Below are 420,727 nucleotides of genomic sequence, written 5' to 3' on the forward strand. Positions count from 1 at the left end.
AGTCAAACCATGTCTCATTTTATTGCTCTTGGCCAAAGTCCATTGCATGCTCTAGACAAATACCAGAGGCAAATTATGAGGCCTGACAAAACATCATCTGGAACTATTAAACGTGAGCATCTTTGAGCTTGTAAAGACATGCAGGGGTAATTCTATATGAGAACTTAAAATCAATATTATACCATTTTGATTCATCTGCTTATGACTAATAAGAGACTCAACAAAAATAGTCTTGCTCTTTTAAAAAAATGAAAATAAAAAGGCATTTCACTTAATAGTAATCAAATATTTCTTTTTCTAAAACTGAACTTGTGTTGAGCAATGGTAGAATTTACCATCAAAGAAATCCATGGCACAAATTAAGAAACAAAAAGGGAAAAAATATTATGAAAGTTCAGTTTACCCAAAAATCTAGAAAATATGCAGCATCCAAGTCCATAAAATTAATCTTCAGGGAAAAAGTCAGTGTTGTTGGGAACTATTCCTGGCTCTGTGTTCAAGATCCTGTATGGCTCCAGAGAACAAACCGGTGTTTTCTACATGCAAAATGCAGGCTCTTTCCTTTAAGCTTTCTAGCCCAACAGCTTCAGAACTTTCTCCTTTTTTTGTTCTTTTTATTTTTTTGGTCCTACCCAGCAATGCTTTGGGAATACTCCTGGATCTGCACTCAGGAATTACTCCTGACAGTGCTTGGGGAACCATATGGGATGCTGGGGATCAAGCCCAGGTCTGTGGCATGCAAGGCAAATACCCTACTTACTATTGCTCTGGCCCCAGCAGCAAAACTTTCATCAAACAAAATATTAAACGGAATTCTAATATATAAAATAGGTAATAGTAATCACTTATTATAAAACATTTTACAAAGTCATGTTTTATGAAAATTTGTGACTGCAAGGCAACAATAAGAAAAAATGGGTTATTTTCTTCAGTGTTTTGGATGACAATTTTGACCAATTTATTTCTAAAATATATATTGGCAGCATAATAATAGGAAAATGAGGTAGTTGTAAATGTGTCAAGTTTTTACTGCAATGGCACATGACATTATGCAGGAATACTTCCACTTGACTCATACAGGAGAATAAAGGATGCACATTGAAAACAAGATAACAATTGCCTATGTTTCTCATGAATGTCAGACATGGATAAACTTCAAGAGTTTCTAATCTATCCTACATTACCTCTCAAGGTTTTTGGTTTTTTTGGTCCTGCTTCTGAAGAATCAAGTAAAGTTGCTTTCCCCCACCAACACCGAGTTATTTTGTTATTCTTTTTTATTTAAGCACTTCTGAATGTAGACCAAAAAAATAAAAAAATAAAAACTTCAATAGAGTTTCAGCCATTCAGTGTTTCAACTCCAAACCTCACGTAGCTCCCAATGACTTATAATACCCTCCCACCCCACCCAGTTTCCCTAGCAAACTCTACTTATCATAATGTTGACTCTTTTGGCTTTGATATACATACTTACTTCCCCTTATATGCACTTGCACAAACCTGAATCGAGTAAGAAGCTAGCGCTAAGCTACACATTCCAAGTCAGTGACATCCTTATAAGCTGAAGTATGGGCGCAAAAACTATGAGAGAATCTGTGCTCTGAGTCTGTAAAGAACCAAGACATTGTTGGTTTCTAGCATGCTAAAATGTGACATGAATTCAAATATGAATGTGAGCTTATCATGAGCTTTAAGGAAAAGAACATTTTCATTTGGAGTAAGAACTAAGATCAAATTATTGCAGATTTTCTATAAAATCATTGTAAAACTGAGGTTTCTTGGAAATGCCAACTGGAAAGAATTTGATAGGAAAGACTTTTATAAAGCTAACAGACATGGTTGAATGAAAAAAAAAAATAAGAGCTAAAATCTCCTTAGCAAAGAATTCTGTGCCAGACACCATGCTAAGCACATACAATGGATTATGCTTTGTATCACCATAATAACCTCAAGGATTTTTTAGCCTTATTTTAATGACAAAGAAACTGAAGTTTTGACAGATTCAATATATTTCTTGAACCAGGTGATAGAGACAGGTGGTGACCTAATTAAGTGAAGTGAGCTCTTTATTCTTGTCACTTATTATTACCTGGGCAATGTTTGAGTAATATAGCTAGTGAATTATAGGAAGTATTTTAGTATTTTGTTAGAAAAGTACTATCATGGATTTTGGTGCCTGTGGCTTAACAATCTGTGAGAATGTGTGCAGCTTTTCACTTGAGTTCATTCTGAATTACAGCCAATTATTAGTATCTAATCCTATGTACAATTATATGATATGACTTCTCTGAAGAAAAGAAATCATAATTTGTCAATTTTGGGGAGTGTTTTTTAATTATAGTGACTGTAAATTCTTACTCTTATACCTTGTTTAGGCCTAAATATCTGGGATCATGACTGTGACCATGACATTTCTCAGAAGGGGTCAGATAATCTCTTTCTTAACAGATCAGATGGAAAGAAGAACATAGTTGTGATTTCAGAAATATTTTTTGTACTTGATACTCACCTAGGTTTGTTTGTTAGGCCTTTTTAAGGAAAGAATTAGAACTTGAGATACCATGGGAATCAATAAGCATCTTAAGAATCAGTGAAGATTTGGACTCAGATAACCATGAATTTGAACACCATTCTGTCACTCATTACCTGTGCAGTCCCAGACACACCGCTTTACTTCTCTAAGTCTCTATTTTGAATATTTAAATGACACTAATAACACTTCAAATATTAAAATATAAATAATTAACATTATTAAAATACTTTGTTTTAAAATGATAAAAAAGCAATAATTACTATAAAGATTAGAGATACATATATAAAGCTATTAATGGTCCCTGACTAAATAGTGGATGCTTAATAGATGTAGTTGTTCTTGCTATTAATGCAAAAATATGTGTGCTATCGAAACATCTTTTATTCCAAACTTGTCAAAGGTTTATTTGCTGCTGATAAATAATCAAGCTCATAAAAGTGGTAATAATGATATCACTAGGAAAAGGGAATCAATTACATCTTTAGCTGTTTCTCAGAGCAAATGTTTTCCCACAGAGAAAAGTGAGGAGATATTCTTACCAGACCAATGATGGCTGCCCCAATCCCAATGAGAGGGCTGACAGAGATAATGACCAAGGTTAGTTTCCAGCCCTGGTAAAATCCCAGCAAAAAGCCACAGATGCTCGTTGTCATGCGCTGAATGAACATGGCCATTTGGTCAGCAATGGCATCATTAACTTTGTTAATATCACTGGAAACAAGAGAGACTTTGATCACTAAGACCGAATTTGGTCAAATATCTTGCTGAGAGGTGTTTTATCCTTCGAATACTCCCATTTCTGTACCTGTTGCCCTTGGACATAACAGCCTTTCTCATCTTGTAATTTTGCTTCACCTTGGGAGATCATGAAGCCTCTTCTCTCCTAACCAAAGAAGTTTATCCTTATACCTGTTTTCTTAATTCATGTTTGTACAACTGTAGTAACGACTACGTATCTCTTTTTTTTTCTCATAGCCAATAATCTTGTTTTTCTTTCCTTCTTTATACAAGCAAAATCCTTTTTAAGATTCTACTAATATGTAACCTAATTCATGAAATCTTATATAACCTCCCCAAAGAAGAAGTAATGCCTTCCCCCCTGTATTTCCATAGCAATGTAACTAGTTTGTCTGTGAGTCTGTAAGTGATTATTGTAATTGGTTTATAGGCAGTATATTGTATACCACTATTCTAGTTTTTAAGAGCAAAGTTTTTCTAAAGCCAGACTTTGAATTTAAACAAAAGCTCTTCTTGGTCATCTTAACCTTTCTATGCCATAGTTTCTTCATCTTAAAATGGGAATTGTAACAGAACCTATTTCAATGGGTGCTTACGAGAATTAATTAATACACATATATTAAGAATGTAGAACAGTGCCAAGCACATAGTAAGAATCTTATGTATTTATTTGCATCTTTATACCTTTTATTTTAAGCTCTGAGTTCCTTGAGATCAGAAATTCTGAGGTTTATCTTTATGCAGGGCAGAGGATCAGTGCACCAGAACATAGATTGAATATGATCACATTAAATTCCTATTTCTAACTCATACAATTGTACTCCAGCAAAGTTAAGTCTTTGTTCAAGACTACAGGAAGTAAGGGAAGAATGAGCACTAGGAACTAGTAGTTGTAATATGGATTTTGCCTTTATTTTCCTTTATCTTTCAGGTGACCTCAAAGTTCAATTTAATGGGATCCAACTAAATTCTAATTACTCAGGGCTCATAATTACTAGGGGACCATTAATGACCTAAACTAGTATTTAAATATAAAATGGATTTAAATACAGTTTTTAATTTGAATTGTTTACAAACTGTTTTGATTTCATTTGTGTGCAGCAAATTTCTCAGAAGATAAAGCAAGATAATTAGTTATAATTGTATTGCTTTCTTTATAGACTGTGACATTGCTCAATTTATCCTTTTAAAGCCATATAATACTATTTCTATTAACTCTCTAAAACTTCCAATATTTTCATCAGGAACCTAAAAATTAAATTGTAGCATCAGGGCTGTCAATGAAGATCTTTGAAAAGGCATTGCTTATGAGAAACCATGTTTTCTATGAATTCATTTTAAGAGACAACATGTGAACATGTTTCACTTTGCTATTTAATTTAAATGTGAGTTTTATTATTTAAAAAAATCACATAAACATTTAAAACATTCTACCAGATACTTACTCAGAAAATCTTGTGTTGAGCTCTCCCACTGAATTGCAGTCAAACCATCCCATCTCCATTCTCATTATTCTCCTAAAGTAAATTTTTCTCATTTTATGTACCTGACGAGCTGCAGCAATTACCCAAAAGCATATCTGTAAATAGAAAAGAGAATGTTTGGCATTGCAGTGTTAAAATATTTTATTAATTCCTTCTCCTTTGGGGGCAAAATACTTCCCATGTAACTAACAATGGAGAAAAAGAAGAAATGAGTCACAAAATGCCTCCTCTTGAGAACTAAAGTGTGATCCCTGACATCCACTGCTCAGAGAAGTGAATGAGGAGAACAACTGTGGCAGGGAAGTCTGAAGAACTGGGTTTGAATCCAGTTCAGGGAAGTCTGAAGAACTGGGTTTGACGCTTCAAAGTTAAACTTTATGGAACTTCACCTGCTTCAGGTGTAAAACAACTCTCAAAAAGCCAAAACTAAATCCTCACCCTTAAGTCACTGTTTTCACATACAACTTCGAAGTAAATCCCCCATGTTCACTTCCACCATCCCCATCTCCACATCCAGAGCTCTTAGAATAAATATTTCATGCAGTGTTCAGGTGCTTGGGAAACCCCTCTTTACCATGCAAAAGTCAACCTGACACAAAGTCTTCCAGTAGCAAATTAGATTCAGTTATTAGTGGTAGCAAAGTTGATTCAGTTCTATTTGTAATTATCTCTAACGTTCTTAAACGCTTAAATAATTGGTGGCAGTGTGAAGTGCAGTAGGAAATTCATTTTTCTTTTCTATAGAAGAAAGTAAAAAAATGAAATTTGTTTTTTCTTTCTTGATAAGGGTTAAACCCTTCCATGGTTATACATAGAATATTCTCTAAATTCTGTTTATAAGATTGAAATTAAAATACAAGTTGGCAAGACTTTACCACTGAAAGAGAGAAAATAGATTTTATTTTCGTCCAACACTCCACATCCAGATTGCTCTTTTCTATCAACAACCATCTATTTTTGAATTCAGGAAAAAGTAATAGGGAAAGTAGGGAAAGACCAGCTATTGAAACCAAAACACAATAGATCTTTAAATACAAAGATCTATTCTCCATCTCTGAAGGTTTTTATTCTTCTCCAAATGAAAAGAAGAATTTATGCCAAATAAACTTATAGTCTTAGTACTTGTGAATAAATAATTGAATAATATATTTTTATTTCATTGTGATGTCTTTGAACCCACTGTGAACCTATAAATAAAAAGATAGCACTACTAACTTGCATATATCCTGTGATTAGAACAGCGACAGCCACTCCTGCATAGTAACTGGCAAATGTGATCATTTCACTTTCAATGTTGAACAACCTTCAAAAGATAGAGAAATGTTAAGACTGAAAGATAAGGTCAAGCCATCAAAGGTTACACTTGTGGAAATAGAAGAATTTAAAATATGTACAAGTAGCTTTATCATGCAGAATTCTAATCAATCTGATTCCCTTAAAGCCTTCATGGCCATAATCACAGCAAGGATGCCTCCCATTTCACTTTCACTGAGATAATGGGTCTGTGACATAATGAATCAGCAATCGTTGGAAGAGAAGACACACTAGTTAGAAGCCCACTGCTTTATTGTCTCCAGTAACCCCTATCACTCATGCTTCTTTTCTGGCAATAGAGCAATCACAGCTAGACAAAAGACCAGGCAGGTATCTGAAAGGATCTTGGTAGAAAGATGTGTGGTAAATCAGAAAGAATACTGATCCTGTTACTTTTGCTAGGAATCTAAGCCAGCTTTTTAATTCCTCCATTTCAGAATGATGTATGAGAACTATGTATGTCAACTTTTCATAGAAGGAAAAAAAAACACATAAGCCCGTTTTTTCTGCTGGCTTCAGTCTATCACACTTCTCTCTCCAGGACAATTTTCAAGGTGGAAACCAAAGCATGTGGCAAATGGTGAGATATTTCTAAGGCATTTTTCTCACACACTGATCACACTGTGGTGTTCTGGGTTTGAAACTAGAAAGGCCATAGAGGAAAAAGAAAAAATTATTCTGAAATTGCTTCCAGGACATAATGAATTTTATAATCAGAATTTTAATATAGTGCTGATGACAATTCTGATCCTTAAGAATAGGGTAATAAAAAAAAGAGTACATTCTTTAGACTACTCAAAAGTAGTAGCTTTAGCATAAATGACTCATTCTACAACCTTTCTGCTCTCTATCTGACTTTCTTTTTTACATCTCCAGCTTGATCTGGGTTTCAAATTTAATTGAAGTTCCCTCTATATACTGTACCCAGACCAAGTTCTGAAGCATAACACATCTAATTCAGAGAAAAATATTATTCTGTGAAAGTTTTATTGCTATTCTGCACTAATACTCAATTTCTTTATTAAGTATGTCTATTTTCAACACATCTTTTTTTTCCCCATTAAAAAACTTTAATCTGAAAAATTTCTTATCAGTAGCGAAAATGAAAAAAGATTTTAAAAACTACACTTGGGAATTGAGAGTCCTTTCTCTAAAAGGAATTTTTTTTATCATTTTTTTTTATTAGTGAAACACCATGAAGTACACTTATAGACTTATAAATTTTTGTGCTTGGGTTTCAGTTATACAATGATCAAGTACCCATCCCTCCACCAGTGCCCATCCTCCCCACCACGGTGTTAGTCTCCCGTTTTGTTGCTTTATTCAACACATCTTTTTAGCAGATTACAAAGCTGAGGCCCAGTTGAGTTTCAGTTTTTTGCTAATTATGCCCAGTATGATACCTTACAGAGTGTAGGAGCTAAAAGAAGTGCTTCTAGATTTTGCTTTGACTTTCAAAATACTAATTAGTAAGGGAAACCACTGCTTGGTTAATCTCCCTGACAACCATCAAATAAGTCAATGTCTGTGATCCCTAGTTCACCATATTTAATGATGATTTGAGGGAAACCTCAAGAATGAACAAGAAGTGGAAATGTTTTATGTAAAATTTATATGTAAGTATCTACAAACAGTATTTTCTAAAAGCAAATGATCTCTGAAACACAGTATAATTGAGCCTTATGAGTAAAACCTCTAAAGTATAAGTAAGTCCATCTTCCTCTTTTTTCTGCCTGTGAAATAAAATTTGGTTGTCCCAGCACAAAACACCATGAGCAATGGTCAAAGGTTTTACTGGGATTTTCTGAAATGCATTCATGCTACACTTTAGCAGATGTGATAAAGTGTCTTTCATAAAATATAGTTGCCAGTAAGGAGTCTTCCTATGTGGACTCAGTTCTAAGGGCTGACTGACCTTCATAATTCACCTAAGCAAACTTAATCTGACAGGGCTATTGTTGCTGGGCGTAGCAGGTGGCTCAAGTGGGTGATGATTCTTTTCACTCCTGAGACATCATGGAGCTTAATAGTTAACACACGTCTATTTTATAACTTTGGGGAAGAAGCCATTGAGTTTTTAAAGATTACTTGAGAATATTTCTGGGACAGTTGAACAAACCTTCCTGACAGGTTGGAAAAGGAGTGGCTTATTTGATTTCTTTGCACATCGAACACTTTATCATCTGTATGGTGGAAAGAGCTTGTGATTTTAAAATCTCAAAAAGGATTCCATATACTGTGCAAATAATTTGGATTCCAGAAAGGGCGCTTTCATTTTAAAAAGTAAAGTCAACATACATCTACTTGAATCAAGATTCCCCTGACTAGTGTTTGAAGAAAGAACAGAGGAAAGATGACAGAGGTATAGTGTAAGTGATTCTTACAAATTATTGAGACTTGAGGATTCTCAGTTTGCCTTTCTCAAAAACCAGATCCATTATAAAATTGCATTATTCAATTTACACATCAAGATTATTTATCTTTAGTAGAGCAATAGCCTTTTCCTTTAAAATGCCTAAAAGCTCTTTTAAAAAGAGGACTCGCTTAACAAAGAATTTTCCTTTCAACAGTTCTCATGCATTTCAGACCATTTAGCTCTGGTATTTTAGGGTAAACATCAGAGTCAACCATAAATTGATCATCAGAAGCTGGCATAAGTGTATCTACACCACTTTTTTTCAAAATTTTGTGTGCTCTGTATTCCTTTGTGCAATAGAAGAGGCACTTGCCTTGTATGCAGCTGTCCTGAATTCAATCCCTGGTACCCCATATGGACTACTGAGTCTGCCAGGAGTGATCACTGAGCTTAGAACCAGGAGGATGCCCTGAGACACCATGTGTGCTTCCCCCACAAACAATAACAACAACAACAACAAGAACAGCAACAAAAACTATTTGTGTGTCTTTTTTTCAGTTTGGGGGCAGGTAGGAGAGTTTGGGGGCCATACTCAAGTAGTTCTCAGAGGCTATTCCTTGCTCTGTTCTCAGGAGTGACCCATGCAGTGGTCAGTGGTTCAGAATAGGCTCATGACCACTGCAGCAACCTGCAAGACAAAGCAAGTGCCTTACCATCTGTACTATCTCTCTGCCCCTCATTTTGATTTTGAATTTTCACTCCCTAAGTAATGATGTTGAAGATATTTTTATGTGCTCATTTGCTCTCTTTGCATTCTTTTTTTTTCTTTTTGGGTCACACCCGGACATGCACAGGGATTATTCCTGGATCATGCACTCAGGAATTACTCCTGAAAGTGCGCAGGGAACCAATGGGATGCTGGGAATCGAACCCAGGTCGGCAGCGTGTAAGGCAAACACCCTACCCACTGTACTATTGCTCCAGCCCCTCTCTTTGCATTCTTAATTAAATATGTATATGCATTTTTCCCACATCCAAGATGAGAAGTATAAGTATTCTTTCTTTCTTTCTTTCTTTCTTTCTTTCTTTCTTTCTTTCTTTCTTTCTTACTTTTTTTATTGAATCTTATAAAGACTCTTACAAAGCTGTTCATGATTAGATTTCACCCACATAGTATTCCAATATCCATCTCTTCATCGGTGTACATATCCCAGCATGAGTGCCATTATTTTTCTTTTATCATTTGACTATTTTGAGAGAATACATTGATAAACTGGGCTGAAGTGATAGCACAGCAGGTAGGGTATTTCCCTGGAACGCGACCAACCCAGGTTCGATTTCTCTGCCCCTCTTGGAGAGCCCGGCAAGCTACTGAGAGTATCCCGCCTGCACGACAAAGCATGACAAGCTCCCTGTGGTGTATTTGATATGCTACAAACAGTAACAACAAGTCTCAAAATGGAGACATAACTGGTGCCTGTTCCAGCAAATTGATGAACAGTGGGAGGACAGTGCTACAATGCTACATTGATAAACTAGTCAGAATTGTGATAAAAAAAATCTTTTAGAATTATTTACTGAGAGCCATTTGGAAAGCTCTTGCCTGAAAACTCTGTTCAGTGGGTTACAATGGATGTTCATAAACCAATAAAAGAAAAAACTAGTTACCACCATAATACAGGTATGCTTCTATAGATAGTCATGGGTTATTTTGTGTAGTCCAAGACTAATAAATCTATTGTGCTAGGTGAAAAATTTTCAAAAATTGTAACTTTTTTATATTATACTTTTTCAACAAAGAAAGTTGTAGAAGAGTTGGGTATTTTGGAGACTACTTACAAGTTGGAAATATCCTTTGTAGTGTCTGGTCCAACCAAATGCATTTTTTACAGTGATCTTACTATGCAAAAAGCTAAATAAATATTTCTTCAGAAGTGGCTGGAGAGATACTATATGAGTTTGGGTGTTCTAAGGATTTCTGGGATAACATGGCCCTCCCAGTATAAGGTGTAGTCCTGAAGAAGTCAGAGCACTGCTGCATTGGTTCTGAAGGTGCCCTGAACTACATGGCCCAAACAGGCCACATCCACTGGCTGTAGCATTGAATTATCAGATATGAATGTCCAAGAATCACCATGAGTGGCCCTGGGCTCCAAATCACCTCTTGAGATGATTCCCCATCCTTTCAAAAAGAAGTGAAATGAACAATAGATTTGTGGTTGAATACAAAACCTCATAATAAACATGTAATCTTCAAATAATTCCTGGAAAAAATGACTAAGAAAGGCCTGTGGTCTCTGTACTTGCATATATCTTTATGAAATTTTAAAAATAGATAAGGACAAACATACATTTGCATATTTGCTATTATGTAAATTCCATCAAAGCCAATAAGAACTAAAAAAACTATTTGCTTTTCTCTCTTTGTTCACTTTTAATTATACAACCCAGAAAAAATGAATAAAGTATGAGTAATGGATAGTCACAGTGAGTTTCTGTCTTATGGATGTTCTGTATTATGGAGAGTAAAAGCAAATTAACTCATCTAACAAAGTTTTATGAGCACCCAGTATCATAAGTATATCTCTCAATTTGTTGCTTCTCTAACATTTGTTTCCAAATTTTAAGACACAATTCATACTTGCAAGAATTTTCCCTTGAAAATTTTATCTGCATAAGTTTTATTAATACTCTGGGCAATTTTTATCATCAAAGAGGGAGTGATTAATTTTATATACATCTCTGTATATACAAAGTCATCAATGGGAAGTAAATCACCCAACGTTTCTCCCTGATAATCAGAGTTAAGTTTGGAGCACGGCCACAGCCCAGAAGCACAAGGACTTAATGCAGAACCCAGCAGCTTGGAGCAGAAAAGTGAATGGACTATGCATTGATCCAGGCCATCATGTCTGCCCAGAGGGGAAAGGGTGTTGCCCCATTCGCCCTCTCCTCTCTGGAAAAAAAGATGGCAGCCGCATGGGAGCCTTGTGGAGAGCAGGTATGATCCGGGGGTGTGGGGGCAACTAAAACCTCATGGGAAGGGGGGTGTTCCGATCCATCCTTCACGCCCTACCAAGGCCACCAGTTGCCCCCCACGAGCGGCTCTCCAGCACGGCCACGACTCCAGAGCACAGAAACCAATCTCTTAATTATCTGACTCTCAGTAGAAATACTTCCAGGGTTAATTAGTAAAATAGCAGAAATCCAAACCAACATTTAATTCTTGAACCCAGCTGTAGAAAGCGAATCACTTCACAATGCTTTTTCAGCATGTCTGATTTGGGGGGGGGGGGGGGCGGTAAACTCTAAATAATAGTTGTGCCTCTTTTATTGAAACAATGAATCTAATCAAAGCAGATAGAGTGTTAACTAGAATTCATCTGCCTCGCAGGCATTTGGAGGGGTGGGGGATGGGGGTTTATTGGGGTTCTTTGTGGTAAAAAATAAGTATTGGTAAAGGGAAAGGTGTTTGATATTTGCATGACTGAGACCTAAACCTGAAAGCTTTGTAACTTTTCCCACAGTGATTCAATAAATAAATAAATTATTTTAAAAAAATAATTAACTTCCAAATTCAGACATTAGGGAATTTATTTCTAATAGGCTTGTTTTTAAAAGGCTAGGATGCTTACTATATAGTATTAGGTACTTTTCTGCTGAGCATCAACCAGCTTTTAGCTATGTATTATCTGAATTGATTCAATGGTGGTCACACCAACTAAAACTGAATTCCAAACAGCTACTTACCATAATTCTTAAAATAACTACTAGCCTCCTTGATGCTTGCAAAAGTTCCTGGTACATTGTGCTCAGAGTTTCAGTTGAAGAAGTGAATTAATAAAAGATCCTAAGAGTATATATCATTAAAGAGTGTCTGTGATTTAGAATTAGTCTGGAATTTGGAATCAAGCCTTTAGGCAACTTTTTTAATGGAGGAACATGACATAAATTTACTCAGAGGGAACCATTCCAAGTAATTCTAGTCAGGATATGCCCTGCCCATAAGTCCCAAATCTGACTATGGTTTCATACGTGCAAATTAGCTTGTTCTGGCTCTGAGGCAGCATGAGGCAGGCTGCAAAGTCCATGCCTTGGCAATGAGTCAGGTCTCTGTAAACTATGAACTCACTGATTACATGGAAGCCCGTCATGCTTATCACAAAGAGAATAATAGCACAATGATCTCTAGATAGTTATACACAGCCAGTACTGTTCACAGCTCCGCACTGCTCTTTCACAGAATCTCAACCATCAACAGAGACCATCAATGCCTTCCCTAAGTCCTATATCACACTAATGAAATTCTCATCATAAAGGGAAAACAGTAGGACAAATGGACCATCAGTTACCATCACAGAAAAAGCTAAGAAACAAAAGAAAAAAGTCATCCAAAAAAGTACACTGTAAGATATGAGACCAATAGGGACTCAACTAAAATTTATGTGGGCCTTCTTCTAGTAACGATAGGATTGATTAGTACTGTTAGTGTTATCCTCAAGTCCGTATTCCATGTATTTATTAAATTTGATTGATGCATTTAGTGAGCAACTCCAATCCTGGTTTGTTTAAGTTTGGGGTTAGCATTTTAAAAACATAAGCAATGGAGAGAACCCAAGGGCAGAAAATTTGTATATTATATTTTTGTTTGCTTAGTGTTAGATAAACTGTAAGTGCAGCTTAGTCAGTGAACTCCTATATATATATATATATATATATATATATATATATATTAAATTTAAGGATGCAGGCAAAAATAATAAAACAGAATAAAGAAATAGCCTACCCGCAGCGTGTTCCGTTTGTCACATTCTGATTTAGAGAGCTGTTGATCCATACTATGGTGTTATTTATACAGGCTTTTCCAGGGATCTGGAGTTCTTGTAATTCAATGTCATATTCAATAAAAACATCTGTCATTGTGCCAAAAATGAGTAGTACTCCTGGATGGGAGAGTCCATGGAGAAATGCACATAAACTTCCCACAAACATCAGCCAAATGTCAGTCGTTGAAGAAAAACGAAACTTGAAAAACAAAGGATTCAGAGATCATCTATGGGTGAAAAGCAGGAGAGGTAGGAGGACTATTTAATTTAGTTACTTAATTATGTTAAATATTATTCAACACCAAATTGTATGGGGATCACCTTGATTGACCAGTTGAGTTCTCACTGGTTATGTTAAAATAATGTTATACCAATGACTTCAAATACTAGACTCACTGTTAGTTTGTGTTATGTCTTTCGTAGTGTCTGAATTCATTATATTTACCTAAAGAGCGCTTTAGCTCTCAGCTGGTCATCATCAGAGTTGATGAAAAGAAAGCAATCCCTAGCATGATGATGTTGTCCTGCAGCTACACTATATGGGACATTGAGCATAAGTTGGCTCCTAGAACTGATGTTGACAATGAAGAATGTATATCAGCGCTAGTCATGTCTTTACTCCATGCACATTTTAGGAAAATACTTGTTATGTGGTATTTCTAAAACCTTGTCATAAGAATAAATATATATGTTTTGATTAATATTAATACTGGAGCAATAGCACAGCGGGTAGGGCATTTGCCTTGCAAGCGGCCAACATGGCCGACCTGAGTACAATTCCTTTGCCCCTCTCAGAGAACCTGGCAAGCTACCTAGAGTATCTTGCCCCTGCGGCAAAGCCTGGCAAGCTACTTGTAATGTATTCAATATGCCAAACACAGTAACAACAAGTCTCAAAATGGAGACGTTACTGGGCCCGCTCGAGCAAATCGATGAACAACGGGAGGACAGTGACAGTGATTAATTACTATTTCCTTGCTTCAATTGTAACTTAAATCTTAGTAATTATTTTTCAGGACACATTTCTGATCTACCAGATAGGATTTATATATGCAATCAGAATTATATTTCTAATCATCATGCAGCATGTTGATCACACAAAGTTTATGACTAAGAAAGTAGTCATTGTAGTTAAAAATCTGCCAATATGACAGAAGATTTCACACTTCTATAAGTTCTGGATAATTCACAGTTGCAAACCCTATGCCATAAATCAGTTTAGTTTTATTACCAATTGAAAGAAGCCAACTTGATTGCTGTTTTGTTTCTTTCCATCTTTTATCCTGAAGCAAAAACAAAAATTTATTAACCACCACTTCTAGAACAATAATAAATTCTATCAAGATGGAGATTTTATGCTTTATACTTTAATGAAATTTCTTGCCCACATCAACTCTGAAATTTTCTCCAAACTTGATCTCTTAAAAACAGCTGTTCTTCTTATAATTTACCTGATTCTAGAGATTTCAGTATAATTATACCTTATGTTCAGCAGATACACTGAGGTTTTTCTGAGAGGTACTTAAAGAAAGTAAAAAATACCCTGCTCTCTCAGTTAAACTAGAAAATAACTTTTGTGCTTCAGTTTTGATACTTGACTTATTTCTGTCTACATTTCCTGGTGGATAAATAGAGGAAGTTGGATTAAAATGTTCTTCATGCATTGAAAAACTTATAACTGATGTTGATACAATAATTTTTAAAAATATATTTTTCATAATATCATTTTTATTCTTCATTCACTTCACTACTCATAAGATTGTATTCAACTGTATTTTCCCTTTTCAACTCTACGGCTCTCTTCTTCACTTGAGTTATATGTTTATGAATACACCTGGAACCTTTCTTTCACAAGAAACTAAGCTATTCCATCAGCAATGTAACTGATTATTTTGTTTGATCCTTTCTTCCTCCTATTTCTATTAGTCATCTTAGCTAAACCTGAAATTACCTAAATCTTCAAATTACTTAATTAAAGTTTTTAAACCCTCTCAGCCTCTTGTTTCCTTCACCTTGTTTCCTAAGCTACATAGCCTCTCATTTTTGTCACTTCTCTCAATCCTTTCAGCCATATACAACCTAGTCTCATCATCATCTCTGCTTCCATCCAACCATTTGTCCCTTTCCTCCTCAGGTCAAATAGCCCTGCTATAAATAACCCCTCTCCCTAGCAATCCACATACTTTACCTAGCATTATCCCAGGTTGAGAGTTACACCCCTCTTTATTGCTGAGATGCCTAGGACCCTTTATGATCTGACTAATTTGCTTTCTAGTCTATCACCTTTTGTGCACAGTTTTTGCCATTCTAATCATCGACCTCTTTGTTCCTTCCTCCTTCCTTCAGTCTTTAATTCAAAAGTTACCTTCTCAACAGGGCCCAAAAAAGTTTTGTCAAGTCCTAAAAATTACATCTTCGGCCCAATTCATTTCATATTTCTACTTCTAATTTCCCTTATTTTTTTCTCAGAGATAGATCAGCACTAGCTACCATGTTATTTTCTGTATTTGTGGTTTTATTATAACTCCCTCACTAAATATTATTCCTTAAAGTCAGAGATTTTTACCTCTTTTGTTCTTTCTATATCCTTCATATCAATATGAAAGCTTGACAAATAGGAAGAATTCAATTAATATATGTAAAATTGTAGGATGACATTGCTTTGTCCTTCCTCCACAAGGAGCTTAGGTTTATCTGGTTACACCCATCACAGTGCTCCTGAGGCACTTCCATTCCATTGTGTTTATCTGTAAATATTCTTCCCTAGGCTCTCCTTCCCAACCAGTTAATCAGCTTTCCCCCTAATCAGACTCTGTTAACTTGTAAGGTTAGATTCCTCAGAAATCTATGATTTTATATGTATGGGTGAAATATTGCCTTTCTCCTCTCCTTATGCCTTATGAACAGTTTACTTTAAAGCAATGCCCTTTTTGTATAGATACAGGAAGACCGTTAACATTATGCTTTGTAACTTAGGATTTGATTGGCTTTGAATATTATTCACTCCCAGGCATCTGCTTTCTCGACTTAAGCATCAGTTGCCCTTAGTTCCTAACACCCCAAAAGCAGGGTCCCGACGAGGGACTGAATGGACCCAGGGCAAGTGGTGAGCTACCCTGGCATCGAAATGGGCCAGGCCAAAGTGCCACGATTCTTAACTATAAGTTAAGAGTTTGATCATAGACAAATGCTATCATGATCCAAAAGTAACGACGAGACTAGGATCCTGCTAGGGGTGGGAAAGACTATCTGGCCTGAGCACTGTAGTCTGAGATCGAGATGACCCTAGGAGGGCAATTCTATAAGTTTAAGATATTTCTTACTGTATCCATACAAAATGATTTATATTATATATGCTTATATGCTTGTCGGACAAGGAGAGGAGAAACACGCCCTTTGGATTCCGCTCTAGGGTGGGTCCTCCTGCTGAGAGAGGATCTGTCCTAGGAGCGGCTTTTCCCTGAGGGAAAGAGTTCTACCCCTATTGATTGTGACCACACCTATGTGTAATTATTACCCCAATCCCTCATGCTGGGGTGTGTAAACTCAATAAAGGGGCACAGCACACAGTGGTGTGGCTCTATCTCTCCCGTTGCCCGCGTTCGGTAGTCTCACCCTTCTTCCCCCACCCCAGGGAGGTCGATGGCGATGGGCAGGCAAAGGAAGGAACAAGGGGCAGACTGGTTGGTCTTAGTCGCAGTTTATTCCAATCCTCTCTTCATCCACACCAGTCTCCCTTCTCTGCCTCTGTCTCTGCCTCCTCCTCCCCCATGCTACTTCTTTCTCCTTCTCCATCCCCCTTCATCCTCCTTCTCTGGAGTCTGGATTCGATCCCTCTTTCTCTTCCTTCTCATCCCCCAGCCCACTCATACAGTACAGTTAAATCCCCCAGCATGATATGTATAGCTAACCTTAGCTCAGGTCTAAATCCTGTCCTTCATTTTTCCACAAAATTCCACCTCACAGTTGGTATTCCACTTAGCAGCTTTACAGAAACTTTTGCTATTATCTGCTGACTCAACATTATTATATACTGATTAGATTCATTTTCTCTAACAAAGATCTTATTCAGCTTTCTAGTTAATCTTCTCATTGCCATTTGTCTGCATCCACAACTATTTTTATCTCTTTCCCATCTGATAAAGTAAGTGGTTCTTTGATTCCTAGTCTAAATGTTATTGTTACCATACCCAGTGCCTCCCTCTCTTGTGAATTACTTAAAATTTCTTAAGCGTTGTAAATCTCTCCCTTCTATGGTCTCTTTTTCAGGAAACTGCCTCTTATCTTTGTTTCCTAAATGAGCTGCTCTCCAAATCTGCCCTTAAGGCGAAATACTATTAAATAGCATTTGCTTCCTATGCTAAAGAAGTATATGGTATGATTCTGTATTGTGGTTTGCCTTGCACATGTCAAGACAGGGTTGAATTCCCGGAATCATACATGCCCCCACAAATCCCACTAAGAGTGATCCCAGTGCACTGAGCCTTGAGTTAGTCCTGAGCACCACTGGAAGTGACCAAAAAACCAAAAAGAAGAAAACTTTTGAAAAGTATGTACTAATTAAACTTTACATTTCTGTTCTTTGCCTATAGGAAGAATTTAGGATTTGGGTACCTATCCTGTGTGCATGAAATTATATTTGTCCAACTTTTCCTCTGCCCATTCTGTCAAAAATTCTGGAGGAAATATTTGAGTGTAACACAGAAAAATACTCTGAATATTTATTTCACTTTTTAATTGAATTTTAACTTTTGTGTTAAGATACTATGATTCACAGTTATTCATATTTGAGTTTCAGACATACTATGTTTCTCCTAAAGGTTTATTTTTTAATAGATTATAGTAATTAAAGAAACAGAGGTAAGAATTATACAAACATGGGCCAGAGCTATAATACAGTGGGTAGGACATTTGCCTTGCAAGGGGGCAACCCAGGTTCAATCCTTGGCTTCCCATATGGTTCCCTGAACACCACCAGGAGTGATTCCTGAGTGCAGAGCCAAGAATAACTCCTGAGCCTCGCCGGGTGTGACCCAAAATGGAAAAAAAAAAAAAAGAATTCTACAAATAATTTTACAGGAATTAAATGTTCATGAAAATAGTTTCTACTTTGAACCTTTTATAGAAACATTATGGAGTTCTTCTAGTAGAGATAATGATTATTCTTCTAGTAGAGATAATGATTATCGAAATAGTCACTTACCTTGAACTCTTGTCAGTATCTATCAGGATAAAAATGAAAATAACAGTTAATATTAACAAAATTAATAACTTAAAATTGTTAATAGTTTTGTTTTAGAAAAACTTTCCTACAATTGCTTTAATTTTTCATTCATGGAACTTTGTGAGGTGATTATTTTTATTTCTTATCTCTCCCTTGTTCTCTCTCTTTGTCTCTGTCCCTCTCATTCTCTCTCTCAATTATAGAATATGCTCAAATAAAAAATAGTCTGGCTTCATTTCTGAACTCTTCTATAGAACATAGATTTCTGAACATTTATGAACTTTTCTATAGAACATAGATATTTTGTTTTTCTGGAGCCCTACATTTCCATATTAGCTTAGGAAAGTCTGGTTGTTTTTGAACTATTAGACAAAGTATTTATTCACTCTTTGCTTTAGAAATATCAAAAATTTCCTAATAAAAATAAGAACAATGAGATATTATTGACACTTCTGTGCTCACTGAAGCCATAGAAATGTGCTATGTATTATTTTACTCAGGAGAGATGAGAGCAGTTGAAGAGAAGGAGTTGAAAGTGAGGGTTCAAGTTAAAAAGTATAAGGAAATCACAGGTGAAGGAGCCCATTGTCTTAATGTCACCTGCTACTACGCATCCACACAACTGGTTCTCCTGAAGTTTAGCTTAGTTTAGTTTAAGAGAGTTAGAAAAATAGCTCAAGATCATGAGCACATTATTTCACACATGCTGGGACCTGGAATTGAACCTTATCACCACATTACTTCCAAGGGTAACCTGGATACCCCAAGCACTGCCAAGTTGCGTAGGTGGCTCTGAGGATTACCAGGGTGACGCAGGTGGTTCCTGGCACCACAGAACCTGGACAGCTTTTCTCACTGGGTCCTAGCATTGAACTGTTCAGTTGACCAGGAATCTTTAGAAGTAGCACCACCCCAGATCACTGAGCACCTCTTGGGAGCTCCTGAGCATTGCGTGGGAAGCTCCCCTCCAGAAGAAAATGATTTAAATTAGAATTAAAAGGCACAATAATATAAAACTGCCACCTTGGGTTTGGGGACCAGTTAAAACTGGACTAGGATTATGGCTCTATTAATTACTAGTCATGTGATCTGCACCATTTTTTAAAAATAGGAGCCACCCTCGAGCTCCAGGACATGCAGTGTTAGAGGTATTGTTAAGGGTCTCACATTCCTTTTTTTTTTTAAATTTTTATTAGTGAAACACCATGAGGTACACTTGTAGACTTGCAAATTTTTTTTTTTGCTTGGGCTTCAGTTATACAATGATCCAGTACCCATCCCTCCTCCAGTACCCGTTCTCCACCACCAATGATCCCAGTAGCACTCCCCCCCCATTCAACCCCCATCAAACCCCGCCTCTGTGGTAGGGCACTCCCTTTTGTTCTCTCTCTCTCTCCTTTTGGCTGTTGTGGTTTGCAACAGAGGTATTGAGCAGCAATCATGTTCGGTCTATAGTCTACTTTCAACATGCATCTCCCATCCTGGGAGGATCCTCCCAACACCCTTTACTTGGTGCTCCCTTCTTTATCTGAGCTGTGTTTTCCCCCAGCATGTGAGGATGGCCTACAACCCATGGAGAGAACCTCCTGGTACTTATCTTGACTATTCTTGGGTGTTAGTCTCCTATTTTGTTATATTATATTGCCCCAATGAATGAAATCTTTATGTCTGTTCCTCTCCTTCTGACTCATTTCACTTAGCATGATACTTTCCATGTAGAACCACTTGTATGTAAATTTCATGACTTCATCTTTTCTAACAGCTGCATAGTGTTCCATTGTGTAGATGTACCAAAGTTTCTTTAACCAGTCATCTGTTCTAGGGCATTCGGTTTTTTTCCGGATCCTGCTATTGTAAACAGTACTGCAACCACATTCCATTCTTTTGAAGTATCTCTGGACCCCACTTACTGAAGTTTTAAAAAACTTGTATCCAAGTCTCAGTTTCTTTAACAAAATGTAAAACCAAATAAGTTAAACAAAATAATAACCTAATTAATCACAATAGTTCAAACATAAACTGGACTCAACCCACATGACCACTGTCAAATGATTGGAAAGAAGTTTTGGTATATTTACTCAATGGAATTGCTATTCTACTATTTAAAAAAGAGATGAAATTATACCTTTTGGGGAAAATGAATGAGATTTGAAATAGCTATACTGAGTGAAGTAAGAAAATAAAAGTCACTATCAAATAGTTACATTCATATATGAAATGCCAATTATTGAAAAAAAAACTATGTAAAAAAACAAAACAACTAACTCCTTAGAGTCAGTGAAAATTATGGTGGTTACTAAAGGGAAAACAGAAGGGGTAGAAACCAATGATAAGTCAACTAAAATCACTAAAGATAAAAAATGATTCATGGGTATAGTATATGGTATGCATATGACTTCATGCCAGGCTGAGATTATACTATATCTCTTTCTAGCCAGCAGAGATTTTGTAATTTCTGTGAGTGAACAGCACTCATGAAATGATCATTTCTATCATCAATTTTGACAATACAGAAATAAAATAAAAGTAGAAAGTAATGCAGAAACCACCTTGCTTTAGAAAAGAGATGTTTATAGGTGACATGCTCTTTCACCCATATTTTTATGTATTTTTACCTAGAATTTTTATATATTGCATATTATGGATCCTAGAGAATTGTTCATGTGGAATAATCACTTCTGAAACTAATTCTATATATTATTTTGGGTTTTTTCCCTGTTCCTTAAAACATTATTGGTTTGTCCCACTTTTGTTTCAACTCTCTGTATGAGAAAGTTATAACAAAAACTACTTACGCGATCCATCTGATTCAAAAACATGATTCTCTTCTCCAAATTTCTTTACACTTCGAAGAACAATGGACTCAGACATGGTAACTACAATCAGAAGTCAACAGCCCTATAAAAATAAAATAATTAATTGAATCATAGTGGGATACACAGTTACAAAGTTGTTTATGCTTCAGTTTCAGTCATCTAATGTTCCAATACCCATCCCGTCACCAGTGTACATTTCCTACTACTAATATCCCCAGTTTCCCTCCCTCCTTCATAGCAGACACTTAAAAAATATTTAATTTTTTTAAAAAGAGAAATGTAAGTTAAGTAAATATGAAAGAATGAATGTACAGACTTTAAAAGAAATAGTGTTCATATATTCCTCAAAATAAAATAAAATATTAAAATTATTTTTTCTTGCCTTTAATCTAAATGGCAATAAACTAGCAATTTGGCCCAAAAAATATGCATCACTAACCCCATGTCAAAAAAATTAGATTTTATTTGTTTTTTGGTCCATTCTCAGCAACCTCTAGGAGACTTACTCTTGGCTCTATGCTCAGGGATCATTCTAGCAGGGCTTGAGAGACCATATAGGATGCCAGGAATCTATCTGGTTTGACAGTATGCAAGGCAAGTACCCTCCCTGTTTGTACTATCTCTCTAGCCTCAGACCCAGTTTTTAAAATTGCCTCTATAAAAGAGCCAAATTATTGGAAAAGGTAAACTCAGACCATTAAAAATGGCTTGCCTCTGACAGATAGATTGAAAGTTATTTTCTTAATTTTTGTTATCTTTTTTCCGTTCTTTCTGAATAAAAACTAAACTCACAAGAACATAATCAACTGGCCACATTACTTAGTTTCTTGAGTCAGTGTAACTGACCAATGACACTCATATCGACTAGTAGCCTTTAGAATTTCTTTAAAATTCAATTCAAAGATCCAGAATATAGTAAAGAAAGCAGTCAGAGTGATGGAGATCAAACTCAAAGGCCCCGGGATCTAAACCTGGTACCTCGTTCCTATATCGTACAGCACTTTGGGGAGTAGCTCATGTGGTCCTCAGCACTACTGTTTTCAAACAATTTCATGTCACTGTGTCAGAGTTCTAATCATCTAGCCCAGCACCACTGGACTAAGTATGGCCAGGAGTTCCTGAGAAAAACTGGGCAACCCTCACTCCCTACCAAAGATCCAGGATGTGTGTGTGTGTATGTGTGCATGTGTGTGTATGTGAGAGGGGGGAGTGGAGGATGGAGTTTATCCCCTAAGATCATTGTAAGTGCCCCACAACAATAAGGGATTCAAGACTATCTCTACACTTGCAATAGAGTCTACCACTGGCCTCCTATATTGCTGAGGTCCCAGAGGAAGTGCCTGCTCATCACTACCTGGGTGTGGTTTTTCTCTCCTGATTAACTATAGCTGCAGTAGGTTATATAAAGTGACAATGATGTTATATCTAAGTATGTGTATGTACACTTACATCAGACATACATATTAGAATATGAACAGAGTAGAAAGCTGTGAAAGTTGATTTAATTGAACTCCCAGAAGATAATCAAGAATTATCAAGAAGAAGTAATTAAAGAGATCAGTACTAAGAAGTTTACAAATAAGGATGAAAATAGAAAATGCAGAAAAGTTCATCAATTCAACAGATGCCATGCAAATTATAAAAGAAGAGAAAGGGAAAAAGCATAACTAACAGTATATAAAATAAAAGTAGTATAGAAACTTTAAAAGGAAAAATTAATTATGATATTTAATGTTTATATTAAAATTGCAATCATGTCGCTTTGGGGGGAACTTTGGAGGTAGGTTCAGTGAATACTGTCATATAGAGGTGTTAAGCTATATCCTTCAATTTTTATAATATTGCAAAGTAATGAGAATCAATAAAAAAATGGGGGAATTTTACTAAGGTATTTTAATTTCTTGGTTTTGTTTTTGCTTTTTTTTTTTTTTTTTTTTGCTTTTTGGGTCACACCCGATGATGCACAGGGGTTACTCCTGGCTCTGCACTCAGGAATTACTCCTGGCAGTGCTTGGGGGACCATATGGGATGCTGGGAATCAAGTCCTGGTTGGTTGCATGCAAGGCAAATGTCCTACCCACTGTGCTATCGCTCCAGCCCTGATATTTTAATTTCTTATAGAAAAAATTTATTTTGAATAATTTTTAAGTTCCAGCCAATGAGACATACACTTCTGATTAAAAATTGTTTTGATCATACCATCTGCACTTCTACGTTCATTGCAGCATTATTCACCATAGCCAGAATCTGGAAACAACCAAAGTACCCAAGAGCAGATGAATGGATAAAGAAACAATAGCACATTTATACAGTGAAATACTATGCAGCTGTTAAGAAAAATAAAGTAATGAAATTTACCTGTAAATGGATGGTCATGGAGAGTATCATGCTGAGTGAAATGAGTCAGAAGGAAGGGACATATATAGAATGACTGCATTCATTTGTGGTATATAAAAAATATATAATAGAAGACTAGTTTCCATGGCCAGGGAAAATGGATTAGGAGGACTGATCAGTGGTTAGAACTAACCACAAGGGTGTGTGGGGCTGAGGGTAGGTAAGATAGAGAAGGGACCAGAATGACTCTTAATAGCTGAGAATGATCACGCTGGACAAGATCTGAGGGTTAAAAGTATGTAAAGGTAAGGTAAGGTAAAGGTAAAGGCCCTCCGTTGTTCGTCGATTTGCTCGAGCAGGCCCAGTAAAGTCTCCATTAGAGACTTTGTTGTTACTGTGTTTGGCATATCGAATACGTCACGGGGAGCTTGCCAGGCTCTGCCGTGAGGGCGAGATACTCTCGGTAGCTTGCCGGGCTCTCCGAGAGGGGCGGAGGAATCGAACTCGGGTCGGCCATGTTGGCTGCGTGCAAGGCAAACGCCCTACCGCTGTGCTATCGCTCCTATTCTTGATAACCTTTCAGTATCGATATTGCAAACCACAATGCCCAAAAAGAGAAATAAAGGGAGAGAAAGAGAGAGAGAGAGAGAGAGAGAGAGAGAGAGAGAGAGAGAGAGAGAGAGAAAGAGAGAGAGAGAGAGAGAGAGAGAGAGAGAGAGAGAGAGAGAGAGAAGAAAAGCACCTGCCATAGAGGCAGGCAGGAGGTTGAGGGTGGAGAGTGATAGAGGGAATCTAGGAACACTGTTGCTGGGAAATGTACACTGGTGGAGGGATGGGTGTTGGAATACTGTATGACTGAAATACAACCACGAACAACTTTGTAAGGGTCTATCTCACAGTGATTCAATTAAAAATGTTTTTAAAAAATTTTAAGAAATAAAGTAAAAATTGTTTTGATCAAATGACATTAACAGTTGCACAGTACAGTACAAAGTACAATCAACAACACTGATCCCAGACACTTCATGATCTGATATTATGATGATTCTCTAACAAAAAATTTTAATTTGTTATCTTTTGATAACATACTTGTGTAGACAGATGTTCAATGATGAATTCTTTTAACAAAGTACCCACAGAGTATGCTACATACTAATGCATTTTGGTTTGCTGTGTTAAACACTTGTCATATTTACAGTGACTTTTGTCATATTTGCAAAAGTTGACCATTAGTAAGTCAGATTTAAATTGTTACTTTATAAAGCATATATTCTGGAAAAAAAACCAATGAAATAAATATATAAACTGTAGCAAAACACATGCATATATATTCAGTAAAATTATGCTTTAAAATTTTAAATATTCAGACACTCTGGTGGAGGGTGTGGTGTTGGGACATTGTACGCATAAAACCCTATTATTAACAGTATTGTAAATCTTAGTTTCTCGAATAAAATTTAAATTAAAATAAAGTACACATTTAAATAATTTTGGATCAAAAATAAAATCACAACAGAAATCAGAAGAGAAACTTTAGGTGTGTACAGGCTACTGAAGTGATTCAGCATGTATCTCAGATTGTATCTTACTGATCTTTATCTAAAAACAAATGTTTTGACAGGTAAGACACAGCTTTGCTAGCCAGAGCCTTCTCTGAGAACCTTATAAAGATAATTTGCAATGCTAGTTTGACAAGCAACCAACAAACTCAAAAGAATGTAACCAACAACCATTCCTAGTTCTTAATTAGTTTTATCTCCTATCTTTTTCCTTTGAAATCCTCTAACTGAAAATCCCAGCAGGACACAACTTGGGCTGATACCACATTGTCTTCCCTGATTTACAAATGTAAGACTTCACTCTTGCCATTCAAAATTGGCAATAAAATATGAAAGCATGTAGGAGTCAACTTAAAAGATATTGGAAGACACATTGCACTTTTTTTTACAGGATTGACAAAAAGAACTACATTCTAATCAAGATTAATAAATTAGGAAACAAAATAGAACAAAAGTGTGAGTATAATAAACTGATTCAAAAAGGTTTTTTTAATAACTAAAAAATGACACTCAGCAAGTTAGCTCAAGGAAAGAATATGTATAAATATGAAATAATATTAATAGAAGTAAAAAAATTGGTAATTATAAGCAAGTACTATAACTTTACAGTGGTTAATTTGAAACTAGGAAAGTATTAATTTTTTAAAATTATATGAGTTATAGAAATTTTGAAAACTAACGTCATTAAGGCTATTGGCTAAAGATTCAAACATCTCCAATTCTAACAAACAACAGGGTCAAGTAAAGGCAGAAAAAATACTTTACTAAAACTTCAAATAACAGATAGTTCTAACCCTTTCAAATTGGGGCAAGAGGAAGGGAGCTTCCTCATGGTGCATCCCAATTATGGTGTTAGGGACCAAATTAGGTTTAGCTATGGGCAAGTCTTGGCACCCTGTGCTATCTCTCAGGACCTACTTTACAAATTATTTTTGTGAAAAGTAAAAAAAATACGCAAAATGAGACATACAACTAATTTTATAAAGTTAAGAGAACCTTGACACAAATTATAATGCTAAATAAAATATGTTAAATATAATTTACTCTTTAATTAAAGTATGAAAATCTTTGAATGTGGGAATGCAGCAATTGTCTAACATAAAATTATAATCATTCATTGATAGATGCAGAAAAGTATTCAACAAAATTCTTACTGAATTTTTTGTTTCTAATAATCTATAAAATTAGAAATAGTATCATTTTTGCAATCTCCAAATAAATGTTGGACAATGATTAGCAATGAGTACTCAAACACTCCATTGAAACACTAGTAAAAATTAAGGATTCAATATCATAAACTATTGGATAGACATAGAGTAGGACCGTTTATTGCCAATTCATACTGGATGCTGTCAGAAAGGCAGAGAAATTTTTTTTTCTCTTCCTTTTTTTTTTCAATTTTTTTTTATTAGTGAAACACCATGAGGTACAGTTGTAGATTTACAATTTTTTGTGCTTGGGTTTCGATTATACAATGATCAGATACCCATCCCTCCACCAGTGCCCATTTTCCACCACCATGGATAATATCCCCCCACCCCCATCCCCCATCCCCCCTGCCTCTGTGGCAGGGCAATCCCCTGTGTTCTCTCTCTCCTTTTGGGTGTTGTGGTCAGGCAGAGAAATTTTATGACTTAGCCAAGAGAGATGATTTGTATTTTGATATGCATTGTGGCCTTACTATTTGCCTTTACCTCAGTAAAGTTTTGATCTTGCTTCATTTCATTTAATCATGGTCTCAGAGAGACTTTCTCTGAGATTAAATGAGTGGTTAAGACTTCAGCTGGGATGGCTGGGGATGCCCAAGTAAACATAATTCCTGGGTGTGTTAAGAATGTTTCCAGAAAAAATCACACCAAATACATCATGGGTAGCTTGCCAGGCTTTGCCGTGTGGGCGAGATACTCTTGGTAGCTTGCCAGGCTCTCCAAGAGGGGCAGAGGAATCGAACCTGGGTTGGCCATGTGCAAGGCAAATGCCCTACCTGTTGTGCAATTGCTGAGGGCCTTAGTGGAACTAAAAGACAGAAGAGAATAAATTTGGCCCTGTGCATTAGGTGGGACAGCCTTCAGCTCTCCTGGTTGCCCAACTAGGATTTACGTTGGGATTTACACCACTGGCCCTCCTAGTTCTGGGACTTTGGATTCAGACTGGAACTCCATTACCAGCTTCCCTGGACATTCAACATGCAGACAGCAGATCATGGGACTTTCAACTCCATAAGCCAGTGAACCAATCCCTTATAATAAAGCTGTTTCCATATATTTGTTTGCTTCCTGATTTTCTTATTTCTCTGGAGAACCTTGTAATATAGTGTCCTCTGGAGCTACCCAATGTCTGGGGCTGTTCTTTTCATTTGTCTCTCAGCACCCAATACATCATTCTGAATTTCTCCAGTGTACTCTTCCCTTTTGACATACCAAGGAAAGCTTTGTTTGCTCAATCAGAAATAGAAGCTTTTTGCTTTTTCTCTGGGTAGTTCAGAAATGACAGTGATGACTTTTCAAGATTATTATTGTATTGAAAACGTTCACCCCTTCCATGCATCCACAAAGACAGTGGCAATTTTACAATAGAAGTTTAGGAAAGTACAATAAGAGGTTTGAATAACTAACAAGAATAAAGATCTTGCTTAATATTTTTTCAGAAGACATGATATTTCCAGAATTTGGCATTAAGTGAATTTCCCTATAAATTCATAAATGTAGTAAGAAAGGCTGATATATCATTATATCATGTTTCCTCCACAAGGATCATTCCTGACTATGCTCAGAGAATCATATGTGATGCTGGGAATTGAATCTGGACTGGCTGTTTGCAAAGCAAGCACCTTACACCTACTGTACTATCTCTCTTCACCTCCCCCCCACACCAACCCCAGTATCCCTCTACTAAATGGTATGAGGTCTGTTATAACCTGAGTACTATATGAACTTCTGGTTAACTACCCTGGGTTAAAGTTTTCTTTTCTTTGATAAAATGTGTAATCTTATCAACATAGAAATCCATATTAAAGGACAGTCTCCTGACCACTACTGGTAGATATAGCAAAATTTTTTCTTTCTTAGAACATCAGGAACAACATTCTGGAGGACCACTAGCAGAGAGCAGCACCCTGATGAGTCACTCAAAAGAACCAGGAACATTGAGAGACCTTTAAAGAAAGCTGACTGCCACAGAGAATTTGAGGCTGTCTCAACAAGAGTTGATACAGAGTTCTGTGAGCATGCCAAGAGAAAAGTCAAGATCCTAAGAATACAAAGCATCAGTGTTCCCATGGGCCAATTCACCAACACTGTTAGTATGCCTTGATGAAGACTCCAGCCTACAGCAATCAATCAGAGGGCTGACCATCACCAACGGCTGGAATAAATTCTTATAAGGGTATTGATGCCACAGAAGAAATGGGACAGCAAGGAGTCAGGAAGGGAAGGAAAGAGAAAACAGATCAGGATGGAGCTAATTCTCCAGGAGCTGGAATTTTCTAAGCTGAGTGATATGATAAAATGGGGTCATTGAACCATCCAACCCATAGTCTATTCTGTATTCTTGTATGGACACAAAGCCAATGCTCCCACCACTCTAGCCTTTTGGTTTTTAATATAAAAGCAAAATTCCTCTTTGGAATTCTTTCAGTTATCAAAAACAGATACTAAATGCAAAGTGGAGTGATGTAAATTTCCAAAGATCAGTGTATACTCCCTATACACTCACTTCCACTGCTAGTCCTCCCCTGCCCTGTGCCTAGCACTGAAGTTACCAGACCTTCCAAGAACCTGTCTGCTGATGTCTTTATCCTAGGGCAGTGGAAGACAGCTGGGGTGCAGAGAGAAACCTTCAAGCACCTGGTTTTCTCAACCTAACACTGAGACTCAAGCCCTTCAGCCAATCCTATCCTCACAGAATTGTATAGAGCAGCATGGATTGCTGCAGAGAAAATGGATGTGGTGAATAAAGGGCGAGCCCAAGCATCTTCTAGACCCTTAAGCAGAAGCCCCGCCTTCGTCTAGAGAGTGGGGGGAGGTGTAGAACAGGTGCTCTGGCTTTGGAACGTTGAAGAGTCAACTAGGAAAGAGGAGAGTATATTCCAGTGAGAAGTGAACATGAGAAAAGACCCAGACATGAAGGAATACAGCGAGTTCAGCACTGAAAGATGTTCTTTAAGTCTGGGGGAGGGTGAGTGGGACAGCCGGAGGGTGTGGCTGGTCGATACCTCGAAGCGGCTTAGCCCTTAACATTGAGGACTTGGGACCTTATCCCCAGGGTAATGGAATCTAATCATTAATAACTAACTAATGGGGGGAAAGCTTTTAGGCAAGAGGAAAGTGTGGTCATATTTATACTTAAAAAAATAGGGACTGGAGCGATAGCCCAGCAGGTAAGGCGTTTGCTTTGCACTCGGCGGTCCTGGGTTCGATTCCCAGCATCCCATATGGTTCCCTGAGCACCTCCAATTGTAATTCCTGAGTATAGAGCCAGGAGTAACCCCTGTGCATTGCCGAGTATGAGAAAGAAAGAAAGAAAGAAAGAAAGAAAGAAAGAAAGAAAGAAAGAAAGAAAGAAAGAAAGAAAGAAAGAAAGAAAGAAAGAGATTCTTATTATAAGGTTTGGGACTTCAGAGCTCATCCCAAGAGAGCAGGTCTAGTTTGGGAAGGAGATAATCCTCAGAACCAGCAGCAGCCTCACACACTAAGGACATGGTGGATGCCATTCGTCTCACTGCCAGGTACACAGGCCTGAACTGACCAAAAGACATTGGACCTGTGTGCTGTGACACAGCCAGGCCAACGGAGCCTGAGGTCTTGTCACTGGAAAAGTAACCATTCCTGGGATGCTCCTAGTTTTGCGTTTTCTCTGCAGAGATTTCCCTTCAAGTTTCCATTTCATTTTTCACAGTATTATTTTTGAGACATATAAATCTTTTGCTAACAGAATTCGGGAAAGAGGCAGATCTTTTTATCCACATCCAGGGCAAGATGGCAGGCAGCATAAATGCTCTAGCAGCCCTTCCAAGTTGTGAGAAGAGGAGACTGAGGTTGACTCAAGAGTGGAGGCACTTGTCCCCATCTCACAACTCATGTTAAATACACTGGTGGGCTTGTCTCAAGCCTCTACTATAAAGTCTCTCAATCGCCTTCCAGAGCCAGGGAGGCAAAATTGTTCCTATTGTTCTTGAAGCTGGAAGTCAATTTCTAAGGCACAAAATGTGTATTCTTAAAAAAAAAATTGTAAAATGTCTATTACTGTGAATGTTTGGAGATCGAGGTAAGGGTACCCTTATTATCCCCACCAAATAATTTATTTCTGCCAAGGATCATTAGAGGAAGAAAGAAACATTAATTTATACTAAGACGCAAGAAAAAGGAAGAAATTATTATCTTCAGATAAGCAAATTGTGGGGTAATAGTACGTGCCAAGCATGTAGAAGGAATTCTCCAGGCACAGGGAAAAAAAAAAAAAAAAGAAGTTCCTAGGAGCTATAGCTGATGGAGAAGGAAAATACTAGCATAGTGATTCTCATGAAACACATGAATATCCCTTCTGAGTCACAACTGAGACAGAGAATAGAAAAATTGCTCTTGAAGAAAATACAATTTATCACCAAAGTTTCTTCCAGCTCTTCTCTTCTTTGTCAAGACATAATTCTTTCATTATTATAAAATAACATATAATTCTAAAATTTGATTCTTACAATGGAATTTGGGGATTTTTTGCAAATTTTAGTCACTGAGTGGTCTTTTTTTTTCTAAATTAATTACAATGTATTCCTAACATTCATCAGCAAATATCAATTTTGATTACTCTTGGGTGAGGAGACCAGGAATGGGCCACGCAGCAGTTTGAGTCTACCCCTTACCTACAAGCTCAGGGACACTCCTGGCAGTGCTTGAAGGACAATTTGCGAAGGAGCATGGGGTTGAACCAGTGTCAGCCACATGCAAGGCAAGTGGCAAATCCCTGTACTCTATCTCCTCTCCTATTATTCTCAAGTATTAGACACACAAATCATTTAAGGGGCTTATAATCAAAGGCCAAAGCATATAAAAAAAAATCATTAACAGTTAAATGGAGGCAGGCAATAAGAGAGTAAGACAATGCCGAAAGGTAGAAGAGGAAGATTTGGACTCATGTGCAGAGAATTTGGAATTATGGGGAAGGCGGTTGCACACAGTAAGAACCTGTACTAAATAAGAACCTGTAGATAAAAATGCTTTAAAAGCTTAATATTAACCACTATTGGATCCCAATATTAAGAATTTTAGACTCAATCATTATAATTTGTTTCTAACATGTCTAAAAAAAATGATCCCTTATAAAAAAAACTTTAGAAATACCTTTATTTCCACCTTTAAGTAAAAATGTACGTAATCCATGTGTCCAAAATAATTAATAAGGAAAACGTAAAACTGAGATTAGATTCAAAAACCCATATTTCCCCCCTCTTCCAGGCTTCATATTTTTTAGAGTATATGTGATGGGAGACGGGGGGAAAAGATATTAGTTGTGTTAAAAAAAAGATAAAGTTGATATATTTCTGTGTTAAACTAGCCTTTCAGGCTTTGTGGTTATCAGTGCAAATAGAACTGTGTTTTTATAAATACAAGTTTAAAAAGTTCTTTACATTTTTACCTGAACAAGCATATTTAGTAGATTTACCCACTTGCACTACATACACCTATTTATCTACCTACACACACAATTGCAAAAGAATTGATGCAAAGTAGCACTACTAGAAATAACACAACAATCAAGGGTCATTTAATGCATTCTGAAAGTCCCATATAAGCACTCTAGTGTAATTTCTTATACCTGAGAATAATTTTTAGTAAGTCAAAAACAAAAAGGAGACAGCTTTTCAAATCTTAGTTCTCACAGTCATCAACAAGATTAGTCACTTACCTGTGAATATAACTTTGAGAAATTCAAGAGAAATAATGGATTCTATGATGGAGAGCAAAGAGATTTTACTACCTTTTTCAACTTCAGCTTTCCTCAGTATAAAGCATTGAGCAGAATTCAAGCTTTTAAAAAAACATTATCTGTTTGTTTAAGGGTCAATGCCCCAAAGGCCAGTCTAAACACAGTTCATTGACATCTGAGAAAAAGTTGAATACACTGAAAGCAATAACCCCAAACAGAGTGAACTTGGGAAGCCCTCTGAGGACACTGTTGGGCTTAGAAAATTGCTGGTTTGCCTTGGAGATAGATGAGAGGCCTTCACAGCCATGGCCTGACCAAACCACTATGATTCTGACTGTCCAACTCTTCTTTCTACGAGTCCTTTTTTAAGTTACCTAAAAATATAACAAGCATCCCACCCCAAATTACCTTTACTCTTTACTTCAGAATTTGAAAGATGACTCTCAGAAAGTCCTTAGGTAGTAAGCCCCTGAAGTTTCTGACCCTGCCTCAGCATTTCCTGGAGATAGATAACCTCCAAGAACTCCTGAAACAGCCTTTTACTCAAAACTCAGTGTTTGGATGACCCTTGCACCCTTGGCTGAGCAATCAGTAACCTCAGGTTCTACCATCAGAAGTAAATAGAGGCTAATGATTCTTTAATGGTTCTAATTAAAAGAAATACACACACAAAGTTACTCTCATGACTTTGTGTTGCCTATATCTATCCCTCTCCCATCTGTTAATTCTTCTATTTCTTAAAATGCTCTTATTTTGTGTCTCTCCTTCTTTGCCTAAATTAACCTTGTCCCAAGTGGGTCTCACTATGACTTTCAGTGATGAATATTTAAGTCAACCCTGGGCAAGTTTGTGTTAGTCCCTGGGACAGATGAAGTTTTCTCTGAAAAGGCCTTATTTGATCTTCTCAATAACTTCAGGGATTGAGTGCTATCATCATTTCCATTCTTTAGTAGAGAAACTAAAGTTATAAAGGTTGAATAATTCTCTCAAGGTCTTCAACTAATAGTTTGTGAGTCTGTGCTCCAGACCACACTATTCAAGCCTTTTTCCACCTAACTTTCTGAAGTATGGTGCACAGGTATGTGCTTATCAGCTTGTAGAAAGATTGAATTAAACAAAAAGATTATAATTTCTCAACTTGAGATTTTCTACCATTAAATTTTTCTTTTACATTAAGCATTCACTGTTGTTTGTATCTACAAGATTCTAGCTATAGCATATCTACGAGATTCTATAAGACAGTTTATGACTTTGTTCAAAATTTGTATGTTATTTTGTGTAGGTTAAAATTTGAGTATACCAAGGTTAGCAAAGAAAAATATCTGGGTATTTTTATCTATCTTTAATAGTTTGAGATGATGCATTTTTTAATTTTTTACCTTTTTATTTAAAAATTTTTATTATAAATTAAAGTTATTCATGATTCATTTTTAAGGATTCAATGTTTTCAATACCAATGTTCACTTTCCTCCACCTATGCTGCCATTTCCACTCACACCCACCTGCCTGCTTTTATAAGAGGCACATTTTTTTTTTTGGCTTTTTGCGTCACACAGGGTTTACTCCTGGCTCTGCACTCAAGAGTTACTCAGCAGACCATGTGGGACGCTGGGAGTCGAACCCAGGGTTGGCCGGGTGCAAGGCAAATGCCCTACCCGCTATGCTATCTCTCCAGCCCCCGAGGCACCTTTTTTTAAATACATAATTTTTTATACTGTGGTTCACAGTACTGTTGCTGAGAGAATTTCATGCACAATACCTTACTATCTCCTAGCCTTCACTCTTCTTCTTTTTTTAATTGAATCACAGTGATATAAACATTTACAGAGTTGTTCATGATTGGATTTCAGTTATGTAATGTTCTAAGCCCACCCCCTAACCAGTGTACTTTTCCTACCACCAGTGGTCCCAGTTTTCCTCCCCCCACTCCCCCCCCCCGCCCTCCCCCCACTCCTTTCCTGCCACTATGGCAGGCACTTTTCTTCTCTCTCTCTCTCTCTCTCTCTCTCTCTCTCTCTCTCTCTCTCTCTCTCTCTCTCGTTTTAGGCTTTATGTTTTGCAATACAGATAATCAAAGGTTATCAGGTAAATCCCTTTACCTACTTTCAACACTCAGTTCCTGTCAAAAGTGATGATTTCCAGCTATTATTGTCATGTTGATCCCTTTTCTATCCTAACTGCCCTTCACCCCATACACAGTCTTGTGGCAAGCTTCCAGCCATTGACTAGTCGTCCTGGTCCCCGTTTACCCTGGCTTTAGATATTAGACTCATACTATAGATATAGATTTAAATCCCAAAAATGAATGCAGTCATTCTATACCTGTCCCTCTCCTTCTGACTTATTTCACTCAACATGGTAGTCTCTATGTCCATCCATTTATAAGCAAATTTCATGACTTCATTCTTCCTAATGGCTGAATAGTATTCCATTGTGTAGATGTACCACTGTTTCTTTATCCAGTCGTCTGTTTTGGGGCACTCAGGTTGTTTTCAGATTCTGGCTATTGTAAGTAGTGCTGAAATGAACATAGGAATGTAAATAATGTTTTTACTGTGTGTTTTTGGGCCCCCAAGGTATATTCCCAAAAGTGGTATTTCTGGGTCAAAAGGGAGTTCAATTTATAGGTTTTTTGAGGAATGTTTAATATTGCTTTTCCCAAAAGGCTGAACAAGTTGGCATTCCCACCAACAATGTAGGTGAGTCCCTTTCTTCCTGTATCTCTGCCAGCACTGGTTACTCTTGTTCTTTTGGATGTGTACCAATCTCTGTGGTGTGAGATGATATCTTATTGTTGTTTTAATTTGCATCTTCCTAATGATTAGTGGTACAGAGCATTTTTTCATGTTCCTTTTGCCCTTTTGAATTTATTTTTTGAAGAAGTTCTGTTCCTCTCCTCATTTTTTATGGTGTTGGATTTTTTTTTTTGTAAAATACTACCAGTGTATTACATAACTTTGATATTATCCCTTTATCAGATGGGTATTGGGTAAATAAGTTTTTCTATTCCATGAACCCCCTCTCCTTCCTGGTTGAACAGTTCCCTCCACCCACCATTGCTTTAGTGTTCCTTTCCCTGTCCTATTCCTCCCACCCTCCACCCAACCCCCATAAATGGCAAGCTTCTTACTGAATACCAGTTATTATGTTCTTTGCTTTTGTTGGCTCTGAGAATTTTTTATTCCACTATTGCATTTCTTTATATCCCACATATGAGAGTGATAAGTCTGTGTTAGTCTTTCTTTTTCTGACTAATTTCACTCAGCATGGTAATCTCAACCCATCCATGTAACAGCAAATTACATTTTTACCTTCCCTTATGACCAAATAATATTCCATTGTGTATATGAACCATAGTTTCTTTATTCAGTCATGAGATATTTTACTAATAGACTCAAACTATCTTTTCACAATTTATGTTGATCAAACTAGGTTCAAAAACAAAGAAATGGACAGCATTGAAGGATAAAAAACCTTGGTTCTATATTTAAAAGGTAGGAATACAAAGCAAGAGAGGAGTGAACATCTGGAAATAAAGAGGTTAATTAACAGTGATATAGAGACATTGGTAGAGGGTCGGGAACTTTGGTAATGATTTACTGTGATAACTGTGTATATCAAATCTATAAGCATTAACACTTATAAACATGTAACCAAAACTTTGATAGTAAAAGTTTAAATATAGGGGCTGGAGCGATAGCACAGTGGGTAGGGGGTTTGCCTTATATGTGGCTGACCTGGGTTTGATTCCCAGAATCCCATCTGGTCCCCTGAGCACCACCAGGGATAATTCCTGGGTGCAGAACCAGGAGTAACCCCTAGCAACACTGGGTGTGACCCAAAAAGCAAAAAAAAAAGTTTAAATATGAAGTAATGAGACAATATTCTTGTTCCAAATACTATTTATTTGGACATGACTTACTTAGCAATGATACTTGCCAATTTTCTTCATCTTATGTAAAATCCATCAGGTCCAGAGTGAAGAAATGTTGGTACCAGAGGAAGGTTGTCTGAGCCAAAAGTCATTCAGGGTCATTCAGGCTGACAGACATTTCCACCACCTTCATCAACTTGTTTTCAAAGTCTTCTTGAACATTGGAATTTATTTATCATACCGGAGAAGAGAAAAATACAGATTGTTGACTGTGGACAGTTTTCATAGGCCAAGCCTGGAAGTGGTGTCTGTCAACATGCCATTGTTAGGATCTCTGTGACATGGTTCTACCTATCTTTCAGAGAGACTAAAAAAAGAGGCTTAGCTGTGTACCAGAATATTTGGTTAAAAGCTCACCAATCTCAACAGATGGATTTTATGATGCATTATAGTTGAAATAACTTCCTATTTGACTTTAGGTAAGTTTCTTCATTGTCACTAGTTCTGCAAGTTTCATCATCTGTAAAATGGGAATAGATATACTATCTTCCTAGTTATGAAGGTAACGAAGCCTATCTAAACTTCCCTGGAGCATTGAAATATATGCAAATATTATGTATGTAGAAAAAAGTTTTGAATGTAGGAGCAAATAGGTTACTCCTCTAGCAGGAGTGGTACTAACAAGTTGGTCTAAGTCATAGAGACCTAGAGATTTTGTGCTAAAATTAAAAAATTTTAGCTTTGAGCCTGAGACTTCAGACTATCTGGAATGCATTTGCTATTACACACCAGAGTCAACATCTCCCAAGCCATGACCTGATGCCCTTCTAAATCACATCTTACCACCACTAGTCTGGCTGGCCCTTCCCTGAAACATACTTACCTAAGATTTTTAAATGAACTATCTCAACCTCATTATGCTAGTCAAGGGTATCTATGACACTGAGTCTCAGGATAGAAACCTTCCCAATAAATCAGAAAACTTTTCCTATCAAAAGATTGACCCCAGAGTTATGCACAGACTACCTATGTTAATGTATTAGAGTTACACTGTGAATCAATAACCAAACATATTTCCTCTTTCATGCTCTTATTCCCTGTGAAAATTTCTCAGGCAGAGAATGAGGAGAATTCTATATTTGGCAAAATTAGTGGATTTCTAATTTTGTTTTGTAGATATATTTAAAAGATTGGAGGGAAAAATACACACTATTACCTATTATTATAAAAAATGTGAATGTGTTTGAGTTTGGTTTTCTCCCTGTGCTTTCCTACATATTCTAAATTGTGTACAAGGAACTTTTTAGTAATGTACAAATTATTAAATAGAAATAAAATATATGACAAAGATGAGGCCATAAAGATGCATACTAAAAATTATACTAATAATGATATTTTTTTTAATTTTATTGAATCACTGTGAGATCGTTACAAGCTTTCATGTTTAGGTTACAATCACACAATGATCAAACACCCATCCCTTCACCAGGGCACATTCCCCACCACCAATATCCCTGATATAACCCCCCTTTCCCACCCTCCCCCTGCCTCCATGGCAGACATGATTCCCCATAATGTCTCTCTACTTTTGGGCATTAAGATTTGCAATACAGACACTGAGAGATTATCATGTTTGGTCCTTTATTTACTTTCTGCATACATCTCCCATCCCAACCGATTCCTCCAGTCATCTTTTTCTTCTCTAGTCCAGCTCCCTTCTCTCCTTTGCTCATGAGGCAGGCTTCCAGCTATGGAGCAATCTGTCCCCTGTATCTACTATCCTTAGGTGGCAGCCTCATGTTATGTTGCTTTATACTCCACAAATGAGTGCAGTCCTTCTGTGTCTGTCCCTCTATTTCTGACTCATCTCACTTGGCATGATACTCTCCATGTCTATCCATTTATAAGCAAAGTTCATGACTTCATCTCTCCTGACAGCTGCATAATATTCCATCGTGTAGATGTACCAAAGTTTCTTTAACCAGTCATCTGTTCTAGGGCACTTGTGTTGTTTCCAGGTTTTGGCTATTGTGAACAGTGCTGCAATGAACATATAAGTGCAGATGTCATTTCTACTGTGCTTTTTTGCATCCTCAGGATATATTCCCAGAAGTGGTATTACTAGGTCATATGGAAGTTCAATTTCTAGTTTTTGAAGGACTGTCCATATTGTTTTCCAGAAAGCCTGGACTAGTGGGCATTCCCACCAACAGTGAAAGAGTGTCCCTTTTTCCCCACATCCACTCCAGCACTGGTTGCTTTTGTTCTTTTGAATGTGTGCCACTCTTTGTGGTATGAGATGATATCTCATTGTTGTTTTTTTTATTTGCATCTACCTAATATCTAGTGATGTGGAGCATTTTTCATGTGCCTTTTGGCCATAATAATGTTAATTTTTAAAAATCCAAAAGTTCTGGATACTTCCCAAATATTACTTATGACTCAGCTCTGCTTACTTGCATGACACCTCTGCTTAAAAATATGATTCCCTCACTGACCATTTCAAGCAGAGTTGAGGATTCAATTCTTTGTCTGCACTGCATTTATCTTCATGTAGTCTATCATATTGTGGTAGCACCAGGAAATCCTACGCATTTGTGTGATTCAGGTCTAGAACCTGGAGTGAGTCATGTCCCACTCTGGACCTGACTCTCAGACCATTTTCTTCCTAAAATGGCTCTAACATAAACATCTTTCTAGACTCCCTTGTGCTCACTGATTTTTTAATTTTTTTATTTTATAAAGTAGTTCACAATATTTGATTACATTTAATATTCAAACACAAATCTCACCACCATTATACCTTCCCACCTTCCCATCATCATATTTTGGATGTTTCCATCCCAAATCCCAACCCCTTCCCCAAAGCAGAACTGAAATAATTGTATTGTTTGTTATGAAAAACCACTGAAAAAGCTACAAAAATGTTTCCTTAGAGAAAAGAGTGTGAAAATTGTTGTTGTATTTCACTGTGGGGCCATTAAGCCCTTTTATAAGAGATCACTAACATGTTGTTAAAGGTTGAGCCTTGTTGCCAAATAATCTTGTCATCGGCCACTCTCCAGAACTCATGGCTGCTTCTCCTGGAAGGGAGCATAATATAAGGCCCCCATAACCATGCTACTTGACTCGGCACCAGGGTGTTTTCACTCGGGGTGCCCCAGGGGGTGGGTGCAGTTGAAACCCCAAGGGATCCAGCCCCGGCAGCAGACCTCCACAACCCAACTGCTGCCACGCTCCAGGCTGCTTTCCACATGCTTGGGTCGAGCTTCACATATGAGTGAACATATTCGTGGACTGTGCGGCTGCTTTTGTGGCCGCATGACACATCATAAGACAATCCCTACCCATTTTCCATAATTACCACGCTACATTCAATAAGGTTCAGACAGTAGGCAACAAATCATAGATGGAAGTATATATATATATACTTTTATATATTTACTTATATATATATATATACACACACATATATATGCATACATACATATTTTCAGACATAAATATCAAAGCTCACATCACCCAATCTTTAACAATATGTTAGTGATATCCTATAAAATGTCTTAATGGCTTCTGCCAAAATTGAACAATCTTCACACTGTTTTCTATATGAACATTTTTTGTAAGTATGTTCAGCATAACAGTCAGTTCTTCATAACAGACAATACAAAATATATTTTTTCATTTGTGTTTTGGGACAGAGATTGGGGCTTGGGATAGAAAAATCCCAAATTTGGTGGTGGGAAGATGTAATGGTGGTGGGATTGGTGTTTGAATATTAAATGCCATCAAATATTGTGAAGTAACTTATAAAATAAAAAAATTTTAAATAGAATTAATTTTTTAAAAAAAGATTGAGCCTTGTGTGCGTGTGTGTGTGTGTGTGTGTGTGTGTAAAAATTTCCTCTAAGAATGGTTGCCTCCTACTTTGAACCCCATCAAATGTGGTGCGGTAGGTAGGGTGTATGTTATGAAGTTTTGTGCTGCCAAGAATGGTATTGTAGAAGACAAGAGGATCTGAAGGCAGCAATGAGGAAAATGCAATCAGAAATGTCAGACCTGAAAAATCTCGTAGGCGAATTGAAAAGCTCAGTGGAAGGCCTCAGCAGCAAAGTAAGAGCGGCTGAGAACAGAATCAGTGAGCTCGAAGATGAAGTTCAGAGACTCTCCAGAAAAGAGCAGAAAATGGAAAAGAGACTCACAATTCGGGAACAGATGGCAAGAGAAGATCGTGATGAAGCCAAGAGGGGTAACATAAGAATTATTGGAGTCCCAGAGGGACAGGAAGAAAACCTCGATGAAGAAGAAACTGTCAAAGACATCATTGCTACATTTCCAGAGCTGAAGAAAACTTGTGACCACATTCAGGAGGCCCGAAGGGTACCAGCTAGAAGAAATCCGAATAAAAATACCCCAAGACACATTCTGATCAAAATGACCAAAACCTTAGACAGAGACAAAATTCTGAAAGCAGCAAGATCGAAGAAAGAAATCTCTTACAAAGGAGCATCCTTAAAATTCACAGCTGATTTTTCTGATGAAACCCTCATGGCCTGAAAACAGTGGTGGGACATAGTAAAAAAACTCAATGAAATAAATGCCTCCCCCAAAATACTTTTCCCAGCAAGACTCTCATTCATAATAGAAGGAACAACACACAGTTTCACAGACAAACAACAGCTCAGGAACTTCATAGACTCAAAACCATGGTTACAAGAACAACTAAATGGGCTACTTTAAGGCAAGAAAGGCCCCTCAAATACACCAAATTTTAACAGAACAATGGGACAAAATCCCATAACAATAATCTCTCTCAATGTCAATGGGCTAAACGCACCAATTAAAAGACATAGAGTGGCAGGATGGATTAGAAAATTGAACCCAACATTCTGCTGCCTGCAAGAAACGCATCTCAATAGTCAAAGCAAACACAGACTCAGAGTCAAAGGCTGGAAAACAATCCTACAGGCAAACAGCTCCCATAAAAAAGCTGGGGTAGCCATCCTTATATCAGACCACATCGATTTCAGAGTGAGGAAGGTCATAAGAGACAGTGAAGGCCATTTCTTATTGATCAGAGGATCTGTACAACAGGAAGAACTTACAATAATAAATGTATATGCACCTAATGAGAGACCAGCAAAGTACTTAAAACAACTACTCATAGATTTGGAAAAAGACATCAATAGCAACACAATACTAGTGGGAGACTTCAACACTGCGTTGTCACCTCTTGATAGATCAACCAGACTCAAGCTTAGCAAGGACATACTTCATTTGAGGGAAACAATGGAAGAAAGGGACTTAGTAGACATATACAGGACACTTCATCCACAAAAAGCTGAATACACATTCTTCTCAAGCGTACATGGAACATTCTCCAAGATAGACCACATGCTGAGCCACAAAACATGCCTCCATAAAATTAAGAAGGTAGAGATTGTATCAACAATCTTCTCAGACCATAATGCGCTGAAATTAGAAGTAAATCACACACAAAAACAGAAAACTAAATCAAACACCTGGAAATTAAACAGTGCACTATTGAACGACGAGTGAATTAGACAGGAAATCAAAGAGGAAATCAAAAGATTCCTAGAAACGAATGAAAATGAGAACACGAGTTACCAAAACTTATGGGACACAGCAAAGGCTGTGTTAAGAGGAAAGTTTATAGCTCTACAAGCATTCCTCAGGAAGGAGGAGCGAGCACACATAAGTAACCTAACCTCACAGCTTAAGAGCTTGGAGAAGGACCAAAAAAAGGAGCACAACCCGAACAGGAGAAAGGAAATAATAAAACTCAGAGCAGAGATTAACGAGATGGAAACCCAAAAAACAATCCGAAAGATCAATGAAACCAAGAGCTGGTTCTTCGAGAAAATTAACAAGATCGATAAGCCTCTAGCAAAACTCACAAAGAAAGGGAGAGAGAAAACCCTAATAAACCGAATCAGAAATGAAAAGGGGGTCATTACAACAGAAACCACAGAAATTCAGAGGATCCTCAGGGAGTACTTTGAGAAGCTTTATGCCACGGAACATCAAAACCTCGAGGAAATGGATAAATTCCTAGACTCCTACAGACTCCCAAGGCTGAACCAAGAAGACCTGGAATACCTGAACAGACCTATCACCATCAAGGAAATTGAAATGGTAATAAAAAGTCTCCCCAAGCACAAAAGTCCTGGCCCGGATGGATTCACTAGTGAATTCTTCCAAATCTTTAAAGAGGACTTACTCCCAATGCTCTTTAAGCTTTTCCACGAAATTGAAATATCAAAAACACTTCCGAACAGTTTCTACGAAGCAAATATCACACTGATACCAAAAGCAGACAGAGATACCACAAAGAAAGAGAATTACAGGCCGATATCCCTGATGAACACAGATGCAAAGATCCTCAACAAACTACTAGCAAATAGAATCCAACTACTCATCAAAAAGATCATACACCATGACCAAGTAGGATTCATCCCAGGGATGCAAGGATGGTTTAACATTCGGAAATCAATCAACAAAATCCACCATATCAACAAAAGAAAAGATAAAAAGCATATGATCATATCAATAGATGCAGAGAAAGCATTTGATAAGATCCAGCACCCCTTTATGATGAAAACCCTAGCCAAAATGGGTATAGAGGGGACCTTCCTCAACATAATTAAAGCCATCTACCACAAGCCTACAGCAAGCATCATCCTCAATGGGGAAAAACTGAGAGCCTTCCCTCTAAGATCAGGGACGAGACAGGGATGCCCACTCTCTCCACTGCTGTTCAATATAGTACTGGAAGTACTTGCAATAGCGATTAGGCAGGAAAAAGATATTAAGGGCATTCAGGTAGGAAAGGAAGAAATCAAGCTCTCACTATTCGCAGATGATATGATACTCTACTTAGAGAACCCAATAACTTCCACCAAAAAACTCCTAGAAACAATAGACTCGTATAGTAAAGTTGCAGGTTATAAAATCAATACCCAAAAGTCCATGGCTTTCCTATACGCAAACAGTGAGAGAGAAGAAAGCAACATGAAAAAAACAATCCCATTCACAATTGTGCCCCAGAAAATCAAGTACCTAGGAATCAGCTTAACTAAGGAAGTAAAGGACCTGTACAAAGAAAACTACAAAACGCTACTTCAGGAAATAAAAGAGGACATGAGGAAATGGAAAGATATCCCCTGCTCATGGGTCGGGAGACTTAACATTGTCAAAATGGCAATACTACCGAAAGCATTGTATAAATTCAATGCAATCCCTATAAGGATACCCATGACATTCTTCAAAGAAATGGAGCAAACACTCTTGAAATTTATATGGAACAATAAGCGCCCACGAATAGCTAAAGCAATTCTTGGGAAAAAGAAAATGGGAGGAATCAACCTCCCGAACTTCAAACTGTACTACAAAGCAGTAATAATTAAAACAGCATGGTACTGGAACAAAGGCAGAACTGCAGACCAATGGAACAGGGTTGAATACACTGACATCTCTCCTCAATCATATGCTCATCTAATCTTTGATAAAGGTGCAAGTAATGTGAAGTGGAGTAAGGAAAGCCTCTTTAATAAATTGTGTTGGCATCACTGGACGGCTACATGCAAAAAAATAGGCTCAGAACTCTGCCTAACACCATGTACAAAAGTAAGATCAAAATGGATTAAAGACCTCAACATCAGATCAGAAACCATAAGGTACATTGAAGATAAAGTTGGCAAAACCCTCCATGACATTGAAGCTAATGGTATCTTCAAAGATGCCACGCCACTGGCCGAGCAAGTGAAAACAGAGATAGATAAATGGGACTATCTTAAACTAAGAAGCTTCTGCACCTCCAAAGAAATAGTGACCAAAATACAAAGACAGTCTACAGAATGGGAAAGGATATTCACCGAATACACATCTGACAAGGGGTTGATATCCAGGATATACAAAATACTGGTTAAACTCCACAAGAAGAAAACATCCAACCCCATCCAAAAATGGGGCAATGAAATGAACAGAAACTTTCTCAAAGAAGAAATCCGAATGGCAAAAAAGCACATGAGAAAATGCTCTACATCATTAATCATCAGGGAGATGCAGATCAAAACCACAATGAGATACCATCTCACACCTCAGAGACTGGCCCACATTCAAAAGAACAAAAGCAACCAATGCTGGCGTGGATGTGGTGAGAAAGGGACACTCCTTCACTGTTGGTGGGAATGTCCACTGGTTCAGCCCTTCTGGAAAACAGTATGGACGATTCTCAAAAAATTAGAAATTGAGCTCCCATTTGACCCAGCAATACCACTCCTGGGAATATATCCCAGAGAGGCAAAAATGTATAGTCGAAGTGACATCTGCACTTGTTTGTTCATTGCAGCACTCTTTACAATAGCCAGAAACTGGAAGAAACCTGAATGCCCAAGAACAGATGACTGGTTAAAGAAACTTTGGTACATTTACACAATGGAGTACTATGTAGCTCTTAGAAAAGATGAAGTCATGAAATTTACATACAAGTGGTACAATATGGAAAGTATCATGCTAAGCGAAATGAGTCAGAAAGAGAGGGATAGACATAGAAAGATTGCATTCATCTGGGGGATATAAAGTAACAAAGTATGAGATTAATACCCAAGAATAGCTGAGATCAGCACCAGGAGGATTACTCCATAACTTAGAGGCCAGCCGGGTATCCTAGAGGAAAGGGCTGTTCAGATAGAGAAGGGAGCACCAAATAAAGGATGTTTGGAGGATCCTCCCAGGAGGGGAGATGCATGTCGAAAGTAGACTATGGACTGAACATGTTTGCCACTCAATGCCTCTTTTGCAGACCACAACACCCAAAAGGAGAGAGAGAACACAGGGGATTGCCCTGCCACAGAGACAGGGGGGATGGGGGGATGGGGGTGGGAGGGATATTATCCATGGTGGTGGAAAATGGGCACTGGTGGAGGGATGGGTATCTGATCATTGTATAATTGAAACCAAAGCACAAAAAATTGTAAATCTACAACTTTAAAAAAAATAAAATAAAATAAAGGGAAAAAAAAAAAAAGAATGGTATTGTACCGTCAAGGTTCACTCATGGGTGAGGCTCAGTCCGAGTATGTGGAGAGTGGCCATGAGCATGGCGGCAGTTGAGTTCTGGAGGTTTTTGGCTGCCGGGACTGGGTCCCGGTACCTTGGGGCAGGAAGAGGTTTCATCCGCCCCCTTCAGGGGCTCTCCCTCTCTCTGTTTCAATCCCATATCATTCCTGGTCTGGATTCCTGGATCTTCTTCAGGCTCACTTGTTAGACCACTTAGACTAAAAGTTGATACATCTAACACTTGACTATTTTCTTCAAATCATGCTTCATTTCAAATAGTCATAGGAAAAAAAGGTTAAGAATAGACAACTTGAGGGGCTGGAGAAATAGCACAGCGGGTAGGGCATTTGCCTTGCATGTGGCCTATCTGAGTTCGATTCCCAGCATCCCGTATGGTCCCCTGAGCACCGCCAGGAGTGCAGAGCCATGAATAACCCCTGTGCATTGCTGGGTGTGACCCAAAAAGCAAAAACAAAACAAAACAAAAACATTAAAAAAAAAGAATAAAAAACTTGAGTAACCTCAACATATTTTCATATTTTTATGCTTCCCCTATAGAATTGATAACACCAAGTAAAACACTGTTTAATCTACCGTTAGTAATTTGTAGTTTACAACTATTTCATATAACAATTAGCTTCTACAAGTATTATTTTCTTCAGTAATCAGCACTTGCTAAGAATTTCTATTTTATATTTTCCCATATAGTAAGGAAAAACAGCATAAAATATAGACTACACATGAGCAAAATTTCTCCAATATTTGTGAGTGTTTTAGTTCTTTTATTTCCCTAGGGACTCATCATTTCACATGTAAATTAAAAATTATGGGGGAACATCAGTAATCAGAGAAAAGTAATTAGAGAATAAATCAAATATCAAATAATCAAAGACAATCAAAGAATCTTATTACAAAACAAAATTCCTTTATAAATGGCTGTGAGGTTGTTGTTGAACAATCATTTAAACTATTAATGAATTCATTTTCCACTAATGGAGGCAAGTCTGCTGGAAACTTGGATGAACCTGCATTTTCACATCCAGGCCTCTCTGATGACACCTCTCTTCTTCTTTTTTTCTTTAAATTTTTATTTATTTATTTATTTATTTATTTATTTTGAATACCCATCCCTCCACCAGTGACCATTTCTCACCACCTCGGATCCCAATATTTGTCCCATCCCCATCCCCCCATCCCACCCTGCCTCTGTGGCAGGGCATTCCTTTTTGTTCTCTCTCCTATTGGGTGTTGTGGTTTGTAAAAGAGTTAAGCCTGATTTTCAGGGAGAAACGTTGGATGATTTGCTTTCCATTGATCACTTTGTATATAAGGAGATGTCGCACGGCTGCTTATGTGGCCGCGGACACCTCTCTTCTTAAAATGATGCATCAGCATTGGCAACTATCCCTCTGCTAATGGGTGGACAAGATGGTGGCAAGAAATGGGTGGAGGGTCTGGAGAGATAGTACAGCGGGTAGGGCGTTTGCCTTGCACGTGGCCGACCCGGGTTCGATTCCCAGCATCCCATATGGTCCCCTGAGCACCGCCAGGAGTAATTCCTGAGTACAGAGCCAGGAGTAACCCCTGTGCATCACTGGGTGTGCCCAAAAAGCAAAAAACAAACAAACAAACAAAAAAAGAAATTGGTGGATGATAATAATCAAGCCTAGGTCACAGTGATCTATGGTTATAAATAAGTTAAATTTACAACTTCAATTTCTGCTTAATCTTAAATTAGAAATATTACTAATTCAATTTCCTGAACAAAGCATTTGATGTCTCAATAATAGACCTAAATTTGTTGTATTAGTCTCTCTGCAATATACCTTGCAGGTTTATAAGTAGACAATCAATATTACTCATAATGAGATATTCTAAATTGCCCAGAAAAATAACTAAGGACACTACTAAAGCAGACAATGCTTGTTAGTATCCATTTCAGCCTCAGCAACCTGTGCAACAAAATTGAAATGATCTTTATGAAGTATTTGATATTACTCAATCAAATTCAAAAGAATTTGTCAGGGCTTGCCCAGATTGCCAAATTAATTTTTCTATTTCATGCAATCAGGAAACTAACCCAAGAGGTCAGGCGCCAAATATCTATGACAAATGGATGTCATGGATTATGGAGAGTTCCGCCTCTGTCAGTATATTCATGTACCCATTGATACTTATTCTAATGCTATACATACTACAGCCCATCCTGGCTATTATAGCACGTTGTCAATCAGAATTTGCTGCAGGAGGAAAACCTTCGAAGTTTAACAACTTATAATGGCCCAGTTTATATTTCCAAAGGATTTTTACTATTCTGTATTTGCTGGCGCATTAAATTGTTCCATGGAATACCCTAAACACTACAAGGTCAAGCCATAGTAGAAAGAGCCCACCTAACTATGAACTTTAAATAAATAAATAAAAAGGGAAGAGATTGGTGTGAGCCAACACCACCAGGCCCCATCCCCACCCCAGGGGACAAAATACAATTATTCTTTGAATACTGAATTATTTTCTTTCTCTAAATTTTTCCCAAATTTTGACTTTCAAGGACTCCTATCTGCAAAAAATATACACAAGTCACTTACTTTTCATGAAAGTATTAAGTGCTTTTAAACCCCTGCTAAGAGATACCTAGCAAGGGCCAGGGGGATTAACATGGGGTGTGAAGGGAGTGAGGATATGCTAGTGTCCCAACAGGAAAACAGCTAGTGTGACTCCCAGTAAGAAAGGTAAACCCTTACCATGGTTAGGCCCAGAGCAAGACTCCCCTCCCAGTGAATGATGAGATGCCTCACACTGAAATATAAAACTCTGAGCTGGATCAACTACAAAGACACATGGCCCTGTGGAGGCACAAAAGCAACTAGAACAACCACAATACCTAACATCACAAGAGAAGGCCTCAAGAGAGTCAGAAAACAAGCAAAACTAATGTTCAAAAATCAGGAAATATCTAATACCCCACGGAATCTTTCTTTAGCCATAATAATATTATTATACTTACTAATTTACATGCTAAATGCTATTATATATGCTGTATTTGTTTTAAATGCTAAGCTAGTCAATGATAGCAAGTAGCCAGCATTCTTATTAGTTGCATCTTACTAACCCCACTCTGTTTGAGCTAGTAACTCAAAATTTACAAACTATTACTCAAGAACTGTTACCTCAAGCTTCCACCAACAAGCAAATCATGACTCAACAAGAAGCACTGAAATCAAAGCAGTCAGTTATCTAGACCTGCAACAAGAGGCTTTCGGATATCAATTCAATTCAAACTTCCCTGAGATCCTACTTTAATATAAACATATACCACTGATAAACAAGGAGTAGCATGCCACATTGGATAAGATGTAAAGTAGAAAGCAACTAATCTCTATTAAGAAAATATAAACACATAATGCTTAACAGGTAGCAACATGTTAGTAATCTCTTCTACAAGGGCTTAATGGCACCATAACAAGATACAATAAAATTCACACACCTTCTTCTAAGAAAATATTTTTTATCATTTTTAGTAAATTATAACAAGTAATATACAATATTATTCATAGTCTGCTATAGGCACAGACTTGAGGAGTGGTTGGGAGAATTGAAAATAAAAGTGGTAAGAAGGTGTACTGGTGGTAAAATTGATGTTGGAATATTGAATGTAATAAATCATAAACAACTTTATATAAGTAAATAAAATTTAAATTTAAGAAAAGAAATACAAGTGTATAAGGCCAGACTCCCTCATAATCAATCAGCACATTGGAGGGAAATAGAAGACCACTTATTCCACCCAAACATGTCCAAAACTGATGAATAGTTTTGGTATTTTATTAAATCAGCAAATGGTTAATTATCAATTAAAAATAAAGGAGTGGAGCACTCTTGAAATTGACAGAATAAACTCATTCTTGCAAATCTGGAGCTCCAGAATACCATTCTAAGCTGGATTCCTGAAAAAACTAGAATGCTTATCTACTTATTGATAATTTGTTGCAGTATCAAGATCCTAGAACAGATTGGGAGATAATGTCACCATTACCCAACCAGATGAGACCACTCCCAGAAACCAGCCTCATGGAAAAGTCATCTGGAAAAGGCAGCACACCCGAAATATTAAGTCTTCTTTGAAAAATAAAAGGGAGGGGGGAAGATGTGGAAATTCATCTCCCCTAACTGAAAATCCCCAAGGATGGTATAGGCTACTAGGTGAGAGAGTTTTGGTATTAGAATGCAAAGGATTTACAAAAGGGCACCCAGGAAAGAATAATACATTGGGCAAAATTACACCAGAAAGAAATAAGACTGTTTAGGGTCTTTTACATGTAGAGACTATTTGGTCCGAAAATAGAACTGGAAACTGTTACGACTTTATCCTATATTTTAAGGGTGCCTTCTGAGAGCTATGCAAAATGCCTGTCTTCATGTACCTATTGAATATTGACGTGCTTACTGTCTTTAATGTCTCTGTCAGTTCGCCTGTTGGGAGCCCAGGAGGGAGTGGTGAAGAAGTGATACTGTATTGAATAAATAGCCTACCTGTGAAACCACTTATGACTGCTCAGGCAACTTTAAAGCTTAAACAGTTCATGTCTTTTTCTGTCTCCTTATGTGTTTGTCTGTCTCATTCTCTGGCTGGCTGGCTGGCTGGATGGATGGATGGCTGGCTGGCTGGCTGGATGGATGGATGGATGGGGCTTAAAGACGTCAATCTGAATGGTTTGAGACAATAAGAAATTTTCAGCCACATTCAATTTATATCTTATTTTGATAGAAAAAAATGAGGTTGCTGATAAAACAGTAGGAATTCACTGCTAGTTCAGTCCAGGACTTTTAACTGGACTGTAACCCGTGCCAAAGTTCAAACTTTCCTCTTCCAGCTTTCAGCCAAGTATCTTTTTCTTTAGACTCCAGGTCACCTCACACCAGGATTTAACATATCTTTATATGAGTTCCGACCTCCATCAATGCTCAAGAATCAGAGACGCTCGTTTGCTAAGGCATCGAAAATCAGATGGACTGGACACGTAATGAGATTTAGAGACGACCGCTGGACTAGAGCCATTACTGACTGGATTCCATGGGACTTCAAAAGATTGCGTGGCCACCCACCTACAAGATGGTCAGACTTCTTCGTCAAGACCCTGAACGATCAGTTTGAGGCTCTTTGTGTTCCTAGAACAAGCAGATGCTACACTAGCACGCAACAGAGATGAATGGAGATGTTACTGGCGCCCACTCGAGCAAATCGATGAGTAATGGGATATCAGGTGATCAAGTGATTATATCCTTTTTGGGTACTGGGTATGGAATAGTGGTTGCTTTAATTCTCAGAAATGCATTTCAGAAAATCACATTACTTTGGGCATTTCATAATAATAATAATAATTAGGGTATTTTCCCCTCTAGACTGTTGTACTTGTCTTTACTTTTTTTTTGTATATTTAAAAGTGGTATATGCGTATGTGTGTGTGAGTGTGTGTGTTTGTATGTATGTCTGTGCATGTCTGTGTGTGTGCGTACACAAAAACGCTAACAAAGCTGAAGCAAAATTCACTATATACTGTTTCTTACATTATACTATTTTCCTTTAAGAACTCAGGTGTGAATTCATGCGTGGGTTCACAACGCGTACTTTCTATGGCCAAGAACTGCCTCACCGGCCTCCCCAGCAGAGTAACAAAGTAATGGGGGACCACAGACTGATGATCAAAATGACCCATTTAAGGTGGTATCTCATTGTTGTTTTGATTTGCATCTCCCTGATGATTAGTGATGTAGAGCTGTTTTTCATAAACCTTTTGGCTATTTGTATTTGTTCATTTCTTTTCCCCATTTTTTGATGGGGTTGGAATTTTTTTCTTATCAAGTTCTACCAGTGCCTTATATATCTTAGATATTGACCCTTTATCTGATGGATATTAGGTAAATAATTTTTACCATTCTATGGGATATCTCTGTATTTTGGTCACCATTTCTATTTAGGTACAGAAGCTTCTTGTTAATCTTTGCTTCCACTTGCTTGATTAGTGGTGTTTCATCTTTAAAAATGCCTTTAGTTTTTTTTTTTTAATTAGTGAAACACCATGAGGTACAGTTGTAGACTTACAAATTTTTGTGCTTGGGTTTCGATTATACAATGATCAAATACCCATCCCTCCACCAGTGCCCATTTTCCACCACCATGGATCCCAGTATATTTCCCACCCCCATCCCCCCATCCCACCCTCTGTGGCAGGACATTCCCTTTTGTTTTCTCTCTCCTTTTGGGTGTTGTGGTCTGCAAAAGAGGCATTGAGTGGCAATCATGTTCAGTCCATAGTCTACTTTGAACATGCATCTCCCATCCTGGGAGTATTCAGCTTTAATGTCATGGAGGGTGCATCTCTTTACACCACAGTAACTGGCACATATCAAAAAGAAGAATAACCAGTGCTAGCACAGATGCAGGGGAAAAGGGACTCTCACTCATTGGTGGGAATGAGGACTGGTCCAGCCTTTTGGAAAAAGCATGGTCATTCCTTAAAAAACTAGAAATTGAGCTTCCATATGACCCAGCAATACCACTTCTTGGAATATAACCTGGCGTTTCAGAAACATGCAGCAAAAAGTGACATCTGCTCTTGTATGTTCATTCCAGCACTGTTCACAATAGCCAGAATCTGGACACAACCGAAGTGCCCAAGAACAGATGACTGGTTAAAAATGGTACATCTATGTATAATCTCTGGGGGTGGCCAAGGAGAGACCCTGACTGTGTAAACTCACACAAATAGGGGGCTCGGCACCCACAGCAGCGGTGGCTCTATCTCTCCCGCCACCCGCATTCGGTAGTCTCACCCTTCTCCCACCCCAGAGAGGTCGATGGCGATGGTCAGGCAGAGGAAGGAACGAGGGCCAGGCTGGTAGGTATTAGTTGTAGTTTATTCTGATTCTCTCCTCATCTCTCCTTCTGTCTCTGCCCCCATGCTACTTCATTCTCCTTCTCCATCCTCCTTCATCCTCCTCTTCCTTCTGATCCTCTCTGAACTCTATTCCTCCTTCTGCCCCTAGCCCACTCCTCCAGTACAGTTAAATCCTTTCTCCATGAGGAATTGGGGGAACCATTACATAGGTGCGGTCACAATCAATAGGGGTAGAAATCTTAGCCTCAGGGAAGGCCACTCCTAGGACAGATCCTCTCTCAGCATGAGGACCCACCCTAGAGTGGAATCCCAAGGGTGTATCTCTCCTCTCCTTGTCCGACAAGCATATAAGAATATAATATAAATCATTTTGTATGGATACAGTAAGAAATATCTTAAACTTATAGAATTGCTCTCCTAGGGCCATCTCGATCTCAGACTACGGTGCTCAGGCCAGATAGTCTTTCCCACCCCTAGCAGGATCCTAGTCTCATCGTTACCTTTGGATCATGACAGCATTTGTCCATGATCAAACTCTTAACTTATAGTTAAGAATCGTGGCACTTTGGCCTGGCCCATTTCGCTGCCAGGGTAGCTCACTGCTTGCCCTGGATCTGTTCAGTCCCTCGTCGGGACCCTGCTTTTGGGGTGCTAGGAACTAAGGGCAACTGAGGCTTAAGTCGAGAAAGCAGATGCCCGGGAGTGAATAATATTCAAGGCCAATCAAATCCTAAGTTACAAAGCATAATGTTAACGGTCTTCCTGTATCTATGCAAAAAGGATATTCATTCATTCATTCATCATCCTGTTATTCATTGATTGCCTCGAGCAGGCCCCAGTAACGTCTCTTTCATCCTAACCCTGAGATTATATTCAAGGCTCTTTAGGAGAATGAGACCCATCATTGTTACTGGTATTTGGCATATTTGGTAGGCCACGGGGAGTTTGCCAGACTCTGCCCTGTGGGCAGGCTACATTCGATAGCCTGCAAGTTTGTCCAAAGTAGAAATGAGATAATAAGATGTCATAAAAAGATGTCTTGATAAGATGTCGCGCGGTTCCGGGAGCTGGATTTTATAGTCTCTGAGTCTTTGCCGCTGATGGGATTACACACGCGCCAGGGGGCCAGGTGGTGGATGTGACCCCCACCTACTGGAATTTGGAGGATCTGGGTGGAGGATGCTCGACTCCAATCCGAGTAGGCTGGGAGATCTCGGCCCCGGAACCCGCGTGGCTTTGTCCCTCTGCCAGTACCTTCATGTGTGCGGAGAGTGGTCTCAGCATGGTAGTGGCTGGTCCTGGAGGTCTTCGGCTGCCGGAGCCCTGGTTGGGGTGGGGAGGAAAGCTCAATCCGCTCCCCTCCAGGGGACCCCGGCGAGGAACAGCCAGGCGCAGGGGCAGGAGACTGCACTGGTCTCGTCGGGGAGCTGGATTTTATAGTCTCTGAGTCTTGGCCGTTAACATTATGCTTTGTAACTTAGGATTTGATTGGCCTTGAATATTATTCACTCCCGGGCATCTGCTTTCTCGACTTAAGCCTCAGTTGCCCTTAGTTCCTAGCACCCCAAAAGCAGGGTCCCGACAAGGGACTGAACAGACCCAGGGCAAGCAGTGAGCTACCCTGGCAGCGAAATGGGCCAGGCCAAAGTGCCACGATTCTTAACTATAAGTTAAGAGTTTGATCATGGACAAATGCTGTCATGATCCAAAGGTAACGATGAGACTAGGATCCTGCTAGGGGTGGGAAAGACTATCTGGCCTGAGCACCGTAGTCTGAGATCGAGATGGCCCTAGGAGAGCAATTCTATAAGTTTAAGATATTTCTTACTGTATCCATACAAAATGATTTATATTATATTCTTATATGCTTGTCAGACAAGGAGAGGAGAGATACACCCTTGGGATTCCGCTCTAGGGTGGGTCCTCATGCTGAGAGAGGATCTGTCCTAGGAGCGGCCTTCCCTGAGGCTAAGATTTCTACCCCTATTGATTGTGACCGCACCTATGTAATGGTTCCCCCAATTCCTCATGGAGAAAGGATTTAACTGTACTGGAGGAGTGGGCTAGGGGCAGAAGGAGGAAGAGAGTTCAGAGAAGATCAGAAGGAAGAGGAGGATGAAGGGGGATGGAGAAGGAGAATGAAGTAGCATGGGGGCAGAGACAGAAGGAGAGATGAGGAGAGAATCAGAATAAACTACAACTAATACCTACCAGCCTGGCCCTCGTTCCTTCCTCTGCCTGACCATCGCCATCGACCTCTCCGGGTGGGAGAAGGGTGAGACTACCGAATGCGGGTGGCGGGAGAGATAGAGCCACCGCTGCTGTGAGTGCCATGCCCCCACTTTGTGTGAGTTTACACACAGTCCCTCGTTGGGACCCTGTTTTGGGGGGTAGCTAGAAGTAAGGGCAGCTGAGGGTTAGGTCGAGAGAAAAGATGCCCAGGAGGAAAATATCACTGAGAGCCAATAAACTCCCATGTTACAAAAGCTTAGCATTTGCTGTCTTCTTGTGTCCATACAAAAAGGACATTGCTCTGATTAAACTATGCGAAGGACTTAAGGAGAAGAGAAAAACAATATTTTTTTCTTTTTTTTCCCTTTATTTTATTTTATTTTTTTTTACAGTTGTAGATTTACAATTTTTTGTGCTTTGGTTTCAATTATACAATGATCAGATACCCATCCCTCCACCAGTGCCCATTTTCCAACACCATGGATAATATCCCTCCCACCCCCATCCCCCCATCCCCCCTGTCTCTGTGGCAGGGCAATCCCCTGTGTTCTCTCTCTCCTTTTGGGTGTTGTGGTCTGCAAAAGAGGCATTGAGTGGCAAACATGTTCAGTCCATAGTCTACTTTCGACATGCATCTCCCCTCCTGGGAGGATCCTCCAAACACCCTTTATTTGGTGCTCCCTTCTCTATCTGAGCTGCCCTTTCCTCTAGAATTCCCGACTGACCACTAAGCTATGGAGTAATCCTCCTGGTGCTGATCTCAGCTATTCTTGGGTATTAATCTCATATTTTGTTACTTTATGTCCCCCAGATGAATGCAATCTTTCTATGTCTATCCCTCTCTTTCTGACTCATTTCGCTTAGCATGATACGTTCCATATTGTACCACTTGTATGTAAATTTCATGACTTCATCTTTTCTAACAGCTACATAGTACTCCATTGTGTAGATGTACCAAAGTTTCTTTAACCAGTCATCTGTTCTTGGGCATTCTGGTTTCTTCCAGTTTCTGGCTATTGTAAAGAGTGCTGCAATGAACAAACAAGTGCAGATGTCACTTCGACTATACATTTTTGCCTCTCTCGGATATATTCCCAGGAGTGGTATTGCTGGGTCAAATGGGAGCTCAATTTCTAATTTTTTGAGAATCATCCATACTGTTTTCCAGAAGGGCTGAACCAGTGGACATTCCCACCAACAGTGAAGGAGTGTCCCTTTCTTGCCACATCCGCGCCAGCATCGGTTGCTTTTGTTCTTTTGAATGTGGGCCAGTCTCTGAGGTGTGAGATGGTATCTCATTGTGGTTTTGATCTGCATCTCCCTGATGATTAATGATGTAGAGCATTTTCTCATGTGCTTTTTTGCCATTCGGATTTCTTCTTTGAGAAAGTTTCTGTTCATTTCATTGCCCCATTTTTGGATGGGGTTGGATGTTTTCTTCTTGTGGAGTTTAACCAGTATTTTGTATATCCTGGATATCAACCCCTTGTCAGATGTGTATTCGGTGAATATCCTTTCCCATTCTGTAGACTGTCTTTGTATTTTGGTCACTGTTTCTTTGGAGGTGCAGAAGCTTCTTAGTTTAAGATAGTCCCATTTATCTACCTCTGTTTTCACTTGCTCAGCCAGTGGCGTGGCATCTTTGAAGATACCATTAGCTTCAATGTCATGGAGGGTTTTGCCAACTGAGAAAAACAATATTTACAAGTCAACAGAGCACAAAGAAAGAAGTTACAAATAAACACAGAGGAATAGGAGCACTGTGATGGGAGCAACCCAATAAACCTAAACTACCTGAGGCTATCTAGGCAGGAAGGACAAAATAATGTTATCCTACACATCTACACAGTGGAATGCTGTACAGCTGTTATTAAAAAAAATGAAGTTATGAAATTCCCTATAAATAGATGGAGATGGAGAGTATCATCTTGACTGAAATAAGACAGAAGGAGAATGACTGACATAGAATGAGCACACTCATTTATGGGATTCAAAAAACCCACAAAAAACATAGCATGAGATAAACACCCAAGACAGTAGAAACAATGAATGGTCCATGTTGGAAGCCTGCTTCAAGGACTAGGGGAGAGAGCAGTTGGGACATAGAAGGGGTCATTATGACAATGAAGATCAGAAGGGATTGCTCTGGATGGGAGATGGGTGCTTAAAGAGGGTAAAGGACCAAACATGATGGCCTTTCAGTATCTGGATTGAAACCCATAGAAAACCAACCAATGTTACAAGGGAAATAGAAAAGGAAGCAATTCACTTCAAATACAAAGTCCACAATCAACAGAAGTTTTGACACATAAATAATCAAGACTGATCTAAGAATTTGTGGCAATGAGACATAAAGCATGAAGGAAAGGTTAAAGATAAACTTGAGTAATTGAAGGTGCTCTCAAAAGTACTCTAACTTTTCCTAGGGGGAGGAAAATGGACAATTCTCTGATGGTGCCTAAAGCACTTAGGGTTAATATCCAGCACTCAAAGAATTATATCTTCTGTTTCTTCTTTGTCACTATACACTTACCACACAATTTCTTGTAAATTCTTTAACGCAATGTCAATAGTAGCAATTGATACTTAACCAGGTTTTAGGCTACTTAGTGAATTATGCACATCTTAAGATAATGATTTGTATTTCCAGTTTATAGTGAAACTGAAATTCAAAGAGGTTAAATAATTGACTTGTCCAAAAGCTTACAATGATAAGTAGGATTCAAGCCCAGGACTATTAATACTCCAAACTCAGAGCCTCTCCACAAACCTAAGTAGCTGCTTAAAGAGTTACTTGGGTTACTATATTTTACTAAATTTCTTTACTTTATATGTCTGATGTTCACTATTTGATGTTAATTCTTTCTTTCTTAGAAAGGAACCTCTATTTGTACAAGATTAGTGAAGATTATCTTCCTAGGGAAGAACGGTTACAGGTTCAGCCTTAGCTCCAAATCAAATAGACTTCAATATGTGAACTAATTCTGTAGATTGAAATGTAGCAAAAAGCTAGGTTCAGTTACTTGTGGGGGGGGGGGGGGGAATTTTCTTTCTGATGAAAAAAGTGGAACTTTGATAAGACAAATTCTTTTGTCCTTGTGATTGTATTACTACTTTGTGTTTTTAATACTAGTGTGTGAGAGTGGGATATTAAGAGCTGCAGTAGCCAACTTATAACCATGAAGTGACACCTCATAAAATGAAGAACCTCATGCTGACTATAGCAGGGTGGAAACAGGAAGAACCTAAGCCTTAATAATATGATTGAACCAATGAATCAACCCTGAAACCAAATACCTTCAGATTTTATGTAATGTGAAATAAACATCCTTCTTACTTAAGCCACCATCACAAGAGTGCCCTTTTGCCTGCTACTGGGTTGTAGTCTTTATATTCTTATTTAGCTCCAGAAAATAAGTGCATCATTTCTTTTCAAGATGATACAAGCAAGCTCACACACATATAAACACACACAAAAATTGTATATCTGCTGAATATTTTTTATAATCCTTTACAGTTTTTATTGAGGTATTGGGATTTACAGTACTGATGATTATTACTTTTCATGCATACATCATTCCAACACCACACCCATCACCAGAATGAATTCCCACCTTCTTCCAGCAGTGTTCCATAGCAACTCATACACACACACACACACACACACACACACACACATACACACACACACACAAACCCATTTCTATAGGAAAAAATACAGTCTGAATATTTCATCCTAATAAATTCAGAAGAAAATACAAGAAAGAAACTTCTTTTTAAAAACTCAAATAAGTAACTCTTTAATGATTCATCCCTGGACCTGATCAATACTACAGCAGATAGGGCTCTTGCTTTGTTCCATCCCTAGAAGCTCATATGGTCCCCATAGCCCCACTAGAAGTGATCCCTGAGTTTTCAGTTTTTTTCTTAACCCTAGAGGTACTCAGGGGCTACTCCCAGTGTGCTGATTTGGGGGTACACCCTTTGGTGCTTGGGAGACCATAAAGTACCAGCCTTTAACCCAGAATTCCTGTGTGCGAACCATGTGCTCAAGCTGTTTGAGTCATCTCCTTTGCCCAAAAGAAAGCTTTCCTTTCCTCTAAAAGCTGTCTTTGAATACTATCCTCAAAACTAGTCTAGAAAATACCTACACCTAATTCAGCCAACCATTCAGGGCTAAATTTCCATCCTAGAAACATGGTTCAGTGTATTCATAACAACACTGAGAAGGTTCTGGTGTTGGTAAGTGCTATTGTGATTAACTCAAAGTCAGAATTAGCCACATTAAAATTTTTTTTAGTTATTTGAGTAAAATGCTTTACATAAACATTAAAGTTTGTGGTTTGGTAAACACATTTATTCCACCACCAGCAAAGTGCCAAAGCCTTCCACCACTTTCCTTATGTCATTTTGAATCTATCTCTTTCTTTGGTTGTTTCCAAATCTTGTCTATTGTACTTAGCACTGCAGTGAATATAAGTGTGCATATATCTTTTCAAGTTGACATTCTTGTGTTCTTGGCAAGATGCCTAGAAGTAGAATCTATGAGTCATATGAAAGTTCTATTTATAATATTCTGAAAAGTCTCATATAATTTTTTTAGAGGTGGAACTTCTGTTCCACCAACAGTGAATAAGAGTTACTTTTTCACCACATCCCTGCCAGCACTGATTGTTTACAGTCACTTTGATCTGTAGGCCATTATCACTTATATGAGGTGGTAGCTCATTGTTGTTTCAATTTGAATTTCTTTAGTAATAAGTGATGATGAAAATTTTTTCAAAAGCCTATTAGTTATCCTTATGCCTAGTTGTAGAAGGAGTCTGTTCATCTGCTCTCCCCATTTTTGATGTAGTTATTGTTTTTTGTTTGTTTTTGAGTTTTGTGAGCACATTATATATCCGTGAAAATTTCTCTCCCTTTCAGTGGGTTTCTTTTCATTTTATGTATAGTTTTTTATTTTAGTCATGAAACTTTTTTTAAGATGTAGTTCTTCTTGTTCGTTTTGCTTCTGTTTTCTTTGTCAATGGAGTTAAATCAGTGAAAATACCTCTGAGATCAATATCATAGAAAGTTCTACCAATGTTTTCTCTCTGAAAACTGTTTGAAAATTCTAATATTTAGGACTTCAATCTACTCTGAATTAAATTTTGTATACAGTGAGAGAGAGGGTTCCAAGTTATTTTTTTGGTATGTTATTCTCTACATCATTTATTCAAAAGGTTTTCCTTCCTCAACCAACCGTCCATATATCTGAGTATTAACTTCTGGGAACTCAATTCTATCCAAATGGCTTGAAAGTCTGTTTTACATCTGGTACCATACTGCTTTGACTAACATATTATTATGTAAAGTTAGAGCATGCAAAATTTCCCATGTCCTATAATATCTCATAATTTCTTTGGCCACATGGGGAGCTTTATGCTTACATACATTTTTCTTCACATAAGCTATTTCTTTTTCTCTGCATCAATATATGGGTTCTTACTTTGAAAACACTTTTGATCCATGGATATACCTCTATGCCAGAGCATCTATGAGGCCCTAGGATCAATTCCTTGCACCACAAAAAATAAAAGCAAAATATTTTTGGATTATGCTACAAGTGAGATTAAATTTTAGTTTTTCATTTTAGTCTTGGGCGGGAGTGATAGCACAGCGGGTAGGGCAGTTGCCTTACATGCAGCCCACACAGCCGACCTGAGTTCGATTCCTCCGCCCCTCTCAGATAGCCCAGCAAGCTACCAAGAGTATCCTGCCTGCACAGCAAAGCCTGGCAAGCTACTCATGACGTATTCAATATGCCAAACACAGTAACAACAAGTCTCAAAATGGAGACTTACTGGGCCCGCTCGAGCAAATCAGTGAACGACGGGAGGACAGTGTTTGTTTTGTTTTGTATCTTATTTATTGCTTATGTCATATATCTTTGTCCTCAATGTCACTGATTCACATTTTGGCTTCTTCCATTCTGTTTTTGATCCAGCTAATTTTTTTTTGTTCTTTTATTTTTTTTTTTTGCTCAATATGTGCTGATTAGCTCCTTTATTTCTGCTTGTGTGTTTCCATTATTTCCTTTTTTAAAAAAAATTTTATTAGTGAAACACCATGAGGTACAGTTGTAGACTTACAGTTTTTTGTGCTTGGGTTTTAATTATAGAATGATCAAGTACCCATCCCTCCACCAGTGCCCATTTTCCACCACCACCAATCCCAGTATCCCTTCCAACCCCCATCCCCACTGTCCTACCCTGTCTCTGGTGCATTATTTCTATCAAATTGTCATTGGTTCATTGAAGGTCTATTCTATTGAAAATTTCTACTAAAAAGTTCTTTATTTTTAAATCACATTGAGAAAGTTGCTTTTTTGACAAAGATCTAAGGTTAAATCATTCTAGGACACTGAAATTGTATTGTAAGTTAATATTGCCTTCTTCCTCTTCCTATGTCTTTTGAATAGTTTGCTTTAAAGCAATATCTTTTTTATCATGTTAAGCGAAATGAGTCAGAAAGAGAGGGATAGACATAGAAAGATTGCATTCATCTGGGGAACATAAAGTAACAAAATAGGAGACTAACACCCTAGAGTGGCCGAGATTAGTACCAGGAGTTTTGCTCCATGGCTTGGAGGCCAGCCACACATTCTAGGGGAAAAGGGAACTCAGATAGAGAAAGGAGCACCAAATAAAGGGTTTTGGGAGGATCCTCCCAGGATGGGAGAAGCATGCTGAAAGTAGACTATAGACCAAACATGATTGCCACTCAATGCCTCTTTTGCAAACCACAACACCTAAAAGGAGAGAGAGAACAAAAGGGAATACCCTGCCACAGAGGCAGGGTGGGATGGGGGGTTGGGGAGTGAGAGAAATACTGGGATCCGTGGTGGCGGAAAATGGGCACTGGTGGAGGGATGGGTGTTTGATCATTGTATAATTGAAACCCAAGCACAAAAATTTGTAAATCTACAACTGTACTTCATGGTGTTTCACTAATAAAAATTATAAAAAATATAAATAAAATAAAATAATTTTGTGTACAGTAAAAAAAATTAAAATAAATAAAGCAATATCCTTTTTGTATAGATACAGGAAGACAGCTAATATTATGCTTTTGTAACTTAGGATTTAATTGGCTTTGAATATTATTCACTCCTGGGCATCTGCTTTCTCATCTGTAGGGAGAGGTATTTCTCATCTGTGCACTGCAGATACTGTTACTGTGTTTGGCATATCGACTTAAGCCTCAGTTGCCCTTAGTTCCTTGCACCCCAAAAGCAGGGTCCTGATGAGGGACTGAATGGACCCAGGGCAAGCTGTGAGCTACCCTGGCATCAAAATGGGCCAGGCCAAGTGCCACTATTCTTTTTTTAAAAATTTTTATTAGTGTAACACCATGAGGTACAGTTATAGACTTACAAATTTTTGTGCTTGGATTTCAATTATACAATGATAAAATACCCATCCCTTCACCAGTGCCCATTTTCCACCACCACAGGTCCCAGTATCCCTCCCACCCCCCCATCCACCCATCCCACCCTGCCTCTGTGGCAGGGCATTCCCTTTTGTTCTCTCTCTTCTTTGGTATGTTATGGTTTGCAAAAGAGGCATTGAGTGGCAATCATGTTTGGTCTATAGTCTACTTTCAGCAAGCTTCTCCCATCCTGGGAGGATCCTCCCAACACCCTTTATTTTTTTTTCCCCTTAAATTTTTATTAGTGAAACACTATGAGGTACAGTTGTAGACTTACAAACTTTTGTGCTTGGGTTTTAGTTATACAATAATCAAATACCCATCCCTCCACCAGTGCCCATTCTCCACCACCACTGATCCCAGCATCCCTCCCATTCCCCATCCCCCCATCCCACTCTATCTCTGTTGGCAGGGCATTCCCTTTTGTTATCTCTCTCCTTTTGAGTGCTGTGGTTTGCAAAAGAGACATTGAGTGGCAACATGTTTGGTCAATAGTCTGCTCTCATCATGCATCTCCCATCCTGAGAGGAACCTCCCAACACCCTTTATTTGGTGCTCCCTTCTCTATCTGAGCTGCCTTTTCCCCTAGAGTGTGTGGCTGGGATCAAAGCCATGGAGTAATCCTCCTGTTACTTATCTTGGCTATTCTTGGGTGTTAGTCTCCTATTTTGTTACTTTATGTTACTCAGATGAATGCAATCTTTCTATGTCTGTTTCTCTCTTTCTGACTCATTTCACTTAGCATGATATTTTCCATGTAGTACCACTTGTATATAAATTTCATGGCTTCATCTTTTCTAACAGCTACATAGTACTCCATTGTGTAGATGTACCAAAGTTTCTTTAACCAGTCATCTGTTCTTGGAAAGTGCCACGATTCTTAAGTATAAGTTAAGAGCTTCATCATAGACAAATGCTGTCATGATCCAAAAGTAACGACGAGACTAGGACCTTGCTAGGGATGGGAGAGACTACCTGGCCTGAGCACTGTAGTCTGAGATTGAGATGGCCCTAGGAGAGCAATTCTATAAGCTTAAGACATTCCTTACTGTACCCATACAAAATGATTTATATTATTTATGCTTATGTGTTTGTTGGACAAGGAGAGGAGAAACATGCCCATGGGATTCTGCTGTAGGGTGGGTCGTCCTGCTGAGAGAATATCTGTCCTAGAAGCGGCTTTCCCTGAGGGAAAGAACTTTACCCCTATTGACTGTGACCACATCTATGTGTAATTGTTACCCCAACCCCTCATGCTTTTGGGATTTAACTAGACTGTAAGAGTGGGCTGGGGGATCAGGATTCAGACTCCAGAAGGAGAAGGAGAAATGGGATCCAGATTCCAGAGCCAGAAGGAGAATGGAGGGAGATCGAGAAGGAGAATGAAGTAGCATGGAAGAGGCATAGGAGAGAGACAGGAATGGATGGAGAGAGGATTGGAATAAACTGCAACTAAGACCAGCCAGCCTGGCCCTTGTTTCCTTCCTTCGCCTGCCCATAGCCATCGACCTCCCCTGGAGTGGGGGAAACGGCCTGAGACTACTGAATATGTGCGGTGGGAGAGATAGATCGCTGCTGCAGTCTTTTTGAGTTTACAGACCAAGTAAGCAAATTTGGCTAAGTGTTTCTGCCAGTCTTCCAGGATCTTATTCAACCACTGACCTGATAGGCTGTATTCACCCCTGGACAGCAGCTATTCACATGCTGTGGCAGTGACTTCAAACCTGGTTGCCAGAATAGAAATTCTGTCAGAGTGGTTGAATTCCATTTTTTTAAATACTCTTACTATATTGGAACATGCGACAAGGACAAATGGAGAAGTTACTGGTGCCCGCTCAAGCGAATCGATGAACAACAGAATGACAGTGATACAGTGATGTTGGAGCTAGTGGTGAAGTTCTGAGTACAAACTTACCTGGGCAACTGTCACTGGATGCTCACCTGAGCACTTTCTTTCTTATCAGTTTTGTTCCCCTATTATCTCTGAGGTTGTATTGGGTCCGGATGGTTACTGGGGATTTGTGGTCATAAATATTTTGTAGTTCTAAGGTCTAGCTGGCCTGGTATCTTGCCCAGGATTCACTGTTTCTGATGTGGTGTCACACAGTCTAGTCATCTTGAATGGTAAACGGAAAATGTGGTCAAAGTACCCACCAATAGCCATTCAGTAATCTGGTATTTATAGCTACAAGCGATTTTATGTTTGTCATTTGTTTTGCCTCAGTTGTGGAGCCAAAGTCAGCAGAATTGGATAGTAACACTTGGTGTGATGCTGCAGTTTGAATAGGCAGATGGCACTGAGATATATTTGACCTTTTCTGCTCCAGATTAACTATTTCAGATATATTCTCTTGTGCCTCCATGCTATGTTTGAGAGGGTATGAAAAATGATCTAGGCATCATTTATGACAGCTCTGTGTCAAGTTTATAAAGGTCTGCAGGATTGTCGTATACAATGATTTTCTGGGAGCCCTTGGTCCTTTTCACTACTTTTGAAAGAACTGGGCAGCAGCAGCCTGAGATTTTCGTGCCCTTTTTGAAGCCAAAAATGGCTGGGAACCAAACACATTCAACATTAGGGGCTAATCTTCTGCTCATAGATGTCCCAACTCCTTTATGGGACCAGAGATATAGTAAAGCAAGTAGGGTGCTTGCCTTGCATGTGGTCAACCTGGGTTCAATGCCTGGCACACTGAGCACCACCAGGAGTAAATCTGAACACAGAACCAGGAGTAACCACTGAACATCGCCAGATGTGGTCTCAAACCAACCAACAAATAAATAAATAAATAAATAAATAAATAAATAAGACTACTCCTCTATTGGAAGCATTTGATTTGCGGGTGGGGAGTCATAAGTATCCCTTCGTAGATTGAGATCTGCTCTGCTGTGTTTTATTGGTTTGGGCACAAGCCCTTTTGCTGGCTGCCAGCATTTTGAGAGAATCTAGTGGACTGGGCAGAGGCCAAGTCAGTCAGCCATTTGTGGATATACCAACCATGTAGGCTGACATAGTCTCAGCAAATAGAGAAGGAATGGCTGGGTGGGACTGTGCCGGCAAGTTTGTCAGAGTGCATGAACCTGCTGGGCTGGGCAATTACGAGCAAGCAAGTTTGGCTAAGTGTCCCTGCCAATCTTCCAAGATCTAGTTCAACCACTGACCTGATAGGCTGTAGTCATCACCTGTCCAGCAGCTACTCACAGCTGCCCTCTACTGTGGTGGCTTCAAACCATGCTGCGAGAGGCACCAAAGTCGGCCAGTGCTGGCTCCACTGTGCCCTGCTAACCCTGCTTACCCACCAGTCCCAGAATACTCCTCTGAGTCATTCACATGTTTTGTCTGTGGGGCAGAACTCCCTTCTCTATTTCCTTTCTGTCACTAGAATTAGTCATATGTTAGCATAACCATAAAATTGAATTTGTTTCTCCAAATCCTGCTGAGATTTCTACAGCTACTTAGAACCTGAAAAAATTAATCAATAATGCACATGACACAAATTAAAATTACGCTGAAGGATTTGGTGGCCAGAAAGGATATAAAATGGGGCTTTTGTTTCGTTTTGGGACCCCACCCAGTTGTTCACAGGTATTACTCCTGACTCTGTGCTCAGCGATCACTCCAAGCAGGCTCAGGGACCATATGTAATGCCAGGGATTGAACCCAGATCAGTGCCAGGTTAGGCAAGTGATAAATATGGATTTATGTTAGTAGGATAATAAGAAAGCATGGGAATTAGAGATAGCTCAAGAGTAGTGTGCATATCTTCTATGTACCATACAAATCCCCACTGCATCCTGCCTTCCTGATGTGACCCTGGTGACCCTGATGGTCCCCAGCATCAGTAGATTGAGCAACATCACATTGTTGGTTCCAAGCAAGTAACTGTTAGACTTGGTACCACTGGATTGAGTATTGCTAGAATTTTAAAAATTGATAAAAAATTAATTAGTGATATGTTATACAAATTAGAGCATTCTCTAGACTTCAGAGAAGACAAAACTATAAAATGATGAAATAAGATTATAAATATAACATTTAGAAAATAAAATCTTATGAAACCAAGCCAATAAACCTAAAGCAATAGTTGAAATAAATTACTTTTGAGTTGATATTTTTCTAAGTATGAAAAGTAAGGATCAATAAAAACAAAACTACATCTGGTTAGTACCTAGGGACAAAAATTTTAATTTATAAGATAGAGGAAAAGATTCTTGAAAGTTTTAGAAATAAGCACCCTCAAAAAAAATTTAGGATTAACATTATCATTGAACGAAGTAATTTGCTATGTTTAATTATCACTTTAAGGTATAATTAGTAATATTGGTTGAAGATTTGATAGTAAGATCTAAATAATTTTTGAATTCTTTGCAAATGTAGATCACTGCCTTTGTTCAAGGAATCACATGTGTTTTGTTTTTAGTGTTTTGATAACTGCAGGGTGCAGCTGCCGGAAGGACAAAAGGGAAGGACTAGAAGAATCCTTAGAGTAATCAAAAGAGCTATGCTTGGAGTATCACTTTTCAGTCAAATGAGAGAAAGAATCCGGAAGTCGGACCTCTGTCTATAGTCAAGAATCAGGGACTCTGTCTCGTTTGCCAAGGCGTCGAAAATCAGACGGGCTGGACACGTAATACGATTTGGAGACGACCACTGGACTAGAGCCGTTACTAACTGGATTCCACGGATGTCAAAAGACTGTGTGGCCACCCACCTACCAGATTGTTAGACTTCTTTGTCAAGACCCTGAATGATCGGTTTGAGGCTCTTCGTGTTCCTAAAACGAATAGACGCCATTGGGCTACACTAGCACCCGACAGGGACAAATGGAGATGTTACTGGCACCCGCTCGAGCAAATCCATGATTAACGGGAAGTCAAGTGATCAAGTGATAACTACAGAATGAATGGAGGTTTTGTATTTGGAGAAACTGTCACTGTCACCGTCCTCCCGTTGTTCATCGATTTGCTCAAGCGGGCCCAGTAATGTCTCCATGGGAGACTCCGTTGTTACTGTGTTTGGCATATTGAATACAACACGGGTAGCTTGCCAGCTCTGCCGAATGGGTGAGATACTCTCGGTAGCTTGCCGGGCTCTCCGAGAGGGGCGGAGGAATCAAACCCGGTTCGGCCATGTTGGTCACTTGCAAGGCAAACCCCTACCTGCTGTGCCATCACTCCAGCCCAAAGAAGATTAGAAGTTAAAAAAAAAAAAAAGGGATGCTGGGGATCGAACCCGGGTCAGCCCTACCCGCTGTGCTATCGCTCCTGTTTTCTTGGTCCTTTGGTGGGGGTGGGGTACTCCAAAGAGATGCCCAGTGGGAGGGGTGTGGGGGGGAGCAGAAAGCCCAGGGGCTACTCCTGGGAATTCCCAGCCGACCAGCCAGAAGGTTCTATGCCTGGGCCCCAGGGTGCGAGGCTGCTCATGTCCTGCAGGGCCGGGACCCCCCCCCAAAACTGAACCAGTGGGGCTGGGGGCCCCAGGACTGCACCTGGTGGTCCCAGGGTCAGTTCCACTCGCTTACTCGCTCTCCCTCCTTCCGGAGCCAGGGACCCCCAAGCCGCGCACTGCCAGCCATGGATGCCATGACCTCATCCCCTCTGACCCCCAGGGGCCGGCAGGTCCGTGTGAGGCCTTAGGATGGGGCCATCCCACACAGCAGGCTCCCCAGAACATGGACCTTGGTCCCCAGAATTGGGGTCTGGGGTTGATTCCACTCCGATACCAGACCACCTCCTGGTGGGGGAAGCCGGAGGGGCCGGCAGGTGCCCTGTCCCCACCATCGGTACGTTCACTTTGTCCACTTGGTTATGACAGACGTTTCAGAACCCCGCATGGGCAGCCCCCTGGGCAGAGTCTGCTGCCAGGTAGCAGCTGCCCCTGTGCCCCTCCCCGCCCCTAAAGCGGGATGAGAGACACAGAGCCTGCATGGGGCCTCGGTGGGCCTCCAGGTCACTGCTGCCGACCCTGCCTGCCCTCAGAGCAGGCCTGGGCTCTCGGGGTGGACATGTCCTCCCAGCATGGCAGAGATGAGACAACCACACGACCGCGGTCTTCCTGTCCACTGAAAGATGCGGGCGGGCCGTGGTGGCCTGTTGCCCGGGGCGGGAGGTGGAAGGAAGGAGGGAGGGTGGACGGATAGATGGGTGGACGCGGGTGGGGACAGTCGGAAGGGTGGTGGATGAGCGAGGGGCATGAGCGGAGGAAGTGAGTGGGTGGTGTGTGCTGGATGGACCGGGGGTGGGGGTTGGAGGAATGTGTCGGGGAGGTGGGTGATGGATAGCGGACGGATGGAAGGACAGTGGCTGCGTGCTGGGCATCTCTCTCCTTGCGTTTGGATGGTCGCTCCTACCCCCAGGCTGTCCTCCCGCAACTACGGAAAAACTCTCCTGCCCTGGCCCCCTGCCCCTGACTTTGTTTTTTTTTTTTTTTAACTTCTAATCTTCTTTGGGCTGGAGTGATTTGGAGAAATAGTTTACATATTTACATTATTTAAAAATTCTTGCTTTGGGTTAGATAAAAAAAAAATTTCTATTTTTGAGAAATATTTTGTATCCAGGGTTGTCTAGTTATCTATTCTCTTGCACTCAGGTTGTGTTGAAACTCTGGTTATTGTGAATTATGCTGCAATGAACATAGAAGGACAGATGGCATTTTTGCCATGTTTTTGTGCTGTATTGCTGGGTCCTATGGAAGTTCAATTTCTAACTTTTTGGGGGAAATGCCCATTTTGTTTTCCAAAAAGGCTGCATTCTCACCAATAACAAATGGGAGTCCCTTTATCCTCTCCTCTGCACCAGCACTGGTTGTTTTTGTTCTTTTTGATGTATACCCATCTCTGTGGTATGAGAGGATACCTCATTGTTGTTTTGTTTTGCATCTCCATGATGATTAATGATGTAGAGTATTTTTCATGTCTTTTGACCATTGGTAAATATTCTTTGAGGAAGTTCCTGTTGATTTATTCTCCCCCTTTCTTGATGGAATTGGGTTTTTTTTTCTTGTAAAGTTCTACCAGTGCCTTATATATATTGGATATTAAACCCTTATCATATGGGTATTGGGTAAATAATTTTTCCTATTCTGTGGTCTGTCTTTGTTTTTTGGTCATTTTTTCTTTTGAGATGCAGAAGCTTCTTAGTTTAATGTAGTCTTGCTTGTTTATCTTTGCTTCCACTTGCCTGGTCAGTGGTGTTTCACCTTGGAAGATGCCTTTAGCTTCAATGTCATGGAGGGTTTGCCTACGTTTTCTCCACATACCTCATGGATTCAGGTCTGATAGTAAGGCCTTTAATCCATTTTGATATGACTTTTGTGCCTAGCATTAGAGAGTGGTCTGAGTTCATTTTCTTTGCATGTAGCTGTCCAGTTTTCCCAGCACCGCTTGTGAAGAGGCTTTCCTTGCTCCATTTCATATTCATTGCTCCTTTATCAAAGATTAAGTTATCATATATTTGAAGGTCAGTGTAAGGATATCCAATTCTATTCCACTGATCTTTAGGTCTGTCTTTATTCAACTACCATGCTGGAGTTTTTTTTTGTTTGTTTTTTGTTGTTGTTGTTGTTTGTTTTTTTATTAGTGAAACACCATGAGGTACAGTTGTAGACTTACAAATTTTTGTGCTTGGGTTTCAGTTATACAGTGATCAAGTACCCATCCCTCCACCAGTGCCCATTCTCCACTCCACTAATCCCAGTATCCCTCCCATCCTCCATCCCCCCATCCCACCCTGCCTCAGTAGCAGGGCATTCCCTTTTGTTCTCTCTCTCCTTTTGGGTGCTGTGGTTTGCAAAAGAGGAGTTGAGTGGCAATCATGTTCAGTCTATAGTCTACTTTCAGCATACCATGCTGTTTTAATTGCTACCACTTTGTAGTAATAGAATACTACACAGCCACCAGGGAAAATTAAGTCATAAAATTTGCTTATAAATGGATGGATATGGAGACTATCATGCTGAGTGAAAAGAGTCAGAGAGAGAGGGACAGACATATAATGGATTATTGTACTCATTTGTGGATATAAAACAAAACACAATATGAGACCAATACCCAACAACAGTAAAAACAAGACCCAGGAAGACTATACCACTGTTGGAAGCTTGCCACAAGTGGTGTGGGGGAAGGCAGATAGAAAAGAGAAAACACGACTACAACAATGATCATTGGAAATGTTGACTCTGGACAAGAACTGAGTGCTGCTTGGAAGCTTGTCACAGTGGGGAGGGTAGGGGGAAAGGGGAAAGGGCAGTTAAGACAGAGAAGGGAACATTATGAAATTATAATTGAAAACCATCACTCTTGACAAGAATTGAGTGCTTAAAGTAGATAAAGGGATATATATATCATATATGTCATATATTATATAAATTATCATATATCGATCACGATCACGACCACCCTGTTGTTTGTCGATTGCCTCGAGCAGGTGCCAGTAACGTCTTCTTCGTCCTAGCCCTGAGATTTTTTTTTTTAAAGTGCCATATTCAAGGCTTTTTTTTTTCAGGGTTAGGAGAATGAGACCCATCATTGTTACTGGTATTTGGCATATTGGGTATACCACGGGGAGTTTGCCAGACTCTGCCGTGTGGGCATGTTACATTTGGTAGCCTGCCAGTTTGACCAAATTAGGAATGAGATGATAAGATTCGCGGCCGCGCGCTTCCGGGAGCTGAGTGTGATGATCTCTGGATCCTGGCCGTTGTTGGAGTTACACGGCAGTTGGTGGGTGTAACTGCCAGTAACTCTGGCAGGTCCAGTCCCAAACTGTGCAGGCTTGGAGATCTCAGCCCCGGGTCCCACACACCTGGGTTCCTCTGTCAGTTCTTTTATGCGTGAGGCTCATCCAAGTGTGTGGAGAGTGCTCCCAGCATGGCCTTGGCTGGGCCTCGATGGTCTTCAGCTGTTGGGCCCTGGTGGAGACAGTCAGGCATAGGGTAGGAGACTCTGTCTTGTTCTCTCCCAGGAGCTGAGTGTGATGATCTCTGGATCCTGGCCGTATATATATATATATACCCAGAGACTATAAAACCCAGCTCCTGGATTCGTGGCCACACGACATCTTATTATCTCATTCCTACTTTGGACAAACTGGCAGGCTACCAAATGTAACCTGCCCACACGGCTGAGTCTGGCAAACTCCTCGTGGCATACCCAATATGCCAAATACCAATAACAATGATGGGTCTCATTCTCCTAACCCTGAAAGAGCCTTGAATATGGCACTTTTTAAAAAGTCTCAGGGCTAGGACCAAGGAGACGTTACTGGGGCCTGCTCGAGGCAATCGACGAACAACAGGATGGTTGTGATCATATATATATGATAACCTTACAGTACCTGTGCCGCAAACCATAATGACAAAAAAAAGGGAAAGAGAGAAGAAAAGTGTCTTCTGTAGAGGCAGACCGTGGGTGAGGGTGTGAAAGAAGGGAAATTGGGGACATTGGTGGTGGGAAATGTACAGTGGTGAAGGGATGGGTGTTGGAACATTATATGAAACCCAGTCATGAAACAACTTTGTAACTGTGCATCTCATAGTGGGGCTGGCGCGATAGCACAGCGGTAGGGCGTTTGCCTTGCACGCAGCCAACATGGCTAACCAGAGTTCGATTCCTCTGCCCCTCTCGAAGAGCCCGGCAAGCTACCGAGAGTATCTCGCCCGCGCGGCAAAGCCTGGCAAGCTACCCCTGATGTATTCGATATGCCAAACACAGTAACAAGTCTCACAATGTTACTGGGCCTGCTCGAGCAAATCGATGAAGAACGGGAGGACCGTGACCATGACTGTGATCTCATAGTGATTCAATAAAAAAAAATTATAAATAATTAAATTAAATATTGCATTGTGGTTCAAAGACAAAGCATGTCTTGCATACATGAGACCTGGGTTCCATCCGCAGCAATGTTATAAATAAAACACTATAATAATTAACTAGAAAATCTAACAAATAGTACATTGGAAGAAATAATCACACAGCCAGCACTTTCCGTATAATGTCCTGTCTTGGAACTACAAGTAACCTCTGTAAAACTATACATATCAAGTATCTGTTGTGCAAATATATATTGGTTAACTTCTGCTATATAACAGAGCACCCAAAATGGATTAAAACACCAGTTTGTGACAATTCTATAAGTTAAGATTTTTGGTGGCCTTTGCTACAGAGTTCACTCAGTATCACTCAGCCTAATGGATTAATAGATTGATGATTTCAGACAGTTTGGTGATTTGGGACTGAAAGGCAGTTGTGCTACAGGACTCCCAGCAGCCTAATCCAGTCTTTATTTAATAAAGCTTAGTGCAACTCTTTTTATAGTTTGTTCTTGCATCAGTAATGAATAGAGACGTTACTGGCGCCTGCTCAAGCAAATCGATGAGTAACGGGATGTCAAGTGATCAAGTGATCAAGTTCTTGCATCACATCCACTGACACTCCCTGGTCCAAAACAAGTCACATAGTCAAAGGCAGAGTCAATACGAGAAGAGAAGATGCACAGGTATGGACAGGGGAAGAGAGGGGAGGGGAACTTGGGAAAGGTGAGAGGTGGGCAGGGAAAGGAGGGAAAGGAGAGGGAACAGAAAGGTGGGGGGAGGGGGAAGGGAAAGAAGCATTCTAAATGCCTAATTACAGAGAAGTTGATTAAGGAGATTGATACAGTGAAATACAACACTCGGTTGTATTTTTTAATCACTTAATAAAAGTTATAACACAAAGTATTTATGAGTTAATTTTTTAAAACCACTGAACAAAAGTGATATCATAAAGTGTTTGTCAAATTATTTTATAGAGTATATTTTTGAGAAGCCAGTCTACAGTAGATATGATATACTATTTTATAGAAAAAAGTTATATATATGCATCACCTATACACATATAATAATAAATGACTTTAAAAGATTGAGTGAATGTATTATACAATTCAATAGTGATTTAGGTATAATGATTGGACACTACAGTAAGGTTATTCTGGTTGTGACTAACTATGCAAATAAAATCAGTCAATTATCACTTACTTAACCTTTCTGAGTCTCAGTTTTCTCAGCTATAAACTAGTTTATAGTGTAATAAACAGAGTCCTTCTGAGAGTAACATAAGGTAATTCTTTTGGTACATGACAAGTTGAAGTCAGTATTACTCTGGCTGGAGCAATAGCACAGCAGTAGGGCATTCGCCTTACAAGCGGTCAACATGGCCGACCCGAGTTCTATTCCTCCGCCCCTCTCGGAGAGCCCGGCAAGCTACCGAGAGTATCTCGCCCGCACAGCAGAGCCTGGCAAGCTACCCGTGACGTATTCGATATGCCGAACACAGTAACAAGTCTCACAATGGAGACGTTACTGGGCCCGCTTGAGCAAATCGATGAACAACGGGAGGACCGTGACCGTGACTGCTGAAATAAAAATAATTTTCCTTCCCCATTCTCCCATGAAACTAAACATTTTTCCATAATAATACTATTTAAAATAAGAGAAAAAAATGTTTCTTGGAATCAATCATTAAGATTTTGGTTAAATATTAAACAATATCCCATAAAATATATGTACAAAAAGCTAAGTTCTCCTCTATTTAGCAAAGGAGACACTCCACTCAGAGAGGAAAGAAGAAAGCATCCCAATGCATTTGTGAAGCTGCTGGCATGGAAGTGCTTATACTTTACTAAGATAAAGCACAACGTTCATGGTGGGTCACTTACTTAAACAAATGCCTGGCATGGCACCAGAAAGCAACTGAGAGCTAGAAAGTTCTGCTGTGTAAGGGCAGGTCTACTCAATAGATTATTTTCTGTGCCTACAGCCTACCAACTTCACCAGACTGTAGCCATATGTCTTTTATTTGGGGAAACTTTTAACAACATTACCTTTCCTATGGGGGTTGGAGCAATAGCATAGCAGGCATTTGCCTTGCATGTGTCCTACTCAGGCCAACCCAGGTTCGATTCCTCTGCCCCTCTCGGAGAGCCTGGCAAGCTACTGAGAATATCTTGCCTGCACAGCAAAGCCTGGCAAGCTACCCGTGATTTATTTGATATGCCAAACACAGTAACAAGTGTCACAATGGAGACATTACAAGGCCCACTCGAGCGAATCGATGAACAACAGGAGGACAGTGACAGTGACAGTGACCTTACCCAGGATGTGATGTCTTGGATTCAAACTAATTTGTAGGCAGTTTGTTTTCGAATAATCTAACTTTTAAAATAAACATCCAACAAAATTTCAAGTTTACATCCTGACCCGGTGCCAGGCTGAACCAGAGGAACTCAGAGGAAGGTGGGTTGAGTTTTTCTTCCTGCCCCAGCAGAACCCCAGCAGCCAAAAACTTCCAGAACCCAACCGCCACTCTCCACAGGCTCAGATGGACCTCACCCACGAGGAAATTTGCAGAAAAATGGAGATACATTGGACCCATGACTGAAATCTCCAAACTCACTGAGAGTGAGACTGGGCCTCCTACCCCCAATTCCCAAGTTTTCTAGTAGCTTGGCAGTTACACTCACAAACTGCCCATGGCACCATATAATCTCATCAATGGTCAAGATCCAGAGACACAGAAACAAAGCTCCCAGTGAATCTGCTCTATAATAGTATTCTAAATTTCAGAATTCCTGGAGCACATGGCAGCATACTCTACTCTACCCCCATTGATGTACCAAAAGTAGCACACATTTGTTTGGATTTAATCTCTTATTCAAGGGTTTAATGGCTCCAGGATGAAATACAACAATCTTCACACACTTTCCTCTTATGGTGATAGGAAGATGAAATGGCAGTAGGATTGGTGTTTGAATATTAAATGTAATAAACTACTGGAACAACTTTCTAAATCACTTAATCACTTAACTTCCCGTTAGTCGTCGATTTGCTCCAGCGGGCGCCAGTAACGTCTCCATTTGTCCCTGTCGCGTGCTAGTGTAGCCCAATGGCATCTCTTCGCTCCGGGAACATGGAGGGCCTCAAACCGATCGTTCATGATCTTGACAAAGAAGTCTGACCATCTGGTAGGTGGGCGGCCACGCGGTCTCTTGACATCCCGTGGAATCCAATCAGTAACAGCTCTAGTCCAACGGTCGTCTTTAAATCTCATTACGTGACCAGCCCATCTGATTTTCGACACCTTGGCAAATGAGACAGCGTCCCTGATCCTTGATCGTCGACGGATGTCAGAACTCCGGATTCTTTCTCTCAATTGATTGAAACGTGATATTCCAAGCATAGCTCTTTCTATTCTTCTTTGGGAGACCTGAATGGCGTTCTCATCTTGTTTGCGAAGGGTCCAGGTCTCTGAGGCATATGTTAATGCAGGAAGAACAGTGGAATCAAAGAGATGTGCCCGGAGCCGGAGGTTCTTCGTCCTCTTAGCTATTTCTTCGACGTTCTTGAAGGCGTTCCAAGCCGCTCTCTTCCTCCTGCGCAGCTCGGGTGCCAGGTCATTTGTCATGTTGACCTCTCGACCTAGGTACACATAGCTGTTGCATTCGGAGATGGTCGTTCCATTGAGAGCGAATGGGGCGTCAGGAACAAGGCTGTTTCTCATAAACATTGTCTTCGTAAGATTCAGCTGTAGTCCTACCTTTCCACACTCACGGTCAAAGTCGGCCAGCATTTGTGCCGCTTGGCTGATGTTTGGTGTTATTAAAATATTAAAACAATATCATCAGCAAAGCGGAGGTGGTGTAATTGCCGACCATCTATCTTCACTCCCATTCCTTCCCATTCCAGTCGTCGCATGATGTTCTCAAGGGTGGCACTGAAGAGTTTCGGTGAAATGGTATCACCCTGCCGCACCCCTCTCTTGACATCAACAATCACTTCTTTGTAGAATGGTGAGATCCTGGTAGTGAATCCGCAATACAGCTCACGGAGGATCTTGATGTATTGGGCTTGAATGCCTTGATTGGCTAGGGCTTCAATGACTGCTTCCGTCTCAACAGAATCAAAGGCCTTCTTTAAATCAATGAACGTTAAGCAGAGCGGCATCTTGAACTCCCGAGAAACCTCAATGAGCTTGGTTACCGTGTGGATATGGTCGATGGCGCTGAATCCTTTGCGGAACCCGGCTTGCTCGCATGGTTGTCCTTCATCTAGTGTTCTGCCAATCCTATTCAGGATGACTCGAGTGAACAACTTGTAGATGACAGACAATAGGCAGATCGGGCGATAGTTGCCAATGTCATGGATGTCTCCCTTCTTGAACAGTAGTACGGTCCTGCTGGTTTTCCATTGGGACGGAACCTTGCATTCAGACAGGTAGCGAGTGAAGAGCCAAGCCAGTGTATTGATGAGTACTGACGGCAGGTTCTTCAGGTGTTCAGGTCTGACCTTGTCTGGGCCGGGTGCTGTTTGTTTCTTTACCGACGAAATGGCGTGTCGGATTTTCGGTTTTCCTTTATAGCTGAGTAATATTCTATGTGTATCTGCACCACGTATCTATCCATTCCTTTGCTGTTGGACATCTGGGTTGTTTTCATATCTTGGTTATTATATTGAGATAATAAGATGTCATAATAAGATCTCCCCTCCAAGGGGCCCTGGCGAGGACAGCCAGGCTCAGGGGCAGGAGACTGCACTGTTCTCTTCCGGGAGCTGGTTTTTATAGTCTCTGAGTCTTGGCCGTTGATGGGATTACATGGCGCCAGGGGGCCAGTTGGTGGGTGTGACCCCTGCCTACTGGAATTCGGAGGATCTGGGTGGAGGATGCTCAGCCCTGATCCGAGTAGGCTTGGAGATCTCAGCCCCGGAACTCGCTTGCCTTTGTTCCTCTGCCGGTACCGTCAGGTGTGCGGAGAGTGGTCTCTGCATGGTGGTGGCTGGTCCTGGAGGTCTTCGGCTGCCGGAGCCCTGGTCGGGGCGGGTAGAAAAGCTCAACCTGCTCCCCTCCAAGGGGCCCCAGCAAGGACAGCCAGGCGCGGGGGCAGGAGACTGCACTGTTCTCCTACTTTGGACAAACTGGCAGGCTACTGAATGTTACCTGCCCACACGGCAGAGTCTGGCAAACTCCCCGTGGCGTACCCAATATGCCAAATACCAGTAACAATGATGGGCCTCATTCTCCTAAAGAGCCTTGAATATAGCACTTTCTTAAAAATCTCAGGGCTAGGATGAAGGAGACGTTACTGGGGCCTGCTCGAGGCAATTGACGAATAACAGGGTGGTCGTGATTCGTGGTTATTATATTCAGTACTGCAATGAACATAGATGTTGCCTATTAATCTCGTTGTTTTTTCTTGGAAGGGGTGGCACTTGGAGGGTGGGACTCTGTGCAGTAGTGCTTGGGGCTATGTCTGTTCGGGAGTTCCCCCTGGTAGTGTTCAGCGAGCATGTGTGATATCAGGGATCAAACTTGGGTCAGTTATATGGAAGGCAAGAGCTTTATCCTCTTACTACCTCTTCAATACCATCTTGTTACTCTCTTATTGAAGAGTGTATAACATCTATTTCTATCTTCTATAGTCAGCTACATGTAACTATACTTATCTACAACTATCTTGTCAATATTCTCTTGAGTTGTCATTCGAAACTAAATAAAAACATTGTAGAGAAGGGGCACGTACTGAGATTAGCTTAAGATCATATTACCTGTGTCTGGCATTTATGTTGTGTTAAGAACAAACCATCTAGGGTATAATCTCAAGTGGTAGCATTGTGCTACACCCTGAGTTCAATCTTAGTGGTGCCTGGATTTCTGAGTATTGCTGAATGTTGCTCTAGAGACCCCCAAGCATTACTGAACCAAATGTAAGTACAGAACAGTCAGATCTTCACAGCTAGGTAAGAACTGAAGAGAGAGGCCCTGAAAAATCTCCATTTCACCTGCGCTGAGGAGTGTGTCTGCGACTATAAATGAACAGACCAATGGAAGGCATAGCATTATATAGATGTTTCTCAATTCTAAACATGTTTTCAGAATTTCTTTGATTCTTTGCCAAATTGATGTTAAATTTTTTTTATTCCTGAGTGGTATTTAATAAAATACAGTAATTATTTCCCCTGGAACTATATATGTGTCTTTTCTTAAATAATTCATTTATTTATTGAATCACCGTGGGAAAAGTTACAAAGCCCTCAGGTCTAGGTCTCAGTCGTGCAAACATCAAACACCTTTCCCTTCACCAATACTTATTTTTCACCACGAAGAACCCCAATAAAACCCCACCCCCACCCCTCCCAGTCCCTGTGAGGCAGATGAATTCTAGTTGACACTCTATCTGCTTTGATTAGATTCATTGTTGCAATAAAAGATGCACCACTATTATTTAGAGTTTACCCCCTCCCCCCAAATCAGACATGCTGAGAAAGCATTGTGAAGTGATTCGCTTTCTACAACTGGGTTCAAGAATTAAATGTTGGTTTTGGATTTCCGCTATTTTACTAATTAACCCTGGAAGTATTTCTACTGAGAATCAGATAATTGAGAGATTGGTTTCTGTGCCCTGGAGTCGTGGCCGTGCTGGAGAGCCGCTCGTGGGGGGCAACTGGTGGCCTTGGTAGGGCGTGAAGGATGGACCGGAACGCCCCCCTTCCCACGAGGTTTTAGTCGCCCCCGCACCCCCGGCTCATACCTGCTCTCCACAAGGCTCCCATGCGGCCGCCATCTTTCTTTCCAGAGAGGAGAGGGCGAATGGGGCAACACTCTTTCCCCTCCAGGCAGACATGATGGCCTGGATTAACGCATAGTCCATTCACTTTTCTGCTCCAAGCTGCTGGGTTCTGCATTAAGTCCTTGTGCTTCTGGGGCTGTGGCCGTGCTGGAGAGCCGCTCCTGGGGGGCAACTGGCGACCTTGGCAGGGCGTGAAGGACGGACCAGAACGCCCCCCTTCCCATGAGGTTTTAGTCGCCCCCACACCCCCGGCTCATACCTGCTTTCCACAAGGCTCCCATGCGGCCGCCATCTTTCTTTCCAGAGAGGAGAGGGCGAATGGGGCAACACCCTTTCCCCTCCGGGCAGACATGATGGCCTGGATTAACGCATAGTCCGTTCACTTTTCTGCTCCAAGCTGCTGGGTTCTGCATTAAGTCCTTGTGCTTCTGGGGCTGTGGTCGTGCTCCAAACTTAACTCTGATTTTCAGGGAGAAACGTTGGGTGATTTACTTCCCATTGATCACTTTGTATATATGGAGATGTCGCGCGGCCGCTTATGCGCGAACTAGGAAAAGTCCTAGTTCCCGCATACTCGAGCTATGCTTGTAGAGGCTTCTGGTCACTGGGGTTCCATCTGGGGGAGGCGGGATGCGGCACCTACCCCATCTGGGACTTCCTGGTGATCTCGGCTCTTTTTGGAACCTGGTGCCTTCTCCGGGAGCTGTGGAACCAGCCCTCCATGTGGCCCTTCTCTGCGGCTGTGTATATGTGTTTTTTTAATTAAAAACTTTTTATTGAGATTCTGTAGTTTACAATGCTATTAAGAGCATGCACATAATTCCAATACCACACCCATCACCAGTGTACCCTCTTCCCCTTCCAAAGACCCCAACTTAATTGTGTGGATCAGTTCTCCCATTATGTTGCCTTTGACCCTTTGTTTTTACCTTGCTTTATCCCTTAAGTCCCACATTTGCGAGAGATTATTCTTTATCTAGCCCTTGCCTTCTGACTTACTTCACTTAGCATGATCTCCTCTAGTCCCATTCGTGTTGCTGCAAATTGCACGCTTCTGTTCTTTCTCAGGTTTGCATAGTATACCATGGTGTGTATAGATCACAACTTCTGATCCGTTCCTCTGTTGTTGGGCATTAGGATTGTTTTCTTTTCTTGAGTATTGTATTATATGACTATTTGCACACCTCTGATGTGGTTTTGTGTTACTCTCCTCTCCTTGGTCCTCTCTTGTATCCCCCATGCCTTAGAGTCTATGATCTTAATGTTTAATGCTCATTTTTTTCCACTTCTGCAAACTTCATCTTCCATGGGGCCTCTCTGACCTTCTTTCCCACATCGCCCACACCTCCAACATGGCTGTGCACCATGGAGGATAAACATCCCAGACATCTGGCCAGGTGTCTATTTGGAGAAGTGTTAACTGAAGGAATGAATGTATCAACTGGCCTAGCTCAGTCACTTAAATCAGTTGGGTCACTTTGGGTAATTCATGCATCCTCTCTTTTCCCTAAATGGGTATTGAACAGTAGATTGAGCTGGTACCTGTGGTGAGTTTAGTGTTACTGTTTACTATTTACTGTTTACTGTTCTGCTTTGCAGAAGACTCAGGACCTCTGTGCTCAGTCACTTCTGTCATCCACCTGCTCCAGTTGAAGGCATTAGCTATGATTTTACCTTCCTCAAGAGTTTTATATTCACTTAAAAAAAAGTCAGGCAGCATCTGAAATTAGTCTGTGGGCTGTCTGAGACTTGTGTCCTATGTCCTTCTGGAAAGCAAGTCTCAGCTCCCCATCCCTGATGTCCCACTATGACCCACCATGCTTTCTGGGTGGCTTCAACCTGTTCTCTTTCTTCCCACACCCCAGTTCCTGATGTACCAGACTGGAATGCAGCAGAAGATCTGGCCCTAGCTACTCCCGATGGGCCTCTGCCCTTTGGCACAGTCTCTGGATGATCCAGGTTACTGTTCCTCCCTGAGACAAACACTCAGGAGAGGATGACCCCACAAAAATCTAGGAAGATTTCCGGGACTCACTCACTGTTGGTTTCAATAAGGGTTGAGTCTGTTTATGTGTAATTGGCTAAACCACAGTGTCAGCAGTAGGAGAAAAAAGATTCCAGTTTTCTGAGGTCAAATACTTTCTAAAAGTTCACTGACAAAGTATAGGGCTTTAGTTTTGCTACATGCCTGTTCTTGTTCTTGATCCTTCCTCTTTATTGCACATTGTGGCTCTAACCATATGGCAGAGCTCACAGAGTTCCTGCAACTGCATCACCTTTTTATCCGGAAGCTGTGACAGGTGAGGTCACAAGAGGACCTTTGAGGGAAATACAGTAGTCACCCTATAATGAGAGACCTGGTTGGAAATGAGGTGTTGGATTTTAGGACTGACCTGCTCTGCCTCATAATTTGCATATATATGTGTGTATATTTGTGGGAGCCACACCTGGTGGTACAGTGGGGTACCAAATGCAGTGCTGGAATTTGAACCAGAACTGTGCTCATAGTGGCATGTTAAGAAAATGCATGTGTTTGTACTATCTCTCTAGCACTAAGATTTGTTTGTTTTTAAATTTTACTTTCCCCTTATACTTTATATAAACACTGGGATTTACAAAATTGTTCGTGATGATTGTTACAGACATTTACTATGCTAACACCAATCTCACCACCATTGCACCTTCCCACCATTATCTCCAATTTTCCCAATCATCCGTTAGCAGGTCCTCAATAATTTATTTTATATTGCTTGGTATAAATAATTTGCTCAAAGAATGATCAAAAATTTTTTCCTTAGAAGAAAGTTAGTGAATTTTGTTATATCTCACCATGAAGCCATTAAGCCCTTGTATAAGAGATTACTCAGATGTTACAGGTTAAGCCTTTTGTGTTTATATTTTGTCAGTCAAGATTGGTAGCCTTCTACATTACATCCTATCCACTCCTGGTTTATCAGTGATGTAGGGTTTGAGATGTTTAAATTTTTTAAAAGAGTGATACAGCTAGAGTTAAATTTTTAACTGGGTGGTGGCATTGAGCTGTGTGCATGATTGCTGGGGCTTCAGGAAGTACAGAAGATGGGGGTAAGGTAGCCCATTCCCAACTCCATGAAAGCCTGGAGAGTTCAGTCACAAAACCTGCATACCTGAATTTTTTCAACAAATTAATTTTTGGAAGAGGCTCATCCTGAAAAGAGGAGTATGCCAGTGATTGTGAAGTGTGGAGGCTTTCGGCGCCAGGGTTCTGTTTGGGCAACTGGACTCACTTGACCCCTTCACAGTGTCCCAGATGACTCAGCCTTGCATGGGGTCTGAAAGGATCTCTACAACTTGTTGATCATTCTCAAGATTTATATATGAATCTGGATCATGGCCAGTGATCTTGGAGCTGGAGGTGGTTCATGGGCATGACTCTGAAACTATATTTGTAAGGCAACAATACCCAAATGTCAGCTCAAGACTTTGGAGAATTAATCAACAAAACCAACCTACTATCATATATTTTTTGTCCAAAATATTTTGACAGCATTATGGAAATATAAATGATACGTATTTCAAACTTGGCCATCAACAAGATTGTATATCCTGAAGTTAATACTTTTACATCTAAACTTATTTATTATTAGTTTTGTTTTATTGGGGGGGTCACATGGTGGTGCTCAGGTCTTACTCCTGACTCTGCTCTCAGGAATTAGTCCTGGTAGTGCTCAAGCTGGACCATATGGGATTCCAGAGATTGAACCCTGGTCAGTTGCATACAAGGCAAACAAACCCTCTACCCAATGTACTATTGCAACAGCCCTAAATATAAGTTTATTTAGATACACTTGATTCAAGAAGTTTGCAAGATTATAAACTGTTGACTGAAATTTGTGAAATACTTTTTATCCTCTCTGTTTACTGAAAATAATGTTTTTGTCCTACTTGAATACAATAAAGTAGAATTTTTGTTGTTTTTTTAAAATTTTATTTTATTTTTAGAAAGTTGGGGCTCCTGATTAGAATCCCTTTGTCACCTGTGGTGGTGGGAGCAAGCAGAGAAGCTCTGTCCCTGGGTCCGCCGAGCCTGGAGTCCAAGGTCTCAGAGAGTTCCGCTTATCTTGTTCTGTGGGTCTTCAGTTGTGCGTGGGTCTCGGCCGGAGCTGCCGCGCGGGTCCGGAAAGCGTCCTGGAGTGTGGCGACGGCTGGGTAGTGGAAGTAGTGTCGAGAGTGGAAGTCTGCCAGTGGGGTATTTATCTGGGTAGGGTGGGTCTCCTGTGCACAATTCGATCCCTGGGTGGTTGATGGAAGCAGACAGGGCAGGGTAGGGTGGGGCTCCTGATTAGAATCCCTTTGTCACCTGTGGTGGTGGGAGCAAGCAGAGAAGCTCTGTCCCTGGGTCCGCCGAGCCTAGAGTCCAAGGTCTCAGAGAGTTCCGCTTATCTTGTTCTGTGGGTCTTCAGTTGTGCATGGGTCTCGGCCGGAGCTGCCGCGCCCTGCCCTGTCTGCTTCCATCAACCACCCAGGGATCGAATTGTGCACAGGAGACCCACCCTACCCAGATAAATACCCCACTGGCAGACTTCCACTCTCGACACTACTTCCACTACCCAGCCGTCGCCACACTCCAGGACGCTTTCCGGACCCGCGCGGCCGCTTGCGGCCGCGACACATCATAAGACACTAAATACCCATCTTCTGGAATTGTCGTACCATATTTGATAGGGTTCAAATATGGTAACACCTACAAGGGTGATTAGAGGTCACCCCAAAAGCCTCTATACCTCTCGGAAAGACTGGCAAGCTACCGAGAGTATTCCGCCCGCACGGAAGAGCCTGGCAAGCTATCCGCTGTGTATTCGATATGCCAAAACCAGTAACTACAACTGGTCTCATTCACCTGACCCTGAAGGCTTCACCGACATGGCAGCACTGAGAAGGATGAGAAAGGAGAGGCCGACAAAATCTCAAGGCCGACCTAGGCTGCCACAACGAAGGAAGACAAAAATGATCGTCTGTACTTTCAATGCACGTACGCTAGCATCAGATGCATCCATCAAGGACCTGATGGTACAAGCGCGAATGATCAAGTACGACATCATTGGTCTGACCGAGACAAGAAGACACGAATCTCACCATGCCGTTTTCGACACTGGAGAAGAATTGTTCCTCGGAACATGCGATAAAAGAGGTGTTGGAGGCATCGGTGTCCTTGTCAACACAAACTTGGCCAAGAGCATTGATTCATTCGAATGCCTAACAACCCGAATCGGACGTTTACATTTGAATAGATGTGGCTCACTGCCTGCAGTTTCTATCTTCGTTGTCTACGCACCAACATCTCATTATGATGAAAGAGAAATCGAGAAGTTCTACATGGAGCTAGAGAAGTTCTATAAAGAAGACCACATCTTCTACAAGATCATTGTGGGTGATTTTAATGCCAAGATAGGACCGAGAAGATCAGCTGAAGAACTTCACATCGGAACCCATGGCCTAGAATGGAACGAACAGGGTGAGAGACTGTCTGAGTTCATCATGTCGACCAAGACCATTCATGGTAACTCACAGTTCCAGAAGGCAGAATCTAAACGATGGACATGGGAGTCTCCCGGTGGACGATTCCACAACGAAATAGACCACATCATATTCAATCGACGGTTTTGCCTGACTGATGTCGCTGTTGTCCCAAAATTTCGAACGGGATCGGACCACCGTCTCCTTCGTGCAAAATTCTACTTCACAGAGCAGGGAGAAAGGGCTGCAAAGTTCAAAAAGAGAACTCCCAGAATGACCACCAACTGGGAACTCTTTGGTACTATTGCGGCAACATGGGAAGATGCCATTGTTGACAACATTGACGAGGAATACGATCGACTGGTTCAGCACCTCCATGAATGTGCGAGGAACGCCAAGAGAGAGATAGCCACAAAAAGTCGCCTATCTTCGAAAACTCTTGAGCTAATTCGCCAGCGTGGTTTGGCGCATGCCTCAGGCAACCGCAAGCTAACGTCCGAGCTCGCAAAGCAGTGCAGAGATGCGATCAAGGAAGACCTCAAAGAGAGAAGAGCAGAAGTACTGGTAGATGCGGCAGAAGCCGGGAAAAGTATTCGTAACGCCCGCCTGTCCTTCGCCAACTATAAGACCAAGATGACTGCCCTCCGACGTCCTGATGGATCCATCACATCCTCCAGAACGGCAATGGAGAAGATTATCCATGACTTCTACTCAAATCTCTTCGATAGCCATGTCCACTTGCTGACATACCAAATTCCACAGGATGGGTATGTCGTTCCCAACGTTCTCCCTTCCGAAATCCGACACGCCATTTCGTCAGTAAAGAAGCAAACAGCACCTGGCCCAGACAAGGTCAGACCTGAACACCTGAAGAACCTGCCGTCAGTACTCATCAATACACTGGCTCGGCTCTTCACTCGCTACCTGTCTGAATGCAAGGTTCCATCTCAATGGAAAACCAGCAGGACCATACTACTGTTCAAGAAGGGAGACATCCATGACATTGGCAACTATCGCCCGATCTGCCAATTGTCTGTCATCTACAAGTTGTTCACTCGAGTCATCCTGAATAGGATTGGCAGAACACTAGATGAAGGACAACCATGCGAGCAAGCAGGGTTCCGCAAAGGATTCAGCACCATCGACCATATCCACACGGTAACCAAGCTCATTGAGGTTTCTCGGGAGTTCAAGATGCCGCTCTGCTTAACGTTCATTGATTTAAAGAAGGCCTTTGATTCTGTTGAGACGGAAGCGGTCATTGAAGCCCTAGCCAATCAGGGCATTCAAGCCCAATACATCAAGATCCTCCGTGAGCTGTATTGCGGATTCACTACCAGGATCTCACCATTCTACAAAGAAGTGATCGTTGATGTCAAGAGAGGGGTGCGGCAGGGTGATACCATTTCACCAAAACTCTTCAGTGCCACCCTCGAGAACATCATGCGACGACTGGAATGGGAAGGAATGGGAGTGAAGATAGATGGTCGGCATCTACACCACCTCCGCTTTGCTGATGACATTGTTTTAATAACACCAAACATCAGCCAAGCGGCACAAATGCTGGCCGACTTTGACCGTGAGTGTGGAAAGGTAGGACTACAGCTGAATCTTACGAAGACAATGTTTATGAGAAACAGCCTTGTTCCTGACGCCCCATTCGCTCTCAATGGAACGACCATCTCTGAATGCAACAGCTATGTGTACCTAGGTCGAGAGGTCAACATGACAAATGACCTGGCACCCGAGCTGCGCAGGAGGAAGAGAGCGGCTTGGAACGCCTTCAAGAACGTCGAAGAAATAGCTAAGAGGACGAAGAACCTCCGGCTCCGGGCACATCTCTTTGATTCCACTGTTCTTCCTGCATTAACATATGCCTCAGAGACCTGGACCCTTCGCAAACAAGATGAGAACGCCATTCAGGTCTCCCAAAGAAGAATAGAAAGAGCTATGCTTGGAATATCACGTTTCAATCAATTGAGAGAAAGAATCCGGAGTTCTGACATCCGTCGACGATCAAGGATCAGGGACGCTGTCTCATTTGCCAAGGTGTCGAAAATCAGATGGGCTGGTCACGTAATGAGATTTAAAGACGACCGTTGGACTAGAGCTGTTACTGATTGGATTCCACGGGATGTCAAGAGACCGCGTGGCCGCCCACCTACCAGATGGTCAGACTTCTTTGTCAAGATCATGAACGATCGGTTTGAGGCCCTCCATGTTCCCGGAGCGAAGAGATGCCATTGGGCTACACTAGCACGCGACAGGGACAAATGGAGACGTTACTGGCGCCCGCTGGAGCAAATCAACGACTAACGGGAAGTTAAGTGATTAAGTGATAAAGGAAAACGACAAAATCTTGCAACTTGGACAGAATTCAACAGCATCGTGTTAAGTGAAATAAATCAGAGAAATGGAAATTCCTTGCCCTTGAATTAAGAAACTGGGATTACCAAGCAGTGAGGAAAGGAATTGATGAACTAAAAGTGAAATAAGAACATTGGTGGAGAACCTTGGGCACTTTGGTGGCAGCTGAGACTTTGCACCTCAAAACCATAACTGTTAACTGTATTGTAATGATGTTATCTAAACTATAATAAAAGTAACATTGGAAAAGAAAAGTTAACAGGCAAGTCAAAACATATTTAAGAATAAAAGGGAATTACAGTTCTGGGAAGGCAGACTTAGGCACATCTCTAAAACATGTCTAAAGGTCCCACATTAGGAGGTTCTTGAAGAAAAAGAATGTAACCACAACAAGAGGAAAATGATCAGGTATGGAGTAAGTAAAGTAAAAAAGTAAAGGCCCTCCCGTTGATCATCGATTTGCTAGAGCAGGCCCAGTAACGTCTCCATTGGAGACTTTGTTGTTACTGTGTCTGGCATATCGAATACGTCACGGGGAGCTTGCCAGGCTCTGCCGTGCGGGCGAGATACTCTGGTAGCTTGCCGGGCTCTCCGAGAGGGGCGGAGGAATCGAACTCGAATTGGCCATGCTGGCTGCGTGCAAGGCAAACGCCCTACCACTGTGCTATCGCTCTAGCCCGGTATGGAGTAACAGAGTAAAAGTTCTATCAACTCTTTCAAACAATATATTCTCATTCCTGTTGGCTTTTCAGAATATTGGTGGTTTGGCTCAGATAAAAGAAGCAGTGATTTTAAAATGCTTCGAAATTACTTTTTCTGGCCCTATTTTAATATGACCATAATAAAAATGATATGTTGTTATTTTTCACTAAACATAAATATGTAGATATCCAAGTCCATCTTTATTTCTAACTTGCTATATGTCTTTGTTTGTTTGTTTGGGGGCCACACCTGTCAATGCTCAGGAGTTACTTCTGGCTCAGCACTCAGGAATTACTCCTGGTAGAGCCCAGAAAACCACATGGGAGACTAGAAATCGAACCTGGGTCAGGCATGTGCAAGGCAAGCACCTTCTTGCTATGCTATCTCCCCAATCCCTAACTTTCTTTTTTTAAATACAAAATTTTGTTTTTGGGGTATATGAAATTATATAGGTAATTTTATAAATAAACTAAAACTTGATAAATAATATAGTTTTATTTATATACTGCCCACATATTGTTTCAACTGTCTTATGAGAGAGTAGTTCAAATATATACAAAAAGAAAGATTAGTATCTACATTTTCCAACTTAATGTTTCAAGAATTCTTTAATCAATAGATTCCTTCTTGATTTTTAGCATTTGATTTATTTTTATTGAATAAATCAAGTTGTTAGGCCTTAGAATTCCTCTATTGTTCTGCTGATTAGACCCATAGGGTATAGTTTAATTGGCTTCCTCTATTTTCTGTTTTTTCTATGAATTGGTAATAGGATGTAAAGGTTCTATTTGATTCTTCCCCCCACCCCTTGTTTTGTTTTGGTGTTTTTTTGGAGGGAGTAGGTCATTAGGAAATTTTCCTAGATGTACTTGTCTTGATCATAACATTTTTATGCAATGTTTTAAATATACTTTTTTTGCTTTTACTCTGCCTTGCCCCTTTTCACCTATACAATAAACCAATAAATAACTCATATTGATAATCCTGTGACTATCCCTTGATATTTTCTCCACGTTCACTTACATATCTGTATATATGCATATATGTGTGTACATATATATGTATATCAATGATTGTCATTTACCTCCCATTGTTCATCGATTTGCATGAGCAGGCCCAGTAACGTCTTCATTGTGACAATTGTTACTGTGTTTGGCATATTGCATACGTCACGGGTAGCTTGCCAGGCTTTGCGGTGCGGGCAAGATACTCTTGGTAGCTTGCTAGGCTCTCTGAGAGGGATGGAGGAATTGAACCAGGGTCGGCCTGCTCTGCTGCCCGGTCGACTGGAAGGGATACTGGGATTAGTGGTCGTGGTAAATGGGCACTGGTGGAGGGATGGGTACTCGATCATTGTATAACTGAAACCCAAGCACAAAAATTTGTAAGTTTACAACTGTACCTCATGGTGCTTCACTAATAAAAAGGTAAAGGTAAAGGCCCTCCCGTTGATCGTCGATTTGCTCGAGCGGGCCCAGTAACGTCTCCATTGGAGACTTTGTTGTTACTGTGTCTGGCATATTGAATACTCTCGGTAGCTTGCCGGGCTCTCCGAGAGGGGCGGAGGAATCGAACTCGGGTCGGCCTAATAAAAATTTTTAAAAAAGAAAATAAAAAAACAAAATTCTTTTAAAATATATAATTGTAATAAAAGTTCTTTCTAAATTTTTACCACAAAAAGTTCACTATTAAAACCCAGTTCTAATCATCATATAATTCTACCCACTTGACCCAACTTAGCCCAATCTCCTTCTCGCACCCCTTGCAATCATTAACCCTGATTTTAGTCTAATCGCCCAAAAATTTGATTTTGTTTATTTGGCTCATTCATTTGTTTTTCTCTGTATACTGCAATACTAGTAGTATCATGTGTTTTTTTTTTTTTGGTTGACTTATCTTACCAAGCACAATGCACACTAAGCTGAACAATGTTGCTGCGAATGGCAGGATTTTGTCATCTTTTATAGATGAGTAGAATTTCATTGAGTATATATACTATATCTTCTGTATCCAATATTTTGTCCATAAGTACTCACTTGGTCATTGTAAATATTGTTACAATGAACATAGAAATGCATATATATATATATATATATCTTCAAATTTATGTTACAGTATTTAAAAGGTAAATATCCAGAAGTGGGATTATAAGATTATATGGAATTTCTTTTTTTAAATATTTTGAAGATTCTATTTTGTCTTCCATAATGGTTACACCTATTTACATTCCCACCAATGGTGTACAAGAATTTTCCCTCTCTCTCTCGTATTATGCTAAGTCCGATGAGTCAGAAAGAGAGGGACAGACATAAAAGGACTGCACTCATTTGTGGAGTATAAAACAACATAACATGAGGCTGACACCTAAGGATAGTAGATACACGGGACAGATAGGTTGCTCCATAGCTGGAAGCCTGCCTCATGAGCAAAGGGAAGAAGGCAGCTGGAATAGAGAAGGGATCACTAAGAAAAAGGTGGCTGGAGAAATAGGTCAGGATGGTAGATGTGTGCAGAAAGTAGACAAAGGACCAAACACAATGACTCTCAGCATCTGTATTGTAAACCATAATGCCCAAAATTAGAGAGAGATTATGGGGAATCATGTCTGCTATGGAGGCAGGTCTCAGCATGGTGGTGGCTGGTCCTGGAGGTCTTCGGCTGCCGTAGCCCTGGTCGGGGCGGGGAGGAAAGCTCAACCCGCTCCCCTCCAAGGGACTCCGGGAAGGAACACCCAGGCGCGGGGGCAGAGACTGCACTGTTCTCGTCCGGGATCTGGATTTTATAGTCTCTGAGTCTTGGCCGCTGATGGGATTACATGGTGCCAGGGGGCCAGGTGGTGGGTGTGACCCCCGCCTACTGGAATTTGGAGGATCTGGGTGGAAGTTGCTCGACTCCAAATCGAGTAGGCTTGGAGGTCTTGGCCCCGGAACCCGCGTGGCTTTGTCCCTCTGCCAGTACCTTCATGTGTGCGGAGAGTGGTCTCAGCATGGTGGTGGCTGGTCCTGGAGGTCTTCGGCTGCCGTAGCCCTGGTCAGGGCGGGGAGGAAAGCTCAACCTGCTCCCCTCCAAGGGACTCCGGGAAGGAACACCCAGGCGCGGGGGCAGAGACTGCACTGTTCTCGTCCGGGATCTGTATTTTATAGTCTCTGAGTCTTGGCCGCTGATGGGATTACACGGCGCCAGGCGCCACTCTCCGCACACATGAAGGTACTGGCAGAGGGACAAAGCCACGCGGGTTCCGGGGCCAAGACCTCCAAGCCTACTCGATTTGGAGTCGAGCATCTTCCACCCAGACCTCCAGCCGAAGACCTCCAGGACCAGCCACCACCATGCTGAGACCACTCTCCGCACACATGAAGGTACTGGCAGAGGGACAAAGCCACGCGGGTTCCGGGGCCAAGACCTCCAAGCCTACTCGATTTGGAGTCGAGCATCTTCCACCCAGATCCTCCAAATTCCAGTAGGCGGGGGTCACACCCACCACCTGGCCCCCTGGCGCCGTGTAATCCCATCAGCGGCCAAGACTCAGAGACTATAAAATCCAGATCCTGGAATCGCGCAGCCGCATTCGTGGCCGCGCGACATCTTATCAGAATTTTTTATTATGACATCTTATTATCTCATTCCTACTTTGGACAAACTTGCAGGCTATCAAATGTAGCCTGCCCACAGGGCAGAGTCTGGCAAACTCCCCGTGGCGTACCAAATATGCCAAATACCAGTAACAATGATGGGTCTCATTCTCCTAAAGAGCCGTGAGTATAATCTCAGGGCTAGGATGAAAGAGACGTTACTGGGGCCTGCTCAAGGCAATCGACGATTAACAGGATGATGAAATGAAAATGAAATGAAATGGAGGCAGGGGGAGGGTGGGAAAGGGGGGTATACCAGGGATATTGGTGATGGGGAATGTGCACTGGTGGAGGGATGGGTGTTTGATCATTGTGTGATCGTAACCCAAACATGAAAGCTTGTAACAATCTCACGGTGATTCAATAAAATTTAAAAAATAAATAAATAAATAAAAATTTTCTCTCTCTCCACATCATAACCAACATTTACTTCTTTTGTGGGGGGTATAGTTAGCCTCAGAGGTATGAGGTGATATTTCATTGTTGTTTTGTTTGAATTTCTCTATTAATAAAAAATGATGACCACATTTTTATGTGTCAGTTTAAATCTTCTGTCCAATCTAAAGTCAGTTTTTTTATTTTGTTGTTTTTATGAGTTCTTTATACTTGGATTTTTGACTCCTTGTTGAACATCTGATGTGCAAATATCTTCTCCCATTAAATATGGTGTCTTCATTTAAGACGAAAGTTTCTTTTACTGTACAGAAGATTTTTAATTGAAAGTAGTCTCACTTGTTTATTTTATTTCTTGATTTCCTTCGTTAATGAAGTTGAATCCCCAAATTCACTCTAAGACCAATGTTAAGTTGCTTAATGAAAGAGGAAGCCTCAATGTCACCTTGCCAGCAATGTGAGAAGCTTCATTCTGTCTTCCATCCCACCATCCTACACTTTCAACAATCTTGCAAATTCCTGAGCTCTTTCTGAGACAATGGGAACTTAATAATTTCACAAGATCATAGTCTACTGCAACCTCAGATTCACAGGAAACTAAGACATAATGAGCAATACCTAGGCAAATAATTAGATAGATCTAAAGGGCCCTAATATAGCCAGATCACTCTGTAAAATCCTCACATTCTCTGAAATATCCTTGTCACTTTTGTTGCCTCCTGGCACAAAATGGATGCCTGATCTGCTGCCTCCCCCACACTCACATTACGGGCAACTTCTTGATATCAACAATACGGCCTCAGTTTTGGGAAATATCCCAGCTTGTAAATGTTTATCTAGAGCGTACCCTCGGTTTAGCACGTCCTCTATGGTTATGTCTAAAACTGATGTGGCAGCCACTACATTGAGACACATGTAAAGGTTACTAGGGCCGGGGGGGCTATCAGCCGACTGACAGTATGTCACTCATCCCATGCCTTTGCTTGCCTCTTCCCTTTTCCTGCCTGACTTGCAGGAGGGATAAATACCTGTGGGGTGAAACAATAAACAGAGATCCTTCACCATCTCCTGCATGACGGAGCCCTGTGTGTCTCGAGTGTTGCTTTCACCCTGACGGCCTTCCCCTGGCTCGGCCCCGTAGCGCCGGACGCGGCAACTTTATAAGTGACACAAAGACAATTTCCTGATAAACACACACACACACACACACACACACACATACATTCATATTTAATTTAGCCTTATACTAAGTTCCTCCCCAGTTGGGGAGTTTCTTTCTTTTCTACTTTTCAATGAACTTTTCTATTTTCTAGCTCTAAGTCTGAGCATCTTTAGTACTCAATATTTTCCATTCTGAAAGTATTGAAGAACCTGGGTAACCATGGATGAACACAGGGACTTGCGTTCACTGCTCCTGCATTAATATCACTTAAGCTCTCCTTTTTGCATGTCTTTTTATGGTTTTAGGCATACATCCAAAGCTTTAATCAATTCTGAATTAATTTTTCTTTATTGTATTAAGCATCAATCTATTTCAGTTTTTAATGCATGTGACTGCCTAGTTTCCCTAGTACCATTTATTAAATATAATTTCCTTGCTCTATATTTTGCCTTGAGTCCTTTGTCAAAAATAAATTGTTCATGTATGTGTGATTTTTTACTGGACTCTCAATTCTATTTCACTGATTTATGTGTTTTTATTTATTCTAGTACCATGTTGATTTTTTGGTTGGTTGGTTGGTTGCTTGCTTGGTTGGTTGATTTTCAGTAGGAACCACACACAGCAATACTAGGGCTGATGATTCTCAGGACTATACCCAGCGTCAGGCTTGTTTATGCTTGGAGGCAATAGTGCCACACCCAATGGTACTTATTGGAGCCATGCAGTGCTAAAGATTCAACTCAAAAAATTTGCGCATGCTAGGGATGTGCTCTGGGGCTGGAGTGATAGCACAACGGTAGCGCAGCCAGCCCAGCTGAGTCGGGTTCGATTCCTTCGCCCCTCTCAGAGAGCCCAGCAAGCTATCGAGAGTATCGCCAGCCGGAACCCATGACGTATTTGATATGCCAAACACAGTAACAAGAAGTCTCAAAATGGAGACGTTACTGAGCCCACTCAAGCAAAATCATGAACAACGGGAGGACAGGGATGTGCTCTACTACCTGAGCTATCACGCCAGACCTACCATACTATTTTAATTACTATCACATTATAATATAGTTGGGATTCGATTATTAAATCATAATCTAATCTTTATTACCTTAGAACTGTTTTTAATGTTCAGGATGTTTTGTACATGTGGATATATTTAGTGAAGTTTTTGTTCCATATCTGTTCCATTAGGATTCTGATTGGGATTAAATTAAATCTAAATATCATGTTAAGTAAGACAGTCATTTCAATAATATTAATTCTTCTAATCCATGAGCAGAGAATATCTTTTTATTTCATTGTGTTTTCTATTAAATGTCTTTATGCACATGCATACGCACACAGAGATTCTATGTTTGCTTTACAAAATTGAAGCTGGGAAGTCTTCTAAACAAGTAGTAGAGCTCTGCTTTGTTCCTGTAATGGTTACTAAGTAATATTCCATGTACTCACCTACCATGTTTTATTAAGACATTCTACTTCTACTCTTTTTTTTTCTTTTTGGGTCACACCCAGCGATGCTCAGGGGTTACTCCTGGCTTTGCACTCAGGAATTACTACTGGCAGTGCTCAGGGGATGATATGGGATGCTGGGAATCGAACCTGGGTTGACCACGTGCAAGGCAAATGCCCTACCCACTGTGCTATAGCTCCAGCCCCAACATTCTACTTCTAACCATTCATTTTGCATCTGGTTTTTAGCGCCACATATTGTGTGTGTGTTTGTGTGTGTGTGTGTGTGTGGTGAGTGTGTGTAAATGAATATATACATATATATGGATTTTTTTAAAGATGGATGCCCAAGAGTGGAATTGCTGGGCCAAAAGTACTAGACAATATTTGTTTTGTTTTATTTTGGATCACACTTAGCATTAGTCAGAGCTTATTCATGACTGTGCTCAGGGATCACTCTTGGCAGTGCTCAGGGCACCATAGGAGATGCCAGGGATCTAATCTGGGTCAGTTGTGTGCAAAGCAAGTGCTCTACCCACTGTACAATCACTTTGGCCCCCTGTACTAGCTGTCACTGTCCTCTTGTTGTTCATCGATTTGCTCGAGCAGGCCCAGTAACATCTTCATTTTGAGACTTGTTGTTACTGGTGTTTGCCATATCGAATACGCCATGGGTAGTTTGCCAGGCTTTGCCGTGCGGGTGAGATACTTTTGGTAGCTTGCCGGGTTCTCCAAGAGGGGCGGAGAAATCAAACTTGGACCGGCCATGTTGGCCACTTGCAAAGCAAATGCCCTACCCACTGTGCTATTGATCCAGGCCCTGTACTAGCTAATTTTTAAAAATCTTTGTAGATCTTTCCAGACAGCTTTCAAAAATGGCTATAGGAATTCATGTATCTAACAGCAAAGGATGAGGTCATCATTTTCTCTACAATCTAAAATAATCTCATGGAGTGGGAAAAAAAGTCATGAATAAGTATCACATGTTGGAAGACAACAAGAAACAGGGTCATTCTAAAAGAAAAGTTCTATGAGATTCTGTAATCAGCAATTAAAGAGTTAAAAATCAGTGATTGCTCCATAGAAAGAATACTATCTATTCATCGTTGTGTCTGTTGAGCCAAAAACAGAACTAGCACAGACAAAATAATTAGAGCACTTCAAAACAGGATCTGAAGATAGTTATCTCTAGCTCCAAGTTTTAATCTCAAATTCTTTTTATAATTTATGAATTCCAGGGGCTTTTTCCCTACGGTGTGAGATTTACATATGACTGAATAGGATCTATGTCACATCTGTTTTTAATTTCATTTGATTCTTTATGCATCTCAGTTAAGATTTTGGGGAAAAGAAATGAAAGGAATCAGGAAACTTAGCAAGGAGATCATTCTGAAGCTATAGGTGAAGAGAGAATATTTTTTAATGCTCAGGTTGTGATGGTCACATCAGCAATATCCACCATCTTTTCCTTTGTGAGACCCCCATTTTTCTTACTAATCCTACACTTTCGTTTATCATAAATCTCCCTGTAGCCAGGAAACTACTATTTAGGTTCTTTACCTACATTCTTTTTTTTTTTCTTTTTTGCTTTTTGGGTCACACCCGGCAATGCACAGGGGCCATTCCTGGCTCTGCACTCAGGAATTACTCCTGGCAGTGCTCAGAGACCATATGGGATGCTGGGAATCAACTCAGGTCCGCCGCATGCAAGGCAAACGCCTTACCCGCTGTGCTCCAGACCCCCCTTTACCTACATTCTTAATCATCTCTCTTTTGACTTTCCATAACAATACTCCTCTCCCTCACCTTTCAAACTAAGCCCTATTATTTACTCAGAGTAATCTGAAAAGATGTTTGTTCTGCAAATAAGAAAACATTTCTTCAGAGAATCTATTTAATTCTGTGTAAACACAAAAGGGCAGCAGTGCTCTATCTCTCCCACCGCCTGCTTTCGGTAGTCTCATGCCACTTCCCCCACCCTAGGGAGATCCATGGTGATGGGCAGGCAAAGGAAGTCCAGGCTGGTTGGTCTCAGTTGCAGTTTTATTTCAATCTCATCTCATCTCCATTCTCTCCTGTCTCTCTCTAAACTTCTCTTCCCAACCCACTCTTGCAGTCTAGTTAAATCCTCTAGCGTGAGAGGTTGGGGCTTACACACAGGTGTGGTCACAATCAATGGGGTTAAAGTTCTTTCCCTCAGGGAAAGCTGCTTCTAGGACAGATTCTCTTTCAGTAAAAAACGACCCACCCAGGAGGGAAATCCCATGGGTGTGTTTCTCCTCTGCTTTTCCAACAAACATGCATTCATAATATTAGTCATTTTGTATGAACACAGTAAGAGATGCTTTAAGTGTATAGAATTGTTTCTCCTGGGGTCATCTTGATCTCAGACTACAGTGCTCAGGCCAGATTAGTCTTTCCTGTCCCTAGCAGTGTCCTGATCTCGTCTCGATTAGTTTTGGATCATAACAGCATCTGTCCATGACCATGCTCTCAACTTATAGTTGAGGATCGTGGCACTTTGGCCTGGCCCATTTTGATGCTAGGGTAGCTCACAGCTTGCTGTGGGTCCATTCAGTAGCTCATCAGGACCCTGCTTTTGAGGTGCTAGGAACTAAGGACAACTGAGGCTTAAGTCGAGAAAGCAGATGCCTGGGAGTGAATAATATTTGAAGCCAATTAAATCTCAAGTTATAAAAGCATAATCTTAACTGTCTTCCTGTGTCTATACAAAAAGGGCATTGCTTTGAAGTAAACTATTCAAAAGACATAAGGAGAGAAGAAAGGCAATATTAACTTACAATATAAGTTCAGTGTCCTAGAAGGATCTGACCTTACAAATAAACAGAAGCTGATTACGGAGGGGAGGGGAAGCTGATTAACTGACTGGGGAGGAGAGCACAGAGAAGAGTTTACAGATGAACACAATGGAATGGAAGTGCCTCAGGAGCACTGTGATAAACCTGAGCTCCTTGTGACAAGGGAAATAAAACATATCAATGTTCTCCTATAAAATTCCCCATGACTCAGTTCCTATTTGATATATTTTAAAACAAAAGGTACAGTTAGGAGAGCCATGAAAAGTTGAAACAAAACTTTTTGTTTTAAGCTTTTGTTTGTTTGTTTTCAGTTCTGCGGAGGGGTGCTGATTTCGGTGGGGTGAAGGGGTGGGGGGAGGGGAGGCGCACAGCCAGCAGTGTTCGGGAATTACTCAGGACTGTGAGCTCAGAGTTCACTCCTGGTGGGTTTGGGGTCCATAAGAGATGCTGATCTGGACCCAGGTCAGCCGGGTACACAGCAAGCACCTTGCCCATTGTGCTCTTTTTCTGGACCTACAAACTCCTAGTTTTGACCAAGTCTATCTCTGATTTTACAAGCATCATGGACTATTAATATATTTGCATGTCAAAGTTATTGTTGCTGCAATTAAGTGGGACCTTAATAGTGAAAATAAGAGAACAATTTATTGATAAGAGGAGAAATCCAAAGGTAGAAATCCAAAGACATTGTAATAAATTGTTGAGAAGGATAAATTTATAGAGACTGGGAGATAGTACAACAGGCAACACTGCAAACTCTGGTTTGATCTGCAGCACCTCATATGGTGCCCCAAGCACCAGGAGTAATCCTTGAGCACAGAGCCAGAAGTAAGTCCTGGACACTGCCAGGAGTGGCACCAAATAAAAACAAAACAAAACCCAGTTATTCAGAGAAACAGACTCACTGAAGGCCTAGGGGAGGGCTATATTATATCAGGAAGGAAGAGGTTAGCATGGGTATGCCACAACAGCCTTGCCCTAACAGTGCTGAAAGCAACCACACAGGCGGAGATCTGAGCTAATTGCCTTTTCCATTTGACTCTTTTTTTTTGTATAATCTGTGCTTGGATAATCCCCAGCACAAAATAGTTACACAAGCATGATCTGTCTCCTGGGCTTGTCTTGGGTCTCTGTATTCTGTGTTTGTGTGTCTGATAAAAAAGATAATTGAAGGAAAACATAAGTGCTTATGGGAGAATCATACAAGTTTAGAAGAAAAAAGAAAATCGTATGTTTAGTGTTTTGTCTATGTCTAAGCATAGATACTATACAACTTTATATAGTTACAGACAAATTATCAACTTTAAAATTTACATTAGAATGAAATCCACAGTGTATTTTTCCCTTTAAAAAAGATATTATCAAAAACAAGTAGTCACAATTTGGTTTTGAATTTTTATATCATATTTGATGACCAGAAGTCTGATGTAAGGAGCATTCTGAACAAAGTGGCTGTTTTACTAAGGAGTGGAAAGAACTGGGTATTTAAGATGCAAATATAAATTTGAATGTGAATATGAAATATGAATGCAAATATGACTACTTTTTGGTTAAGGAATTGTGGACAAATGATCTCATGATGTGACTGCCTCAATAAGACAGAGGGATCAAGTGTTACAACCCTGGTACCGAGGCTACTTGAACAGGTTCCACTGGAATAGAAGGATTCAAACAGAGGGACTAAACTCTGATTCTCAATATGTAAATCAGATTTGACAATTTATTATTTTCTTTTGCTTTGTTTTGGACCCACACATGGTGGTGCTCAGGGCTTCCTCGGGCTCTGTTCAGGGATCACTTCTGGCAGGTTCAGGGGTCCATATGGGGTACTAGATATCTAACCCTGTTCAGCCTCAAGCAAGGCAAGTGCCTTATCCATGATACTATCTTTCTAACCCAAATCGTGCACTTTAAAAATCTATTTGGAATTTGGGTTGTTTTTCTGGGGGTTGGGGTGGTGTTGTTGTGCGTGTTTTTAAGGACTGCACTGGGAAAGATTATAGGGTCAGCAAAGCTTACTGTTGTTAACAGCTTATTCTTTGCCCTTTGCTGCCTCTTCTCCATGACCACCCAGATATCAGTATGTTCAAATTCTGAGTAATAGTACCTTACCTGCAGGAAGAACCCAATATCAATTATTTATACTCTCCTTCATATGGATTTAAGTCATTGAATTATTTCCCTACAAAGTTTTATGATGTGTCTTATTGATGCTTGTGGAATGTTAAAAGGGAAAAGATATATAACACAATATTTCTCCCAAAATCTTTGAGTAATTTTCCATCTCCTTTTATTAATTTTAAGGAAAAAGATGCCCATTTAATTTAAAGAGATATACCAATGTCTACATTTTTTTCCTTGATAGATAAGTTTCTTCTCTCAACTCAGCCCAGCTAAATTTTAAATTGTACAAAGAAGAAAAACAGAAGTCTGAAAAATCTGTCTTTGAAACCACTGGTCTCTGGAGAAACAGAACTTAAACAGAGGAGATAGGTGCTATCTCTGTGCCCCAGGAGGAAGTGATTGTGGGTGATCTTGTGCATATAAGCACCCTCATCACCTTTAGCCTCTATGCAATCAACTAGGAAACAGACTCTGGGAAGAAAGGGGTCTTCCTTCCCAGTGGCCTCATTTCAGACACCACTTCAGCAAAATCTCCTTAAGACCAAGTTTAAGCTTATGAATAAGTTCATCACATATGTCACCATATTCTTTCATTTTCTTGAAATAAAAATAAAAAATTGTCAGAGATTTTTATTTCATTTTCTTGAAATAAAAATAAAAAATTGTCAGAGATTAACAACCCTTACCTAGTCTCTTAGTAGAGGAAAGTGCCAAATTAGCAGTCATGTTAAAAAAAAAATGGAAAACAAAATCTAGAGATCATGAACAATCAACACTACTCAAAAGTCAAGCAACTAAAGCTATGCAAAGAGGCAGTTATCAAATGCTCCCAAGTCACACTAGGTCAGCAGCTAAATGTGATCATGAGACTATAGGAACTATTCAAGAAAAGGTATTGAGAAGCCAGGAGGACTGATCCACAGTTGGAAGCTTGTCACAAGTGGGAAAGGGAGAGTAGGAAGGAATAGAAAAGGGACCACTGTGATAATGATAGCTGGAAATGACACTCTATTCAATAGTTGAGTACTGAAAGTAGGTAAAGGGATATAAATGATAACCTTATAGTACCTGTACCACAAACCATAATGACAAAACAGAGAGAGGAAGAGGGGGGGGTGGTATCTGCCACAGAGACAGACTGGAGTGGGGAGTGGAAGGAGGAATACTGGTCTCTTCGGTGGTTGGAAATGTACACCCATAAAGGGACAGGTGTTAGAACATTGTATGACTGAAAACAAATCATGGACAACTTTGTAACTTTATTTCACAGTGATTTAATAAAATATTTTAAACAAAAAAGGTATTGATAATTTTTAAGCCCCTTCTAAACTAGACTACATTCACAAAAGATATGGGCAAAGTCTTTGGAAACACATGACCCACAACTCCATCCATTGAAGAGAGATTTGGTCTCCGCCCAGTGCCACAAAAAGACTGACTCACAGAGTGAGTCCTCACACATGCTGGCTCAACAGAAGCTGGCACCTCCTCCTCAAGAGGATCAGTGTGGTCAGTCAGCCTGACACAACTCTTCCTTCCCCTGGCACAGCTGGCAGCAAGTCACAACATTTGCGTCCCAATCCATTCATACTCAGGTAACCAGGGACTGGGTTGGCCCTCTAGTTCTTCATTTCTCATGTCAGTTTTTCAATTGCCTTTGATATTCCTCATGTTTATAAAATTATTCTTGAAGTTGTTGTTTTGAAACTGTGGTCAACTGTTGCTACTTGTTTAAAAGTATATATTTTAAAAAGCAGGTGGTGGGCACTGGGCTTATTTCACCCCAGAAATAATCTGTTACTGGGAAACTTGGCTACAATCTCCCTGGTCTCTAGTGTTCTTTAGTAGCCTAGAGTCACAATTAAATCTATATCTAGCTTTTCTATAACTATTTGATGTCTTCTGTGAATCATATCATTTAGTTGGAAACTGAAGTGGGAAAGTCTAAAAAGATAAACATCTCAGCTGTGTTTCTTGCTAGACAGCAATTTTTCTCTTCATTGTAAGTCTTATCTGTTGACTTTCCAGTAGTATCAGATGCCTATGTGGGTGGGTGGTCACACATACACTTAACCAAGTGGGAGAAAAGGTGTTATAAGCCTATAAGGAAGCAAGAAATTTAATCACACAGTGCAATTTGATTACTGGAAATTGAGATAGCTGCAATAAAATTTATTTCTACATGTACTCTTCAATTTATAATCCAGAGGCTAGCATTCTACAGGGAACTTCAAGTCCAAAGTCTGTTTTCATTTTAACTGTTCAATAGCAGGAAAGGCAGAAAGTTGGGAGAAGGACTTCCCTGCTCTTACGCCTGGCAGCCCTATTTAGAAGCTTTATGAGGCTCTCTCTAAGAATTGCTTGTTTGATTTTTTCAAAAATTTGAAGTGAATAAATAAAACAGGGTTGTAATTAGTTCTAAAATTCCCTGCTACACTACCTGTATCAGAGTAAGGATTGTGTTATAGGAAATATCCACTGGCATATATTAGGTTCTCAAAGAATATTTTTGGATAGATGGCTGTAAGAAATGAATTATGTCACATTTGTATGACATTCATTGAGATTTAGAAAATGTGTTCATCATTTAGAACAAACATACATGTTTAAATACAAGGAAAAAATCATTCTCACACATTTCTAATGAGGGAAAATGGGAATTGGTCTTGAATTCCTTATAATACATGTTCCTTTGTTCTGGCATCTTCTTTATGAACTTCAATATCTCATTCAAAGTAACAACAGCTGAAAGAAATAGACAACGTGTATCTAGATATACATTTGCCCAATTTTTCAAGTTTTCTTGGAAGCCTCATATCTCTTACTATAACTATATGAAAGGTGAAATAGCATGCTATTAGCAACTTTTATTTATTCAGAGGCCAGAAGTCAAATACCCAAGGCTTTACAATGACCTTGAATACTTACTGTCAGGGACAATATTGGCAAAGTAGTCAGCCTAGAAGACAGCATCTAATTAATTTGCAATTATGGATTTTATGGTAAATTTAATTTTTTTGAGAGGAGGCAAAAGGAAGGCAGATATATTTCTATCCATAGTACTGAATATTGACAGAATAAATTCATCAGATATTTCCTTGGTGAAGAGAAGGCTGACAGAACTCTGCTAGGGGAATGGTTGAATGAGTTGCCAGAGAAAGATCCCATTAATACATGCCTCACAGTCTTGCTACACAAAGTACACGCTGGATACTCCAGGCCATCTTCCTCCCACAGGAAGCAGAATTCACAGCCATATAGGTAATGGAGAAATATCTCCAAGTCCTTGAGTGAGGGAATTTATGTTTCTATGATATTTAATTCTATCTGCACTGTATCAGTAATGGATCACAAATATTGTTGTTATTGCTATCAAGTTGCCAAGAGAGCATTTATTGATTTAATTTTTTTAGTTAAGATGACACCGAATTTCATTTTTCAATAAGAATCCCAATGGATTTCCTCCATTTCTTAAATATCTTTAGGTTGCAGGAAGACCAACTTGAACTTCTTTTTAGCCACAAGGTCGTATGATGTAGTTTGTGACATTAAGTGTAAATCCTTGTTTATCTTTTAAAAAAAAAGGCAGCAGAAATTTTTAAAAGGCCACTTAAAAAGATTTTTTCATGCTTCAAGAAAACATTAAAAATAAAAAGGAATTCAGTTAAGCAAGTTTACAATAGGAAAATGTTCAAAAGATACACATGTATGGTCTGTTGCTACTATAAAGGAAATGAGTACAAGAAAACCACAGGACGAGTGTTTTAGAAAGTTGTTGCTAAACACTTTCTATTTGATGTATTTTGACTAACAAATTAGTTGTTGATTCAACCTAAACCAAGATTGCAACAAGTTAAAAATAAGTAAATATTTTATAAACCCCCATTATTGTGATTAGCTAGGTTTAGTATTACTGTCTAAAATAAAACATTTAGTTGAATTATGTAGAAATAGCTCAGTTGCCAAGGAGATAGAATTGAGAAAGAACTCTATATTTTAAAATTATATTCACAAAAACATTTATACACCATTTTCCATTCTTTTTGTTTGTAACTGTGTCATTAATTTTTAAGAGCAGAAGAAAGTGGAGAAGTAAAATCAAAGGATCTTATTTTGCACCACTTAGTAGGAGAAGCAGTCTGTAAGAGAAAAATTTTAAATGTGGAAGTAAGCAAAACCACCAATCAAGTTGCAATATTTTCCTATTACTGTAGAAAGGAGGTTATTTTTGAGAATGTCATGCCACAAATGAAAGGGAAAGTTCTCCTTTCTTGTTCCTTTGAATTTTTGTGGCGTAGTAAAAAATGTTTGCAAAGTAATTTTATTCCTCTTATTGACTGAAACTTGTTTATTTTTTTAGAGATCTCCCTCCTCTTTTCACACAATGTAGGGCTCTGAAATCAAATCTTAGTTCAGTTGCCTAGCAAACGACCATATAAGGCATAACTTCTTGGCTCACACAAGCAGTGTGACAGTGAAATGTAGTAAATATTACTTAAATTATTTGGGGAGGGGGCATTAGGTGACATTCCAAGCAGTGCCCAAGGGGTCATGGAGCCATTTCTGGTGATACTGAGTCAACCAGATCAGAGGTTCCAATACTTAGGGTCTGCAGTGCTGGGAGCTGCCAAGGCCAATACCCTGTGGTACCCAGGACTAAACCAGTGACTCCCATGTGCTTCTAACTTCTCTTGTAGATTCCCAGTCCCAACCTGGAAGACCTTAAAGATTTTAAGTTATCGATTGCTCTTCAAGCCCTTGTTCTCCCTTGAACACATATCTTGCTTGTCTCTGTTTTTTGCTTGCCTATTTCTAATCTGGAGAATCCTGTGTTCTATCTTGAACAAGTACTTTTCCTTTTCTCTCTCCTCACAATCACGATCACGATCACAATCATCCATCATTTTGTTGTTCATCGAATGCCTCAAGCAGGCACCAGTAACGTCTCCTTCTTCCTACCATGAGATTTTAAAAAGTGCCATATTCAAGGCTCTTTCAGGGTTAGGAGAATGAGACCCATCATTGTTACTGGTATTTGGCATATTGGGTACGCCACGGGGAGTTTGCCAGACTCTGCCGTGTGGGCAGGTTACATTCGGTAGCCTGCCAGGTTGTCTCTCTCCTCACATCTTTTAAATAAGTTTCGATAAAAACTTTGCTTCATCAAAAAAAAATGACCTAAATTGTGTGTGTTTTCAAAAGTCTGGCGGCATTCTATCTCTTTCGCTGCCCACGTTCGGTGGTCTCGGGTCTCTTCCCCAATCCCGGGGAGGCGGAAGGCGATAGGTAGGCAAAGGAAGGAATGAGGGCTAGGCTGGTCTGTATCAATTGTAGTTTATTCCAATCTTCACTCCCCTTCTGCTTCTCTCTCTCAAGCCTGAGACCCTCTCACCTCTCTCACTTCTGACTCTGCTCTCTAAGCTTACAGTCTTAGTTTATATAGCAATCATGTAGGGTGGTGACACAAAGGTGGGTTGAACATTAAAAATCAACAAAGAAAGGTAAGACCACTCTTTGAGGAGATTAACTCAAGGATAAAATCTCATCTAAAGAGATTACTCTAGATTACTAGGAGATCCGCTCAAGGGTGGGATCCCAACAAGGTGTGTTCTCTCCTCAGCTAGTAATTTACTTAAATAGTTGTAGTAAATCTACTTCCAATATTTCTAGCAATGTCATTCTGTATGAGCAGAGTAAGAGATATAAACTTACAGTTTGGTTCTTCTTGAGGACATCTCACTATATATTCCGCAGTCCTCAGGCCAGGTTTGTCTTCCTAGCCCCAGCAGGGTCCTAGTCTCATCGTTACCTTTGAATCATGACAGCATTTGTCTATGATCATGCCCTCAACTTATAGTTGAGTGACGCTTTTGCCTGGCCTATTTCGATGCCAGCATAGGTTACAACTTGCCCTGGTTCCATTCAGTCCCTTGTTGGGACCCTGCTTTTGGGGTGCTAGGAACTAAGGACAAGAGAGTCAAGAAAGCAGATGCCCAGAAGTAAATATTATTCTGAGTCAATCAACTCCCAAGTTACAAAAGCATAATATTAACTGTCTTCCTGTGTCCATACAGAAAGGACATTGCTTAAAGATAAACTATGTAAAAGACATAATTTACAATACAAGTTCAGTGTCCTTAGAAGGATCTGATCTTACAAGCTAACAGAATCTGATTAGGGAGAGAAGGTGATTAGCCGATTGGGGAGGAGAGCACAGAGAAGAGTTTACAGATAAATACAGAGGAATGGGAGTGGCTCAGGAGCACTGTGATGGGTGTAACCAATAAACCTAAGCTCCCTGTGTAATCACAATTATCATCATTCTTCTCCCCTGATAATTCAGAAGACTCAAAGACTAATCCTGTTACCACCAAATTCTGAGATCATTGGAAATTCTTTCTTGTTCTTCTCTTTCTTCTTTTCTTTCACAAGCTTTATTTATGAAATGCCAAGTAACACACAAGGCATCTGTAGTGTCAAGAAAAGTCCCACAGTCCAGTCTCTCAGGGTTGAAGGTGAATCAGATGGCAGTAGATTCAAGAACAGAATAGAAATTTAAAGCATAGATGGCGGAATATGATGGAGTAGTTGCAATATGATCAGTCCAAGAAGAAATTGTACCCTTTTAAAATTTTTTAAATTTTATTTTCATAAGGATGTTCACATTAATTGGTTACATTCAATATTTTAACACCAATCCCACCACCTTTACACCCATTACACCTTCCCACCACCATTATTTCAAATTGTATCTTGAATTTTAAGAAATTTTATCTTGAACCAGTTAATCATTTCTGAATTTTCTCCTTTTTTATATAAAACAGAGATTATTTTATTGTGAGTTTTAAGTGGCATATTTATAAATCCTAGCAGATGGGCTAACTTGTAAGCACTCAGTAAACCACAGTTGTTGTTACCTTCCCTACCAGAACTGGTCAAATGACCATCCATGAGATGTAGATTTTCTAGTAATTTATACTGAATTGTACTGAACTAACTGAGCATGTCCAATAAAGAGAAACCCCAAAAGAACTTGAAGCGATTTCAATTCAAAACTCTCAATCAAAATTTAGGCCTCATGAATATTGTGAGAATTCTTTGAGTTATTATAAACTCACCAGTGATATTATATGCAAATTTGTCTTTATTTCCTGCTTCTTATTCTTTTGATGACAGAGACATTTAGTTCGATATTAGAAACTAATGCTAACAGAGCTGGAGAGATAATACGGCAGGTAGGGTTCTTGCCTTGCACAGTCAGCATCCCATATGTTTCCCCCAAGCCCTCCAGGAGTGATCTCTGCGCGCAGAGCCAGGAATAAGTCAGGTATGGCCCCAAAACAAAACAAACAAACAACAAAAAGAAAGTAGTGCTAACTACAAAAGAATAAAATTAACATTCATATGTAGCAAAACTTTTCTAGGGTCTGTGAGATCATGTAGGGGTTAAGGTATTTGCCTTGTATACAGCTAACTGCTGTTCCCAGCACAACTTGATCTTCCAAACACTATTGGGAGTGGCTCCTGAGCACAGATCTGGGCGTATCTCCTGAACACTGCCAGGTGTGGTTTCCAAAATTTTAAAAATAAATATTTTAAGCCAAAAAAATTAAACTCTCATTAATATGACACACCAAGTAACCAATGACTGAGTTTCCAGGAAAACAGTTCTGGGTACTGTGATGTCCTGGACCACCAAGTCAAGTAAGCTCCAGAAAGTTATTCTCAACTGGGGGGGCTATTGGTCCCTCAGGGCACATTTTACAAAGACTAAAAACATTTTTGTTATCATAATGGAAACAGGTAGAGCTTCCAGTATGTAGAGAGTAGAGGTCCAGTTAAGCCTCCTGCATATGCACAACAAGTTCCCCCCACATCTCAAGTCATTATCCAGGACAAAAGGCCCAGAACAAGTCCTTAGCATGAGACACCCAGTCCTAGATATGAGGGGTGCCCAAAGCAGAACGGAAATGACTGATCATGTTGATAAGTTTCTTCTTATCATCTTCCTGAGGACAGGCAGTGAGTTACTTTATTTCAACAGGTTCTTTCCAAGGTAGCTATTTTACAATAAGGAAATGGAGGCAAAGAAAACATAAATAATAGGCGCACTGATGATCAAGATACTAATCTTAAGCCTCTGAGCCTGCCTGATTCTGAGGTCTGTGTGTGTGTGTGTGCATGTGTATCTGGGTGTGTGGTGTTTTAATAGTGTGTGTGCATGAGTTTGGTGTATTTGTGGTGTGTGTATTAGTGATATGTGTATGACTGGTATGTATATAAGTATGTACATAGTGTGCATAGCTTCGTGTGTGTGTGTGTGCGTGTGTGCGTGTGTGTATGTGTGTGTGTGTGTGTGTGTGTGTGTGGCCTTAGCTCTTGCTTCCTATATTTTTACTGGTTAGGTGACTAGTATAATTTTGGCTCAAGAAAAATATTCATGAGCAGTTCAAAGGCCTTACACTTATGGCAGCAAAGGCGTTGAAAATCTGTTTTCCTCATGCCACTCATGACTTTAATGATATCACAGCCACTGGATGAAGAAAAGACTGTTATATACTCATGAGTGAGTATACACAGTAGAAAGATAAACTGGAAAACAGCTGAGCAAGTCTATGCAACTGAGGTAAATACTCTGAATACCTGGATTTGGGAGCAGGCAGTCAGTCATGTGGAGTGACCACATGGGGCAGAGTAGAGTTAAGGCAGCCCCATTAGTTGCTGTAACTTACTTCTCTAGGATCAACAACCCCTTGGTCATCAATCAGCTTCCTTGTGTAGATCATTTTCGTAATCATTCTGACCAAGGACTGCCATTCAGAGGCATTCTCTTGGGTTAAAATACTATTCATGGTCAAAGGCATGTGTCAGTTTGTGACCCATCTCTTTAATGATCTAAAGGAATGTGAACCCCAGAATTTGAAAAAGAAACAATCTTTGGCATTAGGACACACTGAAAGTTTCTAGGTCAAGGTTGGAAATGCTGAGATTTAAATTTAGGTCAGGGTACTAACATCTAAATGACCCTTGAGACAGAGGTAAACCTAATGAGGACAGCACAATTTTTTATGTGACTCAATCCTTAATAACTGAAAGGCTTCCCTCTGCTACTCACTGGACTGAAAAGAAGGTATGGAGGAAAAGGAAGGAAGTAGGAGTTTGAGGGGGAGATACAGAAGACAAGGAGGATACAGGGAGTCTGACTATCTAATTTGAGTTTCTTGTTCTTCAGTTATTGTGGAGGTAAACTTACCAAGTGGTAACTAAACGAGAGCATTTAGAAGAAATAAATAAATTCTTGGACTCCTATGACATTTCAAGGCTAAACCAAGAAGAAATGGAACACCTGAACAAACATATCACTATAGAGAAAATTAAAATAATAATCAAAGGTCTTTCCCTAAACAAAAGAACAGGCCCAGGTGGATTCTTTCATTAGTGAGTTCTTTCAACCCTCTAAAGAAGAGTGACTGCTGATCCTTTTTTGGTTCTTTCAGGAAATCAAAGAAACAGAAATAATTCCAGTTTTTATGAAGCAAACATTACCCTGATACAAAAAGAGAGAACTACAGCCTGATAACGCTGATGAACATAGATACAAAAATCCTTAACAAAATACTAGCAAATTAAATCCATCAACTCATAAAAAATCAGACACCATGACCAAGTAGAATTCTTCCCAAGGATGCAAGGATGTTTCAACATATGAAAATCAAAGAAAAACTATCAATATAAGAAAAATAAAATGATCATGTTAGTAGATGCATAGAAAGCATTTAACAAGATTTATTACCATTAATAATAAAAAATAAATAAAATGAGAATTGAAAGAACTTTTCTCAACATAATCAAAACCATTTACCACAAGCCCAAAGCAAACAGTATGCTCAAAAGGGAAAAACTAAAGCCTTCCCTTTAATATCAAGCACAAGACAAGGTTGCCCACTCTTACTACTTCTATTAAAAATAGCACTGGAAGTACTTGCCAGAGAAATTAGACAAGAAAAAAAAAGATATTAAGGTTATCTTGATAGAAAAAGGAAGAAGTAAAATTTTTACTATTTGCACTATTTGCAGATGACAAATATTTAGAAAACCTTAAGAACTCTACAAAAAAGCTACTAGAAACAATATATTTGGGGCTAGAGTGATAGTACAGTGGTAGGGTGTTTGCCTTGCATGCAGTCAACCTCGGTTTGATCCCCAGCATCCCATATGATCCCACGAACACCGCCAGGAATAATTCCTGAGTGCAGAGCCAGGACTTAACCCCTGAGCATCGCTAGGTGTGATCCAAGAAGAAAAAAAAACTTGGAATCAGACAACCCTTGGGATATAGTTAGACTAGAAAAAGTACCCCATTCCTTTTATTATTTCAGTTCTGCTTTGGGGCAGGGATTGGGGGTTGGGATGGAAACACCTGAAATATGGTGGTGGAAAGATGTAATGGTGGTGGGATTGGTATATCAAATATAACCAAATACTGTGAACTACTTTATAAAGTAAAAAATATTAAGAAAAAAGAAACAATATATTTGTATAGTGAAATAGCAGGCTACACAAATCAATACACAAAAGATCACAGCTTTTCTAAATGTAATAAAATAGGAGGGAGAGAGGGAGAGAGAGATTTTCAAAAATCCCATTTACAATTGTACCTCAGACCCCTGTCAACTTCACTATGGTCCATCTCTCTTCCATTAATTTCTCTATTAGCTGGTTACTTTTTCATTACTTGCTTTACAGGGAGAGGGACACACTTGGCAGAGCTCAGGGAATCACTCTTGGTGGTGCTCACAGGACCATAAGGGATGCCAAGGATTGAACTTGGCTTGGCTGTATGAAAGCTAGCACCCTACCCACTGTACTATTTTTCCAGCTCCAAAAGTTATCTTTGCTTTTAAAAAACTACTTTCCCAATCAAATATAAATTAATGTTTTAATGCAATTAGTGATTTATCTTCTTAAATGCATTAAAATATCAAGTTCTTCCATCCTGAGTTATAATGTTTTAATAGTTCTAACTTGAATCTTCTTCTAATTTTGAAGGACAATATATTCTCCAATTGTTCAAGAAAGGAGTGTCTCTGTCACACATAAGAACAAACATGCTGTTTTGGTTGTTAGCCCTTCTCATCCTCTGTGGCTTCTTGTGGAATTATAAAGGACAATTAAAAATTTCAGATATTACTGATAAGTATGTTTTCATTACTGGATGCGACTCAGGCTTTGGAAATTTGGCAGCCAAAACTTTTGATAAAAAAGGTTTTCATGTCTTAGCTGCCTGTCTGACTGAATCAGGATCAGCAGCTTTAAAGGCAGAAACATCAGAACGGCTTCACACAGTGCTTCTGGATGTAACAGACCCTGAAACTGTCAAGAGGACTGCCCAGTGGGTGAAAAACCAAGTTGGGGAAAAGGGTGAGTGACCTGAGAGTGGGAAGAAAGGACATTCTGGTGGGATAATTAGAGCTAAGGTGTTTAATTTTAAAGTCTTTAGAGAATGTCTCCTAATATCCTGTGGTATTCTAGACACGATTAGAGAAATCATGGAATAGTTTCTGAGTTGTTTCAAGTTGCAATCTCTCTGTGTGCATGAGAGGCATAGGCAAGTTATCTTCAGTCTTAAGTCTCAGTGGGTGGACTTAGAGCCGAGATGGAGATATTTACTTTCCTGGTCATCTCCTGTGAAGTGTTGCTTCAGCCACAAATACATCAAAAAGACAATGGGAGCTAAAATTTATAAAATAACAAGAGCAATACTCAATTACTATCTGAATACCTGAGACACCTTGTCCACTACAAATTTTTCTTTCAATGGGAGAGGGCAAAAATGGCCTGAGATATTCCAAATGGAATCCCGGCAACCAAGATCTTCCACAAGTAACCCCCACCCCCCCGTATGCGGGTTCCAGGACTGAATCTCCAGTCCACATGGTGGCAGAGGAGCTGGACTGCCCCTCCCCTCCCTAGGGCCCTGCCCACCCAGTAGACTGGCTATCACACTCGTAATTTGCCTCCTGGTGCCATATTAGTACACCAACAGCCCTGACCCAGAGACTCCCAATTGAATTCCAAAATGGATTAGTGTCATACAGAGATGTCTCTGGAATCCAACCATTTACAATCTAGAAATTTACATTTACAATTGTGGCCATATGAGCTCTCATGATATTCAAAATGAGCAATGGAAAATAAATTATCTAACGTCTGCCCCTGGCAGGTAGGCTTGAATGGTGTTGGGAAATTTTGAGCAAAAACATAATGCCCTCAACTCAGAGCTCCAGGCAGCGGAACCATTCTATTGTTTTGTTTGCCAGAAAGTGTACCCTGTTAGGGTCTCCCATCTAAGTTGGAAATATTAGGCATGTGCAGGACTACTAGAGTATTTTACAAACAGTAGCACACAATAAATTCCATGCATGACTATCTCTGTATTGGGTTTTATTTGGATGACAAATTTGATCTCAAGCAAATCAGGAAATTCTGTTAAATAGAATGGGGTAATTTCTTCACAGAAAGTTATCTGGTGGATAGCTCATGGTAATTTGATGAATTAAGTTCCTGTCTTTGGGGAGCTGGGGGTGTAGCTCATTGGTAGAGTGCTTGCCTTGCATATATCAGGCTCTGTATTTGATCCCTGGCACTATACACAGCACACAAATTTTTTGTAAATTTTTCTTTCAAATTTGGTTATATTTGTATTAGTAATTGAGTGCTTATAGAACTTTGGATACGTATTTTAAGGTCTCTTAAATATTTAAAATCACAGTCTCACTTAAATTTTAATTAAAATGTTATTATAGGAAAAAACATAATGCCCAAAATTATAGAGAGAGTATTGGGGAAATTGTCTGCCATAGAGGAAGGGTGAGGACTGGGATGTGGGTGGTGGAAAATGTACACTGGTGGAGGAATGGATGTTCCATCATTGGATGGCTGAATCTCAAACATGAAAGCTTTGTAACTCTATCTCACAGTGATACAATTTAAAAAAAAAATAATGTGGAGTTCATGTCCAATTCAATCAGCTTAATCAATGGCTAAACAACTAGCAGTACTCCTATATTATTTAAAAAAATGGACTGAGAACTTGAATACTGGTATTTTATGGTTGAATTGGAGCCATCAGACAGTCATTCTGTTTTAAGTTCTATTCACATGACTGCATTCTGAATGACTGGTCTTCTCATGGCTTGGACAAAATCTGAAAAATTCCCATGGGTGAAGATATTTTCACAAAGAAAAAAGTGTTACGATTTTTTAAAATCACATCTTCAACATATAGTTGGGACTCTGAACCTTGAAATCAATGATTTGATGACTCCAGATAATTTCAAATGCTTGAATATTTATCTTTAATGATATTAAGTATTTTCTACAATAAAATTTGCCAAGTGAAGACTGAGGAGATAGTAAACAAGCATTAACACATATGCCTTGCATCTGGCTGACATGGTTCAATCCCAGCATCACATGATTACCACCTCAGCCCCCATGGAGGATCCCAACAATCCCATGTTCTCTGGCCCTCATTACCTGCTGGCTCAATAAACAAAGAATCACAGGATTCTGACCCCAGGATTCCTGAGCACTTCATTCCCCCATCAAATAAGCCAAGTGAAAGATTACACTTTTTACCAAAAATAAACTTTAAATAAAATAAGCAAACATTACCCTGATACAAAAAGAAAGAACTGCAGACTGATAACACTGATGATCATAGATACAAAAATCCTTAACAAAATACTAGCAACTTATTAGTGGGTGAGTGCAATAACAGCATGCGGAGTGCTTACCTTGGACACGATTGACCTGGGTTTGATCTCTGGCACCACATATGGTTCCATCAGCAATATCAGAAGTTATTCCTGAGCTCAGAGCCAAAAGTAAGTCCTGAGCACCGCTAAGTTTGACCCCAAAGCACACTAAAATGTAAATAAATGCAAAGTAGATTGGTGTTGTTCTTTGTTCATAGAGAAAAGTTGACAAATATTTTCTGGCACTGTGATTTAGTGTAGGGAAAAAAGATTCATTCAATCCACATGTGAGGTTAAAACACAAAAAGTCTCTTTCTGACAGGATTGGTACTTGACATTGAGAACCAAAAAAAGTTAAGTGTGAGAGAGTTTACAGTAACAGAACTTCAACGATTTTTATCTGAGCCTGCCACCCTCTCCACTAACACTTTCCCCAAACTGCCAAGTGTTTCAAAGCAGAAGTGGTACTCAAGGAAAATATGGCTTCATTGTGCAAAGCAAGTGTTGTTTCTGCTACGGAAGCCTGAGTACCCAGCACCTTCTGCCACACTTCCCTTCCTTCCTCTCTCTTGTAGGTCTCTGGGGTCTGATCAACAACGCTGGCATTCTCGGGGTTCTGGCTCCCACTGACTGGCTGACAGTGAATGACTTCAGAGAACCTATCGAAGTGAACCTCTTTGGCCTCATCAATGTGACACTAAATATGCTTCCCTTGGTCAAAAAAGCTCGAGGGAGGATTGTCAATGTCTCCAGTGTTGGGGGTCGGCTTGCATTCTGCGGAGGGGGCTACGTCCCATCCAAATATGCAGTAGAAGGCTTCAATGACAGCTTAAGGTAAAATGAACATTGTCACGTTAGGAAATACTAGCTTCTAACATTTATTGAAGACACTTGGTTTAGTGCTTTAAATTATTCCCAGTTTATAGATGATACTGCTGAAACTAAGAAAGATAAAGTATCTTGCCCCTGGTCACCAGCTGAAAAGTGATAGAGCTGCATTTGAACTGAGGTCTAAGTTCTTTTACTTCTTCGCATTGATGTATGATGCTGAGAGAGGCAACAAATTTGTATTCAACATGTCCATTTGTTAAACAGCTAAGAAATCAGAGAAATTAAATCAGGGTAAGCCTCCCCATTGGTGTTACTGCTGACTGTAAACACAACAGTACCACATCATCTAAACCTTCAGTAGAAATTATTTTGAAAGATAAATGTAATTGTCACAAAATTATGGCTGTTTTTTTTCCATCAATTCTAAAATCTGTAAGCAAATCTCCATGCCTCTAAGAAACCTCCCTACCCCATCCCCTGGAAAAAACAGGACCAAAAAAGACAGTTTTTCTCTGATGGTCCCTCTGCTTCCAAATAAAACTCAGAGGGCCAGAGCGATAGCACAGCGGGTAGGGCGTTTGCCTTGCACGCGACCGACCTGGGTTCAATCCCCGGCATTCCACATGGTCCCCCAAGCACCGCCAGGAGAAATTCCTGAGTGCAGAGCCAGGAATAACCCCTGAGAATCGCTGGGTGTGACCCAAAAAGCAAAAAAAAAAAAAAAAGAAAAAGAAAAAGAATCTTCCAAATAAAAGTCAGAGCAAGAAGGTTCTAATCAGAGGTGAAGAATTTGCTATTGGAGATTACATTGATTACATAGATTTTGCTGGTGGAATTTTAGAGCTCAAAACAAAGAACCAGTTTAGCAAAAATTCTTGATTCACTAGTCTCAGACATGGACTTGGGGGAATTTAAAATACTTGAGGTAGTAAGCTTTTTGACTAATAGTCATGCTTTTTGCCAGGCTTGAGGGTTCTCAGTTTTTGTATCAAACCTATTTTATACAACTTATTCTTTATCTTCTCTTTATAGAATTCTAAATATTGGGCCTTTAGTTTTGTCCCTTGGATTTCTAAGGCTCTTATCAATTTGTAAACAGTTTTCTCTCTGAAATTTACATTGGACAATTTCTAGTGCTCTGCATTCACATCAACTGAGTTTTTCCAGCACCATTCTACTACTGAATCCAATGAATAAATATTTCATTTTGGTGTTTGCGTTTTTCAAGTGTGAAATATCATTTGATTCTCTTTATAATGTTTTAATCTTTTCCGAGTTTTTTTAACTTTACATTCACTTCAAGAGTGTTTTTCTTTACATCTTAGAACATTTTTTTAATAGCAGTTTTAAAGACTGATGTTTAAAACATTTGTATTTCCTCAACATTGACATCCATCCATTGTCTTTTGTAACACATTAAGATATTCCTAGCTATTCAGGGCTGGAGCGATAGCACAGTGTGTAGGGTGTTTGCCAAGCACACGACCAATCCGGGTTCGATTCCTAGCATCCCATATGGTACCCCAAGCACCGCCAGGAGTAATTTCTGAGTTCAAAGCAAGAAATAACCCCTGAGCATTGCCAGATGTGACCCAAAAAGCCAAAAAAAAAGAGATATTCCTAGCATTTTTGTGCCAAGTAATTAATATTGCATGCTAAATATTTTCCAAGAGTATCACACCCGCATGGCAAAGATGGCAAGCTAACTGTGACATGTTCAATATGCCAAAAACAGTAACAAGTCTCACAATGGAGACATTACTTGTGCCTGCTAGAGCAAATCGATGAACAACGGGAGGACAGTGCTATACAGCGCAGTAACTTTGGATCATATTAAAATTCTATGATAAATGTGGAGAATGTGATATCTGTATTTCAGTAGACATTTGTTCAGACCATTTATTTACCCATCCTTCTGTGGAAGGCAGTTCCATGAGCAAAGATTCCACAATACTATTCCTGTCTTTCCACTTTTGCAACACCAAATGGTAACCTGGATGTGAAAGACAATCTGTCTCAAAATTAATTCTCTAAGTCAGGGCCACACAGTCTACTGTACAGTGCACGATGTTATGCTGCATTCCCTGCCTCCCTCTCTGTAACCCTCTGTATTTTTTCTTGTTCCTTGAGATTACCCTCCAACTAGAAGTTACTCCAATTGCCATCTTCTTCCCAAAGAGACCAAGGAATGGACTAGTCATGTGATGGGAGAAAGACAAAAAACAATGGAGTTTCTTCCCGTCATCTTATTAAACTTATTAAACTTATTAAACTAAAATAATAGTAACTCTTATTAAAAAGGAAGGTTCCCTCTTTCAGATATTTAGGCAACTACAGGCACTCATTTTTCTGTGGCTACCACCACTGCCATGGTCGCAAAGTTACCTGAAAACTGGACTATTAAATAACAAGAAAATAAAAAATAATTTAAGAAATAGGAATTTGCCCGATTCTTCCTGAAATTTGAATTCGCCTAGCATAGCCTCTAGCTCAGAAAATGGGCTTATCCTAATGACATCTCTATTTGTAAATGATGTTTTTCCTTCCACTTCTGAGTATTTAATTTGAGTACAAAATAGGGGGCTCAGGGTGGGAGTAAAATAAGAAACATACTGTTGGTTCAAACTCTGATCTTCTCCTCCCATTTGTTTTTTAACATTTACACTGAAAGCTCTTTTTTAATTTTAATTAGTGAATCACCATGGGGTACAGTTACAGACTTACAAGCTCACGCTTGCATTTCAGTCATACAATGATTGAGTACCCATCCTCTACCAGTGCCCATTCTCTACCACCAATGATCCCAGTATCCCTCCCATCACCCCCACCCCATGCCCCACCACCCCATCTCTGAGGCAGGGCATTCCCTTTTGTTCTCTCTTTCCTTTTGGGTGTTGTAGTTTGCACCAGAGGCATTGAGTGACCATCATGTCCTATCTATAGCTGCATTTGGGTCGCATCTCCCAACCCAAGCTAGTCCTCCAGATACCCTTTACTCGGTGTTCCCTTCTCTCTCTGATCTGCCTTTCCCCCCAGCATTTGAGGCCGACTTCCAAGCCATGGAGTAAACTCCTAGTCCTTAACTCTACTATTCTTGGGTGTCAATCTCCCATTCTGTTACTTTATATACCACAGATGTGCACTGAGAGTTCTTAAAAAGTTTGCTGGATACATTCAGTCCAGGATTGGCAGCAGCTCTTTAATAATTTTTGCACCTACCTTGTAGTTCAGTAGGAAACAGAGGTTTGTGTGCCTGTTTGTGTAATCTGTTTCACTAAAACAAGACCCATCACTATCAGATTGAAATTCCTAAATTGCAAGTGATTCCATCAGTAAACATCCTAGCAAGAAATAGAGGCAGATTACAATTGGGCACATAGGGACTAGAGAGGCAGTACAGGGGTTATGGTACTTGTCTGGCATGTGGCTGACATTTATTTGACCCCCAGCACTGAATATAGGCCCGCAGTAGGGCCAAAATGATTCTTGAGCAGTCAGGTGTAAGAAAGCCCCGATCACAGTTGGGTGTATCCCAAAAGAAAATGGATGGTAAAGAAGGATACACAAATGTCGAAGTAATGTAGGGAAATTATCAATAGCAGTGTGATGTCTGGAGCTGAATGACAGCAGAAACCTTTAATCCATAGGAATAAATGTACAACAAGAAAGGGCAATTTTCACACCTGAATACATACAAACTGTCTTCCTTAAGGGAGTTAAGGGAGAAAATGAACTGACAGGAGGAATAATGACTCAGTTTTTTCAACACTGGTCTCCAAATATACTGTACCCAAAGATATGAAAACATAATTAATACAGGTTAGTCTCTCAGGGTCTCTCGGGAGAGAGAAGGAGATAGGAGGGCAAACAGAAGATGTTTGTGATAAAAAGAAACAAAATTATATTTAATATTATTATTATTGTTATTCATTTTATTTAATCAACTCATAATTATTGGAGGCACAAGTTATGATCTATACCATCGATGTATGTTTAGGCTGCTACTGAAATGTCATATTATTTCACTGAGATTAATAGAGATAGAGCAACTCCATTTTGCCATTTTATGTTGCCTGGTTTGGTTCTTACAAGAAATAAACACAATATTAGAACAATGTTTTTCCTTTTAATTTATTGGCAGACACTTTTATTCTCTCTTTCTCTCTCTCTCTCTCTCTCTCATTTTATCTCTCTTTTTTCACTTTCTCTCTCTCTCTCTCTGTCTCTCTCTTTCCTTTTGGCATTATGGTTTGCAATGCAGTTACTGAAAGATTATTATGTATATCCCTTTACCTAATTTCAGCTCTCAATTCTTGTTGAAAGTGATCATTTTTAACTATAAAACAATGTTTTTCAAACACTAATGTGCATAGGAATCACTGGAGAATCATATAAAAGAGCAAATTCTGGTTCAGGGTTCTGGGATAGGCCTGAGTTTCTCCATTGTCCCCTTGATTGCCCTGTGAGATTTGCAATGCACTAGGTATACTACACCTGAAAGTATACCTAGTGAAATCAATAAGAAGTGCTTCTTTCTGAATCATGCAGCTGATGATAGAAATGGTGTTGTACAACAGGCATTATCGTTCAATGGCAGCAACCAGCAATGGAAGGGTTTAGGGGTATCAATCAAAAGAAAGCTGTAACTCTTTTAGATTTATATTTTCCAACCAAGTATGATGGTTTTATACTTTTTGTACCTACCTGACAAGTTTTGTTGACTGACTTAAAGCCATTTATCCTGCAATTAGATGCTACTTTCATGAATGAGTGAGGAAAAAAGTCTTCCACTGAAGTGCTAAAAGGTTAACTCTACTGTTACTTTTTGAAATTCAAATGAGATCAGATGATGAGTAACTAAAATATAATTAAATTGAAAACAACCTATTTTATTTTAATGCAAGCAGTATTCCTTTTAAAATCTCTCAAGGTCAAGATAATTTGCATTTTTCATGAAAATACTTAAAATTAAACAATAGGAAATTGCTAGAAAATAGAACTTAAGATAAATTGAATCACATTTAAAATTCAAAGGTAGGGAATTTAATCATCTTATGAAGATGTTTTCTGTAAAATGAATATTCCTGGTGAAAGTAGAAATTAACTTAGGCCATCATTATTCATATCCTGGTTCCTAATATGCTGTTTTGCTTTAATAATGGGCACCAAGAAACCCCTATAACCTGTTACCTAGTGAATAAAAAGACTTTTGGTTTAATGCGGTGTCATGTTGTAACAGCTGAGCACCATCAGGAGCAGATCATTTACAATGGGAACTGTCACACTATGTCCTTCAGCCATCCCCAATTGTAATGCAATCTTCATTACTAGAATGGAGGTTAACTAGTTCAACCAGGCCAATCATTAACCTATTACACCATCATGTTCCTTAAGCACAGAGAAGAAACCTGTCTGGACCCAGAGTACTTGGTAGCCTAAGGAAAATATGGCAGTGGGAGAACACTGGAGTCCAGCTGATCCAATCAATCCATTTCCTATTCTGCCACTACCCTAGCCCTTTCTGCACTGTCTTCACTTCATTGTTCTCTGCAAAACAATAGGGAAGAACAAGAAATTCCTTTCTAATGAACCTAATTCTTCGTTTTCATGGAAATATTCCCAAGGAAATGAAGTAAATGGTCACCCAATTAGCACATATTAGGTAACCAGACCTGTATTAAACATTTTCAATATTGTTATGTTGTTGTTGTTTTTCTTCCACAGACTGGACATGAAAGCTTTTGGTGTACATGTCTCATGCATTGAACCAGGAATTTTCAAAACAGGACTGTCTGATCCAGCAGAGTCCATTAGAAAAAAGCTTTCCCTCTGGAAACAGTTATCACCAGATGTCAAACAACAATATGGAGAAGATTACATTGCAAAAAGTGAGTTTGTGGGTGAATTCAGAGTCCTCTGGAATTTATTGTCTTGCATGCATAAAGGAGTAAACATAAATTTCCTTTATTTAATTTTTGGTTTGGGTGCCACACCTGGTGTGGCTCAGGGCTGACTCTGGGCTCAGGGATCATGCCTGTCAGTGCTCAGGGGATCACATGAGGTGCCAGGAATCTAACTCGGGTCAGCTGCTTGCAGAGCAAAAACCTTACCTGTACTATGGCTCTGTCCAGCAAACATAAATTTAAAAATAAGGTTCTGGGACAAGATTGCTCAAGTGGCGGAGCACATGCCTAACAGGTGTGAGGTCTTTCATTCAATCCCTAGCACTGCATACCTCTCTATTATTGGCCCACCCCAGCACGATCAGGTGTAACCTTGGTAGCCCTCAAATATTGCTAATCTGAGAATTGTACTACAGGGTAAAAGCACTAAACCACTACACTAGAGCACTGAGTCAAGCATCAATGATTCCTCTTCATTCTAGTATTATCTTGCTTCTCTGAGATACTTATAAATATTTATAACATCCCAAGTTCTAGACTAAGAGCTGTAGTGATTAGCAGAGATTTGGAAACATCCAAAATCTTAGACCAGGTGTGTGTATATATGGACAGAAGCCCATGGTCTTTATTTCTGCATATGCATCCTATCCTTAGTAAGTACCAACTATTAACTCAATATTGCTGAGATTTGTGGAGACTACAAAATATAAAGATTCTAACTCTTGTCCTCAATTCTTATTTGACTTAGCGAACAACAAAAGTAACCAAGCACAACTATAAAACAATGAGACTGAATAGCAAGCTAGAACATTGATCCTTTACTTCTTAAACATAATTCACCATCCTAGAAGGTGTGGAATCATTGCCCAATAAATCCAGATAGGAAAATATCGTTGTTAATAAAGAAATTTGTATGGAACAAATTGGTATGAATAAGCTCTAGAGAACTGGAGGGAAGGATTGGGTGGAAACTTCCTGGAGCAGGAATGCATCGGAGGCATAGAAGGAAAAAGCAACATAAGTCAGACTGAGTCATGGATGAATGACTAATGCTAAATATCAAGTTATGATGATTAACGTAGTGTGACATTTACCATGTGCTTGTCACCATTCTAAGTGATTCCTACTTAAAATGCCCAAATAAGTCTTCTGAGGTAGAGATATCTCTTAATTTTTAGAAATAGAGGCACAGAGATAAAAAACCAAAGCAGCATAGCTGGTAACAGGTAGCAGGAGAGTGAGATTTGCACCCAAGCATCCTAGCCTGGCCTTTTGCTTAGGGTTCCCACAGTATAATGTAAAAAAGGCATTAGGGATCTGGTAGAATTTCCTGTGTAAGTGCTTTACCAACGTCTCAAACTCTCTAGTCCTGATTAGTCTGAGTCGCAATTGTTCACTAACTGATCTCCCAGTATGTGCCAATCAGGTCCCCACCAACCTCTGTCCCTCAGACCTTGCTATGGTCGTGCTTCATTTATGAGCTTGGTTAGACAGTAAGTGAGTGTGGGTACAAGATCAGGAGTTTTCAAGGTGGAGCCAAGAGTCAAGTCATATGCTTTTGGGGGAGGATTTTTAAATGATTGATCCTTCCAGCCACCAACCCAACTACATACATACACACACACACACACACACACACACACACACACACACACAAGCAAGAGGTACATGGTCTTCTATATCAACTAGAACGTGAGGTTTGAGAAACCTGCCAGCACATGGGGGAGGATGGAAAAGCTCCCCTGCTTACAGACCTTATAGACATCATGAAGTACATTTCCTTTATTGCCTTAAGTTTTGCTTCCTGGACCAGCACCATTTGCTTCAGAGGTGGAGACCAGAACAAGCCTCTATCAGTTTACAATGACCACCACAGAGAGCTATTAATCACTCACTTGCACTCACCTATGCTGCTGATTCTAGTAGGTTCAGAAATAAAATTCCTCACTTAAAAAATGCTTTCTCTGTTTGACATTGCCATAAATACTTTGCAAATTCCTTTGGATAAATATTGCTCTTGCATCTCAAAATTATTCTTCATTTTGGCCCTGAAACAAGTGTTCTGTTTCAGAAGGCCTGGAGCCCAATTTTGCTGCAATTGTTCTATTAGAATTTTTTAATATAAGATTTAGGCCTCAGGGACCCAAGTAATAGTACAGAGGGTAGGGCACTTGCCTTGCATGCAGCCAACCTAGATTTGATCCCTGGCAACATATATGCTCCTCAGAGCACCACCAGGGGTAAGTAATTCTTGTGTGCAAAGCCAGAAGGAATCCCTAAGCATCATTGGGTGTGGCCCAAAAAACAGAAAAAAAACAAAAAAGACTTGAGGCTCAGCTAGGCTCACTGGAAAGTATAGCATAAATGCAGTAAAAGTTCAAAGTAGCTACTATAAAGTGAAAGAGATTCACTGCATGCAAGAAGAGGAGAAGTGATTCTGAGTACCACATGGTCCCTGAGCACCACTAGAAGAAATTATCAAGTACAGAGGTGGGAGTAGCCCCCCTAGCCCCCACATCTTGGCTGGCCAAAAACCAAAATAAAAGTGTGACCAGTCCTTATTTCTTATTATTAGGTAAGGCTTTTCAAGAAACTTAGGGCAAGTGGGGTTTGAAGTTGAAATAAATATTTAAATTGTACATTTTCCCTTGAAAAGAAACTACCTAGTATGTTTTAAGAGCAAAAGCAGGATGCTGTAAGCCAAAATACCTGCATCGTGAAAAGTATCTCAATTCATTCCTCAATCATTTCAATTGCCTGAAAATTAGGATACTTTTAAATTCCCAAGTCAGATATTTGGAGATGAATTCCTCGTTATTCATTGAATTACAAGGAATATGGCTTGAGGGCACACCCATGCACCAACACTTCCCCCAAACACAATACTCCCTTCAAGTAAGTTAGGAACCAAACCCAAATTTTTTCTGGGTTTACAGAACTTATATAAATCATGAAGTACATTTCTTTCCTTGCTTTCAATTTTGCTCCCTGGACCAGCACCAACTGCATCAACTTAAAATTTGATCAAAAATGCAATTCTTAGGCCCCATTTCACAGTTGTCTTAGATATCAGAGTGGAGACCAATAGCTTGGATTTTGTCATGGTCCCAATGAGATTCTGCTACCCACTCAAATCTGAGACACATTGCTGCCTCCTTTTCTGAGGAATAAATGAAATATCATCATCATGGGCCTCAATGATGATAACAAATTGAACATAATGTCCACAGTGCTTCCTCCCCTTCACACCTTAGCCTCACACTGTTCTTTCACCCTTCATCCAAAGAGTAACAGTTTCTTGTCTCCTTTTTACAGGTGTAGACAAACTGAAAACCACTGAGACCTTCATGAACTGGGACCTCTCCCTGGTGGTGGCATGCATGGAGCACGCACTCACAAGTCTCTTCCCCAAAACCCGTTATGTTGTTGGGAAAGATGCCAAGACTTTCTGGATTCCTCTGTCTCACTTGCCAGCTGTTTTGCAAGATTTTTTATTGTTGAAACAAAGAGTAGAGCTAAATAATCCTAAAGCAGTGTGACTCAGCTGGTCATGCCTGCCCTAGGCTATGAGATGGGCTAATTTCATCTGCTTTAGATTTCTTTTATCTAATTCTTTTATCTTTTTTTTTATCAAATTCATTTGTAAATGAATTTGAGGCATTTGGTTATCTTGCTGGAAATGAAGGATTAGAACACAGTTTTATAAGCTTTTATTTTGTTTTGTTTTGGACTAGAAATGAGCTCAAGGGTTATTCCTGGATCTGTGGTCAGGAGTTTCCCCTGACAGACGAATCTCCATGTATGGTGCCAGAAATCAAGTTGGTATTGGCCATATTAAGGCCTTATGTAGGCCTTATTATGCCTTATATAGCCTTAATGCCTCTTCTATCTCTCTGGCCCCTGTTCTGGAAGTTTTGATGGGGGTGGGAGGACAAAAAGAAATGAAAAATGATTTGACTGATGTCAAGTAGAACTGGAAACAAGAGATAGGAAAAGAGGTCAAGAAATAAGAGAATTAAGAAAAAAGAAACAAATATAAGTGAGAAGGACCAGAAATATAGTACAGGAGTTGAAGAAGCCATTTGAGTTGCATACAGCCAACCTGGGTTTGACCCCCATATATGGTCCTGTGAGCACTGCCAAAAGTGATCCTTGAGTACAGTGTCAGGAGAAAGCCCTGAATACAGCCAGGTATAATCTAAAACAAAATAAAAACTGAAAAAAAAAAAGGGAACTGTGGGGGGAAAATAACCACAAGAAACATCCCTTGTCTACCATTTTCTCAACACCCACTCCATGGAGTGTTCTGCATAAAGGGTTGGACTACACAGGAACAGTCTGAAGACAGAGGTTGGTCCTGAAAAGCCATCTGTGACTAGACAGGTGTTGGGATCAACGGTTGCCAGGTTCTGATCTACCTTCTAATTTCAAACAAAAATGGAACAGAGAAGCTTTGAAAGACAAGGAGACTGGAATAACATTGGATTAGGTTTAAAACAGAACAAGGTGTGCCGCGTCTGGCGCTGCGGGGCCGAGCCAGGGGAGGGCCATCAGGGTGAAATCAGCACTCGAGTCACACAGGGTTCCATCATTCAGGAGATGGCATGAATGCGTGCGTGCGTTTATTCAGAGCATAGGTACAGACTTAAGTATGTTTCCACAGCCCACCCAAAAGAAAGGAAAAGGGGATGGGACGTGGGAAAGTGAATGGGACAATGAATAGAGCCGTGCACCGTTGGTCAGCCACCTGGTGACCCTTTCGACCTAATGCTACCGGTCAGAGCGGCCTGCTTTGTCACAGTTTTGACATATCCATAGAGACGGTGCTGTTCCTCATACATCATTTACAAATCATTTACGAGGGTGCATTTTCCCCAAACTGAAACCTCCTGTACTGGGAAGTTGCCCAGCTTTGAGCAGGACAAAGGGGGAATGAAAAGTCAAGCATTCTTTTACTTGGTCAATAGGCAACAAAGGTGCAGATAAGAAATGGACTTCCTTGGATTTGATAGTACATTAGGTAAGGCATTTGCCTTGCATGCAACAGATCCAAATTTTATCCCTGGCATCCCATATGGTCCCCCTGAGCACAGCCAAAAGAAATTCTTGAGTGCAGAGCAGCAGTAAGCCCTGATTGTCAGGTGTGGCACCCGCATCACCACCACACACACACACACACACACACACACACACACACAAAATGAAAAGAAAAGAAAAGAATTGGGTTTCCTAGACATAGACAGTGGGTAGCATGCTTGCCATGTATGCTGCTGACTGGATTTGATCCCCAGTACCTTATACTCTGAGCACCACCAGAAGCAATCCCTGTGCACATAGACAAGAGTAAACCCTGAATACTTCCAGATATGGCCCAAGAACAACAATCAAAAAAAAAAAAAAGCCTCAGGAGAGGGGCTACCTCTCTTATGAGAAAGGTTAAGAATTCTGTTACATGGAGGACAAAGTAGAAATCTAAAAATCTAAGAACCCCAAAGTCATCACTGTATCACTGTCTTCCTGTTGTTCATCGATTGCCTCGAGCAGGCCCCAGTAACGTCTCCTTCGTCCTAGCCCTGAGATTTTAAAAAGTGCCACATTCAAAGCTCTTTCAGGGTCAGGAGAATGAGACCCATAATTGTTACTGGTTTTTGGCATATTGAATACGCCACGGGGTGTTTGCCAGAATCTGCTGTGTGGGCAGGATACTTTTGGTAGCCTGCCAAGTTCTCCAGAGTAAGAACTAGATGATAAGATGTCGCACAGCTGCAAATGCAGCCGCACGCTTCCAGCAGCAGGATTTTATAGTCTCCGTTGATGGTATTACACAGCACCGGGGGCACTTGGTGAGTGTAATGCCTACATACTGGAAGATGGGGATCTGGGTGAAGGAGGCCCCAGTCCCAATCCGAGCAGTCTTGGAGATCTACGCCCCGGGTCTGGCACACCTGGGTTCCTCTGCCGGTTCCTTCATGCGTGAGGCTCGTCCAAACATGTGGAGAGTGGTCTTAAGCATGGCTGTGGCTGGAACCGGAGGTCTTCAGCTGCCGGGGCTCTGCTCGGGGTGGGGAGGGAAACTCAACCCACCCTCCTCCAAATCATTTTGAGGAGTTGCAAAAAATAAGATGATGATGCCAATGGCAGCCAGGATGATGTTGCAAATGCTACCCACAGCTACATGGTTGGTGCCATGTTAACCTTGCTTAGTTCTTACTCAGCAACTCTGTGCAATTGTTATGAATATGTCAAGCTCAGGAGACTATCTAAAGACTTTAAAGTTGTACAGACTATCAGCTTCTAATATAGAACAGATACTGACAAGGGCCCTTCTTGTTCAGTTTTTATACTTATTACAGGACATCCAAGCCATAGCAATGAGTTTTATCTTTCATCAGTGAAGTAGATTAACTATATGTTGTATAGGTTTGTACAGTGAAAACAATCATTATCAAAAAGAACCCCAAGGTAATTTTGTATATAAAAACCTGTATAATCAGGTTTTCATATAAAGGTTTTGGTAAATTTGTGTCTGGAACTGATTGTTTTGTATAACCATGAACTTGCTAAAAATCATTCTTTCCTCCTAGATAATAACAGATTCACTTTCTTCTGTACTTTCCTAGTAACATGCAACGAAATACAGGGAAAGTCAAAAGAAATACTGTGTTTGGGCTTCAAATCTGAGTTACCACACTCAAACTGAGTTCCTGACCAGGGTATTATGGATAGGGGCCAGGGAGAAACTGACCAAAATGGGAGGGCCTAGTTCTTCCTTAGGTAACAAAGAAGCTGGCATATAATCAAAGAAACATTTCGGGACCAGACTTATGGCTCTTGATGACAAACAACTTCATCTAAACCTAAATTAAGCAACAAGGGGAGTCTCCTTGGGATCCCGCCTCAGTTGCCAGAAGCAGTGGTGCAGATGAAAAGGTACACATATAATGCCTACAGACGATGCATATCTTCTGAATTGTGTATTTGGCTCTCAGTTTGGTGACAAGCATTTTGTGAGTGCCTTCTGCTTTCAGAGTCAAGTAGAGGGTCAGCAGAATGCCCTGTTGACTAAGACCTCCCTTTCATCTCATTCCTTAATGGCTCAAGGAGCAACTGCTCTACCATTTCAGCAGGAAGTGAAGAAATACCACCCTTCTGTAAATGCTAAGGAAACTTGCGAAAAGTACATTGTGAACCTCCAATAAGGTAGTGCAGATTGTAGGGATGAATAACACTTGGTAGACAGATCATCGGTGAAAGCTGTTGATGAGAATGTGTGCTGATAGACTTTTTCAACAGCCTTGTAGTAGGTGCTATGATAATGCCTCCTTCAACAGAAAAGGAAACTTTTGAGAGAAATTGGGTGTCATGCCTGAGGACACACACACACACACACACACACCCCTAACACATGGGTTTCTCTATCCTGACTCACCCTCTCCCTAAGAGAATGCAAAGTTACAAAATGAACTAATACGTGTTTCTGTGTTTTTAATTTACTTCCCTTTCTTTGAAGGGGAGAGATAGATGACTACAACTGGTAGTACTGGGGCTGCTCCTGGCTCTGCTCAGGGGTTACTTCTGGTCAAGAGACCATATGTAGGGCCAGGTATTGAAGGTCGGTCAGCCCCATGCAAGGCAAGAGCCTTAATCTTTGTACTGTTTCTCCCTTTCTTTAAGAAGGCATGATCAGCCCTCTCTTTACTTACATCATTAAGACATCAATAATACTTTTCTCCCTATATAAAAAATGAAGGTATGCATATTTTCAGTTAACTGAAATGTAACCGAAACTCACCTTCAAATAAAAATGATATAAGATCCAGATCCAAAAAGAATTTAATAAAAGATCTTGAAGTCCTTGATTGGGGGAGGAGACGGGTACACTGGTGATGGGTGTGGTGTTGGATTGTGTGTGTGGGAAACCATCATGCACTATGTTGTAAATAACAGAACCTCCATCAATTAGAAAAACAATTAAAATGTCTTGCTACTATATTGGTATGTGTCATTAAGAATATTTATCCCCAGGATCATTGGTGGTGGAGAATGGGCACTGGTGGAGGGATGGGTACTCGATCATTGTAGAACTGAAACCCAAGCATGAAAGTTTGTAAGTCTACAACTGTACTTCATGGTGTTTCACTAATAAAAAAAAGAGTATTTATCCCCAGGGCTGGAGCAATAGTACAGCAGGTAGGACATATGCCTTGTACCTGATCTGATCAGGCTCAATCTCTGGCACCCCATGTGGTCTCCTGAGCTCTGGCCAGCATGGTACCTGAGCACAGAGCCAACAGTAAGTAAGCCTTGAGCATAGTCAGATGTGGTACAAACATAAAAAATAAAGGAAATATATATTTCTGACATTCCTCGAGACCAGGAGTGCCCATCAGCAAGATGTGAAACATCTCTACCTACAGGTTCCTGCCAGCCACTCCACAGCTCACAAGCTCATTGACAGGCCATAGCCACTTAACTGCAAAGCAGTTTCTCCAACTTGTCAACAATCAAATGGCCACATTTCTGTTGGAAATGGTTGCATGAGCTATTATCAGATCAGGTTTGAGGGACATTTGATTTTTAAAATCAATCAAAACAGAAAAAATAATCCCAAACCCTTATGGTTTTACACATGAAAATAACATGTTTATAAAGTCAACGCGCATAACTATGGTGTGGGGACAATAAATTGGACCTGGACCTGGGGAATCTGTTTCAAAACTGGGGTGAGGGACAGGAAAGAGGCGAAGGGGGCTTTGCTGAGAGGTCTTGGCAGCCTGTGGGCTTGATACTTCAAAGTAACCTTGAGACACATGTCTTCCTGCCACTATCAAATAGGGTAAGAGAAAAAGAAGTGAGTCTATGGACACCCTGTTGGGCAGTGGCTGGACAAAAACTGAAACTCTGGTCAGTAATCTTCCACTTTAACCCCAAGAGGTCAAAGCTCAGCTCTTTCCACTGCACAGATCTTTTCTGCAGGGATACTGGGGAACTAGGAAGCCCCAATGCCCCAGTGCAGTCTTCTCTTTCAGCCGCAGAGCTTCAAGAAGACTGAACATAACCATCCCCCTCTTTCCATTACTTCCTCCTCTCTCCCTTCCAAATCCCTGCTCCCAGAGATTGAACGGAAATGCATGCACTCAGGCATCTGTTTTAGGGCTGAAGCTTGCCAAGACAGTGCGACTGCATGGACACTAGGGGGCGCCTGGTGCCCATAGTATCCTTGGGACCTCCGGAAAGGTCCCACAGCTTTGAGCCTATTACAGAGTGACATCATCTGCACCTCTACCCCTAAGAAGCGTTTGCTGAAGGATCAAAACTTCCCTAATGTAAAACGTGCTTCATGGTTTCAGAACTACAGGAAAAGTCCTTCCAGACCCTCCAATCCAATGAGCCTCTAGTTGAGTTCTGCGGGAACACAGTAAAAGAACAGTTCCTCTTCATTTCCTAGAAAGTCAGCCTCCTCAAAGCCCTGCCATAACTCATCCCTAGGAAAGCCACAGTAACAATGAACATGAATAAATAATGATTTGTTCATACAAATAAATATGTTTATTAACACAAATAATCAATTAATGATCAAAATTGCAGATAGGTATTAAAAAAAAGTAACTCTTCTCCCTCTCCTCTCCTTTCTGCAAGGTCCTGCCATCTCCTGGGCCTGTGGTCACTATGCTTCCGCTTTCATGAAGGAAGGAAGGAACGAGGCTGGGTGAAACCAGCTGCTTCCATTTCTTCAAGTCGGGGAAACCCAGGGAGCAGCAGAAAGAAGGGGAGCAGCAGGATCTTCCCACTTTGTGAAGGGCCCCAGGTGCCCCTTTCCATGCTGCGAACTTCCAAAGCTGGGCTCTTGGCAACAGCTTTTGAAAGGAGTGAGTGCTGGCATCACAGGTTTGACATGAATATGCAAATAAGAGCACTCAAGTCTCCCACTTCATGCTTTGGGATCTTTTTAAAAATCTAGCCACTAACCATGACTAACAATAAATAAAGGGGGAAGAAAAAGTGGTCTGACCTTTACTTGGTTTCTCCGACTGACCTCCCTGTGCGTGAGCCAAAGCACTTTTCAGAGGAGAGAAAAAGATGGCTAGAGTCTCAAGGAGGAGCTGGGACCACTAAGTGCTAAAGACATTTTCACCTCCCCTGTCTAACAAAAGCTTTGCAAAGGATCAATAGGCACTACCCCGTTCTGTCAATCAACCTCAGTTGCTCTATTTTCATTGCTACTAGCATGTATGAAAAGCTAAAGTTGCCGACAAAGCCCCCATCAATGTATTCAGGGAAATCATGGGGAGGCTTAATGAGTAATGTCTGTAAACTTGCCAGGCCACTAATTGTGCGTATCATTTCCTTACAGTGTCTCCCCGCCCTGTCACTTGGGGGTGGGGGAGGGGAGCCCATAATCACGTTGGCTTCCCTACTTCTGCTTTTGTTTGTCTGTTCGCCCTGAAGAGATGGGTCTGGCAGGAGGCACCCCAAGGCAAGAGGCGAGCACATCTCTGTAACAAGATGTGACAACTGAGTTTGGGGAATTCACTGGCCAGACATCATTATAAAGGAGAATTTGGCATCATTATCCATTGTTTTGCTGAGACAAGAGCGTAAGCAGCAGGCTCAGGGCTTATCCTGAGCCTGCTGTTGGGGGGACAGTAGGAGGCAGCCACAGGATTCTCCCCACTCGCCCCACATCATTCCCCCTGCTGCTGGGGAAAGGAATTTAAATAACGCCTCAATCTCCACTGTTCAATCAAACCTAGGACAATTTGATACTTAGCGAGAAAGTCCATTCAGGTGAGGTGGATAGGGGTTCGGGGTGGTCAGGAGGAAGGATGTTATGGGCACCCAAGGCTCTTCCTGGCTGCCCACAGGCTCCCCCCAGAAAGCTGCAGCTTCAGGACCAGGTCAGAGCTGGGCAGCTGAAGGACCCCGTAGTACCATCTCCCCTTCATTCTAGACCCGCCCACATCGCCTCCCAACTCCGTGGTAAGCCTTTGGTGGTATCCCTGAAAAGACAACTCCTTGAAGTTTCCTCAAGCCTCATAGCAGTGTGTGATACCTCTCTCCCCAGTCCCCTCCTTCACCGCCCCGCTGCATGTGCTGAGGACCCTGAAGAGCCTGGTGGGGAAATTTTTTGGAAGGGTGGGAGGGGCAGGTAGGAAGTTCTTGCTGCTGAAAGCCCTAGGATAGGGACTGCATCCCACCGTCCTCAGTTCAAGTCTGCCCCTACTAGAGCACTCTAAAATGTAGCACTGTATCACTGTCCTCGAGCGGGCACCAGTAACGTCTCCATTGTGAGACTTGTTGTTACTGTTTTTTGGCATATCGAATATTCCAAAGGGAGCTTGCCAGGCTCTGCCGCTGGGTGGGATACTCTCCGTAGTTTGCCGGACTCCGACAGGGACGGAGGAATTGAACCGGGATAGGCTGCATGCAAGGCAAACAAAACACCATACCTGCTGTGCTATCACTCCAGCCACTCTAGAATGTAAACAGCCCAAACATTGGGGTGGGGAGGGGGGAAGTTGGGGCAGGGGCATGAGAGGGAATTTGGAGCCATACCTGACTTGTGGTGGTCTACCCCAGTTCTGTGCTCCTAGATCAACCCCATGGGGCCCAAGAGACCAAGTGGAACTAAGGATTGGGTGGGTTTCAATCACGTGCAATGCCTTCATTGTCACAGGCTCTCCAAGTGTCTTTCCTCTCAAGCTTGTACTCCCTTCTGTTTAAGAAGTTTCTGCCCTGGAGTTGACTAGTTAGCCTTGAATCTACTTGTACTCTCTGTGGGGACTTTGGACATCTTTGTTTTTCAAACAGATCTTCCCCAAATGCTACCATCCACCCCACCCCACCCTCAAAATCCAGTCCTGTTTTGTCTGGATTTCAGCATAGGGCATAGGAGTGTCCTGAGACCTTCTCCATTCATTCTATGGAAGGAGAGTGTATTTCCCATGGAAACAATTGTCAGTGGGGATTCCAGTTCCTCTACAACTAGCCAGAGCCCATTGAACCCCAAAGGTGGCTCAGCTGTAGAGCTAAATGTACAGGCTCCGTAGTGTGATTTGGCAACAGAAGTCACATAAGGAGAAAGGGGAATACAGAAAAAAGAAAACAAAACATGTTTTGCCAGGACTACAGGAGCAGTCCTGGGAAAGTTCCTGAAACAAACCAAGCACGTTTGGTCTCTGGCTTCCTGCCATCTGTCCCCTACCTTCCATGCTTAGCACCTACAAGTTCTCTTCTCAGCCTTTTCCAAGACCACCCGCTGTTAGAGAATTCCCCTCCCACACAACAGCTATTCCCCCACCCAGACTGGTGTACCCCTCCATAAACTGCCCCATTCTCTGCTCCCTCAGTCTGGGTCAGCCTTCTTGCTGAGTAATGGAAGGAAACCACTGGAGACCACTCAGGAGACAGGAGAAGGGCTACTAGGACATTGTGCAAGAACCACTTGATAAAGCTTCAGCTGCAAGGTGAAAACAGCAGGGTTCTGCAGGGGATCTGCAGAATAGCAGGATTAATGTCTGCCATGTTGCCATGACTATCAGTGCTAAGTGCTTCCACGACATCAGTTATTCAGTCAATATTTGAACAACAAGTAGTCTGATGGGATTGCTCATGTAAAGCAAAAACGAAACAATGCCTGTCTTCATGGAGCCTGTAATTCTCAGGCTTTATCTCATTTTATTTTTTTTAATAGCTTGAGTCTATCACATCAAGAGCTTGAGACTACCACATCCCCATTTTACCCTTAGAACAAAAATATTAAATCCTGAGTTGCCTGGAGATTAAATAACACCCCCCATAAATAAACTGGTCATATGAAATTCTGACTCTGGGAGTTCTCAAAACATTTTTTAAGTGATATGTTTTTATTCAGCAGTAATAAAATGCTGTGTGATCCAGCAATTCCACTCTCAAGTGTCTATCCAAAGAATATGAGGAATCAAAAAAGATATATACACCCATATGTTCATTCTAGCACTATTTATAATAAGTACGATATAAAAACAAAGTACGATATGGAAATAATAAAATTCCATAGCATATGAGGAGACAATAGAATACAACTCAATCATGAGAAAGATTAAGTTTTGCCTTTGGGGTATAAGGTCCTGGCTTTGATTCCTGGCACTGCAAATTAAGGGAGGGAGAGGGGAGAAGAGAAGTTTGCCTTTTTCTACAAATGGACGGAACTAGATGGGGATCATTCTAAGTAAAATATGTTATAAGGGTGGAAAAAAGATAAATATGTTGGGTATTTATACGCTTTATAAATATATTGTACTAGTTCATATATTGGGTATAAAGAAATTGGACAAAACCAAACAAAAGCACCAATGGGGGGGGGGTGTCAAAGAAATATTACAGTGCATGGGAGCACATGGTCAACCTGAGTTTGACCCCTGGGTTTACCCACCTCATATGGGTGGTTAACCAACCCATGAGCCCACCAGGAGTGATCCCTGAACACAGCCAGGTATGGCCTAAGAGCCAAAACATAAAACAAAGAAACCCAATTAAGTCAAATCACAGAGCTGAATTTCCCCAAGGGCTTGGAGAAGGTTGGGATGGGGGTGTCTGCTAGGCCACATGATATGGGTACTTGGTGGTGAGTGAGATGTGATAACATGTATTTCAAAGAGGCATGAAATTGTACCTAAAATCATAAACACTTGTATACTTAATGTTACCTCAGTGAAGAAAGAAATTAAAACCCCAACCTGTCTGCATTGCTTCATGAGCTTCCCAGTCTGACTGAGTAATTTAATTGATATGTCAGATTTGTAGAATGAAAAAATAACCAAAGACACATAGGAAACCTCCATGGACTGCTAACTATGAAGCAAAAAGGAGGTGCATACTCAGAGTTTCAAGGCAAAAGAAAGAAGACTCCCGTGATGAAAACCAGATGCTCTGTGATCAATGTGTTAACCCTGTCAAGCCATAGATAGGGCTTGAGAAGGGTTTTCTAGTAATCACGCTAGTGCCGAACGAAGTCCCCGATTCTCTTCCTTGGACATAGTCAAGGTGAGAGTTTCTCAGTCTCCACCTCAAGGCCCCCCATGGGAGAGACTTGGGGAAAGCAGGGCAGCTGCCTTTTCCATGACTTTGCCTCTTTTTCCCCCAGGAAAGCGTCTTGTGCATGGTTGGACCCAGCAGGAGACACAGCACTTGAGAATTCAGCCTGTCTTGGCAGATTTAGTCTCCACAGGCTAAATCAAGGTGTTGATTCATTTTTCTAATGACTTTCTGGAAGAAAGGAGTCATGCTGGTTGGCATGGCTAGTCAGAGCTGACTCATATCTTCCTAGAGGGCTGGGGTCGGGGAGGAATGGGCGGTGGGGGCAGGGAGCACCTCCAAGAACGGGTCCATAGGTCCTTCATGGGACCAAAACTCTGACTTCCTCAGGGAACAGGGTCATCTGGGCAAGAGCAGTGGAAGGATGTGAATATTTAATTACTCTGGAAAACTCCAAAAATACCCAAGAATTTTGTAATGAGAGAAGCATGTAATAAGTTCCTTGTGCCAGTGACCAGGCTCAGCAATGATTGACAGGTGGCAGTTGTCTTGCATCTAGAGCCTGTTTTTCAACATTCCTCAGTGCACACACAGTGCTTTAAAGCAAACTATAGGTGAGGGGAACATGAGTCATTGATTGGCAGACAAACCCCCAGCAAGACAAGCAACCTGAAAACAATCTGAAGGGGGTCAGGATGTAGGAGAATCTGTCCTAAGGGTAAAATCGGGTGATTCCAATATACAGCTAGCATAGAGAGGCACGGGTGTTGTATAATACATGTCCTGCTAGGAATACTGTCCCTGCTTTTTTCCTTTTTGGTGGAGGCTGGGGGAGGAGGGATGTGTTGGGCCACACCCAGAGGCTCTCAGAGTTCACTCCTGGTGGTTCTAGAGGACCACACACAGTGTCTGGAGTCAAACCAGGGTCAGTCCCTGTGTTATCTCTCAGGCCCCCAAATCATTCCTGCTTTATGGTGGAGATGGGCAACACTGTTAGCCCTGGCTTCCAGGTGCTAACCATCTGGGAGACTTTCCCTGCAGCTGCTCAGGAGAGAGAGGAGAGACAGAGACAGAGAGAGTGAGAGTTCAGGCACAACCTCATGGCTCTGGGCGCCACAGAGAGCCTAGGACCCCTGAATTCATCCATCTGCGCGTCCCCCACTGGATGTGGGTTCTGCAGAGAAGCCTTCCTGGCAGCGACCATGCCCTTCCCCCAGCCCTCAGCGCCTGCCCCAGCTGCAGCTCTAGAATATATTGACATCCAAAATGGCATGTGGGGCCTGGGCCTCAGGCAGACACAGGAAAGCTCTGTAGAGGAGCAATGACCAGGTGGCTCAGGGCTGGACCAACCGGCACTGTTTGCCCCGTCCGCAGAGAGCTCTGTAACCTCACCCTCCACTCCCAACTCCCCAGCACTCAGCATGGCATAAGACCAGGGCTGTTTAAGCAGCACACACAAGAAGTCTGATAAAATACAGATTTATTAGAAAATTTTCAGCAGCATCATTTCCATTTGTTTTTCTAATCAAAGTAATTACAATAAGCACTCAAAATACAAACAAATATTTGGAAAACTCTGGAATAAAATAATCAGTAGTACATGTATCACCCGTCCATTCACCCATCCAGCCATTCATCCATTCATTGTTTTTTCAAACGTGCAATATTAGCACAGAGAGCTAGGAATGCTACTTAGTATGGAAACTATTCCTGTCTGGGTTCCCACTGTGAAGGGAAGACCAACTACTGAAGAGAAGAGCGAGGCTCACAGTACATTCTGACACAAAAGTATGTTTAGTCAAAGGAACTAAAAAAAAATGTTCAATAAAAATGTTTTCCCTTTCTATTCATGTTCAACTTAGGAAATAAATATAGTCTTTATTTTTGCACTCAGAAACATAAATCTAGTTGAGGCTTTGCTTAGTAGGTATTTGTTTTGTGCCTCTTTTATGAACACAGATTTGGTTTGAGCCATTCAGCTACAGAACTCTAGTTTCTAGGGTAGGTACCACCTGAGATACCACAAGGACAGAAATGGTCCTATGTTCCTTCAAGTGAATGAGTTCATTCAATTAAGTACAAACTTTTTGCAGGACATTTGTCCTTAGTGACATGAAATTTCCCACAGACATGACAAATAAATATGGTGACTTGGCAATTTTTGAGATAACACTATGAAAGAGACGGTCTGGTTAGATTAGCAAATCTGTCAAAGGTGACCTTGAATGACTCTGCTTCTGCAATATGAGGCATCCACCACCAAACCCTGACGTCTCCACATCACACATGCCTTCCTTGATACTCCTGTTAGTCAGGCACTACAGGACAATTTAATCAAGTGCTAATACATAGAAATGGAATTAGGAGTGGGGCCTGAATTTCTCCCTGGAAAATTCTGTCAGGAAGACAGTGATGCCTCAGCTCCAGCCATGGCAAACAGCCCCATGTCAAGTCGATTCCTCTCTTACTTGATCCTTGACTATTGATCACCAACCAATCTAGCAGATACTCAGCAAATTTAATGATGTGCTCATCTTTCAAATTTTACAAGTGTACAAGATATTTATAGCATTGCCTTCGAAGAGCTTTCAGTGCAAAGATATACATATAGTACATTGTGATAATTATTGGTAAAAATAATAGAGATGACATAAGTAAAATAAAAAAAGAAAGACACACAAGGCATAGTTTCCATAGACTCTTCCAACTACAGACAAACAGGGGAAAATATATTTTATATAAAGTATTGAAAGTTAAATTTATCATCTGTTTGTAAAAAATGTGTGCAAAAGTATGTGTCTGGTTATTCCCTAAGGAGCTGGCACAGCTAGACATCATAGTCTTCTCTAACCAGGGTGGCCGTGTCCTTTGTGGTGTCTTCTGTGGCATTATAAGACAGAGCTGGGTCTCTTCTGGGAGGACTCTTAACCGACGGAGGAGTTGGAGCGGGAGCTGCTGCAGCACTGTCTTGTGGTTCATTCGCCATCTGAGACCACAACAAACACAAATGGGTTACTTCCCAAGAGTAGAGTTTATGGGAGAAAATAAATATTTTTGAATTTATTTATTTTCTTTTATCAAAAAATTTTTTTCATTGAATCACTGTGAGATACAGTTATTAAGTTTCCATGTTTGAGTTTCAGCCATACAGTTTCCCCCGTACTCTCTCTCTACTTGGGGGCACTATGGTTTGCAATACCGATACTGAGAGACTATCACGTTCGAACTGTTCAGCACACATCTCCCATCCAAAGTGATTCCTCCAACCTTCACTGACTTAGTGATCCCTTCTCTGTTCCATCTGGCTTCTCCCTCAGCTCATGAGCCAGGCTTCCAGCTATGGTGCAATCTTCCTGGCCCTTGTGTCTACTGTCCTTGGATGTCAGTCTGATATTATGTTATTTTATATAAATTTATTTTCTCGCATTTTAATGTTGACATTTATGGTATTGATGCACCAGTTATGATACCCACCACACCCACCACCACCAAAAAAGGGTCCAAGATCCTCCATCACTATCCTGATTGAAGTCACCTCCAGATCATCTGGAGAAAAAGTTTCCTCCAAATAATTCAAGGATGGGTGCAAGTTATTGCTAAGAAAGAATACCCGTGATAAGAAAAAATATTTACAATTACCTCAGCATAGATTGGATTTTCAAAGTTGGTCATTTTCTTTGTTTTTCGTTTGAAGATGTTCCATTTTGTTACCTAAATGAAATAGGATATATAGAAGATGGTGAGTTTGGGAATTGTGTCTGTGCAGTGTGGGTGGGTCTCGTACCTTGTCTAGGTTAGAAAATTATTTCTTACTAAAGATAAAAGCTATTTGGGATCTGGATCCACAGGATTTAACCCACATGGAAAATGGTTAAATTCCTCAGATGCACCCTGAAGAGTGACTAAAACTTCTTGAGTTTGGTTTGTCTAATCATTTCAAAGTGCTTCCTTGATTCAGAATGTCCACTTGACAAAATATGTGCCCAGAGTGTTTAGGAGCTTTGACAGAGGCACGAAAAGGATTTCTTTAAGAGCTGCCTGAGAATTGTATGGGGGAAAAAAGCAGGTGATGGGGGTCAAAATGATTATAGTACATCAGGTACTTGTACACAGACCACCCAAGTTCTATTCCCAGTACTCTATATGGCCCCCAAGCCCTGCTAGGATGATCCCTTAGTGCAGAACCAGGAGTAAGCCATGGGGGTGGCACAAATTTTCTTTAAATAATTTTTAAAAACCAGATGACAATTTTCATATTTCTCAAGCACAATCCCTTCTTCATTTCCTCTGTGATCATCATCATCAGAATGGAGACAACAAAGCAACAAACATTGATTACTTATACTATGTGTCAGGGACTTACAAATTTCTGGTTTAATCTTCACAAGTGAGAGGAAGGCTTATTCTACCTTGTACAAGTGGAAAAACTGAGTCACAATAATTGGTAAGTACAATGGCCAACAACTATATAACACAGAACAGTAAGGATCACCCTAGATGTTGGTGATTGGCTGCTGACTTGTTGAAAAGGTGTTTCTGACTACAGCTCTGGTTGACAGATTGGAACCAAGCAGGAATTGCTGAACACACATCTTCTTACATTAACTTTTTTAAAAAATTGAATCAGTTAACAAGGTTGTTCATGATTGAGATTCAGTCATACAATGTTCCAATACCTGTCCCTTCACCAGTGCACATTTCCCACCACCAGTGTTCCCCAGTTTTCCTCCTGATTTCCCCATTTAACTTGCCCCCACCGTCAATATGGAAAGAACCCAAGTACCCAAGAATAGAGGAGCGGATAAAGAAACTTTGGTATGTCTATACAGCGGAACACTATGCAGCTGCTAGGAAAAATGAAGTCATAAAATTTGCTTATACATGGTTGGGCATGCAGAGTATCATGCTAGTGAAATCAGTCAGAGAAAGAGAAGGGAACAAACAGAATGACTGCACTCACTTGTGGGATATATGTGTGTGTTTGTGTGTGTGTATGTGTGTGGGGGTGTGTGAGTATGTGTGTAGTGTATGACCTATAAAATATGTTGGGTAATACCAAAAGACAATGAAAACAAGGGCCAGCAGGACTGGTCTATGGTAGGAAGCATGCCACCAAGTGGGGAAAAGAATACAGGTCGGACAGAGAAGGGACCACAGTGGCAGTTGAAAATGATAATCCTGGACAAAAACTATGTGCTTAAAGATGGTAAAGTGACATGATATCCTCTCAGTAACAGTGGATAACAGTAAAATGAGAGAGAGGGAAGAAAAGAGAAAAGGATAAAAGGAGAGAGAGAGAGAGAGAGAGAGAGAGAGAGAGAGAGAAAGTGTTTCATGAAAGGGGAAACAATATGCTGAAAGAGAAAAGGGCACACTTTCTGGACAAGTGGGAGAGCTGTTCACTGTGGCATTTAAATGAGCAGCTACTTTGTACCTGGGCTGGAGCAATAGCAGTGGTGGGGTGTTTGCCTTGCAAGCGGCCAACATGGCCGACCCAAATTCAATCCCTCTGCCCCTCTCGGAGAGCCCAGCAAGCTACCGAGAGTATCGTGCCCAAATGGAAAAGCCTGACAAGCTACCCATGGCATATTCAATATGCCAAACACAGTAACAACAAGTCTCATGATGGAGACGTTACTGGGCTCGTTCGAGCAAATCGATGAACAACGAGAGGACAGTGACTTTGTACCTAGCTGCCACTATGAGAAAGATGAAGAAAGTTTGTTCTCAAGGTCTGATTCAGACCTTTGGAAGTTTATACTTTAGTGGGAAATGTCAAAAGTCTTTTGAAAGAAAAACGTCACTCCACAGTGTAGACTGGTGACTTGCAGATTACCCATTCACACCAGAATAAGTAATGGCAACTTTGTACCTAGCCGAGAAACCCATGTGTGTCAGCACAATTTTTGGAAAGTGATATGATGGTCATATTCACAAATTTGTGAATGTCCAGCAGATTCATTGATGAAAGATAAATTGACGAGACTCTTTGGTACCCTCAGCCTAGGGTGATCCTCACCCAGTGCTTCTACTATTTCCGGCCACATTGAATGTGGTGTGATCTGTGTCTAGAGGTTAAAAAAACAAATTTCTGCAGGGAGAACATGCATCAGAGAGTCTCCATCTCCAGTGATAACAAAAGACAAGAGGAAGACTCAACATATTGGAAAGACAGAAATGCGCTAAGAAGAAATGACAGCTGTGCAAATGGACTCTTCTGAGGACAAGTTCTGGCTGTGGTCTCAAGGCTGGCATCAGTGGGGACACACAGCATCCCACCTTGTTCCCTCAGCTGCTGAAAGGGGAGACAGCACTGTCTATGTAAGAGTGTCTCAGCATTTCACATGGATGAAGAGAAAATGCCAGAATATAAAACACAGCTAACACCGCCTGGGCAGTTCAAATATGTGACATTCACACATTTTTGTGTCCAGGGTAAACTAATCTTCAAAACTCACTTTTTTGAGGGGAGCCACCCCAGCAGTTCCCAGGGGCCACCAAGACCACAAACAGAGGTTCTAGGAGGGGGACACACAGTGCTGGGGATCCAAATCAAGGTTTCGAGCATGCTACACCATGATGAGCTTAAACCAGACCCAGCTAAGTTCAGGGACTACTTAGGGGTTGGCTCTGTGCTCAGGGGTCACTCCTGGTGGTGCTTGGTAGACAACATGTGGTACCAGGGATTGATCTGGGGCCAGGGGCATGCAAGGCAAGCACCCTAATCCATAAATTATCTCTCTCATCCCATCCCAATTTACCTTTTAATGTAGCCTAGAGAAAAATGATTCCCTTGAAAAATAGGAAACTGAAGATTACTTCGTAAAACAATATACGCATATGTGCATGTATGTGTATGACAGGAGAAGGAGGTCATATACGAAATAAGAAGTGGACAATAGTCTGTTGTGAATTGTGCCTCATACTCACAACAATTAAGCTCAACGTTTCTTTTCATCTAAACAAGCAGAGCAGAGACCACGATTTCTTTGAGGCTGAAAATCCAATGTCGCTGCTATGTTAACTTTTCAGATACTAATTATGTCTATCGATCCTGTAATGCTGGCATTGTATAAAGGTGTAAGATTTATTACGACCTTTAGACTTCTGGTTCTTATGTTAGTTCACAGAAGAAAAGATGAACCTTAGAACTAAGACATTCCAGATATGATTAGTTTTCAGTTGGGAATGGGATTGAGTAGAAGGTGAATTCTGAGATCACAATGTGCCAGAAAAGGTGGGCTGGAAAGATAATTCAGTGGGTAGGATGCTGGCCTTATACACACCTGACTTATTCTTGAAGGATGAGCCTGAGCATCGCTGGGAGTGGCCCCCCAAGAAAACAAAACAAAATAAAAAAACACAATACAGGTGGAAAGATACTATCGGCAATTAGTAGACAGGAGTCAACAGTACCAAATATTTTCTAAGGCACAGGTAACCTTGTGCTGTGCAGAACTATCCCATCCAGTATGTCAATATTGTCCCAACAGAAACATTAAGACTCTACTATTCAGAGTTAAAATAGTTTGATGTAGTTCTTAGTTTCAAGAGGTCATTAAACATCATTCATTAAGTGATGTTACCCATTAAGTGAAAAGTTTTGCATAAAATTTATTGAATTTCTCTGTCGACCAAGGATTTTACTAATTTAAGAATGTATAATAGGAAGTTCCATATAGTAGCGGTATTTTCTTTTAATTTCCTATATTAAACTGTGTGCCTGTAGATGGATAAACTGGAAGCTGGATAAAGAGGGTGTGAATTAGTGCCATCTGGTGGTAAGAGCACGTAAAAGCAGTAGAATTGAGAACAGCTCATTAAAGCAACAAAATTGTAAACAGAAAAGTTGAATTACACAGGAGGAAAGAAAAGGACTCTTTTATGTGTTGTATCCTTGACAGAGTGGGAACCTCTTCTCTCAGATTAAACATCCTTGGTCTGAAAAGGCTAACAACCCTTTCTCCCCACATGACCCCCCATATTTCATTTCATTAATACATGTGAAAATTCTCCCAATCCATTATTTCTTTTTGTTTGTTTTGTTGTTATTTGTTAGTTTATTTTTGTCACACCCCGTGGCTCCCAGGGGGTTATTCTTGGCTCTGCACTAAGGGATTATTCCTGGTGGGATTGGGGGGGAAGGTTGCATATGTGGTGTTGGGGACTGAACCAGGTTGGCACCTTGCAAGGCAAGCACCCTGCCTGCTCCACCCTCTAAGCCATCATTTCTCAATATTATTTTTATTCCAAATATCTACACACTTGGAGATCTGATTATCCACCAGATAATCTAAGGACTTCCGCTAGATTCCTGGGATTAATTAATTAGCAAACTCAAGGATTTTGAGATTCTTTCCAACTCTCAAATTATTTCCCTGGTCCGTTGGCTAGTGTTACCTGAGTTTCATCCGCACTCGCAGAAGGGGATTTTGTGTCTGGATCTATCTCCGATGGATCGATGGGGGTGCCATAGTTCTTATTTTCCACATTTCCAGATACAGCCACCTGGATGCATATTAAAGGCCATTATCGAATTTTGAAAGAATTTGGCAATCAGTGAGTATGCTGTGATGTTCCTTAACAACTCGTTAGTTCTACTGACCACGTTTGTTTTCCCACAGACATGGCCAAGCAAGTTTTTATTATATTATAAATGCCAGCTTGCTTGCCCAGGACTGAATACCACTCCCAAGAGCTTAAAAAGGAGCAGCAACCCCTCAGTTCTCAGTCTCCATGCCTTAATTGAGAGAAGGAAGCATAATACCTTTCTCCAGCCCTAACTCATTCAGATATAGTTTCCATCGATTCTCCATGTCCCCTCCTCTTGCTGTTGACCATAAGGCTCATTTACCATATGCCTTATGTAATTACAATGCCTTATCAATCACATGTAATTGATAATTTGAAGGGCAGAAAGTCACTCCTTTCCTCATAGCTTTAGATCCACCATTTAATTTCTTCTTGAATTTGGTATGTTTGTACACAAAGTTTCATTTAATTTCAAGTGAAAATGTCAAATGAAGTATCATGTTTATCCCATGATTAAAGGAAAAATGCTTACAAAGAGTCAAATATAACTAATCTTAAGAAAGCTGTTTATAAAATGAATACCACTATCTTATATTAAACCTTGCCACATCTTAGGAATTCAAAATGAATTCAGGTATTAACAATGCAGAAGTATTTTGACAAAGCAGCAAATGGTTAATGGGTCCTGGAAATGGGGTTGGGCCTAGGGATATAGACCGTTTTCTCTTCATTCCCAGGCCCAGTCATTCATTCTCAGTCCTCACTCTTCCTTAGGATGACTGAGTCATAGGGTTGTACTGAAGAACATTTACATATCAGCCTTTGGAGGCCTGTGTCCTTTTCAACAAACAGGGAAAGGGAAAATGGCAAATATAGGAAGGCCACTTCATATAAAACCCAGAGAGTATGCCTTGACTGCCAATATCACTCACAATGGCTTGACAATCATTCTTTACAAATATTCATGGAGAGCTTATGTCAGGCACTGTGCCTCTGAATAGACTTCAGGTCTCTGGCTTTACCAACTGAGAATGAAAAGGCTCCAGAAGTGTTACCAAATGCCAACGACTATGTTTCAAGAAGGAATTCTGATTGTTCACAGATCAATCCGGTGACTAAAGAGAGTGAAGTTGAGAAAGGGTTCATCCACGCACCATGAGTGTGTCTAGAGTGTGGTGTGGAATGAGACTCAGCCCCAGCAGCCCCATAAAGCCAGGCCTGCAGGGCTGCTCACCTGTGTGGGCTCGGCCGTCTTCACTGGGCTGCCTCGGGATGAATACATCGGATTCTCAAACACTACGGGCTGCTTCCCCATCTCCTCATCAAAGCGTTCACTCTGATGGGGATAAAAAGAAAGATGACACTATACTGACCTAATTCACAGAGAAGGTACCCTTTTTCCACCTGAAAGTAAACTAGATGCTATACCAAATTTACCCAAAAAAGAACTTTTAAACAAACAAACAAAAAACAATCCTGTTGCAACTTCCTCCCTATGGAAAAACCATAGGAGAGCCAGAGCCATAAATTCATCCACCTGCTCAGGAATTCAGGGATAATCTGCAGCTATCAGACCTCTGTTTTTGCTTCATAATACAAATTATTCACTGGGGATGGGGTTTGGACAGAGAAAACAATGAGCATTGGGAGAGCAGAGAGGAGAGGAGAGAAGGGAAGACAAGAAAATGGATGATCCTGCAATTTCACAAAAGTCTATCAGCCAATGAAACTTTAGGGGAAACAGAATGAAAGTATCCATGTGTTCATTTACTTTGCCTGTCTGACAGATGGGGCATGAGGATCAAAGCAGGTCCTGCTCCATAACTACTAGTACATGTAGCGGTGTTGCACAGGAATTCATCATTAGTGTTGGAAGGAAATACAGACCGCTAGGCTTCCTCCTTCCTTTAAACATAAAAAAAAGTCTTAAAACATGTTCTCTTTCTGCCAGTGAGCCAAAAGAAGCCTAAGATCGCTGAAGATTTTCATTAAAGCCTGCTTATGCCTCCAATGAAGCACTGTGGTTTAGTGTTTATGATTTCAATTGAGTACTATGACTTAAAGCAGAGATACATTTCACTTCTATCATTAATGTCTTTGGACAACTTTCTGCAGCAAATCTAATGCTACCTAGTTTGGCACAATAGAGATTTCATTCTAAGAAGTGTATCTGACTTCATTTTTTTTCTGCAAAGTACTTCTGATCCTACAAAAATGACAACTTGGAAATCACACTCACCAACACTATTGATGTGTCGATAGCAGACTCCGGCCCAAAACCAGACACTCCAATATCCATGTTAACATCATCTCCTGATCTGAAGGTCACCCCATTTCCATTTTCAGAGGACTTTGAGAGACTTTTTAAACTGAAAGGAAATCATTAAAGTGGTATTTTTTTCTTTAAACATTTTTACCATAGTGCCATTTCCTCTGTATTGTCAAATTTTAACAAAATGAAACAGTCAACTCCCACTTTGAATTAACACATCAAGTGTGTTAATCAAGATTTCTAATCTACATGGGAACCACACCTAAATGAATGAGCTAAGGGAGGAGATAGTCCCCCCCCCACTCCCCGCGAAAAACACTTCTCCCCTCCAGCCCCCACCCCACCTCCCCCACCCTCTGCTATCCCACTGGACCTGAAATGTGCACCATTAAGCACGACCATTTAGAATATGCAACAATTTACCACTCAGACCTCATTTATGAAGTGAGAGTTGAAGTTATGCCTGTAACTACTTTTTAAAATCTTCACTACTTTTTGGTTTTTCAGAATAAGGCATTTTTATTTAAATTTTTTTTAAAGTGGGGTGAGGGAGATAGTACAGGAGGTAAGGCGCCTGCCTTGTATGTGGCCAAGCCCAGTTCAAATCCCCAGACTACATAAGGTCCCACAAGCATTGCCACAAATGAGCCCTAAAGAAAGAGCCAGGAGGAAACCTAGAATCTGACTAGTGTAACTTTCACACCCTCAAACCCCAAAAAACAAAAGCCCCCCAAATAAATTGATTCAAAAAAAACCCCAATTTCATTTATTCACATGATCCTGCAGGGAGATTAAATCAATATTCCATGTACTGAGACTGACCTTGACAGCTTGGGCAGAGATGGTAAAAGGGAGCCCGTTTTTCTATAGTGGAAAAAGCCGATGGCTGCCAGAACTGCAATGATGATGATTAGGATAACTGTCAACAGCACTGCCACCGCTGTTTAGGAAAGAAACAGAGCCAAAGGATTAACACTCAGAGAAGGAAACAGGCCCACAGATGTGACAGCAGAAATTCCAGGCAAAGAACCAACTAGTCTTCAGCTTCCACTTAGGAACCATTTAGGGTTCTATGCCCCAGTTCAAGAGTTTCAGACTTACTTGTTCCAGGAGGAATGCCTTGAGACAGTCCGATTTCACAGTTTTCTCCTGTGTAGCCATCAGGACACCTGAAAGTAAAAGGAAATAATGAAAATGATTTCATTTTGTTCCTCTTGTCTTGTTTTGTCTTTGTTTTGGGGCTCAACCAGCAGTGCACAGGGATTACTCCTGGATCTGCACTCAAGAATCACTCCTGGAAGTACTCGGGGACCATATGGGATACAGGGGAAAAGAACCCGAATCACACTGCCTGTTCCCCCTGATGGCTCAGGGTCTGCCATCTTCCAGAGGCCAATGGACAGTCAGATAGGGGCCCCCAGTGACGAGACCCAAGACGTCACCGACAAACAGGCCCTCTGGCTACTGAACAAGCTGCTTAAGTCATGATCCCAGAGACTCAGAAACAAATCTCAGAACCCAGTGGCTTTTGGCAGAAATCCCTCCAGACTTAATTATTAAAATTTCAGAATTCCAAAATCACATGGCCGTGATGAATAGACATCATATACAATTCATAACAGCAATAGAAAACAAATTGTCTAAGGTTGCCTTTTCAGCAGACCTGAATGTTGGGGTAAAATCCCAAATATTGGATGTAATCAAAGTACAGAGAGAGTAATGTGAAAATCATCTGCCACACAGGTAGGGGGAGGGTGGGGATATACTGGGGTTTTTGGTGGTGGAAAATGTGCACTGGTGAAGAGACAGATGTTTCATCATTGTATGACCAAGACTTAAACCTGAAAACTGTAATTGCTCTCATGGTGATTCAATAAATAAATTTATAAAATAAAACAACAACAACAACAAAACAAATCATCAGGAACCAAAATAAATAAATAGATATAAACAACAACAACAACTACAACAAGAAAAGAACCTGTGCAAGGCAAATAAATACCTTGCAGGAGAGAATTGACTGAGAAAATTATGCTATCTCCAGACAACACCGTCATGATTTTTATTTTGTCAAGTGTGGGTGAGCAGGAAAAAAAATATTCTGGAAATTCTTTATACAGAGCAGTTTGGGCACCTCCAAAGTCAGCCTATCTGATAAACCTATTGATGGCTCTTGTAGTCTATGGTATCCTCCTTAGAAAATAAAAATGAAAGCCGTGGTTAGCTTATTTCCTGTAGTATGCTTTTACTATAGACTTTTTAAAGACCTCCGTTTATCTTGCTCTGAGCTGGAGCCTTCTCAATGATCTTTCAAAATCTCTGGTCTTGCTTATCTCTCTGCTTGTCGGGAGTACCTTTAGCTGCTCCTGCAACAGCTCAACTGTAATGGCCAAGATCAGGTGAGCAGGAAAATGTAGACACTCATTTCTCTTACTTCTCACTCTGCATGTGTGAGCCACAATCATGCATCATCTCCTGAAAGCTTGTGGAAAAAGAATCCCTATGTGTGAGCTGAGCCACAGATCCAGACCCCAGGTAATTTTTCCACACATTTTAGTTGGAGAATCTCTTCCTTGGTTCTCTGTGGACCACCTACCCCACCTACATGATCATCAGCCATCACCAAGGATGAAGATGTGAAAATAGGGAACTAGCAAGGGTCCTATATTTGACTTTCTTGCTACTTTAAGGTCTCACATTTCCCCAGAAGAGGCCAGGTATGCAGCTCAGACTTTAGTATTCAGACTTACTTGCATTTGGGGAAGTTTTTCTCATCAAAATAGCATTTTCCTTTGTTCATACACCTGCATGGGGGAGGCATGTCCACAGGACTTTCGATGGCTGCAGGAAGGGAAAGCAACGCATGTGTGAGTCAGCAACGCACAGGGCACTCCCAACCGTACAAACCAGAGAGGCAAGCATCAATCAAGCTCTCGGCACTCTGTCAAAATATTACTTTGCCTTGAGACGGGTGACCTTCCTAGTCAATAATAAGGTCTTGGAGAATAGCATATATTTAGGGAAACAGAGGCAGTTTAACACAATTTATATCATTCCTATTCAGCTCTCCAGCACCCCACCCCCAAGCTCCCCACAGAGAGGGTGGAGGGAGAGAAAGGTTAAATTCCAAAACATATTAACAGTTAAGGGAAATTGGTGGCAACTGAGTATATCAAGAAGTTACAGTTTATGTGTACCATGGTGTATATATGCAACTCTAAGAAAGTAAAAAAATTTTGCCTTTTGATTATAGCATAGATGCAAATGATGAGGGTCATGCTATATAAAAATAAGTCAGAAGGAGGAAAACCATACTGACGTGGTCCATAAAGGAACAAAATCAAGGAAGAAACTGATCCACAAAACTATATCTGACCAAAGAACTGAGGTTACAAGCAGAGATGGGGGATGTGGGTAGGGAAAATACAATGAATGGTCAGTGCAGAGGGTTATTGGCATTTTGGTGCTGGGTCTGGCATGATTTGTACCCTAAGATATAGAAACCCATATTAACTCAATTAAAATTATTTAAAAATTAAATAGAATAAAGCATAGATAAACATTAGAATAGAGGGGCCATGGATGTCTCTCGAAATATCTCTCAAAAAATGCTTGCATATCTGGCCTGCAGAAGACCTGTGTTCAATCCCAAGCATGGTAAAAATAGCAAATAAAATCAAATAGTAAGAAAATCTGTTTAGACATTCACATTCTCATTTAAGTCTGTCAGAATTCTCCTCTGAGAACACAATGAAAATCATGCCATGAGGGGGCCTGGAAAAGAGCTCAGCAGTCAAGGTACGAACTGAGTTTGAACCCCAGCACCATAGAGCTCCGAGCACCACAGGCTGTACTCCTCCTAGAAACCCCCCCCCCCACCAAGAACTGCTTAAAAACCCCCACCCTACCTCAAAAATCAGAACTTGGAATTTCAACTAAAGGCTACATAGTATCAGTGATCAACAGACACAAAATAGATAGATATTTGATATAAATCTGACCAGAGAGTGGATCATTTTATTATTATTGTTTTAAAGGTGGGGCCACACCAGGCAGTGCTCATGGGACCTTATGCAGTGTCAGGGATTGAGCCCAGCCACCTGCAAAGCAAACACTTTACAAGAGTGGGTCATTTCTTAAGTCTTCTCAATTTTTTATTGCTCTAGGTCCAGGTTCCAATTCAGCCACAAACTCCCCAGATATGCCTGAGAGGTCCTTTGGATCTTCTACCCATTAATTAGATGCTTAATCAACATCTACTACATGTTCAAGGGGTAGAGACACTTTTCTGGCTCAGTCTCTCAGTTTGAATCTTTCCCACATTTCACCTTATTAGAGGCCTTTCCTGAACTCTTTGCCTAAAACAGCAACTCCACTACCCCCCATTTATCTTTCTTGCCCTGTTTTACTCTTTTCCTTTCACTTTGCCACCTGGAATATATTTATTGCATCATCTCCTGTCTTACAGGAATATGTGCTTAATATGAAGGGGATTTATCTGTTTTGCTCACTTCTGTTATCCCCATCACTGAAAACTGTACCTTGGACATGGCAGACACTGATTAAATACTTATCCAAATAATTGACAAATATAGCAAGTCGGGATCAATATAAAATGACTACCTCCATTAAATGCTTGATTTGAATTTCTTTTTTTTTTTTTTTTTGCTTTTTGGGTCACACCCAGCGATGCTCAGGGGACCATATGGGATGCTGGGAATCGAACCTGTGTTGGCCATGTTGGCTGTGTGCAAGGCAAACACCCTACCCGAGGTGCTATTGCTCCAGCCCCGATTTGAATTTCTTTTAAACAATAAATTTAATATAATTCACATGGGGAAAAGAATGAGGAAATAGTAGATAATATACTTTTAATTGTGTGAAATCATGGCCCATTGCAAAAATATTCAACATAGAACAAATGTCAAAATTTTGAAGTTGTCATTTTGTTGAAAATATTACAAAACATTTTCATTCTGCCTCTATTTTCCCAGTAGCACTGGAATGAGAGAAGGGACAGAGAGGGAAGGAAAGTAGATTTTCTCCCTGAGTTCATCTTGTAAACCAGGCAATGTTCCTGAGTGAGATGAGTCAGAAGGTGATTTGTTTAACTGCTTGCATCCTCTGGTGGCAGAAGTGTAAACCTCTATTTTCATATCAGTTAATTCCTGGGGAGGGGCCTAAGGTCTCCAGCCACTAATGAAAGGAATGAGCATGTTTTTGGAGGAGGAGGGGGAAGGCTAAGCCAATACTTTTCTCAAGGTTTACTCTTGGCTCAGCCACAAACTCCCTGGATCACTCCTAGCTTAGAGATACTTGGAGCCAGTGATCTAACTGGGATCTACTATATATAAAAAATAAAATAAAATAAAAATAATAAAATCAACTCCATGGAGGAAAACCAGACAAACATCTTACCCACTGTACTGTCTCTCCAAGTAAAGGACAATTATTTTAGTATACTTACCATAACATGCCAAAAACAGTAACAAGTCTCACAATGGAGACGTTACTGGTGCTCACTCGAGCAAATCGATGAACAATGGGAGGACAGTGCTACAATGCTACCATGCATTGGATACTAGTTAGAATTACTAGTCATTCTTCATGGTTGATTTTGGGGGGTGAGGAGGGGAAAAAGGGGGGGACATTTTGTTTGGGGGCCACATCCAGCAGTACTCAGGACTTATTCCTGGGTCTGTGCCCAGGGATCACTCTTGGTGGGGGTTAGGGAACCATATGGGATGCAGGGGATAGAATCCATGTCAGCCATGTGCAAGGCAATCTCCCACCCACTTTACTATCTCACCAACCCCAGCCAAAGCTTAAATTTTAAAAATCTTTCCAACCCAGAGAAATTGCTCAACAACTGGAGTGCGTGCTTTGTATGCTGGTGGCCTTGATTCCATACCTGTCATCGCATGATCTCTCAGTCACTGAGTCAAGAGCATCCCTTGAGCATCACTGGGTTATGGCATAAAACAAGAAAGATTCATAACATCTGGCGTGGGAATTAAGCCACTGCCTTGATGTCCCAACATGAGGTGCCTTTAAAAATGTGACCTTTTTCGGGTACAAACATTTCTAGGAGGCATGTACTTTATTCAATGCTCCTTTTTTCAGTGTAATTCCAACCTTACACCTTCTCTTCAATTCAAAGACATCTTATAGAAAACTCACTCCTCAATGTGTTTTTTGTTTTTGTTTTTTGTTTTTTTTTTTTGGCTTTTTGGGTCACACCCGGAGATGCTCAGGGGTTACTCCTGGCTTTGTACTCAGGAATTACTCCTGGCAGTGCTCAGGGGACCATATGGGATGCTGGGAATTGAACCCGGGTCTGTTGCGTGCAAGGCAAATGCCCTACCCGCTGTACTATCACTCCAGTCCCCTCAATGTGTTTTTAAAAGACAACATAAGAATGGATTGAGGCACTCTGGGGCCATTTATCTAAACATTTTAACAAATACCCTCAAGAATTAGAACACAAGTTATTTGGCTTTCTTTAAGTCCCACTCAGTTCTATTTATGTTCCCCTGCATTTTGCCAAGGACGCAGTACACAGGAATTCTCTAGTCCTACGGAAGGTAAGCAAAGAGAGGGAACCTATCCCAGACCCCAAGGCTACCCAGATAAAGCCCCTACCTGCATTACACATAGTGAAGCTCCCTTCGACAAAGTTGGAACCTTGGGGACAAGCACAGGTATATCCTCCAGGTCGAAGCAGACAGAGGTGGCTGCAGACTTCTTTGCAGGGGTTGGGCACTGCAGGGCAGATAAAAGCAAACAGTTCTGATGAGTGAATGAATATTCCAACCTTAAGCATGTCCATCAACTGAGTTGTGACAACAGTCAGGTAAACAAATTGTATACTGGGTATACAAACAATTGTATACCCAATTAGGGCTTCAGTTATAGCAGGTATGATCCATAAGCACAGATATGAGTGATAGCAGTGATATGAGTGAGGGGTACAGCAATATATCCAAAACACAGATTTAAGAGAACTAAAAACAGGAAACTAAGTGGCAACCTCTGAAACTTTGTAATGTTGCCTGTCAAGTTGACAGTGAGGGTGGAGAGGAGATTGGGATGGGGAGGAACTCTGGGAACACTTGTGGTAGGAAGTTGAAACTGGTGGAGGGATTGATGTGGAGTTATTGTACACCTAAAACTCAACTATCAGTAACTTTGTATATCATGGCCCTTTAATTAAATTATTTTTTAAAAAAGAAATTAATTCTAATTCTAGGAGCAAGAGAAGTACAGTGGGTAGGACACTTGCCTTGCAGAAGGCCAACTATAGGCTCAGCTCTCGGCACCTCATATGGTCCCCCGAGCACTGTCAGGTATGATCCATAAGCACAGAGCCAGGATTATGTCCTTAGCACCACTGGATGTGACCCATAAATGAAATCAACCCCCCCCCGAAAAAAAAATAGAACATTGAATCTAATAGTTTTTTTTTAATTAAAAAAGAAACACTGTATGTCTGAAACCAAATAATGTAATTTCCCGGTGACAAAAAAAAAAAAAGAAAATTTAATTTTCAAAAAGAACCACCTAAGAAATCTGCTTAAAATTCAGATTCTCCTTTAAAGTGGTTGGGGTGAGGCCTAAAAGTCTCCATGTCTATAAACAGAGTCAGCAGCAGCAATAGTAGCAGAAGCACCTGAGAACTTGTTAGAAAAGCACTGAATCCACCTCCAATATAATGAATTAGAAATCTTCCATTTAACCAAAAATTGGTTAACAAGCACCCCAGCTGACTCAAATGCAGGAGAACCTCTAGTCGAGAGAAAATGCTTAATGCAGCATGGCTGTGTCTCAGGCATATAGAGATGAGCATGACGAACAATCTTAAATCAAGGTTCATGTAGCTCAGGATAACTTGATCAGCCTGGTCTTGTAATTACAAGAATGGGAAATATTCTGACTTCTGTGAAATTCATTTTGAGACCAATTAACCCAACAAACAGCAGAGATCTGATGCCTGCTTGATTCTGTGATCTAGAATTATATATTCATAACTCCAAATAAGGAAGACTGAAATATTTTTCTTCCTTTCTGTTGTGATAGGCATCAGTTCATTGGCCTGCAATTTTACTTGCAGGTTAAAATGGTTAACACACACAAACACCTTATAGGCACCGATAAATCAGTCTATTTTTAACCACTACTGCCTTTTAAAAATGTAGCCATTAGTTTCAAATGAGGTTTCTAGATAACAAGAGATACCTTATTCTAAGGTTGGTGGTTACCTGAAACATTGTATCTACGTTGATGGAAGATGCGAACTTGATTGAGCCAAGGATTCACCGTCAGCAATTTCACATTCTGTTCTCTGCCAAATTTATTTCTCTTCCATATTTCTCCCTTATCCTTAGATACCCAGTATACATAGCTCTCGAAGATATCCAGGCTATAAGGGCTCATTGCTGTTTAGACACAGGTGAAAAACAAAACAAAAAAAGGCTTACTGAAAATACCCCATCTCAGCTTCTACGGCAAATGTCATTCAGCCTGAATTCATCACTAAAGCAATGTCTTCAGATTTTCAGGCAGAAGTTTTTGCACATGTGACCATAAATTACATTCTCCAGTTTTCCTGGGAGACGAATATGGCAAAATTGAACTAGATTAATGCTTAGTCGCTGATACCAATTAGAGAAGACGTGCTCATTTTGAAACTGCAAATTTTATGTCAGGAAATAATTTGTATGGCAGAAATTTCTTCCTTTTTTTTTCTTTGAACATAAGACACCACTGGTCACGCAGGAAAAATGTTATCTGTGAAAAATCACTGTAATTCTGTGCTGCCTAAATAAGGGAACAGTATGCTCTTTTTCCTCTACATGGTTTCAGCTGCAGCATAAATAATCCAACACATTAACATGTCTCAAATTATTTATACATGGACTACAATTTGCACACATAAATTTTTCTATAAAAATACCAAAAAAATTCTAGCTATTTCAATTGCTGAGAACTCTTTTCTTTAATTATAAAAATGAATTAAAAAGATTTCAATTATTGCTCATGAGTTCATTTGCATTTAGATCAGCAGCTGGAAATCAGAGGGTGTGATAAAAGAAACTAGCTAGACTATTTCCTACAATCAGTTTCTTTTTGAGAAGACGGGCAATGAGAATGTATGTACATTATTTAACATATTAAATTCCAAGTCATGTCTAACCTGCACTTGCAACAATTCTCCTATCACTCCCATCGTATTTCATGGTTTCAATAATATCCTCTTTCAAGTCACTCCAGTAGATTCGGTCATCATTCAAATAATCAATGCAAAGGCCAGTTGGCCAACCGAGGTCCTCATGAACCAGGGTGGTCCGACGCTGCCCATCCATCCAGGCAGACTCGATTTTAGGTTCTGTGCCCCTGTCAGTCCAGTACATAAGCCTGTAACAAAAGATTTCCTCATTGAAGCATTTCATGTGGAGGAGTTTCTCTTCTACAGTGAAACATGAACTTGCAACAGGGAAATTAACTGGCTTTCATAGAGGTCTGGTTGATAAATAATGATTTTAGACTTGTAGAGAAGAGAAGGGTTCAAAAAAAGGATAAAGAGCATTTGGAGTCCTTCCAGAAAACGGAATTCTCAGTATTGGTCAGCCTCTTCTAAGGATATATAATCAGACCTCATAAAATGTATATAATGATGGGGGACTGGAGAGACAGTACAAGGATAAAGGTAATAGCCTTGCATATAGCTGGTACCACATATGGTGCCCGTAGCTCTGTCAGGAATGATCCTTAAGTACTGATCCAGGAATAAGCTCTAAGTATCACCAAGTCTTGTCTAAAACACTCACATATATGAGTGTTTATATATATATATTATATGAGTGTTTATATATATATGTGTGTGTGTGTATTTATGTGTGCATAAACACATATATACATATATTCACATATATGTATACATACATCCTAATGTATATATAAACATTACATTCTAGTGTTTTACAAATGTACTCTTTGGCATTCAATTTCAAAATTTAATTGAAAATTATTTATTCCAACAAAGATGACCTGGATGAGACTGAAACACTTCAAACATCCAGCAAGAAGCAGGTCTGCAGGTGCAGCAGAGTGCAGTGGAAAGGACAAGGTCTGTCTCAATATTACCTGTGCCAATATTTTTCTAATTTTAATATTAGTAAGTTCTGTGCATTTCAAGTCAAGTTTGACTACTGGCCTAGAGGGCTAGCATCATACTTTGTACCATTTATCACATGGACTAAGCCTTCAATTCTATTAAGGAAGTGAATGGATTTAAGACAAACTAGCTCTGGAAAACTCTGTCTCACATAGTGTTGGTCTAAAATCTGGTTGGTCCTAAATAATCTTTAGGTTATTTCATAATTTCTGAAAAAAAAAGAAAAGAAACTCTCAAATAGTCCAACAATAATTCAATAATTTTAGAATAAATAAATGGTCTTTAAGGACACTTTTTGAGACTCCAGTGGAAAATACCCAGAACTATAAAGATTCTGCTACCAAGTACTCACCCAAGTTTGGGATTCACAGCCACTGCAGCAGGTTCATCCAGATCATTCAAAATCAGCCATTTTCTATACCTTCCATCAAGTTCAGCTACCTCAATCCGCTTACTCTTGGCATCCGACCAGTAAATATGCCTAAATTTATAAGAATAAAAATAAGCAACTGAAATTTTCAGATCAGAGGCTTCTGGAGAAGAGAGCTGATGATGAGACAGTTTTTAGCTGAAAGACACAGCCAGACTGTTTCTTAAGTGCCATGGACTCAAGAAATGTTTCTTCTCAAAAATTCCTTGATCTTTATCCATGGGACCTCATTGAAAAGTTAGAAATGGAGGTATGGGGGCAGAAAGATAGTACAGCCCGTAGGGCTCTTGACTTGCATGCATACTACCTAGATTTGTTCCCAGGTAGCTTATATAGTCACCCTAGTCTACCAGAAGTGATCCTTTAGCATATAATATAACAAGGAGTAAGAATCTGAGTACCACCAAGTGTGGCCCACAAACCAAACAAACAAAAAACCCAAATGGAGGAGGATTAAAAGGGATTCCTGCCTAATCATCCAAAGTAGAAACATCAGTCAGTGTCAGTAATGATGGCAGATCACAAAGCTGGCACTGCCAGTTATAAAGTAGAAGGCTCTGTTAGGTTCTTTAATTCTCACTGCACTTTAAATCTGATTTCTCCTCAATCAATAGGCCCACTGAAATCTAAAGGAACTGGCATCAGCTCAAAGGATAATTGACTATATCCTTTCAAAATAAGAAACTCAGTCAGGCCATTCTACCATTGACTTATAGGTCAGTCTCTTATAAGCAGGAAGAAGTTCTTTAGTAGCTTAATTTACTCATTAGAGCTGAGATAAAGGCAAATAAGACAGATCTACCATTACTTGGCTGGTTCTCAGAGGGAAGCGTTGAAGTCTAGAGTTCTAAATTCCCGACTCACTGAGGCCTATTTTATGAAAGAACATACTAAAATGAGGCTCTGATGATACGCAGCATAAAATGTGAGAACCGAATTAATTCTTTCAGAGAAGTTCAAGTTGTTCAAGTCTTCCAAGAGCATCAGAAAAAGTATGTTAAAGCATAAAAATTAGTTTTAATGCAAATTATTATCTTGAAGGGCATCAAGTTCCTTAGCATTCCTTGTAAAACATTTCTGTATTACAAGTTTATTGAAGGACATAAGGGAGTCTATGCATGCTTGAGAAATGATTCTAATATAATCATTTTCCCACTCAGATGAAAGCGCCTCTCGGGCTGGAGCAAGTGGGTATGGCATTTGCCTTGCACATGACTGACCAGGGTTCAATCCACGGCATTCCATATGGTCCTCCAGTACTGCTGGGAGTGATTCCTGAATGCCGAACCAGGAATAACCCTTGATCATAGCTTGGTATGAGCCAAAAAGCAAAACAAAAAAATGTGCCTCTCCAATAAAAAGCTTTTCCTTGAAGAAACTGACTTTGCATATAAGTTTGTCTTATGTTTCTACAGATGAGTAACCTACATAAGATTTCACCCAATATATATGTCTCTAGATCTAGAAGTTCCAAATTTAAAAGGGGAAAAACAAGCCAATACATCTATCAACAATAAGACAAAACAAACCAAAAATTTGGGGCTGGAGACATTGAACAGGGGATAGGGTGCTTGCCTTGCATGCAACTGACTCAGGTTCAATCTCTTGCACCCAATATAGTCCCCTAGCCCACCAGGAGTGATCCCTGAGCAAAGAGTCAAGAGAAGCCCTGAATCTTGCCTGGTGTTAGTTACTCCAAAACAAACAAACAGACAAATAAAAAAGGTCCAAAATTAAACAGAAAAGTAAAATTTCCAATACGCTCATATCACAAAGTCTGCTTGAAACACAAAATGTGAATTGTTCTTTCTCAGTAACAACCATAGAGAAAAAATATTTCATGTTGATTGCTTAGCAGGTAAGATTCTAATGCTTGCCCATTTCTTAAAAAATGAAACTACCATCATTCTAGAAGCCAATTTTGGGATTAAGCACTCAAGTTGGAATATATGTTCTTCTAGATATAATATAGACTCTTATCTTTATGCTTTCCCAAACTTTTTCATGGCACACATAAAAATAGGAAACAATAATGCTAATTACACATTAGAATATACAGGTTGTTGCTAGGATAGAAGCAAGTCCAAGATTTTAAATATTAAAAATCAGCTACCATTTTATTTGATTTGATTTTGCTTCTTGGGTCACAACCTGCAGTGCTCAGGGGTTATTCCTGGCTGTGCACTCAGGAATTACTCCTGGTGCTGCTCGGGGATGCTGGGAATCGAACCTGGGTCGGCTGCATGCAAGGCAAATACCCTACCCGCTGTGCTATGGCTCCAGCCCCACCTACCATTTTTAATATTAGATGCTCATATATAAACCTGCTTTATGTGTGTATTGTGATCGAAAATAGGTAACTCTTATCAGGGAAATAGAATAGGTAAGATAGTACTATTAGCAAAACTTACCTTCCTACCCAATCCACTGCTAATCCATTTGGTTGCATAATATACTTCAGACCCAGATCAATTTCTACCACAGGATTATTGCTGCCAGACTCAAAGTTAGGGATGTAGGCACGTTTGATAGCACCAAAAGTAGAGCCATGTCCTGATACAGTGTAATATAAGATACCTGCAGAGAGAAGACATACCAGGTAAGTTTTATGTTAGAAACATCAGATGAAAGATAAACTGAAATTTATCCCTTATGAAATGAAGTATGATTGCTCACTACAGACATCTCTGCCTCCCTCCTAGAATATTCGTAATTAAGTTGCACCAAGATTAATCAAATATGAAAACCTACAGTTTAGGTGTATACTTTATTCGAATATAAAATTCACTGTTCTTCAAAAGCTGAATTTTGCAAAAAAAAGGATAAAAACACAATGGTTTCACATTTTTTAATTTTTTACAAGAAACAAGTTTTACATTTTGTCGTTATTGATAGTTCGAAAAAGTCAATTTTAGATCCATGATCCCACACTATCTGCAAATCAACTCATATGTAAACAGGCAGAATGATCACTGCTTTTGTTTAACAGATAAGAAATCCAGAGATCAAGTGATTCAGAAAATTGTTACAATTCTTGAAGGTCATAAAGTCAGTAGATTAGAGACAAACATGATGATAAGATAAACTTGGCCCCATTACTATCTCCCACATACCACCAGGACCATGAGAGACTTAAAAAAAAAAAAGAATTACATATTTCCATAGTTAATGGACTAAATTTTTTGTGTTCCTCTTTCTCCTTCATATACTGTAATTACATATTGGGTCACATGCTAGTCACATAGAAATGATTAGGTTTAATTTATGAAAAATAAAGTTTGGATATTTAGCTACAACTTTTGTAAGAGTTCCTTTTGAAAAGGATGAAACTTCTCTGAAGAGTTTAGTATGAAGAGGAGCACTAGATTTCAGAGAAAGTATCTTTGGAACTGAGTCTTTGAGATTTGAGTAGAAGTTTTCCAAGAATACAATGATAAAGAAGAAAAATGATATGAGCAAAAAGTAGGAAATATTGAACAAAAAACAATGTGAGATGTAATCAGATGTATAATCTCAAGAGATGGGGAAAAGTTTGATGAAAAGGTTGAAAAATTGACTGGAACCTCTGGCTATACTAAAACATCTGGAAGAGGACTTTCTTCTTCCACTCATGTAACAAAATATATTCCTTAAAAATTTAATTCCAGGAGTTGAAAGGAAAGGGTATTGGGAATCTGGAGGAGGAAGGAAAGTACACTGGTGATGGTTGTGGTGTTTTAATTATGTTAAACAGGAAACCATCAGTAACAATATAAATTACAGTACCTCAATCAAAAAATATTTTAATAGCAAAAATTTTTTAAGAATCCCATTAGTTAACACAAATTGTTCAATGACTTCAATTGGAATTTAAAGTTCATTAAAGGCTAAAGTTCACACTTACTCAGGTCGACACCCTCAGGATCCCAGTCATAATCAAGAGCTTGAATACGTTCTTTGTCGTCAAGATAATCTGAAAACTTCTCAGATGACAGGTTATATTTTCGAATTCGCACTTGTTCAGGTAGTAACAACAAGGGATTACCTATAAACAAATGAAGGGATACTTTATTTGTATTCTATCCATTTCATAGATAGAAAGTCTTCACTCAAGTATCCATAACCACTCCCATTAGAAAACTTGCATTTGTATAGGACTCTGACAATCAGCCAATCATTTAAGCTGACTATCCAACTAGGCTCAAAATCTGTTTCTATGGACATTCTTTATTTCAGGTGGAAAGCTAACATTTCTATTAGAGAAATTATTTGCTATTTGTTCCATGTCCTCAGTGGGCAGCAGTTTGGAGTAAGGCAAAACTAAGATCTCTAGAAAATATCCTCTTTTCTTTACTCACTTTGAATAAACAGATGATATGCTAAGCATTCAGTTGTAGAAGAAATATAATATGTATATAATTTCTATAAGCTTAATAGGAAATCCTTAGTCTTCAATATTTACTGACAAATTAATATCTTTTTAGCAGGTAATCAGTTATATGACTCAAGCTGACAAAATAAACATTTTATTCTCTTAGGAATATTTTTAATATTTTTAGTATAGCTGAAGGGTGCTTGCCTTGCACATGGCTGGCCCAGGTTCAATTCCCACCACTCCATATGGTTTCCTGAGAACTGGCAGGGTACAGACTACCCTGAGTACAAAGCCAGGAATAACCCTTGAACACCACTGGGTGTGGCCAAAAAAGAAGAGGTATTGTTTAACCTAAAGAAGCTATATATTTGGTGACTCATCTAAAATGCTGTGTCAATAATTCTTAAATTTTAACTTATGCTCATAATGTCAACTGAATTCAATTTAAAAATACTTTAAGAATGCACTTAAGTGCCATTTAAAATGTTATTTCTCTATCTTGACATTATGCTTTATATAAATATTCTAATTTAAAGTCATCACCTTAAAAGACTTAAACACTAAATCAACAAACTAGCTATTCAAAAGCTTTTTCCCTATTTTTACTCAGTATTAAAAGTGTTTATGGTAAAATACTTAAGTATGCTAGTTAAACTGATGTCTCAAAAGTCCAATATTTAATAACAAACATTTAAAATACTGTTTCTTATTAAGTGCCTTAAATTCTAATAGAAACTTCAGATACTAACTTGTAATATAATACAAACCTCTAATTTTAAACTAGGATAATCTAAATCAGACTTTTGGCAATTCTGGAAATACTTTAGGTTTATAATCTCTTATTCTTGCCAGTTCTACCTGCATTTATTACTGTTTTCTAGGCCAATTCTTATTCTGACATTCAATTAATATATAGAACTTATGACTGATATTATGAATGAACCATACTCTCTGTGATCAGTAGTCCATGGACAACAAAAAAGGAATTGTCAAAGAGTTTTCTGATTTGACCCAATTTAATATGACTTTCTTGTGACCTCATCTCAGATTAGGGCGCCCCAATTATTGATCTCACAGACTGGGAGCTTGAGGGCTTTACTAATTTTTTTTTTTTAGTTGATAATACTAGAGGCTGGCTTTTGTTACTGAATTCTTCTAGGGGGGTAATATTGTCAGTATTTTAAAAATTAACTACTATTGTTTGGGTGATAGCTTAAAATAAACTGAATAAATAAATGACCAGAGTGTGCATGGAGTTCATTACACCAAGCTACCACCTGTCCTCATTTAATTACTTTTGTTTACATGAATTATGCATCCATTATTCTCCTTGGAAACAATTAGCACAAAATTAACTTGGTTCATTCTTCCTCCTTCCAGTAAGCACTGAGAAGCAATTTAACAAATTCTCCACTTTTTGGAGTTTTAATCCAGGAAGATGAGAGGCTTTTTCCAGACTGACAAGTAACACATGACTCTTGTTTTCACTTCTACATGTATAAGTGGGGGCCTTGCAGTCAGTGTTTTAATCCATCAGGGAGGGAAGGAAAGCAAGGAGAAGGCTGGATGAGTGTATAAAGAAATTGGTAAATAAAAGTGATTTTGTGAGCATAACATTGACTTCCTAGGATATAGTACTTATTAGCATTTACTTCCTTTCATTCCAACATAAACATATCATACCTTCAGCTGCGCACTGTTGTCCATCGCGTTCATCCACAGATCTGAAGCCCTCGGCACAAGAACACTCATAACTTCCTTTGGTATTATGGCAGATCTGAGGGCAAACCCCAAAGTTCTCACATTCGTTGATGTCTGTAAGCAAATTAAAATCAAATATGCAATATTTGTTTCATCTGTTTCTTATAGACTAGGCTTTGGTTTAGATCCATATTTGCAAGCAATGAGGATCAAGAAGAATGCAGATGAAAAGAAGCATCAATAACAGCATTTGCAGAAACACAGTACCTTACTAATCTTCTAACCCTATTTCCCATGTTTTCCGTGTTCTTCTCCCATCTAATCTTCCCAAGAGACTCTATGAGATGTGTACTTCTATTAAACTCAAAGTCCCCAAAATGGTCAGTGATGAACATAGAGTTAAAATTAAGTTTGACTGTACAAAAACAAAACAGGTTTATCTCTTTCACGAAGCAACTGTAATACTGGTGCGTGTTACTACTATTGTGTTAATTTGCTTTAGGATAGGAATCAATAATTTATTGTTACAATTGAATTCTTAGATTTCAACTCCCAAAAGAAATTCTCCAATTATTTGTGTATGTAACATGGAATTAAAAAGGAGAAAAAACAATTATCTCCAAAAAATGTAAAAATCAATTCAAATATTATCATATAGCAAAAGTCATATTCATCACTGTTGATAAGCTACCTTCCAACTCCATACCTGAGAATTAATTTATGCCTAGCTTTTAAAAGTATGAGATAAAAAATGCAATTGGTGAAGATAAATGTAAAAATCCTATGTTTGTCAAAATTTTTTTTTTTTTTTTTGCTTTTTGGGTCACACCCAACAATGCTCAGGGGTTACTTCTGGCTCTGCACTCAGAAATTACTCCTGGCAGTGCTGGGGAGACCATATGGGATGCCGGGGATTGAACTTGGGACAGCCAAGTGCAAGGCAAACACCCTACCTGCTGTACTATTGCTACGGCCCCTGCCAAAATGTCTTTGATCTGTCACAACAATCCAACATGCAGTCTTTCCAAATCTTATCAATTTCATACGCATTAATGAGAACAAGCTATCTGTCAAGTGCGCGGCTAAGTACTGGTTTTAAAAAATGGGGGGAAAAAACTAGTTGGTAGCATATTTATGAATTAAAGTTTAACACATTGAGAGAATTAAACAGTGGCTTACTGTAAGGGAAAAAAATAAGAGAACCAAAATAAAATGTACATGTATCCCTAATAGGAATCGGAAGAAATATACTCTACCATCACAGGAGTTTTTGTTCAAAGTGTTGGGTTTAAACCCAGGTCTACAGAAGCAGATAAATCCTCCTTCTAACTGGGTACAGTTGTGCTCACATAGATTTTCAGTACATAATCTTTCATGTCCTCTAGCTGAAAAACAAAATCCCAGCATTAGAAATGAAAGACATAGAACATCTCCACCATAAAATTATAACAAAATAATGTATCAAAAGAAACACTATTCTCATATCAAAATTAATGTCTGTCTGGTGTATTTCCTGACTTTTAGGTACGATAGTAAAACCTAAGCCTTTTAATTGGTACAAGCAATTAACTGGAAGAAGCAAATCTAACTTGGAAATACTGAAAGCTTCTGGAACCATTCAGTCTCTGGCAATCAGAACTCCACTCTACCAAACAGTTCTGCAAAACCTGTCACAAGGGTACCTTGAATTATTTAGTCAACTCATTTTATTAGGTCATATAATTGAATCCCTATCAAGAAAGTGCGCGGAATAAATAGTACATCAGCTTGGAATCACTGGAGAGGAGAAAGTTGCCAGGAATTACTTTGGAAATCACCAAAAAAACAAATGATGGAAGTTAAAGATGTTGAAAGCATATTAATATTAACTGAGGCGACTAACTCTCAGGCTCCTAGAATTTTTAAAAAATTGTCCTCCTTTTTCCCACACAATAAAAACTGTGCCAGTAGAGGTCAGTTTTGTACCTCAAAGGTACTATTTGTGGTAGGCATGGAAACCAAAGGGCAGCCTGGAATCATTGAATTATTCATATTCTGCTCAGGATACTGTATGACTTCAGGCAAGTTTCTTTAGATATCTATGCTCAATTTAAGAGAATGAGAATAATTTGAATACAAATTTGAGGAATCTGGCATATCTCACAAGAGTTACAAAGAACAAAGACATGAGTATAAATATGCCAGTCCAACACTTCCATCACAGTGTGGAGCTAGAAACATCCTCCTTTGGCTACTCATAATTTTCCTACACAGAATCTTCCTTCTTTAAATCAAAAAGTAACAGTTCTTTCCAAGATTTTTTTTAATGATACTCCAATCTTTAATAACTACCCTCAGACACTTGGTACTTCCCCTAAGTGCCAAAGATGCAACATTTGACCTAAGATGGACTCAACATCCTTTTTTTGTTGATTTTGCTTGTCTGGGGCCTCCCAAGAGGTGCTCAGGCCAGAGTTCCCCTCCCAGCAATTAGAATTTGGTATTGATTGAGTCTCAGCGCAATGTGCTACTTCTAAGACCTTTGTCTAATCCCCATACCCTCACTGTTCCCTGATTTAACATGTTAGAAAGACAAGATCCTCTCATTTCTTTTTTAAAAAAAGAATAAGGAGCCACAGCTGTAGTACAGAAAGCAGGGCATTTGCCTTGCACACAGCTGACCTAAGTTCTATCTCTGGCATTCCATATGGTCCCTGAGCATGGCAAGGGTGAGTCCACCGTCAGAAGTAACCCCTGAGTATTGCACAGTGTGGCCCAAAAAAGGCAAACAAATAAAAGGAATGATACACACACACACACACACACACACACACAAACACACAGAATATGTTCCAAGGGTGCAAGAAATAATCCATTTAGCATTTAGCATACTGTCTGGTTAAAAAGTCCTCAAGAATGATAGGTAGCTATAGGCTTGATGTAGTTCAAAGTAAAAAGTAAGCTCAAAAGGAATATTTACTTATTGTCTACTTTGTTATTGCATGATTTCATTAAGCAAACCTGCTTTTCCACAGTCAAGTATACAAGTAAATATGTACTTACTGCAACCTGTTTCATCAAAATTGTCACCACAGTCATTGATGTTATCACAAACCATGTGCTGGGAAATGCAGTGCCCATTGCTGCACTTAAATTCATCTTCATTACAAGGTCGAGGGGTGGGAGAAGTACCTATGAAGAACAAGTTAAAATGAAAACTTTCTTCTCTGAAAGGAGATACTGATCTTAGGGCAGAGCTCTCTGTACTTCGGATTCATTCCTGACAGTGCTCAGAAACCATAAGTGGGTATGGTACAGGGATCAAATTTGGGCTGGCTACATGCAAGCAAGCACCAGAACCCATTGTACGACCTCTTTGGCCTTCTAGTCCTTGTTTTCTTAAAGGAATAGAGGAAATAAAATTTTATTGAATGTTTAAACAAATACAAAAAGAAAAAAAATACCAGACTGGCTAAGATCTTATTTCAGTGAAATGGGATAGGAATTTCTTTTTGCTTAAAAGAGTGACACAAAGTCTTGCAAGTGTTTATAAGATCTTGTGTCAGCAAAGAACAGCAATCTCAGGTACTGCTCAAGCTTCTACAAAGCAAAGTGAAATCCCCAGGGGAAGCATTTTCAAAACTGTCAATGACTGGAGAACTGTTTCCCTCCTTCCATTTTGACTTTTACTTACATAGCTTCTCTATTTCATCACTTCCATCTCCACAGTCATCAATACCGTTGCACACCTCACGCTCATAAATACAACGGTTGTTGTCACACTGGAAACGTCCTGGAGTATTACATTCAACAGATACTGTAATGAAAGGTAGTAAAACAAAAGGAGAGGTTAACCATCAATGTCACTATCTAAAATGCTGACTGGTGTGATGGTTTCTTCCCCTCATTAATCAACAGAACTTTGAGTCTCTTGTACATGGCAAGACACTGTGCTGAGCACCAAATAAGGTAGGAAACTAGAAAAGCATAGTTTGTATCTTCTGGGCCTCTTGCCCTCCTGGAAAAACACTCAGGCATTTTAAATCATTAATTTTCGCCCAGGTAATGGTTGAGAAACTAAAATGAACAAATACTGCACATTTTTACTCATTTGAAGTATTCAGAGGAAGAAAAGAGGGAACTGATAACAAACCCTAGCATCAAATGATAATAAACCCTTGGCCCTGGGTTACAAGGCTGGGAATACTAAGTAGAGGGAGGGACTAGGGTTGGGAAGATTGGAGTGAAGAGCTGAGTTGGAAGTGACACAGAGGCATTATGTGGTAGTGAGGTTTGGTAACTGTGTAAATAAAAACCATGAACATTAACATGTGCCCTAAACTAAACTGTAAAAACCCACTCCTAGTAAGCCTTCAAGCACAACTGATCTTCCTCTGTTTATGCACAGTGAGTTTCCACAGAAGATTTCCTTGGGAGAAATTTTCTTCAAAGAAAATTTGAAAACTACAAAATGGTCTTGAATTTTTTCACTTTTTTCTGTTATTTTTTGTTTTGTTTCTGAATCATACCAGGTTGTGCTTAGGGCTTACTCTTGGCTCTGCACTCAGGGCTTGGGTGAAAATTTGGGGTGTCAGGAATCAAACCTGGATTGGCTGTATGCAACACAAGCGCCTTACCTACTGTACTGTCTCTGGCTAATAAAGCTATATATTAAATATGTAAAATTATGGATAATTTCTGGACTTTCTTGCATTTTAAAAAAATTCATCAGGAAAGTCAAACAAAATCATGGGACTGCAGATCCTGTGGCTAATACTCATAATGATGAATCTATCTATCCTCTGGGTATGAAGTCTCCATGTAAGAAACACTGAAATTCTGCCTTCTACCCCCACCACTCCCATCCACTCCATTTCTCTCTCTTACAGCACAGATGGAGCTCTTCATCAGAACTATCACCACAGTCATCATCACCATCACAAATCCAAGATGGGTGGATGCAAAGGTGGTTTTTGCATTGAAACAGGTTATGTGAACAGTAGGCACCATTGGGAAAGCGGGTAGCTGTCATAGGAAAAAAGAGAAGAAGACACATACATGTTATTAGAAAAGAATGGTTCACTTTGGAAAGCTTCCATCACCTCTTGCAACCATGACTCTGTTTCACATACATCTGAAAGTACTGTGCCCTTAAATGGTCAAGAATTTGTTGAAATGTTTACATTGTTTATTTCTTTCTCTTTGTTTTTTGGCTACATCCAGTAGTGCTCAGGGCTGCTGGCTTTATACTTGGGATCATTCCTGGCAGACTAAAGGGACCATTTGGGGTGCTGATGATCAGCTGCATGCAAGGCAAAGCACCCTACTTGTTATACTATCAGGCCTCTGAAATATTTCTTAAAGACAATACCCATTAAGGATAATCAGCAATAGTTACCAACTAAAATCTGAATGGTCATATTGACTTAAATTTTTTTATAACTTTTTGTGGTTCAACATTTCAGTATTTTACTGCTCTTAATTTATTATGTTCTCATGTCGATACCAAGTTCAATATATTCAATGATTCATTACTCAAATATTCTTTTTTGATAGCAATTATTCATATTCAATTACTGACTTGTATAGTCACTGTGAATATATAAATACTTTTATTAGCATTAATGCTTCATACATCTTTTATTTAAATTTTTTTTTGGGGTCATACCCGCAAAGCTCAGGGGTTACTCCTGGATCTGCACTCAAGAATTACTCCATGCAGTGCTCGGGGTACCATATGGAATGCTGGGAATTGAACCCAGGTTGGCCACGTGCAAGGCAAACACCCTACCCGCTGAGCTATTGTTCCAGCCCCTATTTAAAATATTTGATAAAATCATGAGTGACTTAAAAATACATAATAGGGTGGTTCCAGAAATCAGGTGAATTAATAATTATCAATGAATGGGGAAATGAAAATATCTAATGGGAGAGGTGGGTCCATACTGCCATATCTGAGTATTTCAGATAAATATTGTCCTAGATGTGTAGAAACTTACGACAGCCGCTTTCATCAGTGGCATCAGGACAGTCAGCAATACCATCACATTTCAACTGACCGGGCACACAGTGTCCACTCTCACACTGAAAGTATCCAGGATGGCAGGTCCTCATTTCTGAAGAGAAAAAAAAAAAAAAACAAGAAGCGTCTTTCACACACAGATACAAGTACATTCCTAACCCAGCCTATGACAGGTTCAAAGCAAACACACCTGTGGTGAATAAACTCTCAAAACCCACACCTACTCCATTCAAGATATGGAGGTAGAAGGTTCTATCTCTCCTCTATGAAATAATCTTCATCTTTTAAGCTTTTTGTTATAGTGAATTCCTCAAATTTAATATTTTCTTAGTTTCCCCTTTTCCAACCAGAAAAGTTGTAAATTACTCAAGGAAATATCATTCTTTTTAAAATGCTCTGAACTCTCTACCAGGGTACTGCACTTACATAGCCCTTAAAATGACTTTCTGAGAAACACGAGGAAAGCGAATCTTTTATCTATTTACAAGGCCAATTATATTCAAAACAGCTCCTGGGAAGTGTTCAAATTAAAATAACTTAACAAGTTAAAAATTGCTTTTTCCCCTTATTAGTAATCTAGACTACTGTTAATTTAAGAACACAGCATAGAAAATACAGAATAGAAGATACTGTGTTATGCCAAAGTTTACAGAGACCATAAGTAAGAAGATTCCCTGTTCCAATTACATTGATCCCGGGACATGACTCTATGGAAAGCTTCTCAGAGAAGCCTGATAGTTACCACAGTCGCGCTCATCCGAGTTGTCCCCACAGTCATTGGCGTGGTCACAAACCCATCGAGAGGGAATGCATCTCTGGTCACTGCATCGAAACTCACTCTCTGTGCACTGTCGTGGGACTGAAAAGGAAAGTTGTGTGGCCATCAGAGGGTGCAAGGAGTCTCTCTCAGGGCACAAACTTGGGAGCTGACCATGACCCTCTTCGGCCTGAACTCTCAAAGGTTGACTTGGGTAGACTGTTTTTCCCTCAAATACATCTTCCCCCTCTATCAAAGACCGTTAAGAGGTCAGTGAGATAGTGTAGGGGTTAGGCATGACTTACCGCTTGCTGCCCACCACAATTCTTCCTACCCCAGGATCACACAGTCCCTGGGTTTCACTGGGTGTGGCCCCATAGGACCCCAAGCACCATCAGGGTAGTCATGTATCCTTGGTCCTACACATTGAAACTGTGACCAATTAGCCTAAAATACCTGAGAGGGACCTCCAAGCCTCTTAAGCTCTGCGTAAGAGAGAATAAAATCAAAATAAAGTCTTTGCTATAAATATGTATATGGGGAAGCCTTGCATCTACATACCCCAACTCGCCAATTGAATGACGTTTATTAAGAGGATTGTCCGAAGGTGATTTTTGAGCTTGAGATCATTTATCTCACAAAATTCTAAATAACTAATCTATAGGATTTAACATCATCATTTGGGGGGTGGGGTAGGGGTTGTTTTAAACCACTCAGGGTTTTACCTCTGTACTCAGGAATCACTCCTGGCAGTGCCAAGAATTGAGCCCAGGTTAGCCACAGGCAAGGCAAGTGCCCTACCTGCTTAACACCAGTTTCAAATCATCAGTTTTATAAATTAAAAAATGCCAATTAGATCACTTTTTTTGCTAAAAAAAGGGTTTAGCTGACTGACATTTGCAAGTATAATTAAGCATCCCAACTCTCCCAGATGCCTGTGGTAAACACGGAGCACTCCTTCCAAAGACAGATTTAAATTTAAACTGACATAGGTATGTCAGCGATATGTACAGGGTCTCATTATAGCTCTTTTCAAAATACATCCTGCTTTCCAAGACTATGTGGTATAATCAGACCTTTGGTTTTCATTTCTTACCATTAGCACCTTCCCTGATAAGGAGGATAAAAGCCGACCTATCATTTAACTAACCATGCCTGGACTAAATTACTCAGCTATTTCAGGAAGGATAACAATCCAAAATCACCAACTCCCTTTCCTCTACTAGCCAGTCATTTTGGGAGCAAGAGCTTAAGAAGCAAAGACTTTATTTTGATTTTATTCCCTCATATTCTTACTGCTGGTTTTCTATTTTTTTCTCAATAGTGTCCACTTGCCCCTATCAATGCCGCCTCCCCTCATCTGCCTCCCACTCACCACAGGCACAAGAGACATTACACACACACAGGCACACACACACACACAAAACACATGCACTGTGTTTTGCAATACTCTTGCTGATACGGTTTCATATATATGTGTATACATATGTATATATATGTGTATACATATGTACATATATATACACATATGTGCACCGTAGCACTGTCCTCCCATTGTTTATCAACTTGCCCGAGCAAGCACCAGTAACATCTCCATTGTGAAACTTGTTATTATTGTTTTTGTCATATCAAATACGCCATGGGGAGCTTGCCAGGCTCTGCCGGGCAGGATACTCTCAGTAGCTTGACAGGCTCTCCGAGAAAAATGAAGGAACCAAACTCGGGTCAGCTGCATGCAGGGAAAACGCCCTGCCCGTTGTGCTATCGCTCCGCCCATATATATCTATATATAGTTACATAGATATATATAGATTATATAGTTTCCTACTGAATACTAATCCTCACATTCCTTGTTTCCATTGTCTTTGAGTATCAATTATTCCACAATTATTCATCTTTACACTCCATAAATGGGAGAGATCATTCTGTGTAGGTCTCCCTCCCTCTGACTAATTTCATTCAGCATAACATTGTGAGAGAGGGACAAAGCCACGCGGGTTCCAGGACCGAGATCTCCAAGCCTACTCGGATTGGAGTCGAGCATCCTCCACCCAGATCCTCCAAATTCCAGTAGGTGGGGGTCACACCCACCACCTGGCCCCCTGGCGCCGTGTAATCCCATCAATGGCCAAGACTCAGAGACTATAAAATCCAGCTCCCGGACGAGACCAGTGCAGTCTCCTGCCCCCGCACCTGGCTGTTCCTCACTGGGGCCCCTCGGAGGGGAGCGGATTGAGCTTTCCTCCCCGCCCCGACTAGGGCTCCGGCAGCTGAAGACCTCCAGGACCAGCCACCACCATGCTGAGACCACTCTCCGCACACATGAAGGTACGGGCAGAGAGACAAAGCCACACGGGTTCCGGGGCCGAGATCTCCAAGCCTACTCGGATTGGAGTCGAGCATCCTCCATCCAGATCCTCCAAATTCCAGTAGGCGGGGGTCACACCCACCACCTGGCCCCCTGGTGCCGTGTAATCCCATCAACGGCCAAGACTCAGAGACTATAAAATCCAGCTCCCGGAACCGCGCGACATCTTATCAGGACATTTTTTTATGACATCTTATTATCTCATTCCTACTTTGGACAAACTTGCAGGCTATCAAATGTAGCCTGCCCACAGGGCAGAGTCTGGCAAACTCCCCGTGGCGTAACAAATGTGCCAAATACCAGTAACAATGATGGGTCTCATTCTCCTAAAGAGCCTTGAATATAATCTCAGGGCTAGGATGAAAGAGATGTTACTGGGGCCTGCTCGAGGCAATCGACGAATAACAGGATGATGAATGAAATGAATGAAAAACATTGTGAGGGTGGCAGAAAATAGAAAAAAGAAATGTTTTGATAAAATCTCAATATTTATCTCTGTAGATCAAAAAAGTAAAATAAAAGAAATGTACCATTCTGAGTGTGTGCAAAGTAATATATAGTTATCTTCATAACTTGTGGATGCATGTGTACAGTACTATGGATCAAACACTGGGTAGGCAGAGACCATTCTGATCTTGTTTTCCTACTCTTTGAGAATATATGGCATAGACAGTTGCTCTGTGGACAAGAACAGGCATTACAGCTCAGGGCCCTGAACACTCACCACAGTTTTCCTCATCTGAGTGATCGCCGCAGTCATCATGCCCATCACACTTCCAGCGAAGAGGGATGCAACGGTGATTATTGCAGCGGAACTCCCCTGCAGGTCTGCACGTCCTCGCCTCTGCCAGAAGCAGGAAAAAGTCAAGGAAGTCACAACTGGAGGTCAAGAAATGCCCAAGTAGTATTTCTTGTGGGACAGTCTGAGAATTAAAACTACCATATCCTTAAAGTTCCCAGAGAAGGACCATTATTCATTGTCAGTTTTCCTCTTTTGGCCAATCTGAAACTACCCTCCTACTTGAAACTAGAATCACTTTCTTTATTCAAACTGCTCAAAAAAGGAGAGCTTGGGATACAACTCAGCAGAATATCAATTATCTCACATATGTGAGGACCAGAGTCCAATCCTCAAAACTGGAAGACCAGAAGAGATAGCACAATAGGCTGAGCATATGCTTTGTCTGAGAGAAGCCTGGACTCAATTCCTGGCACTGCATGGTCCCTTGAGCGCAAAGCCAGAAGTAGCACTCAAGATCCACAAACACTGAAATGTGACTTATAATTTATAACAAAAGTCTGGTGAACTAGAAGGCTAATTAATATCAGCAACAAATAAAACATTTCTGTCACAACAATTTTTAGTTGGCTATATTTAGTGCTATTATTAAAATAACACATTCTCTTCCAACCAAATCTGACATATACTCATAGACATTTGGGATTTATATTTTCCCTCTATGCCTAATCTTGACAGACTCCATTCATTTTGATGGACTTTTGTTCATAAATTCTTTCTAAGTTGCCAGAGTGATTAAAGCTATTCAGTAGATGATATGGAAAGTCAGAGAGAGATTCAGAATATAAAAAAACTCCAATTTTGATTTTAAAATATTCTTTATGGAGACAGGTGATTAAGTAACGTTAAGTAATGATTTTACCTTTGGAAGAAATTATCTAAGTTTCCATTATCTTACTAATGTACTTAACAATTATTGCTGTAATTAATCCCTGTGGGATGGAATTTCACTTAAAATGATTACTTTCATTACTTCCAACAACCCTATAAAATGCTTAAAAGATCTTAATGGAAGAAGCCACAGCCGGACCTTCACCCCATCCCCCTGCAGCCCCTCCTACCACAGCCTTCTTCATCACTGTTATCCCTGCAGTCATTGATGCCATTGCACACAGTCCACTGTGGGACACAGCGGTAGTTTGTCCTACAGGAGAATTCTGTGTGGTTGTCACAGCGATAGGCAGAGCTCACTGAAAAGAGAGGACAAAGCAAAATCAGAACCCATGTCTTCCTCCTGCCCAGAAACAGCACCAGAAGATCTCCTCATCATTCCCTTTAGGATATGGTGCAGACACGCAATTGCCAAACCACCAACTAAATCGTGCTTATGTTAGAAGTGAGATGTTGATGAAGAGTTGAGAAGCCTGAGTCCTGTGTTTCATTCTATCTTGGTGCCTGAAGTATTAGAGTATAATCTTGAGGTGGAGAGTGGGAAAGAAGAGAGTTACAGCAGCCCAGTGGACTTGAAAAGCTGCTGGGTTGAAGATTCAGTTCTGCCACAAAATCCATTTATGCTCAGTTGCATCATCTATAAAATTGGCAACATCCATCCTTCCCAACCTTATAATATTATTCTAAGGCTCAAGTAAGGATGTACTTGCTACACATACAAAAGGAAACTCTTGCTATCATCTTTTGAAAAGGTACATTCAGTGGAACAAGAGGAATCAGGCACAGGGGCAGGAGTGATCGTACAGAGGGTAGGGCATTTGCCTTGCAAGCGGCTGACCCGGTTCAATCCCCAGCATCCCATATGGTCCCCAAAGGACTGCCAAGACTAATTCCTGAGTGAAGAGCCATGAGAACCCCTGAGCACTTCTGGATGTGGCCCAAAAAGGGAAAAAAAACTAAATGAATCAGGCACTTTAGAAACATTCAACCTGCAAGCCAGCCTGCAAACTTAGAGTAGGAGTGCCAGGATTAGAAGAGTGTTAGAACATTATACAACCAAAAACCAATCATGAACAACTTTGTGACTGTGTATCTCATAGTGATTCAAAAAAAAAAAAAGACTAGCAAGCTTTGGTGGAATACAGTTCCATATCCTATTGTCTTGTTCTAACAGGCATTACCATTCTCATTAATATAGAACTTTTGTGAGTTTCATTAAATACTCATCATCATTTAGCACTTGTTTTATTTTTTTTCAAAATAAAGTTCCAATGGAATATGTCACAGTCTTATTTGGAATTAGGTATGACACCTCAAGATCGAAACAGAAATTTGAAAATACACTGTCACTTCAAGTCTCTTTTCCATGACAGACGATCACAAGTCAAAAAAATTTTTTTAAGCCCACATTTTAAAAAAACATAAATAAATAGAAGGAAGACTCAGCCCCCAGGGACTGAAGCTGTCAGCGTTCTCTTCATCTACATAGAGGTTTCTCCTGGATTCCCGCCCCTGGCCCTGGCATAATACACCCACTGGAACTTACTGCATTCGTGAAGAGGCTCATCCGAATAGTCACCACAGTCGTTGTCTACATCACACTTCCAGGACTGAGGAATGCAGCGGCCATTGGCACACTTAAAATAGCCAGGCTTGCAGGTTCTGCTGGTGCAGTGCGAACTCTCTTCATCAGAGTTATCCCCACAGTCATTCTCAGAGTCACACTGCCAGGATTCTGGGATGCAGCGTTTGTTGGCGCACTGCCACTGATTGTCCTGGCATTGATGATTCTCTGCAAGCAGGGGGGTGGGGTTACCAACCTGAACACTTACTCACAGAGACAGAGACAGAAGCCTGCAATCAGGTGGATCCTGGGAACTAGATTATAACGTACTGGGTTTGTTTTGTTTTGTTTTGAAGAGAAGGGTCCAATCCAGTGGTGCTAAGTATTTACTACTGGCTCTGAGCTCAGGGATCATTCCTAGGGGAGCTCAAGGAAACATAAGGGGTGCTAGAGAGTGAATCTGGGCTACCTGTGTACAGGATAAGTGTCCTATCCACTGTACTATCTCTTCAGGCCCAGATTACAATTTACTTTACAGTATTTTAAAGTATTCACAATTATCAACCAGTACCAATAAGCTGAACTCATGAACATTGTTCCTTTGATCACTGTTGTCTCCTAAGTTCTTTATTATCTTTTTTTCCCTAACATATAGAGATGAGGCCTAATTCATTCATGACCTACTAAGTATAACTTATGCCCCTGCTCTCCCAATGAAAACAACTGTTTTTCAAAACATTATGTTTGTTGCTAAGGTTGATGTGTGCTGGATTTTTGGTTTGATTTTTTTTTTCAAGTGGGAGTGGAAAACTCATTTGACTTCAGTATCAGTACGTATAAAGAACTCCCAATGTAGATAACTTACTATCTACCCCAACTTTGACTTGATGAGATATTAGCATTTCTAAAACACTCTACAAAAAAGATAGGCAATAAACTCTGAATTTCAGAGGACCTTCAGAAAACTCCATTACAGAAACATGACTGAGTGTGTCCATTCAACTACAGAAGAGGGCTGAGAAGGCAGAGGGTAATTCAACATACCACAAAGAGCCTGGTCTTCATCAGAGCCATCAGGGCAGTCTTGATGGAGATCGCACAGAGACTGAGGGATGGTGCAGTTGCCATCTCTGCACTGGAACCGTCCTAACCGACAGAAGCGCTGTGGGCAATGGGAAGATTCATCCGAACCATCTGAGCAGTCTTTTTGTCCATCGCATTTCCACCAAATAGGAATACACCTTCACCAAGAAAACAGAGCAGTTCTTAGTTAAAGTTAGTTCTTAGTTCTTAGTTCTCCCCCTTTAAGAAGGAGGAGAAAGGGAAACTGGGGACATTGATGTTGGGAAATGTACACTGGTTGAAGGGACAGGTATTGGAACATTGTGTGACTGAAAACCAATCATGAACAACTTTATAACTGTGTATCTCACTGTGGTTCAATTAAAATAAAACAAAATTGAATTTCAAGTAATGACACACAAGGGTTTTTTCAAAGCACAAGAAAAGGGTCAATTATACCTTTAGTACCATGGTGTATTTTCAGGGAAAATATAAATAGATGAGGAAGTTTCTTATGACCCAAACAGGCTGGATAAATGAGTATGAGTATAAGCATGCTACTTAAATCCCTTCCACAACAAACTATGGAGTGCTGAGTGCAGTGCTATGGTTCTGGATGTGGGACTGGTTAGGACCAGACTGACAGGTTGATAGAATTTGGAAGTTGACGTGGAAGCACCAGGCATTAAGTTTAAGGTATAGATGTAATTCTCAGTCCAAGGCATTTTATTTTAGTATCAAAATAATCTCTATTAGAGTTGAAGCAATAGTACAGTGGGTAAGGTGTTTGCCTTGCCAACCTGGGATCAATCCCTGGCACCACCTATCACCAAACCTTCCAGGAGTGATCCCTGAGCACAGAGCCAGGAGAAAGCCTGTGTACAGCCTGGCATGCTTCCTCTCCCCACCACAAACAAAACAAAACAAAATGAAACAAAAATAATTTACTACTAAATCTAGGATTCTCATGCTAGGGTTCTCATTTACACTATTCTAATTCAGAAACCCTAATGGTCTGTTAGGAAAATAAATCAGAAAACAAAAACATTCAGAAATAGAGTGGAATGCATAACCCTCAATCTTATCCTGACATACTTAAAAAGAGTTAGACCCTCTGTGCAGATCAGAAATTCTATCCCTTTATAGTTTAATTTCCATGTATATTTACAGTACTCTTGTGGTGACATGTAGAAAAATAAATTACAAATAAGAATTACTTGCATGCCTAGGCATAACTCCTTGGACAACAAATACCTTATATTTATAAAAGAAAATTTTCTGAAGGTGGGAATATTTGGTGTAGTGTAAATTAGTTAGCAAAAATTAGTTGATTCACTATGTTGATAAATGTTGATCGGTGACTCCACATCCCATTGAACCCTAAGATCACCATACATACAAGAGAGAGACAGTGAAAATAGGTAAAAGAGTCTCACTTTTCATTGTTAGCACACAGGAATTGTGTGCTCGAGCATGTGGGAAGGCAGTAATTTCTGTCAGTCAGGCGTATGGTCTTAAAGTTGTCTGGACACTCGCAGGTAAATCCTACCCCTCCTGCTTTGATGAGGCAGAGATGAGAACAGCCACCATTGCTGATCGCACAGGGATTGTTCACTATTCAAAAAAAGAAAGAAAGAAAAAGACATGGTTTACTCACTTATGGAGTATACCGAGCACAGGTATGGCCTGCTACTCACCTTACCCTACTTGGAGAGTAAGTAAAATAATCACCCTAGTTTTACCTATTTTCCCCAAAATTCATAGAGGACAGATGGAAGAGATGTATGTGCTCACCAGAGGATGCTTCCTTTGATAAAAAAGAAGACGACCCATGTGCTCTGGGCTAGAGGAAAACAGGCTTCTTAATGTCCTTGGCAAGTAGGTATGACAGTAGGCTAAGACCCATAGCCTATGTTTCCAAACTTAATTTTAAGCAGAGGCTATATTCTCACCTGCTTCTAAAGACAGATGATAGAAAGATGGCCCCAAAACGAAGTGAATGGCTAAACTCAACAGAGTCTTTAATAATTTCTGGGCTACCTCATAGATATGAAGATTCTCTCTCTCTCTCTCTCTCTCTCTGCCTGTCTGTCTCTCTATCACTCTGCCCCTCTCTCTCTCTCTCTCTCACTCTCTCAAGAAAACAGTAAAGTTTAATGGAAAGTAGAAGAGAATAAAAAAAACTCCCATGGGGTCAGACCAATAGTGCAGTGGGTAGGGTATTTGCCTTGCTTGTAGCTAACCCAGGTTTGACCCCTGCCATCTTATATGGTCCCACCCGGAGTAATTCTTGAGTATAGAGCCAGCAGCAACACCTCAGCACAACCTGATGTAGCCCCAAAACAAATCTCTATAATCTATAATTTCTATAATCTCTATGAAGACCAATTTTGATAGAAATGAAGATTCATTTAAACTTCAGCTAAGTAATAAATATTTTTGTTTGGGAAGTTTCTGTTTCGTTTTTTGTTCCAAATTTATCATATATTTCAGCAAGACACTGCAACAAAGCAGGCCCACTCATTCTATATCTAAATTTATCCTTTTTTCCAAAGTACACTAGACCTTTGACGGATTATCTAAAAATCATAAAGTGTCCTCGATTGCATAAAGTGTCCTTCATTGCACACAAAAAATTAAAAATTAATTTAAAAGACATTATAGTATTGGTCTGGACAAAAGACATTATTCTACACAACAATAACAGCAAAAATGAAACAGCCATAAAAATAGGCACATTGATAAATGTTTTCTAATAATGAAAATTTTATTTTTAAAATTTATTTTATATCAATTATTTCAAGAGGTTAATTTTGGAATTGGTATTAAGAAATGATTGTGGGACTAGAGAGATAGTATTGTGGTGATTAGAAAATGTCCTTGCTTTTCAAATATGCTTCCTGCAGTATTTATGACCGGAATATCACAATTTTTTTGCTTGTTTTGTTTTGGGGCATACCTGGTGGTGCTCAAGGGCTTACTCCTGGCTCTGTGCTCATAGGTTACTACCAGAGGACTCGGGCCATATGGGATTCTGGGGGTCGAATCTGGGTTGGCTGTGTTCAATGCAAGTACCCTACTCATTATTCCGTAGCCCAAGCCCTCCACAATATTTTTAACTAAATTTAAAGTATTTCAATTCTCCCACACACAAAAAATAGATGAAGTAAATATGACAACACAATAAAACTGATTCTAATAAAAAACCCAGAATGATCATTAAGAAAATGTTAGGGAAAAGAAGTTTCATATAACCCTTCAAGGAATTGTGGAATAAGCTCTAAAGATAGTTACAAACTAAAACTCAACTCTCTGCTTTTGTTAATACCAACCATTAACAAGTAAGACCTTTTTTTTCTTTTAATAGGCCATGATATCTATGCAAAAAGAACCAAATGATATGCAGACCAAACATGAAATTGTGTTAAGCTTCCGAACTACATACTCACCAATGGGTTGTTTATACGGATGATAAACACGGATGTCATATGGCTTATGCGTTACGTTTGCAAGCACTGTTCTATGTGACCCATCAAATTTGTTTCCTTTTTCGATTGTCTTTGTATTCCAATCTGTCCAATAAATAATGTCTTCAAAAATGGTTATAGCAAATGGGTGAGGCAGGATCCCATTATAAACTGTGTGCCGATGTTGGCCCTCCAAATCTGAGTACCTGGTTAAGAGACACTCAGTAAGTAAACTCCACTCCTATAATGTCTTTATAACCTTTAAAATGTCCTTTCCTATTTATCCTAAACATATTTTGTAACTAAGTTCTTAATAACTATAAAAATAATGTATGACAAATTTGAAACTTACTACTACTAATAATAAATGGGGCTGGGGGAATAGCTCACAGGGTTAGAGTAATTAGTTTGCGTGGTGATGGAACCAGGTAGTTCACTGAGAAATGTTGGGAGTCACCCAAGCATTGAGTAGGAGAAAACCCTAAGCACCATGGAGTGTGGCTAAAAGCATCCAGCAGAGCATAAAATACTGAGGAGCAACAGATGCTAACAGAAGAAATAACCCAGAGTCCTGTGCTCTGTAGACCTGAGTAGCAGAGTATTTATCAATGAGTCTATTAAGTGAATTCTGAGGAAAAGTCTGCATGAGCAAAGGGTTAGAAAGTTCAAAAATTTGTGCTATAAATTTATTTTTAGTAGAATGTTCCCAAGAAAACATGAGATTAAAGAACTTCAAAATTCTATATAAACTTTGATGGGAAGGGGAATTACAAAATTCTACTAAAAATTATATAGTTACTGGCAACCACATGTTTAAATGCAACAGGACAACCTGGGTACTTTTTTACTGTGTATTTTTCACTATGTAATATTTTAATCCACTTTTTAAATGCTTCCTATTAAAATAGCACAGCGGTAGGGCGTTTGCCTTGCACGCAGCCAACATGGCCGACCTGAGTTCGATTCCTCCGCCCCTCTCGGAGAGCCCGGCAAGCTACTGAGAGTATTCGATATGCCAGACACAGTAACAACAAAGTCTCCAATGGAGACGTTACTGGGCCCGCTCGAGCAAATCGATGATCAACGGGAGGGCCTTATTCATTCATTCATAATTAAGAATATTAAGGAGTAGAGGGAGATAAGACAAATGAGAAGCAGCAGAGGGATGTCAAAGGGATTCAGGTACATTGGTGGTGTTAAGGATTGATAAAGTCAAATATTCAAACTACAGAGTCAACAATACTGAAATCATGAGATATGAATTTTAACAGATTTTAATAACCAAACTTAAAAAGGTGTCAATTAAGAGGAGGCTTGGGGTGCTAGTAGGAGTATAAACCAAGGGAACCTAGCAACACTGGTGGAGGGAAATTGACACTGGTGGTGGATTGGTGGTAGAAAACTGTATGTCTAAATCTAAATTATGAAGAACTTTTGTAAATCATGATGCTTTAATAATTATTTTTTTAAAAACACAAAATTATAAAGAAAATGTGAATAAATAGCACAGCGGTAGGGCGTTTACCTTGCACGCAGCCAACATGGCCGACCCGAGTTCGATTCCTCCGCCCCTCTCGGAGAGCCGGGCAAGCTACCGAGAGTATCTTGCCCGCACGGCAGGGCCTGGCAAGCTCCCCATGACGTATTCGATATGCCAAACACAGTAACAACAAAGTCTCCAATGGAGACGTTACTGGGCCCACTCGAGCAAATCGATGATCAACGGGAGGGCCTTTACTTTACTTTACTTTACATTACAAATGAAAAAAGGTAAGAGATTCTACTACTACTTAAACACTAAATTGAACTTCCCAACAAATAGACCAGGGGTTAAGGTAGCATGTCAAAGCCACATGACTTCCTGTATCCGGCTGGATGTCACCCCTGAAGTCCCCAGAATACCACTACTATTCATGACCTCACATTGAACTGCAAACTCCAGTTGATAAACATTAAGCATGGCCCCCAGGTTCTCTGAACAGTGATTGGAGGGAGAGAAGACATCTAAAATTATTTAAACGTATTTTGGGAAAAACATTTCAATTCTTTTGTTTTTCCACTTTATTCAAATAGAAAAAATCTATTAATCATGTTTCCAAGGGAACAATAAATTAAAGAGATAAGGAAATTAAAGTTAAACATTTACTAACTAGCTCTATTTTTCAGATGAAGAAATATAAAGTGAAGGCTTAAAACTGATTTAGCTGACTTCAAAGTTCATGCTTTTTTCTACAGATCTCAGTGAACTGCTTCAGACTGATTTTGAATACTAGGCTAGATAGAAGCTACCTGGGAACAATACATTGGCAATACAAATCCCTACTGACCCTAATTAGTTACCCAATGTACCCAATGTACGTACTCAATGTAACCTAGATGAGCATCGGCCCAGTAGAGTAGGTCAGTGGTATAATCAATGGTGATGCCATTTGGCCACTCTAATTTGGTAGAAATGATCACAGACTTGTTGGTTCCATCCATGCCTACTCTCCCAATGTATGCTCGATGAGCCCAGTCTGCCCAGTAGACAAATCTATTGGAATAAACACAAGCAAGGATCATTCCTTAAAGTCAAAAACAGTTACTATCCAAAAGACATAGCTCTCTTCTAATAACAGAGAAAACACATTTTATGAGAAAAAAATCTATGAGAATATAATCCACTCAATGATATGCAAGAAATGTTCAAGAACAAATATGAATCTCAGTGAAAATGACATGAAGAGACAACTAAAAGTGCTTAATTTAAATAATTAACCAAATAAATAAATAACCATAAATTTCTTTACATGCAGTCAAAATAAGTGTCTTGATGAGTCATGGTAAAGAAAACAGATAAATCTGATAAATATTTCAACAAACCATGCTTTTGTCTATTATACTAAGCCATTTACCAGATAGGAAAAGCAGAAGATCCCAGCAAGGCATTGGACTTGAGATAGTTACATGTATAGCCTTTATGGAAACAGACAAAGAGCATGAAAGATCCCAAGAGTACAGGGAAACAATACCCATATTTAGGGTGAAGGGCAATTCCTCTAGGTTTATCAAAGCAAAAGGTGTTGTTGGCGTCCACACAGTGCTCAGCCAGCTTGCGGCGATATCGACCTCTGAGGTCAGAGACTGAGAGGCAGTTGAGGATGGAATCCACCCAATAGAGATTTCTGAAACAGAGAGCCAGAAGTTACTATTATAGTCATTTTGCTATCCAACTCCATGCTTCCTAGAAACACAGACAGCTATTAGCAGGGACTTTTCCTCCAGAAAAATTAGGGCAAGGAAAAACAGGAAGGTAAAACTGCATTCATTTCTGCAATGAAACCGTGGATTATGCAGGTGTGTGGGCTACATTACACCTGTCACATAAGGAGCATGGGGTTCACACTCATATAAAGTTTCTGTCAATAGTTTTTTCTTTTCTCTCTCTCTGTCTCTCTTTTTATTCTTTTATTATTTTTGTTTATTTATTTATATTTTACTTTTGGGTCACACCTAGTGATGCTCAGGGGTAACCCCAGGTTCTGCACCAAGGAAGTACTCCTGGTGGTGCTTAAGGGACGATCTCGGATGCCGAGGATTGAACTGGGTTGGCGGCATGCAAGTCCAGCTAGTCCATTGCTCCAATCCCCTGTCTTAACTTTCTTTACATGGCAAAAGGCATCCTTCACATGCAATGAAAATGAGTAGGGAGACAGAAATGAAAGTAGTACGTGTCTTAAATAACAGTTTACATAGTGGAAGTATATCACAAAGCAACACCAAAACTGCACCAAGCAACTATGAATTATGACCTTTTCAAGACAGACAAAAACTTACCTTGTGCTGGCCCCTTCAGACAACAATGGTAAAATTAACTTCTTGCCATACTATTAACCAAACTTAATAAAGGTTTAGGAATTTATTACCCACTAGAAATGTCTGCTTCAAAGATATTTCAGATCTAAATACATTGAGAGTCAAAATGATCCTTAATTTATAAGGTAGAGGTTATAAACCTGGGTCTTTGATCCAAACTCAGGAAAACACAGACTTTGTAGGATTTATACATATCAATTTTTGATAGAAAATTGAGTGATGTAAATGTGTTAAGAGCTATTAATCAGTAACAGGGCCAAAGATGTCTCAAGAATCTTGGAGAATTTGTACTATTTCCAGTAGTCTATGATTCTAGAACTTATACATCATTCAGAATCTGATAATCATTTTCAATCAAGAGAAGAATGATTTTCTACTTTAGCAGCTGGTATATTGAAACCTTGTGCCTACCATACTACAGAGCAGAATACTTAACAGCTAGATAAGCAGCATTTGAGGAAACGGAATGTGAATATAAAAGCCTTTCCAATGAATTCACTTGGCTATAGCCTAATAAACAGGATGGACACAAACTGAGATTCCATCTGTATAAAGGTTCATACGTAGCAAGAATAACACCTACTATTTATTGAATATTTACTATGTGTCAGAACAAGGACTAAATATTTTTCTAAGTTTTATATTATTTAGGTGACAACAATCCTTAAATAAAGGGTTATTATTATTATTATTATTATTATTATTATTATTACTACTGTTTTTCCTGGGCTGAAGCAATAGTACAGGGCATTTGCCTTACACGCAGCTGACCCAGGTTTGATTCCTCCATGCCTCTCGGATCACTTGATCACTTGACATCCCATTACTCATAGATTTGATCGAGTGGGCACCAGTAATGTCTCCATTCGTCCCTGTCGCATGTTAGTTTAGCCCAATGATGCCTGCTCGTTCTAGGAACACGAAGAGCCTTAAACTAATCATTCAGGGTCTTAACGAAGTCATCTGACCATCTCGTAGGTGGGCGGCCACATGATCTTTTGACATCCCGTAGAATCCAGTTGGTAACGGCTCTAGTCCAGCGGTCATCTCCAAATCTCATTACATGTCTAGCCCATCTGATTTTCGACACCTTGGCAAATGAGACAGCATCCCTGACTCTTGACCATTGACGGAGGTTGGAACTCAGGATTCTTTCTTTCATTTGAGTGAAACGTGATATTCCAAGCATAGCTCTTTCGATTCCTCTTTGGGAGACTGAAATAGTGTTCGTATCCTGTTTTCGTAGGGCCCAGGTCTCTGAGGCATATGTTAATGCAGAAGGAACAGTGGAATTAAAGAGATATGCCCGGAGCCAGAGGTTCTTCATCCTCTTAGCTATTTCTTCGACACTCTCTTCTTGTTGTGCAACTCAGGTGCCAGTTCATTTGTCATGTTGACTTCTCGACCCAACTGTTGCATTCAGAGATGTTCATTCTGTTGAGAGCAAATGGAATGTCAGGAACGAGACTGTTCCTCATAAACATTGTGTTTGTGAGATTCAGCTGGAGTTCGACCTTTCCACACTCACAGTTGAAGTCGGCTAGCATTTGTGCCACTTGGCTTATGTTTTGTGTTATTAATGAATGATGTCATCAGCAAAGCAGAGGTGGTGATAGACAGTCAGCAAAAAACCGTCCATCTTCACTCTCATTCCTTCCCATTCCAGTTGTCGCATGATGTTCTCGAGGGTAGTACTGAAGAGTTTCGGTGAAATGGTATCACACTGTCAAACCCTTCTCTTGACATCGATGATCACTTCTTTGTAGAATGGTGAGATCCTGGTAGTGAATGCATAATACAGCTCATGGAGGATCCTGATGTATTGAGTTTGAATGCCCTGATTGGTAGGGCTTCGATGACTGCTTCCATCTCAACAGAATCAAAGACCTTCTTTAAATAAATGAATGTTAGACAGAGTGGCATCTTGAACTCCCAAGAAGCCTCAATGAGCTTAGTTATCATGTGGATAAGGTCAATGGTGCTGAATCCTTTGCGGAACCCGGCTTGTTTGCATGGTTGTCCTTTATCTAGTGTTCTGCCAATCCTATTCAGGATGACTCGAGTGAACAGCTTGTAGATGACAGACAATAGGCAGATCAGGCGATAGTTGCCAATATCGTGGATATCTCCCTTCTTGTACAGTAGTACAGTCCTGCTGGTTTTCCATTGGGACAGAACCTTGCATTCAGTCCCTCTTGGAAAGCCTGGCAAACTGCCAGCTACCAAACTACCACCCACACAGCAGAGCCTGACAAACTCCACATGGCGTATTCAATATGCCAAAAACAGCAACAAGAAGTCTCACAATGGAGACCTACTGGTGCCTGCTCGAGCAAATCGATGAACAACGGGAGGACAGTGCTACAGTACTATAGTGCTACTGTTTTTCCTGATGGTGCAGTTGAGACTGTGACAGTAAATAACTTTTGCCACTTAAAGACTCACAGTTTCTAGAAAGATTCTGATAGTGAGAGTTCTATTTTAGGTCTGTGCTGGAAATGATTAATGTTGTACACAAGCTTGAGAATTCTGCAAAGTAGGGGTAATGCCCTTCTCTAGATCCTACTGCCTGGCATCTAGTATGCCTGGCATATACTATGAAGGAATTGTCAAGCATAAAATTTTAAGTAACTGAAGGCACTAATCAATGTGTGAATCATTCCCTAACATCTGCTCCAACTGACTACATGACTACCAGAACTCATTTTTACCTTGGGATGCCCTTCCCATAAACAGAATGCCAGACTCTAAGCCACTCAATTTTAGGGTCTGTGTTCCCTAATATTCAAAGTCTGTTTAAGTATTGGTTACCTAGCTGGAAGAAGGAAAAGCACTCACACACACGAAAAATGAAGCATTAAGGGGATCACCAAATTAATCGTTAAAAATATTATTTCCCTCTCAGTGTGAATACATGATTAGAACATTTCAAACCACACATACAAAAAAAAAATCTTACAAAAGCTTCTGTTTGGTTCCTTACCTGGCAACCCAGTCCACTGCCAGACTTTCTGCAGATGGCAGATTATGGCTTATGACTATCTCCCTGTCTGTCATATTCAGAAACATTCTCTCAATGACTCTTCTCTCAGCATCAATCCAGTACATTCTCTTTTCAACTCGGTCAAAATCTACAGCCACCACATTACCCAGTCCTTGCAAAATGAGGGAGTAGTACTGGCCATCTATAGTGAGATTTCTCAAATAATAACGATTGCCAAATATGAGATAGGGCTCAATTTGACTGTTCTGCCGGCAGGTTCTTCCATCAGGTTCTCGTATGTAGCCCGGGGCACATTTACAGATGTAAGAGCCTATTGTGTTCTCACACATCTGGGAACAGACAAAGGGCGTCTCCTTGCATTCATCAATATCAACACAGCTCCGATGATCAGACAGAAGCTTGTAACCAGGATGACAAGAACAATAGAAACTAGTAAGGGTGTCTGTGCAGATCTGGTCACAACCACTGAGTAATGGGTCATTGCACTCGTTCACTCCTGTGAGTAAAAGGCAAACATTAGAGAACTGAAATGTTCATGAAAAATACACCAGTGACTCAATTTTTTCCTTTGACTTTAGGCCACACCGAAAAGTGCACAGGGGTCACTCCTGGGAATGCTGGGGAATCAGTATGTGATACTAGGGATCAGACCAGATTGGCCTTGTGCAAGGCAAGCACCTTTTACCCCTGTTCTATCTATTGGACCCCAGAATGGCCCTGATTCTTAATGAATCATTCTAAAATGAGATAAGGAGTTTTGTGATTTCTAGAGGTCATAGATTGTAAAAGTTACTATTGAAATTGTGTCAACCAGATAGGTAAAGAGATATAGATGATATCCTCAATCTGTTCCATGCTCCAGAGAGTCCTGCCATAGAGGCAGGGAGGGTGTGGTGGGAGGGAAACTGAGGATATTGGTGGTGGGAAATGCACTCTCATGAAGGGATGGGTGCTGGAAAATTATAGTACTAAAACCCAATCACAATGACTTTGGAACTGTGTATCTCACTGTGATTCAATTAAAAAAAATCGATTCCCTCAACTGATTCCTTCATCAATGATTTTGAAAATTAACATAACTATTTAGTGTGAGTTAGAATTCTATTTCTATATTTTTTTTTAAAGAAAAGTGGCAAGAGAAGAGAGAAAGAACAGTGGAAATAAAAGAGTGAAACTGGCTACTCCCAAGCCAGTAAAGTGGTCTCTGGACAAAGATAGGGGATACTGTGGCCTCTCCTACTTCAGTGCTGTGATGGTCCACACCAGTCAGTTGCAAAATACCGCGTGAACTCTGTGTGGGTATTCCTCTGCCAGTTCTGTGAATCATGACCAATTCACCCAAAACCTATCACTAGGAGTAGGACATATCCTTCTTAATTCTATATTTTATCCATTATAGGTGGACTCATTTGTGGCTGTGGGGGTGGAGTGTTAAAAACATCACAATCACCTGAGACTAGAAATAAACAATTGAAGGAATTCTGGAAAAATGAACATTGTCTTCCTACTTAACAGCACTGGAAGACACTGACATCCTCAATCTGTTCCATCTTCTGTTCTTTTTGAACAGTGTAATTGATGAGTTAGTCCTCAAAATATCTGAGTACTAACCTTACCAACCATAGAATTGATCACAGAATTGTTCACATAATGTTTTAAAAAGTATCCCAACTTCCCCCCTTTGAGGAGGAACTCCATGGATACTCCCAGATCAGTGCTCAAGGGATCATGTGCTACTGGGAATCATATCCAATTGAATTATCTCCACAGCCAATTCCCATTTTTATTTACCAGGTTTTCTATTTACTCACCACATCCTTTCTCATCACTGTTATCTGAGCAATCATCTCGGTGGTTACAAACTTTCACCATTTCAATGCAGTTCCCATTGTCACACTGGAATCGGTGTGGAGGGCAAGTGGCTTTCGGGGCTTGACACAAGTCCGGAAGCTCATCAGAATTATCTCCACAATCATTATCCAAATCACAAACAAAGGACTTAGAAATGCAGCGCCCATTCTGACAAGTGAATTGAAGCTGTCCACAAGTTGGGTATGAACAATCCCTTTCATCACTGTAATCACCACAGTCATTATGCCGGTCACACCTGGAGTATGAGACCAGGGCCACATTGAGACATTGAGAACAACTGTCAAATGCTACAGCTGCGAGCTCTCTTCCCTGTTTTGCCTTGTTATGCCTGTTTGACCATTTTAATTATCAGATCACCAGTGTCCTAGTTCCCTCTCTGCCAGAATCACATACCCCATCTATGTCTAGAAGTATTTAATAGTATTCCACATATTTTCTCCAAGTTCTAGTTGCTATGAGTCTAGAGTCTAGAGCCACTAAACATATAGATGCATTCATTTACCCCAAGGCGGTCACTTACATACAACATTTATAATTTTGGTGTTGTTCATTAGGTCTTATTCACCAAGGAGAGAGCTTGCTTCCCAAACAAAAATTATGATTTCTGATTAGCTTATGATAGAAGAGCCCATGTCCAAATGAAAACTCAAAGAATGAATGCTCTATATTATAAATGTTAACATTATTCAATATGCCTCCAAGGACATATGGCTTTTCATCAAAAAACAGTGCAGTCCTGTTCCTTCTACTTTCATTATGATTACTTTTATTATTGCTATCTAGCAAGAGATATGAGCTGCTATGGTGGCAATGAACAAAAACTAGTAGACCTGCATGAAATAGTGACAAAGGACTAAGGCATTTTTAGAATTCTAGAAGTTATTTGGCGTTATAAGTTATAATTCCCACATGAAGTTAGAATTCCCACATGGCATGAGAAAATGCTTCTTTCTGAAACTATGTGAGCCAAAGTATCCTTCCTTATCCACAATATTAGAAGACAACATGAATGTCTTAATTCCAGAATGGAGTCGTAATGACAGTAACAAAATTCATTCTAAATATATAGAAATCTTGGGTTGGGACTGGAAATGCTAATATTTGACAATCTACCATGATAAAATATTCATATACTATACATCTGAAATAAATAAGAACACAAACAAGCCCATTGAAACTTGGACTTACAAAGAATAGAGGACATGGTTCAATACATATCAGAGGCCTTGTATTGAAACTACAGCCCTGCAGGCTCACCTCACCACCACTAACACCAACAATTCCTGTTGGTAGTGGTTTCCACAATAATATTTTTAAATGGGAAGAGACCTGAAAAGATGCATTTCCAAAGAAAACATATGGATGACCAACAGACGTATAAGGAAAAAAATGTTCATCGTCACTGATTATCAGGGAAATACAAATCAAAATGAGATAACAGTGTGAATGACCTATGCCCAAAAGGTCAGAAATTGCAAGTGTGTTTGCTAGGGAATTTACTAATCCCCAACTCACCTGAATGACTGTGGGATGCATAGTCCATTATTACAAGTGAAATCACCTTCATTACAAGATCTTCTGGTACAATTCTGCATTTCATCATAACCATCAGAGCAATCGGAATCACCATCACAGACCCAAGACAGTGGGATGCATTTTAGGGCTGGAGGCACACTATTTACACAGAAGAATGAAGTACTTGGACAAGTGGTAGTCCCTGAGACAAAAGCAAACAAGGTAAGAAGCCACATGAGAGCTCAGTTTAGCAGTCAAAATCATTCTGAACCATTTTTTTCTCCTGTTTACATTACTTAAGTGAGGAAAACAGGGAGGTAAATCTATTTCTGTAATGATAATAATATAACATATCCCAAAAAAGTATATTAGTTGCTTTTGGTACTAAATGGGGTGGAGCGATAGCACAGCGAGTTGCTTTTGGTATTAAGTGGGGTGGAGCACACCACAGAGACTAGACTATATCCACAAGAACAAAAGCAACCGGTGTTGGCGCGGATGTAGCGAGAAAGGGACCCTCCCTCACTGCTGGTGGGTATGCCTACTGGTTCAGCCCTTTTGAAAAACAGTATGGACGATTCTCAAAAAATTAGAAATTGAGATCCCATTTGACCCAGCAATACCACTCCTGGGAATATATCCCAGAGAGGCAAAAAAGTATAGTCGAAGTGACATCTGTAATTGTTTGTTCATTGCAGCACTCTTTACAATAGCCAGAATCTGGAAAAAACCTGAGTGCCCGAGAACAGATGACTGGTTACAGACACTTTGGTACATTTACACAATGAAGTACTATGTAGCTGTTAGAAAAGACGAAGTCATGAAATTTACATACAAGTGGTACTACATGGAAAGTATCATGTTAAGCGAAATGACTCAGAAAGAAAGGGATAGACATAGAAAGATTGCATTCATCTGGGGAACATAAAGTAACAAAATAGGAGACTAATACCCAATAATGGCTGAGATTAGTACCAGGAATTTTGTCGCATGGCTTGGAGGCCAGTCACACATGCTAGGGGAAAAGGCAGCTCAGATAGAGAAGGAAGCACCAAATAAAGGGTGTTGGGAGGATCCTCCCAGGATCGGAGAAGCATGCTGAAAGTAGACTATAGAACAAACATGATTGCCACCCATTGCCTCTTTTGCAAACCACAACACCCAATAAGAGAGAGAGAACAAAAGGGAAGCCCTGCCACAGAGGTAGGGTGGGTTGGGGGTTTGGGGGGTGAGAGGGATACTGGGATCCGTGGTGGTGGGAAATGGGCACTGGTTGAGGGATGGGTATTTGATCATTGTATAATTGAAACCCAAGCACAAAAAATTGTAAGTCTACAACTGTACCTCATGATGTCTCACTAATAAAAATTTTTTAAAAATAATAATAATAAAATAAATGGCGTGGAGCGATAGCACAGCGGTAGGGCGCTTGCCTTGCACGCAGCTGGCCCAGCTGAGCCGGGTACGATTCCTCCACCCCTCTTGGAGAGCCTGGCAAGCTACCGAAAGTATTCCGTGACGTATTCGATATGCCGAACACAGTAACAAGTCTCACAATGGAGACGTTACTGGGCCCACTCGAGCAAATCGATGAACAATGGGAGGACAGTGCAGTGCAGTGGTTTTAAATATTTTTTCATAAGATAATAAACCCTTCACCAAGTTTTCCAGGAATTTAATAAAATATCATAAATTTCCCTTAGGGTTTTATAAAACTACTTCCATTTTGTGGATCTGCATACAAAACATGCCTTACATTTTAAAACATATTTTAGCTTACAAAAATGTCTTAAGTTTGATAACACATTCTAGGTTGCACAAGTATAATATGAAATAAGTACTTTTATAAGTTGTACAGGTAGGATAACACTGTTCTGTACTTCCTGCATAACCTTAGGAATAGTTGATAGTTCATTGGACTGAGGAAAAGAGAAAAACACCTTAAGAGGTATTTTGCCCTTGGGCAGTCAGGAAGGGCTTTCTTATGTTGATTTTGCTACCTGACTGGGTGGAGTGTCAGCCCAGACTAGAAGGGAGCTGGAGAATGAGCGAGCAGGGCTGAAAGATGGACTACCGAGAGACTAGTGTAAGGAGAACTTGTGCTTGAGAGAACCAGGCCCTCCATAACATAAATTTCTTCTATGGGATAAACTTCCTTGTAATAAACTGCTACAAAGATCAACCGGCCTGGCCCTCATCTCTTCCTTCATCTGCCCTTGGCCAACAGCCGTTCCGATCCAGGCCACACACAGCGGCTCTAGGGAACCGAACACAGGCGGTGAGATAGAGCCATCCAGAGAGCCCGTGAACACACAACCTTCCGCGTGTATAGTTTTTACACTACAGGTGAGAATATTGTAGCTCAAAATGATGAACTATATGGTTCTGAGTCATAAAATTCTACAGCCATTTTTTTTTCACTGCAAATAAATGTTTTTGTAAAGGTACATCATAACTGTGAATGCCTAATAGAATTAGAGGTATAAAACAAGAGTTCACAGAGACCATGACTTTCAAGAAAACTATTAAAAATTAACATAGATATTAATTCTGTCCAACTTTAAGAAGAGGGGGGTTGGTAAGGAAAGTGAGAGAAACATACATGCTACAGTCATGTTTGCAGTGCTGCCAAACAACAACTTCAGTGATTAAATTACATGTTCAAGGAACATTGGATCACCGCCAAAAACACTGATCAAATGCAATTATTAGAAAGTTGTTGGTTTCATTGTTCTACAACAGAAAGATACTAGTCTGAGACACTTTACCTGTGAGTTTCATACTCTATGGTGGAATATGAAATTCTATAGTATATCCATAATCCACTAAAAAGAATTGTTTTTCTTTTGGTTTGGGGCCACACCTGGAGATGCTCAGGAATTACTCCTGGCTCTTCATTTCGGAATTACACCTGGGAGTACTTGAAGAACCCCATAGGATACCGGGGGTCAAAACTAGGTCAGTTGCATAAAAAGCAAGTGCCCCACCTGCTGTACTATCAATCCCACCCCTAAAAAAGAATTATTTCTTCCTCAATTCCCTACTCCAAATAAATGTATACAGAGATAGATGAAACTAGAGATTCAGCTAATTGCTGCTAATTTACTTATAAAAGTAAAGGATACTTTTATAAGAGGCCAACTGAACTCTCCTTATGAAATCTATGAGATATAGAGCACAGTTTCCTCTAAAAAACATTAAATTCATTTTTCATCATTAGAGTGAATGATTTCAAACAACTCCAGAGTAAAATCTAAAGTAACATCCTATCAGTGTACATTCAATTAAAAGGGAATATACCTGATAATCACTAGCCAAAGACAGAAAAAAATAATCAACTGACTTTCCCTGGAACGTAAATGCAAATGAACTAACTGGTTTCACTTACCACAATTTTGTCTTTGATCCTCATCACTCATGTCCCCACAGTCATTATCACCATCACAGATCCAGTTATTTTGAATGCACCTCCCATTGTCACACCTGAATTCAGAACTTGAGCATGTTGGCTCATGGTATTCTGAAACAAATAAAAGGTATTCTTGGTTTGCAGTCCAGAAAACTTAAAACCAAACACTATCATGCTGAATACTCCTATTATGCTACATTCTACAGAAATAATAGTCATCAATGGTTAAAGATTGAAGTAGCTAAGACAATGCAAAGTCCTAATTATATTTGTTACTGGATTTAGATTCAATACTTTTATTAGCTATAACAGAGAATACTAGCAGCTGTCCTTCAAAAAGACTTAAATTATATACAATTTCTTATGTTTCTATTTAAAAATCTACTTTTCATCACAAACTGGCTTGGTTACTATAAGCCATCCACCCAGCATACCTGTTTCCCTGGTTTTTGACCTTTTCTTCTAGTACTTACCACCACCTCCAATAAGTATGATGAAATTAACTTATTGGTTGTCTTTTGCTTGTTCCATCTACCTAAAACCTAAATTTCACTTCGATAGGAACATTTGTGTAATTCACTAATGTAGCCAGAAAGTCTAGAACATACAAGTTCAATACATACTTAAATAATTAAATTGATAAATAACCTTAATGACCCTTGTGCTTTATATGGTCGTTTAAGGAGACATTGCCTTTGACACAGCTATATTACCTGTAGAAATCCATTGTAATAGCCAGGTATATATAGCTCAGTAAGAGGGTGCATGCCTTGCACATGTGAGCACTGATAGCTTGCAGCAAAAAAACAGAGCAAAATAAAAACATAAAAATCTCCAGGTAATTGCAAAGAAATTTCTAAAAGGATGTCTATTTCAGCATTGTTTTTCAGTGAAAAAAGGAAAGCAACCATAAAGTTAGAAAAGGGGAGACACACAAATGAATCTCGGACCCAAGCTATTTGCTGCATAGATGACCCTGGACTTTGCAATAGGATTTCCACTAGGCTACTCTAGATGGGGACAGGTGTCATCCCTCTGCCTGTAGGAACACAAGTCAGAGACAAGCTCCAGGTATGAGTGCTGGCGGTGTCAAATACCAGGAGACTCACAGGACAGGGGAGGAGTGGGCCCTTCTCCTCCCCTCCACCCCACCCCAATGGAACTCTAAGATGACACCACATCCAGCCACCATCTACTTAAGCTCCCACACCATGATCCAGAGACACACAAACAAATCTTGGACCCAAGCCTCTTCTGCAGTGATCTCTGATCTCTTCAGACCCTAGCACTGTCATCTCTGTCCTCCCATTGTTCATCGATTTGCTCCATTGTGAGACTTGTTGTTACTGTGTTTGGCATATTGAATACGTCACGGGTAGCTAGCCAGGCTTCGCCGTGCAGGTGAAATACTCTCGGTAGCTTGCTGGGCTCTCCGAGAGGGGCAGAGGAATGGAATCAGCTCGGCCAGGCAGGCGGCTTGCAAGGCAAAGGCCCTACCGCTGTGCTATCGCTCCAGCCCTAAGTATTAAAATTTCAGAATTCCTAGAGCATTATACTCTATCTATAACAAGCAATACAAAACACTTCGTCTAGCATTGCCTTTTTGGCACGTATGAGTGGTGGTGAGACTGGTCTTGAAATATCAAAAGTAACTAAGGTAGAGAAAGAGGATTGTGCAAATTGTCTGCCACAAAGGCAGGGGAAGCTGTGGAATGAGAGGGGCAGAAACTGGGGATTTTGGTGGTGGAAAGCATGCACTGGTGGAGGGATGGGTGTTTGATGATTGAAGCTCAAACATGAAAGCTTTGTTATTGTACCTCACAGTGAATCAATTAAAAAAAAAAGCAAGGAGGTATACTTTAAAAACATAAAAAAAGAAGTGATAAACCTACAAGAATAGCAGCCAAAAATGGAGACTGTTTTTACTAATATTTTTATAATCAATCATTAAGCTGAAAAAAATGGGGCTGAAAATTGCATTAAAAATAGTAAAATATGTGGTTAGAGCCAAACTGTGTCTTAAAAACACAGGATAGAGTTGCCCCCCACAAGCAGCTCTCTAGCACGGCCATTGCACCAGAGGCACAAGGACTTAATCCAGAGCCCGGCAGCTTGTGGCAAGTGAATGGAATATGCATTAAACTATGGCACCATGCCTCCCCAGGAGGGAACGGGTGTCTTGTCCCTTTCGCCTTTCCTCCCCCACCCTCGTAGCAAGTTGGCCGCCACCTCAGAGCTTAATGGAAAGCTAGGTATGAGCCGGCAGTGATGAGGTAACTGCAGCCTCATGGGATGGGGTGGCGGTACCGGCTCATCCTTCACGTCCTACCGAGGTCACGAGTTGCACCCCCCACCCTAGCTCTCCGGCATGGCCATGGCACCAGACGCACAGAAACCAATCTCATAATTATCTGGAACTTGGCAGAAATCCCTCCAGACTTAATTAGTAAAATATCAGAAATCCAAAATCACATGGCCGCGATGTGGTTCTCATAACCAGCTATAGAAAATAAATGATTTCACAATGTCTTTTCAACAGTTCTGATTGTTGAGGGGAAATTCTAAACAATAATGGTGCATCTTTTGTCGAAATAATGAATACAACCAAAGTAGAGAGAGTTAAGTAGAAATCATCTGCCTCACAGGCATAGGGCGGGGTGGGGCGGTACATTGGGGTTCTTGGTGGTGGAAAATGAGTACTGGTGAAGGAAGAGGTGTTTGATCATTGTATGACCAAGACTTAAACCTGAAAGCTTTGTAACTTTTCCCACAGTGATTCAATAAATAAATATAACAACAACAACAACAACAAAACACCCAAAGGATATATAGGATACATAAAGATAATTTAAAAACACCCTTAATAGCAATTATCTTTTAGAAGTGATAGGATTGAAGAGGGGCAAAGAAAAGAAGATTTAATATTTTTGTGCACAGCTTATTATGTTTTTAAAATAATGCTCCAGGATACTATAAGAATGTATTCACATAGAGATTCTGTGATGTATGTCAAATAGTTGGAAGAAACTACAATGGCTTGAAGTTGATTTACATGATGGTATTGGTAAAGAAAATAAATTGAACCTAAAATAGGGCAGACAATAAGAACTACTAACCAGAGTCCCTTACCTATATATCTGATTATTCCAGTCACTTCTGGCCCTTCCCACAGCCAAAGAGGCAGAACTATGCCAAAGTTAGAAACCCTAATTCAAATGTCACTAAAATGAATGGATTTCAAGGCATCATCAGTCCACCAACACAGTCTCATTTCAATAGCATTAATCAGCATTATCCATATGCTGACCAGCAACCCACAAGTGCCCTGTGGAATTTTTGTTCTTTTTGCTCTTGTTTTGGGGATAGGAGGTGCCTACCAAGCAGTGCTCACAGTTCCCAGGGGATATTCCTACTGGTTCTTGGACAACTGGGCTTGATCACTCAGTGATAGAGCATAAAGAGCTGTGAAGCCAAGGATCAGCAGGGCCACTGGGCTGTGCTCAGGGGCGTCCAGGTGTGCATGCAGTCAGTGATTTTCAGAAGGTCACAGAGTACCAGGGGTTAAACTGAGGTTAGCAAAGAAATAAATCCTCACTTCTGTACTATCTGCCTGGCACATTATGACATTTTACATAAATGAATATTGAGTGGTTTCAGTCTCTCAGTTAACCATGAGAACAGGGAATACAAACATCCAAATGCCATGATGAATTCTGTATGTGAAGTAGTTCAAAGAAGCTTTTTAATTGCATCATAATGCTCTTTATATTTGTCTATATCTTACCACACGTGCTTGGTTCATCTGAGCCATCGGTACAGTCTCTCTCCTTATCACAGTGCCAATGGGCAGGAATACAGCGCCCATCCGAGCAACGGAACTCACTGCTGTGACATGTCTGAGTGGCTGAAGGAGGGAAAGAGATAAAACTATGAGAAAACATAGGGTTTTTACCATCAGTCTGCATTAGCTATCTCCATATTAGCTTCTGACAACAATCCAATCATATCAAAATGCACCTGTACAGTGCATCTATTTATCAAGTCAATTTGAGATAAAAACTGAAATTTGCACCTACACCCATGTGATGGCAATGGAGCAGTTAAGACCTGACCTTGCAAAGTGACCCAGAAGTGAAGCCTCACAAAAGGGAGTATCTGGGAAAAACTGGCAAGACCAGGATGTCAGCACAGGGTGTTAGGCCTTGAGGATCACTCAAGCTCCTAGTCATGTGCACCACTCACGCAGAAACTGTCACATATGCTGAGCAGGTCATCCTACGTCAGCAACTAGCCTTGATTGGGATTGGACAGGGGCAAAGCAAAGTAGGAGAGCTTTATGATAGGTCAATAATGCTAAACTTTATGTGACTGGACCTTCTTGTAAGCCGAGACCCTCTATAAAAATGTGTGTATGGCAATAAAGTGAATAGCCATCAGCTGCTCTCAGAAGGTGTTTCTCTGTGCCTGTCTTCCTTCGACCCATGTCTGCCTTGACCAGTGCACAATGTTTCTGGGCACGTTGGGGAAACTGTTCCCCAAAACACCCAGATCATATATCAGTTTAAAATGCACCCATTATGTCCCAGATAGAGAAAGAGGTTTCTCTTACCACAGAAAACGGTGCTTTCATCACTCCCATCTCCACAGTCATCATCTCCATCACATAAGTAAAGACGAGGAATGCAAAAACCTGAAGTCTCGCACTTAGAATATCCAGGTTGGCAAGTTTGAGCAGCTTGAAAAGAACAACCAGGTAAACATCTTAAATGCATCCACCACACATATATATCCAGAAGAGTGTCATTTCTAACAGATCTATTGCAGAACACAAACAGACCTAACGCAGAAAAACACAAAGCAGCAGAAAGGAAGCAAGAAAGCAATGAGGAATCTTTGGTTAAGTGGCAAGTTTCAAGTCTCAGGAAAGAAATGCACCACTTTGAGATATAGAAGACTGAAAGGAAGCAGAGATGAGGTTCCGCTGCAGTGTTTGGATTGCATGTATACATGAAGCCTAGGCTCTATCTCCATTGTGAAAGATAGAAGAGATGGGAGAGAAGAGTAGGGAAGGGGAGGGGAGAGGAGACGAAGGGAGAGAAGTGAAGAGGATGGGATGAGAGCACTGAAAATCATAAATAACCCCACTAGATTAAAACCAATTAGGGCTGGAGCGATAGCACAGCGGTAGGGCATTTGCCTTGCATGCAGCCAACATGGCCGACCCGAGTTCGATTCCTCCGTCCCTCTCGGAGAGCCCGGCAAGCTACCGAGAGTATCTCGCCCGCACGGCAGAGCCTGGCAAGCTCCCCGTGACGTATTCGATATGCCAAACACAGTAACAAAAAAGTCTCCAATGGAGACGTTACTGGGCCAGCTCGAGCAAATTGATGATCAACGGGAGGGCCTTACTTTACTTAAAAAAGTAAAAATTCATGCAATTAATGTAATATAAAAACTAAAGCAAAACTGTGCTCACTGATTACCAACATATTACTTTTCAAACTGACAAGGATCAAGAAATTGTTCTGGAGAACTATATTTCAGTGTAAAAATAGTTAGCAAGGCAACTTTCTTCTTTGTGACACTTAAAATGTGGCAAAGAAATGAGTGAGTAATAATAGAAAGTTGAGACTTTTAGTTAACCCTTAAATTAATAACAGATGTGTTAGCAGAAACACACTTTTTATGCACAAGTCATGAGTTTGATCTTCAGAAATTAAAAAAAGAAAAAGTAATACAACATCATGCATCAAAATAAGACCACTATGTAAATGGTTGATGGAAAGATCATACTGATTTTTTAAGTCCATGAATTTTATCATTATTTAAATGGAAACAATCAACCACTAACCAACAGTAAAATTGTTACCCATGGATTCAACAGAAAATATTTAGCTCCACCTGATTAAATATCCTTACCCAAAGAACTGAAGCTAATTTATTCAAAAGTATAGGTCTAAACTCAAATTAAGAAAAAATAAGAGGTGTAAAATAGAAATTAAATTGTGAAAATAAGCAATTGATTACATCTAGAATGTAGCTTATTTCATATTTCACAGGACAAATCAAAAATAACATTTAAGGAAAAAAAAGGCAGAGGGAATAAAGAAATACTACAGGTGCTAGGCACTTGCCTTGCATGCAGTCAATCTTGACTCCATCCCATTCTATTTAACAAAATTCTTAAATTTTTAATTTTGGTGTTTTTTTTAAATCTTTCTGTCTGTCTTTTTGAAAGTTATGCTAAGGGATTTATCCTTGCCGTGCTCTGAGATCACTCCTGGTAGGGTTCAGGGTACCATATGGGGTACTGAGTATCAAACTTGGGTAGGTCTACATTAGGCAAGCATCTTACCCACTGTGCTATTTCTCCATCCCCTCAAATTTTAAACGGAGAAAAAAAGTGGGAATAGTTGTCACATATGAGAAAGCAGGGAGTTAATGAATATCCCAAAGCAATGTACAGAGCAACTCTTAAAATATATTTTGTAAATAAGTGACAATATATTAACTACTTTTGATTTTGCTGAGCATTATAATGGCATGATTTATGTATGTCTGGGACCAGAGTGATAGTACAGTGGGTAGAGCATGTGCCTTGCATGCAGCTAACCCAGGTTAGATCCCTCGCATACCATATTGTTCCCCAAGCACTGCCAGGAGTAATTCCTGAGTGCAGAGCCAGGAGCAATCCAGCATTGCTGGGTGTGACCCAAAAAGAAAAAATAAAAAAAGAAAGAAAGAAAGGAAAAGAAAAAAATATTTTCTAAAAAGAAGTTTAGAACAAATGGGGAGAATTAAGTTTTTTTAACACCTTACTTATGTTTTTGTACAATTATTGATCACAATAAATTTGCCAGTATTGATTGGAAAGGTATTTTAACCTGGCAGGTCTATATGTAACAAGGACAAAATATTTGATCTTAAAAATAGTCAATGATAGTTTCCTAATCATTAAACTATTAGAGCTTTTGTTATTTCCCAGAAAAAATCATTTAGAAGATCATATTAAAATAAATACTGATCCATTTCCAGTTCTCTATCTTCAGAAAGTCTTTGTTTTTAGGAGTTTTCATCTCCCAAGGTTGAGCACCTCAAACTCCAAGGCACAAAAGCACATAAATGAACTTACGACAGTTTTTCTCATCAGAAGTCTCATTGTCATGGCAGTTGTCGACGCCATTGCAGACAAACTCAAGCGGAATGCACTTTCCATTATGGCAAGTAAATTCCGAGGTTGCATTGCAGCTAGGGAACTGGCATCCTTCCTCATCGCTGTTATCAAGACAGTCATTATAGTGATTGCAGCGAAAGCGATACTGTATGCACCGCCCATTGGCACAGGTGAAGTCTGTGGGAGCACAGGTGTGCATTGCTGAAAGGAAAAAACATGGGTAAAAGCTCTTGATTGAAGTTTATAGAGATTCTATAAGATAAAACAACTGGTTTTTAAACAGGGATAAATCCTGGGTCAACCACATGCACCTTCTCCACTGTCCTATCACTCAGGCTCATCAATGCTCTATTTTCAGTATAATGTTCTTATTCCTTACTGAAACACTAAGAATGGCTGCAGCTTACTTATATGGGGCCCAAAGAGATTCAGTGAGTTCCTCAGAACCATGGAGGTTGTGAGTGGCCTAGTCGGGATTTGAATTCCCCTCCTCTGCTTTCTATCAAAACAAAGGTGCTTCCCAATAAAGCATCACATCTAGATGCCTAGCATCTAGAGCAGCTTATAAGTGATCAAAGACAATGCAGGCTGGAGTCTCAGTAAATGTTTTCCAGGGTTGTTAGCACTGATTTCAAGCCTCTTCACTCACAACAGAACTGTGTAATAAACACTTAGCACAAGACAAAGGCTCCTGCAAAATCACTGAGTTCAACTCACCACAGACAATTTCCAGCTCATCACTGCCATCACCACAGTCATTGTCATTGTCACATATCCACCGGGGTGAAAGGCAGTGACCATTGAAGCAGGTGAACCTTGATGCATCACACCGTGTGCCATTATCCTGGATGCAGTGCTTATTGTTGTTGGCTAGATACCAGTGACCCTCTTGTGGACACCGGCACTCAGCACCATGGGGACCTGATGAAAGATAGGCCCAGAAAGAGCAAAATATTATGCAACAAACATTCACATTTTCTCTACCAGAACAATATTCTACAAAGAATGTTATTCTATATGCTATAGTATAAGCCGAAATCCTTATATTAAATAAGCCATTAAATTCTCCCTAGCAACCTTTCAATTATAATCTAAGTAATTTTACATCAGATGTATAATTTCAACTATACTCCAAGTGATTTTACGTCAGTTGCAAAACTAGCCATTTTCTGAAAATGGGGCTATTCACCCTAAACTATCACGTGTCTTCACTGAAACAAAAACCAACATTCTCCTTTGTAAACAAAATTTGCAAAGGAAGGTATCAAAGGTGCATCACTCTATAAATCTGTGTTCTCTATTAAATATATCGTGAAGAGCATATCACTAAAACCATAGTGAACAAACTAAATGATTTTATAAGTAAAGGAAGCTCTTGATGGAAATTCAAGTAAGTAAGAGTGGCAGCAAAGGCCTCCATCTTTACTTCTTTCACCATTAGGCATCTTCTAAGGGCTTAAGGTATTTGCCTTGCATGAAGCAGGCCCTGGTTTATATTCTATTAATCCCCAGAGTACAGCCAGATTCACTCCTGAGCATAGAGCCAGGAATAGTCATGAGCACCACTGGGTGCACTTCTCCTAACCTCCCAAACGAACACCTTCAAAAAAGACCCTATATTGAAAAGGAAAAAAAAAGCCTCTCGGTATTCCTGGTGCAAGCCTCACTCCCCTATTTTATTATTATCATAACAAATCTCACAATGGAGATGTTACTGGTGCCCGCTCAAGCAAATTGATGAACAACAGGAGAAGAGTGCTACATTGCTACATAAAATCAAGGACAATTTTTTCCTTCTTTCCCTCCCCATTCTGCCTTCGTTCGGGGCAATGTCTTACCTACTGCACAGATATGGCTGCAGCCCCCATTAAACACTTTGCAAGGATTGTCACAATGCTGTTCCAGGTCCTTCGCAAAAATACTTATGTCCGTAAGTCTGGAGCTAAAACTTGGGGTAACTGCAGTCACACCTGACCCATCCAACTTGTTAGCTCTGTAAATTCTTTGTACAAGCCCATCAGTCCAATAGATGTACTGCTCATAGACAGCCAACCCAGAAGGCTGAAAGACGCTGCTGATGACAACCTCCCGCTCTGTGCCTGTTGGCGTACAGCGCTCTATCTTATGCCTAAAACAAATTGAAAAGAGAGACGCTGAAATCCAGAAATAAATCTTACAACTGGTAGACCCACATCTGGTGCAACTTACCGCTTCACATAAGCTCCCAGCTTCCCTCCAATTTTCAAGCAGAGAATGGGTAACAAAAATCGTTTCTACCAATTAGGAGCTTAGTTTGATTCTCAAACAATGGCCTGTACAAATCAGTTACTTCTAAACCATTATAACTTTCCTATAAACATTATTTAAAGATAACCAGGCTAACATAAAGATAATCAGGATATTTTTATGAAGTAGTGCACAACATACAAGGAACTTAGTATTTACTCAGTAAAACATCACTTTCCCTTCATACACCTTTTAATGACACTTTTGGTTTGTCATTTACCAAGTACCTTGAGATATTTACCTAGCATGGTCCACATTTAGACATAAACCATCATTATTCTCTTTCAAATGAGAAAATGAAAGAAAGGTTAGATTATTAGGTGCTCTGTGTTTCAAGACCAAAACCTGACATAATAAATAAAATTATCTGATCTCTTTCATAAGGATAACCACTACTCATTTCAGAAGTGCTTGGAGAAGTATGAGCTGATAAAAGTTTATAAGGTAAACATCATACAGTTTGCTCTGAGTTTCCTAAAGAAGGGGGTCTACTGAGAAGATGACCAAAGGTCAAAGAATCCAAACAATGAACTAAGGTTTTCACTGTCAGAATGAACATTTTGAAAAATGACCCCAAGTTCCCCCATGCCCTTCTAGAAGTGGGAGAATTCTTATCAACACCCGCAAAATAACCAAAGACACATACAGACTACCATCTGCCCAGAAGAGAAGGTTGTCCTCAAGGTCCAGAGTAAGTGCAGTGGGCCAGACAAGGCTGCTATTCACAATAGACTCCCTGAAGTTTCCTCCGAGTGTGGCTTTCTCAATTTGGGCATTAGTACTCCAGTCTGTCCAGTACATGTACCTACTCATTCAAAAGAAGTTTGAATTAGTTTATTTTTAAAAAAACACTCAGTGCTCACTTCTACAGCACATATACTAAAGAACTCATAGTCCTTTCTTCTTATGAAAAAATGACAAAGAAAACCATGACATACCCTCGACAAAGATCTAACGCAATTGCAGTTGGCCTGGAAACATAGGCTAAAGCAAGCCGCATAGACCCATCCAGGGCCATAGAACTAACTGTCCCGTTGGTGTAGTCACTGTAGTAAATTCTCCTATTGAGCCAGTCAAAGGCAATGCCAGTCGAAGTTCCTATATCTACACAGACAACAACACATATACACAAAGGCATTAGTTGTAATATGCATTACAGAACCACTAGGTAATCCAAATCCCATTATGTCCATCCAAAATAAACTGCACTTGCAAAACACTTGCCTGACACAATGACAGTAGGAGAAGTGACCCCTTGATTCAAGCTGATATACGCAACCTGGCCACGTCCAGATGGTAAAGACTGAGTGAAGTAGATTCTGTTATTTATGTTGTCATAGTCCAGAGCCAGCGTATGCCTGTCCACACTTATTGGACGGAAAGGTTGGCTATGGTCTTGTGGGTCCAGATGTAAGCTTCTCAAGGAATCATCCAAAGTAAAAATTAAAAAATCGTCTGTCGGAATGCCACAGTTCTTGCCATCAGCTTGCAATGTACCAAAAGCACAGCCACATTCTGGAGTTTCCGATCCAGGCAGAGCAAAACAAAGATGAGAGCATCCACCATTATTCTGCAAACAAGGGTTGTTGTTGACCTCTGCTGGAGAACGGGGCTGGGCTTTCTGGTCAAAGATGGTCACATCTCTAAGCCAATTGATATTGTCTCTTAGCACGTGCGGTCTCCCTGGGTTTACTGGATCTTTGTTAGACTGAAGGATTTGTTTTAAGTTCCTGTCGACCCATATGATAGTATGTTCAAAAACAGTGATGCCAAATGGTGTTGGGTAATGACTGCCATAATAAAGCACCTGAGGGTTCTGTCCATCAATCTTAATCCTGGCAATCATATCTAAAGAATCATCAACCCAATAAACATAACCACTGTTAAGGTCCAATGCCAAGCCCCGAGGAGTAACAATGCCCTCTGATACAAGCACAGTCCGATTTGTACAATCAAGGAAAGAACGTTCAATCTTTGGGGTTTGTCCATAGTCTGCCCAAAAGAGGTATCTGTTCTTGGGATCTACAACAATAGCTCTGGGCCTATCCATTGTGGTTTTAAGGAGAACACGGCGGTATGTAGTATTGATCCTCAAAACTTCTATCAGTGTTTCAGATAAAAAGGCATTGGTGAAATAAAGATTTCCTGTAAAACAAAATATATTTATGAGTGAAAAAGTAAAATATTTTTAAAGTATCTTTCAAATTCAGCATAAAATACAAGGTTGAGATTTAATATCACTATGACGAATCCTTTCAAAAGATCTGTTTAAAGATTAGGAAAATGGATCCAGTTAGACGTTAGGAAAAAAATTATGATCTAAGAAGATTACTTCTTCAAATTATAACTCATCTTCGGCTTATACATAGCAAATTTCATAACCCATTTTCTAGAAAAAAGTGTAGAGTTTCAAGACAGTCTTTTATTTGAATGTTTAATACCTAAGTGTTGTTAGAGATTTTGTTGCACAAAATCACTGACATCCCACATGTCCCCCTAAGCAACTCACCCAACTCCCACCACACTTCTAGGAGTAATATCTGAATACAAAGTGAGGAGTAAGCCCTGAGCACTTACTTAAAATATTTTTAAATTAAATATCTTAATTTTCTCAACATATTTTGTATCATAATGCTAAATTTTCTCACATTGAAAAAAAGTAAGCATAAAGAGGCTTTTCAGTACACCCAAAATATAGCTTACCTGCTACCCAATCCACGGCAAGTCCCCGTACTCCATTCTCTCCTATCCCATCAGTAATGATGTTTGTAAAACCAGAACCATCTGGCTTGATTCTACGGATTGCATTATGTGATGGCACAGAGTTGCTAAAATCACCCCAATAAATAAAGCCAGAAGGTACATCAACATCCACATGCAGTGCATTTCGTCCTGGAATATTTAAGAAAAGATCATTCAACGACACTTTTCCAAAAATTAAAACTTTAAAATAAATCTCTTCTGGGACATTTCAAAATTTTTTTTCTTTATTTGATTCCCATTACAACACATCCCATCCACCCCCGCACCCTACATCTTGGTTTTTAAAAATACTTCCCACAATAATAGACGCCATGGAGAAATTTCCATTTTGAAAAGAGAAACTCTGAAAATATCAAAGACATCAGAGAAGCATTAAATCATTAAAGAAATCATGTCAGAGGAATATAGAAATTACATTAAGAAATTCTCACCAGAGAGAACACAGGGGATTGCCCTGCCACAGAGGCAGGGGGGGATGGGGGGATGGGGGTGGGGGGGATATTATCCGTGGTGGTGGAAAATGGGCACTGGTGGAGGGATGGGTATCTGATCATTGTATAATCAAACCCAAGCACAAAAAATTGTAAATCTACAACTGTACCTCATGGTGTTTCACTAATAAAAAAAAAAATTTAAAAAAAAAAGAAAAAAAAAAGAAATTCTCACCAGCCAAAATCGATCAACTTACCATAAGAAAATAGTAATTATGATTAATTATTTTAACCAGCTGCATTTAAAAAATAAGAATGAGTCTATGGGATAACAATTTTTTCTAAAGTAGGGAAAAAAGGAGACCTCACTTTATTGAAGAATATTGTCTTGTAAATGACAAAATAAATAATAAAATGACCATTTTCTAGTTTACAATGAACATTTAGTCTCTCAGAAAAGGACTAACAATAGCTACTAAAAACAGTAGGTAAAATATGCTTGGGGAACAAGATATTCCTGAGTTGTCAACTTGCAACTAAAGATTTCATGCAAAAAAAAAATATCCCTTTTTCCCCCCATTTCATGAAATTACAAAAAGGAGCGCGATAGCACAGCGGTAGGGGGTGTTTGCCTTGCAAGCGGCCAACATGGCCAACCCGAGTTCGATTCCTCCACCCCTCCCGGAGAGCCCGGCAAGCTACCGAGAGTATCTCGCCCGCACGGCAGAGCCTGGCAAGCTCCCCGTGACATATTCGATATGCCAAACACAGTAACAACAAAGTCTCCAACGGAGACGTTACTGGGCCCGCTCGAGCAAATCGATGATCAACGGGAGGGCCTTTACTTTTACTTTACTTTTACAAAAAGGAAAATGTACTTTATCAAAGATTTAATGGCTACCATTTTAACCATATGGTTATATTTTTTTTAAAAAAGTGACAAGTAAATATATGAAGTCATCACTCTTAAAGATCAATGAAGGGGGTATGGTGCAACCAGCAGGTCAACCTGTATCTGCGGGGTGATTGCATCAACAGCCTAATGGTGCCTTTAGGCTTCCTGATACCTGAGAATTCCCGATGCGCCTTTGGTCAGACCACAACAACTTGGGACCAAGTTTAGCAAGAAATTAAACAGCCAAAAGTTAGGTATGTGGGAGCCACACCCACAAACCACCTCTGGCTCAGCAATACAAGCTCATTTATTGACCTTATTTCAGAGACCCATGCCACCAGACTCGCAACAGGCTGTCTCACTCGGGTCACTGCAAAGGGGGTTGGGTGAAAGCCCTCCCTGCCCCCAAGGGAACCAGACCCAGCAGCCAACATCCACTACCACCACCACTACACTCAAGGCCACTCCGCTTTCCACACGCTTGGGCCGAGTCTCTCTCACATATGAGTGAACAGATTCCTACCCATTATCCACTCCCGACCCATTATCCATAAGTACCACAACATATTTGATGGGGTTCAGACAGTAGGCAACACATCATAGAGGACTATATATATATATATATATATATATAGAAGCAGGTGGGTCAGCCTGGAGCCTACCCAAGCAGAGCCCCTGGAAGCTGCTTACTTCCACACTTCCAGTCTGACTCTACCATCTCAGGATGGACCTCACCAAGATATAATCTGCTGAAAATTTGGATATGTGGGTTTTGTGACTGAAATCTCAAAACCTAGCTTTATCAGGATTGGGATGGGCTACCTCCCCCACCTCCTTGTACTTCTGGAGGTCTTGGCAGTCATATCCATACCCAAAAACTGCCAAAACTGCCACCCAATTGAAAAGCTACTCCAGTCTTACCGTCCCGAGAAAAATAATGAATGCCCTGAACAAACATCATGACCTTTTTAGCACCTATATTGCAAACCAGAATGCACAAAAGAATAAGGAGAGAAAGAGAAAGAAGGAAAGTGCCTTCCACAGAGGAAGGCTGGGGATGGGGGTTGGAGTATTGGGGGATGGTGGTAGGGAAACTGGGGACATTGGTGGTGGGTGGGAAATGTACACTGGTGGAGAGATGGGTTCAGGATCATTGTATGACAGAAACCCAATTATGAACACTTTGTAATGGTCTATCTCATGATATTAATTTATAAATTTTTCTAAGTTCATGCCCAATTAAATCAGCTTAATCAATGGCTGAATAAATAGCAGTACTCCTACATTAAAAAACTTTTAAATAATAAAAATTTAATAATCAATGAGAGGAAAACTAGGATTCTGTTCTTTCTGCTGAAATTATCAAGTACACAGCTTCATTTATCAAGAATTCTCAAATATGCCCAACCCCAATCTAATGCAATTGACCAAGTTTTCTATTTCCCTTGGAAATGCAGATGAATGGCAGGTTACATGACAGCCTGAGGAACTGATCAAACTCTTAATGTGAGATTAGAATAGATGAGAGACCTGGAACTTAAACCAAAAAAAAAAAAGTATGTCATAACAAATAGCTGGTTAACAGAGTTCAAATATAATTTTGATTAGATTTTATGAACACAAAACAACTATAAAAATAGTCTAAGGTAAAAATGATTAAGAATGAATGCTTGTCATGATATCTATGAATTATTGGTGACAGCACAACTTTGTTCCTTTGTATGGTCACCAGACACCTTCCTTTTTTGTTTTTGTTTTATGAGATACACCAATTGGTGTTCAGGGCTTACTCCTGACTCTGAACTCAGGAATCACCTCCTGGTAGTGCTTGGTGAACCATATGGAATGCCAAGAAGAGAATTTGGGTCAGCCACATGCAAGACAAACACACCATCCACTGTACAATTGCTCTAAATCAAATGAATTACTTTTATAAAGTCCATAAAAACATATATATAAGGATAAATCCACAGAAATTGAGAGCCTAGATATGACTTTATCAAATGTTGAATCTAGATAATAATGAAGATACTCACTAGACCTTTCAGCTTTTTTGCATTTGATATTTTTCAAAATGAAAGTTGGGATAAAATTGTTTTTAATCTTTATAAATCTTATATCTTTTCAAAATGTTTTATATCTTTATAAATAGTAACTGACTTGTTCTTCAAGGCTCTGTTCTCCCTTGAGTACGCATCTCACTTGCTTGTCTCAATGTTTCTTTGCTTGCTTATCTCCACTCCTCCACTCCAGAGAAGCCTGTGTTTTCTCTTGGGCATACACTTTTGCCTCTCTCTCTCTCTCTCTCTCTCTCTCTCTCTCTCTCTCTCTCTCTCTCTCTCCCCTTGTGTTTTTCTAAATAAATTTAAAGATATCTTGCTTCACCAAAAACTAAAGAAATAGATGGTAACATATCCATTAAACTTTTTAGATTTAGGGAAACATAGCCAAGCAGCTGAATCCCTTACTAGATGGTCTGCTTCAGACCAACTCTTTCCTGCATTTCATCCTTCTTTACCTTTTATTTCCATTATTATCTTGTTACATACTACTTGTCATGCCAGTAGATACTAATATTGTAAACTCAGCTATTCCAGCTGATAAAATAAATACACATTAATGAATCTGATTGTGGATTAGTTTAAGTTATAGCACCTATGATATAACTTAAGTTTCCATAACTATTGTTCTGAGTTCCAGCTCTGTAGTACTTCTATTCATCAATCTCATCTTCATTCTATGTTTTCTGTGTTTTCTGCAAAGCCCATAGCCTAGAAACTTGTTAGCACTGAATAGATGACTAGCCATATCCCAGAATTAGAAAATATAGAACTGGGAATCAAATTGGTATTTTACAAGTCCTCCAATGATGAATAATTTGAGTAAATCCAAGTATGAGTTTCACTTAAGGCATGCCCACTCATGTAAATGAAAGAAATTTCATTATGTGATGAATTCAAACATAGACAAATTCTTCATGTTACCACTTATTTCAACATGGCAACAGATTAAGACAAATGTGTTGTGTTGACATACCTGGGCCTGTCACTGGCACCATAGCTTCTGAATGATCTGGCAATTCCAAGCTAAAGCCTCTGATTGAAGACAGCATGGAAACAACAATAAAAGAAGTATATGGAGAGCAGGTCCGTTTATCAGAATTGAGTTTAAATCCAGAACCACAGGCACAGGAGAACAGTCCTCCTGGGATAGGCAAGCAAATCTGTTCACAGGCATTCCTATTGTTACTACAGCCGTTGGAGGATCCATGAGAATCTAAATGAAATCAAGACCAGTTTTTAACTTTTGAACCTATGTACTCACCACCTCCACTGCAGTGGGTCACCGAATAAATCATTATAAAAAAATAAAAGATTAGAAAATTAAATAGTCGAGATATACAATGAAAACCCAGAAAGGTTTCAGAGCAGAACTACAACCATTGCAAAATACTTGTAAATTTTTTTCCACAAGTAAGTTACTCAATTTTTTGGCAAGTATGTTACTTAAGGGAGATAAGTATACAAATTCTAATTTTGCTCTCTGGACATACACAGAAGTTTTAAAAGTTTAATTACATAATCCATACTATGGTGGATTTTTTGTTTCAAAGAATATTAAATGAAAAGGATTTTTTTCCACACCCATTAACATACCAAGTCAAAAAACCTAGACCAGAGAACAGCAAAAAATCTGATAATCTTTGGTTAATGTTTGAGAGCTCTAAAATATATTACAATGGTAATTTTTAGCAGCCTCTGAAAAAAATGTTGACTTTCAAAAATGAAGAGATATCAAAGAAGATATCAAAGAAGATTGCTTCTTTAGTATTAAAATTCAGCCCTATTAGTAACTCAGGTATTATTCTAGTTGTTGGGTAGAGAGCAACATGAAAGGCAGATAATTGCCCTATCTAAGGTTTCATTTTAATGAGCAACACAGAGAGATGTTCTTTCAGAAACTGCTGTGAAGGAAAATCAGTTAAGAGCTGAAGGTGATGAAGGGGAGTAAGAATTAAACTAAGCCTACACTAGTGGTCAATCCTGCCTTTAAGATCAAGATTGGTTTTTGATATATAACCATATTTGAACAAGGGTCATGCTGAGATACAACAATCTTCACATACTTTCTTCTAAGGAATCTTTGACCATTGTTAGTGGATTATTTTTAACAAGCAATACAAACTAAATTATTTAGGACTTGTTATTGGGATAGGCTTGCATGGTGGGGGAGAAAATTTGAAATATATTTGGTGGGAAGCTATAATGATGATGGGATTGGTGTTGGAATATTGAATGCAATACATTATTATAAACTGTATAAAAATAAAATAAAAATCAAATATCAAAAACAAACAAAAAACAACTATGGTCACAGTTTACAATTTTACATGGTCATGCTTTACCATCTTAAAAATATTTTTCAAAAAGAATTTTCATTTACATCCTCACCTGGGTCTACTGCGGGCATGAATATATGTATTTATATGTATAAGTGAATAGATATTGTACACCCCAAATGATTTTTAGTGATACTTACTTCGTCTGTGATAAACCCGAAGTCCTTTTAGATTTGGAATGTTATCTCTCATGATTATTTTATTGTCTCCAGTGGCCTTGTCAACTCTTTCAATAATCTCATAGACATCATCGGTATAATAAAGGAAGGAACCATAGACAGCAATTCCCCAGGGGTGAGAAAGATAGTTTACCAAGGTCATTCGACTTGTACCATCCACATTTCCTCTTTCAATCTGAAAGATCAGAATATTCATTATTGACTAACTCTTGGTGAAATGTGAAAGATTTAGAACTGATATTCTCTTAATAATACTGCCTCATATTTATATATCTCCACTGTATCCTGTGAAGAGCTTTTTCATGTTTATTTTATGATTTGATTTGATTTGATTATTCATTTTCAAGGAGTGGAACATACTGATATCATACATTATGCTCAAGTCAAGGAGTTAATGGGGAAAAGAGAATGATACTATAAATACTATAAGATGGTCCTCCCAAATTTATAGAATTGCAAACCATTGCTAAAGCTATACAATTTTCTTAATTAAATTTAAGAATCTGCTGCTATAAGCTGTTTAAGAGTTTCCAGATAACTCAGAACAATCAGTTGTACATCCAGAAGACCATCAAACTAGAAGGGGGTTCTTACCACGCCCCTACTAGTGACTGCCCAATAGAGTTTCTGCTCTTCAATGTCAAGGGTCACACACTCCAAATGTTCGAGGTCCCCAGAGAAGAGTATTTGTGTTGCTGTTCCATCCATGTTAGCACTCGCAATCTTAGCAGGAATACCACTGTCTGTTCCTTGGTCTGACCAGTACAGTTTCCTACAAACAGGAAAAGACAAAGCATTTCAAGAAATTGAAGGTGTAGAGTAAAGTGCATTAGAGACATAACATCTGAAAAAAAATGTTTTAGTCCGTATGATACACAGGAGAGACCATTTCAAATATTATCTAAAATATACAGGATTATAATCTTTCATTGGTGTGTGATTGATCCTCTACCCCATACTGGTGAGAAGCATATGTCAAAGAAACTTATGACTACAACTTCACATGCCTTCTCATCAGTCACGGCCAGATTAAGTTTACCTACCTTCTTAAATTTACCCACGTTCACTCAAAAGTAAATGTATGAAGTTCTTGATTGGCTGGAACAAATTTGAAGCCTATTGCTATTAATGTTTTGCAAAAGTTGACATGTAAAATCAGATAATGCCCAGTTAATCTTCCATTTTACTAGGACATAACATTAACCAGAATGATGCTCTATAGAAGCTAGAATGCTCACCCTTTAGCAGGATCAACAGCAATACCAACAGGAAGACCAACTCCATGGGTTGTCCCGTCATTGGTAATCAGAGTTTTTCTGTATCTGGTTTCTCCATGGAGTGTTAAAACCTGTATTATAAATAGCGTAGAGTTGAGGATTATAAAGGGGAAACAGCCTGAAACAACTCTATTATTAACAACTTTGTACTTTGTACAACTTTGTATACCATAGTGTCTCAATAAACATTCCTAAAAAACATAAAGGGAAAACAAAGAAATCTAAGATAAAAGACAACAAATTTCAGAACATAATTCGCAATGATGTGAAGTTCTATATGAGATTCTGATAGGCCCTAACTGCATTTCAACTATAAAGAAATAAGCAATAGAAAGAGAATTTGGAAGCCAGAGTGGTAGAGAGGGGAAGGAAGAGAAGGGGAAAGGAGGGGAAGGGAAGGGAAAGAAAGGGATGGGAAGGGAAGGGAAGGGAAGGGAAGGGAAGGGAAGGGAAGGGAAGGGAAGGGAAGGGAAGGGAAGGGAAGGGAAGGGAAGGGAAGGGAAGGGAAGGGAAGGGAAGGGAAGGGAAGGGAAATAAAGGGATAGGAGGGAAAGGGAGGAGGAGACAAAAGGGGTGGAGAGGAGTAGGTTTTAATAGTCAAATCACCCCTCAAATCCCTGTATTTTAGAAGAAATTTCAGTATCCATTTTTCTGAATACCCCAGAGAGAAACTAATTGACTCGATTGGGGTCTAGTCCCCACCCATGAACACTCTGTACAGCCCTTCTAACCAGGGCTTGTATATGTTTTAGGAATTTTTACATGTTTTAACCTTGTCAAAAATGGATCAAACTAATATTAGTAAAGTTATTTCAATTTGTATCATATATTTAATAATTATGCAACATCTAGAATTCTTCCTGGAATTAGAGTGAAAAGAACACTTATCACAAAGGAGAGTATCAAGTTAAAATCAAGTTTCAACTTTCTGTTCTACTGTTGGAAAACTGTACTAAAGACATTGAAATATTTGCACCTCCAAGGAGAGAAAAACTATAAATTTGTTTTAGAACTGAAACAGCATTACAGATTTAATGAGGAAGATGAGAAAAAAATTCCTGCTGAAAATAATACTCCCTTTATCCAAAATTCTTTACATCACTTTCATTACATCACTTTTATTAAGAAGTTTTTATAAATTATCTACATTTTTATGAGCATGCTAGTATTGTTACCCAATAAATAAGCAGAAAACAAAATAGAGAATCAGTAATTTATATTTAAGTTGGCTTTGATTCTTCAAAGTCAAAGAGACTTTGAGATGAGTTCAGATTAATTTTCTTCCTTCTTTTTGCCTTTAAAATAATCCATGAACATTGTATGACTGAAACCCAATCATGAACAACTTTATAACTGAAAGATCTCCCAAAAGCAGGTGGAACAGGGGGCAAGTGAGACAGGAGAGAAACTGGGAACATTGGCAGTGAGGGGATGCCCGTTGGAACATTATGTAACTGAAACCCAATAATGAACAATCTTGTAACTGTGTATCTCCCTGTGATTCACTAAAAATACTGTTTCACATGTATCTAAAAATGTTGTTTGTATAAATCATTTTATGGAATCATTACCTCAATGGACTGAGTCTCAGGATTGGTGAAATAAAGGTTTCTTGATATCCAATCTAAGGCCAGACTTATTGAAAGCCCTGAACTAGATAGAGAAGCAATTAGGGTCCTGTTGGTGCCATCTTTCTTTATTCTGTGAATTTCACCCTGAGAGGAAAGAAAAAGAGAGTTTTTAAGAGCACATCTTCCACATAAAAGTTTTTTCTTCAAAGTAACTGTAATTAGATGCTCTGGTTCTCTAGTTCTCATAACTTTGGAAATGGCAAAGTTTTAGCCATAAAGTGGGTTAACACTTTGAAATCATAGGCTTAGAACTATGTCATAGTTATATACAGGGATAACCACTTAGGCTGCTTCTGATCTTGGCTAAAGGGGTTTATTTCTTCATAACCACAGGAAAAGGAGTCATGAAAAAAACCAAATGTGAATCACAAGGCCAGAAGTTTATTTTTACAGAGAGGTAGTTAACAGATTTAGATTCAGATCCCTGTTGTCTCTTCCCCATCATCACAGGTGAGAAAAAGTCCCAACAGAAAAGAGAATTGGAAGAATTATCACTTATTCTAGAGCCAAAGACTCTGAAAGAAAGGGCCAGCAGACTCCACTCTTTCCTCGAGTTTCCCTTGTGAATTTGTGCTCTTTAAAATCTTTTAAATTTTTTATGTTTTGGTTATAGTGTAGATTTTAATGAGTATCCAATATGTGCTCAGTATGATGCTTTGTACTTTACAGATGTGAAATAATTTAATCTTCATGAGTATAATTTTAGCTACCCATGACGTATTCAATATGCCAAACACAGTAACAACAAATCTCACAATGAAGACATCATTGGGCCCGCTCAAGCAAATCTATGAATAACAGGAGGACAGTGACAGTGACAGTGACAGTGAGTATAATCTTTAATGCTTAGAGAAATGGCAGCCAAGAAAATGAAGTGATTTATCAAATTTTATAGCAAAAGAATAGAATCTGAATTTGCAGCCATGAAATGTCATAAGAGTCCATACTGTTAAAAACATAATTTTATTGCCTATAATTACTACTAATAAATGTATACTCCTTATGGTTTGTAATTGTCCCGTGCTTTCTAATCAGACATTCAATCATTAAAACAACTCCTATGGGGGGGAGTGGTGGGGGGGACGAGGAGCAGGTTTTTCAGGCAGAATTGAAAAGTCTAAGGCTTCTGAGTGTGGTCACTGTGACCCAGGGATTAGCACCCTAAGAAGATTTTTTCATCTGCTACTGAATCTACAACCACTGCATCTATTTCAGTCTGGAAACATGTGTCTGTTAGAACCAGTGTTCTAGCTAATTAAATTCATCAAAATAATCTTCAAATCTGGAAGGAAGCCAAATACAAGACAGAGTTGACTACCTAGCTTCTATAACACATAATTTCAAATGAATAATGAATGGATAGCCTAAAACATAAATGAGCAAAGAAAACAGATAGACATCATTGTACTTTTGCTTCTTCAGCTCAGGTAAACAGTAATAACAATATTTATTTCTGCTAGGCACTGTAAGAAATATTTTCCATGGATTAATCATGTTAATTTTGTTTATATGGTCCTCTTGTCTCTATTCTGTAATCATTCTTTATATATGTTTTCTTGTTTATCCGTTAATAAACTATTCAGTTCACACCCAGTGATGCTCATGGGTTACTCCTGGCTTTGCACTCCTAGTAGTGCTTGAGGGACTATCTGGGACACCAGTTATTGAACCTGGGTCAGCCATACGCAAAGCAAATGCCTTCCCCAATGTACTAGCTCTTTGGCAGGGAATTTTCCCTTTTGCTTTGAGTTATCACAATTTTATGCCAGACAAAAAACTACTAGTTTAAAACTCCTTGATTGCAGGCTTTGTGAAAACTGTCTTGTGGTAAGTATTCTCCATCATTTAGTAAAGTTAGTAGTTCGGTGGAGAAGAAGCCATAGGCCCTTAAATACTTGTGGGTTGAATAAACAATATCCAAACACTTAAATGAGCATATTACTGGATATTTCCTTTCTCTAGTCCAACCTCTGATTTCCAACCTTCAGAGAAAAAGAAAAAAATAAAACGTAAAACGTAAAAATAGCAAGGGAATTTCTATACATTTATCTATAAAAAGGCATCATGGGATCCTGTCTATGGCTCAATGGCAAAAGACATTGCAAAGTGAGGTTGTGAGTTGGAGCCTGGTAAAGCCCGCATGCCCTGAGCCTGGTTCTGCTACTCAGAACCAATGGTGCTGAAACAGAGTGCAATCTCTAACTCCAGCCAGGTATGTGCCTGTGGCACACCTAAAGATGTGGGCACACTGGAAACAGGAGTGCAAGCCCTAAAAGCATGCACATGAGCATCACAGTAGTCATGCTTGCAATACCAGCATGTGAGAAAATGCCGCCACTAATGAGTGCGAAGGTTGGAACGATAGCACACTGGGTAGAGCATTTGCCTTGCATGCGGCCGACCAGGGTTCGATTCCTACGTTCCTCTTGGAGAGCCCAGCAAGCTACCGAGAGTATCCCATCTGCATGGCAGAGCCTGGCAAGCTTCCTGTGGAGTATTATGCCAAAAACAGTAACAACAAGTCTCACGACGGAAACGTTACTGGTGCCTGCTCAAGCAAATCGATGAACAATGGGAGGACAGTGCTACAGTGCTACAGTGAATGCAAACCTCGGTCTTTGCAACAACATAAGAAATTGACTGGAGAAATTTGTTTAGATAATGACTGGGGAAGGTGGGGTGCTGGGAATCACAGCAGGCAGTGCTCAGAACTCACTCCGAACTATGCTCTGAAATCATTTCTGGTGGTGTTGGAGGATGGGGAAAGGAGGAGGAGTGAACCACATGGGGTGCCAGGGGTCAGAGGAGCTGGCTATGTGCAAAGCAAGCACTTTATTCTCAAATCCCAGAGATTTGATCTTCTAAAAGTTATCAATGAAGTAGGCTCTTCGATAACAAGTAATATTAAGTTTTTTATTTTTTTAGGGGCATGGGGGCCCCACACCAGATAGTGCTCAGGGCTCACTCCGAGCTAGGCTCAGGGGACCAAATGTTATTCAAAACTTACTATACTCTCAACCCAGTAGATGTACTGTTCTGAGTCATCAAATTCAACATCATAGCCATTCCTCAGCGATGATATGGGGACCATAGCATCATTGCTCTTTGTTTCAGGATTAAGAGAAATTCCAAAAATTACACTGTTTCTTGCAACTATTAAGAAAGGTTGATCATCTGTAAAATCAGAGAAAAATTAATCAACTCATATCCCACTGTTCTCAGACATTTAGTGTAACTGTAGATACAAATTGCTAACATTTATGTGATAAAATGCCAGTGTACCACAGTATTTCAAAGAGTATGAGCAAGACAGTTTTCTACATATATTGCCCAATAGTTGTGAAGCAAATAGCCTGTTCTCTCAAGCCTGTTTTGCAATTGAGATTTTTAGAAAGTTTCACACAGTGCTAGTGTTGTTTGTTCATGGTTACTTCTAAAGAAATAAAAAAACATTTCATATAAAGTTCTCACATTAGAATTTTAAAACAAACATCCCATCATTTCTCTGCCCTGATATAGCCATTTTTGAAAGTCTGCAGGTTTTCATCCAGACTTTCTTACAGCATTCTTTTATATAGCCAATATTATACACTTATATTTTCAATTTTTCAACTTTTTAAATAAACTGACCATTAAACTCAAGTAAAATTCTTTCATCTATAAATGTTAATATGTCTTCACTGCTTCTTGTTGAAAAAAAAAAATGAGCACCTGTTTGGTAAAGTAACATACATTGGCATGTAGTTACCCAATTGGGTCTCAGGCACCATTGGGAAATTCTGAAAATACACCTCACCATTAAAATCAGCCCACGGAAAAACCAAGAGTGGAATTTGTGAGCCAACAAAAGGTACTATTTAAAGTTAACACTTATCAATCACCATCAGAGAGGAATATTGATTACTTTAAATCCTGAATGCACAATTCAACAATCTGTGTGTGCTGAAAGAATGTTTTGTATTCAAAATGTTCAGTTTAATCTTCTGCTGAAAGTCTCTGAGGACACACTAAATTAAACAATTGTCAACATGGATTAGGAGCATAATAAGTTTCTGAAGAAAAATGGCAAATGCCAAATCTTATGTGAGCAAGACCAGTAATTAAAATCTTTCATCATGAAAGTATCATTGCCAGCTGTTACATGCTGAGAAAGATGACTTTCAGTGAGCCTACATTTGCATTGCCTATACATAACACATGCTTTATGGATTCATTCAGTATTTTTTTTTGTAAAGTAAGTTTCCCTCTAGACCAGAAACTTTATGTTCTATCAATTTTATCACTATCACTTAATTTTAACTTGCCTACCAAGTTAGTCATCTATCAGTAACACATTAGTGTTCTGTCCAGGGCTTACTCCTGACTCTGTGCTCAAAAATCACTGGAGGGACAATACAGTACAGGGATTTGAATTCTGTGCTCAGCGTTCACTTGAGGGGACTGGGTGGTATGTGGTGCTGAGTCCAGCAAGTGGAAGGAAGGTGCCTCATCTCCTCAAACATCTCTCCAATCCCTTCGATTTTTTTTAATCAAAGCTATATGGCTTCATAGGACTTAAAATACTCTAAAAGAAATATCTTTTGGGGCTGGAATAATAGCACAGCATGTAGGGCGTCTGCCTTGCATGCGGTCAACCCAGGTTCAATTCCCAGCATCCCATGTGGTCCCCTGAGCACTGCCAGGAGTAATTCCTGAGTGCAGAGCTAGGAGGAACCCCTGAGCATTGCCAAGTGTGACCCCAAATATATATCTTTTGTAAATGACCTACACATTCTCTTCTTAATTGATAAAATATGTGCCTTCACATCAAACAAAGTAAAACATTATGGATGATATAAAAATTTAACTCCTCAAATAGAAGCTGGACTGATGATACAGAGGGTAGGCTGTTTGCCTTACACACAGCTGACCCAGATTAAATTCCTGGCATTCCATCTAGTCCCCTGAGTACCACCAACAGTATTTTCTGAGTACAAAGACAGGAGTAAACCCTGAGCATCATCAGGTGTGAATAAAAAGCCAAAAAGAAAAAAAAAGCTCAAATGATCAGTTAGACTATTTCATACAGAATAAACTTATCAGCTACTAATAATTAACTAATACCTAACCTAGAATACCCACTGATTATTGGTCTTAACAAATGGTATCAATCTGAAAAATAAAGCTATATACCAACACGGAGACTCTACTTCTTTAAATGCAGAATTTGAAACTTTTCCCTACCATAGTCTCTTAACACATTAAATATTGTTCTGAAACATGCACACACACTAACTTCATATACAGCTGAGGTGTTCAATTAAACCATCATCAAATACCACACACTCCATATACACCAAACCCCCAGAGAACACAGCTCCTGGTTTAGAACTGCAAATGAAAATGGTTTAGAACTTACACTGGTATACACACACCCAAGCTCTCTCTCTAACTGCAGGGCACAATTAAAGGTCATACTGTACCTGTCACGCAAGTCCTGGAATCGTGAGACAAACTCCATCCTGAAGGACAAGCACAGGAGTACCGCTGCACCGTGTTCGAGGAAAGCAAACATAGATGGCTGCAGGAGGCTGAGGCACATGGGTTTATGGCTGTAATCAGAAGAGAAGAGAAGAAAGCATGTGGTGAATGAAAATCCCCCTTATTACAGGCACAGCAGCATGCTGCTACTGTCCTCCTCAAAGCCCCAATATTAAGACACATAAATATAATTTGATATCACAGTTGTTTCTTGAGGCTTCCTTCCTAAAGTAAACTTTCCTGAGCATGATGATTCCACACATAAGATTCATAAGAGATGTAAAAGTGACAAGTTACTGCCCCAGGCACTGATGAATCTGAGCTACAACCAGATTGCTCATAAACCCTCGTTGAGCTAAATTGCCCTTGTAATAGAAATAAGATTCTAAACAATGTACTCCATACGTGATCTAAAATATGTGTTTTTGAGTTTTAGTTATTTGTGAAGGAGGGAGGTTGGGGGGGGGGGTGAGGGGCAGGAACTAATCCCTGGGATTCTCAACCAACCACTGGTGGTTCAGAATGGAGCACTGTTGAGGAGTGTCAAGTACTGTTTCAGGACCACCAGAGACATACATGGTGATGCTACAGGGGTTATTTGGTACTGGGGTTCCAGCACAGGCCCCTGCTGAGGTAGCTATCAGGTTCTAAGAGATTCTTTTTACAAAGAAAGGAAGGTGCCTTTCTCTAGGACCTTCACAAGTGCCCATCATTTTCCAAATTTGGAAAGATAATAACTTAGATTTAACAACACAAGGTTATCTTTGCATGTCTCTGTTTCTTAGTAATAATGGCCTTGTGTATCCCAAACTCTTAGGATGTTCTCTAGATTATACATGTTTCTATTACATGGATCTTGTAGATTCATGAATCTATTCAATCAAAACATATCAAGACCTGCTTTTTAACCAAACATCATGCTAATGACTAGAAATGCTGTACATTTGACTACATTCAGAAATTATGAGGAAGCATTATAGTTTATATATTAAAAACTAAGTTATTTCCCCTCCCCACCAAAAAGAAGACTACAAAGGCAATAATTTGGATTACTGAGCCTCATCCATGTACCACACACATACACAGCAGACTTTCTCTGGGGTAACACTGCTAAGATAAATGAGCACCCTGACCCAAAAAAAATTGCCAAAAACTTTGGTAGCAATAAATCTGAGAACTATCTGCTCCATACTACACTTATCAGATAAGGAAGGAGACTCAAGAAAAGGTCAGAAAAAAGTTAACTACTGGGACTGGAGCAATAGCACAGCGGGTATGGTGTTTGCCTTGCACACAGTCAATCCAGGTTTGATTCCCAGCATCCCATATGGTTCTCTGAGAACCACCTGGAGTAATTCCTGAATGCAGAGCTAGGAGTAACCCCTGTGCATCAACAGGTGTGACCCAAAAAGAAAAAAAAGTTAACTACTGAAAATGAACGACATATTTTATAAGTATATATGCAAGGTTAAGCATTTTCCTCAGCAAATGAAAATAACAGAACACTCAGGAAAAAAAGAACAAGTTACTGCTTAAGAAAATGTGTTACAATATGTACTTCCAGAGTAAAGCATTTTCTAAGCTGATCTCAGGCAGACTGCATCCCTTACCAGTTGGTTGTCGTGTAGGATGAACTGCAACGATCCCAAAGGGCTCATAAAGATCATTCATTGTAACAGAATGGTTCCCCCCATGCCACTTGTTGGCTTGAATGACCCTCTCTGTAGTCTGGTCAGTCCAATACATAACATCTTCAAACAGGGTGAGATCATAGGGATGCTGTAGAATCTATGAAAGAAGAGAACAATGAACCTGACTGAGAAAAAACCAAGATGAACAAAATATATATTCCTTTAAAAAAATGCTTCCTTCAGAGTCTTTTATTTAAAGACATGGGGAAGTTATTGCTTAATGGGGGGAGGGGGGAGACATTCATGTTACATGCATTTATAATTACATACTACATACATTCATACTGCATACTTACTAAATACACTACATACACTCATACTTACTGTGTCACTTAGCCAGCATTTTCACAGAGCAATAAACAGAATGTGCTTTTACACAAATAAAAAACAAAACTGAGGTCTCACTTTTCTCATCCCCAGTCTTGATTCCAAACCCCATTATCACCAATATCCTCTGCTATTTCCATTGTCTTGTTCTCACTGAGACACATAAACCTGATATATCTGGGATGCAGGTCTACTGAGATGATCAGTTCAATGCACAGAATAAATACGACAAAAGTAACAGCTTTTTGGTGAAATACTAATTTTCTGCATTTTCAAATTGGGAAAATTCCTCAAATTTTCATAGATGTAACAATGGAACAGGTCATGATGTAGCTGAATATGCAACTGAATATTGAATAATTAAACTATTATTTTTCCTCATCACTTTTTTAAAAAGTATACACATGGGTGGGTCACAATTTGACTATGTGCTAGAGTAAAAGTACTGACCTTCATCCTGTTAAATGACACAGAAATTAATAGCATAATTTACTTGCTACTCTGCGTTCTTTAAAGTGGTTTTAGGGGGCTGGAGCGATACTACAGTGGGTAGGGTGTTTGCCTTGCATGCGGCCAACTCAGGTTCAATCCCCGGCATCCCATATGGTCCCCCAAGCACTACTAAGAGTAATTCCTGAGCAGACCCGGGAGGAACCCCTGAGCATCGCTGGGCTTGACCCCAAAAGCAAAAACAAATAAAGTGGTTTTAATTTGCCGTTCCTTATTACCAACTTACCAAATTGCTGGCTATGACCTGTTTCCGATGGTTTCCATTATAATCACAAAACTCTATATAATTGAGATAGCCATCCATGAAGTAGAGTAGTCTGTTGGGGTAGTCTATAGCCAAGCCATTGGGCCAGAAAATCTTGTCCTGGAGAATGACAGTGCGCAAACTGCCATCCATACTGGCTCTCTCAATACGAGGGTGATGGCCCCAGTCACACCAGAACATCACATGGTCACTGTGAAAATAAACCAGTTAGCAACTGGAGGGGACATTTCTTTTCCTTATTACTGTTGTTTATTTTAAATTTGTTTATATGTCTACACTTTATACGGTCACTATTACCTCCAATAAAATGCAGAGAAGGCTCTTTCAAAAGACGTATCTCAATATAGAAAATAGCTGTCATCTTAAGTAACAACATCATATTTGATTCTGCTTAAAATAATCTCTAGCTCAGAATATTTTCACAGAGCTATTTGTTTCCGAAGTGTTCCAAACAAAAACTAAAATCATAATGTAATCACAGGCCATCTGGGTATTTTTATTTTTCATAAAACATAAAGCACATGAAAACACTGAAATGGCTCTCATTTCTGTATAACCTACATAGAATTTATCCACAAAAATTCGTCTTTCCTTGTTTATCTTGTCATGTATGATAACAAAATAAATTTATTCATCCTTAGAAATTCATCAGAAATTACACTCACATACAATACTTTGTATTACTTAGATTATTTAGAAAATCTGCATTGTACTAAACAGAATTTTCCAAACTCACCATGCTGCAGAAGAGAATCTAAATGACCCAGTTTTGACCTCTGACATTATATATGGTCCTATGTCCCCCACCAGGAGTTATCCCTGAGTACAAAGTTCTGAGCACCTCTGAGTATTATTAAAAAGAGTAAGAGAAAGTGAGTAAAATCAGGGAAGAAAAACCTCAATAGTTTCCAAACATAGGGGAAAATTTTTCCTTCTGAATTCTTTCAGAAACAGAAAACAAAGTGTTTCTTCATTAGGTGATGCTAAAGAAATAATAATTGTGACAACTAAAACCTCTAGTAAAACTTTCCTAAAGCAGGAAAACCTGGTTTTCTTTCATTTTTAGTTACTTGCAATAAGGGATCAAAGTTACAGAAAACTAGCCTATTATAGAAAGTATACATGCATTCATTCAAAACTTTATTATATAATTCTGCAACAATTTTAAAAATTTCAAGCTTATAAATCAATGTCTATTAAAATAAACAAAGAATTGGTTTTGTGAGCATTTATAGGATTATTAAAAAAAGAATGGATTAAGAACAACCTTTAAATGTTTGGCATTTCTGGAAGGATGTCCAAACAGAAATCATTTTTTTTTAAGTTGTGTGGCATGTACATCAGTTACATCATTATTTTTATTTTTCTCTTTTTGTAACTATGTCACGGCAGTTTTTTTAAAAAACAGACTTACTCATTTCTGGGATCTAAAACTAGTCCCCGTGGATATGTTATGTTGCTACTAATCAGTACAGTCCTGTGATTCCCGAGCAGATCAGAGACTTCAATTACTTCCAGAGAATACTCTGTCCAGTAAAGATTACCAGCGATCCAATCTACAGCAATACTTTCAGTCATGATGATACCACTGTCAATTATCTAAAGTAAAAAGAAAATAAAAAAGGAAATTCTAAAGAAAATAAGTGAATGCAAACAATGAAAATAGATGAAAATGTAGAAAAAGCCTTCTGATATGATCTATGGTTATGTGATTAGTCACCAAATCAATATTAGGGGTTTTCTTCTTAGGGAAATAAAAAAATATTTTATAGTAATAAAAGTGCTGAATAAATCTGCTACTGGAGTAGTGTAGAGGTTCATTTTTTGTTCATACAAATAAATTAGAAAAAAGGAAACTACTCAAGCAAAAAGTCAGCAGAAAAGTACTTACTTTTTTCTTATCTGTTCCATTCTGAAATGCACTCCAGATTTTGCCCTGACCTCCATCAGCCCAATATATACGCTGATTGACTGAATCAAAATCAATGGCTACAATGTGAGAACCTTCCTGAATAACTGTGTACATATTATGGATTCCAGAGGTGATATTGTCAGCAATAATTTGGTCCTCACTTGAAACAAGTAATAGCAAACTTGAAGATGCTGTATAAGAGGAAATGTATGAACATTAGTTATTATAAAGAAAAAAGTAAAGCATCACATAATTATTTAATACTTTTACTTGTGGGTTCTCAGAGTCACATGTGACAGCCCTCAAGGCTTTCTTCTGCACTGAGGGATCACTCTTGGTGGCCTTGGAGAAGCATATGTGGAACTAGAAATTGCACCCAGGTCAATAGCTTAAAAGACATGCACCTTAACAACTATTCTATGTCTCTGGCCTCACACTCTTGAAAAATTTGAAAACTAAATACTAAATATTTTCAGCTTTAATGTAGCCAAGGACCTAAATGAGGTCTGGGGCTGGCTCCTTGATTTAATACTTTAAGTACTGGAAATAAGATATAGCTTTAAATTCACAAAGTCCCTCCGAGAAGTATTTTCTCCTTTAACTTTTAAGTTAAAAATCAGTTTATTCAGTTTATTTAGGTTTTGAATTTTATTTTTGTAATGGAATCAAGTGACATGTACACAGTTGCGAAGTTGTTCATACTGAATTTCAGTCATATAATGTTCCAACACCCATCTCTTCAGCAGTGTACATTTCCCACCACCAATGTCCCTAGTTTTTCTCCAGCTCCCCTCACCTCTCCTTCTCCCACTTAAGCATTATGGTTTGTAGTATAGGTGTAGAAGAGTATGTATATCCCTTTACATACTTTCATACCCACTTCTTGTCCAGAGTGATCATTTGAAAATATTATTGTCACACTGGTCCCTTCTCTATCTGAACTGCCCTGCAACCCCTTACTCCACACACACTGTGACAAGCCCAGTCTTCATGACCCCTGTATTCCTTGGCCTTGAATTTAAGTCTTTTGCTACCTTTTTAATATCTCACAAATTAAAGCACCCATTCTATATCTGTCCCTTTTCTTCTGACTCATTTCACTCACATTGATGCTCTCCATATCCATCCATTTATAAGCAAATTTCACAACTTCATTTTCCCTAACAGCAGTATAGTATTCCATTGTGTAGATGTGCCACATTGCAATATCTAACTGAACATACAATGAAATTTCACAGTTCAATTAAGCTGTTTCCTAATTTTTCTTTCTGTAATGCTTTTTCTAAAATTTCAATCTGAATGGAGTTATGCTTGCATGTTTTATGATATTGTAGTTTCTTTTGTAGTTTGCTCATATTCCCTGCTGTGTTATAGGCTTCCTAATAACTGGAGCCATGTCTTTTAAGTCATTTTTTTTTACTTCAAGGCATTGTGACAGAGTTTCATTATCTCTAAGTCCTCTCCCCTTCCTATTAGTAGTAAATCATGTCTTATCTTAGCGTGGCACGCAGCCACACAAAAAAGCTATACTTTTTTTTTTTTGCCTTCATTTCAGCTTATGAGGGCTGAATTATGACCAAAAAGAGTGCAGATTGTGTATCAAATTACAAGGCACAAAAATCTTAAAAGGAAATTACTTTCTTTTTCCTTTCCCGTGAGAGGTCAGACAGAATCAATAGCATAGATCCCTGTACAGATCCAACAAGCCAATCAGGAAAACAGCGACCAGATTTAACTACTAAAGTACATTGAAACTATATTCAATTATTTCTGTAAAGTCTTTTTTTCCCTACTCTTCCATGAAAGGTCACCATCTTAAAACTACTGATTTGCCCTTATTATTTAATTGAAATGTTAACTTCTAACATGTAAGATGTAAATTTTAGGTGTACAGCACTACAGTTAATTCTGTAGCTACTGAGTTATGGTCATCATACTGAATCATTTTATATCAGCTGCATCAACATTCTAATACATAAGACAATCTTTTTTCAATTGATTTTAAGTTTGAATCAATGTGGTGGAATTCAGTTAGCAAATATAAACTACTCTATTTTAATTTGCCACATGATGTAGCAGTAATTTTAAACAATATAAAACCATTTTAAAACCATCTTTTAAGTATGCATTTATACTATTTCTCAAAATATACCAAAATATTTATGTGTGCCTCATTATATGCTCACAAGAAATTGAAGCTTCAAAGGATCATCTTATCTATCCTGGAGTTATCAGGTTTCTAATCAATATTACCAAATGCTCATGTGTGACACTTCATCTTTAACACTAGTGTGCTGTTAAAAAGACTCCCAAGTTCTGTCATTACCTATAGCTTTGCAAGTTCTTCCATCTGTGTCAAGTATGTATTCTTTATCACACCAGCACCGGAAAGAACCTCTCGTATTGGAGCAGTGCTGACTGCAAAAGCCTGGATTACTACATTCGTCTATGTCTTCACAGGTCTTCAAATCACTGGCAAGTAGATATCCTATTGGACATGAGCACTGAGCCCCAAAGGGTCCTTGAATACACTCATGAGTGCAACCACCATTGAAATTTGAGCAACTATGTTGATCTAGAACAAAGAAAATCACAAAGGGGAAAAGTTAGGAAATTTTGCTTATTTAGTTCTGTTGTTGCATTGGTTCTAAAAACTTTAGGCCACTTTCAAGGCAATGTCCAGAAAAAGCTCTGAGCAGGATTTATTTGGATGAGCTTTATCTACAGGCTCAGTACCTGATCTAATTTGCGTGACTGAGGGTTAACTCTCCTTCACACCCATTATATGCTTGTTAAATATTTTTTAACTCGATTTACTGCAATGAGAAAACTTGGGGAAATATTGTTGACATCAAGAAGCACAAGTGTCATTGGTAAAGATGCAAAGAGAATTAAATCACTGCCCATTTGTTTTCTGTCATTCTTGTACCCATACATAAATGGAGGATAACATGTGGACACTTGAAAGAACTGAGATTGCCATAAAAGGGGAAAAATAGAAAAAGGAAAGACAGAGGGAACAACGGTGGGTACAGATTCACTAACAATCTATCATTCCTTACATTCAGGGCCAGAAAATTAACCATAAATGCCCAAAGACAAATCTTATGCCTGTATATACAAATACCCTCTATTTGCATGTATACTTATTTGTGAGTCATTACAGGAAACATGCACTAGAAGGAAAGCAAGCCAAAATAATTAATACATTTTTAGCACAAATACATATACAAACATAACACATATACAAACATAAGAATCAAAAATACTTCACAATCATACCTGGCTCGAATTCATCTGAGAGTGAGCATTAATTAAAGAGGAAAGAGAGAAAGGACAGTGATTAGGATTGCATGCCCGTCACAGGACTTTAATCACAGTACACACAACTCCCCAGACTTTATTTTTAGGTTGTCAAGTACTGATTAAAATTAGAAAATATTAAGGTTAGAAAAGTGTACGAACATATAAAAAACAGAACCAAATATAATTTTAAACTCCAAAGATCTTGATTAGTCTTATTTTTTAAATGATAATTTAAAAAGAAGTAAAATAGAAAAAACACAGAATCAAGTGCAAAAGAATTTAATGATTTTCTGGTGATGATTTATTTGAATTCCATGATAGCTATCCCTAGACAAATCTAAACTAATAGAATAACTAAAATCCCTTCCTCAAAAGTTCTATGGTGCCAACAAAAATGGTAGTGCCCAGCAGACAATGGCTCAGAATGAGTTCAGGGCCAGTAAACTGAGGTCAGAAAACTTACTGCAAAGTGGGGACTCATCTGTCCCATTGGGGCAGTCAGAGACGCCATTGCACAATGCACTCAGATTGACACAGATGTGAGAGTCGGGGCAGAGCCACTGCCAAGAGGGACATTGAAAGGCCTGAGTAGGACAGTCCTTCTCATCACTCATATCCAGGCAGTCATTGTCCCCATCACAGAGCCATTCTTTCATGATGCAGTGTCCATTTTCGCAGAGAAAATGAGATGGTGAGCAGGTTTTAGGAGCACAACCATGGTGCTCATCAGATCCAGAGATGCAGTCCGGGTGCCCATCACACTCCCAAGCTCCAGGAATGCAGATGCCATCTGCTTGACACTGAAATTCATCTGGGTGACACATACCAGGAGGCCGGGTTGCTGGGACACAAGTATAAGAAAGATAAGATTGTGGATGCAGTTCATAACCCCTTTGATATAAATTCCAAATTCACCCAAAATATTATTTAAGATCAATGAGTTTATAATGATGACAAATTTAATACAAAAATCTAAAATTACAAGGTCATTTTCATATTATACTTTATAGATTATATATACATATATATGTACATATACATATATTATATACATATATACATATGCACATATACGTATGTAAATATATATATAAAGCCTCAGAAATTTGAAAATGCAAATTTGGGTTACCATAGGAAAAGTGAAAAAAAGTCTAATACTTAAATGGTTAAATAGCAATGTATTTGAGAGAATCCATTTATGTAGTCCCTTAAATAATAGATCAGTATTTGGTAATGTCTCAATTTGGTTGATTGTTCAGTGCTACATTCCTTTGGCATAATCTTGTAACTTATACTCTCCTCCCTACACTGTGTCTGAGAAAAACTCTGTAGAAACATGAATGCTGCTATAAACTAAATGATCCCTTCACCTAACCCAGACCAGGATATAGTGCACTTACGACAGCCTAGCTCGTCAGAGTGGTCACGGCAGTCAGAAACGCCATCACAGCGATATGCAGAGTTAATACAGCGATCCTCGGAGGCACATTTGAATTGAAAGGCAGTGCAATTAAATACTAGAACAAGAAGGAGAAAAGTATTGGGCAGTAGCTCACCATAAGAAAGGATTAAACATTAAAGATTTTTCTAAAGAAATAAAATAAAAATAAAAGTGATTCACCTACCACAACCATGCTCATCAGATCCATCAGCACAGTCTTTGTCCCCATCACAGACATAAGACATGGAAATACATCGATGGTCGGGGCAAGTAAACTGATTGGACTGGCACGTATGTGTCGGTTCTAATGTAACCCAAAAACAAAACCAAGGAACAATTCATTTCTAGTTCAATGTTTAGCAGAACCAATCTGAAAGATGCTAGCTAATATGTCAGGTGATGTCACAATCATATGAACTAAAAGTTCTTTCAAACCAGCATGATTGTCAGAGTGAGCCCAATACATGAACACTAAGCTAGGTACGTTTTGGAAGCAAAATAAAAAGATTATAGGGCATATTAGCAAACTGTGATGATTCCATTAAAAAAAACACAGGCTCACTCTTTAAGCCCATGTTCTCTCTTGAACACATCTCATTTGTTTATCATTTGTTTATCTCTGGCTTTTTTACTTGCCTATTTATCTGTGTTCTCCTTGAACTTGTACTTCTCTCTTTATCGCCACTCAATGCTATTGTGCTGCAAAAAATAAACCAACCCATATCCTCCCCCATCCCCCACACAAAAACACACGCACACACACATACACACACACTAAGCAAATATGAGCATCAGGACATTGTTGAGAATCATGGAATGCTTAGCATTGCTAAGCAGTGGAATTAGGCAGCATAGTTTTACTAACCCTAAAACTAGAAGTTACAGTGTAAAGACTCACTGTTGGAAGAGACAACCAACCTTAGAGATCAATGTGCCCTACCTACATGATGAAGTCACTTGAAGTAGAGATTTAGAGAAAGTGAGAATCAGAAGGAATTTTATAGTTCCTCTACCTCAGAAGGAAAAAGACCTGCTTCGTTATTCAGCTAAGACTAGAACGTAGTTCAGCACACTTGGCTCCATCTGTCTGGCAGAAAAGCACCTCAAGACAATCAGAACTGGTATGTAAGAATAATGGGAATTAAAGTGTTCTGGGCTGCTTTATTCTATTGCCTTCTTTCCTGTATCAAATAAAAAGTCTTTTTCAAACTGTGTTTTAAGTATCTGAAAAGTTGTAGATGGTTTTTTTTTTTTGGTATTCATGGAGGATATTTGGGGTTTTTTTTCCATTTCTTTCCTGTATGTTAGACATCAGACATGGTGCAACTTGCACTGAATTCAGTATTTAAGTGGATTTTTCAAGTCTTTGTTCTTATAGCCTATTATTTATGTATGGATTAACAGATGGAATAGAAAGTGCCTAAGAAACAATGAAAACTCTGAGAGAGAAAAGAATAGCATAAGGCCTACTCTTCAAATCTAGATGCTAAGCTGACACAGCAAATAAAAACTTGCCACAGTTCTTTTCATCAGATCCGTCATAACAATCATTGTCTGTGTCACAGAGCCAATTCCGTGGGATGCACCGGTTATTGTCGCATGTGAAGTAGTTTGCAGGGCAGGGAAGGGTTGCATTAGTGCTGCAACCATCCTCATCGCTGCCATCCATGCAGTCACGGTGGCTGTCACAGCGCCACTGATCGGGGATGCACTGTCCTCCATGCACACAGGTGAAGGCTGTTGATGCACAGGTATTGTCTGCAAGCGAAACAGAATGCATGTGAAGACCATCTCCAAGTTTCCAGAGTCTTTGAAATACTTCACATCTTATGAAAGCTCATTTTACTCTCAAATAGAGCATATGCTAACTACAGAACTATTTTTTCTTCAAAATGAACTGCACAGCATATATAATTTTCTGCTTTTTATACATGAGGAAACAGTCTCTCTTAGAGTTTTAGGATTTGTTCCCAACATTCAAGCCCTGGCTGTGCAATGCTAAGACCCATTGTCTACCTCTGAGGTACACTTATTCTCTAATCACAATTTCAAGCCCAATCTCCAGAAATCTTTAAAATGTGCCACTGAAAAACACATAAGTAAAATGAATAAATAATAAAACATGTCACTTGAAAAAAGACAATTAATAAAACGTTCAGTCAAAATCCACTTTTAGAAACAAGTAATACACAAAAAAAGTTATTAGAAGTTCCCCAAGTGTGTACTTTTAATTTCCAATTGCTACTCCTCTCTGTAAATCACAAGTTTTTATGACAACTTGATGGAAATTTCTGAGATCAACAGACTACATCTTTTTTAAATTTAGTGGAATCATTCTGTTTTCAGCTAGAGTATCTATTAGGTTCCAAGATTTATAGACTAGAGAAGGACAAAAAAGGTAAAAAATAATTTTCCACTCCATCTACCAAAGTGGGAAAAGGAATATAGCATATAAGACTATATAGCATATAAAAGGTTTTTCTCGCAGGTAACTTTTCTATTCTCTAAAATAAAAAAGACCATATCCACTAAATTTTTATTCAGCTCTTTACACAGCTTACCAAGCTGCAATGACTCTTCATTGGGACAGATACCCAAGGTTAAAGAGATAGGACAGATATTATTCCAAAATCAATGCTGCAAATTATTTGCAACATTATCTATAACCGATTGTGTATCATCTTGGGATCCCCCAATGCCCCTACAAAGCCCACCTGTGTTTTTCTCTTCCTTGGGAATATTCCAATATGTAAGTTACTTACTAATTGTTCCACATTGATATTCATCACTGTTATCGTGACAGTCGTTGAATCCATCACAGCGGTAGTGACTGGGCACACATCTGCTGTTATTACACTGGAAAGATGAGGAGCCACAGAGCTCGATGGGTGGCTCATTAGCAGGGTCTTCAATGCATGACAAGTGATTGGCAGTCAGCTTCATGCCATAGGGACAGCCACATACCCGCTGAAAGTTTGGGACAGGGAAGCAGAAGTGACTGCAGTCACCATTTGGATGGGTGGGTCGATTACAGTAGTTGGAACCTGAAGAAATAATGATCTCAGATAGTAAGAACTACACAGATTTTTTAACTCATACTCTTAGACCAATGGGTGACAGAACTATGTAACGATCAAAAGCTATACAAAATCATAATCACAAATGAGTCATCCCATTAAATAAATGCATTCATAGAAAACAAGTAATATTCCCACTCACCAGTTTGGGTACTGGCCTCAAATGCTTTCACATCCATTATATTTTTAATGCCACTTCGGATAACTGTCATATCTCCACCATTGGTTTTTCTAACTCGAATAACAGAACCCAGTCTCCAGTCAGTGAAAAACAGATAGTCTGAGAATAAAACACAGGTGATAAGTATATTCATCACAGGTCACAAAAAAAAAAAAAAAGCAAGCAAAAGGCTAACAAAGTTTCTTGCAAATATTAAGAAGATCTTAAAAGTATCTCTAATGAAAATTATCCCAATTATTGAATAGCTTTACTCATATATTGAAAATATAAAGAGAAAGTAGGGGTATGTATGTTGAGGAGACATAGTAGGGGGATTTTTTTAGTGATATAAGTATGGTCCTGGGGAGGGGATAATTGCAAATATAGAGTAATAAACTAAATACCTCACATTAACAATATTGTAAACCTATGATGTCAATGAAAATCTAAGAAAAAATATGACAGAAGTATTAATAGCCAAGTGAAAATATTATGAAGCTCTACTGCCCAGTTGTATATTCTAAAAGATTAGATGTAAAATTGAAAATAAAACCTTTTTATCTTCAAGAAAAAGGTATCTCTAATGTCTTTCTGTAAAAATTTTCTGTGATCTAGTATTCTCTAAGAACTACTTTTTAGGAATCTTTACATATAATGCCAAGGTTCAGGTTTAGGCAAGAAGATATAAATATCATGATGTCACTGAACAGCATTTAGGTTTAACCTCCAATGTGAAAAAACTCAAATAATAAGATTATTCTTGGGGCCAGAGTGATAGTACAGCAGTTAGAGCATTTGCCTTGCACATGGCCAACCCAGGTTCCATCCTCAGCATCCTATATGGTACCCCAAGCACTTCCAGGAGTAATTTCTGAGTGCAGAGTCAGGAGTAACCCCTGAACATTGCCTGGTGTGATCCAAAAATCAAAAATAAATTTAAAAAATAATAAAGTTTTTAAAAGATTATTCAGTGGACAATGCTTCATAAAACTATAAAACTCTGATCTTACTGACTTGGAACATTGACCTCTCATTGGAAATTCCTGTATTGAGCCCCCACTATTTAGTCACCTTCAGGAAATAGATTTGACCTCTAGAGCCATTAGGTGTCACACTTTCCATACCTTAATAACCTAATGAAAACATCATTTTTTACACTCAACATCAATCAAAAGCAGTTGGCAAGGGAAAATGTCTACCTATTCCAAAGAGGAGCTTTCAGTATATATATTAATCACTTAAGTGTGTCTACACTTGAAACCTTGGCATTTTCCATGAAACTCAAAAGAATTCTTAACACTAAAAATGGAATATTGTTCACTTAACACTGTTACATAAGTAAGAAAATAAACATTTGAACCAATTAAACTTTTCCATATTTGCATTAGGGATAGAGTATTCTGGAGCTTATACCAGGGTTTCACATTAGAAACATGCATTCTACAACTGATCTATCCTAGGTCCTAAGTTTTTAGTTGTATATTTAAAAATTTAAAATTGAACCAAAGTGGATTCTTTTTCACAACATCTAAACAGGTAAACAAGCTATAGATGTTAATAAACGAAAGGAAAAAACACTTCAAGTAACCAAAAGTGCCTAAAATATCTCCAATATTTTATTATAACAGTTTGCATTATGTCTGGTTTAATCATCAATAATAAGATTTTATCTAGACCAGTATATGGTATCTTATCTCACATAAACAAGAACATCTGTGTGATGCTCAGATAATCAAGCGGATAGTTTTTCATTTATATAATGTGATTTCCATAGTGTTGTGCAATAAAGTTGCAAGCATAGTTATTCACAGTGGAAAATAGTAAAAGTTACTGTTTATAATTATTATTATTATAAAATGCTCTGCTCTAAATATTTTTTTGCACTGATGAAACCAAAATATAGCAAAACTGCATTTTATCCAATTCAGGCAAGGAAAATTTTAGCATTCTTGCAATGTTCCTGTGACTGCAAATAGCATGTGTCTGACATCATTAGTGAGAAGGGAGTAAATGCAAAGGGAGAGGAAATGAGTATTTCTAACTGACTCATCTCATCAAAAATCTCACAAGACACTTAAAAGGTTTTTTTAAACACCATGCACTCCTGTACAGATAAATATGGAGCATGATGAAATAAGGGTTTGTGTTTGTGTGTATGTGTGTGTGTGTGTGTGTGAGAGAGAGAGAGAGAGAGAGAGAGAGAGAGAGAGAGAGAGAGAGAGACAGAGAGAGAGAAGAGGGAGAGAGAGAATGAGGAATAGGGAGACAGAGAGAGTATGATTTATAGTTTGTCTAGTTTGGCAGATTATTTTAAGCTCTATAATAAATACAGAGTAGGAAATTTCACACACAAAACAACATTTGGTGAATCACAGAATTCCTCTAACTGGATCCAGCATGGCTTGCTTGTCAGAGATAAACAGGGTGACAATGTCAGAATTCAGAAAGTACAGACTTTATTGAATATGTAATAGTTTGTCCATAAATATGGTGAAAGGTTGTGATCTGGCAAACAAAATGCTACAATACCTGTTTTCATTGAAAACAAGATTGGAATTAAGTATTCCTTCTGAGATATACTGATGCACACTTCTGTATTTTCAAACCATACCTTTAAAGACTGTAAGGCCAAATGGATGTGTCATCTGATGTATATTGGTCAGTGTTCTTCTATCCAAACCATCAAAGGTGCTGTGCTCAATTTTATCAAAGAAGGCATCCACCCAGTACAATCGTAAAGCACTAAAATAAAAAATATTTGGTTATATGTTGTCCAAAAACTATAGTAATATCTTAAACTGAGGGCATTCAATAACAGCATGCATAGTTGACAGATTTATAAAGGATTTAAAAAATTAAATTATAATTCTCTACCACCATAAAAATGGAGATGAGATTTTTCAGTTTCTTGTCTTGAATAAAAAAAAGTGTTACTATTTTTGTTATGGATTTCATTTTTCTCTTTGTGAAGTCAACAATCAAAAGGAAATACTAATAGTAATCCATGTTTGAAATGTTAGGTACATATCTTTGCTCTTATCTCACATCATCTACTATCTGTAAACTCTATACTATTCTATGCTACTTGCATTTGGGTTTGCATATTACCTTCTCCACAATGACCTTCTGCAAGAATCTATCGAATGACAATTTTCTCAGAATAGTTGTGAATGAATTTGTCTGTTTCATCAGAAGATAGTCAACCACATTTGCATCTTTTGTGTTCTTATATCATTCTACATCCTTCACTCATCTCAAAATATGTGAAAATAAGGACAAGCTATACTGATTTTCTCACTTCATTATATTATATCATATACATTCTTCATTAAGATGTCATTGCAATGTCAACAATTCAGAATTATTTTACTTACTCCCAGTCAATGGCCAAGCCATTGGGCCATCCAAGGGTGGTGTTTACTATAGGCAACAGGTGAGATCCATCGCTCCAAGCTCTCACAATCTTAGCGGGACGAAACCAATCAGAGAAAAATAAGTACCTAGAAAAAGCAGTACATATTCAGATAAAAGATTGCAATAACATAGAAAAAACTATTAAATAATATATCATTGGAACAAACTACATATGGTTTAGCACAAAGACAAATTCTCAAACACTTTCAACAACTTTACATGCTATTGGGTTTAGACGCATAAAAATGCCTATTTAACAGCAAATTTGGTGTACAATTGATTGATACACTGAGTTGTAGATCTTACCCACATTTGGTATGCAAGACACCTTATGTTTTGCATACATAGTTGCTGGAATCAATCTCCAAATGATTATATATATATATATATATATAATGGATATCCAAAGCAGAAAACCACAGAGCTTGGTGAGATAAAACTATTATCACTAAGAAGGTTCATTTAAAGGACAATTATAGGGCTGGTGATATGGATCAATTGGTAGAGCCTGTGACTCACATGTGCATGTCCTTGGTTCAATCACCACCACTATGCATGCACTACCTGCCCCAACAGTACCCCTGGTTGTTGCCATAATGACAATAAAAATTGTAGTTCAATATGCTATTGAAATTTAAAAAGTTATGAAGAAAAATTAGATTTACATCTCTTTCACTTAGGATTAAACACTAACATTCAATAGTTCTCTCTTTAGTCATGTTCTCAAGGAACTGATTAAGTTTGCAAAAAAGCATTTTATCCCTAAAATAATATGCAATTAAATAAAAAAAAAAACTCCCTTGCTCAGCACATCTTTGTTTCTCTTCAATTCTTAAGAGTAGAAAAATGAAACTTTTTTCATAAGAAGTCATAGGAACAGACTTAGTATTCCAAAATGTCACTTCCTGTGGTGTCAGGGATCCAATCCATGTTCCCACACATGCAAGAAAAGCGATCTACAAATAATTTACATTCCTAGCCACAAAAATTGAACTTTGTGAAAAATGACTACTAATAACATGAATATGTAGAGCTTATCCACAAATAATGTAGATCTATATATAAATCATGGAGTCATTACAATGGAATTTCACAGATTTTCAAAAGTAAAACGCTATTATCTTATTTTAGTTCTTTGGAGGGTAACATAATTATCACTATCAAAAGGTTTAAGTTGTTACTTAGGCTTTAGGCAGAGCGATAGCACAGCGGGTAGGGCGTTTGCATTGCACACAGCCAACATGGCCGACCAGAGTTCGATTCCTCCGCCCCTCTCGGAGAGCCCAGCAAGCTACCGAGAGTATTTGATATGCCAGACACAGTAACAACAAAGTCGCCAATGGAGACGTTACTGGGCCCGCTCGAGCAAATTGATGATCAACGGGAGGGCCTTTACTTTACTTTACTTTACTTTACTTTAGGCTTTAGGCAGATAGTTCAAAAGCCTAGTGTATATGCTTTGCATGAAGGATCCCAAGCTTGGTCACCTAGGAAGGAAGACATTTAAGCATTAAAGAATATGGGAGGACATCCTATCACTGACACAACATGACTGGAACTAGAGGAATAACAATGAAAAGGGGCTAAGAAAGCAGCAGGGTTATGATTTCACTCAGATAGTATATCAATAAATAAAACAAATGAGTGGATTAAATAAACATTGAGACCAAGTAAGTGGATGGAAAAAGGTAGTGTGAACAGGATAAAACAGATCCATAATATGGTGAGGGATAGAAATGGTTTGATTAGAGACATATACGCAACATATACAATGATCCTAATGACACACATCTGAAATTTGTGCAATAGTAAAATGTTATTGTAATTCAAAAAATTTAAAACTAGGACCAGAGAGATAGTACAGGAGGTAAAACATTTGCCTTACATGTGTCCAAACCGAGTTTGAATTGTCACCACTATGAATGGTCCCCCAAGCACTGCCAGGGATCACTTCTGAGCATAAACACCAATAGCACTTGAGCACATGTGGGTGTGTCCCACCAAAAGATAACTTCAATGAATAAAATAGACATAACACATGAAGCATATAATGTTATTTAACTTCAGACAGGCCAGGAATTTGAATCTAACCTATTGTTTAAAAGCTGTGAGTCACTGAGCTGAGTCAATTATTTTCTGTGAGTCTTTGATTTTATATACCTTTTTAACTTTAACTCTTTATCATCAAAATAGTTTTTGATAATCATATACATATGCTCCCATCAGAAATTAACTTTTGGATTAGAGGAAATTTTAAATATAATTTACACTATCAGCCAGAGCTGGAGCGATAGCACAGTGGGTAGGGCATTTGCCTTGCACGCAGCCAACATGGCCTACCCGAGTTCGATTCCTCCGCCCCTCTCGGAGAGCCTGGCAAGCTACTGAGAGTATCTCGCCCACACGGCAAAGCCTGGCAAGCTACCCGTGACGTATTCAATATGTCAAACACAGTAACAACAAATCTCATAATGGAGACGTTACTGGGCCCGCTCGAGCAAATCAATGATCAATAGGAGGGCCTCGAGCAAGAGTAAATTACCAAGTCATTACCCATGAATGGCCTCTCCTGATCAAGCTGCTTAATGGCCATGATCCCAGAGACTCAGAAAGAAATCTTGAAACCCAGTGGATTTTGGCAGAAATGCTTCTGGACCCTGCAGTAGGTTACTGTCGCCGGGGCACCCCAGGGGGGAAAGGGTGTTGTCCTTCCGCCTGCTCCCCCTATGTGGCTCAGTGGCTATCATCATCCAGAGACCACTGAACAGTCAGGTTTGGGCTCTCAGTGACGAGATACGTGGGGCCTTGTGGGATGGGGATAGAGCCTGCCCTTTCCTCCTATGGCCTTTCTGGCTCCTGATCAAGCTGCTTAATGGCCATGATCCCAGAGACTCAGGAGCAAATCTCAGAACCCAGCAGGTTTTGACAGAAATCTCTCCAGATCTAAGTGTTAAAGTGTAGGAATTTCAAAATCACGCGGCCACTACTGCAGCCACGTGACATCATATGTTATTCATAACCAGCAATAGAAAACAAATTGTCTACTCTTGCCTTTGCAGCAGATCTGAGTGTTGGGGTAAAATCTCAGATAAAAATGGTGGGTCTGGTGTCAAAATATTGAATGTGATCAAAGTAGAGAGAGAGAGAGAGAGAGAGAGAGAGTATGCCACCTGCCCCACAGGTAGGGGGAAGGTGTAGGATGGGGGTATACTGGGGTTGTTGGGTGTGGAGAATGGGCACTGGTGAAGGTATGGGTGTTTCATTGTATGACCGAGACTTAGACCCAAAAGCTTTGTAACTGCTCTCACGGTGATTCAATAAATAAAATTACAAAAAATGAAAAAAAAAAAGTAAGGTGGAGTTCATGCTCAATTCAATCAACTAATCAGTGACTGAATAAATAGCAGTACTCCTACATAAAAAAAAAAAAAGAGTAAATTACCAGTCATCCTTTTTTGTTTGCTTTTAAATTTCATTCAAGTACAACTCAATAGGCTCAGGCTTTAATAACATGTTAGTAAGAAAGATCAAAATCTAAAAGAACCATTTTAACTGTTCTCCAATTTTGGAATACTTGACATGAAACTGTGATCTTAAAGACTTTCTGTTATGAAAACTACTGATGACTGAGTTTTTGAATCAAGACTCAAAGTCAGAAATTGGTCCCCTGTCCAATTTATTGTATTCAGTCCCTCTCTTCTGATCTGCATCCAAAGTTCATTCCTTTTCAGTTGTGTGCCCTTGAGGGGTTGGGAGGATGGAGAAGTGTGGAATTGAAACTTGAAAACTGAAGACTGGGAAAGAGAAATTTGCTTCAATAACTAAATTAATTTGCTTTAATAACAAAATTAATGCTAAAGGGAAAAAATTATCAAGGTTCAATTCATGCCATTCAATATGATATTTATCATTAAATTTCAGTAAAAGTTTGCAGCCTAAGAAAAACAAGAAGATACTTACCCAGCAACAGGATGAACTACAATTGATCTTGGGTTATTTAAATTCCGAATTATTTGGCGTTTGGATTTATCTGCTAGTCTCATGACACTGATACTCTTATAAGCAGCATCTGTCCAATACAGATTCTTAGAAATCCAATCAAAAGACAAGCTTTCAACACTATTCACCTGAGTAGCTGTTAGAATTTCTATTCCTGTAATTAAAATATGAACACAATTTATATTAAGACAGTTACCTATATTTGTATATTTCGTGTCAGAGAACAAATTTTAGTTACATATAAAATCCATTTTTGCAAAAGGACTGTGAATTGCTGAGCAACAAGTTGAGATAAACCTAGAAATTCATCCTTCCCAGAAGTTTGGATCTCAAAGAATAGATAGGATTCTGATAAGCAGATGAGGAGTGGTGGAGTGGTATAGCCTGGATTTACTCCCTCATACAACCTTTCAGAGAAAAAAATTTTCGTTCCAAAACATCTGAGAAGAGATACCTGAGTTAACATACCCACAGACAGTTCTGATAAACTGACACTGCCAGGTACAACCTGGGGTATCTCTGAGTTATTCCCGCCCAGTACTCTCATCAGCAGGCTTTCATAGCCACGAAGTTGCCAAGTTTGGAAAAGACAGATGCCAGAAAGAAAACCAGAGTGAGACAAACTTCCCCCTTAGCAAAATTCTTATTTATTTTCCCCTTTCTTTTCCTTTTTTCCCCACTAAAATAAAAAAAATAAATTGCAAAAAATAATTTACTAAAATCCAGTCAAAACCAAACCACCAACAACAAAAATTCTATTCTATTTAAATTCCATTATTCATCAAGTAACTGAGTGAACATTTTTTATATTCTAGGTGCCACACTCAATACTTAACCCTTGTACTGTCTCTGTGGCCCCTGGATAGAAATTTTATCAAGGTAATTTTTATGCATGAAACTAGCATATAAAGACATTACAGGAGAGAAAGAGAGGAAATGTGTGTTACAAAGCAAAAGAAATCTGGTCTGTACAGGCATCTTTGGGACCAGCAGGCTTATAATATAGAAACTCAATACTGCTTCTGGGTGAGAATTAATATTGACTAAGCTTTTAGTGAATTCTACTCCTCAAAAGAGATAAATTCTGACTGAAAATGCCAGACTGAGCACTCATAATTATCTCCTCTTCCTCCCACAACTTCCCATTTTAAAAAATGCTCTTTAAGCCTGTGTTCTCCCTTCAACACATATCCCACATTTTGTCTTTGTGTCTTTTTGCTTGCTTGCTCTTTTAAGCTCATGTTCTCCCCTGAACACATAATCCTTTCCTTCTTCCGCTTTCACAACATTCTAAGTATTGTTCAATAAAAACCATCTTGCTTCACTAAAAATAAACAAAAATTCAATTTTAATGTGAGTAAAAGATAGAGTAAAGGGTAGTGACCTCCATTAATAGGGTATGTGGGAGCACTGTGAGTGCTGCAACCAAGTGGAGGTGACCCTCAGTCACTGCAACAAGGAAGAGGGAAGGGCATGATTGCAAACTTCTGAGGAAACCAACAGTGTGAATTCTGAATAATGGACAGACAGAACCTGCAAATAAATAGAAAGAGCCTTTCTCACCTGTACCATCAATCCTCTGTTTAAAAATCATGTCTCTTGATACATCCGAATAAAAGATAGATTTCTCCTGGGCATCAAAATCAATCCCAACAAAAAAAGAAGGTTCTCCTGTGACTGGAGCCATGACATCTTCCTGGGTAGAGAGATTGAAGGGGATCCCCCGAATAGCTGTTTCAGATGAAAAGATCAGGAAATGCTGGACAGCTGGAGGAAGAACAAGGCAGGGTCAGCTGCAATATGCTTCCTGTTCTCCGAATTCAGAGTAAATTATTTACATATCTATAAAACACACGTTAGAAACATCTGAACTGTAACCATAAAAGGAAAATTAATTAATATAAGTATTCAAGAATTACAATCTTTCTTTTCTTTTTGGGACACATCAAATGATGCTCAGGGGTTACTCTTGGCTCTGCACTCAGGAATTACTCCTGGCTATGCTCTGGGGACCATATGGGATGCTGGGGATGGAATCTGGGTGGATGACATGCAAGGCAAACACCCTGTACTCTCTGTAATATTGGTCCAGCCTCAGAGAGTTAAATGCTCTCCCACGTTTTTTTGGCAGTGCCAGGAATTACAATTTTTTCCTTAAGATTTACTTCTGTAAGATGATTACCATATACATTATTTTTAAGATATTCCATAGAATTCAATCAAATTCTTAAGTTGTATTAAGTTTTACATGGAGACTATTAGCAACATTTCTATTGCAATATTTTGAGATAGAAAGACCAAGAAAAGAAAATGAACAGGAACTATGTAAATTAGCTGGAAAAATTATGCAGTGGAACAAATTAAGAAGGACAAAAGAAGAAATAGGCTTGTTCTCCCTGGCAGCTTAAACCATGATCCCAGAGACTCAGGAACAAATCTCTAAACCCAGCATCTTTTGGCAGAAATCCCTCCAGATTTAATTATAAAGATTTTAGAATTCCAAAATTGTATACTATTGTATACTATTCATTGTATACTATTCATTATCAGCAATAGAAAACAAATTGTATAATGGTGACTTTTCAGCAGATGTGAGTGTTGGGGTAAAATCCCAAATAATAATGGTGGATATGGTGTTGAAATATTGAATGTAATCAAAGTAGAAAGAGAGTAATGTGAAAACCATCTGATACACAGGTAAGAGAGTGGATGGAATGGGGGGGTATACTGAGGTTTTTGGTGGTGGGAAATGTGCACTGCTAAAGGGATGGGTGTTTCATCATTGTGTGGCCAAGACTTAAACCAAAAGCTTGGTAACTGCTCTCACGGTGATTTTAAAAAAAAAAATGTTTACCAAGATCTAATTCAAGATTTTAGAAGAGGGCAAGAAATGGTACTGGTGGAGGGATGGGTGTTTGATCATTGTGTGATTGTAACCCAAACATGAAAGCTTGTGTATATATATATATATATATATATATATATATATATATATATCATGGTGATTCAAACAAACACTGTCCTCCCATTGTTCATTGATTTGCTCGAGTGGGCCAAGTAATGTCTCCATTTTGAGACTTGTTGTTACTGTGTTTGGCATATTAAATATATGTTGGCGAGATACTCTCGGTAGCTTGCCGGGCTCTCCAAGAGGGGTGGAAGAATTGAACTGGCTCGGCCAGGCAAACCACGTAAGGCAAAAGCCCTACCATTGTGCTATCGCTCCAGCCCCCATGGTGATTCATTAAAGGTAAAGGTAAAGGCCCTCCCGTTGATCGTTGATTTGCTCGAGCGGGCCCAGTAACGTCTCCATTGGAGACTTTGTTGTTACTGTGTCTGGCATATCAAATACTCTCGGTAGCTTGCCAGGCTCTCTGAGAGGGGAGATTAAAAAAACAAAATTTTAAAAAGTAAAAACTCCTCTCTAAAGTGGAAAATGAATGTATAATAGAGCATATAACACAAAATCTAATTCACCACGGTTTAAAAAGGAGCATAGGTAATAAAAGGAGACAGATTTTGGAAAACAAACAACAAAGAAATGCCCTGCATGGGGGAATTTCAAGACCCCAAAAGACAGGAAGTTGCATTTTCACACAGTTATGGGCTGAATCAGCCAAGTAATTCAAAATCAATGCAAGGGAACTGTGAGCTACTAGAGATTAATATGTTTCATGACATGGAGCTAGAGGAGTCCACAAACAGCACCTGACCCAATGGTGAAAGCCAGAAGAAGATCCAAACTCTCTAACTTACCTACACAGTGGCGGCCATCAGCAGCCAGGTCGAAGCCCAGAGTGCATTTGCAGCGGTAACCGAGACCATCGTTATCTGTTCTGTGGCTGAGCACACAGACCTGCTCACAGCCCCCATTGTGGTTGTCACAGGGGTTGGTAGCTGTAATGGAACAAACACCAGTTTCAATCTCAATTAGAAATGGATAATTACACAAAACCTGTGAATCCACTGAATCCACTAAGTCTTGTAAGTGAAATAGAATGATACTTTGAAATAGAATAATACTGACTGTCCCAATTTTTCTGGTGCCTGCCCATCTCTTCTCAATCCTGTGAGGGCACAATTAAGGATTTCCACAACTGGCTAACTTTGGAAGCTTTCCCCCCCCCCCCCCCAGTAATTATGTCAGAGCAGCTGCTAGACTCACTTTCTAGAAAATAACTGCCCACATTCCTAAAAAAAGTATATTTTGAACCATACATTAGATCAATAACTGATACATATGATGTTCAGTTTGAACTCTCTGGCCCTTGTTCTGGCCCTCGAAAGCCTTTGACCAATTCTTTAAAAATGTTCTCTTTATCTTTGCAAGCAGTTTGAATGGGAAAACTGACTATACCAAATAGCTCTTAATTGGTTCCCAAAGTGCGTTCAGATACAATACATATTGTCAGACAGAGTACATGTTTTTCAAAAATTACGGCTTTGAAGTAGAGCTCTCTGAATAGATCAGCTCTAGTTGTGGTTTGTTGTTGTTATTGTTGTTTATTAATTAACTGAATTACATAGTAGTTTTTCTACAGAGTGAGCCATCACTTATTTAATTAACATTATGAACTCAAATGGATTCTCGAAATTACTTTTCACTAATGGTAAGTTTTATACTAACATCACTGTCACTGTCACTGTCCTCCTTTTGTTCATTGGTTTGCTCTAGCAGGCCCAGTAACATCTCCATTGTGACAACTGTTACTGTGTTTGGCATATCGAATACGTCACGGGTAGCTTGCCAGGCTTTACCGCGCTGACGAGATACTCTCGGTAGTTTGCCGGGCTCTCCGAGAGGGGAGGAGGAATCGAACTCGGGTCGGCCATGTTGGCCACTTGCAAGGCAAACACCCTAACTGCTGTGCTATCGCTCCAGCCCTCATACTAACATAGTAAGGTTTGTTGTATTTCTTCGATGCACCAGAAAATACAGATCGGAATCTAACATGACTAGAGAGTCATGTTAATGTAAAACTTAAATTAAATTTAATGCATAAACTAAAATCAAATGAATCAACATCTCTTGTTAACACATACCAAAACCTCTTGATCTATGATAGGCCCATTTCAAACCAAAGAACAGGCAATTTACATATACAAGGACAAAATATATATGTAAAATATATATGGTATTTATATATCATGAGTAAATATAACATATTTAACTATATGATATAGTTAAATATAACTATTGCTATAATATATAGTGTAAATATGGTATTTATATAAGTATATTATCTATGGCATAATATATATATATATATATGCACTGCACTGTAGCACTGTAGCACTGTGCTCCCATTGTTCATCAAGTTGCTCGAGCGGGCACCAGTAACGTCCCCATTGTGAGACTTGTTATTGTTTTTGGCATATCAAATATGTCACAGGTAGCTTTGCCATGCAGGTGAAATACTCTCGGTAGCTTGCTGGGTTTTCCAAGAGGGATGGAGGAATAGAACCCGGGTCAGTCATGTGCAAGGCAATCACCCTACCCACTATGCTATCTCTCTGGCCCTTGTTATATCAATTACAAGTATATATAATACACAGTAAGTATATATTATATGTAGTAAGCATATACATAGTAAGCAATGTATATATATAAAACATATATAGTAAGTAACATAATATAACACCACCCAAAATAAGCTTTCAAGTATGCCATTTTCTGCTTCTAAGCCCCAGTTTCTGCAATAAGGTTGAATGGGCAGGTTTCCCAGGAGAATGAGGACACATGGTTTGATGTGTTTGACACTAAATCCCCCAACAACAGACAGAAACGGGCACACTGCAAGGGTCAAAATACATCTGTTAATACAATCTCTACGCTCCTCCACATAATTGGAAATACATTAACTTCTTCAGAATGCCTTCCATAAGCAGAGTTTCAACAAGATGACCTCTCTAAGTAATCTTTCATATCTGCTGCCATCCATTATCTACCTTCATTAATTTCCAGTCTCCAGGACTTACCATAAGGCTGCCTGGCAGAATGGTAAACAGTGATTCCAAATGGTTTCCTGGTAGTATTGTAGTATGTTTTCGGGTTGGTATCAGCGAATTTGTTTGCCTTCAGTAGAGCCAGTTTAGTCCAATCAGTATAGAAGACATTATTTTCAAATAAGGTTATTCCAAAGGGATGAGGAATCAGTGAGCCTCCTTGAACCACCGTCTTCCTGTTAGAAAAAGTAATGTGAAGGACAGTTTTTGTTGTGCCTTATCTTGTTAAGAAGTTCATTTAACTAAATGTTTAAAAGTAAAATTATTATGAATATAGAAAATAGAAACTTCACTTCCATAGATCGTTCTAGATTTCTTGAGACAGTTTTGCTTTCTCACCTGCTCTTTGATCACTTAAGGGTACCCTGCCTATGCAAACACAGATCTAGCCTTGCTATCACTAGAAAGAACAAGTAGCAGTGCTACCACTGGTAGGGCTCTGCTGGGTTGGAACTGTCACCCAGTCTCAGTTGTAGTGGAGTCAAAGAACCCAGAACTGCTTTAGAATAAGGAGTAAGAGAGTGGAAATCAAAGTGAAGAAAACCATAGAGCCATATACATAATTCAGTGCAACCATACAAATTGAGGTACAGGATAGCTCAATAAAAGACCTAGAAAAAAAATCTTAGCAGCTCCTGAAACTAAGAAGCACAAAACATGAAGAACATTCTAAAGTAGAGAAAAAAATAAAATAAAATAAAGTAGAGAAAAATTTTAGCAGAGAAAAAATACATAAAATGACGTTAGCATACACTTTTAAACACTACATTAAGATTTAAGAATGGTTTTCTGTTATATTTAGCGAATCCCAGAACCCGGAATGCCACCTGCTGGCAAAGCAAGAAGCAGTAACTTTATGATTTCAGCTGCACTTGTGAACGTTAATACCTCTTTGATTTATTTTTTCTCATTGATAGCAAACTACTCAAATCTTTTTGAAAATCCATTGATGTCTAGTTAGGGTAACAATATTTAAACAATATAATGCTGATAAAATCACAAAACTTAAAAGGTATCTATAAGCAAATTCACGATTGTTTTAATTTGATGCAACTGGTCGATTATTATCTTTTCATTAAATTAATTTTTATTCCAACTACTAGGAATCAATGTAAGTCAATATAAATCTGACCAAATGGAGCTCCCAAAATATTAAACTACTACTAAAAAGTGAATTGTTTTATTTATTTTAATGCCCTTTCTACATGCAGTGAAGTGATATTTTAACAACTATATAGAATAATTTTACTTATTAGGACAGAACCCAAGCATAAACTAGAAAATATTTATTTCTTAGACACTATTGTTGGATCAATGGGGGTTTCAAGCATTAGAGAACCCTTGGGACAAGACAACAGACAAGACAGTAGCAGTTGACATCAAAGAACATAAGGGCCAATAAGGAATATTTTATAACATAAAATCAGTATTATTTTATAATAAAAAATATTCATACTTTTATAGGCCTATTCATATTCTCCTTTACTTTTTTAATTCTTTTCTCCGAATTCTACTAAACTATATTGTAGACATAAATTTAATATGTATACACAGAATTATCAATGTTGTTAATTCTTTAATTTATGTATCTATGAAAAGTATATGTAGTTTAAATACATTGTTATTAATTTATTATTGATTTACAACTCTATGAAATTTTAGAAGTTTAGTTTTATTTATATATGTGTGTAGGTGTCACTACATATACGTGGGAAATAGAATGAGGAGACAACAAATGTCCAAAGTCACCAAAATTTTTATCCCACAATGGAAAAACGTTATAAAACTTACCTTTTTGTACCATCATAAGTGACAGAGTCAATGTAATCAAACCGGCAATCAACCCAGTAAACACGCTGGGCTTCTAGATCCAGAGTTATCCCAGCAGGCCACCCCAACTTCGTTTTCACCAGATCTTTTCGGTTGGTGCCATCCATGAAAGCCCTTTCTAGTTTAGGCTCCCCTGAATGGTTCTCCCAATCTGAGAAAAACATATACCTACCAAGGAAAAACAAAAGTTGAAAAAGTAGCTATTTTGCAAGTTTACCTAGAAAAAAAATATTAGAAAAAAATTGCAGATGACATCAAAGAACATCACGGTCACAGTCCTCCCGTTGTTCATCGATTTGCTCGAGCGGGCCCAGTAACGTCTCCATCGTGAGACTTATTGTTACTGTGTTTGGCATATTGAGTACGTCTCGGGTAGCTTGGCAGGCTCTGCCGTGCGGGCGAGATACTATCAGTAACTTGCCGGGCTCTCCGAGAGGGGCGGAAAAGTCGAACTCAAGTCGGTCATGTTGGCTGCGTGCAAGGCAAACGCCCTACCGCTGTGCTATCGCTCCAGCCCATCAAAGAACATATGGGCCAATAAAGAAAATCAGCTATTTCGAATAGCAGCTATTAAAAGGCGTTTGTCGAGAGTGGGGTTGAAGGAATGGGCAGAAACATGGGGACACTGGTGGAGGGACACTGGCATTCTGGTGGTGGGTGCAATGTTGGAACAATGTATATCCTGAAACACTACTATTAGTAGTAATTTAAAACTGTTTTCTCCACAAAAAAAATTGGAAAATTAATAATAAATAAACAAAATGCACTGAGTATACTGGCAATCCAAATCACCTTTGTTATAACTGTTCTCAAGCTCTGTTTTCACTTTTTTTTTGATACCCAGAAAAACTTACAATTAATTTTAATCATTAGTAAACTTTGATTTAGGTACTATGGCTTACAATATTGTCCGTGATGATTTCACATGTACATAAAAAACTTGGAAATAATTTTAAAATAATCTGTTGTGTCACTTCTTTCCTTACGTTTCCATCATAATGATGTTTTATGAACATATTCATCATTTGAGATGAATACGTTCAAGCTGTCAAGAAAGGACAATTAATATCATGAAGTAGGGGGAAATAATGAACACTGCTTCCTGACTAAGACCCAAGGAGTCTTAAATGCATAAGTGCAAAAACAAGATTGAGGGCATTACCGTTGATATCAACCCCAACTATGAGAGAAGAAATAAGAAAGAAGTTGCCTGCAAAGCCCTAGATGCAGGGGATAGGGTAGGGTGAGGTGGGGGTGGAGGGTGGGATAATGGGGAAATTGGTGATGGAAAATGTGCACTGGTGGAGGGATGGATGCTCAATCAATGTATGACTGAAACTCAATCATGAAAGCTTTGCAACTGTATCTCACAGTGATTAAATAAATAAATAAATAAATGAAATTCAGAAATTTAAAAAAAAAGCGGTCATTTGCCCCTTCGAATAAGTTTTATGATTCATTTACAAATTTTTAGGATAATTTAGTAATCATCTTAATAATAGAAACCAAGGTAATATTTACTTCTAAAAATATTATTAGATTAAGTCATAATACAGAGTTCAATTTCTTGGCCAAGCAAAGATGGAAAACCTCAGACTCCCGAATAATCACTTATTTTTAGTACTAGTAGGTATTGTTTGAATTACATATCCTCAAGTGGGATTATATTTAGTCAAGCCCTTTAAAACCCCTCTGACTGAAGATATAACAGAAACCTAGGCTCTGCAGCCCAGAAAACATAAAAGAAATAAAAATGAAGTTTTAATTAATTGAGTGCATGTGTATATATGAAAGTGTTTGCTAAATCACAAAAGCAATAAAACTTAATATGCTTTCATATTACTTACCCTATAGTTGGGTCTACAGCAATTCCTCTAGGATGGCCCAAGTTTTCAGTTATGAGGATAACACGGTAGCTGCCATCCAAATTTACCATATCAATACGGCCAACCCTGGTTTCCACCACATAAAGTTTATTATTAATCCAGTCCACAGCTATATTCTCTGGATCAGCTATAGAAATATTGAGAATTTCTCGGATATTTGAACCATCGATATTCATTGAAAAAACCTGAAAAGAAACAAATTGATTATACAAAGTTTAATAGTATATGCCACTCGTACACTCTATTTGTGTTTTATAGTCATGAGAACCTAAGAAAGCTCATAAGAGGCCTTTATTACTGACTACTTTACCTTTTTTTGGTATTTCTTTTAAATGAATCACCGTGAGATATAGTTACAAAACTTTCATGATTGAGTTTCAGTCATACAATGATTGAACACCCATCCCTCCACCTGTGTACATTTTCCACCACCAATGTTCCCAGTATCCCTCCCACCACCTCCAACTCACCCCAACCCCTACCTCTATGACAGAAAATTTTCTCCTTACTCTCTCTCCACTTTGGGGCATTATGGTTTGCAAAACAGATACTGAGAGGCTATGATGTTGGTCCTTTATCTACCTACTTTCTCTCCCCCAACTGCGTCCTCTGAGACAAACACAAAAGTCTGCATTGCCAATTATCAGTAGTTATTAATGTTAGTAAAAGAATGTGGAAGGTGGTAGTGATTTCTTTTAATTTTCCACTAAACTCAAACACCAATAATTCATTTCTCGATTTTCAGACATTTTGTGCACTTTATAAATTAGTTGAATTGGAATTTTATTAATGGCTCAGGGAATAAGAAGAAGAAATGAAATTTTCTATCAATTTTTTGTTTTAAAAAACATCCATAGCATTATTAATGAAGAAATTAAATACTTCCCAATTAGGATCTGTAAAGAAATTCTGTTAAAAAAATATTGTCAATATTTGTCAGCCAATTCTCAGTTACAAACCCATTTAGATGATGTAGGCAAAATCTGATTTTATCATTAAGGAAAGCTGAGTGCTGTCTGCATTTTCAATGATCAAGTTTCAAAAATTACTACCACACTCTATCCAGTTTTGAAAGAATGTCTACTATTTCTTTTAATTAGACTTTTGGACTCCATTTCGAATAAAATTAAAAGCTGCTCAAGGCTAATCCATATAATAGACTGCTTTGTTTAATAGGTCACATGTAATAGTATAGCATGGAAAAGGTGCTGATTAACATAAAATATATCAAGGGACGTTTTTGTTAGAAAACAAAGGAACTTTCCCCTTTACTCTCACAAATGAAAAGCTATCAACACCTGGCGCTTGTGCCTCTTTCAGCACCCAAGAAACTGCTCCTGAAATTTCTACTTACCTTATTTTGCGTGGTGTCAGTCCAAAAGACTCTGTGCAAGTGATAGTGAAAATCCACACCTACAGCTATTCCATGATTTTGAGAGCGCATCAGAAAATCCAGGCTTCTCCCGTGAATATCACCAATTAGCAAATCCTGACCATTGGAGAAGATAAGGGACGGTTCACCAGCTAAATATGAAAAAGGAACAAAAAATCATTGCAAGTGATGATGAGGGAACTTGTAACTTACTTGCATGATTTCTACTTTTCAGACTTTCTTCTATGCTACTTTACAATAAACTTCAAGGCATATGTAGAGGTGGAACTCTGCCCATTTTAGAAGGTGGTCAAATTGAGGCAAAAATGGTCCAAAACCAGGGCTGGAGCGATAGCACAGCGGGTAGGGCGCTTGCCTTGCACGCGGTCAACCTGGGTTCAATTCCCAGCATCCCATATGGTCCCCTGAGCACTGCCAGGAGTAATTCCTGAGTGCAGAGCCAGGAGTAACACCTGTGCATTGCTGGGTGTGACCAAAAAGAAAAAAAAAATCAAAAGTGGTCCAAAACCACAGCAAGCTTGGAACAGAGTGGCAGTAATTATCTGGAATACCGTTTGTCCAATGCTCTTTCGAGACACAAGAAAAGAACAGCGGACTACTTTCAAAAACTCTTGATTGTACATGTACCTTTTACCATTTGAAACTTTAAACCATGTAAAACAGAACACATTCAGAATTCCCGGGAAACAGCAATGGAAGATGCAAACCTGTATGTATCAATATCCTTACAAGCAAGCAAAACTAATAGGTTATTCATCATAGTCCTGCCTATAATATCAAATAGTAGAAAATCACTGTCACTGTCCTTCCATTGTTCATCGATTTGCTTGAGGGGGCCCAGTAATGTCTCCATTGTGACAATTGTTACTGTGTTTGGCATATCGAATATCTCCCGGGTAGCTTGCCAGGGTTTCCCGTATGTCATGGATAACTTGCCCGGCTCTCCGAGAGAGGTGGAGGAATCAAACTCCAGTTAGCCATGTTGGCCGCTTGCAAAGCAAACGCCCTACCTGCTGTGCTATCGCTCCAGCCCAGTAGGAAATATTATATTTAAAAAAAAATCTATCAGGGAAATCTAGAATATCAAGTCACCATGAAAAGGAATTAAGAAATGCTCTCTGTGTTGATTTGAAAATATACAATGCATTAGTATTGAAATTGCCTGCTTAGCTGTATGTCCCACCAGTCAGAGAATGGGCATTCATTAAAGGAGTATAATGTGAAATATATAAGCACATCTAATATTAGTACATGAACAATTGTGGTATTAGTCCTATCTCTTAAAAAAAATTTAGTTGGGGCTGGAGAGATAGCACAGCGGGTAGGGAGTTTGCCTTGCCGACCCGGGTTCGATTCCCAGCATCCCATATGGTCCCCTGAGCACTGCCAGGAGTAACTCCTGAGTGCAGAGCCAGGAGTAACCCCTGCGCATCGCTCGGTGTGACCCAAAAAGAAAAAAAAATGTTAAGGAAAGGGAATGCCCTGCCACAGAGGTAGGGTGGGATGGGGGGAATGGGGGATGGGAGAGATACTGGGACCTGTGGTGGTGGAAAATGGGCACTGGTGGAGGGATGGGCATTTGATCATTGTATAATTGAAACCCAAGCACAAAAATTTGTAAGTCTACAACTGTACCTTATGTTGTTTCACTAATAAAATTTTTTTTAAAAATTTAGTTAAGGATGCATATTTCTAAAATCTTGTTTTTTGCATGAATAACTTCCAGAATTGAAATAAATTGAATTCATTGAAAATGGAAAGGTTAAGCTAGACTAAGGAATAGAGGTAGGAGACATCCTATGACATATTTCTTATAACTAAGTTCTTTAAAAAGTGAATATTATCTATTCAATATAAATAACTTACTTGTTACATACTGACAAAGACATTTCTACATAAATAAAATCTTGAAAATGATTGTCATGCAGCAGTAAATTTCAGAAGACCATGAAAGACAGATCAAAATCAGTGATAAAACAATTTTTAAAAAGTGCCTGCCACAGACTCCATCTGGGTGGAGTGGGCAAGAAACTCAGGACGTGGTGGAGGGAAGTGGATAATGGGGATAGTATTGGTTAGAACATTGCAAACCTGAAAGTCAATGATAAATAACTGTGCAAAGCATAGTGATTCAACATGAGTAAATAAATAAATAAATGAATAAATAAATAAATAAATAAAGAGCAAAACTGAAAGAGAACCAAAGACTAAAGTCATTATCTTATAAGACAGAAGCTTATGGTGACAAAAAGCTAGCTTTGGGGAACTGTGTTCTGTTGCAGAATTCTCCCTACTTTCCTCTACTACAGTATTCTTTTATTACTGGATAATATCCATATGAGAGCATTTGCACAATTCCAAATTTGGTAGGTCTATTTTGAACCATCTCCAAATGTTGCACAAGCATTGTCAAAAGTATCTCCAAAAATATCATTGTGTAGATAAATTAAAAGTCAAATGTCCAAGTTACTCAAAGGATGACATAAAATTCCACAATTTAAGAATGGGCACTGGTGGAGGGATGGGTATTCAATCATTGCATGACTAAAACGTAAGCATAAAAGTTTGTAAGTCTGTAACTACCCCACCGTGATTAATTTAAAAATAAAAAATTAAATATTAAAAATTTCCACAATTTAATGAAGTGAATGACAATATGCATAAAGGGAACAAGAAACAAATGTTTGTAAATGTCAATAATGGTCAGTGATGGTTCATAAACCAATCCCTACAAGTAAGTATAGGAAACTATTCCTGATCCATTCTTCTGGCAGCAGGGGTCCCTCCAGATTTGTGATGATAAAATCTGCCATGTATAAAAATGCACATACCTCCTTTATCATATGAAAAGAAGCTGTCAAATCAAAAGCTTAGAAATGATAAGTGTCTTAAATTTACTCACAAGAAGTATTAGCTTTGCAATGACGACCATTCTCCAAGATATACCCTTCTCCACAGTTGCACCGATGATGACCAACTCGGTTTTCACATAACTGGTCACAAATTCCCCACACCTGGCACTCATCGAAATCTGCCACAGGGAAAACAAGCACATGAGGTCATGTTTACCAGTATTTCTTGAGCATGCAAAATGCTTGGGCAAATTATATAAGGAATATATTGAGACCAGATCTAAAGAAGCCTCCTCTGGGGCTAACACAAATCCTGCGCATACACACAACCACCAACAACAAAAGAATTTAGAACATGTGTGTGTGTGTGTGCGTGTGTGTGTGTGTGTGTGTGTATGTGTTTGGCAGGAGGTGAGGATCCACATAAGTTTGAACCATATGTGGCTGGGGATGGGGTACTCAGGAGCTACTCCTGTCTCTGCATGTGGGGTTTCCCCTGGAAGCATTTAGGGATCCATCAATGCTGGAGAAATCTAACATGAGTCTCCTATGTATAGTACAGGAGCTACCCCTCCAGTACTATACTGAATTTTGGTGCCAATGCTTCCAGACTGTTGGGAGTGAGCTCGAAGGGCAAGTGGACCCCAGATTTAATTCGCAGCACCTCAGTGGCTCTCAATACTGCTGGGTGTGGCCCTAACACCAAAAAATGATTGGAGTTCTGAAATTCCAATCGATGGTAAGCAATGATAGCTCTCTGAAGATTCTTAAATATGTGCTTTAAAGGTCTCATCAATTCACACGGTTCTACAGGACAACACTAGTTCAGAATAAAGAACTGCTTTATAATACCAGCCCCGTCCAGAAGACATAAAATCTTTTAAATGTCCTATCTCCCTATCTGCCTATCTGCCTTCCTACTTGGGTGAAACAAATTTTAACCAAAATTTAAATTACTTTAAAACATGAAAAATAACTTATTCTCTATATTTATCTAGTATTCATTGTTTATTGAGTAATCCTTTGCTTCACAGAGCTCTTTCACCATTATCATCATTATCAATCCCCTTCTACTGTTTTAAGAGAGAATCAATATTAAACTTACATATAAACAATACCATGAGGGGCAGGGGAGAGGGGGACAACAGAAAACAAAATTCTGGCACAGTTGGCCAAATTTTCTGTTTCTCAGGAGGGGTTTGGATGCTTGAGTAAAGAAATTAAAGTCTGGGAAGTATTCAGGGAATAGCCTGCTCTCAGTAAATTGACATCAAATATTTTCTTTGACCTGCAAGTTTATGTTCACTCTTCCCTCTTCACTCTGTGCTCCCCTGGAAGAATATACCCATCCAAGCTCAGTCCCAGCCTCCACTACAGGTTCTCCTACCACTGGGCTTCTAAAATTGTCACATATATATCCAAAACAATCAAGTCTAGCGGTTGTCAAATTGCTAATACTGGGTTATATTTGCAAAAATCTCAGGGTGGTTTTCTCTCATAACTCCCTGATTACAGAGCCAAAGAAGGTCCAGGGATCAAAGATACTGTTTTCTCTTGGCTGGAGCGATAGCACAGCGGGTAGGGCGTTCGCCTTACAAGCGGCCAACACGGCCGACCGGAGTTCGATTCCTCCGCCCCTCTCGGAGAGCCCGGCAAGCTACCGAGAGTATTCGATATGCCAGACACAGTAACAACAAAGTCTCCAATGGAGACGTTACTGGGCCCGCTCGAGCAAATCGACGATCAACGGGAGGGCCTTTACCTCGAGCAAGTCTAAATTACCTACATAAAATGACATAACTTTCTTTCCAAGATCTGTGATGACCAAAAGAGAAGAGAAAAGATTAGTTCAATTTTGGAATAGATGAAGAATTGTGGTACACAGATTTTTATTTAGACATAAAAGTATGAAGTTAAGGAAATCACAATGAGCTATTACTTTACTCCAGTGGGATGAGCACAAATGAAAAAGAGCAGAAATAGAGCTAGAGAGATGTGCAGGGATTGAGGTACTAAGTGATTCACAAAAAGCTGAGCCTCCTTCAATCCCAGGTACCACATTTGTTCTTCCAAGTACAGTCAGGACTAATCCCAAATACCCTACCACCACCACTACCAAATACAACAAGTACTGGCAAAGACATGGGAGAAAAGGACTCCTTAATCACTGTTGGTGGAAAAGTGAGTCATCTGGTCTGATCTCTACAGAAAACAGTCTAGAGACCTGACTGTGGCAGGGTGTTGGGAGTGAAGTTGAGCTACTGCTCGTCCTGAGTGTAGAGCGAGAACCCTGTATGCCTGAAACTATTATTAACAATATTACAGTCACAATACCTACATAAGCATGAATAAGAAAAGACTTGAGAACTTGACCCAGCAACACCATTTGTTGACTGTGCCCCAAAATGATATTATGATATCCCTATTCCTATTTTTAATGCAGCACTATTCACAATGACCAAGATCAGAAAACAATCCCAAGTGCCAAAGAACGGATTAATGGAGAGAGTAGCTGTGGCATACATATACATAATGGAATACTATAGGAAAGAGTAAAATCATGTAATCCACTACTATCTTGATGGAATTTGAGGATACCAAAATGAGTGAAAGAGGACCACTCTGTTTGTCCTCACTTGTGGAATATAAGAGAAAAACAGTCAGCTGTAATAGCCACTAAGAGACAAACTGAATAACTTAGAACTTAGCCATGGCTTGAGTCAGGATATGGGAAAGTAGCTGAGGACACTGATGAAGAGATATACTCACTCTGGTTGTGGGTGTGAGTTGGAGCTACTGTAACTTAACTAACTGTCATCTCTGAAACTGAAAAAGTAGAGTTTAACCATTATCATCATGGGGAATATACCTGTGGTGCCAGATGTTAATGAGATGTATTGGGAAGATGATATATAAAAATATAAATATGGTGCTAATGTGAAATACACTTGAAATTAATAATGCTAAATATAATATAGTATTAAAAATAATCGTATTTTAGACAGGACATGATAAAGACTAATGGGTATAAGTAAATCAGTCTCCGTATCCTCAGATAAAGTTTCACCTAAACCTCACCTTGGCAGGAATACAAGGCCAGGATATTCACCCTCATGCTCCCAGAAAGTCATAACCTCCCTGTGAATCTAAATCTGTGTCTGTGGTTTTAGAGTAGGAGCAGAAGTTCTGCTGTCACTAAAACCTAAGGCATAAGTAGGACATTTTGTGAACATTCTAATAACTGCTTTAAAAGTTTGAACAGGTGACTGTCACTAAGAATGGCTGGATAAGACTATGTAGTCTTGTGGAATAACTAATTATTAATAAGTATTGGCAGCCTGAGTGAAGAATAATGAAGACAAACTTTAGACCTTTCCCAATGACCAGATATAATGGCAACTATTTAAAACACTAAAGGGTGCTTTCCAAAGGCCCCTCCTCACCCCATTCTTTATCTTTCTCTTTTTCATTCTTCTCTATCCTTATCCCCTTTTAGCTAGACATACTGCCTGGGCACTAACTTAACGTGCCCTTATTGGCTTAGACCCCCTTGGTCATCCTCAGCTTTATCTGGTGACGCGAATCCCCCTATGCTGAATGACCTTACTGCCCTAATCCTGAACCCCTCGGTCAACAAACAGCATGTCTTGTCAATCAGAAACAATGACCCTGATAAACAGCTTCATGGGCTGCAGCGGCACCATGGCCTAGTGAGCACAATCAAGGGCAGAAGATTTTGTGTCAGGATTTCTCCATTTTATTTCTGATTACCATAAGAGCATTCACTGGAGGGCATAGGTTCTAACACCTGAAACTTCTTTAATGAGCCAGCCATGCAGAAGTATGCACAACCGTACTGAGAGTATTTGTTAAATGGAAATGCTTGAAGGAGCAAACCAAAACAATTTCCCTAAAGCTCAGCTAAAACATGTGTAACTGGTTTCATAATGTCATGTATTGAAACAAATGAATTCTCTTCACACACAGAAAAGCAAAACATCAACTTCACTGAAGTGAATGTAAATCCACTTCAAAACTCAGGAGGGAATGGTAAAGAAATTCTTGAAGTACAGGAAAAAGTCAAAAAAAAAAAGGTCTCTGTTTTTGTGCATGTGGCGGGGGGAGGGGGGAAGTTGCCTCATTTGAACAAAGGCACAGATATAGACCTTAGGTATATCTCCAAATAAAGTCATCTAAAGTTCCACACAAATGCTAAAGGGACTGAAAGAGATTTACCATAAAATTTAAAACTAGTACATCAGTATGAGACTATTTCCATTATACCAGGAACCAAGTACATTCTATAAATCCTGAAACTGCTTTGTGTGCAATCCTGAAATTTTCCATATTACTGTCATTAATGAGATAAAAGTAACAACCCTGTGATAAAAATTCTCTGTATCTCAAAAGTTGAGAAAAAAATTAAGTGGCCTGAACCACTGACGTTAAGAAGCCTTAGACACATGAAAATTAATCCCAGAGCTCATCACAAATTTAGCCATCAGAAAAGAAAGCTGAAAAAGTGTTATTTTGCCCTTGGGTATGGGAAAGGGGTGGGGAAGGGAGGGTGTAGGAAATCCAAACTCATTTAACAGGTTGTGGGCATGGCAAGACGGATTCTGAAAGAGCCAATCATTCTTTTACTGAAAACACTTCATAGTTGATTAGTTGATCAGCTGAGCTCCAACTCCTCTTTGAGTGTTGAGCTCTCTCTCTCTCTCTCTCTCTCTCTCTCTCTCTCTCTCTCTCTCTCTCTCTCTTATGTGTGTGTGTGTGTTGTGGGGGAGGGGTTTAAATGCTGATAATACTGTGGCTTCTGGTATTTCTTTTGGAATTTCTTTTTTAACAAGTGGAAGAGGGAATGCCTAGGGAACTAAAAGCCTGGAAATCAGATTGGCAGCTCGTGGCAGTGACGGGAGGCGGGGAAATGTACAATTTGCCAAAAACAGAGGAAATGCCTCTCCCACAGAGATGAGCCCCACAACAAGCAAAAAGGATGATGCAGTGATGTCAGGAACAGAATCACGGGTTCCAAAGACAGAAGAGCCAAGTGACAACTGAAAATGATGATAATCTTGAATTCTTTGTAATGCCAGTTGTAGAACATGAGTTTTGTTGATGTTTTACAAAGGCTTAGACATTTGGAATCTTTCTTAAATTTCAAAGTTCCTTGAATCTTCAAGATTCCAGGGGCAAATGTGCACAAAGCACTTGGCCTTAATTGTGTTTTCTTCATACAGAGTTACTTAAGAGAAGCAATCACATCATGACCAAAACTTTTTTTTTATTTTTTTTTTATTAGTGAAACACCATGAGGTACAGTTGTAGATTTACAAAATTTTTGTGCTTGGGTTTCGTTTATACACTGATCAAATACCCACCCCTCCACCAGTGCCCATTTTCCACCACCATGGATAATATCCCTCCCCCCATCCCCCCCATCCCCCCCATCCCCCCTGCCACTGTGGCAGGGCATTCCCCCCTGTTCTCTCTCTCCTTTTGGGTGTCATATGACCAAAACTTTGAAACATGTTTTAATGATACCAGAAATAGAAAATTACCTGCTACGAACACCACAAGGTCAACTTTAATTGGACTGCTGTACCAGACACAAAAATCTAAATTTACTTGACATGTTGAGAGGAAATGAAACCTACTAACAATGTTCTCAAAAACTGAGGAATAGAATTTGCCAAGAGTTCTGACTTTTAAACTGAATTTATTTCTCATTTATAAAGACTGGAGTGAGCCTTGCTATGTCAGGTGAAAGACAACTCTGGTCACAGGATTCTAAGGGAAGTTTGAGAATCCTGGAAGAGAAGCAAGAGGAAGCGATGTGGACTTCCATGTGCTTTTAAGTGAAGGGTACTTATCAACTGCATTGAACTATACTTCGTACATCACAACCACACCAGCCTGGCTTCCAAACATTCAGGAAAACACAACAAAATACCTTCCTCATTAGGTAGTAGGCAACAGATTTTATGGCAACCTGACCAATTTAGAGTTTCAATTCCGAGATGCTTTTGAGAATTGCTAGACAGACCCTTCCTTTGCATTGTGCAATTCTCAAAAGCATCTCGGAATTGAAACTCTAAATTGGTCAGGTTGCCATAAAATCTATGTTACCTTTTTTTTATACACACCACCATTCCTGTTCACAATACCACACTTCATATTGACAATAACATAAGAATTCTTTCACACCCCAAGAAATGTGATAAAACAATCATGTCTCACCATTTACTTACCAATACAATGACCAGGTTCATTGGGGTCACTAATAAAACCTGGAAGACAGATGCACATTCCTCCATCTGGGGAAGCGCGGCAGTGGAATTCACAGAAGATATTAGCACAGGAGTTAGAATCTAAAAAGAGAAAAATACTTTGTTAAACCAAAATTGGTGGGAAGGTGTAACGGTGGTGGGATTGGTATTCGAATGTTTTGTAATGAAATATTGCGAACTATTTTAAAAAATAAAAAAAAATTTTTCCTTTTTGGGTCACACCCAGCGATGCTCAGGGGTTACTCCTGGCTTTGCACTCAGGAATCACTCCCGGCAGTGCTCGGGGGACCATATGGTATGCTGGGAATCGAACCTGGGTTGGCCGCGTGCAAGACAAACGCCCTACCCCCTGTGCTGTTGATCCAGCCCCCCAAAATAAAAATTTTAATAAACCAAATAAATAAACCAAAGGTGACCTTTGGATTAGGGCTGGAGCGAGAGCACAGCGGTAGGGCATTTGCCTTGCACACAGCCAACATGGCCAACCCAAGTTCGATTCCTCCACCCCTCTCAGAGAGCCCGGCAAGCTACTGGGAGTATCTCGCCCGCATAGCAGAGCCTGGCAAGCTACCCGTGATGTATTCGATATGCCAAACACAGTAACAACAAAGTCTCCAATGGAGACGTTACTGGGCCCGCTCGAGCAAATCAATGAACAACGGGAGGTCAGTGACTCAGTCAGTGACTCAGTGACCTTTGGATACAGACTAAAGTGCCCCTTTCTTCAAAATTAAAAACCAGTAGTAGAGGCACAAAATTATATGTTGCCTGAATATATGTATATATATATGTATATATATATATATATATATATATATTCAGACCTTTCTACAAGATATGAGCTTAGCACAACATAGGCTTAGTTTATATTTTAATTATAATATTTTAATTTTTTAAATCCATTGTCAAGGCTATTATAATGTTTATAAAGCATGCTGTTTATTGATATTCCAGTTCAGAAATCTATCTATGCATCTAGGTAATAGAAAGGATCCATAGACAGGTCAAGAATTCAAGTAACTGAGGTTAATTATCACTAAAAATATCTACCCTGCCTAAGCAGAGAATTGGTGGAAAATGGTGGAATTTCCATGGTGTAATTTTTTTTCATTGTGTTAACATTAAACCTTTTTGAAAAGTAACTGAAGAAATAACTCAACAGACTGAGCATGTATATATGCTTTGCATACAGGAAGCCTGGAATTGATCTCCAACAACACAAATTCTCCAAAGTACCACTGGCAGGACTCCTGAGATCTACTGGGATTTGCTCAAAAACAAAAGTAAGGAGGCTCAAAAATGAAATGTTTTAAAAAGACAAAAGGAAAGAAAATTCCAACTTATTAATTACATAGTAAAATAGTAAAATCTAGAAAAATCTAGAAAAGCTCTAGATAATGTGGAGAGTTGAAGCCAAGAAAAGTCTGTAGTCCATAGGGTTGATAGGTAGATGGCAGGAGGAATATTTTTCAGGTGTAGATGAATGAACACATACATAGGAGAGGAGTGGTGTTACATTATCCATTCGATTTCACAACTGAAAAAACAGTTTATGTCTTAGTAATCGGAACTCTATTTTGTTTTGAATACAGTCAGGCAAAACTGTATTCAAACTGTTTTCGTAAGTATAGCACAGGAATAGTCACCAAAACATTTTCAGTCATCAAAATTGTAATAAAACTATTCTTGGGTCAGGATAAAGAGATATGTTTAAGCTCTCTCCATAAAGAAACGGAGTTTATGTATTTGATCAAATGAATCATCTGAGTTAGGGCAACTGACTAGTCAATAAGACATTTATTTAGTAGCAGGGCTTGCGCCTTCCATAGAGAGCTACTTGGCTCTCTTGGTGAGTTGCTGAGCTTTTACATCCTGGTATATGCATGAACTGGTCCAGTCCAAAAGAATTTACAGAATGGTGAGAAATACCATTGGCTTAAGTGTTGGAGCAGATTACTATGCAAACAACAATTAATGTTGTTCAAGAAAAACAGATACAGGCTCATCTGAAAAGTATGTCAACTAAATGTCAATGAAATGATATTGATATTACTCACCACAATGTGTTCGAGCAGTGGAATTCGTCTCATCTTCTCCGTCTGGACAATCTATAACTCCGTCACAAACTTTTACACGTGGAATGCATTTTCCAGATTCTGGACAAGTCCATTCATCCCAAAAACACTCATGATCAAAATGAGTAGTGCTTTCTGTGTGCAGAAAAAGGTATAGTCAGTGAAGCAACATGTTTCTAATTCACGAGGAAGAGAGAAGAGAGGAGACAAGCTCACAAATGGCCTATATTTTACAATGAACTAAGTTTCTGTTGAAATTCTAAGGAATGAAAAAACAGAATGAAGGTCCCATATTTCTGAGAGAAGTTGTACCTAAACCAGTGTATAAGATGCAGGTCTGGTCTAAAATTATCAAAACTAGATTTTTAATTCCCAGAAGAGTCTATTAAATAATGTTGTATGAGTTAAGACTAGTATGGTAACACCAGGATTCTTGAATTTGTTTTGTTTGTTTGTTTTTATTTAGTGAAAATTATAACCCAACATAGGAAAATCTTGGGAGCACAAAAGCATGAGACCAATGAACGATCCTAAAAGAAGCATCAAGCATCTATAACGTCCTTTATGCTGTGGGTATTAGTAATTTCTGAACCAGTAGATGTACTTGCAAAGCGAAGGAAGAAAGTATCAATGGCACCTTTCTTCTCAAAGAGCACTTTCCAATGAAAATCTCTCTCAAACACTTCCCATTTTATGTCTTTTTCACCCCTGGATGTCAAAGACACATTTGGAACTCAGAATTTGTAAACAGAACAAAACAGAACCATTACTAAATTATGTTTACGCCTATTTTCACAGAAGTTCTTTGTAAAGGCTAAGTGATCTTACATTGGCCCCATGCTCCCTATTCCCCAGCCTACATGGTTTAGATAGATAATTGGTTAAAATAACCTTCAGCTTTAAACTTCAAAAGGAAAAAGTCCAAATGACCTTTAGAAAGGGAAGGAAGTGTTTGACCTATCTTGCTTTAAAAACAGACTTCAGTTATAACTATTTTACTAGTTGGGATCACCTTCCTCACAAACTAAGTTCCTAAAAATTGAATAGGTGAAACTTATTAGTCACACAGACCATCTCTAAGAAGAAAACTAAATAAGCTCTGGAAAACCTTCCAGCAGAACTTCTTCCCTTCCTTACCACATCCATTTTCATCTGCAGCATTTAGACAGTCAGGGCGACCATCACAGACCCAGTGTTGGTTAATGCAGAGACCACTGCTGCAAGTGAATTCATTGCCTTTGCAGGCAGGATAGTCTGGAAGAAAAAAAAATAGCTGTACTCCGAATAGACAAGCAACATGAACAAAATTTAAATGCTCACTTCACTAATTTGGGGTACTAAAAATTTCTTTGTCAATTCTTTAAGTATGATGACAATGATTTTTAAATGAATGTAGAGAAGGGGGGGAAAGAGGCAATGTGGAGGAAAGATAACCACAGACTAGGAAGTAAATTAAATAGCCAGGAGTGGTTCCCAATATGAAAAATAAGATAGCATACTTGAGCCAGGGGCTCGAGAGATAGCCCACTGGGTAGGCGTTTGTCTTGCGCTCAGCCGAACTGGTTCAATTCCTCTGCCCCTTTCGGAGAGCCCAGCAAGCTACTGAGATGATCTTTTCACGGCAAAGCCTGGCAAGCTACCAGTGACATATACATTATGCCAAAAACAGTAATAAGAAGTCTCACAGTGTAGACGTTACTGATGCCCACTCGAGCGAATTGATGAACAATGGGAGGACAGTGCTACAGTGCTACTTGAGCCAGAAGATCTAGTACATGGGTTGTTTGTCTTGTATGTAGCTAAACCTGGATTCAATCCTAACACTGCATGGTCCCCCACATTTCTAAACACCATTGGGTGTGACCCCCGCCATAAAAGAATGATATGCTCTAAGTGGACATAGATCGGAAGGCATTGTCTTACTTTATCACAAGCACTGTGATTTCCATCTAGAAACAAATGATGCTTAGTTGCTAGAACGAATTATAGCATAGTTCATTAAAATATTCAAATTATGAGTAAGAAGTTAAGGCTTTTTGACTTGCATGTGGTTGACCCCAATTCAATCCCAAGAAGATGCCTGGCAAGGCTGAGTGTGGTCTAGAAACCTCCAGAGTGGCCAGAAAAACCCTGGCCCAATAGGTCCCAAGGAGCTCTGCATCCTCAAGCAATTGCGTTGAACCACCTAAAAGGGGACCTCTCCTGAATTCTACTGGAGAAACCGTATGTATACACACACACACACACACACACACACACACACACACACACACACACACATCTTTAAGGTATTGATATCAGCCAATAAAAAATGGTATGTAGAAGGGAAAACAACAAGGTATATATTCCAATGATCATTGAAAGCTGTTGACTTATGAAATTGCTAAACCTCTCTCACAGACTTCAAACCACAATCTTTTAAAATGCATCCAGAGGTGCTAAGACAAGTGTGGTTTGCGACGCAGGCAATGGCATGGAAGGGAAAGTAAGGTAAGAAGGAAAAGGCAGGGGCTGGAGTGATAGTACAGTGGGTAGGGCGCTTGTCTAGCATGCAGCATGCAGCCCACCGGGGCTCTATCCCAGCATCCCATATGATCCCCCAAACACTGCCAGGAGTAATTCCTGAGTGCATGAACCAGGAGTAAGCCCTGTGCAATGCCGGGTGTGACCCGGAAAGAAAGAAAGAAAGAAAGAAAGAAAGAAAGAAAGAAAGAAGGAAGGAAGGAAGGAAGGAAGGAAGGAAGGAAGGAAGGAAGGAAGGAAGGAAGGAAGGAAAAGGCAGAGGCAACAAAATTCATATCTCTCTAACCACTCCGAAACTTGCTTGACCCTCTAATTTAAATGTCAGAAGAATTTCTAAGTGGAGAAACAAAACTACTTACTCCTGCAGACCCACCTCTCCCTTTCAAGTCTCCCCTCACTCTACTATCAAGGTTATCAGACCCATTCCTAAGAGTCCAGTTACACAGGGCACCTTGTGTCTGAGTAGCCCAAGGAAAGAATGCAAACTGTCCATCACCAACCCTTCAACTCCACACAGATCCTTGGAAGATAAAAGAGTGCAGTAATGCTGCAAGGCACGTGCCTTGGGGCCTAAATGATCTACCGGCTCCATCTACCACTAGATATCGTGACCTTTTGTTTGAAAGGTTGGGGTCAAAGGAAAACAATCCCAAGAGCATGATTCAGCATTAAGAAATCAACGTACTGCATGAGAGTTCATCAGTGCCATCCATGCAATCAGGCTCATGGTCACAGACAAAGTCACGAAACAAGCAGTATTCTGAGTCACAAAGAAACTCGTCAGGCAAGCACTGCTTAGCTGGAACACAGGGGGAAAACAAAGGGAATTTTAATTACATTGGAACCACGTATTCTCACAGGCAGCCTTTGTCTTCTTAATACACAGCAATGTACTGGTAAAAGTTTACCAACCAATTCTCTAAAGGCCCTAAAAATCAATGATTTTTAATATTTGCAAATTTTCATAGTGTAAATATCCTCTGATGCCTAATTTAAGGTTTTTAACATGAATTCACGAAACATAAAACTGACGGGTGAAAGTCAGTTTAAGTCAGCATACACTTTGTGTCTCATGTGTTCTACTTACTGCAGTTGCGTTCATCAGATAAATCCCTGCAATCATTGTACCCATCACATTTCTCATTGGTATTATAGCAGGCACCATTGTCGCAAGTAAGCTGGTCACAAGTTGGGTACTCTAGAAAAAAATGGAAACACAGATCTTAAATTAGGACATTCCGCCAGCAAATAGTTAATGAAATGCGTCACTGTCACTGTCACTGTCCTCCCCTTGTTCATCGATTTGCTCGAGCGGGCCCAGTAACATCTCCATTGTGACAATTGTTACTGTGTTTGGCATATGGAATACGTCACAGGTAGCTTGCCTGGCTTTGCTGTGCAGGCAAGATACGCTCGGTAGCTTGCTGGGCTCTTTGAGAGAGGAATTGAACCCAGCTCGGCTGGCCGGTTGCGCGCAAGGCAAACGCCCTACCACTGTGCTATCTATCCAGCCCAACATATTAATAAATATAAGACATTTAGACCGGGATTTTTAGCTCCTTAGTAAAGTGTATGCTCTATATGCAGACTATATGCAGAAACGTGTATACAACTGAATCAAGAAAGGAAATATTTTACTAAGGATCATGGAAAGTAGGGCAAAGATACAGTAATATAACCATGACATAAGTACACATATACAATGTGGGTCAAGCATTCATTTAGGTAGCACAAGACTTCACAAAAAGAGATGTAGGAACACAAAGATGCCCACCTGAAGTACATGCAAGCTTAGAGGTGAGGAATGAAAAGGAATTTAGTTCAAAGAGGAAAAAATGAACCTATACATGACTACAGATAACACTGAAGCAAACAAATGTACCTGCACACATGCTCTGTGGAATGAAAAATTATATCTCTCACATGGGTCACAGGGAAGCAGGTCTGATACCACAAAAACATTTTTCACTCTTATTATCTATATACACTATCCATGACACAGCTTTTGTGTGGGACGACATAAAGAGATATGTCTAGGAAAGCACTTTGAAAAGCATAATGTGCTCTTTGAGCACATTTAACTGTAACCACATCGTGGACATGTGTCGTTCACTACTATAACTCAGATACACAACATGGGGTTTGTTGGTCCAGTTGGGAAAATGAGACTGACTGTGTTGCCCACAAGAGAGAGGCGCTATCAGTCCCTATCCGCTCTGCTTCCCCTGTTTCAAAAACCACATCACACTAGCCCTACTTACAGATTTTATTCTGCTGGCCACTTCTGTCTTTCTCCCATGACTAACTGGAACACCCTAAGATAAAAAGCTCCTGTCGTTCATTGTGGAATTCCCAGCATTGGGACTGGGACCTGCCTCATAAAGCTTAAGAACTGTCTCATAAGCTGCCGAGCTATATATCACAGGTCAGTTTATGAGTTAGGAAAATTATGAGTTGCTGGAGAGACACTGGGCGAGTTAAGGCACTCAGCGTCCATGCAACTGACCCTGGTGAAATCCCCGCTTTATATATGGTTTCCTAAGCACTAACAGGAATGTTCCCTAGCACAGTCAGGAGTAATCCCTGACCACCCTGGCTATGGCCCAAAGACAAAACAAACAGACAAACAAACAACAACTGTCACTGTCCTCCCGTTGTTCATGGATTTGCTCCAGCGGGCCCAGTAACATTGCGAGACTTGTTACTGTGTTTGGCATATCATGTATGTTACTTGTTACTACTACTTGTTACTGTGTTTGGCATATCAAATATCAAATACATCACAGGTAGTTTGCGGGGCTTGCCGTGTAGGGGTGAAATACTCTCGGTAGCTTGCCGGGCTCTCCGAGAGGGGCAGAGGAATCGAACTCGGTGGGCCATGTTGGCTGTGTGCAAGGCAAATGCCCTACCCGCTGTGCTATCGCTCCAGCCCAGCAACAAAAACCCAAAATGTTGAACTTCCAATTTTGGAAACATTCAAGTACCTTCTTCAAACAAGTTATCTTTCTTGGTAATCATATTTTTATAATGATTCTCAGACTGCCTTCATAATAAGAAAACGTGTCGTCTCTCAGCTAAGATCTTAAAGACCTGCATTAGCCTCACCTTGAAGCTGCAATTTTTTCAGATTATTTTGCAGTTACAGTGTTTGCCTTGTGCTCAGCTGACCTGATTGATTCCTCTGTCCCTCTGAGAGCCCGGCGAGCTACCGAGAGTATCTCACCCGCAAGGCAGAGCCTGGCCAGCTCCCCATGCCAAAAACAGTAACAACAAGGCACACAATGAAGACGTTACTAGTGCCCATCGAGCAAATCTATGAACAACTGGAGGACAGTGCTACAGTGCTATTTTTTTTCTTTACTACTGATGGCTGGAACGATAGCACAGAGGTAGGGCGTTTGCCTTGCACGCAGCCAGCCCGGCCGAGCCAGGTTCAATTCCTCTGTCTCTCTTTCGGAGAGCCTGGAAAGCTACCAAGAGGATTTCGCCAGCTCGGCAAAGCCTGGCAAGCTCCCCGAGACCTATTCGATATGCCAAACACAGTAACAACAAGTCTCAAAATGGAGACATTACTGGGCCCGCTCGAGCAAAATCAATGAACAACAGGAGGACAGTGTTTTGTTTGGACTCCTGATGATAGGGTTTCATACAATGTTCCAACAGACCGCCCAGACTATCTGCTTCCATCAGTGTCCCTATTCCTACTCCACCCTACTCCTGCCTTCCCCACTGTCTCACCATCATGGCAAACTCAGTTCTGAGATTCTTTTGCCTTTGGCTATTTTTTTCCCTTTCTATGAATTATATTCCAAATGAGAGACATCATTTTATGTCTTCCTGTAATCCATCTGAGTAATTTCAACAAGCATATCTGTTCTGCAGCAAATTCACGTAGCAGAAAATTGCATTATTGCATCTTTTCTTGTAGCTGAGTAGTGTTCCATTTTGTACATGTACCAGTTTCTTTATCCAGGCATTTCTTCCTGGACACTGAGGTTTTTTCCGCATTTTGGTTATATATTCTACATGTTCTACATAATCTACAGTGAATAGGGCTGCAATGAACACAGAAGTTCAAATGTCCTTTTGGAATACCAGTCTTGGGGTCCTCGGTTTTCATTTCATTTCTCTTTGTAAATTTAATTTTTCATTTGGCTGATGCTGCCTAGTTGCTTCTTAAGAAAAATTCAAGTGAAACAGTTTTTGAATATCCAACAGTCTTTATTTTATTTCTGACCTTGACTATTTCCTGGGTAAAGAGGTAAATAATTTTGCTGCATTTGTTGAGAATCTAGTACCATGTAAAGTGCCATCTGTATGTATTTGATGTATATTTGGTTGTAACTGTTATTGTTGATGTTTTTGCTGTTCTTAGCATTTTAATTTCTTTCCGAGACTTTACAATCAAAACCACAAAAGATTCTTTACCATTATTACTTCATTATTACTTCAATATTAAGGTTTATACACACCCACATTTATACACACACCCCAATTGTGATGCTATTTTACATTTAGGAACTACAAATTTGGTTGGTCAGAGAAATAGTAATGAGGTTAGAACACTTATATTGTTTGTGGCTGCTGGGTGTGGTCACCAACACCCCATATGGTTCCCCAAGCCTAGCCAAGAGTAATTCCCAAGCACAGAGTCAGGATTAAATCCTGAGCACCAATGGGTGTAACCCGAAACAAACAAACAAAAAAAATCAAAAAACCCACTCAATGAGATTTGCAGGAATATTAAACAGGTAATTCAGATAATGTTTTGGATAGTCCCAGTTTTCATTTCAGGTGCATTGCATTGCTCTACTGAAATTATTTACATGTGTAGTACTATACACAATAGCCAAGATCTAAAAATAGTCACCATACCCAGTAACAGACTAGTAGAAAAAGAAATTATGGCTGAGAGAGAACTCAATAGACTGGAATGCAAGCTTTGCATAGAGGAGGATGACATATACTGCCCTCCCACCCAAGAACCAGTAGAAACAACAACTGAGTACTGCCAGATGTGGTACACTGCCACATGTGGTCAAAAGAAGAAAAAAAAGGGGGCTGGAGCAATAGCACAGCGGGTAGGGCGTTTGGCTTGCATTTGGTCAACCCGGGTTCAATTCCCAGCATCCCATCTGGTCCCCTGAGCACCGCTAGGGTAATTCCTGAGTGCAGAACCAGGAGTAAGCCCTGTGCATCGCCAGGTGTTATCCAAAAAGCCAAAAAACAAAAAAAAAAAAAAACAAGCTAAAGTGAAATCCTACATCGAATGCCTTCACTCAGATACCGAATGTAAACAAACACAGAAAGGGGGCCAGAGCAACACCACAAAGTGAAAGGTGTTTGCTCTGCATGCAGCCAACCTGGGTTCCATTCCCAACATCCCATATGGTCCCTCATGCACTGCCAAGAGTAATTCCTGAGTGCAGAGCCAGGAGCATTCCCAACGTGACCCCCAACCCTCCCCCCAAAAAACCACACACACACAACAAGGGTCATAGATATAGTTCAGTGACTAAGGTGCCACTTGGCACCATATATAGTCCCTGAAATTCCACCAGAAATGATCCTGTGAGCACAGAGACATGAGGACACCCTGAGCATTACCAAAAAAAGAGGAAAAAAAAAAAACATGCCAAAGAAACAATGGCCAATCAAAAAAAAGACACTGAGAGTCAGCTAGAATCAAGCATGCTAAGTGTGGAGTGGGGGTGGGGAAGTGCTGGGAGTGAGGGGGGACGAGAGACAGTGGGGGAGGCATGAAGTCACCAGCAGCCAGTGTGGTATAGCAACTTTTATCCCTGAAACGTCCATCTGAATGGTATGTTAAATAATTGTAAGTAATGGTATCTGTTTAATATCTGAGTGCCAATATTACAAAGAAACATTGATATAATTTTAAATGATAGGCAGGGGCTAAAGAGATGGGTAAAGCAGTGGGTAGGACATTTGCCTTCCACACAGCCAACCAGGTTCAATCCCTGGAATCTCATATTGTCTACTGAGCACCACCAGGAGTAATCCCTGAGCTAATAGCCATAAGTAAACCCTGAGGATTGCTGTCTGTCACCCCAAAACCAAAATACTAATAATAGTAGTAATATAATAATAAAATTAAAAATTAAAGGTACTTTAAAATAGCTCTGTAACAATGGAACAGGATTGAATATACTAACATCTCCCCCTCAATCATGTGATCACCTAATCTTTGATAAAGGAGCAAGAAATGTGAAGTGGAGTAAGGAAAGCCTCTTTAACAAATTGTGCTGGCAAAACTGGAAGGCTACATGCAAAAAAAAAAAATGGGCTCAGATCTCTGCCTAACACCATGTATAAAAATAAGATCAAAATGGATTAAAGACCTCAACATCATACCGTAATCCATAAGGTACATTGAAGACAAAGTTGGCAAAACCCTCCTGACATTGAAGCTAATGGTATCTTCAAAGATGTCACACCACTGGCCGAGCAAGTGAAAACAGAGATAGATCAATGGGACTATCTTAAAACTAAGAAACACCTCAAAAGAAACAGTGACCAAAATACAAAGACAGTCTACAGAATGGGAAAGGATATTTGCCGAATACAAGGGGTTGATTCGCCCTGACAAGGGGTTGATATCAAGGATATATAAAGTACTGGTTGAACTCCACAGGAAGAAAACATCCAACCCCATAAAAAAAAAAAAATGGGCCAATGAAATGAACAGAAACATTTTCAAAGAAGAAATCTGAATGGCAAAAAGGCACATGAGAAAATGCTCTATATCATTAAACATCAGGGAGATGCAGATCAAAACCACATTGAGATACCATCTCACACCTCAGAGACTGGCCCACATCCAAAAGAACTAAAGCAATTGGTGCTGGAGCGGATGTGGTGAGAAAGGGACCCTCCTTCACTGCTGGTGGGAATGCCGACTGGACCAGCCCTTTTGGAAAACAGTATGGACGATTCTCAAGAAATTAGAAATTGAGCTCCCATTTGACCCAGCAATACCACTCCTGGGAATATATCCCAGAGAGGCAAAAAAGTATAGTCGAAGTGACATCTGCACTTGTTTGTTCATTGCAGCACTCTTTACAATAGCCAGAATCCGGAAAAAAACGGAGTGCCCCAGAACAGATGACTGGTTAAAGAAACTTTGGTACATCTACACAATGGAGTACTATGTAGCTGTTAGAAAAGATGAAGTCATGAAATTTACATACAAGTGGTACTACATGGAAAGTATCATGATAAGCAAAATGAGTCAGAAAGAGAGGGAGACATAAAAAGATTGCATTCATCAGGGGGACATAAAGTAACAAAATTAATAATTAATAACCAAGAATAGCCAAGATCAGTACCAGGAGGATTACTCCATGACTTAGAGGCCAGCAGGGCATGCTAGGGGAAAGGGCAGCTCAGATAGAGAAGGATGCAGCAAATAAAGGGTGTTTGGAGGATCCTCCAAGGATGGGAGATGCATGTTGAAAGTAGACTATGGACTCAAGGCCTCTTTTGCAGACCACAAGACCCAAAAGGAGAGAGAGAACAAAAGGGAATGCCCTACCATAGAGGCAGGGTGGGATGGGGGGGAGTGAGGGTGGGATACTGGGATCCATGGTGGTGGAAAATGGGCACTGGTGGAGGGATGGGTGTTTGATCATTGTATAATCAAAACCCAAGCACAAAAATTTATAAGTCTACAACTGTACCTCATGGTGTTTCACTAATAAAAATTTTTTTAAAAAAACTCTGTAAAGGACCAGTGATGTTCAGCAGTGAAACATTTGCCTTAAAAAGTGAGACCATGAGATTTACCCCACAAACTGCAAGTTAAATGACTAGTTAAACATTTTTTCCACATTTCATACTTTAAGTCTAATTATAAAAGTTAGTGCTTAAGGATTTAGTTTTCTTTTCATCACTTGAGATGGTATGCTTTGCAAATGTATCTTCAAAGGGTCACAGGACTGTTGATTAATTTTCCCCTTTAAAAGACGCTAGATGCCAGCTGAGTCCTGCCAGCACTGCCCATCCCCCATGAATCAGAGTCAGCTTGTTATCTATCCTTTCAAGAGCAGCAGCAAGTAGAAGAAATCTTAGAAAGTCCAGCTCTTTGCCATAGATAAGCTATCGGTGTGCAGTTAAATTTATTTGGGCTACCTTATTAAGGTAGATAACTGAAGATATGAAAGATTGAGGACAAATATACTAAACGAATCTCTTATTCTCTTATTCTCAGCGTCAGGCTACTGAAGAGCCAGTGCCATAAAACTAAAAAGGAAAGAATGAAAGCAGTAACCCGGCTGACAGGACTCAATGTTTACTGACAAGGCTCATTCCCCCCAACAAACAAGGCCAGCTTGATGTCTTCAGGGAAAGGATTGTTTTGGTCAAAGGTCAGCAGGTTGACCCTAGGCAATGAGGAATGAACAACTTTCCTGTCTCCATTCACACTGATAATCAAGTTCTCCCCCTTTCCATCCCTGAAAACTTTTTGCAAGTGAACCAGAAGTATATGCCTGCCAGAAAGAATTCAGTTACTCAGCTACATTAAAGATTGAAAATATTTAGTATATCATTTCCTAGAGTGTGGGGCCAGAAAGATAACATAACAGGTAAGGCACTTGCCTTGTATGTAGCCCATCTGGATTTGTTCCCCGGAACTGCATACGGACCCCCAGCCCCTGCCAGCACAGAGTCAGGTGGGTACCCACACCTCCACCACCAATTTTTTTTTGTTTTTTTTTGGTTTTTTTTTGTTTTGGGGGTCACACCTGGCGATGCTCGGAGGTTACTCCTGGCTTTGCACTCAGTAATCACTCCTGGCAGTGCTCAGGGAACCATTTGGGATGCTGGGAATCAAACCCGGGTCGGCCGCATACAAGACAAACACCCTACCCGCTATGCTATCACTCCAGTTCCACCACCAAAAATTTTTCAAGAGTGAGTGACCAGTATATCAAGTAAGAAATAACAGATTCTTTCACAGTCAGTCACGGTCCTCCCGTTGTTCATCAATTTTTTTTTTCGAGCGGGCCCAGTAACATCTCCATCGTTGTTACTGTGTTTGGCATATCGAATACATCACGGGTAGCTTCCCAGGCTCTGCCGTGCTGGCGAGATACTAACAGATTCTTTTTTTTTTATTATTATTGGTGAAACACCATGAGGTACAGTTGTAGATTTACAAATTTTTGTGCTTGGATCTCGGTCATACCACGATCAAATACCCATCCCTCCACCAGTGCCCATTTTCCACCACCAGGATAATATCCCTCCCCCCCCCATCCCCCCATCCCCCCATCCCCCCCTGCCACTGTGGCAGGGCATTCCCTTTTGTTCTCTCTCTCCTTTTGGGTGTTGTGATCAGCAAAAGAGGCATTGAGTGGCGAACATGTTCAGTCCAGTCTACTTTCAACCTGCATCTCCCCTCCTGGGAGGATCCTCCAAACACCCTCCACTTGGTGTTCCCCTTTCTATCTGAATTGTCCTTTCCCCTAGAATACCCGGCTGGCCTCTAAGTTATGGAGTAATTCTCCTGGTGTTGATCTCAGCTATTCTTGGGTATTAATCTCATATTTTGTTACTTTATATCCCCCAGATGAATGCAATCTTTCTATGTCTATCCCTCTCTTTCTGATTCATTTCGCTTAGCATGATACTTTCCATATTGTACCACTTGTATGTAAAGACTAACAGATTCTTTATCTCTGAAAAATTTCTATTCTAGAAGAAAGAAAAATATTTATATTCCAGTTGACTCAAGGAAATGGAAGTTTACAATCCTTTGAGCTTCTTAATAAGGGCTATCTAAAATCCTACTTTTTTTTTTTACTGCTTATTTGCTTGGTGAGCCTGAGTCTAATGTGGACCTGTCTACATGGAGTAAATCCAGCATGTCACAGAAATGTCCTGCAGGGCTATAAGTAAAGGGAAAATGTAATAAGAGAAGAGATGGACAAGATGCCAAAGAAACACATCCTTCTAAGTTTTTGTCCAAATGGAAATATGGACAAGTAATTACTAAATAGCTCAGAGTTCACACAAAATTGCTAGAACATGCTACCTCTTCCCTTCTTTCTGTCTCCAAATCCCAAATGGCACTTATAAATCTTTGTTACTCACCCCAAATTGGGAGCTCCCCCCAATCATTCATAAGTGCCTCAATATATTTATCTTGATATTTTATTAATAATTTTCTTGCTTTAGTTCTGTCTAAATCGTACAGGAGGAAGGTGGCTCGGGAATCTTGTGGTTCTCTCATTCTGTTTATAGCAGGAGATGGAAATATTAAGTGTGACTTCCTCTTCAAGCCCATGTTCCCCCTTAAACATGTATCTCACTTCTCCATGTTTCTTTGCTTGCCTATCCCCACTCTAGAGAAGCCTGTGTTCTCTCTTGAACACAGCTTCTTTCTTTCTCTCCCCTGATATTTTCCTTAATAAGTTTCAACTAAAACAACCTTGTAACAGTAGATAAAGGGCCAGGAGGACTAGTCCAATGTTGGAAGTTTGCCACAAGCGGAGCAACCCTATGTACTTTACTATCACTCTAGTTGCTATTTAGTAATGTGTTTTTATTGGTTACTTTTTATTGACAACTGTGGAAATGGTATAAAATTGCTTCTGGAGGCATTTTCAATAAAGCAATCTTGTAAAAAAAAGGAAGACATTTTTTAAAGAAAGGGTGTGTGTGTGTGTGTGTGAGAGAGAGAGAGAGAGAGAGAGAGAGTGTATGTGTGTGTGTGTGTGTGTGTGTGTGTGTGTGTGTGTGTTAGTTTTAGGTACAGAAAAAAAACTAGCCAAGATGTAAACTCAAGAATTTACTGATGGAAGATACTTTCCAGAGAGCTGGGTGATCCTCACCACATATCCTCAAGTACATTACCCTGGAAATAGGGCACTTCCCCTGCTTATGGCCAATCTAGTTTGATTCTGGCATCCCATATGGCCTCCCAAGTACTACCAAGTCTGACTCCTGAGTGCAGAGCCAGGAGTTACCCCTGAATATTGCTATAGTATATTGGTTATAACCATAATAATCATTATGTTCAATAACATGTATTGAAAAGCCATGTGCCAAAACCTAAGCACACTCGTTTCATCCCTATAACAGCTCCATAAATCAGTTATTACTATTATACTTCATAGATGAGGAGCTTAAAACATGAGGGTGTAGGGAGGGGGGAAATTGCACCTGGTCAGTTGGAGAACTATAATTAAAAGTCAGGTCATCTGACTCCACAGACTATTCCCCTAATCACTGAATAAATACAGCTACTTCTTACAGCTTCATTATAGCAATAAGATTGAATGAAATCTAATATCTTTAAAAAGAGTATGAAAAGATGAAATCCAAGGAGAAAACCATTCAGTGTCCTGCTCCTTTTTTTTTAAGAAATCCAGAGAAGCAGGACTGTCTCAAAATTGCCATGATTCGTGGCAATGTCTTCTTCTAAAGACCTAAAAATGATCCAACTCCAAAATTTCAGAAAACCAGGAATACAGCTTTCCCGGAGTACCAGAACAGACAAGAGAATAAAGACCATGCGAACATTCCATAAAGGAGAAGGGGACCGATCCCTTCTAAGGTCTTGCCTTGAAAGAACCGAGCAAGGTCTGATCTGATAGCTGTTATCCCATATGGGCCCCAGAGCCTGCCAAAAGTGATTCCTAAATGCAGCGCCAGGAGTTATCCCAAGCACAGCCAGATGTGGCCTCAAAATATCAGATACAGGAGCTGGAATGATAGCACAGGTAGGGCATTTGCCTTGCCCATAGCCAACCTGGGTTCAATCCCAGGCATACTATATGGCACCCTGAGCACTGCCAGGAGTAATTCCTGAATGCAGAGCCAGAAAGAACCCCTAAGCATTGCCGGCTGTGACCCAAAAACAGCCAAAATATGAATAAATAAAAAATTAAAATAAAATCTTTTTGAAAAAATCAGATGCATATATAAAATTGAAATAGAATTTCAGCACCCTCTCAGAAAGACAAAACAATGAGTTCAAACAGAGCCCACCAAAAGGAAAGGTACTGATACATCGTTTTCCTCACCTGACTGACCCTGTAAAACTGGGGTCCAAGTAACAATGCCTCTGTTGTATCTATCTGTGGTGGGCTGAACTGAGCCTTGCATTAGAAAAGAACCTATGAAAGGCCAAAGAGATAGTACAGTGGGTAGGGCACTTGCATGAAGCAGATCCAAGTTCGATCCCAGCATCCCATTTGGTCCTATCAGCCCTGCCAAGAGTGATCTCTAAATGCAGAGCCAAGAGTAACCCATAATCATCACAAGAGAAGGAAGGGAGGGAAGAAGGGAGAAAGGAAGGGAAAGAGGGAGGAAGGAAGCAATGTTGGCTCCAAAGGCATCGGAATTTATATCACATCTTTCTTCCCCTACATAGGAATAGCACCAAAGAAGTAGGATTGACACAGTTCTCAATTCTAACTTTGGAGCAGGAGAGATAGTACAGCATATATGATGTTTGCCTTGCCTGCAGCCGACCCAAGTTCGATCCCTCTTTCACATATGATTTCCTGAGTACCACCAGGAGTAATTTCTGAGTGAAAAGCCAGGAGTAACCCTTGAGCACTGACAGATATGAACCCAAAACAACAACAACAAATTAAAAGTTCCCAAGAGGCATGGATTTAGGTTTAGCTGAGCTACAAGAAGGAAAAAGTGGGGCTAGAGTAATAACACAACGGGTAGGGCGTTTGCCTTGCACCGGGTTTGAATCCCAGCATCCCATATGGTCCCCCGAGCACCTCCAAGGAGTAATTCCTGAGTGCAGAGCCAGGAGTAACCCTTGTGCATCGCCAGGTATAATCCTTCAAAAAAAGAAAAAAGAGAAAAAAAAAAGGAAAATGCTCCAAGGAATACAAAACCAAATATAATTTTTTTTTTACTTTTTGTGGTTAAAAAATCTATAATGTGCCCCAGATTCAGTGGGACTGATTCTACTTAGGAGTAGTTATGAAACTGTGTGTATTTTTTTCATCCATTTATTACAAAATGGAACAGCAGGAGGCATGAACAGCTGGTGTGTTCTTTATTCCCCTCGTTTTATGGTACCAGAGTTTAAACTCAGGGTCTCACACAAGAGAAGCAGGCTATCTGCACCTGAAATACATCCCAAACCCTTCTATTCTTTGATTCAAGAAGGCCACATAGCCCCTGGTCTCACTTCTATCTCTTCTTTAGGTTTATCACAAGTGATTCACCTCAGCCTAACAAACAGACAAAGTCTAACTGGAAAGACCAAAAACGAACTGGATTCCAGAATTCCGGGCTTCATTCACAACAAGAAATGAATGTGACTTAGTTCCCTAGCTGAGAACCTGGCCCCAGATAATTTAAGGGCTCATTGTAACTCATTGGTGGGTAAATGTTAGTATGCTAGCAGTGAGTTACTCAAAAGTGCTACCTCCCTCCAAAGATTTTATCCCAGACAACATATATTTACCTTCCCAGATGTTGTTATAATAACTGGATAGTAAAATAAAATTTATAAGCAAAGTCAAATTTCCATTGCTGTTTTTTAAAAAAGTCCTTGGTCTGGAGCAATAGTACAGCAGGTAGGGCATTTGCCTTGCACGCAGCTAACCTGGGTTCAATCCCCAGTGTCTCATATGGTCCCTAACCTTGAGTATCACTATGTGTGACCCAAAAAAATAAATAAATGAAAAACATTTCCTTCAAAGAATATGGCACTACCTTGAAGGTACTGAACATGAACTCTATAAATAACCTGCACTCACAGAATTTACTGGCAAATTAAGTAGGAGGATAGCAGGACAGGCACTGTAATAAGTAAAACCATCTAGGGGGAAAAAAACTGCAGCAAGTTATCAGGATAAGAAGGTAAAGAATTAAAATGCTTTAAAGAGGCACTAGCACTATAGCACTGCCCTCCCATTGTTCATCGATTTGCTCAAGTGGGCCCAGTAACATTGTGTGACTTGTTGTTACTGTGTTTGGCACATCGAATACGTCACGGGTAACTTGTCAGGCTTTGTAATGCAGGCGAAATACTCTTGGTAGCTTGCCGGGATCTCCAAGAGGGGCAAAAGAATTAAACTCAGGTTGGCCGGGCTAGCTGTGCGCAAGGCAAATGCCCTACCCGTTGTGCTCTCGCTCCAGCCCAACAGAGGCACTATCCAATTCATAGTCAGCAATAGAAAATAAATTGTCTAATGTTGCCTTTTCGGCAGATCTGAGTGTTGGGGTAAAATTCCAAATAATAATGGTGAGTTTGGCGTCGAAATATTGAATGTAATCAAAGTAGAGAGAGAGTAACGTGGAAATCATCTGCGACACAGGTAGGGGGAGAGTGTGGAATGGGGTGGGGGGGAGGACTGGGGTTTTTGGTGGTGGAAAATGTGCACTGGTGAAGGGTCAGGTGTTTCATCATTGTATGACTAAGGCTTAAACCGAAAACTTTGTAACTGCTCTCACAATGTTTCAATTTAAAAAATGATAATAATAATAAAAAATAATAAAGAGGCACTATCAGGGACCAGAGTAATAGTATAGCAAGAAGGGTGTTTTGCCTTGCACGCGGCCAATCTTGGTTTGATCCCCAGCACCACATATGATCCCAGCTCTGCCAGGAGTCAATCTCTGAGCACAGAGCTAAGAGTAAGCCTTGAGCACAGCTGGTATGAGCCAAAAAGACAAAGTTTGGGGGTCAGGGGGAGTGTGCAAATTCAGAGCAAGAGTCAATATGTTTGGGGAAATGTGGGTCACTGATGACGCAGGTAAAACTATTCGAGAGATTGAGCACATAGGCTGCTTTCAGTGAGTTCAAGAAAGGAAGATGGGAGGAGGTGAAGGGAAGAGCCTGAGACATTGATGGGATAAGCAGAGACTCTGATGGAGTTGCAAGAACTACCATTGCATGATACCATATCAGGAATACTATTGTAAATCGTGGTGCCTAAAAATTTTTATCACAGTGAAAAACTTAAAGGAAGAGAGGAATCAGTGATTAAAGGAAACCTTATGAAACTTTGTTGTGTAAAAGCACAGAGAAATTTGGCAATAGCTGGATGTGTTCTGAAGTCCTTATAAAGGCAGAGGCATTTACACAGCAGAGCTATCTGTCACCCTGAGTTAACCGTGGTTTGAAAACATGCACAATAAGATACCACATTCATTACAGAATATTGTCATAAACGTTGGGTATTTGTGATTATTACTCTACTACGATGAACTGTAAGATAAATTGATTAAGTTAAACCAATCAGTATATATACATTGATCAGTATATACAAATTGAGCTATCAGTTAAACTGATCAATTATGTATAAGATTTGGGACTATTCACAATTTTAGGCGTCAATTGGGTCTTAGGGAGAAACCCCTCAAGATAAGAAAGTACCAGGGAAATGCTTCTGTGACGGAGCCTAAATAGAACATTTTTCTCAGAATCCTATCTTACTATAAGAGGGCACATCTCTGATGTGATATGTAAGATTAGCTCAGTCCCCCTACTAAGAGCAAGGCTCACTGGGCAGCATAAATGGGGCAATAAGTTTAAAGAACAAAATGTTTTTCATGAATGGTCACAGTTCACAGAATGACTTTAATAATCCTCCTCATTTCCCATCAACTTTTCCCCCATTTGGGGTTTCAGAGGTTAGAGAGATAAAGAAAAATGTTTAAATTCTAAAGAACAGAAAGTCAATAGAAATAAAACTTTAGGAACAAAGCTGCCTCAGTTGCAGACAGACCAAACATGGCTGATTACCAGCAAGAAAGCCTTCATTGTAACAGGGATTTTACCCTTTCTTTGGCATTCCTCAGTCCCCCCAAAAGAAGAATGCTACAAACCAATGATAATTAGCGATAGTTTTACTCACACCACAAGCATTTTAATATGGCACTCAATAGAAAGGGAGAAAAAGCCTGTTTACCTAACTGTTTTTTTTTTAAAAAAAAAAACTGTAGTATTTTAATCAAAGCCCACTACAAACTATTAAGTAAATGAGCAAGAATTGCTGTGTGTTATGATGTTAAGATTTGCAAATGAGGTTTCTCCCAGATTCATGTTCTATTTCTAAACTTAAAAAAAAATACAAAGACTATAGTTGTTTCATTTTTATGTTGGTTGGGGCTTTTTAAAAAAAATCTTTACAAGCAATGGTTTCAAAATCTTCTCTATTATTTGCAATAAGTATAAAAGAAAAATTTAAAATAAATTTGATTATAGTATAAAACAAGATATAAATCAGACAGTGGCATTAAAACTTCTCTTCTAAAACTAGTTTTGAACATTAAAAATGTAGAAGAATATTGTAAGACTATTACCAGAACAAGTGCAGATGTCTATTACATATAGGCAGCTGCATTTTTTGCCATTCCATTATTTTGCCATTATTTTCCAATTTTTATTTCACATCATATACAGCCTCATATTTTTAATGCCATGGCTTCAAAACATGGTTTTTCATAACATGGTACAGTCCCACAGGAGTATTCTATATTGGTGCATCTTTATCAGGAGTCATTAAATATTCCTAATTAGTTTTCAAAAAGTAAAATACCTCATGCCTATAGGAGTGTATCAAACAAAAAAGAATAATCAAAAGAAGAAATTTTCATTAAACTCCAAATTCATGTCAAGGATATTCCCTCCTTTTCTTTTTTGTCTTTTGTTTTGGTCTGGAGTTACAGTGGTGCTTCTCGGGGCTTACTCCTGTCTCTACTCTAAAAGATTACTCTTTAGTGGGATTGGAGGAACATATGGGATTACAGGAATCAAACCTGGCTGTCTCTGGGTGCCACTTAAGATCATCAGTGGTCATTATCCAGAGACTCACAAATGAATCTCGAAACCGAACGGCTCACCAGGGATGTCTCTGGACCTTGTGGCAGGCTGATTTCACCAGGGTGCCTCAGATGGGAACCGGCACCATCCCTCCACAGGCCCCAAATGAATTGTGGCCGTCTCAAACTTCCAGAGCCCAAAGAAAAACCCAGGCACACAGAACCAGTGACTGAAACCAGATTCCAAGGACTCTGGGAGGGACAGCCACTTCTCATCTCCCTGCTCCTTCAGGGTCCTGGCTGTCATGCCCATGAACTGCCTCTGGCTGCCATTAAAGCACATTAATGGCCAGGATCCAGAAACTCACAAATGAATCTCAAAAACCGATTAGCTTGCTACAGAGATTTCTCCAGATCCCAATTATTTAAAATTTTAGAATTCCAGGAGTGCACAGTCGCAAAAGTGGCTATGCAACATCTCATGTCATTCATAACAAGCAACGCAAAATAAATAAGTATCTGCCTGTGGCAGGCAGGTTTGAGTGGTGGTGGGAAAATTCCAAATAATGATGGTGGGAAAGTTTAATAGTGGTTGGATTGGTGTTGAAATATTGAATGTAATCAATCATTGTGAACAACTTTATAAAATAAAATTTAAAAATTAAAAAATAAATTTGAAAATTTAAAAATCAGCTTTAAAGATTTAGAACAAGTTGAAAAAAAACTGAATTGCCATGTGAAAGGCAGAACTTCCCTGTACACTGAACTATCACTGGAGCCCCCAGGGTAATCTCATTATTGAGATAATCTGTGTAGTTATAATAGCCCTGCCCTGTCCTTCTCATTATTTGACCCATTTTCTTACCTCCCCTTCCCCATTCTTTTCGAAAAAGGGGATGCACCATTCTTTGGGCTACCAAAAGCAAACCTGGGATGAACACAAATGTTCTGTCTACAAGTCAATGTCTGAACCCTAGTAGCTTGAAAGAGTCAAGTCTATAAATGTTGGCAGTGTATCTGACAAGACATCTTTTGGCATGTTCCCAACATCCATTACTATATAAGATGCTTAGGGTATTAATAACTACTCCTATAGCTGTCTTATTTCTAGAAATAGGTTAAAATCCTATCTATAGACTGATTCTGTTGTCCTCAGGTCAAGTGTCAAGAGTCATAAAAGATTCCTACTCATGCTGATCCCTACTCAAGCTTCATGCCTGATCATGTGAAAACATTCCAATTTAATACAACTAATTTAAAAAGTGACATTAAAATAACTGAGCACTAAATGGGATTCAGCAACAGCTACTTATATACTGCCCTTAGGACACACACACTTCTTGCATCTGCTCGGGCAGACTGAGAATGAAAGTAAAAGCTTTTGCCCTACTGTTCCTCTAAGACAACATTTTGTGTTACAGCTGGGAGGTGCTGCTGGTTTCTAGTGGATAGAAGCCAGGGACATGTTAAATATTCCACAATGCATCACTCGGAATGGGAGATGCATGCTGAAAGGAGACTAAGGACCAAACATGATGGCCTCTTAGTATCTGTATTGCAAACCATAATGCCCCAAAGCAGAGAGAGAGTTAAAAGGAAGGTGCCTGCCACATAGGAAGGGGGTGGGAAAGGGTGGCATGGCGGGAGGGATACTGGGAACATTTGTGGTGGAAAATGCTACTGATGGAGGGAGGGATGGGGGCTCAATCATTGTGTGACTAAAACTTAATCATGAAATTTTGTAACTGTATCTCACGATGATTCAATAAAAAGTTATAAATAAATGCCCCACAATGCAAAGACAATGCTCTATAATAACCAATTATTTGGCCCAAAATGTAGTTAATATAAAAGTTAAAAGAGCTTATTCCAGATCTATCTACCAACATGCAGGAAATACAGGGACAGAAGACCATGTTTGAACATATCAGATGCAATGAGCAAAACCTAGATTGTAAGAAACTCTGGGACAAAGTGACTTTAGTTTTTCTAGCAAATAAACAGTGAGGTTCAAGGAACAGATATAGAAAGCAAACCCAAATTGATAGGCATAGGCATACCAACAATAGCTTTCAAATTTTATTTGGATTTATATACAAATAATCAAACGGTATAAATAATTTTTAAATTGAGATATTTTAAAAACTGAACATTCACTTTTAAACTTACTTTTTAGGTATGATTGTAAATTTGTGGTAATGTTTCCTATTTACAGACAAGTACTAAAATGTTTATACATTTCATTTATGAGTTTTATATCTGATGTCTATATATATCTGATATATAATAATGGTCCTCCCGTTGATCGTCGATTTGCTCGAGCAGGCCCAGTAACGTCTCCATTGGAGACTTTGTTGTTACTGTGTCTGGCATAGCGAATACTCTCGGTAGCTTGCTGGGCTCTCTGAGAGGGGCGGAGGAATCGAACTCGGGTCGGCCATGTTGGCTGCGTGCAAGGCAAACGCCCTACCCGCTGTGCTCTGATATATAACTCTTTATATATTGGATAAATGCTCCCAAATACAGATTTCTAGCCACTGTGAGGAGTGAAGAAGGAGAGATGGAGGTAAAGGAAAAAAACTACAGGCAGGACAACATAGCCATGAGAGCATGGATAACTGAGAGATGAGTATATATGGGTTTGTTACACAGTTTATTCTGCTTTTGTATATCTTATTTTTAAAAAGAAAAAACAAAAGGTTTTGAGCAGGGTTTGGAGAGGTATTGCATCGGGTAAGACACTTGTCTTGTGTATAGTTGACACAGGCTCAATCCCCAGAACTCCATATGGTCCACTGAGCCCCCCCAGGAGAGATCCCTGAGCACAAAATCAGGAGTCAAGCCCTGAGAACAGCAAAACAGAAAATGTGTAAAGCAATAGTATGTACTTGACAGAGGGGCAGATTAAGGAGTGTGAGGGAACTTGTGGAAGAAAGGTCATACTGGTGGCGGGATTGTTATTAGAACATTGTATGCCTGAAACAACTCCCTATGAACAACTTTGTAAATCTCAATGCCTTAATAAAAATAAATTTAATAAGCAAACCAAAGACCAACAACTTCTTAAACAAAGAGTTAAGTAAGCTTCAGGCAAAAAACAGCTTACAAATTTCCACTACTAAAAAAGTATTACAAGATGCCAGGCATAGAGTTTGAGACTAAGCTATCCCTTGTTTCTAAGCAATCTTCATTATCTCCCAAAGCAAGATGGTTCATTTACCCAGTGCTATTAATATGAATATTACCTCAGATAGTGATTGGTGCTCTGAGAATGTCCATCAAGGAAAATTAAAATGAGGGATGCCTCTGCCCACCCACCCCACTCCTTTCATAGCACTTTCTAAAGACTTCGATCCAATTCATTTGCGTTCTTGTGCCTACCAGGTCAAAGCACTAGCAAGTATGTCGATTCTTTTCTTTATTTCCTACAATTTGTTAGACTTTTACATTGCTCCATAAATAATGCATGGCAATAATCAAACAAGGTAGAGAGAACTAGAAAAGAATATCACATGGTTAAACACCCCTATGTGTGTAAGATTTGTATTGGAAAGGTGTGCCCTGCCTGAAGTGTTTTCCACTTAAATGATTCTAGAAACAAGGACCAAAGAGATAGCACAGTGGTTATGGCATTTTCTTTGCATGTAGCTGAACAGGGTTCAATTTCCAGCTGGTCCTCTGAGCCCTGCTAGGAATGATTTCTGATTGCAGACAGAGCCAAGAGAAAGCCCTCAGCACAGGTGAGGGGTGGGGGTTGGAAAGAGGGGCGGGGAGAGGGAGAGAGAGAGAGAGAGAGAGAGAGAGAGAGAGAGAGAGAGATTCCAGGAACAATGAACAGAGATTCCAGAATCAATGAGTCTGATTCTCTTCCCCAAGTTAATTCCTGTAAGTTCCTTCCTTTCCTTCGTTCCTTTTTATAAAAGCTGCTTGGATACTGGTACCACCAGCTTTTATAACGCAAGACCCATTGGCAATGTCATGAGGCAGTCGGACTAGTGACTTTACACTTGGCTGCAGGGTGTTCACATGGAATAAATCCAAGCATTCTGCTTCAGCTGCCATTATTTTCCCAAAAGCAGCATTTTCACTGGCCCCATTGCATTTGCAATAAAGCACTCATTTTTCTCAACTTGTAAATAAGGGATAAAGACAGACTGTTAGCTGGTGGCACAGACCACTGGTTCTCTTAAACTTGTACAAGGTAGGATTTTCTCTTGTAAATAAAGTCCTTCAGGAAGAGCAATCACCAGACTTGGAAGCAGAAGATGGATTAAGCCCTCAGCTGCCAAATACTGTGCAGCCTTGAACAAGTCCCTTCACTCTGGATTGTGAGCTTCTTGATCTGTAAGCAGTCTCTAAGATACACAAAATCTGTCTAGCAATTATTAGAATGCAGAAATGTTCAAATAACTCCTGAAATGCTCGAAACATAAATTTAAGATCAAAAGAAAGGAAATTATTACAGAGTACATAGTAAACATATGAAATACAGTATACCTAAAATGAGTTATATGAGGGAAGCATATAAACTCAAGGACTTTTTGGATAATCATATAAATGATAAATTTTAGGGCTATTATGAGGAACTGGTATGTCTGAGTCTATATTTGGGTGGACCACTGGATTGACAGAGTAATTCCAGACTCTTGTTTCTAAACAATATATTTCTACATTGTACTCCATAATACCCCATGATTGCACTCTATTTTTAGTTATGGAAATATATAAACATTATATATTGGTTTGTGTTTCACTTCTGTGTTAATCACTGACAATCTGATTCATTATGTTGTCATTCTAAGAAGGCATAAAATAAACTAATTTTTTTGAAGAAAGAAATACAAGGCAAGGAATACTTAAATACTTGGGTAAAAATAGACTCCTATCAGAACATCACCTCTAATCCACAAAAGAATCTGCCAAGAGACTTCAATAACAAGAGTCATATTGTTGACATCTCCGTCCATCAACAAACCTAACAAATTGATTAAAATGCCAAAGGGGTAGAGATGAAACCAAATACAGAGGAAAGAATAAACAAGACTCACGGCAGTCATTCTCATCAGTTCCATCAGAGCAGTCTTGGACGTGGTCACACCTGTACAAATGTGGGATACATTCTCCACTGGCGCATGTGTACTGACGGCTTGAACATGAGGGTCCAGCTGTGAAGGGGAAAAAATTGCATTTTAATCACTGCCAAATAACTAATTATCTGCTGCTAAAAAGCAAAGGTAGGTAGAATTTTATACTGCAAATAAAATTTATAGGGTCACGAGCTACCAAGAAAAGGAGGATGCAATACAAAAAGTTAAGGCACTTTCAGAATATCATAAAATGTACAGACTCCTGTCACACTCGTGCATATTAGTGTAAGTTACATCATCAAAAATATTGATACTTCAATGAATTAAAAAGCTACATGTAAACGAGATAAATAAGAATTTTGCAGATACTCCAGAGAGATAATACAGCCAAGTAAGGTGCTCACTTTGCACACAAACAACCCTGGTTCAATTCCAAGCACTGCCAGATGTGACCCCTGAATAGAGCCAGAAGTAACCCTTGAGCATAGTCAGGTGTGGCCTAAAGGGGACAAAAAAAGAACTTTGGGTTTTTCCACTCTGGAGAAGGCCCTGTTCTGTCTTTAACATGTATATCCTCTCTTTCTCCCCCCTCTCAAATTTTTATAACTAAACTTCTTTCAATAAAAGAATTTTTTCCTCAAAAAAGTATTTTGCAGGTACAAGTATAAATGCTTCCCACTTAAAAACAAAACTCTTTCACTGGAAAATGATTGACAAAATAGCTTTAGCCTATTTCCAATCACCTTTACAGTAAGGGATTCTTACTGTACCTTACTGCACCTGTCCCCCACCCTACCCACCCCTCTCCAATGCACCTGAGGCTACTTCTGCCCCTGTCCTGGTTTCTGAGCATCCGCCAATTCTGGGAAACACTGCTATAGAGTATTAAGTATACTTCTATATTTCCATCAGAGGTTGGAAAAATAACACAGGCACCAAGACTCTTGTCTTGCCCAGAGCCTACTTGGGTCTCAGCACTACAAATGGGCCCCAGGACACCCAGGAGTCACAAGATGGGTAATTCTAGCTAGGGTACCTTGACTGAGACATCCCAGGGATGTCCAACAGAATATAGATTTCATGTATATAAATTGGGATGTCATCCTTTTCACAGAGGATTATGTAAATCATGAGAATCACTGAAATAATCCTAAAAGTCTAGGCAAGTTAAAAAATCCTGAATAACAGGGCTCTGAAAAACATTAAAACCCAAGACTGACCAAAAAAACTAAGCAAAATGATCCAAGAAAGCCAGAGGAGTGAGGAGGCCTAAGAATCAAGGGAAAGCTTCAAGTAGGAAGGGATCAAGGTGCAACAGCCCATCATGTGTGGTGAGAAAGCCCACAGGCTGTCACATGAAGTGTTCTCTATTGCAGTTCAGAGAAATTTTATTGCTTCTATTTTCTCTCTTGTGGAAGCTCATCCTGGCAAAGCTGCTTGCTAGGATCAGTCACTGCATCAATAACAGAGCGACAGAATTTAACACGAAGTCAGAAAGGATGGAAAGTTCAATTGCAGAATATACAGCTTCACCCAAAGCACTCTCCCACCGCCAGTCACACAGTTGCCAATAAATGTTGTTTGCTTTAATCCCTACAGCACTTGCCTCTGTGTGTGTGAGTCCCTGGGTTTAATCTACAATACCATGAAAATTAAAAAATAAAGTACAATCTAAAGTGTAACTGAGGGAAACACAGGCAACTGAGTCATTTCTACATCACTGAGGTTACACTGACAATTCTTCATCGAATTCACACTTTCAATACCACCCTACTTGAGTGAGGATTTAGACATCCATTTTCTTATCACATAACACCGACGCAGCACTACTAAGAATTGACCCATTGTGATTTTCATCTCTAACAGATTAAATTTTAGGTGTCAGAAAAGGCCAAAACCAGAGTCCTATTTAAAGACTCACGGCAATTCAGCTCATCTGAACCGTCTGTGCAATCTGGGTCTCCATCACACTTCCAGTGGCCAGGGATACAGAGCATCTCACTCTGACACCGCCACTGGTGCCAATCGCAAGAAGTATCTGAAACAAACCAGAAAAGGGCTTAATATGTGAAATACCACCTTTATTATGCACACAATCAATGTTAATTTTAAAAATTAATACATTGATTTCTGCTGAATATATTTGAATGTGAATAGTAAACAACACTAGAGCAGCACTTGGGAACTCTAGACTGAGTTTTCATTCACAGTTAATCGCCATAATAAAGTGATGATCTGAAGTGGTACGAGACCAAAATGGTACATATACACATAAAAAGTAATGATAAAATTATTCCATTTAATTTAAAGCAAAATAATAAATCATGAATTATTGATCACTTAAAATGTTCAAAATAGCTTTTCAGCATTGCCATGATTTCTAACTTTAGGATTTTAGGCAAGTCCTGCACCTTAATGTTTGCATCATAATACATGGTCAATACTTATGACATGGTTTGCTATAGAAAAAGAACGAAATGATGTATTTAAAAATATTGTGCAATGTTAGATATAATACTAATGCCACTGAAACTGCTTTTACTTCAGTAACATCACTCTTACAGGACATTGAAATTAAGACATGAGATGATTTTGAGAATAGTAGAATAGAAGTAAGGCCAGGGAGGATTAGAGATTATAGTTCAGGAGTTCGTTAAAATATTTGTCTTTAATGCAGCCAAACTGATTTATCTCTGACACTACTTATGGTCCCCTACCATCATTAGAAGTGATCCCTGAGCACAGAGCCAGGAGTAATTTCTGAGTAGTGATGGGTGGGGCCCAAAAATCTATTTTTAAAAAGTAAGGCCATGAAACTAGGATGGTGTGAATGCAGGAGTTCCAGATTCCTACACCACACAGTAGTTTGAGCACTGCCAGGAGCAAATCCCAAGCAGAGAGCCAGAAATAGTCTCTGAGCACCACTGGCTATGGCTCAAAACAAAGTCAAAAGTAAAAAAAAAACAACAACAAAAAAAAAACTGATACATATTGAATCATTTCCTCAAAAAGGAGTAAAATAATTGTTAACATCATCATTTCTCTACAGCCACCAAAGTAAACCAGAAAAGGTACTGAGACCATTTCTATCACTTAAAGACCCAAGTCTTTGTTATAGCTGAAAACAGGGCTTGGCCTGAACCCTCCTTACTTACAGCAGCCAATTTCATCCGAGTCATCCAAACAGTCTTTGGTCCCATCACACCTCCAGGATTTATCAATACAAAATCCATTTGCACAGCGAAATTTGTCGTCATCACATCCTGTAATCCCACAGAAAACCAATATTGGGCCGGAGCAATAGTGCAGCGGATGGGGCATTTGCCCTGCATGCAGCCGACCTGGATTCTATCCTTGGCAACCCATATGGTTCCCCAAGCACTGCCAGGAGTAATTCCTGAGTGCAGAGTCAGGAGTAACACCTGAGCAATACCGGGTATGACCCAAAAAGCAAAAATAAACATAAACCCAATATTAAAGAAATTTAGTTAGTTCACATAGACATTTAATTTAAAATAAATTTTCTGCTACGAAGAACATCTAAATAACTTGTATATTTACAATATGAATTAACAGATAAGAACACACAATTTAATCTATAAAGGTAGTAACGTATAGCGGCCAGAGAGCTAGTACAGCAGGTAGGGTGCTTGCCTTGCATGTGACTGACCAGGATTCAATCCCATGCACACTTTATGGTCCCCTGAGTACCAGCAGGAGTAATTCCTGTCTGCAGAGTTAGGAGTAAGACCTGAGCAGAGTCAGGTGTAGACCAAAAACAGAAAACAGCAACAACAAAAGTCACATCTAAAAATCAAAGAAGCACACAAAAAGACCAAGAATTGAAGAGAGAGCATAACAGGTAAGGCCTTTTGCACATGGCCTAACCTGGGTTTGAAATCCACCACTGAACATGGTCCCCCAAACACCACCAGGAATAATCACTGAGCACACAGCCAGGAGTAAGTTCTAAGCATAGCTAGGTGTAGAAGAAGGAAAAAAAAAAAAGATAAGATTCTGTCTAAGTAATACTTAATAATAGCATGAGCTATTTTTCATCTGCTTGTATGTGCTTAAGTTTCTCCACCCTTTATTTTTACATGCCTTTTTGGTATTAAAGCATACATAACTATTTGTATTCCAAAATTCATAAATTCAGAACAATTTTTTAATTTTGTAACGAGTCACAAAGATGCAAGTTCTGTAAGTTCATCTGCAAACAAGTTGTTGTTTTTGTTTAGTGTATAAGCTAAATAAAAATCTCTGCAGCCAACCTGAGTATACAAATGCGGCACATTCCCCAGAGGCTGTGATATCCCCTGGTGCTATCACAGAGAATATAACATAAACAACTTACTTCAGCCAATATATCCTGCAATTTTCCTGGGTCTCCCCAGAACTCATTTGGCAACTGATTTCTCCCAAATATCCAACCACTGTCCTGCTCCTGCATTATGTGCCAAGTAGGAAACATTATTTTAAAAGACAGACACCAACACCAATTTTATATCTTTCAGAGAAGACATAAAATTATTCCTTCTCAAAATCAAGGTGTAGAGGAATAATTTGGGAGACTGGAAGAATAATTTTCCCAGTTAATATAAAAGCTACCATTTTGTTTTGGGGCCAAAATTAGGTAAATTAACCCAAAATTAGGTAAATATACAGATCAATTACTGACTCCTAAAATAAATAATGTGCTGTCCTGACGTGTGTAAAAGCAAGCATATCAACAGCATGACATAAACATAGTTAAGTGATCTATTCCTAGGGGATATAGGCTACTTTGTTCATGGAATGCTCAAATCTGATTGTCTGGTAGTGACATCCTGATTTATAATGTATGCTGCAAATGGTCAGAAACTTCCCTTGGCTAAATGGTGGTACCGAGTGGTACAAGAATACGTACACCCAAATACCTTCTATAGACTAATGCATGATGGTGGTTGGTGGTACGGGTCTGGGGTTGGTGGTGCAGGTCTCTTATCAACTACCTTTAAAACACAACAACCTCCCTTGCAAAAAATGCCCCTGAGGAATGTACAAATTCACTCTGGAATCCTAGAACTTCTCATTGGATTTTGTTCTACAAAGCAATATTTCCATGGGAGATTAGAAGCTTTGGAGGTTTAGCTATTAACACAACATATATTAAATCACTTTTATCAATAAGGTCTATTGTTAGTAACTAACAGAATATATTTGTTATATAACAATTGTTCCTAAATTCAGCACATTTGTCTCAGTTCTAAGAAACTAACACTCCTTAAAAGTTAGTTAACTTACAAAGAAAGGCATAAACTTAGAAATTGAATATGCTGCCATCAAGAAAGTATAGTTTTGAAGACATAGGCATTCAATGCTATTTTTAAGAAATTTAAATTACAAATCAAAGTTAATTTGTTTTTGTTTTTGCTAAAATATGAAGCTAAACACATCAAGGAAAAAAAGCTGAATAGATAACCAAGTCATTTTTAAGCATTTCAAAAAGTGTCTGCAACAGTTTTATTTGATAACTTCTGGCATTATGTTTATTTTTCTTCAAAACCTTGAATTATATATTAAGAAATAAAAAGTAGAGATAACTGTGTACAACACCATACATGCCAACACAATGAAAACCCATTAATTAAATTATAATTAAAATTTTTTCAGTATGTATTTTTTAAAAATAAAGGCAAAAGTAAATACATATAATAATTAAGTACAAATAAATCAAGTTTAAGACAATAAGTTCATTTACATGCATTTAAAAACTGGAATGGATAAAAGCATTTTACAGTTAAGGAACTATGGTGTTTTCCACATGTGTTCTCTCATATGTCAGTTATCTAAAGCAATATATCAAATCTCAATTAATCAGCAGGTCTGTGATAATTCATTTGTCAAACTCACCTTTTCAATATTAACTTCTATGCCTGTTATAACTCCTAAATGACTTGTTTAGAACTATCTCCCCAGAAAAAAACAAACGGATGCTCTGCCATTGCTGGGTGGCCTCTTAGCTATCAACCAAAATGCTCCTCTGATGTCAGAAGCCCATCATTCATTCCTTTATAAAGGGACTATGTGCTGTTCAAAAACAAACTTCCAGTGAATACATCCAAATCACGTCTGATAACTACAGGTGCCCTGATCTCAGTTAGTCGAAATCACCTTCTATTCAAGTATTTTCTTTTCAATAAAAGGATTTAACTCACAGTTCCTCCAAAGATGACAAGATAATACCTTTGGAGGGAGGAGCTCAGACATGAAAACAGATCAGCATTTAATAGAAAAAATTCTAGAGCAGAATTTAAAACCTTTTGAGAATTTTTCTCCAAAAATCCTTAATCCTTTGTTTCAGCTTTTTCCTTGATAATTTTGCAAATAGTAAGTTTCTCTCCCTACTTTTGGTTTTGCAGCCCCTCCCAGCTCAGAATAGTCCTCGGGAACACAGACCCAGGAGTGACCCCAAACACAACAAACAAATCCACCTGGACGCCCGCCTGCAAAGCATACTTTGCCTGTGTTTAGTCCACGGAGCTCGCTCTCCAATCCCAAGCTTCAACTTAAATTATTCTCCCTCCAATAAAGAAAAAGATGAAAGTACTAATCCATCCTGGACTAAAAACATTTTGTAAAAGATCCAGATAGGCACTGTCTAGGAACCATTAAAACCCAAAGGACACCCTACCTCCCCCACACTCAAAACAGTTGAAAAATTACTTCATGTGATACTTAAACAGCATATGTCATTCTAAGCACTTAACCAATTTTAAGCCATTTGATCCTCATAACTCTGAGAAAATGTCACTAAATGAAAATTTTCTTTAAAAAAAAAGAAAAAGAAAGAGAGAATTACTATAACTTGTTCATGATCAAATAGCAATAATCTGTGCTTTAAAAGCAAATGTTAAAGCAAATATTTGTGCTTAAAAATTCTGATTCCAGAATATGTGCTATACTAGCCACAGCTTTATGCTCTCTTCAACCATCACCACATATATTTCATATATATGTATATACTCATGTAATTCAATCTATTCAATCTAAGTATTCAATCTTCTATTATTTCCTTCAATAATAGAAGGAAACATAGCTTGGCAATGAATTTTAGGGGGGGGGCAGGGGCGAGCAGAACTCTTGCAGTCAGAAACATTTTAAGTAAAGAGCAAGACTAAAAACTCATAAGAGTTTCTATCTCATCAGGAAATTTTATATTACATGATGGGGTAACTTTGTTTGTCCTATGTCCGAGTCCCAAACTGGAAAAAAACCAAAAGTAATCCTTTTTCACAAGCAACCATATCCACCACCCCACCACCACCACTACCACCACCACCACCCCAGGTCTGAGTATTAGACTAAGAACGTGTTAAAGATAAGCTATTAAAGTAACAGATAATGCCTACAGGAGGAAGAGTTCATTTGTTTGTTTTTGCAGAGTCGAGAATAGCACTGACTGAGAACATACTATGCACTCTTCCCGCCTCTAGCGCAGAGTATGGAACAATCAATGCATAGCCATCAGGTAGTAAAGATGCCTTTTAGCAAAATTCAGTCAGCCGGGCACACCAACTGATTTATAAAAACCAACAGAGCATACATGGGAGTTAACAAACCCAACAGAGCATACAATGAAAAGTCTGCATGGGAGTTAACAACCACAGAAACTAAATTAAAGGTGGACAAGAAACTTTTTGTTATGGTTTTTTGGCCACACCTAGTTGTGCTCTGCACTCCGATGACAGGGGTCAAGTGATAGGTACTGGGGTAAATCAAATCTAGATCAGTCATGTAAAAGGCAAACACCTTACCCACTGTACATCTGACTTCAAGTGGAAACATTTTTTTTTTTTTTTTGCTTTTTGGGTCACACCCGGCAATGCACAGGGGTTACTCCTGGCTCCGCGCTCAGGAATTACCCCTGGTGGTGCTCAGGGGACCATATGGGATGCTGGGAATGGAATCCGGGTCGGCCGCATGCAAGGCAAACGCCCTACCCACTGTGCTATTGCTCCAGCCAATGTTTCCAAGTGGAAACATTTTTAATGATACAAATGAGAACTTTGTAAAAGAAAAGTACAATATGTTACATTAGTAAGTTTTGCTCTTAAATCATTTACTTCCAAGAGCTTTTTTTTATTCTCATGAACTCTTAGAACAAAAGGTAGGTCACAGTCAATAGAACATTGTCCAAAGTTAAGAGAATAAGGTAATTTCTGTGGCCAATCCTATTTTCCTGCTATATCCTCTTAACATGTACTCCCAGACACTTGGAGGGGGTCCATGTGCAAAGACATCTCATGTTAATTGTCCTTCAGTATACTCAAAGAAATACATTCAAGAGGCCCCTCCTTCAGGAACCCATCATTTTTACTTCACTTTCTGTACAATATTTTAGTTCCCTTGGTACTGATACACTACTAGTGTGCCTAAATTTGTCTGCATGCACTATACTTCTCAGATCTCAACCTCACTAACAGAACCAGTTCCCCCATGACTATCTAGAGTCAGATGCTTATTTCTGAAACTACTCTGCAACCATGATAGGCAAGGGTAACAAATCATGTGGCAGGTCCTGCCCTGTCCAGTGTCAGCTGGTGGAGTGGGCAGGGGTTCGTAAAATGAGACTGAAAGAAGATATGCATAATATTTTAGCTACTGATTCTCAATAACAGATCAAAGCACTGTAGCACTGTCCTCCGACTGTTCATCGATTTGCTCGAGGGGGCACCAATAACGTCTCACAACAAATTGTGAGACTCGTTACTGCTTTTTAAATGGTGACTAAAATTCTGTAATTTTTTTTCTTCAAGGATAGTTTACAAATCACCAATTTTCCAAAGACTTGTTTTGAGGGTTAATGTTTGGTTAGTACCAAATAATACTGAGATAACATTTCAATAAGCCAGTGACTTGGAGACAAATCCGCAGAGTCAATTAATAGTGATCACGGAGAAAATTGACTGAAGTATGATATAATGTTCACTAAAAACAAAAAATTTATGCCCTGTATGTAAAAAAAACATTGTTCTATGACTTATAGAAGAAACAAAGAAAAGGTGTGGCCCTGTGTTAGCAGGGTATATAAATTTATTGAGGACAAAAGATTGTTCCACAGTATTAATAGTCATGCAACAATAATAGCTGCTATCTACTAAGCACCTACTCTGTCAGAGAATATGATTCATACACATTGGGGAGACACTACAGCATGTTAGGTGCTTGTTTTGCAGGCAGACAACCCAGGTTCGATCCTTGGCAGCCCAGATGGTCCCTGAGCCCCACACCATCAGGAGTGATCCCTAAATAAAGAGCCAGGAGTAAACCCTGAGCACTGCCAGGTATGGTCCAATTAAATTAAACAACAAGAAAAGATTTATACACATCATTGGTCCCTTCAGATTCAGAGAGGAGTATTTTTGTTGCTATTGGTTTGTTTTGTATTTGGGGGTCACACCCAGCTGTTCTCAAAGCTAGACTGGTCTGTGCTCCTACAATCAGCTCTGCAGAGCATTATAAGTAAAACTACGTATCTCAAAGAGTCTCAAATACACTATCACTAGCATTTAAGGGTGGGACAATTAACCAACTGTCCTGGGCAAAGCATGGGCCCTGAACTCCACATGTGCAATGCTAAAAGCACTCTACCCCCAGTTACCATGGCAGCTGAAAATGCCTCCATACCATCTGACACCCTTGAGAGTGGCCGTACCAACCGCAGTGGAGAACAACTCAGAATCTCTAAGCAGCTCGGATATTAAGAGCTCAAACAATCTTAACCCACATGAAAGAGATCATCTAAGAAAGCCCCTATAATAAATTTTTCTCCTTTAAAGATAATGAAATTTCTTCAGCAGCAACCCCACTCCCTCCCACCTATCAATAAGAGGGGCTGGGATTGGGCAATCGCGTGCTGTAGCTGCTAGTACCAGCAACTTGGAACACACTCCCCTGGGACTGTGATAAAGAATCTGATTCCAAGGAGGACTGTTTCACCCTGGAATGTTTTACGGTGCATCTACAAGCTTACCCCCTCGCAGGGATGGGAGGGGCAGTGGTGAAATAAAGCCACCTTAAGCAATGCTTCGTTTGTGGAAAGAGTCATTACTGGGTTTTTTTTGTTTTGTTTTTAAAGGTTTTGAATACAATGCTTTCTCATTGTTTCAACTATCAAAGGAAAAAATCTCTTACATACCCTCTTTTTACTCCTGCCATATAGATTCAGAAGCAAATTTATACATATGTGTATGTGTGTGTGTGTGTGTGTATATATATACATATAGAGAATCACATAGAGGTGAATGTGTATGCAAAATTTAAAATATGTATATCAAAGTATGTGCATGTGTAAAAATAATTAACAATCACTTGAAGTCTAAAACATTAAAAAAAACCTAAAAAATGAAAAAAATCCTGCCCTTTTCTGGATATCTAAAGTATTTCATGCTGTGCTTTTTCTATCCTAAGTAATTTAGTTCCTATAGATGGTTTCTCACTCCTGTCAAATATCTGTGTCACACTTCCCCTGATGAACCAACTGGCCATCTGCCTGAATGGCCCAAGAGTTTCACTTACAGGGTACTAAAAAAAAAAGAAAGAACACTAAATAGAAGATAATTTAAGAGCATGCACCTGTTTGTGTAAATAAGAACTCAATGAATCAATCAAGCTACTTAATGTAAAATGTCCTTCAGCACTTAATTATATAACGTATCTTGTTACAAAAGCTAATAATCTGCCAATATCAGAGCTGATTTCAATTCCAATTGCCCAAGGTGAATCTATATAGATAAAAATCTATATAGATTTGTATCAGCAATATAAATTATTGGGAAATGGGTGAATGTAATCAAACACTGAAACAGAAAATAGACACTTTTAAGAAATAAGCAACCATATGCTTCCATTTTTTCCTATTACAGCCGCCAACCGTTATAGACCAAACACAGCATATACGGAAAACATCAAACTAAGCGTTTCTCATTAGCTAGTTTTGAGTTATTCAGCTCTATTAAGGCTGCAAGAATCAGTTATTTTGCATATTTTAACAAATCAATTAGAATAGTGGGTTATAAAATAAAAACCAGTTTTATTTAAAGCTATGACTATAACAACAAGAGAAGAAATTCGTTCCCAACTGGTGGGTATAGTGAAACCCTACAGTCATCAGCTAAATCATTTATTTGTAAGGTAAAGGTAAAAAAGGTAAAGGCCCTCCCGTTGTTCATCGATTTGCTCGAGCGGGCCCAGTAACGTCTCCATTGAAGATTTTATTCAAATCAAATTTTGTTCATATCAAATACATCACGCCGTGTGGGCGAGATACTCTCGGTAGCTTGCCGGGCTCTCCGAGAGGTGCGGAGGAATTGAACTCGGGTCGGCCATGTTGGCTGGGTGCAAGGCAAACGCCCTACCGCTGTGCTATCGCTCTAGATGAGTAGGGGCTTCCAAACAATGCTCAATAGGGCCATAAGGTGCAATGCAAGACTCCAAGGATCTAATAACACACGGCGCTTTGGTGCCCTAGTGTTAAACCAAGGTCCCATATATGCAAAGCATGTGCTCCTGACCTCTTAACTGAATCAAACATCAAAACATGTCCTTCACACTCATTGTATTACACACAAGTTCTAAGAGAGAGACAAGGCAAAGGGAAGAAAAGAGAAAGAGTAGAAAGAAAAGAAGTGGGGGGGGAGGGGAAAGGAAAAGTTGTGTCAAGGATCAAGATTAACAAACAAAATTCAATGAGACCCTAATCTCAATTTGGCACAAAATGGTAATTCATTCTAATTCTGTATGCCCCAGGTTGGAACAGTATAACAAATTTAGTTTAGAATTAAACAACCTCTCATTTTAAATGCATACATTTTTAGAATATAGAGCTCAGGAGTGTCTATACACATGTGTGTATGTAAGTATACCTTATTTATTACGAAGTAAATAATAATACTTCCACATCAATAGCAAGTCTAGAATCTGATAAGGAATGTTGATAAGTGGCCAGATCGATAATACAGAGGTAGGTGGTCTCATGTCCTGAGCACCACCAGGAGTGACCTCTGAGAATAGAGCCAGGAGTTATCCCTTAGCACTGGCAGGTGTGGCCCAAGAAGGAAATAAAAAAGAGTGAATGTTGATGACTATGGCAAGACTCTTTGCACTGCTATTTATATAAATACTGAACTTTATCAATTCTTGATTTGTTAAACTAGTTGAAATTGGCACAGATGCATGACTCAATCTTGACGATTTAGCTTTAGGCAGGTATGCTTCTGCCAGAAAGAATTTCCTTAAACTCTTAAGAAATACTGTACAGCAAGAATGTAAAAAGATTTCCACCAATAAGTTTAAAAAGCTTATTCTTGGGCAATAAGTACTGATAATTATTCATCTGGTAAACATATTTTTCAGGAATGTATTGTGTCATTACCCTAATTTTTTTTTAAGAAAACTGGTTTTGCAGGTATTTTACACAATGTTTTTGCGTCTTTCTCACTTAGTGACCAGTTATATTCCAGAAAAGAATTTATGAGCAGAAGCTCAAAATTCTTTCACTATGACCTGATATATGAAACACAATGAACAGTAGAAGCAGATGAGATTACGTGACTAAAAGAGTGATGGTAAGTAATAGGAATTTATTGCAATTCCATCATGACAGGAGCATTTTTCTAGATTGTAAGCTCTCAGACCAGAAATAAATACTTTCATAATCCTGGTCCCAGCACACTATCTCTTAAAGCTCGGAGGAAGCTCAATAAATGAATATATGACACAGTAGAATACATAGGTAAATCAAAGTGCTTTATACAAAACATGAAGTCTAGAGGACTTGCTAACTTGTAATGGACCATGCTGCTAGAGTCTGTGCCTCTTGCAATATATTTCACGGCAATGAACATCTTCCATAACTCTATCAGCATCAAAGGACAACCCCAAATCTTTGGATTCTATTTACATATAAAAGTCTCTGTTAATTCATTCACCATGTTACACAAAACATTATTCTTAATCCATCACTGCTGGCTGGAAACAATCATACTCTCCACCAGCCCTACACACACACACATGCAAACACACACATGTTACAAAAAAAAAAAAACCAAATTTCACTAATCAAAATGCAGGATTAATGATTTTGAAGGTAAAGTAGATTTTGTTACTTAGTAATCTATACAATATCTTGCAAAAACTTTCAAGATAGATTGACACTATTTCCTAAGTTCCTCTAATATATTAATTTTAACAGTTTATGTAGAAAGAACTTCAGAGCAGCCCTGGCCAAAAGGTTATCTGTTATGCCAGGAGTCCTTTGGATCTGGTTTGTCATGCCTGAACTCAAGCAGCATTTATAGGTCTCCAAATCACTTCCAATCCCTATAAATGTCATCACGTCATCTTCTGTGATTGCAATGTCTCAAAGCAAGTCAATAGCTGGTTAACACAAAATCAATAATATTATACTGTCACCAGCTGATACCTATGTGTAATTTAATGGTGTTTTCTTTCTGACCAAAAATGGTGTCTTTATAATGTTCCAATTTTTATCTCAGCTCACAGGGGTATCAGAAGCTAGGTATAAATGCATCAGATTTTGCCTAATCTCAATTTTAAGCATCATAAGTAACAACAGTAAAAATCTAAGGCTATTATATAGTCTTTACTCATACATCAAGAGTCTTTGAACTTTAATGTTAGAAAAAGTTATGATTTCAGTAATATAAAAACTACACAGTAAATGTATATAAGTATCACTAAATATATTACTAGATATATTTGTTGCTATATCTAGTAAGTACTTACTGACTTGCTTGCCAAAATTGTCTGAATTATTCTTTTTAATTTGGGGAAAGAGGGACTCTCAAGCAGTGTCAGGGTGCTACCTATTGATACTCAGAACCATCAGGTGACCCTGGTGGTACACATGGGGTCTCCAGAGCTACCCCTGGTGGTTCTCAGGGGGACATGTGGTGCTAGAGTTCAAATTCAACCCCAAGTTCCAGGCATGCATTCCTGACCACTGGACTACCTCCCCAAGACCCAGCATTATATTTTTTTAAGAAAACAATCACAAAATAAAATGATGTAACAGATCTGGTCAGTGGTCAATGTAGACTACTGCATCTGTAATTACAGATCCAAATTATAAAAACTATTAATAAATGAGATGATGTTCAGAAAGTGGGTCCTTGTATTGCAATTAAGTAGGAAATGCATATTTTGGGCAGGGATGTGTTTTTCAGTGGTTGAGTAGAATGCCTTATATGTGAACAGGCCTAGACTCTAATCCCAGAATGTGAAGGGAAGGAGGGAGGGAGGGAGGGAGGGAGGGAGGGAGGGAGGGAGGGAGGGAGGGAGGGAAGGAGGGAGGGAGGGAGGGAGGGAGGGGAGATGGAAGATATTTCTTTGAAGCTAAAATAAGAACATTAGGAGAAAACACTAAACTAAAAGTCGAGAGACACGTGTGTTTCAGCCCCATTGCAAGAAAACTGATATGGTAATTTCTCACTTGCCTTACTACAAAAGCTACTTGGATTGAGTACTTTACTAATATTGATTTGTTTTATAATTGACTTAGACTGCTGAGCTTGGATTTAAACTCTGATAGTAGTTCTTCATACCAACAAAGTTTCTGATGTGAAAACCCAGGATCTGGTGCAGATAAGATCATATCTAGACCATGATGTACTGATTAATTCTGTGACTTTCCACAAATGGTGGTCCCTCTGGGCACCCCCCATACTCCAGTGACTCCAACATCCCAATACTCTAAGCAGTTAAATTCTTAGGATCAATATCCTCACCAAATGAGATCATTTGATTTTCTGATATGAGGGAAAACTTCCAGAATCTGAGATAATTATTGGAGGCCCCAGTGGATGGTGTGAACTTTGCCTTTCAGTTCACGAACAAAGTCTTTATTGACTAAGTTTGTCAAGAGAACAAGATTGAAAATCAAGATTTGGGGCTGGAGCAATAGCACAGTGGGTAGGGCATTTGCCTTGCACGCGGCCAACCCAGGTTTGATTCCCAGCATCCCATATGGTCCCCTGAGCACCACCAGGGGTAATTCCGGAGTGCAGAGCCAGGAGGAACCCCTGTGCATCACCGGATGTGACCCAAAAAACAAAAAGAAAGTTTAAATTTGTGAATGGGACTGAAAAAATAGTACAGGGGTTAAGATGCTTGCCTTGCAAATGCTGACCCAGTTTGAACCCCTGAGTATTGTTAGCGGTCACTACTGAGCAGAGCCAGGAATAAAAGCCTCTGATCACCATTGTAGGTGTGGCATAATGTTCTGTTGCCCTTGACACATTCTGTTCCATCACAAAATATTGTTATTATTACAGTTTGTGATAATGCTTTTGTAGAGCATTCAAAGAAAATCATCTTATTATCTTCATGGGACCAGGGAGATAGTTCAAAAGGCTGGAGCACCTGCTTTGTATACAAGAGGCCTGAGTTTAATGACAGTAACTGAGTGGTCCCCCTAATACCATCCAGAGTGACCCCCCAAACACTGATGAGTAGTAGCCCCTGGGAATAGCTGGGTATGAATCCCCCTCCCAAAAAAAAGTGATTAGTGTATTTCTGATTGGATCAGAATCAATCCCTATAAGTCTTAACATCCAACCCCTCTGAAAGGAGGAATAAAATATTTCACGCTCTTATTCCCAGCTCTGAACTTCCATGAATTTACCATGCTCTTAAGTATTCTCTACCTTAGAAATCAGAAACTTGAAACAATTCATGAGGGAAAAAAGCACTGAAATCCTAGTACACAATTTGTTTTTTAAATATATAAAATTTCAGATGTCACAGTTTTCAATCCTATTGATGTATACAATGTTCTAACACCACATCCTCCAGTGTCCCCCTTTGGCCTAACCATCTCCTTCCTTGATAAGCTCAGTCCTATAAACCAGTTCTCATGTTCTGTTGCTTTTGGCCATTTGTTATTCCCTTACTATGATTTCTTTATATCCCACCTATGAAAGAGATCATTCTGTGTCTGTCCCTCTCCTGAATTTACTTGGCATGATACTGTCTAAATCCATCCACGGGGTTCAATCCCCAACACCACATATGATCCCCCCAAGCCATGTGATGAGTAATTCCTGAGCAGAGAGCTAAGAGTAAATCCAAATATCATTGGGTATGGACCAAAAACCATAATAACAATCATAATAGTGTTTTTATGATAATAATAACAAATGAGATGTGTTTTATAAAGAATACTTTACAATTTTATTCTCCAAGTCAATACAACTTTCCCATCTCCTGCCAGCAAATCAAGAGCAGTAGGTCTTCCCAAAAAAAAAAAAAAGCTGTGTTTGCTGTTTACTAACAGCACTCAACACTTCAATGAGTTTAGTGGGTATAAGTTACAAAGAAGGAAGATAAACTTAAACTTTAAAGGCTCTTCTGATAATTATGGAATGGGGTTATTAGGACTTAAGTAACCACTTAAATGGTCTTCCTGCTTTCTTTTCCCCACCCTCATCTAAAAATATTTCCTTCTCTTGGTCAGATCCACCAAATGTTACAAGGATTTTCATGGCGCTCAACCCTTACTCCAAAAACCTGTTTCCAAGTAATCCTATTTACAGCAAAATTTGTTAAAATTTTTATTTGGTTTTCTAGTTTAGGGGTCCCACCCAGCAGTGTTATCTAGGCCATATGGTGTTAGGGATTGAACCCAGACCTCCCGCATGCAAAGCAAGTAGTTCAGCCTGTTGCACAGATCTGGTCCCAAGCTTTCCATGTGCATTTTCAATGTCAGCAGAAAACAGGAAGACTCTAGATTTTTAGTCATCTTCAAATGCCCCAATACCATCCTCACCAGCCTAATGGGGCAGTTAAACGGGTAGAGTACCATATCAAGCGTCCTGACATCATACCACATCTGTTCTGGTATATGTACAAGGCCATCTTTATTGGTGTCAGAAACTTGCGTCAACAGTGAGATAGCATTTTTCCATAAAAACAAAAGCCAGATATCATAAACTCAAAGGGCTTCCCAAGATAATTTAATGGCATCTCTGCACCAAGTACAAATGTATTTTAGATAAATCTGGATTGAAGAAAATAGTCCTGAAGGAATCTTGCAAAAGGAATAACGCAAAGGCCTAATGAATAATAAACAGAGGTATAATTTCGGAGCTGAAGAGATAGCTCAATGGGCTAAAAACATGTTTTGAATGCAGGAGACCCAGGCTCACTCCCTGGCACCACACGGTCTCCTGAGCACTGCTAGAAGTGACTGTTAAAGGCCACCAAGTATAGCAAAAAAATTAATAAATAATAACCCTGTAGTTTGAAGGTTTTCTTCTAAATTGAAACCTCCCACAAAGAACTTCTTCCACAGGATTCATTTTCCCACCCTATGTATCACATAAGTACATGCATACATTTCACAATACAGTCATTCATCAGGTAAGAAGCTTGTCTTGCAAGTTGCCTGCCCAGATTAAATCACTGACTCCACATACAGTCTCTTGAACCCTGCCAGGATTATATCCTGAGCGTATTTCCCAGTACCCTTTCTTCCTTCCACTCCCACCAAAAAATAAAATAAGTGAACTGAAGAAAACAATTTTACTCAGAAGTATGGGCAACTTATAAGACACAAATTTATCATATGCACTTTCAAAAATATAGTATTAAAGTAATTGATCCATTCCTTGTTTCTCTCTACCAAATGCAAATTATCTGATTATAGCACAGTGGTAGGGCATTTGCCTTGCACGCAGCCAAGATGGCAGACCCGAGTTCGATTCCTCCGCTCCTCTCGGAGAGCCCGGCAAGCTACCGAGAGTATCTCGCCCGCATGGCAGAGCCTGGCAAGCTCCCCGTGAGGTATTCGATATGCCAAACACAGTAACAACAAAGTCTCCAATGGAGACGTTACTGGGCCCACTTGAGCAAATCAACGAACAATGGGAGGGCCTTTACCTTGGGCTGGAGCAATAGCACAGCGGGTAGGGCGTTCGCCTTACAAGCGGCCAACATGGCCGACCCGAGTTCAATTCCTCTGCCCCTCTCGGAGAGCCCGGCAAGCTACCGAGAGTATTCGACATGCCAGACACAGTAACAACAAAGTCTCCAATGGAGACGTTACTGGGCCCGCTCGAGCAAATCGACGATCAACGGGAGGGCCTTTACCTTTACCTTTACCAAAATGCGATCTTAAAAACTGAATGCAAGATTTTAAGTGTCGGAGCCTGGAGCCTGAGAGATAATACACTGGATAGAGCATTTTTCTTGCACAAGACCAACCCAGATTTAATCCCTGGCACCTCATATGTTCCTCTGAGTTTCCAGGAGTAAACCCTGAGAAGAGTCAGGAGAAAGCTCTGAGTACAGCCAGATGTTGCCCTCCAACCCAAAAACTTTTTTGTCTGTGCCTCTTGACATCTATGTAGAAGACCATGGTAGTTCTCCATAATGACCTCACTAGGTGACCCAATAGAAATTTCCCCATTCCTCTTTAGCAACAGAATCTCTGTTATAGTTAGATGAATGATGTGCTCAGCTAAAAGATGGTATGTCCCAGAATTCATCTAAGTTTGGTCAGGGGACTAAGTTTTGATCAATGGGATAAAACACAAGTATTAATGTTGTATAGCACTTCCAATGTCCTTTCAAGAGAGCAGGCATGCCCTCCTCCATCCATTTCTTCCAAAATGAGGCTATTTTATAAAAGAGGGAACCTTAAAGAGAAAAGCTATCAGAAGATTACAAAGCAAGAATACAGGTGTCTAGGTTCCCACTGATACTATGGGAGAATCAAACACCTGTACCGCTGAGCATTGAATGAAGAAGCAGGACAGGCCTGGGAAGATAGTACTGGGAGTAATGATGACTAGATGTACCCAAAAATAGTGAGAGAAAAATGTTTCTGTGTTTTAGCCAAACAAAATCCTTTCTGCAAAAGAAGTTCAGAGAAGAGCATGATGTCACCTCCCTTAGGTGATGGGGTTTCTTTACTAAAACTCAGTTTTTTTTCCCTTAAATTTCTTAAAGGAATTAGTGCAATTTCTTAAGATATGCATGGCACTGTGCCAGACCCAGGACACCAGAGGAGGCAAGCATACTAACTTTTAGTATCCATGGCTCTTTTCTGGAGGAAGAGATAAAACATATAAATAAATAATTCTAATTCATGGTATGATAAGAACTGTGAGAAAGGTTTAAATAACATTCAGCAGAGAGTAAGAGAGGCTCTGGAGAAAAGCACATTTAAGCCAGAAGAAGTGGTTCTTAAAAATAGAAAAAATAGATGTAGGCTGGCAGAGGGAACTAACTGGAATCAGCACAAATGTGAGAAAGTGTAAGACACCAGAAAAAGTTCCATTCTTTATACTGTATTACTGCCAGAAGTCCTCAAAATCCAAAGATGGTGGGCCACAGACATGGTACAGTAAGTCTTTTGCCTTGTATATGGCCAGACCAAGTTTAAACCTCAATACCACATATGGTCCCTGGAGCACTTCCAGAAGTGATCTCCAAACAGAGCCAGGAGTAGGCCTGATTTCACAAAAAGCAAACTTGCATAATCAGTATATCCTCTATAAAGTCACTGAGTAGTTCCACAAAAACAATTAAAACTTACCACACATTTATGAAACACCATCTGTCTAACCATCAGTGTTCCCTTATCAATAGTCACCCTAATATAAAACAAATTTTAAATACTTTCCATATTTTAAAAACACGGGGTGATATTTTAAATTCTTCACTGTCTATTACACTAGAAGAAATACTTCCAAGAGGTATAGCCTGAGTTGCAATAAACTATGTGTATTTTTCTTTTTCCTATTATAATTGATCACTTAATTTTAATACATTCAATATGTGTTCAATAAAAGCTGCAATATAGAGCAAAACACATGTAAATAACTACATATTTAGAGTCAAACACCGGCTCTTGCACACTGCTCATTAGTCTCTACTTCCCCAGACTGCAGAAAGACTAACAGCTATAGTTATGCATCAACAAATTTTCAAATACTCTTCCAAGAAGCTATATTAACTAGGAATCAATCAATGAACTGAAGCAAACCCAGATGGATGACAAGCTAGAACTTCATGTTTCCCTTATTCACCTGGAAACTGCCAAGAGTGATCCTTGAGCACACAGTCAAGACTAATCACCAAGATACAGAAAAAAACAAATAGTATGAGACTATTACCCACGTACACAAGAAATGAGGGCCAGGAGAACTGGCCCATGGTTGGAAGTTTGCCACAGTGGAGAAGAGAGAGCCGTTAGACTAGAGAAGGGACCACTATAACAATGATAGTTGGAAATGATCACTCTGGAAACAACCTGAATGCTGAAAGTAGGTAAAGGATATACAATATAACCTTTCAGTCCCTGTACTGCAAATTATAATGCCCAAAAGGAGAAAGAGAACAAAAGGAAAAGGAAGAGAAAGAGATAGAGAAAGAGAAAGAGAAAGAGAAAAAAGAGAAAGAGAAAGAGAGAGAGAGGAGAGAGAGGGATGAAAAGGATGAAAAGTGTCTGCTATAGAGGCAGACTGTGGGTGGGAGTAGAAGGAAGAAAACTGGGGATACTGGTGATGAGAAATGTACTCTGGTGTAGGGATGGATGCTAGAACACTGTGTGACCAAAACCCAATCATGAACAACATTGTAACTGTGTATCTATGATGATTCAATTAAAAAAGAGAGAGTAATTCCCGAGCACCACCATGTGCGGATCAATTAAACAAAGAAATAATATCTCCTATAGACCTTGGCTAAAGAATCTTTCTGGGCACTCAATCTACAAATGGATAAACTCGTTTGGAAGTTAGCAGAACTGAAGCAGTTCTAAGGATGTCACACACAATGCTGCCTTTCCCAGGAGCCCACGAATCAGCTGCACTTGGTGCCATAGATGTTAGCTGAAAAATGGAATAAGTATGAATGGAATGGAATGGAATGGAATGGAATGGAATGGAATGAAAAATGGAATAAGTATGAATGGAATAAGTTTGAATAAGTATGAAACTCTGTGATGTCAGCCAGAGAATTTGTGATCCATCACTTCTTCATTAAAAAAGGTGGAGGGAAGAAGGTTAAGAACTTCCTTTACTGGGACCAGAGTTAAAGTACAAAGGATAAGGCCTTGCACACAGCTGACGAGGGTTCAGTCCCCAGTATCCCATATGGTCCCCCGGTTGGCATCATGGACAGCGGGAGCCCTGCCCACTGCACTATCTCTCCAGCCCCAAAGTTAATATCCTTATTTCAAGAAAAGAGTGTGAAGACACACCAAAAAGAAAACATGTCTAATAAAGAACAAAAAATATGAGGTTCCTCTATGTCCCTTACCTTATCCTCCTCACCTTCAGGTCCAAGTTAAGCAGACCTTCATCACCTATGGCTCAGATAACTACAGTAACCCTCTAACTTATGGGCTTAGTTTATGGACTTTCCTCATTGCTGCAAGCATTATCTTGATAAAGTAGGAGTCTGGTCATTGTATTTCCCAAGCTACTTTAAAGGGGGGAAAATGTATTCATTAAAGGCACCAAACATTAAGCTTCACAGCTTAAATCCTCTATGACATGAACTCACAGCCTGAACTCTCCAACTCCAACTTCTGCTAATGCTGCCTCCTTCAAGACTCATTTCTAATGGCAAATCTATGTGGTGGGGGTTGCCTTGGCCTTTGTCCCCTTGGGCCAACTTGTCCTCACCTCTACCTGCTATAACAGTATCTCTCACCAACTAGCACAATTGCTTATTGCATACAAATGTCTACTCATCGGTGTCTCCAGGTCTGGACACAATAAGCTCTCAGTAAACGATGATGGAATAAATAAATAAGATTTTCAGCAAATCACTAACCAAACTGAGCTTGATAGCTTCCTCATCTATTGAACTCTTCCCTGTTATTTCTCATTTCATGTAAGAAAACACGGCAAAGCCTGGCAAGCTACCCGTGACATATTCAATATGCCAAACACAGTAACAATTGTCACAACGGAGATGTCACTGGGCCTGCTCGAGAAAATTGATGAACAACGGGAGGACAGTGACAGTGACAGACAATATTATAAACATCACTGATTAAAATGTTCAAATTCCTATATGTTCCACCTAAAACCTCTTACAAAGCTACGTGTTATTCTTCTAATGTACTCTGATTTCTGGAAATCTTCTTGATCTAGAAGATAAACATGTACACTACTTAGATTCATGACCCCATCTTATTCTCAGAGTTAGAGGATCATCAGTGAGCTTCTGAAGACTAAGTTCACAGAGGCACTTCTGGAAAACTTTTAAAAAGTAAATGGACCCACAGAGAACTTATCTGTAAATGGACATTTTGGGCCTGTGCTTTCATGACCTGAGAGGTAAAGGGCCATATCTTTCTTGGTAGAAAGGTAAGCCAGAAAGCCTGAAATCCAGAGCAAGTCTCTTTAAAACTTTCTCCATGCCTAACTCAATTTTCCCAAGAAGTTTTTGTACAGCCCAGAATTCTAGCTAAATAAAATAGGTATACAAATCAAGTACTTACTGATAATAAATTATAAGCTACTTTAAAATTTAAGATTTTTTTGGTGGCGGTCACCTTATTATATAACCCCAAAGGGATTCACAGCTCACAGTTGACAAAGTTCAGTTCTATTGCTTCCTGACTAATAGTTTCACCTCTTTTGAAGAAGAAAAAACTTTTTTTCCACAACAAGCTTTGTGGATAGAATCTACATTGCAGTTGCTTTATTTCTAATAGTCCCTTAGTATTGCTTCCTTATAATAGTTTCACCTTCTTTAAAAAACATGGGGCGGCAGTGTGTGTGTGGGTGGGGGTGGGGAGGGAGAGAGAGAAATTCCCAGAGTCAGTTCTATGGATAGAATCTGACATGTGGTTGCTTCATTTCAAAGACCACAGCGTGGTGGCTGCTCAGCTGCTCTGACCTAACCAAGAGTTGGTCAACTATGAATGATTCAGCTTCAGGTTCCTGTCAGGCCCAATGTTTACTAAATATTCACCCACCAAGTGTCAAACTTTCTTTCCACAACATATTTTAAATAGTTCCAGGAATCTGCAAGGTATAAATTACTAATATCAAAAAAAAAAAATCAAAGCTCAGAAATGGCAAATCGCCCATACCAACATCCAAAACCACACACTAACCCACAGCAGAGACATTTTGACCATATGTCCAGGTCCAGGTTAGACCCTGGAAATTGCAGGTTGTGGGACAGGTGGAGAATGAACAGAGGGGATATAGTCAGAGCTCTTGTTTCTGTAATAGTAGAAAGAACCCGAAGGTTTGCTTGCCTGACAGAGATTCAAGTAAGAATTAGAGCAGAGAACTGCTGCAAAGATGTAAAGATATACTAACTGCTCAAAAGTTATTAAAGATAATTTACAAAATTAAACTTTAATCATTCTCCAAACAATGCTTGTCAACTGTGTATCATCTATCCCACAGTGTAAATCAGCAAGTGCTATTTTAAAGTAGAGGATACAATGTATTGTTACATCTCAAATATTTTGGTGAGGGCCAAAACTTAATAAAATTACATAAGTGGATTTTTATAATAAATATTCTTAAAACTGGGGATAGGATACAGGGGTTTAAGGGTTTTGCCTTGCATTCCAGGAATCCAGGTTCGAATTCCAGTACCACATACCCCAGACACCACCACAAGTGATCCCTAAGTACAGAAGCCAAGAATGGTTCATTATTTCCAGGTTTGGCACAAAAAATGGCCAGGGGGGTGGGGAGAAGTTTATGTCTAGCTTAAAGTCATAAAAATCAAGGTCTATTTCTTTTTACTATATCCTGAATTTTATTCAGAAAAATATCAAAAAATTATTATTAAAGCTTATCACCATCACTTATGAGCCACAATCCTCTTTGATACTGCCATGGACAATTTACCTATTTATTTCCGTTTTCCTAAATCTGTAGCACTACACTGTCCTCCCATTGTTCATCAATTTGCTCGAGCAGGCTCAGTAACATCACCATTGTGAGACTTGTTACTGTGTTTGGCATATCGAGTACATCATGGGTAGCTTGCCAGGCTCTCCAAGAGGGGCAGAGAAATCGAACCTGGGTTGGCGGGGCCGGCCGCATGCAAGGCAAATGCCCACCGCTGTGCTATCGCTCCAGCCCTTTCCTAAATCATTGTTGCAAAATGATTACAGTTAAGTAATCAGGTAAGTCACCTGATTACAGTTAATTATGCCAAGATGAATGAGCAAAAAGTCCTCTGGCTTGACTTTTCCTAAAACCCAGGATTAAATGTTACCTTAGTATGTTCCCCTCATACCAGAATAAGCTTAAGATCTCTCTTCTTGGGGCCAGAGAGATAATACAGCAGGTAGAGCACTTGACATGCATGCAGTCAATTTCCCGCACCCTGTACAGTTCCCCAAGCACTGCCAGGAATAATTCCTCAATGCAGAGCCAGGAGTAAGTGCTAAGCATCACCAAGTATGACCCTCCCCCACCCCCAAAAAAACAGCAAAGAAAATTTCTCTTCTTACAAAAGGAAGGTTGGCAGAGAGGGAGAGAAGGGATGAAGGACTGATCATTAATAAAGTCAGAAAACAGCTTTTAATCTTAGGAGTAAAAATTACCAATTTAGTAACTTATTCACAAAATTGATGGAAATTGTTAACAAAGAGTTAATTGGTTTAAGTCACCTGATTACAGTTAATTAGCCACATTGACTTCTCCTCTGAAAATATCAACTAATCATTTCCCTGTGGATAAAATGTTAAATAAAAAAAGAAAACTTTTGCCTCCTCTTCAAAGAGAGTTCTTGTGTTTTCTTTGTAGATTTGTAGATTCCAATGTAGCAATAACCAAGTTTGGGAAATTCTCCTATATAGACTGTTCCACCGAAGGAGTTGACATCTTGCAAGTCTTTCCTCCATTACTATAAAGGAAAACCAGTCTGATTACCTTAGTTCCATTCTGAAATATTCAAAAATGAACTAAGAATCTTTTTTAAGTTTATTCACCAAGAAATTACAAAGTTATTCATAATTGAATTTCAGGCATACAATAAGAATATTTTTAATAATAATAAAAATGGTAAAGTGAGTTTTCAAAAGAAAAACTTAAAACCTTTATTTGGAATGTGTGGTCACAAAGAAATGGTCTAAAGGAATGGGGTTCGAAAAAGTAGGTGAGTAAACTGCTCTATTCCCAACTGCCAAGTATGGACACACAAATATGTAAGGTATTACAATGTATAGAGCTAGAGTCTATATTAGTATGTTATTTTAAGAATAAAATTAAGCACTTCACTAATGCCAATATTTAAAGCCTATACCTAAGAGAACTATAAAGTGTTATTTTCTTTTTTACAAATAGAAAAATTAAAGCCATGGAGTGAAAGGGATGGTATGCGCTTACCTTGCACATGGCTGACCTGAGTTCAATCCCTGGCAACCCAAAAGGTTCCCTGAGCACTGGCAAGAGTGATCTCTGAGCCCAGAGCCAGGAGTAAGACATGAGTACTACAGACAACCAGGAAGAGAGAGAGGGAGAGAAGTAAGGATTAATGCCAATCAATTTTCCCCTTTCAAAAAATGGGTAGAAATGGAGGAAGGGGAAAAATAAGATCAAAAGTGTAAAGAAACAAGCCCTGTCAAAGAAAATAAGATTTATCTGGTGTGTCTCTTATTCATCCAGTTGCCCATGTTTGATCTACTGGTTCCATGCAAGAAAAATAGAACCGAGTATCTTTGATCAATCTACCAACACATCCACAATCTGAGAAAACTTTGGAGCAGACCTAAGTCCCAGGTCACTGTGACAAATCATGTTAGAGCCTTAAAAACTCCTACCTGTCTTCCTTCCCATCCTGTTGCCTTCAATCACAGCAAGATGCTTGAAAACTAAATCAATTAAAGTGGTATTTTCTTGAACATATTCAAAATTAGCAACAACTGTTAAAGACTACTAAGATTTGCCTGACAAGGAGGGAAACAAAAGCACTTAATGCAATATGCATCTGTCTTAGCTGAAATCCCATTTATTTCAACCCTGAGTTTTCTCTTGTCCTCTCTGTTAGGTTTAATTATTCACAGGTCACTCCAAGTTTCACTGTCTTCCAATTAAGACTTTCAATTTTTAAACCGTGCATTTTTGTTTTGTACTTGAATCTTTGCCTTCCAATGATTATTTAGCAAATTCTTTCAACACCTCACTGCATCAAAGATTAGGGAAGAAGTCAATTTTTTTTCTGTCAGAAGTGAACTGGAAAGACTGGTACATAAAAATTAACCATTTAGCCACTGACTTCAGAAATCTTGCTTCATTCATTTGAAATTTTTTTTACAAACTAAGAAAGAAAAATACAGAATATTCTTGACCAGAGTGATGACTGAGTGGACTGAGTGCAAAAAAATTCATCTCAGAGGCCCACATTCAATATCCCTACCACCATATGGCCCCCTAAAATCACTGCCAAGTGTGGCCCTTGAGCACTGAGCCAGGAGTAATCCCTGATCAGTTAACTGTGGGACAAAAAAAAAAAGAAAAAGGAAGTCATCGTTATGCTCTGAAAAAAATATGTAATTGACACTGATATTAAAACCGAAAGCTTCCTCTCAATCTCATCTGGCACAGATAAATTTTTAAGAAATTATTGATAGGCTTGCAATGTTCTTAAGTACACTGACTGAAGAAACAGGAGTCAAACCAGAAGGCAAGAAGTTCTACCTCTGAGGTTCTTTAGATTGAATCACAGTAGAAATTTTCAATATACCCATCCTAAGAAAAAACACTAATATCTTTTTCCCTGAAAAGCTGATTTAGGTAAAACAATAAAGTTAGCTCACTTTTGTGATGGAAACTGTATAATGTAAACATAACCTATTTCAATATCAGGATGATGTCAGCCCTCCATAATAAATATTTCTGTCTTATGTGAACTAAAAGAAATATGTACACAAATAAGTACATGTGTAAATGTCACAGATGGGTGTATATATCCACATAAACTGCTAACTTGATAATAGAATATATGAAGAGAAGCATAAAATTTTAAAATATAATAATTCTATTAGAATAATAAATAACAAGTAATAATTATATTTATATTTGAGTTCCATCCTGGTGGAATCCCTTATATATACTGGATTGTTTCATACATCATGTTAGTCTTTAAATAATATAAAACTAGCTATGAATGATGGCAATTTGGAGAGAGTGGGGGTTTTGTTTAACCCCCAGTAATGCTCAGGGCTATTTCTTTAATTCTGCACTCAGGAATTACTCCTGAAAGTGCTCAGGGGACCATACAGGGTCCCAGAGGTCAAACCCAGGTCAGCCACATGCAAGTCAAGCACTCTACCACTGTAGTATCACTCCAGCTCCAAATGACGGCAATTTTAATTCTACCTTTATGCTCTTTTGCATTCAACCTTAATGTGTTGAATATTATTTTTATAATAGTTGATTGGCTTACAGTTGCTTTTATCCGATTGAAAATGATAAGTTTTTCCTAAATTGCTGTTTGCATCAGGTGAATGAGACCAGTTGTAGTTACTGGTTTTGGCATATCGAATACACAGCGGATAGCTTGCCAGGCTCTTCCGTGCGGGCGGAATACTCTCAGTAGCTTGCCAGTCTTTCCGAGAGGTATAGAGGCTTTTGGGGTGACCTCTAATCACCCTTGTAGGTGTTACCATATTTGAACCCTATCAAATATGGTACGACAATTCCAGAAGACGGGTATTTAGTGTCTTATGATGTGTCGCGCGGCCGCAAGCGGCCGCGCGGTTCCGGAAAGCGTCCTGGAGTGTGGCGACGGCTGGGTAGTGGAAGTAGTGTCGAGAGTGGAAGTCTGCCAGTGGGGTATTTATCTGGGTAGGGTGGGTCTCCTGTGCACAATTCGATCCCTGGGTGGTTGATGGAAGCAGACAGGGCAGGGTAGGGTGGGGCTCCTGATTAGAATCCCTTTGTCACCTGTGGTGGTGGGAGCAAGCAGAGAAGCTCTGTCCCTGGGTCCGCCGAGCCTGGAGTCCAAGGTCTCAGAGAGTTCCGCTTACCTTGTTCTGTGGGTCTTCAGTTGTGCGTGGGTCTCGGCCGGAGCTGCCGCGCGGTTCCGGAAAGCGTCCTGGAGTGTGGCGACGGCTGGGTAGTGGAAGTAGTGTCCAACCATGTGAGCAAGCAGGGTTCCGCAAAGGATTCAGCACCATCGACCATATCCACACGATAACCAAACTCATTGAGGTTTCTCGGGAGTTCAAGATGCCGCTCTGCTTAACGTTCATTGATTTAAAGAAGGCCTTTGATTCTGTTGAGACGGAAGCGGTTATTGAAGCCCTAGCCAATCAGGGCATACAAGCCCAATACATCAGGATCCTCCGTGAGCTGTATTGCGGATTCACTACCAGGATCTCACCATTCTACAAAGAAGTGATCGTTGATGTCAAGAGAGGGGTGCGGCAGGGTGATACCATTTCACCAAAACTCTTCAGTGCCACCCTCGAGAACATCATGCGACGACTGGAATGGGAAGGAATGGGAGTGAAGATAGATGGTCGGCAACTACACCACCTCCGCTTTGCTGATGACATTGTTTTAATAACACCAAACATCAGCCAAGCGGCACAAATGCTGGCCGACTTTGACCGTGAGTGTGGAAAGGTAGGACTACAGCTGAATCTTACGAAGACAATGTTTATGAGAAATAGCCTTGTTCCTGATGCCCCATTCGCTCTCAATGGAACGACCATCTCCGAATGCAACAGCTATGTGTACCTAGGTCGAGAGGTCAACATGACAAATGACCTGGCACCCGAGCTGCGCAGGAGGAAGAGAGCGGCTTGGAACGCCTTCAAGAACGTCGAAGAAATAGCTAAGAGGACGAAGAACCTCTGGCTCCGGGCACATCTCTTTGATTCCACTGTTCTTCCTGCATTAACATATGCCTCAGAGACCTGGGCCCTACGCAAACAAGATGAGAACGCCATTCAGGTCTCCCAAAGAAGAATAGAAAGAGCTATGCTTGGAATATCACGTTTCACTCAAATGAGAGAACGAATCCGGAGTTCTGACATCCGTCGACGATCAAGGATCAGGGACGCTGTCTCATTTGCCAAGGTGTCGAAAATCAGATGGGCTGGTCACGTAATGAGATTTAAAGACGACCGTTGGACTAGAGCTGTTACTGATTGGATTCCACGGGATGTCAAGAGACCGCGTGGCCGCCCACCTACCAGATGGTCAGACTTCTTTGTCAAGGTCATGAACGATCGGTTTGAGGCCCTCCATGTTCCCGGAGCGAAGAGATGCCATTGGGCTACACTAGCACGCGACAGGGACAAATGGAGACGTTACTGGCGCCCGCTCGAGCAAATCGACGACTAACGGGAAGTTAAGTGATTAAGTGATTAAGCTGTTTGCATCCAAAGTAGATACTAAAAAAATCAGGAACATGAATTTACACTAAAACTCAGTTTTATGTGATAAAAAATATGTAAAAGAGAGTGTGCGAACAAAATGGAATTAAAACAAATATCTAGGAGCTCAAGAGATAGTACGGTGGATAGGGCGTTTGCCTTGCAGGAGCATGACTGAAGCTCAAAATTCCATATCCTGAGCACCGCCAGGAGTGAGCCCTAAGTGAAAAGTCAGGAGTAAGCCCAAGCACAGCCAGGTGTGGCTAAAAAAACAAAATTTTAAATTAAAAAATTGTAATAAACAAAATATACTTCTAGGGCCAGAGGGATATTACAGCAAGTAGGGAGGGTGTTTGCCTTGCACACAACCAAGCCCTGAGCATAGCTGGATGTGATTCAAACAAAAACAATAATAATGTAGGGTCTGGAGAGATAATAGAGGATATAGGGCTTGCCCTGCACCAGCCAACCTGGGTTCTTTTACTGGCACCTCATATGGTCCACTGAGCACCACAAGGAGTAGTTCCTGAGTGCAGAGCCAGGAGTAACCCCCTAAGTATCACTGGGTGTGGCCCAAAAACTTACATAATTTTAATAATAGTAGTATCAATAATGAGAAGCGATTTGGAGAAAAGAAAAAATGGTTCTCTTTCAAGATAGCTTCTTTTGCCTTTCATTCTCCATCAAAACATGCCAGCTTAGAGTCTTATTCTACATGAAACTTGATCTGTCAAAAAGTAATACAATGCATTACTATGTCACCGATTATGTAAACCCACCATGCCACAGGAGTAAAAGTTCTCTGCATTTTAACCAGAGTAAACAATGGCTTACTCTAAAGAACTGGCTCTAGCGGTAAGGAAACAAGCCTCTTTGGGCGAGGAAGCCATGCTCCCTGTCAACAGCATTTCCACCCAAATGACAAGTGCCTCCCCATCTCCACCACCTCCATGAGAGACCTCCTTGGGTATTCCACTCTGGGGTTACCCATGACCTCCATAAAGTTATGAATTTCCATTATTTTCTGTCTCTCTTCCTATATCCCACTTATCTCCCTCTTCTTATCTATTCCTCCCTCTCACTCTCGTTTTCCTTAGAATTAATATCCTCCCTCAATAAGACTTCCTTTGTTATTGGTGATGGTAGTGATGGTGATGACGGTTTTGGGGGCATACTAACATCTCTCAGGAGCTACTCTTGGCTAGGGGACATCAATCCATCAGTGCTCAGAGGACCAAGCAATGCTAAGTATCAAATCCAGGCATCCTATATGCAAAGTTCATGATCGGAATCTGCTGAGTTAAGAATAACAAGAGAATTTGCCCTATTCTAAGACTTCGAATTAATATTTGGAAAACATTTTTTTCATCAATACTAAACAAACTTTAAAAAATATTTATTGGAGTTGGGGGTCACACCCACAAGTGCTCAGAGCTTAATGCATGTTAAGGAATCAACCACCGGCAGTGCTCAGAAGACTATATGTGGTCCCAGGATAAAACTGGGCTGGCTGCAAGTGAAGCAGGTGGCTTACCAGTTATGCTAACTCTCCAGCTCCTAAAATTTCATCTTCATAATATATATTTAAACCTTGGTTTTTAGCAAATGCTTTATCTAGCAAGTTTTGCAAAATCTTGCAATTATCTAGCAATTTTCTTTAAAAATTAAAATTTCTTTGTCAAAGCATATCTCTAAACCTTGTTGAATAAAAGGCATTTATTAAAGATAAATGGTATCTTAAACTTTATTACTTCACCCCTAAAGGTAACTTAGAAAAGAACTTTTGACCAGAGAGATGGAGAGATAGTACAGGGGTTAAGACACCTGCTTTACATATGGCTGGCTGGCCCTCCTATAATCCAATAACATTGGATTCCACCAGGAATGACTCTAAGCACACCCTGAGCACCAGTGGGTGACCTCAAAGCTCCCACACCCCTAATAAAGAATTTTAATTCTTTAAGAGTTTTTTAATTAAAATATATATATATAAATACAAAAATATTCCCAGATGTTCGATTGGTAATAGAAAGCCATCAGGCAGAAAACAGCAAGTAAAGAGTCACTGTCACTGTCACTGTCCTTCTATTGTTCATTGATTTGCTTGAGCGGGCCCAGTAACATTGTGAGACTTGTTAGTGTGTTTGGCATATCGAATACATCACGGGTAGCTTGCCAGGCTTTGCCAGACAGGAGAGATACTCTTGGTAGCTTACCAGATTCTCCAAGAGGGGCGGAAGAATCGAACTTGGGTCAGCCATATCAGCTGCATGCAAGGCAAGCGCCCTACCCACTGTACTATTGCTCCAGCCCTAAAGAGTATAGAATGACAATCAAGTCACCACAGTAATGTTCTCTTCTCATCAGAAGACTCCCGGGCCTAGCCTATGCTGTAGAAATCTCTCTCCATTTTAGAACCAAGCATGATAAGATCTCAATATTCATGGAATGAAGGAAGAAAGAGAGGACTGAATGCCAACAATGTCCACGCGTTGGGTTACAAAATCGAAAATGATATCATATGTCATGACACCATATCATGACACTAACTGCCATAACATGACATAACATGCCATAACATGACACTAACAGTAGGAAGGCATTACCTTCCTACTGCTCCACTATGACTAAATGAAAGAATTGGGCTCTAGGTTCCAATGATAATCCCTTGTTCCTTTATCCATCAAATTCAGAACTGCAATGAAGAACTCAGTCATCTAATACCCATGAAACACCTGAAGACCACCTGACTTTCAGAAAGTCCTCCAAAAAACAGTAACTATTTAACTCATTCCCTCACCTTCTCTTCCATGTATGTGTGAGTGAGCTTTTCTTCAGTCTCTAAAGTATTTGGTCATTGTGCTTATGGAGTCCTTGAAAGAAAGTAGTGTGAAGTAAGAAGGATTACGTCCTGAGGACAAGTTGCTGTGGGCAGTTTACAGCAGGCTGAGCCTCTTGGAGTTTGCGCCCAGTTTTCCTTCATTCATCAGAAACAAGACCCATGAATGTACTGCTTGACACGTGATGTTCTTTCCAGCACAGTCCACGCTGCTTGGGAAACCACTCCCCTCCTCTAAGAGGCCTTTTGTCTGGTCAAGACCATTTTCACTGTTAGGCCATAGATGGCTTTCCTTTGTGTTCTGTTTCAGCAGAGAATGACAGCTCACTAACACATCTAAAAAACTATGGCTTATCTTTTGTAAAGCTACTGTATCAAATCATTCCTAAAAATAGGAAAGAAAAAGTGATCCATTCTGCAAGTAAAGGGGGTTCTCCCAGGGTAACCAAGTGTCTGGAATGAGAATTACAAAGACTGATGCAGATTCCGCCGCTCTCAAGAACACCAGGAATCACCAGGAGAGAGGAAAGGACAGCAAATTGGAGGAAAGTGGTGAGTCAATTAAAGAGAAATAGTTGGTGCTGGTTAAAAGAAAAAAATTCTTCTTTCTTCTCCATGAAAAACTCAATGGGGCTTCCAGAGCCTGAGTGGACAATACAAGGAGCTGAGAATACCACAGGTAAGGCTCCAAGCACTGCCCTTTTTAGCTTGTCCATCTATAAAATGATTGATCCATCTACTCATTTGACCTAATTTCATTAATTTAGACTTTTACTTGCCCTATTCTGGATAATGAAGCTATGAGTAAGAAGTGGGTAGGGTGGAGAGGCTGGAGCAATCGCACAGTGGGTAGGGCATTTGCCTTGAATGCAGCTGACCCGGGTTGATTCCCAGCATTTCATATGGTCCCCCAAGCACTGTCGAGTAATTCCTGAGTGCAGAGCCAGGAATAACCCCTGTTCATATCCAGCTGGGACCCAAAAAGAAAAAAATTCAAGTGTCTCAAAGTACATACTGTTGGGTTAATAGCACAGATCTCCCTGTGAAGTATGAAAAGATTAACTCAGGGAGATGATGTGGATAGTAAAGCTTAAAAGGCAATTTTCTTGCACTTAGTCTACCCAGTTTCCATCCCCGGCATCCCATATGGTTCCTGAGCACCACTCCTGAGCACAGAGCTAGGAGTAAGCATGAGCACAGCTGGGTGTGGTCCCCAAAAAAAGGAAAGAGAAACAGTCAGGGAAATGGACAGCAACAAATATGCGATTTCAAGGCGATACCAACAAGAACATGGTCCCTCAAGCCCACTAGGAATGATTCCTGAGCACAGAGCCAGGAGTAAATCCTGAGCACCACCTGGTATGCCTTCTACCACCAAAAAAGAATAATCACACTCAATGATGTATAATGGTGCCAGGGATATTACTCAAGGCCTCACACATGCAAAGCACGAGTTTTGCTACTGAGCCTAGGATGCCAGGATGACAACTGGGATCTTTGAAAGTTTCTGGTACTTACTTTGCCCAAGAAAGAATATACTTACTTTGTATATACTTACTTTGTATATACTTACTTTGTAATATACTTACTTTGTATATTCTTTCTTGGACAATATGTCCAAAGAATATACTTACTTTGTCCAAGGAAGACCAAGTAAGTGGCAAATAAAGGAGGACTGGACACATTATGCTAAATGCTATGAATTACTTACATAAGAGATAGGAATGGATTTAAGGACATGGAAGTCATATAAGTGACCTTGGTAAAAAAAAAAAAGCTTTTAAGAATGAGGAGGAACATCTGAATAACCCTTCTTCACTTGATAATTTCCGAAATTTAGAGTGAGAACCTCATAGTTTTATGTTTTTCTCCTGTTAGAAATACAGAAGTAACATTCTATTAATCAGGGCTGAAGTTTTGCAAAGCACAACAGCAACAGTCTGCTACAGATACAAGCAAAGAGATTTTAATGATAAGTAATAAAAATAGGAGGAAACAAAGAAATCTTAATGATGAGTAATAAAATCGGAGGAAACAAATAAATGGAGACCTGAGGAATTCTCAAAAAGTGGGTAAAGAAGAAGGTGTGGACCAGAGTGATAATGCAGTGCAGGAAGGGAAGGGCATGTGCCTTTCACACAACCAACTGGGGTTCCATCCCTGGCACTCCATATGGTTCCCCGACGCACCAAGACTGATCTCTGAGCACAGAACCAGGAACAATCCCAGAGTACCACTGAAGGGACCCTGATCACAGCCAGGTGTGGTCAAAAAGAACAAAACAAAAAATAAAGAGCAGAATTTATGAGATAAAGGAGATGCCTTTAAATTTTTCCAATAGTGCCATCTTATCCATGGAAAATATGGCTGTTTTATATATCAGTGGGCTAACAGGAATGCACTCAGCTGAATCCCTGGTTGGGTGGAAAAAAGTTAAAATGTATCTAAGAGCTGTTTAGCTCAAAGAATCTGACTCAGGTAAAAAGTGGGAAGAATAGAATCCAGTGTCCAAAGAAAAAAAGCAAAGAACGAAACTAACAAACTATTGCTATATGAAGGGAGCGTCGAGCTGTCCAGGAAAGACCAGGCTAGGAACCAGGGAAGTACTAAATCAGGTAGTTTCCTTATAACATGCACTTAAAGAAATGTAACTTAACTGCCACAGAAGGAACCAGCATGGTAAAAGTAAGACCATCTCTGAATTTCAGTTTACAAAACTATACAAGGAGCAAGTTACCTAGATGATTTGTTTATGAAATTATCCAAAACTCAGAATCTCCAAGAAACTCTAAAACATTCCTGATTTACTAAGTGTGGCTGTGGTCTAAGAATCCAATCACTTGCCAAGTTTGGTAAATTATCTGGCTTCTAACTAGAGTCTTTAGAAATCACAACAGTCTATAAATTGTGTTGATATAATGCTTCTGAGAGCACAACTCAAAGTTAAATTTCTTCTAGATATGATCAACAGGTAACTGTATTTGCGTTTGTTTTAACAGCTATAATATAACAATATGGGAAGCCAGACTGAAAACAAAGCTGAAAACTAGAGGGGTCTCATTAAGAAAAAGACAAAAAAAGAAAACTGGAGCCCTGAGTGCACCTCACCTGAACCCCACCTGCCTCAGAAGATTTTATTTAAGAGTCAATAAATACCCTTTGTTAAAGCCAACTTGAGTGGATTCTTTTTTCTTTTTTTTTAATTTCAGAAAGAGTATCCTCCACACCCTTACCATGTCAAAACTAAAGTAAGGGATAAGACGTGGCTTAGAGGTCAAGTGTATGTGTGGGACCCTGAGTCCAATACCAGGCACCTCAAAAAAAAAAAAAAAGAAAAGAAAAAGGAGTTACATCTTATCATTTTCTTCCTCCCCTAGAATGAGATTAAAATGTAGGTTAATGGGCTGGAGCAGGTTGGGCACTTGCCTTGCACAGCCGACCCAGGTAAGACCCCTGGCACTGCAAATATGATTACTTGAGGCCTGCCAGGAGTAATCCCTGAGTATCAGTAATCCCTAAATACAAAATCAAGAGTAAGCTCTGAGCACTGCTGGGTGTAGCCCCCCAAAACAAAATTGTAGGTGAGGACCTGGAGTATGTGCTCTGAATTCTAGAGTCCAGGGTTCAATTCCTGATAATTCATGGTCCCCTAAGCAATGGCAAGTGGACCCTAACTATCACTAGATGTACCCCACCCTCCCCCAAAAAAAGGTAAAATTTCAGATAATATTTCCATGCTTAAATTCAACCTTATTTGAAAACTTCCCTATGAAATATGTTTTCAGTCATTTCAGCCACTGCTAGGTATAACCCAAAAAAGCCACCCCCACCCACTAAAAATGTGGATGTGTTACTAAATATGAATCAGTAGGTCCGTAACTTTGCTTATAAAGTTACAAATAATCTCCATGGGTTATGGACTAATGGTACATAAACATAAAGACTTCTGGTATTACTTGAGATCTTGGACTGCAAGATCTAGACAACAAATAAGCCATTGTCTCCATGGTAACAGTGGCTTAACTTCTCAATGCACAGAATGGTAATTGCATTTCCTCTTTCTTTCATTTCTCACTGTTTCTAATCACCTTGGAAGTTAGGCATGACTAAGGGCATAAAGACATCAGCATGAAACTTCACATTGTATGACTTTTTTTTTTAATTTCAGAAAACTGACATTTCTTTTTGAGTTGTTTCCAAGCTGTCCTAATTCAAAGTGCACTGATATGAAAGTTAATCATTTTTATTTTAATAATAAACTTTATGTCTTCTCAGAACATGCTATTAGAAATTCAAATTAGGGACAAGAGATCAAAAGCATGTGGCTGTGTGGGGCTGGAGCTATAGTACAGAGGGTAGGGCGTTTGCTTTGCACATGGCCAACCCGGGTTCCATCCCCAGCATCCCATATGGTCCCCCGAGCACCGCCAGGAGTAATTCCTGAGTGCAGAGCCAGGAGTAACCCCTAAGCACTGCCAGGTGTGACCCAAAAAAAAAAAAAAGCATGTGGTTGTGCACATTCCCAAACCTATGTAAGGTCATCAACTCAATCCTGACCAGAAGGAAGTACAGTAAGGAAAAGCATAATAACCAATGACATAATGAACATGTAGATGTCATTTCTAAGTGAAGTGATGTTTGAAAGATGACCACTGTACCGTTTGTGGAGAAAAGTCCCTGGGTTAAAGACTAGGGATTCTTGGATTTATATTCAGATGTATTACCTCCCTACAAGCTTCTTAATGTCTTCAAACCTTTCTATTACTTCTCTACTTCAGTCTTATAGCCAAGATCTATCTAGTAAATTGTATTAGTATGGTAGCAAAGTGGGAAAAGGAATAAGAATTCACTGGATCCTAGGATTCACTGAAAAGAAATTACAATGACCTCAGGTTTCTATGCTCATTTCCCTAAACTTCCCTGTCCATCATAAAAATATTCACCACATAAGACTCCTTTAGATAGGGATCAGAGAAATAGTACAGCAGGTAAGGCACTTACATTACATGACTAATAGTGGTTCCATCTTCAGCAATGTATATATGGTCTCAGGAGCACTGACAGGCTGTGAATACATGGTTTCAAAACCATCCACCCATTTACATGACTGTAAATAAATATTCTACAAGTTCTCTTTCAAAATCTAAAATTCCAACATAACCAAGTAAAAACAGTACATCGTTGAAGTAATGTTTCCAATAATCTCCCCCTTTAATTTCGTCACTGAGTTGTCCCCATGATTTCCTGTTCTTCAGAAGTTTCTATAACCATTTTTAATGTTTTCATCTCTACAATGAAGTAACATCAGTTGTTTTTATCTGGTAAAGTATTCTAGATACATTTTAGCCCAGCAACTGTTCACCATTCCTGGGTTAACCTCATTTTAATTTCTTCTGGGGGTGGGGGACAATCTTTATTTCATGGCTTAGAGGAAGAATCTTGGTATTGAAGTCTACAACCGACCTGAGCACACTTTATAGTTCTGGCTACAGTTATCAGTTTTACATGATCTTATGACCTCAGCAAAGACCATGAGATGCAAGTGCGATTTTTACCAGAACAAAACTAATTTTTTAGTTTTAGAGCTTGTACTCTTTCCAAGTGGCTAAAACATCAAAAAGTATGTAGTCCATGGAGTCACTGACATCAAAGAACAGATTTAAAATAGTCATCTCCCAAACAAAAAACACAGAACTAAAATAATCTGCGTGGTATAAGTACAGCCCACGTTATACCAGGCTGAATGAGTGAAATTATGACCTAGGGAAATAGCAAACCAATGTGATTCAACCTAAGTTACATGCTTACAATGATGTACTTTAAGAATCTCTTTTACTCCCAGCAGCTTACATACATAAATAAAAATAGAGACTATTAAGTAAGTTTGTCATAGCCTCAAAAATGATATACCAAGAAGGTCTTCCTTTTTTTTTCTGTTGTGTTTTGTTTTGGAGCCACAGAGCCATAAATAAGCCCTGAGTACCATTGGATGTGGTACAATGCCTCTCCCCTCAGAAGGTGCAAAATACTGAGCCAGAGAGATTAATACAGGAGTTTGGGTGTTTGCGTTACATGTGCTGATTCCAGTTCAATCCCTGGCAAAGCATATGGTTCCCCCAAGTACCAACAGGAGTGACCCCTGAGCACAGAGCCTAAAGGAAGCACAGAGGTCTGGTGGGAGTTGCCCAATAACTGAAAAATGACAACAACAATAAGCACAAAACACTCTGTATTACTACACAAAGTTATACTTCCAGGGAAACTTTGGGGAAAGGGGAATACAGGAAGTTGTAAATGTTATCCTTAAACAATCCATAAGCTTCCTTGTCCTTTGCAATTAGACTTGATATTCACTATCAAAACACTAAGAAATTGCTTAGGGAACATTTCTGTGAGCCCATATGAAACAGAGGAAGCACCAAAGAAATGCCTCAGCCATTTCTAAACAATTACCAAGGCTAAAACATCTGGTGAGATTCTCTCCAAATGATTATCTTAGTTTTGTGTGTGTGCTTCTTGTCTTAAGGGATTTGGGGCCACTCCCAGTATTAATCATGACCTACTCCTGGCTCTGTGTTCAGAGGTATATGTGTGGAGCTGGGGATAGAACTGCACGCATGCTAGGCAAGTGTTTATCTCATCTCTCAGGGCCACTCTTAAGACTCTTCAATGCAAAGTCACAATCCATGTTAATTGTGAAATATAATTCTCTTTATTTCAGTTATTTTATTCTCTCTGCTTGTTTGGGGGCCACACCCAATATTCTGGGAGTCCACATAGTGCTAAGATCAAAGCCAGGACTCCTTCGTGCACAGCATGCATTCCAGCTCCATCAGCATCTCCAGCCCTAATCTTTCTATAGTGATGCTACTGACTCATTAGTATACTCCAGACACTGTATTTTTTTTTTGTTTGAGAACCACACCTGGTGGTACTCAGGGCGTACCCCTGTCTCTGCACTCAGGAATCACTCCTGGTAGGCACAGGAAACCATAAGTGGTGACAGAGATCCAATACCTGAGTCGGCTGTGTACAAGGCAAATGTCTTCCCTGCTGTGCTATTGCTTCAGCCCCTGTAAAGACTATTAATGTTTGTGTAATATGCCACAGTGGTGACAACTTCTCATTATCAAGATCACAAAGTTAGTAAGTTATATTATAATCATGAGTTATGCCAAAAGAGCCTTCATCAATAACACCTAAACTGAATAGTTTCACACTATCTTTTTGGTTGTCACACTTCCTACTTATATTGCTCTCATGACTAATACTTGAGACACAATTGCCACTATTGTAATGTGCTTCTACTCTCAGCAAATAAGTCTGTTTTTTATCTTGTTATTACAAATGAGGGCCAAAAAATTTAAACTTCTTCAAAACCTATCCATGATCTTAGAGGTTTGCTTAGAATATAAACAATGGTAATTATAACATAATTTGGAGGGTTTTTTGTTTTTTGAGGGGGTTGACACTGGCAGTATTCAAGGGTAATTTCTGGTTCTGCACTTAGGATTCACCCCTGGCGGTGCTCAGGGGACCATGAGATGCCATGGACCAATCCAAGTCAGCCATGTGCATGTCAAGCTCCCTATCCACTATACTATCCACTATACTATCCAGCACCTATAACAATTTCTTAATTGGATAAGAATGAATACACATGAGAAACTATTCACCTGGAAGCCTAGTAACAGACCAAATAAATGGGTTTGTGGCATTTTTTGTTTTTAGATCACACCTGGCAGTGCTCAGAGGTTATTCCTAGCTCTGCACTCAGGGATCACTCCTGGCGGGCTCAGGGGACCATAGCAAGTGCTGGGGATGGAATCCTGGTCAGCTGTGTGCAAGGCAAACACCCTATCTGCTGCATTGTCTCTCCAGCCTCCAGTTTGCAACATTTTGATCTTTCCTTAGGCTTGGTTCTCATAGTCCTTTGAAAAGGGGTGTCTCAACTAGAGTTGGAACACAAGACCTTTCCTGAGAAAGGAATCCTTCTGGATGAATGATAACTACCAAGTCATTGAGTTGTCCATGAAATGTTCAGGGTTAAAGTCTAGGAGAGGGTTTCTCTTTAATCTGTTTGCTTGCTTGTTTTTGTGCAAGGCAAGTGAACTTCTTGCTAAACTATCACTGTAAAGCCTATGTGTGTTTTAAAGAATTTATTTTAATTTTTAATCTCTTAGGAGAAAATTTAATCCTTGCGGCAGGAGAGATAGTACAGGGGTTAAGATGCTTGCCTTGCATGAGGCAGATCTTGGTTTGATCTCCAGCACTGCATCATTTCTTGAAGGCTGCCCTGAGCACCAATCCCTCCTCCCCTGCCAAAAAAAAAAAATCCCCTGCCAAAAAAATAAAAATCCCTTGCCCCCCCAAAAAAAATATATAATATATATATACATATGTATATATATCCACCAATGTCATCTTTCAGACTTTGCCTATCAGAAAGTTAAAATCAACAGAAAAGCAATTCTCAACCAATAGAATTGGAAATCATTAGTGGACAGGTATCTTTAAAAAAAAAAAAAAAACAAAGGTCAAGTGGAGAGATGGAATGTAGAGACTTCCAGTTCCATAGCAGTTACAGGTCACATACCCTTAGGCAAGGCTCATAACTCAGCCTCCCTCCTACTCCTTCAGTCCCCACCTTCCTCCACCCTCCCCTCTGGTCAAATTCCCTATCTAGAAAATAATATAAGTAGACTAGTTAATATTAAGGTCACCTCCAGCACTAAAAATCTAAGTTCCTATTAGACAGGACCGGCACATGACTGAAGTGAATCTATCCTGCAACTCTTAAACAAGACTAACAAGAAAGAATTTCAAATAGAGAAATAAAAGGCCATTGGTATGAAACTGAAGTAGCTCTATCAGTGCTTATAAGGGAAAAAAAAAAGAATGTATGTTACTTACCACCCACTGCTTTTAAATATATGGCTGGAGAGATACAGTGGGTAGCAAAGGATGATGACCAGCCCACCTGAGATCTCCAGCATCACATTTAGTCCCCTAAGAATTGTCAGGAGTATCTCTGAGCATAGAGCCAGGAGTAAATCCTGAATACACCCAGATATTGCCCAAAAACCTCCCCAAAATAAATAAAAAACAAATAAATGTATAAAATCCACCCAACAATGTAATTTCTTTAAAATCCAATATTATAAAGGACAAATTCAAACTTTTATTGGGCAAAAGAATACAACTTTGGGCCAGAAAGATAATATAACCTTTAGCTGATAACCTTACATTTGGTCAATCTGGTTTGATCCCCAGCATTACATATGGTCCCCCAAGCCAGGAGTATCCCTGAGTATAGAGCCAGGAGTATCCCCTCAGCACTGCCAGGCATGCTGTCTCCCCCCAAAAATAAATAAAACTTAAGACTAATATAATTTTCTTAAAAAACTTCACCTCATATTCTGGAATGTGGAGATATCTCGAAGAATTAACAAAAAATGCTTAAAGACTTTTCTTTGGGCATTTAGAAATTGGTAATATTAATAGTAAGTAAAACAATATATAACTTTAAATGTTACATACTATTTAAAAATTTTATTAAAAAAGCATAATAAAAATTGCTACTAGGTTATTATCCATCTACATACCTACCTTTACCATGCTAATCACTTTGTTTCGTTCATAAAATGACATAGAATAAATCTGTTATTATCAAATATATCTTGCATTATAAGCAATCTGAAGAATGAAAAATTAAGTGACTTCCCGAGATCACACCAAGAACCTAAACAGCTTTGTCCCAAATTTTCATTCATAAAAAGCAACATACAAAATGGAAGAAATGGAAATAGTTTAAATCTACATATAGTCCAGATTCTTTACGAAATAGTTTGACCTTGACCACTTACCTACAATGTAGTACTAAAACAAGGGCATTTACATACTTATCTGTCATTCAGAATCAATATACAGCAGTAATCTAGAAATCTCCACTTACCAGCAAAGGACATACAAACAAAGGACAAGTAAGTTACCCTAATTAAGTAGAAAAACTGGGAGTGAAGATTGAAGTTCAGGTGAGAGAAACCTGAACATTTTCTAGAAAAAAAAAAAAGTTTGTAGAAGAAGTTGTGTAACAGCAGGTAGATTTGACTTAAGTAGCCAAGACTTACAAAAATGCCCTGACATTTAGTAACCTCTACACATGGATGGTGTCTCAGCAAGCATGGCATTGTTAATACAAAGAAAAAAAAAGCAAACAAAACAGAGCCACATACTCCAGCAGTTCAATTCTAGTCTCTGGAGTCAATCTCGTACATCTTGTACAGCTCAGTTATTTTCTACCAGAATGACCCTATGTGAATTACTTCATTTCTCTGAGTCTTGATTTACCATCTATGAGTTAGGGATTCTCCTAAAGAGCCTTGAATATAATCTCAGGGCTAGGATGAAGGAGACTTACTGGGGCCTGCTCGAGGCAATCGACGAATAACAGGATGATCTGTGATCTGTGATCTGAGTTAGGGATTGGTAACCAGAGATTCTGAAGAAAGGCATTACAAGGATTACTATATTGATGCCAGTATAGCAATTTGTCCTAATTAATCCACGTATCAGGTATGAACCACCAGGGATATGTAGTGCTGGAATCAATATCTTAAAGAGTAAAAACTTCATTTGGGTTTTTGTTTTCTGGATACAGCTGGCAGTGCTCAGGGGCTACTACTTACTAGGGGCTCCTCCCAGCCCAGTGCTTAGGAATCACTACTGGTAGTGTTCAGGGGACTAGAAGGTGCCAGAGATCAAATCCAGACCTCCCACATGCAAGGCATGCACTCAGCCCCTTGCACGATCTCTTGGGCTCTAATACCTACATCAAGACCTGCACATAGGATATGGAACATGCTCTCTGTGGGGAAAACATTGCCTGCATTAAGATAATTTGAAAAAGAGGACACACTCACATAGCTTTCATTATAGTGCTATCATCTCATTAGCTGTTGTTAATCCCTAACAATACTAATTTATAAATTAAATGATCATTAGTCTGTGGAAAATACTACATATATGTGAGTTCCTAGCTAGTTAAGATTGGGTGCAACATATCCCCCAAAGGGGAAATACCATCTTACTACATATATTGGCCTGGCGGGGGTGGGGGGTGAGGGGAGGGTGTTCTGTACTAAAGTTAGAGATGCAGAGCCCTGTGCTTCTGGGACCTACCAGGCTGGGCTACAACTGCTGGGCAAGAAGGATGCTGTGTGGCACCAGGTTGTTATCAGGTCCTCACACACTCCAGGCCTCCCATTACACATAGTTTTATACTTTATCATAGAGTTCAAGATAGGTCTAAATAAGATGAGATTATTTGGTGACTAAACCATCAACCTATGAGAACATCCATTTCAGCTGCATAGAGAGAACTCAGATATAGTCCAGATAAATCCTACCAGTTTTTACTTTGCAAGGCACTGAGAGGAACATAAACTTAATCCTACGGAGGTACACACACACACACACACACACACACACACACACATGTATATGATATATATGTACATATGTGTACATATATATATACAGGGTCCAACCCATCCACAACTATAATCTAATAATAATGATAATAATAATAATAAATCTCCTATCTGTGATATCAACTCCAGAAAAAGAATGATTTACGCTTTCCCCCTGCTGCGCCTTCCATTTTCACAAAACCAGTAGGTTTGCTGGCATTTCCAAACTTCTTCCCAGCAGGTCTGAAATGGGTAACAGCTAGGAGTTGCTGTATAATTCCTTAGTTGATTCGCTCTAAGGAGCTTATGCTAAGAATTGAGGGAAGAAAGCAGATTAACCATTTGAATACATGCCACTGCCCATCCACAATCCCTCCCCTCTCCCTCCAGAAATGGGGGCTTCTACCTTCCCCACCCGTCAACCCCAATATGTGATCCAGGGAAATCAATGTGTTGCTTTGGCTAATCCTGCAACAATAGGGGGTTTCATTTTCATTGTAGGGCAATTAAGTTGTTCGATGGGAAGGACGGGGGGGGGGGACGCGGGGGCACTCTCCTGTCCCCACAGACAGATTAGTCCCCGTGGAGGCTGCAGTGTCCGCGTTCTGTCTGGTGGTCAGTCACAAGCAGCTCGGGACTGCTACCTAGCAACGCAAAGCCAGGCAGAGATCTCGCGGGTTTCGGGCCTCTGCCTGGCGCTTCCATTCATCCTGCTGCTCTAACTCTTCTCTCCTCTTAACTAGCTCTCTCTCTCTCTCTCTCTCTCTCTCTCTCTCTCTCTCTCTCTCTCTTCTCTCTCTCTCTCCCCCCACGTCTGTCTCTCCTCTCTTTCCTCCCTCCCGCTCCCTTCTCTCCCTCTTCCTCCCTCCTCCCCCTCCTCTCTCCTCTCTCTCTCTCTCTCTTCTCTTTCTCTTTACTGACTATCCATCCTCATTCTGTCCACTGTAGTCTCCGCAGCCGCTCCTTTCCTCGCTCGTGTGCCTGTAAACGCAGAGTCCTTCCGACGGCTAAAGAACTGAACGCGCTCCACGGAAACTTTCTGCGTTGCAGCACTCAGGGCATTCATGCACACAAAAGCCCCCCCCCCCCCCCCCCCCCCGCGCCCCGCGCCAGCCTCCGGCTGGAAAGGCGACCCCTTCAAGAAAACGCAGCCCGAGCTCAGCTGCGCTCCTGGCCAATCCCACCTCCAGGCCTTATCTCAGCTGGTAAATGATCTGCACCGAGATGTGGTCTCTTGGGGGGTCACCGCCCAACCGAGTTTCGCAGTGCCTGCGGGCGACGGCTGGGAAGGGGCTGGAGGGCGGGGGGGGGGGGGGGGGGCGGGGGGGGAGGCGCTGCAATCAGAAGGCCAGGGCGCGCCGAGGGAATTCGGGAATACTGCAGGTGGAAAACCGCGCGCCTGGCCGTGCCCAGAACTACTCAGACCCCCCACCCCACCCCCCCCAAAAAAAGCAAGGAGAGTTTAGGGTGCTAGAAGAGACGAGCAGGCTCCGGACTAGCTGGAGGAGAACCTCGTTCTCCGGGTTCCAACTGCAAGGTGATTTCCTAAAAAAAAAACTGGAGCTGACCCCCGTGGGAACAAAGACGGGTGCCCATGGGGTGCGCTGTCACCGAAACCGGCGGGGCTGCCTTCTCAAGTTTGCCCGGGCTCAGTTCGCGGGGACGCCCCCGATAGCCCCCTCTCGGAGCAACCTGAGCCTCCCCCCGGGAAAGCCGCTTGGCGCAGCTACCGTGCCACAGGCCCCTCCGCCCCTTTCACCACCACCCCCACTGTGTCCCCTCCTGCCCCCCGCGGGGCTGAGACAGACGGGCGCTTACCTTGGCCACTGGCCGGTTCCAGACAGGAGGCAAAAGCCAGCAGCAGCGTGCACGCCGCTGCCGCCGCTCGGCTCCTCATCCCCGCCACGGTCCCGCGCACCGGCCTCGCCTTTCCTGCCCCGGGAGCTGGGCGCGCGTCGCACTCGGCACCCGCCGCGTCTCCGCTGGCGAGCGCTCCTTTAAGCCAACAATTCAGCAGCGTCCAGGTAACTGCAAGCGGGTCCCCGCGCCCCGGGCATCCCGTTTTCTAGCCACGCCAGTCCCCACCCTCCCGACCGTGCATAAAGCCCTTTAGACCCGACCGCCCCGGAACTAGCATGCGGGAATCCAATGGGGCAGGCCCCCTGCCGCCCGGCCCGCCCCCTGCACTTTGCAGCGCGGGCAGGAGTGCGGGCTCGGACACTCGCGCGCGCGCTCCAACACGCGCTCTCCGCGGCGACCGGGGTACGAACATGTGCTCGGGGTCTGCCTCCCACATCCACACAGACACACTCAAAATAGCACGCCCAAATCGGTGGCGCTCACACAGTCTCGTGCACGCTTAGCCGCGCGAGCCTCTGTTCCGTAAAAGAGGACACCCCGGAGCGACACACACACTCGGCAGCACGCGCGGCCGGACCTCACGGGTACTCACGCCGGCCCGCGCTGCACTCGCCTCTCCCCAGGACTTTCCCCTTCCCGGGGCTAGACAGTCCACAGGCTGAGAAACTAAATGAGCAGAGGAAGCGGGATGGCGTGGGGAGGAGAAGCTCGAGAAGAGGGAAAGAAAAGTGCAGAGATAAAGCAAGGGAGAAAAGAAGGAATGTGCAAGCCAGACGCGTGACTTCCATTCTAACTCTAAGCTCTTGTCCCTAGGGGTTGGGGCACCGAGCTGGGGAGCTGGAGGGGAGCGGGTGTGTCGTTACAAATTAGGGAAACCGGGGCGTGGATGGATGTTTTTAGCTTTTCTAAAGCTCACCACAGCTACAGGTATCACTGCCAGATCGCTCTTTTCATTTGGAAACTTGTACATTTGCAAACTTGAGAAGAATGAACGTGTCTGCTCCATGAAGCCAAAGGGACACTTGATACCAGAGGAAAACCCAAGTTCAAAGAACCCCCTCTCCCTTCTGGGTCACGTTGGAGCGGAAGCCTGGGCGGCAGGCGCCCCCAAAATACCTAAGGTGGATGGATGCACCTTGCACGCACGCTCAGACGTGAGGCCAGAGCAGGGTCGGTGAGCCCTACCCGCCGACCCTGTAGAAAGAAAGGGCCGTTTTTCTTCCGAGTCTGAAACCGGGGTCGCCCCTTAATCACACGCCCCGGTCCCTGGGTCGGTTTGGCAGCGGGTCCTCTGGATGCGAGTTCAGGTTCAAAGAATGAGGAGCGCTTTCTCTCCGTGGGAGGGAGTGTGAGGCGTGCGGGACTCCCTCCTGAGTCCCAGGGATCCCGGGCGGGCAAGGTGCCGCCGCCTCGCATTCCCGGGGACCTCAACTGACAGCGCCGCCTTTTCTCTCCGCAACATCGAGCTTCCAGGCTCGGTTGATTGCACGCTGTCGGGATCTTTACCGTGGGCTTTTGAGGTTGGGGAGGTTCTGCGGGCGCTGGGGTAGAGATGCGGGGGGTGGGGGGAGTGCGTTAGAGGTTAGATATTGCTTTTGTACAACAAAAAGTAGAAAGCAGAAAATAGAGTTTTAAAAGGGTGATGAGTGAGAGAGGGCCGGAGCTTTGCGAAGTTGGAAACGCGGAGTTTCGGGCTCTGACCGGAGTCACCAGGGCGCTCTATGCTACTCTGAGCCTCACTGAGCAGGAGGCAGGATCGCGGCCGGCTGGGGGAAGGGGGCTGGGCAGTGAGCGGAACTAGCCAAGTGGCAGGAGAGGAGCGGCGAGGGGGCGCGAAGCTGCACTTTAGTCTGGGCGGGTGATTTATGCCGGTTCCGGGCGGCCGGGGCGATGGTACGAGACCGCGCCGGGGTCAGGTCGCTCTGACGCCGGTCAGGACCGAGCTGCAGAGTCAGTGAGCGTCCCCGCACCGCAGGACTACAAAGAGCGAGCGGCGGGGGCAGCGCGGGGATGAGGGATGGACGTGTTGGGGGGACGGAGGACTGGGAACTGCACGCGTGGGGCAGGTGCGTGCGGGGCTGGGGACAGCGCGGCGCCCGGGCGCGCTTGGACACGTGCAGCTGCGGTCCGGGCAGAGCTGGGCCGGTTTGTGTGTGCGTGCTCGGGCGCGCTTGTATGTCCTTTCACTGTGGCAGCCGGGCCTCCAAACATTCCTTTCTGCACTGAAGAGTTCTCCTCATTGTTGTTGTCTTTGTACTCCAGTGTTGCCAACTTACTGGAATTCCTGTCGTGGTTGCACAGCGGGGCTCAGGCTGACCGCTGGAGCCAGCTGCGTTTGTGTACGAGGCCGACCCCGCCGTTAATCCTAGAATAACGCCGAAGACTCCAGAAAGAATAGAGGGGGACTCGAAGGGAGGGGAGTTGGAAAAGGGTGGGTTTGGGGAGCCCACTGACGGAGCACAATCCATCATGCCCCGGACGCTGTGTGTAAAACTTCCACATCTACACACTTTCCACTAGAAAAGCCCATTTTCTCTATGCAGACCCAAACTCGTGCCACTTGAGAGAATAATCATCTTGTATAGTCTCCAATGGATGCAGGGTTTTTCTTTTCTCTTCTTTCCTTTTCTTTTCTTTTCTTTTCGTGCCAGGGATTCAACTCTGGGCCTCACAAATGCAAGACAGGCACTCTAAGATTCAGCCACACCCCAGACTCCACCTTATGCGTTTTTCATATCAGAGAATGCTCTATGCTACTTTCACAACACTGTAAATAGAACAACTGGGAAAGACCAGATTAATTCGGTTGTGATTTAATCCTCTATGTTTCTTTATTTTTTTAAAATGTTTTTTGCTTTTCTTTGTTTGTAGGCCATACCCAATGGTGTTTAGGGTTTAACCCTGGCTAGGCTCTGGGGATCATATGGGATGCGGGGATGGAACCCAGCTCTTTCGCTCAGCTTCTGCTAATCAGCTGTTAAGAGCTCTTATTGATTTTTTAAAAATTATTATTTACCAAATTCTTCATTAATGTAAATATCTTGGCTTTGTTTTTGAGAGACCCCTGGCAGTACTCTGGGATTATTCAGGGCATCATATGGAATACCAGGAAATGAACTGGATCATCTTGCAAGGCAAATGCCTAACCCTGTGTACTAGGACTCTGACACCTATATTAACTGTGTATCTTTGTCGTACAAAAGAATAATTTTTTTTTCTTTTTGGGTCACACTCAGTGATGCTCAGGGGTTTCTCCTGGCTCTGCACTCAGGAACTACCCCCTGCCGTGTTTGGAGGACCATATGGGATGCTGGGAATCGAACCCAAGGCAAACGCCCGACCCGCTGTGCTATCGCTCCAGCCCCAAGAATAATTTTCTTATTCTCTTCATTCTTTGCTCTATAATAAGCTAATAGAACTTTACAACCAAGTTAGCAAAAAAAAAATTGGAAAGTGATGGAAAGTACATTTATTCTAGTAAATTTATTTCAATTTACTTTCTTGATATATTTTGACTTGGCATATTATTTTTTTTTTTTGCATCTTAATGCCAAATTACTGGAAATATTTTTGGATATTTTGTTTTTGCCTCCTGCTATAGGCATAAAGGTAGAAACTCTCCATTAGTAAAATCCAGAACTTCAGTTTGCTCCTCAAAGGCCGGACTGCTCCTGAGTACCAGAAAAACAACTGCCCACTGGACAGCCCCAATGAAATGTCCTTAAAACCTCAAACTTAGCAATGGACCCAACACCAAATATTCTGTATTTTGTTTTGTTTCCATGGTGCTGAGAATCAAACCTGGAGGCTTATAAATGCAAAGCTAGCACTCTACTGCTGCTGATTCCCAGTTCATCTTCAGTGGTAGGGTATTTGGGGTATTTTTTGGTAATTCTCTCTCTCTCTCTCTCTCTCTCTCTCTCTCTCTCTCTCAAGGGAACCATCTTTCAGCTGAGAGGCCAAAGCCATCATCAGCATTCTTTTTTTCGTTTTTTTTTTTTATTAGCAAAACATCATCATGAGGTACAGTTGTAGACTTACAAACTATCGTGCTTGGGTTTAAGCTATACAATGATCAAGTACCCATCCCTCCACCAGTTCCCATTATCCACTACCAATGATCCCAGTAGTCCTTTCACCCACCCACCCCATTCCCCCACCCCACCCCGCCCCATCTCTGTGGCAGGGCATTCCCTTTTGCTATCTCATTCCTTTACGGTGTTGTAGTTTGCAATAGAAGTACTGCGTGGCCATCATGTTCAATCTATAATCTACTTGTAGCACAAATCGCGCATCCCGAGCGAATCCTCCAAACATTCTTTACTTGGTGTTCCCTTCTCTGAGCTGCTTTTCCCTCCCAGCATGTGCTGCCGGCTTCCAAGATGTGGAGCAGACCTCCTGGAACTTATCTCAACTATTCTTGGGTGTTCATCTCCCATTCTGTTACTTTATATTCCCCAGATGAGTGCAGTATTCTATGTCTGTCCCTCTCTTTCTGGGTCATTTCACTCAGCATGATACTTTCCATGTAAAACCACTTGTATGTAAATTTCATGACTTGATCTTTTCTAACAGCTGCATAGTATTCCATTGTACAGATGTACCAAAGTTTCTTCAACCAGACATCTGTCTCGGGCACTCGGGTTTTTTCCAAATTTTGGCTAATGTGAACAGTGCAGCAATGAACATACAAGTGCAGATGTCACTTCGACTGTACTTTTTTGCCTCTCTGGGATATATTCCTGGGAGTTTTATTGCTGGGTCAAATGAGATCTTAATTTCTAATTTTTTGAGAGTCATCCATACTGTTTTCCAAAAGGGCTGAACCAGTCGGCATTCCCACCAGCAGTGAAGGAGGGTCCCTTTCTCACCACATCCATGCCAACAATGGTTGCTTTTATTCTTTTGGATATGGGCAAGCCTTTGTGGTGTGAGATGATACCTCATTGTTGTTTTGATCTGCATCTCCCTGATGATTAGTGATGTAGAGCATTTTCTCATGTGCCTTTTAGCCATTCGGAAATTTCTGAGAAAGTTTCTGTTCATTTTGTCACCCCTCCATCAGCATTCTTGACAACCCTCTTTTCCCAGCCCATGTGAAATTGTAAAACTCTCTTAGTCCAAGTTCCTCAATCTAATCGCTTCTTTTACAAACTCATCCTTTTCTTTCTCTCAAACTCACTGCCAGTATCCATCAACTTTTCTCACTTGTATTATTACCAAGAACTGTTTAACAGACTCCTTCTGTCTGCTATGTTCTGTTTTGGTTTGAGTTTTGTTTCAGGTTTTTTTGGTTTTTTTGTTTGTTTGTTTGTTTGTTTTGGTTTTGGTTTTGGTTTCTTGGGTTGGCCACAATGTGCTGTGCTCAAGGCTTAGACCTGGCTCTGTTCTGAGGCAGGGCTCTTAGCAGACCATATGCAGTGCCATATGTGGATCACATACAAGGCAAGTGCCTGACCCCCTGTACTATCTCTCTGGTCCATTGCTGTCATTTTTGGGTCCTCCAACCAAGTCACCTATTTTTCATTCTGTAAGCAGATGACTCACAGGGATATTTCCATCAGACTAGCATTCTCAAACAAAAGTTATTGTCCACCCTAGGGGCCAGAGCAATAGTACAACAGGTAGGGCATTTGCCTTGCATGCAGCCGATCCAAGTTCAATCGCCAGCATCCCTTATGGTCCCCCAAGCACCGCTAGGAGTAATTTTTGAGTTTAGAGCTAGGAGTAAACCCTAAGCATCACAGGGTATGACCCAAAAAGAAAAAAAGTTATTGTGCATGAGCGTAGTTGTCCAAGTTAACTTAGCAAGTGAGACAGAATTGATTTACAAATGGAATAGAACAGAATAGAAAGTAGAATTACTTTCACATGGAAAGAACATTCATTGGTTTTACAAAACTGCTGTTTCATGGAGGAAAAAATATTGTGTCACTATGTAAAAATATATTTTTATCATTTATTGCAGTAAAACACTTTTGTGGCAAGATAAAAAAGATAGTACATGGGGTAAGGCATTTGCCTTGCATGTGGCTAACACTGCATATGGGCCCTGAAGCAACACAGGCATGACCCTTGAGCTGAGCTAGAAGTAGCCTCTGAACACCATTAGGTATGGCCCCAAAGCCCCCCAAAAATAAAATAACATAACAGAAACTTTTATGAGCCTGGGAAGATAACTCAAAAGCTGGAGCAGGTTCAAGACCCAACATCTCATGATCCCCCAATCAACTATAGGAGCAGTAACTACTGAGCACCAAAGTCAGGTGTAATCCCTGAGCACTGCAGGGTAATGTATGCCTCAGAGGGGAAAAAAAAGAAATTTATAAAAGAATGTGTTTCCTGGGGCTGGAGCAATAGCACAGCGGGTAGGGAATTTGCCTTGCACGCGGCAGACCCAGGTTCAATTCCCAGCATCCCACATGGTCCCCCGAGCACCGCCAGGAGGATTACTGAGTACATGAACCAGGAGTAACTCATGTGCATCGCTGGGTTTGGCCCCAAAACAAAACAAAACAAAAGAATGTTTCCTACAAATTGCTTATTTGTTGAAACGAAAATATAGTAACTTTAACTGGAGAAACTCAGGAGATGTTTTAATAGTTTTTGTTACTTAGGTATGACAAGGACCACAATTAAGGAGCTGGCTACCACTGAAAAGAGCTTTTTACACTTATAGATCTCCAGAGAAATGCAGGTCACAGAGCCAGAGAGATGAGTTAGTGGATAAGGAATTTGCTTTGCATACAGCTGAATATCTAGCACCCCATATGATCCCCTGAGCTCACCAGCAGTGATCCCTGAATGCAGAGCCAGGAGTAAGCTCTGAGCACAACTGGGTGCCCCTCACCCCCACCATAAAAAAATAGAAATTAAGGTCATACCACCGGGCAAGGCTGCTTGGGTAAATGGGTATTGAGGAGGAACACAGAGACACACACCTGAGAGGAAAAGGAATAGTGGACAGGGACCTTGTCTGTGCCTTACAGAGAAGGATCTAGCAGCAAAGAAAAGCAAATTTAGGCACTCTGGGGAAAAGACTGAATGAAGAAGACAAAGATGAAGGTTAAGACAAAGTGAAAAATATATTTTCAAGCTGTCCACACAAGCTTGCATCCAGAAACTGCAGGTAAGCTAAAGAATCATAATTACAGAAACTGGAAAGCAGTAAATTAGCAGATGTTGCATCATTTTGTTAACCAAGATACTTAACCTGATGTGGCCAGAGAGTTAGTACAGCGCTTATGTTGCATGTGGCTGACCCAGGTGGGATCCCCAGCACTGCATATAGTCCCCTGAGCCCTGCCAAGAGTGATCCCTGAGCACAGAGCCAGGAGTAAACCTTGAGCAACGCCAGGTATGGCCCAAAAACTAAAAAACAAAACAAACAGAAATCCTTGAATCTAATCCAGAGACAGCAGTAGACAATCACAAACAGAGGTACAGTATATAAAATAACCAGTCTGTTTTCAAAAATAACAAGCCCATTGGAGACAAGAAAGGCTAGAAAAATGTGTTAGGATTGATAGTTGCAGGAGTTGAGGCATATGCCTTCCACACAGTCAGTCTGAGTTTCATCCCCAGATGGTCCCCCAAACACTCGAGCACAGACTCTGGAGTAGCCCCTGAGCACAGCAGTTGCAACCCAAAACCCAAATTCATGAATAAATTTTTTAATGTCAACCAAGACCATCCATGGCATCTCACAGTTCCAGAAGGCCGAATCTAAACATTGGACATGGGAGTCTCTCAGTGGGTGGTTCCACAACAAAGTTGACCAAATCATTCAATCGACGGTTTTGCGTGACTGTTGGTCTGTTATCCCAAAATTCCAAACGGGATCAGGCCACCGTCTCCTTCATGCAAAATTCTACTTCATGGAGCAGGGAGAAAGGGCTGCAAAGTTTAAGAAGAGAACTCCCAGAACTACCACCAACTGGGAGCTCTTTAGAACTATTGTGGCAACGTAGGAAGATACTGTCATTGACAACATTGACGAAGAATACAATCGACTGGTTCAGCAATTCCATGGTTCTGCAAGGAATGCCGAAAGAGAGATAGCCACAAAAAGATGCCTGTCTTCAAAAACTCTCAAGCTCATTCGCCAATGACTTGACGCAAGCCTCAGGCAACCACAAGAGAACATCCGAGCTTGCAAAGCAGTGCAGAGAAGTAATAAAGGAAGTCCTCAAAGAGAGAAGAGCAGCAGTGCTGACAGATGTGGCAGAAGCCGGGAAAAGCATTTGCAACGCCTGCCTGTCCTTCGCCAACTACAAGACCAAGGTGACTGTCCTCCGACATTTTGATGGATCTATCACATCTTCCAGGAGGGGAATGGAGAAGATTATCCATGACTTCTACTCAGATCTCTTCAATAACCACGTCCACCTGCCCACATACCAAATTCTGTAGGATGGATATGTCATTTCCAACATTCTCCCCTCCGAAATCTGACATGCCATTTTGTCGATAAAGAAGCAAACAGCACCCGGCCCAGACAAGGTCAGACCCAAACACCTGAAGAACCTGCTGTCAGTTCTCATCAATACACTGGCTCAGCTCTTCACTTGCTACCTGTCTGAAAGCATTCCAATGGAAAACCAGCAGGACAGTATTACTGTACAAGAAGGGAGACATCCACAACATTGGCAACTATCGCCCGATCTGCCTGTTGTCTATCACCTACAAGCTGTTCACTCGAGTCATCCTGAATAAGATTGGCAGAACACTAGATGAAGGACAACCATGTGAGCAGGCTGGGTTCTGAAAAGGGTTCAGCACAATAGACCATATCCACACGATAAACAAGCTCGTTGAGGTTTCTTGGAAGATCAAGATGCCGCTCTATCTAACATTCATTGATTTAAAGAAGGCCTTTGGGGGGTATAGTGCCACCAGCAGGTCAATCTGTACCTGTGAAGCGAGTGAATCAGCAGCCTGATGGCACCTTCAGACTTCCAGATATCCCAAAATTGCAGCTGTGCCTTTAGCCAGACCCCAAAAACTTGGGGCAAAGTTTACCAAGACAGTAAACGGTCAAAAGTTAGGTATGTGGGAGACACACCCACAAACCACCTCTGGCTCAGCTATATACTTGGAGGTATGACCTCTCTGGTTTCTGATCAAACTGATTAGTGGCCATGATCCCAGAGACTCAGAAACAAATCTTGAAACCCAGCGGCTTTTGGCAGAAATGCGTCCGGACTGCACAGTAGGTTACTGTCACCAGGCAAACCCAGGGGGGAAACGGTGCTGTCCCTCTGCCTGCTCTCCCTAGGCGGCTTGGTAGCCACCATCTGCCAGAGGCTATTGGACAGTCAGGTTTGGACCCGCATTGATGAGATACGCGGCGCCTCACAGGGTGGGTGTGGAGCCGGCCCTTTCCCTCCCACCCCAACGAGACCCGAGTCTCCACCAGTGAATGGCCCCTCTGGCTCCTGATCAAGGCATTTAATGGCCATGATCCCAGAAACTCAGAAACAAATCACGGAACCCAGCCGTTTTTGGAAGAAATGCGTGCAGTCCCTGCAGTAGGTTATTGGCCCTGGGCCATCCCAGATGGGAATAGGTTTCATCCGTTAGCCTGTTGCCCTGGCGGCCTGGCGGCCTGGTGGCCAACATCCTCCAGAAGCCACTGGACAGTCAGGTTTGGGCCCGCAGTGACGAGACACATGGGGCCTCACAGAATGGGGGTGGAGCTGGCCCTTTCCTCCCTGTCCCAATGAGACCCTGAGTCGCTGTCCACGAACAGCCTTTCTAGGTGCTGATTAAGCTGCTTCACGGCCATGATCCAAGAGACTCAGGAACAAATCTCTGAACCCAGCAGGTTTTGGCAGAAATCCCTCCAGATTTAATTGTTAAAATTTCAGAATTTCAAAATCACATGGCCACTACTGGAGCCTTGCGACATCATATGTTATTCATAGCCAACAAACAAAGCAAACACTGTCCTCCCATTGTTCATCAATTTCCTCGAGCGGGCCCTGTAACGTCTCCATTTTGAGACTTGTTGTTACTATTTTTGGCATATTGAATACGTCACGAGTATCTTGCCAGGATTTGCCTCCCAGACAAGATTCAGTAGCTTGCCGGGCTCTCTGAGAGGGGCAGAGGAATTGAACCTGGCTCTGTCGGGCTGGCTGTGCGCAAGGCAAATGCCCTACTGCTGTGCTATCGCTCTAGCCTCATACCCAACAATAGAAAACAAATTATCTACTGTTGCCTTTTCAGCAGATCTGAGTGTTGGGGTAAAATCCCAAATAATAATGGTGGGTCTGGTGTCAAAATATTGAATGTAATCAAAGCAGAGAGAGAGTACTGTGGAAATCATCTGCCCCACAGGAGGGTGTGGGATGGGGCACTTGGGGGTAGAGAATGGGCACTGGTGAAGGTACGGGTGTTTCATTGTATGACCGAGACTTAAACCCAAAAGCTTTGGTTTTTTTGGTTGTTTGTTTAATTTTTATTAGTGAAACACCATGAGGTACAGCTGTAGACTTACAAATTTTTGTGCTTGGGTTTCAATTATACAATGATCAAGTACCCATCCCTCCACCAGTGCCCATTTTCCACCACCATGGATCCCATTATCCCTCCCACCCCCCATTCCCGCCCCTCCCGTCCCACCCTGCCTCTGTGGCAGGGCATTTCCTTTTGTTCTCTCTCTCCTTTTGTAAACACAAAAGCTTTGTAACTGCTCTCATGGTGATTCAATAAATAAAATTATAAAATATGAAAAAAAGTAAGGTGGAGTTCATGCCCAATTCAATCACTAATCATTGGCTGAATAAATAGCAGTATCCTACATTTAAAAAAAAAAAAAAAGAAGAAGACCTTTGATTCTGTTGAGACTGAAGTGGTCATCGAAGCCCTAACCAAACAGGGCGTTCAAACGCAATACATCAGGATCCTCCATGAGCTGTACTGCGGAATTCACTACCAGGATCTCACCATTCTACAGGGAGTGATCATTGACATCAAGAGAGGGGTTCGGCAGTGTGATACCATTTCACTGAAACTCTTCAGTGCCACCCTCGAGAACATCACGCAACGACTGGAATTGGGAAGGAATGGGAGTGAAGATAGATGGTTGGCAACTGCACCACTTCCACTTTGCTGATGACATCATTCTAATAACACCAAACATTAGCCAAGTGGCACAAATGCTAGCCGAGTTCGACTGTTAGTGTGGAAAGGTAGGACTACAGCTGAATCTCACGAAGACAATGTTTATGATAAACAGTCTCGTTTCTTACATTCCATTCTCTCTCAATGGAACGAACATCTCCGAATGCAACTGTTATGTGTACCTAGGTCTAGAAGTCAACATGACAAATGACCTGGCACCTGAGTTGCGCAAGAGGAAGAGAGTGGCTTGGAACGCCTTCAAGAGCATCGAAGAAATAGCTAAGAGGACAAAGAACCTCCAGCTCTAGGCACATCTCTTTGATTCCACTGTTCTTCTAGCATTACCATATGCCTCAGAGACCTGGGCCCTATGAAAACAGGATGAGAATGCTATTCAGGTCTCCCAAAGAGGAATCGAAAAACCTATGCTTGGAGTATCACACTTAACTCAAGTGAAAGAATCTGGAGTTCCGACCTCCATCGACGATCAAGAATTAGGGACGCTGTCTCATTTTCCAAGGCATCAAAAATCAGATGGGCTGGACACGTAACGTGATTTGGAGATGACCCCTGGACTAGAGCCATTACCTACTGGATTCCATGGGATGTCAAAAGATTGCGTGGTTGCCCACCTACGAGATGGTCAGACTTCTTCATCAAGACCCTGAATGATCAGTTTGAGGCTCTTGGTGTTTCTGCAACGAGCAGATGCCATTGGGCTATACTAGCACGTGACAGGGACTGATGGAGACGTTACTGGCGCCCATTTGAGCAAATCAGTGAGTAATGGCATGTCAAGTGATCAAGTGATCAAATTTTTTAAGGAATACTCCAAAACAAGTTAAAGATATGATAACTAAAAACAATATATAGATTTGAGATAGACTTAGACTGTTTTTTTATTTCCTTTCTGGGCCATCCTGCGATGCTCAGGGGTTACTCCTGGCTCTGCACTCAGGAATTACTCCTGGCGGTGATTGGGGGACAGTATAGAATGCCAGGGATCGAACCCAGGTCGCCTTTGTGCAAGGCAAATGCCCTACCCTCTGTACTATCTCTCCAGCCCTTAGACTGATTTTTAAAAGTAGATGTAAAGGCATCATTGAAAATCAAGAGCATTTCAAGTTGAATGGTCAGTTAGATCATATATAATCTTGGACTGGAGCAATAGTACAGTAAGTAGAACATTTGTCTAGCTTAATACTGACCTGGTTTCGATCCCCAGTACCACATACAGTCTCTCAAGCCCCACTAGGAGTGATCCCTGAGTGCAGAGCTAGAACCAGGAGTAAGCCATGAGCATAGTTAGGTGTGGTCAAAAAACAATCATAATATCATAGAATCATAAATTTTCTAATATTAGTTAGAAAAAGAGTATTATTAGGAAATGTTTTCTGAAATAGAGTCACTGGAACATGATTTTCTAACTTATTCTTATATAATTCAGGGAAAAAATGTGCATTAGACAGAAGAAGCAAATGACTTAAGAATGTATATGTGAAAGTTTCTTACACTATTTTTCTGCTAGCTTTAAATAATATTAAAATTAAATAATTTAAAACTTAAGTGATTTTTTAATGTTGACAAACTTCACTTCAAATCATAAATTCCACCCAGGCAGCTTCTCTCTTGTCAGTCAGTGTTTGCTTGTGTTACTTTCTGTATCTTGAACAGTATCCTCTTCCCTGTCCCTCCCCAACTGTTTAAGTCCATTCAGCTTTTCAGTCTCAACTAAGATATCTCCTCTTCAAGGAAGCCTTTCTTCACTCTCCCCACTGACTTAGGAGGCACATCCCCTCCCCTGCCCCCTCACCCCTGCCTCTAGCAGCTCTCTTTATTTTTTTTTTCCCTTTATTTTATTTTATTTTTTTTAAAGTTGTAGATTTACAATTTTTTGTGCTTTGGTTTCAATTATACAATGATCAGATACCCATCCCTCCACCAGTGCCCATTTTCCACCACCATGGATAATATCCCTCCCACCCCCATCCCCTCATCCCCCCTGTCTCTGTGGCAGGGCAATCCCCTGTGTTCTCTCTCTCCTTTTGGGTGTTGTGGTCTGCAAAAGAGGCATTGAGTGGCAAACATGTTCAGTCCATAGTCTACTTTCTACATGCATCTCCCCTCCTGGGAGGATCCTCCAAACATCCTTTATTTGGTGCTCCCTTCTCTATCTGAACAGCCCTTTCCTCTAGGATACCCGGCTGGCCTCTAAGTTATGGAGTAATCCTCCTGGTGCTGATCTCAGCTATTCTTGGGTATTAATCTCATACTTTGTTACTTTATATCCCCCAGATGAATGCAATCTTTCTATGTCTATCCCTCTCTTTCTGACTCATTTCGCTTAGCATGATACTTTCCATATTGTACCACTTGTATGTAAATTTCATGACTTCATCTTTTCTAACAGCTACATAGTACTCCATTGTGTAGATGTACCAAAGTTTCTTTAACCAGTCATCTGTTCTTGGGCATTCAGGTTTCTTCCAGTTTCTGGCTATTGTAAAGAGTGCTGCAATGAACAAACAAGTGCAGATGTCACTTCGACTATACATTTTTGCCTCTCTGGGATATATTCCCAGGAGTGGTATTGCTGGGTCAAATGGGAGCTCAATTTCTAATTTTTTGAGAATCGTCCATACTGTTTTCCAGAAGGGATGAACCAGTGGACATTCCCACCAACAGTGAAGGAGTGTCCCTTTCTCACCACATCCACGCCAGCATCGGTTGCTTTTGTTCTTTTGAATGTGGGCCAGTCTCTGAGGTGTGAGATGGTATCTCATTGTGGTTTTGATCTGCATCTCCCTGATGATTAATGATGTAGAGCATTTTCTCATGTGCTTTTTTGCCATTCGGATTTCTTCTTTGAGAAAGTTTCTGTTCATTTCATTGCCCCATTTTTGGATGGGGTTGGATGTTTTCTTCTTGTGGAGTTTAACCAGTATTTTGTATATCCTGGATATCAACCCCTTGTCAGATGTGTATTCGGTGAATATCCTTTCCCATTCTGTAGACTGTCTTTGTATTTTGGTCACTGTTTCTTTGGAGGTGCAGAAGCTTCTTAGTTTAAGATAATCCCATTTATCTATCTCTGTTTTTACTTGCTCGGCCAGTGGCGTGGCATCTTTGAAGATACCATTAGCTTCAATGTCATGGAGGGTTTTGCCAGCTTTATCTTCAATGTACCTTATGGTTTCTGGTCTGATGTTGAGGTCTTTAATCCATTTTGATCTTACTTTTGTACATGGTGTTAGGCAGAGTTCTGAGCCCATTTTTTTGCATGCAGCCGTCCAGTGATGCCAACACAATTTATTAAAGAGGCTTTCCTTACTCCACTTCACATTACTTGCACCTTTATCAAAGATTAGATGATCATATGATTGAGGGGAGATGTCAGTGTATTCAACCCTGTTCCATTGGTCTGCAGTTCTGCCTTTGTTCCAGTACCATGCTGTTTTAATTATCACTGCTTTGTAGTACAGTTTGAAGTTCGGGAGGTTGATTCCTCCCATTTTCTTCTTCCCAAGAATTGCTTTAGCTATTCGTGGGGGCTTATTGTTCCATATAAATTTCAAGAGTGTTTGCTCCATTTCTTTGAAGAATGTCATGGGTATCCTAATAGGCATTGCATTGAATTTATACAATGCTTTCGGTAGTATTGCCATTTTGACAATGTTAAGTCTCCCGACCCATGAGCAGGGGATATCTTTCCATTTCCTCATGTCCTCTTTTATTTCCTGAAGTAGCGTTTTGTAGTTTTCTTTGTACAGGTCCTTTACTTCCTTAGTTAAGCTGATTCCTAGGTACTTGATTTTCTGGGGCACAATTGTGAATGGGATTGTTTTTTTCATGTTGCTTTCTTCTCTCTCACTGTTTGCGTATAGGAAAGCCATGGACTTTTGGGTATTGATTTTATAACCTGCAACTTTACTATACGAGTCTATTGTTTCTAGGAGTTTTTTGGTGGAAGTTATTGGGTTCTCTAAGTAGAGTATCATATCATCTGCGAATAGTGAGAGCTTGATTTCTTCCTTTCCTACCTGAATGCCCTTAATATCTTTTTCCTGCCTAATCGCTATTGCAAGTACTTCCAGTACTATATTGAACAGCAGTGGAGAGAGTGGGCATCCCTGTCTCGTCCCTGATCTTAGAGGGAAGGCTCTCAGTTTTTCCCCATTGAGGATGATGCTTGCTGTAGGCTTGTGGTAGATGGCTTTGATTATGTTGAGGAAGGTCCCCTCTATACCCATTTTGGCTAGGGTTTTCATCATAAAGGGGTGCTGGATCTTATCAAATGCTTTCTCTGCATCTATTGATATGATCATATGCTTTTTATCTTTTCTTTTGTTGATATGGTGGATTATGTTGATTGATTTCCGAATGTTAAACCATCCTTGCATCCCTGGGATGAATCCTACTTGGTCATGGTGTATGATCTTTTTAATGAGTAGTTGGATTCTATTTGCTAGTAGTTTGTTGAGGATCTTTGCATCTGTGTTCATCAGGGATATCGGCCTGTAATTCTCTTTCTTTGTGGTATCTCTGTCTAGCAGCTCTCTTTATGTCCCTCAACCTAGCTCTTCTCTTCACATATTTAAATTTCCCACAACCTACTCAAAACTTTGCCCTCTTAGCCTCAAACACATTTTGCAGCCCTGCAGACCATACCAATCACTTGGTTATAAATGTTGCAATATTTTTCCAATTATTCACAAACTAAAATTAAATTTGTGTATATATTCCAGGGGAGAGGATTTTGTGCTAAAAACCTAACACCTAGGTTTCATGCATACAACCCCTGCAATTTACCACTCAGCCACATCCCAGGACCCATAACTCATATTTTCAGCATGCCCCATGCACGACCAAGCCATTTCTTTTTGGTTGTTTTGTTTTTTGTTTTGGTGCCACCCTGACATTGCTCGGGGCTTATGCCTGGCAGTGCTTGGTAGACCAATATGGGGTGCTGTGACAAGTATCCTCCCTACCTATTGTGCTTTTTCAACGGGCCTCAACTGGCCAGGCCATTTCTTGAGACTTATATGACAGGTCAATCACAGTGGTCTCTATCTGATTCCTTGTGGGTGAGAGAGGGACCTCTACAAGATAGAAAAGTAGAAGTTCATGTTACTGCCAATGTTCCCACTCCTGCTCCAGGTCTAATTCTAGACTCAGGTTTTTGTACATTATAATAATCCTGCATTTACTTAAACAAACTTTAGTGGAACTCTGTTTCTCACAAAACCAATCCAGACAAAAGACACTTTATATGCAGGATCCCTGGGTTTAATTCCCAGCACCATATGGTATCTTTGGGAGCACTCCCTGAGCTCTGCACAGTGTGGTTCCAACATAAAAGAGAGGCTATCATATCAACCAGGCAGCCCAAATATGCTTCTGATGCAATAACTGCTCTCCAAAAAGAAAAGAACATTGCTTTGATGACCTTTAAAAAAATTGAAAACTTTTGACTTGAGCAAGAATTCAGTTACATGTTCCTGATGGATAGTTAAGGTCAAGAATGCCATAGCAATACCTAAAGAGACAAGCAATGCAAGAGTTTATGTTTCCAAATCGAAATAGATAGCACCAGATATAATACAAGGAAATCCTCCTGATTTACAGATATGCTTGTGTAAATGCCTTGGCAGAGATTTAACAAGAAAACAATCTAATAAGGTTCACAGATTAAAAAAGATTTAAAAAGGTAGAACTTTCCTGAAATATTTAGTATTGCAATATTTGATTGCAGGAAGTCTTAGTCAGGCCAACCTAAGGAATCCCATAAGTACCAGAATCAAGCTCTCTGGCTGGAGTCTATCAGAGTGATTCCTGCATTGAGGATGACTAAGAAACCTTTAGCAAGATCAACGTGATTAGCCTCACTGCTTTTAAATTCCTCTCTGAGCAATTTCTGCAGGTAAAGGTCAGTGGAAATATGTCTGGATAATAACTCTTGAGAGCCAGAAGACTAATACAATTCCATCAGTCCCACAGCCCGTCTTTTATCTCAGGGATTGTGCAAGGGCTGGAGGCTGTAGATAGGTATGTCATAAGGAGCAATCTAGTATCTATGCATGAAATAGGCTGGAGAGAGAGCACAATGGGATACAGCACATGCTTTGCATGCAGAATGGCCAAGTTTTATCCCTGGTACTGTATAATCTCTCATACCCCACCTGGAGTAACCCCCAAACTCAGAAATAACAGTAGCCCCTGAGCACTGTCAGGTATATCTATATCTATATCTATATATATATATATACATATATGTGTGTACATGCATGAAGAAATATATGTATATAAAAAAACAGGGACTGTATATGATCCTTCAGATGCATTCAAGCAGGACAACTGCATCAGTCACGGTCACGGTCACGGTCCTCCCGTTGTTCATTGATTTGCTCGAGCGGGCCCAGTAACATCTCCTTCGTGAGACTTGTTGTTACTGTGTTTGGCATATTGAATACGTCACGGGTAGCTTGCCAGGCTCTGCCGTGCGGGCGAGATACTCTCGGTAGCTTGCGTATCACCACTATATGGGAAGCCAGTCTTCAGTGTCTGAAGGTTTGGATGCCTACGCTACAATTCAGCCAGGTTCCCTTTGAAAGGAAGTGGGTTTGCCCTGTTAAACACCAAATCCCCAGACACTTGCATAAATCCTGATATCTGGCAGGCTCTCAATAAATATTTGCTAAATGAATAAGTAAACATTTGACTGGTTTGCATTTGACTGATCTGCACTTGATTGATCTGCATTTGACTGACGATGTTTGACCCAAATCAAACCTGACAAAATGAACTTATTCTCAAGAGATCTTAGGCATGGGAAGCATGTTCAAGGCATTTAAGAGTTTTAACTTTTCCTTCCCAATTCTTACCTCTAGGGCATGCAATGACTTATAATCTGAATTTGGGGGGGGGGGGGGTTGGGGGGGGAACCACACCCAAGGTTGCTAGGGTTTACTTCCTACTCTGTACTCAGAGATCACTCATGGCAGGGCTCTGGGGACCATATGGGATGATGGGGATGGAACCCAGGTCAGCTTCATGCAAGGCAAGCATCTTATTATCACTCCAGTCATATTTGGCACTTTCTTGGGGGTTCTTTTCCTGTTCAGTTTCTGTTTTGCTTTTGTAGGAAGGCATTGGGATTTTTTGTAGATTGTGGATTGGGGTGTTTTTGTTTTTGTTTTTTGGTTTGTGGGTCACACCCAGAAGTGCATGGGTCTGTGCTCTGGGCTGAACACCACCAGTCCTGATGGTGCTCAGAAGACCATGTGGTGCCATGAATCCAACCTGGGCCTCCTGAATAGAAACTATAAAGTCAGACCATTAAGCCATCTCCAAAATAATCTAAGATTTTAAAGAAGTGGTATTTCTCTAATGTCACATGGGAGTTATGGTAATATTTTCAGATCTTTTGGATTGTTGCAACTAAGGGATTCTAATTTCATCTAGAACATTGAGATCAGGGATACAAAAAACAGATCAATCTCCCTGAAACAAAGAATTAGCCATTTTCAAATTTTACAAGTTCAAGAAAATCTAAAATAGAGCCAAATGGTTTATAGCAACAAAACCTTTAAATAAGATTTCAGAACTTTGGATTGAGTGCCAATTCAAAAGTGCCAAAATGATGGAGCTCATGGTTCACATGAAATTCCTGGGTTCAATCCTTGGCACAATATAGTGCCCCAAATGCCACCACATGGTATGGCCCCCAAAAACCACCTGGTCTGATCCCCACCAAGACAAGCAGAATAAAATCTATTTAAAATAATCTATGTAATTTCCTAATCAAAGTCCTAATATTTGGACAATCTACATGGGCAAAGGATTGTGATTCCATAAATCAGAGTGCAGTGAAGAAAAACAGACAGTAAGATGAAGCCTGCCAAGAAGTATTTCAAAATGGAGATATACATCAGTTTTTGTGCTTAGGCAATGTTTATGTAACTGCAAACCAAATGAGAAAAGTACTTCTTTCTCCTCTTCTCTCCGGTTGATCAACTGTTATATTTTCTCAAGTTCAGTGTTCACCTTTGTGGAAAAATTTTCTCTACCTCACACAGAGAGCCTCTTTATTTCCTGTCATTCCATCTTGTAAAATACTGACCTTCATTAAGATTCCCACCACATGCTATACACTCATTGATTCCATTCATACCTTCCTCAGTAACTTTGTGCTCTTCAAAGCTTTCTTTTATCGAATAAATTTGGGTTAGCTTTGTTTGGTTTGATTTGGTGTAAACATGATTGCACTCAGGGGCTATTCCAGCTCCATGCTCAGAAGTAGATCCCAGCAGTGCCCAGGGGACCATGCAGTGCTAGGGAAGGAACTCCAGGCTCCAACACATAAAGCATGCACTCAAGACCTTTAACCTATCACTCGGCCTGCAGTTAAACTGTTTTGACAATAGAACAAATTTATCAAAAATTTGCAACAATCATATGAGTGACCTGTATTCCACAATCATTTTAACAATTATTAATGCATTCATATGGTACATTTGTAATAATTAATGAGCCATTATTCATACATTATGATCATCTAAAGTCCATATTTTATTTGGAAGTTTATGGCAATCTAACAAACATAAGCCACATCTGTTGCGTTATCACAAAATTCATGATTTTCAAGTGTTGTTAAACAAGGTCCCTGTAGCAGAGACAACTTTTCTACCTTTTTATTTAAGAGTATAATGCGTTGTTATGCTTAATGATTGCAGTAAATCCCATTATTCTTTGTTTCGTTGGTTGATTGGTTTGGTTTGAGGGGCATACCCAGAGATGCTCAGGGCTTATTCCTGGCTCTGTACTCAAGAGTCATTATTGGCAATGATTGAGGGACCATATGGGATGCTGTGATTCTTCCACCTATATTATTTGTATTATCAACCAAAAAGTGACAATTTTTGTTTGTTTTTTTGGTTACATCCAACTATGCTCAACACTTACTCCTGACTTTGCTCTCAGGGATGATTTTTAGAAGTGTTCAAAATCCATATGTAGTGCCAGATCAGCTACATACAAGGCAAGTGTCTTACCAGCTATACTATCTGTCCAACTCTCAAAAGTGACCACTTTAAGATAATGCTTAAGGGCTGGGGATATGGGTTGATGCTAGAACATTAGCCTTACATGTGTGAGATACTGGTTTAATCTTGGGATCTGTCTAAATAAAATAATGTTTAACCCTAGAAAGATATTAACCTAAAAAGATTAGGTTATGTAGAAAAAATTAATTACAATAAAACTGTTGGAGAGCTACAACAGGGGTTAAAGCTCTTGCTTTGATTGCAGCTGACTCACACTTGACCCCCAGCAGCACGTATGGTTCCCTGAGCACTGCCAGGAGTCGTCCCTGAGCACAGAGTCAGGAGTAAGCCCTGCGTATCACTGAGTGAAGCCTATACTACAATAAAAACTAAACTTCAGTGACCTACAATTTTAAAAATTACAATAAATAGAAAAATACAGCCTGGCACTGGGAGATAGTACAGCTCGTAAGGCATTTGCCTTGCACATGGTTGGACCAAGTTGGATTCCTGGTATCCCGTATGGTTCCCAAGCACTGTTAAGACAAATTCCTGTGTGAATAGCCAGGAGTAACCCCTGAGCAGCACCAGCGGTGGCTCAAAAACTGAAAAGAAAAATAAAGTTTAGTATTAACAGTGTTTAAAGAATGAGTAGTACACAGAGCCAGTGAGCCTGCTGCCCTCTAGTTTCAGTGGCCATGAGAAATGATGAAAAATGGGTAGAAGACTGACGAAGTAGCTCTGAAAGTCACTCCTTTCCAAACCAACAAAACAAACAAAAACAAGGGCCAAAGAGATAGTACAGAGGGTAGGGAGCTTTTCTTGCATGAAGCTGACCCAGGTTTAATCCCCAGAAATCCTTATAGTCCCCTGAGTTCACCAGGAGTGATCCCTAAGAGCAGAGCCAGGAGTAAACCCTGAGTAAAGCTGGGTGAAACCAACACACACACACACACACACACACACACACACACACACACACACACCACTCTTAAAAACAGATTTATTTATTACGTAATTCTTTATCATCAAAATCCTTAATATTTATCAAATTAGAAAATTAGAAGTGTTTATAATACAGGACATCAAGGAGAGACCTGCAAATTCTTTTCCCCAGCACAGCCCCTAACAGTGGGCAGATAAAGATAAGAGGATATTTTTCAGACCTGAGTGCCTTTGCCTCTGCATCTCCAGGCTGGCTGGTTTTCATCTGAGCTCCTGTCTTCACTCACCAGTTAGGTAAAGGCTTATTCTCTCCACTGTCCTTTCAAGCACATATAACCACCTCAGCCAACAATTAAATCATTGTCTCCATTATAACAAAAGAGAAAGAAAATAAGACCAACAAAAATTGTTTTAAACTTTATCTTTCATAGAATCCCTTACTTGTAAGTTGAGTGACTTATTAGCTGTCACTTCAGTTACTAGAAATTTTAAGGATTCATTTATTTTAAATACTAAACATTATTTTGATCTTCATAGAAAGGTTTTAGAAAACAGTTTGCAAAGCCAAGAGTGATCCTTGAACACAGAGCCAGTAGTAAGCTTTGAACACAGCTGGGTGTGTCCCCTCCCCCAGTCAACAGTAATCTTTAACAAGGGGACAAAGAGATAGTAAAGAGGTTAAGGAGCATGGCTTGCATATAGCCGGCGCCAGTATGATCCCTGGCACTACATGGTCCCCGAAGGGATTATGATGAAGCTAGTAGGCTCTGATGCACCACTGGGCTGCCAGGCAATTCCCAACACCACATGCCCCAACAGTGCCACATCCTTAGGCCTCCCACTGAGCTGCACATCTTATAGATCAAGAATCACTGGGAGGGACTGGAGAGGTAATACAGTAGGTTAAGTGCTTGCCTTGCATGCAGCCAACCCAAGTTTGATCCCCAACATCCCATGTGGTTCCCCCAAGCACCCCAGGAGTGATCCCTGAATGAAGAACCAGGAGTAATCACCTGAACACCACTGAGTGTGACCGCCCACCCCCACCCCCGAAAAAAAGAATCACTAGAAGGGCCTTGTGGCCTCCTGAACACCACTAGTGAGACTTCCCCCCAAAAAATCCTCAACAAAATACTAGCAGAATGAATTCAATAACATGTAGAAATATTGATATGCCAGGATAAAGTGGACTTTATTCCAGAAATGCAGGGTGACCTATGTGCAAAAAATCAATTAATGTAACATATCACATTAGTAAAATGAAAAATAAAACACCATATGATTATCTCAGTGGGTACAGAAAAAAAATTAACAATGTTCAACAACTTTTAATTTAATAAAAAGCAAAGAATCAACTATGAATAAGAAGAAACCTCAACACAATAATGAATGTATAATTTCCAAACCCATTGTTAACATTATAATCAATCATGGGGGGGAAAGGAAGCTTTCCTCTTTATATCAGGAAGATTACAAGAATGTTGACTCACCATTTCTATTGGATATGTACTAGATTGTGATTTTGTGATTTTCTTTTACAGTGTCAGGGATCAGCTATCATGCATGTGAAGCATGTGCTAAAGAACATTAAAATGTTGAGCCATAACCACAACTCAATACTAGATTTAGAACTCAAAACATTGAACTATGAATAAAGAAATAAACTATGATTAAAGAAATAATCATCAAAATTGGAAAGAAGGTAAAATGATCTCTGGTCAGAGGTGGCAAGACTAAACTATAAGAAAAAATTAGAATCTTGCCTATTGCTCCAACATGGGTGGAATTAGAGGATGTCATTTGAGTGAAATAAATCAGGGGAAAGAAATACAGCAGATGGTCTCACATGTGCTGTATAAAGAAACAAAGGGAAGGACTGAAGTGATAGCACAGAGGGTAGGACATTTGCCTTGCATGTGGCCAACCCGGGTTCGATTCCCAGCATCTCATATGGTCCCCCAAGCACCGCCAGGAGTAATTCCTGAGTGCAGAGCCAGGAGTTAATCCCTGTGCATCGCTGGGTGTGACCCAAAAGGCAAGAAAGAAAGAAAGAAAGAAAGAAAGAAAGAAAGAAAGAAGGAAGGAAGGAAGGAAGGAAGGAAGGAAGGAAGGAAGGAAGGAGAGAGAGGGAGGGATGGAGGGAAGGAGGGTGGGAGGGAAGGAGGGTGGGAGGGAGGGAGGGGGAGGGAGAAAGGGAGAGAAAGAAAGAAAGAGAGAAAGAAAGAGAGAGAGAAAGAAAGAAAGAAAGAAAGAAAGAAAGAAAGAAAGAAAGAAAGAAAGAAAGAAAGAATTGATGGTGTCTAGTGGAAACAAACCTGACTTGAGATTAGGGGGTCTGGGGTGGGAAATGGACAGGAAGGATCCTATATATGAGCAGTGGTAGAAGGATATTGCCACTTTGGTGATGGGCAAACTTTAGTGGTGCGTATTGGGTGATAACATTGCACCCCTAAAACATTTTCATTCTTGTAAGCTAGTGTTACCTCAATAAAAAGAAATTGTAATGAAATATATAAAGGATAGAATAAGACCAGAGAGATTGTACAGGAGTTAAGGCATATGCCTGATATGCAGCAGATGCTAAAGCTCCTGCCCCATTATCCCCTGCACTGCCTGCTTCCTTGAGCATCACAGGAATGAACACAAAGCACAGATCTGGGAGCAATAGAAGTATTGCTGGATGTGGTATAAACCCAAACCACTACACCACCCCATAAAAGGACATGATTTTGTGTTCAGAAAACCCAAATGATAACACAAATTAATCCAGTAAGGTTATAGGATACAAAATTCACACACAGGGGACAGAGTGATAGTACAGTGGGTAGGATGTTTGTCTTGCAGGCAGCCAACCTGGATTTGATCCCCGCCATCCCATACAATCCCCTGAGCACCACCAGGAATGATTTCTGAACGCAGAGCCAGAAATAAGCCCTAATCATCGCCAGGAGTGACCCATAAAGTCCTCCCAAAAATTCACACAAAATAAAAAATTGTATTTCTATACACTAGAAATGAATCATCTGAAAGGAAAATTTAGACAAGTATTTTCATGACAGTGGCATCACATAGTACAAAAACCAGCACACACATACAAAAATCATAATTCAATAGATTATAAAATACTTAGGTATAAGTAGTCAAAGGGATAAAAGATTTGTAAAAGATTTAGTCAAAAAAGATGTAGTCATAAAAGACTTAGTCAAAAATGCTTAGTCAAAGAGATAAAATATGTCTCGAAAACTACAAAAATATGCTGAAGCAAATTAAAGAAAAGAAAGTCTGTGTTTCTGGTTGGAAGACTTCCACTAGTCCTAGTGGTCTTCCTAGTATCATTAAGGTGGCAATACTTTCCAAAGTGATTCTCAGAGTCCATGTCATCTGATCAAAATCCCAATGATATTTTTGAAGAAATGGAAAAGACAGATCTAAAATGTGTGTTCAATTACAAAGTATCCAAAATAGCTAAAACAATCTTGAAAAAATACAAAATCAGAGGATTCACACTTCATAATGTCAAAATTCACTACAAAACTACCAGAATCAAACAGTATGTTACTGGCATAAGTATAAAATATGGATCCATGGGAAAATATTGATAATTCAGAAGTAAACATGAATTTATAGCCAATTAGGTCATTGGGAAGTGGAGGTGCCAAGGGTGTAATAACCATTGTAGAGAAGAATAACAATGTTTTCTTTTTCTTTTTCTTTTTTCCTTTTCTTAAATTTAAAGGCTGTTCTTTCTGTTTTCATTATTTTTATCTTTGGTACCAGAGATCAAACCAAGGTCTTCTGCTTACTTTACCACACCCCTGAACCCAAAAAGTTTTAATTTTTTTTTCAGTGCCAGGGAATGAACTCAGTTTTCATGCCAGTTAATCATATCACTGACCCTAAGAATAATATTTTCAAAAAACAGTGCCAGGAAAAAATTATATCTAGAAAGTCTAATTTCAAAAGAAATTAAGTTGATTACTACCTCATACTATAAACAAAAGTTAACTTTGAGTGGATGAAAGACCTGAGCTGAAACTATAAAACTTAGACCAAAAAATAAATACAGGGGCTGGAGCAATAGCACAGTGTGTAGGGCATTTGCCTTGCATGTGGCCAACCCGGGTTCGATTCCCAGAATCCCATATGGTCCCCTGAGCACCACCAGGAGTTATTCCTGAGTGCAGAGCCAGGAGTAACCCCTGTGCATTGCTAGGTGTGACCCAAAAAGCAAAAAAAAAAAAAAAAACTTAAAAAAAACACAAATGAAAAACACAAGGGCAAATAACCTTGATGGAAAGTGGTTTCTAAAACAGTTTTAACCAAGAGTACAAACTACAAATAAAAAGTAAACTGATATCATTAAAAGCATTCATTTAAATTTCTTCATCAATAAACATAATCAACAGACAACCAACTAATTGGGAGGAAATACTTGCATATTGTGTATCTGATTAACATCTAGTAGCTAGAATACGTAAAGAACTCCTACAATGCAACAAAAAGACAATACAATTTAAATACAGACCCAACACCTGGATATACATTTATTCAAAAAATTTTTTTCAGTGATCAGGGATCCTAGGTGAGGCTTTCCTTTGGCTGACATCACTGGGCCTATAATGGGAGCAGAACCCCTTCCTACTGGGTGGGGTTCCAGAAGCCTCCACACACATTTGGAAGATAACACTCACATGCGTGCGCATACACACACACACACACACACACACACTTAAAAGAAGATGAGAATAAGCAGGAGGAGTAAGAAGAGAATGAAGAGTAGGTGAATGAGGGGGGTGGATGAGGAGAACAAGGAGGTAGAGGAGGGAGGTGGGAGGAAGAAGAGGAGGAGGAGGAAGAGAAGACGAAAGAATAAAAAATAATCTAGGAGTAAAATGATTGATAGCATGAGAAAGTAGCACCATGGACAGTAACATATCACCTATCAAACTGTCAACTGTATGCAGAAAGACTGACATAGAATTTTGATCTTGGAGTAGGCTTTTATTTCTCATATTTGTAATCATCCTGTGGGGGGGGAGTTCGGTCAAGTGGTTCTCAGAAGTTACAGGTACCCTTGCCTTGCACATGACCAACCTGGGTTCAGTCTCTGGCATCCCAAATGATCCCCCAAACCCAGCAAGGGGTGATCCCTGAGAGCTTAGCAAGAAGTAAGCACTGAGCACCAGTGGATGTAAGCCCCTCCCCCAAAAAATGTGCAGCTGCTGTGAAAAACAGTTTGAGATATGTAAAGACTCCAAAGGAACTTTGTTATGAACCATGTGTGAAATAAATCAGACAGAAGAGCCGTTGTTGTGTGATTGCATTACATGGGGTGCTGACAGTGTCAAAGTCACAGAGAGGGAAAACGGAAGAGTGGTTGTCAGGTATTCATAGAAGATGGAATGATGACTTAACACTTAATAAATACAAAGTTTCTATCATCTGGGATCATGAAAATTCTGTAAATGGATCACGGTGGCATTTTCACAACATTGTGACTGTAATTAATGACACCAGTTCTTGTACAGAAAAAGTATAAAAACACTAATTTTATCTGAAATGCATTTCACCAAAGGTAAGTATTCAAAGTGAATGAAATAAGTAATAAAGAGAGAGCTTTTTGCCGTTTTCTTTTTGTTTGGAACCTATACCTAGACATGCTCAGGGATCACTTCAGGCAGTGTTCGGGGGACCATATACAATACCAAACATGGGTTGACTGCATGTAAGGTAAGTGCTTTATCCTCTGCATTAGCTCTCTGACCCCTATTTTCCTTTCTTTTTTTGGTTTTATTCCCCAGTTTTTGGGCGACACTCATCAGTGCCAGCAGATAGAAGAAAAGTAAATAAAATGATCATAAATCTTTCAAGTTTTCTGATTTTCTTCCAGTAATGCAAATATTTTTTCCATTTCATTTTTTGGGGCAGGGGGCTCTTTCCCCCTTTTTTGAGGTACTGTGATTTACAATACTAAAAATGTTATTTTCATGCATACAATTCCACCACACCTACCACCAGAGTGCCCACTTCCCTCCATCACTGTTCACAGACCTCACCCAAGGTCCCAGGCCCAGACGTACTCAGACATCAGAATTGGAGAGTTGGTTTGAAGAACATGTCATCCTTTGGGGTCAGATAGATAGGCCTTGCACATAGCCAATCTAGGTTTGATTCTCCAGCACCCGATATGGTCCCCCAAGCATCTCCAGGTTCCACCATATGTGACACAAAAACAAACAAAAAATAATATATGTATAATTTTTATTTCACAATAATTAAGCAAAGAACATTGTCTTGGCTACTAAAAAGTTCACAGTACACTCTAGATGAAGCAGGGACAAAATTGTATCACAGTGTTCTTGCATTCCAGATCCTACCTTAGCCAAGTAGTACTGAAAGGCAATACACCAGCTTCGTATTCTTATATATCTCACAGGCAAAGGAGAGTTCGATAATTTTATGTGGTTTTTAAAAATGAAAAGAAGATTATGGGGGGGGGGTCTTGGAATGGTTCTATGGTAGAATACCTTTTCTGCTGATATCAGGCCATGAGTTCAATCCCCAGCACCACCTACCTCAGTGACATCCAGATGATGATCTCCAGAGCCATAACAAATGTACTATATCTGTTGTATCTAATCAACTATGTGATTATCCAGTCATCACAACAAGAGAAGGAGAAGGGGGGAATAAAAAGCAAAATAATGCAAAAATTTCTTGTGATATATAAAATTACATGAAATACAGGTACCAGAGAAATCAATGGGATAAGTTCATGCTTTGTGTTCAAAAGCCCAAATAAGATTCCAAGCTCCATTGGTACCTTGAGCTCCACCAGCAGCAACTGCCAAGCATACTGCTAAGAGTGCTACTGGATATGGCCCCCAAATCAAAATAAACCCATAAAACTTACATAAAATATACACATCAGTATCCAAAAACCAAGTTGCATTAGAACACAACTACACTCCTGGTTCAAGCCCTTTTGGAAAACAGTATGGACGATTCTCCAAAAATTAGAAATTGAGCTCCCCGGACTGAAGAAATAGCACAGCGGGTAGGGCGTTTGCCTTGCACGTGGCCAACCCGGGTTCGATTCCCAGAATCCCATATGGTCCCCCAAGCACCGCCAGGAGTAATTCCTGAGTGCAGAGCCAGGAGTAGGCCCTGTGCATCGCTGGGTGTGACCCAAAAAGCAAAAAAAAAAAAAAAAAAAAAGAAAGAAAGAAAGAAAGAAAGAAAGAAAGAAAGAAAGAAATTGAGCTCCCATTTGACCCAGCAATACCACTCCTGGGAAAATATCCCAGAGAGGCAAAAAAGTATAGTCGAAGTGACATCTGCACTTGTTTCTTCATTGCAGCACTGTTTACAATAGCCAGAATCTGGAAAAAACCTGAGTGCCTGAGAAAGATGACTGGTTAAAGAAACTTTGGTACATCTATGCAATGGAGTACTATGTAGCTGAAGCTGTTAGAAAAGATGAAGTCATGAAATTTACATACAAGTGGTACTACATGGAAAGTATCATGCTAAGCGAAATGAGTCAGAAAGAGAGGGACAGACATAGAAAGATTGCATTCATCTGGGGACATAAAATAACAAAATAGGAGACTAACACCCGAGAATAGCCGAGATAAGTACCAGGAGGTTTACTCCATGGCTTGGAGGCCAGCTGCACATGCTAGGGGAAAAGGCAGCTCAGAGAGAGAAGGGAGCACCAAATAAAGGATGTTGGGAGGATCTGCGCAGGATGGGAGATGCATGCTGAAAGTAGACTATAGACGGAACATAATTGCCACTCAATGCCTCTTTTGCAAACAACAGCACCCAAAAGAAGAGAGAGAACAAAAGGGAATGCCCTGCCACAGAGGCAGGGTGGGATGGGGGGATGGGGGGTGGGAGGGATACTGGAATCAGTGGTGGTAGAGAATGGGCACTGGTGGAGGGATGGGTACTTGATCATTGTATAACTGAAAGCCAAGCACAAAAATTTGTAAGTCTACAACTGTATCTCATGGTGTTTCACTAACAAAAATTAAAAAAATAAAAACGCAGCTATACTCATTCATTTACCTATTGACCATGTACACTTCATGCTGTAACAGGTGAAAATCCATAACAAAGACTGTAGAACTTTCACAACCAGGAATTTTTTTTAATCTTATATTAGGATATAATCGTGAGGTACAGTTACAGATTTACATACTTTCGTGCTTGCGTTTCAGTCATACAATACTTGAGTACCCATCCCTCCACCAGTGCCCACCCTCCACCACCAATGATCCCAGCATCCCTCCCACGCCCACACCCCATCCACCCCACCCACCTCTGCAGTCAGGCATTCCCTTTTGTTCTCTCTCTCCCTTTGGGTGTTGTGGTTTGCAATAGAGGTATTGAGTGGCCATCGTGTTCGATCTATAGTCTACTTTCAGCACATATCTCCCAGCCCGTGCGGGTCTTCCAACCACACTTACTTGGTGTTCCCTTCTCTATCTGGGCTGCCTTTTCCCCCAACATGTGAGGTCAGCTTCCAAGCCATGGACTAAACCTCCTGGTACTTCTCTCTATTATTCTTGGGTGTTAGTCTCCCATTCTGTTACTTTATATTCCACAGATGAGTCAATCTTTCTATGTCTTTCTCTCTCTTTCTGACTCATTTCACTTAGTATGATACTTTCCATGTTGATCCACTTATATGCAAAGTTCATGACTTCATCTTTTCTAACAGTTGCATAGTCTTCCATTATTGTAAATGTACCAGAGTTTCTTTAACCAGTCATCTGCTCTCGGGCACTCGGATTTTTTCCATATTCTGGCTGTTGTAAACAGTGTTGCAATGAACATAAAAATGCAGATGTCATTTCAACTATACTTTTTTGCCTCTCCGGGATATATTCCCAGAAGTGGTATTGCTGGGTCAAAAGGGAGCTCAATTTCTAATTTTTTGAGAAGCATCTATATTGTTTTCCAAAAGGGATAAACCAGTCGGCATTCCCACCAGCAGTGTAGGAGGGTCCCTTTCTCCCCACATCCACGCCAACACCGGTTGCTTTTGTTCTTTTACAGCCAGGAATATTTATGATGGGGTCATGGATAGGAAAAACCTTTCGATTCTCTGATATAGAAAGTGAAGTGGAGTACATAAGAAACAATGGAAAATTCATGCCTGTTCAGTTAAGAACCATGTGCATGATACCCATGCAGGGCCAAGGACACCATGAAAGAAGCATTATTTTAATTTATTTTTGGTTGGTTGATTTTGGGGCCACCAGGAAGTACTCTGGGCTTACTCCTGGCTCTGCACTCAGAAATTATTCCTGGTGTGGTGCTTGGGGAATCTTATGAGACACTGGGGACGAAACCTGGGTTGGCTGGGTGCAAAGCAAGTACCCTACCACTGTATTCTTTCTGGCACCAAGAAGCACCATTTTAACTGGTCCCCTAAGACCAATAAGCTTTTCCATGAGGAGCAATTTATAAAAGAACGTTCTAAACAGACAGAAGAGTTTGCACAGAGGAGGGAGAAAGAAAGTCTAATCTAGAAATTGGGGATAACATACTCCAAAACCTAGAATAAAAAGGAATAATGGGAAGACAAGAGTGATAATCACCTATTGGTTGGTCCTTATATGCAACAAATCAATAATAACAAATATCAAAAATTAAATATTGAAATCTAAGAGATTATAGCAGACAGGGTGCTTGTCTTGCACATGGACGACCCAGGTTTGATCCCTGACACCACATATGATTCTCTGAGTCCTGCCAGGAATGATCCTTAAGAAAAGAATCAAGAGTAAGCCTGCAGAACTGCCAGGTGTGGCCCCCAACTTTTTTAACACAAAAAAATTTAAATATTGTTGCACTGTGGTTAGCAACAATATTTAGCACTTCACATTTTCATCTGGAATGTGAGACATCATAAAAACTATCAGAGAAAAACATTTAATTTTATTTTTTTATTTTATTTTTATAAAGTTGTTCACAATATTGGATTACATTTATAGTTCAACACCAATCCCACCACCATAACAATGTCCCACCACCATATTTCTAATGTTTCCATCCTGAACCCCAAACTCTGCCCCCAAAGCAGAATCAAAATAATTCACTTTGTATTGCTTGTTATGAATAATCCACCAAAAATGATCCAAAAAAAGGTTTCTTAGAGGAAAGTGTGTGAAAATTGTTGTTATTTAAGCCCTTCTATAAGAGATTAATAGCATGTTGTTAAGGTTGAGCCTTGTGTGCATATATATATGTGTATATATATATATATATATCTCACGATCATGATCACGACCATCCTGTTGTTCATCAATTGCCTCGAGCAGGCCCCAGTAATGTCTCCTTTTTGTCCTAGCCCTGAGATTTTTTTTAAAAGTGCCATATTAAAAGCTCTTCCAGGGTTAGGAGAATGAGACCCATCATTGTTACTGGTATTTGGCATATTGGGTACACCATGGGGAGTTTGCCAGACTCTGCCGTGTGGGCAGGTTACATTCAGTAGCCTGCCAGTTTTTCCAAAGTAAGAATGAGATAATAAGATGTTGCTTCCGGGAGCTGGGTTTTATAGTCTCTGGGTCTTGGCCGTTGATGGGATTACACGGGCGCCAGGGGGCCAGTTGGTGGGTGTGACCCCTGCCTACTAGAATTTGGAGGATCTGGGTGGAGGATGCTCAGCCCCAATCTGAGCAGACTTGGAGATCTCAGCCCCGGGACCCGCATGCCTTTGTTCCTCTGCCGGTACCTTCATGCGTGTGTGGAGAGTGGTCTCAGCATGGTGGTGGCTGGTTCTGTAGGTCTTCGGCTGCCAGAACCCTGGTTGGGACAGGGAGGGAAACTCAACCCGTCCCCTGCAAGAGGCCCCGGCGAGGAAGCAGGAGACTCTGCGCTGTTCTCTTCTGGAAGCTGGGTTTTATAGTCTCTGGGTCTTGGCCGTTGATGGGATTACACGGGTGCCAGGGGGCCAGTTGGAGGGTGTGACCCATGCCTACTGGAATTTGGAGGATCTGGGTGGAGGATGCTCAGCACCGATCTAAGCAGGCTTGGAGATCTCAGCCCCGGGACCCGCATGCCTTTGTTCCTCTGCCGGTACCTTCATGCAGTGTAGCACTGTCCTCCCGTTGTTCATGGATTTGCTCGAGAGGGCACCAGTAATGTCTCCATTGTGAGTCTTGTTAGTATTTTTGACATATCGAATATACCATAGGGAGCTTACCAAGCTCTGCTAGGTGGGCGGGATATGTGGGTAGCTTGCCGTGCTCTCCAAAAGGGACGAAGGAACCGAACTCGGGTTGGCCATGTGCAAGGCAAATGCCCTGCCCATTGTGCTATCATTCCAGCCCATATGTATATCACTATCACTATCACCCTGTTGTTCATTGATTTGCTCGAGCGAGCACCAATAACGTCTCATAACGTCTCATATATATATAATATATATATTTCCCCCTAAGATTGGTTGCCTTCTATTTTAAATCCCAACAAATGTGCTATGCTACTCTTGGTACATCAGTGTTATAAAGTATGAGATGCCCAGGAATAGATTTCTCATGGGTAAGGCTCATTTGAGCATGTGGAGAGTGGCCGTTAGCACAGCTGCAGTTGATTTCTGGAGATTTTTGGCTGCTGGAGCTGACTCTGTTGGCGCGAGGCTTCATTTACCCTCCTCCAGGTTGCCCCGGATGAAATAACCTCTTGCGGGGTCTGGAGGCAAGTCTATGGTGTTTCATTCTGTGCTCTCTCCCAAGAGATTTATTGTTGAGTTTCTGGATCATGGCCATTAATGAGATTATATGGCACCTGTGAACGCTTGTGGGGGTGACTGCCAAGCTGCCAGAAATAGAGGGAGATGGGGGTAGACGTTGCCTATCCTGACTCCATTGAGTCTGGAGTTTTCAGTCACAAGTCCTGCATATCTGGGTTTTCCTGCAGATTCACTCATGGGTGAGGCTCATCTGAGTGTAAAAACACATTTTTAAACTGCATTGCTTGCCAAGGATAAAGCTCAGGAGTAGAGCACTTGCCTTGTATGTGTAAGCCCTGGATTTGATTCTCAGCACCACAAACAAACGAATAAATAAATACAACTGTGTCATTTTTTAAAAAGACACTTGAATTTCATTGGTTAATGCCCATACTATTATTGATTTGAATAAAAGATATGAACTTGTAGGATTTTTTCTTTAATACATCATTCTATCCATGCCACCCTACATGTCCCCCCAAAAAGTCCCAGTATTTTATAATTGTATTTTCATAAGTCAAGTCTCCATCTGCATGTCTTGTGGCTGAAAGGCAGTTAATAAAATTGTGTGTGTCTCCAAAATCCTGTAAGACTGCCAAGAGATGAAGTGAAGGGTCAGTAATCCAAAGGTCCTGAATTCCCTGGATTGATGGTGACTAGCTAGTCAAATTTTTACCCTTTTGCCAAGGTGTTTTCTTAGTTAGGAACCTTCCCAGAAAAGCACTCTTAGAAAACGCCAAGTTCCAACCTTTGGACCCCGAGACAATTAAGGTAACTGTTTTACTTGATAAACCATGGGCAGGTTAGGAAAGGCAATGTTTAGCTCTTGCTGCTGTCTCTGTATACAGAGTGTAAGGGGCCCCGTGAGCCAAAACATCACAAGGGACTTCACCTTCTGGCATTACAGAAAGAAGATATTTTCAGCAAGTTTCCCCAGATCCTGACAGTAATCAGGACCAAATACTTGTTGTAGATCACCATCACAATTAAGAGTCACAATACCTAAGTTCAAATATCAATTTTATTCCCAGTGGGGCACTCCATGATCCGCCATACAGAAATGAGAAAGAACTTAGGGGTAAATTTCTCTATAGTCATTGGAGCTCAACAGGGAGCTCAACTAGGACATGGCAAGGATTTAAGAAGGGGAAAGCAGATTGAAAATGGTGACCACCGTTATTCCATCGGAGAGCCCGGCAAGCTACCGAGAGTATTCGATATGCCAGACACAGTAACAACAAAGTCTCCAATGGAGACGTTACTGGGCCCGCTCGAGCAAATCGACGATCAACGGGAGGGCCTTTACCTTTACCTTTTACCTTACCGTTATTCCAAGACTAGCCTTCTCTATCTTGTACAAGAGCCAAGCACCTAGCATTATTGCTTTTAATGGTTATTAATTTATTGCTTACTAACCTTAACAGACAGGAATTAAGAAATAGATCCAACTTAATTTCAAAACTCAAAACAATGTGACAATTGTTATAGAGAAAATTGTTCATCTTCTACTCACTCATAAAGTATGAATTAGAGGGCCAGTGAGATAATAATTAAACAATTACAAGGCAAGCACTTATACAAGACTTAAGGTGCTTGCCTTGTATGAGGTCAATATTCAGCACCAAATATGTGTTCTACCCCCACAGACCACCAGGAGTGATCCCTGAGCACGGAGTTAGTAATAATCCCTAAGTAAAGAGACAGAGCAATTCCTGAGCACCACCAGGTATGACAAACAAATTAATAAGTAATTAATTACTTAAAACATTTAATAAAGTGTAAGTTATAGTTAAACCCATCTCAGAGGCTACTGGTTTGACCAAGTAATATAAGCCACATGAAATACTAGATGCCCTTTAAATTTTTTAACTGTACTGTTCTGATGTACTTATGTTATGCACTTGCCTTTCTTTGCCAGAACGTTGATTAACCACTCACCCCAATATCATCTCTCTATTTTTTGAACTTAGGAAGAGTAAAGTTCACTGCAGGTCACTGCAGTCAACAATAGTAGTTCTATGACTATCTGGAAGAAAAAGTTGGTGTAAGAGAATAAAAGGTATGTCCAGGCTCAACTCCTTTGAGAATTATCTCCCCTCATGATACCAACACCAGTGCTAATACTACTATAGGAACATGGAACAGAAGCTTATATTGATGCTCAGGCTATCCCCCGGATCAATTTAGTCTATTTATTTATTTGGTGGGAGAGGGGATTTGGGTCACACCCAGTGGTGCTGGCTCTATATTCAAAGATCACACCTGTCAGGGACCAAAATTGATCTGTGGTGCTGGGGATCAGACCCACTTTGGTCATGTGCATGGCAAGTGTCCTCCCCACTGTACTATTCCTCTGGTCTCTCTCCAGCTTTCGTTTTTGTTTTAATTGAAACTTCACTGAAAGTATGTTTCCTTTTTTCCTTTCCCAGTGTGCTGCTGGTGTGGTAATGACCAGGGTCTGCACTTCTGGTTGGGATGCTCGAATGTTCAGTTGTGGTATTCACACCCTCTTGACTGAGGCTTACCAGGTTGCACACTTTGCTGTGACTTGAAGGATCCTAACTTGCAGCGCTCTTTGGATGGTACTTGGCATATGGAGCAGTGCTGGAGATCAAACTTCTGTCCTCATGCTTGCAAGGCAGGTGTTCCCACAGTGAGCCTTCCCCAGGTCTTTCTCCAGGCCTGAAAAATACCCCTAAAACACTTTTTTAAATTTTTCCTTTATGTGTTTCTTGGGTACCAGGGCTGGAACCTTATATGTGCAAAGAATGTCCTTAGATAGAAAAAGAAATTGCTAGGGGCCGGAGCAATAGCACAGCAGATAGGGTGTTTGCCTTGCACATGGTCAACCCGGGTTCGATTCCCAACATCCCATATGGTCCCCCGAGCACCACTAGGAGTAATTCCTGAGTACAAAGCCAGGAGTAACCCCGTTCACAGCTGGGTATGACCCAAAAAGAAAAAACAAAAAAGAAATTGCTAATCCTTCCCTGTGAGATTTTGTTTGTTTGGTTGGTTGGTTGGTTAGTTTGGGAACCATACCTGGCAGTGCTGAGTGAAGGACACACCCATTTCAGACCAGGTGGGGATGCTCCTGGCCATGTTGGGCTGATGATGGAACTCAGATCTCTGGCTGCATTCAGCCCATTGAGCTCTATGGCCATGAGAGTCATTTTTTCTATTTTTTTTTTCTCCTAAGAATGATCAATGAAAGTAAGGTGATTTTTGTTTTTTTGTTTGTTTGTTTTTTGGTCACAGTCAGAGATGCTCAGGGATTACTCCTGCCTGAGCAATCCTACACTCAGGAATTACTCCTGGATATGCTAAGGGAAACATCCAGGATGCTAAGGATCGAACCCAAATCAGCCACGTGCAAGGATACCCACTGTACTATCGTTCTTGTCCCAAATTATGCCTACTTTTCATCATAGCTAAAGTGAGTCATAAATGTATGCAAATACACAAATTTTATTATTAAGTCAGAGCATCAATTCTGACTCTCTTGGGATTGACATTCAAGGAGAAAGGGTTTAGGGGTCAGAGAGATTGTACAGCAGGTGGGGCACTGGCCTTGCATGAGGCCAAGCTGGGTTCAATCCCCAAAACAAATACGGTCCCATGAGTCCTGCCAGGAGTGATCCCTGAGCACAGCTCCAGGTGTAAGCCCTGAGGATCACTGGGTATGACCCCCCCACACATACACACACACACACACACACACACACACACACACTAAGGAGAAAGTGTTTTAAATTCTGATCCCAATACTATCCCAAAATTAGATAAGATTTAGATAAATATCCAAAGTACTTATGTACCACCCTTCACATAACTTAACTTTGGGGGGTGGGTTACTGAGGATGAACCTAGGGCTTCAAGCATGCAAAGCATAAGCTTTACCTATTGAGTCACATTCCCCTGCCCATTCACATAATGTCAGTAAATGTTTTGTAAACAGTTTCTTAAAAGTAGCTAGGGAATTTCTTTTTTGTTTGTTTTTGGACCACACCTATGTATGCTGGAGGCTACTTCCATCTCTGTGCTCTCAAGGCACTCAGGGCAATGCTTGGAGGACCATGTGGTGCCAGGGATTGAACACAGACATCCTTGCATGCAAAACAGATACTCAGCCCATTGAACTATCTCTTTGACACCAACTAGAAAATTTTTTCATGAGCAAAATTTTTCTAATAATTTCTCACAACAGTCCCATAAAATGAGATGGCATACACTCTGTTTACACAGGAGAAAGCATCTTTAGAAGACTTAAGATATCTTTTCCAAGTTAGTTATGTATCCCCACATGGTACTGTTTCTCTGACCCCTAAGACCTAAGAAATTGAGGAATAGTGCTCTCTTGCCTCACCCATCTTTCTCTCTCCCTCTCTCCCTCCCTCCCTTCCTTCATCTCTCTCTCCATATTCTCTAAATAAAACTGAGAAAGAAAGGAAGAAAAAGAAAGGTAGGAAGTCAGGAATGCAGGAATTTCAGAACAGATACTAGAGTCCATATCTGATTACACTGAAGTTTTGATTATGAAGCTAGGGAGCAATTAAGCTCTCTGAAGACCACAAATATATTTTGCTCACTTCAAAGTCTTACCTAACCTAATTCAACTCCTTCCTTCCTAAAACAGAATTCTCAAACTCAAAAAACTAAAAAGTTTAGGTTAGTTATAGGAATAAAGTAGTATGAGATAATTAATAAATTAATATGGGAAACTGGGGACGTTGGTGGTGAGAAATGTACACTGGTGGAAGATGGGTGCTGGAACATCATATGACTGAAACCAAATCATGAACAGCTTTGTAAATGTGTACCTAGTGGTGATTTTATTTTTTTAAATGAATAAATAACTGAAAATTTAAAATGTATATGGGCCATAAGGGGGAAATTCATATGATTCTACAGTGTATAACTTAACTACTGCTCAACTTTGGCCAACTGTTTTCTTGGAGAAGTGTGTCTTACGATTACTAGGCCCTAATTTTGTAATCACAGACAGAAATCTTACTTTTATTGCTTTTTTGTTTTGAGAAATGTTCCAATTTTCTAAGAGCTGCAAGAAATTTATTTGTTTTTAAAATATTTCTTTGGAGGTGGGGAGAGTTTGTGAGGAATAAGAGAGAAGGGACTGAGGGATAAGGGTGGCGAGAACTTGAAACACTGGTGGGCACTTGTGATTGTTGTAGAGAAACTCTCACAGTCACAGTTCTCCCGTTGCTCATTGATTTGCTTGAGCAGGCCCAGTAACGTCTCCATCATGAGACTTGTTGTTACTGTGTTTGGCATATCGAATACATCACGGGTGGCTTGCCAGGCTCTGCCGTGCGGGTGAGATACTCTCGGTAGCTTGCCGGGCTCTCCGAGAGGGGCGGAGGAATCGAACTCGGGTCGGTCATGTTGGCTGCGTGCAAGGCGAATGCCCTACCGCTGTGCTATTGCTCCAGCCCAGAGAAACTCTACACCTCTAAAATTATTGTAAAAATTATTGTAAACTATATCGAATACTCTCGGTAGCTTGCCGGGCTCTCCGAGAGGGGCGGAGGAATCGAACTCGGGTCAGCCATAGTTGGCTGCGTGCAAGGCAGACGCCCTACCCGCTGTGATAGCACAGCGGGTAGGGCGTTCGCCTTACAAGCGGCCAACATGGCCGACCCGAGTTCGATTCCTCCGCCCCTCTCGGAGAGCCCGGCAAGCTACCGAGAGTATTCGATATGCCAGACACAGTAACAACAAAGTCTCCAATGGAGACGTTACTGGGCCCGCTCGAGCAAATCGACGATCAACGGGAGGGCCCTCGAGCAAATTGTAAACTATGATGTCTCAATTTATAATTTTTAGTATATAAAATGTTGAAAATGAGAAAAAAATTAAATTTCATGAGACAGCACTAAAAGAGCTAAACTCACTGAATCATAGTTTGGGAAGATAACAAGCATTTGGAATATTGTATTCCTAAAACCCTGCCATGAAGTATTGAAAATCACAGCACCGACAAGAAAATTTTCAAAAGAAAGAGAATATTCAATAGTGTTATCTTCTTATTCTGCAGATAGTAGATAAATGACAACATAGAGAAAGGAGTAAAGCACATAAATCTGTGCTTATGCATGAGCCAGAGCCTCACACATATACCTTGAAATAATCTTTGCTAATCTTCAATCGGATTTATTCCTTAGTGACCAGGCAGTATATAAAAAAGCCATTTGGGGCCAGAGAAATAGTACAGAGGTTAAGGCTCTTGCTTTGCAGGTAAATGACGCTGGTTCAATGCTGACACTGCATATGGTCCCCCAGCACTGCCACAAGTGATCCTTGAGAACAGAACCAGGAGTTAGCCCTAAGCACTGCTAGGTGAGGCTCAAATGCTCCCTTTAAAAAGTAATATCTACCAATTCCTGAACATGTAGATATTACATAAAATTGAATCCAAAGCGATAGTAAAGCGAGTAGGGAGTTAGTATTTTTGCCTTGCACGTGACTGACCCCAGTTTCCGTCCACGGTATCCTATATGGTCTCCCAAGCACTGCCAGGGGTAATTTCTGAGTGCAGAGCCAGGAGTAGCCCCTGAGCATTGCCAAGGATGGCCTAAAAAAGAAAAAAATAAATAATACAAAAATTAAACTTACATATCTCTCTTTGAACAACAAATTTATCTCTCTTTGAACAACAAATTCACTGGAGGGACATTCGGCTAAATCAAATCGCCTTATTCTTTTTTGGCAAAAGCTCTCTTATTTGAAGCCAACCAAGGAAGCATTATCAGCCTTGGAAGGTAGGTGTTTGTTTTCCCCTAGGAATGGCAACTTAAATGGAACCCCCTCCCCCAGGTTGAATTACAGCAAAAAGAAAAAAATTCCTATTTTCTAGAACTTCTCTCTAACTCTGGCTCTCAGATCTCGGAACTAGAGATAGGACTGGAATGTGGATACCAAGGGGAGTAGTGTGGAATCTTTTCAATGGATGTGCTTCTAAGTACACTATTTTTAAAAGAATTTTTTCAATATCACTCAGTGTAAAAAATATTTATTTAATCTCTGGCCTTAAAATAAGTACTTAGCTAATTCTTGTGTCTCTATTTCATTTATACCAGACATTTACATCACTGAACTTTTGGATTTTTAATTTGTCATTTGTTTTGATTTTCATACATATGTATTTAATTAATTAAATACTGGCTTAAAGTTTTGTGATTTAAGTTATTTGGGATGCATCACTAAATCTGTAAACATAGTGCTTTCAAATAATACATACTGAGTGAATGAAAAACCAAGAGGGAACAATGCAAAGCAAGGTGAGTTGCTGAGCCTGTTTTCACTTTTTTTTTAATTTCTTAGTCAAGATGAGGAAGAATCATACCTCTTCTCCAATGAAAATATAAAGTTATTATTTTGTAAAATGCTCCCACATCACACTTAATACATAACAAATATAATATACCTGGAATTGTTGAACTATATGGTATAAATTTTGGAAATTTTGAACTTTAAACAGTTAAGTCAAAATGTTTGCTCTTTGCACTTCTGTTTATTTTCTATTTACTAATGGTGAATGTGGTCTGGATTACGATGCCCAGAGCTGAGATCTAGGCATTTTGGCACAGCTTAAAGGCAAACTTTATGCTGAGTGTAATTAGCCAGAAAGAAAAAGACAAATCCTGCATGCCATCGCTTATATGCAAAACCTGGGTTGAGGAAGGCAGAGAGAGAGAGAGAGAGAGAGAGAGAGAGAAAAGAGAGAGAGAGAGAGAAAATAAAATTCATAGAAAGAGTGTGGGAAAGTGGTTGCCAGAACTGAAGGGATAGGGAAAGAAAGAGGGGTTAGTAAAAGGGTATAAACTTTCAGTTGAAAGATGAATTAAGTCTGAGGACCTAATGGCCCAATGTATAATATAATCATTTTATTTGATAACAATATTATATAAGTGAAATTTGTTGAGAGTAGAATTTAACTGTTCTCACCAAAAAAATGTAAATACATGAGATTAATGTATTAATTAATCAAATTAATATTTAATAATGCATTATTATATAAATGAAATATTATTATACTGTCATTTGGTTATGTTATATTTCATAATGATGTGGATATTTGAGTTGGTTAACACACCTTTCACAATTTATATTTATGTCAAATCATTGTTGTATGCTTCAAATATATCACAATTTTATTTGTCAGTAATATCTTGCTTAAGTTCAGAGGGAGAAACATACAGAGCCAAGGGCAGAGAATGATTATAGGTAACAAATTCAGGGACTACAGTAAATTGCTGGGAAACAGTAAAAGCAAATTGATGGGGCTGGAGCGATAGTACAGTGGGTAGGGCGTTTGCCTTGCATGCGGCTGACCTGGGTTCCATCCCTGGCATCCAATATGGTTCACCAAGCACCGCCAGGAGTAATTCCTGAGTGCAAAGCCAGGAGTAACCCCTGAGCATCGTTGGGTGTGACCCATAAAGCAAAAAAAAAAATAAAATAAAATAAAAGCAAATTGAAATGTTGACTATTGTTTTAATTAATGTTCTTAATGTTTCAATATATGAAATGAGACATTTCTTTTTTGTTTTTTTTTTTGTTTGTTTTTGTTCAGGGGACATAGCCAGTGATGCTCAGGGTTTACTCCTTGCTCTGTGTTCAGGGCAGGTCTTGGTATCAAATGCAGTGCCAGGGATCAAACTGGGCTTTACTGCATGCACGGCAAAAGCCCTACCCACTACACAATCTCTCTAGCCCCAGGAGAATATTTCTCATTGCTAGAATTGATGTGTATATCTTTAATTAATATTTTTATTACTCTAACCAGAAAATAGTGAAAATGAAGAATTTTCACTGCATATCAAAAGAATTGGGGACAAGGAAGGGCCACACTCAGCAGTGCTCAAGGGATCATTCGCGGTCAAATACAAGAGTTGAACTCAGTCTGGTGGCCCATATTTTCTATGATGAAACCCTAATTAACACTTTCAAAGGTGAGAACCATGGCAATAGATCAAAGAATGAGAAATAGGTGGCAGGCCATAGTCTCAGCTCTGCATCAACAGCATTCAGCTGCCTTCTCCTCTTATTTCTTTATAAAAATCAATTAATTTCTATTCCCTTCTGTGCTGACATTAAGTTCAAGATAAATATGCTTGGACCTGCTTTTCACACAGTGAGGAGCTGAAGTGTAAAAACGTTCTGAACATCTGAAATAGCTCGCTCAACTCTAGTGCATCTGGCACCTTTGCCCTTCCTCCAAACTGCACAAGGCCCATAGGAAGGATTATCAGCCCTCGTACTGCCTGGGGTGGAGAGTAGATCAGATAAGGGTGCATAAAAGAGCTATGCGGTGACCACACAGGGGACAAGCATTTTTAACCTTGGGCTCCCTGTGATAACCAAAAATCTATAAACCCTTATATTTCCCCATACAATTTGGATAAAGATGTCCATGGGGTAGATTTTTATCTGTGGCATTTAAAAAATAGTTGTTTTTTTTTTTATTAAGCCATCATGATTTACCTGGTTATTCTTAGTTGAGTTTCAGGCATAGAGTATTCCAGTATTCTGGCACCAATCCCAGCAACCAATGTCAACTTCCCTCCACCATTGTCTCAAAGTTCTCTCCCATCCCCCAGCCTGCCTCATTGACAGGCACATGTTTAAGTTTGGTTGTTGTAGTTTGGATCTCAAGCTTTCAGTGTTGTTGCCCGCGTTTTGGATATTGCGCTGTGCCTCCCTTCTACAATACCAACGTACCAGAGGCCCTTGACCCTGCCTCCCTGTCGACCTCTTACTTCTCCCCTCGATTTCTTTTCTTCCCTGTCCTTTTCCTTCCTAAACTCTGGAATTATGAGGGTTCTAGATATTCACCCCCTTTGGTTAATATCCAGAATATACAAAACACTAGTAGAATTATACCAAAAAAAAAAAAACAAAAACAAAAAACTCCAACCCTACCTAAAAAACGGGGAGGAGAAATGAACAGAAACTTCCTCAAAAAAGAAATATAAATGGTCAAAAGGCACATGAAAAAATGTTCTACATTGCTCATTATCAAGGAGGTGCAAATCAAAACAACAATGAGATATCATCTCACACCACACAGACTGGCACACATCAAAAAGAACAAGAACTCCCTGTGCTGGCACAGATATGGGGAGAAAGGAACTCTCATTGTTGGTGGGAATGTCAACTGGTTCAGCCTTTTTGGAAAACAATATGGGTGTTCCTTAAAAAAACTAGAAATTGAGCTTCCATATGACCCCTCATTACCACTTCTAGAATATATCCAGAGGTTTCAAAAAAGCACAGTAGAAATGACATCTGTACCTATATATTTATTGCAGCATGTTCACAATAGCCAGAATCTGGAAAAAACCTGAGTGCCCAAGAACAGACGACTGGTTAAAGAAGCTTTGATATATCTATACAATGGAATATTATGCAGCTGTTAGGAAAGACGAAGTCATGAAATTTGCTTACAAGTGGATGGTCATGGAGAGTAAAATGAGTCATAAAGAGAGGGACAGACATAGAAGGACGGCACTCATTTGTGGAATATAAAATAACATAATATGAGACTGACACCCAAGAACAGTAGACACAAGAGCCAGGAATATTGCTGCATAGTTGGAAGCCTGCCCCATGAGCTAGCATAGAAGGCAGCTGCAATAGAGAAGGGACCACTAAGTCAATAATGATTGGAGGGATCGCTCAGGATTGGAGATGTGTGCTGAAAGTAGATAAAGGACAAAACATGATAGCCTTTCAGTATCTATACTGCAAACCATAATGCCCAAAGGTAGAGAGTATAGAAGAAATTGTCTGCCATAGAGGCAGGGGAAGGGTTGGGATGGTGGGGGGAGGGGTGGATACTGGGGACATTGGTGGTAGAAAATGTGCACTGTGGAGGGATGGGTGTTCAATTGTTGTATGACTGAAACTCAGTCGTGAAAGCTTTGTAACTGTATCTCACGTTGATTCAATTAAAAAAAAAAGATATTCCCCCCTTTAATACCTTGCATTCCCTTGTCCAGTTACTCTAAATGTCACTTTATCTGTGGCAACTCTTAAATAAATTTGCTTATTCGGAAAACCTGTATTTCCAGTTTTTTCAAATAAGCAAGGAAGGAAAGGCCAGAGGTGAAATATGTTAAAGTGTGAGCTTTGGGGAATCCTGCTTAAAAAAGACTCTTCCCGTAATCCAGGAGCTTCCCTCCCTTCTTTTCCCTTTCTTTCTCTTATTTTTTATAAAATCTTTATGAACTTGGCCACACATACACACACCAAAAAGTGAACTTGAACCTGGTAGGTAGCTCAGTGGGAAGAACATACACCTTACAAGTTCAAGGCTCCAAGCTCCATCCCAGGCACTGGCACACCCGACTTCCCTATCTCCCCCCATCCCCAGACAGTATCAGGAATAGTGCTTGTGACCCCAGCACTGAACAGTGAACTGGCCAGCCAGCTACCTAAGGGTTACCCAAAGGGGGGCCCTGAGTCTTGTTCAGGAGACTCCCAAAATAAATAAGTTAGTAAATAAATTGTGAACCCTCTGGCCTACCACTATTTGTTTCATTTCTTATAGGAATGTGGGTAAAACATAGCACTTCCAGGTTTTATATATAGATGGCACCCAATCTAAATTCTTTTAATTTGGGGGGGTTGGTTTTTATTTTGGGGGGGAACACCTGATGGTGCTCAGGGCTTACTCCCTGCAGTGCATGGGGGACCATATGAGATGTCAGGAATAGAACCTGGGTTGTTGTATGCAAAGCAAGAACCCTACCCTCTATCCTATTGCTCAGACCTCATATCCTTCTAAGGAAACTTTTTAAATTGAAAGTCAAACAATACCAAAATAATTAAGCATAAACTAGATTAATTTCTTGCAAATTAATCCATGTGACCAGCTCTAGACCAAGAATCAGCATTGTCTGCATTCCAGGGCTTCCCCAATCACCCATGCAGGCATTCTCTTCCCCAAGAAAACTACTAATCTGAATTATAATCACATTGATTTATTATAGAAAGGAGATATGTATATATCTCCTTCATATACCTGTGTTTATATAAATATATAAATAAATATATAAACATATATATGTAAACATATATATGTATATATATATATATTAGTGCCAGTTGAATTCTAAGTATTTGGTTCCTGATAAGATTAATAGGTATGTATCAGACCAACCCAACTATTTCAGGTATTCATTGTTTTACTACTCTTCTATGCTGATTAATTATAAGCACCGATTGGGGCAAATGACCCCAAGACTTAATCCCTGCTCTGACACTAATTACATAAGAAATCTAGAGTGAGTAGCTTCCTCATTTTGAGCCTATTTGTAATTCCTCTTTGTAAAATTCCTCTTTGTAAAATAATTATATTTAATTCCTCTTTGTAAAATAAGTATACTTATTTTGTAAAATAAACATAATACTCCTGCTTATCTTGTATGCAACCATCCTGCACAGCAAAGCCTGGCAACCCACCCATGACGTATTCGAAATGCCAAACACAGTAACAAGTCTCACAATGTTACTGGGTCTGCTAGAGCAAATTGATGAACAATGGGAGAGCAGTGACAGTGACAGTGACCCTCTTTCAAAAACAAATAATTTTGGGATTATACATGCTGTACTAAAGGGGCTGGAGAGAGAATTCAAAGGACTGAACACATACTTGGTATGCAGGAGGCCCAGTTTTGATTCCTTACACTGCAGGAGTACACTGGGGTACCTGTGAAGCACAGAGAAGAAAACAGTCCCTAAGAAGGAACAGTACCTGGTCATACTGCCAGGTATGACCCAAAAACCCAAAACAACCACAATAACAATATTAATAATATAGGATCCTTGTGCTCAGGCCCTTTTACTATTACAGCATTTGTAATGGCCCTAGTCTTGCTCTGTGTACCTTAAGCATATACCTAAGTGTTATTAGGTGACATTTCTTGGGAAAGCAATTTCTTGGGACTCGGGATTCAAGGAAATAGAAGAGCTCTGTAGAGAATTTCTATGTAGAGGTAACAAGTCTGTAGTCCCAAATCTTAACAATTTTAGCTTTTTTTCTGGGCCAGAGCAATACTACAGCAGGTAGGGAATTTGCCTTGCACATGACCAGCCTGGGTTCCATCCCTGGCATCCCATATGGTCCCCTAGCAGTGCCAGGAATAATTCCTGAATGCAGAGGCAAGAGTAACCCCTGAGCATCACCGGGTATGGCCCAAAAACCAAAAAAGAAAAAAATAATAATCTTAACTTTTCCTCTATTAGGAGGGAAATACTTTTCTCTTCACCTGAGTAGTTAATTGTCTTTATTGCTCCCTATCAAGATTTATTATGAAGTTTAGCTTATTCTCGTTAATGTGTACATAATTGCCAAGTCTGAATGTTTTTTCTCGCATAAGTATTTACGCTTCCCAAGACATTTTGGGGTTTTTTGTTTGTTTTATTTTGTTTTTAGCCACACCTGGGGTTCACGGGGCTTACTTTTTGCTCTACACTCAGGGATCACTCGTGGCAGTGCTTGATAGACCATCTGAGATACTGAGAATGGAATCTGGGTTGGCTGCATGCAAGGCAAGCTCCCTACCTACTACATTATTACCTCGATCCCAACATTTCAATTTGATAGGGCGAAATTCTAAGTACAGGATTTCAGATATCAGAATCAGAAGGACAACTCCTCTTGGACACAGGGACCTTAATAACAACCTGCTCTCCTGACAATGGAGGCCATTTTTTATTGATTTCTGGCCATGAGCCAACGTTGTTCTTAGAGATATTGTCTCATTTATTTCTACCACCAAAACCATTATCACTTTTATTTCACAGAAGAAACTGTTAGGATATGGCCTGAGGACACAAAAGAAGTGACCTAGAATTGCATTTGCCTTTCAGAAAAGCCAGCATGACGTGGTAACAGTCACCTGCCAAAGGCAAAAGCAGAATCTAGAGGCTAAAGTTCCCCAGAGCAGTCCCATGAAATTTGGAATAATTAATGGTGGAAGTCTGAGGAATGAGGAAATACCTTTTTTTTTTTTTGCAGGGGTTGGGGAGGTGGGGGGGAGGGCTTTTGGGGCATACCCAGCAATGCTCAGGGGTAACTCCCTTCTCTATACTCAGGAATTATTCCTGACAGTGCTGGGGGACCATATGTGATGCCAGCAATCAAACCCCAGTAGGCCTTGTGCAAGGCAAATGCCCTACCCACTGTACTATCACTCTGTCCCCATGAGGAAATACTTTTGAGGGTCATGCATGGTGGTCTGCAAGGGCTATTCCTGGCTCTGTGTTCACAGTTCTGTACTCGCTTTCCTGCTGCTGGTCCTCCTCAGAATACTTTTAGAGCCGCACTAAGTTTCAAGACCCTGAGAAGTTTTCCAGCAGCGAGACTCTACAGGCACACCCAAGGACACTCTGAAAGACACACAGACCAGCCATCAGCAGCCCTGACTCTGTCATTTCCACCCAAGGTGTTAGCAAGGCTTCTGAGGGTAACATGTTTGTCAGTTGCAAATCAGGGGCAGCTTCTGAGCCTCCTACTTTCAATCTGAACATCAAACACTCTCCCCAGAGGCCTTTCTTTTTCTTTTCTTTTTCTCTTTCCTTTTCTAAAAACCTATGGAAGACTTGCTTTTCCCAAGCCCATTCTCTCTCTCTCTCTCCCCCCCCCCTTCTCTTGCTCCTCTTTCTCTCTCCTCATATCTCTCCTCATATCTCTCTCTTTTTTTCAACAGAAACTACTTTGAAAAATAGATAAACATCTCTAGATGGCCTATTTGATATGCCATATCCAGTAAAAAAAAAAATGGATCTCATTCCCCTGACCCTGAATACGGCAGAGTCGAGAAGGATGTGGAAGGAGAGGCTGACAAAATTCCAAGGCAGAAATAGGCTGCCAAAGTCACCCCCCACGAGCGGCTCTCCAGCACAGCCACGGCCCCAGAAGCACAAGGACTTAATGCAGAACCCAGCAGCTTGGAGCAGAAAAGTGAACGGACTATGCATTGACCCAGGCCATCAAGTCTGCCGGAGGGGAAAGGGTGTTGCCCCATTCGCCCTCTCCTCTCTGGAAAGAAAGATGGCGGCCACATGGGAGCCTTGTGGACAGCAGGTATGAGCCGGGGGTGTGGGGGCGACTAAAACCTCATGGGAAGGGGGGCGTTCCGGTCCGTCCTTCACGCCCTACCGAGGTCACCAGTTGCCCCCCACGAGCGGCTCTCCAGCACGGCCACAGCCCCAGAAGCACAAGGGCTTAATGCAGAACCCAGCAGCTTGGAGCAGAAAAGTGAAAGGACTATGCGTTAATCCAGGCAATCATTTCTGCCCAGAGGGGAAAGGGTGTTGCTCCCTTCCGCCCTCCTCCCTCTGGAAAGAAAGATGGCGGCCACATGGGAGCCTTGTGGACAGCAGGTATGAGCCGGGGGTGTGGGGGCGACTAAAACTTCATGGGAAGGGGGGCGTTCCGGTCCGTCCTTCACGCCCTACCGAGGTCACCAGTTGCCCCCCACGAGCGGCTCTCCAGCACAGCCACGGCCCCAGAAGCACAAAGACTTAATGCAGAACCCAGCAGCTTGGAGCAGAAAAGTGAACGGACTATGCATTGATCCAGGCCATCAAGTCTGCCGGAGGGGAAAGGGTGTTGCCCCATTCGCCCTCTCCTCTCTGGAAAGAAAGATGGCGGCCACATGGGAGCCTTGTGGACAGCAGGTATGAGCCGGGGGAGTGGGGGCGACTAAAACCACATGGGTCGGGGGGCGTTCCGGTCCGTCCTTCACGCCCTACCGAGGTCACCAGTTGCCCCCCACGAGCGGCTCTCCAGCACGGCCATGGCCCCAGAAGCACAAGGACTTAATGCAGAACCCAGCAGCTTGGAGCAGAAAAGTGAATGGACTATGCATTGATCCAGCCCATCAAGTCTGCCGGAGGGGAAAGGGTGTTGCCCCATTCGCCCTCTCCTCTCTGGAAAGAAAGATGGCGGCCACATGGGAGCCTTGTGGACAGCAGGTATGAGCCGGGAGTGTGGGGGCGACTAAAACCTCATGGGAAGGGGGGCGTTTCACTCCGCCCTTCACGCCCTACCGAGGCCACCAGTTGCCCCCCACGAGCGGCTCTCCAGCACGGCCACGACTCCAGAACACAGAAACCAATTTCTTAACTATCTGACTTTCAGTAGAAATACTTCCAGGGTCAATAAGTAAAATAGCAGAAATCCAAAACCAACATTTAATTCTTGAACCCAGCTGGAGAAAGCAAATCACTTCACAATGCTTTTTCAGCATGTCTGATTTGGGGGGGGGGGTAAACTCTAAATAATAGTGGTGAATCTTTTATTGAAACAATCTAATCAAAGCGGATAGAGTGTTAACTAGAATTCATCTGCCTCACAGGGACGGGGAGGGGTGGGGGGTGGGGTTTTATTGGGGTTCTTCATGGGAAAAAATAAGTATTGGTAAAGGGAAATGTGTTTGATATTTGCATGACTGAGACATAAACCTGAAAGCTTTGTAACCTTTCCCACAGTGATTCAATAAATAAAAAAAAAAAAAAGAAAGAAATAGGCTGCCAAAACGAAGAAAGACAAAAATGATTGTCTGTACTATTAATGCACATGGGCTGGAGCGATTAGCACAGTGGTAGGGCATTCGCCTTACACGCGGCCAACATGGCCGACCCGAGTTCGATTCCTCCGCCCCTCTCAGAGAGCCCGGCAAGCTACCGAGAGTATTCGATATGCCAAACACAGTAACAACAAAAGTCTCCAATGGAGACGTTACTGGGCCCGCTCGAGCAAATCGACGATCAACGGGAGGGCCTTTACCTTTGCCTTTACCTTTATTAATGCACATATGCTGGCATCTGATGCATCCATCGAGGACCTGATGGTACAAGCACGAAAAATCAAGTCCGACATCATTGGTCTGACCAAAACGAGAAGACATCAATTACATCACGCCATTTTCGACACTGGAGAAGAACTGTTCCTTGGAACATGTGACAAAAGAGGCATCGGTGGTGTCGGTGTTCTTGTCAACACAAACTTAGCCATGAGCATTGATTCATTCGAATGCCTAACAACCCAAATCGGACGATTACACTTGAATAGATGTGGCTCACTGCCGGCAGTGTCTATCTTTGTTGTCTATGCACCAACATCCAATTATGTTTGGGTTAAAAGGCTAAAAGGCCCTCCCGTTGATCATCGATTTGCTCGAGAGGGCCCAGTAACGTCTCCATTGGAGACTTTGTTGTTACTGTGTTTGGCATATCGAATACGTCATGGGGAGCTTGCCAGGCTCTGCCGTCGGATCCAATTATGGTGAAAGAGAAATTAAGAAGTTCTACATGGAGCTGGAGAAGTTCTATAAAGAAGACCACACCTTCTACAAGATCATTGTCGGTGATTTTAATGCCAAGATAGGACCAAGAAGATCAGCCGATGAACTCCACATCGGGACCCATGGCCTAGAATGGAACGAACAGGGTGATAGACTCTCTGAGTTCATCATGTCAACCAAGACCTTCCATGGTAATTCACAGTTCCAAAAGGCTGAATCTAAAGGTTGGACATGGGAGTCTCCTGGTGGACGGTTCCACAATGAAATAGACCACATCATATTCAATCTGTGGTTTTGCCTAACCGATGTTGCTGTTGTCCCAAAATTCCAAATGGGATCGAATCACCGTCTCCTTCGTGCAAAATTCTACCTCACAGAACGAGGAGAAAAGAATGCAAAGTTTAAGAAGAGAACTCCCAGAACAACCACCAACTGGGAGCTCTTTGGCTCTGTTGCGGCAACGTGGGAAGATGCCATCATTGACAACATTGATGAGGAATACGATCGAATGATTCAGCACCTCCATGATTGTGCGAGGAATGCCAAGAGAGAGAAAACCACAAAAAACCGCCTTTCTTCGAACACTCTTGAACTCATTTGCCAACGTGGCTTGGCACATGCCTCAGGCAACCACAAGAGAATGTCCAAGCTGGCAAAACAATGCAGAGAAGCCATCAAGGATGACCTCAAAGACAGGAGAGCAGCGGTGCTGGTAGATGCAGCAGAAGCCGGGAAAAGTATTCGTAATGCCCGCCTATCCTTCACCAACTACAAGACCAAGATGACTGCCCTCTGACATCCTGATGGATCTATCACATCTTCCAGAAGGGCAATGGAGAAGATTATTCATGACTTCTACTCAGATCTCTTTAATAGCCACATCCACTTGCCCACATACCACATTCCGCATGATGGATATGTCGTTCCCAATGTTCTCCCTTCCGAAATCCAACATGCCATCTCATTGGTAAAGAAACAAAGAGCACCTGGCCCAGACAAGATCAGACCTGAACACCTGAAGAACTTACCATCAGTACTCATCAATACACTGGCTCGGCTCTTCACATGCTACCTGTCTGAATGCAAGGTTCCATCACAATGGAAAACCAGCAGGACTGTACTACTATACAAGAAGGGAGACATCCACGACATTGGCAACTATCGCCCAATCTGCCTATTGTCTGTCATCTACAAACTGTTCACTGGAGTTATCCTGAATAAGATTAGCAGAACACTGGATGAAGGACAACCATGTGAACAAGCCGGATTCCGAAAAGGATTCAGTACCATCGATCATATCCACACGATTACTAAGCTCATTGAGGTTTCTCAGGAGTTCAAGATGCCACTCTGTCTAACGTTCATTGATTTAAAGAAGGCCTTTGATTCTGTTGAGATGGAAGTGGTCATAGAAGCCCTAGCCAATCAGGGCGTACAAACTCAAAACATCAGGATCCTTCATGAGCTCTATTACGGATTCACTACCAGGATCTCACCAGTCTACAAAGAAGTATCATCCATGTCAAGAGAGGAGTTCGGCAGGGTGATACCATTTCACCAAAACTCTTCAGTGCCACCCTCGAGAACATCATGCGACAACTGGAATGGGAAAGAATCGGAGTGAAGATAGATGGTCGGCAACTACACCACTTCCGCTTTGCTGATGATATCGTTCTAATAACACCAAACATCAGCCAAGCGGCACAAATGCTGGCCGACTTCGACTGTGAGTGTGGAAAGGTCGGACTACAGCTGAATCTTACGAAGACAATGTTTATGAGAAACAGCCTTGTTCCTGACGCTCCATTCGCTCTCAACGGAACCACCATCTCCGAATGCAACAGTTATATATACCTAGGTTGAGAAATCAACATGATGAATGAGCTGGCACCTGAGTTGCACAGGAGGAAGAGAGCGGCTTGGAATGCTTTCAAGAGCATTGAAGAAATAACTAAGAGGACAAACAACCTCCAGCTACGAGCACATCTCTTCGATTCCACTGTTCTTCCTGCATTAACATATGCCTCAGAGACCTGGGCCCTACGAAAACAGGATAAGAACGCTATTCGGGTCTCTCAAAGAGGAATCGAAAGAGCTATGCTTGAAATATCATGATTCACTCAAATGAGAGATAGAATCCGGAGTTCTGATCTCCATCAATGCTCAAGAATCAGGGACACTGTCTCATTTGCCAAGGCATCAAAAATCAGATGGGCTGGACACGTAATGAGGTTTACAGACAACCGCTGGACTACTGACTGGATTCCACGGGACGTCAAAAGATCACGTGGACAGCCACCTACAAGATGGTCAGACTTCTTCAAGACCCTGAATGATAGGTTTGAGGCTCTGCATGTTCCTAGAAAGAACAGATGCCATTGGGCTACACTAGCACGCAACAGGGATGAATGGAGACGTTACTGGCACCAGCTTGAGTAAATCGATGAATAACGGGGGATCAAGTGATCAAGTAATCAAGTGATCTCTAGAGACCACACCTGGCAATACATGAAGGGGTGGGGTTGGGCAGAGGTGCATGAGTGCTAGAACCCACTGCCTGATACATGCAAGACATGTGCTCTACAGTGTGAGTCACACCCCACCTGAAGAGCTCTTCATTTTTTTTGTTTTTGTTTTTGTTTTTGTTTTTGGAGTCACACTCAGCAATGCTAATTGATTACTCCAGGCTCCGTGTTCAGGAGACTCCTGATGACTCAGGGGACTATATGGGGTACTGTGGACCAAAACTAGGTCTGCTGTGTGCAAGCCAAGTGCCTAACCTGCTGCACTATCGCTCCGACCTCTAAAGAGGCCATTTTTATGCCATTTTTTAGAATTTTAATGCAGGTATGCTTGAGGACAACTCTCTGCTCTGTGCTTTGGGGTCACTCCTTGTGATGCTGGGGGCCATATGATGTCAAGGGTGGAACTAGGATCAACTACATACAAGGCAAGTACTTTAACTTCTCTATTGTCTGGCACTAGAAAACCAATTCTTGTTTGTGGTTTTTTGGGGGGTTCTTTTTGGTGGGTGAGCGGGGGCCCTACACCAAGGTTACTGCTGACTCTGCAGTCAGGGATCACTGCTGGTGGTACACAGGGGACTATATGGGGTTCCAGGAATAGAACTTGGGTCAGCTGCATGAAAGGCAAGTGCCCTACCTGCTGCACTATCTCTCCAGCCCCTATTTCTTAACCTGGGTTTCTAAATACCATGGTAGAAAGTCCAGGATGCATCTCAGGAGTAGAACAGTGGAATACATGCCACACATGCTCGAGACCCTGGGTTTGGTTTGAGGGAGGCCTGGGGTTCAGTTCCCAGAATTAATTACAAATACGATTGTCAGTTCATTAATTAATGGCGTGTTGAGTAGGAGAAAACAGCTTGATGACAAGTATCCACAAGCACATAACCCTTGAGGTAACTGTTTGTTGTTGTTTTTTTTTTTTGGGCGGGGGGCAGAAATTTTTGTTTTTCTTTGTTTTGTTTTGGGGTCATAACAGAAATTCTCAGAGGTTACTACTCCTGCTTCTGCACTCAGGAATTAGTCCTTGGCAGTGATTGATTAGGGAACCGTATGGAATTCTGGGGATTGAACCTAGGTGAGCTGAGTACCAGGCAAGCACCCTACCAGCTGTACTAGCTTTCCAGTCCCTCTGAGCTAACTCTTAACAATTCCAAAGCAGGGGACCAAGGAGATAATAGAGTGGGTAAGGCTTGCACACAGCTGACCTGGATTCAATTCCCAGTACTACATATGGTTCCCTAAACCCACCAGGAGTGATTATAAGTGCAGGGCCAGGAGTGAGCATTGACCACAGCGATGTGGCCCCAAACCGAAAAAACAAATCAACAACAGCAACAAATTCCAAAGGCAGAGTCAGAGGGATAGTATGATAGGTAATTCACTTGAAGATGGGTCACAAGAGTTCTTTCCCCAGCACCTCACACAGTACCCCAGCTCTGCCAAGAGTGAGTCCTGAACACAGAACGAAGAGTATGCCTTAAACATAGGTGACTGTGGCCACAAAACAAAAATTCCAAGAGATATCAAGCAATCAATCAATCCTCTAAAAACCAGTCGAGGCTTACTTGTTTTTCCCATTCTGAAGAAGCCCATGTTCTCTCTTGAACACTTATTTCCTCTCTTTCTTACCCATCACATCTAAGTAAATTTTGTTCCATCAAAAACTCTATTGCTTCAAAAACTCACCTATGAATTACTTTGAAATTCACAGCAATTTAATTTAAAAAATGAAAAATCTATATTGTTTCACTAAAAATAAAAATATTAAAATAAAAACCAACTTGATTCAAAACCAAGAATCAGTCTCCCATATTACCCAGATGGAAGAGGATGTTAAAACCCAACTGCGAAGTATAGCCACTCCAAGACTTAGGAAACACTGACTACCTGCTAAATCTCTACCTCAGTTCATGATGGTAGTATTAGTTTTAATAATGTTATTGGAATTTTGCCCAGTCTAGCATAGTAAAAAGGTAAATTTGGAACCGTCGCAATCCAAGGTTATTTTCTGGATGATAATAACTACAATCCAAGGTTATTATTTGGCTCAAGAGATTCATTTGGGCCAGTCCTGTTTATAAGATGATAAATTTCAGTCTTAACTAAATTTGTGTAAGCAAAAATTTACTCATGCAGCTGACCCAGTACTCAAAAATTATCAAGTCCAGGGTCCAGAGAGATGGTACAAAAATTTGGTCAGGGACTGGAGAGATGGTACAGGGAAAAGGGCACTATCCTTTGCATGTGGCTAACTCAGGTGATATGGAGTAACACCTGGCATCTCCTATGGTCTCCCAAGCACTGCCAGGAGTGATTCTTGAGCACAGAACCAGGAGTAATCCCTGAGAATCACCAGTGTGCCTCCCCACCCCAACCCTTCAATATACAAGTTGGGCAACATTGCTCTCGTTTAAAGGGAGTCTTTTCAACTTTATTTGCAAATGTATAACTTCTTCTAGTTTTATGGTCTGTTTTCTTCTAGGCCTCTATAATGGTATGGTGTGTCTTGGGAACCATGATATGGCTGTGGTTTGGCTTAAGTAGATCATTCATTTCTCAGGAGACTTACCAGGGACAGTAAGACAAATAGAAGTCAGAAGCAGGTTCAGGGTTGTGGGAGGGGCTTGAGGATGGGAGAGCACAAGGAAATTCAAGGACTCCAAGACAGTCAGGGATGACTACATCCAGCTTCTCTGTGTTCTGTTTTCTCTAATATCTCTAGTATGCATTGGAACATCTGACCAAATTTTTGTTTAGCTTTGTTTTGGAGTGCACCCGGCAGTGCTCAAGGGTTACTCCTGGCTTTGCAGAGATCACTCCCAGTAGGCTTGGGGAACCATAAAGGTTGCCAGGCTCGAATCCTGGTACAGTACATGCAAGGCAAGTGCTTTACCCACTGTACTACGGCTCTGGTAATAAAATTCTTGCTTGTGGTGCTACCACCTTTACGATATTGAGAGATGAAAACATCAGAATACTATTATATGGGTTTTTTTGTTATTGTTTTTGTTTTGTTTTGGGGATTGGGGCCATATCCACTATGTTCAGGGATTACTCCTGATTCTATCCTCAAGGGTAACTCCGGAAGGCCTTGAGTGACCATATGTGGTGCTGGCAATTAAATTCAGGCCACTGCATTCAAAACAAGTACCCAACCCTCTGTACTATCAGAGATTCTGTGGTTTACAATACTATTAATATTAGATTTTCATGCACATAATTCCAACATCACACTCATCATCAGTGTATCCATCTCCCTCCCCCAAGGACCCCAACACCTCTCCCTTTCATCTGTCCCCAATTCAATTGTGTGGATGAGTGCTCCTATTATGTTGCCTTTGGACCTTTGCTGCTATCTTGTTGTGTATTTTTAAGTCTTAATACGAAAAAGCTCATTCTGTATCTATCCCTTTTCTTCTGAGCATTATCTGTTTTTGAAGAAGTATAGTCTCAATTCAGAGCAAGGCAGAGCTCTATTGACTTATCAGTGTGAAGCAACTTTCAAGATAAATTATCATTTGTAAAAAAAATGGTAATGCTGAAGAGATCGTACAGTGGACAATGCACTTGCCTAGACAAGGCAGAAAAAAAGGCCAACCCTAGTTTAGCACCCCAAATTGCATGTGGTGATTCTCTGAGCACAGAACCAGAAATAATCTCTGGTTATTTATCACCACCAGATGTGGCTCAAAACCACAGGGAACATGCATATGTTGCCCTGAGTGCTTCCAGGGGTGATTCTGAGCACAGCAGAGTATGGATTCCCCCAGAAAATCAAAAAGACTCTGAATGGCATATCTCTGTGCCACATGTGCATAAGAAGGGCATAAAAAGAGCAGGGTTATGAGTGTATGTCAATGCATGTGTATGTGGAGCTGATCCAGACTCTGGAACTCTGGAAGGAAACTTTACAGTCTATAAAGATAAGGAATGGTGGATTTAAGACTGCCCCACTGGGGCTGGAGCAATAGCACAGCAGGTAGGGCATTTGCCTTGCACGCAGTCAACCCAGGTTCAATTCCCAGCATCCCATATGGACCCCCAAGCACCGCCAGGAGTAATTCCTGAGTGCAGAGCCAGGAGGAACCCCTGAGCATCACTGGGTGTGACCCAAAAAAAAGAAAAAGAAAAGACTGTCTCCACTGTATGCCCCTTAACTACACACACACGCGCGCGCGCGCACACACACACACACACACACACACACACACACACAACACACCACATACTTTGTTGTTGCCTATTACCTAGTTTGAAGAGGTAGTCATGGAAGAAAACCTGTCATTTATCTAAGAGAGCTACAGCCTCCACACCAACATTGACCTATCTGCAGACCTCTGCCAGGTTAGCCAGACTGTGTGCAGAAACTCTTACATGGCCAAGCCCACAAAGATGTTGAAAGAGCAAATGTTAGTTTATTTGTGTTAAAACTGATCTTTTGCTGTTGCATTTAGTCTCATTTCCCCTTAGATCTTTTTTAAGTTTAAAATCTTCATGTTGACGAAAGAGAAATCTTAAAAACTTGGGGAGAGAAAATGCCCCTAATTCTCTGGAGGGAGAATTAGGAAGAAAAACTCAAATCATATAGCTCTTTCCCTAATTATGACTATGGATCAAGATTGACACCCAGTGGTCAGATTTAATTCTTTTATTATTTCACTGAAATTACCTTTCTGTATGATTAGCTATTTTTAAATTTCTGAATATTACCTTATCTATTTCAGATTGAAACTATTATTTAAATCTATAACTTATTTCCTGGGTGTATTATAGTTAATGGGAGGGGGCAGGAAGGATTTGAGTTATACCCCCAACAGAAATAACTTAGGGGCTATTCCTGGTTCTGTTCAGGAGTGAGTCTGAGAGTGCTCAGGAGACCTTCTGTGATGCGTAGAGTAGAAGAGAAGACAGTTGCACACAAGGCAAGTAAGTGCCTCACACCCTGGCCTAGAAGTGAATTGTATACTGTAATTCAAATTAAATCAGGAAAGTTTTTTTACACATAATTAATACCTTTATTTATGTGTTCTCTTTGTATTTCAGACCTAGTGAATAAAAGTAATTTACCTCTAATTTATAATGTATTCAATTTCTAGCAGAAATAAATAGTAGCACTCTAGCACTGTCCTCCCGTTGTTCATCGATTTGCTCAAGCAGGCACCAGTAACGTATCCATTGTGAGACTTGTTGTTACTGTTTTTGGCATATTGAATACGCCACGGGGAGCTTGCCAGGCTATGCCTTGCAGGCTGGATACTCTCAGTAGCTTGCCAGGCTCTCAGAGAGGGACGGAGGAATCAAACCCAGGTCAGCCACATGCAAGGCAAATGCCCTACTTGCTGCACATTGAAGTTGTATAACAAACCTAATTAACAAATAATTTATTTTCTGAGCTCTCACTATATGAAATAGCAAAATTGCCTAGCTCTGGTAAATAGCATATACTAATTGATCTTTTAGTAATTTTAAAGTATTAGAATTAAAGTTGTATACATAAGACATATTAATTAGAGAAACTTAGCAGAGTTTAACTTTACCTGTATTTTTTTTTTCATTTTTTATAATTTTATTTGTTGAATCACTGTGAGAGCTAAAGTCTTGGGTTAAAGTCTCGGTCATACAATAAAACAACCGGACCTTCACCAGGGCCCATTCTCTACCCCCCAAACCCCAGTATACCCCCATCCCACACCCTCCCCCTACCTGTGGGGCAGATGATTTCCAAATCACTCTCTCAAAACTTTGATCACATTCAACATTTTAACACCACACCCATCATTATTATTTGGGATTTTACCCCAACACTCAGATCTGCCGAAAAGGCAACATTAGACAATTTGTTTTCTATTGTTGGTCATGAATAATTTATGATGTCATGTGGTTGCAGTAGTGGCTGCGCAATTTTGAAATTCTGAAATTTCAACAATTAAATCTGGAGAGATTTCTTGCCAAAACCTGCTAGGTTCTGAGATCTGTTCCTGGGTCTCTGGGATCATGACCACTAAGCAGCTTGATCAGGAGCCAGAGAGGCTGTTCGTGGGTAGCGACTCAGGGTCTTGTTGGCACTGGGAGGAAAGGGCCGGCTCCACCCCCATCCCATGAAGTCCCGCATGTCTCGTCACTGGGGGCCCAAACCTCACTGTCCAATGGTCTCTGGCGGATGGTGGCCACCGAGCCGCCAAGGGGGAGCAGGCCAAGGCACAAAACATATTCCTACCTGGGGTGGCCCAGAGCCGGTAGCCTACTGCATGGCCCACACGCATTTCTGCCAAAGCTGTTGGGTTTCAAGATTTGTTTCTGAGACTCTGGGATCATGGCTGTTAAGTAGCTTGATCAGGAGCCAGAGAGGTCGTTTGTGGGCGGTGACTCAGGGTCTCATTGGGACAGAGGAAGGGGCCGGCTCCACCCCTATCTCATGAGGACCCGCATGTCTCGTCACTGCCGCCCCAAACCTCACTGTCCAATGGCCTCTGGAAGATGGCGGCCACTGAGCCACCTAGGAGGAGCAGGAGGAAGGACAACACCCTCTCCCCCTGGGGTGGACCAGCGACAGTGACCCACTGTGTCGCCCACACACATTTCTGCCAAAAGCCGCTGGGTTTTGAGATTTGTTTCTCAGTCTCTGGGATCATGGCCATTAAGCAGCTTGATCAGGAGCCAGAGAGGCCATTCGTGGGCGGCGACTCAGGGTCTCGTTGGCACGGGGAGAAAAGGGCTGGCTCCATCCCCATCCTATGAAGCCCCGTGTGTCTCATCACTGCGGGCCCAAACCTCACTGTCCAATGGCCTCTGGAAGATGGTGGCCACCAGGCCGCCAAGGGGGAGGAGGCGGAGGGGCAGCACCCTTTCCCCCCTGGGGTGGCCCAGCGATAGTAACCTACTGCGTGGTCCAGATGCGTTTCTGCCAAAAGCCGCTGGGTTTCGAGATTTGTTTCTGAGTCCCTGGGATCATGGCTGTTAAGCAGCTTGATCAGGAGCCAGAGAGGTCGTTGGTGGGCAGCGACTCGGGGTCTCATTGGCACGGGGAGGAAAGGGTCGGCTCCACCCCCATCCTGTGAGGCCCCACGTGTCTCATCACTGCGGACCCAAACCTGACTGTCCAAAGGCCTCTGGAGGATGACAGCCACCAGGCCTCCAGGGGGAACAGGCCAAGGCACAAAACCTATTCACACCTGGGGTGGCCCAGCACTGGTAGCCTACTGCAGGGACCAGACGCATTTCTGCCAAAAGCCATTGGGTTTCAATATTTGTTTCAGAGTCTCTGGGATCATAACTGTTAAGCAGTTCAATCAGGAACTGCTTAATCAGGCCATGCCTCCAATTACATAGCTGAGCTGGAGGTGGTTTGTGGGTGTGTCTCCCACATACCTAACTTTTGGCCGTTTACTTTCTTGGTAAACTTTGCCCCAAGTGTTTGGGGTCTGGCCAAAGGCACAGCAGCAATTTGGAGGTATCTAGAAGTCTGAAGGAGCCATGAGGCTGCTGATGCACTCGCCTCACAGGTACAGATTGACCTGCTGGCGGCACCATACCCCCAAAATTCTGAAATTTTAACAATTAAATCTGGAGAGATTTCTGCCCAAACCTGCTAGATTCTGAGATTTGTGCCTGAGTCTCTTGGATCATGACCATTAAGCAGCTTGATCAGGAGCCATAAAGGCCGTTCGTGGACAGCAACTCGGAGTCTCATTTGGATGGGGAAGAAAGGGCTGTCTCCACCTCCATCCCATGAGGCCCCACGTATCTCATCACTGAGGGCCCAAACCTGACTGCCCAATGGCCTCTGGAGATTGACAGCCACCAAGTCGCCTAGTGGGAGCAGGTGGAGGGACAGCACCCTTTTCCCCCTGAAATGGCCTGGCAACAGTAACCTACTGTGGGGTCCGGACGCATTTCTGCCAAAAGCCGTTAGGTTCCGAGATTTGTTTCTGGGTCTCTGGGATCATGGCCGTTAAGCAGCTTGATCAGGAGCCAGAGAGGCCATTCGTGGACAGCGACTAAGGGTCTCATTGGGTTGGGGAGGAAAGAGCTGGCTCCACCCCCATCCCGTGAGGCCCCATGTGTCTCGTCACTGTGGGCCCAAACCTGACTGTCCATTGGCCTCTGGAGGATGGCGGCCACCGGGCCACCAGGGGGAACAGGCCAAGGCACGAAACCTATTCCCACCTGGGGTAGCCCAGCGCCGTTTACCTGTATCTAAAGAGAAGGTAAAGTATGACCCAAAAATTCTCAAAGAGAGATATAGGGAAGAAAAAGGAAGGGATGAAGGGAGGAAGAGAGGGAGGGAGGGAGGAAGGGAGGGAGGAAGGAAGGAAGGAAGGAAGGAAGGAAGGAAGGAAGGAAGGAAGGAAGGAAGGAAGATCCTTGCTGCTGAAGAAATAGTTTAGTGGGCTGAGCACATGTTTTGCATTCAAGGGGCCTGGGTCAACCACCAATTGGACCCCTGAGCTCCACCAGGTGACCCCAGGGCACTAAGTTAGAAGTAACCCCCAAGCACTGAGGGATGTGGCAGAAAAAGACAACCTTCCACCACAATACAGAGTTACAGCTCAGTGTTACAGCTCAGCCTTTCCATATTGATCTAGGTCTTCCTCTAGCATCTGATCCAGTACTATTTGACTTTTTTTTCTTTGTTTTCATTTTTGAGATGCCAGAATTCAAATCCGAGCTTCACACATTTGATATATGTATTCTACTTGTGAGCCACATCCCTGGCCCCCATTTGCCTTTGTTTTATTGGGGGAAAGGGTGTAGGGAATGTGAGTCACACCAAGTGGTGTACAGGAGTGACCCTGACCATGTTCAAGGACCTTCCATGGCGTCAGGGATTCAAACCTGAGTTGACTGAATGCAAGGCAAGAGCCTTACCTCCTGTCCTATCTTTCTGGTTTCCAGGATAATATTTTTAAGACATTAAAACTGATGCAGTTTGCAACCTCATGGGAAGGGGAGGCGTTTTCGGCTCGTCCTTCACGCCCTACCGAGGTCACGAGTTGCCCCCCATGAGTGGCTCTCCAGCACGGCCATGGCTCCAGAGCCACAGAAACCAATCTCGTAATCATCTAGCTCTTGACAGAAATTCCTTCAGACTTAATAAGTTAAATATCAGAAACCCAAAATCGCCCATGCGCTATTGCAGCCTCAGGACTTCATTTGGTTCTCATAACCAGCTATAGAAAACAAATTATTTCACAATGCCTTTTCAGCAGGTCTGATTGTAGGGTGGAAACTCTAAACAATAATGGTGCATCTTTTGTCAAAATAATGAACGAAATCAAAGTAGATAGAAAGTTAAGTAGAATTCATCTGCCTCACAGGCATTGGGAGGGGTGGGAGGGGGGTATATTGGAGTTCTCTGTGGTGAAAAATAAGTACTGGTGAAGGGAAAGGTGTTTGATCATTGCATGACCAAGACTTAAACCTGAAAGCTTTGTAACTTTTCCCACGGTGATTCAGTAAATAAATATTCACTTAAATCACTTAACTTCCCGTTAGTCGTCGATTTGCTCAAGCGGGCGCCAGTAACGTCTCCATTTGTCCCTGTCGCGTGCTAGTGTAGCCCAATGGCATCTGTTCGCTCCGGGAACATGAAGGGCCTCAAACCGATCGTTCATGATCTTCAGGAAGAAGTCTGAAGAAGTCTGACCATCTGGTAGGTGGGCGGCCACGCGGTCTTTTGACATCCCGTGGAATCCAGTCAGTAACAGCTCTAGTCCAACGGTCATCTTTAAATCTCATTACGTGACCAGCCCATCTGATTTTCGACACCTTGGCAAATGAGACAGCGTCCCTGATCCTTGATCGTCGACTGATGTCAGAACTCCGGATTCTTTCTCTCATTTGAGTGAAACGTGATATTCCAAGCATAGCTCTTTCTATTCTTCTTTGGGAGACCTGAATGGCGTTCTCATCTTGTTTGGGTAGGGCCCAGGTCTCTGAGGCATATGTTAATGCAGGAAGAACAGTGGAATCAAAGAGATGTGCCCGGAGCCGGAGGTTCTTCGTCCTCTTAGCTATTTCTTCAACGTTCTTGAAGGCGTTCCAAGCCGCTCTCTTCCTCCTGTGCAGCTCGGGTGCCAGGTCATTTGTCATGTTGACCTCTCGACCTAGGTAGACATAGCTGTTGCATTCGGAGATGGTCGTTCCATTGAGAGCGAATGGGGCGTCAGGAACAAGGCTGTTTCTCATAAACGTTGTCTTCGTAAGATTCAGCTGTAGTCCTACCTTTCCACACTCACGGTCAAAGTCGGCCAGCATTTGTGCCGCTTGGCAGATGTTTGGTGTTATTAAAACAATATCATCAGCAAAGCGGAGGTGGTGTAATTGCCGACCATCTATCTTCACTCCCATTCCTTCCCATTCCAGTCGTCGCATGATGTTCTCGAGGGTGGCACTGAAGAGTTTCGGTGAAATGGTATCACCCTGCCGCACCCCTCTCTTGACATCAACGATCACTTCTTTGTAGAATGGTGAGATCCTGGTAGTGAATCCGCAATACAGCTCACGGAGGATCCTGATGTATTGGGCTTGAATGCCCTGATTGGCTAGGGCTTCAATGACCGCTTCCGTCTCAACAGAATCAAAGGCCTTCTTTAAATCAATGAATGTTAAGCAGAGCGGCATCTTGAACTCCCGAGAAACCTCAATGAGCTTGGTTATTGTGTGGATATGGTCGATGGTGCTGAATCCTTTGCGGAACCCTGCTTGCTCGCATGGTTGTCCTTCATCTAATGTTCTGCCAATCCTATTCAGGATGACTCGAGTGAACAACTTGTAGATGACAGACAATAGGCAGATCGGGCGATAGTTGCCAATGTCATGGATGTCTCCCTTCTTGAACAGTTGTACGGTCCTGCTGGTTTTCCATTGGGACGGAACCTTGCATTCAGACAGGTAGCGAGTGAAGAGCCGAGCCAGTGTATTGATGAGTACTGACGGCAGGTTCTTCAGGTGTTCAGGTCTGACCTTGTCTGGGCCGGGTGCTGTTTGTTTCTTTACCGACAAAATGACGTGTCGGATTTCGGAGGGGAGAACGTTGGGAAAAACATACCCATCCTGTGGAATTTGGTATGTTGGCAAGTGGACATGGCTATCGAAGAGATTTGAGTAGAAGTCATGGATAATCTTCTCCATTGCCGTTCTGGAGGATGTGATGGATCCATCAGGACGTCGGAGGGCAGTCATCTTGGTCTTATAGTTGGCGAAGGACAGGCGGGCCTTACGAATACTTTTCCCGGCTCCTGCCGCATCTACCAGTACTTCTGCTCTTCTCTCTTTGAGGTCTTCCTTGATCGCATCTCTGCACTGCTTTGCAAGCTCGGACGTTAGCTTGCGGTTGCCTGAGGCATGCGCCAAACCACGCTGGCGAATTAGCTCAAGAGTTTTCGAAGATAGGCGTTTTTTTGTGGCTATCTCTCTCTTGGCGTTCCTCGCACATTCATGGAGGTGCTGAACCAGTCGATCGTATTCCTCGTCAATGTTGTCAACAATGGCATCTTCCCATGTTGCCGCAATAGTACCAAAGAGTTCCCAGTTGGTGGTCATTCTGGGAGTTCTCTTTTTGAACTTTGCAGCCCTTTCTCCCCGCTCTGTGAAGTAGAATTTTGCACGAAGGAGACGGTGGTCCGATCCCGTTCGAAATTTTGGGACAACAGCGACATCAGTCAGGCAAAACCGTCGATTGAATATGATGTGGTCTATTTCGTTGTGGAATCGTCCACCGGGAGACTCCCATGTCCATCGTTTAGATTCTGCCTTCTGGAACTGTGAGTTACCATGGATGGTCTTGGTCGACATGATGAACTCTGACAGTCTCTCACCCTGTTTGTTCCATTCTAGGCCATGGGTCCCGATGTGAAGTTCTTCAGCTGATCTTCTCGGTCCTATCTTGGCATTAAAATCACCCACAATGATCTTGTAGAAGGTGTGGTCTTCTTTATAGAACTTCTCTAGCTCCATGTAGAACTTCTCGATTTCTCTTTCATCATAATGAGATGTTGGTGCGTAGACAATGAAGATAGAAACCGCAGGCAGTGAGCCACATCTATTCAAATGTAAACGTCCGATTCGGGTTGTTAGGCATTCGAATGAATCAATGCTCTTGGCCAAGTTTGTGTTGACAAGGACACCGACGCCTCCAACACCTCTTTTATCGCATGTTCCGAGGAACAATTCTTCTCCAGTGTCGAAAACGGCATGGTGAGATTCGTGCCTTCTTGTCTCGGTCAGACCAATGATGTCGTACTTGATCATTCGCGCTTGTACCATCAGGTCCTCGATGGATGCATCTGATGCTAGCGTACGTGCATTGAAAGTACAGACGATCATTTTTGTCTTCCTTCGTTGTGGCAGCCTAGGTCGGCCTTGAGATTTTGTCGGCCTCTCCTTTCTCATCCTTCTCAGTGCTGCCATGTCGGTGAAGCCTTCAGGGTCAGGTGAATGAGACCAGTTGTAGTTACTGGTTTTGGCATATCGAATACACAGCGGATAGCTTGCCAGGCTCTTCCGTGCGGGCGGAATACTCTCGGTAGCTTGCCAGTCTTTCCGAGAGGGATAGAGGCTTTTGGGGTGACCTCTAATCACCCTTGTAGGTGTTACCATATTTGAAAAAAATATTTAAAATATTAAAAAATATATTTATAAATATTAAATATTATAAATATTTAAATAAATATTTAAAAAAACTGATGCAGTTTTAGTCTCATACCCTGAGTAATTACTAATTTACCTCCATTTTCTACCTTCCTTGCCTAGAGCAAAGAAGCCAATTGAGCATAGTTCTCTGTGTCTATAAAATAACAAGTTTAATACCATATACATGAGGATACCTCAAATAAAAATACTATTTTTTAAAGAAGCCAATTGAGAACTTCTTCAACTCACAGAACACACAACAGTATGGAAACAAAAGCAAAGAAATTGAGTAGCAAGTGTTTGAGAAAGTACAGTGATTTTATATTCTTTTTTACTTGCAACAGGATTTGACTTACAAAATTTCAGCTAAAGCTTGGAGGACCAAGCACAGAGGTTTATATTAACTACAGCAACAGTCATTTAGAATTTTAGGGATGCTTTTTAACTCCTACAACACCAGTACTAGAAGAAAAGAAATTCAAAGACATGTCGGGCTGGGAAATTGTTCAAAGGGCTGGAGCATGGATCTAGCAGGCAGAAGCCACAGATTCAATTCCCAGCACTGTATGGTGCCCCCAAACACAACCACGGTGGTCCTGCGGCTCAGCACTGCTTTGGGGAACCCATCCACCCACCAAATTCAAAGACCCGTAAAGGGTCTGCAACCTGGATCTTTTCTCCTTCAATACTGAATCAAATTCAGGCAAGCTGATCTTTGCAATGACTCATGCAAAATAGGAAATCTAAATATTCACCTCAACTTTCAAACAAAATTTCAAATCAGAAAACTGTGTTATGTCAAGACAACACAAAAATATTGAACTTGATTCTTCAAGTAAACAATTTCCCTCTTTGCAGGTAGGTCAACTCACGCTGGAACATGAGCCAATTTTTCCACCCAAGCTTCTGCCATGTCCTCCTAGCTTGCTCTTCTCTCTCTTTCTTTCTCTCTCTCTATCTCTCTCTCTCTATCTCTCTCTCTCTCTCTCTGTCTCTCCCTGCTCTCAATATATAGATATCTAGGTATATCTAGATATTGTTAAAGGCAGAGGGAGTGGGATGCACTCAGCAAAGTTTCAGTCAGAAATTTTTTATTAGTTGATCAATGATTGTTCTCTCTGTGCCAACATCTAGACAGGAGAGCAGTGGCCAGAATTGCAGGGTAGTGCCCTTTATGGACAGAGTTTACATCCCATCTCTTCATTAAACAAGCAAGCAAGCTGGATACAGAAGCCAAAAACAAAGCAGTTAGCTAAGGGATCCATTGATTGATACAGAAGCTAAAAATAAAATAAACAATCGATTGATATAGAAGCTAAAAATAAATGGTTAGCTAAACACTCTTTAATTGTCCACCCCGCATTTTGCATCCTGTCTTTCTGTCAAATGGGAGTACATCCTGCTTTCTGCCTGGACGCCAAAACCAAAACCAAACAATTTGTTTCATTCTCAGGGGAATGAGATTAGTTATGCACATATATCTCTATATATCTATATATGTCCACATTTTGATTGTTTTGTTTTGGGAACACACTCAGTGTTCAAGGGTTACTCCTGGCTCAACATTCAGAAATTACTCCTGGTGGTGGTCACAGGACCATATGGGATGCTGGGAATCAAACCTGATTTAGTACATATGCTGGGCAAGCATACCCACTTTACACACACACACACACACACACACACACACACACACACACACACACCATGCAAGGTATTTACTCTACTGCTGAACCATATAAAGTGGCCCTTGCCCCCGGTCTGACAGATGTTGAAAGCTGGGTTAAAGAATTTAGAGATTTTGTGAGTTCCTTCACAAATCCTCCCTGGGAACATTCCATTTCTCTTCTAGTCCCTAGGGATACATTTTCCACTCTTTCTCTTGGATTCCCATCACTCAATTCCCACTTGGACTGGGATTTCACAGAGCCCTAGGCCTGCTCTTTCTCTCAGTGACCACATCAGACTGAAGAAACACACATGGCACCCTTTTCTTTTACCTTAGATTAGCTAAAATTCAGCCCGCATTCCTACCTTTAACAGCCAGTCAAAATCAAACATCAGTCCACTAGGCTCTCCTCAGTCAAAAGATGCCAGCCTCCATCCCTGCTCTACCCTGAGATGTTATCAAAATTTCTGAGGTGCTCTGGTTTGGCTTTGAGATTTTGTTTTGTTCATTCCCTTCCTGCTCCTTCTTGCAAGGCTGCACACACACACCTGGTCTGCCATTCACTCACTTGAGGTCACACAGCAGGTTGTGGTATGTACATGTACACTAGAATGTGGTGCTCATCATGGCTTGCACCACCCTAACGTGATGCATGCACATTCATTGAGGTACACGAGATCATGGTGTTTACCAAGGGTCAGTGTAATGCTCACACATGTATTCACCAGGGGGAATATTTCCTGGCTATGGTTTCTCTTACTTCCTTTTAGTTGTGCTCATGGGGGGGAAATGGGTGGGAAAAACACCCCCTTTTTTATGTAGCTTACATGCACCAGGCTGTGCTGAGGTCAGAAAGCTCCAGGAAGTAGGAATCACAAATAATAGTTACTAAGCCCAAACAGCAAAGCTGCCAGGATCATGGTTTGTGAATGTGAGACCCCTGGGATTTGAACTCAGGGTCTTCCATTTGCAAGGTAGATGTTCTAAACACCTACAGATCAATGAGGAATTCTTCTTACTACAACTGAGCTGAGGAAAACAAAAGCAGAGAAAATTCACTACAGAGTTCTCTCCAAAGACATATATCAGATTCTCTCTTCACATGTCCAGTGCTTTAGAACTTTGGTTGAGAAAGATCTAAAAATTTCCCTTGAATTTTTACAAATCCTACTTAGTGATTTCATAATCCATTCTGCCATCTGCCATTTGTCATCGTGGAACTCAGCTTAAACTTGAATTTATGGGGTCAGAGACCATAACAGAGGCTAAGGCACTTTTCTTGCAATTCCACTGATTTCTTGAACCACATATGGTTCCCTGAGCACCACCAGGAGTGACACCTGAACATGGAGCCAAGAAAAGCCACTGCTGGATGTGACCCAACCCACCCAATCAAATAAAACACATATGCATCTATTTATAGATTTTATTACAAAAGTTTTCTTCTATTAAGAGGAAACAAACAAACAAAAAAAAAAAACTCACCGGCAAGGGAGGTTCTGTTGTGGAGAAAAAGAGGAAGTTAAGTTTTAAAAGATGTAATTTATGACTGAATGTTGGCCTGGCTTGACTCTTATTTATCCTGGGCAAATACTTGCAGGTAACAACAGAGAGTCCTGAAAAAAACATCCATCTCTAAAGAACCCAATGGAAACAGACAGCACTCTGGCCAAAAGAGGAAAAGCAACTGTGTGAAGGAATAAACAAGGTGGCAACCACCTGCGGAAGAGGTCAAGGTTTATCTCCCAATCCATATCAAAATATTTTGTGTACACATATCTCTGCAGCTCCAGGAAGATTAAAAAGGACTGATTGAGGGGTCAGAGTGATAATACAGCCAGTAGGGGGTTTGCCCTGCACACAGTCGACCTGGATTTCATTCCGGCACCATCTATGGTCCCCTCAAGCCCTGCCAGGAGTGATTCCTAAGCAGAGAGCCAGAAGCAAGCTCCGAGCAGCACTAAGTGTGCTCCCAAAACACTGTAGCACTGTAGCACTGTCCTCCCATTGTTCATCGATTTGCTCGAGTGGGCACCAGTAACATCTCCATTGTGAAACTTCTTATTACTGTTTTTGGCATGTCGAATTCGCCACAGGGAGCTTGCCAGACACTGCCGTGTGGGCAGGATATTCTCGGTAGCTTGGAGGACTCTCTGAGAGGGACGGAGGAACAAAATAAGCAAACAAAAAAAGAGGAATCGAGTTCATGTGAGGGGTAGGTGTTTAATGTGCACAAACAATACTAGAGACAGTGGAATCAGGAGCAAACTGGAAACAAAATCATGATCCAACTGGAGTGATCACTTAATCACTTAATCACTTAACTTCCCGTTAGTCGGCGATTTGCTCGAGCGGGCGCCAGTAACGTCTCCATTTGTCCCTGTCGCGTGCTAGTGTAGCCCAATGGCATCTGTTCGCTCCGGGAACATGAAGGGCCTCAAACTGATCGTTCATGATCTTCAGGAAGAAGTCTGACCATCTGGTAGGTGGGTGGCCACGCGGTCTTTTGACATCCCGTGGAATCCAGTCAGTAACAGCTCTAGTCCAACGGTCATCTTTAAATCTCATTACGTGACCAGCCCATCTGATTTTCGACACCTTGGCAAATGAGACAGCGTCCCTGATCCTTGATCGTCGACTGATGTCAGAACTCCGGATTCTTTCTCTCATTTGAGTGAAACGTGATATTCCAAGCATAGCTCTTTCTATTCTTCTTTGGGAGACCTGAATAGTGTTCTCATCTTGTTTGGGTAGGGCCCAGGTCTCTGAGGCATATGTTAATGCAGGAAGAACAGTGGAATCAAAGAGATGTGCCCGGAGCCGGAGGTTCTTCGTCCTCTTAGCTATTTCTTCGACGTTCTTGAAGGCGTTCCAAGCCGCTCTCTTCCTCCTGTGCAGCTCGGGTGCCAGGTCATTTGTTATGTTGACCTCTCGACCTAGGTACACATAGCTGTTGCATTCGGAGATGGTCGTTCCATTGAGAGCGAATGGGGCGTCAGGAACAAGGCTGTTTCTCATAAACATTGTCTTCGTAAGATTCAGCTGTAGTCCTACCTTTCCACACTCACGGTCAAAGTCGGCCAGCATTTGTGCCGCTTGGCTGATGTTTGGTGTTATTAGAACGATGTCATCAGCAAAGCGGAGGTGGTGTAGTTGCCGACCATCTATCTTCACTCCCATTCCTTCCCATTCCAGTCGTCGCATGATGTTCTCGAGGGTGGCACTGAAGAGTTTCGGTGAAATGGTATCACCCTGCCGCACCCCTCTCTTGACGTCAACGATCACTTCTTTGTAGAATGGTGAGATCCTGGTAGTGAATCTGGAACTGGAGTGATGGAGAAAGAAAATTCTGACTTAGGAGAGGAGCCTGCCAAGCAAGTTCTCAGCTCTCTGAGCCACCTGCTCAGCTCAGGGCCATGATGTTTGAGGACTCAAATAAGAAGACATTTGATTTGGGCTTGATTGTAAGGGTGGATAGAGACAGGAGGAGGATGTGAAGTGCCAACTCCATGGGAGTGTCCTTTTTTTTCTTTTGTAATCACATCATTTTATTAAAACCAAAAATGTGATATTGTAGCTATTTTTCTAGTCAAGTACTACTTAGTTATGGAGGGTAATGTTCCTTTTGTTTTTAACTTTTTTATTGAATCACTGTGTGATAGACCCTTACAAAGCTGTTCATGATTGGATTTCAGTCACATGATATTCCATCACCCATCCCTACCCCCATATACATTCCCCATGGGGGTGTCTTTACTCACCTATCTGGCAGGCTGAGACCATAGCCAGGGCAGAGCCACACATCACACAAGATTTTTTTGAATTTCTCTCTCCCAGCACAACTGTGTGGGCACCCACACCGAGCTGAGCCTTCCAAAGTCTGAATTCAGACCCCCTTTTTGAGTAGCCTCAGCATCTCTTCTGATGTGTTCCCTACTTCCTGAATGACTCAGAACCAAAAGAGACACAAAGCAAGGGGAAATGCCTATCCCTAAATGGAAGCAAACTCAAAAAATTTGGAGTCATTTTTCTAAAAGCTCCCACACTTAGGGTTTTTTGGGGTTTTTGTTTGCTTGTTTGTTTGTTTTGGTTTGGTTTTGGGGCCACACCCAGTGGTGCTCAAGGGTTTACTCCTGGCTCTGCACTCAGGAATCACACAGAAACATGTAGACAGATGTGAGCATCTCAATTCACATGGACTGATTTCCTGGTGGGCTTGAGAGACCATATGGGATACCACGGATTGAACCTGGGTTGGCCACGTGCAAAGCAAGAGCCTTACCTGCTGGAATATCTCTCCAGTCCCAGTACTGTTAATTTTTATATCAGCTGTCACTGTCACTGTCACTGTCCTCCCATTGTTCATCGATTTTCTCGAGCGGGCCCAGTAACGTCTCCAGTGTAAGACTTTGTTGTTACTGTGTTTGGCACATCGAATACGTCACGTGTAGCTTACCAGGCTTTGCCAGGCGGGTGAAATACTCTCGGCAGCTTGCCAGGCTCTCCGAGAGAGGCAGAGGAATCGAACTCATGTTGGCCATGTTGGCTGCATGCAAGGCAAACGCCCTACCCGCTGTGCTATCACTCCAGCCTTTATATCAGCTACTTTTTTTAGATTTTTTTCTTTTTGAGTCACACTCGGCGATGCGCAGTGGTTATTCCTGGCTCTGCACTCAGGAATTACATTCTGGCAGTGCTTGGGGGACCATATGTGATGCTGGGGATCGAACCCTCATCAGCCGCGTGCAAGGCAAACGCCCTGCCCACTGTATTATTGCTCCAGCCCCTCCGCTATTTTTTATTTTCACTGTCACTGTATCACTGTCATACTGTTATTCTTCATTTTACTCGAGTGGGCGCTAGTAACATCTCTATTCATCCCAGCCCTGAGATTTTAGCAGCCTCTCCTTATTCGTCTTTAACAACGGGTGGAAGCTCTTTCAGGGTCAGGGAATGAGACCTGTTATAGTTGCTGGTTTTGGCATATTCAATACACCACTGGGAGCTTGCATATTACTTTCTATTATATACAATAAGAAATATTTCAAGGAAAATAATCTTTCTAATCGATAACAGAGGTGAAATGTTTTGTCTAGTAACATTACGGTATGTTATTTTTGAAAAGTGTGTTCTGTTGTTATGTTACCTGAGGTTTCCTTAAAGCTATCACAGCATAGCAGAAAGAGTCACACAGCTCCACATGCTTGAAAACTCATTTCAACCACATAGTGCACACGGGATGTCAGACTTCCAAAGTCCAAGAGCTTTGGCATTTCCTAAGTGTTTGGATATACTTCAGTGACCTCCTGATCCAGGCTAAGACCTCAGGGACATAGTGATCTCTCCTTTCCTCACCCCCTTCTGTGCATGCTGGAGCAGTCTCCCAGGGGGGCTCAGCAAGGAGCAACATCAGACAGTGACACAGCCCAGGATCTCATCCTAGAGCTTCTTGCTGGGATTAAGGGGTAATTTCCTTGTGTGCAAATCTGTGTATGTAGGAGATGTTGCCTCGGGTGTTTCTCACTGATGACCCAGCTGCCTTCTCCCTGCTGTTATAGAAAACTCAGCCCCTCCTGGGAAAAGTTAAAAAGTATATGCACATTCATTTATTTGCTTGTTTTTTCTTTTTAATGGGTGGTCATACTTGGCAGTGCTTGGGACCATGTGCCACCAAGGAGGAAACCCATGTCCCATCTCCCACACCAGTCCTTTGGGCAATCTTCCTGACCCTAAATCTTAGATTATTTTTTAGGCTAGAGGTGGGATGGTGAGCCTACACCCACAGCATCTTCAGGGGTTATTTCTGGCTCTGTGCTCAGGGATCACTCCTGATGGGCTGGCAGACCTTATATGATGCTGGTGACTGGACCTATAAGAAGTAGAATCTTAATACACAAAACATTGCTAAAGAAGTTGAGAAAAATTTATTCACTTTAAAACACTTTTTCTTTCATTAAAACTGAGGCCTGGGGGCCAGAACAATAGTATAGTGGGGAGGGCATTTGCCTTGCATGCGGCAGACCCAGGTTAGATCCCTGGTATCCCCTATGGTACCCCGAGCACTGCTAGGAGAAATTATTGACTACAGAACCAGGAGTAGTCCCTGAGCATTGCTGGGTGTGACCCAAAAAAGAAAAAAAAAAAACTGAGGCTTGGAATGTCGTCAGTAAAAGACACATGCTTTGCACGTATAAGATCCTGGGTTCTAGTCTTGGCACCAAAACAAAACAAAGAGAAACCTGACCAGAGGAATAGTACAGTGGGTAAGGCATCTGTCTTGAACACGGTCAAACCAGGCTCCATCCCCAATAGCACATATGGTCCCCTGAGTCCTGCCAGAGGTGATCCCTGAGTGCAGAGTCTGGAGTAAACCCTGAGCACTGCCAGGCGTGGTCAAAACATAAAATATAAAACAAAAAAAACACACCTATTGATAAAAAGCCTAGCCTTAGGAAAAAATTTTTTCTGGTTTTGTTTATTTGTTTGCAGTTCTGGACATTGAACTTCGGCTTCACACACTTGACATATGTAATATCCACTAAACACATCCCAGCCCCTAATCATATATTTTTGTTTACGTGTTTAGGTTTGGGGAGCCTCTCAGGTGCTCAGGACTCATAAATGACCGTTGGTGGTTCTCAAGAGACTGTAGATGATGTCAGGAATTTGAATTGGGTTTGATAGCACGTAAGTGCCTTTCCTCCTATCCTATATCTCCAGTTTTCATTCTTTTAACTTGAAAGCATTTATTATGTAACATTGTGGTACAATAGACATACATTAACAACTCCAGTTTTTAGCAAGCCCTTTTTTAATCTGTTTTTTTGTTTTAGGGAACACCCAGCAGTGCTTAGGGCTACTCCCAGCTCATTGCTCCTAGGTTGCTCCTGGCAATACTGGGGAGAAGGGGAGAGGGAGAGAGGGAGAACACTACAGTTCAGACATAAAACCACACGTTAAAGTTGCAAAGCACGCACTGTAGCCCATTGAGCTGTCCTTACTTCTTGGGGCATCATTTGCTGTTTCCAGGTTACTGGCAATTCCAATACTTTGGAGGAGACCTATCCTGCTCCTAGATCCATAAACATGCAAAAAGAAAATGCATTTTTTTGGTTTCTAAATTCTTTTATTTTGTAAATTCACCAAAGCATTTGTTGTTGATATTGTTGTTGCTTTAACAGACTATGCAAGGATAATTCAGGAATCTCAACCATGTTTCTGATGAATGAATGGACAGTGATTAGCAGCACTGACAGTGAAATGTAAGAAATGCAAAATGCTCCAGTATTATCCAGTCTGCTTTAAAGTGATTTATCCCAGGGAAAGGAATCCTCTCTTCGGAGAATTTACATTTATAAGGGTAGGTTATAGGTAACTGATATAAGCAGAATGTGAATGCCAGAGAGAGATTTAGAGTGCTTTGGGGGATTAAAAGACTAAATGCTGAAAGGTTAGAGGAATCAAGACAGGTCCTGCAGAAATAGCCACACACAGACTACCAATCCAGTGCTCAGAGTATACATTTAACTATACCCAAAAGTTAAGAATTCACTAGATATTTCTGGAACACAACAACATGGAAGAAATGGCTCAAAATAAGCAAATAATATAAAAAGAAATGAAGAGAGAAATCATAGGAATTTACATCCATGGGTGTGGGTGGAGAAAGAGGACCTTGCAGGAGAGTTAAAAAAAACTTACAAACAACCTTTCAGTATCAATATTGCAAACCACAATATCCAAAAGGAGAGACAGACAGACAGACAGACAGACAGACAGACAGAGAGAAGAAAAACGTACTTTAGAGGCAGGCAGGAGTGGTGGTGGCGATGGGAGGGAATCTGGGGACAATGGTGCTGAGAAACATACACTGGTGGAGGGTTGGGTGTTAGAATACTGTATGACTGAAATCCAATCATGGACAACTTTGTAAGGGTCTATCTCACAGTGATTCAATTAAAAAAAATTTTTTAAGTATAAACAGAAAATGGCCTCAGAGAAATGAAAGAAAATATATAGTCAGGGATGGAGAGTCATGACAGTGGGTAGGTTGATTGGCTTGCATGAAGCTGAACCAGGTTCAAGCACCCCACTTTGAGTTCAAACATGAATGCTCCCTAAGCACAACTGGGTGCTCCCCCCCAAAAAAAATGGAAGGAAAATATTATCGGGGGGGGGAGTAATAAGTGCAATGGTAATTTGCATCTACAACAAAAAAAAAGTAATAGATGCAATCATTCCAAAACCATTGATTGGAAATAAAAAAGAGGTTTTGGAAATAAAAGGTCAAAGCATTATGGGTCAGGGAGATAACTCAATGGGCTGGAACACAAACTATGCAAATATAAGACTTGGATTTCATTCTTGGCACCGCATTGTCCCCCAAGCACCACTCAGTACCAAGCCAGGAATAGCCCTTGCTGTTGTTCTAAAACAAAGTCATCAGTTTTTCAGTTTTTAATTTTTAACTAGTGTTAGTTACATAGTAACCTTCCCAAAACATTAAAGAAGAAAAGGATGGGAAAGGAAGTGAAAACAGGGGTAGAGGAAAATGAACAATATAGACGATCAGAAGACCTGTACTCATTATAAAACTTTTAAAAAAAATCAATAATCTAAGATATCACTAAGAAAATTTGGGTAGCTGAGAGACAAATCAGTAACCAGGAAGGATTCATGAAGTGACCAGCACCAGTCATTTCAAAAGACCATCTCAAGGATAGCATCTTTCATTTAGTATTGGGGTAACACGGAAACCCTTTAAGTTTTCAGGAGAAATGGATCATAACCAAATGAACAAGGAAGAGAATGCCCTTAAGCTTTTTGGTAATGACCCTAGATGATAGAAGACAAAGGGACTGAAATCTTAAAACTTTTAACATGATGACTTATATCCTAGAATTTTATATCTGATCAAGCTTTAGAATGGACTGAAATCAGTGGGAGGCCTAGTGGAATAGTATAGGAGGTAAGGGATTATCTTGCATGCAGCCTACCCTGTTTTGAAATCCCAAAACCATTTGTGATGCCCTGAGCAACACCAAGAGTGATCCTTAAGCCCAGAGCCAGCAATAAACTCTGAACACAACCAATGTGACAGCCGTTCCCGCCTCCCCTCACCTCTAAAAAAGAGTAAAAAGAAATGAAATAAAAGCAGTGGCAAATACACAAAGACTAAATAGATTTATTTGCTTTATTAGAAAGCAAATGAATCAACAGAAAGAAATAGATCCCAGAAAAATCGATACTTAGAGCATTAACAGGAGAAATTCCTGAGTACAGAGCCAGAAGTGACCCCTGAGCATTGCCGGATGTGACCACAAAACCAAAAATAAATTAATAGATTAAAAATAAGGAATGTACAGCATTTAAAGCAGTAGGGCATTTGCCTTGTGCACAGCCAGCCCTGCCGAGCCGGGTTCAATTCCTCCACCCCTCTCAGAGAGCCCGGCAAGCTACCGAGAGTATCTGGCCCGCATGGCAAAGCCTGGCAAGCTACCCGTGATGTATTCAATATGCCAAACACAGTAACAACAAGTCTCATGATGGAGACATTACTGGGCCCGCTCGAGCAAATCGATAAACAATGGGAGGACAGTGCTACAGTATCTAACTTAGGAATAAATCAAACAATAGTCACAAGATGATAGCTGAGCCAGGCAGCAAAGAGTTCAAAATGATCCCCAAAGGGAGAGGAACTGAAAATGAATGAAATCAATAGGTTGTGATATGAGTGTATCCCACCTGCACGGCAGAGCCTGGCAAGCTCCCAGTGGTGTATTCAATATGCCAAAAACTGTAACAAGTCTCACAATGGAGACGTTACTGGTGCCTGCTCGAGCAAATCGATGAAGAACGGGAGGAGAGTGCTACAGTGCAAGTTGTGATACAGCATGTGGGAACCTATTGTGAGGAGTTTAACAGATCTCATGGAAAACAATTATGGATATCGGAAAGTGTATAGTGAAACAAGTGTTGCAACCATCTACAGGCAAAGCAAGCTCAAGAAACAATAAAAGCAAAGTTCAATCATAATACACTATTTGGTTCTGGAATCAACAGTATTTTTAGAGTATAATGTTATCCATGAAGATCAGTAGAACGAAATTTTGTGACCCAATTCTATTATGATGATAGAAGGTGGCTGCCTCCCCAACATTCCTTCCCTCTCTCTCCCCATTTTTTCCACCTCCCATTTGCTTTCTGGCCAAGTGCTTTAGGAAAAGCAAAGCAAGCACCAGCTTCAAAGGGTAAATCTAAGGAGTTCCAAATACAATGATCCCCTTCACTTTCATTAGGATAGTTTTAAGAAGAGACATTTCTAGTCTGCTAAGGAAAAAAAACAAACAGAAATGCAAGGAAAAGTACATTCTCTCTTTTCCTGTTTACTTGGGAAAAGACAATGAAATTTCATGCCCTTGGAGCTGGAGCAATAGTACAACTGGCAATGGCTTTCCTTATATAGGACCGAACCAGATTTGATCCCCAGCACCCCATATCTATAGTCCGCTGAACCTGCCAAAAGTGATCCCTAAATGCAGAACCAGGAGTAATCTCTAAGTACAGCTGGGTATTCAGAAAAAATAAATAAATAAAAACACAACAACAAAAAGAAAATATCTAACAATTATGAAGACAGTTAACCGGAAAAAAAGTCAACACACCAAACATAGCAGAATAAAGATCAAAAAAATACCTGGTGGGGGTATGGTGCTGCCAGCAGGTCAATCTGTACCTGTGAGGTGAGTGCATCAGCAGCCTCATGGCGCCTTCAGACTTCCAGATACCCCAAAATTGCTGCCGTGCCTTTGGCCAGACCCCAAAAGCTTGGGGCAAAGTTTACCAAAAAAGTAAATGGCCAAAAGTTAGGTATGTGAGAGACACGCCCACAAACTACCTCCGGCTCAGCTATATAATTGGAGGCATGACCTCTCTGGTTCCTGCTTAATGGCCATGATCCCAGAGACTCAGAAACAAATCTCGAAATCCAATGGCTTTTGGCAGAAATGCATGCATCCAGTCCCTGCAGTAAGTTACAGTTGCTGGGCCACCACAGATGGGAAAAGGTTTTGTGCTTTGGCCTGTTTTCCCTGGCGGCCCTGTGGCCGCCATCCTCTAGAGGCCACTGGATAGTCAGGTTTGGGCCTCACGGGATGGGGGTGGAGCCGGTCCTTTCCTCCTGGTCCAAACGAGACCACGAGTCGCCGCCCACAAATGGCATCTCTGGCTCCTCATCAAGCTGCTTAACGGCCATGATCCCAGAGACTCAGAAACGAATCTCAAAACCCAGCGGCTTTTGGCAGAAATGCATCTGGACTGAACAGTACATTAATGTCGCGGGGCCACACCAGGGGGAAAGGGTGCTATCACTCTGCCTGCTCCCCCTTGGAGGCTCAGTGGCCACCATCTGCCAGAGGCCATTGGAGTCAGGTTTGAGCCCACAGTGATGAGACACACAGGGCCTCTCAGGATGGGTGTGGAAACGGCCTTTTCCTCCCAACCCCAACGAGACCCCAAGTCGCCGCCAATTAATGGCCTCTCTGCTCCTGATCAAGCCGTTTAATGCCCATGATCCCAGAGACCCAGAAACCAATCGTGGAACCCAGCGGCTTTTGGCAGAAATGTGTCCAGTCCCTGCAGTAGGTTACTGGCGCTGGGCCACCCCAGGTGGGAATAGGTTTTGTGCCTTGGCCTGTTCCCCCTGGCAGCCGGGTGGCCGCCATCCTCCAGAGGCCACTGGACAGTCAGGTTTGGGCCCACAGTGACGAGACACAGGGTGCCTCACAGGATGGAGGTGGAGCTCGCCCTTTCCTCCCCATCCCCGAGTCACTGCCCACAAACGGCCTCTCTAGCTCCTGATCAAGCTGTTCAAAGGCCATGATCCCAGAGACTCAGAAACCAATCGTGGAACCCAGCGGCTTTTGGCAGAAATGCGTCCAGTCCCTGCAGTAGGTTACTGATGCTGGGCCACACCTGGTGGGAATAGGTTTCGTGCCTTGGCCTGGTACCCCTGGCGGCCCAGTGGCTGCCATCCTCCAGAGGGCCCGCAGTGACAAGACACACGTGGTCTCACAGGATGGGGGTGGAGCCGACCTTTTCCTCCCCACCCCAATGAGACCCCAGGTCGCCGCCCACAAACAGCCTCTCTGGCTTCTGATCAAACTGTTTAACGGCCATGATCCCAGAGATTCAGAAACAACTCTCGAAACCCAGCAGCTTTTGGCAGAACTGCATCTGGACTGTGCAGAAGGTTACTGTCATCAGGCCATTCCAGGGGGAAAGGGTGCTGTCCCTCCTCCTGCTTCCCCTAGACAGCTTGGTGTCCACCATCCTCCAGAGGCCACTGGACAGTCAGGTTTGGGCCCTCAGTGATGAGACACGCGGGGCCTCACGTGGAGGGGTGGAGCCAGCCCTTTTCTTCCCACCCCAATGAGACCCCAAGTCGCCGCCCACTAACAGCCTTTCTGGCTCCTGATCAAGCTGCTTATGGCCATGATCCAAGAGACTCAGGAATAAATCTTGGAACCCAGCAGGTTTGGGCAGAAATCCCTCCAGATTTAATTGTTAAAATTTCAGAATTTCAAAATCGTACGGCCACTACTGCAGCCAAGTGACATCGTATGTTATTCATAACCAGCAATAGAAAACAAATTGTCTACTCTTGCCTTTGCAGCAGATCTGAGTGTTGGAGTAAAATCCCAAATAATAATGGTGGGTTTGCTGTCAAAATATTGAACGTGATCAAAGTAGAGAGAGAGTAATGTGGAAATCATCTGCCCCACAGGTAGGGGGAGGGTGTGGGATGGGGGTGTACTGGGGTCTTTGGTGGTGGAAAATGGGCACTGGTGAAGGTACGGGTGTTTCATTGTATGACCGAGACTTAAACCCAAAAGCTTTGTAACTGCTGTCAGGGTGATTCAATAAATTAAAATTATAAAAAACGGGGAAAAAAAAGCAAGGTGGAGTTCATGCCCAATTCAATCAGCTACTCAGTGGCTGAAAAAAATAGCAGTACTCCTACATAAAAAAAAAAGAAAATTACCTGGGTTTTGATAATGCCATTGAATTATCTGACATTGAAAGAGCCTATTTTTCAGAGTTACATTAAATGGAGATAAGAAATTCTGTTATTGACAGTAGAGTCTGAGTTCTCTATAATGCTCTCTTGAAAGCATTCTACTTGTTAGAGATTAATTGGAGGGGTAGGGGAGTGAGGATCTGAGTGGTAGGGATGGGAATGTACTGGGATAATCAGAGTACTAGATTGCTAGATCCACATCTACCATACTAGGACATTAAAATTTTTAAATCAAGATAGAATGGTATAATCCTATGTTTAGAAGCAGAGAAACATCTTGGGCACTTTGCTGGGGATTACTCCATAAGTGTTAACACTATTGCAAACATGTTACCAAACTAATAATTTTTAAATATTTTATAGACTTTATCGTGTGGGGTGAAGGAAGGAGGATATCTTGAGATTTTGGTGGAGAGATGTAGCCTGCCCACACGGCCCACCGAATGTAGCCTGCCCACGCGGCAGAGTCTGGCAAACTCCCTGTGTCGTACCCAATATGCCAAATACCAGTAACAATGATGGGTCTCATTCTCCTAAAGAGCCTTGAATATAATCTCAGGGCTAGAATGAAGGAGACGTTACTGGGGCCTGCTCGAGGCAATCGATGATTAACAGGATGATTTGTGATTTGTGATTGGTGGCGAGATGCTGACATTGGTGGTGGGTATGGAGTTGGAACACTGTTTACCTGCAACTTTATTGGGGCAGGAAGGGCACACCCAGCAATGCTCAGAGCTCTGCACTCAGTAATTATTCTTGGTAGTGCTTCGTGGACCATACGGGATGCTGGGATGCTGGAGACTGAACCTGGGTTCGCCACTTGCAAGGCAAACACCGTACCTGCTGTGCTAGCTAGCTCTCCAGCCCCACCTGAAACTTCATTATTATCAGTATTTTAAATCACATTGCCTAAATAAAAATTGCGAAACAAACAAACAAACAGGAAACACAGGAACATACCTGAAAAGTGGATAAAGATTAGGTAATAAAGTGGATCTAGGAGTAGGACCAAGAGTTTCAGAGGAATAAGATAATACCATTTGATTGTTTTTAATGACACCAGTAATTATTTGGTAAAAATAAAAGTTACTATATAATAAATAAATATGCAAACAAAAAAACCTAAGCCAGCTAGTTTTCAAAAAGAAAATCTATTCATTATAATCACAGTGGTAGGAATCAGTGAGCTCAATCTTGGGAGTTGTTAATTTGAGAGGAGACTGGACCATACCTGGCAGTGCTCAGTGTTTACTCTTAACTCTATGCTCAGGAATCACCACTAGTGGTGCTTGAGGGACCATATACTATGGCAGGAATTGCATCAGGGTTGGTTGTGTGTGAGGCAAGTGCTTTCTTTACCTGCTGTACTATCTCTCTAGAGGACGCAATTTCTTTTGTTTTGTTTTGGGGCCACATCTGGCGGTGCTCAGGGGTTTCTCCTGGCTCTACACTCAGGAGTTACCCCTAGCAGGACTCAGAGGATGACATGGGATGTCAGGGGTGGAACCTAAGATGGCCATGAGCAAGGCAAATTGCATCAAGTTACAATTATAAATAGGCAAAATGACTCATCAACTCTAGTTTTCCACATGGGGGCTAAGTGGTAGAGATGAGAGAGGACTTTTTCCTCAGCTCTATGGGTATGTTTGAGGGTGTTCATCCAGCGAGCGGCATACCGACCTGGTGCAGGCCCTGTTTCCTGGGTGCTCCCTCCCACCCACAGACTCGGGCAGTCAGCTGCACTTCCTGGGCTGGAGTATCATGTTCACAACATGCAGAGATTTTTACAAGATGTTCTATCATCAAAAAGATTATAAAGGCTCTGATGATTCTAAGCCTTTTTAACTTCTTGCCCAATTTCTTGTTTGTTTGTTTGCTTGTTCTTGTTTGGGGGCCATAGTTGGCAATGTTCATGGATTACTCCTGGCTTTATACTCAGGAATTACTCCTGGCAGGCTCAGGGAACATTATGGGATTCCAGGAATCAAACCCAGGCCGGCCACATGCAAGCTAAGTACCTGATCTGTTGTAGTATCTCTCCAGCTCCTGCACTTGAATCTTTTTACCTGAGCAAGCTCTAAAAGCTTATCATAAGAATTATCTTTGTGACATTTTCCCTGTTCAAATCCAATGAATGCCCCCACACCCAAATCTTTTGCCCAGTTTGCTTTTTGCTAAACTTTATGTTCTTCTTCCAACTGGTAAAAGAAAGAAAATACTCTCTTTCTTTATCTTTTTTCCTTTTCTCTTTCTCTTTCTGTCTTTCTCTCTTTCGTTCTTTGCCATACATGGCTGTGCTTAGGGCTTACCACTGGCTCTAAGCTCAGGAATCACTTCTGGTAGTGATCAGGGTACAATATGGAGTATCAGGGATCAAATCCACAACAGCTGTGTGCCTTACCCACAATACTATCCCTTCGTCTGAGAAAAGTCTTTTTCTGAAATACCTGTAGATCAAGAACATTATCTCCACTGCAGGAGTCTTTCTGAATGTTTTTATTTTGCAAAAGAGGTATGCCAAAGTGATTCCTTTGCAAACTTTATTTTATTTTATTTTATTCATTTTTGCTTTTTTGGGTCACACCCAGCGATGCACAGGGGTTACTCCTGGCTTTGCACTCAGGAATTACTCCTGGCAGTGTTCAGGGGATCATATGGGATGCTGGGAATCGAACCTGGGTAGGCCGTGTGCAAGGCAAAGGCCCTACCAACTGTACTATTATTCCAGCCCCTCCTTTGAAAAATTTAGGCTATCCAAGTCACTATAATTTATAAAGCCTTCCACTGGCATTAGGAGATGCCTCCTTGGTGAAACCACAAAGCTGAATTCTTTCATTACCCTCTTGTTATCATATTCCTTCCATCGTGGTTGTAATATAGTAGTTTCAGTTTGCATATACAAAAATTGACACTAGGGTCAAAAAGATAATAAAGAAAAGTGTTTGCCTTGAATTAAGTCGCCCCCGTTCCAATCCCCAGCACTACATATGGTCCATCAAACACTCCTGAACATAGAGCAAAGAATAATCCCCGAGCACCATCAGGTGTAAGAATGGGCACCATGGTCCCCATTCTTTCCGGGGGGGGGGGGGAAGACACTGGAATTCTATGTAGAGTTGAGCTAAACTTCTCGATAATATTTCTGACTTTGCATCCAATGCATGGCTCAGTGTCTGCCTGGTCCTTGAGCTAGGTGATAGCATGCCCTCAGTAATAGCCTGCAGACTCACAAGAAAAGGTAAGTTCCTACTTAGAATTCCCCAGTGGCCCTGAGGTTATTGCTTGTGATAGAACTCCAAAGTACTGTCCTTGAAAGCCCTAAAAAATACCTTCCTGTCATTCATCCTCCACCTTCTTCTCCGTGGCCTCAAGGCATTCATAATTTACTCTACTCCCATCCCTTATGACCTTTGGGGGTGAGGGTGGGAAGGGCACCCAGCTGTGCTCAGGGCTGACTCATGGCTCTGCTCTCAGGGATCACTCCTGGTAGTGTTTGGGGGACCATATGGGATGTGGGGGATCAAACCCAGGTCATCCTCATGCAAGCTAAGCACCCTACCCACTGCACTCTGGCCCCATCCCCAGCCTTTGTGCTCTTTTGTTAAAAAATATTGGAGGGGAGGGTTGGTGGCAACACCTGGCAGTGCTCAGGCCTTACTCCTGGCCCTGTGCTCAGGGATGACTCCTAGTGGTGCTCAGGAGCCTATATGGAGTGCCAGATATCGAATCCAGGTCAGCCTCATGCAAGGCAAATACCCAACTTGCTGTACTATGGCTTCAGCCATATTGTTGAAATTTTTTTACTGATAAATACATAACTGACTGAATTCTGATTTGGACATTACCCTATGTCTCTGCCTAAAATAAGAGTCCCTTTCTATATAACTGATACATTTTTCTTAAAAGATCAATGTAAGAATAATGTCTGAAATAAAGACTTTTTATGTGTAAGCAATATGCAAACTGACTTCATTTAATACACAGAGCACATTCTCTCTTCAGAAACAAGAACTGAGGACTGTAGCAATAGTACAGCAGGGAGGAAGTTTGCCTTGCACGCACCTGACTCAAGTTTGATCCCTGGCATCCCATATGTCACTATCCCATACCACTCCTTGGGCACAGCTAGGAGTGATTCCTGAGTGCAAAGCCAGGAGTAACTCCTGAGCATCACTGGGTATGACCCAAAACAAACAAACAAACAAACACTGTCCTCACGTTGTTCATCGATTTGCTTGAGCGGGCCCAGTAACGCCTCCATTTCGAGACTTGTTGTTACTGTGTTTGGCATAATGAATACGTCACAGGTAGCTTGCCAGGCTCTCCGAGAGGGGCAGAGGAATCGAACCTGGCTTGGCCGGGCTGGCTATGTGCAAGGCAAATGCCCTTCCACCAAAAAAAAATAAAAAAGAGAGAGAGAGAGATAGAAAGGAGAACTGTATTTATTCATTTTAATTCATAACAATACATCTAATTTAATTTCTCTAACCATTAATTTGATGTTCTCACTTTTGTTTGTTTGGAGGGCCATAATGGTGATTCTCAGGGGCTCCTCATGACTCTGTGTTCTACAGTCACGCCCCACATAATGCCTAGGCTGAATCCAGTACTCCTTCATACAAAGTATTTTCTTCAGCCCATTTGTCTCTCTCTGACCCCATCAAGTACTTTTCTTTTTTTAGGGTGCAATGTGAGGGGTATACCCAGCGGTACTCAGGGCTTACCTCTGGTTCTATACTCAGAGATCAGTTTTGGCAGGGGTTAGAGAATCATATGGGGTGCTGGGGATCAAGCCTGGGTCAGAACCATGCAAGTCAAATGCTCTACTTGCTGAACTTTGCCCTGACCCAAGTAATTAACTTTCAAGTAGGATCTTATAACTCATCAGTATTAGGGGACTCTCCAGCAGTGCTCAGAGGCCTGGGGGCCCACGCCAGTGGTGTAGTCCTGATAGCTCAGTGCTCAGCCCCACTATATAGCTTCTCAGGCCCAGGGGTACTAGGGGCCACCAGGTACATACACCCAGCAATGGCTTTGTAGCCAGTAGGCCTACACCTCATGGTGCTGAGACCATGCAGATGACAAGCACAGAGGCAGAGCTTTGTTCATGTAGGGCACACGTTGCAGCACTTGATCTTCCTGGCCCTGTTCATTGACTTTAAATCCTGATCTTGAATGCAGAGGTGAAACCATCTGATACCTATGCTTTTTCTTATGACTTACTTTGCTTTGCACAATTCCTTTCCTTATTTGCTTTTACACAATTCCCTCAGTCTCCTTCCATTTCACTGTGAAGGATAAACCTTCAGCTTCCTTATAGTTGAATAGAATTCCATTATATAAGTATACCAGGCAGCCTTTATCCAATCATCTATCGATGAACACTTCAGGTACTTTTTGTTTAATGTAAGCAAGGCCACAATAAACATTTGGATGAAGATAACACTTTTATACTAAGGTTTTTATACTCTCAAAATACTCAAAAGTGGTATTGCAGGGCCAGAGTAATAGTACAGCAAGTAAGGTACAAGGTCCACCAAGGTTGGATTACCAGTGCAGAGCCAGGAGTAAGCCCTGAGCACCACTATGTGTGGTCCCCCAAACTAGCAAAAAACAACAAACACCTTACTGAAAATCATGAAGTCATAAAGTTTCATAATTTCTTTAGCTCAAATACTTTTGCAAACAAATCTTGGTTCAGATGAGATAGATGCAGGATGCATTCTTCCTCACCTGACCGTTCTTCGACTGGTTTAAGAAGCAGGATCATCAAAAAAAAAAAAAAAAAAAAAAAAGCAGGATCAGTGCAGAGGCTGCTAAAAGCTCCTCCATCTCCCATGCCATAATGTTTTCTAGCTTCCCAAGTAGACACCAAGCACTACCATATAACTATTCATGTAATGTACATTCAGTGAAAATGAAAGACAAGTACCGTAAGCAGGGGATGTAAGGTGGGAAATAAACCACAGAGGGAGGTTTATTGATAAAATTGTGGAGTGACACAGGGTCATGTAGGAGCATAAATATTGTGTCTAAAACTTCTGAAAGGGAGCCAGACAGAAAGTACAGTGCTAAGGCATTTGCCTTGCACACTCCTGACCCAAGTGTGATCCCTGGCACTGAGGTGGTTCCCCGAGCCCCGCTAGGAGTAATCCCTGAGCTCTGAGCTAGGAGTAAGCCCTGAGCACCACTAGGTATGGCTCCCAAACCAAATAAAATAAAATACTGAAAGGTAGCAAACACCGATCCTGGCTAAGGGGTCCCAGAAGGAGAACTAGCGTTTCCCATACTTTTCACCTCAAACCTCCAGCAGAAGGAAGTGGTGTCTGATTGCAACTGTCAACCAAGAGTCTAAGAAAATTTCATGCAGGCCTCTGGAATGACCCAGGTCCCTGAGGGTCTCCCCCCCCCACCCCCGCCCCATGACCCACACTTGCCCCAGCCCTATCTTCTATTGCCCCCCACCCATCCATTCCACAGGCAGGGAGTGTCCCTCAGTTCTACCCTCCCACCGCCCAGATTCCTCCCTGCTAAAGATCAATTTGACTGTAAGCAGGTATCGGTTTGTTATTCCCACTACCTCAGGGAAGGTTTGCTAGAATGAGAGACAGTGAAGTCCTCCAAGTTCTTAATTAGAAAACAAATGGTTGTACTACCTAAACTAAAGAGGTGGAAAGGTATTGAATACCAGAAATGTTAGAACTAATGTTTTCTGCTAAATAGGTGTGTGTGTTTGGGGGTGGGGGTGGGGGTGGGGGATTGAATTCTTTTACCTTCTTAAAAAAATTTTTTTAAAAGAGGTTTCTCTATCTCCTCCCATATAAAAAACCCAGGGGCATGCCCAGGGGCCACTCCAGGGAATCTCAGCCAACCAGGCTGGTGGTTCTTTTTTTTTCTTCATGTTTTTTGGGTCACACCCGGCATTGCACAGGGGTTACTCCTGGCTCATGCACTCAGGAATTACTCCTGGCGGTGCTCGGGGGACCATATGGGATGCTGGGAATCTAACCAGATCTGTCCTATGCAAGGCAAACGCCCTACCCGCTGTGCTATCGCTCTAGCCCCAGACTGATGATTCTTTGAACCTGGTCCTGAAGATGTGCTATTGCTCAGCCTGAGGTGTAAGAAATCACCTGAACCAATAGAAAATATAGGGATGACTTTTGGGAAAAAGGTTATGCCAGACCATACATCCAAATTTGTGCCCTGCTTCTAGAATGTTCTTTTCAACATTCTGCTAGGTTAACGTACCTTTTGTATTTGATAACTGTCATTCCAAATGTGACAGGCTAATCAAGTTCTCAAAAGAAACAATAAAAGAGTACAGAGTGCCTTATGATTAACCATCCAAGAATGTAAGGACAGAGACCTATAAACTTTATGTCCCTGTATTATCGGCTGTGTGATCCTCATTCCTGTGATTTATGGCCCCTACTGGTTACAAAGGGACACTCATCTTTCCACAAGACTGCTTCTACAACTCTGAATTTTTCACAAATTTTGGACAGTTCCCTGACTGTTCCAGGGAACAACACACTATCAGTAGATGAGTAAGTAAGATTATGTTGTGTTTTTGTTTCTGGAGTTGGGGTGGGAAGTCAGGGGAGGCCACACTTTGTGACGTTCAGGAATTATTCTCTCTGCTTAGAAGTAGAGGCAGTACCAGGTACCAAGGATTTAAAATATATATATATATATATATATATAAAGAACTGAGATTTACAAAATTAGCTATTTGGGTTTTTGCATACAATATTTTAACGTTAATCCCACTACCAATGTCAGCTTCCCTGCATCAAATTCTCCTAATTTTCTTTTTTTTGCAAGCGCGTGCGCATGCACGCACACACGTGTGTGTGTGTGTGTGTGTGTGTGTGTGTGTGTGTGTGAATTTGAATTGCCCTCAAGGGCTGTTGGTAATGACTCTCTATTCATGTATTCAGGGATAACACCTGACAATGCTTCATGGACCTTGTGTGATGCTGGGGATCAAACTGGGGTCAGTAGCATGGAAGACTAGTGCCTTAACATCTATGCAACTGTCTCTCTGGCCCTTTTGCAAGAGCCTTTTGAAGCTAATGGCATTGGAATATAATTGGTGAGGTATCAATCAACTTATTCCACAGTGATCATCATACTACTATTATGAGAGGAAAGAGAAACTTTGGCTTTAATAGCAATTACGTGGGGGGTATGGTGCCGCCAGCAGGTCAATCTGTACCTGTGAGGCGAGTGCATCAGCAGCCTCATGGCGCCTTCAGACTTCCAGATACCCCAAAATTGCTGCTGTGCCTTTGGCCAGATCCCAAAAACTTGGGGCAAAGTTTACCAAGAAAGTAAACGGCCAAAAGTTAGGTATGTGGGAAACACACCCACAAACCACCTCCGGCTCAGCTATATAATTGGAGACAAGGCCTCTCTGGTTCCTGATGGAACTGCTTAATGGCCATGATCCCAGAGACTCAGAAACAAATCTCTAAACCAGTGGCTTTTGGCAGAAATCCCTCCAGATTTAAGTGTTAAAATTTCAGAATTTCAAAACCACATGACCCTACTGCAGCCACATGACATCATATGTTATTCATAACCAGCAATAGAACACAAATTGTCTATTGTTGCCTTTTCAGCAGATCTGAGTGTTGGGGTAAAATCTCAAATAATGGTGGGTCTGGTGTCGAAATAGTGAATGTGACCAAAGTAGAGAGAGAGTAATGTAGAAATCATCTGCCCCACAGGCAGGGGGAGGGTGTGAGATGGGGGTATACTGGGATTTTTGGTGGTGGAGAATGGGCACTGGTGAAGGTATGGGTGTTTCATTGTATGACTGAGACTTAGACCCAAAAGCTTTGTAACTGCTCTCACGGTGATTCAATAAATAAAATTATAAAAAATGGAAAAAGAAAAAAAAAGTAAGGTGGAGTTCATGCACAATTCAATCAGCTAATCGGTGGCTGAATAAATAGCAGTACTCCTACAAAAAAAGGGGAAAAAATAGCAATTATGTTTTCCATGTTTAGATTTTTACCTGGATGGACTACAGGATCACTGAGAAAGAGTACAACATCAGATGCAAGAAGGCAAAACATATAGAATGATGCACTCTATCCAACTCTATCTTTCTTTCTTTCCTTTTCTTTCCTTTTAGGCACTGTGGTCTGCAATACTGTTACTCACTTTACCTCAAGAGGGAATTTTTGAAGGACTGGAGGACACAACATTATTTTGTACCCTGATTGTAGTGTCACAAATCTACGTACATGTTAAAACTTACAAAGTTAAAAATACTAATGTTGGGGGCCGGAGTGATAGTACAGTGGGTAGGTTGTTTGCCTTGCATGCAGCTGAGCTGGGTTCGATCCCTGGCATCCCATATGGTCCTCCAAGCACCACCAGGAGTAATTCCTGAGTGCATGAGCCAGGAGTAACCCCTGAGCATTGCTGGATGTGACCCAAAAAGAAAAAAAATATTAATGTTGGGACTGGAGAGATAATATAGGGAGTTTAACTTTTTTTTTTTCTTTTTCGGTTATGCCCAGCAATGCTCAGAGGTTACTCCCTGCTTTGTACTTAGAAATCACTCCTGACAGTGCTTGGGGGACTATATGGGATGCCAGGGTTTGAACCCAGGTTGCAGCATGCAAGGCAAATGCCCTCCCCGCTGTACTATCACTGCAGCTCAGGAATTCAACTTTATCCCACTAAACCCCATTGAATCCGCAGTTCCACATATTGTCCTCTGAGCACCACCTGAGTGGTGCTCAGAGGACACCTGAGCACTCCTGCATCACTCCTGAGCACAGAGCCAGGAAAAGCACCTGAGCATTGCTAGGTATAACTTAACTTAACTTAACTTATAACTAAAAACCTAAAAAATAAAACAAAATAAAATACTTTATAAAATTATCATAATTTTTAAGTTTAGAGAAGCCAGTTTTTCTGCCTTTTAAAAATATTATTGATCTGAAGGGGTGAAACAGTAGGTAGGGAGCTTGCCCTGCAGGTGGCTGACCCCAGTTTGATCCCCAGCATCCCATATGGTCCTCTGAGCACCTTCTGGAGTGATTCCGGAGCTTAAAGCAGGAGTAATCCTTGAGGATAGCCAGGTCAGGCTCCCCAGTTTTGTTTTTTCTTAATTAAGACTGGAGGTGGGTCTCCCCAACAGTGCTCAGGAGGCCCAGGGTTCTCCAGCAATTCCTAGTCAGCCAGGCCTGTAGTTTAATACAAGACCCCAAGGATCTGATACTGCCAAAGCCGTGCTGGGCCAGACATACCCAAGCCACCCTGGTGGTACTTTGGGTCTCCAGGGCCACACCCAGTGGTGGTCAGCTGCCTCCAGGCCTGCCGTCTGCAATGCTCAAGGGGAACAGGTATATCGGGAATTAAACCTGGGCTGACCTGGTGCCTAAGCATTTCCCTACACACTCTACTTTTACTCAGCCCAAAACTCTAAACTTTTTAAAGACTATAATAAAGTTTTTGTTCACTACAGAGTAACACATATCTAGAGTGAGATTTGACACCCAAAGAACTATTCATGGCCTTTTTAATGGAAGTATTAAATACAAATCAAATAAAGCTTTAGACCCACTGGACTCTAATTTTAGTAATGAAACCACATCCCATAGTATTGTTCTATTTGGGATATTGTTAAAATCAATATAATCTAAAATAGGGATGGGAAAATCCAGTCTGCAGGCTGTATAAGGCCCATGAAATCATGTGGTCTAACCTTGGTCCATGGCAATACAGACACATAATTATGCTTCT

The 420,727-nt window shown here is 40.5% G+C and overlaps 3 protein-coding genes across 5 annotated transcripts in view; 1 reads left to right on the forward strand and 2 right to left on the reverse strand.

Moving 5' to 3' along the window:
• Positions 1-32,600, reverse strand: part of ABCB11 (ATP binding cassette subfamily B member 11) — a 99,170-nt gene extending 66,570 nt beyond the window's left edge. For 2 of the 3 annotated variants that reach the window (XM_056110227.1, XM_056110225.1), the window contains exons 1-8: positions 32,088-32,191; positions 21,271-21,373; positions 18,455-18,473; positions 14,483-14,534; positions 13,212-13,450; positions 5,971-6,058; positions 4,717-4,850; positions 3,073-3,244 (exon numbers count right to left, since the gene is read on the reverse strand). In XM_056110227.1, the coding sequence (XP_055966202.1) occupies positions 3,073-3,244; positions 4,717-4,850; positions 5,971-6,058; positions 13,212-13,450; positions 14,483-14,534; positions 18,455-18,473; positions 21,271-21,346 (780 nt within the window). In that variant the 5' untranslated portion in view covers positions 21,347-21,373; positions 32,088-32,191. Of the gene's footprint in view, positions 1-3,072; positions 3,245-4,716; positions 4,851-5,970; positions 6,059-13,211; positions 13,451-14,482; positions 14,535-18,454; positions 18,474-21,270; positions 21,374-32,087; positions 32,192-32,516 lie in introns of those variants that run through there. The other variant, XM_056110226.1, reaches the window with a different exon arrangement.
• Positions 32,601-99,910: 67,310 nt separating this feature from the next.
• On the forward strand, positions 99,911-122,431 carry DHRS9 (dehydrogenase/reductase 9). The gene is made up of 5 exons (XM_056110231.1): positions 99,911-99,993; positions 109,448-109,819; positions 112,734-112,992; positions 118,714-118,877; positions 122,208-122,431. Exons 2-5 carry the CDS (start codon positions 109,507-109,509, stop codon positions 122,429-122,431), a joined length of 960 nt encoding a protein of 319 aa, XP_055966206.1. The 5' UTR covers positions 99,911-99,993; positions 109,448-109,506.
• A 13,282-nt stretch (positions 122,432-135,713) lies between these two features.
• LRP2 (LDL receptor related protein 2) lies at positions 135,714-331,270 on the reverse strand. The gene is made up of 81 exons (XM_056110472.1): positions 331,066-331,270; positions 329,813-329,989; positions 287,457-287,564; positions 286,223-286,339; positions 284,263-284,379; positions 263,535-263,645; positions 263,133-263,246; positions 261,062-261,178; positions 259,907-260,059; positions 257,811-257,930; positions 251,610-251,738; positions 248,669-248,838; positions 247,276-247,499; positions 245,390-245,596; positions 243,572-243,774; positions 241,349-241,489; positions 239,156-239,359; positions 237,554-237,746; positions 233,554-233,679; positions 232,791-232,921; positions 230,162-230,299; positions 229,705-229,986; positions 228,458-228,700; positions 227,127-227,246; positions 226,902-227,018; positions 225,965-226,342; positions 224,522-224,770; positions 222,175-222,386; positions 221,698-221,882; positions 220,245-220,473; positions 219,101-219,278; positions 217,433-217,561; positions 214,978-215,144; positions 211,911-212,054; positions 210,301-210,410; positions 209,657-209,834; positions 209,024-209,237; positions 207,521-207,760; positions 203,099-203,287; positions 201,614-202,540; positions 201,334-201,499; positions 201,042-201,200; positions 199,948-200,237; positions 198,827-199,030; positions 198,068-198,310; positions 195,545-195,670; positions 194,720-194,839; positions 190,915-191,046; positions 187,527-187,728; positions 185,951-186,246; positions 184,119-184,635; positions 180,292-180,444; positions 179,643-179,813; positions 177,263-177,486; positions 175,250-175,427; positions 173,796-173,992; positions 172,734-172,979; positions 171,358-171,486; positions 170,222-170,341; positions 167,115-167,231; positions 166,350-166,466; positions 165,238-165,375; positions 164,045-164,167; positions 163,410-163,542; positions 161,628-161,752; positions 160,354-160,485; positions 160,292-160,294; positions 158,200-158,340; positions 156,728-156,893; positions 154,239-154,367; positions 152,906-153,126; positions 151,971-152,147; positions 150,355-150,474; positions 146,463-146,553; positions 144,814-144,881; positions 144,535-144,652; positions 143,680-143,809; positions 142,675-142,776; positions 141,309-141,416; positions 136,548-136,619; positions 135,714-135,894 (listed from the first exon to the last, which is right to left on the reverse strand). The coding sequence occupies exons 1-81, from the start codon at positions 331,268-331,270 to the stop codon at positions 135,736-135,738; spliced, it is 14,259 nt and encodes a 4,752-aa protein (XP_055966447.1). The 3' UTR covers positions 135,714-135,735.
• Between the last annotated feature and the right edge of the window lie 89,457 nt (positions 331,271-420,727).

The sequence above is a fragment of the Sorex fumeus genome, unplaced genomic scaffold (genome assembly GCF_029834395.1).
Source record: "Sorex fumeus unplaced genomic scaffold, SorFum_2.1 ptg000009l, whole genome shotgun sequence".
NCBI lineage: Eukaryota > Metazoa > Chordata > Mammalia > Eulipotyphla > Soricidae > Sorex > Sorex fumeus.

Excerpts from the sequence above, each read along its gene's own strand:
- DHRS9 (XM_056110231.1), top strand. The coding sequence starts at position 109,507 with ATGCTGTTTTGGTTGTTAGCCCTTCTCATCCTCTGTGGCTTCTTGTGG. Across the intron at positions 109,820-112,733 it reads AAACCAAGTTGGGGAAAAGG|GTCTCTGGGGTCTGATCAAC; the intron begins GTGAGTGACCTG and ends TCTCTCTTGTAG. Across the intron at positions 118,878-122,207 it reads AGAAGATTACATTGCAAAAA|GTGTAGACAAACTGAAAACC; the intron begins GTGAGTTTGTGG and ends TCCTTTTTACAG.
- LRP2 (XM_056110472.1), bottom strand. The coding sequence starts at position 331,270 with ATGCGAGGCGGCGGCACCTTGCCCGCCCGGGATCCCTGGGACTCAGGA. Across the intron at positions 172,980-173,795 it reads TGAAGACCAGGCTCTTTGTG|AGAATCATCAATGCCAGGAC; the intron begins GTATGTTGAATT and ends CCCTGCTTGCAG. Across the intron at positions 156,894-158,199 it reads TCCTGAGGGTGTCGACCTGA|GTATCTTATATTACACTGTA; the intron begins GTAAGTGTGAAC and ends TTCTCTCTGCAG.